We start from the raw sequence: 505292 nt of genomic DNA, 5'->3' as shown, positions 1-505292 counted from the left end.
CGTCCTTTTGTTCCGGGGACTGGGCCCCGGGTTTCCTCAGTGAGACGCCGTGGGCCTTCGGCGCCTAGTTTTGTTTTGCAGCAAAGAAACGGTTTTGGGTTTGGAAGATGTCTTTGGGGCGAGTACCACACCTGTGCCTAGGTTACTTGGCATTCTCGTCCGGATTGGGGGGTGGGGAGGGGGCGGAGGGTGGAGGCCCACCTGGCAGGATTTCGGTAGAAAATAGAAAAGGTTCCAGCTGCTCCATACCTGGGTTGGAGGCCCGAGGCGCCGGGTTCGGTCTTGTTTTTGGTCTGGTTTGTTTGTTCCACGATATCCTTTAGACTCTGGCGCATAATGGCCTAAAAATGGATCCTTAGGTTACAGTACAAGTTTACAACTAGATTTATTTTGTAAATGGGAAGAAAAATGGGGTGAAATACCTTATGTACAGGCTTTTATGTTATTGTATCAGAATAAACCATGTGCAGAGAAGATGAAGGCCCGACAGGAAGGGAAGGCAAAGAAACCTGTTTTGCTTGATTCAGGAGGAGGGGGACTTGCTGTGGGTTTAGTGGGACACCCCGACTGCTTTTCCCCCGCCCCCATATGATGGTGCCGCTGCTCCTTCGTTGCTGGTGCCTGAGCCCCAGTCTCTGGCTTGGGGTGGAGGGCGCCCTCGCAGTCTCTGAGGATGGAGAAATAGGCATGGTCTCCCCGCTCATACCTTCCAGGGCACTGGATTTGGCCAGGGAGCTACCCATTCTCAGGCAGGGCGGTATCCATTCAGGTAAGTCCCCGATGGGGTGTGGACACTGAGACTGGGCGGCTGAGGGGGTGGATCTGGGTCCATCCCCCGTTGGCAACTTCGGATTTATTTCCTTGGAAGAACAGTATGCCCCCTTCCGGAGATGACCCAAAGATAATGGAAAATATTTTTTCATCGGTATTATTATTTTTTTTTTTTGCGGTACGCGGGCCTCTCACTGCTGTGGCCTCTCCCGTTGCGGAGCACAGGCTCCGGACGCGCAGGCTCAGCGGCCATGGCTCACGGGCCCGGCCGCTCCACGGCATGTGGGGTCTTCCCGGACCGGGGCATGAACTCGCGTCCCCCGCATCGGCAGGCGGACTGTCGACCACTGCGCCACCAGGGAAGCCCTCATCGCCACCCACAGCCCAACGTGGGCAGGTGTTCAACACTGAATACATACCCTCCTCACTTCCGGAGAATGTTCAGTGGTGCTGAGGAGGCAGACCGGCTTCGTCCAGAAAGCCCTGGCCGCCCCCTGTGGGCTGCTGCAAGCGGAGCTGGACCAACAGTGGATCCTAACTGGACTGTGAATGCTGGAGATGGGCGGAAACTTAAGCATCATGGAGACTGCGTTCCTGCAGGCTCACGCAGAAGGGCGCCGAGACAGTGACGCCTCGGTGAAGTACAGGAGGTAAGACAGAAACTGAGTGAGGATCCTTCAGAATTTCTAGAAAGGGTCTTTAAAGCTTATAGGCAATATACAGATAGAGACCCTGAGGCTGCAAAGAATCTAAGGATGGTTAACGTGACTTACCGGTCCGAGTGCTCCCAGCATACAGAAGAACCTGCAAAGGTGGGAGGGCCTTTAGGGATGTCTTTGTCTCAACTTGTTGAAATTGCCTTTGAAGTTTCTAACGGCAGGGAGCAGGCTCAGGAGAAAAGGGAACACTGGAGAATGAAACAGCGGACCGCTCGGCTGGCGGCTGCCTTAGCAGAGGGAAGAGCTGGACCAGATGGAGGACCCCCGCGAGGGACCCGGCCAGAGGTAGCAGGGCATCTGCTAGTGGGATCCCGCCAATGTGCATATTGCAAGCAGCAGGGACATCCTAAGTAAGACTCTTGAAGGAGGTAAACAGGTGGCACATTAGATGCCAGAGTGACCTGAGAAAGACAGTGACCAGGAAAGACAGGGCCCAGAGGCTCCTTTATATCCCGACTGTCTCAGTAGCTCCCATATGGAGCCCTGGGTGATTACGGCAGGGGGCCACTTACTCGGTTTAAAATACAAGACTTACTAAGTTTTCTTCTGAGTCTTATGTTAGCAACTGGGGTGTCCGGAGAAACCTTGCAAAAGGCTTTTTTCTAGCTGCTAGGCTCTCAGGTGGAGGAGGGCCCATCTGAAGCATAGCTTTCTGGACAAGCCTGAATGCCCCAGTCCCCTTCCGGGATGAGATTTACTAACCAAAGTAAATGCCAAGGTTACCTTTGCACCTGGAGGAGTGGACACCAAAGTTCCCCCAGAGCAGGCTTGTACATCGCAGGCTCTATTGCTCCGACGTCAAAGAGAACAGCCGGCAGCCATTCTGGAAGAGGTACTGCAGAAGGTGAGTCCAGAGGTATGGGCAGATGGGAGGCTGGGAAAAGCAAAGACAGCTACACCCGTCCAGCTGAGGCTGTGCCCTGGGGCAAAAATTCCAAACCTTATGGGGTACCCAGTAAAGGAGCAGGGAAAGCATGGAATTCATCCCCTCCTAACAGCCTTCCTCGAATGTGATTTAATGCGTCCCTGCGAGTCACCTTATACTCCAGTTTTACCAGTCTAGAACCAGGTAGAGATGAATATTGGTTTGTGCATTACTTAAAAGCAATTAATCGAATTGTGGAAGATACTCATCCAGTAGTCCCTAATCCATACACTCTCATCCCTACTGCTCACGGGAGATTTTTGTTGGTTTACTGAACTGGATTTGAAGGAGGTTTGGGGGTTTGTTTGTTTGTTTTGCATACCCTTGAGATTTGAACCGCAAGAATGGTTTGCTTTTAATGGGAAGATCTAGATACATGGGGAAAACAACAGTATTGCTGGACAGGAAGTCCTCGGGGCCTTAAAAATTCCCCCATGGGGCTTCTCTGGTGGCGCAGTGGTTGAGAGTCCGCCTGCCAATGCAGGGGACGCGGGTTCGTGCCCCGGTCCGGGAAGATCCCACATGCTGTGGAGCGGCTGGGCCCGTGAGTAATGGCCGATGAGCCCTCGCGTCCGGAGTCTGTGCTCCGCAACGGGAGAGGCCACAACAGTGAGAGGCCCGCGTACAGCAAAAAAAAAAAAAAAAAAAAAAAAAAATTCTCCCATGATGTTTGTAGAAATCCTGGCGAAATATTATGAGGCCCTTCAACTAAACGAGGGAGCCCTGTTCCAGTATGTGGATGGTATCGTTCTGATTGCCAATAAAACAAAGGACACCTGAGGCCAGAATACAGTTTTGATTTTGAACTTTATGACTGAATGAAGCTATAAGGTGTCCAAGAAAAAGGCATCGTTCTCTGCCCTCTGTTAAATACTTGGGTTTTGAACTCTCATAAGGACAGAGACTTGCTCCCTGACAGAAGGGAAGCTCTAGCCGGGGTTGCAGTTTTCACTCTCAGGAGGCAATTGTGGGGATTCCGGGGAATAGCTGGGTTCTGCTGCATTTCGATACCCAACTTTGGATTCGTGGCAAAACCATGTTCGGAAGCTCTTAGAGGAGGAGGAGATGACCCTCTAGACTGATATCTTGGAAGAGTAAACATCCGGAAGACCAGCTTCATTCTCCCTAGACTGGACCTCGTGTGGAACGTGATGGGAAATGGAAACCACACTGCAGAGGAGAACTGTCGACCGAGATCGTCCAAGCCCTGGCTGGCTCCAGACCCCGTACACCGACTTCTCCCGGTGGGCAAGTGAACCGCTAACAGATCTTGAGCGGCTTTTCAGAAAGAAGCCACAAGAAAGAAAGAAAGGCTTGCAAGGACAATTCGATGATTAGGACTTCTCATACTTGGACAAAAGCAGGTACTCTCTCTAGCTGTTGGGTATTTCATCCAAAATCTTTTTCCGTATTTGATCATACTGACCCCTTGATCCTGCCTGTCATTAATTTTTTTTTTAATTATTTGTTTTGGCCGCACCACGAGGCATGTGGGATCTTAGTTTCCCAACCAGGGATTGAAACTGAGCCCCCTGCATGGGAAGCATGAAGTCTTAACCACTGGAGCACCAGGGAAGTACCCGTCATTAATTTTTTGACTGTCCCTAACTTCACTGTAACATATCAGATTAGGCTAATCAACAGAATTTCCTGTCGTGTTTTTCCTTGTCTAAGGTGAAATTTGGTCCTTGGGACCTCAGATTTTAAAAAAAAGACTGTAGTCTACCCCTGTCGAGGTTATATTAGGTGAGGATAGAAAACATACTTATTTTTCCCCAGCCTGTGTTCCTTCCATATTTAAGTGTTTCAGCCACACTGATAATGATTGGGACTCTCCAATATGTAAAAAGGTAAGACACTGATCCCTGGCTTTGACCGTGACCTAGATAAAATCCCTAAAAGAAGCCTGAATTTTAACAGTGTGTGCCCCCTCAGGGCACGTATTTGTCCGCCGTTTCAGTGATCAATCTTGGGCCTATGACAGCTGGCACGTAGGTGATATGTTTCTTGGGATCAACTTGAAACTGGGAACAAGAGAATGTTTTCAAGTGAGCGCTAAACAGTAGCATTCCTGAAGCTTTTGTTAGCCCTGTGCTTTTGTTGTTTTTAATCGGAGTATAGTTGATTCACTGAATACACTGCTGTGTTAGCCCTATGCCTCTTATCCGCAGGAATTACAGTCCTCGCCCCCTCTTCCCTCGAGATTGAGGAATGATCTACACATGGGGGCGTGGGGGGTAAAACTGGGTAATTATCAGTCAGACCCATTTCATCTGCTTTCATTAATCAAGGTAATTCATTTTGAGACTTGCATGTCCTCCAAGCAGCAGGTAGCCTAGTGTTTGTCTCAGTTGTTTTCTAGGAGCTTGGAGTCAGCTGTGTCTAGTTTGAGCTGATCTTGTTAAGATTGGATAGGACCACTGACCCTCCAACTGGGCCTGCCCACGTGTCCACTTGGTGACCTTTTGACAGATCATGCTAAGCACGTCCGTTTTTGCATGTGCAGAGGCCTGTAGCTTAGTTACGCCTGTGCAGAACGACAGTCACCGCAACTTTTTCCAGTTACCCATCCTCACTGCCCCCACGCCTCAGACTGCCTTGCTTCTTTATTCCGTAAACACCTGGCGTCCCTTGCCTTCCAGGAGGTGAATCTGAGACTTGTGTCTCCTTGCTTGGCTGCCTTGTGAATAAACCCTCTCTTTGCTGCAAACCCTGACACCTCAGCGTTTTGGCTTGCTGCACGTTGGGCAAAATGATCCTGGTTTGGTAACAGTCACAGGGGCATTACTTAGGTTCTCCCGCAATCATTTTTTTTCCTTTTTTTTTTTAAGGGGTGAGTGTCTCTCCCTTCTCACTGACATTTAATTTTTCTCTTTTCCTAAACAAACAATACCCTGAAGAAATGAAACTGAGCAGGACCCTGGGGGGGGTGGTCTTCCTGGGGACAGCTCTAGTAGTTTTCTGGCATTTTAAGGATTCTCTATTTATAGTATCATGTCATCTGCAAACAATAACAGTTATACTTCTTCTTTTCCAATTTGTATTTCTTTTACTTCTCTGATTGCCATGGCTAGGACTTCCAAAACTATGTTGAATAATAGTGGTGAGAGTGGGCATCCTTGTCTCGTTCCTGATCTTAGAGGAAATGCTTTCTGTTTTTCACCATTGAGAATGATGTTGGCTGTGGGTTTGTCATATGTGGCCTTTATTATGTTGAGGTAGGTTCCCTCTAGGCCCACTTTCTGGAGGGTTTTTATCATAAATGGGTGTTGAATTTTGTCAAAAGCTTTTTCTGCATCTATTGAGATGATCATATGGTTTTTTTTTTTTTTTTTTTTTTTTCAGTACGCGGGCCTCTCCCGTTGCGGAGCACAGGCTCTGGACGCGCAGGCTCAGCGGCCATGGCTCACGGGCCCAGCTGCTCCGTGGCATGTGGGATCCTCCCGGACCGGGTCATGAACCCGTGTCCCCTGCATCGGCAGGCGGACTCTCAACCACTGCGCCACCAGGGAAGCCCCAGATCATATGGTTTTTATTCTTCCATTTGTTTATATGGTGTATCACATTGATTGATTAGCATATATTGAAGAATCCTTGCATCCCTGGGATAAATCCCACTTGATCATGGTGTGTGATCCTTTTAATGTGTTGTTGGATTCTGTTTGCTAGTATTTTGTTGAGGATTTTTGCATCTATATTTATCCGTGATATTGGTCTGTGATTTTCTTTTTCTGTAGTATCTCTGTTGGGTTTTGGTACCAGGGTGATGGTGGCCTCGTAGAATGAGTTTGGGAGTGTTCCTTCCTCTGCAATTCTTTGGAAGAGTTTGAGAAGGATGGGCGTTAGCTCGTCTCTAAATGTTTGATAGAATTCACCTGTGAAGCCATCTGGTCCTGGACTTTTGTTTGTTGGAAGATTTTTAATCACAGTTTCAATTTCATTACCTGTGATTGGTCTGTTCATATTTTCTATTTCTTCCTGGTTCACTTTTGGAAGGTTATACCTTTCTAAGAATTTGTCCATTTCTTCTAGGTTGTCCATTTTATTGGCACAGAGTTGCTTGTAGTAGTCTCTTAGGATGCTTTGTATTTCTGTGGTGTCTGTTGTAACTTCTCCGTTTTCTTTTCTAATTATATTGATTTGAGTCCTCTCCCTCTTTTTCTTGATGAGTCTGGCTAATGGTTAATCAATTTTGTTTATCTTCTCAAAGAACCAGCTTTTAGTTTTATTGATCTTTGTTATTGTTCTCTTTGTTTCTATTTCATTTATTTCTGCTCTGATCTTTATGATTTCTTTCCGTCTGCTAACTTTGGGTTGTGTTTGTTCTTTTTTCTCTAGTTCCTTTAGGTGTAAGGTTAGTTTGTTTACTTGAGATTTTTCTTGTTTCTTGAGGTAGGCTTGTATAGCTATAAACTTCCCTCTTAGAACTGCTTTTGCTGCATCCCATAGGTTTTGGATCGTCGTGTTTTCATTGTCATTTGTCTCTAGGTGTTTTTTGATTTCCTCTTTGATTTCTTCAGTGATCTCTTGGTTATTTAGTAACGTACTGTTTAGCTTCCATGTGTTTGTGTTTTTGTTTTTTTCCCTGTAATTCATTTCTAATCTCAGAGCGTTGTGGTCAGAAAAGATGCTTGATATGATTTCAATTTTCTTAAATTTACTGAGGCTTGATTTGTGACCCAAGATGTGATCTATCCTGGAGAATGTTCCATGTGCACTTGAGAAGAAAGTGTAATCTGCTGTTTTTGGATGGAATGTCCTGTAAATGTCAATTAAATCTATCTGGTCTGTTGTGTCATTTAAAGCTTCTGTTTCCTTATTTATTTTCATTTTGAATGATCTGTCCATTGCTGTAAGTGAGGTGTTAAAGTCCCCTACTATTATTGTGTTACTGTCGATTTCCTGTTTTATAGCTGTTAGCAGTTGCCTTATGTATGGAGGTGCTCCTATGTTGGCTGCGTAAATATTTACAATTGTTATATTTTCTTCTTGGATTGATCCCTTGATCATTATGTAATGTCCTTCCTTGTCTCTTGTAACATTCTTTATTTTAAAGTCTATTTTATCTGATATGAGTATTGCTACTCCAGCTTTCTTTTGATTTCCATTTGCATGGAATATCTTTTTCCATCCCCTCACTTTCAGTCTGTATGTGTCCCTAGGTCTGAAGTGGGTCTCTTGTAGACAGCATATATATGGGTCTTGTTTTTGTATCCATTCATGAAGCCTGTGTCTTTTGGTTGGAGCATTTAATCCATTCACGTTTAAGGTCATTATCTATATGTATGGTCCTATGACCATTTTCTTAATTGTTTTGGGTTTGTTTTTGTAGATCCTTTTCTTTTCTTGTGTTTCCCACTTAGAGAAGGTCCTTTAGCATTTGTTGTAGAGCTGGTTTGGTGGTGCTGAATTCTCTTTGCCTTTGCTTGTCTGTAAAGCTTTTGATTTCTCCATCAAATCTGAATGAGATCCTTGCCGGGTAGAGTAATCTTGGTTGTAGGTTCTTCCCTTTCATCACTTTAAGTATATCACGCCACTCCCTTCTGGCTTGTAGAGTTTCTGCTGAGAAATCAGCTGTTACCCTTATGGGAGTTCCCTTGTATGTTATTTGTCATTTTTTCCTTGCTGCTTTCAATAATTTTTCTTTTTCTTTAATTTTTGCCAGTTTGATTTACTATGTGTCTCAGTGTGTTTCTCCTTGGGTTTATCCTGTATGGGACTCGCTGTGCTTCCTGGACTTGGGTGGCTATTTCCTTTCCCATGCTAGGGAAGTTTTCAACTGTAATCTCTTTATATATTTTCTCTGGTCCTTTCTCTCTCTCTCTTCGCCTTCGGGGACCCCCATAATGCGAATGTTGGTTGCGTTTAATGTTGTCCCAGAGGTCTCTTAGGCTGTTTTCATTTCATTCTTTTGTCTTTATTCTGTTCCATGGCAGTGAATTCCACCATTCTGTCTTCCAGGTCACTTGTCTGTTCTTCTGCCTCAGTTACTCTGCTATTGATTCCTTCTAGTGTATTTTTCATTTCAGTTATTTTATTGTTCATCTCTGTTTGTTCTTTAATTCTTCTAGGTGTTTGTTCTTTAATTCTTCTAGGTCTTTGTTAAACATTTCTTGCATCTCCTCGATGTTTGCCTCCATTCTTTTTCCGAGGTCCTGAATCATCTTCACTATCATTATTCTGAATCCTTTTTCTGGAAGGCTGCCTATCTCCACTTCATTTAGTTGTTTTTCTGGGGTTTTATCTTGTTCCTTCATCTGGTACATAGCCCCTCTGCCTTTTCATCTTGTCTGTCTTTCTGTGAATGTGGTTTTTGTTCCACAGGCTGCAGGATTGTAGTTCTTGCTTCTGCTGTCTGCCCTCTGGTGGATGAGGCTATCTAAGAGGCTTGTGTAAGGTTCCTGATGGGAGGAACTGGTGGTGGGTAGAGCTGGGTGTTGCTCTGGTGGGCAGAGCTCAGTAAAACTTTAATCTGCTTGTCTGCTGATGGGTGGGGCTGGGTTCCCTCCCTGTTGGTTGTTTGGCCTGAGGTGACCCAACACTGGAGCCTACCTGGGCTCTTTGGTAGGGCTAACGGCAGCCTCTGGGAGGGCTCACGCCATGGAGTACTTCCCAGAACTTCCGCTGCCAGTGTCCTTGTCCTCACGGTGAGCCACAGCCACCCCCAGCCTCTGCAGGAGACCCTCCAACACTAGCAGGTAGGTCTGGTTCAGTCTCCTATGGGGTCACTGCTCCTTCCCCTGGGTCCCAGTGCGCACACTACTTTGTGTGTGCCCTCCGAGAGTGGAGTCTCTGTTTCCCCCAGTCCTGTTGAAGTCCTGCAGTCAAATCCCACTAGCCTTCAAAGTCTGACTCTCTAGGAATTCCTCCTCCTGTTGCCAGACCCCCAGGTTGGGAAGCCTGACGTGGGGCTCAGAACCTTCACTCCAGTGGGTGGACTTCTGTGGTATAAGTGTTATCCAGTTTGTGAGTCACCAACCCAGCAGTTATGGGATTTGATTTTACTGTGATTTCGCCCCTCCTACCGTCTCATTGTGGCTTCTCCTTTGTCTTTGGATGTGGGTATCTTTTCTGGTGAGTTCCAGTGTCTTCCTGTTGATGACTGTCCAGCAGTTAGTTGTGATTCTGGTGTTCTCGCAAGAGGGAGTGAGAGCACGTCCTTCTACTCCGCCATCTTGGTTCCTCCTCTCCATTATGGTTTGTCATAGGATATTGAATATAGTTCCTTGTGCTACACAGTAGGACCTTGGTGTTTATCCATCCTGTATATAATACATCCGCTAACCCCAACCTCCCACTCCATTCCTCCCCCAACACCCCACCTAGCCCAACCACCAATCTGTTTTCTATGTCCGTGATTCTGTTTCATAGATAGGTTCCTTTGTGTCATAGTTTAGATTCCAGATATAAGTGGTATCATATTGTATTTGGCTTTCTGACTTACTTCACTTAGTATGATAATCTCTAGGTCCATCCATGTTGCTGCAAATGGCATTATTTCATTCTTTTTCATGGCTGAATAGTATTCCATCGTCGTGTGTGTGTGTGTGTGTGTGTGTGTGTGTGTGTGTGTATATATATAACATCTTTATGCATTCATCTGTTGATGGACATTTAGGTTGTTTCATTGTCTTGGCTATTGTGAATAGTGCTGCTATGAACATAGGGGTGAATATATCTTTTAAAATTATAGTTTTGTGTGGATATATTTCCAGGATTAGGATTGCTGGATCATATGGTAATTCCTTTTTTTTTTTTTGGCTGTACCACATGGCATTTGGGATCTTAGTTCCCCGACCAGGGATTGAACCTGTGCCCCCTGCAGTGGAAGTGCAGAGTCTGAACCACTGGACTGCCAGGGAAGTCCCTCATATATATGGTAATTTTATTATTAGTTTTCTGAGGAACCTCCATACTGTTTTCCAAAGTGGCTGCACCAACTTACCTTCCCACCAACAGTGTAGGAGTGTTCGCTTTTCCAAAGAGCAAATTTAATGAGATTGAGAAAATGCAGAAACAAAGGAAACCAGTCAAGCAAGACAAAATAATAGTTTAGCCATAGAACAAAGTCGAGAACCTTGAGTTCCTCCTCCAGGGATACAGACAATATCCTGAGCCATACCCTTGAGTTCTTTTGCAGAAACTAAACCCCCACCAGGTGGAGGAAGTTAACTGCATGCTGACCACCAGCACAGAGACCCCAGACCAGTTGGAACCAGAAGGTTGATAACTGAGATTCTCGAAGCATCATGCTGTTATCTCATCATCAACCTGAGAATTGTACAGGAGCTGATTACCCACCTGTGACCCTTTCCCTCACACCGTTTTTTTTTTTTTGTGGTACGTGGGCCTCTCACCACTGTGGCATCTCCCGTTGTGGAGCACAGGCTCCGGACACGCAGGCTCAGCAGCTATGGCTCACGGGCCCAGCCGCTCCGCGGTACGTGGGATCCTCCCGGACCAGGGCACGAACCCGCGTCCTCCACATTGGCAGGCAGGCTCCCAACAACTGTGCCACCAGGAAAGCCCCATCACACTTTTTTTTGCAGTACGTGGGCCTCTCATGTGACCACACCAGGATATTCTTCCCTACTGGGTTGCCTTGAATGGAACTTTTCCTTTGGAGGGTGGGGTGGGAGAAAGCATAGGACTTGGTGGTCTGGTTTTGAGCAAAATGCTTTTTTAAAAAACTATATTTATTTTGGCTGCACCAGGTCTTTGTTGTGGCACGTGGGATCTTTTAGTTGTGGCACACGGACTCTTAGTTGCAGCATGCTTGTGGGACCCAGTTCCCTGACCAGGGATCGAACCCAGGGCCCCAGCACTGGGAGCACTGGAACCCAGGGCCCCAGCACTGGGAGCACTGAGTCTTACCCACTGGGCCACCAGAGGAGTCCCCAAAATGCTGCTTTAATTGGAGTGTTCTCTTCTGAGTTGAGGAGTGCTTCAGCCATCCCACACTGCCCTTGCGGTGACTGGGAAACTCCCTGTTAAACCAAGGCTCGTTGGTACCCCTATCTGGAACAACAGGTAGGAAATCTTCCATTCTTGTGCTAGGGAACTGTGATCCTGAGAGGCCTCTCAGCACTGGGTTGCCTGGTTCTGATCTGTTTCTGGTAATACCAGCTGTATGAAAAAAAGGGAAATCGGAGCTTTATCGCATCTTGTAGTCCTCTGGGGTGTATTTTACAAAATTGGGAAATCTTCAGCTATGTTTCTATGAAAAGAAAGATGACTTTTTTTTTTTTTTTTTTTTTAGAAAGATGACTTTGTTCTAATACCACATGGCCAGAATGTTTAAACTGGAGAAAAATGGCTTTGCATTGTGGTGGACTCTCTTGTTGGGAGCATGGGCTCTAGGCGCGTGGGCTTCAGTAGTTGTGGCACACGGGCTCAGCAGCTGTGGCTCGCGGGCTCCAGAACGCAGGCTCAGTAGTTGTGGCGCACAGGCTTAGTTGTTCTGCGGTATGTGGGATCTTCCCAGACCAGGGCTCGAACCCGTATCTCCTGCGTTGGCAGGCGGATTCTTAATCACTGCGCCACCAGGGAAGCTCTAAAAAAATTTTTTTTTTTTTTTTTGCATATGCAGTTAGAGACGTCTGGCTTGATTAAAAAAAAATTCTTTTTTGGGGGGGGATGGTGTTGGGATAAATTGGGAGATTGGGATTGACATATATACACTAATATATATACAATAGATAACTAATAACCTGCTGTATAAAGAAAGTAAAATTTTTTAAAAAATTCTTTTCAAAATTCTGGCCCTGAGAGAGCAAAAGTACTCCTAGGTAAAAGGTTAAGTTATAACTTATTTCCTTGAAATGCAAACACAGCTCACATTGTCTGAGACTATGGTCTCAGTTTACCTGGTAGAACCTGAAACTGAGAGGAAATGGGAAAAGAAGCATTTTAAAACTCAAGTAAACTTATTCCAACTGTTATAAATTAATGTTTTAGATGTCTAATTTATGATTGTTTAAAAATGAAACTATGGGATCTCTAGTTCTGTCTTTAAAAATTAATTTGTAAATGAGCTCTAATTGATTGGCTCAAAGGGAATTAAATGCTTATATAAATTCTCAGGAATACAACAAATTAACCCAAATGAATTTCAAGTTCATGTGATCTGGGGGAGTGGTCAGTATTAAACTAAGTTTAATACCAGATATTAAGTTTGGTTTAATACAGACCTGTCTTTAGAGTCATCAGTATTAAGTATGATACTTTTATTGTACTTAGGTTTACTGAAAATCAATAAATTCTCATTATCCCTGTTGCAAATTTTGTCAGCAAGAAAGGATTAACTTGGTATGATATTGTCGTAAGTAATAGAGACAAATGGGATGAAAGCTTTTAGGTGAACTCTTTAGGAACAGTTGTTTTTCCAGATTTTTGGTAACTTGAGTTTTGCTAAATGAAGGTAAAATGATGAAAATTGAATGTCTAAGTCATTTTTAAATAAGATGAAATAGTGGAACACTTGCTAAACAAGTCTGTTTACAGCAAGTCTGTTTACCTAATTTAGTTTTTCTCTAACAAGAGGACAAAAGATATGTCTAATAAACCCAAACATGTCGTGTACCACATTTTCTATGAGAAAATGTTTTTAGGTTAGAGAAGATGTTCCTAAGGTTGCTAATCAGAAAATGCTGGTATGATAAACATTTCAGTTGCTTGCCTCTTGGTTTTTGCTAGAGATTAAAGTTTTTAAGGGTTAAAAATTGTGATAATTAAAAACTACTAAAAATAAGGGAAACATTTCAGTATGTAAAGGAAGTAGGATATATGTTGTTGGCAAGAAGGTATGAAAAATGGAGATATTTTTGTTAAAGAATAGATTTGTCCTAGAGCTGGTTGTTTCTGGATGGGAAAAGAATAAGGGACAAACTCCTATGGATATAGGAAGTTGTGGAAGAGGAAACTTGAGAAAAGAGTTTTGTTCGTGGTCAGAACTGGGTAAGATTAGACTGAATTCAATCTAAGTAAATTAATTTTGTTATTAAAAGTAAGCTGATAGAGCTTCCCTGTTGGCGTGGTGGTTAACAATCTGCCTGCCAATGCAGGGGACACGGGTTCGAGCCCTGTTCCAGGAAGATCCCACATGCCGTGGAGCAAGTAAGCCTGTGTGCCACAACTACTAAGCCTGTGCTCTAGAGCCTGTGCGCCACAACTACCGAAGCCCATGTGCCTAGAGCCTGGGCTCTGCAACGAGAAGCCACTGCAATGAGAAGCCCATGCACTGCATCGAAGAGTAGCCCCCCATCGCCGCAACTAGAGAAAGCCTGCACGCAGCAACGAAGACCCAATGCAGCCAAAAATAAATTTATTTTAAAAAGTATTTTATTTATTTAAGCTGATACAAGACTGGAGTTTGTTTTTGTTTTCTCCCGTTGTGGAGCACAGGCTCCAGATGTGCAGGCTCAGTGGCCATGGCTCACGGGCCTAGGCATCCTGTGGCATGTGGGGTCTTCCGGGACCAGGGCACAAACCCGTGTCCCCTGCATTGGCAGGTGGTCTCTGAACCAGTGTGCCAACAGGGAAGCCCTGGAGTTTGGTTTTTTGTTATGAGACAGTTTTCTTGGAATATTGAGCTACTTTAAGTAATACTTTTATGATTTTTTAATATTTTGACCTCACCACGTGGCTTACGGGATCTCAGTTCCCTGACCCGGGATTGAGCCTGGACCACAGCACAGTGACAGTGCTGAATCCTAACCACTAGAACACCATGGCACTCCCAAGAAGACTCTTACGTGATCTGTTGTAACCTTCTGTATCTGCCTTTGAAATCTTCACTGTCACTTTAGTTAAGTGAATACTTTCACAATACTTACGATTCTACTTGACCAAGTGTTTTAAAACTTTATTTAAAAAAACTTTATTGAAATATAGTTGATTTACAGTGCTGTTAGTTTCAGGTGTACGGCAAAGTGATTCAGTTATATATGTGTGTGTATATATACAAATACATGTATGAATACGTGTATTTTTTAGATTCGTTTCCATTATAGTTATTACAAGGTATTTTTACGGTACGCGGGCCTCTCACTGTTGTGGCCTCTCTCGTTGCAGAGCACAGGCTCCAGACGCGCAGGCTCAGCGGCCATGGCTCATGGGCTCAGCTGCTCCGCGGCACGTGGGACCCTCCCAGACCGGGGTACGAACCCGCGTCCCCTGCATCGGCAGGCGGACTCCCAACCACTGCGCCACCAGGGAAGCCCTACAAGGTATTTTTAAAAAATTAAATATTTTTGGCTGCATTGGTTCTTCTTTGTGGTGAGCGGGGGCTACTCTTCATTGTGGTGCACAGGCTTCTCATTGCAGTGGCTTCTCTTGTTGTGGAGCATTGGCTCTAGGTGCATGGATTTCAGTAGTTGTGGCTCGTGGGCTCTAGAGTGCAGGCTCAGTAGTTGTGGCGCATGGTCTTAGTTGCTCTGTGGCATGTGGGATCGTCCCGGACCAGGGCTTGAATCCCCGTCCCCTGCATTGGCAGGTGGATTCTTAATGACTGCACCACCAGAGAAGCCCCATTACAAGATATATGAGTATAGTTCCCTGTACTATATAGTAGGTCCTTGTTGGTTATCTATTTTATATTATAGATAGTAGTATATATATTTTAATCCCAAATTCCTAATGTATCCCCCCACTCCATTTCCCCTTTGGCAACCATAAGTTTGTTTTCTGTTTGTGAGTCTGTCTGTAAAATAAGTTCATTTGTAGGATTTTTTTTAGATTCCACATATAAGCAGTATCATATATTTGTCTTTCTCTGATTTCATTTAGTATAATCTCTAGGTCCATTCATGTTGCTGCAAATGGCATTGTCTCATTCTTTTTTATGGCTAATAGTCCACTGTGTATATATATATATATATAGCATATCGTCTTTATCCATTCGTTTGTCCATGGACACTTAGGTTATTTCCATGTCTTGGCTATTGTGAATAGCGCTCCTATGAACATTAGAGTGTGTGTATCTTTTTGAATTAATTTCTCCAGGTCACCAGATCATACAGTAACTCTATTTAGTCTCTTTTAAGGAATCTCCATACTGTTCTCCATAGTGGCTGCACGCATTTACATTCCTACCAACAGTGTAAGGGGGTTCCTTTTTCTCCACACCCCCTCCAGCATTTATTATTTGTAGACTTTTAAAAATTAATTATGGCTCTGCAGGCTCTTCATTGCGGTGCACTGGCTTCTCTAGTTGTGGCACACAGGCTTTAGAGGGCATGGGCTCTAGAGCGTGTGGGCTCAGTAGTTGCAGCACAAGGGCTTAGTTGTGGTATGTGGGATTTTAGTGACCAGGGATGGAATCTGGGCCCCCTGCATTGGGCACATGGAGTCTTAACCCTGGACCACCAGGGAAATCCCTGTAGACTTCTTTTTTTTTTTTTTTTTTTTGTTGGGGTTAGGAGTTTATTAATTTATTTAATTTATTTTTGCTGTGTTGGGTCTTCGTTTCTGTGCGAGGGCTTTCTCCAGTTGTGGCAAGCGGGGGCCACTCTTCATCACGGTGCGCAGGCCTCTCACCATCGCGGCCTCTCCCGTTGCGGAGCACAGGCTCCAGACGCGCAGGCTCAGCAATTGTGGCTCACGGGCCTACTTGCTCTGCGGCATGTGGGATCTTCCCAGACCAGGGCTCGAACCCGTGTCCCCTGCATCGGCAGGCAGACTCTCAACCACTGCGCCACCAGGGAAGCCCCCCCCTGTAGACTTCTTAATGATAGCCAATCTGACTGGTGTGAGGTGATACCTCATTATAGTTTTGATTTGCATTTCTCTAATAATTAGTGATATTGAACATCTTTTTATGTACCTGTCGGCCACCTGTATGTCTTCTTTGGCCACCTGTATGTCTTCTTTGGAGAAATGTCTATTTAAATCTTCTGCCCGTTTTTTGATTGGGTTTTTTTGGATATTGGGCTGTATGTATATTTTGGAAATTAAGCCCTTGACAGTCTCATCATTTGCAAATATTTTTTCCCATTCTGTAGGTTGTCTTTTCGTAAAACTTTATTTTTTAAATATTTCCCTTATTTTTTGGCTGCATTGGGTCTTAGTTGTGGCACACGGGATCACTGTTGAGGAATATGGGAGATCTTTTTCGTTATGGCCCATGGTCTGCTTGGGTTTCTCTCTAGTTGTGGCACGTGGGCTCCAGAGTGTGTGGGCTCTGTAGTATGTGGCACGCGGGTTCTCTCATTGAGGCGCGCGAGCTCAATAGTTGCAGCATGTGGGATCTTAGTTACCCAACCAGGGATGGAACCTGCATCCCTTGCATTGGAAGGCAGATTCTTTACCACTGGACCACCAGGGGAGTCCCAGTAAAACTTTATTTTTGACAAACTTCCTCAAATCAAATTCTAAATTGAAGTTCTTTTGCCCTCTAATTTGGGACCTTTCAAAGGCCCCTGAGGCATCTCAGAGAGAAAAATATTACACTAATTCAGATTATTTCGTATGTTAAATTACATGAGAAGCACCATCAAATGAGTGGTGATAAAACCTTCTTAGGTGGGCTTCCCCGGTGGCACAGTGGTTGAGAGTCCGCCTGCCGATGCGGGGGACTTGGGTTCGTGCCCGGGTCCGGGAAGATCCCACATGCCGCCGAGTGGCTGGGCCCGTGAGCCATGGCCGCTGAGCCTGTGCTCCGCAACGGGAGAGGCCACAACAGTGAGAGGCCCGCATAACGCAAAAAAACTAAACAAAACAAAAAACCTTCTTAGGTAATACTGTATGGGTAAACATCCATCAAGTGTTCTAAAAATTATATGAAGTTCCTAAAATTTGGAGATGTCCTGGTATTGTTATCAGTCTTAATTCTAGTTATCTTTAAAATATTATTTGTCACAGCAACTTGGTTAAGCTTCTTTGTCAATTGCATTGCAATCAGATCCTTAACTGTGCCTTTTCAAGTCTTGTCATTCACAGATATTTCACTCATGCTTTTGCAAAATCTTAAGATTCATAGAAAGGATTTTGGCAAGTGTAAGATTGATAGCTTCCAGATCATACTGCTGACCTAGTTAAATTCTGATGGAAACCCTGATTGTTTCATAAAACTGTTAACAAGATTTAGATCAAGGTTAGTTACATAGTACTGAGTGAACTAATGAATATGGTTGTTTTTGTCTGAAACACTGCTGGCGTTTAGTCTGTGTTTTCTAGACATAAGGAAACCTTTCCCTTTATAACAACTTGGTAAGTTTTACCTTTGTAAGTGGAATTGCTTTGTAAGTGGAATTGAAACATTTATCTCTTCTCTTGACCTGATCCCTCCAGGAGTTGGAAACTCAGAGTCCCAACAGCTTTATCAGCTGAATAAGGAAGGTCACCTCCTGGCAGGAGCAGGAATATTGAGATATTTTAGGAACCTTGAGAAGGGAGGAATTCTCTCATATCTACAGATACTGCAGGCAAAATCCGATGGCAAGTTGTTATGATTTTCCTGGCCTCAAGGTTTTTAAAAAGTTCTAGCACAGCTAATTGAAAGGAGCCTATACGACCAGTTACACTTAGGTAAATCAGGCTGTTTACTGAAACTAGACTTAATTTGGCCCAATTTGGTAGAAATGAGGATAAATTAGAGATTATGTTTTGATAATATACCTTTTGGATACTGAGGTTTTGTATATACTGAGGGTTTTTGTATTATCTACATCCAAGATGACCTTGTTGCTATAAAGTATTTTAATTAAGTTACTAAAGGAATAATTCTAAGCTTGTTTCTGAAACTGATCATGGAAATCTATTTTTGGATGAAGATCAGATGCCCCATGATCCACAACCAGGAGATTATACATACTGGAAAAGACATCACTTTTTTTTTTTTTTTTTTTTTTTTTTTTTTTTTTTTGCGGTACGCGGGCCTCTCACTCTTGTGGCCTCTCCCGCTGCGGAGCACAGGCTCCGGACACGCAGGCCCAGCGGCCATCGCTCACGGGCCCAGCCGCTCCACGGCATGTGGGATCTTCCCAGACCAGGGCACGAACCCATGTCCCCTGCATCAGCAGGCGGACTCTCAACCACTGCGCCACCAGGGAAGCCCAAGACATCACTTTTAAGACTCTCTCCAACCTAAATGAAAGACCCCTTCTCAGGTATTAAGTAGCTCATGCACAGTGAAACTGAAGGAAACTGACTCTTGAATTAATACTTTACACTCAAGGGCTTCTGTACTGGAAGACAGCTGACCCAAGAATCTGGACCAGGTCTGTTAAGATCCATCCTAATTCAATGGAACTGTTCACCAAATGTGTCTCCCTATCAAAATGGAAAGTTTTTGTTTTATTTCTAATATACTTCTGACTCCAATGTTCAGGATAGAAAGGAAATTCTCCAGTGAAGCTGAATAACTACTCACGATGTGTATCACTGCTTGCTACTGAAAGATCTGCAAACAAAAAAGGGAAAGTGATGGAGGAAACTTTCACGTATTGAGGTATGGAGAAGTCATTCCGGCTTATAAGGTAAGGCTGTTCTAGTTTATCAAACATACATTGTACATCTGCTTTAACCATTAAAGAATGCATTTAAAAAATCAAAATGAAGTAACTGGTTCAGGCATCCCAAATGGATCTGGGTGCCTATTATGGACGTGGTTTCAGACACATTCCTACATTACTGAGAACTTGAACGTTCTGAACTGTATCAGACTCAAGGACACTATCAGCTGCTATGAAACCTTTCTCTTTAGGAATGGTAACAAGCAAGACAGCTCAAGCTATAGCCTCCCAGCAGAAGGCACCAGATTCTTTAGGCAGAATAGTACTAGATACGAAAATTGCTTTAAATTATATTTTGACAACAAAAAAGACGTGTAGTGGCCAATAACTCCTGTTATGTATATGTTAATACCCTTACAGAGTTAATTGGTAATCCTACTTACAGAATTTACATGAAAAGGACCTGCTCTGAAACCTATTTTCCTGGCTGCCATCTGTAACAGGAAGACTGCTGAGGTATACACCACACGGGTGCATTTTGATCATTATGATACGTCTACTAATTTTCAAATGTTTGTTTGTCCAGGTGCGGTGACAAAGCAGTCAGAGAGAGAGGTAATGTTTTATCATACAAAACAACTTGAGAATTCTTTAAAAATGAGAAGTCAGGGACTCGGGACGTCCCTCGTGGTCCAGTGGCTAAGACTCCGTGCTCCCAAGGCAGGGAACTAGATCACACATGCTGTGACTAAGACCCGGTGCAGACAAATAAACATATTCAAAAAGTCAGGGACTCTCTCCTCTAATCCTGAAAAATGTTGTTGCCTCTCTTCCCCTCAGGCTGGAGGTGTATCAAAGAAAAAGGCTGACTAAAACCAAGCAGGACCCTGTGGGCCTTCCTAGAGAAAGACCCCCATACACACAATGTCCCCTGTTTTAGCCTCCCAGGCCTTCCCTGGGTTCCAAAGAGCAAATTTAATTAGAAGAAAATGCAGAAACAAAGGAAAGCAGTCAACTAAGGCAAAATAATAATTTAGCCATAAAACAAAGTCAAGGACCTTTAGTGCCTCAAGGGCTAGAACTAGTATCCTGAGCCGGCCCCTGAGTTGTTTTGCAGAGATCAAGACCCCCACCAGGTGAGAGAAGTTACCTGCATGCTGACTACCAGCATGGAGACCCCAGACTGGTGGGAGCCAAAAGGCTGAGATTCCCAAAATGTCACCCAATTATTCACCATTAACCAATCAGAATTGTATGAGCTGACTGCTCATCCTGTGACCTCTCCCTCAGTCTTCAAAAGCCCTTCTCTGAAAGCTGCTGGGGAGTTTGGGTCTTTTGAGCACGAGCTGCCCATTCTCCTTGCTTGGCACCTGCAATAAACTGGGTTGTGATAACAGAAAGTACAATGTTAGTTGCTGAGTGTTGGGTGACCTGATCCAAGTTTCTGGTTGGTAACAGAAATACTAAGTCACTCAACCTAAGGTACCAATAACCCTCTAAATATCATCAGAAACCACTGGAGGACATTTTCTTCCTGAACATCATCTTCTGACATCTAGTAAAGGTAAAGACAACTACCCAGTCTGGCACCCTCCCATTTGTCTAGTCATTTGCCCACCTGTCCAGCACATATGTGCTTTGGTATCTCATTGAGCTCTTGGCCAGGGGCACTGGGCAGATGCAGGGAGTGCCTCCAGTGTGAGAGACTCACTGAAGTGTGTGTCATAACTCTTACTTTGAATCTGGGGAGAGATAAAGAAACCAAGAGTTCAAAGATAGATAGATAGGAGGGCTTCCCTGGTGGTGCAGTGGTTGGGAGTCCGCCTACTGATGCAGGGGACATGTGTTTGTGCCCCGGTCCGGGAGGATGCCACAGAGCAGCTGGGCCCGTGAGCCATGGCTGCTGGGCCTGCGCGTCTGGAGCCTGTGCTCTGCAACGGGAGAGGCCACAACAGTGAGAGGCCTGCGTACTGCAAAAAAAAAAAACATAGATTGGAGGACACAAAACTAACCAGCCAGTCCCTGATGAAAGAGAAACACGGCTTTCAAGATGTACAGTTAGGGTGTGTGCTAATTTATTATGGCTGACTTGCCATTTCAGCTTCCTGGGAAAGAAAAATTCCTGTGACTTGAACTGCGGAAAGACAGAAGTTATCACAGATGTCACATGGCTCAGGGTGGAGCCAGAGAAATTGAGAAAAGTAAGATGTTTCTTAGTTTCCCTTCACTCAAAACCACTATTTCCCACTATTTCCCTACTTCTATGAAACTCCATAAAAGGCACAAAATAGAGCTAGAAGCTTGGAAATATCCAAAAAGTGAGCTAAGGCTCTAAAATTAGAGACCATCCCTGTTCCTCCTGTTGGCCTGAAAAGACACCCTCAGTCACCTCCCATTTTCTGTTTAGATCCCCTCTTAACTCCGGATGAAAATGCAGCTTTTGGCCAATGCATCTGCTTCCCCTGCAGTGCAGCTAGGATCCCCCAGGCCATCTCCTCTGCTCCAGCCCAGGCTGGATTCTCTACCTGCTTATTTTCTACTCACCAGTTGTTTTTCCAAAGCTCCTCTCACACGTTAAGGTCCTCTCTTCTGGCTCAGCCTCAGTTAAGTCCCACATCTCCCTCTGCACATGTGTGCTGGGAGGGAGCACGTGTTCTGGGGTGCAGTCTGCACTCTCCGTTGAAGGAAATGGAGGTCACGTGCCCTGCAGTGAGCTGGCTCCACGGCCAAGGCCATTTCCTTCAACGAGTCTGGGAACAGGCCCCATCCCTCTCATGTCGTTTCACAGCCTTCTCTACAGTTTCTGTAATTAACATTCACAGGTCAGAATAAAACCTGGAGTTTTTCTGTTCTTTACTAAATGAACATTCACTTCACAGAAACCAGCCCCAAACTCATCAGTGTCCAATTATGTGAGAGCAGGCACCAGGTCATACATTTCCCCCCTTGCAGCGAGAACATTAACGAACCCTGCCTGGCAGTGCCCTCGAGTTTCCAGGAGACAGTCCTCTCTCCCACAGGCCCAGTCCTGCCAACACGGGGGCTGTGAGCCCTTAGGGTGGACTTCTACTTGCTTCTATCCAGTGAGGCGTTGGGAGGGAAACTGAGCTGAAACAGAGATTGCTCCCTTCCCCTTGAGGCCTGTGGAGGATTTTCTGGGGTCCCGGTCACAGAGCGGGCCAGGCTCCAGACAGCTGCCGTGGCCAACCTCGTCATCGCCCCATGATGAAACTGGGCTCGTCCTCCTCCTCTGTTCCAGATGCCGCCTCAGAGCCACTGGATGACTGCTCCTGGGACTGACTGGATCCTGTAATCATACGACATTTGGATTAGAGAGGTACAAATCTTTGAGTATCCCCTGATTAGCAAATCAAGGGGTACTCCAAGGAAGGACTGCTGAGGAAAACCCAGGAACTAGCTGTTCCTGGACTGTACAAGGAGGAGCCAGAGAGGTCTTCATGTCCATCAGGCCCCATTGCCACTCCCGGGTATAAAGGGCCAGTCATAGAACTGACCTACCACTGCTGGAGGGTGGGCCTCATCCTTATGAAAAGGTCCAGCACACATGAGATCCTGATGCCCCGTAAATCAGGCCTCACTGCTTTTTATATGATCCCCACTAAAGTCTGTCACCTTGGCAGGGCGACGTCCACAGCAGCCCTTTAACATTTAGTGCTAGGCTGACAAACTCCTGATGTCTCCAGCTCTCACCCCAGTCTGCAAAAGGAGTCTCAAAAGCCTTGTAGCAGAGGGCTCTGCCTACAACAGATATGTCAGCTCCCCGGCTCTTCCCACAGACACAGAAAGCCTCTCTGACACTCCCCGTGCAGCTCTGAGTCCCAGTGCCTTCCCTGGCGGTCTGCCAGTCTACCCTCAGTGCAGGTGAGCTGGCTAAGAGCTGAGCACAAAGACTACTTGTTCCCAACTCCTCCTCCCCTCTTCTCGGGAGCAGGGCAGCAGGCGAGAGCTGGGACGAGCCAGAGCCCACACCAGTCCTCCAGCTCCCCGTCCACGCCAGGAGGCCACTTGCAGGCACCGTGGGCCTCCTCCTGCAGACATGCAGAAACTCACTCCAGCACCCCAGGGCCCACAGGCACCCAGAGCTTTGCTACTGCTGTTGTCACAGGGCCGAAGAGCTTCAAGGCCTGGGGGTGCCCAGGGCACAGCAGTCACCTGCGTACCCTAGAATGGGGCACTAAAGAGCACTCATGGCAAGGGGTTGACATCATCTCTATGATTTAATTATTTAGGGCTTTCCTCCATCTTAACCTCATGCCAAAAAGAACGAGAAATTTTGAAAGTACAAATGAGGAGCACGTTTTAGTAGCTAAGATTTGTTGAACACCTATTATGTGCACGTTTTAGTAGCTAAGATTTGTTGAACACCTATTATGTGCCAGGTACTGTGCTTATTGTCTTTGCATATACGTACCGTCTTAACTCTAAACAACAGTCTATGAGATAAGTAACACTCCTCTATATCCATTTTACAGATGAGGAATAAAGCTCAGAGAGGTTAAGTAATTTGTTAACCAAGGTCTCATAATCAGTAAAACCAGGACCGAGGATTCAAACCTGGACTGACTTTCAAGCCTCTGGTACCTTGCCCACAGAAATGCATAAGGAAACGGAGGCAAAAGAAAAATGGCATGACAGCCATAGAAAAGAATGAAATAATGCCATCTACAGCAACATGGATGGACCTAGAGATTATCATACTAAGTGAAGTCAGACAGACAAATACTATATGATATTACTTATATGTGGAATTTAAAAAATATGATACAAATGAACTTATTTACAAAACAGACTTCAAAAACAAACTTACGGTTACCAAAAGGGAAGGGGGGAGGGATAAATTAGGAGCCTGGGATTAACGTATACACACTACTATATATAAAACAGATAACCAACAAGAACCTACTATATAGCACAGGGAACCTTACTCAATCCTCTGTAATAACCAATATGGGAAAAGAATCTGAAAAAGAATAGATACATGTATAACTGAATCACTTTGCTGTACACCTGAAAGTAACACACCGTTGTAAATCAACTATACTCCAATATAAAATAAAAAAAAATGAGGTGAAAACAGGGATGAGGTGAGCCTACTGAGTGGATAAGGAAAATGTGGTCTATTCATACACTGCAATGATTCAGCCTTTAAAAGGAAAAAAATTCTGACACAGGCTACAACGTGGATGAACCCTGAGAACATTATGCTGAGTGAGACAGGCCAGTCACAGAATGACAAATACTATATGAGCTCTCTTATAGGAGGTACTTAGAGTACCCAAATTCAGAGACAAAGGAGAAGGGGTGGTTGCTGGTGCTGGGAGGAGCAGGAGATGGGGAGTTGTTGTTTAAAAGATATAGTTTTTGTTTTACAAGATGGAAGGCGTTACGGGAATAGATGACGATGATAACGGTGATGACGATGACGGCGTTATGGGAATAGATGACGATGATAACGGTGATGACGATGACGGCGTTATGGGAATAGATGACGATGATAATGGTGATGATGACGGCGTTACGGGAATAGATGACGATGACGGTGATGACGATGACGGCGTTACGGGAATAGATGACGATGATAACGGTGATGACGATGACGGCGCTACGGGAATAGATGACGATGATGGCGCTACGGGAATAGATGACGATAACGGTGATGACGATGACGGCGTTACGGGAATAGATGACGATGACGGTGATGACGATGACGTTACGGGAATAGATGACGATGACAGTGATGACGATGACGGCGCTACAGGAATAGATGACGATGATAACGGTGATGACGATGACGATGATGGCGCTACGGGAATAGATGATGATGACGGTGATGACGATGACGGCGCTACAGGAATAGATGACGATGATAACGGTGATGACGATGACGGCGCTACGGGAATAGATGACGATGACGGTGATGACGATGACGGCGTTACGGGAATAGATGACTGACGATGACGGTGATGACGATGACGTTACGGGAATAGATGACGATGACGGTGATGACGATGACGTTACGGGAATAGATGACGATGACGGTGATGACGATGACGTTACGGGAACAGATGACGATGACGGCGTTACGGGAATAGATGACTGACGATGACGGTGATGACGATGACGTTATGGGAATAGATGAGGATGACGGTGATGACGGCGTTACGGGAATAGATGACGATGATGACGGTGATGACGATGACGTTACGGGAATAGATGACGATGACGGTGATGACGTTACGGGAATAGATGACGATGACGTTACGGGAACAGATGACGATGACGTTACGGGAACAGATGACGATGACGTTACGGGAATAGATGACGACGACGGTGATGACGACGACGTTACGGGAACAGATGACGACGACGGTGATGACGATGACGTTACGGGAATAGATGACGACGACGTTACGGGAATAGATGACGATGACGGTGATGACGATGACGTTACGGGAACAGATGACGACGACGGCTGCACAATTTGTATTTAGTGCCACTGAACTGCGCCTTAAATGGTTAAGACGGTGAATTCCGTGTCATGTGTATTTTACCAAAATTTAAATAAAAGGAGGGGAAGAAAGAAAAGAGAAAGAAAGGAAGAGAGGGAGGGAAGGGAGGGAGGAAATGCTATGCAGAGACTGAGTGAAAAACTATAGATGGATCAAAAACATAGGGCAGAACTCCCTAAGTGCTCTCATGTCATGGCACTCATGGAAAAGGACAGTATTTCTATGGCATGTGGGGCAACGGTCCAAGGCCATGGGCACTCAGTCTCCACCCTGAAGGCAAGGGGAGCAGGGTCTCTGCCATGTTGTAGTCCATTCCCCATATACCAGAGGGGGAGCTCTGCTCTAGAACCTGGGCTCCAAGGCTGAAACTGCTGAGTACTTGTTTTGTTCCACAACTTAGTCATACTTGGTCAGCCTGAAGCCTCTCTAAGAACCACCCGCCATATCCATAGAAATCTGAACACAGCAGGACAAGAGCATAGGCTTTGATCTTTCATTCTGATCTTAAAGAGACAGTAAAACAGGAGACATCTTTGAGCTCACCGAGTAGACATCAAGAGCAAGGCTCCCCCTCCTAAGTGGAAGAAATTTGTGGAGAAGTTATCACTAAAATTAAGTGGTGGCAGACACGTCCAAGGAATACTGTGGGGCTCTGATCCCTTTATGAATCTTGTGATAGACGAATGTGTGGAGATGGCAACTAGTGGGCAACAGAATACTGGAGTGGTGGTAATACGAGGAAACAGTATCATCGTGGAACCAGTATGAACAATGGCTGTGTTCACCAGAGAAATCAACTGCTTCCACATGGCCCCTCCACATTGTACTATGATAAAAACTGGCTTGTGTACATTTTATCATTAAATAAACTTTTGTAATAGCGGAAAAAAAAAAACCCAGTAAAATACTCATTAACCTGGATGTTTATGGAATGGGGTGTTCCCGATGCCTGAAGTGCTGATTGACAGAGGACGACTCAAAGCACTCCTTGTGACTGAAAAGCTCCTGAAAATGTAATACCTCAATTAACAGTAAACACAATTGTTTCCCGTGTGTCGGAGACAGGGTGTTGGGGCCTGGAAGTATCTCTCTCAAAGAGGAGAAACCTAGGAATCTGCTTCACATTCAAGTCATTTGGTAATTCAACAAAATCATTTCATTCTCCAGTGAAAAGAAATAGGACTCAGAGAAAAGCTGATTCTAGGTTAGGGACAGGAAATACACAAGACAAGTCTGGACTATCTTGTAGTACCAGAAACTAAGGAAGTGCTGTTAAAAACAAAACAAAACCCCTCAAAACTCCACCAATAATGGGAGTATGTAAAAGGGACACGGGCCAGAAAGAGCTCCCAATGGCCAAAGCTGCAAGAGTTTGGGCAAGAAAATGAAGTAGTACTGGATTAAACCTAAAATATAAAATAAATAGCCCAGAGTCCATACTGATACAAAGAAATGAGGGAGAAGATAAATCCATGCAAAACAATAGCTTATGTAGCTACTCCGCCCTCATGGAGGGGCTGTATAACCTGCCACTCCTTAAGTATGGGCTACGCATAGTGAATTCTTTCTAGAGTACAGCGTGGTGAGGGGAAGAAAAGAGTCACTTTACACAGAGAACCCTGAAGAGCACTGCCTGAGCAGGTGGTCAAGGGCAACATCAACTGTGACAAGCCATCCTGACAAGCACCCAGCTCTGACATAAGAATGGTACTTTATCTCTGTGGTCTTCCTCCCAAAAATAAATAACTCATGAGAAAAACGTCAGACAAATCCCAACTGAGGGACATTCTACAGAACATCTGACCCTCAAAACTCTCAAGGTCATCAAAACAAAGTCTGAGAAACTGTCAGAGCTAACAGGAGCCTAAGGCTACATGATGACTAAATGTAATGTGATATCCTACATGGGATTCTGCGGCAAGAAAAAGGCATTAATTAAAAATTAAGGAAATATAAATAAAGTATGGACTTTAGCTGCTCCATGTATCAACATTGGTTCATTAGTTGTGACAAATGAACCACATTAACTTAAAATGTTAACAACAGAGGAAACTGGGTATATGGGAATTCTTTGTACTATACTATCTTCGTAATATTTCTGTAAATCTAAAATCATTCTATAACACAGTTTATTTAAAAAAAAAAAGACACTGCCTACCCTCATGGAACTGAATAGATAAGCACGTTATATGATTCAGCAGATTCTGTAACCAAATATGTGCAAAACCCTGTGGAGCAAGGTGGAGGCTGGGTGGGGAGGGAGGTTAGAAAAGGCTTTGCAAAGAGAGGAGGGTGCAAGATGAGAAGTTTTCCAAGCAGATGGGGAGTCGGGTAGCATGAAAATGAAAAGAGCTCAGAGGCCTGAGCAGGAGGAGAGGTGGGAGAACAGAGGTGTTAAGCTTGGGGAGAGTAGAGGACACGTGGAAGGGAGTGGCCAGAACAAAATGGTGGAGAGACCAGAAAGGGCAGGAATGCAGGAGCTACTGGCTAGGTTTCAAGAAGGATCACCTCGCAGGTAAGCACAAGGCCCGTGGAGACACATTATCTGGGATCAAATCCCGGCCTGTCACTCACTCCCGCTAGCTCTACGGGTGCCATTACCACTTGGTCCCTAAGGTCAACTGTAAAATGGGGATAATGTCACTGCCTATCTCACAGGGCCGCTGTGAGGATTATGTTAGTTAATACGTGCAAAGCACCTCAGAACTGGGGCTACACAATACATGTTCAATAAATGCTAAGTATTGTTATTGTACAAGCAGAAGAACGAATGACAATCCAACCTCTGTTTTAAAAAGAGCTTTGGAGGCTGTTCAAGGTGGGCGGCGTCAGAGGTGGGGTGGGAAGAGAGTGGAGGCTGCTACCATAGTCCTGACACATCTGGAGATATAGATATATACTGACTGACTGGCTGTGCCGGGTCTTAGTTGCAACATGCGGACTTCTTAGCTGTGGCATGCATGTGGGATCTAGTTCCCCGACCAGGGATCGAACCTGGGTCCCCGCATTGGGAGCACGGAGTCTTACCCACTGGACCACCAGGGAAGTCCCCTGGATCTATATTTTTGTAAGGTTTTTTACTAAATCCTCAATGCGACCTTGACTTCCTCTGAAATCATTCTTACCCATGTGGAGGAATACGGCAAGGATATGGTAAAAGTGTACACCATTGCACACTACTGATGGCAGTAAAAACTGGTACTACTCCTTTGGCAAGAATCTGCCACTACTCCTTTGGAAAGAAACTGGCAATACATTTCAAGGGCCATGAACTCTTTTTATACTCTGTGATCTAATTATTCCCACTGCTGGACATTTATCTCAAAGGAAATGACCCAGAAAGGGGGAAGGGAGACAGGTGCATAAATTCACTAAAATATCTTCTAAAGAGAAAAACTGGAATCAATCTAATGTCTAACAAAAGGGAAAATGTTAGGTGTATCATGGCATGTCAATTGCTGGATATTATCAGTCACTGAAAAAATTATGAAGGACCAGAAATGCTTATAATGTTAAATAAAAACAAGCAAAGGGGAAACTGTTCATACACAATTGTCATTACATACAAATCACATGTGCATATGGAGAGATTAAAAGAAAATGGACAGAAAGAAAGGTGATCTATGAGGATGATAATATTTGAGCTTTTTCCATTACTCTTATGCTATTGTTTACATAAAATTGTAAAATCTAAGAATCTGAGATTTTATTTAGACTATAGGAATACTAGGTAAAATGCCACTGAGTGTAATTGAAACTGATGTTAACTTTAAAAAAAAAAAAAACCAGATGAATGGGGACTTCCCTGGTGGTCCAGTGGTAAAGAAGCTGCCCTCCAATGCAGGGGATGTGGGTTCGATCCCTGGTCAGGAAACTAGGTTCCTATATGCCGTGGGGCAGTTAAGCCTGCACATCGCAACTATTGAGTTCACGTGTCTCAACTAGAGAGCCTGCGTGCCACAAACTACAGAGCCCATATGCTCTCGTGCCCACGTGCCACAACTGCAGAGTCCGTGCATCCTGGAGCCTGTGCACAACTACAGAAGAGAAGACCTACACGCCACAACTAGAGAAGCCTTCGCGCCACAATGAAGAGCCCACACCACAGTGAAAGATCCCGCATGCTGCAAATGAGACTTAACTCAGACAAAAAAATAAAAAACAAACAAAGCAAAAACAAATAAACAAACAGATGAATGAATACACTAGGGAAAATAAATCCTTTTGTACTATGGAATTGCAAGGACATGGGAAAATATTTGTGATACAGTGTTATATGAAAAAGGACAACTGTAAATATGATAATTATATAAATAGGTTTATATAATAAATATTAAAATTGAAATAAAAACATGAAAATGTTAAAGTGATTAATTTTAGTAATAGTTGTGGATAATTTTTATTTTTGACTTTATTTTCTGCATATTCTAAAAATTTCTAAAATGATCATATATTACCTTTATTCTCAAAAGACACAAAGGCTATGGATAGTTTTCCAACATAATATGTATAAGAGTTTTGGCACTGAAACAAATAGTTCAATCCAAAACATAAATTGAGGGGCTTCCCTGGTGGCACAGTGGTTAAGAATCCGCCTGCCAGTGCAGGGGACACGGGTTCGAGCCCTGGTCTGGGAAGATCCCATATGCCGCGGAGCAGCGGGGCACGTGCACCACAACTACTGAGCCTGTGCTCTAGAGCCCGCGAGCCACAGATACTGAGCCTGCATGCCACAACTACTGAAGCCCGCGTGCCTAGAGCCCGTGCTCCACAAGAGAAGCCACCACAAAAAGAAGCCTGTGCACCGCAATGAACAGTAGCCCCCACTCGCCGCAACTAGAGAAATCCTGAGTGCAGCAACAAAGACCCAGTGCAGCCATAAATAAATAAATAAATAAATAAATTTAAAAAACCCCACATAAATTGAGTGCCTTTCAAACACCAGATACCAGCTGAGATATGAATTTTATTAGCTAGGGACAATTTTGCCCCCCTCCCCCACGAGGGAACACTTGGCAATGTCTGGAGACATTTTTGATTGTCAATAACTGAGGGGAGGGTGGGTGCTGCTGGCATCTAGTGGGTAGAAGCCATGATGCCCTTAAACATCCTACAATGAACAGGACATAGTCCCTTACAACAAAGAATTATCTGGCCCAAAGTGTCAACAGTGCTGAGGCTGAGAAACTGCTTCCCCCCACCCACAGTTCTGAAATAATTGCAACAGGTTTAGTGAACATTCATCATCTCATATACATACAGCATTAAAGAAACAGAAAAAAAATTCTTGCTTTTGATGAGAAGCCTCTTAACTTTCATTCATGATGTACAGCAGTATTAATTATCTTTATCATGTTGTACATTACATCTCCGGTACTTATTTATCTTGTAACCAGAAGTTTGTACCTTTTGACTACCTTCATCTAATTCCCCTTCCTCCATTCACCCACCTCTGTAGCCACAAATCTGATCTCTTTTCCTATGAGTGTTTGTTTGCTTGTTTTTGAAGTATAATCGACCTACAACACTATATTAGTTCCTGGTACACAACACAGTGATTCAATATTTCTATACATTTCAAAACGATCACCACGATAAATCTAGTTGTCATATGACACCATACAAAGATATTACACAGTTACTGACAATATTCCCCACACTTACACATTTCATAGCTGTGACTCATTTTTTATTTATTTTTTTATTTTTTGCGGTACGCGGGCCTCTCACTGTTGTGGCGTCTCCCGTTGCGGAGCACAGGCTCCGGACGCGCAAGCTCAGCGGCCATGGCTCACGGGCCCAGCCGCTCCGCGGTATGTGGGATCTTCCCGGACCGGGGCGCGAACCCACGTCCCCTGCATCGGCAGGCGGACTCTCAACCACTGCGCCACCAGGGAAGCCCTGACTCATTTATTTTGTAACTGAAAGTCTGTACCTCAATCTCCCTCACCTATTTCTCTCCTCCCCGCCACTGTCAAGAAACTGCCCTTGACGTACTTAGTAACAAATCACCTTAAGGTCACCCTGGGTTTCTCTGGAGGTGAGCCTGTGTCAGGATAAGTAACACTGGTATCAGAATACATCATTTTAGGAGTTCGAGGTGTCACAATAATCCAAACTGGCTTAACACCATCCTGTGGTATCATTCAGACAAGTCCCACACTGCAGGGCGTCCTCACTGAACTGCTGGACCAGCACGGACAATAAGTGGGGCTATTTCCTCTCCAGCAACAGAACGGAACTCCTAGCCAGCTGCCCCTTACCACCTTATAGGAGAAGAGCCAAAAAGCTCGAGTAATTTATCTCCAAGTCCCTCAAGAACCCAGAAGTGCACAGAAGCCACCTTGTAGCACAACTGATTATCACCACATTAAATTTCTGTTCACTTCAACCACCTAGAAAACCTACTTTCCCTTTCACCAAATGAAAAATAAGGAAGGAAACTGACAGGGTGAGGTAAAAGGCACACAAAGCATCCTTATGAAGTTATTCCTACAGCACTCTCTATCCAGCTCATTTGGTGCGAAGCATATACAACCATGTATTATTACTAATCATTTTTTTAATAGGTACAGGTGCTAACTTCACAAGTAGAAGAGCAGGGCTCATGAATCATAACAATGATTTTCAAATCTGTTTGACTGCAGCCCACAGCCCACATAGAAACTGAAAGAAAATTTCACAAAACAGTTATTCAGGGTGTGATGCATTCTGATATTTTCTAGTCTATTTTATTTTTGTTTGAAAAAACCATGAAAAAACCAACATCTGTAACCTCTAAGCTGATCTCATGACCCAGTGAATAAAGGATCACATCCCTCAGTTTGAAAAAACGCTGTGCCACTATGATGCAACATGGGCACAAACACCTATCTTTCTGATAGAACTGAAGCTCAGGATGGGGGAGACCCAGTGAGAGGGCACAAGGCCGTTTTAAACAGGTTAGAGGTTCTGGATGAAATCTACCATCTCATATACTCTTCATAGCTTTGGGCAAATTAAAGAAAAGTGACCGAAAACTGCACGATCACATGCATCTAATGTGTAAAAGGGGCTAGAAAAGGGGGATTTAAGAAACCTCAGCTCTGGGGACTTCCCTGGTGGCGCAGTGGTTAAGACTCTGTGCTCCCAGTTGCAGGGGGCCTGGGTTTGATCCCTGGTCAGGGAACTAGATCCCACATGCAGGCCGCAACTAAGGAGCCTGCCTGCCGCAACCAAAAGACCCAGCGCAACCAAAAGACCCAGCTCAACCAAATAAATAAATAAATATTAAAAGAAAAAAAAAAGAAACCTCAGCTCTGGGATGTTGCCTCCTGTCTCCTTCAATTCTAGAACTGATTACTAAAAAGTTATTAAGTGATTCCAAAGACCCACTACAGGTTCATTTAAGTACAAACTCAGAGCAAACTAACCTGTTTCTTGTTCTGAAAGGGTTCTTAGATTTACTGGTGAGGGAACCGCCCCTCTTGCTGCTCAAATATGCTATATCTTCATTACAGCAAGGCGTTTGGAAAAGTTATCAAGCTGTGGAATTTTAGATCTAGAAAGAGTTTATCATTTTACAGACTAAAATTTAAAAAAAAACATCTGCTCAAACAGGAGGTGCTAAGGTCAGGGTGAGCCAGAGTGAGAGCTGAGCCCAGAATCTATGCCTACTGTACTTACTCCCTGACCTAAAACTATCTTAGTTTAGAATGACACCTCTGTGAAAGAGGAAAGAAGAGTGAGTCTAGCTGATTCTTAGCTGGAGAGTAACTCCACCCAGAGTTTTAGTGAACAGGTCCATGTTGGCCTAGATGGAGCTCGCTAGTGGATGCTGGAAGGCTCTGGCCCTGGCCCTGTCTGGCTCAGCATTTTTACCAATGACAAAAGGAGGTATGTTTATCAAACCTGCCCCTGACATGGTAACATGCTTAATTCGAGAATCAGAATTCAAAAGGATTTTGGAAACCTGAATCAACGGAGCCAATAACACCAAGCTGAAATGCACAAGAGCTAAATATCAAGTCCTGTAATTGGATTCAAAAAACCAAATAGAGGGTGGGTTCCAGGTAAGACAGAGCAAGCACGTTTGACCCCGTTTCTCCACTGAACACAGCTACAGAACCTGGACAGAATGCACGGACTCTGAAAAGCACACAGACTGGGGAAAAAGACCAGAATACAAAGTACCACTGGAACAATATTGTGTCTCCTGCTTTTTTCTTTCCTCCAGTATCCCCCAGCCTGGACTCAAGGCGATCCCATACGCAGAAGTGGAAAATGGGCACAGACACAGTTCCAAGAGAAACCTTCTACTTCTGATTCAAGGAGTAAGAAAGCGGACTCCTAATGCTCAGAGGAAGGGAAATTCTTGTGTTTCTTCTTTTCTCTCCATTCTCTCACACCGTAGCTCCAGGCAATCCTGCCAGTGTCAGGATGGCCACAGCGACTGCGGTGCAACAGGGGCTTGCATGTGCAAAAGCTTTGAAGGAGGGGAACCTTCCTCTCTGATCAGAGGAGCTGTGGTCCTAAGATGGCTGGGCAAACTCTGTTGCTTTTCTTCTCTGTCCTCCCACCACTCAGCCCTGGATGCAGGGGCAGCTGTACAAAGTATGTGGCAGAGTAGGTAACTAAAGCCCCAACTTTCTTTTCTTTCTTAAATATTTATTTATTTATTTGGCTGCGCCAGGTCTTAGTTGTGGCATGTGGGATCTAGTTTCCTGACCAGGGATCAAACCCGGGCCCCCTGCATTGGGAGCTTGGAGTCTTAGCCACTGGACCACCAGGGAAGTCCCCATACAGGATCTTTTTTTTAAGTTGCGGCATGTGGGATCCAGTTTCCTGACGAGGGATTGAACCCAGGCCCCCTGCATTGGGAGCTTGGAGTCTTAACCACTGGACCGCCAGGAAAGTCCCAAGCCCCAGCTTTCTGGCTGGAGGTCTGAAAAGGGGAGCCCCAAGAAACCAGAACCTACAGGGGAGATCATGGAGAGAGGATTAGAAGAGACATCATAAAGTTGTTTGTAAACTCCTGGGCCCGCCCTGACAGCACATGCATGGATCTGGCCCTAATCGTCATGCCAAATACTTTGAGAACCGAACTCAAAGAACTAAACCCTGACTGGCCACTGGGTGGCACACACAGGACACAGCTGAGAGCACAGCAAAAGCGTTAAAAGCCAAACTGACACAGGAACCACAATCTACAGAAGGCTGGTCAGAACCTGTGCTCCGAACACAACCAGGCTGACTGTCTGCTAAAACAAATATCAGCAAGACCAGAGCCTCACGATATAATATTCAAAATGTCCCGGATCCACAGACAGTTACTCGGCATGCGACGAATCAGGGAAATCGCAGCTTGCGTGGGGAGAGACAATCAACAAATGCCAGTGTCAAGATGCCCCAGATCTGGAAGTACCAAATACTTGAAAGTAGCTATTTAAATATTTTTCCAGGAAGTAAGAGTGAAGACTCTTGAAACAAATGGAAAGATAGAAGACTGCAGCAAAGAAATAGAAGGTATAAAGAAGAATCGAATGGAAATTGAAAAACTTTTCTGAAAAACATAATTCACTGGATAGAATCGATAAGCAGAATGGAGATGACACAGGGAAGACACAGCTCAAAGTCAGATCAATAGGACTTATCCAATATGAACAACAGAGACAAAAAAAGATTGAAATAAATAAATAAATCCCCGGGGCTTCCCTGGTGGCGCAGTGGTTGAGAATCTGCCTGCCAATGCAGGGGACACGGGTTCGAGCCCTGGTCTGGGAAGATCCCACATGCCGCGGAGCAACTAGGCCCGTGAGCCACAACTGCTGAGCCTGCGCGTCTGGAGCCTGTGCTCCGCAACAAGAGAGGCCGTGATAGTGAGAGGCCCGTGCACCGTGATGAAGAGCGGCCTCCGCCTGCCACAACTAGAGAAAGCCTGCGCACAGCAACGAAGACCCAATACAGCAAAAATAAATAAATAAAATAAATTTGTTTAAAAAAAAAATTTTGCCCTATTTCCTACTCCCTCTCCGCAGATCCAAGGTAGCCTCCCAATCAATAGCCTCCTACTCCCAGTAGCTGTGAAAACCAGCAGCCTAGCAGCCACTGGAGGAAGTAAACTGCCCTGGGAGTTCCTCAGAAGTCCCACACCCAGAGCACTGTCCCTATTTGACCTGTCTGGCAGCTCTCTGGAAACTTCCACTGGCAAGGCTTGTCTTGTCTTTATTCAACCTGACTCAGTGAGAACAGACTTTTCCTCAAGGTATTTGTCAAAAACAATCAGTGGCAACTGTTTAACATCACAGCTGCCTGAGGCAGTGATAACGGTGGAAGCAGACAAGAAACTGACCAACAGTTTAAGAGGAAAAGCTGGTAATCTAGAAGGCCACAGGCATGTGAAGAGCTGTGCACATGTCTAAGACAGACAAGTGATGGCCCTAATCTCACCTCTGGCTAACCTTGAGGCTCTGTGCAAGAAGGAAGTGAAGGCTAAGGCAAAACTGTAAACCGCCTGCCAGAATGGTGAAGGCATGCTCCACCACACACAGAAAGCCCCCTGGCAAAGATCAGGAGACTTACTGGTTCAAAGCATTTCAGGAAATCTCTGATCTTCGGCTGGCCACTAAGCTAACCAAGCAAAGACTTCAGCTGCCACACACAACAAAGAATATAAGCTGTACAGAGTTAGTTCAGGAAAGTCACCAAACACATAAACAGCAACAAAGACAACAAGCAGCAAAAACAACAAACCCTGGGCAGGGAGGGTCAAATTACCAACAGCCAAGGAGCCCTTTCTATTTCCCAATATAATGGGGTCCAAGCCACAGTACCTCCTTCAACAGAACATGAGACTGGTGGGGTGCCCAATCCTCCTGCCCTTGGACCAAGTACTTCCACATTCCTGTGCGGGGGCGGGGGGGGGGGGAAGGGCAGGGAATGTGATGAGGTGGCTTATTTGACGGATGATGTCCTAGCAATCACATTTTGGTACTGTAAAATAATTTCTTCTCGGAAATGGTAGGGAACAGGCTAAAACCATACCATATATAGTGTGTCACACAGTACATTTACAACTCATAAGCAAACTGGTCCTGGAAGGGGCCAATCATATTTCCGTATGTCAGTGCAGGTCTGATTTTATCTTAAGACCAAAAATCACAATTAGGAACCATGTCTGGTCAATCAGGGAACAGCCACCAATTCAGAGATGTGGTGACCAGTTGTCATTGTTCCAGGGGTTCCCAAAGGAGTGGCTGGCACCACTGGCCTTGTGATGGGTTCGGAAGTGGGCAGGACTGGCAGCACTGTGGGATGCTGACACATTACTCACCCCCTATTCCTCCTTCTAACAAATCTCAATTCTGTCTAGGGTGACAATGTACCCAGCATCCAGTGATGGATCACGATACGTTAAAGATAGTCATGACAATTCTGTCTTCTTTTCATCTAGCCTGATGACAGCAAGGGATGGCAAAGTGACCCAGTACTGACCAATGAGATACAAGGTAATACGTGATGGGGGATATTTTGCTCTTCAGTTTAAAAAAAAAAAACCACAACAGACAAGTACCACTTCTTTCCCCTCTTCTTCCTGCTTTAAACGTAAGTATGATGCCAGGAGCTGCAGCAGCCATCTCATGCCCACAGGATAAAGGCCAAAAGAACCGCAGGGGTACTGGGCCTGACACTGCTGAGCTACTCAACCACACTGGGCTGCCACCTACCACCAGATTTCTTGTTATGTGAGAAAAATAATTCCTCTTTGCTTAACTACTGCTAGTTTTCTATTTCTTGTAGCCAAAAGCATTCTTAACTGATTTGCCAAGTGACTCAATAAGAGCCAAAGAGACACAAAAACTCTTTTGCTAGGGACACCCCCTCAGTCTTTCCTACTAGGCAAGAATGAGCCAGGGTGTGGCCCGGAGCAGCTACTGGTACCTCACCACCACAAGGAGGAAACGAGCCTCCCTGAGGACAGGGAGCCAGGGGACAGAAGGAGACAGTGAATGCCAACATCAGAGCTCCTTTACCTGCCAGGCCCAAGAGGAGGTCTGTCCTGGACTAAACGTGAGGCAGTATCTTTCTTTTTTGCTTAAACCAGCTTGGCTTCCTGACACTTGCAATTAAATGAGTCAAAACTAATAGAAACAAGCCTTCATTTCTTCAGAGGCCAGCCAACCTACTCCAAACTCTAAATCTCATTCTTGACAGGTCAACCACTATGATCAGCACTAAGAAAGGTCACGAAAGAAAACTGGGTACCACTCACCTTCTTTCTGTTTCTTCTGTTCAAGTTTCATCTTCTTTGCCAATAATTTCTTCTCTTTTAACTTCTGGCTGCAAATGCAAAATAATTAATTCCTTAACTACCTACTTTATATTTTAGAAAATAAACATCTACTTACAGAACATTTAGCAACTTAGTAATTACACGAATACTACGATAAAATGAAAGAAATACTTCCTCATGACTCTGCTACTCCAACACCATCAACATTATCAACCTGTTTCCTTCACGAATCAAGATCAGATTCTATGGAGTCCTGAGGTGATTAGCGCAATCCAGAAATACTGGAGATACTTTCTCATTCAGAGATATTTAGGGACTGTTTTTTTTTTCTTTCTTTTTTGCGGTATGCGGGCCTCTCACTGTTGCGGCCTCTCCCGTTGCGGAGCACAGGCTCCAGATGCGCAGGTTCAGCGGCCATGGCTCACGGGCTTAGTTGCTCTGCGGCATGTGGGATCTTCCCAGACCGGGGCACGAACCCGTGTCCCCTGCATCGGCAGGTGGACTCTCAACCACTGTGCCACCAGGAAAGCCCTAGGGACTGTTTTTAGAATCCTGCTCAGCTCTCTAAAAGTTGAAGGAGCATTTATTAAAACAACACACACACAAGCACGGGTGCAGTCTGTATACTCATGTAGTCACTTAGGGAGGTTACCGACCCTCCTTTAAGGGAGAAGCTAATCGGGAAGTTTGCTCATAGCAACTTATTAAACCTGATGTTAAAATACCGACATGGGGCTTCCCTGGTAGCTCAAGTGGTTGGGAGTCCGCCTGCCGATGCAGGCGGCACGGGTTCGTGCCCCGGTCCAGGAGGATCCCGCATGCCGCGGAGTGGCTGGGCCCGTGAGCCATGGCCACTGAGCCTGCGCGTCCGGAGCCTGTGCTCCGCAACGAGAGAGGCCACGACAGTGAGAGGCCCGCGTACCGCAAAAAAAAAAAAAAAAATACGGACATGAAGGAGACACAGAAATCCATGTGCTCACCACCAAAGTGCTGACCAGCAAGCTTTGGAGAATCCGTAGCAAGCTGGGGGCAGGGGCAGTGAGTGAGTTGGTCTCTCCCCAGCTACTGGAAGCCATTCCTCTACGGGGGCGCTCCACTGTGGGATTTTTTTTTACCTGCGCTACACAGCACATGGGCTCTTAGCTCCCCGACCAGGGATCAAACCCGCGCCCCCTGCATTGGAAGCATGGAGTCTTAACCACTGGACCGCCAGGGAAGTCCCCACTGTGGATCTTTACACCCAAGACCTATACAGGCCATACGGGTAAACTTGACTACAAGAAGGACTCGTTCACCAACTATTTACTTTTGCATTTCCCGCCCTAAGTCTCAGTAGTTATGGGATGCCACAAAGCCCTCACCGCTTTTTCCGACGCTTTGCAGTCTGCTCCTCCGCAGCCATTTTATTCTTTTCCAGTCTTTTCTGAAATTCTGCATCCAATTTTTGCTGCAAAAAACCACATCAGTTAGACAAACTCTGGCCTGCCTGGGTATGAAAACTCTAGAAGTCTCACCACTGGGGGTGCTACAGGTACATCCAGGTCTCCAGGGCCACTTAAAGGAGTTGCCTCACAGGTGAGGCATCTCTGATGGTGATATGGATATGGATCTCTGATGGTGAAATAACTCAGTTCATTAAGATACCGTTCGTGCACAAGTAAATGTAAGAGAGAGAAAGTATGGGAGGAAGAACGCTGAGGATTCCCTGAAGGCAGAGGCAGCACTACTGGCTCTGTTTCGCCAGGGCCTTGGAAAACGTGATACTGTGACTTGTAATATATATACATATTTGGTCTTCATCTACTGTTTTTGGCACATTAAAACTCTTACAAATTTCCTATATGAGAGCCACAGGGGGATCTTTTATTATAATATTTAGTTTTGTTCCCGGTTCCTGAAATAACTCCAGAAATAAAGATGAAATGGGTATCTTTTGTTATTCATAACCAGCCCCTTTCAAGCACAGGAGTTTATGAGTGACTTTGGGAAAGCACCTAAGGAACGGGGCTGGTTGCCAAGGGAACTTCCTGCTCCACCTCCTTGACCTCCAGGGAGGGGAGAGGGGCTGAGGGTTGAACTAATCACCAACAGTCAGCGATTTAATCATGTCCACATAACGAAGCCTTCAAAAACCCCAAAAGTCTGCGTTTGGATAGCTCCTGGGTTGGTGAACACTGGAGATGCTGGGAGAAGGAACGGAAACTCTGCATCCCTTCTTCCATGCAGCTGTTCTGAGTTATATCCTTTTATACGACACCGGAAAACTAGTAAGCTGTTTTCCTGACTTCTGTGAGCCCCTCTAAGCCAATTACTTGAAACTGAGGAGGGGATCATGGGAAACCGCTGATTTATAGCCAGTGGGTCAGAAGCACAGGTGACAACGGGGACTTGTGGCTGGCCTCTGAAGTTGGGGGTGGGGCTCAGTCTTGCAGGACTGAGTCTTAACCTTCGAGATATGGCGCTATCTCCACGTAGACAGGGTCACAATTGAGTTGAATTGTAGGATACTCACCTGGTGTCACAGAACGGCTTGGCTTGGGGAAAATCCCCACACATCCTGTGCCCAGAAGTGTCAGAAATGCAGTAGAGTACTGACAGTAAGGAGACACACAGGAGTGTTGCTTCTTCAGAGACAGTGATGGGGGCTCACTGGGTGGAGTGGCCAGAGGGCTGCGGCCATGGAATTTTCAAGTCCTAACTCGCTACGGTTATCAAATGACCGATTCTAAGGCGGAATAACATGCATTGCCATCACCTGCTACTAAACACACCTACACGTGTACATACGTATATGTGAGTACGCACTTACATACAAATAAATATATATATCCATCCCTTGTGTTATTTCTTCCTAGCAGCTCCCTGTTTCTAAGCCTCAGCTTCCTCATCTATAAAATGGGGGAAACAATAATTTCTCTTTCCCTGAGCCTTTAGGAAGACTAATGAACTGCAATAACCTACAGGAAAGATCTTGTAAACTAAAGACATCTACTGATGAAAAACAAGTGCCGTCCCTATTTCTTCTAGTTACAGCCATAAAGGCTGATGGAGCAAAAAAGGAGCCAGCAGAGGAGAAAGAGGTGGCTTCAACACCTCCGCTAGTCTGCACTGCCAGGCTCTGTGGATCTGCTCAGACGGATGCAGAAACTCTCTCTGAGAGCAGAATTATGAAATTAAAAAGAAGGGTCTCCTTCCAAGAAAGGAATCAGCTTTAATTAGAGTTCAGCTAGAAAGCAATGACTTCAAACTAAAAGCCCCTGATCTGTTTAGAAGCTGAGCTGGAAATGTCTGAAGCGCGACCAAGACGGAGCCCCCTGCTGGCTGCTGACCCCGGCAAGGGCTCAAGCAGGAGTCAGATGTGCTCTGTCAGTGGTGACAACCTATCAGTCGCTGTGGAAGGTAAGGATTCTCTTGCATTTCTTTTTTTCTTCTAACCTCAGAGCCTCTCTTTCACCACGTGAAATAAAACCTTTGCATTTATGTGGTTTCAAGGTTTGTGAAACATTTTTCTGTATTTTCTCTGGGTCGTTAATCAATACGTAAAAGCTTCAGACTAACTGATGGCATTTGAGACAACTGTCTGCTCTATTTCCTCCCCTCTAAAGTAGTTTAAGAATAAAAAAGTGCTTCTGTTAGTTTCTACATACAGAGTTCTGTTTATTCCTAACAGCGCAAATCCTTCAGTGATCTGGTATAGCTGTGTGACAAGTCACCTGAAACTCCTCACTGGAATTGAGAAGTAGCTGGAGAAGAACCACCGACACCTGGGGGCCGAGTAAGGGCTGCAGGACAAGCAAATACCAGGTGAAAACCACCATGGCAATGATCCCTTCTGTTCAAAAATCATACAGGTATTTTTCAAACTCAATTTTGGCCATTCAAATAAATTTTTAAGGGACCACTCACCACCACTGCAAACAAAACACTTAAAATATCTTTGAAAAAACGTGGTGAGACATATGTAAAATCTCTATATATGATCACTGATACAAAAAGATTAGACAAATAAAGAAGACAAAGTTTTAGAGGGGATGACTAAACCCTAAGACATCCATTCTCATTCAAGTTAAGTTATAGATTCAATTTAAATCTAGTAAAAAAATCAATCAAAACTTTTGGAGTGGATAAAATAACTCCAAAACTCAATTCCAGAAAGAAGACAAGTGAAATGTCCAAAAGAATATTTCTTAAGAGCAATAGGAGAGAGGTTTCTGGCCTTTCCCATCAAGCAATGGAGAGCTTAACAGTTCTTACAGTACAATTTCAAAATCAATTCTCAATTCTTTAAAAAATTTTTTAAAATTTTAATTTTTATCTTTATTTATTTATTTTTGCCACACCGCATGGCTTGCAAGATCTCAGTTCCCTGACCAGGGACTGAACCCAGGCCAAGCAGTGAAAGCACCGATTCCTAACCACTAGACCAGAAGGAAGCTGCCAGCAATTCTCCATTCTTAATCAATAATTATTTGACACCTGTCATGAAGAAATGCCAGTCTCAAAGCTAGAAAACTCAAAGAGGCAAAAACACCGGAAAACACACCACTGCTAGCACCAAACACACAGCTAACTGGAATTACAGGCATTCAGCCAAAAACAGAAACTATAAAGAAATAATAACTCAAGTGGTGTGAGATCCTGCTTCTATTCCATGGCAAATGGCCTGGAGGAGAAGGGGGACTCTGCTGGGCTCTCCACCACCTGGAAGACTCCCTCCCCTCATTCATTTCCTAGTGTGAGCATCCTGCCATGCTGGATCTGACCTAGAAGTACCCTGGACTCTACCTGACATCTGTTTCTCCTGCTGACTTTACAAGGCAGCCCTCACACAAGCCACAACCAGGTGTATCTACTCTTCCACAAGTGTTTTCTTCTAAGGTTTAAGTGCACACTGCCTAAACCCAAGGGTTCAGCCAGCGTCCTGGCTCACTAACCTTCTCAGCCATGGCATCCATGTAGTCCTGTCGCTGGTACTCTCTCCGGCGCAGATGCCTGTATACATGGAACTCTCCACTGCCAGCCCCAGCGCTTGAACCTAAAGCCAGGACAGTCCAGAGCTTTTGATGATATCCAATTACCAACACAGTCTACTCTTAATCACAGGGGACCAAAGAAAGGTACTAGAAGTGATGGAAGGGACCAAGCCTGCCCTATTCCCCATTGTACCCCAGAAGCTACCACACTGGCTGGTATATTGTAAATATCTGTTGTCTGAATGTTGAATGTGAAGTCACCAAAAATTCCACTCTAGCGCAGTATTAGGAAGACAAGCAGACTATCGTTCAGAGACCAGAAACCTAAAAGACAGCCTGTGACCTTTCCCTCCCCCACCAGATGATTTCACATTTGACATGCTTTTCTACTTAGTTGAAAAGATGTCCATGATATATGAAGTGAAAAAAAGTAGGTTATCAAATAGTATGTGTAGAACAACCATATTTTTGTAAACATTTTTTCTTAAGCATGAGTGGTTTTGACTATTAAGAGGTTTGGAGGACTACATCAAAATGTTACAAATAGAACGACAGATAACAGGTGGTTCTAATTTTTTTACACCTGTTATTTATTCTCTTTATAGTTAGTTAACTTACAACCCAACAAAATAAAAACTGTTTCCATTTTGAAAAAACAAGGTATTAAAAACAATGCAGAAGAAAGTTCTCTAATGCCAAACCACAAGCAATACCCCTTCACTGTAAGAGCAAAATACTGGATAAGTGAACTTCTTTTTCTTCCTATCAGGGGTGTAATTAACAAATGCTAACTGCAGAGTTTTTAATACCTACACTTTAAAAACTGTATTTAAACACACACCCACATCCAAAAGACATTACCCATTACATCGCGGACAAATTCTGGGGGAGGTCGAGGTGCCCATTCACTCATTTTTTCTGGAATTGGAACTGCTTTGTCCTGCAACATTTAAACACGAAAGCATTTGTACGTATAAACCGGCTGACAAAGTGACATCTTTTTCAACCAAAAAACTTTAACTGAAGTAGTGAAGTAAGGCTGCTTTGTTTCCTGGACCCAAAGCTGAGTTTGTTTTCTTCCCTCTGCCTTTACTTCATCCTGTATACTCTGGGTCCTATCAGAGCCCACAGCCTTGCCAGGGCTACTCAACTTTTCAGGGCAGAACTCAGAAACGCGACTCATCGTTTATGGCTGGAAACCTCCAACCCCAGGTGTCTTGGCCAATGCCTCTCTAACAATTAGTGCTGTTTAGAAGAAGAAAAACCCTTGTGCTAACCCACGGATTATATCTTTCCAGTCTAAGGCTTCTGTTCACAAAGTTAAAGGGTTTTAGAGCACGAGAAGCCGCTTCGCAGCGCCCTCATCCAGGCTTGGCTCTAACATGAGAGCAGAAAATAGCTCACTATCTCCGGGGCCGCCTACTCCTTCCTAAGGTCTGACCCTGGGGTTCGGGTACTGAGTTCCAGAGTTCGGAAGCGCGGAAAGAGGGCCCGCTAGCGCCCACAGACTCCAGAAAGGAAGGGGGTAGGACTCGGAAGGGCCGTCAGCGCGCGCCTCGTCTCACCGGGTTCTTCATTAGCCGTTCCAGCTTGAGCTTCTGCTCCTCCGCCGCATTCTTGGGGATGACGAGCGCCTGCGGCTCTTTCTTGGGCCTCGGCGGTCGCACGGAGGAGGCTGCCGGGCTCGCCATGAGAGCTCCGCAGCTGTCCTGGCGAGTGGCTGCGCGCGTGCGTATGACGACAGAGCCGCGCGCCAGCGACGCAAGCGCAGTCTCCTAGCTGGGCGGGGCTGGAGCGGAGTTGCCAGCCGGAAGCAGGATGCTGTATATTCATGAGCTTGAAGCCCCGGTGGGTTATTTTGATTAAAGCTGCTTGATTTCTTTTCATGTTTCTGAGCAAATCAGCGCAGCGAATGCCCACGTCCCTGGGGGAGAGGTTGGCCCTGCGTGCCGGAGGGTCCGGCCCCAGGCGACCTCTCCGACCCCAGGCGACCTCTCCAGCTCTCGACCCCGACCTCTTAGCATCCCGCACCCCCGCCCCCGGGCCTTTGTCCTGGTGGTTCCTTGGATCTGGTCCACTCCCCTTGCCATTTCTGACAACGTGTTTAAGACGGCACAGACGTCACTGCGAGCTCCCTTAGGACTGGGGCCGAATCTCTTTTGTCCACCTCGAATTACTATGCACCTGGCTCCCAGCAAATATACCTCGGTCGAGTGAATGGGCCTTTCTTATGAGAAAGAGAACAGTTGCTCCTCGCATCTGGGAACTAGCCTGGCACTCACAGCTAGGCCTTGGTATTCTCCTGTTGGACACAAAACAATTTCCCAGAACACCACGGTAGTGCAAGGCCATTCCGAGACCATGATGGAGCAAGGCATAAACAAGACTGCTCTGTAATCATGTTCAAAGCCAGATGAAAACAAGAATATTGTTGGAACCAGAAAAAGACCAACCGTTTCCCCATTCTAAGTAACTGCTGCTTCCTTACAGCATTAGCCTTTCACTTTAAAGATTTAAGACTTCCAGTCGTAGAATTGTCCCCTCTTCCTGACATCTATTCCAGAGTAAAAGCCCACTTACTTGAACCCTCCCCCAAATCACCTAACGCGGGCCCAAATTCTATAAAAAGCCTTCCCCCCCCGCCCCGATTTATTTATTTACTTATTTATTTTTGGCTGTGTTGGGTATTCGTTGATGCACATGGGCTTTCTCTAGTTGTGGCGAGCGGGCGCTACTCTTTGTTGCGGTGCGCAGGCTTCTTATTGCAGTGGCTTCTCGTTGCGGAGCATGGGCTCTAGGCACGTGGGCTCAGTAGTTGCGGCTCTCGGGCCCTAGAGTGTAGGGTCAGTAGTTGTGGCACACGGGCTTAGGTGCTCCGTGGCATGTGGGATCTTCCTGCACCAGGGCTCGAACCCGTGTCCTCTGCATTGGCAAGTCCCTATAATAAGCCTTTTAAAACACTTTTTGTTTTTTGGCCATGCAGTGGGACTTGCAGGATCTTCGTTCCCTGACCAGGGATCGAACCTGGACCCTAGGCAGTGAAAGCTCTGAGACCCAACCACTGGACTGCCAGGGAATCCCCTAAACACCCTCTTACTGAGGTACATGCTGTTTTCCTTCTCAAAAGAGGCAACAAACCCAATTCGTTCAACTACAGGTGTGTTCCTGGTGGTTTTCATAATTGCTTTTCTTGTTTATCATTTGTCAGCCCCTAGAGAGTGGGAGTTCTGTCCTGTTCATTGCTGCATTTCCAGTTATCTGGGGCAAGGCCTGGCCCACAGCAAGACACTCATGTTGCTGGATGAACATGGGATCTTGGGAGCCAGGCACCTCAGATACTACTGCTGCTGTTGCCTGCTCAGCCCGCCCAGCCTAGGACATCTCTCCCACTGAGTCCCCCGAGGATGGACAGGTGGACAAGTGGTGGTTGCTTGGAGGGTGCTCTATTAATGCCCTAAGGCCATTCCTGGCCACTTGATAGTGGATGGTTTTCCAGGGGCCAAGGTTGCTGAATTAGGGGAAGTCCTTGAGTGACCCACGTCTGTCACTGGAACCCAGGGAGGGCTTGGTCTGGGTTGGATCATGCACACATGACCCTACATCACAAACCCCAGGCACCTCACTTTTCCCCAAACACACCACGAGACAAAAACTAGGAGTGCCTTTTCCTCCCTGGAGAACTCCCATACACCCTCCTTTGCCTGGCTTAAATGCTACTTCCTCCATGAAGCCTTCTCTGATTGCCCCCACCCAGCCTCCTCCTCCAGGCAGTCAGTTGCTCCCGTCTTGGTGCTCCCCCTGCTCTGAGTCCCAGTGGCTGGCATGTGGTAGTTACAGGGTGTCTTCACCATCTGCCTACCCACATGTCTGGGAGAGGGTTGTGCCAGAATCCCAGCGTCTAATTCTGGCTTAAAGTGGTGCTTCCAGAATGTTTGCAGAACAGAGGATTGAGGGAGGGAGGAAGGAAGAGCCTGAAAAAATAAAGAATGAGTGAATGTGCAAATGAGATAACCTAGTGATGGATGCATGAGTGAATGAGGAAGTCAGTGCCTATGAGAAAGAATGAATGAACACTCAACAAAGAAATGGATACTCCATGAATGAAAGAGCACACAATACAGTGGATGAGCAGACAGTTACAGAGCTAGCAGGGCAACCATCTCGATGATACCCCCAGCTCAGGGTCTGGCCCAGAGCTGGTACTTGGCAGACAGCTGCTGGATGGAAGTTAAATGAATGAATGAAATGAATGTGTGCACCAAGATGGGGGAGAGTTAAGGCATGTAGCTGTGAAGGAGCTGATAATAGCAACCTCAATGTCTAAGCCTAGGATAAGAGTGTTGACATGTTTGTCGTCCTGTTAAGGAACCGAGAGCCCCAGAGGGGTGAGTGACTGGCTCAGGGTCACCCAGACTCCAACCCAGCAGGCTGGGGCTGTGAGGGCCTGAGTGATCACATGACTCACGGATAGATGGACCAAAGCCCTCAAGCAGACCATGGTGGGGCCATCCAGGTGGCACCCTCCTAGGGCTGAAGCCAGATTTGAGGTCCTGCTCCCTGGGAGGAAAGGGTGCCTACCCACCCCCACTCCTCACTAACTGTCCCACAAGAGTGGACTCAGACTCTGAGTGACATCCTGTCCGCCACCAGAGGGCAGCAAAGCTCCACCCAGGCCCACGTGCCAGCAGCTGGCGCCCCTGAGGCACCAGAACTGGGCACTTAGGGAATGACGTCTACTGACCTGAAAGACACCAATGCTGTGGAGTCTGGCAGATCTGATGGCAAAGTTTGGCTCCACCTGCTCTGAAGCGTGGGCTGGGCAAGCAACCTAACCTCTCAAAGTTTGTTTCCTTATGTGCAGGCTGGGGACAAGCAAACCTACCCTTGACACTGGCCAGCGGATAAGATGATGTGCCAGATGTGCAGTGCCCAGCACAGCGCCTGACACTCAGTAACAGGGTGATCACCTGTTCCAGTTTGGTTCCAAGACTGGGAGATTTCCCAGGATGCTGGACTTCCAGTGCTAAAATGGGGAGAGTCTCGGGCAAAGCAGCACAGTCGGTCACCCAGGGGCGGGAACTCCCACCTCAATCCTTTGAGTTGCGATTGATACTTAAAGAACTAAAACAGCAAAAATGTTCACAACTATTCCGTAGTTTCAGCTTCTCACTGAATTAGTGAGTCAACGGTCTTTCCACAATGGTCTCTGTCAGTGACTAGAGAACAGTTCCACCAATGGAGATAAAAACAAAGAATACACCCACTTCAGAAAAGAGTTTGTCAGTTTCCTATAAAGATAAGTACCACACAACCCAGCAATCTCATTCCTAGAGAAATAAAGATGTACGTCCACCAAGACCTGTATGTGAATACATACAGCAGCTTGATTCATAACTGCCCCAAAATTGGAGACAACCCAAGTGTCCATCAAACTGTGACGTATCCATTCAGTGACACACACCTCAGCAATAAAAAGGAAGGAACCGTTGGTACTTGCAGCAGCATGGATGGATTTCAAAAGCATTATGCTTAAGGACTTCCCTGGCAGTCCAGTGGTTAAAGACTTCGCCTTCCAGGGCAGGGGGTGCGGGTTCGATCCCTCGTTCAGGAGCTGAGATCCCACGTGCTTTGCGGCCAAAAAAACCAAAACATAAAACAGAAGCAATATTGTAACAAATTCAATAGAGACTTTAAAAATGGCCCACATTAAAAAAAAAAATCTTAAAAAAAAAAAAAGCATTATGCTCAGTGAATAAAGCCTGATCCAAAAGGCTACAACCTGAATGATTCCGTTACTTGATATTCTGGAAAGGCCAAAATGATAGAACACAGATCAGCAGTCACCACAGGCCAAGGATACGGGAAGGGGATAGACTGTAAAGGGCCCGAAGGAACTTTCTGGGGTGATGAACATGTTGTGTATCTGGATTGTGGTGGTAGGTACACAAACACACACATCTGTCCAACTCATTGAACTCTATACTTAAAAAGGGTGAATTTAATTGTATGAAAATGATACCTCAATAAACTAGATTTAGTTTATGTGCAATGATGACACTTGAAAGGCACGGGGGCAATGGAAAGTGTAAGTATTGTGCCGCTGGCTGCTTTTTGTTAACTGCTTTACAAGACTTGAAAGGGGAACACGCATGTTCAGGTTAACCAACCATCAACTCAAGGCATGAAGGTCAGAAGGCATCCAGATTGGCAATCCGCACAGAGGCGGCGCTCATCACCGGGTAGACGAGATGGCTTGTTTAGTGGAGGTCATCCAGCCCTGTCCTAAGCCACTCCAGTGATTGTGCAATTAGTCCATGAACAGAGTAGCCATATGAAGGGTATGCACGGGCACAACAGATGGGCTCCCTCTCACCACAGCTGATATATTGCCGCTGCTGCTGAAGGCCTGAGTTGAATGATCCTTCCTGTAGCATTATCCTTCAAGGAGCCCAGTCAGCCTCCTGATGGCAAGTCTGTTACACTGACCACCTTTCGCCCTAGAGGCATTTGTCTTACTGTAATTTATTCTGTGCCATAAGGGTTTGCCTCCCCTACCTGCAGGACCTCTGCCAGCACCATCGTTCAAGGGCTTGCAGAATGCATTGGATTTGCCAGCAAGGGATCCGGCACAATACCTCTTTAGACCAGGGGATCATTTTATGGTAAAGGAGATGCAACATGGTGACGGGATTGTACACACAACAATACCCGAAAGCAGCTGACCTAATAGAACATAGAGTGGACTGCTACATTCTTAGATGAGGTGTGAGAGGTTGGAGGGATATCCACCAGGACATGAAGTGTGCATGGAACCTACAGCTGATACATGGCCCGGCATGCCCTATAGTTAGAATTCATGGATTAGGGAACCAAAAGGTGGAAGAAGTAAGTGGTTCCTTTCACTACCACCCCTGAAATCTGCTTGCGAACCTGTACTTCTCATTTTTTCAAACTTAGTCTCGGCTGGATGAGAAATTCCGATTCCTACTAAATATTTGGTGGTGAGAACACTGTAGGGTACATAGAAGTAGAAACAGAATGTTGGGACTTCCCTGGTGGCACAGTGGTTGCGAATTGCCTGCCAATGCAGGGGATACGGGTTCGAGCCCTGGTCCAGGAAGATCCCACGTGCCACAGAGCAACTAAGCCTGTGCGACACAGCTACTGAGCCTGTGCTCTACAGCCCACAAGCCACAACTACTGAGCCTGTGTGCCACAACTACTGAAGCCCACATACCTAGAGCCTGTGCTCCGCAACAAAGAGAAGCCACCACAATGAGAAGCCTGTGCACTGCAATGAAGAGTAGCCCCTGCTCGCTGCAACTAGGGAAAGCCCACGTGCAGCAACGAAGACCCAATGCAGCCAAAAAGAAAGAAATAAATAAACTAATTAAAAAAAAAGAAATAGAATGTTGTACACATGAAACTTATATAATGCTATAAACCAATGTTACCTCAATACAAAAGTAAATCTAAAAGAAAAAAGAAAAGAAATTCTGATTCCTGGGGGTCATGGAACACTGGGGGACACAGTAAGGGTTCCAGTGGATTTGAAGCTCTGATTACCACCTGTTCATTTGGGGCTTCTTGGGCCGGGGAAATAGCAGCAAAGGAAGGGGTGGGAATAAATGACCTTAATTATGAGGAGCTAGGCGGCTCCTGCATGATGGGGCTGTGGAGGAGTATGTCTAGAACTTGAGGGATTTATTAGGGACCATTTCTTTCTTTTTTTTGCACCCATGTTTCTTGAAGCTGCAGCAGAGTGGGAAGGGGCCACGACAGGGACCTGATAATTCTCCCTGCTGAATTTCCTTGTGGGGATACCTCTGTCTCACTGGTGGGCCCAGATCGTCCTGGAACCGGAATGTGACTCACTCCTCTTCAGCTCCTTGGCAGCCCCAGAATGATGAGTAGGGCCTGCACCCTTGTCCTTAAGTGCCTCCCACCCAGCTTCAAGGAGCAGAGGCCACCAGCCATCAGCCATAAGGCTGAATCTGCTTCTCCCTCTTTCCCCTCCAATGGCTGAAATGTCACCCCCCCCACCTTTCAGCTGTCTCACTGCTATAAAGACCAGAAGATCTGGAGTATAGAAACTTTGTTTTAAATCTTGGATCTGCTATTTACTGATTATTTGACCCTGAGTGAGTCATCAATCTTTATAAGCCTTAATTCCTCATCTCTAAAGTGGGAATAATTACACTCATTTCATGGCATAGTTGTAAGGGCCAATGAAGATGAAATTTGTGAACAGGACACAAGCTGGAATTCAGCTGATGGAGCCTGGAATATAATGTTACCCTTGACAAGGAAAAGCCTGCCACCTGGGTCCAGCATCCTATTTCCAAGGACCTTCCAGAACTGGCTCCATCAGTGATTTCATCTTTTCCCAGTGTTCTCACTCTCTCCTTCAGCATATAAACATGCTCCATCTCCCCAGACTCTACGTCCTTCTCTACATACTCTCCTTCCCTCTACCATCAAACCGCTTTTCAAAAATTTTAATTATGAAGATAAAATATAGCCCTAAGAAGAGCAAATACAAAGTAATTCCCATGCACCCATCACCTAACTTCAACAATTATCAACATTTTCCATTCTGCCCTTTCTCCCTTCCTGCTGGTAAAGCAAATTCCAGAGATCATATTATTTCATCTGTAAATGATTCTGGATGCATCCGTAACAAATAAAAACCTTAAAAAATCCAGTATATTACTATCACACCTAAAAATATTAACAATAATTCCTTAGTATCAACTAATAGCCAATTTAAAAAACTTCCCAATTGTCTCAAAAAGTTTTCTTTTACAGTCGGATTATCATCTTTAGTTCCCTTGTCTTATCTTACCCATATCATTTCCCCTCCTTCTTTCTTTTTCATGACAATTATTTGTTGAAGAAACAGAATATTTTTTCCTATAGAATTTCTCACTTTGGGATTTGGACAAATGCTTTTTTTGGCATCCTTTCATATGTCCTTCTATCCCCTATTATTTATTTATTTGCGGTACGCGGGCCTCTCACTGCTGTGGCCTCTCCTGTTGCAGAGCACAGGCTCCGGACGCGCAGGCTCAGTGGCCATGGCTTATGGGCCCAGACGCTCCGCGGCATGTGGGATCCTCCTGGACCAGGCACGAACCCATGTCCCCTGCATCGGCAGGTAGACTCTCAACCACTGCGCCACCAGGGAAGCCCCTATTATTATTTATTTTGGGGGTAAACTCATAATTAGATCTAGAGACTTGATTAAATTCAGGTTCAATTTTTGTTTGTTTGTGTGCTTCATAAGAGGTGCTGTGTTCTTTCCATCATCTGACCTCAGGATCCCCGTTGTGACTGTTTGTCCTGCTTTTAGTCATGTTAGGATTGATTGGGGGTTAGACATTGGCAGTCTAATCTATCCATTAGAAAGCTCCAAAAATCTTACCTAATGGTTTTTGCAGCCTTTAATGGTTGTTCCTGGATCCATTATTTCATTGCGTGCTACAAAATGTTGAACTTCTAATTTCAGTATTCCTTATGCATTTTTAAGCTGGTATTTTTCTCTAAAGAACTTTCCTCATTGCCCATTATCCTGTATAGAAGATGCTATTTTTTTCTTTTTTTTGGCTGCATTGGGTCTTCATTGCTGCGCGCGGGCTTTCTCTAGTTGCTGTGAGCAGGGGCTACTCTTCCTTGCGGTGTGTGGTCTTCTCATTGCAGTGGTTTCTCTTGTTGCGGAGCATGGGCTCTAGGTGTGCGGGCTTCAGTAGTTGTGGCACGTGGGCTCAGTAGTTGTGGCTCTAGGGCTCTAGAGTGCAGGCTCAGTAGTTGTGGCACATAGGCTTAGTTGCTCCGCGGCATGTAGGATCTTCCTGGACTAGGGCTCAACCTGTGTCCCCAGCATTGGCAGGCGGATTCTTAACCATTGCGCCACCAGGGAAGTCCCTAGAAGATGCTATTGATGCCACAACCCACGTCTCTTTGGCTTCCCTTTGAGTTTACTATATACACGGACAGCTGCCCACCTCAAGTGCCCATGTCTTTTTCTTCTCTGGATAGAGCATCACAGTTGCTAAGAATCTCACCTGAGGTGGATCACTTATGTTGTAGCCTTAGATCTTGAAGGATATGAAGGAAATGGCAATTATATGAGTTGTGGAGTTGCCTGGTTTTTCTTTACTGCCCTATAATATTTGAAAAAAGAGAATAACAGACTCAGGGCAGCCAATGAAACCCAGCACCAAAAGGCTGCCTACATAGCAACACCTAGAGAGACTCTCATCTCCAGTATCTGGAGGAAAGTCTATGCTGAAAATCAGACCCTGCAGGAGAGGACAGAAAGAAGGCAACAAAGTAATATTTGAAGAGATAATGGGACTTCCCTGGTGGCGCAGTGGTTAAGAATCCACTTGCCAATGCAGGGGACACAGGTTTGAGCCCTGGTCCCAGAAGATTCCACATTGCATGGAGCAGCTAAGCCCATGAGCCACAACTACTGAGCCTGTGCTCTAGAGCCTGTGAGCCACAACTACTGAGCCCATGTGCTGCAACTACTGAAGCCTGCTCACCTAGAGCCCGTGCTCCACAACAAGAGAAGCCACTGCAATGAGAAGCCTGCGCACTGCAATGAAGAGTAGCCCCCACTGGCTGCAATTAGAGAAAGCCCACATGCAGCAACAAAGACCCAACACAGCCAAAGATAAAAATAAATAAATAAATTAAAAAAAAGAGATAATGGCTGAGAAATTTCTAAAATTAATGAAAGACATGAATCCACATATTCAAGAAGCTCAGTAAACCCTAAGCAGGATAAATACCAAAAAACCATACTTAGGCATCCCAGAGTCAAACTTCTGAAAGCCAAAGACATAAAGAGAAAATTCTAAAATAGCCAGAGGGACTTCCCTAGTGGTCCACTGGCTAAGACTCTGTGCTCCCAATGCAGGGGGCCCAGATTCGATCCCTGGTCAAGGAACTAGATCCCACATGCTGCAACTAAGACCCAGAGCAGCCTAATAAATAAATACTTAAAAATAAATAAATAAAATAAAATAGCCAGAGAAAAAAAGACACATTAAATTCAGGTGAACAATGACAACAATGGCTTACTCCTTAAGAGTCATTATAGAAATCAGAAGGAATGGAATGACATCTTTAAAGTGCTGAAAGGAGAAAACCCTGCTAACCTAGCCATCTATGCCCAGTGAAAACATTCTTCAAAAACTAAGGCAAAATTTTTTAGACAAACAAAAGCTGAGAGTCTTTGTTTCTAGCAGACCCACACTATGAGACCCCCAGCTAGCTTGGATCTTCAGGAAGGAAAGAAGAAACCTGGAATGGGTAAGTAAATGGAAAAAATTTTCAAGATATGGAAAATAGCATGACAGTTCCTCAAAAAATTAAACACAGAATTCCCATATGATCCAGCAATTCAACTTCTGGGTATATACTTAAAAGAACTGAAAGCAGGGACTTGGACAGATAACTTGAACCCCAATATTCATAGCAGGTATTATTCACAATAGCCAAAAGTTGGAAAGCATCTAAATGTCCAGCGACAGATGAATGGACAAACAAAGGTGGTATAAAAGCAGAAACTAACACACCATTGTAAAGCAATTATACCCCAATAAAGATGTTAAAAAAAAAAGAAGGTGGTATATACATACAGTGGAATATTATTCAGCCTTATAAAGGAAGGAAAGTCTGACACATACTACAACATGGATAAACCTCAAAGCCACTATGTAAATGAAATAAGGCAGACACAGAAGACAAATATTGCATGTTCCTCTTATCTGAGGTACTTAGAGTAGTCAAATTCCTAGAGACAGAAAGTAGAATGGTGGCTGCTAGGAGCTGGGGGGGTGGGGAATGGGGAGTTAGTGTTTAATGGGTACAGAGTTTTAGTTTGGGAAGATAGAAAGTTTTGGAAATTGACGGTCGTGTTGATTAAACAACAATGTCAATGTACTTAATGCCACTAAACTGTACACTTTAAAATGGTTAAAATACCTTATGTTTTGTATATTTTCCCACAGTAAAAAAAAGTAAAAAGACTGCCAGCTGTTTAGGGCAACAATGATTAGTGTATACTGAGGTTTCTAACACATGTAGAGGTAAACTATATGACAACACAGAAAGCTGGGGAAAGGAAGTGTAAATGGAATTGTACTATCAAGTTCTTACATCTTTCCTGAAGTTGCAAAATACGATTTTAAGGTAGATTGTAATAAGGTAAAAGGCATATTATAATCTCCAGATTAACCATTTGAAAAAATTATAAGAAGGTATAACTAAAATGCCATAGAAGAGATAAAATAGAAGAAGAAAAATAACGCTTGATTCATCCAAAAGATTAAATAAAGGAAAGGAAGAACAAAAAACCAGATGGAACAAATGGAAAACAAGTAGTAAGATGATAGACATTAAATTTAGTGCTGTAAATAATGCAGTCTCCAAAAGACAGAGATTGCCCGACTGGATTAAAAAAAATCAACAACAAACCAATTGTATGCTTTTTACAAGTGACATGCTTCAAGTATAAGGACACAGAGAGATTGAAAATATAAAGATACAAAAAGATATACTCGGGCTTCCCTGGTGGCGCAGTGGTTGAGAGTCCGCCTGCCGATGCAGGGGACACGGGTTTGTGCCCCGGTCCGGGAGGATCCCACGTGCCGTGGAGCGGCTGGGCCCGTGGGCCATGGCCGCTGAGCCTGCGCGTCCGGAGCCTGTGCTCCGCAACGGGAGAGGCCACAACAGTGAGAGGCCCGCATACCACAAAAAAAAAAAAAAAAAGAAAAAAAGAAAAAAGATATACTCTACGAAAAGCAACTATAAGAAAGCTGGGGTGATTCTATTAATAACAAAGTAGACTGTAAGACAGAATACTATCAGAGATAAAGAGGGACATTTCTTAATGATAAAAGGGTCAATTCAACAGAATGACATAACAAACCTAAATGTGTATAGTCTAATAACAGAGCGTCAAAGTACGGGGAGAAAAAAAACTGGCAGAACTAAAAGGAGAAACAGGCAAACCCACAATCATATTTGGACATTTTAACGCTGCTCCCTTGGCAATTAGTTCAAAAAAAAGTAGACAAAAACATCAATGAGTATACAGAAGATTTGAACCGTACTCTCAATTAACTTGACCTAATTGACATTTATAGAACATTTCACCCACGAACAGCAGAATGCACATTCTTTTCAAGTGTACATGGAACAGCCACCAAGATAGACCAGGTATTTGGGTCATAAAACAAGTCTCACTATATTTCAAAAGAGTGAAATCATACCAAGCATATCTTCTGACCACAATGGAATTAAAGTAGAAATCAATAACAGAAGGATAACTGGAAAAATCCCTAAATGTTTGGAAATTAAGTAAAGCACCTTCTGGTAGGCTACTAAGTCTCTGGAAGAAATTGAGTCTGTCTGTGGGAATCATGGTCAATGCAACCAGAGTGGCTGTCATGAGCTGGATACTATTAGACCCACTACGTCATAAAGTTAGGTGGGCACAGTACAATCGTTGTATGATGGAAATGGTACCTTTGGGATCTGATTCAAGCAGGTCCGAAGGACACAAGTAAACAAAATGAATAGGCAGCTCACTTCTCTTCTGGTGCACTAAGCACCTCTGAGTGTTCACCTATGTAGGAAGGGGTGGGTAATACCAAGACCAGCTGATGGAGGATGAAAAGTCTGGGCCTAGTTCAAAGTAGGTTGTCTTGATACGCTGGTGTGAGCCAAAAATGGACTGCTGCTACACTACCTGCCCCACTCAGGGGCATCCCAAGTGGAGAATGGAATAGAGATTCTCCCAGTGGGCAGAACTTTGAGCACTACAGCTGCCATCAACTCTGTGTTCAGGGAGAAGAGGTCAGAGGCCAGGCTATACACAGACTCTTGGGTAGTGATGGATAGCTTGGCTGGGAAAAAGATTTGTAGACGATGTAGGGGAGTGGATACAAAAATGTATGGTTTCGGGCTTCCCTCGTGGCGCAGTGGTTAAGAATCCGCCTGCCAATGCAGGAGACACGGGTTTGAGCCCTGGTCCAGAAAGATCCCACATGCCGCAGAAAGCCCGTGTACCACAACTACTGAGCCTGCGCTCTAGAGCCCGTGAGCCACAACTACTGAGCCCATGTGCCACCACTACTGAAGCCCACGCGCCCTAGAGCCCGTGCTCCGCAACAAGAGAAGCCACCGCAATGAGAAGCCTGTGCACTGCAACGAAGAGTAGCCCCCGCTCGCTGCAACTAGAGAAGGCCTGCACGCAGCAACGAAGACCCAACGCAGCCAAAAAAAAAAAGAAAAAAGTATGGTTTCTTGGGACTTCCCTGGTGGTCCAGTGGCTAAGACTCCATGCTCCCAATGCAGGGGGCCCGGGTTTGATCCCCAGTCAGGGAACTAGATCCCACATGCTGCAACTAAGAGTTCGCATGCCGCAACTAAAGGATCTCGCAGGCCGCAACAAAGATCGAAGATCCCAAGGGCTGCAACTAAGACCCGGTGCGGCCAAATAAATAAATAAATCTTTTTTAAAAGTATGGTTTCTTATGTCTCATGCCAATGCCCATCAGAATACATCTAGCACAGACAGCGCACCTAACAAGCAGAACAGGATGACTTGTCTGGTCGACATCAGCCAGCTTCTGTCCTTGGCCACCCCAGTGCTTGCACAGCAGAATAGCCGTGGTAGCAGAGCTGTAGGCTATGCACGGACCCGATGGTGCAGGTTCCCTCTCACCAAGGCTGATCTAGATTCTGCAGCTACCGAGTGTTAAAACTATCAGTAGCAGAAACCAACACTGAGCCTTTGATATGGTACCTTATCTTGAGGAGACCAGGCCACTATTTTTAAAAAATTTTTTTTTGGCTGCGTTGGGTCTTTGTTGCTGCGCGCAGGCTCTCTCTAGTTGCGGCGAGCGGGGGCTACTCTTCGTTGCGGTGCGCGGGCTTCTCACTGCGGTGGCTTCTCTTGTTGTGGAGCACGGGCTCTAGGCCTGCAGGCTTCAGTAGTTATGGCTCGCGGGCTCTAGAGTGCAGGCTCGGTAGTTGTGGCGCACGGGCTTAGTTGCTCCGCAGCATGTGGGATCTTCCTGGACCAGGGCTCGAACCCGTGTCCCCTGCACTGGCAGGGGGATTCTTAACCCCTGCGCCACCAGGGAAGCCCCCAGGCCACTATTTGATGGCACCTGAGTTTGTCTACCTTAGAAGAGGTAGAAATTCATCTTTACTAGGACTGAAAATTATTCAGGATATTGGCTTGCCTTCCCTACCTACAGTACCTCTCCCAGCTTATAGGGTACCTCATTTAGGGAATTCACATAATATTGCCTTGGAAAAGGGGGAACATTTTATTTTACTTTATCTTCTTTTTTGTCTTCTTTGGATTCACTGAATTTTTTTCAAGTTTAATGGAGATGTAATTGACATACATCACTGTTTAAGTTTAAGGTGTACAGCATAATGGTTTGAACTTACATATATTGTGAAATAATTACAGCAAAATTTAATTAGCATCCATCACCCCTTATGGATACAATAAAAAAAAAGTCCTCTTGTTCCTCTAAGTCCAGGACACAGCCCAATTCAGTGTGAGTTATGACTCAACCTCAAACTCACTAAGGGGTATGGAGCAAGGCTGGCAGATTTGGCTGGTAAAGAAACAAACCTTTTCAGATTCAGACAGTTTATCATTTCCATCAGGAGCAAAAGCAAGGTCAGCCAAGGTGGCAGCTCCCTGGGACCCTTCTTCAACAGCATGACACCAAAACAAGAGAGGACAATGCAACATGAGGGGTGGGGCACCCCGATACTGAGGAGTCTGTTCTGTGTAGTTTGATAGCTGGCGGCTGGCTGTACCCTAAGACGGGGAACCTCATACCTCATTAGAACCCAGGAGGTCATGAGAAAATGTCTTCCTGGAAGATGGGGAGGCAGCTTCCTAAGTTCTCATGTTCTGGGAGGGCCACAGGGCGTCCTGCCAAGCTTCAGGTCAGCTGTGGTTAAGTCTTGCCTACATGGCCCATGTAGAGACGCGCATGGTCGCCAGGGCAACAGGGAGGAACCTTTTCCTTTTCAGAGTTAAGACTTCTCTTCCTTCCCCAGCTAAGGCTGGTGGCAGGAGAAAGCCTTCAGTCCAGGAAGGTGACTGTGGGTGGATTCTGCCCCCTCTCCCTGCTTACATCCTCACTGACTAGTTACTGTTTTGATCCTGGTAGGGGCAAAAAGAGAGGAGGTAAGGGGATGAGATGGTTCCCCCCTGGCTGGATGCTTCCGCATTTCCTTAGCCTGGCCAAGGCCTAGAGCAGACTCCGCTTGCGGGCACCTTCTTGTATCCTTCAGAGGACTAAATATTGGGTCTTTCTGCGGCACTTCCTGTGATGTGATCTAAATGCTTTCCCGGAGAAACTCCAGACGTGCAGACTCCTCTATCCTGAAGCCGCAGGCTCCTTTAGCTTTTTCACACATGAGATGGAGAACAGGTCAGGTTTTCTCAACCTCAAGGGAGCAAGTGGAAAGCACCTCTCTCCTTGGGAGGAACTCAGCACAGCTGTAGCTCCCATCCTCCTTTTTCCTTCTCTCAACTCTTCCATGTGCTTGAAATAGGGGAGTGGATTCGGAAGACCCAGGGTCAGCCCATGACCATTTCCTTTGTCAATTCTGCATTTGATGATTTGCCTCTGGAGTTTCACATCTATTGAAATGTTGAGCCTCAGTGGACATTTTTAACATCACGTTACTGACCTCCAAAAATATTTGTCTCTTTTGAGTATCACGGACTCATGGTCTGTCCCAAACTCAGCTTACTCCCATTGACCATAATTTTATTTTTGCTTTTGGCCAGTGGATATCCCTTGAAGCTGGCTCTTTGTTCTTTGTAGTGATGGATCCCCAGTTAGCCTTGAAAGCCTTCTTGCTTTCTGACAGCACGACAAATTTAGGCCCAGTTCGAGGTTTTCTGCCTCAAACACGGAATCAGCTACTCTTTCCAAGGAGCCTTGGTCTTGTATGTTCAAACATGGTATTAGAGACCAAAACTTGGGCCTTAGGAATGCAGACTTTATGGTGTCACAGGAGTACTGGGGGCGATGCAGGATGACAGAACAGAAAAATTATCTTTTATTTAAAAACAAAAATGATCAATTTATGTAAATATTTTAAACTTAATTACAACTTTACTAAGCCCTTTCTTATACTGATGTCAAAGTCTTTTAATTTTCTCCTCTTTTCTGAGATAGAATATTTTCTCCTCTGACATATAACATCTTTTTACCAAATTTTATGTACTTTGCTTTAATATATTATACCAAATCATGTGTTTAAATAATAATGCTATCTAAGACTTCAAAAGGTTTTACTTTTCTAAAACAAAATTGGATCTTATCCAAGAGAATTATAAAAGAATACCCGTCATCTCTTAGCTGTTTTGCTATTTCATTTTTTAACAGCTTTATTGAGGTAAAATTGATACACAATAAACTGCATGTTTATAGTGTATAATTTGATAAGTTGTGACATATGTATACACTGTGAAACCATTAGCACATTCCAGATAATGAACATGGGCATTACCCGCAATAGTTTGTTTATACCCTTCTGTAATCTCTCCTTTTTGTTCCCCTCCCTGCCCACCCCCCATCTCCAGGCAACCACTGGTCTGCTTTCTGTCATTATAGATGGCCTTTTCTAGAATTTTATAGAAATGAAGCCATACAGTATGTACTCTCCTTTTGTCTGGCTACTTTTTTTTTAATTAATTAATTTTATTTTTGGCTGCGTTGGGTCTTCGTTGCTGTACACGGGCTTTCTTTAGTTGCAGAGAGCGGGGGTTACGCTTCCTTTCGGTGTGCAGGCTTCTCACTGTGGTGGCTTCTCTTGTTGCCGAGCACGGGCTCTAGGTGCGTGGGCTTCAGTAGTTGTGGTGTGCGGGCTCAGTAGTTGTGGCTCGTGGGCTCTAGAGTGAAGGCTCAGTAGTTGTGGTGCATGGGTTAGTTGCTCCGTGGCATGTGGGATCTTCCCAGACCAGGGCTTGAAGCCGTGTCTCCTGCTTTGGCAGGCGGATTCTTAACCACTGCGCCACCAGGGAAGTCCCTGGCTACTTCCATTTAGAATAATTATTATGAGATTCATCCAAGTTGTCATGTATATTAATTGTTCATTCCCTTTCATTGATGAATAGCATTCCACTGTATAGTCACAGCATAATTTATTCATTTACTCAACTATTGATATACCTTTGAGCTGTTTCCAGTTTTTGGTCATGACAAATAAAGCTGCTATGGACATTCGTGTGCAAGTCTTTCTATGGACAAACGCTTTCATTTGTTTTGGTTGACTACTTTGGAGTGGAATGGCTGGGTCGTATGGTACTTATATTTTTAACTTTTTAAGAAGCTACTGAACTGTTTTCCAACGCATTTTAAACATTTTACATTCCCACCAGCAGATGGTGAGAATTCCAGTTGTTCCAGTCCTCACCAACACTTAGTATGTCAGACTTTTTAATTTTAGACATTGCAATAGGTGCTTCAATTTGCATTTCGCTAATGACTAATGATGTTGAGCATCCTTTCATGTGCTGATCTGCCATCCATACATCTTGGATGAAGTGTCATTAAATGTTTGGTAGAATTCAGGAGTAAAACCATCTGGGTCTGGAGTCTTCTCTGTGGGGAGGTTTTAAACCACATTTTCAAACTCTTTAATAGACATGAGGACTACTGGTCTCTGTTATCTAATTTTTCTCGAATGAGCTTTGGTAGTTTGCATCTTTCAAGGAATTTGTCCATTTCATTTAAGCTGTCGAATTTATTGGCATAAAGCTGTTCATAATATTCCTTTATTATCCTTTAGTTATCTGTAGAGCCTATAATAATGTCACCTCTCTCATTCCTGATGATGTTAATCTACTGTCTCTTTGCTTGCATTATTTCCAGTGAGAAAACTGTTGTCATCCTAATACGTAGTGTGTCTTTTTTCTCTGACTGCTTTTAAGATTTTCTCTTTATCACTGACTTAAGCAATTTGAGTATGATATGTCTTGATATAATTTTCTTCATGTTTCTCACACTTAGGATTTGTTGAGTTTCTGGGATCTGTAGGTTTCCAGTTTGCATCACTTTTTGAAAAATTTTAGCCATTATTTCTTCATTTTGGGGGGTCCTCTTATCTCTTTCCTCTTCCCTCCTTTGGGGACTCCAATTACATGCACCAATATATTTAGCTGCTTGAAGTTGTCCCGCATTTCACTGATGCTCTGGTCATTTTAAAACAGCTTATCTTACTTAATTTTATTTATTTTTATTGTGAATACATATTTCTCATAAAAGTTGCCACTTTAAGCCATTTAAAAAATTGTATATGATACCATTCTTTATAGATTGGAAAAAGTAACCCTTTTTGTGAGTACATGATGAAAATTAATAAACTGTTCTCCTTATTAGGGCAAAATGAAAGCAATACATTGTTGCTACTGTGAGGTTAAAACATTTCAACTCTTTAAACAGTGGAGCAGCATCCCCTTCTAGATATAAGATCAATGTCTGATTATCGCTTTCTCTTTTTTTGATGTTAGCAGTTGTTGAAGCTTAATGCCTAGGTTCATTTATTTACTGGGAGTTGCAAAATAATATTCAAGTTATATCCCTTTTTCTTATTTATTAGCTGGAATAGATTTATAAAGAGATGCTTCCTCTCACCCACTAAAAAATACGGAACACTTCACAAATTTGCATGTCATCCTTGCGCAGGGGCCACGCTACTCTTCTCTATATCGTTAAAATTTTAGTATATGTGCTGCCGAAGCGAGCACCATTTTAGCCTTTTTTAAATGTACAATTCAGTGGCATTAATTACATTCACAATGTTGTGTAACCATCACCATAGCTATTTTCAGAACTTTTTCAACACCCCACACAGAAATTCTGTACCCATTAAGCAATAACTCTCTGCTTCCCTTTCCCCCAGACCCTGGTAACCTCTAATCTACTTTCTGTCTCTACGCATTGGATGGTGTTCTTTAAAGCTCCTGAGCACCAAGTATTAGTCTCAATTAGTTTCCAAAACATTTGTCCAACTTAAAAAGCTCCAAGTTGAAAATTATAATACATAAACTACATGGGCATAAAACCTTTAATTTGGGGACTTCCCTGGTGGTTCAGTGGGTAAGACTCCGTGCTCCCAAGGCAGGGGGACTGGGGTTCGATCGCTGGTCGGAGAACTAGATCCCACATGCATGCCGCAACTAAGAAGTCTGCATGTCACAACTAAAAGATCCCGCATGCCGCAACTAAAGAAAAAAAAAAAGATCCCACATGCCATAACAAAGATCCTGCGTGCCACAACTAAGACCCGGCACAACCAAAATAAATAAATACATTTAAAAATAAAACCTTTACTTTTTTCCCCCTTTAATTAGCTTTCTCCATTCAGTCCCAAACAGGGAGAACAAGGTCAGTGCGAGATCACACACAAGCCTCCTCTCCCTTCTAAGACCGGCTCCTTGTCCAATTTGTTTTGTAAGATCAGGATTCTTGATGATGTTAAAGTAGGAACCAGGAGGTTAATTTATGCTACAAGCCAACTGTTAGATCAGGGACCAGCTGAGGGCTTTTTTGATTCCTCATCACACCGTTTTTTTCTCTGCTATTTCTGAACATTCTATTTCCAATACAGGCAATATATCTTCATTCTTTAGAGCAGGGCTGTTAACCTGTGGTCCTGGGATGGTCTGTGGATAAACCATTCAGTAAGTCCGTTTACTTCAAGGGGAATAAAATGACATCTTTATTTTAATTAACCTCTAGCTAAAAACTACGTTTCCTTCATTTAAGGAGAAACCACAGCAGTAGTAACAGCACCTGTCACTTTAGAAGCACTCATAGAAATCCGTGATATTTTCATCGTACATCTTGGTTGTTGCAGAAACTTTGAAGCATCATTTACACTAATCCTACTTTGAAATTACCTTAATCCATAGAGATGCTACTAGAACTTGCTATTTAAAGTGTTAATAAACAAACACATATATTATCACATCACAAGTTAAAAAATATGTATTTTGATTATGTTTAGTATTTTGACTGAATTTCAGGATAATTGGTTTTCTCTGCAAGCCTACTTCATGAGTTTTAAAAAATGCTTCAAAACTGTGCGGGGGTCTCTATGCTTCACCAGACTGCCAAGGGGTCTGAGGCACAAAAGAGGTTAAGAACCCCTGGCCTTTTGAGGGGGTCACTGTTGAAAACTTCCTACTTGTAGGATGGCAGTTTGGGCCAGATGCATCTTTTTTTTTTTGGCCGTATGCGGGCCACTCACTGTTGCGGCCTCTCCCATTGCGGAGCACAGGCTCCGGACGCGCAGGCTCAGAGGCCATGGCTCACGGGCCCAGCCCCTCCGCGGACCGGGGCACGAACCCGTGTCTCCTGCGTCGGCAGGCGGACTCTCAACCACTGCGCCACCAGGGAAGCCCCAGATGCGTCTTCTTAAAGGATTTTGGGGGAATGATTGAGATTCACTACTCAACATTTACATTAGTGTGCTACTTTGCTGTCTCTTAACACGAGGCATATAAGAACACTTCTTGGTGCCAGGAATTTTACTTCTTCTACCCCAAAAGGGCTCACACTTGGCTGAGTTAGAAGCGCCCGCCAGAAAAAAATGATTTGAATCATCACTGGTACACCAGTTCCATTTCTGAAGGAAACTGACACCTTCAGGGCCATAAAATACCCAGCTTTCCATTTTGATGGGGCAGGCGCAAGTGTGGACCCTCGTCCTCCCCCAGCATACATACCTCAATTCTATGGCAGTGACCTCCTTGGAGCAAGGTCAGCCTTATGTCTGGAGGCAGGACACAGCATTTGCCACTTCTTGGTCTGGCTGGTGGGTGGCTGCAGAAGGGAAAACCCACCCCATGTGGTCAGGCCTGGGCGCCCTCCCAGGGAGACCCTGCACCCTTGGTTTACCCTGGAACCCTGTTTCCAGGTCACCCTTGGTCAAGTGCAAGGGTCCAGATCTAGCCTCAGTGTGGATCTGCCTCTGGGTCGAGGGCCCCGCTCCCAGAAGAGTGCATTGATGGTAGTGGCTTGCCTCTCCACGGCTCTGAGTGCTTTATCTTGGAGATTTTGGGGTAGCCGAAAGCATCCTTCTGTGGCTTATGTAGGGGGACATCTAACCCCACCTCTTACCGGAAGGAGAGCTGGGAGATGGACAGAAAAGGTTTCGATGGTGTAGTCCCGGGCTGGAGAGAGACCGACAGTCCTTTGGAGCTTCTTGGTGAAGACAGCAGACGTCTCTTCCTTCTCTTTAGGCATGGGGTTGGAGCTCGTGTTCTCCACAGCCCCCTTCAGGTGGAGCAATCCAAGTGGGTCCAGTAAGGGCTGTACTGTCCTCCAAAGCCTCAAGCCGGAGATTCCCTTGCACCTCCCCCATCCTCCCCCTTCCCCGCCTCCATCAGTCCGTGGATGATCTGCCCTCCGTCACTGGTCTCCTCCTCACTCTCTTCTATCCTGGTCCAGCTCATCACCCCTCACCCCTCACTGCAGACTCCCTGGCCTCATTTTTGCCCCTTCCAATCCATCCTCTCCTCATCCTTGGGTCCCAGGGTGATCTGTCTCAAACAGAAAACTGACCATCTCAGCCCCCATTTCAAACTGGCTCTGGTCCCCAAAAACCCTCCATTTCTGGCCTGGCACTCAAGGCCCTCTCAACCCAGCTGGTCTCATCTCCCACTCCCTGCCCCTATGCGGCCTCTGAAGCCTGCCATGTCCTCCCAGTCACCAGGGCACGTCCTCTGTGTGGTCCCAGCGCACGGCTCATCTCTCTGGCCACCCACCCACCTACCCCACGGGCCTGGCCACGCACCAAGCAGGCATCTGAAATGCTTGCTGAGGAGCAGAATCTTGAGAATGTCGCCACCATCTGTGCAATTGCTATGGCTTCCCCAGAGTCCCACCAAGTCTGGGCTTTCTGGAAGCACCACTTTGAGTGACAGGCCTGAGGGTCTCACCCTGGGGGCCACGCTGTGGAGACAGTGCCTCTTTTCCCTTGACCCCTTGCGGCCGGGCCTCCGTGCCACAGCCCTTGGAGAGCCCTCGGAGACGGCCATCATCTCTTCCACCATTCTCCCCTGAATCCACTTTACCCTGGAAACACCTTAGGGACAGTGCCTGACTGCCATCCTCGGAGTGGGTACAGCCCCTTTCCCACTTTCTCACGCTCTGGGTCCCTGGTTCAGCCTTCAGTGCCTTTTGCTTTTACTCCTGGGCCGATTCCTGCCTTGAGCTCTCAGCAGGTAAAGTGGCCTCCAAGGTGGCTGATGTCAGGAGGGAGAAGCAGGAGGGCTGAAGAATGGCAGACCCCGTGTTCGAGTCTCAACTCCACCCCTGAGGCCACTGAACCCTTCCACTGAGGGAGCAAGGATGAAGCCTCACGCTTGGGGGTGATGTCTGGGGCTCGGCCGTCTTGCCACTGGGGAGACTCCCGCTGCCGGAGAGGCAGAAGGCAGCCAAGCAGAGCTCTCACCAGCCCGCTGTCCTCTGCCCAGCCCGAGCCTCACCCCCACAACCCCCGAGGGGGATGGGGGCTTGCACTTGGCCTGGCATAGACCCCAAACCACCACAGCACACGGGCAACAGCACGGAGCAGCTCCAGCCGCAAGGATGGAGATACCAGAAGCTGAGGTACGGGCTGTTCTGAGCACCAGCCTTGTACTCCCTCACCGTGAAGGCAACAGGAGTACTGCTCGGTCACTTCCTGGTCATTTGGTGAGTCGGGACTGGGTAACTCAAGCAGAAAGGCTCTGGGAGCCCCCCAGGGGCGCTGGCGCTCCTCATACAGGGAAGGGCTTGCAGGTGCTGCAGTAGCGGTCCCAGGAGGATTAACTGTCTGGGGCTCTGAAATGCACATCATGGATGCAAGCCCTACAAGGGCGCTCCTGGGCAGAGGGACCGCGGGTCCATGGCCCCAGGCGGCGAGACAGAGTTTGGACTTGGGGAGGGAGGGCGCTTTGGTGCAGCAGGCACAAGATCCTTCTCAGATCGCCTGAGGGCTGGGGTGCCGGGACCTCGAGCAGGCTGTCTCCAGGCAGGAGCCACAGCTGGACCTCCACCTGCAGGGAGGCAAGGGGTTGGGGTGGAGGGTGGGAGGACCCTCTAGGCCACTTGCAAGTTTGAATCTAGGTCAAAGGTGAGAAGCCCAGCCTTTTCCACTGCCCAATCCCCAAGTGGGCTCATGTGGGAAAATCCTGTCCACACTGCCAGGACCTCAGTGACGAGCCCAAGGACACAGTTATTCTCTCCTCACCAGAGTCCAGCTCCTCACGCTGGCATTCAAGGCCCCCATACCTGGCCTCGCTCCCATCCTTAACTGTGTCCCAGGATGAGCCCTCCTTTCTCAGCTTTCTTCTACCCTCCCCCACCCCTCATTCTTGCCCCCAAAGCCTCTGCTCAGTTATCCCTCCCCCCCTCCCTCTCTCACAGCTCCGCCAAAGCCCCCTCCCCAATCCCTGTGGGCCTCTTGGGCCCAGCGCTTTAGCTCTGCACCTCCTTCAGGACTGCCGGTTGTCTCCCGGTTTCACTCGTCCAACGGGGTGCCGGGTCCCCTAAGACAGACCTGGGTGGGGGCTGGGCAGGCGCCAGGCCACGGTGGGCTCTACAGGGGGCTCGTGTGTGGCTCTCCCTCCTCCCTGGCAGGCCCAGGAGGAGCCGTGCCTGAGGCCAAGTCAGGAGAAAGGACGACGGAGAGCCAGGTGCAGTCCCTAAAACAGGCTCTTTAATAACATTATGTCTTCACTGAAGAGCTTCGCTTTTCCCACCCAGCGCCGGGCGGGGGCCGGCAGGGTCCGTGGGACGCACGGCCACGTGGGCCATCGCCCCGCGGCCGGGCGGGTCCGGGTGGCCACAGGGCCTTGGTGCCGCCCGCGCCGGCCTAGTAGAAGGAGTACTGGTTCTCGACGGCGCGCGTGCGGCCCCGGGCGCCCTCTCCCGGCCCGGTCTCTGGGGGCTCGTCGGCGCCCCCGCCCGCCGCCTCCAGCCGGCGCTCGGCGCTGTTGCTGCGGCTGCGCGCGCTCAGCGGGCCCTCGACCGGGCGCGAGGCGCCGGGCACAGACGCTGCCGAGGACGACGAGGCGGATGAGGACGAGGCGCCGCCGGCCTCCGAGGGCGAGGCGGGCGGGCAGGCGGCCGCGGCGAGGCTGGAGAAGTAGTGCTGGCCGGCCGGCTCGCTCCAGCAGGTCGGGGGCGCGGGCGCAGCGCTGGGCGAGGGCCCCGGCTCTGCAACGGGAGACCGCGGGCCGTCAGCGCCAAGCCTGGGCCCTGGCCACCCCCCGACCCCCAGTCCCGGCGTGCAGACAGGGGCCAGAGCCCCGGAGGAACGGGGTGGCCTGGCATCACACAGGGAGCCGGGAACCCGAATTCAGCGCGCCGGGTTCCAGCCCACCTCCCCGATAACTAAAGTCATGGGTATAGGCGGCACCCGCGTGCCAGGCACCCTCACTCACCCCTCCAAGGCTTCCTTCCTTCAACAGCTCAGCACTGAGCCCCACCTGTGCAGGGATCTAAGGGACTCCACCCCCTTCCACCTGCCGGGAATTACTCAGGACACGGATCCCTCAGGGCTGCCGCTCTCCCGCCAATCCTGATGCCCGGGTTGCTTACAACTTGCCCAAGACCGGGAGCTCATCCCACGGGTCTAGCAGGGTGGCAGCCTGAGGGTGATGCCCTCCCCCACTGCCCACCTGTCTGTTTGCACGGGCCAGGTAGGGGCATCTTACCAGGTGGGGGGCCCTGGGCCCGCACATAGCTGCGAAGGGTGATGTCTGCAGAGCCCCCGGACTCCAGCGGGATGGGGTGGGTGTGGAAGTGGCGGAGCATGTCGAGCACAGACTGGAACCACAGGTGCTGCACGTGGCACTGCCCGTGGCCGTTCAAGGACAGGCGCAGGTGCTGTGGGCATAGATGGGTGTGGTCAGTGTGGGGTGCGGGGGTCTTGGACTGGCCCCACGCTTGGCAAGTGCCTTGGAAGGTCACAGGGAGGACCAGGTCTCACAGAGGCCACAGGGGTGGTGTCAGAGTGGGGGCGCCTCACACATGAGCCCATCTTAGGGGGGCGGGGGTCATGCCTGTGGTGGGGATGGGGAATGAGGGCCACAGAGCCAGGCTGGGACTGGAGGGAGCATGCATCTGTCCCTATGCTGGGAACACCCACATCAGGCCCCTCGCACACCCCCTCCGTCCCTAGTCTCCAAAAGCCCTAGAAGGTAGAGATTACAGCCTCCATATTAGAGATGGGGAAACCCAGGCACAGGGAGGGGGAGACTCGCCAGCAGCCGCAGAGCACAGAGCTAGGAAGAGAACTCGTGTTTGGGTGACCCTCCCAGCCCAGCAGCTAGAGGTCTGCCCACTGTCCCCGTACAGGCAAAGCCCAGCAGGCTGCAAACAACCCCCAGGGAGGCTGGGGACGAATGGCTGCAGACACTGCTCAACTGTGCTGCAGCGGGAGAGAGAGCAGCATGGAGGAACAGCGCCCACGTGGGCCAGGCGCCTCAGGGAGAGAGGAGCCACAGGCCTGCGGTCTCTAGTGGTGAGCCACAGGTCTCTGGCTTCGGCCCTTGTTTGCTCCATGTGTATCTCGCAAGGGGAAGAGTGGCCGTCTCTGGGGTGTGTGTGGCAACAGGGGTGATGATAGGAGGGTACATGGGATGGGGGAGCTGGCCTCCTAGTACAGGAGAGAGAAACCCTGGGGAGGAGGGGAGTGTTCCCACGAGTGAGTTCTGCCATTCGGCAGGGCCAGAAGTTGCCAGAACAGTGTGGGCAAAGCCGGGGAGACGTTCCTTTGGGCTCAGCCCAAAAGGAACAACATAGTGGAGTCACATGACAGCTGCAAGTTGGGGTGGGGCCTTTGGGGACAGAGACCCAGGGCAGAGCTGGGCCCCAGGGAGCGTGTGCCTCTCAGTCTTTGGAAAAACATTCCAGACATTTCTTATCTGAAGGTGAAAAGTGAGGCCTCGGAAGGCAGAGGTCTTCCTTCCCCGGAGGTGTATGAGTGGGAAGCTGCTCTATCCCGCCACTAACGTCTCCAGCTCTGCACAGGACTCTGGACAGACACCGTGCTCTGAGAGGCACCAGCTGTGGTGAGTACAAAGTTCAGGGCTGGGCTTTGCCCTGGAAAGAGTGGAGCCTCCGGCTCTGTCTCCCCTCCAAACATCCTGACCCCACCCCCCGACCCCACCCGCCTGCCCCATGCCCCACGGTGGGCTGGGCACCATCCGAGCCTCAGGCTTGGGCATGCATCAGATCTGGGCCCTCCGAGGAGGCTGCCTTGGGGCCGTGCTGGCTGAGAAGTGAACTCCGGGTCAGCCTGCCGGGGACAGCGTAAAGCGCCTGGTTGTCAGAGGAGCTGGTGAGGGCAGCTGCTTTCCAAGGAGGAGTCCCCAGGGAAGCGCTGCCCATGGGGCCAGGGGAGGGCCTGAGCCGGGCCAGCCGGGGGCTGGGACACTGGCTGCCAGTGCAGGCCTGGAGCAGGAGTCCTAGGGTGCCCCCTCCTCCAGCAAGGACTGAGGGAACTGTGTCCTGGGCGGAGCCAGGGCTGGGTCTGTTTCCTTAGCGGAAACTCAGGATGGGGGGAGGGGAGTTTGAGGTTCCTGCCCACTCTGTCACACTGAAACCCCCCACGGTCACTGGACTTTCTGTCATGTTTTCCTTTGTGCCTTATGTCATTATTAGCACGCATGCCCCTCCTTGAGAGCCCGCCTTCTGGGTTCACAGCCGTGCCTTTGCCCTGACCCGTCTGGACCACTCTTCCACTTGTCTTCACCTCAAGGATTCTCTGTCCATTGCACGTCTCAGGTCAAGGTCCTCTCCTACTCTGGCTGGTGGGGTCAAAAGCCTCTTCTGGCGCCCCCTGCTCTGTGGCCCTCCTGCCGGGCCCAGCTCCTCCTCTTCTGCCGGGTTCTCTAGGGCCCGCCGTGTGTGGTTCCCTTCCACAACCCCTGGCCTGGTCTGAGCACAGGCCTGGCCCGCAGCGGGGGACCACGAGGGGCTGGTGAGCTGTGCCGAGCAGGGGACAAGAGGGGCTCTTGGGTGCTTGGAGCATTGGTGGACCCCAGCCCTGTACTGAGGTGGCTCTCAGTGGAGACCCTCAGGAGCCCTGGTGCTACGTGATCCCCAACGCACAGGGTCAAAGTCAAACCCTCAGAAGGGCCCCGCCTCCTGGGGGCTCGGCCACCAGCAGGTGATTTCCCCACCGGATAATGGCGAAGCCATGTCTGGGGCAGACTGCAGCCCCACGGAGAGGTGCAGGAGGGATGCGAGTGATTCGGAGCATGGCCGGGGGTAGGCCCGGCCTGTGGGAAGCCATGCCACCCCTACACCCATGGAGCCTCCTCCTGGGCGCAGGTGCAGCCTCAGGACCAGCCCCACCTCAGCCCGCCTCCCCCTGGGCTGGATACTTCCCCCCTGTGCCCCCCGCCTTCCCTGACTTACCTTGGCCTTGCCCTGGAAGTTGAAGGTCAGCACGTACTCCCCAGGCCGAGTCTCACTCTGGCGGATCACGAAGAGGCCGTGGCTCCGGGGCCCGCCTGCCAGAACCAGCTGAGCTGCCTTGACCCGTGACAGTGTCCCGTGGAACCAGGGGTAGTCAGAGAGCTCCAGCTCGGGCTCAGCCTCGGGCTCCGGCTCTGCTCCGTCCTCCACTGCAGAGGGATGACAGTGTGAGAGGCGTGGGGGAGAGAGGGGGCACGTAAACGAGAAAAGGGGTGCATCACCTTGTTGCATGTAAGATGCTGCTCAATAATTCAGAACGAGGCAGGGAGCTGACCCGCCCACTAAACATATGAGGTAAACTGAGGCACGGAGAGGAGAAAATGATAGAATAAGAGAATGTAGATTTAAACTACAGACTGGTTTAGCCAATAGCTTCATGATAAGAATGTATCAAATGATGGGATGGGTGCCTTTTGTCTCAAGGAAAGACCATTAATAGCAATTGGTGGCACTTCCCTGGTGGCGCAGTGGTTAAGAATCCGCCTGCCAATGCAGGAGACACAGGTTCGAGCCCCGGTCCGGGAAGACCCCGTGTGCCGCGGAGCAACTAAGCCCGTGCGCCACAACTACTGAGGCTGCACTCTAGAGCCCGCGAACCACAACTACTGAGCCCACGTGCCACAACTACGGAAGCCCGCCTGTCTAGAGCCCATGCTCGGCAGCAAGAGAAGCCACCGCAACGAAGAGTAGCCCCCGCTCGCCGCGACTAGAGAAAGCCCGCGCGCAGCAACAAGGACCCAACGCAGCCAAAAATAAATAAATAATTAAAAAAAAAAAAAACAATTGGCAAATGGTTTCTGTTCTCATGTAACACACATTAAATGTTCTTGCACCTCCTGAACCAGTAACAGAACTCCTCAATACCCCAGCTGTATCTGCTGGTATGTATAACATCAGAATATGCTTATTTCATAGTCATCGTCCAGTTTTCTCTGGTTTGGTGGGATCACTTAGTTTCCTGGGGTCACTCTCTAAGTCGGCAACAAACCTGGGAACAAATCAAGTGTCTGTGTCCCCGAGCCCTCGTTACAACCCTTTGCACCCCTTTCTGTGAGCATTTTCTACTGAAACCAGGGCCCGTGGGAGGGGTCACATTCCTGGACTAGCCTGCAAAAGCCAGAACAACCGAGTAGCTGTGCAAAGGACCCAGTGGGATGAAATGTCTGAGGCTCAGGAAGGGCTTGGGAGAGGCCTGGGGGTGCCTGTGGCCTCGGGCGGGGGTGCAGGGAGGGGCAGCAGGAAGAGTGCAGCCCCACTGCACCTGTGTTATTGCTGTCACTGCCGCTGCCACCTGGGGACTCCAGGGTCTCCAGGAAGGTCTCCAGCGGGACATGGACCAGGGACTCCCCGACGGCATCTCGAGCTCGGCTGTGTGGGGCTGTCACCACGGCTGCCGTTGTCTCTAGGGGCCGGGGCAGGTCCGCTGCTGGAGAAATGGCAGGTGAGAAGCACGTCTGTCTGTCTGACCATCTTTGAGCGACCGTCCCCTCCGACCCTGCCTCCACTCCTCCAGCCAGCTCTGTCCCCACCTACCATCCGTCAGGAGCTCACAGCTGCAAGAGGCCACACGGCTGGCCAGACAGCTTCCCCGGGCACAGGGGAGATCGGCATCTTCCTCGCTGTCCCTGCGAAGGCAAGAAAGCGCAACCATGTCCTGCCATGGGACTCGGACCGCAGGCTCATGGAGCCAGGCGGTGGCAGACAGTCCCAAGGCCGGCATCAGCCCTGTCCCTCTGCCACATCCTCAGCTTGCTCTGTGGCCACCATGTGAGTGACCGGGCCATATGGAGATGTCTCCTGGTGCGTGCAGCTCTCCTGGAGGTCACATGACCCCTGCCCCCTAACCCATGACAGGCTGCCCTCCTCCTAGGATCCCACGGAGGCCCTCATACAGGGGCAGGGCATGGTGGTAGGCGGGGCCGGGGCCAGCTCCCTTCCCTGCCCTGGGCCTTTGTCTCCCCATCTGTGCCACAAAGTGAGCTTCACCTTCACGAGGGCTGGGGAACGAGTGCGTGGAGCCGATGGCGGGGAGGGCGGCAGGGGAGGGATAACGACCACTTTGGGGAGGGGGGTGGCGGGGTGGGGGGGCCCTGGGAGGCACTCAGGACTTTAATTGTGCTTCCTTAAATGAACCTGGTAATTCGGAGGCAGCAGCCCCTCCCCCGGGGCTTCGCTCACCCCAGTAGCCAGAGCTGCTGCCAAGCGCTCAGCCTGCTGGCCCGCCTGCCCCCCCTCCTCCCGGCCTCGGGCCTCTCCCGCGTGGTGCCGCCAGCCTCCCTGCTGTTCCTCCCGCACACGGCTGACCACAGCTGCCCTTATTACCAGCCGTGGCTCCCCACTGCCCCGACCTACCAGCTTCCGGCGCTCTCACGGAAGTCTCCTCTTCATGGGCTCTAATTCCAGTCACCCGAGGGCCCCGACATTCCCCGCGAGTCCCGGGTCCTCGCACACCTCCACAGCCTTCGCTGGGCTGTTCTCTCTGCCCTCCTCCTTGCCGCCCCCGGCACCCTCTGCCAGGCTCAGGCCCACCCTTTGTTTAAGCCGCAGAGAAGGGGGCACCTCTACCACTACAGCTTCTCGGAGCCCCAGGACTGGATTAGGGGCCTCCCGGCTGGTCCCCCACCCCTGGCACTTTGGGCTCACCCCATCACTACCCCTCTCCTAGTGGTTTCAGCCTCCCCTGGCGTGAGAACAAGACTTGATTTAACTTCCCTCCAAGTCCCCAGACCCTAAACCTACAGAGCCTGCTGGGAATGGGGGTGTGGGTGATCTGGCCAGCACCCACCTGGATTGGACTGCAATGAGAAAAGCCCATGTGTCGAGCTCAGCTCCTGCCCTCCCCGTGAAGGCTGGACCAAGGGCACAGCGAGCTAGGCCCCCCCACCCCATCTTCCCATCCTAGGAGCACTCGGGCACTCACCCAGGGTCCACACAGCCCTGGATGCTCAGCTCCTGCCCTCCCCGTGAAGGCTGGACCAAGGGCACAGCGAGCTAGGCCCCCCCACCCCATCTTCCCATCCTAGGAGCACTCGGGCACTCACCCAGGGTCCACACAGCCCTGGATGCTCAGCTCCTGCCCTCCCCGTGAAGGCTGGACCAAGGGCACAGCGAGCTAGGCCCCCCCACCCCATCTTCCCATCCTAGGAGCACTCGGGCACTCACCCAGGGTCCACACAGCCCTGGATGCTCAGCTCCTGCCCTCCCCGTGAAGGCTGGACCAAGGGCACAGCGAGCTAGGCCCCCCCACCCCATCTTCCCATCCTAGGAGCACTCGGGCACTCACCCAGGGTCCACACAGCCCTGGATGCTCAGCTCCTGCCCTCCCCGTGAAGGCTGGACCAAGGGCACAGCGAGCTAGGCCCCCCCACCCCATCTTCCCATCCTAGGAGCACTCGGGCACTCACCCAGGGTCCACACAGCCCTGGATGCTCAGCTCCTGCCCTCCCCGTGAAGGCTGGACCAAGGGCACAGCGAGCTAGGCCCCCCCACCCCATCTTCCCATCCTAGGAGCACTCGGGCACTCACCCAGGGTCCACACAGCCCTGGATGCTCAGCTCCTGCCCTCCCCGTGAAGGCTGGACCAAGGGCACAGCGAGCTAGGCCCCCCCACCCCATCTTCCCATCCTAGGAGCACTCGGGCACTCACCCAGGGTCCACACAGCCCTGGATGCTCAGCTCCTGCCCTCCCCGTGAAGGCTGGACCAAGGGCACAGCGAGCTAGGCCCCCCCACCCCATCTTCCCATCCTAGGAGCACTCGGGCACTCACCCAGGGTCCACACAGCCCTGGATGCTCAGCTCCTGCCCTCCCCGTGAAGGCTGGACCAAGGGCACAGCGAGCTAGGCCCCCCCACCCCATCTTCCCATCCTAGGAGCACTCGGGCACTCACCCAGGGTCCACACAGCCCTGGATGTCAGCTACCCACGAGTGCTTCTGCAGGGAGTCGATGGTCTCCAGGATGTACTCTGCTCCGTTCTCCACCTGGGGAGGGGGTGGCGAGAGTCCAGATCACGGTCAGCAGCCTCAGCGGGGGCTCCCGAGCCCAGGACAAACGGCTCATCCCAGCCCTCCGCCTTGGGGGCTCACTGGTGAGGGCAGCAGGAAAGACAGTGGGGTCCCGGGGCGGAGCCCACACGCTCGGCAGCCCCTTCCTCCTGGGCCCACCGCTGGGGATCGTGGAGATGATGTCCAGCCCTGCTGAGCCCAGGTCCTCAGGCCCTGGAGATGGCCATGCTGGCTGGGTAAGGGATGGGGAGGTGGGGTGGAAGGGCATCACAACCCTCAAGTCTGTGAGGGGCCGGCTGGCCCAGCACTGAGTTGAGGGCCCACACGCCTTTGCGCCTGGAACTCCGCCTCTGTGGCCACACCCCTGGGATAAGAAGCCTCCAGAAGGGAAACAAGGAGGAGAAAGCCGGGCCGAGTGTGATCCTGCATATACATTGTCTGAAGAACTCTTCCCAACAGCCCCGTGAGGGAGGTGATGCTTTCCCCATTGCACAGATGAGAAGACTGAGGTTCAGAGAGCTCAGGTAACTCTCTCAAAGTCACACTAGCGCTCGGCGGAGGTGCTGGGGCCCGAACCTAGGTCTCTAAGGCCAAGGCCTGGGCTCTGATCTTCTTGTCGCGTGTCTCAGTAGAAAGCAGTTGGACTCCCAGCATCTCAGAGCTGGGACGGTCCTCGGAACTTCCTTCATCCCCTCTCTGAATGGATGGGGAACCTGAGGCCCACGGCGGGCCCGGCAGGTGAGCCCGTTGGCCTCAGGGCTTCTGAGCGTAATCAGAGACACAGAGGCCACCCAGCTGTCGGGGGCGAGGCTCTGACCTGTCTCATCCAGCAGATGAGAGCGCCAGGCAGGGAGGGGCCGTGTCCTCAGCCCCCGCCTGGGGTGACTCAGGGTATGGGGTTGGCAGATGTTTGCTAAATGAATAAGACAGTTCATGACTAAACAACCAGGGACAGTAGAAACATAAACCCAACCGGGAGCCTGGAGAGGAAGTGCGGGCGCCCTCCATGCAGCTTCGGGTGGGTAGAACCGGGCCTCCTTGGGGACTTGGCCTCACAAACACGCTCTAATCCTCCAAGGAGGCACAGGGCCACAGCCCTGGCAGCCCGGAGCCGTGTCCTCAGCAACCCAAGCAGGCCACCCTGGCGATGTGGAGCCTGGGAAAAAGAGGAGCTGCCCCCAGACTCACTGGGGTGCCTCCCTGCCCACCCTCAGGGCCTTTGTGCCCTCTGTGGGACCAGGCAGGTTCCCACACTCCAGTGCTGGTGACAGGAGCATTTGCATAACTGCTGCAGGCTGGCTACCAGTTCCTGTCTGTGGGGTGGGTGGCTTGCTGACTCCAGTGGGGGAAGGGAGGGGAGGAAGTGAAACTCAGGACCTTCACCCAGGCGCGGGAGGAAATGGGAACGGGGCCGCACACGGTGGACTTGGACGACACCTGGGGCATTTGGCTTTGGAGCCCAGGCCAGGATTCACATCCTAGCCATGTGCTTGACATCTGCGTAGGATCCTGGGACCCCCAACCAGGGCTCCCTCCCCCTGCCCTGCTGCTGGTCCTTTACCCTCACCTCCCCCGACACTGCCCTCAGGCTCTGCCACCCATGAGGGATCTGTGGGGCCCGGGGTGGGGCTCACCTTGAGCACGAACGTGTTGTCCTTCTCCGGCATCTCCAGGGGCATGGTGGTGCGGACCTCAATGATGGCCGACAGAGGGATGCTGACTTTGGGCCTGGAGGCCTGGGAGGCCAGAGAAAAGGACAGTGAGACAGTGGCCCCAGGGCCTCCTGAAGCCCTCTCCCCCCTCCCCACTCCCAGAGGTCAGGGCAGCCCTCAGCTTAGGATGTCAGGCAGCCTTGGCACAGAGGTGTCCCAATCCCCATTTCACAGATGGGTAAGTTGAGGGAGTTCCTGGGAAACAGAGGGACCTCCGCATACAGTCACACAGCGAGTCAGGGACAGAGCTGGGACTGACATGAGTCTCCCACCTCTGAGCCCTGAGGGGGTGAACTCTGCCCCAGCTGCCCTTCCGCCCAGCGCACCTACCGGATCTGTGGTTTTCACATTTTTCACCTTGACCCATAGTAAGAAATACATTTGACGTTGTGACCCAGTACACACACACAGGTAAAAATATCTCTGAAACACATGTTTCACCAGACAATATTTACCCTGACTGTGTGATGGAGTGTGAGATTTTCTATTCTATTCTAGTTCATTTAAAAAAAAAATGCTCATCTCCCCCTTCAGACTAGATTTTCCACAGCACAGGCCTGGAGCCTCAACTCAGAACAGGACTCCTGGAGCCGGGCAGGCTGTGTCTCTAGGTGGAGGCAAAGGGACCAGTGTGGGATTTAACCAAGGTGAGCCGGCAGGACTCCTGGGGACGGCCACTCCGTACCTGGACCCCCCACTCTGCCCCAAAGCTCCTGGCTCTGGCCTGAAGGCCCCCGGGGCTGCCTTGAGACTGAGATTCCTGGCAGGGCTTGGGCTTTGGGACAGGGGCTTTCTTAGGAGGAAAGGGAAGGGCCACACGTTGGGTGGGCAGGCGGATGGGAATTCCTGGCAGCACTGGCTGCCATCCAGCAGAGCAGGGCTGTGCTTGGGGCGGTGACTGCGAGGCTCAGCTGACCGTGGCAGGCCATCAAGCCAGCCAGCGGGGCAGGGGCCGCGGTCCTGGAGTGGGTGGAGCGGACAGGTCTGCAGTGAAGGCTGGTCTGGGAACTATCGCTGGGCTCCCGCTGGCCACAGGCGGTGATTCCTCTGCCTTGCACTTGAGGCCCGCCTGTCTTGGCCTAGCTGCCTCTCAGCCGGCTCCAGCTCACTGTTACCACTTCCCTGGACGGAGCCATCAGGGTGTTTCACGACCCCAGACCATGGCTCACTCAGCCTGAGTCTCCAGAAATGCCTGTCCTGGGGCCCTGCCACCTGGTGAACACTTATGAAGCTTCTCCTCCTTGTGGCCCCCAGAGCACCCTGTGCTCACCCCACTGAGGTTTGTTTTACCATCCAGTCCAGCAAATATCACTTGGCTGGTGGTTCCCTAATGGCAGGGGGCCAGCATCATTGCTCCCTGGGTCCCAGGGCTGGCCGGCCTAGGGCTATGAGGGCACCTGGGGTCCAGGAGACTTTTCCTGCAGGGTGAGTGAGAGGGCAGGATGCTGGAAGCCTGACACACGGGGCTGTATGAAAGAGCAGGCTGAGGGTCCCCGAAACAGCCCCTAAGCCTGCAGACCCCAAGCCCCAGTCTGCTCCAAGGGTGCAGCTAGGCCTTCAGGGGCAAGAGGAGGAAGAAATCTGGACTGCGGGTGGGTGAACAAGACTCAAAGGCAGGAGGAGTGTCAGCAGGGGCTCCCCGTGGGGCTCATACACCCTGGAACCAAACATATTTGGGAAACCGGACCTGAGCCCTCACCAGGCATGCTTCCCACATGGCTCACTCCTGAATTCACAAACATTTGCATGAGAAAAGGAGGGTCTGAGGCCAGATCTTGGATAGGAACCCACCTGCCTTTCACAGAGGTTGGGAAAGTGACCCCTCAGGAAGCCTGCCCTCTGCCAGCGGTGAATGGTGGGCTGCAGAGGGCACCGGCTGCTGTGTCCCCTCCCTCGAGGGCAGCAGACGTGCTATCTACAGCTGAGCAGCTGTGGTTACCACTCAGGGCCCAGAGGCATTGAAGCCCTGCCCTGTGGGTGACCCTGGGCAAGCCCCACCCCACTTCCCACCCCTCACTGGGCCTCGCTCTCCCTGTCTGACAAACGGTGGAGTTGGGCTTAGTGGCCTATGACTCTCTCAGGGACCTAAAGGTGGGGGCCTGGGCAGGCAAAAAGTCCTTGGTGAGTCTGGGCATCCTGGGACTTGGGGAGAAAGCTCTTCAGAGAGTCAGTGTGTCCCTGGGAGATCACCTCTCATGCGGCTCATGGGCACCCCGCCTTGGGGAGCCCACACCCTGCACCTCCAGGGGAGAAAGGCAAGGGGGAGCATCCAGCGTCCCGACAGACAGGGAGATGGAGAAGGAGGCAAGACGCAGGGTGGCTAAAGACAGCGGGGAAAGAATGGGCCCAGAGGTGGGTGAGGGCCCTGGGCGGACAACCCTCCACCCTTCCAAACCTCCCAGTGCACCAGGAGCTCCCAGCTCCACGCTCCTTTCATTCCCGAGACCACCAGGGTGATGGGTATAATTAGCTCAGCTCTGCCTCCCGCGAGCTGCGTGACTTTGGGCAGCCCACACCCCCTCCCTTCGTTCCCTTCTCTTCTTCTGTGACCTGGGGACCATGCTGCCCGCCTTGCCGGGGCAACTGGGAGGATGAGGGCTCTCAGAAAGCGGGCTCTATTGTTAGAGTTATTCCCTCTTCCCAAACAAGGCAGATTTGCTCCCCTGGAGGAGACCCAAAGCTGCCCTCAGGGCTCTGACGTTGAGCCCCCAAGAGACGGGAGGGCACAGTGCACTCAGGTGAGCGGCCATGCTGCTGACAGCCAGCAGAAGCTTAGCTTTTGAAATCTGGGCCGGAAAGGGGCCACCTGGGCAGGGGCTGGGCTGGAGCGTGGCAGCTAAGCTGGGGGACAAGCAGATTTCCCCTGAGCCAGATGCAGACCTCCGGCAGGCCCTCTGTGAGTGTGCCAATGTCATTGCCTCCTTTCCTCTCTGGGGAGGCTCCAGCCACCCAGGGGCCCCAGGTGAGGAAGAGGAGTCCAGGCAGCCAGGCTCTCCAATACCTCCAAGAACAGTACCCAGAACCCCTTCTGTAGCCAGAGGGCCCTTCTGACACCTCACAGGCAGAAAAAGAGGGCCTGAGGGGTGACTCGTCCCAGAGGCAGAGGGGGGCCCCTGGCATCCCACGCTCCTGACCCTGAATACTCCATCCTGCCGATCAGCTCAGGCAGTGCGGTCCCCGAAGCCAGCCCCTCCACGGTCCCCCCAGGTGGGGGTGGGCACTCACCTTGGGCGGCACGAAGAACTCTAGGCGGAAGCGCTCGCCTGCCACGGCCCTGCGCAGGAGCAGGCGACACTTCTGCCACTGGGCGGCGCCCCCGGGGCCCGCGGCCGCGTCGTCGGCCACCATGAAGCGCAGCGCGCCCTCGCGCTGGATGTCCACCAGCTCCACCTTGGCCGCTAGCGTCCGCGACAGCCGCAGGCGCCGCGTCCACTTGTCGCGCGGCTCGGCTGGGGGCTCGGCGGCCCGCGGGGCGGCGTCGGGCTCGGGCGAGGAGCGCCGGTGCCACATGTCGCGCACGCCGTCCACCACGCACAGGCTCATATTGCGCAACGAGAAGCCCTTGCGGACGCGGGCCTTGGCCGCCGCGTGCGCCGACACGTCCTCGGAGCTCCGCGAGTAGCCGTAGGGCGCGGCTTTGAGCGCCGGGGGCCCCGAGGGCTCGGGCTCCATGGCGTCTGGGGGCTCGGCCGCTCCCCGGGGCGCCGGCCCGGCCACCAGCACGCGGCGCACCTCCTCGCTGAACACGTCCAGGAAGTTGGCGGCGAAGTGGCGGGAGAAGGAGGCCCCGGCGTCGGGCGTGTCGTAGGCCGGGTTGTCCCGCAGGAAACGGCAGAACTTGTGCGCGAAATCCACGGCGGCCGCCTGCGCGTGCAGTTCACAGAACTGCCGCCAGTCCGGGACCGGAACCGGGACCGGGACCGGGGCGGCGGCGGCGGCGGCGGCGGCGGCGGCGGCGGAGCCGGGGGCGGCACCATTCATGGCTCCCGTCCCATCGCAGCCCCCGGAGGCTGCAGGTGAGAGGAGCGAGTGAGTGAATTCCTGACCCATGTCCAGAGGGCCCACCTGCCCCACTCCCCCAGGGCTGTGTGCAAGCTTCAATGTGTGAGGACAACCAGGCAGGGGGGACACGTGTCTGCAAGAGGGGCACTCTCCTTCAAGCGGCAGTCTCAGGGAACCCCAAGGTCATTCCTGGGCTTGGCGAGGGAGGCTGGGATGACAGACGCCTTCAAGTGGGGTCCCCAATGACCCTCCAAGTGACCTCGCTTCCCTGAGTACCCTCTCCGGAGGGTCCCCAAAGTTTGGTGGACAGGAAGCAGTCATGTGCAATCCTCTTGGCTCTACCTTTGAAATATACCAAGAACCCCACCCCTCCTTTGCTCTCCGCCATCCGTGCTGCTGGCCTGGGACCCACGCAACCCTTTCTCCTGTCTGCAGTATTTTAGCAGCCTCTTCATTGGTCCCCCGGAACCTGACCTCACTCCCTATAGCCTGTTCTCCACCCAGGAACCCAGTCATTTCTGAAACATAAGACAGATCAGGCCCTCCGCTGCTCAGAATCCTGCAATGGTTTCCCACCCCACTCAGAGTAGAAGCCAAAGTCCTACCCACGGCCCCCAAGGCCTCACGTGACCTGCCTCCATTTGACTGAGCTTACCTCCCGCCACTCTTCTTGCCCACTCTGCTCTGGTCACACCTGAGTCCCATCCCAGGGCCTTTGCACTTGCGATTTTCTCTTGTACTTGCCTGGAATGTCCTCTCCCCACAACCCCTCACGTTTTTCAGGTTTCTGTTCAAATACCATCTTGTCCGATAGCTCTCCTTGCCCACCGCTCTATTTAGAATAAGAAATTCTCCACCCAGCGCTGGTGTCTCCGTGCCCTCTGCCTGCTTACTTTTCTCCACAGTGCTTATCCCCATCTGACAGTCTGTTTATCCACTTGCTTGGTCTCGTTCCACCGCCACCCCCCACCAGCACCACATCCTCCCCGGAGAATACCAGCTCCACAAGGCAGCGGTTTTGACAGCCTCGTATGTGGCTGTGTCCCCAGTGCTGGGTACATGGCAGGCACTCAGTGAACGCCGAATGAATGAATGAACAAATGAATGTGCTCAGCACGCCAGGCATGCCACAGCTGTCCCTGCCCAAGCCGTCACATGGGGCCTGAGAACACACAGCTTGTTAGTGACAGAACAGGGATTCTCACGCTGACTCTGAGACTCTGGGGGTCACCTCCCAGTGTGGATCCAGTATGACCAGTTTTTCATACTGGCATTGAAGGTGCCGCTTCTTCAGACTTCTTTCCCTCACCGTGGACTGGCTGCCTGCTCTACTTGTGTTCCCACCTCCTGGAATCCTGTTCTCTCCAGAGCTCCCATCCAAACCGGACCTTCCTGAAGAGGCCCTGACCGGGGAATCCCACCTTTGTCCTCCTGTCCCCAGGTGCCCCCACGCTTCCTCACTCCGGATCGCCAAACTGCGTGGTGTGTGTCTAGTCATCTGGGGGCCTTGCCCCCTCATCCCCCATCACTCCTGGGGGCACAGGCCCAGCCATTCTGTTTATGCATCTCGTCCCCAACAGGCCAGGGTAAAAATTACTGGTGGAGAAGAAGCGGGGTGCTGCGGTCCTGCCCTGCCTTAGGGAGCCCCTGTCTGAGGGGGCCGGCCAGTGTTAGGGGAACTGAGACAGGGGGTCATGCCCTCGCCTGCTTTGCAGGATCCCCACAATTCCCAGCATGGCCCTTCCCTCACAGCTCCTGGGAGCACCATCTCCTCTCTCCTCTGGGATCCAAACTCTGTAACTAATCACCAGGTAAAAATAGCTGCCCCACTTCTGTGAGATCATCTGTGGGGCCTCTGGGCCATAGGGTACCGTGGGAATTCCCTCTCACCTTGGGGCAACCTGGGCCATCTATCTGCAGTCAATAACCACAGGACAGCCCCAGGGAGGAAACAGGCCACTTGATGAGGCCACTTAGCACTGAGGACAGTTTTCCTTCCAAACCAGAAGGTCTCCTCAGAGGCTCTCACCCCAGCACTGGGGGGAGAGTAGCAGGGAGTTCAGAGGGCTTCCTGGAGGAGGTGGGGCTTGCACTGGGCTTCATGCTGGCAAAGAGGATGAAGGGTGACTTCACTGCAGCCATGAGCAGTAACTCGGAGGCAGACTTTTCAGGACATGGGAGAGGGGCTGGGGGAGAACAGGGGCTGAGGCACCCATGAATATGGCTCATTCTGGGCCTTTCTCCTGCCCTGCACTTCCTTCTCATCTAGCTAACTCCTACTCATCCTTCAAGAATGAATCCAGGGGCCACTTCCTCCAGGAAGCCTTCCCTGACCTCCCCTGCCTCCCCAGCCCAGGAGACAGGTGTTTCCTCTGAGCTCCCACAGTCCCTGCCTGTGCATCCCTCTAACGAGGCGCCCACCGCAGGGTGCCCCAGGTATCTGTTTCCATGTCTGTCTCCCACCTGGCACAGGCACTCCTTGGGGGCAGAAGGCAGGCCTGAGTCATATGCCCGGAATGGGGGTGGAGGCAGGAATGCACCTGCCACCGTCACCAAGGCCTTGGCCTGACCTGTGGAGAGCGGGCGTTTCTGAGGGTGGGGCGGGGACGAGGCCCTGCAGCTGAGTTTGTGAAGCCCCGTCCCTGGGCTCCAAGCCCATCCATTTACCCAGCAGGGCAGTGCTCCCCACAGGGGCCATCTCTCTCCCTCCTGAGACCACCAGGAGGGTCAGACTAGGTGACAGGGCAGCCTGGGAAGGGCTAGCACTGGAGCCAGCAGCAACGTGTGGATGCCCCACTTGCCATAATTTTGCCCTCCATGGGGCAGGTGGGGGCAGGGAGGAAGTCGGTCCCAGTGCCACATCCTCAAGCATCAATCCCCGCCCCTCCCACTCTTCCTGCTGGTTGAGAATATTCTTGGCAAGAAGGGGTAGAGTGGAGGGACAGGACCCAGGGGAGAGGCTTTCACTGGGTGAGGGGGCAGGGGGAGGGTCCCATCTAGGCCTCACTGGAGGCATGGGTGGAACTCGGAGAGGAATCTGCCAAGGGTAGGGGGCACATGTCCTAGGCAGGCACTGGCCTGGGATGCACAGAGGTTGGGGCTGCCTTGACCTCCCCCCTCCCCTGCCCTGACCTCTTGCTGACTGGCCAGGAGCCTATGGGCCTGATGCCCAGCACAGCAGCCCTCACTGTCCCCTGGGTCCAGCTGGGGCTACACAGAAGTGGCAGGGGCTGTACAGACAGGGGTAGAAGTCACAAGCAGCCGGGCCAGCCCGGGAGCCCCAGCCCTAGTTACAGACCCAGGCCCAGGCATGGCTCTCTGAGAAGGGGAGGCCGCAAGCCAAGAGGAAGACGGCTCAGCCCCAGCAGGGCACGGGTGTGCTGTCCCCAACTGCCCGTGGGCCAGAACTGGGGAGGAGACCGAGTGCAGGGACTCTGCTGACCTGGGCTCCAGGCCTGACCCCACTGCTCTCTGGGTGAAGGATGCTGACCTCAACTCCAGCCTCTGGGCCTCAGTTTCCTCACTTTAAAAATGAGGATGAGGGAATTCCCTGGTGGTCCAGTGGTTAGGAGTCCGCGCTTCCACTGCAGGGAGCACAGGTTCGATCCCTGGTCAGGGAACTAAGCTCCCGCAAGCTGCGTGGCATGGTGAAGAAAAAACAAAAAATGAGGATGAGGGGCCGCCCCTCCCTGGAAGGACAGTACAGGAAGTGGTCTCTGCTGTGTTATAATCCATGCGTACCTGTGGGTAGGACTAGGGCTCTCCAAACCTTTGGGTGGAGCCAGGAGGTCTTCAGGGACCAGTCAGTGTTACACCCAATCAATCATTCTGCAGGTGACCACAGACCCAGATGTGGGAAAAGCAGAGCCTCAGGGGGAGGGGAACCCAGAGGTACCAGAAGCAGGGTGGATGAACTCACCGGGCTCCTACTGTCTGGCCTGTCCGGGAAGGCTTATGGATTGACTCCAGCTGGCCCTGGGCTCTCCCTCCTCCAGTGGCTCCTTGGGAATTTCCGCCTGAGTCTCTGCCTGTGTTACTCTCCAGCCGGCTGGAACTTTCTTCCTCACTCCGCTGACTAGTCAAATTCTGCCCCACCTTTAGGCTATGTAAAACACTCTCCTCTTCCAGGAAGCCTTCCCCCTACACTGGCCCTTCCATCCTGAGCTCCCAAGGCCCCTGTGGTCCTTGGCCCTCTTGCTTCCATGGGCCGGGTCCCAGCTCCCCCTCCTCTGGCCCCAGGGAGCCAGGAGAAACCTGCCGAGTCAGTGCGGGACAGCAATGGACTGGCCAGTGGGAGATGTGGGCTCTGTCTCGGGCCAGGCCCTATGTCTCCCGAGGCCTCGGCTCCCCATGGGGGGCTGGAGCAGTGGCCTCCAGCGGCCCCTGTCATGGCCCTTGGACACTGAAGACTGGGGCCCTACAGTCCCTCCAGGAGTGGGACCAGAGGCAGGCAGGAGGTTGCCTCTCACCTTCACGGGCTTCTTCTATGAGGACTCCGGTGGAGACAAAGGGAGCCCCACCCCCATTCCGCCTGGCCTGGGGATCAGGTGGTGGCCCCCCAGTGGCCCTGGGTGGGCAGACTACCCTCCCCAATCCATCACCCTGGGGTTCTTCCAGGCTCAGCTGGGCTGTCTGGCTTCTCCTCCTGGAGCAATGTTTTTTGTTCCCATCTTGCCAGGGCCAGAGGGTGATGGGATGGGGCTTCAGGGAGGCAGGGCAGGGGGTGGGATGGGGAGGGAAAGCATAATCCAGTCCCTGCCTGTTGCCTTTCCAAGCCATGGACTCTCCTAACCCCTCTGCCAAGAACCAGACGGGAGAATCCCCCAACCCCCACCCGGTTAGGCTGGCCTTCCGGTGGTAAAAATAGCACTGACAATTGGAAAAGAGGAAAGAAAGCCAGCCATCAGCCCCCAGTGGCACGCAGTTCCGGACCCCATGGCCAGGTCATTCCTTAAAATATTAATGAGGCGGCCTAGCCACCCTGCTAATGGGCCGGTGACCAATCGATCCAGCGCACAGTGGGCAGCGGCCTGGAGGGGCGGGGAGGCACCGGCGCGGTCCAGGCCCACACCTGCGGGGGAGGGGGGAGTGTTCCAGGGAGCCCCAGCTGGAGCTGGCCTCCCCGCCACAGGAGACAACCAGCCCGCAGGGAGGGAAGGAGGCCCTGCAGAGCACACCAGCCGCCCAGCAAGCTGAAAGGCTGTCCTCCGGGTGGGGGGCAAGGCCTGAGCGGCACCCGCCTCTGTGCTGTGTTCCGGGGTGGGCTGGACAGTGCTACCCGCCCTACCGCGAACCACTCCCGATGGGGAAACCGAGGCCTCTCCTTGGGGCCTCCCCAACACAAGGAGAGGAGAGAAGGCCTCCCCCGGCTGCCCCCTGCCCTCTGGGAAGCTGGCCCCTACCACGCTCACCGATGTCCTGTCCTCCAGGCTTCTCAGGACCACCGGCCTGGCCCGGCCCAGCCCAGCCGACCGCGCACTTTACCACCAAGCCTCCTCCCAGCTGCCCTCCCGGCCTCTGTGGGACCGTATCCCCCGGTCGCCCCTCTGCACCCCGCCCCCTGCAGCACACAGACAACCTTCAGGCCCGCGACGGAGGCAGAGTACCCAGGGCTCATTCTGTTTCACTGTTGGTGCTTGGACGTTGGTTCTTAAATCTACTCCCTCCCCCCTCCCCCCCCAGAAAGTGTCCTCACAGGGCAGGCCCTGAACCAAGGCCTCCTGCAAGAAGGACGTGCGGCTGGAATTCCCTGACCTTCCCCACCCAGAATATCTGTGCTCGACCCATGACCCTGGCTGGAGGCGGCAGTGGGCGTGGTTTCTGGAACTGGCCGGGTCTTCGCTGCAGAGTGGGTCTGGGGAGGAGCTGATTAGCGACAGGGACAGGTGTGGATTAAGAACCCTTGGGACTCTGCCCCTGCCTGTGGGGGTCGGGGTGGGGGGAGGGAGGGGCGGCGCGGGACTCAGCTGGCTCTGGCTTTTCTGAGTATCAGTTTCCGCAGCTGTAAAGTGGGACCATCCTGCCCGCCCACGCAGACCCGCCTGCTTCGTGGTCCAAGGAGCGTCGCCGGGAGGTGGCTGCTAAAAGCTGGCGGAGCAGCTCTGTGCCCTCACGCCTTCCACGCAACTGCTAGCCTTTGCCGCCGTGGGAGCGGGGAAGCCCTTCTGCTGAGCCCCCGAGCTTGACAAGCCCCTCTGGCTCTGGGCCCTGCAGACCCCTGGTCCAAGGGGGCCCCACAGCTGCATCCGACAGCTGCTTCCATCACGGGGGCCCCGTGGCCGGGGCGTCTCCCCTCCTCCACATCTGACCATCTGACACATGGGACAGTGGAGTGGTTAAAAGCCCGAGATCTGGAGCCAGACCGGCTGGCTTTGAATCCCAGCTCCTCTGCTTCCTAGCCGTGAGACTCAGCCTCCTGGGGCCTCAGTTTCCTCATCTGTTAAAACAGAGGGTAAAAGAGCAATGACCTCAAAGGGCTGCCATGAGGATTAAATAAGTGATTTGTTTAACAAGCAAAGCTCCTCTGCTTCTACTTCCTAAATGTCTTGTATTCATTCCCTCTTTTCCTCCCACTCCTCTGGGCAGAGGACTCCTCCCAAACCTCCTTGTTTCTCACGATCCCCCCGAACCCCTGACAAATCCAGGCTCCACAGTGTGGCCAAGGTCATCTTTCTAGGACTCACATCCAATTGGGCTATGCCCCTGTTTAAAACCCTTCTCCTCTCACATCTTCCCTGCCAGGAAGTGAGGATTCTCCTGTCATACCGATGAGGAAATGAGGTTCTGGTGAAGGAGGTGACTAGCCCATCATTCACTGGATTTGTACTGAACTCCCACCATGTGTCAGGAGCCATGCTGGTGGGTCCAGGGCCACAGACTGGTGAGGGGGGAGTGTGAGGCCAAGTTCACGTCTGTCCCTTTCTGTAGCACGTGCTACTCCCAGCAGGGCTTTGTCACTGGGGAGCCCTCACTCTGAGGGCACAGTAGGGGGACCCAGGCCCTGCCTGGGGAAAGGAGATGGCCATTCTCAGAGGAGAGGGCTCTCTGACAGGCTGGAGGGCAGGGGAATCCAGGGCTGGGCCCTGCAGGAAGTCGACATCAGATGAGCAGGGAGCGGGGGCCCCAGGACAATAAGCTATGCTGGGGCCTGGGGGCTCAGGAGGGAAGCCTATCCTCCTTCAGGAGCACCTGGTGCTGGACAGCTCCTGGACAGGCTCTGTAGGTGGAGAGCAGGCTGGGATGGCTCTAGCCGCACTGGCCCTGCCATCCTGGCATTGCAGAGCAGACGCACCAACCCCTCTCCATCCTTGGCCTGAGCCTCGCAGTCCCTTCCTCTCTCCCGGTGTAATGGATCTCACCTAGGCCCTGATTCATAACCCTCCCAGACCTCTCTGGGCCATGGCCCAGCCCCGCAAATCTGCCGGACATCCCCGTCAACCCCTTAGCCCACCAGTCTGCCTTCCGGCTTTTTTCACGATACACGTACCAGCGACTCCTAACTGACACCTCCAGTGCCTCCCCTCGGTTCTGAGTATCCCAGAACTCGGTTCTGTAGTAAAGCATCCCCAGGCCTTTTCCCAAACAACTGAACTCCCAGCCTGGCTGAGCTCAGCCACCTCAAACGCCCCACATCCAAGTTTTAATACATCCTCTTCCTCCAACCCCTGCTTGTCCACTGCTCGGGGTCTCAACGTGCAGCCCGGCACTGCCCCACCTGCTTCTCTGCCCCAGTAGCTGGCAGGCCCCTGAGCCCAAGGGGCCCCGGGAACGCCCCCCCCTTTGTCCTGTCCCGGCCTCCACTCTGCCCACCCTGCCCCTGGTCCCTCTACAACACCACATGGCTTGTGGCCTGTCTTCTCTACCAAACCGTGAGTCCCCAGCTGGGTGTTATACCCGCCCCCAGCTGGGCCCTAGACACAGAGGGTCGGAAGTATCTGGAGAATGGAGCCCAAACCCTGCTTCACCCAGAGGAGCCAAAAGATGCCGTACTCCCACATACTGCTCTGCCCAAACAGGCATGGGCCGTGACCTCCTCTAGACGTTGAAGAGTCACCCCTGCTCTCCCCGGGACAGAGCACAGCCATAAAAACAGACGCACCCGGGCTTCCCTGGTGGCGCAGTCGTTGAGAGTCCGCCTGCCGATGCAGGGCACGCGGGTTCGTGCCCCGGTCCGGGAAGATCCCACCTGCCGCGAAGCGGCTGGGCCCGTGGGCCATGGCCGCTGAGCCTGCGCGTCCGGAGCCTGTGCTCCGCAACGGGAGAGGCCACAGCAGTGAGAGCCCCGCGTACCGCAAAACAAAACAAAACAAAAAAACCCAAAAAACAGACCCACCCAGGTGAGTGGGGAAGAGAAACCTCCCCAGTTTCCAAAGCTGCCGCCGCCCCTCCAGCCCCACGTGGACAGTGAAAGAGCAGGAAGCGAGGCAGGCTCTAAGACTGGACCCGAATGGCATGGGGACAGCTGCCAGGAGGCCCAATATACCTAAACTCCCAATTCCCTACAACCCAGAATAGACAGGCAGTGCAGGAGGTAGAAGCCAGTTTCTTGTCAGACAGAAGCGGTTTGGAAGCCTGGCTTGTTGGTTGAGTGACTTTGGGCAAGTCATTTCACTTCCTTGAATCTGTTTCCTTCTCTGCAAAATGGGGATAATAATAGAACCAAACCCCCAGGGTTGTTGTGAAGTTTACATGAGAAACGCCACAGAGGCCCTCAGCCTGGCACGAGTCAGCTCGAAACCAAATGCTCAGCCCTGGGGGTCCAGGCTCCACCTGAGTGGGGGTCCCACCTCCTAGGGAAGCTCACCCTTGGGTGTGTGAGGGGGTTCTCCTTGGGAGACCCACAAAGTAGGGAGGAGGGGTCTAGAGATTTTAGACAGAGTTTTCACAGTAAGGGTAAGAAAAAAAGCATATGCATTTACTCTTGACTCCTCAGAACCATTCAATTATCCCGCATCAGGATCTCCTGCCCATCATCATTCACGCCCTCTAGAGGGGGAGAGGAGGCAGTCTGTGGGAAACTGTCTCTGAGAACCCCATAAACGCCCTGAACCTTGCCACTGCCCCCACGGCCAGACCTCCAAAGTTCTTAGAGCTGAAGGGTTCTAGGTCACTCCCAGCCGATGGCCTCCTGGATGGGGCAGGGAGGCCAGGATGGAAGAGATTTGTTCAAAGTGGGGGGCAGGGTTGGGGGGTGGTTCAGCTCACACCCCCAACAGAGGCAGCCAAAGTCTCTTAGGGTAAGCATCCCCTGGCTCCTCCGTTCTCTTAGGGGTGCCCATTCACCCCATGCTCAGCGACCTGTGTTGGAGGGGGCAACTCTTGCCGGTCACCCAGCTAGGAGGTAGGCAGCACCATCCCCATTTTACAGGGTATTTAATGGAGGCTCAAAGGGCAAAGGTAGGGTTCAATCCAGGTTTGACTCCCAGCCCTGAGGCTCTCCCCTGCACCAGCTGGCCTATCCTTGTCCACGGTCACTCCTGGGGCTGTCCAGTCTGCCCCGCGCGGCTCCTGAGGGGTCCCAGTCATTGCAGACTCCTCCCCCTGAAGACCTCACTTCGTGGGCTGCTGGGGTCCCTGCCTCTGCCCGGTCCTGGCCCGCTGGTTTGGCGCGGTGCCGGGCCCCGCGCTGCCCGCAGGTTTATCAATGGCCGAGGCCGAAAGGACTGAATGGAGGGCATGAACCCGCCCCTTCTTAAAGGCGCCGGCCTCTCCGGCACCCTCAGCGATCCTCCCCCCTATCGAGGGCTGCAGGAGAGTTCCCAGGGTGGGCGGGTCGAGAATGGAGACCGTGAGAAAGAAGGCCTGGGCCAAATGGAGGGCGTGCCGGCCCAGCGACGGTGGTCTGGGTAGGGTCCCTCCCGTGGCCGGCACCCTCCTTCCAGGTTGGCCCTCCCCCAGCCCCCGCAGCCTAGGGAAGAGACCCCAGCGCTCCAGCCCCCCCAGCCCCCAGCCAGAGACCCCTCCTCCAGGGGGCCCGCTGCGCTCGCCCCACCAAGGGGCCTGGGCCCTGGGAAGGGGCCTGGGCGCAGCTGCTCCGGAGGCGGCTCGGCCCCTCCCGCCACTCCCGCCCGGCCCGGGATGGGGGTCGGAGAGCCGATCCCCGCCGGGGGGCGCGTCTCCTCCGTCGCGCTCCCTCCCACCCGCGCACACAAAGACAACACGCGCGGACCGGGGAGCGTGCGGCCGCGCTCCCCAGAGCAGCAGTGCGCACACACACGCGCGCCCTCAGGGACGGATGGAGTCCGGGGTGATGGACGGGGGGACGAGGGAACTGAGGACAAGCAGGCCATACCTACAGGCGCGCAGCTGTGGCCGGGAGGGCCGGGGCGCCGGAGGAGCGCTGCCCGGACCGCGGCCGGCCTCCCGGGGCCCGGCGGCTCATGGCCAGCGAGGGGTTCGGGGTCCCTCCGGGAGGGAGCTGGCGTTGGCGGCGGCTCCTCCCTCCGTCGTCCACAACCTCGAAGGCTCGTGCGCTCCTCACTGGCCCAGCGCGGCCCCGGTTCGGCTCTCTAGGCGGCCGAGCCCCGCGCGCTCCGAGCCCAGCCCCGCGCAGCGCGCGCCCCGCCCGCTCCCCCTCCTACCCTCTGCCCGTGCGGCGCGCGCCTTCCCGGCCCCGCCCCCGCCTCGGGCTCGGCCCCCTCGCCCCTCGCAGGTCCCGCCCCCGCCGCGCCCCCCGCCCTCAGCACGAGCCTGTTCGGCGCCCGCCGCTGCTGCTCGCGGCCTCCGGGTGGCGGCGGTGGCGGCGGCTGGACTGCCGAGCCTTGGGGCCCAGAGGGGTTAGGAGCTGGCTTGCAGCCGCTGCATTTGGGGCGAGAGTCCGCGGCCGCCGGGTCTCGCGGAGCAGGCTCCAAGCCAGGCTCCGGAATCCCCGCCGTGCAGAGGCGTCCCCCGGAGCCGGGGGTGGTGGCCCCGGGAGCGTGGCGGGTGGAGGCCGGGTGGGTGGCCTGAGTAGTAGGGTAGTGGGGTGTATGGGGCGTGGGCGCCCGGCGGGGGCCCCGGACCCTCCGGCGTGGGGACAGTGGGCGTCTCGAGAAAACCCAGATGTCCCAACGGGAGAAGTCAACGTCTGGTTCTCATAAATCCCAAGGGCGAGCACCACGCCCCCTCCCCCCAGCGCTCCGGTGCAGGAAATAGCCCCGGGGCTACAGGGCAGGGAAGACCCGAGCACAGGTCCCACCTCCCCACCTTCACAGTGATGGGGACACTGACGCCACCCGGGTAGGTCTTCAGAGGTCACACAGGGCTGATGGGGGGGAGGGGAACACAGCCCTGTCTTCCTCACTCCTGCTTGGTTCTGCAACCCCAAAACCCGGGGCATGGGTTAGGGCAGATCCCAGTCTGGCTGAAAGAACAAAGACTGCCGCTGGCCTTTGCGAAAGCTTGAGGACTAACCCCTGGGGAGCTGGGGGCCTCCAGGAGGCTTCCCAGAAGAGATGGAGGGGCTCCAGCAGGCCTGGAAGGCGCCCGAGAGGAGCAGAAGGGCATCAGTGTGAGCAGAAGTGTGGAAGGGCTGCTCAGAGATGAGACCTATTGCTTGCTCCTTGGGGGGTGCCGGACTCCTCCCCTCCTCTCCATTCTTGCCCCTGCCCCAGACCCTCAGTTCCCACAGGCAGTTAGATCTGCGGCTCCCTGCCTTTGCTAAACCCTCTGCAGCCCCACCTCTGGCCGTTCTGTGATCTACCATGGTCTTCCTGCTAGCTGGGAGTGCCTCCACATGTTGCCCTCCCCCACCCATAGTGACCTCTGACCTTTGTGACCTCTGACCTGTAGAGAGCTCTTTAACTTTTCCCAAAGCCATTTCGCATCTCTAATTTCCCAGGAAGCAGGACAGGCAAAGAAGGTTTTTTTCCCAGTCTTGTGGATGGAAAGGGTGGGGCCTAGAGAGGAGCGGTGGGCTGGTGAAGGTGGAGACTGCCCCGGAGTCCTCACCTCCGGCCTGCCAGCCCTGGGCTGCCCTCCACAGGGGCTCTAAAGCAAGGCAGGCCTGGTCTGAGGCCCTGGTACCCGGCCCCTACCCTTCCACACAGACCGGCTGCTCTCTCGCCAGGACCTGGCTAGCAAACACTTAGTGAAAGCTTAGGTGCGGACCAAACACCGTTTGGAGCTGCACAGAAGGCCTGGACATCTGGCTGGGAACCTGACCTATGAAGGGGGCTGGGAGGCGTGTGGGAGTGTAGGGGTGGGTGCGTGACCGCCTGCAGAGTGGGAGAGAGGGAGGCTCCACACTGCGCGGTCTGGCTGTGGACCCCACCCTCCTGGGAGATGGGAGAGCCTGGTCCCCCAGAGGACTAACCTGGTTCCGAGTAGTGGGCTGAGCTCCACTGGTGGGCTGTCATTGGCCAGGGAGGGTCGTGGGGTGTGGAGCCCCGGGCAGGACAAGAGCGCTGATCGCCAGGGAGGAGGAAGTGAGGGGTACTCTGACCTACAAGGAGGAACTGGTGGGAGAAGTGGAAGTGGCTGGGGTGGGGAAAGGGCCGGGGGGGAGTGATTAGCCAAGAGTAGCTCTGTCATGGGGACAGGAGTGAGGGTCAGGGAGGAGAGGTCTATCTGGTGTCCCCAAGGGCAGGAGGCTCTGTGGCCTTAGAGGACGTTCTGATGGGATAGATGATGAGGGACGCTGGGGTGGGACCCCAAAGGGGACCCCTGGAGTCACAAACTCTAGAGCATTCAGGGCTAAAACTCAGACAGGGATAGCGTGGGGGACTCTGGCCTGGTGGACTGCAGGGTGGGAGCTGGGTGTGGAGCCAGTCTCATGGGCCACCTGGCCAGTGGGATAACGCCAACCACCACAGACCAAGAGGAAGCCCTGTGTCTGGGTGGGAGGGGACCCACACCAGTGGGGCTGGGCTGGAGGCCAGGTGGCCTAGAACCTGTGACTCAGGGGTGTCCCCATGCAAGCCTGGCACAGGGGGCTTGGTGGGCATGGGCTCTGCAGTGCGTGGCAGGCAGGGCCCGAGGGAAAGGGAGAGTACACGGCTCCAGGGTACACAGAAAGGGAAGCAGGTGTTCCCTAGGAGTTGATATCACACATCCAACCATAGCCTGACAGGCAGTTCTTAAAAAAGGAATGGATTTCGCTTTTTGATTGGGTTGTCTGCTCAAGAGAACTCAGACAAGGAATTCCCTGGTGGTCCCGCGGTTGCAGCTCCGCGCTTCCACTGCAGGGGGCATGGGTTTGATCCCTGGTTGGGGAACTAGGATCCCACATGCCGCGCAGTGTGGCCAAAAAAAAAGAGAACTCAGACACTGTGAGTTTGGGTTTCCGCAAAGCTCTGGACCCACTCAGGGAATTCTTGGGGATGAGAAAAGGGGGAGAGGCCTCCCACGTGTGGGGGACCGTGCCCCATGTCAGCAGAGCAGCCGTGAGGTCTAGCCATAGCTCCTGGGGGTGTCGCTGCGGGAACCCGCCCACCAGCCTCCTGTACCCTCAGAGTCACAGAGGGCAGGACACCGGTGTGGCTGCAACAATGGGTTTATTCAAAATTTGCAAAGCTGAACACGCAAGTGCAAATCTAAATTAGGAAGATCTGCCAGTGGCCCCAGGGTGGCCAGGCTAGGATGGCCCACAGCCAGTTCTGCTTGGCCAAGAAGCACTTGGGCCCCTCAGGCCAGTCCTTGGGTCTGAAGAGCCTGGGGCATGGGTGCTCTTCCTCACCTAAAAGCCAGAAGAATACCTTGCTAAAGAAGAAAGCAAAAATCATAGTGGGTCTAAGGGGCTGGGAGCGGGTAAGAGAAACTATCCTGCCCCCTGGGGCTCCCTCTCTTCTTGGGGTGGGGTGGGGCTGTGATAAAGGGAGGTGGCGGGGCTGGACTCAAAGCCTGCCGGCCTGCAAGGAAGGGCTTCCATGCCTTGGTGGGATGGTGATGGATCCTAGGGGAGCCCAAGGGGATCCCGGGGCCTGGCACAGAGAGGCCCAGGGGATCCCAACTGGATCAACCACAGCCAGAATCAGTGGGAAAGCAGTATCATGGCTGGGAGGTCTCTGCCACCAGGGCTAGTGGTCAGGCTGCGGGTGAGACCCAGGCTGGGTCACCAGCCTGAGATGGGCCTGAAGGGGTCCCTTTGGCTCAATCTGGCTTGGCCTTGGGAGCCTTCTGGATTTAGGGAGCCGGATGTGGCTGAGACCATCTTCTAAGGGAGTCCAAGGAGACCTGGGGACCTCTGGCACTGGTGGCTGGAGGGCAAGGGCAGTCTACGTTGGGGATTCTCCAGGGAAGCCTAAGTCATTAGAAGCAGCTGAACAAGCAGGGGTGGGGAGTGCAGCCATCACTGTCGTGTCGGGGAAGCCCCGGGACATCACTGCCACAGGTCACCGGCTGCCGCCCCGTTGTCATTCTCGTGAAACTTGTGCAGGTGATCGGCGAACCTGTGGGTCACAGAAACCTTTTGCTGAGGCCGAGTGTGAAAAAGAGAGAAATGTAGGGGGCGGTGGGGGCCATGGAGATCTCCAAGGGGCGTGCACCTTGTGCTGGTGTGGGGGCCGGGGACAGGGGGCTTGGCAGGGGCCGTGGGGTGGACCAGATGGGGGCAGTGATAGAAGGCTGGGGCAAGGCAGGGAACATAAGAACGCGGTGGTGCTGGGGGCCGAGGGTGGGTCCTCACTTCTTGGCACAGAAGGTGGCACAGTCCCGCTCCACGCTCTCGCTCCATGCCAGCTTGTAGAGCACCTGCTCAAGGAGAGACATGGTGAGCTGCCTGGGCTGCTCACGGCCACTCCTGCAGTCCACCTACGGCCCCTGGGCTTGGCTTCCTGACACGTGAAGCTTCTCGTGGCCCAGGCTCCAGGATGGGTGGGCCTTAGAGATGCTCTCGGGCCCACCGGTTTCACAGATGGTCAGACAGGCCTGGGGATGCAGCTGCCATCCCTAATGTTGCTGGGTGTACCACTGGCAGGGCCAGGACCTCCTGGGCCCTGGGGTCAGAGTTGAAGCCCAGGCTAGCCATGTAGGGGCCATCTTGACTACCCTCGCTGGGGGTGGGGACCCCTGAGGCTGGAGCCTTCCATAGGCATGCCCTACCCCCACCTCTGCCCACACGTGGTGGACGCGCAGGCATCGCTAGGCCCCTGTATGTGCTGTGTTCGCTAACTGGAATGCCCCTCTGTACCCGAGGAGATTCAGCTGAAGATGTCCCTTCTCTGGGCAGCCCACCTGGCTGTCCCTCAGTAGAGTCAACTAGACCTGTTTTCCCACCTGTCAGCCTCCCACAGCGGCCCTTCCCTCTACCAAGCCCCTCCGGGACTGGGCCCTGGGTGGAGTCAGCCGGGCTGCTGCCCCAGCCAAAGAGCCTGATGGGTGGGCTTGTGGTCCCCAGGGTGGGATGAGGCCCCTGATGGGGAGAGAAGTAGCCAAGAGCAGACGCTGTGCCTGGGGGTAGATGGGGGGAGCGTGGTGAATGCATCCCTGGCCACGCCTGGACACTCACCAGGAAGACCAAGCAGTGCAGGAAGAGTGTGTAGAAGAAGCCGATGGTGCGGGCCATCTTGTTGGAGAGAACCAGCCTCCCCTGGGGAACAAGCGAGGCGTGAGTAGGGCTGGGGCAGGCCTCACCCACCCCTGCAGGGCTCACCCATCCCAGGGCAGCAAGGGGAGGGAAGGGCAGGCAGCTGGCCTTTCACTCCAGTGTTTAGGCTGGGAACTTGGGCCACAGGAATTCTAGGGAAGGGCGTCCCCTGCGGCACAGTTCCAGAACCTACCATGAGTTATGCTGCTTTCCCTGTTTCGGGTCGCATAGCTACTCCTTTTTTTTTTTTTTTCTTTTTGCGGTAGGTGGCCCTCTCACTATTGTGGCCTCTCCCGCTGCGGAGCGCAGGCTCCGGACGCGCAGGCCCAGCGACCATGGCTCACAGGCCCAGCCGCTCCGCGGCACGTGGGATCTTCCCGGACCAGGCACGAACCTGTGTCCCCTGCATCGGCAGGCGGACTCTCAACCACCGTGCCACCAGGGAAGCTCTCGCATAGCTACTCTTGATGGAGACTGTGAGGGGCAGCGGGGCCCCTGGGGCTTTCCAGACTGGGCTGGAGGGCAGGTGACAAGGTGCCCAGAGTCAGAGGCCCAGGCCTGACACGGCAGGGGCACGGGGGCGGGGGGGGGGGGACTCACCATGCTGAGTGTGGCCTTGTCCCAGGGGCTTAGGCTCAGGTATTTCCGCTGCCGCTCCTGAAGGAGGAGGAGGGATGAGGAGAGGACCCCAAAGGCTCCCCAATGCTCCAGCTCACTGCAGAGAGGGACCCTGCCCTGCTGTCCCTGCAGAATCCCGGGGGCCTGCCAGGGGCTACCTGGTGCCCAGCCCCACTCAGGGTGACATCCTAGGCTCCCCCAACCTCTGTGTGAGCAGGGCCAGTGATGGGAGCTGCTGCCCCCTCTGCAGTGGCCGATTCTGCCTACAGCAGGAAGGTCTTCAGGGCAGGGGGAGGGGGAGTTACAAGCTCCCCGCCCCCCCACCGCTTAAGTCACCTGACACTGGGAGCTCTTTGCTTGTCTGCCTACCCCCAGAGTGTGCACCCAGGGCTAACCCGGTCGCTGTCACACACCCTCCCATAGCCCTCAGCACGTGTTCCTGGCGCTCTGGCCCCACCCGCGGTGGACCCTGGGCCTTCACGGTACCATCGCGAGCCTGGGGGCTGCCCTGATGGTCTGGTGTGTCAGGGTGCAGTGTGGGGGGCTGCAGGGTGAGACCGGGGCTGGCGGGGGGTGGTTCTGGAGGGAGGCTGGGGTCAGGTGAGCTGGTGGCGGCCGGGTCCACGCACCCGCTTGCTGAAGGACGAGAAGGGGTCCAGGCGCTCCTCGTATTGGGTTGAGTACCGCAGCTCTGTGTCGTCACTGCCGCCGCCCTGCGAACAAAGGAGGAGACACCCCTGTCACAGTCAAGGGACCCAACAGGAAGGCCAGGGCTGAGGAGTGCAGGCCGGCAGCATCATAGGGAACCCCAGTTTCCTCCTTAGCACGGTGGGGGCGGGGAGAAGGCCCCGGGTGACAGTGTGACATGGATGGTGCCACGTGTCCAGGGGCACTGCCCAGGGTCAGAGGTCTCCGCCTGGGGTCAGGGCCACGGTGCCTCAGGGCAGGTAGGGGAACTAAGGCCCAGAGAGGGGCTGGAATGTATAAGGTGGACAGGGCGGGGTGCCGTACAGGGAGGTGGGTTTGGATGGGGCTTCGCTGGGAGTGTGCAGGGTGGCTGTGGAGCCCAGGCCAGCACCTGGGAGACGAGGGAGCCCCAGACCCCCAGCGGGCCACCCACGGTGTAGTTTGCACGGAGTCTGGGCGCCCTCTGGTGGCCTGAGAACGGCTCCAACCGGTGGTTTGGGGGCTGGTGGCTGAGAGTCTTGTCCCAGGGAGGCCCCCAGCCAGCGTGTCACGGCTCCCCATCCTTCTACTGCCCATTCTGCCTCCCCACAGTCTCAGAGGGGTTTTCTTGCACAAGGTGGTCCCCTGTGAGGCCCGGGGGCTGAGAGAAGCCAGGGAGGGCCCTCCGGCTCAGAACAGAGTGGGTAGCTTTCTGTTGCATTCTCTTGATAGGTTTTTGGAATGTTGGACCAAATTCTGTTCTTTTGTTTTTTAATATAAGTTTAAAAGATAAGAATTCCCCCGGCCCAGGGACTTCCCTGGTGGCGCAGTGGTTAAGAATCCGCCTGCCAATGCAGGGGACACGGGTTCGAGCCCTGGTCCGGGCAGATCCCACATGCCACAGAGCAACTAAACCCGTGTGCCACAACTACTGAGCCCGCGCTCTAGATCCCGTGAGCCACAACTACTGAGCCTACGCTCTAGAGCCCATAAGTCACAACTACTGAAGCCCGCACGCCTAGAGCCCGTGCTCCGCAACAAGAGAAGCCACTGCAATGAGAAGCCCGCGCACCGCAACGAAGAGTAGCCCCTCCTCGCCGCAACTAGAGAAAGCCCGCGCGCAGCAACGAAGACCCAATGCAGCCAAAAATAAATAAATTAATTTATTTAAAAAAAAAAAAAGAATTCCCCAGGCCTGTCCTGTATGTTCAACATCCCTGGGGTTAAATTCCCACATCCTGGGGTCAACTAGTGGGTCACCCCCATTTCACAGAGGAGTCACCGTGACTCCTGTGGGCCTGAGTCCTGTGAACCCCTGCCTCTTGCTGGACCTCACCACCTCCTGGCTGGTTCTGAGGAACGAACCTCCATAAGGTCTCCACTGTGGGAGGCTCTCCCCAGCCTAGGGAGGACAGCTGGCAGGCACGGGGGGTGGGGGTGTCGGATGCCCTCTGAGGGCCCCAGGCCCAGTGCTGCCTAGCAGGTCACTGCCCCGAACCCTCCCGCCTGGATATGCCCGGACCACCTCTCTCCCTTGCCTGGTACACCTGGGGCTGAACTTGTGGAGGGCACTTACCCGGCCAGGGTAGCTCTGCAGGAACTTGATCTTCTCGAAGAGCTTGATGTTGTCGGCGCGCAGGCTGTCCAACTCGCTCTGCAGGGCTTGGATGGTGTGCTGCGCCAGGCGGCTCTCCTGGGGGCAGGCGGGTGGGCGGGTGGGCAGGGCCAGCAGTGGAAGGCGTGTGGGGAGAGGCCTCTGTGCTGGCACAGGTCCTGCTCTGTCTACCTGGAACCCCTGCTTGGCCTGGGGCCATGTCCTTGACCTGCCAGCCTCTGCTCAGAGCTCCCTGCTTCGGGGAGACCCCGCACCAGGCAGAAGTCGCAGTTCTTGGATCACTTTCTTCACGTTGTTTGTTTACGGTATTATCAGCTTAAAAATTATTATCGAGATATAATTCATATAACATAAACATCACCATTTTAATGTGTACAGCTCAGTTGTTTTTCTTTTTTTTTGGTATATTCACAGTGTTATGTAACCATCCCCACTATTTAATTCCCGAATATCTCTATCACCCCAATAAGAAACCCCACACCCGTCATCAATCACTCCCCATCCCCTCCTGCCCCAGCCCCCGGCAGCCACTAATCTACTTCCTGCCTCTATGGATTTGCCACTTCTGGACATTTAGTATAAACGGAACCATACAATACGTGATTTTAATGTTTGCCAATCTAGGGGCCAAGTGAAATGTGAACTCATTTTCCAACTTATTAAAATGCTTAAATAGGTGTTTTCTTCACACTGCGAAAAATTCAAAAGGACAAGAGAAGTCCGTGGTAGTGTGGCAGTTCCTCAAAAAATTAAAAATAAAATTACCATATGATCCAGCAATTCCACTCTGGGCATACGCCCCAAAGAACTGAAAGCAGGGACTTTGAGATAATTTGCCTGCCCATGTTCATAGCAGCATTATTCACAATAGTGAAAAAGGTGGAAGCAGCCCAAGTGTCCATGGAAAGATGAAAGGATAAACAAAATGTGGTCCATCAATACAATGGAATATTATTCAGCCTGAAAAAGGAAGGAAGTTCTGACACACGCTCTGACATGGATGACCCTGGAGGACATTACGCTGGGTGAAATAAGCTAGTCACAAAAAGACAAATGTTCTATGATTCCACCTATATGAGATGCCTAGAATAGTCAAATTCATAGAGTCAGGGTAGAATGGTGGTTACAGGCGGACGGGTGGACGGCAATGGGGAGTGAGTGTTGAATCGGTACAGAGTTCCAGTTTGGAATGATGAAGAAGTTCTGGGAATGGATGGTGGTAATTGTTGCCTAACAATGTGAATGTACTTAATGCCACTGAGCTGTGCACTTAAAAAGGGTTAAGGTGGGGGCTTCCCTGGTGGCGCAGTGGTTGAGAGTCCGCCTGCCGATGCGGGGGACGTGGGTTTGTGCCCCGGTCTGGGAAGATCCCACATGCCGCGGAGCGGCTGGGCCCGTGAGCCATGGCCGCTGAGCCTGCGTGTCCGGAGCCAGTGCTCTGCAACGGGAGAGGCCACAGCAGTGAGAGGCCCGCGTACCGCAAAAAAAAAAAATAAAGGTTAAGGTGGTAATTTTTTTTTTTTTTTTTTTTGCGGTACGCGGGCCTCTCACTGCTGTGGCCTCTCCCGTTGCGGAGCACAGGCTCCGGACGCGCAGGCTCAGCGGCCATGGCTCACGGGCCCAGCCGCTCCGCGGCATGTGGGATCCTCCCAGACCGGCGCACGATCCCGCGTCCCCCGCATCGGCAGGCGGACTCTTAACCACTGCGCCACCAGGGAAGCCCTAAGATGGTAAATTTTAAGTGATGTGTCCTTTACCATGACTTAATACAAGTACATGGTAAAAAGTCTAGATTTTTAAAGCAAAAGGTAGACTATTATAAATACTCTTTCCTCCCTATTTGATCTAATTTGAAGACCTTCTTTGAAGGGCCGTCTAGCCTTCCACAGTGACTGTCCCCTGTCCCCCAGGTGCGTGTGGGTATTCCCTGTCCACCGTCCATGCAGGCAGCGGTGAGGGGAGCAGTCCTGACGGTCCTTCATTGAGGCCTCTTGCTCCAGAGCCCACATCACAGAGGGTCCCACTGGATCTGGTCCACCCTTGTCACCGGACCAGCACTGGGCCTGGCCCGCCGTGGGCGTTCAGTGAATGTCTCCCTCCCCAGAACCGCAGCCTGGAAACCCCGTGGGGGAAGCTGTGGGTGTGGAGAGCAAGGGTCTAGACATTCCGCCAACCGCTCAAGCCGTGACTCTTTGAGAAGACAGAAACCTTCTTGACTCGCCTTTCCACTGGGAGAGTGATCGGGGGACCTGGGCTGGCTCTGTGGGATGCAGGGGGTGTGGGCGGGTCTGCAGAGTCCCTAAGGAGGCACTGTGTGTGAAAGACTCACGTGCAGTCGGACGGTCACCCTTGCAGACTAGACTGCCCGTTTCCCTATGGGGCTCCTCCAGGAGGGCCACCAGCTGGGTGCTTGGCAGCCAGCAAGCTCTCTCAGACCCCACAGAGCTCCCGGCATCTGTACGCCGTTCCTCTTCATAGGGTTCAAAGACTCTCTTCCCTGGGACCTGCCCCTGCTAACTCCCACCTGACTGAGATGTTTCTTCCTGGACGATGGTGACCACCCCCAACTTGTCTTCCTGGGCCAGGCTTCTGTCCTGAACTGGCTGCCTGAGTGACCTTCTTACCATCCATCCTGGCAGTGTTGGTCCCCTGCTTAAACCCTTCGGTGGCGCCCCAGCCTGGCACTAGGGACCTTGCCTGGTGACTCTCTGTTTTGTCCCTGCACTCCCTTCCGGCTCCTTGGCCCCATGTTTCCACTCACTCCTTTACCTTGAATGTCTGAATCTTCTTTCAAAGCCCAGCGTGGCATCAGCTCCTCTAGGAAGCCCTCCCTGATTGCACAGAACAAATCTAATCCCACTGAGGTTTATGGTCTGTGACACATCTTTCTCCCCCAAGCTTGTGTGTCCTCTACGGTGTCCTTAGGTCCAAGGAGTGTAGGGGAGAGAAGGATGTGACTCACAGACTCCAGCTCCTGGTTCCGGGTCCGGAAGCGCTCCCTCTGGCTGGAGATGATGGAGAGCAGCGAGTCCACCTGGCCCTCGGGGAGGGTGCTGCTGGCTGGTGCTGAGGGTCCTAGGAGGGAGGGGACAGTGGCTTGGAGTAGCGGGAGGCACAGCTCAGCAGTGGGCCCTCAGGTCACCAGCCCCGAGGGAGCTCAGGCCAAGTGCCATGGGGTGGAAGCCACTAGATGCTGAGAGGTCGGGGAAGGGGGGGAGGGGCCAGGGGAGCAGCAAGGGGTGGGGCATGAGAATAGGGGCCTCGGGAGGGGGCTGTCCCTGAGGTGGGCCCCTCCTGCCTGCACTGTCCGAGGGCCAGGCGCCAGTGACCCTCCCTTTGTTCTATACTTGGATCTGAGACCCTTGTATCTGTCAGACTGGGCCCCCACTTCCTGGGGAAAGCAAAGGGACACGGAGGGGACTGGGTACCCCCTACCACTGCCACCGTGTCCTGGCCCAGCAGCCCCGGGTTCTGGCCTCGACACCCAAGGAGGCACCTCCCCTCCAGCCCTCTGGCTGCATCTCAGGGCTGAGGCCTCCCCAGGAAGCCAATGCCCACCAGCCTTCTATGGCCTCTGGCAGGGCCGAGGGCGTCAGGGTTTTTGGGTTTTTTTTAGGGTTCTACTGCATTGCTGGCGTCGAGGCCTGACCTTTGAGGGAGGAGAGCGCTCTTTAGGGCCCAGGGCCCAGGCCGTACCACCTCTTTTCCCTTCCCGCCCTGCCCATCACTGCCTAGGCCCCTCCTCACCATAGAACAGGGCGGTGGCCTCCTTGATGGGCTCAGGGATCTTCTCCAGGCCAAGCTCGGCTGCGCCCTGCAGGTGAGAGGAAGAGGTCAGAGGCGCCTCCACACTGGGCATTGAGCACAGCCTCCCAGGGGGCCAAGCAAATAGGGGTCAAGGAGCAGGAGGGGTGGTCTGGAGGCAGGGGTTGGGCAGAGCGGTGGCAGGACCTAAGAGGATGCCTCATGTGGGCCACTGAAGATAAGGCTGGGCCCCAGGTTCACCCCAAGGCCAGAGCTCAGCGGTGGGGTTCACACCGGGTCTTTCGGCCCTGACGGGCGTCAGAGGCCAGGCGAACCGGGCCCTGCCAGCCAGCCTGCTGTGTGGTCCTGGGCCAGCCCAGCTTCTCTCCCTGAGCCCCATTTCTTCATCTGTAAAATGAGGTGGGTGATTTGATGACCTCTAGGGGTCCTTAGGGCTCCAGCCTTCCCTGATCTCGGGGCCTCAGGTCCTCTAGCTGTGAGATGGGTGGATAATCCCGGCCTTGCTTCTGCCCAGAGCTCCCAGGGCAGAGGTCCAAGCCAGTGCCCGGACGCAGGGGGCTTTGTGCCCTGTGCCCTGTGGCTGGGCATCCCGAATTGGGCCTTTGTGGTGAAGTGAGCAGACAAAACCCAGAGGCTGTATGTAGGTGACAGTCCCTGTGGGGCGTGGGGCGGGGCAGGTGGACACCAGCTGCCTGAGGAACGGGCTGGCTTACTTGGAGAGCCCGTATTCCGTGAGGCTGAGAGAGCCCTGGGCAGGTGGTGAGGGGGCAGGGTGGGGGTTGGGCTCACCTCGGCGTCCGGCCGCTGGATGGACTGGATGGTGCTGAGGTCCTGCTCCAAGCGGGCGATCAGGTCCCTCTGCTCGGCTGCTGTGGCCATGACCTCAGTGACGTGGACCTGCAGCTCTGCACAGCGCCCTGTGCCAAAGGAAGACGTGGCCGTCAGAGGCAGCCTGGTGGGACCCGCAGTGCTCTCCCGGCTCTGTGCCTCCCAGCCCACAGCCTGTGCCCCTGCCCGAGGGACCAGCATTAGCCCAGCCGGCAGGGGTGGGGCACTCCTGGCATGAGCTGCTCATGGAGTTCTCTGAGTAGGGGAAGGGGCCCATGTCAAAGATTTAGGAGCAATGGGCAGCCCCCTCCCCGGCTCCGCTGTGACCAGCCCCTCTCCCTCTCCAGGCCTCACTGCTTCTGTCAAGCAGGGCAAGGAAGCTGAACCCAATGAGCCCCAACTTTCTTCCAGGGCTGATGCCCTGGGATAGTGACCAGAGAGAGGCCGCGAGGGGGTAGGAGTGGGGAGAAAGGTAAGGGAGGTGCAGAGGGGCGCAGGCCGGCCTCCCTCAGACCGAGCAGGGGCCGGGGGAGTGAGGGCTCCCACTGACACCAGACTTGCACAGCCCCTTCAGCGCAGCGTTAGGGATGGAGCAGCTCCCCCAGGACTCCCCTGGCCCACAGCCCCCTCCCTCTCTCCCAGCCCGGTGCCAGGTGTCTTTACAACAAAGCGAATCCAAAATAATTCTGTGTGGGGACTTTCCTGCCTTTCTGGAGGGTGGGAGATGTCGCCGAGTCTCCCAGCACAGTCCCCGTGGGCGCCTTCAGCTGCTGTCGGCAGGGCGGACGGCAGTGGCCTGGCAGCTGGGCAGACCCGAGTTTGAGGTCTGGCCCTACTTCTGGTTGGCTGTGTGACGCTGGGCAGCGACTTGCCCTTTCTGGGCCTCGTTTATAAAATGGCGACAGTAAAGCCTGCTCAGAGCCGCGGAGAGGGTAGCAGAGGCCTGAGGCCTGGAGTGCTGTGCTCTGGGGTAGACTGGGTGGCCACCAGGGGGCACTGTTGCCTCAGAAATGCCCCAAGGCCTCAGGCTGTGGGCAGTGCCAGGAGACTGGCCCCCGGCCCTCCTGGGCAGACTCACCCCTCACGGTGTGGCCTGCTCACTGGACAGCCTCACCCCCACCTGCTCCATCTCCTGGGTGCCTGCTGCACACCCAGCCCTTTACACACCTCACGACAGTCCCGTCAGTCAGATCAGATGATTTCCATTTTACAGATGGAGGAACCGAGGCTTCCCGGCCTGGGACCGTCCAGACCCCAGGGTGTGCACCGCCGACTATGTCTAAGCCCTCCCCACATCAGGGTCTCCATTGCTTCAGGCTCTGAGTGGATTTCTTCCATCAGACACCATTGAGCTCCTTCTGTACCTGGCGGGTAGGTGGTGTCGGCCGAAGTGAGGGGTCCAGTGGGGCTGGGGAAAGAGGCTGGAGCCGAGGGCAGGGCTGGGGTATGGAGGAGGAGAGTGGCTGGCAGGGCCGGGGCCTGCAGGCCCTGGGTGGCCTCCAGGAGCTTTTAGCAGAGCCCAGAGGGGAGAGGCCCAGAGAGGCCCCCCAAGTGTCATCACCCGCCAGCCTGGGCGGTGGGGCCTTGGTGACCATCACACACGCACAGGAGGAAGGTGGATGGGCATCATGGTTAATTTTTAAAAATTAAAAAAAAATTATTATTTTTTTTCCACCGTGCCACACAGCATGTGGGATCTTGGTTCCCTGACTGGGGATCGAACCCACGCCCCCTGCAGTGGAAGCCTGGAGTCCTAACCACTGGACCGCCGGGGATGTCTGAGGGCATCATTATTAGAGGTGAAGGACCTGGACTGAGGGAGGCGACAGGTTCAGTTCTGGGCACCGGGCGTCCATAGGGACAGCCACAAACAGGACCACGTCCAAAAATGGCTCTGGGTGGACAGACCACCACCCCCCGCCCGGGGATGAGTGGCAGGTGTGGAGCCCAGAGAGGGCTCAGGTGGGCAGCCTCCCACCTTGAGGGATGAGGGCCCCGGGGACACAAGGGACGGGGTGGAGGTCGGGGAGCCCGTGGAGAGGTGGCCTGCTGGTCAGTCCCGGGAGGTGTGCACGCAGCGTGGTTCCGAGGGGACCCAAGCACGGCACAAACGTTGGCTAAAATGTCAGTGAGACCATTCCTCGGCAGGCCCCTGGGTAAGGAGCGGCTTGAAGCTCCAGGAGCCGTCCGTGGGCGGAGGGGAGATGAGGGGACGTCCAGGCCGGGTTCCCTGCATGTCTGTGCCTGTGTCTGGTGCTGGGGGTGGGTGGGTATCCAGGTCCCTGCCCGTGCACACGTGACACCCTGTGCACGTGTGGGGGCCCTGCCAGCAAGCCCTCTGTGCTAGGCTGCCCCAGCCAGTGGGTGCCAGGCCACTCGGTTAGGCTGGTCTAGAGGGCCGGCCTCAGCCACTGCTGCAGACGCTCTCAGGCAGCGGGTGAGCCGCTGAGGAGACCTCCGGGGGTGCACGGCTGGGTGATGGCGGTGGCTGCTCCCCAAGAGGCGGCTCTGGGTGAACCTGAGGGCTGGCTGGTGTGCCCTCACGGCGCGTGCGGGGGTAGCTGCCCGTGGGGCACCGGGAAGAAGCCGGGCAAAGGCGGGGCAGCGGAGGTGATGGGGCAAGGCTGCGGGAAGGCCCTGGGTGGGCCCCGCCACCCCTCACTTCCTTCCGTCTCCTCTGCTGGGGGCGGGAACGCGCAGACCGAGATTTGGGATCACGTCTCTGGGTGGCCACTTGGTGTCAAGGGAGGGTCCTGAGCTGGAGTCTGGCCGACCTGGGCTTGAATTCTGGCCCTGGGGCAAGGCAGTAGAAGGCCCTGGAAAGAGTCGTGACCCCCATTGTTGCGGAGAACCCAGGAGGGTAGGCCCGTGCTTGGAAGTGGCCGCCCAGATGGGGAAGGGGCGAGCCGCTGGGTGGTTGGGCTATGGCAAGTCTGAGGCGCTAGTGGAACGGCTAAGGGGACGTGTATGGCGGAGAGCGGGACCCACAGATGCAGGCTGCGGAGACCTCCGGGTCCTGGGGTGACTGAGCGCCCAGCAGCGGACGTAGATGCCCAGAGCGTGCTGGGTGAGAACGGCCAGAACTTCTGGCGATGCTGACCTTTTCAGGAGTGTCCCGGAAAAGACCCGGAGAAGAGGTAGCAGGAAGCAGCGGGGAGATCAGGAGGAAGCGTGTTAAGACACCAAGTTGAATAGGGACCGTCAGTGAGTAAGGAGGGGTCACCGGGGTCTCAAGAAAGGCTGGAGTGTTCGGGCAGGGTCGTGGCGGAGCGGGGGAGCAGCAGGGGTGCAGAGGTGGGGACAAGCCCGCTCTGGACGGACGCCAGATGGGGGGGCGGCATGCTCAAGAGATGCTGCAGGATGGAGTGTCTGCAACCCGGGGAAAAGCCTGTGCAGAGAGACAGGCTGCGTCTTGGAGGGGGAGGGGCAACAGAGGGATGAGCGCGGGGCTTGGGGCTGGGGTGGTGGAGAGAGACCCCTCGCCTCTGAAAGGTGGCCCACGTCAGGTGGGTCTGAAGCTTTATGGGACCTCGTCCTTCTGGGAGAATCAGGGAAGGGCTTTCTAGGGGGTGCATTTCAATTTCACAGAGGGGAGAAAGAAAGCAAAGCGACGTCAAGGTCAAGACTTAAGAAGACAGGACTACGACTGTGGGTCAAGCCCTGATTTCTGAGTGCAGGGCGATCAAATGCACAAACGTACACCAATCGCGATCGGGTGGTGTCATACCCAGGGCTTTCCCGAGCACGGGGGACCCCTTTATTAAATCAGCCACCTGCGAGCCAGGCGGGAGACGCGCACTGTCTCTCTGCCTGGAGGGATCTGAGGGGAGGTGAGCCGCTAGCACACCCGCCCCCTCCCCACCTCTGCGCCCGGGTATCCCCACGGGCGGCCAGAGATGCCTCCCTGTGCCTGCAGATGCCAGCGCCTCGCTCTGTGCGTCCTCAGCAAGTCTCCTCCGTGTCCTGCGGCCCTTGCTTCTTCCCACAAGCACACGAGCACATTATCCTCCCATGTGAAATGCACACCCTCCCATTCTCTTGACCCCACTGACCCCTCCAGCCAAACTCCCTGAAGAAGGTGCCTCGTCTCGAGTGTCCACTTCCGTAAACCCTCCCCGTCAGACTTGGACGCCCACTCCACCGACTGTCCTCGCCAAGGTCCCTGATGACCTCACACCTCACTCCGTCCTCATTTCTCAGCCCTCATCTTACTGACCCATCAGCACCTGTTTCCAGGGCACTGTCCCGGGCCTCCTGCCCTGCTGGCCGCTCCTTCTCGGGTTCCTGTGCTGGCCCTTCTCCCCTCTAAGCTCTGAACGCTGCTGCACCCAGTGCGCCGCCCCTGCACGCTTTTCTCTCTCCTATCATTCACTCTGGCCACCTTGGGTGCCATTTATAAGCCGATGACCCTCCAATGCATGTGCATCCCCAGTCTACTCCTTTTCCTGGGCTTATCCTCCACTTGGCTGTCTAAGTGACGTCTCAGACTTAACGGGTCCGAACTGAAGCCTGATTCCACCCCCCCCCCCCCACACCGCCCCACAGTCTGCTTCGCCCCAGTCCCATGGCCCCAAGAGGCGGCATCCTCTGGGCTGAGAGGAGCAGAAGCAAGGCCATTCTTCAATGGCTCAGACCAAACCCCTGGGGCCATCCCTGCCCTTCTCCAACACTCCTTACATCTCATCTGCACATGTCCTGCTTTTGGCTTTCTCTTCCAGATAGATCCAGAATCCAATCAGTTTCACCACTGCCACCACCTGGTTCAGGTCGCAACCTCCCATCTGGATTGCGGCAACAGCCCCCGCACTGGCCTCCCTTCCTCCACCCTCACCCCTTCAATCTAGTCACGAAGCAACAGCCAGAGAGCCTTTTAAACAGTAAGATCAGACCACCCTCTGTTCAAATCCTACAGGACCCCGCATCCCTCGGGGTAACAACAGCCAGGGCCCTACCAGGCCCCACCTGCCGCGCCTCCCCCTTGCCTCTCCGACCTCGTCGCTTCCCGCCCCTCCCCTTGGTCACTGTGCTCCAGCTGTACTGGTTTCCAGGCACGTTTGTACCACAGGACCTTTGCACTTGCTGTTCCCTCTGCCTGAAATGTTCTTCCCTTGGGCATCTGTATGGTTCATTCCCTCACCTCTGTCCACATGTTACCTTCTTAGTGAGGTCTACCCTGACCGCCTGTTTAAAACTTTAACCCCTCCACTTGCTCTTCCTGTCCCCTCGCCTTGTTTTTCTCCCATAACACTTAGCACCGTCTAAGTGGCCATGTGATTCACTTATTCATTTATTATGTCTATCATCTTCCTCCCCGCACTAGAAGGTCAGCTCCTTGTTTTTCTCCTGCTACAACCCCAGCGCCCAGAGCAGTGGTCCACGTTGAACCCTCAGTGTGCGATTCGCTGGTGGATTCCGCCCAGCGGGGAAGCACCATTTCTTCTAGGTGGGAGGTTGCACAGGGATCCCCAGGGCTGCAGGGTCTCCCAGGTTGGGGCAGAGGTGGCCGGGCACAGGCGGCAGGAGCCTGGCAGGGCCAGCTGGCCTCTGCTGGGCCCACCACCTGATAACTGCTCAGGCCTCACCCGGATCCCTCCAGGCTGTGCCCTGGCACTGGGCCTGCAGATCTGCCAGCGCAGAGCCCCAGGGCGACCCTGCACCCCAATCAGTGAGTGCATACTTGCTGGGGGGCTACAGGGGGTGGAGGGCACGTCCTCCCTGGCTGGGGCCCCCTCACTCCAAGTATGGCTGCAGACTCTCTCGGCCGCACCTGAATCTTTCCTGACATCAGAGAACAAGCATCACCTAGGGAAGCATCCCTCCAGACCTGGCTTTGTTCTTACGAACAGCGTGGTCATCCGCCTCCCACCTCGCACGCCCTACCCCAGCACCGCGGCTTCCTGCCCCACTGACCCGACAGGTGTCGCCCTTCTTCTGTGCACGTGCTGCCCCTCGATTCGGGTGTCCTGCCTGCCTGTCCATCACAAATGCCACCTCCCGCGTCAAGGCCACTCTGGTGAAATCTGCTAGCCTTTTCCCAAGTGCCCACCAACGTCACAACAGTTCTCCACAGCCCTCTGGGTTCTCACCCTGGCTCCCCGTACGTGGGCCTGCAAATTGCGTGCCCCCCAAATCCAGCATCTAGGGCCATGGAGGAGATAGCAACACACCCCAAGGCAGCCACTTGAAAGCCCTTTGAAACACCAGCAGACCGGATTGCCGTGGACGACTCACGCACTTTAACAATTACATCATCGTGTCGCCTTACCCTGTATAAACCTGCAGTTCCCCAGTGCATCAAAGAAGGCACATCATTTTGCTCAGATCCACTTAACCAGAGAGAAAGGAGAAAGGCCGTGCACAGGGAGGCTGAACGCTCTGCCTCCGTGGGGACAGCACCCGACGGCAGTCAGAGCGTGAAATCTTGCTTGTTTTTCTGCCTCTGGAGCTGCCCGTTTACAAAAACAAGAGTCAGCCCCGCAAAACCATGTGCAAGTGCAGTTCTGCTTAATTAAATCTCACGGCAAAAGCGCTTGCGGAGATCTTCTGGGTAAAAGGAGTTCGTGCTAAGTGCTTTTTTTTTTTTTTACATTATATCTTTTAATTTAGTTAAAGGGTCTTTAAAAAGTGGGGGTGTACCTAAACTAGAAACAGAAAAGGTTCCCAGTGAGGTTTAAGTTTCTCAGCGCCAAACTGGAAGAGCCTTACTGGTTTATGCCAACTTCTCCCATGGAGGGTGGGTGGGCAGACATTCGGGGACAGCTCTACGCTTCCACACCCGAGTGACGGGTTGAGACAGGGGCTGCTGGGAGCCCCTAGCGCGGGTGGGAGACTCTCCCTGCTCTGGGGTCTCCTATGGAGGGGAAATTGAGTCTCGTTTAGCTTGCGGTTCCGTATCACGTGTGGGAGCTTCACATGCTGAAACCTACACATCAAGGCGCAACGGACTAACATACCCCCGCCACCCCCCGCACCAGTCATACATTGGTAAGGATGGCAATGCTTTTCCAATCCCGTAAATCTCGAGACGAGAAGCCTCCTCGGTCACAAGCACGTGGACCACATAGCAGCCAACTCTGCAGGGCTCTCCCACCTCCAGCCCCGAGCGCTGGCTGGAGAGGCCCTTTCTCGGGAGCCGATCATGCCGGAAGCCCACAAGACACGGTTCCCGCCTTCGTCTTCCCACCCATTCGCCTGTATTCACAGGTGCCCTGAGTTTGTCCAGAGACCCCACAGAGCAGGCTGAGGCCAGGCCGCCGGCGCCACACCCTACACGGTCGCCCGCCATTCCTGGTCCTGTGAGACTCGCGATGGTGCCCCCATTTCACAGACAAGGAGGCGGCTGCCAGGAGGGCCAGCACTTCAAAGGTACCCGAACGGTAAGGGCGACACAACAGCAAGCAGCGATGCAGGCCGTGACGGGGCACGTTACCGTGTGCCCAGACGGAGACCTGAGGACAGCAGGGCCTGCCGGCCCCCAGATCCCCACGCATCCATCCCCCGGCCCAGGTTCCGGCCGACACCTGCCCCGACGCCACACGCCCCACGAAGCACAGGAAGGCGATTCTCGAGGTGCCCTCTGGACCCAAAATCAAAGTGTTTGCTGCTCCTCCTCGGGCCAGAGCCCTTTAAATAAAAACGACCCACACGTTCTTGTGTTTGTATAAAAGATATTTACTTCAATGATCACACCTACGGTGCTAGTGAATAATAACGATACAGGGTGTGAGTTTCATACAGCGATATTGCTTCTCCATATCGTATAGGGACCGTTGTACAGTGCCGGGAACGAACATCGTATGGCTAACCAACGACAGAGGGGACAACGCCCAGGGGCCGACGGGGGCCTCCCCCCACCCCCACGCCGGGCGGATCAACTTTTGACTTACCGTGTCGAAAACAAATAGAAATAAAATGTTACTAGAGATGGCTCACAGCAACACAACAGAGACCTTTCTCAAAGCTATTTGTACAAAAATGATGGGGTTTTTTTTTTGTTTTTTTTTTGGTCAATTGGGTCATTGTGAGGATTAAAAAAAAAGTCTGTGATTGTGAGTATGAACAAATGAGCTCTAAAAACGTCTAAGACTTAGTGCATTACAGAAAATATAAAATACTGCTAAAATGTAAGACACCACGAGACACGGGGTGCGGGGGGGGGAAGCTGAGCTTATTACGAGTCATCTGGGAGAGGCCCGCCGTGCGGCCGGCCGTCCTGTGCTGTTAGTAGTCTGGGCAGGAGCGTGGCCACCCGCTCTCATGGCAAGTAGTTCACTGCACAATCGCAAAGAGCTAGGTCTTACTCAGTGGAAAGGGACGTGGGGGACACCGCTCTTCCTTTTGCTTTTTCCCACTTTTATTTTATAACAAGCTATCCGCGAATGCTTTTGGAAGTTTGAACGAATCCTCATGCCTCCAAACGGCACAGCATTTTCTGAGGGGGTCTCAGAGAGTGGGACATGAGATGCCCGTTTTTCCAAGGAGGCAGAAAACGGTTTGAGAGTGAGTGAGAGAGAGAGAGAGAGAGAGAGAGAGAAATGCATAGACTACTTGGAGGGAAATGAAAACCCTTTGGCGGGGGAGGGATGGGGGCCGTTATTTCATCAGAGGGCTTTCTTTCAAAGAGACAAGGACAGAAGCAGGACCCCAAATGACGTCAGAGGAGGGAAAGTCACGGCACGGAGAGTGAGTCGGCGGTCGGTGGGCCCTTTGGGAGCCCCACCTTGGCCTCCACCATCAGTCCCACTGCACCCCAACACCCGATGAGCAAGCAACTGGGTGTCTTGCTGGCTGTGCCTCTAGCCACAGAAAGCTGTGCCCCTGGTCCAAACTTCCTCCACACTTGACCACGTGAAAGGGGATAAGGGACTCCACCCCACCCCCCCACCCCCCGGCCCCGGGGTGGGTCCTTAAGCCGCAGCCGGGCTAAGAAACACGGTTGCTCCTCAAGAAGGTTCTGACCAACTTTGCAGGCAAGGAAAACAACAACAACAGAAACAAAAGCCAACCGAAACCTGTCAGCCCACGTGAGCCTTGCCGGAAACCTCTCTCACCCGAAGTCAGGCTCGACCAGGCCGCCGCACCCACTCTGCCGGGGGCTCCTGAAACGTCATGAACCCAGAAGTCTGACCAGAGGCTCTAGGAGGCTTTGGGGAACTGAGCTTTGCTTTTTCTAAGTCTCCTCTATAGCTCCTCACGCGAGCGTCCTTCAACCCGGCGTTTCCTTACATCGGTACATTTTGTTTTTTTGTTCATCAACTCTCTCATTTTGAAAAGTTAGACGTGTGGAGACCACCAGTGTTTGGGTGGCTGCCCTGGAGACAGACGTCTGATTCTGCTGGAGAAGCCCCCGCTGGCCCCCCCCTCCCCCTCCCCCCCCTCCGCATCTCCAGACCCTTGGGTTATTTGGGGCAGGGGAGGGCAGGGGGCAGAAGACGGTACCCACTTGTGCGATAGCAAAAAGCATTTATGACAACAACAACGACACAAAATAACAATATACTCCTGATAAGTACTTAAAGGACTAACCTAATAATAAATAGAAGAGGCTAGAAATAATTTTTTTTTTCCCTCAAGGAAACATCCTTTTATAATTATCCTCACGCACGCTGGCGGGTCAGTAGCAATCCATCTCAACAAGAAAAGGTTAAGTGCTGGAAGGGACAGCTGTGGTCTCACACCGGGGAAGGTTCTCAGCCGCTGAGCCACAGAGCCCCTCCGCCCGCCCTGCCCCCCAGCCAGTTCTGGTGGGTGCCCGTGGGCCCTACACGCCTAGCTTGGCGGTCAGCAAGAGGCAAGCTGAGATGGGGGTGGGGGGGATGCTGGGGAGGCCTGTTTTCCCTTCCGTTCACGAACACACGGAACCACAGTGGACAAACTCGTCCTACTCCTCCACAACCTGAATCGTCCTGGTCTAAAGCTCACTTTGAGTTCATTTGGTGCAATACGTTACCTCTTAAAAATGAAGAAAAATGATTTCTACTGCACAGAGCTTTTACACAGTCATCTATTTAAGTGCTTTCTGTTTAAAGCAAAGTAGGCAAAAAAAAAAAAAAAAAAGAGAGAGAGAGAGAGAGAGAGAGAAGAGAACAAAAAAAGGAAAATGAAAAGGAGAAAAAAGGGAACCAGAAAACAAAAGCAGCCCCGTGCCACTTCAGTGCATCTCGCTGACTGGTGTCTGGTTTCACCAACGGAAGTCCCAATGCTTCCGTACACACTGTGCTTCTGATTATTCTCCATAGGAATGTAGCCATGACATTGGGATATAAGGCACCTTTCCTTTCTGATCACAGAAAGCTTGATACATAGCATATAGCATATTTTGTGGTAGAGATGAAAGCCTAAACACTACAGAAATTACAGTAACACAGACTCTACACTATTGGATAAGCTAAAATGATCCATGAAAAGCAACTCAGAGCTATTTTAAGTGTTGAATGGCGGGGATGGGAAGTGCACATTTATGCCTAGCCTAATGTCTTTCTCTCACTAGCCTTTTTTTTTTTTAAGGTCCTTCACCTACAATGCCCAACTTTTAAAATTAGCATTTTGGAGGAGACTAGGCGCTTTGGAAATGTCTTGTTAAAGCTAAATGTCACTTCATCCAAAAATGAAAATGGGGAGGATGCCACTGACAGCGTGGACACAGTCTCTTTGGAGGGAAGGTGGTGATGGAAGGGGTGGTAGCAGGGCCTGGGCTGGTGGGGGCAGTTCCTGCGATGGGACAGACGGTGGCGGTGGTGGTGGTGGTGAATTGCATGTCCTTCTTCCCAGGGATGAGGCTCCCAGGCTGCTAGGGCAGGGCAGACCCCAGGGCAGGGCTCATTTTATGCTCAGCTCGGCACTGCCCACGCCCCTTCCTTTGCCACCTCGATCAGCCCCGAGTGCTCTGGCCTCGGTTTTCTGCACATCTCTAAGGGTCTCAAAGCCTTGATCTTTTTGGAACTTTAACTGGCAACTCGCTTTCCCTTCGTTTCCCGGTAGTTTTCATCTACCAAAAGGCAGCGACGGATGGGAATGGGAATGAACATTGCCAAACTGGACCATCCTCTTAGCAAGCAGGTGTGCTGGCCGGACCGACATTCAGTGCACCGGGGAAACAGACGTACAGCATGTTGGGGTCCCAGGCCACCACCTTGACACTTAGGGCAGGAGCTCACAAAGGCTACCCTAACGCCATCAAGGCCCAAACGAGACCGCAGCAGCAGCAGCAGCGGGGGGATTTCTAAACGTAAGCTCCTCCTGGTGAGCGCTTCCAAGTTCTTTCCATCAGAACACTCTGGCCACCACACCTAACCAGCAGCCCTGGGAGCTGGTTTTCTTCAGCACGGGGCGGAAACTGGCCTATTCTCTGGGGAAGAAAGGGTCACGTGACTGAAGACTGGGCATGAGGGCTGGAGAAGGCCGTATTCTCTCCTGTCCTTCAGAAGATTCCCACGGAGGTGCTGAAACGATAATCTCCCAGTGCCAGAGACAACAGAGCTCCCCGAGGCCAAGTGGGAATCCTGGGGAAGTGACCTCACGTGGCCATGGAGGGGCAGCCCAGGGCAAGGGAAATGGCCGTGACGGATCTTAACAGCTGACCGGGAATGGACAGAGTGCAGAGGCGGCCAAAGGCAAGGCCCTCTGAGGCCCGAGACGGCCCCTGCCTGCAAAGGAAACAGCTGTGAGACCTTCAGGAACAGGTGGAAGCCACAAGGAGCGTCCCGGTGCCTCACAGAGAACAGCTGTCTGTCCGTGTTGTGCTCACAAGAGGGAAGCCGCCTGGACTCATGGACGCCACGCCTCTAGGTTTTCTCGTCCCGGATCCCACTTGCTACACGTTTCTGAGGGGTGAGGGGTGAGATCGAGTGGGAGCATGGTTAGTGAGGTAGAAGGGGACAAATGAGTGTGACAACAAAGGACATCCAGGGAGGGAGCCACACCTCCAGGCTGAAGGGGCGTGGCCACCAGCCCACCACGCTGGCCAGGACCTCGCCCTGCTCTACCCACTCCCTCCACGCAGCTGGCTTACTGGCCTCAGAGAGGAGCAGCTTGGGACGGCTAAGGACAGACTCTTGTTTTCACAGGCTCGTCGGGAGGTGCCTGCCACAGTGCATTTAAGGCAAAGGCTACTGTCCCCAAGTTCAAGACCCAGTAAATCACCGTCGCTCTTTCACTCTGTGCTCACCCCTGAAGGACGGGCCTTTATGCTCCCCCTGGCTCCTCTGCTGTTTTCAGGGAGGTTTGTTTTCCTACAATCAGAGGAATGAAAAACATTGCATAGAAAGTCAATAGAGTTCATTGATCACCCCTGCATGTAAGGACACGAATTCAGGGAGAACAAAGAAACCCAGGCCAACTTTAGCCGGAAAGGCACCTGCCTGCGGACAGAGCTGTCCGGTGACTCTCATCCCGACCTCTTAGGGCACGACTGCTGGGTGATCTGAGGGTAGTTAGCTGATGCCAGAGCTTGCGTACAACCTGCCCTCTGCTTGGTCTGCTCAGGGCTGTGGGCTGACGTGGCCCCAGGCATGGAGGCGCTCGGGTGTTTCCTTCCTCCTGGAGCTGGCGGCTGGGCCTGGGGCTGGCTGGGGAGGGTCTCTCACAGCCAGAGGGAGCACAGACGCACACTTAACCCAAAGCTCTGTCGTACTGTGGGTCGGGACCACCAACCAGCATATCTGACTTTTAAACCGGGGGGTGGGGGGGAACAAAGATGCCCACAGGAGGGAGGTGAGCAGGGAGGCATTTGTGCTTTGGAAGTTCAGGGAAACTGTCCCAGGGAGGCCATGAACTCATCTTTTCGCCTCGGTCACTTTCCCAGACGTAGTGGCCATGGCTTGAGAGTAGTCGTACAAGATCCTGGCATTTCCTGGAGACTTCTCCCCAGCCTGCTGACTGCAAGCCACCTTGTGTTGTGATGTTCTTTGGGAAGGTAGGCTCTGAGGAAAACCGAGTTAGAGCTAGATGGCTGTGGTAATCCTTCCTAAAGAAGGGCGGTCTGGTAGACAGAGATCACAGACAACCACAGGGCGGGGACAGAACCCACACCCCTTCCACCTCAGACACCACAGGAGAACGTGGGCAGGAGCCAAGGGTCGAGAGGCTGAACGTGAACACTGATTGTATGCGGAGCCTCCACTTAGCCAGCTAAGTAATGGCAAAAACCTTAACTTACGAACACTGCCTTCAATTAACAAAAAGAAGCCATTTAAAATGGTATAATGGAGCTTGTAATTAAGTGTTAGTGTTTTATACGAAACCGTTTTCCCCAGGGGAGAGGTACAAATCAGCTTTTTAAACTGATGGAGCGGAAAGAGGAAGAGGTCGGCTGCCTGTGGGAGCTACCGTTTGGAACGCCAGCCAGCTGAAGGTAAAGCCCGCGGAGAGGATGCTGTTCAAGGCACTTGAATATTGCTTCTCAAGATGAAAGATCAACCCTTGGACTCAGAATGAGGGGCGCAAAGAGGAGGAGGACACCCGCCCCCGCCAGGTTTCTGTTATTTAGTGGCAGCTCTTAAAAGTATTATAGTGACAGCTTAACACAAGAGATCATAGTGTTGGGATCGCAATCAAAAAAAATAAGAACAAAATAAATAGAGGAAAAAATACAAACATGGAACTGCAAGCAAAATTTAACCAACTGATTGTATCGAGCACCCAGATGTAAGCCTGGCAAAGAGGATAGAATGGAAATCAACAATAACCTAGTTTAAAAACAAAAAAACGACAACAAAAATGACTAAATTGCCCGAAAGAGCCAAAGCGGCTGTTCTAGACGGTACTATTTGGCCACTAGGATGGACAGATTTATACTTTTTCAATTTCCTCAGATTTCACACCTTAGTAAATAACAGTCATGCCTTTAAAACGAAAATACTACCCTAGTATTCCCTGTTAACGCCCTGCTTTTCGTTCTAATGAAAATCAGGTATTTGGAGATTGAGCACACGTGATGACCAAATCCCTCCTCGAGGTTTTCGCGGAGAGGGCACCACAGTGCTGTCAGGGGCTCTGCTGCTTGCTGTCCTGAGGGTCACGAATGCAAACTCGCTCTTCTCACCGCACCTGGATTCAGCCAGACGTGAATCCGTTTTCCCCTTAAGCTCCTCCATGTTGAATTCTCTGCTCACCGAACCAGATTTCAAGTTCAGAGATGATATGCAACCATCAAAAGACAAACGGCCTGCCTCCCAGCCTCCTAGAGCCTTCTGCAAACTTCTTATTCATGAAAAGGCATTGTCTTTAGTGTAGTGACTCTTAAACTTGTGAAAACTTGAACTAAGTGCTGCAGTTGCAGGTTAAAAGACTGTAAATGAAATACATAATTTCTAAAACATCATGCAAGAAATGTGGTTTCACATCTTACAGTCGAAGTCCTACAAGTTAATTAATACAAGCACACTGAGGTGTAATAGCGGGAGCATACCTTTAAAATTAGAACTCCCTCCCACCCCCCCCAAATCAAAAAAAGGTAATATTAATTAAACTTAAGAAATAATGAATGCACCATTAAAATGTCATCCAAAGATGTTGACCTAAGACAAAGGTTTCAATGATACACAATACGGTCAAAAAGGTTTCAATCAGTAATATACAGTATGACAACTACATCTTGTAAATTATACCCAATACTGCCGGCAGTCTATCCCTCTAAAGAATATTTGCCCCTCTCATCCCTTCCTAACAATCAGATAATAAAATACAGCACCTATAAATAAGCAAAAAAAAATATATATATATACCGAAATCATCTATTGTTAGTTTAAAGATATGGCAATAAAGGAGTCTAAATTAGCAAACTTGTAGAAGCCATAACTGATAAAACAGCTTATTGAAAAAAGGTGGCAGTAATGCACTCTATGTGTGCACAGGTACTTAAGAAAACACACAGACGTATAAAATCGCACACACGCACACACGCACACGCTCATCCACCTCTGTTCTCACGCATATACACATAGACGACAGGAGGAATCAGAGACAAGTTAGACTTCTGATTTGTACTTAGACTGCCCTAAACTGTGCATAAAAGAACGTTCCAAGAGGCAAAATGAATGGAGGGCCAACGGTCTGGTCTGGAAGTGAAGAGCATCAGCGTTTTGGTGTGAGTTTGGGCCATCTCTACGGGGGTGGGAGCCGAGCCCAGACTGCCACGTTCTCTCTTCTGCAGGGAAGGAAGGAGGCTTCCCACGACGTCAACAGTCATCAGTGCTTGTGGTGGGAAGAAAGGGAAGAAGGGAGGGAGGGAGGGAGGGGGAGAGAGAGAGAGAGAGAGAGAGAGAGAGAGAGAGAGAGAGAAAGGGAGGGAGGGAGAGGGAGAGAGGGAGAGAGAGAGAGAGAGAGAGAGAGAGAGAGAGAGCGCGGGTGCGCATGCGCCAGCCCTGCCCAGGCCCAGGGAGCGGCGTCCCCTGGTGGGGCTCAGTCCATCAGGTGCCCGGGAGAGTGGTGTGAGGTGCGGTGCCTTCTGTGTCGTGGAAAGACTGCTGCCTACGAGGGGCCCTGTGTGGCCCCAGATCTGCCTGCGGCGACCTTCGCGGCCTACTCTTTCCTCCTTTCTTTCAACGCTCGTATGTGTGCAAGACGCACTAACACAGACGTAAGACACCATAAATTAAACAAAATGAACGGGTACATGCTACAGTTCTAACTTGTCTCCTACACCTCCGAGATATGAGGTCTGGTCAGCGTGCTCTGCGGTTAGAGGTTAAAAAGCAGATTATAAAATACCTAGATTCGGATCTTTTCTTTTTGTCCTGATTTGGCCTAGAATGGAGTGTATTAAACAAACCCTGGTCAGCAAAAGCCCAGAGTCAGTTAAAGCTATGGATCAATGTGCACTACATGTCAGGATTCTATTCACGTACAAGAAAACACTACGTCAGCTACCACAAAATCAGATAGTTTCCTGATGTGACTTTTCTTTTTGTTAAAAAATATGTGAAGTAAATGTGTTTTACTTTAATTCAAAGTTTCAAAGGAGAAGATTCTTTGCTTGAAAATATTTAGGAATCCAAACTAGTGTGTTTAGAGTCGGTTTGACTGTGCAATCTCTTAGTGGCAACTGAACAGCTACAAAAACTTTCTTTTTAAATTTTTCTGAAAAATCCCCCCCCCCCGTTTTTTTTCCTGGTTTAAGAAGATAATAGTGTATTATCGCTCTGAAGCCATTAGATGGCAGATAAAAAGCCCCCTTTTAATATGTGGGTTTGATTTTTTTTTTTTTTTTTAAAGCCCACACGAAAGAGGAGGGCGCAAGGCAAAGCTGTAAGAGTTATTCCAGAACCTGTGGAAATCACTTAGGGCAATTAAAAAAACACTTCAGGGTACAAAAAAGCTCGACTACACATTTCCGTTTTCTTCCTTGAAAACACGACATAGATTGGGCTTAATGCTCCTTTGTTTTCTATATGCACCTTGGCCTATGGCGATTTTGCCCTGTGGCCCGCAGGGCGGTAAGTGCGCAACAAGGTCCAGGCCGCGGAGTTGGCGCCCCCCCTCCTGCCCGGCCCGGTTCGGCCCGGCTTGGCCAGACTTGGCTCGACTAGGCCCAGCTCGGCCCGACTCTACCCTGCCCGGTCAGGCGCGGCCCGGCTCGGCCAGACTCGGCCCGGCTCGGCGGGACGGGCGGGCGGCGCCCTCTCAGAACTCCCATTCGATGGGCTCCTCCCGGCTGGCGGCCTTCTCCAGGCGGTGGATTATGCTGTTCAAGTTCGCGGCCTTCTTCTTCCTCAAGGGGTTGTCTCGCGAGTCCCTGGCGCCCGCCGCCTCCGGGAGGCCGAAGAGGCTCTGCAGCGAGCTGGGCCTGCGGGCGGCCGCGGGCGCGCTGGTGCTTGGCAAAGCGGAACTCCTGTCGGCGCCGTCCCGGGCCCTGCACGGGCCCTCCCCCGGCGGGGCGGCTGAGGTAGCGGCGTCCTCCCCGGCCGCGGGCGCGGCGGCGGCGGGGTTTGGCACGGGCCCCGGGCCTTCCGCGGGGCCCTCGGGCGGCGGCGGCGGCGCCTGGGGCCGGCTCTCGTCGGTGGCGGCGTCCGGGGCCGGGGTCCCCGAGGGCGGCGGCTCCGCCTTCTCCGCCGGCCGCGGCGCCTCCTCCCGCTCCTCCGGGGCCGCGGCTGCGGCCGCCTCGGCCGGCCCTCCTCCCTGAGACTTGGCGGCGGCCGCGGGGCCGCCCGACTCTTCGGCATCCGCGGCGCCCGGGCCCTCGGCGGCCTCCACGCCGTCGCAGCTGTCGCCCTCCGAGCTGGGCGCTGCCCGGCCGCTCCGGGCCGACGGCGAGTCGCTGGCCCCGGCCTGGCCCTGGCTCCCGGCCTGAATCTCCTCAATAAACAGTTCTCTGCGGATCCGAGACCTATGAGACACAAGCAGGGGGGCGCCATGAGGGGGCCGCCGCGCACGGGCGCTCTGCGCCCCTTCCCTTGCGGCCTGAGCCTCCTGCCATCTCCGCCCCGAGCCTCCTGCCATCTCCGCCCCGACGCCCTCTCTCCATCCACCGCACCGCATCTCACACTCCCACCCGCCGAACAGCCATTGAGGCCCCTGTGGGCCCCAGAGCAGAGCAGGGCCCGCTCCTGGGCGGCCCCTCCTTAAAGCCGCCCCACCCTTCCCAGCCAGGAGCCAGCAAAGACCCCGCAGTTTCCTAGACTCGGTGCCTCTGCGTAACCTGGCCCTTGGCTGGCATGCCAGTCCCCTCTTCACAAGGATGGAGCGCCAGCGTTACTTATTTAATGGCCCGGTTCCTCCACCTCCATGCCAATCGACCTCCAACCAGGCTGTGAATGGCGAGGTCCCATTCTTAGCACACCCCAGGCCTAGCATGGTGCTTGGTGTACAGTGATCAAGGCCGACTGAATTCATACGTGGAAGGAGAGCATGAATGACCACTGCTTCCTCATCTGGACTTCGTGACGGAACCAATTACTAGACGGTGCCCAAAGTGAAAATCTTCAGTGTCCCACTCTGAGCCACGGGCCAGGCAGGGCCTCTGGTCAAGGCTGAGGCGGGATTCTGACAAATTATGTATTTCAACTAACTCCCTCCTCTAAAAGAAAACCAGGAAAGGTTCACTTCTGATCAAGCAGGAAGGAGACCAAGTAACGTGCTCCAACGCACCAAGCATGTTTTAATCAAGCTGAGTTCAGCCTACGGTGGAAAGTGTGTTTCACTGTTTTGTGGGGTCTGGAGGACAAAGCTACAGAAGGGCCCTGGCCTTCCCTGTTTTTTTTTTTTTTTTTTTTTTTTGCGGTACGCGGGCCTCTCACCGTGTAGCCTCTCCGGCTGCGGAGCACAGGCTCCGGACGCGCAGGCTCAGAGGCCACGGCTCACGGGCCCAGCCGCTCCAGGGCACGCGGGATCCTCCCGGACCGGGGCACGAACCCGCGTCCCCTGCATCGGCAGGCGGACTCTCAACCGCTGCGCCACCAGGGAAGCCCTGGCCTTCCCTGTTTTGGAGCCCTTTGTGATGTGATGAAAGGGCTGTCGTTAAGTCTGTTTTGTCTTGTGTTGGAATTTCTCTTCCCGTCACGCTCACAGTACCGGGCTCAATCAGAAGTCTCCCTAGGTGTTTCTTCCAAAGATCTGAAAGAGCCTCTGATCATGAGCCAGCTGTCAGTGGAAAAGCATCTTCAGGGAAGTGAGCACCAAGCCCAGTGTCCTGCAGAAACTGGGCCTGCAGAAAGCCCTGGGGTTAGGCACACACGGAGATATTTTATACGGTGCATATAACTCAGTAAAGGTAACATTTTTTGGGAACCCACGAGATGCCAGCTCCTGTGCTGGACGTAGGGAGGCTGGGGCCAGGGAGAATCCGGCTGTAGTTGAGTCCAGTATATCAGAACTCTGGTCATGGTTATCTGCTACATAGTTTTTTGCTCCACGCATAGGGTGAGCTCTGACCCTTGTCCTTAAGATGATTCCTGAGCCAGAGCCACCCGGGTGAGATCCTGAAGCCCCCCAGAAGTTCCCAGGGATAACGGAAGACTTTTCTCCTTCCCTTGGGCGACCTTGGGAACCCGTGAAATGGCAGCTCCCATAAACAGGTTCCTGGGCACTTTGCTGGGAGGGCGAACCTGCTCTTTACTGGCTTTTAAGCCCTTTGGCAGCCAGAAATGCCCGTTGGCATGAACACCCAATCCCATTTCACCCTGGTTACGGAGGTGGGAGGCTAGACGGGCAGCTGAGGGTTTGGTCCCATCCAGGCCACAGGCCCACCCTGGACTAACTCTGAGTCTCAGGGGCAGCCTGGCCCGGCTTGGAGAACAGGCTTTTCGGAACCAGGCAAAACCCGGGTTTGAAATCTGGCTTGTCACTCACTAGCTGGGCAACTTGGGCAAGTTCCTTAACCTTTATGAGCTTCAGTTTCCTTAGCAGAAATATATGGAGAAGAGTGTCTTCCTTGCAGAGATGTTACAATTAAATATTGATGTATACTACAGGACACAAAGGAGACCAAAAAAAAAAAAAAAAAAAAAGTAGAAGAAAAAAAAAAAAGGAACTCTTCTTCTGTTCTTACCATCTAGCTGCCTTTTCAACGACAAAGTCCCCGTTGTAAGCACTGAGGCTGAGACAGAAGGGCTGAGGGAGGAAAGGGACAACTTCATGCCCAGGGCCTGGGATCCAGGCTGCCACCCTCACTGGCTCGGCTAACGTGTGTAATAGCCTTTCTCTGTAAAACGGGGCTGGCAGCAAGCACTGAATTCGACTGCTGATCAGAGGCGGTGATGAGATAACATCTACAAAGCTCTTGGCTCGGTGCCTGGTACATGTTACGTGCTCAGCAGATACGAGACGTCATCCTTCTCAGCCTAGATTTGTCTCCGTGTCCCTGAGGAGGATTATCTTCTGGTCTAGAAAGATCAGGTCCCAGAAACAAATCTGCTTTTCAGACACAAGGCATGCAAGGCTGACAGGACGCCATGGCTTTTAGGACTTGGAAGAGTTTCTTCTAATGGACCTGTTCTTCTGCAGGAGACCAGGTGTCCTGTGCTGTGTTGCTCTGAAATTCCTGGGTAAATGGTCACCCTGGAGTGCTTCTAATTTCCTTAGGGTGAAAGGATAAGAGGAAGTAAAGTTTTATTTTATTTTTTTGATGGGGGCAAAAATCGACCCCGAACATTACGAAGGGTTCCAGTGGCGCAGTAAAAAATAAGTCAACTTCTGTTTAACTCCTGTGGAAAGAACCTAAGAAACTGCCCTCTCGCTTAGGAGTTAAAACGCGTTCAGCGCACGTGTGCTGAGCGCTACTGTGTGCTCGTCCTTGTGTGAAGCTCTGAGGGAGGTACCAGGTAAGCTGGTCTGGTCTAAGCATTTAAGCGGAAAAGCTAAAGCCACGGAGACAGTGCTCGCTCAGCTGGAATCTCTGCTCTGCACTCTTCCTTTGGGTGACCTTAGGCAAGGGACTGCAATTCTTTGGGCTTTATGCCAGTTCTGAATGACCTGGTGTTGCTTCTCATCCAGCCTATTTTGTGGCTTATAAAATTCTTCTCTAGTTGAGTTCTTCTTTCAAGACTCTGCCGTATCATACCTCTTCCAGGATATTCCATCCGGATCTCTGCAGGTGAGACTCACCTCTGCCCTCGGTTATGCCACTTGACTTACCAGCCTGCTTTGTCGTGGAGTATGTTTGACAGAAAGCATTCATTGCCCATCCATCTGCTCTAGGTCCGGACCTGAGCTCATGGCTAGCTTTTGAGGTTCTACTGCTATTCTTCCCATCTCCCCCTTCTCTCTTTATAGTTGAATTTGCTTAAATGCTCAAGTGGGGCATCTCCACAATGACCGGCTGGCATTACTGTGGTGGCCAGGAGGCCAGCTGGGAAACGTGGAGAGCGCGTGCCCTGGCCAGGAGGAGGCAGTGACTGCCACTCAACTGAGGCCTGTAGGGGGATCTGGAAAAAAAAAAAAAGGTGGCCCCAGCAGGGCCAGGGGAAATGGCTTTGGAGATGTTTTGTGCGACTGGTAGCACCTTTACCCAGATACTCGGCAATCTACAGCTCCCGGCACCCCTGTCCAGGGTTATGACTCTTGCATTAAAATGGACATAACTCGCAGAAGACTCAGAAGTACACATTCAAACGCACCTTTGTGTCTAGAAAGTGAAAGGACACCTGGCAAGGAGAGGCTCGGGTGAACTTCTGCCCACGTTTCCATTCACTAGCTGTCACTGCACTTTAGTTTACTTCTTTGGAGGTTTCCTTCCGTGCAGAGGGAGCTCTCCGTTATTATAACTGCTGACCTTACTCTGCCTCTGTTTTCATCTGATTGGTAAATTTAGGATGAATAAGCTAGCCGTGCTCAGCTCATGTACTTTGTCTTCTTGGGAGCCAGCCTACACATGGGGAGGCCTGCCGGGGCCAGTGGCGCCATGATGGATAAACTGGCCTGGTTTTCAGGGTCAGGGAGCAAGGCTGTTTGGCTCTCACGCTAAGCTACATCTGCTAACGTAGCCTTCATCAGCAATAAAGGTATTGTTTTGGCTCCCATCTAACAGTTAAAAATTTTCCAATTTGTTCAGAACCTGGGAACAATTGTGCCCTGTCAGAAGCTCCAGCAGAGCCTATCCGATGAGGCAGGCCCCAGTTTGAGACACAACTCCTCCCTCTAGCCCCTGACTGTCTGTGATCTTATGTTGCCTGCCACTTACTTCCGGTGAGGAACCGTGAGGGCTCCACCTGCACTGGTTATACACGTGTACTTGTCACCTTGGTATAACCAGGAGCACCTACCCCAGTTCTGCTGAGCCCTAGAGAAAATGATGTTTTGATGGGAACTAGCGATCGAGATGGCCGCATACAAGGCATTAAACAGGCAGGAATTTCCAACAGGCCACTGAGAATTCTTGGTTTCTAGCAGTAGGGAGTCTTGGTTTTAGCGGTGATCAACAATTCATTACCTGTCAGTGGATCTCCATTATCTAATCCAAACATTTTACCCCAGTCCTTTGTTCTAGAGGAGAGCACCGGGCCCTTCCCTCCTCGGGTAAGTTATTTAACCCCTCTGCGCTTTATGTTTTCATCTATAAAACGTGGAGAAAACTGTATCTCTTACACAGTTGTGAGGATCAAGTGATACAGTGCTGGGTACAACACACAGCTCAGTGTCTGTAGACCTAGTAGATGCTCAATAAATCTTCATTAACTCATGACTTTCCCAGAAGAAAGGGACTTACACTATCTAATTGATTTAATTACAAAACTAACCAAACTAATTTGGAAAACAATACTGTAAAAGACCCTGAGCAAGCGTTAAAAAAATCACCAAATACACGGTCACTACTGTGGAACCATGAATGACTACACTCTCCCTTTTTAAATGACAGCCCTGAGAGATTTTTTTTCTGGTCTCTAACCATATGACCCTACGTCTTTGGGGTTTAAAACGCCAATACGAATAAGAAGGCAACTAACTGACCAAACACCAAGTTATCAGTCCCCAGCACGTCGTCCCTGTGCATGGTGATCGGCCAGTGTCTGCAGTACCCGTCGGCCTCTTCCCGAGGGCTGAACGCGCGTTCTCTAAGCTGTAGCTGACTTACTGGGCGAGAGCAGGGCCGTACCTGTAATTGTGGAACCAGTTGATGACAGTGCTGGTTTTCAAGTTGAGCTGGGTGGCGAGTTCTTCGATGGTTTTTGGTGACGGGTATGGCTTTTGCTGATATGCTCGTTTCAGAGCTTCCTTCTCTTCGGGAGCCAGCACCACTCGGGGTTTCTTCAGCTGGTGCTGGGGCTGGGGGCTGGCGCCTTGGCTGTAGTCGATGCCAGCGGAGGGGGGCTCGCAGGGCTGGCTGTCGCTGACCGAGCTGTGCCGCCGCTTCATGTAGGCTGAGGGAGGGAGAGGAGGCAGACTGAGGGGCACGCCCAGCGGGGAGACCCGCCCCGGCCCCGGCCCGCCGCTACGCGGTACGCCCTCCGCCCTCTGCCCTCCACTCCCAGACATTGCCGTGTGGACTGTGGCAGCTCCCTGCTCTTCTGAGAGCATCTCAAAACACCTGGGCTAGAACCATTCTGAAACCCAACACACACTCATCGAGGACCTGCTCTGTCGTGACGTGAGGTCCCCGTCTGTCCCTGCATGACCCACGGTTTAGTGGGGACACAGAGAAGTATACAGATAGGTGACCCCGGTAAGGTGTGATAAGGGAGGCAAGCGTGGGGCGCCACGGAGGTGGGCGCTGAGGGAGAGTACTCAGCTCAGCCTGGGGATGGGGCCGGGGGGGCTTCCTGGGAGACATGGTGATTATAAACTGAATCCTGAAGGACAAAGGGATTAACTAGAAAAACTAGGCAGCGAAGTAAAGAGGGTAGGAGGCTGCTCCAGGAAGCGGGAATAGTGTGTGCAAAGACACACACAGAGGCACGAAACAGCACGGTCAAAGCGTGTTGTGTGTGTGTGTGCGCGCACATGGGGTGTGGGGTGTGGTGGAGTTGTCGGACCTAAAGGTGGAGAGATGGGCGGCCAGGGTAGGCCACAAGTTTGGACATTACCTAGAAAGCAGTGGGAAGGGACGAAAAGATTTTAATCAGGGGAATGATGTGATCAGCTCTCTGTTTCTGAAAGGCTGCCTTGGAGACAGCTCAGAGGGTGGAGTGGGAAAGACTGGAAGGAAGAAGCCCAGTCGGGAGGAAAGAAGAATAAAGATTTGCACCAAGGCAGTGGTGATGGGGCCGGAGAAAAGCAGACGGATGGTGGAGCTGTGAGGGGTGGTGGCTGACTCGGCGAGGGACCAGAGTGAGCGGCGCTGAGGACGGCCCCCTGGTCTCAGGTGTGGGAGGTGAGGTGGGTGCTGGTGTCACTGGGCTGGGTATCACAGAAGGAGCAGATTAAAGGGAGAAGATGATGGTTAGTCTTGGAAATGTGGAGTTTGAGGGGTCTCTGGGTCACCCACGTCGAGATGTTCTGTAGGCAGTTGCAAAGACAGGTGTTAGGCTCAGAAGAATGGTCCGGGCTAGAGAGGGGAACTTGGAACCCCTAGAACAGAACTTGTAGTTAAGTCAGCGACCTTGATGAAAAAGGGCAAGGCCGAGAATGGAATCCTGGAAAAGCCCCCCATGCAGAGGGTACCCCAGGAAGCAGGAGCCGTGAAGGATACAGAGACGGGAGGCAAACCAGGAGACAGCGGTGTGAGGAAGGGATGAGTGAGCGGCGAGGGTCCCTGTGTCAGTGCTGCAGAAAGGAAGGTCCAACAAGCACCCAGGATGTCCTGGGTGCTGAGACATTAGGAGGTAACTGGAAGCCTCGGTGAGCAGATACAGCGGAGCTGTGGGAGCAGAAGCCAGACTGCAGTGGACTTAATAGTGAACAGGAGGTGAGAAAGTGGAGGTGGTGGGCAGGAGTTACTATTCTAAGAAGCCTATCTGTAAAAGAGAAGTGAGAGACAGGATGGCTTCTAGAAGGGAAGTCCCAGGTCGACGGTGGCCCTTTAACGACGAGAGAGAGCTGATGTTTCCAAAGCTGATGGGGGAGAAGACAGAGGGAGCTGGGGCTACAGGTGAGGGAGGAGACGGCCACCGGAGGTGCATGAGGTGGGTCCTGAATACAGGAGTAGGAGGGGGGGACATACAGACACATTTATAGGGACTGAGGTGGGGAGAGTCGACGGCCTTGGTTTTCTTTATGAAGTAGGAAGGCAGGAGGAGAGGTGATCTGAAGAGATGGAAATGGAGTCTTGAGACAGGTCGGTGAGAAATGGTGGTGGGGATGGAGGGGGTGATGGCGGGGGTGGGGAGAAGCACAGAGGACCCTACTGAAACCGGAGATACAAATCTGAGGCGGCACCGACCCGTGTAGGTCCCAGACGCCAAGGCGGTTGGATGAAGAAGACGGGTAGGGCGCTAACTCAAGGCTGGGATTTGCAGGGGGATGAGGAATGAAAAGGTGTGTGATAGAGTATCATGGCCAGAGAGTACCAAAGTGGGGATCAGGGCGGGGGGGCGGGGGCGGGCTGTGTTCTGGGGAAGGAGAGAAGGGCAGCAGAGGGCAAGCTGCTGGGGGAAAGCCTGGGAGGGGATATCCAGGCTCTGGAGGCCATCTGGGGTCAGGTGGGATGAACGGAGAAACGTGGAAAGGTGGACGGACAGTGGAATGTGGTCAGTGACGGGGCACCTGAACTCAGGCTTCGAGAGGTAGAGTAGTTGTGGGCGAGGATGCAGTTTGGGGAATCAGGGGTTGAGGAGGTCAAAGAACTTGAGGCCTGGGTGCTGCACAGGTCAGATGGGTCTTAAAATTCCCCTGGATGAGGCGGGACATGGGCGTGGAGGAAGGCGCTGATCCAGGGGCCACAGTCTTGAGAAAACGTAGACAGCGAGCAGGAGGTCGGCGGATGGAGGTGAGAAGGGCCTTCGAGAAAACCTGCTGGACCGAGCTTGGAGGAGGCTCCTAACCCAGGAGTGGAGGAGCGGCCAGAGCAGGGCTCAGGGGTCAGGAAATGAGTGGCCTGGAGGGCAGAGCAGCTGGCGCGAGGGGAGGACGTGTGCTGTTCACGTGTCTTTTTACTGCGGAATAAGGGTTAGGAGTGGTGGGCAGCGGGCTGAGACGAGGCTCAGGGACTCAGGGGCGACTGTCACCGGGGGATGTGCTGAGTGGGCTGCGAGGGGAATGGGGGGCGATTCCCGGGAGATATTTGCTCTACCAGTGCTACGTGTGCTTCGTCTGCTCCCTTCTGTTGTTACGTGTCATTAATTACCAGCTACGCTTCAACTTAAAAACCATTTGGACTTCTTGAGCAAACCAAGAATCCATAGAGGTCATTCTAGTGAGCTAATTGGGAACACGGTCTGAAAATTCCTTAAAACTCCCTACAACTGATGAAAGTTGAGAAACAGTGTTATTTAACTGCAACGGCACGGAGTAATCAGAGCAGTATGTGTCAGCAGCAGCAGACATCGGTCATCTAGTTCTCGCCGTTACCCTACGGGAGACAGACCGGTATCATTCCCACTCACAGGCGGAAACACTGAAGCCTAAGAGGCTCAGTGATTCACCTGAGGTCACACAGCTAGTGAGTGACAGAACTGAGGTCGACCTAAGTCTGCTCTGGGAAGCACTGCCTGCCCCGTGCAGCCAGATGGTGGCCAGCCCCGCTCCCCGCCTCCGCCCTGCCCCGCCACGGCACGGGAGCGGGGCCCGGGGCTGTGTCCATGGGAGCCGAGGGAAGTCAGGGAGACACACTTCAGCAGCACTGACATGTGGGTCTCAAATGTCACAGAAGACTATCAGGGTCCACCTGGAGCCTCCGGGGAGGCGAGCCCAGCCCCCGAGCTAGCTGAGGCTGCGTGTGTGTGTGTGTGTGTGTGTGTGTGTGTGTGTGTGTGTGTGTGTGTCTCCACGTGCTTGGAACTGTGTGAACACGTAGGCTCAGGGCTATCTCGTGAAGGGAACAGAAAGCAGAGGGCGGACTAGGGTAGAGAAAGAGATTTACAAGAACGAAAGAAAGGAGAACAATAAAAGATTTGCGCTAAAGGGAGAAGCAGCAAAAGCTTTACGGAAGAGGAGGAAGCGCAGCGTACGTGGGAATCCTACAGTCTGCATTGCCTGCTGCAGAATTTTTAACCTAGGCTAGACTGGGGGGCAAAGCTTATTTTCATCTATTTTAAAGGGATACAAATTATTTTAATAACTCTCATTTAGTGAGCGCTTATATGTGCTGGTGGTTATACTAGGTACATTCTAATCCTTACAAACGGAAAAAGCATTACGTCCATTTTACAGATGCAACAACTTAGGCTAGGGAGTTACTTAACATGCCATTTTATGATTAGAACTCAGACAGAATTGAGAAGATGATCTTCTCCCCCTAAAATGAATGTGGTGAAGAGTCAAGAGGCTACAAAGAAATGAGCCTGGTCCGTCCAGCCAGCCCCCTCGCGTTGGGCGGGTGACCGATCGTCTATGGAAATCACAGGAAGTGCTGTGCCCTGGGTCACCCGCTGTTGCGTCGGAGGGGTCAGATGCCTCGGCCTCCCGCTGGGGCTGGTTATGAGCATCCCTATCAGTGAGAGTTGACAGGGGGCCTGCAGCTGCTCAGGGACTTTGGGATGTGAGGAGGGGCCTGGGCCCCAGTGAGACAGTAACTCTTCTGTGACACAAGATGGCGCCCAGAGCCTGTGCAGGAGGGAGTGGAGGCCTAGGAAGCCCCCAGAGATCTATTTGTGGAGGCTGAGGTCCTTTCCTACTGGCCCAGGAGAAGCACACCAGGGAGTGGTCCGGCCGGGGCCCGTGCACAGGTGGCCTTCGGGAGGGACGCCTTCTGACAGAGTGTACGCAGCTTTAGAGCTGCTTGGGGTGGGCTCTTGTTGAAAGTCTGTGATGGACGTACTGGGTTCACGATACCATTCTCTCTGCTTTTATGTCTGAAATTTCCCATGATAAAAAGTCAAAAAGTTTTGCGGGTGTGTGTGTGTGTGTGTGTGACGTGGCACCCCTCTGGAGCCTGCAGCACTGCCGGCAGCTGCCTGGAGCTGCCCACGGCTGCGGCCTGTGTCAGAGCCTTGGTCTGCAGCCTGAGGGCGGGCAGGGCAGGAGCCCCCCTGAGGGCCCCGGCTGGCGTGGCAGCCGCTGCCTGGGCACGTGGTCCCGGCGTGGCAGGCGCTCGGCCCAGGGCAGCAGAACACATGCCTATCCGAGAGCACTGGCTGTGAAGCCTAACAGCCCACGTTTGGATTCCTGCTTAGGCCAGCCTGAAGTCAGGTAAGTCTCGTGATGCCAGAGCCTCGTTTTCCCTGGATAATAGCATGTCTACCGGATGGCGTTATGTGGGCTGAGTGAAGTCTCAGCACGGTGTCTGCAGATAGGAGGCACTCTGAAACTAGAAGTCTCTAGAGCAGAGACTCTCCCTCCCCCTCAGAGCCCAGCCCGCTCCCCGGTTGGGTGAGGACAGTGGTGCCCGGCTGGAGGTGAGCAGCACACGCCCCTGGTGAGCTCAGAGGGTACGAGCCTGGGCTCCACCCGCCCCCGGCTCAGGCGCGCTGGCCGTGGGGCCGGGCGCAGTCACGCGGGTGGTTGTGATGCCCGCTCTTTGGTGAGGTCCCCTGCGGAAGCTGAGGAAGGGGGGCGGTCACAGCTTCCTACGGCCAGACCGGCAGCTGGTGCCCACTCTTCCACATCTAAGGGATTCAGCAGCCACCAGGTGAGCTCGCAGCGTTAAAGGTGACCCAGGACTGTCCCCTCCAAGGGGAGGACTCGCTGACGAGGGGCGGCACGTGCAGTGCAAACCAGGACACGGAGCAGGTGTCACCTCCTGCCACCAAGGAAATCCCTCAGGTTTCCCCTGTGCCGTAACCTGCTGCGGAAGGCTGCTCAGCATTTGGGAGGGCTCGGGATGTGTCTGGAGGGGAGAGCTGCTCTTAGCTCTCTAGGGGGTCGTATCCTCTACAGCCCCAGAGACTATAACGTAACAGCAAGAGAGAGGTCTGTCCCGGCAGGAATCTGCTCTGCTGTTCTCCGGGCTGGGTGGCCTCCAAGGAGGTGGCTAACTTCTCTGAACCAGAGACTTCTTATTTACAAATGCATTTTTTTAACCACCTCTTTGTGGAAGCCCTGCCATGTGGTACTCGTGCGATGAACTGTTTCAATACCCCACGCATCCGACAAAACAAAAGACAACAAAGGAGCCACCACCAAGTGGCCTTATTCCCCTGAAGAAGAAGAAGGTACACCGGTCGCCGGGGTGACTGAGCAATGATCACAGCGCCCCCCAGGGCTAAATGCCTTTGGGCTCAGGCTGCTGGGCAGAAAAGGCCACAAATCGTCCCAGTCCTCTTCGGTACTCATCGGTGGATGACCGTCAAAAGATCCTTCACCCTGCCTTACAGTCCCCTGGGCATGGATCAGTGTGCCTCCTCAGCTCGGTGTGAAGGCTTTAAAAGCAACAGCGAGTTTATAAATGAGAGAGCGATTGGCTGGGGCAGGCGGCAGGGAGTTACCTTTCTTTTCCATCCGTTTCATGTCCATCAGCTTCTCCACGTTGTTGGGGTCGTTCAGCCACAGCTGCATCCGGACAAAGGGCTCCCGCCCCTTCAGACTGAGCTTGTGCCAGGGCTTTGGGCGAGCCAGGAGGTCGGAGACGGAGCCTTGGGTGAGCCCTAGGATGGTCTCCCCAAACAAGCGCTGACCTAGAGAGAGAACACAACCGAGAGTGATGTCACTGCCGAGACCCAGGGATCTGGCGGAAGAAGCACGTGTCAGGTTAAAATCAGAAATGGGGGTTCAAGACCCACAGTCTGATCAGCTGGGTCCTGGCTTAGAGTGAGCGCTTTGTAGAAGCACTTCCTCAACCAGACTGGTACCAGACTCCACTGGGGATGGAGTCAGTATTACTCTTGCGTTCTAGCTACACACAAGGTTTCTCTCAAAAAAGCCTCTGGGCTTCGGATGAACCGAGGCCTGGAGGACACCTGCGGCTTTTATCAGAGGTGGTTAATCCCAAATCCGAGCTCAGGAAGTTGAGCAGCTCATGGGGAGACCTTCCTTTTACAGCCTCAAACCACAGGGCCGTCTGCACTGGCTCCCTTCACGATTAGTGAGGTTACCAGGTCCTGCTGAGAAAACAGGCCACTTGACCCAAGGTCACAGCAGGAAAGAGAAGAAGAAAGAGCTCCTCAGCTTTATTTTCCTGAAAAGCAGGCCATTTCCAGCTCTAAAGTCTGTCCCCGCAGTTCAAGCGGCCCACTCCCCTGGCTGATCAGAGGCTATCGCGCTCTGGAGAGCACAGTGGCGTTAGGTCTACAATGTTCGTCGGAGGCTTAGAAAGAAAATTTCTCTTCTCTGAGAGCCATTCAGCTGCCAGTGAAGAGGGGCCACCACTTTTTTTTTTTTTTTTTTTTGCGGTACGCGGGCCTCTCACTGTCGTGGCCTCTCCCGTTGCGGAGCACAGGCTCCGGACGCGCAGGCTCAGCGGCCATGGCTCACGGGCCCAGCCGCTCCGCGGCATGTGGGATCTTCACGGACCAGGTCACGAACCCGTGTCCCCCGCATCGGCAGGTGGACTCTCAACCACTGCGCCACCAGGGAAGCCCCCACCACTTTTAAAGGTACGCACGAGAACCAGGCACAACCTGAAGGCCTGGACGGGAGGACTTGAATGAACGGGACTGCTAGTGGAAGTGGAGACCGGGATCAGAGGCCAGTGTCTGGTACCGTAAAGCCTATGGATCACGACACCGGCTCTGCCTCTTAGTGCAGGGGGACCGTGGACGACCGGCTTGTTCCCCCTGCGGCTCACGTCCTCCATCTGTGAGAGGGAAACACCCCCAGCTGCGCTCACAGCAGTTACAAGAGCACTGCCTCATAAGAAGCGGGACTCTAAGCAAAAGTTTACTGTATGGAAAGCTTGGGATTTGAGAAATTGAGTTTTTCTGATATCAGTCATTTAAGCTGAGATATACATTTACTGATTTTGGTGAAACTGTGGTTTCTCTGCTTTTTAAACTCTCAGTTTAACCTATAAACACATCCTAGGTCCTTACCATTTTTTCGTTGTGGTAGTTTCCAACAAATTTTACCTAATTCTAATCTGGCAAGTGAATCTCATTTCATTCCAAGGAGCTTGTTATGTTCAGGAAAGCGATATATATGAACAGCTAGTTACTATTTGCTTGACCCACCCAGTTGCATGGGGCGGGGGGCGGAAATCAAGAGGTTATTCTTAGAAAATTATCTGTATTACTTTTAGAGGTTTCACAGCAGTGGCTCTCGATCATTTTTGAGTCCCAGACATATTTGAGAGCCTGAAGAAAGCTACTGGCCCTCACCCTTTAAAATGTGCCCACACACATCCTGCTATGATTTTAAGAGACTAACCCATGAACACCCCAAGATCCCAGGTCAAAGGTTAAGAGGATGACTGAGTCTTGACCAGGCTGCCTAATTCATCTGTAACTTGGCCCCCTTTGTGTCTATTACTCCTCTCACACACCCTGGGAGTGGAGGCAGCTTCTTTCCCGGAGAAGCCAAGACCAGCTGAAGCAACCATGAAGAGGCCTCTCATCTCTAAATCCAGGGTGATGCTGCGATGGAGCCTCTTCTGCTCAAAGAGGAGGAAGTCATCTCCCCGGTGTGAAAAGTTTCACCCCTCAGATCACAGATTTGCCTTCACAGCACATCTGAACCCTGCCTGCCGGGCTCTCCCGTGGCGCCACCCAGATGCTACTGGGCCCAGCCGATTCTGCCCTGCTCTGCACAATCCCCACCCCCTCCCCCAGGATTCAGAGCTCCACTGGGCATGCCCCCATCGGTGGCTGGAGTGTATGGCCTGAGTCGGCTCCGGCCGGCATGCTTGTCTTCCAAGAGGTCCTGGTTGGGGCGCAGGGGTGGGGCGGGGCTGGGCTGGGACTGACCTTAGACCTCCAACACCCTCATGAACCCTTATTGCTCACAACTGTAGGACGTTTCAGGTTCTTACAGGCAGCCTGTGAATGTTTAAACCCTCTGGCTGGCTCAGCCTGAGGCCCCCCTTCCACTCGCTCCTCCTGAGAACTCCCGGCAGGGGACGACCTGCCGCCTCCTGACCCAGCAGCTGGGGAGGGAACCTACCCAGGTTGTTGTCGGTCAGCACCTCCTTGACCCGCTTGGTTATGCCGTAGGTGTCCAGCTCTGGAGACATGGCCACCAGCTCTTGAATACTGAGAGCCGAGTGTCCGGAGAGAGGCAGTGGGGTGGTGGGCTGGGAGTCTGAAGCGGGCGGGTCGCTGGGTTCTGCCGGCTTGCCATCCTTACTTGTTTCAATGGGGGGACAGGGCTGCTGGACCAGTTCAGTCAAACTCTTCACTGATTCGCTAGAGCTCATCGGTGATTCGGGTGCAGGGCTGCAGCTGGCAGAGGTCTTTGGAGTGCTTTCTGTAATCAAAGCACACAGAAAACTGAGGCTGAAAACAGCTGTCTTCCGCCATGTGCATCTACGTTCCTTATCTAGGAATTCCTAATTAAATGTCTGTTTAAGAAGGAGACAGTATGGCAGTCTATGGATTTAAATGAATTGTTTCATAGTTTTTTGGCTGAGAATTAACCTTTCATTTTCTGTATTAAAAAATAAAAAACAGCAACAGAAGAAGAACTAGGGGTTTAAAGAGTAGGTCTGAAGGCTCAATAAAGGGCATTCTGTTAAAAAATACGTCCTATCAGTCACGTGCTCTCACTGTCATGATTTCTTCCGATGGAACCCCTTAATTCTATAATTCAGAAGTACCTTGGCTAGATTATAATTTGCATACTTATTTTGTCCATAATTTCCAGCACAGAACGAACAGACATAGTATTTTAAATGATAGCTGCCTACGATGCATGGCCACCCCAGCCATGAAGACCCTTGAAGATGAGACGTAAGTCCTCGGCCGCCTAGTGCTGAGCTGGGACCCCAGGTCGGTTCTCACTGTGATCCCGGAGGGCTCCATGGCGCCCTACCTGGAGGGAACCGATGGAAGAGGAGTGCCCACCCTGCTCTCTGCCAGAGCCCAGGATGTGCTTCTGAAAGCCTAGCTCTCTGTCTATGCCATGCTGTCACCAACACTGGAAGAGACGGGGCCAGCGTGGGCAGTCAGGTCTCTACGCTCTCCTTTCGTAAGAAGGAGCTGTCTTGTTGCAGGTGCCCGGCAGGGGGTGCCACCGTGCTCTGCTGCTGAGTGGTCCCTTCGGGCCTCTCTGTCAGCATTACCCGTAACACCTGACATCCGTTCTAGTTTTGGGATGCCCGGAATAAGGGCTTTTGCCATTTCCTAATTTCCAAATATAGAGAAAATGCAAAGTGACCTAGCACTGCGGTCCTACCTGCCTTTGGCCCAGAGTCTGGGTTCAGTCTCTGCCCCCACTCCCCGCTCCCACCAGGCACGGCACACGGGGAGATCCTACAGCACCCTGTGTGAGGGGCCAGGCCAGGCGCTGTCACAGGGCTCTACAGCCCCAGAGAGATGACAGCTCATGAGGCCGGGCCACGCAGTAAGTGTGAGCACACATGGGCGACCACCCCCACCCCCAATACCCGCGACCTGACTAAAGAAAATGTAAAACTATGGAGCAACTGAATTTTAACCGATCGTATAACTGGAGTGTCCTTCGATGGACATATGATATCCAGGAGGATGGAACATGTATTCCAGATACAAGGGATATTTTGTATAAATACCTAGAAAGAGAAAATCCCCAATAAAACAACTGCAATTCAACCGATAAACCCATCTGTCGTCCTAAACCAGGACAGAGTTCCACCATCACATAACGCTGTGTCCTCAACCTGGAAAATCAGGTTAAAAATAAAAAAACCCCAAAAAACACTGGTTTGTGAAGCTGTGAAAGAGACAGACGTGGACAGCAGAAATGGTCCATATAAATCCTTAAGGCAAGCTGAATCCTACAAATCGGATTTCTCCTCTCGGCTCGCCTCCAGGTCATCGTACAACTGGATATAAAACCCAGCAAACGTTATTTTTGAATCTGAAGCAGCAATGGAATTGCACTGTGAACTTGCCCTGAGTCACCCAGGCGAGGGACCCGTTTGGCAGATCATTCATCTTGCTCACTGCGTACTGTCAAGGATGGCGTGAATTCCCCACATGATAAACAGATTTCTTCTCAGGTTTGTGTCCTTTAACCCACAGCAAGGTCAGAATCCTGGCTGCCTGGAGAACAGACCGGCCGGCACTGCTGCCCGAGCACCACCCCTGTTTTGTTCTGGGCACCGGCGCAGGCGGGTGCCCTGAATAGCTCGAGTGGAGGCATGTTTCTTTCTTCCAGGCATCCTCAGCGAGACACTCGCACGCATTTTTGCCAGGAAAACCCTCTGAGAGAATCCACCAGGGGTGCTCGCCACACGTTACTCGTGTCCCTCTGTGCTCCCAGCCATGACTGCAGACAAAGGTAACCCCGCCCCCCCCGCCGAGATCAACACCCCACTGGGCCTGGGAAGTACTGGGTGGCTGGTATCTGCACCTCCACCCTGAGTCTGTGTCTAAAGTGTACTGGCTGAGTGACAATTGTTCACCAACAGACACAGGTGCACACAGGTGCCACCGTGGTCTCAGGTCACCGAGAGCAGAACTGGGCCCACGTTTTTGGAGCGGCCTCGCTGGACACACCACGAATCCACAGGCTCAGAACATCATATTGGAAAGTAATTCAATTCTCTAGAAAGCTACTTCCAGTAAGCACCACAAAACCAGACCCATCAACCAGCTCCCATCGACCCCTGGTGAGGGGACCGGGCCCCTCGATGCCAGGAGGACAGGTGCCTGTATGATTCACCATCTTGACAGAGCAAGAAACACGGTCAACAGAGAAGAAGAAATATTTTCTTTTCCAAAAATTAGCAAATGGAGCCCTCTGATTAAAACAAGACTTTTTGAAACAACAAGGCTTTGTGCTCTTCTGTGTAACTAAAAATAATTTAAACAAGAAAAAAAGGAGGAGCCCTGGGCTTGGCACTAAGGCACTGAGCCTGGGGATGGGGGCTGCCTCTACCAGCTGGCAGTGCTAACTTGAATAGGATTCCTAACTTCCTGCAACAGCCCGGTTTCCTCATCTGAAAAATGCAGACAGGGTTGTAATGAGGAACAAACCTGCCACATGGTCAGCGCTAAGGAAACCTGATTTCGATGTTAAAAAAAAAAAAGAGTAGTTACTAAATTGAACATATTTGTCTATATAAAGGCCCCCTGGTGGCACAGTGGTTAAGAATCTGCCTGCCAATGCAGGGGACACGGGTTCAAGCCCTGGTTCCGGAAGACCCCACGTGCCGCGGAGCAACTAAGCCTGTGCGCCAAAACTACTGAGCCTGCGCTCTACAGCCCGCGTACCACAACTACTGAAGCCCACGTGCCTAGAGCCCGTGCTCTGCGACAAAGAGAAGCCACGGCAATGAGAAGCCCACGCACCACAACGAAGAGTAGCCCCCACTCGCCACAAGTAGAGAAAGCCCGCGCGCAGCAACGAAGACCCAACGCGGCCAAAAAAAAAAAAAAAAAAAAGTCTCCCCTGCACGTAGTGTAAATCTCATGATTTATTGCTGTTTCTTCCATGGTTCCTGGCGCACGACTGAGATGCTGGTGATAGACTCAACAGCTACATCTTGTGTGATACCATTTAGATGACATTCTGGAAAAGGTAAAACTACAGGGACAGAAAACAGATCAGTGTTGCCAGGGATGAAGGGAAGGAGCTGCCTACAAAGGGGCACGAGGGAATTTTGGGAGGCTGGTGGAATTATTCTGTATCTTGATTACTGAGACGCACAGAACGCTTCTATGCGGGCAGAGTGAATTTTACCGTATGTGAATGATACGTCGTTATCAACTTACTTAGGACAAAAGTACCAGCAGGAAGAATGAGTGAAGATGCTTACTCCATACTCCTTTCACCCACTCCCTAAGTGTGGAGTCAGGCCAGTGGGAATACGGCAGTGAACGCAGCACACAGCAGGGGGGCGGGGACGCTGCTGTGGCCTGGGGATCAGAGACCTCCTGGGAGGGTGACATTTCAGGGAGACTTCAGGCATGAACAGGAATTAGCCAGCTAAGTTGGGAGGAGTAGCAGTGACAAGGAGGGGAGATAGATTGTTCCAGACACCTGGTGGGTTTCAGTCATCAATAAAATTGAGTGTAGCAAGAATATGAGGCAAAGAGAGGTGGTCCCCAGGGGCTGGGTTGTGCAGGGCCTTTGAATTGGTTAAGGTGTCTGTTTTAATTTTGGGGCAGTCGGGAGCCAGGGCACGTTCATACGATATACCACGTGCTATAAACAGCGGCAAGAGGGTCAGGACTACAGCCACGTGGACCAGCATGAAAGCGTAATGGTGAGCCCACAAAGCAAGGCGCAGAACGAAACAGATGACAACACTGGTGCACAGGCCGAAAGCCTGCACGCGCTATGTGCTGTGTGTGGCAGTTAGACCCATAGTGCGGGTATAGAATCACGTCCAGGAAAGAAAAAGTGCACATTCAGGACGGACGGTAGCTGACTTCTAGGAGGAATGAGACTAGGGAGAGGCTGATGTTTTATTTCTTAAAAATACAGGATTGGGCTTCCCTGGTAGCGCAGTGGTTGAGAGTCCGCCTGCCGATGCAGGGGACGCGGGTTCATGCCCTGGTCCGGGAAGATCCCACATGCCGCAGAGGGGCTGGGCCCGTGAGCCGTGGCCGCTGAGCCTGTGCGTCCGGAGCCTGTGCTCCGCAACGGGAGAGGCCACGACAGTGAGAGGCCCGCGTACCGCAAAAAAAAAAAAAAAAAACAGGATTGAATAATGACCAATTCAGTTTAGCCCTTTAGTTAGGGCTAAAGTTGGGTGATCAGCATTCGCTGGGTTATTCTGTAATTTCATGTGTGAAATATTATAGGTCTAACGTCAAAGAGTAAGAAAGTAAACAAGTTCACTGTTGCTTCAGTACAGAGAATGGACTTGCAGACAGCACGGCTGGGGCCAGGAGGTCGTCGGGGACAGCGGACGGTGGCTGAGGAGGGCAGGCAGTGGGGTGGGGAGAAGTATGTAGGTTCAGGAGGGATTTAGGAGATCGCGTCAACACGACTGGGGGCTGGGTGGATGTAGGGAGAGGGCTGAGCAAGAGGGGGTGTGTCCCACGTTGCGGCCTGGGCTATGGGGTGTGTGGGGTGCCGTTCTGAGAGGGGATGCCCTGCAGCAGGAGCATCCTGGGGTGAGGGGAAGACAATGTTCAGAAACCTTACTCTGGGGGCTTCCCTGGTGGCGCAGTGGTTAAGAATCCGCCTGCCAATGCAGGGGACACGGGTTCGATCCCTGGTCCAGGAAGATCCCACGTGCGAGAAGCAACTAAGCCCGTGCGCCACAACTACTGAGCCCGTGCACCTAGAGCCCATGCTCCGCAACAAGAGAAGCCACCGCAGTGAATGAGAGGCCCGCGCACCGCAATGAAGGGTAACACCCGCTCGCCACAACTAGAGAAAGCCCACACTCAGCAATGAAGACCCAACACAGACAATAATAAATAAATAAGAGAAATAAATAAAAGAAACCCTATCCTATGACCTGTTGTAACAGCAGCTAGCGCTCAAGCAAAGGTTTCTTGCGCACTCACTGTGCGCCAGGCACTGCTGAGGCACGTATCCACGTGCCCGGACCTCAAAAATGCGACGGTGAGGCCCTCGAAGCCAACCCACCTCTAGGATGAGGGAAGGGAACTGAAACACCTTTACAACCTCGCCTGAATGCAGCCGTGGGCTAAGGGCATTTACACACTGGTTCATTCGATCCTCATGATGGTCCTGTGGTGGAAATATAAACCCTGCGCTCCAGGCAAGGAAACCGAGGCTCTGACGGGCATTGTGACTTGGCCCAGGCCACTTGGGTGGAGCGAGGATCTGACCAGCTCAGGAGTGGAAAGCCCCCACCGGCCAGTCACTGCGGTATCACAACAGCCCGCCTCTGCCTTCATTCATTCATTCACTTGCCCAAGCAAACTTTTTCAGAGCGCCTGCTCTGTGTCGCACACCCTGCTCAGCAGTGGGGATAAGACAAAACTTTTTGTTTTGCTTTATTTTATCTTTGGCTGTGCCTTGTGGTTTGTGGGATCTTAGTTCCCCGACCAGGAACTGAACCAGGGGCCGCGTCCTAACCACTGGACCACCAGGGAAATCCCCAAGGATAAGAGAAATCAGAGACCTTGCTCTCAAAGAGTCTGCAGCCTGCGGGACTGGGGCAACTGAAAATGCACGATTCGCTTTAAGAGCCCAGCTACACAGACCATCTATCCAATTCTGATGGCAATAGTAAGGTGTTACAGTTAAAAAGTGATCTGTGTGGATGAATTCTGGGGGGGAAGGCTTCGAATCTTGCAGAAGAGTAGCCCGGTTAGTAAGACACAGATAGTGACTCAAGGCCCTCTGAAATACACAGAGCTTTCAGGAACTATAAAAGGATTATGAAAAATATTATATTCCAAAAACAGCAGGCAAACAACAGCTGCCTTAGGTCTTCATAGAAGCCAACTGAAAATCCACGCCCGCCGTAATTTCCAACTGAAAATCCACGCCCGCCATGATTTTCAGAGACAGATCTCTCTGCAGATTACCCAATCCTCTGTTTAAATCTCCATACCCAGCCCTCTGTCTGCAGTAATAATAACCCAAACTCCATTTAGTGTTCATTTGAGCAGTCAGGATAAAGTCATTTCTTATTATCTCCCCACTGTGTAAAAAACAGCTTGAAGGTAGGAAGTCAGTAAGCATTTTCACCAAAAAGTAATTATTGTAAGTGACATTTTTACTGCTGGCATGCCATAAGGCGCACCGCGCGTTCAGAAGGACAAGTTGCTGAAACAAAATGACAGGGTACTCTGTGACATTCTGACAAGAACCCAAACATTATTTAACTGGCGGCTGGTCTGATGCACCGCTTTTCATTATGTCCATAGTTCAGGCTTTGAGCCCGCGCCAAGCCAGGAAATTCCAAGCGACTCTACAGACTGTCAAGTATGGAAGATGGGAGAGAGAAGGAGAAGTCTGGGGGAGCAGTGGGGTCACGGCCTGGCGCATGGAAACATGACCGAGGGAGGGAGGAAGAGGGGTCCCGGGGAGGCAGAGGGCGGAGACGGAGCCCGAGGGGAGACGGGAGCCTCGGCGCTGTGAGCGGCACGGCCGTGCAAGAACCTACAGAAGGTTCTGGAGTGCCCGGTGCTGGCGTCCTCGGTCCAGCGGGAGCCCTGGTGGCCTGGAAGGACCCTGCCCAGCTTGAGGGGCCTCGGCAGTGAGGACGGCTTCAGAGGCCACCGCAGGATGACCGCCAGCCCGGGACGCTTCCCAGCCGAGTTCAGATGTGGAGATCATGGAGGGGACACAGAACCCGAGCCGAAACACAGGGACGTGCTCACGGCTCACGCGGTTCCTGTCTGAAGAGACCCCCCCCCCCACCCCCCCCACCTGAGGGTTCATGGCCGCCGGGCCTCTTTAGAAACAACGAGCTTCTCTGCGTCGAAAGTGAACGGCTGCCTAATTTGCCCGCCTGGGTTTTAGTGCCACACGGTGACGTCAGACCCTCTCTAACATCCCCGAGCACCAAACCTTTCCTGGGGGGCCGGGGGGGGCCCCCTGCCTCCGAGTCCCCGAGCAGATGCTCGTCGCCCATCGGGACCCCCATCCTACTTCTCCAGCCACATATCTCCATTAGGCACGGCCAACATAAAAACGTGGAGTTTTTGATTGGCATTGACATATACACACTGCTATATATAAAGTAGGTAACTAGTAAGGACTAGTGCTGTAGAGCACAGAGAACTCTACTCAATACTCTGTAACCGCCTATACGGGAAAAGAATCTAAAACAGAGTGGCTATATGTATACGTATAACTGCTTCAGTGTGCTGTACACCTGAAACTATCACAACGCTGTAATTCAACTACACTCCAATAAAAATCCAAAAAACCCCATAAAACACGGAGCATTTTTGCTTCTGCGCATGTGTGGTCTTTGGACTCATCGGCAGAGGCTTGAAAGAAAATACGTGGAGACGTTCACAGACGCCTCGGAGACACGCAGGACCTTTCACACCCCTCCCGCCATGCCACTGCATGCTTGCTATGGAGAAAGGAACAGAAGTAACCTAACAACACACTAAGGCACGTCGGAGCGCGTGATGTGGCCCCACTATAGGACAGCCTGCTTTCTAAGGGCCTGCGCCTGACGCCGGTGCGGGGGTAACGGGGGGCCTCGGGCCCCATCCCCAAGGGCCTGGGCGGGTCTCCCCCTAGCCTGGGGAAAGCCCGATCCCAAAGAGGTGGCATCACACACTGGGACCCACCCCTCCCGCGGCCAGGCCCTGCCTGCCCTCCTTGCTGGCCCCGGGCTGGCAATACTCTTTGGCCCTCAGTCAGCCTGGGCATCGCCTTAAGTTGCTGAAAATCCCAGCAAACCTACCAGATCACTCACTCTTTGTTTCAATAGTAAAAAGGAGACAGTAGGTGCTGGTGTATGTGTGTGAACATTTAAAAAGTCTGCCTAAGGAACTCTTACAGTGACTTAAAAGCCACAACAGTTTACTCAGCAACAACGAAAACCCGTTTAATAAAAGCAAGGTTTGCATTTAACTTGTGGCAGCTTACATCCCCGAGCTTGACTTCCAAGCCACTTGAAGAGAGGGCCTGTGCCCTTCATTCACTAAGGGAAACTTCTAAGTGCCAGGCGGGGTGCTAGGAGGTGGGGCGCAGTGGTGACCCAGGCGGACATCACTAAGCAGCTGGCTGTCCCAAAGACCTAGGAGGGGGACGTCCAGGGGGTGATGGCAGCTCACAGCACTGTGACACTGAAGCTGAGGCTGGGGAGGAGGGAACAAGAAAGAGACAGAGGTGGCGGCGGGGGGGGCGCGGCGGGCAGGGTCACACACTGAGAAGGCGGGACTTTAACCCCAGGGAAGGGGCTGAAGGAGGGGAGGGCCCCAGCCCGATATGCGATCTGGAGGGATGGTTCTGGAGGTTTAGGAAACAGAAAGTGTGTGAGCGTGTGAGTGTGTGTGTGTGTGTGAGAGAGAGAGAGAGGGGGCAGGTGTAAGAGGGAGAGGGGGATCGAGGTGAGCTGCCTGGGCCCTGGCTCAGGTGACCACGGGGATGGCGGTGCTTTCACAGTTCTGGGGAGAAAAGGCTGAGCTCCATTTTGGTTGCGTTTCACCGGAGGGGACGACGAACCCGTGAGGGGAAGTTGGTGCTCGAGGTGGCAGGGGGTGAGGCTGTGATTCTCGAGTCTACAGGGCCCCTTCCATCAGGCACTGCCTAGTGCCACCTGCGCTTCCCTCACTCTTGGGATGCTTTCTCACCCTCCTCTTTTCTCCCTGAACCGAACCAGGAAAGCACATGGCGGGGAAGGATCTTAGCACCTGGGGAAGCTGCCCAGGTGACGTGGTCCTGAGGCCAGGAGCGCTCACCCGAGGGGTGGGCGCTGCCGGGCATTCGGGATTGTAAATTTGCTGCCCCTCAGGCTTCCATGATTTTTCTTGTGTATCTTTTACAGGCTCTCAAGGAAATACGCATGTCCAAAGCAGAGTTTGGGAATGTTAAAAATTAAAAACCTTCCTTAAGTTACAATTCAACTTTGGTAGTGAACTCCCAGGCTGGCGAGGCTGCGGGACCACCCTGGTGACACCGCTGGGCCGGCCTCTGGAGCACAGCGCTCCCCCTGTTCCTAGCTTTTCTACAGATCCATACTGCTTTAGAAATAACGCTTTCAAATTACCTTCAATAACCTTATTGCCGAACCAGCTGTGTGTATGAACACTTATCAATGCGTCCCTGTGCATTAAGAGAAAATGTATGTCATACAAACAGTCTAAATATATATTACTGAGATGAGTAAAAACAAACTCTCTAGTTAAATTGCTCTGCTGTAATCAAAGACTAAGCACTGTGTGTGCGTGCGCGCGCACCCGTGTGCGTGTTTTCTTCCTCCAGGGTTCCTTTCTGGCTTTGGGCAGGCCGGCCCATCCTTCACCGGCAGCGATTCTCTCTGGCAGGCAGCTCATACTGCCATTCTGACGGTGGCGTTCATTTCCCCAGATTTCTAAGGCTTGGAGGAGCTAAGAGGCGGTTTTCAATAGTGTTTTACTTCTGAGCCTTTGAGGCCTGCAGCTCAGCAACTTTCCTTCCCTCCAGGCACCTGGTGGACAGCAGGCTTGCAAGTGCCCATCTGCGCAGAGGCTCCAGCATTGGCCCCAAGAGCAGCCCGTCCCCTCTCGATAACCCTGCCAGGCAGCCCGGCACGCAGGTGATGTCGTGTTCCTTAGAGAATCCTTCGCTGATTGAATAGCTGGTGTGGTGGCTGCTGCTTTCCGGCTTCCCAACGACACGCAGGTTGAGTGCACTGATCTGGCCCTACACGGGCCCCAGGCCGTGCCGAGCAGAACCAAGTGACATTTTCGCTGTATGTGATGGTATTAGAAAAACCTATTAAGGGGACTTCCCCAGTGGCGCAGTGGTTATGAATCCACCTGCCAATGCAGGGGACACGGGTTTGAGCCCTGGTCCGGGAAGACCCCACATGCCGCGGAGCAACTAAGCCCGTGCGCCGTGACTACCGAGCCTGCGCTTTAGAGCCCGCGAGCCACAACCACTGAGCCCGCGAGCCACAACTACTGAAGCCCGCGCACCTAGAGCCCGTGCTCTGCACCAAGAGAAGCCACCACAACGAGAAACCTGTGCACCGCGATGAAGAGTAGCCCCCGCTCGCCGCAACTAGAGAAAGCCCGCGCACAGCAACGAAGACCCAACGCAGCCAAAACAAAATAAATAAAATAAATTTATAAAAAAAAAAAAAGAAAGAAAAGCTGTTAAGGTACATTATTTTACACATCCTCCTAATCTCTCCATACTGCTTTACTTAATTTGTGATGAAATTGTTGAGAAAGGGTACTTAATGTACGACAGTCAGTGAAAGTAATTTATCATCTTCCCGCTCCAGTGCTCACGTTATCAGTGAACTCATTTTCTGCATTCATCATGCAATCAGCCTATTATTTGCATATTAATCAGGCAGTGGACCATGAAAGAACTGCATCCCAGCCAAATGCTGCGCTATCTCAGGAGAAACACTCAGTAATTATCATACGTCAGTGTTATGATGTGGTAATTGATTATAACATCTTTCTGCTGCCCCTGGGGAGCCCCTCTGCTCACCCAGCTCCAGGCACTCTGGACAGATTGCTCTTTTCCTCCCCAAATCAAAGTCACCACTGCTGTTCTCTCCAAGTGCTATTTCTGTGGGGTATTGATCCTCCTCTTCCAATCTCATGAGGTATTTAAACTACGTGGAACACACTGACTGTAACTCAGAGACGAGAGGGTCTAGCCGGGAGGAAGGCGCATCCCTCTGGACTCAGCCTCTTGGCTTCAGAGGTGCCGCTCCAGCTTCCGAGAAAGTTTCCTTGTCGAGAGAAATACGGCAACTTCAGTCCCTCCTCATCGCAAAGTTGGTACAAAGGCAGTTTGGCTGCTTTATTTAGGTGCCAAATGACAGACTAATTTTGGCCCTCTTGTAAAGGACAAACCCAACATCTGCCAATTCAGACTCGGGCTATATTTAGGAATCCAGTTCCAAAGGGAAGAACAAAACACAAAATCAGGATGAAGCCGGTGACGGAAGCCGCCTGGCTTGCTTCGTTCTCTCTGGGACCCCCTTTCTCACTCCTGAGCATGACCCTGGCCCAGGGATCAGTCAGCAGGGGGCTGGGCCCCAGGTCCTGGGCTGGCTGAGGGCCACTAGCAGGGAGAGGGCATGAAGCTGAAGGGCGGGGCTGTCCTTGCACGGGAAAGAACCCTGGGCCCCTGCGCATACCTTCCTTGGATCTAGCCTGGAAGGGGTTTCAAAGCAGCGTGGACCCCGCATCACGGGCCAGATGGGTCATACACTTTCTGTTGCAAAACTTCATAAACCGGGCTCTGACTATGCCACTGTTTTGTTGCTGGGTTCCCTTCCCTTCTGCCCAGCTCCCAGCCTGAACGCAAGGGCATGCCTCTTGGGGTAACTGAGGCATCTGACTTCCTGTTAAGTGTTCATCTTGGATCTGATTTTATTTTATTATTATTTAATAAATTTATTTATAAATCATTTCCACTTTGATCCACTTAGGGATCAAAGGTATTAGTGCTGCGCATGGCACATAAAAGGTGCAAGTATATGAGTTTCTTCATTGTACTCTTACCGCCTTTTAAAAATTACCTGAGGATTTTTAAGCATTTAAGCTTCTTCATCCTTCCCCGGAAGCAAACCATTGAAAACTGAAGTCCTCATTTGCACCTGTGAGCTACTTTTGCCTCTTGGACTAAATGCCCAGTGTACTGCAAATTCCCTTCTCCGAAGGAAGTCTACGGGGAAGAGAAAGGACACGTGTCCAGAGGCCCGTGACAAAGGCCTGCCGGGGCCTTCTCCTAACGGGCAGTTAGGGTGCGCCAGCACCGAGGGTCCAGGCCACGCAACCAAGAGCAGCTGAGCGGGATGGCGCTGCCGCTCACCTGTGCCCACAGTCACCCCTGTATCCAGACGAGATGGCCTGGCTCTGCACTAGTTTGCCCCATAAGGCCTGAGCGATGACCTGTAGTCTTACTCTTTTTTTTTTTTTTTATGGTACGCGGGCCTCTCACTGTTGTGGCCTCTCCCGTTGCGGAGCACAGGCTCCGGACGCGCAGGCTCAGCGGCCATGGCTCACCGGCCCAGCCGCTCCGCGGCATGTGGGATCTTCCCGGACCGGGGCACGGACCCGTGTCCCCTGCATCGGCAGGCGGACTCTCAACCACTGCGCCACCAGGGAAGCCCTGTAGTCTTACTCTTGAAGCTCAAGATTTTGGGTGAACTTCACGGAATGGCAGGTGGACAGACAATGTTCAAAGATGGACGGCATTTCAGGGAAGCCAGGAACCTGGAGAGCTGCATGCAGGTCACCTGCAGCTGACCCTTTGCGCCGGCTGCCACCCAGCCAGGCTCTCCCTTGACAGTCTCCGCCCAAGGAGTGAGTGCTGGACCCGCTTTCTGCTTTAAAGACAGGAGCCTGACCTTTCATGTGTGCACGTACGTTGTTCTATAGCTATCTGCGTGCGCACGAAATGACATAATGGCAGTGGTCTCAAGGGCAGCAGTAGGAAAGCAAACACTCAACTGGCACTTCCTCTGTGCGAGCCACTGCCCTGGAGGCTTTTATACATGAACTCATTTAAAACTCCTGAAGGTCTAGGAGATAGGTACTTTATTTTTCCTATTTTAAAGAAGAAACTGAGACACAGAGAGGTCGAGTCACTTGCCCAAGGCCACACAGGTGCTCAGTGGCTGAGATGAGACGAGCCCTCTGCAGTTGGCTCTGAGCCACCGTCCTGCTGCTGCTCACACGTGCTCGAGGCTGCTCGCCGCAGGATCGTTTCTTAGGTTCTGCCGTTAAAAATCAATCTAGGGGGCTTCCCTGGTGGTGCAGTGGTTGAGAGTCCGCCTGCCGATGCAGGGGACACGGGTTCGGGCCCCGGTCCGGGAGGATCCCACATGCCGCGGAGCGGCTGGGCCCGTGAGCCATGGCCGCTGAAGCTTTGCGTCCGGAGCCTGTGCTCCGCAACGGGAGAGGCCGCAACAGTGAGAGGCCCGCGTACCGCAAAAAAAAAAAAAAAAAAAAAAAAAAAAAAAAAAAAAATCAGTCTAAGTATCTCTCACTAGTGATTGGCTAAATAAAGTATGGCATGTCCAGATACAGGAATTCCCTACAGCAGTGAAAAGAGGAGGAAATTCTTTATGTCCCAGCCTAGGGCAGTCTCTACAGACTATCGCCAGGTAAGAAAAGCAAAGCACACCTTGAGCACTGCGTGCTCCCTTCTGTGTGCAACGAACATCTAGATGCAGAGACTCTCTGAAGGAAACGAACAGGAGGGCCTTGGGGGAGAGCACCAGGGGGCCTGGGGATGAGGGAGGAGGGCGACTTATTTTTGAAAAAGGGTGTAAGCTCTTTTAAATCCTGCATTTTGTAGCCATGATGCATTTTACTTATTCAAAGAAAAAAAAAAAAACCCCAAACCCACAAACCGTAATTAAAAATAAAAGTTTCTTACTCTGGGTTACTCTGATTCTCTCGCCTTTTTTTGGAGAGACCCAGTGACAAATCAAGGAACAGAGACCCCTGGGGGCTGATTTGTGCAGAAGCAGCCTTTCCCAGGGATCGTGGTGACAGCATTTGCTGCTTTGAGACGAAAACATCGAGTGGGCTGGCTGGCTCAGTGGCTGCTGCTCCAGGGATGCCTGCGCGGGGCCTGCGGGTGCAGTGTGCTCTAGGGGAGGGCAGGCTGTGCCGGCTCGGCTCCACCACCACCCTCACCGCCCCCCACCCCACCCCACGGCGTCCCAGGAGTGAAAGGGCCTCTCCGTGCTCCCTCTGCCTTCCTGGTTAATGCAGCAGCAAGGCAGTTTCAGGGTCGTGCTCAGGCGCCACAAGGAATCCCACAAATGCCCGGAACCGCTAGGAGAGCTGAAAAGGCAGCGCAGGCACGGAGGTAACGCAGGGAGGCGCAGCTTCCGGGGAGCTCATGAGAAGCCGTCCTACCTCCCCCTACGGCCTTGCCCCCCCGCCCTGCCCTCCGAGGCCGCTCTTGGGGGCGCTGAGCCCCAGCCTGCCTCTCCATGCTCTGGAAGCCCACCTCCTCTCAATAAAGAGCCGCCCACGGGGCAGCAGGCTGGGCATCCTGGGGCCCAGTGCCGCAATGGCGGCAGGTGACGGAGGTCACCTCAAAGGAGCAAGGAGCCCCCCTTCTGTCCTGATCTCCATACTTTGTTTCTTATCATAACGGGCCTTAAGGCGGCAACAGGAACCCTATTCTACATAAAGAAAAGACAAAATTCCTCCGTAATCCACTTTCCTCCTGTTAGTTTAAAAGAAAAACAGAAGGCCTCTAAAGTCGGGGCTTCTACTATTTTCGCTTTTTTTCAAAGGTTCCGCACATGCCCTGTCCTCAGCCATCGATGAACGTTTGCACCCGCAGAGCTCTCCACCTGCAATGTTTTCCGCCCTGACCCCTTCGCCCTTCACGGCCCAGCCACCTCCTGGGGCACCCTCAGCACCACGGGCCTCCCCACCGGCCTGCGCCCACATGTACCAGATGACAGACAAACGTTAAGGTAGGTTGTGTCTGATTCCAGAAACCTGACCTTTCTGATCTTAGGACAGACAATTCCTTTATCGTGGCACTCTTGGTAACACTGAAATGGCGTCATGCAGGGCACAACCAAGAAAGAGAGAAATGAACGCGCACTCAGTTCTTCTGGCTGCCAAGTTCATGGCCGCTGAGTGGGGGGGGCAGAGGCTGAGCCCCAGGACTAATGATGAGCACAGCGGTCACCTGCTCAGGAGGGGTCACTTCCTAGCTCACATGTGGCTTTCCAGAATTCTCTTTTGTTTTCGATCTGTTGCCTACGGCCATGTATAAATCAGTTATGTATATACAAATCTTTTCAGGTATTCAAAATAAACGACGGTTAGAAGAGTTCTTTTCAGAGAGCACCAACAGTTACTTTCACTGACGTATTTCCATGAAGGAGAAGAAAAAAAAAGAAAGGAAAAAAAAAATCAACTCAGTTCTAGCCTAGGGCATGGAACAAAGCATTCTGGCCTCCTTAGATGGTGCCACGGAATTCTCTGGGGGTTCGACCAGCCCTTCCTCTTCTTATTAATGTGCCATGCAAATGCCCCACCCTGACTTAGTCACCAAGACCGAGGAACTGATTGCTTATTCAAGGAAGCTGAGTTTAAAGCACTAAAACCGTGGACGTGTTCTCCTGGTCATTTCATGGGTACCAAGCAAGAGCCGCACATTAAAAAGGAAGGTCGGCCTGCCCCTAACCGGGAGCTGTGGCCCTGGGACTCTCCGGCTGCGTAAGGCCACATGCAGCATACAGCCCCGCGGTGCTCATGTCAGGGAGGGGACACACGTGGGACCACCCACGTTAGAGAGGGACGCAGCTGCTATCTTCTCAAGAGGGAACTGGTGGTCGGCTGAGTGAGAACAGTGACGAGGAGCCGTGGAATTCTCCACAGCCGGAGAAGATGCCGGAACCCGCAGTTCCTGCCTGACACGCTGGGAAACAGCTGGGTATTTTATAATTAATCCGAGGAGACTGGGCCATCCTTTCGTCGGTATGGCTTGCAATAATCCATCTGGGCGTGGAAGCTTGTGAGCTACAGTAACGAAGTTACAAAGCTGAGCGCATGGGCGACTCCTGTCAATTCTCCATAAGGTGATGAGTGACTGAGTCGCATTTAGAGAAATCTGTTCCTTCTCCTTTCTTTCTCCCCGTTTTGGAGTTGTCTCTTGTCTCCTTCTTTCCCTTGGGGCAAAAAGATTAATCACACCAAGGAACCATGAATATGAAATGAGCTTTAAGGAACGAAAAGGAAAAAAAACAATCCAACTGTAGATCACATCTAACTAGGTACCTACGTACTACCTACACGGATACACACACGTATACCTTCATTAACATCTCAAGGCTTTCTTCTTTAAAAAAAAAAACACCCTCCTAACTGATAAGCAATGACCACAGGCCACACTCAGAGAAAACAAGCCTTACTTGGTCCCTCCTTTCTCCTTCTCTGAGCGCTTCCTCTGCTTCTCCTGAGCACTGCTACTGCTACGCAGGGTGCATGATAGCTGGGATGGGAGACAAACAAACGGGAGACTCGGAGAACCAATCCCAAAGGACCACCTGCACCTCTGTCTTGCCATATTAGATTAACGACAACCCAAGACACTGGGGACTTTGAAAGAAGCCAACAGAAACATGTGTATAGAGGGACTTCCCTGGTGGTGCAGTGGTTAAGAATCTGCCTGCCAATGCAGGGGACACGGGTTTGAGCCCTGGTCCGGGAAGATCGCACATGCTGCGGAGCAAGTAAGCCCGCGAGCCTAGAGCCCGCGCCCCTCAACAAGAGAAGCCACCGCAATGAGAAGCCCGCGCTCCGCAACAAGAGAAGCCACCGCAATGAGAAGCCCTCGCACCGCAACAAAGAGCTCGCCGCAAGTAGAGAAAGCCCGCGCGCAGCAACGAAGAGCCAACGCAGCCAAAAAGAAATAAATTTATATTAAAAGAAATGTGAAACTAGACTACGAGGAAATATAGGAACAGGTAACTGATCTGAAGTTCTGTCCTTTAAAAACCGTTTTTGTTTTTTTTTAAGTTACTCATATGACTGGTATGGAACCCTCCGTTCTCCTCATCAAGGCCTCAACAGCGCAGGTCACTCACTGAAAGTGGCATCAATTCTCCTCAGTGTCCAAGGCCATCACCCCACGTCTCGAATCATCAAAGGAATGTTCAGAAATGGTTACAACCACCCGGAGGAAAAAGTGATGAGGCACTGGGAACTCCAGTTTCTCTCTCCTTTATCATGAACCTGATCGGCAAGTTTGACACAGAAATCATTAAGGAAAATGGAGATGCTGAGGGCAACAGGGCTGGGCAGAAAGGCAGACAGGAATTCTTAGCGAGGAAAACGGAGTCCCGTGTCAGCAGTTTGCTGTTTAGTTGAGTGAGGCCCTCCACCCCCGGGGCACCTCATCGCCATGGAAACTAAGCACAGAGCCCTGCATTAGACCCACACGATCTCTGCTCAGACCGCGGCTGTGGACAGAAGGTGGGTCTTCCAAAGTCCTTCCACACCTGGGAGGCTGAACCGATGGCCGGGCCAGTTCGGCAGCCTGGATTCTCAGACACTGAGTGTTTCTCACCAATATTCAGGAACAGACCAACCCAGGGTCAGAATTACCTTCCTGCGGCCATCTGCTGCCACCATGCTGAGCTGCCTTGGGCAGAGGCCTCATGGAGCCACCGCCAAGGACAGAGCATCTTTCTGGGTCTGGGGGCCTCTTGGAAGGATTCCGTGGTAGCCACGGAGAGAGCAGGGAATCAGAATCCTGGAGAAATCCTAGGCCAGAGGCGTTGCTCCCCTGCCTTTTGGGGGGCAATGCTGAATGCTTCCTCCGAGACACTGTTTTTTTTTTTGGGGGGGGCCACACTGCGCGGCATGCGGGATCCTAGCTCCCCGCCTGCGTCCACTGCGTTGGAAGCGCGGAGTCTTAACCACTGAACCGCAGGGAAGTCCAGACACTGATTTTTTAGGCTGTCAAAGAGCCCGGCGTCTCCAATAGTCATTCATCCCACTGATTTACCAACACTCATCATTATAAGAGAATTCTGTGTTTCAAATCTGAATTCCACATACCGAAAGGCACGGCTACTTTAATTTTTAGAAACACTCCTGAAAGGATAACGCTGATAGTAAAGAAATTTCAAACAAGGAAAACTGCCACCCACAGTCTTGCCGCTATGTGATCATCTGTCTTTTCATTCTGACAAGCACTTTCTAGTCTCTCCTGATCCAGAGAAACATTTTCGCTTAGCTACCATCGTGACTTAAAATAAAAAAATTTCTATTTTCCTAGAATGTAAGAAGTAAGTTTTCCACCTTTCTCCACAATCACCATAATTATTATTTCTACGGATGGCTTCCCAACTGCTGACTCACAACAGGCGCGTCGAGTGAGAGAGAGGTCGGCCATCCACCTTCCCTCTTGCGGAGATGACGCAGAGAGGCCTGCCCGGGCCTCTTCACAGAAAGCAGGGGAAAGTTCTACAGCACTCACTTGTACCCAGGGGCTCACTGCCTCCTGCCTCCCTCCCTCCTTCAATCTGCAGGCTCCCCAAGAGTTTAAATCTCCTTATTTTATGAAGTAATTTGATCTCTTACAAATATCACTTACAGCCCTCTGAGGAGCCGTGTGAGTTGTTCCCAGGTTGGAAACGCGGCGGTCATAGGAATGTTGCAGCACAGCAGGGAGCGCTGGCTACACAACAGAAAGTAAAGAGCCATTCTTTAAGGATTTGTTCCTACACGGGGAAGGCTTTGGCATCCATCACAGCCGACCTGGGACTGCAGGTGATTTCTTATTTTATTTAGAAACAAGGGGTTTTGATCTAAAAACCGTTAGTCACATTCTGCCAAGTCGGGTCCTGACTCTGAAGGGGCAGCAGATACTCGGAGAGTTTAACAGGGGGCCAGCTCTCCATTAGAGCAAGAGGCAAGGAGAATCTGCCACGCAAACGTCCGCAAAACTCTAGCACAAACAACCGCGTCCATTATTTTCTCTAATGTGTTTTGAGTGGGCGCCAGTGCTGGGTAAGTTCTCCAGTACCTGCTAATGAAATTGGCCAACGCAGAAAGGCAGGGAGAAGGAAGTACACCTGATCCTTCTCAGAGGGCCAACCACTCCATTTAGAGGTCCAGCCAAGAAAACCAAGAGCTTGGGCTAGATACAGCCTTCCACCCCTCAAGGTGGAACACCCAAAACACAAGAGAACGTCAGCCGGGAGCTTAGCTGCCCCCAGCGCTGGCTGCATCTGTGTGCGGGTTTGGAGTTTCGAAGCGGTGGAGGCCGCTGCCGCCCAGCTGTTCCCCTCACGACACGTGTTTTCCCTCGTCAAACTTCCAGCAGGCTGGCGGGCTCCACGCTCCTCACTTAGCTTTGTTTGTGTTTTCAATGCATCAATGGGATATGGAGACTAATCAACATGTTTAGAAAAATAAAGAAAGAAAAAAAGAGGAACAGCTCACGATACTGGCTGTTCCTGGGAGCTGGGTGGGAAAAGCCTGGCACAGGCAGGCACACAGGAAGGACAAGGAGGGGGTCCAGGAATCAGCGGTGTGGGCCAGCCCGGGCTGCCGTGTCCAGGAGTCCACGTGGCGGAGATGTGACCTCAAAGACCAGGCCTCGGGGCTCTCAGATGCCGCCCGGAAGCAGCCCCAGCTCCTGGGCCCGGGCTCTAGGCCCTCCACCACCTGATCCCAGGCTGGACCCCAACCTCAGTCCCACTCTCCTGAGTGTCACGCCCTGAACTGCAATGCCCGTTCCTTGTCCCCTGTCCCCTGCTATGAGACTGGAAGCCCCCTGAGCACAGAATCCGTCTCTGACTTGGACCCCAGTCCCCAGCCCCCAGCCCCGAACACAGGGCCTCACACCTAGGAGCCGACGGACTGATGAAAGCGCACGGTGAGGCACGAGAAAACGCTGGAGGGACCTGCACTCGGCCGCCGACTCTCTCCTTCTCCATTAGAAACTACGACCTCGACGAATCCAGTCTGACTGGAGGGTACCATGTTTTCAGCTCACCGGATCCAGAACGAGGGATCCTTCAAGTCTCCCCAGTACAGACCAGAGGAAAACACAAAAGGCAGGGAAATGTTTCATTCAAAACACCGGACATGGCTAGTTACCTGAGCTCACGCAGCCCTGCTGCAGGGGGTCCTGGAGTGACGTCATGGAGTGCAGGACTGAACGAGAGAAATGGGTACAGTTAAACGAGGAAACAAACTTGGGGGGCGGTTACAGCTTCCTAATACCCGGAGCACAGCAATAAGGGCCCCAAAGGCCCAAGGGAGGGCACCCACTCCTTACGGGGAGGGCCAGAACGGGGCGGGGGTTGGGCGTCCATGCCAGCAGGCAAAGCACTGCCGGTAGAAAGCTGGGCCACTGGCTGGCGAGCAAGCGGAAGCCGTCACCATGAGACCCTTCGTTCTGCTCCTCTGGCTGATTTCCTTTCCTGCTTCCCTGATTTAGCTACTTGACTCTTACCTATATTTATGTATAAACAGCATTTTCCTAATTGGTAACGCGTTTTCTGCTGCTCATAAAATTAGCTAGGCACAATCTTCTCTCTCCCCAAAACGGAGTCAGTCCCATGGCAACAGGTGGTGGAGGAAGGGGGGGTGGTTCTCGGGCAGCAGCTGATGGCGTGGCTGGTGGTCTCCCCGCACAGGCTCCCCCCCCCCCCCCCCCCACCGCCTGCAGCAGCCCAGGGCGGGGCTGCCCTTACCTGGCCCTTGCTGCTGTCCTTGGACAGGCAGGACGCCCTGGCCCAGCTCGCCGTTCAGCCAGAGCTGCATCCGGATGAAGGGTTCGCGGCCTTTTTGTGTCAGCTTGCTCCATGGCTTCGGCCGGGACAGCATGTCGCTGACGCTGCCCTGGGACAGGCCCAGCACCTGGAATGGCGACCAAAGACACACAGCATCAGCACCCCGGGTCTGGTGTGAGGCCGCAGAATGTGTCAGTGATTCGCGCGTGGCCATGCGGAGGCATGGTCGGGATGGGTGGCACATGGGGAGCGCTCCTGGGGCCGAGCACGGAACCGACCCCTGGGGGCGGGTGGCAACAGCCTGGGGTGGGGGATAAGCTTTTCAAGGTCACCAGTGGGCTGATGCCCTGACACGGGGAGCCACGGTCACAGTCCCAGCTTTCAGCTCCCAGGGAGAGGAGGGTGGGTAAACGGAGGGGAGGGGCTCCCTCCAGGGTCTCGATCCTGCCAAGCCTGCAGGCTTGTCGTCCTGACAGCCCGAGGAGGAAGCACTGAAACTCTGTTGCTCTTTGCCTGGTGGCGCCAGCAAAGGCCGAGGTGCTGGGGGCCAAGGACCCCTTTAGAGCAGGAGCGACGGATGCTGGCGGGACGCGGGCGCCCGTCGCCTTTGCTGGCGCCGGGCCAGCCTGGCATTTAGAAAGGTCTGCTCTCTCTGATCACATCCTGCTCGACGGTAGGGGCCCAGAGGTGAGCTGGTGGCAACCAAGGAGCCAGCCTGGGAGTGAAGCTCACTGCAGACGATCGACACGTTGCACGTACATACCCGACTTTGTTACGCTCACATATGGCCATGCATATGTATGGGCACAAACACCCCCCACAGGACACAGATGCAGCCCGGAGATATTTAGGGGCCGCATCCGATCACTCTTTGAAAAGTTCTCAAGTTCCAGAAAAAACTGCACTCACGGGCCAAACAAGTTCACTGCTATTAAGTCTCTGCTAGATTTAAGGCATGAGCACAAATGTCTATTTAAATGTTCTCAAATGATATTTTTACAACGCTGAACTAGAAATTTCAAGGGACTTTCAATTCTCATCCTCATTTCTATTCACCCCGTCACCTTTTGCAAAGTTGGGACAAAGAGCTCACAACCGTGTTTCGAGGATTCATAGCACAGCACATGGCGAACACTGAACTCAAGGCAGGACCTGGGAAGGCGGGTAGCAAGTTGCGGGGCAGGCCACTGCTGACCCAGCCACGTGGCCCTTGGGGAGGCTGTCTTTTGCTTCTTTTGCTGCGTTGGGTCTTCGTTGCTGCACGAGGGCTTTCTCTAGTTGCGGCGAGCGGGGGCTGCTCTTCGTGGCGGTGCGCTGGCTTCTCATTGCAGCGGCTTCTCTTGTTGTGGAGCGCGGGCTCTAGGCGCGGAGGCTTCAGCAGTTGTGTCTCGCGGGCTCTAGAGCGCAGGTTCAGCTGTTGTGGCGCACGGGCTTAGCTGCCCCGCGGCATGTGGGATCTTCCCGGACCAGGGCTCGAACCCGTGTCCCCTGCACTGGCAGGCGGACTCTCAACCACTGCGCCACCAGGGAAGCCCCGGGGAGGCTGTCTTTTAGGAGCGCTTCTCATTACGGTCAGCAATTCATTGCTTAATCTAAGACTATCCCGGCGTATGATGTTTATCTCATATTTTGCAGGCCTGGTAAATTCCCATTATTCCAGAATCTCAGTGACCAGGAAGTGCCGAGAACAGAAAGGGTCTGGTAGCCCATCCACAAACCATGGCCTTTCATGAGCCAGGGAAGGCCGATGTGGAAACAAGGGTCCTCGAGGCCAGCCTGGCTCTGTACAGCTCTGCCCGTGCCACCTCTAGCTGCGCATCCCTGGGCAGGTTGCCTCACCCCTCTGGTGCCCCAAGCACGTTCCGAATTATGAGAGAGGTACAACTACGCTTTACGTTGCTGTTTCTATCGAGTGCCTTCTGGTTCTCTGCACGCTGGTCGTCTCTCTCTGTGATCAGATCAGATCCTTTTGGCCGAGACAGCCTGCAGAGGCGCCTCTGGGCTCCACTTGGCTGGGGGGACAGAACTCGATTCAGTCACCTGCTAGCTTGGGGCACATAGTTAACTTCCCTGAGCCTCGGTTTCCTCATCTGTCAAATGGCGACTCTGCCACCCCCTCACAGTGTGAGACAAGAGGTCTAAAGGGACCGCGGAGGGTGAGAGGGCCTCACCCAGAACCTGGCCCCCAACGGGGATGCCGCAAATGGAGCGTTCACCGGCCAGCCTCCCCGGAAGTTTGGGAGTGGGCGGGCCATGATGCTCCTTGGTTAACTAAGTGGGTGATGGCCACACCCTCCAGACAGATACGCAGTCCTAAGCAGTGAAGGGAGATGGGAAGACCCAGGCTCCCACATCGAGTCCCTTACCTTCTCCCCGAAGATCCTCTGACAGATGCCGTTCTTGGCCAGCTTCTCCTTCACCTGCCGGGTGAGCTCGATGGTGTCCACCTCCTGGTACATGTAGATCTCGTACTGCTCAGGGGTCAGCGGAGGGACCGAGGGCTTGGTGGGCTTCGACAGGGGCACGATGGGGGAGGAGGGCAGAGGGCTGTTCTGGGGTGTCTCGCTGCGGCTGGCTCCGGTGAGGCTCAGCTCTGAGCTCTGGGAGTACGGCGACTCGGCGCTGGGCCAGTCCTTCCAGTACTCTGACGAGGAGGGGCCCTGGAGCTGGCCGCGCTCGGCCCGCGCCTGCCCGCCACTGCCGCCGCCGCCTTTTTCTTTCCCGCCACTGGTTTCTTCAGCCTTGGGGTCTTCGGGGGGAGCGCTGCTCTTCCTCTCGGGCTGGACGGCGCTCCACCAGTGGTCTTTCCACACGCCGCTGCGGCCCAGCTCGCTCTTCACGTGTCTGAGGACCCCCTGTGCGGAGTCGGCCGCCCCCGGGAGGTCTGGCCCGGGCACGTCCTGGGACTCCTTCTTCAGGACCGGGGGGTTGGGCAGAGCGGGGGCGCTGGAGTCGGGAGCCGAGGGGGGCTTCTTCAGGGAGACGGCTAATGGAGAGTAACCGGACACCGACGACATGGGCGAGGGGGGCATTAGCTTGGGGGTCAGGATGGCGATGTCCGTCTGGGACAGCGGCGCTGGCTTTAAGGCGGGGTCGAGGGCGGCCTGCTGGGCCTCCATCTCACGGCGGGCCTGCTGCAGGATGGAGCGGATGGCGTCGTCGGAGTTCCCGCTGCTGGACGCCGAGGAAGGCTGGGCCGGCTCTGCTGCGGAGCAAACACAGAGGTGAGACGGTGGCGGCACCGCCCCGTGCTTTTTCACTCCACTTCATCCCGACCCGACCTGCCACCGCATGCAGGTTACTGGGAAGAACCTCACGGCTCTGTTTTTCCAACGTTTCCCCCGTCGTGAAACGTTCACGCACCCTGTCCGAGCAGTGATAGAGGGGCCAACGCGTCTGCTGTGCGACCACATGGCCTCCGCGACACACCAGCCGAAGGGGTAAGCTATGATCACGAGTGTGATGGGGGGCGGGGCGGGGGGCGTTACGTGTGCAAACGCTCTGTGACTCTCTTTCCGGGATCACTTTAAACTTAACGTGCTCATGTGCTATATCCCAAAATTCCAGTGGTTTTGTTAGCTCAGATCCCCTTCTGGGTGGGTGACTACGGTGTGGCCACCAAGGGGGAGGGGGAGGGGGAGGGGGAGGGCCAGTGTGTGTGTGGGGCAGTGGGCAGGCCCTAGCTCAGGAACCCAGGGCAGTGACCAGGTAGTGGCAGGTGCCAAGTGGTCACAGCTGCCTGCAGCCAGGCCTGGTGGGGCCTCGCGGCCACGTCTGTGGTGGAAGGACTCCACAGAGCAGGGGCTTCGTGGGCACAGGGCAGGGGTGTGTCTGTGTTGAACCCCGGGTAGAGCACTCAGGTTTCCTCTCCAGCAGAAGGTCTGAGCTGAATCTACAGCCTGGTGCGCCTCTCAAGCAAAGTTCAGCCGCAGAAAAGCTGAAATGTGGGTGTTCTCTTACACAAGGCAGCTCTCAGGGAGCTATGAGGGCCAATTCCTGAAGCCGACTGACTGCAGAGGTGGGGCCATCCACCCTTTAACACTTCCTGCTCCTCTCTGGCAACGTCTGTTCCATAAAGCAGCTGTGGTCAAGTATATACCCAAGTAGCAAAAGCCTGTGTTGCGTTTAAAGAAGGGAATCTGGGGGCTTCCCTGGTGGCGCAGTGGTTGAGAGTCCGCCTGCCGATGCAGGGGACGCGGGTTCGTGCCCCGGTCCGGGAAGATCCCACGTGCCGCGGAGCGGCTGGGCCCGTGAGCCATGGCCGCTGAGGCTGCGCGTCCGGAGCCTGTGCTCCGCCGCAACGGGAGAGGCCACAACAGTGAGAGGCCCGCGTACCGCAAAAAAAAAAAAAAAAAAGGGGAATCTGATACAAAGTACTTGCTCATTTAAGTCACGGAGATTCTAGGCCAGGGGTACATTCCTGAGTCAATGCTAGGGAATGACCTAGAATGGTAACCGTTAGCAAAATAGACATCACACAGACCTGCTCCCCTCTGTGCTTGCCTCAAGGCTTGAAAACATTCACTCTATTTTTTTTTTTTAACAAAGTTAATTACTGCCGACCAGCACGCTCATGACAATTCTTTCAACTAAGTGTGGAAGACAGCGGTCGAAGACTTGGACTCCGTACCGGTTTTCTGTACTTGCAGCTCCCTTTTGGCTTGTTCCAGGATGGACTTGATTGCGTCATCGGACCCGGTCTCTGAGGCTCGGATCCGGGTGGTGATGTTACCTGCAGGGAGAAGCCACACCAATGACATCAAACCCACACCTGGAACAAAACTTAGGGCTGCACAAAGACGTCATTCTGCTAAATAGCTGCTGAGTCGAGGCCGGTGATGACACGGAGGCAGGCGCGGCCTCCCGTTTACCTGTACCTGCTGTGCGGGCAACTCCACAGCAGGTACCGCGGCCCCGGGGCAGGAAGGGCTTCCTACTGACTCCACCTGGCGTCAGACAGTATTCGGCCAGTGGGACAAGCTCTCACATTATCCAAGCTGGACGTCACCCGTGGGGTGGGGCCAGGGAGAGCGAGTCATTTAATCCGGTATAAGAAAAAAGATGAAGGATTAAAAGGCAACGCTTTTTCTGTGAGTCATTTAAAAACAACTCCAACAGCTGCTTTGGCTTGGGACTACGTTCAAGGCTTTGTACGTGTCCTTGAGGCCAGTATCCCAGAGCGGAAAAATGGGCAGAGAGGGCAAGGGGTGGAGGCTGATTCTCTCGCTATCGTTTGCTCGTTTGCTCGTACAAGGTGAAGAGGCTGAAGGCTTAAGTTAAAACTTTCGGGTCTCTTATCACATACTATCTTTTTAAAATTTATGAACAAGGAGAGAAGCCTGCGGACATGCCTAAAGGACAGGAATTCCGTCTTTCGGTCACATGGTGATGCTCTGCCAAGCAGCCACGTGCACAGGTGCACTGAAGCTACTACGGCCCGGGGGCTGGCCCCGGTTCTTCCCGGAAGCCGTCCACGTGTTTGAATTGGTCACTACCTCACTAAGTGTGAACCGCCACATTAAACCATTTAAAAACAAGCAGACCGCCGGGACAAAACCCCATCGAAGCTGCGACTCCGAGGAGTGCCACGGGGGCTGGCGAGCAGGTTCCATTTGGGATCTGTCCCCTCTGTCATGCCCTCGACACATTTCAGAGTTCAGGGAAGGTACAAGGAAGCAGCAGTATCTCATCTGACTCAGTCACCTGATTCTTCTCAGAGCAACAAATGTTCCTCTTTCACCTGCTTCTGAGAAAATGGGGAAAGGCGTAATTTGAATCTAAAGGGGGGTGGGTGTGGGATTCGCATTTTGGGGCTCATCTTAGTGGTGCCGCCCCCTCCTGCGCTCGGTAGAGCGCGGGCAGCTCAGGGGGAAGGGGCCGTGCGTACTTGAACCCGTGCTTTGTTTTATACTTACTAGCTCTGTTTTTCCATCAGGTTCCAGGCCAGAATCACACTGTACAGTTTTAACCCGAATACACAGCTAAGGACATGCTGCTTCCTAGGTTACTAACTGCAAAGAAAAACACCTGCCTGCGACATACCTTCAGACCCATTTCTTCGTTTCGGTACTTCCTGAAATAGTCTGTTCAGGCTCTGGCCTGGATTCTCTGTTGAAAAACAAGTGTGGTAAGAACAAAACAATCAGGGGGATGGTGGTGTTGACGTTATGGGCTGCGTGATATGAAATCTGAGCCGCCTGTCACTACAGAGAGGGCGCAGGGCTGCCTGTGCCACTTGGGAGTCACTAGAAACTTTGGAGAGGCCCTTCCCTGGCTGACCGGCTCACAGAGGCCACGGCTCTGCCACCAAAGGGGATCAGATGGACCTAGGTGGCGGCCTGCGGCACCAGCGCCACGGGGGTCAAACGGAGGGAGCAGGGCCGCCAAGCGGATCGCCCACCAGCCCCGGAACAAAGCTCGCATAAATCATCCAGAGACAGTCAATTTCGGTTAACAACGCCGTGAAAGCCTCGGTGCCCTTTGTGCGAATGGACGCTGTTTGAAGCGTCTCCCTTCTCCGAGTCTAAATCTCAATGCGTCTGAGAAGAGTCCCTTTCTCTATCACTGCTGACTTAGCAGAAGGATCCCCTGTCGTTAAAGAGGGAAGGAGTTCTTGCAGTTAGGGACTGGACGGACTTTTTATCTTTTTATGGGCGGGGGGTAGGAAGCGTGTTTTAATACAACTTTCATGTATTTTACTCAAGGCAGGCATGTTTCGCCGGTAATGCTAAACAGATCGCTAGCGGGACGTAAACACGGGGAGTGTGACCGTGGGCCTCGCTCCCACTGGTGCGGAGGGAGGAGGGGGGCGCACGTGGTCGGCCTGTCCTCCGCGTGGACCCAGCGTTGCGTGAGGACCGCCCCCGGCCAATGCCGCTGCTCTAGGGCCGGGTGGTACCCACGGGCCCCCTCCCCATGTGAGGCCAGCACCTAAGGCCGGAAGGATCGCTGGACACGAAACGCATCAGAACGTCGAGCGTGAGGTAATTCCCTCCGACTCAGTACGTGGTGTTGAAACAGCGAGTCTACTACGCGTGAGGTGCTGAAGGATTTTCAGAGGCCGGACCACCCCCCAGGTCTAACAGCCTTAGCTCCTGCCCCTCGGCCCTGAGCTCCGGCAGTGGCAGGACTGAGAGCTGTACCTGATGTGATGCACAACAGATGTCTCATCTCACAGACACACAGACACACACACACACACCTCTCCATGACGGGCTCACACATGGGCACCAACCCGTGAGTCTCTCACCTCTTTGTCTGCCTTGGATGCTGCGAAGAGCCAGGATGTTCTGCTCGTCCGAGAGGAACTGCTTCATCTTGTGAAACGGCTCCTTGCCACGCACCGTCAGCTTATTCCACGGCTTGGGCCGGGCCAGAATCTCGCTCACGGACCCTTGGGACAGTCCCAGGACGTAGTGTCCGAAAATGCGCTGCCCGATGTTGTGCTTGATGAGCTGCTCTTTCACCTGCCGGGCGATTTCTGCAGTGTCCATCTCCTCGCCCTCGGAGACGCTCCCAGCACTTTCTGACTGGCTGGGAGACGGGGCCATGCCATTTACATCTGGGCTTTGTTGTAATGGACTTTGGGAAGATATGGAGTTTGTGCTGTATGGACCTGTTGAAAAAATCATGCTTGTGCTTCCTGCTTCCTGCATGGCCTTGGAGTAGAAGGACTGCATTAGCTGTCGTTGGAGGAGAGAGTTTAGTGCAAATTTTCCCGTAGAAGCCAGGGGCAGGCTGGGGCTTGCCAGGGATGAGCTGAAAAAGTCTTGCGTTAACCCCGCTGGTGAGAACTGGTGTGTACCATTAGTATTGGAAGCCTGCTCCCCCGTGTTGCGGGGCAACTGAGAAGGAGGGGAGGCCGGCAAAGGTCCAGGACGCCGACTCTCAGGCTGGTCTTTCCCTTTTCTCCTGGCTGACCCTACAAGGAAGGGCAAACATAATGCATTATGGGGGATTCAAAAGGGAAAAAAAACCAAGACCAGGATGCAAAGTTTGCCCCGCAAAAGGGAAAAAAAAAAGTGCAGTTTTTTGTTTTTTTTTTTAAACAAGGGCCAATGAGGTGTGTTGGTTTGTTTTTCAATTGAATTTTTAAGTTAGCCAAACGAGGCCCCCCGGAAACAAGCAACATGCATTTCATGTTTGCACCTTTCTTGTACGTTGCAGCCTGGAGAGTTCCCCTTGACATAGACTCAAACTCCTAACGTGACAAGGAGCCGGTACCACACACAGTAAAGAGTCGGCAGGTCGCGGGCCTCTCATCAGGCCTCTAGCATTTGAGCTATAACCAGAAGGGCCCCACCTGAGGAGCAGCAAACACTGACATTTTGGGACCAACGGATTCTCACACCACTTGCTCTGAGGCGAACGCACCGCACCGAGTCCACTCGATCGAAGGCACGCACATTTTAAGAATGAAATACCATCGGAGCCCGAGACACTCTTAAACGCTTTACCAGCTGCCAAACCCGAAGCAGTCAGTGACGCCACCACTTCGGGACGAGCAAAGAAAGGCTAAGGATGGGGGAGGCGTTCCCAAGGAAAACCTGACAAAGGAAGAAAAGCTCCACTGAGCCGGGAAGGGCAGGGCCTGGCCCTGGAAGCAGCCCCGGAAACACCACGGGAGAGGCCGCACAACCGAGAAGAGACCAGAAAAGCCACCGTCCGCGAGCGAGCGCCCTCGTGGGCTCTCCCGCAGCACGGCCCTGCCTGCGCTCCGCAGACGCCCTGCGGCCTCGCGCCTCGCCTGGACCGTCTCGTCTCGGAGCGGGTGGGGGCGGGTGGGGGGGTGAGGAGGAGACGGACACTCGTTAGTCAAGGTTCTCATCGCCCGGTGACGCCCGCCATGCATCGGCCCAGACTCACGGTTCGTCTTCTTCTTCCTCGACCCCGGGAGGGGCCAAGCGGACGCGAGACCCTGTCAACCTACCACTCAGGTCGCTGTTGGAGATGCGCAGCGCGGCGTTCTCGGACTGCAGCGAGCGGTTCTTCTCCAGCAGCAGTACCTCCAGCGGCCTGGATGAGTCCTAGACGGGGCAGAGCCGGGCTCACCGCGGGGCCGCCGGAACCCCAGGATCCCCGCTCTGACCTGACCACCCCCCGCCCTCCCCCCGAGGACGCTCCACGCACGTGGAGAACACTCGAGTTCCTTTCTGAGGTAACTCATTCCGGCTGAAGTAATTTCTCTCTTTCTAGGCTCACACAGCTTCCAGACAGCTCATTTCTCCCTCTTCTGTACCCAAATCCGAGCATCTAGACCTACGCTTTGTTAGGCAAAGGGAGCCACAGACCTGTCAGAAAGGCCTGCAAAGGTGATCTCTTTTGGGTGCCAGCCACCAAGAGTCAGAGGCTGCCTTTTGGGCATCGGGAGCGGGCTTCCACGTGATGACTTAAAATTTTAATGGGCCACTGGGTTACCGTGCGCCATTGTCATCTTGCCCGTTTCTTGTCCACGTGAGGCAGTAGATAATAAAAATTCCTAAGTCAGTCAGTCCACTTGGGGCTGCTCTTTTAACACAACCTATAATCGTTTGTACCCACGTTCTCAGGACCTGCCCAAGTTAAATTGCAATTCCACGTGAACGCGGTTACCAGTTTCAAAGACACTAACTTTTCTCTTCTTGCCCCTTTTAAGTTAATTTGCTCTAAGTTGGCGGAATACCCTTGAGGAGAAACACCGCGACGGTGAAGCAGTGACGCGGATGCTCACGCACACGGAAAGCAAAGGGAGACCATGTACCTGCGTCCCAGCTCCCTCGGCCGGAGCAAACTCCATGGACTTCAGGATGCTGCGGAGAGCAAGACAGAGCCGTTAGCCCTGCTCGGACCTTTGGGGGCAGCCGCGCTAACGAGCGGCCACGTCACCGCTTCCTGCTCTCCAGGAACCGAGGAGCTGACAACTTTAACAACTTCCCTGGCAGCTTTATCATCTGATAGCGTCTCTGGAATAACTATTCGACTAGCAGTTGGCCAGCGAAAGTTTCTTGCCCAGCATGTAAATCATTCCATATGGAATCACACCAGGTCTGTTCAGAGTATAATTTTAAAGTTAAGTTGAACGCAGACGTAACACTGCCGCAAGTGGAATGTATTTGTAAAGCTGAGAAGGGCTGAAAAAGCTGTAATGAGGAAGCCGGGGAGAGGAACCGATGCCCCTGGCCGCTGCCCCTCAGGTACACTTGGCAGCTGCCGCCCGGGGATGGGCCAGGAGCGAGGTCCCACCGCTGGATGGCTCAAAGGCGGCAGCGGACTGTCTGCAGCCCAGGCTGGGGAAGGAGCCACTGCCAAGGTGTGGGCGCGAGGGCTTACGTCTCCTTTGTTCTCCTTACCATGGAAACTGCTCCGGTCTCGGCCTGTGTCAACAAGTCCGAGAGCTGAGTGAGCGCGGGTGCCCAGGACTGCTGTTCACAGCGTTCCGCACACGTGGACACTCCTTTCTTCCTGTGGGTCCCTGTGGCCCCAAGGAGCCCAGGCGCTCCCCTCACGCTCAAGGCGGGAAGGTGAGAAAGTGGGCAGCTTCCATCCCGGGCACCGGGCCTCCTGCACTCTCCCAGCTGGGACTCTAGCCTCGGCCCTTCTATAAGATCAATGGCAGTGCCATCCGGAGAGCACAGCGTACCCAGGGCCCAGGGGGCTCTCTGTGCCACGGCCCCCGGGAGGCTCAGTGAGGAGCCGACCGCTCTTAGCTCCCCCGTGGTTGTATCTTTGTGGTGGCCCCTGTCGTGTAAACTAACAAAACGGGAACGAGGAGCTCATAATTCTGTTTTATGATGAGCTGCTACCGAGAATCCTAAAAGCCTCGGGCCGCACTGCATCAGCCAGGAGAGAAGAGGCGAGCAGTCTGGACAAGCCTGTCTTTTCTTTGTGGCTGTCACACTGTTTGCAGCTATATTCTTGTCTGAGGGCCTCTTTAGGATCATGTAAGAAAAGACTAAGTGCGTCTGAATTTATACTGAAAACATCAGTGTCTCTTCATTTATTTATTTTTATTTATTTTTTTGCGGTAAGCTGGCCTCTCATTGCTGCGGCCCCTCCCGCTGTGGAGCACAGGCTCCGGACGCGCAGGCTCAGCGGCCATGGCTCACGGGCCCAGCCGCCCCGCGGCACGTGGGATCTTCCCGGACCAGGGCACGAGCCCGTGTCCCCTGCATCGGCAGGCGGACTCTCAACCACTGCACCACCAGGGAAGCCCTCTCTTCATTTATTCACCAAGTTTACCGACAGCCTACTACGTGCCTGGCGCTGTGCAGACTCAGAACCGCTTCTCATCCTCAGGGACCCTACGGTGATTCTGGGTGGAAGACAAAATCCAAACAGCACCAGCGGGAGAAAACCCGGGCAGGAGACGGGTGTGTCTCATGAGATGTCAGTGTCTGTGAAGGGCCTTGAAGGAGCAAAAGGCTTTACAGACTCCTGGGGTGGGGCACGGTGGGGACCTCAGGGGAAGAGATGGGACGGAACGGGCGCTGGTGCGCATCCAGAGGGCGTGTGGATCACCAGGAACTGGGAAGCCAGAGACACCTTCTAGCAGAAGAGCCACCTGAATGGGGCTGTGCTGGGGCCGTGTTGGGCAGATGTAGCAGAAGCGCTGGCAGGAATATGGGAGGCTGTCCTGGGAGAGGGTGAGGGCCGGCGAGTGGCCGGGCAGGCGGACCTGGGAGGGAGCAGCCTGGGGCCAAGAAGCCTTGGTTCTCGGGGAGAGAGGTGAGCTCAGAGGAGTGGGTGTGGGCCTGGCCTCAGCCTGGGAAGGGCGGGGGCTCGGGAGAAGGCCTTCAAGTCAGTTTTTTTGCTTCAACGCTAGGGAGGGCACACATTGTTTTTGTTTTCGTTTTTTTTTTGCGGTATGCGGGCCTCTCACTGTTGTGGCCTCTCCCGTTGCGGAGCAACAGGCTCCGGATGCGCAGGCCCAGCGGCCATGGCTCACGGGCCCAGCCGCTCCACGGCGTGTGGGATCTTCCCGGACCGGGGCACGAACCCGTGTCCCCTGCAGCGGCAGGCAGACTCTCAGCCACTGCGCCACCAGGGAAGCCCTTTTTTTTTTTTTTCTTTTGAGGCGGGAAGAGGGAAAGGGATGGGGAGGCGGGTAGAGAAGTAAAAAATATACCCCCCGGAAATGCGGTGGGGGAGAGGACAGAGCTCAAAGAAGCTGGACCTGCAGAGAGTTGAGGGGGTGTCCAAGGAGGCGTGCAGAGGCCCGCTGTGTCACGGGGGTGAGGATGCTCAGGGAGAGAAGTGAGTGGAGCCCCCGGGAGTCACCCCGCCAGGGAGGAGGCTGCTGACGCAGGGGGCGAGAAGGTCGAAGAGGCCTTCACGTGGGCTTTTTTAGCAAACCCGAGGAAATGGAATTAAGAATCTGAAGAACAGCATGGGGAGTGGGTGTAGGCTTATTTTAAAAGGAGAAATTAAAAATGTCAGCAAGAGCGAAACGAGCTGATGGGAAGAGTAGGAAGGAAGGGACCAGCGTGGCGGGGTCAGCCTGGAGAGACAGGAGGGAGAAGCCGAGACCAGAGGAGTCGTTTCGAGGCAGAGGCTCCGGGAGCCACGGGCGTCTGTCCCCTCCGTCAGGCAGAGCACTGGGGGGTCTGCTGAGGGGTCGGGGTGCAGCTGGGGGCAGAAGGGTATGCCGAGGGCGTGGCAAGGCCCCCGGGAAGCAGAGGCGGCCAGCAGCAGGGGAGAGGCCCGGAGCCTGCAGGGACCCAGGCCCAGGGACCCCTCTGCAGTGTTTGCCAACCTGGCTGGGGAGGAGGGGGCAGCTCGGGTGAGACTCTTCAAGGCGAGGGAGGGCAAGGGGCGGCCGGGTGCACTGCCGGGGCACTGCCCGTGAGCTCTAGGCAGGCCAAGGGCAGCTCAGGGGAAGGAGTTTGAGGCGGGAGGGTCAGGCTGGGCGCCGGGGCCCGAGGAGGGAGCTTCTAAGCGTGGGAAAGTGAGCATCAGCTCCAAAGGGTGACAAGCTTTCAGCTGCTGCCTCTCGGGTGGAGGCCGGGGGATCAAGGTCCCATAGTTTAAGCCAGGGAGGCGTGAGGCCTCAACTGGAAAATGTTTCCTTGCTCTGTTCTCCTTCTGTGTGGGGGACTTACAGCTAAAAAGTAAGCTCGTATTTTATATTTCCTACAAAGGCAGTATCTCCCGATTCCGTGCAGATTGGTAACTTTTATGCACAGAGTTCCATAAAAAGTCCAAAGAATTCAGGCACAGGCCCGAGTGCAAACACCCGCCACGGTGAGTAGCCCCGGATGTGGCCCAGTGGTGGAGCCACAGCCAGGGGCCCCGCAGCTGCCCCCTCGCTGACATGGTGTTTCCTTAGCACATGTCCCCAACGAGCCCTGGCTCGTGAATGGCCGAGCTGCATCTCCAAACTTACTTTAGCTCTTTCTTCACCTCTTCATAGTCAGCCTGTCCTTTGAGTTTTTCTTCCAGTTGCTGAAAACAGAGAGGGATTTTATTAGTGGTCGTGTCTGAAAAAGGCTGCTGGGCTTTGCCATGGACTGAATGTGGTGTCCCCACAAATTCAAATGCTGAGATCCTAACCCCCAACATGGTGATGGCACCAGGAGGTGGCGCTATTGGGAGGTGTCGAGGTCATGACTGGAATTAGTGACTTAAAAGACACCCCCGAGAGGCCCCTCTCGGGGCCATGTGAGGACACAGCGGGAAGACGGCAGTCTGTGAACCAAGAAGGGAGCCCTCAACAGACACAGAAAATGCTGGAGCCTCATCTTGGACTTCCAGCTTCAGAACTGTGAGAAACAGAAGTGTCTGCTGTTTACATCACCTGGTCTCTGGTATCCCATCATGGCAGCCCCAACGGGCTAAGACTGTTCACTGACTACGTCCCCTGCAAAGCATCCAGCAGCCCCGAGGGAGCCCAGGCATGCACAGTGAAAGGTGACAACTGTGGAGTCGTCCCTTGTCCTTTGCTTGTTGCCTGATGTTGAGTGGGCACAGGCGTGCGCGCACACCACACACACACACACACACACACACACACACGGCAACCATAAGGTTGTAACATAAACCCCAATGAAAGTAGAAGGAAAAAGCTTTACAGAAGTGGAAAACCGAACAACGAAAAGGCCATTTTCTATGAAATCCCACAAAATGGCCAACAGGATGAAGAGACGCTCTCCTGGTGTTTTAAAAGCAGCGTGTGGCTTTTCACAAACTACGTGAGGCCAGCTGACATGTACGGTTAGTTGTCAACACCTCTGGTGGGACCCTGCTGATAAGAGACACGGCCCTTTTGTCACTGAGGTCAGCATCAGATAGGCACCAGGGAAAATGCGTTTGTATTTCTGGAGGGGTCCCCCCAGACGCGGGGGATTTTAGCAGCGGAGGCCGGTCCGCTGGGGGGGGTCACTGCTTTCTCCGACAGAAGGTCCTGCAGGGAGGGCCCTGGCAGGGCACCCTGGCCAGCAGGGCCACGGCTGGGCATGGCTGACTCCCTGGCCCTAGAATGCCCTTCAGAGGGAAGGTCAGGGGCCCTTTGGCAAGCTTCCCAGATGCGGTGATGCTCTGCCGTGCTCCATTCACCTCTGTGAGCTTACTTGGTACCCACGTGGCTGTCTGCGCCCGGAGCCCCGCGGGGCCTTCTTGCTAGGAAGAGCCTTTGCTGTAGAGTGGTCAGCAGAGGGTGCTTCCTTCTCTGAAGGTGACTTTGGCCTAGTTTGTTTTTGCCCTTCCCCCCTCAACCAAAGGAGTTCTTTGGGGGAAGGAAGACAGCTTGACATAAAACGCAAAGACTCAGCCAGCAGGGGGTCCCGACCCTTTAGCATCTTTCCAAGCCTGGGGCGAACAAATTCCAGTTCTTGAATCAACAGGCCCTTCCCATCCCCAGAGCTTCTAGTTACCTTTTTAGGCTCTACCTGACCAGCCACGTCTATGATCACAGTTTAAAGCCGGCTGAGAACATTCTAGAATGTGGGGAGAAGATTCCCACCTGGCCCACTAGCCTTGATGCTCACCTGAATCCCACGTGGCCCCATTTAGCCCGTCTTTTCCTTTTGCCTTTGCTGGCGGTTCCTTGTGTGTGTATTTTCCATGGTGTAGAATTGCTCTGCCCTAGTTCCTTTCTAAGACCTCTTGCCTGTATTACAATGGTTTCTCCTCATAATCAAACAGGGTAGCATGCACTCATTTTCCGACAAAAGATGCTGAGAAGGTGCTCATGAAGACACGATTCTTTCATTCTCCTCCCTGTGGTCGGAGAGTGGGAAGCCTTTCCTAACACAAGATTGCCCAGCGCTGCCGGGATGCAAAGCACCTTCGGAGGGTGGGACTCACTGACGCTGCACGCGGAGCACGCATAAAAAGTGGTCACGTTCAGAGAACAGGAGACGGGCAGGAAGAACGGCAGACATGAAGCTTCTGGACCTGGCACGGCCCAGAACCTGGAGTCAGCTCTGTCACTCACGAGCTGGGCCCTTTGGGCACGTCAATCAGCGGCTCATCTGTGAGACGGGAAGACCGGTGACCTCCAAGTACTGAGCGAAGGGGCACGAGACAAGGAGCCGGTGCAGATGCTGGCACCGAGGGGCCTTCGATGCGGGACCACTGTCGCTGCCAGGTCCTGCTGCGGGTTTCCTGAGAGCACGGCTGCAGGCCTTCGATCAGCCCAGATCAGAAGGTTTTCGGGCTGGAATCTGTCTGGTTAAATATGAGTTTTCACTGAGAACCAAACAGCTTCCACTAAAATTTCTGCCACCTGCCTGGGGGGCAGCATAGTCAGGAAGAAACCAAGATGGCGGCTGCAAACCTCTGTGGAGCAGACACCTGGACGGGGGCCTGGTGGGGGGACGCCTCACAAAGCCCGTCCCCCACCGAGCTCCCAGTGGAGCGCCGTCTCAGGACCCTGCGTGTGGCGGCAGGCTGGGGGTGGGCCGGGGCAGGAGGCAGGTGGCGTGGGCCCACACAGGCAAGAGCCCAAGTGCCCTCAGCTCTGTTCTTTGGCCAGAAACTCCTTGCTGGGCGCCCGTAACGTCTGGTTTCAGGGGGTCCCGCCCAGAAAGGGCAGCAGGTGCTCCTAGGATTTTGCCGAGGCTCGTCAAGCAGCGGGCCAGATCCCAGGCCCGGCTCCGCACCTCACATGTCATCTTATCCAGTTATCGCGACACGTCTGCAGAGCATCTGTCTGTCCGTCCAGAGAAACAAAGAAAAAAAAAAAAACCCCACAGGGCGTCTGCACCAAAGGCCGTGGCAGAGCCCGAGGCTGCCCAGAGCAAGTGCAGGAAGCAGTGAGGCACCGGCGGGCTGGGGCCTGACAGCCCCGGGCCAAGTCCTGGCTCCACCACTTAGCTGCAGAGGGACCTTGGAAAAGACACTGAACTTCTCTAAGCCTCGGTTTCTTCATCTATAAAATGGGGATAATGGTACACACGGGACAGTGCTTTCCTGAGGACTACATGAAACTGTCGTCCCTTGGTACCCACGGCGGATTTGGCTCCAGAAGCCCTGTGGTACCAAATCTGCAGATGCTCTAGTCCCTTACACAGAATGGCGTAGGGCACTTGGCCCTCCGAATCCGTGGATGTGGAACGTGCAGAGACAAGAGCCCCAGCTGCAATACTGAGTGCTTAGCCTGTGGTAACGCACTCAGTAACGATGGTGACTGTTATTACTGTAGTTATGACTACTTTATCCCTGGTGGCTGGTACTGAATACGACTAAAGGGTTCTGAAGACACTCTGTGGTCCTCAATACAGGTGCTCCATTTACGAAGTTCTCCACAGCCCAGTCTGCCACCTCCGAGCGTCCCTGCGGCTCTTTGGCAGATCCACGGAGGAGGACGGAGGCCCAGAGCGGCTCTGGCTGTCTGATGCCGATGGCAGGAAAGGCAGCCCCACATCCTGCGCCCTGAATGCAGAAGCCGGCAGGCGGGTCGCCTTCCTGAAAAGGGGCTCTTGTAAAGGAACCCACTCTGACCTTGTATAGAGAAGGGAGGAAAGGTCTAGGGCGGAGCTGGGCTTCGAGCTCAGTCCCACTTGGCTGTGGCCCTGGGTGACGGGCTTAGGCTGTCGGGCCCCACGCTCCTCATGTGGGAAGGGGGGAAGAGTAAGAAGGAGGGTTTCCAGGGGACAGTGGTGAGGAAATGTCGGATGCACAAGTGCAGGCTGCGAGCACCCCTCAAACACGGTGGTTTTATGAGACATTAATCACACACGTTTAATACCATAGAGCACGTATGTGGTTCCAGAACTTAGGAGGAGCTCATCAAATGTTTCTTGAATTGCTAGAAGCATTATCTATCTGAAGTTCTTAAAATCCTGGCTAAGACTCAAATAACGAGGTAATTGAATTTAAAGCGCAAAGCATTTTGGTGTACAGCAAATTAGGTACTGAATGTGTAAAAGATATCTGTGTTAGTCAGGTTATCACATGGGGCCTAGGGCTACCGACTCAAGGGACCTCCGGCACAGAGACTAATGCAAAGACCCTCGAAAGACCTCGTCCTCCGGGTCGCACAGCAAGGGGTCAAGGTAGCAACACGCCTTTGTCGCACAACGGACGGGGCCGGAGAGGCGACTGTTGCGGTTTACAGGCAGCTCTGTCTTCTTCCTCTGGGATAATCGGAGCCAGGCTTTCGGCAGTGCTGTCTGAAGACCCACAGCTCAGGTTAGGGGCGTCGGTGTGTGACCCCTCAACCCTGACGTGGACCCCGGGGCTGAGGGGCCACCAGTCAGAACCCAGCGGGGTGTGACTGGGCTCCCTGGTCCAGGCAGGGGTCTGAGGTTGACTCTGCCTCTCTGGGGTCTGGAACTAGGCAGCGTGCCCCTCCTTTTCACCTGAACGGGGACCCCCTCAGGTCTCCACTGTTCCTTGGTGAGAGGTGGCAGTTACGTAAATTTAGGATCTGCTGAGGCTAGCCTGGGGGAGAAGCCCAGGGACGCCCAAGGTGGGTGCTGTGTGTGCACTACAGGGAGGCTGAGAACGCAAGACAAAAAGGGGAGACCCCCCCCCGCCCCCAGGCCAGGGGGTGGGGAGAGTGACCATGACGTTGGAGGCCTTGCTGCCAGCTGGAGAAGTGCGGCTCTGGAGACAAAAGGGGGACCCCTGTGTGGCAACCCCATCACAAGCCACCTCCAACCTCCATGAACTGTGACCCAGGCACAGGGCGGACGGGAGCAACTCCTTCTCACGGAATGGTGCCACCATCGTCCAGGAGGGTCCTGGCTCAATATTTCAGCTACTTGGACATTGTATGGTTGGCTAAGTGGGCCACAAGCTGGGGATCATCTGCAGGTGAGTATCTAGATTTACTCACCCAGTGAGCAGGGGCTCGTGTGTCTAAGAGGATTCACCGTAGATCCCCACAATTAGCTCCCTGAAGCATTTCCAGTAATGCCCACCGGTTTGCAGTGATTTACTTACGACCTCAATGCAGATAACTGGTCTTGAGGCCTCTAGCACGATGCCCCAGAGGGAAGAGGCCCTCGGTTTCTTCCCTCTGGGGCGTCTCCGCTGCTGCCTCCCTTCCCGGGGCCCCCTTCACCCCCCTCCTCCCCGTGGAAGGCTCACTGCTTCCTTCAATCTGTGCTCACGGTGCCTTCAAGATGCAGCCAGGACGAGGCTCAGGGAGGCTCGGCTCCCGGGCTCTCTGACACCGGGATGTGTGACGTTAAAACTCACTCGTGCCGTCCAGGGAGGGCAGGGGCCACGGAGGGACACACACAGGCCTCCCCGCTACAGCCACGGGCTGGCTGGCACCTCCTCCCCGAGACAGCGATTATCATCACGCCCACCCGCGGCAAGCGACCAACGGAACGTGGATGTCGGAGCTTCACACACTGAGACGATGATGAGATGCTCGTTAAAACGCGGTCAAGGGCAGCCCCGGTGCAGAGGAAACACACGGCCGGTGAGGGAACTTATGTAACCAAAGAGGCAGCGTCCAGAATTAAAGGCACTGAACGAGTGCAGAGGAGTGGCTGTCGGTCTTTGGTCCTGTCCCCACCCCGTGAGGGACACACTGTGCCCCACAGTGGCTCAAAAGGACCCATCGGAACCTCGGGAGGTGGCGTGAGGGGTGCGGAGGGTTGGGGAGGCTTGTGCAGTTTGGAAAAAGGCCCCCAGGTGAATGGAGCACACCTGCCCACCCGCCCACCCGCCCAGTGAGAAGTACTGATCTTTAAAGCAACTGCAGAAAATATCATTTCTCCCTAGGGGAGATGGGCCCCAGTCAGTCTTTCTCACAAACGCCCATCTTAAACCTGAGCTATTGGTAGCATTGCCTCCTGTGCCCTAGCGAGTAGCATGCAGGTGACTGCCGCGTTACACTGCCTCCGTACTGAAGTGTTCCAACAGAAGACCCCAGAATAGTGTTATCAAAAACAGCAGGCTTGCAATGGCAGTCGGCTTATTTCACTAATTATGAATGCGGAATTATCCTTGACAAGCGGCACAGTACTGCAGTACTTGTCAGATCAGGCAGGAGGAAACAGCTCCCACTTCTGAGTTGGTTTCGATGTCTCTTTGAAGGTTACTGTGTGCGGCTAGTGATGGTGACCTTGGCTTGAAAAAGCAGAGTGCGGGGAGAGAGACTGGTAAACATCCAACTGGCAATTTATCCTCATAATTCTCAATCGGTTACGGAGGTGAAGGGAAGAAAGCATGAGTTGCAAAGAGAGGGAGTGTTTCAAGGTGCTCGGAAAAGCAAACCACTTAGTCCCCAAACGTGTTCCATTACAGAGTGCACCCCCAGGGGGTCCTGGTGGAGGAGACCCCCAGTCAGCTCAAGACTCCATAATCTCAAGACTTGTCCGTGGGACTTCCCTGGTGGTCCAGCGGTTGAGACGCCACTCTTCCACTGTGAGCGGGCGCGGGTTCGATCCCTGGCCGGGATCCTGCATGCCACACGGCATGGCCAAAAAAAAAGACTTGTCCGTTACGCCTCCTGCCCTTGTGAGACCAGTGCCCCTCATCCCTTCAGTGACCGTCATCAAGCACATTCGCATTTCTCTCCGAGGTCATGGTCAGCGTCCATGGTGAAACCACCCACCACGCCAGGATGCTGAGAGACAGCTGGAGGCTGGAGCATCTTCAGACGTAGATCCCAACCCGAGCCCACAAAGCTGGACAGCACTGTCCAAGATGGAAAAGACGGGGTGTCGGGGGGTTGGGGATGGTGGAAGCGGGAGGAGGAGGAAATGGGAAGCTCAGGGGCAGCTCCCGGCTGCTTCCAGCGGCCACCCCAGCTGGGCCCCAGACCCCCGCCACAAAAGCATCAGGTGGTCGATTTGACAGGTCTCATTCATAAAATATTTTTCTAGTAATTGTTTCGCTGCTTAGTTTAGATTTGAGACTATAAATTATACACGTTAGGAGAAAAAAAAAGCCCAGGGTAGTATCTCATTCAATTAACCTTATTCCCTTGGGCGAGGGAGGCTGACGGGCCCATTTGGGGAAGGCTGATACCTTCTGCGTGTGGGTTCGATATCAGGGAGAGCTTCACTCCTGGCGACAAGGGGTTAAGATAATTAAAATCAGAAAAGTCTTGTTACTGGAGGACATGTTTTGATTATTAGATCAGATGAAGATAAGGGAGTAATAATTTTGGAAGAAGTATTGCCGAATTGTCTCATTAACCGCACAGTATTAAAGAATTCCCCCAAGATACAGATAAAGAACATTAATTTGTGAAACTGCGTTTCATTTTTGGTGAAGGCAAACATTAAAACCTTAACTGATTTAGAAGAAACTGCTCTATAATAAAAAACGTAAGGTCTACAGCCTCCCTCTCATGTAGTCAAACGCATCACGTACTTGAGTCGAAGCCTTTAACTGTTACAAAGGAGGGGAAGGCCAATTATCCAATAGCAGGGCCACTGCTGGGGCCAGAAACGGCTATAACACGAGGAAATGACACTGAATCTGGAAATAAAAAGTGAGTACTGGCACTCAGTGGGCAGGCCGATGAGAGCCTCAGCGTGACTGGGCCTCAACCATCTCCCCATCCCGGCAGGACCGTCTCCTCTGCGGGGCCCGGGCACCCGGCAGTTTCTCAGATAGTGGATGAAATCCACCCAAAGGGGCAGAGAAAGGATCTAGTGAGGATGAGCTGTGGGTGCCCCGGCGCCAGCGAGGTCAGGCCAGGGGGCTGCCGGGAGGACAAGACTTGCTGGAGACTGAGTTCTGCCTCAGAAACATGGTCATGCGTGGAGGAAAAAAAAAAAAATCTCAATTAAAAAAAAAAATCAAAATGGGCCTAACCACATTCTGGAACTACTTTACATAAGAACAAGTTTTCCTGACATTTTTACAACCAACTCTGATCCACTTTCTTCAGAGCACAGAGACTATAATTGGCAGTCGGTCACTTATCCATTCACACCCGCCTCGAATGGGCGCTGAGCGGGGGCGGGGGGGGTGCCCGGTGGAGCGGGGACGGCAGAGCGGATGCCGCGCCCTCGCCGCTCCTGTCTCTTCCCTGTCAAATAAGATACCACCGAGGAGTCCCTGCTGGCTCTGATGTGTGAATCTGGGGTGCCACGACTATCTCCACATTATGCTAACTTCAACAGATTGGGAATACCTTAAATAAAGTGTAATTAAAAAAATAGAACGTAAAAGGTTCTGGGTTGTGAATGTGGGACACCAATTTACGAGGAGCCCCAAGAGGATCTAGCTCTCGGCTAGACTGCTAAAGACGCCGGAGGGAGACCAGCGGCTGATGGTGGGAGCTCCCCGTGCTAAAGCAGCACCACGCTCCGGGCCCCGGCGCCCGGCACAGGCCTGAGCGTCAAAACCATCCCTGCGGGTGGGGAGCGGGGCCCACGGGGCTCGGTGCAGATGTGCCCTCCACGAACCCCTGGCTTTCACGTTGTTTGGGCACAGGGCGGGCTGGGGTCTCGGTGTGCTGGGTCCTCCTGCCGGCACCTTCTCCAGGAGCCAGGGAAGGCCGGCAGAGCTGCACTAACGTGTCTGCGGATGGCCTGCGCCCCGACGGCACTCCGGCCCATGCGGCGTGCTGTGGGCAGGTGGGCACCAAGGATCGGGGTTTCTGCAACGGGCTGCGTGCGAGGACAGCTGACCAGGAGGGACGTGCCACCTGGGCAGGGGCTGATGGGAGGGGTCAAGGCCCATCCCACCTCGCTGCCTTGGGCTTCAGGGCTCTGCTTCCGGCTGCCTCACAGAGGTCAAGGCTGCCATGCCTGCTGTCAGGACAAGGTGTTCTCCAGACAAGAGCCCTGACGGAGCTTCTGAGTGACGTGTCCAGGGGAACCTCACGCCTCCTTATACTGGTCTCACTGGAGGGAAAGACTTGGCTGATGGCTGGAGCTCACCTGAGATAAAACCCCAACAGTCACTTCTGCTTTCAAAAGAGAAGGAATTTTAACCATGACCTTTGCAGACAACAAAAACGAGATACATGTGTGCAACGGCTACGGCGGGGGCAAATGAGTTAGTTGGCTTTGAGCAAGACCCCCCCCCCCACCGTGGTCACTATACTGGGGGCCGAAGTGCCCCGCTGAAGAGCTCGGGGTGTCGGCGGGGAGCCGGACCCCCCGTGCCGAGCCCGGGCTCCTTCCGGGGCCACATGGGAGGGAGGTGGGGTGTGCGCGTACGGCCCTCCCCCGGCCCCTGGGGCCCCCGGCGCCCTTACTTTGAGGGTGCTGTTCTTGGCACTCAGCTGCTGCTCGAGCTGGGAGATCTGGCTGGCCGAGTTCTCGCGCAGCTTCGTGAGGCTGGCCTGGAGTCTCTGCACGTCCTCCACCAGCTGCGCGATCTCCCGCTCTTTGGCGGCCAACTCAACTTCCAGGCTGGAGCGGGTGAGGACCTCTATGGCCTGCTCCTGCGGAGGAGAAAGGAGATGACAAAACCGCGCCAGCCTCGGACGGGCGCTTGGGGTTACCGGTGCTGGCAACCGAGGCGAGAAGCAGGCAGTGGGAAGGATGTGGTTGGTGGTGTGGATGATACAGCATCACGTCCTGCCTCTGCTTGGACCGCACCTGCCCGTCGCCCTCCCCCCGACCTTCTCGTCTGCACGGGGAGCTGCCACCTGGATTCATCTGTTCGACAAGCATTTACCGAGTACCCACCATGTAGCAGGCACACAGCAGGGGACACAAGGACAGAAGTCCCTGTCCTCACAGGGCTTCTGGTCCAGTGGGATGGGGCAGGGATGAGACGCTTTAAATATGCTTATCAGAGAGTGTGCCAGGTGATGATAAATGCCACGGAAAAACTGAAGCAGGGAAGGGGCAGCTGGGGCTTTTAATAATGTGGTCGGGAAAAACCGCATTGAGATGGTGACGTTTGAGCAGAGACCTGATGGAGGTGGTGGAAAGGGCCTTGCTGATGGCTGGGGACACCAGAGGGGAAGGCTCTGAGGACAGCTCCTGGAATGTTCCAAAGCATTCGGATTTTTTGCCACAAGATGAGATGCAATGTCCTTTTGATTCATTACTCTGTTATCTAGAAGCTGAGATACTGTTTGACAAACTGATTCTCAGAGTTAGCATTTTACAAAAAAGAGTTAAAAGACATGGAAGGTGCATATTTGGAGTTCCTTTGCGCAGGAATTCTTTTGATAATTGCTGTTTTAAAAAACTTACTCCCCACCCCTCAGATGTGCTCATTTTGGAAAAATGCAAAACAGGGAAAAGGTATTTTTTTTTTAAAGTCAAATTCATATTTCCACTTCCCAAGGATGAAAGCAGTACTTTTCTCAAGTTTTAGAAGTAATCATAGCTCCTGAATGGTTCTGGAAGCTTGTCTGGAAGTGTTCTGGAAGTGCCGGGCGGAGCACTTCTGGGCATGACTGAGGGGGACAGGAAGGGCAGGACTGCAAGGTCCCTGTGACGGCAGCGACCTGGGGACGCGGCTCACACTGCAGCGTAGAACGCCACCATCCTGGCTGTTATCCCCTTGCCCCCAGAAGTGCACCGCTGCACACCTTGATCTGGCCCATACTGGGGCGGAAACAGTGGCAGCTACAGCCCCAGTTGGCAGGGGCGGCCCCGCCATTCCATGCATGAGGTGCCTGTCACAGGGTTTTCACCATCTGGGGACAGCCAGTCACCATGGAAATAATTTTTCATATCTCCCTCCCAAGAAATTAAGGCCTTTACCATGTAAGAATGTTAAGTTTTGTGGGCGAAGAAGTGAGCCCCTTCTGTCTCTGGTTTGTATAATGTTATAAAGTAAGTCCTTCACTTCCCCTAACTTCTGGCAGATCTGCCCGTGGCCCTGGGGCCCCAGTGAGCATCTTCCCGCCAACTTATTAAAGAGGCACATGCTGTCCAGACCAGTTCTGTTCAGCGTGGGCTCCACGGACTGGTGCCAACTCACACACCGTGGCTGGTACACAGTGAGACAAGCACAGAAATTGAGAGTAAGTGTTTAGAAACTTTTATAGCAATCTGACTTTGCTGTGACATTTTTATTGTCTTTTGTAAAACTATCAGTCTGCAACAGATTGGAAATTCAAAACAAAACAAAACAAAACAAATAAAACCATCCTTCACCACAGAGAATTTAGGAAGCGCCGCCCTAGACAACTCTGGCCAGAACCCAGGTCAGGAGCCAAGGGACCGCAGGCAAGTCCTGCCAGCAGTGAGGACAGGGGAGGAGCGCGTGGCGGGGGGGGGGGTCCTGAGGAGGGACGGGGGGGTGTAGGCGGGCTGGTGGATCTTGCTCCGTCTCAGGGCGGGGACCCCACAGGCTGGCACAGGGGTGGGAGAGGCAGGGAGCAGGACACGAGCAAGGGGTGATCAATACTGAGAGGCCGGCTCGAAGAGGACTGAGCATGTTGCCACCTGAAAGGGACTGCTCGGGAGGGTGGCAGGAGGGGCCTGGACTTAGCAGGGGAACACGATGAAAGTGATACCCAGGGAGGTTGGCCTCACGGTGCATTTAGGCTGTGGCATGATATCTAATTTAACTTATTTATCAATCGTCCAACCTGAGGGATGGGGCAGCCATAGCAACTGTTTACAGCGCTCTTAGGGAAAGAACCTGTAAAACAAGCCCAAAGGTGATCTGGGGTTTTCAATGGGCGAGTGCAAATCACAGCAGGGATGAGGGTTCAGAGAACCTGTGTAAAAACAGGAGCTCTCAGTGTGGCCCTAGATCCAGGATGGGTACCGGGGGACGGGCAGTCCCAGGGTACAGTTGGCTGCTCAACTCTTGGGGCCCAGCCTGGTCTGGCCACAAGCTGACCTTGTGACCTCAGGCACATCAATTAACTCACGAACCCGGGCCACAGATTCCTCATTCATAACAGAGCAGACACCATTTGTGTCTCACATAAACTAAGTGGAGGTGAGACAACATACCCCAAAGCAGCAAGACCTTGGAGTTAAGACAGAAAACACCATCCTACTCCGAGCGCAAACGCGCTCGCTCCCACCCGCAACACGAGGGCTCCTGTTGTCCCACCGCGAAGACGCAGCAGAAAATGGAGGAAGAAACAGACAAGGGCCCGGGAGTTGACCAGGGGCTGCGGGTGGAGGGAGAGGCCCGCACCTGGGTGATGGAGCTGGGCCTGTCGGTCCGTGGGCACCAGCTAAAAGGAGATGGTAGGACAGGGCGCACAAGGTGCTGGGTAAGGTGGGGGGGGGGGGTGAGGTGGGGCGTGGAAAACTGCAGGGGGGTCGGCGTCTGGCAGTTCAGGTGCCCTTGAGATCATTACTGAGAAGGGAAGCAAAGGTGGATTCCGGGACTCAGGACCACTGGCTCCCCTTGTGTCTGTCCAGGCCTCGACTCAGCCGCACCCAAACCCCTTGGGAGCTGGGCCCTGCCCTGGCAGCTGTGGTTCAGGGGGCTGGGGTAGGGCCCAAGGACTCCCTCGTCATTCTGATGGGGTCCAGGGTCAGGACCCTGGCTCGGACAAGCCTTGGAAGGAAGGAAGAGAAACTGACTTCCCTCAGTCTGACAACAGGTCCTGGTGGGCACCAGAATGGGGTCCCGAGAGTCTGTCCCAGGGGGACCTGCCCAGGCTCCAGGCTTCAGAGGTAAGGGCCTGCGTTCCTCACGGTGCCTGTGTTCCTCATGTTTCCCAAGGGGAGAATGAACCCAGAGACCGCAGTCGCTGAGGGAGTACCCCATTAAACTCTGTCCCTCGGAACCGTCCGCCCCCTTCTGCCAAACCGCTTGTGTGAACTATCACAGGTCACGTAAATCCTCCTGCAGAGACCAGAACACCGAGGCCGGAAGAAGCCAGATAATGATCTCTGTTACCCTGCAGCCATTTTCACACGAGACGTGAATGAGACGCAGGACACGAGGGAAACCTGATGTGCGGTGACGGTGGGCCGGGACCCCAGCCTACGAGGCAAACACTCGGAGTCTAGGCTAATCTCCCCGGGGAGGGTTGAGGGAACGAGAGGCTCAGTTTTCCTTCCTTCTCATCACCCCGCTGTTCCTGCCGACACTAAGTGGCCGACGTATGCCGACTATGTCCAGTATATTCACCTGACGGACAGACAGGCATTTAGGTTTAAGGCGGCCTGGTGTGGTGCACCAGAGCCCCAAGCTAACATTTGCCTGTAAATACTTGACAAAGGGCCTGCGTGCCTCCTGTCTCCTTGAATGCGCACGAAGCAGGGGTGGCTCGATGGAGGGGTAAAGAGTGGACTTGGGAGCAGGACAAACTTGGGATCACATTCCAGCTCGGTCATTTCCTAGCTGTGTGACCTCGGGCAGATTACTTAACTCCTCCGAGCCTGTTTGCTTACCTACAAAATGAAGGTAATAAAACCGTCCTCTAACGACTGTGGCATCACGACGCAGCAATGACATAACTGCACAGAGTCCCACCCGGCCCCTAACGCGGAGCAGGGGCTGGCTGAGTGGCGGCTCGCCTTCCAGAATTGGTGATTCCCATGGCCCAATGGCCCGGTTTTGGCTTTTGCTGGATCTACAGACTCCACCGTTTCTCTACCCAGTTCTGCCAGCCAAGCCCAACAGACATCGTGCCGCTGGCCTGGTTTCCTACGCTTGCTCGTTTGCTCCCCAACGGGCTGCGGCTGGGGCTGGGGCTGGGGCTGGGGCTGGAGCTGCCGGGCTACACGGGCAACGTGTCCCTGAGGGGAGCCCTGGCAGGGCCGGCTCGTGGGAGGCTGAAGCGGTGCCATGTAAACACTGCACTTAGCCGATGCTGAAGTGTTTAAGCACCCCGAGGATCCACAACTTGCTCTACCTGCGAAAACATTCATTTCCTTCTGAAATGTTTTGGTTGCTACAGTCCAGGATGGTGCCAGAAATCCTTTCAATCAAAACATTTAGCCCAGGAGCCCCGGGTAGACACAGGATGCACGGCTTTCTCTAGAGGACCCTGAGCGACCACAGAGGCCAGGAGAAGCCGCACCGATTCCATCCTCGAGGGCTTCCTCCCGCCTCGGCTCCGGTGCTGGGTCCAGTCCAGGTAAACTTGGACAAGGGGACCGTGACACAGCCAAGGGGACATTTCAGGCAAAATTAATACCAGAGTCCATGAAGTACAAAGGTTGTGATGGTTCCTTAAATGGAAAACTTTTCTCTGTAGCCTGAAACACTTAAGTCATGTTTTAGTTAAGGTGAACTTAAAGACAGAAAACAAAAATCCAGTCTTAAAAGGGGTCCTCACACTAAAACTTTGCTTTGGACCCATTCCTGGGGAATAATTTAAAAGCTCCGGTCTGGGGCGGCAGAGGCCCCTGCCGAGTCCTGGCTTGGCCGCTGGGGCCAAGCGTTCTGGGGCAAGGGGTTTACATCCAGGGAGCTTCCGTTTCCTCATCTATATAAAGAAATAACAATGCCCTGCTTCATGGGTCGGGTGGGGGTAGTGGTAGTCAAACTGATGTGTGACCTTATTACAGCAGCACATCTCCCACTGGACTGTCCTCTCTCCAGGAAGGGCCTGGCTCGTCCCTCCTGGCTCTCCCAGGATCCACTGCGGGTCCCGGCACACAGCAAGGGCTCTCCAACCCTTTATTAAATAAAAGGACAGATACAAGTGCAATTCACCCATCACAGGCCATCAGAGCTGCAGGGACCTCAGGATCACTTACTTCCTCCTTATTCTGCCTCGTAAGTGCCACCACCTGAGTTAATCACTGTACGTGAACTAGTGACGGAGTTGGCTCTGAAATCGGGGCTCCTGGACCAGAGTTTTGATGCCAACCACAGCCAGACTAACTGCTAAGGTTGGCCGAGGACGGATTATGTGGCAGGACGTGCTCTAAAGGCTTCGCTCAGAGTAATTTCCAGAACCCTTGTAAAAACCCATTTTATGGATGATGCAACTGAGACTCAGGGAGGTTAAGCCACTTGCCCCAAGTCACACAGCTGATAAGCTGCAGAGCTGGGTTCGGAACCCAGGGGTTTGGCTCCAGTGGCCACGGTCTTAATTACGCCGCCGCTCTGTACTGCCGCACAGCATTGAAGGAAAGAGTCTGGAGTCCGATAGTTCAAAGCCGCCTTGATCGAGCTGGGAAAGTTCCAGCTAAGAGCAATTTTCATTAGTCTTAGAAAAATCAGAGGCAAAGGTCTGAGATGTGTGCCTGGCTCCTCTTGAATGCCCGCACGTCAGGCGAGATCCTGACTATCACGCGGACTCAGAGCGGGTTGTGTTATTACCTCCCCCGCTCCTCCCACGTCATGAACTGTTTTCCACTCCCGAAGGACACATCCAGAAGACCAAACCTCCAATTTTCCTGTGCAGTCCTGCAAGCCTCCAGCCTCGGATCGCCACCCATCTGCCAGCGGTCCACCCACCAGTCTAACTGGGAAGATGCTCTCTTGGTGATGGGCTCTCCACCGGGTGGGCGTCACGCTGACCACCGGGCACCGAGGCACCACCAGTAAAGCTCTTCCCTCTGACACTACTGGGTTCCATCCCCAGACTGTTACACGCACTCCCCACCGGGACAGCAGGACTGTTTCAAACGTTACCCCCGAAAAGGGACGCTCTAAAGCCAAAGAAGAAAGCGGCTGTTAACACACAGAGGTACAGATGCGAGGCGACGGGGTCCCCGCGGGGCTGGGCTACCCACCACGTCCGGCGCCTTCTGGATCTGGGAGGCCAGCTGGAGAGAGTGGTTGGCCGACAAGAGCTGCTCCCTCAAGGTCTCCGCCTCTCTCTGAGCCACCTCTGCCCTCTGAAGGAAGTGAAAAGGGTGGAAAGAGAAAGTACATTCAGTTTAACAACTGACAATTATTACAAGAAACATTCATCAATTCATGCCTGACTGACTATAATTGATTTTCCTAAACACTCAACCTAATAAATGCTAGAAGAAAACAGAGAATGTGATGGATTTTTATTTTAAACAGTACAAGGAAGAAATAATTGAGCGATTATGACAGTAATTTAACGCTAGGAGCAAGGAATCCCCCGCTGATACTAGCGCTCCGGCCCACTGAATTTCCCAGACTGAATAAATACAAGTGGAAATGGAGTCTTTTGATTCAATTTCTTTCTATTCTCATAGCCCAAGAAGATTTTATTGCAGGATTACTCCTGGGAGTAATTCTCACGGGTAAACAGTGAATTAAAGACACTCTGGCCATTCTCCTCCTAAAAACACGCACAATGTCGTGGCTGTTTTCCTCCAGCGAGTATTTCCATAAACGGACGGGGTGTAAATACCACTTCTTTTGTGAGGACCAGGCTTATTTCAACGTATTTAACCCTTCACCCGACCAAGTTTTCTAATGCTGAGGCTGGCATTTCCAGCTAGCCAGGCCAACGAGGGGCTGCTCAGGGGGTGAGGCCGAACAGAGCCGCCACAGGGAGGAGGCTGCAAGAGGAACGAGGGGACGCTTCTGTCATTTGCTGTCATTCCCGGACAAGGACACCAGCGCTCCGGAGAGCAAACCAGTATTTCCCACTGGTCAGCGAGAACAGTCACTCCAGTGCCCACCTCCCAAGAGGACACCGTGGTGCAGTGGGCAGGAGCCGGGCATTTGGGACCAGAGGGATGAGAGCAGGTCACCTAACTCAGCTCACCAAGCCTCCACCTTCCCATCTGTAAAATGGGAACACCGTCTCCCTCCCAGGGACCTCGCGAGGATTAACACCCAGAAGCACCCTCATTCATAAGTGCTTTGTTAATGGGCTCGTCCTGATTTTACAATGACTGAGACGAAATGCAAGGATGGGTGGGAAGCTGTAGCTAACTGACACTGGGCACGTGGACTGAGGAGTGATCGCTGCTTCTTTCTACCAGACGTACATTCTGCTCATAGAAAAGATGAACGAGAAAAGCCTGGCTGACTAAGGCTATTTCGTGTGTTTTCTTATTTTGTGGTGTGACAGTGCGTGCCTACTAATTGCTAAGAAAGAACTGCAAAGAGAAGCAAGAAGCTAGCCTGCCCGGTACTCGCCAATCCACCTAGTTGTACGAGGACTGGGTTTGGCAGCCTTAAGTGGTTCTACGACGGCGGCGCGGCCCTATCTGCTCTGCATCCAGACATATTAGGGTATTTCTAACAGTAGCTACTCCTGCCCAGGGTGGTGCTGGTGGCCGCCCGCCCCGCCGCTCCAGGAGCTCCTGGAATTGCACTCAGTCTAATTCCCATGGCGCCTGGGCGGGCCTGTCTGTGCTCGAGCAACCACTTCCCACCCTCCGCTGCAAACCGTCTAGAGGCGCCCGTGTCAGGAAAGGCGGTGATGTGACCGGTATGGCCAAGGTGCCAGGGGTGACTTCTGGTTCACGATAACTGCAGGAAGCTCTCCCCTTCAGTGAAAAAGATTTCCCCTAGTTTGTTTCCAGATGAGCCACTCCACGTTTTTCTGATAATCGAGTCATATTACTGAAAAGTTTACTCTCGTCTTTCTCGTCAGTTATACTCTTGGGCATAAAACCTCCATGGCTCTGCCAGGAAGAAGGTGTATTTTGACATATTTCTAGCCTTTCTGACTAAGGAAAACAGTGCTTAGCCTAGTGGAGAAGCAGTTCTGGTGGCAGCCAACGAGGCAGCATCCCCCTGCCCCCGCCCGCTAACACTGGCTGTGAAATGTTCCAGAAGCACCAGAGCTGGGGCAGCCCGGGCAGGGGCTTCGCGGCCAGGATCTCATGTGGGCATTTCGCTGTTGGGAGCAGAGTGCTGTCCCATCAAAGGCTGGGGGCTCACAGAATAAGGGATCTTAGCTGTGGATGATTTCACCCTCGGTTTTCATAATTTCCCCAGAGCTTCTGCACTTTGTTCGGTTTCCAAGTTCACGTACAGTCATGAACCTGGGGCCTGTCCTCGGTGGTCACAGCCTCTTACCACGTTTACGCTGACTTGGCTGCTTCACTGTAACTCTTAAAAAAAAATCAATTAACTAATTAGTTAATTAGGTTGTGGCGGGCCTTAGTCGCGGCAGGCAGGCTCCTCAGTTGCGGCGCGCAAACTCTTAGTCGCGGCAGGTGGGATCTAGTTCCCTGGCCAGGGATCGAACCCCGGCCCCCTGCATTGGGAGCGCGGAGTCTTAACCACTGTGCCACCAGGGAAGTCCCACCCTGTAACTTTTTGATTGTTTAGGATTTTTATTATTTATTCAGGATTTATAGCCTGAGTACATCAAAAACAAAACAAAACGAGTTGAGGTGTTTGTGCCGCTAAACGTGTGCAAAGCAGAACAGCTGAAAGTCAAAGTGGGCCTAAGAGCTGCTGAAGGAGGGAGCGGGCACTGGACGCCGGGAGCTGCTGCGGTGAGTCTCTGGAGCTGTAAATGCAGCCCAGCCGCTGGCGGCTGAGGCGGAAGGAAAAGGGTGCTGTGCTGGGTTGGCTCCGCAGTCTCCCTTGTTGCCAGGGTTTCCTATCTTCCCCATGACCACAGTCCGGCCAGATGAAGTTGTGTTTCTAGAACTGGAATCAACGTGGGGAGGGGGCAAGCTCTGGTGCTGGTTTCTGATCTGGACACCCAGACACGGGGCCGTAGCTGCCACGGGACATCCAGCTCCCCGTTTCCACTGACGGGACTCCTCCTCCCCTGTCCCTGCAGAGGCAGAGCCTGGGGACCGCGGCCAGGGCCCCGGTGGGCAGCTGGCGGCATCGTGGGTGTGACTCAGTGGCCACCCCACGGTGAGAACAGAGCCTGGCCAAGCCTGAGCTGCCCTCCTGAGAGATTTGCTGGCTGTTTCGTACTTTCTGTCCTTTGCTGAGAAGTGAGGGTAAATGCTGGAAGCGTAAGGGAAAGGAGAGCGCACGTGAATGAATGAGGGCGCTGCTTTGCATTTTGGTGGTAAGTCCAAAGATAGAAAGGGCGGCCCTACAGGACAACTGGGGACCAGCGAGATAACACAAGCCCGGTGCCCAGCAGTGCCACCAAGCGGTGACAGGCGTCCAGTGAAGAATTATTATTATTATTTTGGACCCTGGTGTGTGCTGCCTCTGGTGGCCACGATTCTTCCCTTATCTTAAAATGAGGAAAACCTTTTTTTTTAGTTAATTTATTTTTGGCTGCATTGGGTCTTTGTTGCTGTGCGCGGGCTTTCTCTAGTTGCGGCGATCGGGGGCTACTCTTCGTTGTGGTGCACGGGCTTCTCATTGCAGTGGCTTCTCTTGTTGCGGAGCACAGGCTTTACGTGCGTGGGCTTCAGTAGTTGCGGCACACGGGCTTAGCTGCTCCGTGGCATGTGCGATCTTCCCGGACCAGGGCTCGAACCCGTGTCTCCTGCATTGGCAGGCGGATTCTTAACCACTGTGCCACCAGGGAAGTCCCGAGGAAAAATTTTAAAATTTAAAATCTTAAAATTTTTAGGGGAAAATTACTAAAGACTGTAGCTGGTCTTCAGGTTAAACTCCAGCTTCCTTCAGCTGTCACCAGGAAGTCATAAAATGTGGAGAAGCACGGCCGGTGGGGCAGACAGAGGAGGCAAAGGCAGAGGCTCAGGCGGCTGCAGCCTGCAGGGGACGGCTGGTGAGGCCGGTCACAGCCCTGGGCCCAGGGCCCAGGGAAAGGGGGCTGTGCTCAGGGGTTCCCTTGCGGGGGGTGTTTCCTTCTCCCCCAGCACCAAGGCTGGGATGTGAGGGAATCCTCACCACCTTCCCTGTCGGGCAGGCTTTCCCCAGTTTACCCATTTAAGGTGTGGCTTTGAGTCCCCTGGTTTTATATGGTGGTGGTGGAGGCAGGTGGCGGGGGGGGGGGGGGGTGTCTCTGATCCAGCCTTCTGCCCAACCTGGCCCTAGGCTTTGTCTCTTGTCCCTTTTATATGTGTGGCCATGAAAGCCCACCTCTGGGGACACCAGAGGTGAGCAAGTCCCTTTAGTGACACAGCAGCCATGTGAGCTGGCCAAGGGCAGTGAGTGCCCCCAGGGAGACAGGCCGCGGCTGGGCACACAGGTCTGCTGGCAGGCTGTCCCTCCTGCAGTAACTTCCCAAGGCTGCTGGAGCAAACTACCACAGATTCAGTGGGTTCAAACAAGACCAGCTTATTACGTCATAGTTCTGAGGTCCGGCGTCCGCTGTGGGTCTCACTGGGGTAAGATCAAGGCGCTGCAGGGCTGGTCCCTTCCTGAGGCTCCGGGGCAGGATCTGTTTTCAGCTCCTAGAGGCTGCCCGCATTCCTCGGCTTGTGACCCCTTCCTCAACCTTCAGAGCCCGCAGTGGCCACAGTCAAATCCTTCTCACACCCCACGGCTCTGACTCTTCCGTCTCCCTCTCTGCACCTACGGACCCTGGTGATTATGGAGGGCCCACCTGCACAACCCCAGGGACCCTCCCGTCTCAAGGCCAGCAGATTAACAGCCTCAACTGTGCTCTGCAGGGAAGTGGACCTATTCACAGGTTGTGGAGATTGGGCTGTGGACATCTCTGGGGGCCGTTCTTCTGGCCACCGCAGTCCTCAAGGACAAATAACACATTTGGACCATTTCCAGGAGAAGGCAAGCTCTCCTCGGGGATGACTCCACAACCTGCTCCTCTCAAGGCCCCGGACTCTGGAGGGAGAGAAAAGGGGAGCATGACTACGGAGACCAGCAAGCGACCTTCCCAGGGAACAGATGCCATCGCTGTGGAAAGTGCACAGCTAACTTCCGGTCACCCTTCCAGATCAACACCCACACTCCCCTGCGGAGGACAGCTAGGGCCCAGAGGTGGACCCGCTTCAGTGATGCTGCAGGAGAGAGGTCAGAAAGGTCCACCGAGAGAGTTACCGCCACACATCCCAAGCTGGCCCCGTGCTGGTGGCTGGAGTCCCATTTGGACCCCCTGCCTGTGTTTCTGGGGGACTCGATGGATACTGATTTGGATTTCTTTTCTTGGGTCGGCCAGGCTGAAAGCTGGACCTATCCCAGCGTCACACCACCTGCATAAACGCAGATTGTTACAGCCCACAGACTGCTGAGTCACGATTTCAGAAAAGCCATAAGAGCAAATTTCCCTACCCGCTCCTCCCCCAAAAGCTCCGAACCTTTACTGTCACCAATTAAGACAGTATTGATACAAGCACCTCCAAGTCGGACAAAGAGGTGTTAAGTGAGACCCAGCCCTAACTGCCCGTCACCAGTCGGACTCTCTTCCACTTCTCCTCACTAGAAACACAAGTACTTCAGCGATAAGATAGAGCTTCAGGTCTCAGTAGAACATTTTGACTAAAAACCAGTGCAAAAATAATGTTATATGCCAATGAAGTAGTAAATTGCTCCTCCCGGGGCTCTCCCCTGATGGGCAAGGCATGGAACCAGACGTCTGGCTGCGCCCGGCCCCGGTACCCCTCCTCCGGCCCGGCCCGCCTCCGCCTCGTCGCCACGGGCCCCGCATCATCCCTGCCCTGACACATCACAACAGCTGCTTACTGCTCTCCCGGCTTCCAGTCTTTTCACTCCCCTCCGTTCTCTGGATGCTTAGCCAGAGCGATCCTTCTAGAACTCATATCTGTGTCTCACTCCCGCCCGTGATTCTCCACTCTTCTCAGGATGAGGCCCTCCCCACACCTGGCTAGACCCCCTCCTCTGGGCCCACCTCTCTGCAGGGGCTTTACGGAACAGTCTGGAGCCCCCAGAGCTCAAGGAGCCCTTCCGTACAGGCCCTTCCTTGCCTGCCTGGGCGCTGCCCTCCTCCTTGTCCCCCCGGGGAGTTTTTCTCCTCATTGAGTCACCCCTGTTGAGCCGCTGAGCCACCGAGTCAGCCCCTTTCTGTTTGCTCTGTGTCTGACCCTCCACCTCATACTCTCAGCGAGGGCTGGCCCACATCTGCCCGCACAGCTCTGGTGACGGGGAGCTCACTCCCTTCGGAGGCAGCTCCGGGCACCTCTGCATCGGGAGGGAGTTCCCTCCCATCAGCCTCTGCACTTGGTCGTGAAAAAGCCCGACCCCTTCCCTGGCCAGCTGCAAGGCCAGAATCCACAACCGCTGCCCTAGGCCTTCCCCTTTCTAATCTCTTAACATCCCAAGTTCCTGACGTGTCAAGTCTTTCTGTCTTCTTTCCCTGCTCCCCAAAGAACAGGGATGTCCCCAGACCTCCCTGTTTCTTTCGTGTGAGGGCCCCTTCCCCGTCCTGGCCATGGAGTGGAGCCTGGATGCACTGCATGTGCCTGGTTTCCTTCTAGTGTGTGTGGTTTTCCAGGACAAACGATAAGTCCCCGGGCATGAACTAACTGCTACAGCCGGCTGCAGAATCACCATCCCCTCCACTCCAGAGACTGTTTCTACTCATGTAGCCTGAGTGGCTGGTGAGACTCTCCTATACCTCTCCCCACCCCCACTGTGCTGGTATCTTCCTGGGCAGGACTTCAGAATTCTCCCTGCGAACCCAGGCTCCCTTAGCAACTACAGAGCACGAATTTAAGCACGCACTTACAGGTGTTCTACCTCTAACCCGCAAAACAATCTCGTGAAGGAAGTACGGGCAGATCTCGTTTCACCGCGCATCACTTTATCGTGCTTTTTACTAACTGAAGGTTTGTGGCAACCCTGTGTTGAGCAAGTCCACTGGCGCTATTTTTCCAACAGCATTATTTTAAAGTTAAGGTATGTGCATTGCCTGTTTAGACATAATGCTATCGCACACTTAAAGAGACTACAGTGTAGCATAAACTTAACTTTTATATGCACGGGGAAGCCAAAAAATCTGTGTGACTCTCATCCTGATACCCGCTCTGTTGTGGTGGTCTGGAACCTGAAATCTCTCCGAGGTCTGCCTGTACTAGTTACCACTCCCTCCCTCCCTTTCTCTCGTACATAAACAATTTTTTTAAATTAAAAAAAAAAAATGGAATTGTAAAATACAGTCACATAAAATATACCATCTTAACCATTTTTAAGTATACATTTTAGTGTTAAGTATGTTCGCATTGTCGGGCAACCATCTCTAGAAATTTTCATCTTGCAAAACTGAAACTCTGTCCCCATTAAACACTGTAATTCCCCATTCCCCGTTCCCCCAGCCGCTGACACCCACCTACCCTTCTTTTTTAAAAAAATTAATTAATTTTTGGCTGCGTTGGGTCTTTGTTGCTGTGCGCGGGCTTTCTCCAGCTGTGGCGAATGGGGGCCACCCACCACAGCTGTGGTGTGCGGGCCTCTCCCTGCAGTGGCCTCTCCCTGGGCTCCAGGCACGCAGGCTTCAGTAGTTGCGGTGTGTGGGCTCAGCAGTTGTGGCGCACGGGCTTAGTTGCTCCGCGGCATGTGGGATCCGCCCGGACCAGGGCTTGAACCCGCGTCCCCTGCATTGGCAGGCGGCCTCCCAACAACTGCGCCACCAGGGAAGGGAAGTCCCCCCCCCCCCCACTACTCTCTGTCTCTATGAATTCGACGACCCTAGAGATTTCATGTAGGTGGAATCACAGTCTGTTTTTTTGTGACTGGCTTAATTTTCCTTAGCATAATGTCTGCAAAGTTCATCTCTTTGTTTTCCCTTTTTTTAAAAGAAATGTAAGCAGTGGAGAGACTTGTCCAAGGCCATCTATGGCCAGGAAGTACTGAGTGCGGACCTGAACCAACCGTCACCGTGGAGGCGGCACCTTTCTTCAGGGTCCTGTCTGGTGTCTCCGAGGACCCGGATCCACCCAGTGGCCTTCAGCACTTTGAGAAGCACATCAACTGTGCCAAACGTCCTAGTACCTGGGGCCTGACTGGATGGAGCCTGACCACTTGATATGCACAGAGTCAGCTCATCTGTCTAACAAGCCAGAGCTTACCCCAAAGCGCCGCCAAAAGGGGAAGCAGGCCTGCGATGGGCCTGGAGGGAGGGAGAGAGTGGGGGAGTGGAAACTGAGAAATGCAAGTGATAATCCCGTGACAGGGAAGGTTCACCAATAAGGTTTCTGCAAAGTTGAGCAGTGCTACTTGAGTAAGAACAAAGGGGCCAAACTAAATTAGTTTAGCAAATTAAGGTAAATAAATGCTTGGGCACCTCTGTGAGGTGAAGCGGAAGTAGTGCTTTAGGGCAAGGAGCTGAATGGGTGTATTTGGGACATAAAGAAAGGCCAAGTGAGCCCCCAGGCTCTATCCTTGTTTCCGAGTGTGGTGAATGGCACAGGCGCCAGGCCTGGCTCTGCAACTGACCGGCCACTGGCCTCAGTTTCCTCATCTGTAAGATGGGAGTCACAACTACACTGACCTTGGTGGAAAACAGTGAGGTTTAAGTGACTTGGTTCGTGTGAAGTTCGGTACAATCGGTACAAAATAAGTTACTCGACAACGGTCAGCTCTTCTCACCGTGACCAGCACGGCTACTACACAAAGATGCTACCTCGGGTGATGCAGTCCACGCATCTCTACTGAGCAACCCCTATGGACCAAGCCCAGGATCCTCAGGGGTGAGTCTGAGTGTGCAACGACGGACACACAAAATCTTCCTTGAAGAAGAAAGGAATCCACACGCTCCATGACCATTCTCATGCATACACTGACTTTCATATTTTAATCGGATTTCAGGATATTTTCATGGGCCAAAGAATGGACAGGGCCGCTCTTCGCTGAGTGTCTGCCAAGGTCCGGGTTAGCAATGCCAGTCAGGGGGACAGGCACCCTGTGGGACCCTCACAAGGTGGAGAGCTGAGACCATGGATCCGAGAAAGATTTTCATCCCGTGGGGCCACTCGAGGCAAACCGCTAAGCTTCCAAGTGCCTGGAGCGACCCAGCTGTAACACTGAGTGGGGAGAGGCCACCACTGCCCCTGGCCTTCTGCGGCTGAGACACATAACCCAGCTCTGGCTGCTTCTCCCTGCAAATAAATAAACTAAAACGAGAGACCCCTCCCTTTTCAAAGCAGTAGCGCCATATGCTGAAGCGAAATGTTCTCTCGCTCCGCAGTCCTCGGGGAAGGGCGGGGCTCTGCAGGGCGGCCAAATTTCCCAGGCAGCTGACTGTTGAGAGCCACTGGACACCGTGTGCCTACTTCATGCTGGACACAGTGCTGGGGGTACTTTGCGCAAAGCATCGTGACAACTAAGTATCAACCAGGAGGGGCTGTCAGCTGGCAGCCCTCTCCAGAGCAAGCGGCTTCATCCCGTCAGGAGGTGGAGAGACAGACTTTGCTACGGGGTAACGCACTGGTATAAACTCTAAGGCATAACGGCTGTCACGGGAACAGAGCGGAGATTTAAGAGACGGATTAAGGAAAAGAAAAAGCATCACCACGGGATGCCGGGGATGCTGGGACCACGTCAGAGACTTTCCCAAGGAAATCACGCCTGGGACTTTTCACGTATTTCTCATGACATCAGAAAAAGCGTCAACGTCGACAGCTGTATGTGAAAGGTACAAGACTAACTGGCCTCCTAGCTTAGAGAAGCCTCTTGTGAGAGAACAGAAAGGGCTACGCTCTTGTGATTGCACGCCTGAAGCCATCAAACGTCCTACCTGGTTTGCTCTTTCAAGGTCCGTCATGATCATTTCAATTTCGTCGGCCCTGGGGAGGTGAGAGGGAGACAGCACATTAGTCAGCGGCGAGGGAGGCTCGGGGGCCACCGCGGTTCCAACTCGGCAGCGTGACCCACAGGCACGCAGGTCGGTGTCGGGGGAGAGGGGCCACGCAGAAGGGGACTCTGCCACCCATTGGGAGGAGGTGGGCTTGCATCGGCGGGAGAGCCCGCCTGCCCTTGAGGGGCGCCAGTCTCTTTGGGGAGACGGTGCCTCCTGCCAAGAGAGCAAAAAGAATTCTGAACAGAATGCTCTGGAAAAACAGAGGCGGCAGAGATGAATTCTCCTTGGGGGAGGGAATCAGGAAGGTTTCAGAGGAGGTGATGTGTGAACTGGGTTTTGAAGGATGCGTAGAAGTTTGCTAGGACCAAGAGAACCACAAGCAGGTGGGGGAGGCGGGAGGAGGCTGGGGACGCAGGCTGGGGGGCTCTGCAGTCTGTCTGTGCGATAAAACCACCTGGGTCTCCGTCATCCTCCCTCAGCCTGCTCACACACAGGGGGTTTCCAAGTGTTGTTTGTTCTTTCTCTTTTTTTCTGCTCTGAAAGTACTTTCTTGAGTAATCTGAAGGCACATACATGCTTCCAACACACAACAGCACGAGAGAGAGCGGAATGCTCAGAGTTCTACCGAGAAGGTCAGTTCCAAAAGTCTGTGGCAGGTTTGAACAGAACGCCCAGGGAAGTCACTGCCCCAGACGAGTCTCGATGACGGCCCCTGTGACGAGGAGGCCACGGCCGAGACTGCTGCCCGAGGAAGGTTCAGCCCACCCATGGAAGAGGGGGTGTGAATGTTACAGCTGCAGACCAGCAGTGGGCGTGTGCGCCCCCTCATTCCCCACCCCACGGGGACCTGAGCTGGCTCTGCCGCCTGCGGGACTGAGCTCCACCCCTCCCCGCCGGCCTCTCTGCCTGCTGAATCCCAATGGCTGCCCTTCTGGGCCGAGGCTCCTGCTCCCCTCCCACCCCCGCGGCCCTGTGCTCAGGCAGCTCCCACCACGTGGCGGGCCCTACATAGCCTGGACGTGTGCCGTCTGCCCCGTCACCCTCCACTCCTGGGAACCTCATCCCCTACTTCCACCCCCACCCCCCAGCCCTCCTCCAACCCTGCCAGGGGCTCCATCTCAGGAGGTAGCACAGCTCTCCCTCCCTGCCAGGGTGCGTCTCTTTCACCCTCACCCCTGCCGGCACAGGGCCTGGCATCAAGCTGGAGGCCAGGGTCCTGAATGTGGCCTGTCCTGCGACCAACGGGCCAGTGGGCCAGTCTACTCCCTGGGACAGGTTGGGGCACTCGGACGGGCCAACTCCAGGGTTCTTCTGCCCCCCAAACCTACTTCTCTGGTCTTGGCCATCCACCCTTAATATAGAGAGTGGGACAAACTACCCAGGCCCTGGCCGGTCCGGTTTTGCCATTTGCTGCATCGTGTGTTCTCTCCTCTGGCCCCGAGGCTTTTCCAGCCTTCACGGCGCCCTGGGATTCAAGGCCATCGCATCAACTCCCAGCAGCCCACACGGGGTAACAGATGCCTTGTGATCAGGTTCACCGATCGTCGTATCTGTTTGAAATAGTATCCTGCTCGCAGACTCGTCCGGGAAAAGTCCGAAACAACTCATCCAATGGCCTAGTTAAACGAAGCTCTTTTTAGGACAACTTCGTGAAGCAGTGTCTCTAAGACAAACACCCAAACTGGGCCCCCGCAGAGAAATGCTTGGGGGCCGGGGGCGGCTTCAATGACAAAACGTCTTAATGCACCATGGCAAACAGAAACCTCCAAGATCTCAGAGAGAAACTGCCTTGACTCCAGAGGGTAAAACCATCACTGAAAGTGTTTGGTCCTCAAGTGACAGAAAAGTGGACCTGACGGCGGCCGGGACAGAAAGCTTTCTTGACAACCTGCTGATGGAGTGCAAATCTCATTGCGTGTGAGAGGCAATCAAGTTAACAAACTTCTCTTTTAAGGCAAGTCACAACTTTTAAGTGAAGTTTTGAACTTTAATCAAACAGTTATGCACTATGTATCTACAAAGTCCAGATCTACACGGCCACCCGCCCAGCCCGCCGGCTGCTGGCGTCATCCGAGCACTCTGTCCCTCGGTCCGTGAATGTTTTCCGACACCTACAAGCTCCCTGGCCCCGGCAGGGGCCGTGGGAAAGGCGCAGGCAGACGTGGCTCCTGCACAGCCCACCGGTGCCGCGTTTACAGAGGGGACAGAAGCCCCCCCTCTTGGCCGCTGAACACCTGAAACGAGACCTCCAGGTACCCCATCTTCCTTCTCTCTGGCGCACGTCAGGGAGCTGGTGGCCAGGGGAACGGCCTGGGCTGGGGGAGCGGAGATCCCAAGCATGGGGTCTCAGGGAGGGTTTTCCGAATCTCTCCTGTTGGGTCCTTCATGAGCCCTTTCGTCTTTAATTCTGGCTAATTTATCTTCATCATTCAGATGTTTCTTCTGCTTGGTTTGGGTCTCCTACTATCTGGCTACTGTTGGCCCGTCTACTTCCGTCCTCCACGTCGTCCAACTTTTCCTTACATTTGCTATGTCCTGATCCTTTCCTGCTCCTTCTGGGCGGTTCTTCAACTTGACCCCCCTGTAGCTGTGCTCAACCTGTGATCTAGCTCTTCTCTCTGCTTCCTTAGTTTAGTTATTCTGTTCTTGATACCTGTCATTCCCACTCCGTTCGTTATTACAATTATTCCTTGGTTTTGCTTTATGTTTCCTCGAGTGATGCTTATTTTGTACGTGGGGCCCATCTGTCTGTCTTCAGATCACATACACTGATGGGTTTGGGGGTCTGTCTTCCAGAGAGGGGTGTTCTCCTCTGGGGCCTTGCTGTTTTCCCCGGGGGGTACCAGCTACTCTTCTTGGCAGTGTATATGGGGGGAGGAGGGAGGACAGAGAGGCAGCCCCACTGTGTGTCTCTCAGGATGAATTGAAGGCACACAGCAGTGTTCAATGTCTTCTGCTGAGTGAAGAACGAGAGGCAGGGGATGGCCCCAGGCCCCCGGAGTAAACACTGACAGCTCCCCTCCACCAGAAAAATCCTATGGCCAGAGCTTCACCTTCAGTTCTCAGCATTAGGAGCAGGGGATCCCCCCGGTACAACTCCCCAACCTCTGCTCTGGAGATAAGGGGTAGAGATGTGGCTGCCTGGGGGCCCACCCTCCCGTTTTTATCCACTCCTCACTCCTTGCCTGGCCACTGCCATTGGCCATGGGGCCAGGACAAGGTCAGACACAGGCCTGGGCTAAAAAAGAGAGGGATTCCCAGGGGTCTGGCTTCACCTAGAGGCTAGATTGGCAAAGCTGGGACCTGCCGGGTCTGCGAAGTGGCATCCAGATCTGGCCAGGTTTAGGGGGCCTGGGTGGGCTTGAGCGCCTCCTCAGGTGAATGGTTTTGGATGGTCATTACGATGCTTAATATCCAGAAAACAATGTATCATCTCCAAAAGATGTCACGTCACTTATTAAAAATTAGTCACATTTAAACAGGAAGGTGTCTTCTTGGCAGTCTGAGGCAATCCCTGGAAATGAGTTTCAAGTTTTTCCATCTTCTCATCAGTTTAACTTTGGTTACTAAGCAACTGCTAAGCTGACCAAAATACTGAATGTGATAACGAGTGCGGCCCTTACCTTTCATCACGAGAGCAAGTCTCGTATTTCCAGAGCTTTCAGCCGATGATGCCCACACTGAGCCCTGCTGTTACAGAGTCGGGCAGTTCAAAACCAGGTACCCTGGCGACGGCGGGGCCCAGAGGGGCTGCAGCTCCCCTTCACGGATGGGACCAGAAGCCCCGGAAGGAGGCAGTGGAAGGAAGCAGGGATGCAGTGGGTGAGGAAAAGTTCAGATGATCCTTTTAGAAGTCTGTAGGTTCGTGATTCACTCTCCCAAGGGGCACGCTTTTTAAAAGGTGAGAGAAAAATACAACTGGCTGGGTACTGAAATGTGATCAGGGCTTCTGGAGACGGGCCGACCCGCCGGTGCTGGCTGCATTTTAGAACCCGTCTGCCACCGGGCCTGTACGACCCACGTCTCGCCAAACTGCTGCTCGCACCCGCCCCTCAGCAGCACGACTCCTACCAGACGGCTGCCCCCAGTAAGTAACATGAAAGCGCGCAGAGGTTAATACGGCCGACTCTAAACGTTATCTGAAAAGTACAGCGATGAGTTAAACGGCGCGTGCTTTCACAGCAGGATCGTCAACAAGACTCCGAGGGGTTTTTCATTCTTTTCATTTCGCAGGCTCAACTACCACGTCAGGATCCGGAGCCTGACATTAGTCTAAATCATTTATTTTCCAAAGTCCGTAATAAGCACAGGTATTGTTTGCTCAGCAGAACTATTTATTATAAAGACTTAGTTCTCTCACCCCTTTATGAGCTGACAGAACAGTTTTCACTGATCTATTAACCTGTGCCGCAGTACGCAGTACGCTCTGCTCTGGCTTCAAACCGCGGATCATTTTGGCCTGGGCTGGAATATGCAGTTCATTCGGTCGGTTCCCCACAGATCATTCCAGGGTATTCTCTGGGCTGGCATGTGATTTTTATGAGGAACTTTTTTAAAAGGACACGGCCAAGGCCAGCGGCCGGGAAATCGTATCCGCGATGGAAACCCTGTATTTCCTTTCACACTAGCCTCCCGAGTGCTGAGGGATGGCACCAGGGCAAGGGTGGGGCATATTTCAACCCCAAACAATCTTACGACATCGGGAGCTGTTAAAACAAAGTACGTCTACAAGGCAGTTGAAAAAGCGTCCAGGGCGACCTTCAAAGGTCAGTGTACCTTCTTGGACCCAGGTCAAGAGCCAGTAGTCTCAGTACTAGATTGTAAAGTTCTTAGGTATCAAAAGAAGAAATATGTGGAATTCCCTGGTGGTCCAGTGGTTAGGACTCCACGCTTCCACTGCAGGGGGCACCGGGTTCGATCCCGGGTCAGGGAACTAAGATCCCGCAAGCTGCGAGGCACGGCCAAAAAAGGAAGAATATCTAAAGATTAATTCTCCCTGCTTTAAAAACAAACAAACAATTTCAGTATGTTTGGTAAAGCAAATGCTCCCCCCCCCCCCCCCACCGGATGCTGCGTCTGACGCCTGGGCCGTCAGGAAGGCGGGTCACTTTCCAGGTGGGACTCTGAGCCCCAGAAGCAGGGCTCACTGGACGGCGTGCAGAAAGAGCAGGTGGGAAAACGAAGAGAAGGAGGCAGAGGACCAGGGGTGAGGAAGGTCTCTTGGCTATGGGACTGGAATCCCCTTGATGGGGGGCGGGGTCCGAGCTCCCAGGTGCCAGGTTGGCAGTGCACTGGGCAATGGCATTCGCCCTATCGGGAGCACACGGGACAGAGGATGCACATCCCAGGAGCTCAAAGACACGAGACCCTGTAACTGCCTGCTCAGGGTGGGCGCAGGGAGGTGAAGGCGCCCAAGGAACTTTGGTCCAGTGACAGCCCAGACGAAGGGACAGCGGGCTTTGCAAACAGGAGGAGAGAGCCTCTTGGAGAAGTGGACATCTGGTCTGCATCCTGGAGGACGAGTTTGCTGGGTAGAGAACACCAGACCACAACGCTGTGGGGGCCCTTCAATCTTGTGTTTCCATGGCGTCGAGCCCCCCGCCCCCTCCCCGCCCATCATGACAGGGCAGCCTCTTTCTGCCCCTTCTATGCCTCCTATTTCTTTCTCTCGTGATGGCAGAAGCCATGCAGAGCCCTGTCACACAGCGAGGGTGACAGCGGAAACCCTGCCCGTTGTCCGACGTCACGGGCAATGCCTCCAATGGTTCACCGTCAAGCATCTTGCTCATTTTGGACTTTAGATACGTATGTTTGTATTTTGTTAATGTGACAGCCAACTGTTCCTATGTTATTGAGGCTTTTTAACAGAAGGCGGACGTTGATTTGATTAAGTACCTTTTAAGCATTTATGGAGCTAATTAGCTGGTTTTCCTCCTCTGACTCGCTGAAAAGGCAAATTATACTGACAGTCACCTGCTTCCGTTTGGTCGTGGGTATTATGCATTTAACGTGCTCCTGAGTTCTATCTGCTAGTATTTTGTTGAGCACTTTTTCCCCATAAGTATTGATAGATGAGACCGGCCTCTCGTTTCTTTGGTCTCCTCTCTGTCAGCTAGTCACACGAAAAACTTGGAAGGCATTTCCTTCTTTCCATAGACAGAGTGACGCTGTCACAGACTGGATGCCGTTACTCTATAAAACCTGAACCCACATCCCACCTGTATGGTCTCAACACGTCGCCTGGCAGGCGAGGCGAGCCCCACGGAGTCTGCACCCAGGCCTGGCTCCCCTCGGCCGCCTCCCGCCGTCGTCCCCAGGCCCGCGGTGCCTGGGCCCCCACCTCCCCTCCCGGTCTGCGGCCTCCTCTGCCTGCACTTGACTGTCCTGCTCTCTCCTGGGGCAGGGCTCACAGCCAGTCTGCCCTCGATGGCGCGGTGGGCTCCGTGAGCTGTTCCTTGGCCCCCTCCCTGCTGGTTAGACCCAAAGTGTCTTCTGGGCCAGGATCCCTGCAGGGAGTAGAACCCACTAGAGAACTACCTCCCATCAACACCTCACTCCTCTTCCAGCTTCGTTTCCCACTTTTCCAACCCTCCAGTCTTTCAGACAAAGAGGCCTAAGTGCAGAATTGCTTCTTCAGAGCTGCTGAGCTGGGGTTGAGCCTTCACCCTCTGTTAGTGACACACATTCTGTGCATATCTCCTCTGGTGGCTCAATCAGCACACACCCTTATGCGTTCTTCAGTCTTATTCTGTTCCTTGAAGCCACCACACTTGCCTGCACGTCTATCCCCTCTGCTGAGATCCCCATGGCGGGCTGCTGTCTACATCCGGTCCTCAGCTCCAGGGGCCGTCGTCCTCTGAGGGTCTCCCGGCAGCCCTGCCCCGCGTGGTCCGCTCATTTATTTATTTATATATTTTTTGCGGTACGCGGGCCTCTCACTGCTGTGGCCTCTCCCGTTGCGGAGCACAGGCTCCGGACGCGCAGGCTCAGCGGCCATGGCTCACGGGCCCAGCCGCTCCGCGGCACGTGGGATCTTCCCGGACCGGGGCACGAACCCGTGTCCCCTGCATCGGCAGGCGGACTCTCAACCACTGCGCCACCAGGGAAGCCCTGCTCATTTATTTTTACTGCCCTTATTCCTGCCTCTGAGTATCTTGTTCAGGTATTGATGACGTGTTTATTCACGGCTATGATCCCAGAGAACACAGCAGGCGCTCCCTAAATCCTGGCTGATGAACGATGCAGACCTGCGACGCCTTTGCTTCCTCAAGTCCACCCGGCATGTGACAGGCAACAACTCACTGGCTGGTATTTTATAAATTTATTTTATTTATTTTTGGCTGCGTTGGATCTTTGTTGCTGCGCATGGGTTTTCTCTAGTTGCGGCGAGCGGGGGCTACTCTTTGTTGTGGTGCGGGAGCCTCTCATTGCGGTGGCTTCTCTTGTTGTGGAGCACGGGCCCTAGGCATGCGGGCTTTAGTAGTTGTGGCTCGCGGGCTCTAGAGCACAGGCTCAATAGTTGAGGCTCTAGAGTGCAGGATCAGTAGTTGTGACGCAGGGGCTTAGTTGCTCCGCGGTATGTGGAATCTTCCCGGACCAGGCCTCGAACCTGTGTCCCCTGCATTGGCAGGCAGATTCTTAACCACTGCGTCACCAGGGAAGTCCCTGGCTGGTATCTTAAAGAGCAGAAAGTATAGGGCTCTTTTGCCAAATTGTAAATATGACTTTCAAGAAAAGAGTCTGTAAGCTGTTTTGGCAGAAGAAAAATAATTCGCTTTTCTTACCACTTTTTGTAGCCCTTGAAAAAGAGGCAACACTCTCCCTGGAAGAAAAAGTATATATAGACCCAGGTCCATGGGACTGTGAGCTCCTGGAGGGCAGGGCCATCGGCCTAGCTCCCCGATCCTCCCCGTGCCCACGGAGCTGGGTGCAAATCGGACTCAACACAGGTTGGCCGGGGAGGCAGGAGGAGAAAGCATCATTTGTGGAAGGGTTTTCTTGACAACCTCCAGCTGTATGATTCGTCCTCTCATTTTCCACCCACGTGAAGCCACCTCTGCTTGGGGGTGAAGCTAACCTGGCATCCTTCCAAGCCCCTGATCCAATGTGTCACCCAAGAGCCGACCTTCCCTCTCTGATCAAATTGAGGTCTAGGCAGAGACGGTTGTAGAGCTTGACTGCTACGTCAAACCCTCTGAAAACAGTGGTTTCTACTCTTCTTGGAAGTGAAACTGTATCGAGAGACAGTTAAATGGCCGGAAGGTCACCTCTGCCTGCTCAGAAATTAACCACAATTTATTCCTTTTTATGACCATCATATTTAAATGTAAATGATACAAGTAACAGTTAAAATCAATGTTTGTTAAGCCTCATCAACCCCGAATGGGAAGAAAATTTCCCTTCTCGCCCCACTATTTAACTGACTTGTTTACATGAAATAATTTAAATAAAATCCTACTTTGGTTTAATCTGAGTCTCTAGCTGACCAACGAAGTGGTCTGCTACTGCCCACATGGGGCAAATTTCCCACCTGTGCCAAACCAACAGGGCAGCTCCAGCAGGCTGGCCACTCCCTGAAGTACGACCCTGGTGTGATCAGAAACAGCCCGTGACCATCACTCAGGCTTCAGTCCTCTCCGGGCAGGGACCCAGGACAGCTGTGGCCGGAGAGTTAGTTTACAAGCTGCTGCTTCCGAGATCATGCAAGCCTCTTGGGATAAGCGTCTGGATTCCTCTTCGATGCTTTTCGCCATTTCTCTAACATTCTCTAAAACCGTTGCTCTAAAAGCAATGGGGAGCAGGCTGGATGTGAAAATCCTTCTCTTCCCTTAAATCAAGTGCCATGAGGTCCTAAGTAGGATGGAGTGACTGGAGGTAAAATCAGGGAAACCAAGGGCTAGAGCCACCAGAGTGTGGCTGGCACCGCAAACGGGCCGGACTCTCCCCCACTGCCTTCTGGTCCTTTGACCTTGGGCAGATCGGAGCGCGCGACAGCTATCTGTACGGGAGGAATAATGTGGCCTTTCTCAAAGAAACTGGCACGAGGCTAAAATAAGAGTACTGATGGAGAGTAAAAAAAAGAGCAAACTTCGTAAACCCACACACATATTCATTATTATTGTCGTGCACGAAAATCAGGATCTTTCTCTTCTGGTCAGAGCTAATTTTCAACACCCAAGACCATTAGGTGATAATCAAAACCACCTAGGAAGTCGCTTCTGCCCCCAATCTCCAGCCTCAATCTGATCAGACCTCTAGGTTCAACCACAAACTCGCAGGAATGAGAAGACAGAGGAATAAGCTAAACTACATCTGGGGATGCCAAGGGCAAGATCTAGACTGTGGGAAACTCTCCAGGACAAGTGAGCTGGTTTCTTTTACAAACAGATTGAAAGGAAAAGAAAAAGAGACGGAGGGAGATCTGTAAGATGAATGAGACTTAAAGATATACCAACCAATCGCAATGTGTGGGTCTTATTTGGATCCTGACTCCAAACAATGAAAAAAGTCCCATTTATGATGCTTAGGGGTAATGTGAAATTTCTGTATTGATGACATTAAGAAATCATTTTTTTAATGTGATAATAGTATGGTGGCTATATTAAAGAGTCCTTAACGTGAGGCTCTACACGCTAAACCATTTAGAGGTGAAAGGAAAGGATTCTTGAAGAAGCCTCAAGATAAAATGGGGGTAGGGGTGGGGACAGGCAGGCCAGGAATGGGATGACTGGGATCGCCCAGTAGGCACCTAGGGGCTCCGTCCTCTACTGTCTGTTGGAAATTTAACATAATGAAAAGTAAACAAACAAACAAAAGTATAAGGTGATAAAAAAGCATAGACCATCACAGTTTTGTGTCTCTCCATCAGCGCTTGTCAACTGTAAAGTCGGTATGTATGACGCGGACCACCGTTTGCACAGAAATGAGGTGACAGGCAGGCCTGTGCCTGGGAGGAGGCTGCAGAGGGCCCCCTTGGAAAGAACAGCGATTAGGAGTACTTTGCTAATCTTAGTCAAGTCAGCTAACCTCTCAGAATCTCAGTGTATTCATTAAAGGGGAGGAAAAACAACAGGCACGAAAAGCCCATCTCTGCAAAGAGAACGTGATTGAAAAATCATCCACGGATACTCTTCTTTGATACAGAAAATGTGGATCCTGGAGGGGACAGCCGAGTCCACCCTTCATCCCACTGCGAAAGGGGCTCTCAGGAGGAGCTGCTTCCATGAGGGCTCTGGAGGGAACCGAGGCTGCCACCCTGAGCGCCCGGACCCCAGGAGCTGGCTGATGGTTTTGGGAGTCTTGGGCACAGGACGTGGCCAGCAGGGCTGTGGACCCAGGTTGCTGCTTCTTTCCTCCAGATTTTGACGAAATGTTTCGGAAGGGCTGCTGGTGCGCCACCTACACGTACTTTTCAAGCTCTCCTTCACATATTTAGTGTAAAGTTTGTCAGCATGTCTTTCTGGCAGCTGGAGAACTGCCTGCCCCATTTGAGCTTCTGCTCTTTCAAAACTGCCTTTCAGATTCCGTTTCCCTTTCCCTGTCGACTTAACCTGTAAGCGCCCTGCCTCTGGCCGACAGGTGCCTCTGATCCTGGGCATCGAACCTGCTGCTCTTAACGCCTCCCGTGGGACAGGGGACGTGCCACCACCACAGGTGGACACTGCTCGGATTTCATAGGTGGGGAAACTGAGGCCGGGGCCGAGTGGTGACCAAGGAGCTCAAGGTTGCAGCGAGTAGTGGTCTAGGTTAAGAACGCTGCTTTTACGCCCGAATGTGAGGGATTCTAATTACCCCCTTTCTCCCCTAAGTACTACTTGATAGGGACTGTTAAGGTTGGGTGGCAGAGAAGCTAAAACTAAGAATAAGAAAAGCTCTCCAACTGCATTCTAGTTATTACACTCTGGTCCCTTCCCCTCCAAGCCTAAGGCCGAGATGACTTCCTGGGCCTTCCTGGGCCCATCTAGAGGCTCGGGCTGTTCTCTGATCACACCTGCACCCCGGGGCCTTCTGACTACACATCTCCTGCTGGCCCTTCAAAGCTGCTTCCAGAGCCTCCCCTCCACCTGGTCTTTCCCCGGTCAATTCAGTGCTCAGCTCACCTGTGGCTTCGGAGGCCCTCGCAGCATCTGTCCACAGCCCCTGCCCCTTAACCGCCCTGCACTTAAGGCAGCTGGTGGTTTGTCTCCTTCCCCCCGCAGGGCTGGGAAGTGAAACTGGAGAACCAGGCGGCCAAAGGCAGCAGCGCATCCCGAGGAAAGACGGCATCCTTCCTCTTCCTCTCATTGGCACCGAAAGTCTGCATTTCGGCAGCATAAGTGCCTTTTTTAGGGCAACTTGAGAATGAATAATTCAGCGGTTCCTCTTCTACTTGTGAAGTGTTAGACAAACAATTCAGACGGGGCCAGACTTGCTGGCCCCACAAAGACCGTCCCTTCCCTTTGGTCTGACATCATCGGATTTGGCCATGAATCTCTAAGAACACCCTCCATCCTGTCTAATCACTAAAATACCACAAAGGAAGTTCACAATACTTAGACATAGGGAAAAAAATAGCAAGGTTAACTGCAACATAAAGTTTTCCCTCGTTGCCAAGCAAACAGTACATCAGGGCGTCACAGGAACACTGAACTCTGAAAATCCTATGCGGGGAATGTCTTAGTCACATCAGGTTATTGAGTCGTTGAGCTTCTAATTCAAATCCAAGCCTTAAAGAAATATCTTCCCTGTGGAACTCTAAGCCCGAACTCCCAGGTTTTGCTCTGACAGCCTCATTGATTCTGTGTCTTGTATTAAAGGTACCTGGAATACTTTTTGGACGTAGGTGTGATGAAAATTTCAAGTTAAACAAACAAACAACCTTCCTGGTTTTATTAGAGAACTCATTTTGGAAGGATTCTTACTGGACCAGTCAAACCCTCTTCCATACATTCATGGTTGGTTGGAAACTTCAGTGGATAGAACCCCGAGGACCCTCGGTCGGGAAGACACAGTCCGCAAATAACTGTCTTACAGCTCAGCTAGCTGTGCTCGTGACCACTGAGGTACAATGCCGCTGGGATTCTGGGCAGGAAATCGGATCCAGTCACTTTCCAAATGACGAGGTAGGCCGCTCCCTGGCTTTAATCCTTATGGAAGGACCCAGGTGGTATATTTCTGAGTTTAGGAAAAGTCAAACAATGCGATGATAAGAACGAATCTCTGTTTGTGCTTTGGGGTCTGCCTGGCAAGCCTCAAGTTTGTGCAAAGTATTTACTGTATGCCAGGGGATAAATGATGCTTATCAGAATAGTTGACAATCCTGCTAAGCAGTAGCTGCTCTGTGAAGGCAACAGAAGATTCTTGGAAAATCCAAATAACTTTAAGGAATTCACCAGCAGGAATGTGTAGGTTCAGAGTATTCTATAAAGGATTGTGTCTCACTGCAGAGGGAGGTGGTGAGGTTAATGTAGTGAAATGTAACTCGCTGCTGTGCTTGACATATAATGCAATAAGGGTACAGTACGGTAAGAGACTTTAAAATAAATGTATGGATTTTAGAAGGTTTCAGAAGGGCTCAATCGTTCTGCATCTGACACTCAATTTCAGTAAAAAGAGGGGACCTGGAGCAGGGCTGGACTGGAAGGTTCCGGACATTCAGAGAGTCAGTTAAGCTCTGTGGTCCATCTTCCTTAAATAGATCAGAAAGTTTATGACAGAGATGCTGTGAATTAGAAAAAAAAAAAAAGAGGATTAAGAATAAAGAAAAATGTTAAGAGAAGAGTGATACTGGTAAATGTAACTAGGCCAAACTCACCTATAAAAATAAAATACGTATTTGAAGAAAATCCTAAACCTAACAAAATGTTGGAGAAACACACTTCAAGTAAAGAGGAAATGATTAACTAGATTTTTCCAAAAGGCTACGGTAAGGTTTTAAAGCCACACTAACCAAGGTTATATGTAGCAAAAAAACATTACAGAGAAAGAAGTCATACTAAGAGGCACAGTAGACAATAAAACACCACAAGCTGGAACTTGTCTTAAGTCACAAGGCGAGAAAATCTATAAAATACATAATATAAAAATGGAAAGAAATGCAATATATAGAAGTATCATCCTACTGGAAAACGAACTACACCATAGGATGTAGGTAAGGGGTTCCAGTCACATGGAACCCGAAACCCAGGTCACATCTGAATTTAAACGGGGATCACAAGAGTGCTGGGTCTCACATAGGACAGACACTTAAACCAAGAGCCTCCACTGCTCTCCACAGACAAATAAAAGAGATGCCCAGGAATGAAAGATGAAGATCAGATATCCTGGCTGTCACAAAAGCACAAAAATTCACGACTTGTAGGTACTATGGTCACATGCTCACCAAATCCAAGGGATTCACTTGAGCAAATGGGCACAGATGACCCAAGAATTCAGCAGAGTCCCACGTTTTTTGGTAAAGACAAAACACTAAGTTCCTATGTACCAGTAATAAATATCTAGAAAATGAAATGAAAGACTATCTCATCTACAACAGGGATACAAATATTAAACATGTGGGAATTAAGACAACATGGTATAAATTCCATCTATATAAAATCAAATTACAAAATGCTAGTGGCAAAGAAAGCTAACGATGACATTTACTATTTGCGGCTGCGTTAAAGATAAATAAATGTAAGTTCAGCTCCCAAGGTGATTTATAAAACTTGGTAAAATGACAAGATGCATATAGAAGAATTAGGCGACCCCAATAACAGTAAACTAATTGTAGGTATTAAGCTAGAAAACAAAGAAACATTATTAAAACAGTTCGGTACTTAACGAGAATGAAAAGTCAGATCAATGGAATGAAATTTCAGACAGAAATCCAGAGACACATGTAATTACTTACATCTGATTTGTCCAAAGTTAAATACTGAAGGAAGGAATCATCAACATTATTGGGCAAACTGAGAATTAGTATGAAGAATAATAGACAGACACATACCTTAACCTCACATACTATAAAAAATTCCAGGTTAAAGATACAATAAATCATAAAAAAAGCATAAGAAAATGGATTGGGAAGGAAAGACCATTTATTATTTTTTTTTTTTTTAATTTTTTTTTTTTGCGGTACGCGGGCCTCTCACTGCTGTGGCCTCTCCCGTTGCGGAGCATAGGCCCCGGACGCGCAGGCTCAGCGGCCATGGCTCACGGGCCCAGCCGCTCCGCGGCATGTGGGATCTTCCCGGACCAGGGCACGGACCCGTGTCCCCTGCATCGGCAGGCGGACTCTCAACCACTGCGCCACCAGGGAAGCCCCGATTTTCTATTATTGAAACCATATTAATAATGATTAACAACAAGGTCGATGGGACTTATCTCGTATATTTATACTACTGAACAATGAAATCACTGAAACTCAAAAGAAAATCAATTGCTAGGTAAAAGTAATGATAAATGCGAGTGAGTAGTTAAAATACAGAATACATGTAGAATTACTACCCTGTTCCCACTGTACCCACGTTCATGGGTGATAAGGAAACACATGGAGAGTAAATACGCAGATGGGAGAATGTTGAGTCTTGTGCTAACGAGTATCAAGTTAAGCACCGACGAGCATCCACGTGGCACAGCAGAGGGACGGTGGGAATCACTGCAGCCCACTGCAGTCCATCTCCTGGACTTGGCGCAGAAGGTCTGAGACAAGCAGTGTAAGCGCCCCAGGCCAGGCCGAGCTCTGGGTACACCTTGGAAATTGGGGCTGTGGGAGGGGAGAGAGCCTGTAGCACCTGCTGCAGCTGTTCCAAATGGGTTCTTCCCCCTGCAAAGGACACGCTAAGGAGCCTTGAAACAGCACCCCTTTTGCCCCAATGATCTCTCTTCTTGAAAAATATATAAATATAGTTTTTGGCTGTGCCACACAGCATGCAGGATCTTAGCTCCCTGACTGGGGACTGAACCCGCGTCTCCTGCAGTGGTAAGCGTGGAGTCTTAAGCACTGGACCGCCAGGGAAGTCCCCTGAAAAGTATCTTAAAAAATTATTTTTCTAAACAAAAAATTCATTATGAAAAACCGAAAAAACCAAAATGCTGGCAAATCAAGAATGGTTACGTGAAGTCCAATTCATCAAGAGAGGAAAACAAAATCCTGCCGTCAAAGCGACAGATCAGCAGATCAGCAGGTGTGCTATGGTTACGTGAAGCCTAATTCATCGAGAGAGGAGAACAAAATCCTGCTGTCAAAGCGACAAATCAGCAGATCAGCCGGGGTGCTAAAAACTGTAGGAAAGGGACTTCTCTGGTGGTGCAGTGGTTAAGAATCTGCCTGCCGATGCAGGGAACACGAGTTTGAGCCCCCGTCTGGGAAGATCCCACATGCCCCGGAGCAGCTAAGCCCGTGCGCCACAACTACTGGGCCCACGTGCCACAACTACTGAAGCCCACGTGCCTAGATCCCGTGCTCCACAATGAGAGAAGCCACCGCAATGAGAAGCCTGCACACCGCAACGAGGAGTAGCCCCCGCTCGCCGCAACTAGAGAAAGCCCGCGCGCAGCAACGAAGACCCAACGCAGCCAAAAATTGAAAAACAAATAAATAAACAAACAAAAAACTGTAGGAAATAATATCAGGCTGAAAGGACAAAGGGGAGTGAGCAGAGTGGGACGTAGCCGCAGTGGCAAAGTGGGCACAGCCACGTGACACACGCGTGCAGAGCCATGCGCATCCGAGATGTGTACAAACGTGTGTGTTTCTGCTCACAGAACTGGTTAGGTAGTGACAGAGCACATCTCAGATTTTCTTTTCTGCTACAAGGATGGCTAATTATTTAACTGCAAACGACAGAGACAGGTCCAGTGGACGTGCACTTGGCATTCGTGGTCACTGCCAGCTTTCCAACAGGAGCCAGCCTGGAGGGTATCAGATATTAATAATGATAGTGGCAGCTAATATGGCCTGAACCCTGGCGAGGGGACCACAGAGCACTTTATTCACTCCTAGGAACTCATGGGGTGGCAGATGCCATTACAGGACGGAAACCCAGGCCAGGAGAGGTTAAGAGACCTGCCCGAGGGGCCGCTGTCGGAAGGGAGGTGGAAGCAGGTGCACCCCCAGATGTGGTTCCTGCACATTGTACCTCCTCTCTTGGGGTCTGGAGGCACGTTTAACTAAAAGTCCAGCACAAATTGCTTTAAAGATACGCGCGTTCACAAAGATGGTTCAAAAGTGCTTTCTTGTTTAATCCTGGTGATTCTGAGCTACAGAGAGGAGGGGCTCCTTATGGCTCCAGGGCTGGAGGGACTAAATAGGTTCTAATTTACTTATTTACTTATTTTTGGCCACGGGATCTTAGTTCACCAACCAGGGATGGAACCCGTGCCCCCTGCAGTGGAAGCGAGGAGTCCTAACCACTGGACCACCAGGGAAGTCCAATAGGTTCTAATTTAATCTGATATTCAAAATTCAGAAAAGGTTACAGTGAAAGAGCGTCTCTCTCCCTGTCCCCCAGATCTCCTTCTAGACATTCAAATTTTTTTTGTGTGTGTGTGAATGCACAAGCAGATGTAGCATACTAGACACACAGTTCTGAACCTGGCTTTTTTCACTGCATCACATATGTAAAAGATCTTTCCATAGCACTATATAAGAGCTTCTGCATTCATTTTTTAAAGAGTAATAAAAGACAGACTAACCTAGCAATTAAAACTCAGATGGATTCTAGAAGACCAGAGCAGAGGGCTTTAGTGGTCTTTACCCAGCCCTGCCCCAGCGAGCCCTTCACATCACTCTGGAGCTTCTCAGACCCTGGGGCTCCCGCAGGCCACCGAGTGAACTCTGCCAGCCTTGAACCAGCAACCTGGCTGCCTCCTGAGAATTATGAATCAGAAAACCCCATATCTGGTATTTTCACACTTGGCCCTGGGACTCCTCAAAGGTGTGTTGGAGACCACACAGCAGAGCCTCACAGAGCTGCCTGGGATGGGCAGGCGGTGGGGACAGGCGTGGTGGCCGCGCCGGCTGTAGCCGTCACCCACACCATGAGCGTGTACCTTCCATCTGTACCCTCACCTTTGCTGGCTCTTGAGACATGTTCTGGGTGGGAGGGAGGGAGACGCAAGAGGGAGGAGATATGGGAACATATGTATATGTATAACTGATTCACTTTGTTATAAAGCAGAAACTAACACACCATTGTACAGCAATCATACCCCAATAAAGATGTTAAAAAAAAAAAAAAAGCCACGTTCTAACAAATAATGTTCCAAGAACCTCGCTCTTTAGATTCTTGGGTAAGGGGTGGGACGCAGCGGCTGTGTGAGAGCCCTAAAGGCAATGACCGGAGACGATGTGGGGAAGGTGTCCGCACATCCCGGCACATCAACTCAAGGATGATTGAGATGCTTGCTGTGTGCCAGGCACAGCCCCAGACCCTTGGATCCCAGAGATGAGCCCCCGAGGAGCTCCCATTCTGATGCGTCAGACGGGAAGATCAGACGCTGGGACTGACACACCTGATGGCCCGTAGAGGTAAGCACCTGAGCACTGGGACAGAGAGAAGGGGTCCCAGGGGGGCCATCAGAGCGCTGTCCTTTTGTCCGTATTTGGACAACTCTTTCCTTAAACCAAAAATCAACGATCAAACAAGAGCAACTGGATCGGAGTTTCCCACAGTGTGGTCAGCAGACCCCACGTGCGTGGAGGGCCGAAGAGTCCTGGGTTCCCTCCCAGACCTACTGAGTCAGACACCCTGGGGTGCGGCCCAGGGATCAGCATTCTAGACCAATGCTCTGAGGAATCCACTCAAGTCCAGGAGTCACTGATCTGTGTGACGCGGGGCGATTTACCGAATTCCAGTGCTTCCAAAGTAGGGGCTGGAGCTGCAGTGTCACAGGTCACAGATGTGCGGAACTTCCCCGGCGATACCCCGCCCTTCTAGAAGACGTCTGGAACTACCATCTATTTTCTCGTCTGACCGGACTGGGGGAGTTCTGTTTCAGCACGAGCCTTCTCATGTCGGGGCCGGGCCCAAGGTTCCCGCTCATTTAAAATAATCTGAGTAGATGCCCATAATAAAGACAAATAGCAGAGCAAGCACACGTGGGTTCCATTTAAACACCGTACAGAGCAGAGCCCCTGCTACAGGCTGTGACATTTAATTCTCAACCAAGTGACTCTCCCTGACCACCCATCTCAGCCAGCCGCTCCCGTTCCCTTCATGCCACACCCCCTTCCTTTTACTTGCTTTAGTTTTCTTGGCAGGACTGGACACTAACTCAACTTTTATTATTATGTGGCAGCCTGCTTTTTGCTCAGAGACTGCTTCCAGGAGAGCAGGCCCTTTGTTTTCATTCATCCAGGGAACATCTTTCAAGCGCCCGGCAGGCCCTATGCTAGGCACTGGGGACACAGTGGTGAACACGGTAACACGATTCACGGAACTTGGAGCCTGGTGAGCAGAGAGAGCTCAGCACACTGGGAAACACAGGGTGTGTCATAAGGAGAAAAATAAAGTGGGAAAGAGGACAGAGCCCGCCAGGAGGAGGCCATCAGGGATCCGAGAGCAGTGACGGGACCAGCTTACAATGTGGGAGGACCACTCTGGCCGCTCCTTTGCCAGGTGTTATGGGAAAGCTCAGGAGTTGGTCTTCGTCCGGGTGAAGCTGAGATGATGCCTAAGGGCAGCTGCTGAGCCTGGAGGTGAAGGGGGGAGGTTTGGGCTGGAAACGTGAACACAGGAGTCAGAGCCAGGGAGATGGAATTTAGTTACGGCGGTGAGTGAGCCTCCCAGGGAGAGGGTTAAGCAAGTGCAAAGACTGAGCCCTGACGCACTGCGGCCCCACCAGTGCCCGAACAGTGCCCTGTGCCAAGGAGGCCCTCAGGAGAGACTTACTGAATCGATGACATAGGTGGCACTGCCTCCATTTTTATGAAAGGAGAAATGTTCCTTAGCTTGGACTGAAAATACACTTAACGCCTCCTGTTCATTACCACTGCCGGCCGCAGGCTCTCTGATGCTTGCCCTTTGCCCGTGGCTGACTTAAAGTCACAGCCCATGTCATGCTAATGGCGTATGCCCTCCAGTGACCTAAATACCCACGTTGCCTCACACGGCTGTCGAGGTGTGTGAGGTGCAGACCCCGGGGGGCCAGCGGGCATCCTCGGTCCCTCAAGGAAGCATTCACCCCGCACAGCCAGCAGGGACCACTGCTTCCGTGCATGTGCGGATCTGACCCAGGCCCATCTCAGCCCCAACCATTTCATACCCGGAAAAAGTAGGTTTTATGAAAACCACATGAACAAACTATTACTAGGAGCCTGTGTAATGTAGGAAGCACTGTGCAAAGTGCCAGGGCAAACAATTAGGAAGGTCCAGTTGCCACCCTCAAGATGCTGCCAATCTGACGTGGGTGCTTAACCTTTCTGGTGCCGTGGTCCCTCTGGTGAAGAGAATGGACCTCCTTCCTGGAATAATGTTTTAAATACATCAGTTTACTAGGGAAAGTAAATATTTGGAAGTGCATTTACTACAATACTAGAAAACCCCCAAGTCTGTGATCTAGTAACAGATGTTTTTTTTTTTTGCGGTACGTGGGCCTCTCACTGTCGTGGCCTCTCTCGTTGCGGAGCACAGGCTCCAGACGTGCAGGCTCAGCGGCCATGGCTCATAGGCCCAGCCGCTCCGCAGCATGTGGGATCTTCCCGGACCGGGGCACGAACCTGTGTCCCCTGCATCGGCAGGCGGACTCTCGACTGCTGTGCCACCAGGGAAGCCCACAGATGTTCTTTTTAAAAAAAAAAAAATTATTTATTTATTTATTTGGTTGCACCAGGTCTTAGTTGTGACAGGCAGGCTCCTTTTGCAGCTCCAGGGCTCCTTAGTTGTGGCACGTGGGCTCCTTAGTTGTGGCATGCGAACTCTTAGTTGCGGCACGCATGTGGGATCTGGTTCCCTGACCAGGGATCGAACCCAGGCCCCCTGCATTGGGAGCGTGGAGTCTTACAGACACTGGACCACCAGGGAAGTCCCCGTAACAAACGTTCTTCTTTACTGATGCACCATATAACGAATCTCGTGGCAGGTCTAAGAACTACTGACATTTTGAAGCAGCGGTGGAGATAACCAGTCTTTGAGGTATCTGCAAGGACTGTGATGTGATGTGAAAATACTAGGATTTCCGCTTGCAGCAAAGTCACAGGTCTGTTCTTGTTCTGGTCTGTTGACTTGATTCGCAATGGAAAGAAATGCTACAATGCAGTCAGATTTAGTGAAAATCGAGACCCCTGAATTCTCCCCATGGAACGGGAGAGACCAGAGCCCCCCTCTCACAGGCACACAGAGGCTGTTAAGTGTGGGCGCAGGAACGGGGCGTGGAGGGAGAGGGATGTAGGAACAGGGGGTGGAGGGGCAGGGATGTGCTTGTGAAGAAAGGCTGGTAGCTATATATTGGGATGTGGGAGCATGGTGAGCTGGGGAAAGGCCCACGATTCTACAGAGGGGGTCAGAATCGGTAGGAAATGAGGTTACGAAGCCAGAGCTGTGTCATGAAGCATCTCGGGCGCTATGGCATCATTTTTTCAGTGGTGGCAAGAAAGAACCGTGGAGATTTTAAGGACTCATTTCAACAGAATCAAATTTATATTTTGGAAAGATACTTTTAGCAGATACTTGGAGGATGACTTAGTCCAGGGAGAAATTGGCAGCAGGGAGATCCGATGTTAAGATATTGAAGGAGCGAAGCCAAGAGATGAAAAAATCCCAGTTATTGCAGTGACAGTGGAGACAAAGACTTGAGGAATGAGAAGGTCTCAAGGAAGTGTAATTAATATGGATTAGACAGCAGGGACAAGGAGGACCTTCCGCCTCTGGAATAAAGGAAGACCACGTATGCTCGAGGGAGGGAAAAAAAATGGAAGGGAAGCTGCCTGCAGGTTAGAGGGAAGTCAGAAGGGATCATGAGTTTGCTTGAGTTTGAGATGCCTATGTCTAGCAAGGAGTTGGATTTGAAAATACAAAGCTTTCTTTGCTGTACAGTAGAAACTAACACAACATTTTAAAGCAACTATACTCTAAGAAAAACTAAAAAAAAAAAAAAGAAAATGGAGAGCTTTCTCTTTGAGTATTAAATTTTTTCTTATTGCTTTGTGAGGGCTCTTTATATATACAGGCATACCTCGGAGATACTGAGGGCTTGGTTTCAGACCACCGCCATAAAGTAAATACTGCAATAAAGTGAATCACACGAAGTTTTAGGCTTCCCAGTGCAAATAAAAATTATGTTTACACTAGACTGTGCTCTGTTACATGCACAACAACATTATGTCTAAAACACGTACATATTTTCATTAAAAAAATACTTGAACGCTAAAAAAATGCTAACCATCATCTGACCCTTCAGCGAGTCGTAATATTTTTGCAATGGTAACATCAAAGATCGCTGGCCACAGATCACCGTAAGAAATAAAATAACAATGAAAAAGTCTGAAATTTTGAGGTCTGAATTACCAACGTGTGACAAAGAGACACAAAGTAAAGCAAATACTTTTGGAAAATGGCACCAATAGATTTGCTCAATGCAGGGTTGCCACAAACCTTCAATTTGTGAAAATGCATTATCTCTGAAGCACAATAAAGCAAAGTGCAATAAGACGAGGTGTGCCTGCACACACACACGTGCACACACGCACACACACTCTCTGTCATACACAAGGCAAATATTTTTGCCAGTTTATCTACCAGTCGGTCATCAATCACCAGCAGGCTGTGAGTTTCCTGTGTGAGCTCTACCTTTGCCATGGTGCTTAGAAAGGGTTTCCCCACCCCCACATTATAAAAATATCCATCGACAATTTCTCCTCATGTTTTTATGGCTTTGTTTTTCATATGTAAATATTGAAAACACCTAGGCTTGACTTTGCACGGGGCTCTGCCCTGACTCTCGTCTTCTGGATGTTAGCGAGCTATTCTGGCACCACCGCTGATCGAAGGCTTCATCCTTCCCTAACGCATTTAAACTCAAGCCATTTTTATAGACAACTTTTTCTAAAAATTTTCCCCCTTAATTTGGAAACTTTCAAAAATACAGAAAGCTACCAGAAGAAAGGGCCAATCAACCATATGCCTACACACAGAATTAACCACTTACATAACTGGTCCTTTTTCCATTATCGACGACAAATTCTAAATTTCTAATTACATTGGGGCTTTCCATGGAAAACGGAAGTATCTAATAATCTTTATGTTCTGTAAATCCTACAAACTGGCTTTTTTTCCAGGGTTGGAAAGATCACAGAAATGCATCAAAGTGAAAACAGTCCAACTTAAAAAAGATAAATGAAAAGCTAAAAATATACGCTATCCCATGAAATTTCAAGATTATGCTCTGTTTCTATGCCTAGGCTATGTTGATAACATTCCAAACACTACATCGTTTTAATTTTTTTCTCGCAACTCCTTTAGGTTTACCTTGAGGGACATCAGAGGGTACACGTGTGGTCACTTGGGGGTTAATGCCCCCAGTCTTTGCTCCGTTCAGCAGAGCATGAAATCTCAAAGCTCAGGAGAGCAATGCGGCCGGGCTGCCAGAGTGATGCCATAAAGCTCTGCATTAAAAATTCATACTGCAGGCTCGCCTCAGAGCTCGGCTCTAGCTGAAAGGAGAGCTGGTGGGGAAATATGAGACACCCCACTGTCTTTCTGGCAATTGGAGACATTCCTCAACAAACAGCGCCTCAGGAAGAGAATGAAAGGGCAAACAAGCCGTGAAGGAAATCAGTGAGTTCAATTATCTAGCTCCCTTGCGCTTTCCTATAGGAAACTTCTCATTCTGAAGGCTGGTTCCCAAAAGTTTTTTTTTTTTTTTTTTAATACGATATCCCAGGACAAAAGCCCTAGACATCCTTGCCTGTGCCCAGATGTTGGGCACCCCTCTTAATTTGTTTTACACCAGCCCAGGGACCCCCAAATTCTCCAGGACGCGTGGAGTCAGGTCTCGGCTACGTAAGAGTTGCCCCGATGTGTGGCTGGAGGGGACCACGCTGTTCTCGCTTTAGAAAGTGGGTCCCACACACACATGGCACGTCGATTTCTGAAGGTGGTTATTTCGTGGTTAAGGCACTCACGGTCCTGCAATCATTTGAACTCAGAACGTTTTACGCCCAGTGTTAGCAGCACCCGGATGGTAACTGGTTAAGATTTTAAAATTCAGAGTCTCAGGATGATGATGTGACACGAAACAGTGCACTTCAGTCCACAGCTGCAGCATGCAAATACAGACAGAGGTCTTGTGATGCAGACAGACTGATCCTCCCAGGTCAAACATGGAAAATGACGGGGTTCTTTAGGGTCGGAAGAGACCTGATGGTGGGGGAAGTGAATGAGCGTTTTTCCAGTGGGCCAGGCAGGGGTCCTTGCAGCCGACAGCAGTGCCGCAGCCCTGTTTCCCGAGGGCATGCATTCAGATGCCGCGCCCAGCTGCTCGGGAGGAAACTAAGGCCAGAGTAAGGCAAGGGAGCGCCCTGCACGAGGTTTCTGCACTCACAGCACCAGGAATCAAACCCTGTAGTGACCCTGAGACCTGGGCTCTTCCCCTGAGGCTCACACCACCCCCACATGCTGGACAGCCCCTTCCCCGAAGGCCCCTCCGCGGGTGGCTGTGCAGGCCCTGCTGGGAGAGGATCGGAGATCCCAGCTTCTGGCAAGAACCTGGGTGATAAAGTTCAAGAGGCCGAGAAACGGTCAGGCTCTTCAAACCTGCCTGTGGGTTAGTCCAATCTTCCCGTTTTGCTAATGAGGACACTGCCGCTGCCCAGGCAGGGAGCTGTGCTGGCCACACGCGGAGACAGAGCTGGGATCCGACCCAGGGTCTCCCGACTCTAGGCCCAGCACCTTCCACCGTCCACCAACCAGGGGAGGCTGGGACATCTGTTAGCATCACCGAACAGCAGTCTGCGAACGGGGCCCTCAGTGAATTCTGGCGCCCCAAACTCCCTCGTCCGATGATACCACAGGGAAGCCACCGGAAGATGCCATGGCCACTGGCAGAATATAAAGGCACAAAAAGACAGGGCAAGTGTGAAGCTTCCTAGTTTAAACCTGTGCGGCAATGACGGCAGTGTGACAAAGCAGGCTCCCAAACGAGAGGGAACTCAAGGGGTAACCGTCTCGTGGTACACCTACTGATGGAATATTGTGTAGCTCGCATCCCATTTCTGAAGAATAGGTAATGACAAGAAAGACGTATTTACACGGCAAGTAAAAAAAGGAAAAAAACAAACTAGAAGTGAAAACCGAGTATCAGTCTGATGCCATTGGTAAAAAGTTAAAAAAAAAAAAGAGAGCACCATATAGAAAAAAGACTGGAAGGAAATACGCCAAAATGTTAAGTTATCTGTGTGTTGTGGGATAATAAGTGATGATCTATTTTTAAAAATCTTCTAGAATTTTCTAAATTTCATATAATAAACACGTGTGGCTTTCGTAATTAAAAATAATACATGTCACATAAAAGGAATTAGTCTTCACTGATGTGGGGCGATTCCAAGCGAAAGATAGTTTCTCACTTCCGCCAGCTTTCCTGCCTCCCTTCAAAGGGCGCTTGACTGGTCAGGGTGCGTCAAATCCCCTTCTTCCCGACACTTTGGAAGCAAAATGTGCAGTGTCACAGTGACCAGTGAGGCCACGGCCCCCACTGCAGCCAGGGACTCCCGGGGGTGGGGGTCAGAAATGCACGGCTTTGGGAGGAATCTCACCGAGGGCAGAAGGCAGCGTGAACATTCCAGCCCGGCCTCCATTACAATTCTGTCTTCATGAAGCACTTCAAAGGTTCAGGTGGCTCCTGCCTTCTTCCTAGATTCCAACAGCTTCCTTAGTTGGCCCTTCCAGAGAGCAAAGAGACTTGCTGGTCGGGCTCTCGGCACTGGTCCCTCGGTCTCCACAGCGGAGGCACCCGCAGAGTGATTCATTCAACAAAAGCCCCATGTGTCGATGATGCCAGTGGGCCCGTGGTGTGCAGGGACCGAGGTGACGGCCCTCCTCTGAGGCAGGTCAGGCGACGTTGCCAACTCTGGCCAGTCTGCAGGGACACGCCCATCCTGTTCCTCGAGCCCCACAAGCAGGAAAGCGCCCGTGACGATGCCCATTTTGCAGCTCATTTGCTGTGCTTTGATCTTCTACAAATTGACGTTTTCTCCAACAGTCCCTTACCCGTTTCCTTTAGCCTCAAACTGTGAGTTCTCCAAGACTCCTTCACAGTGGATCAGAAGAACTTCAAGGATCATTAAAAACCCAAAATTTGGGGTCTTCCCTGGTGGTGCAGTGGTTGAGACTCCGCCTGCTGATGCAGGGGACACGGGTTCGTGCCCCGGTCCGGGAAGATCCCACGTGCCGTGGAGCGGCTGGGCCCGTGAGCCATGGCCACTGAGCCTGCGTGTCTGGAGCCTGTGCTCCGCAACGGGAGAGGCCACAACAGTGAGAGGCCCGCGTACCGCAAAAAAAACCCCAAAAAACAAACCCCCCCCCAAATTTGTATAAAAGCACGCCAAACCCAGGTGACAGCCTGTGAATACTTTTCTCTACACTATCCCCTCCAAGGACGCTGGATGAATGTGATTGCTATCTCCATATTCATAAACACGTTTACACACACACGCATATAAGACAGCTGTATGTACACGTGTGTGGCACATGTTTTTGTGTGCAGAGCGTGTGAGCCATGTCTGTGTGCATATCACACCTGTTAACTCTCCCTGCCCTCTTTACTCTGTAGTTCTAGCACCTGACACAATGCCTGCATTTTTAACACAGAGTTTTAATATTAGCCGAAGGGGGACTTCCCTGGTGGCGCAGTGGTTAAGAATCCGCCTGCCAGTGCAGGGGACACGGGTTCGAGTCCTGGTCCGGGAAGATCCCATATGCTGCGGAGCAGCTAAGCCCGTGCGCCACAACTACTGAGCATGCGCTCTAGAGCCCGCGAGCCACAACTACTGAAGCCCACGCACCTACAGCCCGTGCTCCACAAGAGAAGCCACTGCAGTGAGAAGCCCGTGCACCGCAACAAAGAGTAGCCCCCGCTTGCCCCAACTAAAGAAAGCCCGTGCGCAGCAACGAAGACCCAATGCAGCCAAAAATAAATATATATATATGTGTGTGTGTGTGTGTGTGTGTGTGTATATATATATATATATATATATATATATATATATAAAGATTAGCTGAAGGGAGGAAAGGTAAAGATTGCCAATTCTCACTGATGCCTTATAATTTCTAGACCACGGAGTCCATGGAACAGGTGAAGAATCCTTGGCACTCAGAGGTCTTTCTACTGGATTTGAAAATATGAAGCCACGCCCTTCTTTCTACGCAGTTCCCAGACTGGGGAAAACTCCAGATCAGGGCTGTACTGCTTGGAAAAGGCAAAACAGATTCAGTCAGTGCAAAAGCCAAGGAAAGCCCTTTAGGGCTCATGCAGGCACTGAATTTTAGGTGTGAAGAAAAATGCCTTGACAGAGAGGGAAAACCCAGGAATTCTACAAAATGCACACACCCTTTTGCAGATAAGGTATGGGGAAAAAAAGGCATCATTTGTTCCCAGCAAGTTTGATTTCTCTCTCAGGTTTAAGGGACAGGGGTTTCTTTATTCAAGTCCATCCCCTCGAAACCATCAAAGTAGCTGCTTCTCTATTTTTAGGGAAATTAATCTAACCAGGATAATTACAGCAACCCATACTGGAAATTGATGACTCATCAAAAAGCCAGGAAACAGAAAATGTTACATTCTTAAAGGTACAGCAGGGAGACTCCATTTCCGGACACTGAGGTTGGTCTTTGCAAATTCAGCCGGGGGAAGCACAGTCTGTCTAACGTGCGTATTCCGCTTACTGAGCTCTACCTGGCCCAGTTTCCTGAGTCTTGCATGTGCAACTGTAATAAAAATAAATAAAAGAGAAATCGGCCTGCGAGGTACATACCGCGGGGCTCGTGGGGAGGGAGAGAAGACGCCAAGCCCTTCAAGAAGGCCGGTCACCCAGTGAGCCGGCACTCCCTAACTCAGCCCTTTGAAGATAGCACAGGAAGAGACTTTCTAGGCCACGGTGGGAGTGCAGAGAGCACTGGATTCTGAGTCCAAAGGACTGGATGTGAGGCCTGCCTCTGTGTTCCCAGCACTGTTTCCTTGTCTGTGCAATGAACACCACAAACACTTCCTCCACGACTGCTGGAAAGAATAGACAAGGTATCATGCAAAAAGGTGCCATGACACAGTGCGGTGACCCGGATGCATGCACCGTCTTGGTCCCCGTCGAATCTTCAACTGTGGGCATCCTCACATTTTCAAATCTCGTTTGAGGTCCTCCACACCCATTTCTGGGACACAGGCATCCCCTACCTCCAAAACACGGGGTGCAGGGTACAGGTTCCCTTAAACAATTTCAATAAAGCCCTAAGCCAAGCTCGCCTGGGAGTTTTCTGCCTTCTCAGAGCATAATGCATTTTGTGATTATACACTGGTTTATATACATGCTAGAGAGTAAATACTCTAAAATGCACCCAAGTGAAGTTCCTCATAAACGTCGCTTTTGTAACGTACTACGTAAGTATGCGTGCATACGATGTGGTTCTTTTTAAAAAGCATACAGGCAAGGAATACAACATGAGTAACCTGAAGAAACATGAATTTTACCGGCAGGAAAGGTTTGGGAGGTGCAAATTCTTCTAAGACTAACATTAGCTATAAAAAATGCAGCATTTCAGTGCAATTCAATATTTTCTTTCATCAGAGGCTCAGAGCCTCCGCCCACAAGTCAAGAGGAATGTAATAAGCTGACTGTGTGTGTTACAACTGAAGCTCCTTCTGCAACCAGGACTCCGGGGGACAGAGCAAAGAGGTGGTCGTGGACTTGAGCGAAAATGGGACTTCCTGCACTTTCCCCCAGAATGCTGGTATCTCGGCTGGGAGGGCAACATTGCTCCCACCGTGGGCAGCGGCCACCTAAGCGCAACCACAAGCGAACAGCTGCGGGAGACAGGCGTGGAGTCGGGGGGCAGGGGGAGCTTCCAGGCCTCTCTCCTGGGGCCCAAAAAACTGTCTGCCCTCCTTCTCCAAGGCCATCCCGGGGAACCACTGAAATCTTAAAATCCAACCTGCTCGACGTTGCTAGAATCTCCAAGTTAATGTCAAGTGGGGTGCTAAATCTCTATTTGCTAAGAGAAGGCAGAAGATCTGTACACAGCCTGACCAGCTGAGGAGGACGTACGTTTTTAACTTAAAAAAAAAAAAAAAAAAAAAGCTGAGAAATAATTCATTTATTTAACCCAGAAATGGCTATAATCTGAAACCCTGCAATCCTCTTCCACAGCAACTGTTTTGGCAAGCCCCCCAATGTTCCAACAAATAGTAAACTGTGCTTGCCATTTGTCTAAGGGACCTTGCATTAATAAACATGAAGAAGAGCACTTTACCTCCCACTCTCAATGACAGGACAAAACAAAGACCAGCTGTATTCATCAATGAGGCCTTGTTCTGCACATAAAGGCTAATTACATTTCGCTTCAAGCCTACACATGGAAAACTTTCCTGCTGCTGTACCCGCCACAGCCAGCCGGGCCGGTCCAGCTGACGCAGGCTGAGGGCTGCACCCAGTCAACGGGGGCTCCCGACGGCCTCGCTGCCTTTGACCTGCAGGCTTCGGTCCCAAGTGGGGGCGGGGATGGTCACCCCAGTGACATCTCCCAGGGACGGACAGGCGACGTGGGCTCTTCCAACCTCCTGTGGAGACGATGCCGTTCAGGCCCGTCTAATTTCAGAAAAGCACGCACCCGAGCCCAGGGCAAGCTTGTCGGGAACAGCTTCTACTCGTTGACAATAGAATAGCTTACAGCCATTAGTGACAGTGACCACAGCTGTCACCGTGCTGGGCGCTGCACACACACCTCCTCATTACTCTCCACAGCCACCCGGCGTCCTGACTACTATTATGCCCATTGTACAGGCGAGAAAAGAGAGTCACGGAGGTCAATTAGCTTATCCAGGGACACACAGAGGGTGAGCAGCGGACCCCGGCAATCCACTCAAAGCCCACCTTCCACAGTGCCTCCCCCATCCCCTTCCTGCATTTTCTGTCAACACATTTTTTTAAAAGCCCTCCTTTCGAAGGGAGAAGATAACACTGCTTTGAAATGTTTTAAGACCATTTGTGAGATTTGCCCCTGGGGGGCTTATATTCGTAGGTATTAATGAAAAGCTGTCTAGTCTAAGACAGTATACGTCAGTCGGGCCGGAAGCAGATGGTAAAGTGACAGACCTTTCCCAGAAAGTGAAAGGGGGGAGGAATGCGGAGGGGGCAGCTCCGTGTGGGATGTCCAAGATCGAAGCGATTGTCTCCGAAGTTAAAAGAAAGTAGCGATTATTATCTCAGGCCATTCTCTACATTTTTTGTGGCTTACTTATTCTGGGAACCATTTACAGTAAGGGTTTGGCCCTAGGCTGCCCTGTGGTAGCCGTCCATCTATTTGGGAAATGCCGATCCCCATCCGAGCCTCAGTCCAGCCCCTGCGCCCACCATGCCCACCTGCCCTGGCAGATCCACCCGCCGGAACTTGGGGCTGGTCCTCCAGGAGATCGGCCTCACCGCCTGGTGTTTTCACAGATGGCTCTCCTCCTTTGCCTCTAGCAACGCCTCACCACGGCTCTTCCTTCGGCCTCAAACCCCTGGTCATCCCTTTCAGGAAGGCTTCCTCCAGTCCTTTCCTTTGGCTCCAGCGGGGTGGGGTCGTGTGCACTGGAGACCCGCCATCCCCGGCGCCAGCTCCCTCTCCCCCTGCCCCTCCCCTGGCCGGGGAGGGGAGGAGGGTAAGGTCAGGGGTTGCTGGCGCTGCCGGGATCCCCATCGCCTCCCAGAGGTCACAGCTCCTCTCCAGGTGGCCCCTCCAAATGGAGGTGGGGTGAGGCCCGGCCAGGGCTCGCTCAGGGTGCCCGGACCCCGCTGGTCTCCCTCGTCCCCGCTGTGTCCACGTTAAACTCTCTTCTGACCGACCTAGCTAGAGTGGGCTGTCTTCTGTGGACACCCTGACGGCACAGGTGCTGCGCTAACTAACGTCCCCTCCATCACAGCAGGGGTCACGCTGGCTCGCAACAGCTTTTCTCCCCCCCCACCCTGCCACCGAGCCTCCCCGAGGAGGCCTCCAGGAATGCTAGCGCCGCTGAGTGGTTCTGAGGTGTGCCCATGAGGCTCGCTCTCTCTCTGCGCCCACGTGCACGCCACACCTCTGCCTCCCCGCCTGTCTGTGGGGACAAGGACCTCCTGCTATGATCACAGGAGGGGACACACCCCGAGAGCACCCGTGGCCCCGTCAGCAGTTGGCAACAAGAGCCACAGCCCAGAGGCAAAGCATTTTACGTGACAGAAAAACTGACCCCCATGCTTTTTTATTCCATTCTCCGTTTACTCCAGTTCAGTGAAAATGAGCAAGTAACGTGTGGGTTTTCACTCATCTGGATTTGGAGGAAAAAGAAGCTTTCTGGACTCAAGACACACTGATGTGACGGGAAGCAGTCTAGAGACATTTCTCCCCGAGCCCCGTCCACCACTACCGCTTCTCGTCAAAGGCCGGCGGGCTCAGAGTTCAAGGAGAGGTCTTGGGGCAGGAGGCCCGGCCTCTGGTGCTCCCCTGGGTAGCCCTGCTGACGCAGGTGACCCGAGATTTAATGATCTTACCTGTCAGATGACAGAGCCGGCGGCTTAGGAACAGCCCAGGGTCCCTGCGTCTATAGATGGTAACTTAGGACAAGACTGAAGACTGAAAATCAGCCCGACATCTCAAGGCACCTCTGACCCCTCGCAGGAAGCAGGATGACCTGGGAGCAGGTGACTGAGCTCTTTGCTGGCTGAGGGACGGGAATCATCCCCAAGCATCACCCTGGCCCCGAGCACAGTGAGGCAGGGAGAGGGTGGGCACAGGGACAAGATGTCCCCTCCTCCCTCCCTCTGTCTCCCAGGCACTCCTGGCCGCCACGTGCCCTCCCTAGAGAAGACCTACAGCCGTGAGCTGGGGAAGGTTAAGTCCTTCCTAGACGGCTGTTCTCGGTGCCGTTGCTGCCTCAACCCCCAAGGCAAACCAGTTACGTGGACACAAATTTTCTGTGTGGCTTTTTAGAAGGCCAAGAAGGAAGTAAGAAGTTGTGACTCTCAGCCAGGGCCCAGTACTTAGCCATCATGTGACAGGCGGCATTCCTGGCTGTCAACTCCCAATAGTCTCTGCAAATGCTTGGTGTCACCAGGCAGTAGGTACACCTCACCCCCCCACCCACCCCGTGCACGCAGGGAACACGGCGGGAGACACTGGCTTCTGGAAGTTGAGCTTTGGTGACAGTCTCTGAGCAGCGGCTTTTGAAATGGTTTTTGCCTGAGATCCACAGGAAGAACTACATTTTATGCTGTGGCTCAATAACTCTGTACTTTCAGATTTACACACGAGTTAAAAGTGTCACAAAACAATGCCTAACTTTACCGTGTGCCACGAGCCATGACATTTTCTATTCTATTCCATTATTTTGTTTTATATTCTATTTATTACCCAACTAGCCAGTCGCCACTCGCTAAAGTGACTTCGCGATTGTGACCCAGTTTGAAAACCATGGGCTTAGACGGGCTTAGAGGTTGGGTTCACAAAAGTTTTTTTTAAGTGTATAATAAAGCCAACTTTGGTCGACTGTAGATATGCAAGATGTATCTATGCCTTTTAGAAAGAGGTGTGGTTTAACAAAAAAAAATTAACAGAAACTAATGAAATAATCCAATTTACCACCCCCAAAGTCATCATGAATTTTGTCAGCAAGTAAGATGAGGTGGATAAGAGTGAATGAATCAGGGAACTAGCACAGCAACTTCAGATCAAAGTCTTTTAGAAAAGAAATGCTATAAACTTCAGGCTAGAGCTATGTATCAGACTAAAACATTATAATTAAAAAAAATCGAATTTACTGAGAAAAACAACCTACATAGTAGAATAAAGTCCAGGCGGAAATAGTAGAAAAACAAGGATGACACGCGGGCAGAAGAGGGAACCCGCACACGGACACCGAGGAACCCCAGGGTGACAGCAGCTGGCGTGGTGCCTCGGAGGGTACGTCTTGGGAGGTGATGAACTCTCAGGCTGTGGGCTCAGAGGGGAGGGCGGAGACGCGCGCCTGCCGGCCCACTGACAGTGATGCCCGGGCTCGGAAGCGTTAATACCAGAACCGCCAGTTTTCAAAGCGCGATGTTAACGGTCACGGGACCTTAGAACCGGCTCTTTCTGTACTACCTGAAGTCTCATTTCAGCACGCCGAGACGGGACAGTGATCTGGCGGGGTCCCCCGGGATTAGACATGCCAACAAGTCAGCTGGAGTCGCCAAGACGGACCAGGATGTTTTAGTCTTTGCGCAGAAGATCTCTGCTCGTGATCAAAACTGGTTCTGACCACCAGACCCGGGTAGCTGGGCTCTCAAGATCTCGAGCTGCTAAACAACCCAGAGCAAAGGTCAAGGGCCGCCCTACTGCCCCTCAACGTGCCCTGAGAGCAGCTGGCCCAGCAGCGACCTCAAAGGCCAAGGGCAAAGGTGATGGGACTGAGGGATGCCGAGTACCAGGGCCCCACCACATGGAGCAGGTGCCGGGGAGGAGGGCGACGCTGCTCAGAGCCACCTCCCCACTCGCCAGCGCCCACTGAGGCCCGGTGTGAGCACAGCAGGAGGTGCTTCTCACTGGAGACACAGCTGTCAGGGCTGGGGTGGGGTGGGCGTTGGGGACGCATGGGTTTCTGGGGGAGGTGGGACAGGAAAAAGTTGCTCGGACTCTAGCCTGGTGTTGTCAGGGGATGATCTGTTGCTCCTTCATCTTTCTTGATTTAAGTCAACGTTATTTCGTGCTTCCTGGTGTTCCGCATGGAGGGTAGGCTAGCCACAGCGTACCCGCAGTGCATCACTGATTTCCTCCCCACAAGACCCTTGTGTGATACACCTGCCCAAAGATACACGCCCCCTCTGGGTGTGTCTGCACTCGGACGCCCAGCACCATAAGGTGGGATTTGAACAAATACACCTGTGTGGGAGTGAAGGCACAGGTAAAAGGTGATGCTACTGGCACAGACCAAGCTCCACAAAATGTCCCAAGTATCACATCTTCTCTACACTGACTCTTTTTCAAACTTTCTTAGACAAAGGCACAGTGGTGGCCAGGCTTCACAATAATTAAGGAAAAAAGTTTCAGTTGGAAGGCTTGTTCTGAGAGCACCAGATAGAGCTTACTGTCACGTCTTGGGTTTTAAACTGATGCAAGCAAGTCATGGGAACGACACCCTGCTCCTTACAGCAGCTCAGAGGCCGAACATCTTCGAAATCCCGTACCGCTTTGCAAAGTCAATAAACAGGAGGGTGAAGCAGGGAAATCTTTCATGGATTAGCCAAATCGGGTGACACCTGACCAAATGCATGCCAACGGAGGGAGCCGGGCAGAGACTTACTTGGCGGTAATTTCTTCATCATATTTGGTTTTCAGGTCAAATAATTCTGCTCGAGTTTTTTCCAGCGCTGAAAGGCAGAGGACATAAAACCATAACATACTAATTATTCACATTAAGTCAGAAAGAAAAAGTATACATGTAATACATTCTCATTTCAAAGGAGGCAAAGATTACAAAAGTATACACAGCATGGAACAGAAAAATCCCCTTCCACTGCCACCTCACCTCATCCCATGCGCCTCTTCTGAGATAACCACTGTTACTAGTTTATTGTGTAAGTTTCTTGCTTTTAAATAAACTTCACTATTTAAAAAATATTTCCACACCTAACTGCATATATATTTAAGTGTATGTGTGTGTGTATATATATATTTCACACCCCTCCCCCTTCATAAATAGGATGATACAAAAATCTTCTGAGATTTGCCCTTTGCCCTTAGCAGACATATGGAAATCTCTCCATGCTGGGACACTGGCAATGACAGTAACAACTTAGCTGTTGTACAGGGCTTGCCACATGCCCGGGGAGTCAGGACACCTAGAAAGGAAGGTGCTGGGTAAAGAGCATGGATGTTTCACCTTCAGATAAATCTCACTCAGCTGGCCTCCCAAGAGTCGATTTACATTCACGTCAATACTAAGAGTGTGACTATTTTCCTATACTTTCACCAACATTGTAAATTATCAATTAAAAAAAAATTCGGCAGTCTGACAGGCAAAACAATCTCTTACTGATTTCATTAGCATTTCCCTGCCTGTTCAAAATTAACACTTTTTCTTATGTGTATTGGCCGCGTGTATGTCTTCCGCAAACTGCCTGTTTTCATCCTCAGCCCATTGCTCTCCTGGACGGTTTATCTATTTTTTTTGATTTGTAGGTGAGCTTTATATTCTTTGGATATTATTTGACTGTGAATTTGTTATGATTAGTTTCTCCCACTCTGTCACTTGTGTTTTTTTAAAACTTGGACTCTGATGTCTTCTGATTTTTTCCCCACATTTAAATTAAATATATAGTGCCATTTCTCTTTCAGAACAAAAAGAAGAAAGGCAGGAAGAAGTTCAAAGAAGCGATAAAAACTTAAGCACAACCTTTTTTGGCATCTAAAGTTTTAAAGGTCTGCTATTACTGTTCTCCTTAACTTCACAGGGTAGAAATAAGGGTTTTTTTTGCCCTCATTATTGTTCCAAATGAGATGTCAGCCCTTGACAGTTTGGTGATTTAGACTTGTTTGTTGGAAAAAGAGCAGGAAGAAAGGATGGCTTGTGGCAGTGATGCAAATGGGATTCAGAGCCTCCCACCTCAACGACTCAGTGTGGGTGACTCATGCAGTCGAGGTGGGGAGCTGTGGAGGAGGGGGTCTGAGGCACGCTGGGGCGAAGGCTCCCTCCCTCCTCCAGGCTCACCACGGCGGCGGCGGTGACAGGTGTCAGAGGGGACCTGGAGGGACTGGGAGGTGGCGCAAACCTGCCCTAGGTCAGCCCGGCCTGTAGCAGCTTGACCGGCAGGCAGAATAGCACACCTGTTTGCAGAGTCTGGACTTTATGTTCGGCTTCTTCCAGCTTTGAGGTGGTGGACATCTGGGTCTCCTGCAGTTTTCTGAAAAGGAAGAGGAAGAAGCCAGATTGGTCATCTTGTTTAGCAACTCACACATCTTGTGTGTTCTGGAGCCACGCCGATGAGCCATCTTCGCATGGCTGGTGAGAGGCTCACGGCCGGTTACAACTTGTAATGCCAGGAGCCCTGATGCCTTGCTCTTTAACACCCAGACTTTGTACCCGCACATCACACGAGGGGAGGTGTATTTCCTGTGGGACTTGACGTGAGGCAACTGATCTAGAAGGTTATCCTAAATGTAGCTTGTTCTTGAAATGCCAGATATTTTAAAAAAAAAAAAAAAAAAAAAAAAAGGAAGAAAAATCATCACCATGCACTCATTGTTTCCTGAAGTTAGCCCAAGAAGAATGATACATTTACATTTTGCTGACACGATGAAGGAATTTGTTGGAATAAAGGATGTACTGAAGAGATTCGACAGCTGTTCCGTTTCTGTTGGAATGGAATGCAAATGCAACTCTAATACCTAATGGGGACATGCGGAATGTCTGCAGCCACATTCCACGTATTTATATTTCCCATGATCTCCAAATGAATTCCCTGGTCAATAAATAGCATTCCTTCCTCCTCGTCGGCAGAAAAATCTCTAAAAATAAGTTTATTATTTTTACATCATATGAATATAACACATGCTCTCATAAAGAAGAAACCTGGGAATACGGAAAAGTAGAAATGGCACAGTTAAAAAAGGCACCCAAATTTATGGAAATCTATGGAAAAGCACTGCTTGCGCTTGCACATATTTCAATTATAAAACTAATAAATGCTCTGCATTAAAAAAAAAAAACCACCACCACAAATACTATAAGAGCACGGAAGGTAAAATGTCCTTTCCCTTGGGCTCCACCGGCACTCCTCAAAGTTCTTTTGTAGCTCTCTAGAATTTTTCTTTACTTTTTTTTTTAATACAATAAAGGGCTTCCTCGTTTTTTTTTCTTTTTTTAAAATAAATTTATTTATTTATTTTATTTTTGGTTGCGTTGGGTCTTTGTTGGGGCGTGCGGGCTTTTTCTAGTTGTGGAGAGCTCTTTGTTGCGGTGTGCGGGCTTCTCACTGCAGTGGCTTCTTTTGTTGCGGAGCACAGGCTCCAGGTGCGTGGGCTTCAGTAGCTGTGGCTCGTGGGCTCAGTGGCTGTGGCTCGCGGGCTCTAGAGCGCAGGCTCAGTAGTTGTGGCGCACGGGCTTAGTTGCTCCGCGGCATGTGGGATCTTCCTGGATCAGGGCTCGAACCCATGTTCCCTGCATTGGCAGGTGGATTCTTAACCACTGCGCCACCAGGGAAGTCCTAGAATTTTTCTATACGTATAGAAATACAATGTAATATGTAACATACTGTAGCATAATATAAACTCAGATGTGATGTATTATAGTGTAATAAACACTCCCCGCCCCTTTCTTTTAGTACTAAAGGGATCAGGGCACACATGGTATCCTGCAGCTAGCTTTTTCACTTATCTCCGTACTGTGGAAATGTTCTACCCCAGCATATATAGTTCGTCCTCATTCTTATTAAACAACTGACTTAACCAAGCCTCTATGGACATTTAGATGGTTTATCACCCCTTTCTACTAAACAGTTCCACAATGATCATCACAGGTACTGGTGCATAATTCTGACAATGAATCTGTTGGATAAAATTCTAGCAGAGGAACTACAGTGGTGAAAGGGTATGTGCAACTGTTTTTGTTGTTTTGATAGATATTGAGAAACTTTCCAACAAAAAGCCTCACCAGTTTAAACTCTTGCCAACAGCATTCGAGAGTGTTCTGCTGTGCCAACACTGGATAAGATTAAACTTAGTTTCACTCTGGAGTAAAGCTGAGAATTTCTCTTTGTATGAACTGTCTGCTCAACTCCTTTACCCATTTTTTGCAGCGCTGGGTTTTTTTCTTATTAATTTGTAAGAGTTCTTTGTTTATAAAGAAAATTAGCCCTTTTTCTTATGTGGTGCAAGTATTTCTTCCCAGATTTTTGATGGTTTAAAAATGTTGTCCACTGTTACTTGTTTTCAAAAGTCTGTGTGAAATTTTAGGCAGCTGTATTTATATAACTTTTCTTTTATGTTTAGAAAGATCTCTCGATTCCAAAATTATTAAAAACAAAGTAAACGCGCACGTTTTCTTCCAATATGTACATGCTTTAATTATTAATACTTAAATCCAAATCTGTTTCAATTTTTTGGTGTAAAGAATGAGATAAAGATCTAGCTTCATCCCCCACCCCCAGTGGTCAGTTATTTGCATCTTTTAATATAATCAATCCTTTTACCTAGTTTGAAAAATCAACTTAATAATATTAAATTCCTATAGAAATTTATTTCCCTACTTTTGTAACGCATGAGTTTGCTCTCTGCAGATGTAGTCACGCTGTCTATAATTCAGTATCACGCGTTTTTCACTTCGCGTTATGCTGGACACATTTCTGGTATAATTGCAAATTCAACAAAACTATTATTTTATAATGGCTGTATAACGTTCCCGTTAGGGGTGGACACTTCTATGCACCCATTTCCTGTTGGCAAGGCATTTCAATGGCTTGCATTCCCCCCTCCCCTCCGTTATCAGTGATGTGGTGAGAAATCTCTTTGGGCACAGAGTGCTTTCCTAGGAGACATAGTTAGTGCCAGTTCCACATCTGCTGGGTCAAGAACCCACATCTGCTGGGTCACAGAACCCCGACTCTGTGGGGCTCACTTTCTTCCCAGGGGCTGTACCCAGCCCCGCTCTCCCAGCAGCGTAGATGCGACATCCCCTGTAGATCTGGGCTTGGCCCCGAGGGACTGGCTTTGGTCCTGCAGTGAGGGCTTTGGGAGGCCAAGTCTGAGCGCAAAGGGAGGCCAGGGCCATAGCGGTGGGTCAGGCTCTGCCCCCACCTCGCTGGGAGAGTGTGGGCAGGTTCCTCATCTGTAAAATGAGATGGTCTGCTCCGCAGGTCTATCCTGGGCACTTGCTGAGACAACATCTCGAGAGGGCCTGGCAGTGAGTGTAGCGGGCATTCTTCTTCTTTTCTAAATGAAGCCAGTTTAACGGTGGCCCAGAGAGGCCTTGGTGATGCCCGAGATCTCCACGGAGCCTGCCTCATGGAAGTCCGAGCAGCTGCATTCCAAGTCCACGGGAAACACCCACAAAACCCCACCGCGGGGCCTGCCTCTTAACTTGTAACCAGACTTTTAGCGCCTCTCATTAATGGACTCACGTTTCTTCATGACAGGCTTAGATTTTTAAACCTTAGCTTCACCAGAGTTCTGAGAGACCTGACTTAATGCAGTTTGAATTGGTAAGTTCGACACGCCTATGGTTTTTATAAGAAATCTAACTTTCATTAAGTCATCACACTAGTGAAAAAGCAACTCATTATTTGTGGCAAAGTTTTGGGGGAAGCAGGCCCGTGGAAACCTAACACTCACAGCCCTTGGATGGTGCATTAAGATATTTTACTGATACTAACTCCTTGGTGTATGAAGCACTGTGAGGTAATGAAACGAGGCAAGAGACAAAAAAAATTAAAAAAAAAAAAGATATTGTGTGTGTGTGTGTGTGTGTGTGTGTGTGTGTGTGTGTGTGTGAGAGAGAGAGAGAGAGAGAGAGAGAGAGAGAGAGAGAGAGAGAGAGAGAGAGATGTTAAATATCAAAATTCACTTAAGAAGGTATCAGGAGCTCAGCATTGCCCTGGGTTCCCAGAGAAGACACACAGCAGGGGACGGTCCCACCCCTCTCATCTTACCTCGGGTACCACCCCTATGTGCCAACCACACACATTTTGTGCTCAAGCCCCGGCACCATGTGGCCCCGACAGACACACCCTTTGACATGCCTGACACCACCCACCAAAGGGAAAGACTGGTACATTTCACTCAAGGTCATCTCACAATCTCACAAATTACAGAACAAGGGACACCTTTGTTTTTCAAACAAAATTGTGCCTTAGAGCCCCTAGGATTTTGGTTTCCAGCCTGGGCTTATTTCACAGATCCATCTAAAAAAAACTGTCTTGTGATGTGAAGTGTACAAGTAAAACGTTACGTCAGCACGTCACTGCGTGCAGATCCCAACACGTGCTCACCTCTCCTTTTCTGCAAAATCATTTTGTAACTTTTGTTCCTTTTCGAGAGCTATGGTCTCGGCTTGGTTCTTCAGAGTCTGTTCATATTCTCGGATTTTCTCTTTAAGTGCTTTTATCGTTACCTCTGCAGAAGGGGGAAAAAACATACTCCAGTAAGAGAAGCATGGTTCCGTGTGGCTATATATACTAGGCTTTCATAACCTAGGAGGATTGGTGTGTTTTAAACTTTAGCTCTTCAACCCTGACACAAAATCAATGGTTACGAGTCCCTTCGGAGACCTTTTACTCCCTAAATGTTAAATTGAACTTTAAACATTTAGGTTGAGGAGGATCAATGGATTTTGCTGGGAAGAAGAGCTATGTCTCTCTAATACAACGTAAGAAAAAGAGGGGGGAAAATCAACGGTAAAATACAGTATCATCTTATTGATGAGTCTTCAATTAGTCCTCTACTGAGGGAAGGTTAATAACGCTTTAGTGTGGGTTTAAGTACTTTCTTGCAAAGAAAACGGTTCATAATTGTGCGTACATTTTGGAAGAAGCCTATTGACCTCCCTGGCCACGGGCTGCAGCTTTGCTGTTTCACAAGTGATGAGACACACGGTGCGCTAAGTGGATGGGGTACCTGTCTCCTCGTCTGGAAGGGACCAGCCCCAGAGCTTGGGTGCTGAGAGCACCCTCCACCGAGGCCAGAGTCTGGCAGACCCAGGCTGCGTGTGCAGAACCGATGATGGGGCCCAGGGGAGCCGCAGCTGAGGGAGGGTGAGTGCCAGAGGCGTGGGAAGCAGTGCTGTGTGATGAAGCCCTGCAGTGCCCGGTGCTCAGGACGCAGGGTCCCTTGGGGGTCAGGGCCGCCCCTGGAAAGCCCAGGTTCCCCCACCACCAAGTGCGTGTTTACAGCAGTTGCTTCAATGACCCAAAATAGGAACACGAGAGCAGATGCAACGAACAGGGCAGGGTCCTAACTCAGACTCGTAAGTGGATCTAGGGTGGGACCACTCCACCTGCTCCTGCCCCATTCACCCCCACCCCCCTGGGCGGGCCAGCCAGCCCCAGGCAGAGCACTGAGGCCCCGGCTCCAAGGCTGGTGGAGCTCTTGGGGGACTGCACCTGCCTGGGCGTGGGTCCATCTCATGGGAGGCAAGGCTGAGTTTCTTGGTCGTCCCAGCACCTGACACAGTGGGTGCTCGGAAAGTGGCTGAGGCATGAGGCTGGGCTGAGCAGGGTGAGGCCTCGACGGGGCTGTGACAACGGGGCTCCCGGCCCACGTGGCAATGTCGCCTGCCAGGTCTCTGCCCCTGTAAGTGCTTGGACTGGCGGCCCTTGTTCCTTCGGGCTGTAGCGCACGTCAGCTTCTGCTCCCTGAGCTGTACCGACACGCCGGGCCAAGCGGGAGCCAGGCAGCCGGGCACGTGGACCCACGTGGCTTGGTGCATAAAAGCTAGAGGCTCTTTCGTTAAGATAAGAAACTGGCCTTTTTCATCCAATGGAACCAGAGGGTTCTCCTCAGAGGAGGAGAGAGGGAATTAAGACCAATGACCTTGGCAGGGCATTTGAGAGACGAACAGGGGGCTTCCCGCCTCTCGGGCTGGGTGTTTGGGGCCTGGAAGAAACGCTCTGTGAGCACAATGGTTAACATGGAGTGACGGGGCCCAGGCTGGGAGGGAGCGGAACACGTCCAAAGCGGACACGACAGGTCACCTCTGGAAACATCTGCACATTCTTTTGGTCGATGGTCAGTGCGGCTGTAAACACGCAGCATTTCTGCCTTGAGCAATGGGTTGGAAACATCTGGGCAGCCCCTGGGCCCTGGTGCTCAACCCAATGGGTTTCTCAGTGTGACCCATCTATGCTCCTTCCAGGGCAGTCTGGGGCACTAGCTTGGGGCTCCCACTCTGTCTGGTGGGGATCTGCCTTCAACGACAGATGCGCTGCCTGCGGGTGACACCTGTCAGAGAGCCAGCTCATGATCAGAGTAGGGTCACATCCAGCCCAGGTGGGCTGCTCAGTGAGCCAGGGGCAGATTTGTCCTGGAGCCTCGGTCCCTCCTCTGGCACCTGGGCCCGGGTCCAGGACCTTGCCCTGGGCGTGTCCCAGCTGGGTCCCCTCCGTGTGAGCAGGGGAGAAGGGAGAGCGGCGTGGAGGAGAGGACGCCAAAGAGCTCTGCTCCCACGGGCTGTGCCTGGGCCCCGTTCACTCACCTTTCCATGGAGTGGCGGAGAATTACAGCGTGTGATAAAGAAACTCCTGTCCTGCTCTAACATTTGATCCATCCACACTACAGCTGTGATGACTAAAACAAGTGATGTGCACCTCAACCTCTTCCAAATTCAAATCATTTTTATACTGGGGAGAAAAGAGAGGAAAGCAGCATTTTCCTGGCAGCGGGGAAAATCGGTAAAGATACCAATAAATAAAGAGAAGGACGGGGGGCGATTTCTGGAAAAAGCCACAGCGCTGAGTTAAGAGCAGCTGATATTAGCTGAGTGTTGGGAACAGCGCATCTCATTTGATCCTACAACAGCCCTTCAGGGTTAGTACGAGAATTCTGTACGAGAATTCCACCCAAGAAAACGAGGCTTCAACAATGTGAGACCACTTGCTCCAGGTTACACAGCGAAGTGGTGGCAACCAAGGGACCCCGGCCCAGTCTGCTGGCCTTTGGAGCCTTTGTTCTTGAGTCTTGGACTCTGCATTTCTTTCTCTCTCTCTCCCTTTTTTTTTTTTGCCACGCCACGTGGCTTGTGGGATCTTAGTTCCCCAACCAGGGATTGAACCCGTGCCCCCTTACAGTGAAAGCGCCAAGTCCAGTCCTAACCACTGGACCGCCAGGGAAGTCCCTTAGCCTCTGCATTTCATTTAGAAATGTCCATCAGGTGAGGCATTTGGGGAGCAATGACCCTGCACTGGGCAACTGGCCCTGGGGCGCTGACAAAACAGAGCGGGGAGGGCGACCGCGCCCTACAACAAAACCAAATCAAACTGAAGGAGACCCAAACGGTGGATCTGTCAAAATAAGATGCCAGAGGTCACTGGAAGGAAATGTGCAGAACCAGAATTCACGGGTTCTCTTTCCCCTGGGTGCTGGGTGATTCTGACCAGAGCCAAGTCCTGCAGGGGGAAGGGAGCATTCCTCTCACTGAACCCCAAGCTCCTAAGTCCTCACCTCGCTCCCCAGCAGGACCAAACTGTCCCTTGTGTCCCACAGGCTCATAGCTCCCTGTGGGCCAGAACGAGGTGGCATCCCCGAGGAAGGGGCCCTTGGGCCTGCTGTCCTCACTGCCCAGGCCTGGACCTTCCTGCCTCTTCCCGGGTCCTTTCCGTGCACGACCCCTCCTTGCCAGCCGGTGTCCGAAGGTCTCAAAACCCAAGGATGCTTTTTTTTTTCTTTTCTTTTTTTTTTTTTGCGGTACGTGGGCCTCTCACTGCTGTGGCCTCTCCCGTTGCGGAGCACAGGCTCCAGACGCGCAGGCTCAGCGGCCCTGGCTCATGGGCCCAGCTGCTCCATGGCATGTGGGATCTTCCCGGACCGGGGCATGAACCCGTGCCCCCTGCATCGGCAGGCAGACTCTCAACAACTGCGCCACCAGGGAAGCCCCAAGGATGCTTTTAACAATCGTCATCAGGGACTTCCCTGGTGGCACAGTAGTTAAGAATCCACCTGCCAACGCAGGCGACACGGGTTCGATCCCTGGTCTTGGAAGATCCCACATACCTCGGGGCAACTAAGCCTGGGCGCCACAACTACTGAAGCCCATGTGCCATAGAGCCCGTGCACAACAACGAAGACCCAGCACAGCAAAAAAAAAAAAAAAAAAAAAAAAAAATCGTCATCAGGTAATTCTTTCTCCAGCCCTCAGAAGTCGCCCAAGCCATTTGCTCTCTTTTCTGTCACCTTCCTCACCCACACCCCCAACAAAACCAAACAGGCCCACTTCTACTTGGACTTGGCTGAGAAACCTACAGCGGCTGTCAGATGGGGCAGTGATTTTCCTCAAGACGAGGAAGCCACGAGGTTCCCGATTGGGACACGTCTGGATTTTAGGTGTGGGAGAGATTTCTTTGTTCTTCCCTGACAGGAAAAGCCAGGCGACCTTTGCCCTCTTTCCTTGTTGCCAAAAAGCTGTTTTGTGTTCCTTCGTTAACTTCGTCATGAATAGGTGACAGTGACCAGGACACCACGGGGCTTACGCGTGGGGATGTGGAGGCTGCGTCTAAAGCCTTAATGTATCGGCCTCAATCATTAAATGACTTCCTGGATGTGACCCTCTGATCATAAGCGGGCTCTCTGACAGGTGTCACCCGCAGGCAACGCATCCATTTTGAAAAGGCAGATCCTATCACATGATGATTCAGGAAGAACTTTAAAAGAATCCTGATCCGTCCGGAGGGAGGGCAATGAAATCATACGCAGTCGTTTCGCAGAGGTCAAGTTTTCCTTCTCAGTTGCTAAGCATTATTATCTCTTTAATGACTCTGATTCTTGCCCCACCCGGACTTTATGATGAAGGTGACAGTCAGAGCTAGTTCCAACAGCATGGGGAAGGCAATTAAAAAAGAAAGAAAGAAAAGAAAAAAAAAAAAGAGAAGAAAAGAAAAAGAAAGAAAAAGGAAGGAATGAATACATTTTCCACCAACCTTGATTTTTCACTTCAGCAAATTCCTTGTTGTATTCTTCGAGAGTTTCCCTAAGTTTCTGGTTCTCTGTTTCAATGTCGTGTAGGCGCTGCACTTTGAGCTGGAGCTGCTGCCCGAGGTCCAGAGCCGGAACAGGATCTGCACGAGAGGGAAACACACGTCACCCCCCTCTGGACACATTCGAGCCACCTCCCTGGCCTCGAGGAGGCTTGGAGTAGGTCACCCAGCTCCCAGGGAGTCAGCTCCCCAAGGCCCCCCGCGGCTGGATGGACTGGGCGCTTCTCTGCGGCTGCTAAGGGATGTGCACGCAGACCGACCCAGTACATGAAAACGGGGTGGGAAAGGCCACGGGCTCCCTGGGATTTGCCCACTTCCCTGGCCTAATGTGACACTTCAAGGATTTTCCATTCCCTGATCTGACAGGAAGAAAGATACACGCGGCGGCAAGGGGAGGAGCCCGGGAAAATCACCTATCACCTAGCGCCCATGTGGAGGAAGCAGCGAGTGGGAAGGTGCCGAAGGCCTCAAGTTTCCAATAATTCTTATGAAGTTGGAAATAACACCTGATACCCGGAGAGCGTCTGGCCATCACAGAACACTTTTAAGGACATTTTCTCATTTGAGCCCCAGGACACTCCTGGGAGAGAGATGTGACACACAGATCATGTTCCTTTCACAGAAGAGGGAACTAAAGCTCATTGAGGCGGGGTGATGGGCCCAGGTTACCAGCTGGTTAGCTGGGCAGAGAGATCTCAAACCCAAGTCTGTGAGATCCAGGGACTGTCCTTCCAAAGAGGAAGGTCCCCTGAGGGGGCGGGCTCCCCTTTCTGTCACGGTCCTCCTTTACTGATGAAGGATGCTCAGGAAAGAGTCAGGGCTTACCAGCTAGTGATCTAAAGATGGGAGAACCCCGGGTTTCTGCTCTCGGTGGTTCTGTCTTTCCTCAGAGGCACAGCTGGTGACCCAGCTGCTGTGACCCGTCCTGCGCCAGCAGGCTAGCCAGCCAGGAGACCACCACACTCCTGGTTATAGTACAAACAGCAGGAGAAGGGCATCTGGGCCAGTTATGAGAGGTCCTGCAGCCAATTCAATGTGCTCTCCACCATCAGATTCACTTACAGAAAAACTGGATTTGTGAGGGGAACCACTGGCCGAAACCGCCCGCCCTGGCCGGGCACAGCAGTAGCCACTCGCACGAGTTCTCTTACAACGGGAGGTCCTGGTAAGGAATGCGGAAGTAACAAGCTACCACCAACCGGAAGAGTTCGGGCAAGGTCAAAAGGAGAGAGGAGACGCCCGTCCTTAAGTCCTACGAGCCTCCGAGAATCCTTGCTGGAATCCATCTTGGCTGAGCGACGGATGTGCCACCAGGAAGGACCCTGAGTCAGAGTGACTGGCCAGAGACAACCCGGAAACTCACCCCATCACCATAAAACCCGAGACTGGGAGCCATGTGGCAGAGCACTTCTCCGGGGTTCCCTGACCTTGCTGCTCTCCGCCCGGGCACCCCTTCCCAATAAAGTCTCTTGCTTTGTCAGCACCTGTGTCTCCTCGGACAATTCATTTCCGAGTGTTAGACAAGAGCCCACTCTCGGGCCATGGAAGGGGTCCCCTTTCCTGCAACAGATTTGGACCTAAAATCGGACCCTGCAGATGTGGAATCCGGGGTACAGGCGCGGACTTTGCCTTTACCATTCATTCAGCACAAAATGGAGAGACATTCAATATTCTTCTGGCATCACCTGGGTCTTTATTTTTATTTCTGCTGCACCTGTAATCCACCTGCCGGGCCCCAGTGGGGCACTTCCTCTGGGACTCTGGGGCCCCGTCAGAGTAGAAGCATACCCGAGTCTGCTGGGCTTAGAAAAGATTACGGAAGATATTTCTGGTATGGACGCCAGCATCACTTGTGAGACGGCTGCAAAGATTTAGTCTCCGGTTGAGGAATGCTAAACACAGAGCCCAGTGGATCAACAAGGGTATATATCCAAGCGCTCACTGAATTTTCAAATACCAGAGCAGTTAATTTTTCAGACCACCCTTGGTTCCTGGAAACGAGGGCTCCGTCTACCACGCCTCCTCAGTCGGCGGGGCCACCAGGAGCCAGGAGCCAGGAGCGCTTTGAGGAGCCAGCGTCTTGGTGGGGTTTACAAAAGGCAGGCCCCGCGGCTCGTCCAGCACAGCATTTAGCACCGCCCATCACGCGAAACCCCGGCAGCCGGGCACTGATTCTGTGCGTATATACAGTTTATGACTACCTCATCGCCTTCTCATTTGTGGCCTCTCATTATTATTTTTATCAGCATTGAAATATTTATATTAAATTAGATTTCAAAAGCTATTTCGGGGAGATGGTTCCCTGTAAGTAGGAGCGGTAATAGCGCTACAGAATGAACATCCTCAGAACATTCCAGGTGCAGCTTTTTAAAAAAAATTTCAGTATCTTCCCCTGGACACCTTCCCACCCCCACTCCTCTTCCCACTCCCCACATGGCCTTATGCTGGGCAAATGACGTGAAGGAGATAAAAGAGAGTATTGCCTGTGGCCCCGTCCATGCAGAATGACAGCTTTAACTTGAAACAGGGGTCAGGGAAGAACTGAGGAGAAGGAGAGCCACTGTGCTTCTATAGAATTCTATGAATGTTCATTGCTGTAGGTTTCCCAGCACAACTGCCAGTACAAATTATATTTTAAAGAGCTAAGCTAGTATGCTGCCCTCCATCCCCCAAATTTCTCCTGACAACTTTTCCAGTCCATTCCTTTTAAGAGGCCAGGACCCACTGTGTCTGCTTCGAATAAAAAATAGTTTCCCTCGTTAGATTCAGCAAGGAATTCAGTAACATGTAAAAATAATACGCACATTATCAAGTGAATGGTAACTAGGACCTTTAGACAAATTTTCAAAGCATTATATTGTAAATGAAAATTCTGGCAATCTTGTAATTATTCATTACGGCATATATATTTAATTGAACATGATTAAAGGTTAATGCCTAAGTAGCAGAACTGGTCATAGAATAAAGAATGAACTGAATGTTCAAAAATCTCTATGTATTAAACTTCAAACTTTACTACAGTACAGTTGAATGACTCAACGCCTACAGCATTTGAATATCGTTTTGGATTATGTAAAAGGCATTGCTAAAGTACCTCTCAGGCTTAATATTTATTACTTGTATTAAAGGAACAGTTAATTACCACATGACAATATAATGACTCTAGCATGTTTGGGCTAGAGACCAAAACAGTGAATTTCGGCATGCCAAAACCCCAGCCTGCATGTTAATCTAGGGGAAATCATAGCTTTTTGTCTCATTAATGATTTCCAATGCCATTGAATCCCCACACAAGTATTGTTAGGTCTTATTCTGAACGTCACAAGCCTCTGATCTCAGCAGCTCAATTAGGGAATTGTCTGGGGGAGGCAAGAGCACACACCCGTACGGGGAACAGCATCACACGGAAACCTGCAGCCCATCTTCCCTGCCGCCTCCAATTCAACATGCCTTACTGCCAGTGCCATGCACCCGATGTGACAAACTTGCCAAGTGTTCTACAGTCACTTCATAGTTCATTCCTAAAACACTCTTTGAGGCATTCTACAGCTCACTGTGCAACACAGGACTCAAAGAACATAATTATAACAAACAACAAGTCACCTGCATTTATTCAGCACTTTCCCCTAAGTACATGGAACGTTATCTCGTTGATTCCAGCCATCACAGCCAGAGGCTGGGGGTGGGAGTGGGGGGAGGGGGCTCTGCCGTGAGTCAGGCGCTGGCATCTCACCCAGGGACAGGGGGAGGAGAGAAGTCGGCCAGGCAAACAGGTATGCAAAAGTCTAATTAAGATTTCTGCCTTCTGAGCTGGCAGCCGACGAAATTATACTGTCTCTTCGAGTACCAATGTAACAAGTAGGTCCTAAGCATCTGTCTGCCCTGCGCAAGGCACTGATTCACTGGGACGGACATTCAGCAGAGTCAGCTGGGCCCAACTTCACAGAGATAAACCATGTTCACAAATAACTAAGATAAAGCAAGAAGGGCCACATGGAAGACCATTCCCACATAGAGAAACTGGGAAAAGGAGATTTTTTTTTTTTTTTCTAAAAAGAAGAGTCAGTGTTTAGACCCGTAGAGACTGTGGGGCAGTCGATCCCTGTGGAAGAAACAGCATGCAGGGGAGCAAGAAGCAGGGAAGGGTCAGGCACAGCCACAAAAATACTTCAGTCCAACTGCCGCTGCCCACGTACACAGTCTATGACGTCAGGACCGTTCTAGGTGCTGGGGGGACACGGTGGCGAACAAGAGAAAATCCTTGTTCTCAGACACTTGACATTCCACTGAAGTGAGGGAGACAGACGAACAGTAAAACCAAACAAATCAGAATGCTCCCAGTACTGCCAAGCATGAAGAAGAGGGGAGACAGGGTGTGGAGAATGGGGAATGGGTCCTGGAGACAGAAGGACAGGGAGGGCCTCTGAGGAGGTGACCCTGGGATTGAGATCTGGATGTCGAAGAGGACAGAACATAAAGACTCTTGGCAGAGGGAATGGCAGCGCAAAGGTCCACAGCTGGGTGCCAGGATGGGCATATACAAGGCATAGAGAGAAGCCAGTGAAGTATGATGAAGGGAAGGGAAAGCGGCCAAGGACAAGTGGTCAGAGTGGGAGGCCTGTGCTCAAGGATTTAAAGAAAAATATGAACACAGTTAAGGAGAGAAAGAGATGATATAAAGAAGAATCGAACTGAATTCTAGAGCTGAAAATACAATGTCGGAGGTGTCGTGTTGCACAGTAGGTAGCAGGTCAGTCTCATGAAAATACAGTGTCTACAGTGAGCTAAGGGATCGAGTTTGGATTCAATTCTACTCCTGATGGGAAAAGCCACCAGAGAATAGGACTCTTGCAAAATAAGCCACTGTGGCATGAGAAGAAAACTGCAGTACTCTGAACCACAAAAATGTTTGTTGGTTTTCTAGTTGCAAAGTATTTAAGAGTTTTAAGCTTAAAGATGAGTTATACAATTTTTCTTTTAAAAAGCTAAGTGTTCTAAATTAGCTGCCCTGTTCTGTGATGACAGATGGCTATCAGTAATATGCTGCCTGGCAGACATTTAAAAAATATAAACACATAATCTATGTCTTTGAAGTAAATGTGATGTTTTAATACTTAGTGGGAAAAAAAAACTACTTGAATGAAACTCATCTACAGTGACAGCACTCTAAAAGTGGATATTTGGAAATGTTCCCATCATCATATAAACTTATGGGCAAAGATAACATTGTGTACAAAAATGTCTCAATGCCTCATATCAGGCAAGAGGGAGTAGAGGGTAATTGTTTATAGAGTGTGGGCCAGACTATATGCGATTGAATCCCAGCTCTGCCACTTACTGGTTGTGCAACCTTTGACAAGCTACTTAATATCTCTGTATCTTACTTTCTTCATCTATAAATTGGGCATAATAATTGTGCCAATATCATTAGGTTGTTGTAAGGATTAACTATGATAATATGTGATATACCACCAGGCACGGAGTTAACACTCGATAGATGTTACCTATTATCAACCGACTCAAACCTGATGAAATATTTGCCAAAAGGAGTTTTAAAACCATTTGTTAATATATAAAAAATACAGTATCTTCTGACTAGTTAGCAAGAAAAATTGATATACCATGATAAATAAAAATTTACTAGCTGAATTTCAATGAATACTTTCTTATAACTGGTATACAGGTTTCAAAAATATGAATCATATTTTTGTAAAGTTAGCTAATAATGCACTGCTTTGGTTTGGATCTATGTATCTTTGTGAGTTATCTTTTCCAGCCATTTATGACAGCCATTAAAATCAAGAACAACATTAACAAAACTTGGGAGATTTCTACTCCTGGCCATGACAGATTAACTGGCACTGGAGCTGCCCTCTGGCCATAAACAACTAGAATACTAGGCAATCTAAACGAAACAAAGAACCATTTACAGATGTTGTACAACCAGCAGAGCAGGAATGGTGATCCCCGAAAGAGGGAAACAAGTAAGGTGAGCTCTATGATCACCCTGACTTTCTGCCAGAAAACACTTTCTGGACTGCAGCACAGGGAAGGGGGAACCCAAGCAGAGGATGATGGTCTTCTTGGATTGAGAAGATAGAGATCAAAAGATCAGGAGATTTAGTTACCTGGAATTTATAGGGCAGAGCCCTGGAAAGGAGGGAGATATGCAGAGAAAGAACTAGAGAAATCTGCAGAGGAGTCATATAAAATCTGTTGCTAAAAGATAAGGTACATACATACACACAGGGTGAAAACTCCACAAGGCTGCGCAAAGAACTACAAGGAAGGTCTAAGTAAACAACTCCTAGAGTTCGCAGTGTTGGGAGGCTTTCAAATTGCAACCAGCCAGAGAAGAGAGGCTTGTTGAACAGGCAGGACATTCAGTAGAAGACATTAGAGGGCCACACCAGAGTGGAGGGCTAAGCTAATCCTAAAGTAAAGGCTAGTCTGGACCTGTCCCCAAAAGCTTAAAAACATGTCTCAGAATAATTGAGTTGATCTGCAAGTAATTTAACTGCCTGCCCCAAATACTTCAACGTTCTTAAGAAAGACAACAAAATCCAGTTAACTACAATGTCCAACATCCAATCAAAAATTACTAGACATGCAAAGAATCAGGAGAATAAGGGAAAAAAGCATCAGTTAATAAACACAGAACCAGAAATTACAAGACATAATGGGAGTAGCTGACAAAGACTAAAACAATTATAAGCATGCTCAAGCATTTAAAGAAAAACATGAACACAATAAGGAGAGAAACAGAAGCTATAAAGACCCACATGGAATTGTAGAGCTTAAAATACAGTATCTGAAATGAAAAAACTTCCCTAGGTTGGCTTAAAAGCACATTAGACACTGCAAAATCAAGAAGATCAGAGAACTAACTCAAAGACATAGTCACAGAAACTGCCTAAATAGCAGCACAGAGAAGAGACTGAAAAAAAAAAAGTTACTTAAACCTCAGCAGCCTGTAAAACACTATCAAGCAATCTAACATACATGTCCCAGAAAGGGGCAAGGGATGCATTTGAAAGAAGTGGCAAAATTTCCAAATTTGGTGAAAGCTATAAACCCCCAAATCCAAGAAACTCAACAAAATCCAAGCAGAATAAATGCAAAGAACACCAATAAACACAATCAAATTGCTGAAAAGAGGGATAAAAAGAAAATCTTAAAAGCCAGAAAAAAGGGACTTCACTGGTGGTGCAATGGTTAAGAATCCGTCTGCCAATGCAGGGGACACAGGTTTGAGCCCTGGTCCAGGAAGATCCCACACGTCGCGGAGCAACTAAGCCCGTGTGCCACAACTACCGAGCCTGCGCTCTAGAGGCTGCGAACCACAACTACTGAGCCCGTGCGCCACAACTACTGAAGCCCGCGTGCCCTAGAGCCCACACGCCTCAACTACTGAGCCTGCGTGCTTCTAGGGACCGTGCACCACAACTACTCAGCCCACATGCTCTAGGGCCCGTGCCACAACTACTGAGCCCGCATGCTGCAACTACTGAAGCCTGCACTCCTAGAGCCCATCCATGCTCTGCAACAAGAGAAGCCACCACAATGAGAAGCCCACACACCGCAACAAAGACTAGCCTCTGCTCGCCACAACTAGAGAAAGCCTGCACGCAGCAGTGAAGACCCAATGCAGCCAAAAAAAAAAAAAAAAAGCCAGAGAAAAGAAGACTCTTAGGGGAAGAAAGATAAGGGTGATGAAGATCTCCTGTCAGAAATGATGTCAGTCAGTCCAGAGCGAGAAAAACTGAAACAAAAACTGCCAATATATAGTTTTATACCCAACAAAAAATATCTTTCAAAAATGAGGGTGAGGGCTTCCCTGGTGGTGCAGTGGTTAAGAATCCGCCTGCCAATGCAGGGGACATGGGTTTGAGCCCTGGTCCTGAAAGATCCCACATGCTGTGGAGCAACTAAGCCCGTGCGTCACAACTACTGAGCCTGCGCTCTAGAGCCCATGAGCCACAACTACTGAAAGCCACGTGCCTAGGGCCCATGCTCCGCAACAAGAGAAGCCACTGCAATGAGAAGCCCACACACCGCAACGAAGAGTAGCCCCCGCTCACCACAACTAGAGAAAGCCCACTTGCAGCAACGAAGACCCAACGCAGCCAAAAACTAAATAAATAAATAAAATTTTAAAAAATTAATTAAAAAAAATGAAGGTGAGATAGATATTTTGTTTGTGTGTTTCAAATGAAAAAGAGCTGGCAGAATTCATTGCCAGTGAACCTACACTATAAGATATGTTAAAGGAAATGCTACATACCAAAAGAAACTGATTGCAGACAGAAACCTGCATCTACACAAAGGAATAAACAACACTGGAAATGGTAAATATATGGGTAAAAATAAAGTACTACTTTTCTCATTTTTAATTTCTTTAAAAGATAATTGACCATTTAAAAGCAAAAATAGTACAATGTATTGTAGGGTTATAACATACGGAGAAGTAAAATAAATAACAATACACATTACATTGTATGTGAAGTAGTATAATATTATTTGAAAGTATAGTGTGATAAATTAAAGACACTTAATGTAAACCTTAAAGTAACCACTAAGAAAATAAAACGAAGAGCTATAGCTAATAAGACAATTGAGGAGATAAAATAAGATCACAAAAAATAATCAAAATAAAGCAAGAAAGACACAACAAAAAAATAGGAAAGACAAGAAGAAAGCGAATAGTAAGATGGTAGACTTATGCCTCTCTTTATCCATAATTACATGAAACATAAAATAGCTAACATTCCACTTAAAAGGCAGATTGTCAGACTGGATTAAAAAAAAACATGACAGAGCTGTTTACAAGAAATACAACTTAAATAAAACAAAAAGATAGGTTAATAGTAAAAGGATAGAAAATGATATAACATGAAAACACTAATCAAAAGAAAGCTGGAGTGCCTATATCAAAATGAAACAAAGCAAACTTTAGTACAAGGAATATTAACAAAAATAAAATCACTGTATAAACCTGAAAGTATCAAATCATTGAGAAGATATAACCATCCTAAAAGTAAATGTACTACAAAACAAAGCTTCAAAACCATGAATTAAAAACTAATATAAGTGAAACAAGAAAAAGAAAAATCCACAATAATAAAGATTTCAAAACGCTGTGCTTGCTAATTAATAGTACAACTAAATATAAAATCAGTAATGGATACAAAAGACTTGAACAACACTGTTGACCAACTTGACCTAACTGACATTTATAGAACACTCCACTCAGCAAACTACAGAAAAACACATTCCCTTCAAGTGCACATGGGACACTCACCAAGACAGAAATATACTGGACCATAAAACAAGTCTCAATAGACTTAAAAGAACAGAAATCATACCAAGCACATTCCCTGGCCACAGTGAAATAAATCAGTGACCTAAGCCTCCACTTTAAGAAACTCCAGAAAGCTCTAGCCAGACTGATGAAGAAAAGAAAAAAAGGAAGAAAGAAAGAAAGAAAAAAAGAATTCACAAATTCCAAGATCAAGAATGAAAACAGGGACATGACTACCCATCCTACAGATATTTAATTAATTAATTTATTTTTTGTCTGTGTTGGGTCTTCGTTTCTGTGCTAGGGCATTCTCTAGTTGCGGCAAGCGGGGGCCACTCTTCATCGAGGTGCGTGGGCCTCTCACTGTTGCAGCCTCTCTTGTTGCGGAGCACAGGCTCCAGACACGCAGGCTCAGTAGTTGTGGCTCACGGGCCTAGTTGTTCCATGGCATGTGGGATCTTCCCAGACCAGAGGTCTAACCCGTGTCCCCTGCATCGGCAGGCAGATTCTCAACCACTGCGCCACCAGGGAAGCCCAGATATTTAAAAGGTAATGAAATATCATCAACAACATTATGCTAATAAATTTACATGAAGTGGATCATTCCTTGAAAAATTACCAAAACTGACTCAAGAAGAAATAAAACATCTTAATAGACCTCTATCTGTTAAAGAAGTAAAATTTAAAATCCTTGCTATAAGTCAAAAAGATACACGTACCCCTATGTTCATAGCAGCACTATTCACAATAGCCAAGACACGGTAACAACCTAAATGTCCATCAACAGAGGAATAGATAAAGAAGATGTGGTACATATAGACAATGGAATACTACTTAGCCATACAAAAGAATGAAATAATGCCATTTGCAGCAACATGAATGGACCTAGAGATTATCACACTAAATGAAGTCAGAAAGAGAGAGACAAATACCATATGATATCACTTATGTGTGGAATCTAAAACATAACACAAATGAAGTTATTACAAAACAGAAAGAGACTCAGAGACATAGAGAACAGAGTTGTGGTTCACAATGGGGAGAGGGGGTGTGGAAGCGATGGAAGAACAAACAAACCAACACCCTGCAACAAAGAAAATCCCAGGCCTGGATGGCTGCACTGGTGAACTAGAGATGTTTTAGGAAGAAGTAATGGCAATCTTACATAAACTCTTTCAGCACTTGACTCATTTGATAAGACCAGCACTACTACCTTGATACCAAAACTCATAAAAACATTAAAAGGAAAAAAAAAAACAGGCAAAAAACTACAGTGCTATATTCCTAATGAACTTCAGAAATCCTTAGTAAAATATCAGGAAATTAAATCCAGCAAATTCTAAAAATACATCATAACCAAGTAAGCCTTATCCTAGGAAGGCAAAGTTGGTTTAACACTAGAAAAGTATACTAGTTCACCATATTAAGAGAATAAAAGAGAAAAATCATATGATTAGCTCAATTGAGGCAGAAAAAAATCTGACAAAATTCAATACCCATTTGTGACAAAAACTCTCAGCAAACTAGGACTAAAAGGGACTTTTCTCAAACTTTTAAGGGTATCTACAAAAACCCACTACAGCTAACATCTTATTCAATGTTGAAAGAGCGAATGATTTCCCTAAGGTTGGGACCAACACAAGGATGTTTGCTTTTTCTACTTCTATTCAACATTGTACTGGAGGTCCTGGCCAGTGTGGGAAAAAAAGAAAAAGAAAAGGAAAAAGAAATACATGATATTACAGATTGGAAATCAATATGGACATAAAAAACTTGAGTAACACTATCAACCAAGTTGACCTGAAATTCACAGAACATTCCATCCAACAATTGTAAAGTGCATAATCTCTTCAAGGGCACAAGGGATATTCAAGATAGAATGGTCTAGGGAATCTCCAAATAAACTTCCAGAACTAAGAAGTAAGTTTTAAAAGGTCACAAATATAATATTACTATATAAAAATTCATCACATTTCTATATAAAAGCATCAAAGAATTGGAAAAAATTACCCAAAAAAATACCACTTACTACAGCATCCAAAAACATGACCTATTTAGGGATTAAAATGAATACTATGGGCCAGGCCTGTATATTGAAAACCACAAAATACTGCTGAGGGAAATTAAAGACATAAAGAAGTATATAATGCTTGGACTGGAAGACTCAATAGTGTTGTCAATTTTCCTCAAATTGATCTATAGATAAAGTGGAATCCAGATCAAAATCCTGGCAGGCTTGTTCGTAAAAACTGACGAGATGAGTCTAAGATTTACATAGAAACTCAATTAGCCAAAATGATTTTGAAAAAGAAGACCAAAGAAAAAGGACTTGTATTACCTGATTTCAAGACTGATTATAAAGCTACAAGAATCAAGACAGTACGATATTAACATAAGGATACACATACAGATCAGTGAAATAAATAGAGGGTCCAGAAAAAAAGACTCAAACATATACCATCCATTAATTTTCAAGGAAACTCAACCCTTATCTCATATCATACATAAAAATTAACCCAAAATGTATCCTAGGCCTAAAGGTAAAAGCTAAAAGACTGTAACTTCACACACACACACACACACACACACACACACACACACCCCACACACAAAGGAGAAAAGAATTTATGACTTTGGACTAGGCAATGATTTCTTAGAACATAAAAAGCAAGAACCAATAGAAGAAAAAATTAATAAACTGGACTTTATTAAAATGAAAACTTCTGCTCTTCAAAAGACAAGAAAATGGGAGAAAATATTTGCAGTGCATATATTTGACAAAGGACTTGTATCTAGACTATAGCAAAGCTACAGTTCAATAGTAAGCCAAACAACCCATAAAAAAAACGGGCAGAAGATTTAAACAGACACCTTATGAGTGAAGATCTATGAAGGTCCAAAAGCACATGAATAAAAATTTACCATCATTAGTCATCAAGAAAAATGCACATTAAAGTCACAGTGAAATACGTTCTACACTCACTAGAATGTCTAATATCTAAAACACTGACAATACCAAATGGTGGAGAGGACACAGAGCAACTGGAACTCCCGCACATATTTGGGGTGGGGTGGGGGTAAAATGACACAACTGCTTGGAAAAACCGTTTGCGGTTTCTTATCAAGCTAAACATGCACCCACCCCATGCCTCAGGAAATCGAGTCCTAAGTATTTACCTAAAAGAAATGAAAACAAATGTCCATATACAAATGTCTATGAATGCTTATAGCAGGTTTATTCACGATAGCCACAAACTGGAAACAATCCAAACGTCCATGAACAGGTGGATGGGTAGGCAAATCGTTATACATCTACACAGTGGAATACCACTCCCCAGTGAACGTGGGTGAATAATCCCCAACACGCCATGCTGAGTGAAGGATGCCAGACGCATCAGAGAACCTCCCCAAGGACCCCATTTATGTGAAACTCCAGAAACAACGAACCTAAGCTAGATCAACAGAAAGCAGATAAGCGGTTGCCGGCGTCTGGGATCATAAGGGAACTTTCGAGAGGTTATGAATGTTCTATATCTTGATTGTGTGGTTGGCCACTGTATCAAATGGTACACAAAACAGGTGTGTTTTATTGTATATACATTATGCCTCAATGAGGTGGATTTAAAAAATTTTTTTCTAGTGAGAGCAAAATGTTTTCTGCACTGCTAATAAAATGTAAATTTTAAGTCCTTTTTTACTCTTCATCACGTCCTTTTAATTCTGTTTTTAGTATATGATTTGCAATGTATTACACACTACTATAGTTACACATGTACATCATTTAAATAAATAAGTAGTATATATGGGGGGGTACAAATTTGAAATTTTTTACAGTTGGGGGACACGAACAAAAGTAGCTCAAAGACCACTCAGACCCGTGGGCTGTGTGCAAAGGATAGGCAGAGGAAGTGGAATCAAGTGGTGAGAGGTAACGGAGGCTTGCACTAGGGGCGGCTGACAGGGTGAGTGGTCAAATTCGGGGTGCCTTCTGGAGAGAGGTCAGCAGGCCTTACTGACAGATCAGCTCTGAAGTGTAAGGGAGGGAAAGGAATGCAAGCTGACTCCTGCCTTTGTGGCCGAAGCAACTGCGTGAATGGTGATGCCATTTACCTTCTGGGGTAGGGGGTAGGGGAGGCTGGGGGGGATCAGCTGCTCTCCTGTGCTCATGTGGAGTTTGAGAGTCTAACAGACATCAGGAGAAGCAAGAAGAACTACAATCCTGCAGCCTGTGGAACAAAAACCACATGCACAGAAAGACAGACAACATGAAAAGGCAGAGGGCTATGTACCAGATGAAGGAACAAGATAAAACCCCAGAAAAACAACTAAATGAAGTGGAGATAGACAACGTTCCAGAAAAAGAACTCAGAATAATGATAGTGAAGATGATCCAGGACCTCGGAAAAAGAATGGAGGCAAAGATCGAGAAGATGCAAGAAATGGTTAACAAAGACCTAGAAGAATTAAAGAACAAACAAACAGACATGAACAATACAATAACTGGAACGAAAAATACACTAGAAGGAATCAATAGCAGAATAATTGAGGCAGAAGAACGGATAAGTGACCTGGAAGACAGAATGGTGGAATTCACTGCTGCGGAACAGAATAAAGAAAAAAGAATGAAAAGAAATGAAGACAGACTAAGAGACCTCTGGGACAACATTAAGCGCAACAACATTCGCATTATAGGGGGTCCCCGAAGGCGAAGAGAGAGAGAAAGGACCCGAGAAAATATCTGAAGAGATTATAGTCGAAAACTTCCCTAACATGGGAAAGGAAATAGCCGCCCAAGTCCAGGAAGTGCAGAGAGTCCCATACAGGATAAACCCAAGGAGAAACAGGCAGAGACACATAGTAATCAAATTGGCAAAAATTAAAGACAAAGAAAAATAACTGAAAGCAGCAAGGGAAAAACAACAAATAACATACAAGGGAACTCCCATAAGGGTAACAGCTGATTTCTCAGCAGAAACTCTACAAGCCAGAAGGGAGTGGCATGATATACTTAAAGTGATGAAAGGGAAGAACCTACAACCAAGGCTACTCTACCCGGCAAGGATCTCATTCAGATTCGATGGAGAAATCAAAAGCTTTACAGACAAGCAAAAGCTAAGAGAATTCAGCACCACTAAACCAGCTCTACAACAAATGCTAAAGGGACTTCTCTAAGTGGGAAAGCAAGAGAAGAAAAGGACCTACAAAAACAAAGCCAAAACAATTAAGAAAATGGTCATAGGAACATACACATCGATAATTACCTTAAACGTGAATGGATTAAATGCTCCAACCAAAAGACACAGGCTTGCTGAATGGATACAAAAACAAGACCCACATATATCTGTCTACAAGAGACCCACTTCAGACCTAGGGACACATACAGACTGAAAGTGAGGGGAGGGAAAAAGATATTCCATGCAAATGGAAATCAAAAGAAAGCTGGAGTAGCAATACTCATATCAGATAAAATAGACTTTAAAATAATGTTACAAGAGACAAGGAAGGACACTACATAATGATCAAGGGATCAATCCAAGAAGAAGAGATAACAATTATAAATATATATGCACCCAACATAGGAGCACCTCCATATATAAGGCAACTGCTAACAGCTCTAAAAGAGGAAATCGACAGTAACACAATAATAGTGGGGGACTTTTAACACCTCACTTACACCAATGGACAGATCATCACAAATGAAAATAAATAAGGAAACAGAAGCTTTAAATGACACAATAGACCAGATAGATTTAATTGACATTTATTGGACATTCCATCCAAAAACAGCACATTACATTTTCTTCTCAAATGTGCATGGAACATTCTCCAGGATAGATCACATCTTGGGTCACACATCAAGCCTCGGTAAATTTAAGAAAATTGCAATCATATCAAGCATCTTTTCTGACCACAACGCTATGAGATTAGAAATGAACTACAGGGGGAAGAAAGGTAAAAAACACAAACACATGGAGGCTAAACAATATGTTACTAAATAACCAAGAGATCACTGAAGAAATCAAAGAGGAAATCAAAAAATACCTAGAGACAAATGACAATGAAAACATGACGATCCAAAACCTATGGGATGCAGCAAAAGCAGTTCTAAGAGGGAAGTTTATAGCTATACAAGCCTATCCCAAGAAACAAGAAAAATCTCAAATAAACAATCTAACCTTACACCTAAAGGAACTAGAGAAAGAAGAACAAACACAACCCAAAGTTAGCAGAAGGAAAGAAATCATAAAGATCGGAGCAGAAATAAGTGAAATAGAAACAAAGAGAACAATAGCAAAGATCAATAAAACTAAAAGTTGGTTCTTTGAGAAGACAAACAAAATTGATAAACCATTAGCCAGACTCATCAAGAAAAAGAGGGAGAGGACTCAAATCAATAAAATTAGAAATGAAAAAGGAGAAGTTACAACAGACACTGCAGAAAATACAAAGCATCCTAAGAGACTACTACAAGCAACTCTATCTATGCCAATAAAATGGACAACCTGGAAGAAATGGACAAATTCTTAGAAAGGTATAACCTTCCAAGACTGAACCAGGAAGAAATAGAAAATAGGAACAGACCAATCACAGGTAATGAAATTGAAACTGTGATTAAAAATCTTCCAACAAGATGTGGCACATATACACAATGGAATATTACTCAGCCTTAAAAAGAAATGAAAATGAGTTATTTGTAATGAGATGGATAGACCTAGAGTCTGTCATACAGAGTGAAGTAAGTCAGAAAGAAAAAGACAAATACCGTATGCTAACACATATATATGGAATTTAAGGGAAAAAAATGTCATGAAGAACCTAGGGATAAGACAGGAATAGAGGCGCAGACCTACTGGAGAACGGACTTGAGGATATGGGGAGGGGGAAGGGTGAGTTTTGACAGGGCGAGAGAGAGTCATGGACATATACACACTAACAAACGTAGTAAGGTAGATAGCTAGGGGGAAGCAGCCGCAAGGCACAGCGATATTAGCTCGGGGCTTTGGGACAGCCTGGAGGGGTGGGATGGGGAAAGTGGGAGGGAGGGAGATGCAAGAGGGAAGACACATGGGAGCATATGTATATGTATAGCTGATTCACTTTGTTATAAAGCAGAAACTAACACACCATTGTAAAGCAATTATACCCCAATAAAGATGTTAAAAAAAAAAAAATCTTCCAACAAACAAAAGCCCAGGACCAGATGGCTTCACAGGTGAATTCTATCAAACATTTAGAGAAGAGCTAACACCCATCCTTCTCAAACTCTTCCAAAAAATTGCAGAGGAAGGAACACTCCCAAACTCATTCTATGAGGCCACCATCACCCTGATACCAAAACCAGACAAGGATACTACAAAACAAGAAAATTACAGACCAATATCACGGATGAATATAGATGCAAAAATCCTCAACAAAATACTAGCAAACAGAATCCAACAACACATTAAAAGAATCACACACCATGATGAAGTGGGATTATCCCGGGGATGCAAGGATTCTTCAATATATGTAAACCAATCAATGTGATACACCATATTAACAAATGGAGGGTTAAAAAGAAAAAACATATGATCATCTCAATAGATGCAGAAAAAGCTTTTGCAAAATTCAACACCCATTTATGATAAAAACTCTCCAGAGAGTGGGCACAGAGGGAACCTACCTCAACATAATAAAGGCCATATAGGACAAACCCACAGCAAACATCATTCTCCATGGTGAAAAACTGAAAGCATTTCCTCTAAGATCAGGAACGAGACAAGGATGCCCACTCTCACCACTATTATTCAACATAGTTTTGGAAGTCCTAGCCAGGGCAATCAGAGAAGAAGAAGAAATAAAAGGAATACAAATTGGAAAAGAAGAAGTAAAACCGTCACTGTTTGCAGGTGACAGGATACTATACGTAGAGAATCCTAAAGATGCCACCAGAAAACTACTAGAGCTAATCAATGAATTTGGAAAAGTTGCAGGATACAAAATTAATGCACAGAAATCTCTTGCATTCCTATACACTAATGATGAAAAATCTGAAAGAGAAATTAAGGAAACACTCCCATTTACCATTGCAATAAAAAGAATAAAATACCTAGGAATAAACCTACCTAGGGAGACAAAAGACCTGTATGCAGAAAACTATAAGACACCGATGAAAGAAATTCAAGATGATACCAACAGATGGAGAGATATACCATGTTCTTGGATTGGAAGAATCAATATTGTGAAAATGACTATACTACCCAAAGCAATCTACAGATTCAATGCAATCCCTATCAAATTACCAATGGCATTTTTTACGGAACTAGAACAAAAAAATCTTAAAATTTGTATGGAGACACAAAAGACCCCGAATAGCCAAAGAGTCTTGAGGGAAAAAAACGGAGCTGGAGGAATCAGCCTCCCTGACTTCAGACTATACTACAAAGCTACAGCAATCAAGACAATATGGTACGGCCACAAAAACAGAAACACAGATCAAGGGGACAAGATAGGAAGCCCAGAGATAGACCCACGCACCTATGGTCAACTAATCTATGACAAAGGAGGCAAGGATATACAATGGAGAAAAGACAGTTTCTTCAATAAGTGGTGCTGGGAAAACTGGACAGCTACATGTAAAAGAAGGAAATTAGAATACTCCCTAACACCACACACAAAAACAAACTCAAAATGGATTAGAGACCTAAATGTAAGACCGGATACTATAAAACTCTTAGAGGAAAACATAGGAAGAACACTCTTTTGACATAAATCACAGCACGATCTTTTTTGATCCACCTCCTAGAGTAATGGAAATGAAAACAAAAATAAACACATGGGACCTAATGAAACTTCAAAGCTTTTGCACAGCAAAGGAGACCGTAAACAAGTCGAAAAGACAACCCTCAGAGCGGGAGAAAATATTTGCAAACGAATCAACGGACAAAGGATTAATCTCCAAAATAAATAAACAGCTCATGCAGCTCAATATCATAAAAACAAACAACCCATTCGAAAAATGGGCAGAAGACCTAAACAGACATTTCTCCAAAGAAGACATACAGATGGCCAAGAAGCACATGAAAAGCCGCTCAACATCACTAATTATTAGAGAAATGCAAATCAAAACTACAATGAGGTATCACCTCACACCAGTTAGAAGGGGCATGATGAGAAAATCTACAAACAAAAACAAATATCGTATATTAACGCATATATGTGGAACCTAGAAAGGCACAGATGAACGGTTCTGCAGGGCAGAAACTGAGACACAGATGTAGACAACAAACGTATGGACACCAAGGGGGGGAAGCGGCGGGGTGGTGGGGGTGGTGGTGTGATGAATTGGGCGATTGGGATTGACATGTATACACTGATGTGTATAGAATTGATGACTAATAAGAAACTGGTGTATAAAAAAATAAATAAAATTCAAAAAAAAAAAAGAGAGACATCAGAGTCACCCAGGGGGAGTCTAGGATACCCCACACTCAGAGACCTACAGAGGAAGAGAGGGTCTGAGGAGGAGCATAACCAGGGGGGAGGTGGGTTCTGCAGGCCCAGTGGACTCTCAGAGGAGACAGCTGGCCAGCGGAGAGAGACATCATCCTCCGAGCACATGTATTTTCTCAGTGAAATACGAGGTGTGCAGAGATCAGGGAGGAAAGAAGGTGTGAAATACTGAGGGGGGTGGTGGCAATAAGGGTGGGGCCAGTCTGGGCTGTTCTGACTTTATGTAAACCAATGCAGTGTGGTCCTGCAGGGACTTTGGGACACTGGTGAGAATGCCCTGGATCACCGTCACGCCAACAGTCCCGGGGCAGGACATCCCGGGAGGAGGAAGAGGCGCTGCTGCACCGCACGGAAGGCAGCGGGGCTGAGGAGTGGGGCTCCGATTCCATCGGGCCGTGGGGTGCCTGGGCGTGTGTGTGCAGGGCGGAAGGCGGTGGTGGCTGCTTCTGTCATGAGGACCGCAAGGACTGACCTCCCTGGACCCCTGCCCACGTGTGCACAGAGCCCCTGCCACCGGCCAGAGTTTGGACGGCACCGTGAGCGCCATCCCCGCAATGACATCAGAGCGTGGCAGACGCTCCCCTCCGCCAGGGCACTCTAGGCTAATGTAATCATACGATTACATAATTAACCCAGCTGTCTCATTAAGAAAATCAACTGGAATTCAGGGCATAATTAGTCCTACAGCAATTAGCATGCTGATGAGCAACTGACGAGAAGCTGTCTAGATAGCGCGTGTGCCAGGACCACCACAGTCACAGCAGAGGGGGGAAGACGCCACCCCCACACCCCACACCCCCCGCCGGGCCACACCGAAAGCCAAGTCACCGAGTCACCTCCAGTGAGTTCTCCAGATGGGTCGGGGGACCGGGACAGGAGGCCGGGGGAGAGCGCTGAAGGTGGGGCAGCAGGCAACTCAGACACCCATCTTGTCAGGTTGGCCTTCCTTTAACACGTGTGGAGCTGCTTCCTCAGCCTGCGAACGATCAGCTCCTTGGGCCCCAGGTTTTTTTTCAAGCTGATCAAGGAGGGTGGAGAGGCTGCCGGCTCATCTGGGTTGCAGTTACCCCAGCACGGGTCAGAGTGTGACTGTCCCTTGTCCCCTTCTCCCCCGAGGCTGCTCTGGACCAGCTCTGGTCCTGCAGCCCAGCAGAGGGGACGGGGGTGGGGGTGGGGGGCACCTGCAGCCCACAGCTTCATCCCATGGCCACGGCCCTGGTCCCTCTCTTGTCCGTTTTGGTGCTGGTGGTTGATTCTCACGGGTGAATGAAGATGTCTCAGGAAGGTCAACTGAAAACGTGCAAAGGGGGGCTCCAAGGTAAGAATTCTCTCTGGAGGGGCCTGGTCACCGGCAGCTGCCAACACCGGGCGACTAGAAGACACGGACTGGAGCAGCCTCACAGGAGCAGGCTGGGGCGGCCACATGGCACAGCCTTCAAAAACGCCACCAGGATGCATGTCCGTGAAAAGCTTGGTATGAGAAGCAAGGGCTATTTCTAACTAATCACAAGATTTTGTGCCTTTTTGTCAGGAGTGCTTACTACACAGCCTTGATCGGGGGACAGACGGGGAAGAAAGAAAAGGAATGGAGAGAACAGTGTTTTCTGGTTTTAACTGAGAGCGTGTCCTCACTTAAAACAGCTTGACAGGCACAAAGGACCGGCTCACTATTTCAGTCTTAGGCAGAAACGTTAAAAAGCAGCTCTCGGGACTTCCCTGGTGGTCCAGTGGTTAAGACTCCGTGCTTCCAGTGCAGGGGGCGCAGGTTCGATCCCTGGTCGGGGAACTGACACCCCACATGCCACGCGGTGCGGCCAAAAGAAAGAGCAGCTCTCAGAACTGATGATGTCCCTCTTCACTTCTGGATCCTCAGATGCAGGGCTGATGGCGATATTCTCCAGCAGAGAAGGTTTTCCTAAATCCCGACTGAAACTTCCGACCGCCCCTCAGCAGCACCCGGGAGCGGGGGCATCTTGGCGTGGGTGCTGAAAACGGAGCAGCCTACAAAACGGGCTCCCTTCTGCTGGTTCTCTTTCAAGGCTTCTGAAAACTAACACCTTCTACTTCTGATCGCAGGCCAGTTATCCGAGGGAAATGAAGTGAGCGGAGCCAGTCAGGGAACGCTGAGCACCAGCGGAGTTTCACGAGTCCATGAATATTTTATATCACTGGTCATGTGCTCCCTTAGATTTAAATCTTAAAATCAATCCTTCTGGGCACTGCCTTTGTGTTTGAAGGGTTTGTGTCTGTAGGACCTAAACTACACCTTAGCGAGGAGTGAAAGATGACTCTCTGTTGGGGGTGGGGGTGCCCAGAGAGAGGCCAGGAGGTGACGAGAACAAGCAGGGCCTCTTCCAACGGACTCGGCAGCCAGAGAACAGAAGTTCTGCAGCACCAACGCCCAGCTCACCAACCTTGTCTCCTTTCTAGGAACTTCCTCCAAAAATACCTTTGCCAAGATGCTTCTGGGACTGAAGAGGCACAGTTGTGTTTTATACCAATTATTAAGTGTGGACAAATACCCCACCGACTACGGCTTACGGTCCTATCTGGAATCCATCACTAAAGGCTCTTCAGAAACTGAGACTGCAAGTTGAATATTTTACAAATTTCTGCTTCCCCGCACCCCCCGATTGTAGAGATAAAGACATGCTCATTGTAAAACATCGGAAAAGTATCAAGAAGGAAGAGCAGGTCACCCACGCGAGGTGAATTCCTGGCGGATTACGCATACCGTGGTAATTCTGCTCAGAACACAGTGAAATTCCAGTTATGCAAGGGCCTTTAAGAGGAGGTCATTCCAGAATTTTCCCAGCTATCTGAGAGGGTCACACTATAAGACCCGAGACACCTATTTCTCCTTCCATTACAGTAAGGGAAGAAGGCTGCCTATTCCACCTGTTTAATTATGGGATATTCTCTCAAAGGTGCTGTACAGTCTCCCACCCACCCCCAAGCAGAAGCCACGTGAGGGAGGGCAGGGGCCACGCCTCAGCCGCATTTGCATCTTGGGTGCACGGTGCCGGGCCTGGCACCGGAAGTGCTGGCCGAGGGAATGTGTGAGTATGATTTCTGAACAGCACACCTTGAACTGTCTCTTGCACAGCCGGGGGTCACTGTGGCTAACAGCCACTGACCTCTGCTCTCACCCACAGATACAGATTCCAATGCAGAAGGACGCTGGTCTCCCGGTTAGGGAGTCCGTCACAGAGGGCTCCCCGTCCCAGGGGGCCTCGCCCAGGTGTCCTCAACCAAGTCACGCTGTTAGCAGATGCCTATGATGCTTTTCCTCATGTGAGTAGCCATTAGCAAATTAATTCATATAAATCTCTATCAGAGGTTATTAAAATTTTAAAAATGTAAATATTTGCAAGTGTAAGGTATCGCTATGTTGATCATATAAATTACGATATAAAATCTGTGATAAGAATCACAGATGAAGCCATCTGGGTTAATGATGTAAAACTTTATGAATCGAACTGTAGAACTACTTTCCTACTGCCATGATGTCGACAATAAAGGCAAAGAGCACTTTCAACTAGAACAACGAGGGATGATAATCGAATTAGGGACAGGAGGCTAATTTGGCAAACTTTTTATTGGCCTTCCTTTTAATTTTGTAAACCAGATGCAACCATGTAAACAATACTGCTACCAAAGATGGAGGAAGTACTGTTGCGTTTACTGGGTCCTGGGTTAGAGTCATCCAAGTCGTCTTCCTCAAGCGTCTGTTCCTCTCCAACTTCACCCCCACCAGCTGAAACCAGGCGACCTCATCTCTCCCGCCCCGCATCACCTTGGACCCCTTTCCGATCTGTTTCCAAACTGCAGTCAGGATGACTTTTTAAAAAAAAATTAATTAACTTATCATTTATTTTTGGTTGCACTGGGTCTTTCTAGAGAAAGGCGCGCAGGGCCTTCTCTAGTTGCGGCGAGCGGGGGCTGCTGTTCGTTGAGGTGTGCGGGCTTATTGCAGTGGCTTCGCTTGTTGCAGAGCACGGGCTCTAGGTGCGTGGGCTTCAGTAGTTGTGGCACACGGGCTCAGTAGTTGTGGCTCACAGGCTCTAGAGCGCAGCCTCAGTAGTTGTGGCGCACGGGCTCAGTAGTTGTGGCGCACAGGCTTAGTTGCTTCGCAGCATGTGGAATCTTCCTGGACCAGGGCTCGAACCCCTGTCCCCTGCACTGGCAGGCGGATTCTTAACCACTGTGTCACCAGGGAAGTCCCTGGCTGGTATTTTAAAGAGCAGAAAGTATAGGGCTGTTTTTTGCCAAATTGTGCTGTGCGGCCTGCGGGAATCTTAGTTCCCCGACCAGGGATGGAACCCGTGCCCCCCGCATTGGAAGCACAAAGTCTTAACCACTGGACCGCCAGGGAAGTCCCTGTGTGAAGACTTTTGGACGCCCACATTCCCACCAGACTCTTGAGCCCACGAGAACAGGAAGCTCTCAGTGGATCTGCTCCCGGCTCCATCCCCAGCACTCAGCAGGTTTCCTGAGACACAGCGGGGTGGGGGGGACACAACAGTGTCTCCAGTGCTGGCCGGTAGGCCCGCAGAGCCGAGGGTCACGGCAGCGGGGAAGGAGCGGCAGGATATTTCTGATAAAAAGCATCTTAAAATACCCTCAAAACTGACGAGGGAATGAGGAGCATCTGCTGACAAGTGAGAAAGAGGTAAACGTGGGGTCTTAACTATGGCAACTGTTCAGAGGATGCATCAGGACAACTAGGTCTTTCAATGGCTACTCAGTGTCTTTGATCTGAAGGAGATTTTGGAAGGAGAAATAACACTACTTGGGATTTTTAGACGTGGAAGATGAGAAGAGGAAGGAGCCGGGTGACCCCACTGCTTCTTTTGCCTTGAACAATGGAGTCGCACCACCGGGGGAAGGAAAGGGCTGGGGTGGAGGGGGGCCCCCTGCTCCATGCTCAGGGCTGGGTGTGTAAAGCCTGGGATGCCAGCCGGACAGCTACTCAACCCAACACAGATTCTGGACGTCAGTACTGACCACCAAAACCCAAGGCCTCTGAAGCGCACATGCTGGTCTGATGAACCCCGAATGCTAGGCGTCATATAAATGTCCCTGCAGGCAGGCAAATCTTTACAGAGTGACAGCAAGGCGAAGGGAGAGTTCAGAGAGCTAGTAAACTGCTCCACCTCCAGGAAAGATACACTTGGTTCTCTCGTAACTTAGGTGGTTAGGTGCGCCAGAGGGCTCTTCCCCAACGGCAAGTTGTCAATCTCAGGATAGGGTTCAATGCGAATAATTAACAGTACGATACCGATAAATCTCAGGAAGATCCTGAAGAAATAATTGGATCCATTAGTTTAGTCATTCATTCGACAAATACTTTTCGAGTTTCTGCTACGTGACAGGCGCCGGGGTAGAGACCAGGCACATAACCAGGGACGAGACCACTCTGCACCAGTGTCCGCCCAGCAGGAAGGAAAAGGGCTGAGGAGCAAGTACGGTGAGTCCCCTACCTACGAGCTTTCGAGTTGCGAACGTTCAAAGATGCGAACGTGCCCCCGTGTGCCAGCTGTTGCACTATACTTGTGTACTTTTCAAGGTGCTGTAAGATTAAAAATGGTTGCTTTTACTTTTTGTGTTTGTTTTTTATGTATTATTTGTGGGAACAGTATTATAAACCAATTACAGTACAGTACTATATAGCCGATCGTGCTAGTTGGGTACCTAGGCCAACTTCGCTGGACTTGTGAACAAACTGGACTTATGAATGTGCTCTCAGAACAGAACTCGTTCGTATGTAGGGGACTTACTGTAGTTATAACAGAGGTAAACAGACACAGGGTGTGGGGAGCGGGGTGTGTGTGTGTGCGAAGGGCACACCTAGGCCAGACCTGGGAGGTCAAGAAGCAGCGTCTCAACAAGTCAATCTGGAGGAGCTGGAAGAGATCAGCTCAGAATGGGCTGGGCCTGCCCACGGCGAGGAGAAGGACCCATTCCCGCCGGCGGGAAGCCTGGCATCGCCACACTGTGGACACGGGAGAGGTGGCCTGAACCGCAGAGTGGAGGGCGGAGGTTGGGATGGAGAGAAGTGGATGGAATCGAGGACCTTCTGGGGGTAGGACGGCCAGGGCTTGTTGACCCAGTGCTCTGGCGTGAGCAGCTGGGTGGCAGGTGGTGTCGCTCGCCAAGAGAAGGAGACTGTTTCCTCTGGACACACTGGGCTGTTTCAGGTGCCCCTCAGTCAGCCCAGCGGGGATGTCCAGGAGGATATACAGGCTGACACTCAGGGGCGAGAACCGAACCGAAACAAAGCTCCAAGAGCCACCAGCGTGACCCCTGGTGCATTCCGCTGCCAAGGACCCTGGGTGGCTCTGGGTCAACAGCCTCATGTCACGTGTCAACAGCTGTGCTGTGCCAGGCCCTACCCCAGGTGCTACAGGCACAGAGCAATCAAGCAAAGCTGTCCTCAGACAGCTTTCATTCTGGTAGGACCAGCAGATAAGGAACAAGAAAACACACAGGTAAATAAAATGTCCGAAACTGTGGCAGGGGTGGTGGTGATGTGCTAGGGCTGACTGGTCACCTCCTCCCAGGCTCCTGGAGCTGGGCCACATGGCCAAAATACCCTTCCCATTATTTCCAAGAGCTTCCTCTATTTTCCTGAGATAGCATAAGTTGCTATTTCTTGAAACCAGAACTTGACACACCCCACCTACATTTCTGGATTCAGCTGGATTGAAGCCTGGAGCACACAGACAGTTAAGGCCCCCCGAGTCTCCCCAGCTGTGTGGCTGACCGTCAGTAAACGCACTGCTATTGACCAGGCCCTTCCTGTAAGCCTCAGCCACAAGATTACTTCATCTGAGCGATCAGCGGACTCCAAAACACAGGTTGAGGGCTCCAAGCTCCATTCCTGCTTTTCAAGTAGCTGTTAGATGTGTCAGACCACAGTGTTTGTAAGAGAAATACCCGGGAGGCGGGTAAAAGTGATCTACGTGGTGTGCAAATGTACTCTGATTAACTCGTCATTACAGACAACGTCAAACATTATTCGCCCCCACCACCTGAAATGAAAACTGCCAGCCAAAAATGATAATTACAAAGAATATCACCAATATAAGGAAAACGCTGATGGGATAACATTAAGTGAAAAAAGCAGACTATAACGATATAGTCATGTTATGATCAGAGTTCCATAAAAATTATGTATGTATATGAATAAGGACTGCTCAGGCAAAGACGAGTGTTGATGAGAAAAGTGGTCTCGTTTTTGTCTGCAAGAAGTCAAGATGGAAAATAACTGCAGAAGAAGAAACCCAACGAGTCGTTCAAGTGGCTTCCCAGTGGAGAAACCTCACTAAGGGAAAACCCAGAGACAAATCAGACTTTTAAAAATAAGAGTGTAGGTTATTTAGAAAACAGTAGCTGCAGGCTCTCTGGGTCTCGGGCAAAGGCAAAATAAACCAGGCGCCTTTCAACTAAGTCAGCAACACAAAACTAGCACTTGCACAAGAAAATGCAAGTGGGTCCACCAAACTGCCAATGCCTGAGAAAGAGAGCCCTGAATGGTCCATTCATTGTGAAGGAGGCGCCACATGAGCCTCAGCCAGAGTATTCAGGAAACCCCTAGGTGGATACAAAGTCCTGCAGAAAATCAAAGGGCTAGAATTTGGAACTAAGAGCAGGGTAAGCTCATAAGACAGCAAAAGGTTAGAACAAAGACAAACCCTCTCCATCACTGGGCTGTTCCTCTACCTTATTCCGTCTTACAGATGAGAAAACTGAGGTTCAGAGAGGGAAAAGGGATGTGACCAAGACCTCACAACAAGGCCCTGGCGGGAGAATCTGGATCTCCCTACCCCCTTGTCCGAAGTGCCTAAGGTACTTTCTGCTGTCCGTAGCTTCGTGTGGCCTCTGTTAACCCCGGCTCCCAGAGGGGACAGCAAAGCCCTCAGTGGACCTGAATTAGAATACAATACAGAAACAAAGGAGACTTGTTTCTGCTTTGCTTTGTTAAAGCAGTTCTAGTAATATCAGTGACGCACAGAGGATTCCTAATGAGGGCAAATGCGCAGCTCTGATGGGTGGGGAGGGGAGGGTGGTGGTAACTGGGTTTCCTTGGTCAGCAGAGGATGACATTCAAGTGGCTAATTTTCAGATCTGAGTCTTTTCAGGACTGAGTTGGGACCCATGTGATCGTGTCCATCACCTCCCCACGGATTAGGTGAGTGGACCACCGAGAACAGAGGATCGATGAGACCAGTGGGTGCTCTAAATTCCACCTCACTTTTCTAGAATAAGGAATGGGGAGCCATTATCTCTCTGAATGCGTAGCAAGCATTATTAAAATTTTAACTCTTTAGTTCCTTCAAAAGAAAAAACAACCCACATATACCGTAGTTAGATGGGCTACCGCTTGCCCTTGGATATTAAGTGAAAGACTTGGCCAGAGGCCACTGATTCCCTGGATGACCTGGGAGGGGAGCCAGGCATTCCAGGTGCCCTATCAGGGCCGTTCCTGAACGTGGGATTGGGAAGCCCAGAATCGTGACTATCCAGGCCGTCTGCATAGCGCACACACGGGTTCTCCTTCTTCTCTGTGAAACGTGCAGCATTTTAAACCAAAGCTAAAGGTAGCCCCGCAGGTCTGAGTTGCTGCAGTTCCAAAGGCATCCACTGGAGGCAACTCTATTACTTCAGCAAATACGCATCTGATTTCCATACTCATCCCAAGTCTGGGTTTTGGAGAATTCATATTCCCAGAACTCCCCAGTTTCCTGGGGAAGTTGCCTTAGGGAGGCTGAGAAGAATCAGCCAGAAGCCCACTGACTCACCAGACACAATGCCCACAGGTGGGCTACAAGCGCTGGGCTCACCTGGAACATCAATCAATCTCTTGTAGACATTCAAGAAGGCTGCCTCAGCTTCTTTGCTTCTTTTACTCAGTGCATCAATCTGAAAAGGAATGGGAGAAAGAAAAGAAAAACAAAGAGCTCAAAATTTGTCAAGAGGTAATTTCAAAATCATCACACATCAAATGGAAGTCTGACTGCTCCATGTAAATACCGGACGGCTGGGCCTTCAACCTCTTAAACGTCTGCAAACACGCGAGAGGGAGGCAACCCACGTGGGCCCGCCCGTGAGGGGGAGGGAGGCAGGAGCGGTCCCATGGCTTGACAGAGTGGAGACTCTCCACGGAGAATGTGGTCTCTTTCCTTCTTCCACCAGTGTAGACTACGAGCTGACCACATGCCAGACGCTGTGCCGGAGGCGGGATACAGAGGGACAGCCCTCAGCCCCAGGGGCTCGGCGTCTAGTAGGGGAACAGGTTATGTGAATGACTGGTGGAATCCCAGCTGGGAAAGTGCTCGGCAAGCAGAGCCGTGGGGACACCGAGAAGGGGACGTCAAGCAAGAAAGCAGGTGACATTTGAGCAGAGTCCTCAAGAGCAGCTCACCTGGTAAAGAGGTGACACGAAAGGGGAGGAACACATTCAAACACCAAAGTTCTGAAACTGGGGGTCCTTAGGTCCTCTTTAAGAATTTTATGAAAGCCGGGGCTTCCCTCGTGGCGCAGTGGTTAAGAATCCGCCTGCCAATGCAGGGGACACGGGTTCGAGCCCTGGTTCGGGAAGATCCCACATGCCGCGGAGGAACTAAGCCCGTGTGCCGCAACTACTGAGCCCACGTGGCACAACTACTGAAGCCCGCGTGCCTAGAGCCCGTGCTCCACAACAAGAGAAGCCACCGCAAGGAGAAGCCCTCGCACCGCAGCAAACATTGGTCCCCACAAACCGCAACTAGAGAAAGCCCGCGTGCAGCAACGGAGACCCAAAGCAGCCAAAAATTAAAGTAAAATAAATTAAAAAAAAAAAAGAATTTTATGAAAGCTGAGGACCCTCTCCTAGAAACACACACACACAGGGTTACACACTCTACTTTAGGACACTCACGTGTCCACATGTGTTCTGTTCATAGAATCCAGATTAAGAACTGTGGATCGGGCTGTAACCCCAGGGAATGTGGGGCTGCTCGGGGGAGGGGGGGTGGACATGGATACATGGGTGTGAGACTGGACAGGTGAGGGGGTCGGTGCAGGTGGGGGAGGATGACCTTCACCGTCTGGGCCTGAGTCAGAGTGGAAGGAGGACAGGAGGGGCCAGGAAGGAGGTGACCATTCCTAGGTTGTTGCCGCTGCCCTGGTGAGAATGTGCAGGGCAGTGGCGCTGGGGACTGAGGGAAGGAGGCCAGGCAGAGAGACTAGGTCCAGCTGAGCTGATGTGAGACATGGAGGGTCCAGGTGAGTTAAGGACGGTGCCCAGGTTTCTACCTTCGGCAACGGCGAGTTCCTGTGACGGTGGCCAGGATCAGTGTGTCTCATAAACAAACCCAGCTGAGCTGGTTTCCCTCCAGTGAAAAGTCTCTTCGTCAAAGAAAGGTGACGCGTCCCAAGCAAGCTGGACACACATCCAAAGAGGCTTCTGTGGTTGGATGGACTCAGTACGTATTTTGCTCCCATAACATGCGTGCTGAGACAATGGATCACTTTTTACCCTGAAGCGTGCAAGATGCTACATGCACGGAGTTCACATTGGCTCAGGAAAAGGACACTAAATTATATATTCCTCTGTCCCCTCACAGAATTATACTCTGTCTCCAACGTTATTAAAGAGGCAAAAGGAAGTGGCGTAATTACAGGGCCTCTCACCTGAGCCAACCAACAATTTGTTAAGGGCTGAGACAGGTCACCTGATTAAGGATGGGAAGACCCTGTGGAGGGGGACACAAAGGCTGTGGGAAGGGGAGCAGGGCAGGTCTCAGGAAACCCAATACAGAGCAAAAAAGGGCAACGCATGCATTTCCAACTTCTACCAAGTTGTGCTGGAAAATTCCTACTTGAAGTCAGTCGCCGAGAACTCTGCCACGTTCCCCCCACCCCCCGATAAAATAAGCTTATGATTTAGGCATGTTTTCTGAATAATCCACGAGGACTACTTAAAAACGATAAGATGGCTCTCTATTTTTAAAATGTTTTTTTCTTTTCCCCTCTGATTCTTAGCAGTTCATTGTACAATTAGAAATATATCAAAAAATAAAGAGAAAATGAATACCATAATCCTGCCATTCACCAGTGGAAGTCATGCTTCTGTCTGTAGTTCCCTTTAATTCTGAATGAAATGTAGGCGTGTAGGCAAACTATAGAGACAGGAGATTAGTGGTTGTCTAGAGTTGGGGACTGGGAGGATGACGGCTAAGGGGTGTGGGTTTCTTTCTGGGGTGATGAAAAGCTCTACAATTGATCGGGACTGTAGTAAAAGTCAATGAACTGCTGAGTTCAAATGGGTGAATTACATGGTATGTGAGTTACATCTCAATAAAGCTGTCACAAATGTCTGCGTGTATATTTGAAATCAAACCATATGGAAAATTTTGTACTGTGCTTTCATGAACATATAAAGTCTTTCCAAATGTCTATTACAAAATTTGGAAAATGTCTTAATAGCATTATTTCAGCTGTACCTAACCACCACCTACATAGATGTTGCGAGTAAAACTGGATATTTGGAGTTGCCTTTCCAGACGTCCGGAGCTTTCCCTGCGCTCCGGGCCTTTCTGCCACCTCCTAAGAGAGGTGCCACGGGCAGCAGTCTGCCCAGGAAGCAGGACAGAGGCCCTGGTGGCTCTCTGCGCCTCTCAACACCCAGAGGGTTCTCTGCTCGGCTCCGGATCTGCCTAGGGAGGGCCCCCACTTCCTAGGGGTTCTGAGCCCACAAAGGCGGCCGCCTCTAGAGTGGGCAGAGGAGGGGATCTGGAAGGATCCTGAACACTGTCTTCTCTCTCCCTTATGGGTTGTCGAGGGGGGACGTGGGATCGGCAATCTACACAACACACTTGAGACCATTACAGATTGCACTGTGCCCCTGCCCTGAAAGTCCTAACCCTCAGTACTTGTGAATGTGGCTTTATTTGGAAATGGGGTCTTGGCAGATGACCAAGTTAAGATGAGGTCCTTAAGGGGAGCCCTAATCCAACAGGACCTGTCCTTCTATAAAGGGGAAATTTGGACACAGAGACAGTCACGCACACAGGAGAACCCCATGTGAACGTGAAGGCGGGGATTGGGGTGATGCACCTACAAACCAAGGAACGCCAGAGATGGCCAGCAAACCTTCAGAAGCCGGGGGAGGGGCCTGGAGGGGCCTCTAAGCCCCTCACACTCCTCAGAAGGAACCAGCCCTGCCGACGCCTTGACCCTGGCCTTCTGGTTTCCAGACTGTGAGAAGTAAACATCTGCCCTTTGAGCTGTTCAGTGTGCGGTACTTGGTTACGGCAGCTCTAGCAAATTAGCACGGAAACCATGAATCTGCGTCGTCTTCCCGTCCCCTTTCCACAGATGCAAGAACATTCAACCCAGTCCTGAGAGAACAAGGCCAGGTTGCTGAGATTAACTCATTAGGCAACTGGACTGAGGTTTCTTAAGAGAGCTGACGAGAACTCCACGCGTGGGTGAGCTGCTCCTTGGTGAAGTCTCCCGAGCCTCCTTCTAAGGTTTCCAAACCCGGAAGAATTTGTTGATTCTGAGGCTCTCTGCTCGCTCACTCTTTGACTCCCCCCACGGCCTCTGCCCTTGCCCAAGAACAGGCCTCGGGCTCTGAGTTTTGGTCTGTCCTCTCCCCTTCCCAGCCCCACCTTTGCTGGGGTGGGCCTTCCCTAGAAGGCCGAGCCATGTTTCCAGAGCCAGTGCAGGTCTCACTGGCCCCAGGATGCGTGTGCCGGGTTCCCCTGGGGCCAGGCTGGCCGGCCTTGCACGGTCCGGGGCTGGGCAGGTGAAGCACTGAGTGCCTGGCGCAGGGAAGTAGAGCCCTGTCTGTCCTCCTTATCCTTCAGTGAGGGAGGAGAGAGACGGGGTCATCTTCATCCTCACGCCCTCTGCGCCCGCCTTGGAGCCAGAACTCGGCACGGCACCCCCTCACACGGGGGGAGAGGTTTGTGAATGAGAAGAGGTTTGGGGTGAGGTCTCAGGCACAGATGGTTGAAAGTCGGATCCTAGGTTAGAACATTCTGGCTGCTTAATGTGCAAAGATAACCCGAGGGAGAGATCCTTTCTACCATCCCCAGACCCGCAAGGCCACTGTGAGGGGCGGCAAAGGACAGAGGGGCTGCTGGCGGCGGAGCTGGGACAGATCTGGAGAAGCTCTGACGGCGCTCAGGCCCTGGGTAAAACCTGTTCTGCTCCGGGGATCGGGAATCGACCTCACCTCCTGCCACACCTCACACTTCAGCCACGCCCGGCTACTCCCTGTTCCCTGAATACACGAGAGCGATTTCCCCGCAGCCTGGAAGGCGCCTCCTTGGAATGTTCTCTGATCCTCCAGGCTCAGTTGATCCATCTCTGGGCTGCCGGCCACTCCCGTCACCATATGGGATTGCCCGGAAGGTCCAGGACTGCAGACAAGGCTCCGTTGGGAGATCTTAGATTCCTTGAGAGCCCACCCTAGGCTTTCCTCCCGACGACCAGTACGACCAGTACGTAGTAGGTGTTTAATACATCTTTGTTGTGTGAATGAAAATTTACCTAAATTGGTCAACTGTTTTACCTGCAGAAGTGATCGAATGGTTAAGGGATGCAGTTTTAAGTCTTTATGAAAATGCTCAACACGTAGAGTTCTTTGATTTTCGGCGTGTGTTTCACGTGCTCCTATGATGATGGCGGCTTGGCTGAAGCCAGCGCACGGGAGGCCTCCTTCCCCACCGCGCATGCCTGGCGAGCCCTGGCCAGCCTCCTGCGGGGAGCTCCGTGTCCCCACTCTACAGAGAGGCCCAGTGCTTCTGTCGTGAGTTTCCTGGATCCAACAGTAACCCTTTCAACAGCATCACTTTTATAATGCGGAGTTTGGTTCTTCTGTAATAAGGATGAAAATTCAAGAGAAAGGTCTACCGAAAGGTTATCTTATTCCAAATCTCAATCAATATTTGCTTCCAACAGGATGAAAAGTCAGAGACCAGGGTTAGAGGCCAAGTTCATGGAAATCGACTGCAAGACCCCCGAGATTTAGAAGGGGTGAGGGAGCACCCGACCACCTGGGAGCCAGCAGAACTGTGCTGTGGGGCTTGGGGCGTTGTGTGCAGTACGAGTCACCGCCCTCCTCACTGTCCACCCTCCCTGTGGGGGCATCGCACGTCTCTGCCCACTGCCACGTGACCCGTGGGGGGCTTCCCGGCCCACGGGTGGCAGACTTGACCACGGGGAATGTAAGTGGTGGTGCCACACACTTTGAGCGTAGATTTGAGTGTGTGTGTGTGGTTCAGCTCCGGTGCGCTCTCCTTCTCTGCCGTGAGAACAGCGTGACCTTAGAGGAGCCGCTTCTTCCCCTGGGATCTCTGAGTAAAGACAACACATGGTTCCAGAGCCATCCCGCCAACCCACAGCCCACATGTAGCATGAATGAGAAATCGTCTCTTGTTGCCATTAGCCGCTGAGATCTAGGGTTGCTTGTTACTGCAGAGCGATCCAGCAAAGCGGCCTATTCCAAGTCCTAACAGGTGATCACGTCTCTAAGATGACAGCACAAAGTAAAAATAAGGAATAAACGACCAATATCGTGAGGGCCAAAGGATTTCTCTTTGTCTGCTGTGAAGCTTGACTGTTTATCTTTGCCAGGGGCAGGGCAGGGGTGAAGATGGTATGTGATCAAGGGAGAAAGAGCACAGGATTTAAAATCAGGACAATGGATTTAAGACATGGCTCTATCATGCAGTTTGGAATAAATACTGGGCCAGCTACATACCCTATGCCTCTATGAATTTCATTTTCTATGTGTCTAGGAAAAGGTACTGATGAGAATACCTGCCCTGTAGGAACCCTAAGAGAATCGAATGAGACAGAAGATGTGACAACAGTGCAGAGCTAGTCACAAGCTGGTTTGCAGTGTTGGTGATAATTACTGACCCATGCTGTATATAGGAGGAGAAACAGCATACAAATATCAACTAAATTAAGCATCAAAATTTCAGGGGGTTAAAGGAGAATTCACAAAGCATTAGTTTTGGTATGAAAGAAATCACCACTTTTAAAAGAATTAGCCTGTTAACACCGCCTCTTACACAGCATTTCCAGAGGGTTGCTGCAACGTTTCAGGGGCTTACCTATGTCTTAAAGGACATTCCCTGCAGAAACTCCCCCACCCACCTATAATTCAGAACATGAATGGGTTTGAGGCTCTGGGGTTTGTTACTTGAATTTTCAGTAGGAGTCTCCAGTTCTCTGCAGAGGAAGGAAATGTGGGGAGATCAAAGACAAGGCTGAATTTTTTTTTTTTTCTTTGCGGTACGCAGGCCTCTCACTGTTGTGGCCTCTCCCGCTGCGGAGCACAGGCTCCGGACGCGCAGGCTCAGCGGCCATGGCTCACGGGCCCAGCCGCTCCGCGGCATGTGGGATCTTCCCGGACCGGGGCACGAACCTGAGTCCCCTGCATCGGCAGGCGGACTCTCAACCACTGCGCCACCAGGGAAGCCCTACAAGCCTGAATTTTAACTGGAAGATGCTTTGTTTAGAACTGAGAAAAGGATCAAATAGTGTAATACTGACAGACGTGTAGATCTTCCTCTTCCAGCCTCGACCACTGATCGGTCAAGAAGTCCTGCTCACCTGGCCTCAGAAATCAATTTCAGAATTAAAGTCTCTTTCCCTCCTTTGATGGAGGGAAAGCCTTAACTGAAGTCCCCACTCCGTGACTTCCAGTTTGGACACTGCAGACCAGTACTCAGAGGATCTCCCCGACGGCGGCCTCTCCTTGCCATGGAGCGTGAGGCGTCCTCCGCGGCGGCCTCGGGTCATCGTCCCAGAGCCCAGAAGGAACACGCAGCCACCCTGCCCTAACGGCTTCTCCTGGCTCCCCGACTACAATCCGCACTCCTTGGGCTAAGCTTCCAGAACCCTTCCCAACACGGCCCTTGTTTACGTTGCCAACTTCACCTCCCACCAAATCCCACCACTGCCCATGCTTCTCCACACCAGGCCTCGCCCGCCCGCCAATGCCCTGCTCCTTAACCCTCCAGTCTTCATACACTAGGTCCTCCACCTGGAACGGTCTTCACCCCAGGCACGGGGGACCCAGTTCTCCCTTCATGGGTTGGCCTACGTGACACCTCCTCTGGGGGGTCCTCCCGACTTCCCCAGACACTGCTGGTCGCCTGGCTCTTGTGCCACCCGAGCTTGTCGTGAATCCCCCTCTGCCCACTTCCCGCACCGAGCGACGATGCCTCCCATCTGGAAGCTTCCTTTCCACCACCCTGTGGTCTGTCCCAGGCCAGGCCAGCGTCACCTTCGTCTCTTGACTCCTTGCACCCAGGTCCTGACTAACACAGGAGACCGCCTGGGGGCGTGTCTGTGAATGAACGAGGGTAGATTCCAGGCTGCCCAGGCCAGGGGATTCCTCGAAACTCACTGGTGACCCCTGCAGCATCGATGACTGTGGAAGCTCAGGGTGGAGAAGGTAGTTTCCTACCATCGAGAGCTTCAAGAAGGCTGTTACTATCCACCGCACTTTAGTCCAAGAAGAGGGGAGTCATGAGAGTCCAGCTCTGATCTGGTTTAGGGGAGCCAACTGCCCTTGTCAGAACTAGAGGACCCTAGGCAGGCGGCGTCAGTGGAGGGGAGGGCAGGTAGGGGCTTTGCGGGTGGAGAGGAATCAGCCAGGGGATGTCGTCTCTAAAACGGAGAAAATTAGACCTCCTCATGGGCTTTCTGTAAGTGTTAAAGAAACGCGTGCAGAGTGCCTGCAAGTGGGCCCAGCTCTTGGGAGGGACGGAGCCCTGCGGCGGCGGCTGTTAACGCAGAGGCTCTGCTTGCGGGCCGGTGACTCTAGCATCTCCCCGGGGGTGGCCTGAGTCTGGGGGTCACGCCTGTTGCTCACCCAGCTCGTGGTGAAAGGGACGCTATTCACCGGGTGCCCTGAGCGGAGCGCTGTGGACGCCGGGCACAGCCCAGCTGGTCCACACACCCACCCCCCACCGCCCCGGCCACACACAGAGAGCCCTGTCATACCAGCTGTGCAGCATGGGCGGACAACGGCGTGGGCTCGGTGCAAGGGCCCGGGGGTCACCAACAGGGTACCAAACAGAATGACGGGTCTTGATGTCTGCCCAGTGCAGCGTACTTTGAAACGGAAATGGCTCATTCTTTCAGGGCGTCGTCTGGCCTTGCCATGCAGGTGGCAGGCAGGGCAGAGGCACCTGGGCCAGGACCTGGATACGGCGCCGGAAGGGCAAGGCCGAGCCCCAGCTCCAGCGCTAACAGAGGTACGCTACCTCAACCCCTTGGTCACCAAGTCAACCTCTTGGTGCCTCCGTTTGTCTGCAAGATGGGGAGAACCCTTGTGCTGTGCAATGGTGATGGGGCCGCTGTGCTGGCAGCGCCACTTCTCAGATGCAGAAACCGACCAGGTCCCCAAGCAACCCCTCCTCCCCATATGATGACACCCCAGCACAGCGCTGAGGCTGGGGGCTACACAGCCGGGGGAAAGAATGCGTGCTTTGAAGGAACGCAGACTTGGGTTTGAATCCAGCCCTGGTGCTGGTTACTGGAGGATCTGGAGGCGGGTTACTTAGACTATTTATGCCTCTGTCTCTTCATCTGTTTAGTGAATTGCTGAGTTGTGAAATAAAATGTGAGTGTCTGGTATGGTCGGGAGCTTGCAGCAGGTGAGTAAACATCTTTGCCTTCCTGAATAAATCCAAATCAGCACTCTTCCCACTACACCACAGCCCGTCCCCCGCTCAAACCGAGCAGGAAGCCCAAATGCTTAAGGTCTTGGAGGACAGAGACACTTAAACAACATTTAAGATGCCACGGTAGCAATGGCACACTCAGGAACAATCCGTAAGCCTACACCCTGGGAACTTACGAGCTCATGATTTAGAAATAAACACAGACCATTAACGGAATTTTCAAATCGATGTGCAATGCTGGACGATGGGCCAGTGAGGAGCAGCGAGAGCTGCAGGGAAAAGAGAAGACAGTTTTGTCTCTACGTCTGGCTGCAGAATTCCTTCCAGAGCAAGACATGATGTGAAGAGCCACGTGGAATTCCAGAAGGCATGAGGCTGACCAAGGTCCTGTCCAAAGCAGAAGCGGACGCAGCCACAGCTTCCGAGTTCTAATTTTAACTGAACCCGGCCACCTAAGAGAGGAACATATTTTCTGAAAGAAGATCGCAGTAGCCGAGAGCCCAGTAATTCTTCTCTAAGTGCACATCTACTTAATGCTTGGCAAGTACCGGTCGTGCTACTGCCGTGAGAGCTCTATGGGGAGACGAGAGAGGATGCCAGAGGGGAGGGGACCCTCTTCCGGCCCCCTGGCCACCTCTGGAGTGATGTGTAGAGAAGAGAGATTGGAAACGGGAGAGGGAGCCCGGCTGCCACCACCAGCTTTGGTTCGCAAGGTCACGTTCCCTCATGACTTCCAACCCGCACACAGAGTGCAGGGAGGAAGAATCACGCTGGAGATACTCCCCATCGCAGAGAACTGAACAGGACTTGTTGCAAATCCCTACACTGCTCAGAGCAGGGGGCACAAAGCCCAGAGGACAGTTTTGGTTGTAAAGGCAGTGCAGTGTAGACCTGGGTAATGACACAAAATCACGTCTTATATAAACTGACGACATATTCCTTAACTATGCCCCCGACCCCAAAGCTCCTAAGAGAATAAGCCTGGAGAATTCCAGAAGAGAGTGCCACGAAGAGTGAGTGGGGACGCGGGACCACAGAGAAGACCTGTGGCAGAGGCGACAGCAAGGGAGTAGTAAAGACAATAAAACAGCTGCAAGCATGTCATTCTTCCTTCACAGTTTACCACGTCCTTTCACGTACGTCTGACATCCTGGCTGTCGACATATACCTGAAGGGCTGTTGTGGGGAAGAAGGATTAGCCGGCTCCTCTCCACCTGGAGCACAAACCAGAATCAACAGGTAGAAGTTACAGGAAGGCAGATCACAGCTTAACACAGCAGGAAAACCTCTGCAAACAGCACAGCGCTTCAGAGGAGGACTGTGGCCCACTAGTCTGTGCATCCCTTCACTCTGTCGACACAATCGTTCAAGGAGTGGCTAAACCGTGCCAGGAGGTGTGCCAGCCTAGCCCCCGGGGCCACAGCCTCCACTTCTGCCCCCAGAGGACACAGGGTGGAGGGTGCCACCCCCCCCCACCCCCCATAGGCAAATCGCAGCAGGGCTGTGGAGAGGCTTCCCAGAGGACGAGTGCCTACCCGAGATTTTAAAAACACTATTTTGTGAACAGATGATATGTATATAGTAAAAAAAAAAAAGTTTAGGTATAAAAACATATATAGTGTTCAGCAAGGCTGCACAAGACAAAATCAATATACGAAAGCCAACTGTCTTTCTATCTACACTAGCCAAAGACAAGCTGGGAGTGAGATTAAGAAGCGTTCGTGGATTGGAAGGCTTAATATCGTTAAGATGGCAAAAGCCCCAAATCGGTCCACAGGTACAATGCAATGCCTATCAAAACCCCAGCTGGCTTCACTGAAGAAGAAGACAAGCCAATCCTAAGGTTCATATGGAAAAGCCAAAACAATCTTGAAAAAGAGAAACAAAGTTGGAAGACTTACACCAATCTCAAAACATACTACAAAGCTACATTAACCAAGACTGTGTGGCACTGGCTTAAGGACAGACGCACAGAACAATGGAATAGAGTAGAGAGTCAAGAAGTAAACCCTGACGTTATGGCCAACTGATTTTTGACAAGGGAGAAAGAACAGTGGGGAAAGAAGAGCCTTTGAACAGACGAACAAAAGAACAAAGTTGGACCCCAATCTCACACTGTAGACAAAAATGAACTCAAGATGAATCAAAGACCAAAATGTAAAAGCTAAAACTACAAAACTCTAAAAGGGAAACACAGGTGTAAATCTTCATGACCTTAGCTATGACACCAAAAGCACAAACGACAAGTGAAAAATGGATAAATTGGGTTTTACCAAATTTAAAACTATTGTGCTTCAAAGGACACTATCAAGAAAATGAAAAGACAACCCACAGAATGGGAGAAACTTTTTGCAAATCATATACCCGATAAGGGATTAGTATCCAAATACAAAAAGACTTCTTACAACTCAACAATAAAAAGACAAGCTGAATTTAAAAATGGACAAAGGTTCTGAATACATATTTCTCCAAAGATACACAAATGTCCAATAAGCACATGAAAAGATAGTCAATATCACTAGTCATTAGGGACACGTAAATTAAAACCACCGTGAGATACCACTGCACACCCACTAGGATGGCTATAATAAAAAAGACAGTTAATAAGCATTAGAGAGGATGTAGAGAAACTGGCACCCTCACACACTGCTGATGGAAATGTAAAATGACCCACACTGGAAAACAGTCTGGCAGTTCCTCAAAACGTTAAACCTATTCCATTCCTAGGTACATACCCCCCCCAGAATGAAAATGTGTACCTATGAAAAAGCTCGTATATGAATGTTCTTAGCAGCATTATTCAAAAGAGCCAAAGGGCAGAAAAAGCCCAACTGGCCGTCAACTGGTAATGGATAAATAAAATGTGTTATAGCCACACAATGGAATATTACTCAGCCATAAAAAGGAATAAAAGTACTGAAACATGCTACAGCATGGATGAATCTTGACAACATGCTAAGTGAAAGAATCCAGTCACAAAAGACCACATGTTGAATGATCTCATTTCCGTGCAATGTCGAGAACGGTAATCAGTGGTTGCCAGGGGCTGGGGGTGGAGTGAATGGGGAATGACAGCTAATGGGCATGGGCTTTCTTTTTGAGGTGATGAAAATGTTCTGGAATTGGATTGTGGTGACGGCTGCACAATTGTGTGAATATAATAAAACCCATTTAACTGCAAAAAAGAAGAGAGACAAAAACAAAAGTATAAATATACAGTGAAAAGTAGGTCTCCTTCACATCCACGTCCACCTGTCACTCAGCTGCCTGGTCGGGAGGCAAAGACTCACTTGAGTATCTTTCCAGAAATATTTTATGCGTTTACAAGCATCTTTATACACACATTGTCTCCCTTAAAACACACACACACACACGCACACAGTAGGATATTATAGATACTGTTCTGCATCTCGTGTTTTTGCACACTTTAGGTCAGCTTCCTTCGTGGTGGGAGGGGCAGGGCTTTGGGGCAAGGGGAGCCTGTGCAAACACAGAGTGGCCTGTTTGAAGTGCAGGATCTGCTGTGCCTGGTGCCTAGCTGGGGGTTGGGGTGGAGTGGGAGGGCCTGGGGGCTAAGCAGGGGGTGGGGGTGGGGGTGGGAACTTTATCCAGAAAGGTACCGGAGTCCCAGAGGCTGTCAACTGGGAAGTGATGAGCTTGCTCTGGACTGGAAGGCCACGCCCCAGGAGGCAAGGAGAACTTGGCAGGTGGCAGCACACCCCAGGAAAGAGGGTAACCTCACCAGGGACGGGGCAGGCGTGCGGTGAGAGGCCCCGAGAGCTGGGGCTGATTCCCGGGGGAATTTAAGAGGGCGAAGGAACTGGAAGATTCTGTGATCAATAGCTAGAATTTCCACTTTTCCAGCCCTGCTTTATGCCATGATCTTTAAATACATACACATATACACACCGTCTCTGCTCTGCAGGGTGGATTTTCCGTTCTAAGGATGAGACACGGAGAAGCTAAAATGACTCATTCAAGGTCACCCTGGTAAAAGGTGATGTCAGAACTCACATCCAGATCTGTCTAATTTCAAAATCTGGGACGTGTCTGTTTGGTTTTCTCTGCTACTCCAAGCTGTCTCCCTGGAGAGGAGGTGCCAGAGGGGCGGGTGGTCACACAGGAGAGAAGCCAGGGGGAGCAGGAAGGAGCAGTGCGTGTGTCCAGTACCCCGAGTAGGCTGCCACACCCCTAGAGGTGTCAGCCCACAGTGCAGCCCCGGATGGGGACGCCAGGAGGTGCTCCCAGCTGGGCCTCTGAGCCCTGCGTGTCCCGCGGGGCACGACTGCTCCCAGAGCAGTGATGCTCGTCTGCTGCTTCTCAAGAGAACACTCACTCAGAGGTCTGCCCTGGGACAATGCCTGGCCCTGCGTCCCACACTTGCCCTCCCAAGTCCCCAGACAGCCCCGGTCTCAGGCCTGAGGATGAATGGGGCTTGAGGGCCCCAGGGTAGTAGGGGGCAGGGTGGGATCTGAACCAGTAGCTGCAGGGGCTCCCTGAGGATCACAGGCACGAGGGAGCCACAGATCCCAGGATGGGACCAGGAGGCGGCAAGAGGCGAGGAGAGCCGAGAGCCTGGAGCTGGGGGCGCAGACCTCCCCCCAGGAACCCACTCCACTCCTCGCACTACTGCCCTCCCACCCACTCACTCTGGGTGGCGATAATGTCCCCTGAACAGGGTGGGGTGGGGGGAAGGCTTCGTGAGATCATGGAGATGGTGATTTGTAGAAGCAAAATGCTACGCAAATAATTACTGGCAAAGAGAGCGGGGGCACAGTCTGAAGATTTGGGAGAAGTGGAACGTGGAATGACCCACGTTCAAGCAACAGAACTTCCCTGGGCTATTATCGGTGTCCCCGTGCTCCCCCGCCCCAAGTCACGCACATAGGTTCACAGTCCTTCTTTCGACCATCTGGTCCTTGGTGTCATTTAAGGAATTACTGCATTAAATTGATGGAGCATTAGTAAAACCTAATTAACATCCAGATTGAGTTTTTCCAAGGGGAGGGAGATCTGCAGAAAATAAAATACCCTAATAATTTAAATTCCACGGTATTCAAATAAATATTATATGACCAAATGTTACAAGCTGGATAATTTTAGTCCAGGAAAAAAACTATTAGAGTCAGTCTACTCTCAACAGACAAATACTACTTCTAATCCTCACTCGAATCTATTGCCCCCAATTCTTCACATTTATTATATGAGGAAACAGGCACTGAGAGAGATCAGCTGACTTGGTGAAGGTCAAGGTCACTGGCAAGTCAGGCCTCAAACCTAGGCCTTCTAACTCTAGGTCCAGTGCTTTTAACCTTCATATCACAACTGCCTCCTGGTGTCACATGATTTCCTGAATGGGGCTGGGAATGTAAACACACAGAATTGAGCCATTTTTTAATCAATAGAGGTTGCTTTTGATTTATACACCAGGGGTGTTAACTCTCCATCTATCCATCCATTCAACCAGCCATTCATCCATCCTCATCCATCCACCAATCCACCTCCCTGCCCATCCATCTACTTGTCCAGTCATCCATCCATCCATCCATCCATCCATCCATCCATCCATCTATGCATCCAACCAGCCATTCACCCCGATCCATCCACCTACCCCTACCCAACCATCTACATGCCCATCCATTCATCCATCCATCCATCTACCCACACACCCATCTACATGCCTGCCCATCCCTCCATCCAGCCATTCATCCATCCATCCCCATCCATCCATTGTTTCCGGAGGGCCTACTATGTGCCAAGCACTGTGCCATGTGGGGATACAGATCCTGCTCAACTGTTAAGCTCCATGAAAGCCGCATCTGAGTTAATTACCTAAAACCACATACTAGGGTCTAGTTCGGGTCTAGTCTGGCACACAGTAGATGTTCAGTAAACACTCACTGAATGAAAGAATGAATGAGTAGACCCTGTCCTCCAGAAGCTCATGGTCTGGGAGAATGACATAATTCAGCATGAACAGTGTCACAGCTTGGCCACAAACAGAGCAGTGGAGCGGTCCAGGAGCGTGTGGTGGCCCTTGCCGAAGTGACCCCCACCCAGCTGGCTACAAGATCACTTTGGTGGCTCCATCAGTGTGGGTTCTCTGATACAGACCCTCTTTCCCGAGCTGTCAGGGAATGTAAGTACAATTGGGCAAGTCCTGGGGCTCCTCTGGGGACTGGCACCAGTTCTTCTGTCACGTGGGACCTCGAATTAATTACCTGTGACCCTCTGATCTCTAGAGCCTCAGGTTCTGAGTCAGCGTTGCCAGCGTATCTGCTTACTAATTTATTCTAGAGCTCTTTGAGCTCCCTTTTCTGCATTTCAACTCAGTTCATTTCAACAAACATTTCCCAGGCAACTACTGGGCACCAGGCCCTGGGAGAGCAGCCCGGAGCCCTCCATGGCCTTGTTCCGGAGCAGGGTCTGCTGTTGGACCCTCAGGGAGCACCGCGTCCAAGGGCACTTGACGCGGGTCCTCCGGCAGAGAAGCCAAGGAAGGCCGGGGAGGGCCTGCCGCGCGCGGCTGTGCGCTGTAAACATCCACGAACTCTGCCGACGGTTACCGAGAGGATGTTAAAAATAATTATCTGCTGAAAATATTAGATTTGCTCTGGATTGTTCATTACATACAATGGCTTAATAGGACTTTTATTGAAGAGCTGCAGAGCTCTGGGCCGAAATCAATTTGCCGTACCCTCGGAATCTTCATGTATGCTGTTGGCTTCCCCGGCGCGGAGCAATTTGTAATAGCTTTGGCGGGCTGTTGTTTTCAAAGCTCCGGCTCCATCACAAGCATTTATTTCTGACCACAAAATTACATTTATTCAACAGAAAGCAGCTCCAGGTCTTTAAGAGGTTAACTTCTGGAGTGCTTGGCTGCGGTCCAGCCACGGCCCAGGCGCGGCGGGCGCGGTGGCGCAGGCGGAGGCGGCGGCGGAGGCAGCACCGGGCGGGCGGCCGTGATGAATGGGCTGCCGAGCGCACCCCCTCCACGTGCGCCCGGCTCGCTCACCGGCTTCCATAGATCACGGGCTTAGCCTCAACGTATCTGACTGAAATTGAATTTGGCTTCTCTCTCAACCGTTCATTTCCTATGTTATGCAAGGTTATATCCTTTTCTGCATGAGCAGAACCAAACCAGCTGCAGCTTTGCAGGAGAAAATGTGTTTTCAATTAGGAAGCTGGCCTGAATATTGAACCACAGTCCTACTGCTCCCCTAATTGAGCCATCATGGAGAGGGCCTACAGGAAGACGCTGCAGCCACCAGGCCGCTGGGTTTCGGAGGAAGAGAATTAAAACACACGGTCGTCGTCACTGCCACGACCGTCACCACTGCCACCACAGTCACCCTGACTACCAGGCGCGTAAAAAGGCCCAAGAGTCTGAAGATGGTCGTGTTGGCTGAGAAGGAAGTTCCCCTGGAAATGGGTCAGGACGGCAGCCTCCCCTGACCTCCAGCCAGAGCCTGCCGTGTCCTCAGGGTGCCTGGCCCGCCCTGTGCTCACCTGTCAAATGAACTTATTTACAAAACAGGAACAGACTCACCGACTCGGAGAACAAACTTACAGTTACCAGGGGGGAAGGACAGATTGGGAGTTTGGGATCGACATGTACACACTGCTATATTTAAAATAGATAACCAACAAGGACCTACTGTAGAGCACGGAGAACTCTGCTCAATATTCTGTAGTAGCTTAAATGGGAAAAGAATTTGAAAAAGAATAGATACATGTATATGTATAACTGAATCACTTTGCTGTACATCTGAAACTAAGACAACATTGTTTTGTTTTGTGAATAAATTTTATCTATTTTATTTTTGGCTGCATTGGGTCTTCGTTGGTACGCGCAGGTTTTCTCTAGTTGTGGTGAGCAGGGGCTACTCTTCGTTGTGGTGCATGGGCTTCTCATTCTGGTGGCTTCTCTTGTCACGGAGCACGGGCTCTAGGTGTGCAGGCTTCAGTAGTTGTGGCGCACGGGCTTAGCTGCTCCGTGGCATGTGGGATCTTCCCAGACCAGGGCTCGGACCCATGTCCCCTGCATTGGCAGGTGGATTCCTAGCCACTGCACCACCAGGGAAGTCCTAAGACAACACTGCTAATCAACTATACTCCAATATAAAATAAAAAATTTTTTAAAAAGGGGAGGGACACTGGGCTCAAAGTGGCAGATGCCTTTGAGGCCCCAGGGAGGGGAGGCCACCTTATTTTTCTTGTGGGTCACTAGGAACCTGGTGCAAAGCCTCAAACACAGGACTCGGTGAGTCTTTGCTAACGAGGAGAAGGTAAGAGGGAGGAAACTTCAGCTGAGAATACCTCCCTCAACCAGCTCGGTCAGGCAAAGAGGGAGATACACAGTCAGGGAGAAGATGCAGGCCCTTGAAAGGAAAAAGTTAGCAGCAGGCTGAGATGGTCTGCAAAAGGAACGAAGGAGGCAGACTTGTAGCTCGGTCTTAAAGGATGGAAATGATTTTTATAGGTGAGGAAGAGCAAAAGGTTATAATAACGGAGGCCGTGACTTTAGGAAAAGGGCAGAGGCAGGAAACCACAAGGCATGTTCGGTGACGGTAAATAGACCAGCCTGGCCGGAGCAGAAGCCAAGGACATGACGCCTGGAAATACATTTTAAAGCGAAATCACAGAGCTCCTGACACACAGATCAAGGGTGCTTGAGCGGGCGCTCAGAACCAGAACTTGACCTAGAGGAACTGCCCTTGGGGGGAGCCTAGCCCGTGGGTCCTACAATCAGCCACGCGTGAGAACCAGTGGGGACTTTGTAAAAGGATAGATTCTTAGGTCCCCTCCCCAGTCTGCTGAATCAGAACCTTGGAGGGAGGAGCCCAGGGAGCTGTATTTCTGGAAACGTGTGGGTGATTCTCAGGCAGCCGGTTGGGCTATCCGGGGACCAGCTTTGGGACCCACCTGTCTGGCCCAATTTTCTCGACTACCAGCCTGCCCACAACGCTTAACGTGGTACTTGCTGAGTACAGGTATGATGGGACATAAGTACGCGTGTGTGTGCGTGTGTAACACACACAGTCCCTATCATCTAGATTTCAGAAGCGTAAGGCTTAGCATAGCGCTCGTTAAACTGTGTTCCGGTAACTAGAAAATAAAGACAATGTCTCCAGGCTCAAAAATCACAAGACAGATACAAACGAAGCCCCACCAGAGATGAGGAGGGAAGGGTTTGTTTCTGGCGAGGGTATCCTGAGATGACTCGGAGGCTCCAAAGTTTGGGATGGGCCTTGAAGACTGGGTAGGAGCTGAAAATCCCTGACAGGGGGTCCTTTGTCTGAACACTCCCAGTAACGGGAAACTCGCTACCTTGAATGACCGTTCCTTCAAGGAACAGATGTAATTGCTGGAAAATGTCCCCTCTTCTGTTCCGCTGATAGTCAACCCACGTACCCGGCCACTGAGTCACACGGGACTTCAGAGCCACGGGGCCCCCTGCCGACTCCCTCGCTCACCCACTCGCTTTACAGATGCGCGGAGTCAGACAGAAAGAGGCCCAGGAGCCGCCCGAGTTCACAGCAGACGAGCCGCAGCGCCTGGGCCGGCGCGCAGCACCTCTAACGCCCTGCGAACTGTCCTTGGGAGTAAAGCACTCGGACTTCCTGGCTTTATTTAGCCATGGCCTTTAGATCTGAACGCATAAATGTGTGACAGGACAACAGACCCAGGCCACAGGGCACCCTGGAAACTCAGTCACTTTTTACTAATTCATGGACTATTTACCCAACTCAATCCATTTCGTCTATTTTTTTTATTAAATCTATCAGACGGACCTGCAAGTGTGCACGGTCCTTTGCTTTACACCGCACTCAGACGTCTTTGGACGAGAGCCTTTCAAGGCAGTTTCCCATCTCGTGGCCCGTGAGACCCCTGCCCACCCACCGCCTGCTGGCTGCTCTGGCCTGGCTTCCTCGCTCCCTCGGCCCAGCCCCCCCACCCCCGCACACGGGCCTCCTTTCCGGTCCCCACTCATCCCTAGCACTGTCCCTCCTCGGGGCCTTGGCACCTCCCCGCTCTGCCCAACACTCCCAGCTCCGTGCTTGGCTGGCCCTTCTCATCATGCAGGTCTTCCCCCAACGTCACCTCCCATGAGCACCGTCTCTGCAGGAGTCTGCGCTTCTCCATTCCTATCACTTCCCCCACAGCACTGTCACCATCTGACATCACTCTTGGGTCCCTTCACTAGGACACAGGCGCCTGTCAACTGTATCCACGGCTGCGTCCTCAGCTCCTACTTGGCCCAGAGCTGCACACAGTCGGCTCTCGGGGGTTTTACTGAATGAAGAAATGAACAGAGAGAGTAAAACCCAGCATCAGAGCCCATGTGGGGTCTCACACGGCCAGACTGAGGCTCTGAGTACCATTGGTGCTATGTATACGGTGGACCTTCAGTATAAAGGAAAGTTCCAAATGATGGCTCGGTCCCTCCCATGGGCCATGTCAGCAGGTGACACTGCGCCATCAGTTAACACGCACCCCACTCCTCCAAGGGGCACAGGTTGGGTTGCACCGAAGGATCTGCACACAGTTATGGATATTTATGTCTACGGGGACCAGGCATGCAGCACCAGATCTGATACAGGAGCGGCTGGTTGGAAGGGGAGGGAGCCTGAAGTTGTGTTTGCCAAGCGCTTTACACTAAATGAACATCAACCGTCCTTATCAAAGACCAGGGAGTTGACTGAGAGGATGGAGGGGCAGAGGGCGCCACCTCCCCACTCCCCAAGCACCGTCACTGGAGAACACGGTCTGGGAGGCCAGACAGCCCAGGCCCGCCGTTATCAGCCACGTGACGATGGGTGCCTTACTTACCTGCTCTGCACTTAGTCTCCTCATCTGTGAAGTGAGGGTGCTGCTTCTACCCACCCATCCAACGGGCACCTACTGCATGCTCAACGGGGCCAGGTCTAGGTATAGAGAGGAGGCCAACACAGATGGAAAATCGAGAGAGTGGCGGACGTGAAAACTCACACGCACAGAGGAAGGCACTCTGAACGGAACAACTTGCTACAAGAGAAATAAAGGGGCCTCAGTTTGGACTGACCATCAGAGGACACCTCTGTGAGGGGTGACACCTGAGGCGAGCCCTACAGGATGAGTAGGAGAGGGCCAGTTGGGGGGTTGGGGGAACAGCTCGGGCTGGGAGGCAGGCAGCGGCCAGGCCAGGGCGCCCCGAAGGCCCAGGGCACTGGGGAGGCCCTGGAAGCAAGGAAGGACCCAATCCTTGCTGATGCACAGAGGAGAGGAGGGGGTAGGGTGGGTAAGAGGGGGAACAGAGACCAGTTAGGGAACCTCTGGTCTCGGTGACACACGACGCGGCACTGGACAAGCATGTGGGAGACGGCGACGGTGCGCTCTGGAGATGGGATGGAGGAGGTGGGGGCATGGGAGAGAGGAGGCCTGGATTTCCACCTGAGGCGGCCAGGCCCCCTGGGGCGTTATGCCCAAGAAGGTGAAGGTCGGAGGAGGAGGGAATTTCAGCAGGCACGGAAGCCAGAGAAGGGGAGGTGGGTTGTGGGTTAAGAAGTCTTTCCTGCGGAAAACGGCAAGGTCGTGTCACACAGGCATTCTCGAAGGAGCTGGGACTCCAAAGAGAAGACCAAGTTAGAGAGAGAAACCTGAGTTTTCCGCAGGCAGATCCTGAGAGATGATACAGCAAAGAAGGCTGTGCTTCAGAGGTCTGAAGGGAAAAGGAGGAACAGCCCAAGGAGACTAAAAATCAATAGGCAGAGAAGTGAACAGAAAACTCAGCGGGCACAGCATCACAGGATATCAAAAGAAGAGGTTATCACGAGAGGGTCAGGTGGGCTGAATGTCACTGGAGTAAGAGAGCTGAGGACTTAAAGGGTCAAGGAAGAGCAGTGTGGACGCCAGACAGTGGTGGGTATACGCACAGGATGGACGGACGGCTCTCTGGAGAAGCTTGGCCGAGCGCCTGGGGGAGAAAGGAGTCTGTCTCCCTCCCTACCTCCACCTGTAGGAATGCTGCCGAGAACACTCCAGGAACTAGCAGAGACTGAAGACACAGGAGGGGGGTCCCTGCAGGACTGTGGTTCCTGAGAAAGCAGGAGCTGGGCTCCAAGCCCCAGGGTGGTGGGGGAACCAGTGTCTGAGGAAGGGGCACGTCCCCCCACAGTGGGAGCCAACAGGAGAGATGGATACAGCTTTGGAGATCCGCTGGCAGGAAGGTCAAAGCAACGGCTCCTTTCCGGGATGGCGAAGACCGGGCAGCACATGCCTGAGAAGCACTGAGCACAGCGCTTGCTAACTGTCCCACAAATGCCATTTTGAACAGCTTCACAAACGTGCTTTATCACAGAAGAAAAATGCAAAGAGATGGGAGAAAATAATACTCAGCTTCTGACATGCAAAAATAGAATTATGTAGCTACTGCCTTGTAAGCACGATTCTCTCTTTTGGAAAGAAGTAGTTCATACTTACAAAAGAGTACGTAAATTACAAATCACAAAATGGACACCTGTGAGTGACAACATTCCCATCACCTCTGAAACCACCTTTGTGCCTGTATGCGGCAACCTCTGTTCTGGATTTCCTGTTTAACCTGTTCGTTACGGTTCTATTATGTAACAATACAAATGTATCTTAAACAGTGTCAGCTCAGTATTGCACCATTTTGCATTTCATTCACTTTCTCCTGCTGTGTTGTATTCCACCGTATGACTACATCATTCTTTACTTATTCTTCCGACTGCTGATGGAAGGCGGGTTGTTTCCACTTGTTTATCATTTGCAAACATCCCTGACCTTGTTTCCTGGGGTCCATGTTTAAGTTCATTTAGGGTGTATGTCTGGGAGTGGAAATGCTCTGTCAAAGTATACGTACTTCTTCAGCTGGAGAATCTGATGCCAGATAGGTTTCCGAAAAGGTTGCACCCGTTTATGCACTTATCTTGACTTTTGAATTTTGGCCAGCCTGGTAGATATGCATATGGTGCATTTAGATTATTTTAATTTGCGTTTCCTTGATTATATGGTTGAGCATCTCTTCATATGTGTACTGACCATTCTGATTTTCTCTTCTGAGAACGCTGTTCATGGTTTTGCCCATTTTCCTATTGGGATGTATGTTTTTTTTCTTATTAATAGGTAAAAGTTAAAAAAAAAAAATTCCTGAATACTAATCCTTTGTCGGCTATGTGTATGGCAACTACCCCATGTATGATGGGTTCACAGTATGGTCCAAGGGGGCAACATTCACATCAGGGGCATTTGATCTTTATTATGAAAAAACGTTCAGATAGGTTTGAATCTTTATTATGATAAGTTTCCAACAGATAAGGAAAATGTCTTGAGGGAGGTGGCGCCCTTTCCTAGTTCATAAAGGTGAAACTGAGCTAGCAGCACTGGGCTGGCCTTTCGCTTCATTTAGGCTGTCTTTCCATGAGAAAAAGAAAGCTATTACTTTAAAATTTTAATGTAGTTGAATGCAACAATGTCTTCCTTTATGGTTTCCTGTTTAAGAAATCCTACCCAACCCAAAGTCATCATATTCTATATTTTCTTCTGAAAGGTTGAAAGTTTTACCTTAAGTCTTTACCTGTAATTTGTGTTTGCATATGGTGTGAGGTAGGGATCTAATTTCATTTAATTCCATAACGATAACCAATGGTCAGGAGACCATTTATTGAAAAGTCCACGCTTTCCTCACTGATCTGCAATGCCATGTTTGCAATATATCTGGCTTCTGTATATGCACAGGTCAGTTCCTGATTTCTTTACTACGTCCCACTGGTGTATTTATCTGTCCCTGTGCCAATTACTGTAGCTTTGATAATCTGGTTGGGCAAATTCTCTGTCTTATTTACTATTACCTTTGTCATTACTGACCATTTGCTCTTGCATATAAATTCTGGAATCAGCTTTTCAAGTTTCATGAAAAATACTGTTAGAATTTTGATTGAAACTACAATGACTCACTCTATCATCAATTTGGGGAAAATTGATGTCTTTAATAATACAGTAGTGGGAATTTCTCTCCTTGAACACCTTGAGTTTCTCCATTTAACTCTTCTTTAATATTGTTCAATAAGAATGTTATACTTTTCTCCAGAATGAGTTCCTGTGTGTTGTCATATTTACTTCTAGGTATCCTTTATTTTTTTGTTGCTATCTGCAGTGGTATCCTTTTTCAGTTTGCTACTGACGTAGAGATATGCAATTACTTTTTTATATTGATTTTGTATCTAGTAACCTTGTTAAATAATCGAGGCTCACTTGAAAAATGACAGTTTTATTTCTTCTGCTCTAATACTTGTACTTTATTTCTTTTTCTAGTCTTCCATGAAGACTAGTCTTCCAAGACTTCCAGTACAATGTTAAATAAAAGTGGCAACAGTAGGCATTTTTGTCTTGTTCCTGATTTCATAGGGAATGTTTTTTTTTTTGTTTTTTTAATTTATTTATCTATTTATGGCTGTGCTGGGTCCTCGTTTCTGTGCGAGGGCTCCCTCCAGTTGCGGCAAGCGGGGGCCACTCTTCATCGTGGTGCGCGGGCCTCTCACTGTCGCCTCTCTTGTTGCGGAGCACAGGCTCCAGACGTGCAGGCCCAGCAATTGTGGCCCACGGGGCTAGCTGCTCCGCGGCATGTGGGATCCTCCCAGACCAGGGCTCGAACCCGTGTCCCCTGCACCGGCAGGCAGACTCTCAACCACTGCGCCACGAGGGAAGCCCGGGAATGTTTTTAACATCACTGAATATGACGACTGATGTAGGTTTTTGATAAATGCCTTTTCCCAGGTTAACAAATTTCCCCTCTATTCCTGGTTTGCTGGTAGTTTTTTTTAAAATCGTGAATGAATGTTGAAATTTACCAAATTCTTTTCCTGTAACTTTTGAGATTTTTCCTTTTTAATCTGAGAATGATTATTACTAACTTGCATTAACTAATTCTTTCTGTTAAACCACACAACATTCTTGGGATACATGGAGCTTGATGGAGTCAATTTATTGATACCTTTTTAAAGACTTTTGCATATCTATTCATAAACAAGACAGATTTTAATTTTCTTTTCTTATACTGTTCTTGTCTGGTTTTGGTATGAAGGTTACATTAGCTTCATAAAATGAGTTAGGAAGTGTTCTCTTTTTCTGTTTTCTGAAAGAAAAGAAATTTCCCCAATTTGCAAAAGAAGAGAACTATCTGTTTCATGAATGACTGATTGGACTCTCCCATAAAACCGTCTAGACCTTGTGGAAATATTTCTGCAATAGTTATAAGGCTATTCAGGTTTTCTACTTCTTTAATCAGCTTTGGTACATCACAGCATACCAGAAATTTGTCCATTTTGCCTAGGTGTTAACATTTATTGGCATAAAATTGTTTATAATATTCCCTTACTATCTTTTTAATCTCTACTGCAGCTGCAAAGTTATCATGTTTTCCTTCCTAACCTTTTTTCCCCTTGATTTAGGAAGGTGGTTTGTCTACTGTAGTAGTTGTTTCCAAGAACCAGCTTTTGGGCTATTTCTTTCTTGGGTCTTCCTTTTCTTTTTCATTCAGTTTAATTTATATACTACTACTGCACTTTTTATTTACTTCCTCCTCTTTTCTTTGAACTTATTCTATCACACTTTTATAACTTTTTAAGCTGGATGCTAAGCCTCACGGATTTTTAGTCTTTTATTTCCCCTCTAATATAAGCAACCAAGTTATTTCTTAAGAGGATTTTCCTCCCTGAGGACACTTGGGTTAAATATGCAGCTCCCCTACAGCCAAGAGAAGTAGGGCCTAAGCCAACTCCTCACCCCCTCAACCTCTGTACGAGGACCCTTCTCAGGGAGAGGAGCTAGGAGCGGGGGAGGCAATTTGGAAGACTTAGCGTTTTCCTAGACTGTCACTTCACTGAAGGGACTGCCTGATTACTGGACTAAAATAAACCTTAAATTGGACTGACCCTCCCCACCTCTGCCTCGCCAATCAGCTGGCTGGGTGTAGGAGTTAAACTTGATGACTTTGCAATAACCATTATGATTAACCATTATGACTGTATGATCCCAAACCTTTCAATCAAGGACAACAAATCGTTATTTACTAGTTTCTTCTAAAGGTATTTCCCGAGCATACCTTCCAGGGTCCCTCTCACCTTATGAACAGCAACAGATCCTGAAGAAAGGAGAGAGGCAAAGTGTTTTTAAAACTGCCCCCGGGGGAACCTGGCTGTTCCATCATTTATCAATAACCACTTTGAGAGCCCAAATATTTTTTGCTTCTCACTTGCTGCGTCGGGTGCTGGGAACACAAGGGCCAACAGAACAACATACAGTGGCTGCCTTCACACATTTTACAGACAAAAGGAGAACCGAGAAAAAGTGACAGGTGGCTCTCGGGTATGATGACAAATGTATCACAAATAGCTCGGAGCACATGATGGGGGGGGGGGGTACCTGGCCCATCCTTTGGGGCTCAGGGAAGACCTTCCTTGAGGAAGTGAGCCGGTTAAAGAGGAAGGAAGAGGAATGTTTCAGGAAGCAGGTCAGCCGCGCAAAGGCCTGGGGGCCAGTGAGGACGCCCAGTGCACAAGGACCTGGCAGAGACTCAGGATGGCCATGTATGCTGGCACAGGAGGAAGGAGTGAGCGGACCCTAGAGAGGTGAGCAGTTAGTGAACCACGTGGGCCCCACAAACCACAGGCAGGAGGGCGTCTGGATTTACACCGAGGACCATGAGAAAACAGCTAAGGGCGTAAACGGCACCCTGGCCCGGCTAGCGTTTCCCGTGACGTTATGACACACAACAAAGAAGTCTTCACGCAGGAACTCTAAAGGCCTCTGCCTGTGAATTTCTCGCTGTCCGAAAACTTTCTTTTTATTTTGTTTTGTTTTTTTCTTTTGGGGATCTCAAGTAAGGAAAAAATCTGCACAAATTCTGAGGCGAAGATTACCTTTTCACTAACACGGTACTTTCTACTCGGGGAACTCAAGCACATTGGGATGAACTCAAAGAATATATCTGATAAATAAAACTGCAGCAGCACACACTCGAGTGATGGGTATGAGAATGAGCCTCTGGTTACTAGAGAAGGTGGCTTTTTAGAAAAACAATGGGTCCCGCCCCACCTAAGCATCAGGACACGCTGCCCCTGGTCATCCCTGCACTCGTGGTCCCTACGTGCAGTTACCCGCTGCTATGCAAGCTCAGTCTTCAGAAACGAGCAGGATTTAGCCCCCTCTGCTCAAATCAGCTTATTGGAAAGCACACATTATTTAACATAAATATAGCAATTAGCAGCAGCTTGGTAGATATTAACGGTGCTATAAAAATATTTACTTTTCAAATAGCCTTAAAAAAAAAATCAGGCAAATAGGAAGCCTAGATGTCTCACAGGCATTTTAAATTTAATATATATTGCCAGAAGTAAACCCATCGCCCCAACAGAATGTGGGATGATCTACACAACTGGCTTAGATTCTTTAAAAAAAAAAAATCAGTAACAATAACAAAGGTGAGGGGGTGGAGAGAGTGTCTATATTAAAAGAGAAATATATATATATCCCTCAAATGCAATGTAGAGCAGTTATAAAAGACATTTTAGGGGTAACAGGAAATTTGATTTTGGATAGAATATCAGATATTATGAAATTTGTGTTATCTTCCCAGGTGTGCTACTCGGGGTTACTGTGGAAATGCCCTTAATTTTAGGAGACGCCCATGCCGCTGAGGGTGTGGGGTGGCCGGCTGGCTGCAACTCACTTCCAAATGTTGAGCAAAGGGGTGGGAGGAGGGGAGCAAACGTGGCACAACACTGACAGGTGAGGAGTCCGGGTAAAGGGCGCTCGGCCCTTCGTTACACAAGTCTTTCTACTTTTAGGTAGGTTGGAAAATTTTCAGAAAGAATGAAAAACAAGCAACCAACAGAAAGAGCACCCTGAGCTATTTCAACCAGAGAAACACGAAGCTGATGGGTCTCACAAAAGCGGCTGAACAGGTAGTAGAAGAGCTTAGATCACACGTGGGCAGGTGTAAGGTGACGGCTTTACTCAGAAAATGAGGGTTTGGACATGTAATTCTGAGGAAAGGGCAATTCAAGTCCTTCCGAGACCTGGGCTACTGATGTCCTTCTGTGCCTTAGGGAGCCAGGCACGGGGGACGACTTCCTGCGGCAGGAAATTATAAACGGAGAGAGGAGCCCCACCTGCACTGCTCTCAAATCTGCAGCCATCACCAGCCTCACTGCGGCTGCTGCCCTCACATGCAACCCTCGCCGTCTGGGGATCGCCTCTCAGCCCTCCACCGTCTCCTTGGATCCGGCACCTTCTGCTGTCACCCGCGCGCTTAAGAGTTGGCCAAATGGCAGCCCCTCACTTCCCCGCATCCAGCCCCTCCTCCCGGGCTCTCTGTGAGTTGGGAAGCTGCAGGAACACGGAATGTCTAAGGCCCCACCGGCGTGGGTTCCTTAGAGGGCTTGAAAACAGCCTTGCTCCCCCTCGCTGCTGTTACTAGGTCATCGTTCCTACAGGAGAAGCGGAGAGCGAATAATCCCCCGACACTAGCATCATTTCTGGTTTTCTGAAGTTCACCGATTGTCTACACAAACGGCAGAGAAGGAGCAGGCGTGTCACCCACCCAGACTGCCCGCATAACCTGTGACGAACAGCATTCAGGGCACACAGGTCTCAGATGACTGGCCGCCTGCCTGCCACCTTGCCTGGCCCTTCTCTGGAAGGATCCACGAGAAAACGTTCCTTATACTGAGCCCAAACCTACTCCCCGTGGCTTCTGCCTGTGAAGTTCCTCTTTCCCCCACAGCTGTGCGGGAAGGCACCAGACTGACGGAGCACATCCTTTCTGCGTGGGAGACTTCGTGGCTGCAGCCCCTATCCAGCTCAGGGGACCAGTGAGCTCGGGGAGGTCTGTGGGCTCCGAGGCTGGGGTCTGAGCAAGCCCAATCCACCGTGGGAAGTGCGATACGCCGGCCACTGCTCCCCGGATTCCTCTGCTGCTTCTGACATCCCGAATCCCGCCTCCCCTCCCACGTGGGCTTTAATCGAGGAATCGGTGGAAACCTCACTTTGAGGAGCCCGTCACCTGCACGTGGATGGGTCGGTGCAGCTGGGGAGGCTCCCTCTGAGCAAGCACCTTCCGCCAGTGGCACTTACTTTATGAGAACAGAAAGCAAGCGTGATGAACAGGAAGGCGGCTCAGGATGCAAGAGAAACATAAACGCTTACCTCCCCCTGGAAGCTCTTCAGCAGCGGCGCTACCTGCTTGCGCAAATCCTGGGGTGAGAAGGTGGGTCAGGAAGCAGCCATGGGAGAAGAAAAGAGAAGGAAACATTCGTTAAGGTCTCCTAAAAACAGCTTTGAATGCGGTGCTGGTTACCATTACATCAAGCAATCCCGGTGCCTCTCCTGTCCCGTTCCCTCCCTCATACACGTAAATAATGCCAACTGTGCCCCGTTGTTTAAATGAACTCACTTAAGAACACCACTAAGCTTTATTTTCCCTGAGTCCTGGTTACATACACCTCATCTTGAATGTGCTGTGGACTAAAGTTTTTGCTGGTGTTAGTCTAAGACAATTTGCTTAGAATACCATCAAATATTATAAGGTAGGTTTGATCTGCTTGTATCTGAAGTGGATTTCGGTCACCATCCTGCATTTTAGCTGCTACTTTTGGGCACGATTCATGGGAGATACATGGATTTTGAATCCATGTCTGATACAGTCACTGGAAATTTTATCCTAAGCCACCAGTACCCGTTTCAGAACCTGCGAACATTTTATCTTATTTAAAATGAAGTAATTGACTAACACACAACATAGTGATTATAGTCAACAATACTGTATTATAAACTTCAAAGCTGCTAAGAGATTAGACCTTAACTGTTCTCAGCATAAAAGGAACACTAACGATGTGACGTGATAAAGGTGTGAGCTAATGCTACTATGGCCATTATTCTGTAATACGTAAATCGTTGTACAAACCACCATGTTGTACACCTCAAACTTGCACAATCTTACATGTCAACTCTATCTCAACTTTTAAAAAGTAGGAAAAAAAATGAAGTAACGGAGAAAATACTTCAAACGCTTTGAAAGGACTCGTATAAGGCAACATCTCCCTTACTGAGAGCTGGGGCATGTAAGGTATTTACTGAGCCCGATCTACTGAACCGGGTCTGGCACAAGGCCTAAGCATCTACGTTTTTTTGAAGCTCCGAGGCTGATGCAGACACCCAAGTAAAACCGACTAGTATTGGTAAAGGTGTACCAATCCAACCATCACATGGGGCGAAAGTAAAACATTGTTTCAGAAGAAGAACCCCCGTGCTGTGGGAGAACAAAAGAGGAAGGATAAATTCAGGTTAAAGAGATGAAGAGCAGTGTCGCAGAGGAGGCAGCATCTGAGCTGGGAAGACAGGTAGGATTTTTGTAGGGGCCAAGGAGAGGGCTCGGGGACACGAATCCTTGGCCTCTCTGCCTCTGGAACGCTGCAGCTCTATACGTAGCTCCGGCCCTGGGCCTACTCAGGCCCTGAGCTGAGCTGTGCGTACACACGGGCTCGCTGGCGTCTGCTCTTTTGGTAACTGCCTTTTGTGTTCCTCTGGCCAAGCACCCAAACGAAAGGGGCCTCCAGCCCACGCTCTGGATCCTGCTTGAGACCACAGCGCATAGCTCTGCAGCGTTAGGAAGAACGACGGCTCCACTGTTCTTCGTGGTTTCCCTCTGGACAGGGGCCCTTCTGAGAATCTGAGGACAGCTACTGACCTTCGCCTCTGGGAGAAAACTCTGCAAATTACTTCACTGAGGGCTTCCTAGCGCCTACCTACAGACCCAGGTGAGGCTCCCTTGTTCCAGCCCATGCGGTTGTATACAGTTGTCACCAGCTCTTTATGTTCAAATGTAACTTGATTAAAATATTCAGCTTCTCAGTTGCAGGAGCCACATTTCAAGTACTCAGTAGACACGTGAGGCTGGTGGCCACGGCACTGGACCGCAAAGACACAGGACGTCTCCACCGCTGCAGAGTGACCTAACAGACAGGGCTGTACCATAAGCTCTTTGCCAAACATAATTAACCCACATTGATTTGTATTGTAACCTGTGAAAGTATTTGCTCAAGAGGAATTATAGTTTCCCCTTTGATTATACATTTTCCTATAGGTTGCGTCCTTAAAGGTGACTTCCTTGGAGAAGTCCTTTTGTTCCTCCATTGGGTCATTTTCTCTATTTTTACACCAAACTCCATGGCAAAAAAATAATCAAACTCTTTGCCAGCCTCTTCTTAAATAAATATGGCTATGTGCGGTGAGCACGGTAACGGCCCCCAAAGATGTCCATGTTCTCATCCCCAGACCCTGTGACTCTGTTAGGTTACGTGGTAAAAGGAACTTGGCAGATGTGATTAGGTTAGGGACCCTGAGTTGGGGAGATGACCCTGGAGTATCCAGGTGGGCCTGATGTAATCACAACGGTCCTGATGAGAGGGAGGAGGGGGGTGAGAGTCAGAGGGGATGTGAGATGGAAGCGGAGGTCAGAACAACGGGGGGCACAAGCCAAGGTTTGCGGGCGGCCTGAGAAGCTGGAGCCTCCCCTGGAGCCTCTACAGGAACGCAGCTCTGCCCGGTAAAACCCATCCTGGACTCTGACCTCTGGCGCTGTCAGATGACAAGCTTCTATTGTTCTCGGCCACCCAAGTCTGGTAGCTTGTTACAGCGGCAATAGGAAACGAATACACTATCTCATTTAGCCCACTGTGCTTTTCGGCAACATAAAGGATAAGATAGAACACCGAAAGGGAGAGTGAGGGGCAAGAGGCTGCCAAGGGTGAAGAGTGACGGAGGAAAGATTACGGGCTGGCCCCAGGCAGGGTCAGTAAAGCCTACTTTCCATCACGAGGAATAAGCCTGGCTTCTTTGGGAGAAACTCAGCCACTGCAGGTAACTACTCGGGAGGTCTACGCACAGGGAGCTCACTGTGTCCCCGGGAGGGGGTCACGTGGCCTGTGTGTGGGGCGGGGGGGACATGAAGGTGGAAACAGCCCTCAGGACTCTGAGGGGGGTGGACCAGTCTCCTTGCCTCCCTCAGGAGGGGACAGGCAGGCAGCATGACTGCACTGAGGTACTTTGGTCACAAACTGCAAACACAAGACGATGGATGGAGTTTGCTGTTTGATTTCCCAAAAGGCTGACTGTGAGGAAGGCAACTCGTGAATGAGGTGTCAGGTATCCCCGGGGTCCACACTGACCACAGGTGGGGGGTACAGAGCGTTAACGGTGCGCGCCCTCGCTCGCACGGGGCTGTGGCGAATCTTCCCCTCAAAAGGCCACAGACTCATATTAATCGAATTTAAAAATAAGACATGGACAGGTCAAGGATGAGAACCTCTACGCACTGCTTGCCTCCCAACTGCTGGTGGGAAGCCATGGGCTTCGGGTGGTCTTTGACTTACCAGGGAGGCCTCAGATGGTCTGGGAGCCCTGGGCGTGGGCTGAGGGCCTGTCTTGCTCCACCTGACAGCTGGTGGCACCTGATGGCCCTCGGGCTCTTGGAAGGGGGACCCCTAAGGCCTCCGACACACCTGAAGTGGCTACTGCAGAACCGGAAGCAGCCAGGCTCCGATGTCAGGCATGGGATACGCTTCCCGCCCCCTCTCGCCCCGCCCGAGTCTGTGAAGGGGGCTGTGATCAGAGTGAGGAACGTGCCCTCCTCCTTCCAGACTGGGGCTCGCGTGAGGGCAGGAGATGGGTCTTGGTCACGCCCCCCCTCAAACTCCAGCATCCAACGCGGGGCCGGGGGATACTTTGCTGAGGAAACCTAGGCCCGAGGGGCCTGAAATCCAGAAGGGTGGGGACTGCGGAAGCTGGCTGTAGTCACGCCAGGGCCCTTGTCCCGGAGAGGCCCCCCACACAGTCTGCTCCCCACAGCGCACAGCAGGGAGGGCTGCAGGGCGGCCCTGGGCTTGGTGCACAAGGCACCCTCTGAGGCCATGGGCCGGTCAGCAGAAAGACCTCTGTTGCCTCTGCCTAGAACGGGCTGGTCACACCGAGGGGGAAGTCCCAGGGCATGGAATGGGTGCGTGAGCAAATAAATTAAAGAGCAAACAATCTCTCAAAGTGTGTTAAGAACCGGGCAAGTGAGAGACTGCCCCGCCTGGATGTGAGCCCTCAAGGCTGGGGTCCATCTCCCAGGCCAGCGCTGCCAGCACAGAGTGCGAGCCACCTGCGTGACTGACAACGTTCCACAGCTCCGTCCGAAATGCAGAAAGAAACAGAGGAAATCAATTTTAGTTTCACTTCACCCAATATACCCAAAATATTGTCACCTCCTATGTAACCAGTATAAAAATTATTAACGAGATAGTGTACGTTCTTTGTTGGCGTTAAGTCTTTGAAACCGGGGGCGCATCCCCCCACCTCTCCGTTTGCACTGGCTGCATGTCAAGTGGCCCCTTGTAGCCGCACATGGCCGGTGGCCGCCACGTCGGGCAGCTCGGGGCCAAGCCGTGTGCTCACGGATCAGGGGTCTCCTGGGGGAGACGGTTAAGGCCGGCGAGCCCCCACCCCCCGACGGCCAGAGGCAGCGAGCGGTGAAAGAGCCGGAATCCGGAGAAGGAGAGTCGGGGGAACACAAGGGCAAAGAGGCAGTTTCAGGAGGGAAAAGGTACTGGTGTCAAATGTCGCCACAGACACCTGGCCTGGGAACACCGTCGGGTCGAACATCCAGACAGCGCTGGAAACCAACGTGTGAGGGGCTGGGGAAGAGGCTGCAGTGAGTGTGAGGTGGAGGAAGAAGCGAGACAGGGTTGGGGAGCCCCAAGGGGAAGGGGGTCACGGGCGGAAGTTAATGACAGCTCCCATTTGGAGAGTGTCTGAGTGAGGGGCTTCAGATATAGGACGTTCATTTGCTTTTCACTATAACTCTGCCAACCAAAGGGACTGGTACCCACACATCACAGACAGGGATGCCTGAGGCTCTGAAAGGGAAGGAGATTTGTCCAAGGTCGCACAGCGGGAAGAGTCAGGCTGTGAACCCAGAGCTCTCCCCAAGGCCCACGCCACACGGACATTTTGTAAAGGAATCCATCAGCTTGGATACCAGCACTGTGGGGGGTACACACGGACCACTCAAAAGGCTTGTAATGGGCCCAAACTCGGAGGAGAAACGGCGAAGCTGGATGGGGTCATGGAATGTGAGAGCTGGTAGGGGGCCAAGGCATTTGAGACCCTGCGAAGACAAGAGGAGGGAGAGCCGGAGTGGAGGTGCAGCCTTGGGGGCAAGCACCCGGGAGCCCTGGCGCTCAGCCCACAGAAGAGTGCCTCTTACTCGGCTCGCTCCGGGTCCACCCCAAGCCCCGCCAGACTGCACAGGGCCAGCCTCATGAGAGCACCAGCTTTGAGAAGTTCAGCAGATGGCAAAAGTATTTCTAGACCACTCCAGGATGGTGGAAGAGCCACGCCTCTCATAATGGTAGTAAATAAAGTAAACTGGTCTCCAATGCCCCGGTCTTAACCAGCCCAGTATAAAAAATCGTGTCTTTGGGCATAATCGCGTCTCACGGCAGACCTGCTAAAATAACCTCTTAAGATGTTAAAGCTGGATGTGTGTGTTTGTACTCAAGCACACACATCTATCTGAAGACAGCTGGAGAGAAAAAAGGCCCTAAATATTCACACCCATACACACACCAAGTGATGTACTTGGAGTCACCAGCTAAAAAAAAAATCATTCATTCCCATTTTATTTTGGGCACTCTGAGAAATTCCTTATCTTATGCTGCTACCTCCAAATATTACCTGGTTTAGTACCAAACTAAGAACCCAGAACCAAGGATGCTGACTTCTGACCCGTGGACCGCTCCGTCATTGGTTAGTGAGGACATGACAGGCTGCACCGTCCTTTTTTATTAATTAACTAATTAATTAATTAATGGCTGCACTGGGTCTTTGTTGCTGCGCGCGGGCTTTCTCTAGTTGCGGCAAGCGGGGGCTACTCTTCGTGGCGGTGCGCGGGCTTCTCATTGTGGTGGCTTCTCTTGTTGCAGAGCACAGGCTCTAGGCGTGCAGGCTTTGGTAGTTGTGGCTCACGGGCTCAGGAGTTGTGGGGCATGGGCTTAGTTGCTCCGCAGCATGTGGGATCTTCCCGGACCAGGGCTCGAACCCATGGTCCCCTGCATTGGCAGGTGGATTCTTAACCACTGTGCCTCCAGAGACGTCCCTGCATTGTCCTTTTAGAACAGGGTGCTCTTTTGCTCTCTGAACAGCACCAAAAGCTACGGCTGTTACCACTCCCAGTCATTGCAGGGGACCACGTTCCCTCCTGTGCAACAGCAAACTGGAGAAAACGGGGTCCACGCCAATCAAAACCTCACTGGCGGGACTTCCCTGGTGGCGCAGTGGTTAAGAATCCGCCTGCCATTGCAGGGGACATGGGTTCGAGCCCTGGTCTGGGAAGATCCCACACGCCGCAGAGCAACTAAGCCCCTGAGCCACAACTACGCAGCCTGTGCTCTAGAGCCCGCGAGCCACAACTACTGAAGCCCGCGTGCCTAGAGCCCATGCTTCCACAGTAAGAGAAGCCATCGCAATGGAAGCCCGCGTACCACAACAAAGAGAAGCCCCCAGTTGCCGCAACTAGAGAAAGCCCGTGCACAGCAACAAAGACCCAACGCAGCCAAAAATAAATAAATTTAAACAAACAAAAAACCCACTGGCGTGAATGAGAATTAGGAAATTAACACAAGGCCAAGAAACTTAAATATAGGATTACCGCACTTAATTCAGCAACAGGTTTTTCAGTGCTGTTTCAAATTTTCTTCAATTCTGTATCATTTACTGAGCAGAAAGCAGCAAACATCTTAACACGTAGACAGCGATGCCCTTGAGATTATTAATATCGGATGTCTGTTGGCAAAACCAGAGTACTGCACTGCTCCCTTCTCTCCCTGGAGCACATGGCAAATAAGCGATGTTTATCGAGAGGTGCTTCTAGTGAAAAGCATTTTCATTAGTCTCCAAACCACTGATTCACAACTCATTTTTTAGGTCAGAAAACTGAACAGTAAAATGCTATTGAGGAATTTTCTGTCTAATGACTACTGCTGGAGAAACCATTCTGATTTAAAAGCAAAACAGAAATGAAATTATGAAATCACCACGCAGTATTCAGTCACACCTGTGAGGTGCCAGCGAGTAACACAAGACACACAGTCTCTGAACCCAGATGGTCTGAATCTTTGACTCTCTGCCCATTTTGAGCACTTGGGTGGTCTCTGGAAGGCTCTGTTCCCTCTTCGGGACCTGGCACTCCCAATACCCATGACACTTCTCCCATCCACACTGACACGTGATGCCAGGGCCGGCATCACAGAATCTCATACCGTGGATTCAAATCTGGTGGCCACCCGGGCCCACCTCTGAGTCTTGGAAAGAACGGTGCCCAGGACATGGCTGTTTAGGTTTGGAAGGACAAGCAGATGAAGGGGAATAGCCAGGCCTCACGTGTAAACAAAAAGAGGCTATGAATTACAAATGCATCTTCCAGGAACTCCCTGGCGGTCCCCAGTGGTTAGGACTTGGCACTCTCACTGCCGGGGCCCAGGTTCAATTCCTGGTGGGGGACAAGCCACATGGCTCGCGGGGTTGGGGGGGGGATGCGTCTTCCAAGCCATAAAATGATCTCTATTTCCAGAAGATTCTAAAGTCCAGATTTCCCGACATGTTCTACTTAGTTTTACAATGCCCTTTTCCCTTTCCCTTCTGCTTCTCCGTAACTCAGGTGTGTTTCTCTGGAACGACTCTGCCTACATTAAAGACTCCGACCGTCTGACTGCATCTCGGTGGCACCTTGTCCTCTGTGGCAGACCAGGAGTGGGGCCCTGTTTTCTTCGGTGACAACAGGGTCTCCCCGAGAGCACTGGGGGCAGCGTGGAGGGTACCTGTTAAAGGCTCTCCTTTGTGGCTCCCGCAGGGCTGCCAGCATCCATCCCTGCCCCGGTGCGGGTACAGCCGTCGTTAGGGACCCAGCCCTGCGGCATCCGCAGAAGTGGCTTCATTCCTCCGCTCTGGCTTCTGTTTCAGAACCACCTTGGCCCAGGGTAACTCTTAGCCTCCCCCCTCTCCTGGTCTTAGCTCACATTTCCTTCACTGTGTTCAGGTGGGCAAGGAGTTTAACCGTTGACAGGGGCCAGGCAAAAACATAAGCCTGTCCAGCATTTAAAACCCTAGGAAATGCTTATGCATGAGGAGGTCCCATGCTACAAACCCGCCCAGAGCTGAAAATATCTCCAAATGAATTCACTAATCCCTCCTCGTTACTCAGGCCTCAAAACAAGGACATTCTGACTGGAAAATGTTTTAGGTGTTTATTCAAAGAAAATCATTCCATAACATAGCCTATTTCACTGAGTTTGATGCCGTCGAGTGTAAGAGGTACTGTTATTTCACGCCACCCCAAGGGGAAAAAATGCTGCTGATTCAACTGTGATGTCATTGATTTTCATCCTCGCTCTAATGTTGAAGACGGTGAAATGTGTCAAAGTGTATGTATTATAATTGATAAAATATGGCCACACAATGAACTACAGTTAAAACAGATCCCAAGTTGTTTTCGTTTCTAAATGACGTGGCCTGTACTTTAGGTAGCGCAGCCGCGTTTTTTAAAAAGGGCTCGTCTTTTAGAGACGCCTACTAAAATATTTATGGATGAAATATGGTCTCCGTTTCAGAATAATTTAATGGGGAGGGGTAATGGGTGAGAATAAGGACGACACAAGTGTGTGCTGATCGGCGGATGATTATTATAGATGGAGGATGGGACATGCGGTTCATTGCATTCTTCACCTTGGCCTGTGTATGTCTGAAATACAAAAGGTTTCCAGAACACTATATTTCACTCTGAGACCCGCGAAGCCTTCCGCTGACCGATCACATAGGACAGGCCCGGAGAGAATTACGAGACTGGGGTGAGGGACTGCTGCTCTTAAATTACAGCCAAGCAACTAGTTAACTGTCTCCTTCATCAGGTTAACCTGGAAATCTAGGGTCGTCTGGTCCAATCTCCTGCCCGAGGTAGGGGACCCGTGGTGTCCTGGCCACACGGCTCACCCTCCCAAGGCCACTCTGTCCCTCCTGGGACAGTCCTGGTGCGAGACTGTGCCTCACTGTGGAATCGGGAGTTTTCAGATACCGGCTCCAGGCACCACCTACCAAAGGCTGACGCTCAGAGGGAAGCTCTCCTGAGCACAAACGATGTTATTGCTAGTAGCAATTTGTTGGTAAATAAATCACTTCAAAAAAAAGAAAAGAAAAGAAAAAAGATCAGATTCGAAGTGACTGCACTGTCACTGACTTGCTTACTAACGCATTTTCTTAGGGAGATCAGAGAAGCGGTTCCCCACACCCCCGGGTTGAGCAGGGGACCGAGAATGGCTGAGCCTTCCTCTTCTGGGCCTGGTGACGGAGCCCTGCAGGTATCTGAGGGCCCAGCTCACGTCTTTCCAACACCTTCCTCTGCGCCCCGAATCTTCTCTCTGGACCAAGTGCCACTCTCCCCGCTCCTGTGTGACAAATCTCGGCACAGCCCTCGCTGGGGTCCTCGCTCCAGGGTCTCATGCTCCCCATTCTGGACACATTGTACGAGCAGCACCTAAAAAGCCCTCAGTCGTGTTGGAACAAAGTTCTAGAGAAGAAGAAAGCAATGGGGTGCTCAAAATGGCCACGGACAATACCCACTGCATCTCCCAGAGACCTTGGCTACCCCAGAATAAAGGTTCTAGGCGCTAGATATAGAGATTATACAGATGCCAGATAGGAGCATCTGAATGGGATAATTTCTTTTTAAATCAAGAAATTTCCATAGAGAGTGTTTTCATAAAGAGAAGTGCAAAAATGTTTAATTTCAGAAACGGCGTCCATCATTTATAAATACGTTAAAACACAGTAAATACAACAGTGGATGTAAGTACTGCAGTTTAACAGCTGCAGCTCTGCTAAAAAGTAAGAATAGCAAATTGGTGACTTTGTTTTCAACCAAGATATTTAATCAAACTGAAACCAGAAAACGACCCCCTTTCTACAACTTAGAGCCCAAACGCTGAAAGACATATTGTTCAAAAGCATCTAGCTACTGATTCTTCCTTCTGATGTCCTTGGGATTCTAAAATATCCTGCTGATGGCCGAATCAGCCTTGTGAATAAAGAAAAACCTACCAGTGTGTCATGTCTAGGGCCAGTCTTATTGACTGTAGTATACCAATCTGCTTTCTTATTGATAAGCCATCTCTTCCAAAAATAACCTCTCTGCATATCTGTCAAGAGTATTTTTGTAAGGTCCTAGTGGCATCAATGAGAGAATCATAATTATCCAGAAAAGAAAGATAGTTCTTGGTACTTATGTCACTGAAGATGGCTGGAATTCTCCCTTTATCGTGTCTACAAGAGCACAGACCGGGTATGAAGTTTTTCAGGAAAGACAATATATATTGTATAATGCACACATCGTAGAACTCAACTTAAAATGCAGTTCAGTGAAAAGTGAAGTTTCTCTTTGTTCCAGGATCCTGAAACCTTCGCTTCCCACCCTCATCATCTGGAGATGAGTCATGCAGCTATCAATGGAGCACCCTACTTCTGGTTACTTTTAGAGATGAACACATACTCCTTCCAGTCTTTGTGATAGAAAAGAGTAATTTTAAATGGCATTTAAGCTGAAGTGTTAAATAAAAAATATCTTTCTATACAACAGCAGACAGTATGTCCTGGCAATTTCTCAAAGACTGTAGTTCACAGATTTGAGAAAATTCCATTAGCTTTAATTATTTATCAGCAGTCAATTTAGATTATGGTTCTTGACCTATTTTTACAGTGTATGGGCCACCCGGCAATGAAATAAATGAATAGTCCTTTTTCTACAATGGTTGATTTTTCTGAGATAATAGAAATCGAGTTGAAAGAAGGAATGAAACCCCAAACATGTAATTACCACAATATATAACCTGCCACGCCGCCTTTGCAGCTGGATATGCACATCTTTGTGAGTTTTTTGGTTATTAAATAAGATTACCTTGAAAGGGATAAACTCACTCATGCTATAATTTCTTCCCATTTAAATTTCTTTGCTCCATTTAAAACATGTTCTGTATCTCGGCAGAAAGGCTCTAATACTGATGGATGTGTCTTCAGCCCTGTGCCTAATAAAACTGCGTAATGGGAAGGCCTGGCTCTGTGGAGCTGAGCGGAGGGGAGCTCGTGCAGGGCTTGGACGGAGGGTTCCTGGGGCTGAGTGGCAAGGACCCGATAAGGGCATCCGCGGGCAGAGGATGGACACCCAAGGAGCCAGGCAGCGCAGAGGACCGCTGAGCTCCTGGGTGACAGCCAGTGGCGGTCTTCTTTAGTGAGACTCGTTTGACGATGAAAAGTGGCAGGTTTATCAGATGGGTGATGCCCAAACCTGGCCCTAAGGTGATGAAGGCTGAGGGTGGTGCCTGGGACACAGGTTCCAGACGCACAGAGGCTCTGGTTTGAAGGTAGCACGTGACGGCAGCTCAGTGGTACGGGAGAGCCCGAACGCCCCTAACGGTGGGGTCTGGGACCACTGGATGCCTCAGACCCTTCCAGGGGTCCATGAGGTCAGAACTATTTTTGCTGTTTTCCTTTTCCACTCTCATTCTCATAGACATGCCCAGTGGAGTTTTCCAGACACTGTGTCACGTGTGATGATGTCATCACCCTGAAGTGCTGGCACGTGTGCTTGTGATTTCTTGTGCTTTAAACACATCTCTAACATGGTCACCACTGATAGATATCCACACGGACACAAACGCTCTCTGGAACCCTCAATATTAAGAGATCAAAATGTCTGAGAAATAGCAGCTTTAAGGTTTTAGTTTCGGAGCGGAGAACTGGTGGCTGTCCAGAGGTCAGGCCTGTGGGTCCACTGATGACTTGCGGGCCTCCCTTGAAGCAGCTGGGCCAGCCAGCCACCTCTGGGCCCTGGAACCCTCCCCTGCGTCTCGTGGCACCTGGCTCTCCTGGCCTGAGATGGCATCACGCCTGCCTGTGGCGCAGAGACTTCCTGCAGGACTCTTTTTGGCCAGGAGTTCAGTGGTGGGGCCGGGAAGGAGGCCACCTCAGGTTCCTCTAATTCTCTAAAATTATGTCTGATTTGCCTTTAGGTCTGATTTCAAAATATTCTTCCAGGTCCCTTTCTGAAAAAAATGCTCGTGTCTAAACCTTGAGTTTTATTTCAGAACTATGAAAATACTGCTGTGATTAGTTTATGTATCTACACATCAATAGGTTTTGAGTTTGTCAAAGAGAAGAAGCACGTATTATACACGTAATCTATTATAAAACCATTTGAGCATTCACTCCGTGCAGTGAATGAGCTCACTGCAGTCCCTGCCCTCCTGGGGCTTACCTCCTAGTGCGAATGATGAACCAAGTCTAGACAGATGCCCAGTAGACTGCTGAGGGGCCTACACACCCCGACTCCAGTCCTGGGACCATTGATGGTGCCAGGCCCAGAGGAGATACTCGTGAATACTTGTGGATCGAATGAGTGAACAAAAGATGCTCTTCCCAGAATCACAGCCAAGCTGACCCTTCACGGGACCTGCTGCAAAGGGGATCCACGTGCTAGACGGGACGTGCCTGAAGTGCCTTTTTACCCTGGGACCGTCCGGAAGGAACCAGGAAGCGTGACTCTCACTTCCCCGCGCACCCGCACCGTGTCGTTTACTCTGGACCTTCGGCCCTGCTGACATTTAGACAAACGAGCTATTTTGGATTAGAACGCAGATTAAGCCTTCGGTTTAGTGCTTCTACTTCTAGGAATTTATCCATCAGGAAGATCAGAGATGTAGGCAGAGATCTATGTATAAGAATGCTTAGCATGTGTTTGGAAGAGAGAAAAACCAGAAATAATGTAGATGCCAACAGTAGGGGGTTACTTATTAAATAAACGTTCGTAAAGCGATACAGCGGCACATTAGGTAGTCAGTACAATTATTTTTCAAAGGACGGCTGATACCACAGACTAAGGCACACGACTGCCACCTGTTCAACAAATATTTGTCAAGTAGATGTTATAGGCCCCCAGGCACCGCTACAGGTGCTCCTTCAGTCATGAGCGAAACCAATCGGTCCCTGCACCTCGTGGGGCGCCTGTTTAGCACAGGAGTGCACTCCACGCGGTCAGCCCTGTAAAGAGGAGGGTCGTGGCGCTGGGGGTACGTTTATGAAGCCGACCTGGCTGGGGCAGCAGGCACTTCCTGCAGGACGGAGGAAGGGGCGCCTGAGCCCAGATCTGGAGGATGATCAGGGGTTAAATGGGGAGAAAGAGGGGAAAAGAAGCCATAAACTGCAAGATGGGTTTACAGTATGACCCCCACGTTGTAAAAATGGATAAACGCACATCTGTACGTGTTTGGAAAAGGACGGCGAGAACTACGAGAGGGTTAAACAGTAGATGAATGGGATTATGGCTTATTTTCCACTTCTTCGGCTTAAAATAAATTATATCCTTTTAACCTCAAAAGCATTCTTTTAAAAATTAAGGATGAGGGTTGAGTGATAGTTCAAAAAAGTAAGATGACTTTAAGGTTTACAGAGCAACGGGGTTACCCCCCGCTGTGGCTCCCCAGCGGCAGAATCCCCAGACACGGTGCTGTCCACAGGGCCAAGCAAACAGCCAGGCATTATTTCAGCCTGTGCTCAGCCCACAAAGAAAATAAATACGGTACCTGCTAATGCATAGCTCAACTAGACATAGTTCTCCAAAGGAGAATTATTTTATAAGTACAATAAATATTAGCAGGAAACCGACTGGTCCACCACATGCTTTACATTTTTTTCATTATATAAGATACTATGGTTGCGGGAAAACCATGCTACAAACGATATGCACAGCATAATCTCTATTGTTTTAACGTATGTAATATTTATGAACCAAAAAAGATGAGAAAGATCTAAAGCATCAGCGCTAACATCTATGTCTTGGATTACAGGTGATTGATTACTATCTTCTTTAAATGCGAATCTCTGTAATGAACATTCATACTTTTTGTAAATCAGAAGATAAAGTCTCAGATCTCAGACAATAATGGGGACACTTAAAACATCATCGCACCAATAAAGATGTTAAAAATATATATATATATGTTACCAAACTTACTCAAAAAGGAATAAAAGTCAGAACCATGAAAAACAAAACAAAACAAAACATCATCTCAAACCAGCACCAAAGGGGCAGAGATAGACCCCACACACAGATCCTGGACCCAGCAGGCAAATCATAAAACAAGGACAGATTTCACCAGGGAGACAGAGAAAGAAAAGGTTTAAAGTCAGATCTCATACAGAATGGATAAACAATAAGGTCCTACTGTAAAGCACAAGGGATTATATTCAATATTCTGTGATAAACCATAATGGAAAAGGATTTTAAAAAAAGAATGTGTATACACACACACACACACACACACACACACACACACACACACCCCTGAATCACTTTGCTGTACAACAGAAATTAACACAACATTGTAAATCAACTATATTTCAATTAAAAAAAAAATCAGATCTCAGTTGCGGCGTGCGGGACCTTCGTTTCCGCCTGAGGGATCTTTAGTAGCGGCATGTGGGATCTAGTTCCCTGACCAGCGGTCGAACCTGGGCCCCCTGCATTGGGAACACAGAGTCTTAGCCACTGGAACCCCAGGAGAGTCCCTCTTTCCCGGATCTGATCTCAGTTTTCTTTGTTTTCCCACCCGAAGGCCTTACTTCAAGTTTATTCATCACCTGTGTGCAACTAGCTTACCTAAAATTAAGCAGCATGGAAAAGACATACCTTTGTCTTGGCTTAATAACCAGTACATATTGTTTACTAATATTTACTCGCTTCATAGAGCTGCTCAGAGGAGTAATTAATAATGCACGATGGGAAAATCTCCTAGCAGATGCAGAGCACACTGTAAATGCTTTTTCAGACACCCACTCAAACGTACACATGGAAACAAAGGCAGGATCCTTCAGCCACAGGGTCCTGAGCTTTCGCAGCAGAACGAGGGTCCTAGCGACCCACAGGCAACCAGAAAGCCCCACAGACAAGGGATCCAAACAGGGATAGTATAATTTTTTCATGTATTTTCTTTTTTGGAAAATACTACTGCACATGGAATGCAGGCCGTAATTTCTTAATTTCTAAATGGAATTATTTATATCCTACGGCTGAAAACCAAGCCTAAGAAACATGTGACTCAGTGGCAACTAGGGAATCAGACTTTGTTTAAAGATGCCCAGAGGCTTCCCAAGGGATTACCCCAACCTAGCAATTGAGGAGAAACAAAAGTTTCCAGAGCAAAGAGACTCCCTGGGGGCTTCCCGGCCTGGGTACACTTCGGCATCCCGGATGGCCGGCTAGCACGCTCCGGGGAGGGGACCCGACTTCACTCCAGCAAAGGAAGTCCATTCGAGGGCACCAAGGAAGCACCTCCTTAGTTTCACCCAGGCTTCTCTAGCAGGCCCTCAGAGACCCCAGAGGTCAGGGATGAGGGCTATGACGCCCGGCAAGAGCAGGGAGGAAAGGTGAGTTACCCATCCCGCTGATCGAGCTGTGGCCTCGAGGCCCGAAGACGATTCCATCCAGTGACTCTCCCGTCTGGTTAGTCTGCCCAGCTCAAGGACCTTGTTTAAAACGACATCTTCTTGGTACTGATTTGTTCCGAAGCACGTGTGTCATTTCAAAATTAGCACATTTCACAGGAAATCCTGGGGGGATGCGGCTGCCGTGTCGTGGGGATACCCAGTGTCCCTCACGCTTGCTCTCTGGGATGCTGTAATGTAGCTTCTACAGGTGCGGGGAGCAGCAACCCACTGAGAAGTGCAGCGAGGTCGGGCTCGTGCAGGTCTGCTGCTCGGAGCAGTGCTGCAGGCCTGGATGGCAGGAACCAGGCACAGCTCGGAAGCCGCTGGGCTTGAAGGAGGTACACGCCTAGGTGCTCATCTGTAACCCTGTCCCTGGAAATGGAGCCCTGAATTACACCTACCTACCTACACACCTCAGCAAGAAGGGTGTGTCCGTGAGCAGTCCAGCCGAAAAAGCTCAGACCCCTCTGTTTCTGGCATGAGAGGAAGAGTTGCTGCTGCGGGAACCTACAGAGAACCTACAGAAAGTTGCTAACGCTTAGAGGGTGATTCTGCTTTGGTAAACAAATGGCTTTCCAATACCTTTGGAATTCCTCTTTCTCAGGCCTGTTACCAAATACTTTTACACAGTCGTGGAATCTTCTTCTGAATTCGCAGCATGGCCTCGTTGTAGTGAGACCATTCAGGAGAGAGATACAGTTTAACAAATTCTATGTCTCTTGGCTGAAGCCTTTAGTCCTGCAGATGAATCACTGAGAAGTCCATAAATGCCAAGAGCATCTGCTTGGACTTCTTTTATTACCATATATGGCAAATATACATCTATTTATCTCCCAGCATCTCCAATTGAGCTTTGGTGTTTTTCCTACCTTATTATTGTTCTTAAAACTTTCTCTTGATCTACAGCTTGGCCACACAAGACAGTACTGCCGCTGGCAGTCCTGACGTAACCCGGGGCTGGGGTGGTTGTGCTTTTTTCTGGTTTTTTCTGGTACGAGGACAGAATGTCTCACAGCGGCGAATACTTGAGGTAGGTCAAAGTACCTGGCAGTTTATAGTCTTGCTACATCTTAGCTGAACAATACGAGGCTGTAAGAATTTAACCTGAACCGGTTTTCTCCCCCAAGGAATCGTGCTTCTTATCACACGTTCAGGAATCAGTTGAGAAACAGTGGTTGGCGCTTTTTTTTTTTTTTTTTAACATATTCGTTAAAGAGATAAATATCAAAAATATTTTCAGGCTTCTAAAAGCTGGCTGTGGGGAAATTCCACGACGGGCTAAGAGTTTAAGAATTCTCTGGTGGAACGCTTCCTGCATGCATTCGTTCATTCATTCACTCACCCAATAAGCGTGTACTGAGAATCAAGCTTATAGAGATGTGAAGATGAGCGGCCCCAGGCCTACCCACCCCCGAGGACAGAGTGGGAGCAGGACACATGGGCGGTGGGGGACGACAGAGTGCATCAGGTTTCAGAGAGAGATAGCTTTGCAAGTGCCAAGTCTTTTTTTTTTTTTTTTTTGCGGTACGCAGGCCTCTCACTGTTGTGGCCTCTCCCGTTGCGGAGCACAGGCTCAGCGGCCATGGCTCACGGGCCCAGCCGCTCCGCGGCATGTGGGATCTTCCCGGACCGGGGCACGAACCCGTGTCCCCTGCATCGGCAGGCAGACTCTCAACCACTGCGCCACCAGGGAAGCCCAAGTCTTTTTTTTTTTTTTTTAAATTAATTTTATTTATTTATTTTTGGCTGCGCTGGGTCTTCGTTGCTGCGCGCGGGCTTTCTCTAGTTGCAGTGAGCAGGGGCTGCTCTTCGTTGCGGTGCACGGGCTTCTTGTTGCGGTGCACGGGCTCTAGGCATGCAGGCTTCAGCAGTTGTGGCACGTGGGCTCAGTAGTTGTGGCTCGTGGGCTCCAGAGCACAGGCTCCGTAGTTGTGGCTCAAGGGCTCTAGAACGCAGGCTCAGTAGTTGTGGCACGCGGGCTCAGTAGTTGTGGCTCGAGGGCTCTAGAGCACAGGCTCAGTCGTTGCGGCGTGCGGGCTTAGTTGCTCTGTGGCATGTGGGATCTTCTCGGACCAGGACTCAAACCCGAGTCCCCTGCCTTGGCAGGTGGATTCTTAACCACTGCACCACCAGGGAAGCTCCAAAGCGCAAAGTCTTCAGACATAACCTTTAAAAGATGCTGAAGGCCCACAAAAGAGAAGTGAAGAAAACTGGCTGTAGAGCACGGTGTTCAAACATTTAGGTGCCCAACCTGAGGCTGGAAAGATTCGCCTGCAGATGTGCACGGGAGCCTAAGACATGTGACTCCATTTCATCAGGGGGCTCCTTGAGATGCTACATAAACAAAAGGTGTCTGATGGGAATGTTCATATACCTGGAGGACCACTGGAAGGTCCATTTATAAAAACAAATCATACAAAACCAACAAGATGGTAACCTAAGCTTAAAACTTAATGTGGTGAAATTATTTTGAAAGACCCCTTAGAGGAGTCTTTTCTGGAGTCGTCCAAAATTACCTATAACAAAGTATGTATTTCAAATTCAAGTGTCTGGGCAAAATCATAAAAACTCTCCCCTCGAGTGAGGGGGCGTAACTCAGTCTCCTGCCCTGATCGCGTACCAGCTCCACACGACAGTTCCCTCCCAGACGGGGTTAACAGAAGAGGTCGCCTCTGACTCCCAAATACCAGCGCCATCCTCAGGAAGCGTCAGGTCAGACCTTTCGAGAAAGGCATTTCTTTCTGGTGGTCCTAGAGGAATGAATGGTTTCTGCAGGACAGGGGATCATGGGATCACACATGCCCTCGTCCGAATGTCCTCCCACGTCACGCCTGGGCTCGCAGCGCTCTGATGCACCTGCTCTGATGGACATCTTAGGATTCTTTCTTTGTAACACGAGGCTCTTACCCAGCTCCCCCGACGTGGTAGCAATGCCATGAGAATAGGTGGCACTGTGGATCTACTATAAGATGATATATTCAGAGAGGGCTTCTAGACAAAACATCCTTCTGAAGAGTTATAGAAATAAATTTCAATAAATTGAAATGTAATACATGCCTTGGGCCAAGCAATGTAAACTGACAGTGTCCGAACGGTACCTTCTGGAAGAGTCCTCAGGTTAGCAAGTCACTGGGGTCCACACACACGATCCCCCCTCCCCCCCCCCAGAGCTCCATCAGTGCTTAACCGGGGCCTCTTTCGGACACTCTTTTCATGTAGCGATGCACACACACACAGACACACAGGGACACGCGCCAACAAACCAACTACCCCATCACTACCTGTCTCCTTCCTCTTCCCTCCAGACTACACACTCCCCTGGGTGTGGCCTTGTAAACAACAGACGCCCAACACCCTACTGCCTGAACGCAGATCTGATTCCCGAAATGCTGTGCACGGTTCAGTCACTCCGTGAAATCTCCCTTTCTTATGTAAGTACATCTGCAAAGTCATCCTCACAGAAAAATTCAACTTGACCTGGGCTGGAATCTCAGCTCTGCCCTTGAATAGCTGAGTGAGTTAGGCTGCTTACTAAACTTCCACCTCTCTGCACCTCAGTCTTCCCTCCTGTTAGGTAGGAAGGATGTCGCGAGCCTTATGAGAACACTGTCTGGCACACAGTAGGCAGCCTGCAAACATTTCTGAATGAATGAACACAGTAGGTCCCGAATGTGGCTGTTACCATGACGATGGCAACAAAGATCGTGACCTTGTCCCCGTCCACAGACGCCAACGCTCAGAGCCCCTGAACCTCTACATGGTCTGCAAAGTGTACCTTGTTCCAGGTGGGCACTCAGGTAGTCTCGCCTGATTGACAACAAGGCTGTCATTTCTTCCCCAGCACTTAGTCGAGGGACTGGCATTTACGGGGCGTTCCCTCCAGGCTGCTGACGTCGGGGTGGCCGGCGCGCTCTCTCAAACCCCCGGGCTCTCAAGTTCTACCCTAGCCGCTCCCTCAGGCCGCCAAGTGCGGCTCACGGCATCTTCCGCAGGGCTTGGCAGACAGGGCTTTCCCAGACAGAGATTTCCAAAGGTGATGCCTGCCTGCTAACCTGTGGCCAGGGAAGGCCAGTTTCCTCCAGTGTTACCCCAAACTCGGTGCCTTGCCCTCTTCCCCCAGAGGAAATGGAATGACTTCCCATGCCCGTCCCGAGGGCACCCGGCATTTCTATGTCAGGGAAGCCGGCGCTGACCATGGCTGGGAGGCCATTCACCATGTTTTTTTTCTTTTTTTAAGAGGCCCACCATTCTGAAAGTTTGGATCAGAGGGATCTTTCGTTTTCAAGCTCCCCATGTGTGCTGGAGACACTCTCTTTATATGTTGTAACATGTACCGAAGAGAGATTAAGCTAAGTGAGGCACGCCATTCACGAAGGCGCACTGAAATCGCGCCTGCTAATCTTTTAAATGGCAAGAACGTTATGCAAGGCAAAAGGAATCTTAGTCATCCTAAAGCCTTTACCCAACGCACACACTAGAGATACAGAGGTTGGGAAAGGCTGGGCGAGCCGTGCTCCCCACCCCGGTGTGGGGAAGCATAACGGCCCCGTGGTAAGAGAGAAGGGGCAGAGGGCAGAGGCCAAGGCCTAGCCTGGGTCCTAGCTCGCCTGAATCATTTCACTTATGGAAAGAGCCTCGGCTCCCTGGTCTGGACTGAGTGGCCCTGCTGCCCCCGCACCGCCTTTCTGTCGCAGGTCCTTTAGAGTGATGGGGACACCTGGCCACATTCCCCGAGGCGTGCTCGGGGCACCGCTCCTGTGGCCAGCCTGGTGGCAGGCACTGTACGGTACCATCTCCTGTCTGCGTCGGGACAGCCCTGCAGGTGCCTGCAATTATGCTCACCGTGTAAAGAGGAAAGCTGGGGCTTGGAGAGGCTGTGTTTCACCCGAGGCCATTTGGCTATAATGCAGACTCGGGACCCGGCTGGCGCCAAAGCCGCTGCGCCGTGCTGTCTCCAAAGCTATATTTCACCCAAAGCTGCCACCCGCAGCAGGCCCCGCCTGGCTGCTACGACTCGGGACATCCCTGGACCTGCTGGAGCACGCAGCCCAGGGGTTCCCGAGCTGCGTCCGCTGCCGGCTCTCTGGAACCCTGACCTCTGCCCTGGGGAACAGGAAGTCTGCTCCTCTGGAAGGTCAGTAGCAGAGGTGCAGAGCGTGGCCCCGAGGTGGCTCCCTGGGGGCCACTGCCACGAGGAGGATGACAACAAAATGGAAAAGAGATACACTTCCCGGTGGAAAAGCTGGAAAAGCGAAGGTTCCCCTGCGGCCTCGTCTCCCTGCTGCTCGGTGCCTCGTGCCCCCAGCGCACAGCGGTCCCTTGCTGTGGTCGAGGCAGTGATGCTGAATCCGATGCATCGAATGGCTTTATGCCATCTCTGCCACACGCGTCTTGCTCCAGATTAAATCAGTTTCTGACCGTGGAGGGCCAAACTCATTCACTGAGAACGTTACTTTGCCTGAAAGAAAAAAATCCCTTCTACCTGGATTCTAACAAGCGCCGGTGTTCCAGGGCTCCCCTTAAAGGCAAGAGTGTGGTGTGTCTAGCAATCAAGAGATTCTAGTAAGGTTTCCCTGTTTCAACAGTAATGAGACGACTGTCCTGGTGGTTAAAAAACAGGTTACCAATTGGAGCTTCTAAAGCTGGTCTAAACCAACGGAGGTGGCCCCCTGTGTGCCAATCAACCCCCGCCAGTCTTTTTTCTTCTCCATTCCCAGGTTAAAAGGAGAGATGCCGAAATGAAACTTATGTGGCTTTCTTTCTGAAAGGCGGCAGCTCCTCCCGGGAACGTTACTGCTTCCCTAGATCTGAGACTTTGACTCCGGGGCCTTATCTTCCGGAGCTAGTCTTCCATCATCTCTCCACTCTTCATGAAAAAGATTGCTCTGGTAACACCCATCCACACGTCCACCCCCATTTCCGCCCGTCCTCACTCCCTTTCTCTCCGGGGCCTCTGGAGATGATCTTTCTTCTGGGAAAGGGCCTAACAGGAGCAGGTTCCAGAAGCAGCATGATCTTTCCAGAAGGCAAAATGATCCATGTGCTTCCCACAGCCTGTGCTGCTATCTCCTCAAGAGCCCCCAGGCTCGGTCAGGAGGTGGCCCGGCGTCCACAGTGGAGGGAGCGGAGACGGACCCTGAATGGGTGGGGCAGGAAAATTGCACACAAGGAAAGAGGCCAGCAGTCCAGACCTGGGACTTAAATGAGCCCCGGCTGGATGCAAAGGTGGCTCCACCCAGGGGTCGAAAGCTGCCAAATCCAGCTGACTGCCCTGCCAGTATTTTTATGGCCCTTGAGCTAGGAATGGTTTGTTTTTGTTTTTTTTTTTGCGGTACGCGGGCCTCTCACTGTTGTGGCCTCTCCCGTTGCGGAGCACAGGCTCCGGACGCGCAGGCTCAACGGCCATGGCTCACGGGCCCAACCGCTCCGCGGCATGTGGGATCTTCCCACACCGGGGCACGAACCCGTGTCCCCTGCATCGGCAGGCGGACTCTCAACCACTGCGCCACCAGGGAAGCCCTAGGAATGGTTTTTTACACTTTTAAATGGTTGCGTTTAAAATGAACAGATAAGTACGTACATAATATCCTGATTTTGCCTCTTGGATGGCCAGGCCTAAAATATTTAGTAACCGGCCCTTTAAGAGAAAGTCTGGGGCCTCCATCCATTCTGTCATTCTCTTCCTTTCCTCTGGCCTCACCATGCCCCCCATCACAGGTGGGTGCACCTGTGACAAGGATGAGCGCTGCTTCACATCCGGGAACTCAGGCCACGTGGACAGAGCCAGGAGACCAGAGCCCATGCCAGCCTCATCACTCTCTCCCTGTGGAACCCGGGTAGGCCTTGCGCCCGGCCCCAGCCTCAGTCCCACCCCCGACCCAATGACTCCAGCTAAAAGGGCGCTGTGAACATCATATGAGCTGTGGGATATGAATGCATTTTTTTTAAAAAGCTCAGAAGACTCTGGGGATAAAAGCCTATTGTCATCTGAGGTTATACATGAGCTGGTTTATTAGCCAAATTTCTTTTCCTTTCTCGTAAACGTGGAAGCCTGACGTCCTCTCCCAGTCCACACAAATACAGAGCGCGCGGGGGCCTCGCTCAGCTGACCCGAGCTGTCTATCCTGCGGCTCCCTGATCCAATTTCACCAGCAGGTCAGGCTGACCTCCCCGCTCCACCCTGGCTGAGCCCACCTCCCCGGGGACAGCCTGCTGGCCCGCACCCTGCCGTTTGGAAAATCTTTCTGACTCTGCATCCAGACGTGTGCGAAGGGAGACACAGGACTGAGCCGTATTTTTTAGGAAACGCAGACTATCTAGACGTCGTATCCATAAAGCACTGGATAGCAACTCAGGGAGCAACTCAGGGAGAAGGGTGATTTTTACATCCGAGATCATTCTGAAATCGGGGGTCGCGATTTAGGTTTAATTTAAGTGACACCGTGGTGACCTTACTACCTCATGAATCGCGGTCACTTAATGGAATGGCCTATGATGGACAAGCATGCCACCCTGAGAGTGAGAAATCTGCGGCTTAAAAAGCCTCGGGCGGCCTGGCAGAGAGTGGGGCTGGCACGGAGCCCAAGCCCCTGACCCCGGGGACGCCCAGCCCTGACCATGAGCTCCCCCTCCCTCCCATCCCAGGCCCCTTTTGATACGGAGGATGGACTCTACTATTCGCAAATACAAGGCAGGCGGTCAGCCCCTCCAGGTCCCTTTCTGGGCAGCTGAGAAGTAACCTCCTTTATTAGGACAGCTCCCCCCAGACCCAGTCACGGAGTGTGACGGGAGGTGGGACAGAGACACACACACACACACCCCTGGGATCTGGAGAGTCGCTCATAGGTGGCAGCATGGAAGACCTCCCCATCCAGGAGGGAAGAACTGCAGCCCGAGGTGGGTGAGGGCCGGGGGGGCCGGGCAGGCTGTTAACAACTCAGATGCTGCGGGTGGGAGAGGCTGGGTGGCCCACAGCTGTGCTCAGATCCACAGTGCACCCCCCTTTCCCTGGAGGCCCGCAAAGACGCTGTGATTCTTAGACAACGGGGAGCCCCATCCCAAACAACCAAGTAGACCTTGCGTCAGCCTCAAACGAGGAAGGAGCTGAGCTCACGGAGGACTGTGACCCAACCTCCAGGCGTCCTTGGGCTGGGACAGCGGGGGAGGCCACCACCTGGAATTCTACCCGATCTGCTAAGAGCCAGATGACACCCCACGGGGGCAAGATCTGCAAGGAAACGTGAGCGGGGGTGAGCCACGGAGCAACAGAACCAACCCAAACCCCAGGGCTGTGGGAGCCGGAGGGAAGCCAGCAACCCGAACTCTACCCACGCCCCCGCCCCGAGCTCAAGGCCGCGTGCAGAGGTCAACACCACACGCCGTCTTACCTCATTTTATACGATGGTTCTCAAACCACCTTTTTTAGTCAAATTTTTGTAAAGTAATCCCACTTTTCCTTTGACACAACGAAAGAATGAACAGTGATGTCTCAAACTGGAGGAGATTCAGTAAAAGCAGTTAAGCCCCTTCTGAGCAGGGGCAAGGTAGCCGGCGACAACTCTCTCCAAAAGGAAGGGGTGGATTTTACTCAGCACACACTCACTGTCTGCTGTGTGCCCTGCGTGCGCACGGCCAGGAAGGTAGCCTGCCTCTACAGCTGGAGCTCCACAAGGAGGATAAATGTGCAAATCACAGCAACATAGTGTGAAAAAGGCAAAACAAGAGCAGGTCTAACACAGTTAGGGGGAGGGCGGGCCTTACCACACAGCCGGGCTGCCCTAGAGCTCCACCAGCTGGGTAACCTCCTGTACGAAAGGCTGCCCAACCGCCCCCCACGGAGGACTGAGGGCTGGTCCTGGGCCCCCAACACCCAAGGCACCCTGTTTCCAGGCCCGAGGCCCCCCTGAGAGGCCCCTGCGGGCTGGGCCACGCCTTGCTGATGTTTCTACTCTCAGCGCAGGGCCTGGCAAATAGGACGCATTTAATACAGATGTTTATTAAAGACCGTAACGGTGGAGAAAGGGGATTTCCACTCCCCGTGCTTCCTCCTCCCACCATCACAGCTTAATAAACAAGGGCTTTTCAGTTAAAAGACAAGGAACCCAAAACTTAAACATCATTTTGTTCAAGAGGGAGAGGTCAGCTGGAGCTATAGGGAGTATCTGAGATAAATGCTCACGGAGGCCCTTCCAGCCTGAGGCTGGCAGGTGGGTGGGCTCTGTCATTTTTTTTGGGGGGGGGGTGCTCTGTCATTTTTAAAAGACCTCGAGCTATCCTGTGAATTTTGCAACTGAAGGTTGCAGGACATTGGCCGAAAGTAAATCATGTTTAAAAACACCTTTCCCGGGCTTCCCTGGTGGCACAGTGGTTGAGAGTCCGCCTGCCGATGTAGGGGACACGGGTTCGTACCCTGGTCCGGGAAGATCCCACATGCCGCGGAGCGGCTGGGCCCGTGGGCCATGGCCGCTGAGCCTGCGCGTCCGGAGCCTGTGCTCCGCAACGGGAGAGGCCACAACAGTGAGAGGCCCGCGTTCTGCAAAAAAAAAAAAAACACCTTTCCCTGAACACTGGCAAACCCTCACCCAGCCCGTCAGTGTTCCGGGGAACTGCACGGACCCAATCCAATAAACAGTCTGCTAAAGTGCAAACGAACGTTTGCAGGAGGAAGCCAGGTGCACACAGAGCAACGGTGCACGCGCTGCCGTGACCTCGAGGGGCCCACAACCCGGTGGTTTCTGGAGGATTCTAATGCAGGATGGGGGTGACTGATTCTACCAGGAATTTTTCTAAGTTCACTGTATATGGAATAGATGTTGCTCTCCAGAGAAGAAAGTGTTGAAAACTCTTTAGAACCAAAAATGTTACCTTCCACACAAGGCGGATGAGACAGAAGCCGGTGGAACCAACATGCTTAGGGAAAACATTTGGAAGCGGTTTCATTGATGAGTTGCCTGCGAGAGAGGCTGCAGACAGAGACCGATTTCTATTTTAGTGCTAACGTCGGGAAGCGAGCTGGAGACACATGTGTCTCGAATCAGGGCAGCTGCTTTTCCAAACAGCTCAAAATAGAGACGCTTGAAAACACGCTGCACGCACGTGACGCTGACAAGACCAACGGGCCCCGGTTTGGGCCAAAGGGTTTCATTTCCTTACCAAACCTAAAAACTTCAAAACCTAGATGGTTTTAAACCAGATCCGACTCCATACGTTCATCAGTAATCCCACAGCCCGACGGCTCACGGGGCAGCGCAGACCCCACGGGATGGTTAACCTTGGAAGCGTTCGGGCCGCAGTGGCCCACCGCAATGAACACATGACACTGTCAGGAGGTCCTCTCGGGCGATCTGTCGCAGGCCTCAGGGGAGCAGAAACCACACTCAAACGCTCTAACGGTGGGGTTCGCCCTGGGAAGGGTGGCAATCCCGCCATCTGGATGCGGCTGACGTAAATCAGAGGAGAGCCGGCCCCCGAGTTGGTGTCTTTGCTGGAGAATTGAGATTTCAAAGTAATCTTCTAACACACTTGTCATCAGTAAAGTTCAAAGGGGTGTGTGGAGGCGCAGCCAATGGGGGTGGGCGGGGGGGGGGCCCAGGGGCGGGGAGGAGTCACCTCTCAGGCGAACACAGCCAGGGGGCACCCTAGGAACTGGCCCTTCCCTCCCCGGCAATCAGCTCTCCCCACCTCCAGCTGGCATGGGACAGCAGATGCTCCAAGGTGCAGGATTTGGTGGCGCAGCGGAGCCATCAGCCATCGCGTCCTTCCTGCCTGTCTGCAGGGCCTGGAGGAAGCTGGCCGGGGGCGTGCCAGGCTCTCAGGAGGGAAGCACCACAGGAGGCCATGCAGAGGTGTGGCCCAAGGGCCGAGAGGAAACACACTTCAAAGCCCTGCCATAAACCTGGGAGGGTCAGGGGCCTTTATCTGTCTTCCCTCGACATAACAGCTTCCCTGGACTTCAGAAAAGGAGGAAGAAAGAGCTGGACACAGGCATTCAGACCAGGAAGCAGCTCCCTGCCCACCGGGGCTACGGAGCCCCGTGAAGCTCCTGGGCTTGCTTGGGGACCAGATGCCGAGGCCGCCTCGTGGCTCCAAAAGGACAATTTTTTTCACCAGGGATGGGTTCACCTTCAGGAAGACCGAAGTGGGGAAAGCCAACCCCTCCCTTTCTCTCCTTCCTGAAACCCCACAGACCTCCTTCTCCCACGACAGGGACAGGGATGGACAGGGCTGGCGGCAGATGAAACGACGATGCCTTTCAGGTAGTCCTGGGTGACCCTCGGCCAGGGGTACGTCCTAGGCTGGGACACCACCCCCCAGCCCCCCCGGGGCAGGAGCGGCTGCCTCGTCTCTACAGGCCAGGCTCGGCTCTGCAGTGGGCACCGTGGGTGCCCAGGAAACGGGATGAAGCGGAGGGGAACACACAGCCCCAAGCCTGAGCCCGGCGATTTAAGACAACGGTGACTGGGCAGCATGTGCTCCCGTGGCCTGGAATCCCTGAGCTGGGGGCGGAGGCCTGGCCGGTGAGAACTGCTGCGTGGGTGCCAGCAGCGCCAGCAGAGCTGGGTGTGGGAGGGCGAGGGGGAGGGGTGGGACTTAAGACCAGGCATTCTGACCCGGAGTGAGCCTCCCTGACATCCTCGTCCTGGGAAGGGAGAAGCCTGGCCCCCAAGCTGGGCTCTGAGCTACGCTCATCAGCCTCCTCCACTCATGGGCTGGTGCTTCCAGCAGCTTCCTCATCACAAGTCTGTTCTCTCGCCTGTAAGAGGGGGAGGAAATAAGACAAGTGCCCAGATAGGGACAACCCAGGGCAGGGCTGAAGCACACTCAGTGCTGAGGAGAGGTCCCAGGAAGAGCGGCCCCATCTAGATGAGTGAGTCGGGGAAGTTTCTACAGGAGGCTGCTTTGGGCAGGCACACGAAGGGGGTGCACGGTGTTTCTGGGTGGACGGCGGAGGGCAAGGTCAGGACAGGGCCACAGTAAAGGAGAAAGAGAAGACAGCAAGGAGGCTGTGTCGACAAGAGGGAGGGACGGAGGGAGTCATAATGAAAGCTGTGCATTTGGGGATCGTCATTTCATTTTCTCTCTTGCTGTGTTCGCTGTGGTACTGCCACCTCCAGACCAGCTCGGGGCCCCCAGGCTTGGTCACACCCGGTGAGGCAGAGACAAACCAGAAAGAATGACTCATCACAAAATGCCTGAGCAGCTGGGCCCGGCTGCCGAGAGGCGGGGGCCACTGTCCACTCAAAAGGCCTGCAGGAGGATTCCGGGGGTCAGCTGGGACCCGATTCGGGATCCGATTCAGAGCAGCCTTCCTCCCGGCCCCCTGCCCGCAGTCACCGTCCAGCCACCCTCACGTGCACGATCTCCCTGGGAACTTTCCTCCACGAGAAGGTCAGACATCTCCACCAAAATGTAAACGAGGCAGATGGCCCCGCAGCTCTTGGATAAATACGAATGAGCACTGCCAAGCTTACTGCAAACTACCCACCAATCTGCTAAGTCCCCGTAAACACAACTCGCTCTGTGTTCACCAGGATGTCGGCCTGCCTGTGGGACCAGGGCCAGACCCATGTGCTTTTCAACATCAACCAGAGTTCTGTACATGTAAACTGAGCCTCTTACAAGTACCATCTAAGACATTTTATAATAGTCTGTGGGGTTCTTTCTTGCACTTTTGAATCCTGTGACCAAAATTACTTCCCAAGTAAACCATGATCTGACATTCTGACAGCATTGATCTTAAATGACCCTTACCTCAGAGATATTTAAGGTCATTTAATCAAAAGGCATAAGGCCACAATTTAACACAAGCAGGTTCAGCTGGTTGTCTTATAAGAAGAAGGGACCCAAGGGCTTCGCTGGTGGCACAGTGGTTGAGAGTCCGCCTGCCGACGCAGGGGACACGGGTTCGTGCCCCGGTCCGGGAGGATCCCACATGCCGCGGAGCGGCTGGGCCCGTGAGCCATGGCCGCTGAGCCTGCGCGTCCGGAGCCTGTGCTCCGCAACGAGAGAGGCCACGACAGTGAGAGGCCCGCGTACCGCAAAAAAAAAAAAAAAAAAAAAAAAAAAAGAAGGGACCCAGACTCATTCATTTTTAAAAGAACGACAGAAAGACCAGGAAGAGCCTGACGCAGTGGGCAACACGTTCATCACTGTGCAGGGGGTCTGCCTTCTAGAGTCTACAGGGCGGGAATAAGCAAGTCGGGGTGGCTCTAAGGGGTCTTGAGGCGGGGGTCCCACGAAATCCAAGCAAAACGGCAGGAGCTGGTGGAGGCAGTGTGCCTGGAGACCCCAAACCGCAACAGCTCCCAACAACGGCCCTCAGCCAGGTGCTAAAAGCACCACGTTTCTCTTCTGCACAAACCAGACAGCACCCTGAGGTCTTGAATGCCCTCCAGAAACCAAACCAAGGTCTTCTGCAACAGCCCTGGAAGGCAGGTAACAAGTGTCCTCAAGGCAACGACAGAGAAAGCCGAAGCCTTCGGCGCACGTCCAAGGGCAAGTCTCTGGGCAGAAAAAGCTGATTCAAGGTGTGCAGGCGGCCAGGCTGTCCCAGGGAGATTACTGCCAAGGTCAGACTAGCAGATCTAGGAGTTCTACATAAAATAATAATAAAAAATAAAACGTTGGTGACTCCTAAGGTACGATGGAGAGAAAATGAAACGAACCGCCCTGAGCGCCAGTGACCCTGGCCACGAGGCCCTTAGGAGCTAGAATCGGCAAGTCCTGGTACCACGCTGATAAGGGAGGAGCTGTCCCGAGGCCACTCCCAGGCTTCAGGCGGGCACAGCTCTGTGGGCCACGGGGCTGCCAGCAGGGCGGCGGAAAGCTCGAGCAAGCAGAGAGGACTCCACCAGCCGCGGCCACGCTGGCTGTGATGCACACGAGGCAGCTGGGTAGGTGGACCCAGAGCTGGGCGGGTTAGGAGCTGAGAGGACAGAGATAACTAGAGCTCTGCGAAGGGCCCGGCCTCCTGCAGGGAAGGAAGGTGCCAAGGGCTGCGTGGTGCTCCCAGGAGCATCAGGGAGACGGAGACTGGGGACCCCAGGAAGCCGGGGAGGGTGTGATGAGGTGGGGGAGAAGCCAGGCAAGGGCGGTCCCAGAGGGAGGAGCGCATCTTCCAGGTGAAGGGGCCGGAGACGAGGCCTGAGAGTGTCCTCTGGGCTTGGAGACAGGGTTTGAGGACAGTGGCCGAGGCCGGAGGGAAGGGGTTGGGGAAAGAGTGGGCGGCGAGGAGGGGATGACAGCCAGGAGGACCAACCCCACCCAAACTGCTCAGAGAGGTTCAGAAGCCTGTGCAGGCCACACAGCAAGGAAGTGTGCAGCTGCTCCTACTCCGCCCTGGGTGTGCGGAGGGATGGAGGGATGGATGGATGGATGAATGAATGAATGAATGAGTGAACAAACCAGCGGCCCAGTCTCGCTGAGTGGCAATTTGCTTCTTTCCTGCGTCAGCAGTTCTCGGACAAACTGTGAAATGGAAAAGTATGTGCTCCCTGGGGAGGCCTCTCTCCCCTCATCAGAGCAGCTGCAGCTCTCAGCCCCCACCTCCCATTTCCGAGCTGGGCCCCTGTCTTCCGAGTTCCCTGAAACCTGCCCTGGACCGGCCAGGTGTATTCTCCACATCTGACGGCCTTCGTGTGACCTACCACCACGCACAGAAGCTGGCGAACGTCAGAAAGGGTGAGGACTTGAGGCCAAGCCCTTCTGTCGTACAGGGAAAAGCTGAGGCCCGGGGAGACGGATCCTGAACTGGATGTGGCTGGCATGGAGCCCGGGCCTCCTCGGGGTGCTCAGAGGACCCCCAGACCCGAAGACTGGAGGGATGACATACCTGTGCATTTTTTATCATTCTCTATTGAAACTGGAACTTTTCTCTTCTAACAGTATGTAGCTGCCGTAAACAAAAAACCCCTCGACGCAAGAAAAGACCGAAGACTGAAGCCTGGGCAGCCCACGCCCCAGCCCGGTGCTCCTCCTGCAGAGCAAGCACCGAGGTCAGACTTCTGCTCTTTTGTATCTGAGTTTCCTTCTCTGAAGACAGAAGACCTAAATCGCTGTCACCCTGTGGTCCACACGGCCCCCCAGGAGACACCTATTTACTTCATTTACCAACATGGACGGACCCCTTGCTGGGCACTGGGCACACAGGACGCTGCCCTGCCCTCGGGGACCCAGCAGCCACGGGCGGCATCTGAGATGAGGTGACAGCCTAGACCCAGCTCACGAGCTGGTCGCCTCCCTTCTGTGGGCTCAAGTTTCCCAAATCAAAAAACAAAGAGGCTGGAGCCTAAGTTAGCGATTTTCAAACTGTTTTGTGTCTTCGGTTGTAGAAGACCGTTTTCAAGCAAAACTTTACAGGGCTGCACAAAACTGCAGAACAGGTGAGAACAGAGCGGCTCTGCTGGGAGACAGGTAGGGGTGGGCTTTAGGCCGGCCCCCTCCCCACTCGCCCTTGAGGGTCAAGGAACTTAGCGTGAAATCCCCAGGCCCTTTTCCGCCCTGAGCGCCAGTGACCCTGGCCACGAGGCCCACGTGCCTGGCATCTCTCGGGTACAACATTTAGCTGGCATTTCGATATTCTGCTTGCGGTGCTGGTGGGGAGCCCAGTGTTTCAGCCTTTTTCTTTGTAATGACGTGAGACTAGAGGTGCTGGGTCTCAGGAGACCCCCCACCGCCCCGCCCCGGGAAAGTGCTTCCCCTCTGACCCCAGGGTGGGGATGGAGATGGCCTGCCGCACCACCTGTGTCTCCGTGCACTAGTTCATATCCGGCGGGGGGTGTAAAAAACGTTGAATGGGCTCAGTCGCGAGGAAAAACTACATACTGAAGGGAAAAGGGAATTTTGGAATCCTCCTGTGGCCTTTATCCTGAGGCTGCAACTGGCCCCCCGCCCCCGCGAGTCCCGGGTGCAAAGGCTAAGAGCTGGGGATGATGGCAGAGGAGAGGCAGCCAAGAGGTTCCCCCCCAGCGCCCTGACCGCACGCGGGGAAATCCCCGTTCCTGTGACTCCCGTGCAGCAGCTCTTGTACTTACCTGGTCTTGTTTCGAGTTCATTTCCTCCATTTACCGCCCCCTCCCCCGAGTCTTATTTGCATGCGGGTGCTATTCTAACACAAAACCGTGTTTGCATTTATCTACAGCAGACGCACCCAGAAACACGCACGAAAAGGGAAGAACAAGGGGCCAAAGAGGCTGCCTCTCCAACCAACTATCGGGCCCTGGGCCTGACGAAGCCTCAGGGTTCCTCATCTGTCAAAGGGGGACATGAGGATCCGTGCTCGGACAAGTTACGGGGCAGATGAGCGCGGACATATGCAGACTGGAGCTTACATAACTGCCACGTGTACTGCTCTTCCTGGCAGGGCCGAGGCTGTAGGAACCCATGGTGTGGAGAGACACGTTCCGCCTCCCAGCCTCCCTCATCACGTCCCGTCTCCACTGTGGTGAGGCTGTCATTTCACTGAGAGTTGATCCCCAGAGCATAAGACCCCACACGCAAATGACAGCCACAGAAAGTGCGTGCAAACAGACGTTACATTCCAGTGTCTACCCCGGTCTACTCATGTAGCTGCCCTCCTGCTCTCCACGCCCCTGGAACCAGCGTAGCAGGGATGACAGAGGACCGGGGCAGGAGCTGAGAATGTGGAGGAAACTGTGCTGGGGGTCAGGACATGGCACCTGCCCTCTGGGTGCGCCCCAGGGAATCACCGCGCCAGCCTCAGCCTCCATCAAACCACAGTGCTGCGGCCATCACCTCCAAAGTGCCTGTAACTCTTAAACACCAGGGCCTTCAGCTGAAATCAACACTGAGCATGGCCAGTGGTGGAAAGCTCGGGTTTGGGTTTGCGCTCTGCCCCTTAGCAGTTCTGTGACCTTCTGTAGAAGCCTGGAAACTTTCCTAGGGCTTCTGAGCCTGGCGGGTTATCGTGTCTTGATTCCCACCTGAAATCAAGAGACGATGACCCAGCCCACCGGGATGCTGCGAGGTTTCATGAAATAATGGCTGTAGAGGGCTGAGCACCGCACCTGAGCGTAACGCTAGCCATGCTGGCTATTAACGTCACCGTTACCGTGCTCAGTGCACGCAAAGTCCTAGGCAAGGGGCCACTCGGGACAACGCTGGGATCAAACACCATTTGGGGTCTCTGGTTCCACGTCTGGGGGAAGAGCGGGGGCCCACAACTGCAGGGAGGCAGGACGGAGCGAGGAAGGAGCTACAGGAGGAGAGAGGGTCTGGGAAGGCTCACAGAGGGGCCTTGGAGGATGAATGAGCAGTATTCTGACGGGCAGGAACAGAAGGAGGAGGAAAGCCCAAAGGCCTCGGCAATACGGGAGCCCTTGCTTCCAGAGGGGATCCCAGCGTCCTGAGCTCTCGGCAGAGGCTGTGTCTGTCTGGTACCGGCGTGCGGGATGCATCTCAAAGAGGCTCGGAGTGCAGGCAGAGTGTGGAGGTCTCATTCCAAAGGCCCTGGTAAGCGGGAGGATCCTGGGGACAGTGGTGATGGAGAGGGTTGGCCAGGCCACATCCAGAGACCGGGAGGCTGTTTGCAAGCTGCAGGGTAGACTGAGCAGCGCTGTGGACTTGGGAATGGAAAGGAAACAGCAGCCGAGAGCCCTGGGACTTTGGGGAGATGTGGGGCGGGAGGGGTGGGGGAGAGAGGCGCTGACTCATCTGAGAGGAGCGCCCGGGGCTTGGACACCACAAATAGAGCTTCGAGCTTTCACAGCCAGGAGAGCTGACCCTTTTTTCGCGGCTCACCGAGAACTTCAGGGTTCAGCCTCCCACCCCAGCCCCCTAACGGGATGATGCGAGCTGTGAGGAATGAGCTGGGGACACTTAGCAGACACCCGGGTGACTCACGCGGAGCAGCTTCTGCCACTAAGACCTTCCCCGTTCCTGACCTTGGCTTTTCCCTGTCAACAGTTAAGACTTCTTTCCAAGGCAAAGTACACTGTATGTTTGTTTTTAATCTGCGTAAGGAATGACACCGGGCCAGAGCGATTCTGTTAACTTGCCCTTTCCTGTCTGACAAGTGCTCCCAAGTCCCCTCCAATCACCAGGACAACGCAGTGACCCAGAGACGCTGTCCCTGCCCTTGCTTCTTGCAGGGGAGCCCGAGGGTCTCCACCGTCATATGGAGCGACCAGGATAACGGCCCCTAATGCTCGACCCATAAAACAAAATTCTCTTTAATTCAAAAAAAAAATGCAGATCTACAACGGACTTCAAAACAAGCAGTGGTCCTGGATGCATCATTTCGTCCATGAAAATCTATTAGGAACTATCACCGGTAAACTACTGTGCTCTCAAAGTATCTGAGCTGTAACTGATCGGCAGGCCCTACGCACCCCCTCCCCACGAAGAATCTCATGGTTGGGATAAAAGCAGCACCGCTCAGGCCACGAGGGCTCACGCACCCACATCCGCAGGCGCCTCCACTCCCCGCGTGCGGTGCCTGCTGGGCGCTGGGTGCTGTCGCAGGAGGAGAGGGAGTTGACCTGAAGGTAAATAGGATCACAGCCCCCTGTGTTCCACAGGCTCCTGGGTGGCAGCGTCTCAGCTGAGCTGTTGGCGAAGCAAAGTGGGGTGCAGGGGCGGAGGGCGGGTGGACCGGGGCGCAGGAAGTGCCCAGAGAAATGGACTTGGGATTCCACGGAGGCCAGCAAGGCTGGAGACACGCTGGGGCCAAGTCACCATGGCTCCCAGGGAAGGAGTCGGACTTGGCCTCAGGCTGCAGGGAGATGCCGAAAGATCTGGAGCAGGGCCCTGAGGGGATGAGCTTAGTGCTGGAGAAAGAACATTCTAGCTCACTAAACGGGGAAGAGATCTAGAAAGATACCTGCTCTGGAGCAGTATGGTCCAGCGTCTGGCCTCCTGGTCTCCATATGCCAACCCAGTACTACTTCTTATCTCCAAACCACCACCGGTTGACAAGAACTTGTAGCGTAACGACCACTCAACCAGTTCTGTGCTAGAGCCTGAACCCAAGCTGCAGGCAATGGTGCCCACGGGGCCGGCCTCCAGAGCTCATCCCTGGGATCCTCCACGGAGGCAGATAAGCAGAGACCGCGCCTGATCCAGGCTCCGTCACTCAACGGCACAGTGACGGGGCCTCGGGAAGGGCCCCGCCTCTCACCCTCCTTGGGACGACGGAGTAAAAGGATAAAGTGCGGCACATAATAGGTGTTTGGGAAACACTGCTGGTTCTCTCTTAAATGAGTCACGAGATGCAGTTTTTTTTATCCAATCAATCGAGAGCTCAAACACTTGTATATTTTCTTTCCTTGTGGAAGGAGCTTCGTATTCTAAGTAATAAATAAATGCCTTGAAAACAAGCTCTTGGATCACAACCTAAACAAGGAAATACACGAGATTCAACATTTTTCTTGGAGAACATAGAACCACCGCTCTCAACTGATGAAATTTTACAAAAAGCTTACGATCAGACCCTAAGTACATCATTACCAATTCCAATTACCAAGCGTTATTATCGCTTGTGCAAAATTACACATAAAACCAGCCACCATTTCCTAACTGTAAGGGTTCCCGAATTGTCTAGCTGGGGCTCTGGTTCACACGTCAACAGTTTAACAAGCTCCAGGCTTCTGTCGGAGATGCACTGGCCTCAGTGGCCATCGGGCCAGAGACAGCCGTGGTCCTCCTCCCGGGTGGGCGCCTCTGAGGCCAACACCACAGAGACACTTGGCAGTGTTACTGCGTCAGGTGCCTAGCTCCACGGAAGCCACGTTCCTTTAAAAGGTTCTGGAAAGTAAATTTCTGCAGCCCTAACGCGCAGCCCGTTTAAAGAACCCCTGTGGGAACCTGCCCTAAAGAACAAAAAAGCTTTTGTAACACTAAGAATCACCCCACGTCGATCTGCTTTGTAATCTCTGCTGCTTGCGCTCAGCGGCACCACCATTGCTGGGCACTGTGCTTTGTGCCCTGCGCTGTGCTAAGTGCTGTTGTACGGGATCGTTTCATTCAATCCCCGTAACGGGGGTGTGTGTGTGTCGGGGAGTGTGGGTGGGCGGTTTCTGCTGTCATTCACACTCTACAGATGAGGAAACTGAGATCAGGGATCTCAGGGTCTCTCCCAAGGTCACCCAGCCGGTCAAGGGCAGTCAGGCCAGGGCCTCGAGCCACCTGGCTCCAGAACCCCAGCTCTTGATCTCTCTCCTGCAGGGCGCACACAACTTGTCTCCACTGCATCTCTCTGCCTGTTCTAGAGGGACCGTGAGGTCCGCAGTGCGCGTGGTCTCGGGCTGTCACGCTCAGCAAGGCTGCGGGTGCTGCCTCGGAGCCGCCACCGTGACCTTGGATGAGCTGCTTCCAAAGGCAGCTGGCTCCCAACGCCCCGCCTGAACTGCAGGTACCGGCCGAGTCTGGGGCACAGCACTTCCCTGTGATCTGATTCTGAACCACAGCCGAAACCCTGGGGGGCCTGGCTGGGTCTCCCCCGGAGCAGGAAGCCCCTTCCCAGAGACGCTGTGTCTCCCCCCAACTCCCCCGCACCGGCTGCCAGTGGCAGGGCAGCTCGGAACCAAAGGTGAAAGTGTCTGAAAGCCAAGACTGCAGACTGTATACACATAGCAATTTGTTTCTGTGAAAAACCATCTGTTTCTCGGTATTACAATCCTCAGAGGGCAAATTATAGCTAGCGTTCAACATAAAACATCAATTTAAACCATCAACTATTCATAATTTCAATTCTTTATTGGAAACCAAGGACATAAATGTCAGAGAATAAAGCAATATTTCTTTTATTAACTGTTCCATTCATCTGGCTATTAAATAAAACCAGGGCCCCAATAAATGACATGAGTCCTTGCCTGACAGCCACACCAAATAGCTCTATAATTCTCAGCCATTTTGAAACGACGAAAACGGCATTATTTGAAAAGTTGCAAACTTTAATATGTAATAAAATTAATGTGCTCTTAATACCTTGCGAAACTGCAGTGCCCGTGTATTCAAATATACTGCTTCTTGTACATTTTATTTTTAATAGTGCTCATTCTGTACTGAGAACGCACTGGGTTTATGACCAGGTGTGGCGGATGCCAACCACCTCTGGCATTTTTCACTGACATCTACTTTTCTCAGACTGCAGCCGCCTCCCCCTGCTGGGTCTGGGCTGTGCAGGGCACCGAGTTGGAAGTACAGCTCAGGGAGTGCGTGGTCTGTGGGACACTCACAAAACAGTTAAGTAAAAGCCTGATTGGGCGTCCCTGGTGGCGCAGTGGTTGGGAGTCCGCCTGCCGATGCAGGGGACACGGGTTCGTGCCCCGGTCCGGGAGGATCCCACATGCCACGGAGCAGCTGGGTCCATGAGCCATGGCCGCTGAGCCTGCGCGTCCGGAGCCTGTGCTCCGCAACGGGAGAGGCCACAGCAGTGAGAGGCCCGCGTACCGCAAAAAAAAAAAAAAAAAAAAAAGCCTGATTGAGTACAGGGTAGGTTCTGGTTACAGGCCTTTTTTTTTTTTTTTAAGAGAATAATCTGAGCACTCGAAAATGAAAGCCACAGAAGATGGAAGAGGATATTTACTGATGGATTGATTTCTTTTTTGGCCACACTGTACTGCATGTGGGATCTTAGTTCCCCAACCAGGGATCGAACCCATGCCCCCTGCAGTGAAAGCTCGGAGTCTTAACCACTGGACCTCCAGGGAAGCCCCAAAGAGGCTATTTCTTGAGTGTCCTTTGTGGACTAGGACCTACTCTGAGATTTTCATATGTGTTGTCTTGCAACCATCCTGCAGGGTGGGTACACTTTACAGATTAGGAAACAGGTTTAGAAGGGTGGCTCACGCACTTATCTTATCCCTGGGAGGTACACCTACATGTTAACCAACGAGGAAATAAAGAGAAATAAGACACAGGGTCCATACCCAGCACCTTACAGTCTCCTGGCTGTGATCCACACAGAAGTTAACTGTTGAGTGCGGTCAGCAGCAGCAGGGGCAGGAGGACAAGGGCTCAAGCCCACACCCCTTGGAGGGAGGAGCACCAGGTGATGCGGGGGAGGCGGGGCGGGTAGGGGGAGCTCCCGGGGGAGAGACTGCACGCGGGCTGAGTCTTCTGCAAATCCTTGCTTTTCCCTTTCTTTTCAAGATTTAATTTCTACAAGAGATGTTGCCACCCTAAGAATAATTATTTTAAGGAAAACACAAACGACAGCATTAATGAAAAATTTTGTATTTGAAACACCCACAACGCATCCCGCGTGAACATATTCACGACTCTAGGTTTTCGTGGCTGTGCGATACTCCTTCCTGTTCAGGTCCATAACTACTGGTTGAATGAATGACTTGGGTAAACGACAGGGGCTTCGCTTGGACACAGCACACCGCCACCCACAGCATCCTCTGTGGCTGCCCTGTCACCGCCCAGGGAGGGGATTAACCATCCTTGTTTTGCAGATGAGGAAACTCAAGAGGCCCTGTGACCTTTCCTTCCTTCTCCTGACACCAGTCCCTCCTGCACTGTCTACTACGGAGCATGTTCGGGGATTTTGGTGGTGGTGGTAGTGGTGGTGGTGGTGGTGGTGGAGGAGGGCAAGGCCCACAGCTCCGGGCTCCCGCACCCACGAGTGCGCAGAGCAGGCCAAGGGGGGGTGTGACCACCGCCCGGCACCAGCTCTGGGCCTCCCCCTCCAGCCCACAAGACCTCGGCGAGGAAGAGGCCCTCAGAGCCAACCAGGGCTCCCAACTACAGGAGGGAAAGCTCGAAGGGTAAACGACTTTTTATCGGTGTGTTATTGGCCATAGCCGAGTCATAGCTTTTAGCCTGAAATGCAGGTAAAGAGAAGATCCAGCAGTCAACAAGGCAAGAAGATACCTGCAAATATATACTAGCAAGACCTCCCAGGGCTTGGTTTTCTTCCTTGCATTTGCTACTTTCTTACTTCAGGTCATCTTGGTGAATACAGAAAACAACAGTTGACTTTCCCTCCTGCTTATGTGACTAAGAGAAACCTCCCTGGATTCACTAGAGTCAAGACTTGAAACTTCAGAGTGCCCGACTTTGCCTTCACAATTTAAACACCATTCGGAACCCTTTAGACAAAGAAACACGTATCTGTCAAAGAGAATAACTGAGAGCCCCTCGTGGGAATGGCTTACCAGCCACTTATCAACGGGTGGTTCCAGGAAGCCCAGGCCAGACCACCTTCTGTGCTCTGACCTGAGAGTCATCATTCATGAAACGGAGGTTTCAGTGCCAGCCACTCTGGTGGCTGCAGAAATGCGACCAGTTTTGGTATTCATGGAACTTACATCCTAACGGGGAGAGACAGGTGACAAAAAGATAGATAATGGATCAGGAGATGGTAAGGGCAGTGAAGAAAAGACAGCAAAGTAAAGAGAATGGGGGTGTGTATGGGGGGGTGGGGGGAGTAGGAGATAGTGCTGGGTCAGGATTCACGAAAGGGAGGGGAGGAGTGTCCATGCCACACACCTACCCCTGCTCAGCTCTGTGGCAAGGGAGGGGCATCTGTAGCGCTCCGGGGACAAGCCTGATGGGCACACGTTAATTTTCTGTTTATTTTCAAAATTCCGAAAGACACAGCATGTAACTTGGTGGCTTTGAAACAACACCAACAAAATCAGCAGGACTTCCCTGGCAGTCCAGTGTTTTTAGACTCTGCGCTGCCAAGGCAGGGTGTGTGGGTTCGATCCCTGGTCGGGGAACGAAGACCCCACATGCCGCGACGCGCGGCCAAAAAAAAATTAAAAAGAAAAAAATTAACAACAACAACTCTGGAGTCAAGAACCTAGGAGACCGATGCATAGGCTGGATTCAGACAGAGGAGAGGAAGGGCATGTGGGCTCCTCTTGGGGAGAGAGAGAGCCCTGCATGGTGCAGGGAGCCACGGCTTCTGGGACCACAAGGACCAGGGCGTTGCCATCTGGCTGGGGAAGCAAACAGTAAAGGGCTGAGTAAGAGCAGGAGGGGGCTGCCAACATCACAGCAGCTGTCCCTTGGGTGAGAGGAGAGGAAAAGCCGAAGTCTCAGGGCCCCTGGGAAGCAACCCGCCGCTTCCTTTGCTGCTCCAGCACCAGATAGGGAACGGTCGGATATGTTCACATGAAAGTTCTTAGGCTGTAAGATCTTGTTCTCAAGAGGCAGCAACACCGCCCTGGGCGGTCCTCTTTTTATCACAATATTAATCACGACTCCGCGGCCCAGTTACCCCACTGGTCTCTGCTTCGTTAGCATGGCGCTGTCTGGAAGACCCTTGTTCACCAGCTCACTAAAGAGACCCTGCTCAACGTGCTCCGGCACCTGCCCCTGGGCCTGGCATCCACAGGTGCTCAAATCACAGTTCCTGATTGAACAAATGCATGAAGACGAAAGAAACCCGAACCCAGTGAGGGGGCGCTGCCTCGCCCAAACTCACAGGCTTATTAAGGCCCACCAGGTCTCTTTTACTTCCAGCTGTTTCTGAGTTACTGTTACGTGCGTAAGACTGTAGAAGTGATCCTTTTAACCCAGTATTTGATTTACCATAGTACACTGATAATTAATTACATGGTTTCTCTAACTGCAATTCAAGATCTAATAACATCAATTTTCTGTGCTTGGGCTTTTCATTAACTTGGGCTTTTGCCAAAGACTCAAACTTTCGAGCCTTACCAAATTTTAACTTGGTTCCACTTCTGTGTGTGATGACCCGCTCCGGGGTGACAGCCCCAAAGGCCTCTCCTTCGAAGCCTATCTTCTGCCAGGGAGCCCGTGTACCAGCCTGCTTCATGGGGAGCCCAGAACCCACTTCCAGCCTGGAACCCATTCCCCAGCCTTGCAGGCTGGGGCATGTTAGTGTCTCTCTAGTCGCCTGCTGGAACATTTTCTGAGCAGTAAAAATGTTCCTCTGAGAGCTTACATCCCTACGTACAGCTTGCCCAGGAGTTAAGTTCCTCGCAGATTAAACGGACCCTCCCGGCTTTGTGGGAAAGGGTGGGTAGCCCCCCTGTAACTTGTGATCCCTGGTCATTATCCCCCCCACAAGAATATCCAGCCAGTCAGTCAATGGATATTTAGTGAGCACCTACTATTATGTCCCAGGTTCTGTGCCAGGGGCTGGAGGTACAGCGTGAAATGACCACGGAGGGTTCCTGCTCTTGTGGGACTAGCGTTCAAGCTGGGGTAGACGGGAGAGACAGCTTGTGGCCAGCACAGGACAACGACCTTAGATTGGGGTGTCAGTGGTGGGATTCCCGGGAGTACCGGGGAGAAGGAACCGCAGGGCGCAGACAGGCAAGGTCAGGTGATGCCAACGGGGCTGGAGCGGCTGTGATGGTGCAGGCGCTCCACAGCCCAGGGAAGGGAGGGCAGGAAGGCATCAGAGGGTCCAAGCCGGGCGGCTGTACGAGCTGAACTCCATTATTAATGGGAAGTGAAAAGGAGAAAAGGAAAAGGATATTCAAATTCTAGTTTCAGTGCCGACTAAATGGAACAAAGCCTAATTTCAATAATTCTCGGTAACGTGAGTTCTAGTTACTTTTGTTTCCCCTGAACCGTGATACAACCAGACGGCTGTACAAAAGAGGCCCATGAAATTTTTACGCCTGCAGTATAATGAGACACAGTAGACCAAGCGATGTAAATTTAGAGTTTTTCGATATGTGTGATTACGCCACCATCCTGAATGCCAAAATGCTGTCATGTTCACCGCCGTCATCAGATCTTTAATGGCTGCTCGAAAAAGGGAAAGAGGAGGGAAGACCGATGGTAGAAACCTTTCAGTTACAGCTTTCTGGAAAGCCCTCGGGCAACCACTTCTACGAGCTTCGGCTTTTAGGGAATATTCATTAAAATGAACTTAACGACCAGCTCCTGCTGCCGGCCTGGATTTCTAAGTAAAAACTGCTATGCATGTTTTTGGGTTCACAATCCCCATCTCTCAAAAACAAAATTTTATTCTTTTATTTAGGCTATTTAAAAGAATACTGCATGGGGAGAATCACCTATCCACTTGGGGGGGGGAAAAGTCGTTAGATCCTACACCTCAAACCACATACACAAAACTGCTGTCAGATGAAAAAAAAAAATCAAATGAAAAACCAGAATTCCTTAATTACTATAAGAGGATGTAGAAAAACATGTTTATATTTACAAGACAGATGACAGGCTTGGGGAAAATATCTGCAATATGTAAGATATGAGAAGATATTAATACCACACTCTCTAAACACCTAAGTGGACCAAGAAGATGGGGCAAACAGCCCACTAAAAAAATTAGCAAAGGACGTTGAGACAGTTTACACAAGAGATACTACTGGCCTCACTGTTGATTGAGGAAGTATGAACTTAAAGGAATATACATACATTTTTTACCAGTGGAAGATGCAGTAACTGACTTAGCCAGTGCTAGTGAGGTCACGAGGAAAAGGACAGTCCCACTGTCCTGTCTGTCACCTGGTGAAGAGTGAGTGACAACTGAGGACACCGTTTTGGATGCCAAATCGGCAGAACCAGAAAAGGAAAACACATACATACCCTTTGGCCCAGCAATGTCACACCCAAGAATCTGTCCTGCAGGAATACTTGCACAAATGTTCGAGGACTCATGTACAAAGACATCTGCTGCAGTGTCCACGCACCCCGCAGACACTGACACACCACCTACTTCGCATACACTTCTCTACGCCTGAGACACATCACTGAACAAGACATAGGGGAAAAAAATGTTCTCATGGGGAGGAAACAATAATCAAAACAAATAATTACATACTATGTAACTGACAGTGGTGACCTCTGAAACTGGGGGGTGGGGGTGGGGGAAGGGGGGACGACTTTAAATTTTGTTATGTCTTGCACGTCTGGAATGGTTTAACTTTTATAAGCATGTTAATTTTGTAATCAAACATGTTTAAAATAAAAGAGCCCTTGCCACGCAAAGGCCAATGAGCTAGTCAACTCCAGGGAGGGCTCTGTGTCCCTGGGACAGGCGACAGCAGCTGACACCTTCACCCTCCATCGTCACTAATGTGGGAAAGGCAAACGCTACCCGCAAACCTCCTGTCCACACTGAAAACACTCTGCTGAGAGTCTTCCCTCTGGCCCTCTAAATTCGTGTATTACACATGTAACGCACAAATACATTCTTACTATGAAATTTAAGAAAATAAAGACTAAGGTATAAAAAAGTCAAAGCCCCTCCTTGCCTTTCTGGGCTGTCACCCTGGCCAGCCGCTCTTCTCTATGACACAAAGGGCACTTTTTAGAGTGAACGATCCTCTCCCAAGCTGAAAAGGCCAACCTGTAATATATCTACATCTATATTTAGATTATAGAATTAGATCCCAATTTAGCTGACTTTCATCTCAGAGCGGTGTGATGTTTCCCAGGACTGCCTGAATTAGATTTCCTACTAGTTAGAATTTCCTGTAAGCTGGGATTAAAAGCTCTCATTTCCTAGTTCCTAGTTGCCATCTTAATCATTACACAACACTTCAAAATTTCATAAGAAGTTTTGGAAATATCAGTATGCTATCTCACTTCCCAACAATCTATAAAAGACAGGGAGAGAATGAAAGTCAGGAGCAGGGTTTAGTTGAAATGCATTGTGTTGGGATTTGAGGAGACCTGGTTCTGCGGCCGTGGCTTTGGTCAGGTCACCCGTCCCTTCCTGGGTCTGATTCCTCATCTTTCAAATGAGGATTTGGGGCAATGTGGAGAGTATGCACAGAGCCTGTTCCATAAAAGCTAATTAGTAAATGTTGTTTTCCTTTCCCTCTTTCTTTAAAACTTTTTCCGATCCTGGGGCCCCAAAGAGGGGCTTCTGCGGGTGCTGGTAACGCTCTTGATCCGGCTGAGATCATGGACGAGCTCGGTTTGGGGAGGGTGACTGGGGTGTGTACCTAATGAAGCATGCATCTTTCTGTAGGTATATCAACCCTAATTGAAATGGCCAAAGCAAAAAAGGACTTAGTCCCTTCAGTCCCCAACTCTCCCATCAGCGGGCTGCATCCTGGCGTTGGCTTGATGGGGAGGGGCTGAGAGAGACTCTGGTGGAAAACGCGTGCCTCCTAGGGGCTGTGACCTGAGTGCGAGCCGAGTCCCGCTGAGGTCACAGAGCCACCGGGAGGGGGTCGTGTCATCTAGAGGCCTTGTGTGTCCAGTGGGGAAGGACACACAAGGCCCCTGGTGAGTTCAGACTCACCTCCCAGGGGAGTTCAGACTACAGGGAAAATCCAAAGGTGCCCAGCCTCTGCCTGAGGAAGCCAGCCCGGCTTTCCACTCTGCCTGGACCAGGACAAAAGGAAGCCACCTGATTCTTCCCTCCTGAAATGTACCAGAATGTGGGAGCAGTGATTTCAGCTGCCTGAGAAGCAATCCTCTAAAACCCAGGTATCATTTTTAGAGTCAAACAAAGGAAGGCAGAAGCTGGCTAGACTTGTCGGTAATCAGAGCTTCTCACCTTAAGGTCACTGGTTGGAAGCCTGCTGGGGTCAGAGGTGACGGGAAGGTGTGGCTCCTTGCAGGCATCAGACATCTGAGTGTGGAAAAGGGGCAGCATCTGTTGGTCACCACGCAACGGGGCTCCTGGGCCCCTCTACAGACAGTGCCTGGGAGGGGTCCTGGGTCACGGGGGGCCGCCTCATCTGGGACACGCCCCTTCTCCCTCCCATCATGTCAGCACGCGACCTGCCTGCTGCCCACCGCACACCGGTCTAAATGAGACATGGGCCCTGCACTGGGCCAGGGTTCCTCCCAGGAGTTTTGGAAATGGAACTAAGGGTTGTGAGGAGGGAGGAAGCTCTCTCTCTCGTTCAGTGGCTGAACCCAAACCCCTACAAAGAATGTGCTGAGAGTAAGTTCCACCACGAATGAGGCAGAACAGGCCACTGGTGAGCTAACGTCAGGGGAGAGTCAGAGAGAGCAGATGTGCCCCCGGGTCGGAGCCTCCCTGGGCCCCCTTGCACTCTGGGCCCCTCCCAGTCTGTCAGTAGTGTGGGCTCCGGAAGACCACCCAAGCCCCACTCAGAACCAAGCCGATTCAAGCGAGGTAGGTTGGGGGTTCTTTTCTACTTCTGATGATCAGTATTTTTACACACCACATTTGCCCTGTATCTGAAATCAAAGCATCACCCACACCTCATAAATCCAGACAGAAGTGTCTCTACCTCTAGAAATGTGTCCACTCCAAATAATGGGCCTGCAATTTTCTTTCCTTCATCTTTCAGATAAATGCAACGCTACCTCTATTAATCCAGAAGATACATGCCAATGGCACTTGGTTGCCAGAAATATGTAAGCAATAAAACCGAGCAAAGGGCTTCCCTGGTGGCGCAGTGGTTGAGAGTCCGCCTGCCGATGCAGGGGACACGGGTTCGTGCCCTGCTCCGGGAAGATCCCACATGCCGCGGAGCGGCTGGGCCCGTGAGCCATGGCCGCTGAGCCTGCGCGTCCGGAGCCTGTGCTCCGCAATGGGAGAGGCCACAACAGTGAGAGGCCCGCGTACCACAAAAAAAAAAAAAACCGAGCAAAAAATACTCTTTATGAGGATCCTGGGAAGACAGTTTACCAACACTAGAGGCTCTGTGCTTTTCCTAAAGGAACGCTTTGTTTTTCTGTGAGTCATGTGACTCATCTGGTTGCCCTCTTTACACTGGGTGCTAGGAAGCTCACAATCAAGTCTGTGTCTCATCACTATGAAGCATACAGTGTCTGGGGAACATAACTTTGGATGGTCACCCCACTTTTTTTCCTCCCTTTATTTCTTTTCCTTCCCCCCTTTCTTTCTTTTCCTTCCCACTAGCTCCCAGCCTCACTGCCTTGCTTGTTACACCTTTGCAAGCCACCTGAAATCTTTTTGGAAGTAGGCAGAACACAACCAGCCAACAGGGCAGGGATGGCACAGTGGCAAGAACATGGTTTTAGGGTCAGACGAACCTGGACGCAGTATTAGCTCCACCACTTACTGGCCGCACCACCCTGGGCAGGCCAGGAACCTCTCTGAGCCTCACAGTCTCCTCAGATGCAAAATGGGGAAAGTGTATTTTCAGGGATGTTGTGACGATTTAATTAGCTGGTGCGCGTGAATATGCTCAGCCTGGTGCCTGGCACAAAGTAGGTGCTTAAGAAAAGTCACTTCCCCTTCTTTGCCCTGTACTGTTCCCTTGTCCCCTCTCCTCTTAACAAGGCAAAACTGGCAGAGATCCCACCCAAAGTCCCTGGACAGCCCTGGGCACCTCGGCACTCCCAGGAAAGGCCTGGGGGACCGTGGCCCACTCCTGGAGGTTAGGGTCTGCAATCCTGGGTGTGTGGCCCACTGTCCATTCCCCTGTACCCCATCTGGCCTGTCTACATGAAGCCTGTATCAGAGATGGTGTTTCCCTCAATGACCACAGTGGGAGAGCCGCCTCCCCCGTGCGCCCCGCGGCCAGCTAGGTATGGCAAGGAGCTCTGTCTCTGAAACATCTGTAATGGAAGCACTGAAAGTCAAGGCTAGCTACTCCGAATGGTCTGTCCTACCCCAGGCCGGCCCGGCCCCCCATTCACCAGGATTCTGGGCCATTTTCTGTGACTGTCAGTCAACATTTGTTAGGAAAGCTAAAACTAATTTAAATTTTAACAAGCACGGCAATTAGAAAGGCCAATCTGCTACAGAGAGCATCATATAACACATTTGCAACCCAAATACAAATATTTCAGATTACGCCCTAAGTAGGAGTATCCATTTTAATTTCTGACATGGAAACTGAAGGCTCAATCCCGTGTCTGTTCATCTTGGTTTTCAAGAATATAACTTGGACCACAGCAAACTCCCTGCAAGACAGGGCTGAACTCAAGAAAGGGAAAGGGAGGAGGTCTTGGTCTACCCTGTGGAATCCTGACACCGGGGGAGGGGAAAGTCAACGTCAGAGAAAGTGACTTTATTGGCGCAGGTCAAACGCCTCATTTTTCAGGGTAAATGCTAATATCAATGGATACATTTAAGGAGGCTCCAGGAGCCCACACTGCACACATTTTTCAACTAAAGATAGAAACTATGCTTAAAAAGCTAATTTGGTATTTTTAGAAGTTTGGGTTTCTTTGATCCCGCCAAAAGAGGCTTAAAAATTCAGCTTCAGACTATTTTAGTCTCTGCTTCACAACTTTGAAATAACTGGTACATCTTAAGTTCCTTTCAACCACTGAAAAGCAAATGATTCTACGAACCTGCATGCTGGAAAAGCTGAAAATTTAGGACTTAAAAAAAAGTAAGTGAAATTTACAAAAGTATGATTTGGTCACTTTGGTTTGTAACAGAATTGGGCCTTCCCAATCTAGTCTCAAGCTTTCTTTAAGGCTGGGGGAAATCTGGGGGTCTATTCATTTAAGTTGGCTTCAGTAGCCTGACTTTCTTAGGGTGATGAGAGCCGTCAGCTGCTGGGTCCTCCCCATAACACCCCAGGCTCCAGCTCCAGGAGTTGTCAGGCCCACGAGGGGGCCTGGCCAGCCCTCTCTCCCCATGAGGGAGGGGGCGGGGAAAGGACACACAGGGAGGCCCAAGGCCACACAGCTGACGGGCTGCAGAGCCCGACCAGCCTCCGGGTTCCTCCTCCACAGCCTTGCCTCCCATCCGGCAGCAGGGACATCCCGGAAAGGCCTGAAGGATTCTCAAGACTCTTCCGGTGCCCTCGCCACCCACATATCCAGGGTTCTGAGCCACTTTAAAAGCAAAGGCCAAGCCTGGACAGGGTTGACCAGGAGAACCACTTGGGCCATCATCTTGGTCCCTTAATTCTCATATTTTGAACCTGCATTCGATAAGGGAATCTCCTACCGTTTTATTTTCAAGGGAAGATAGAGGGGGAGAAATGGATAAAACCCTAAGGCATTACAATTATTCCAAGTAACAGCGAATCTTCACACTGCATCACCCCAAGGATTCTGTGGGTGTCCCAGGCCTGCGACCTCATTTTACAGATGAGGAAACAGGTCCAGAGAGAGGAAATGACTTGTCTAGGATAAATTCTGATTATTTGTTTCTGGGGACCCTTGACATATCTTTTCAGAAAGTGTGGTACCCATACTGTCCCTTCACGTGGCTCGGATCATTTCAAGGATGTGGCTTAATTAAACAATTCATCTAACAGAACGTGTGTTTGTGGTTCTACCACTGACAGATACACGCCCCGGCCAAGCAAGCGGAGTTTATTTCTTTAAAGCACTTGCAGGCCATTGTTTGCAAAAGAATCTGTGTCCAATGAACATTACACAAACAAGAAGCTTTTCAAAGCTCCTAAAACCTGCAGTGTCGAATCTTTCCCACTGGAGACGGAATCCAAATTGTCAGCCTATCTCAGGTCTAGTGCGGTGTCTTAGAAGCTGTTAAGGCTTTATTAGCGTTCGAAAAAGACACTTAGCTAAGTTGCAAATGTGTTAAATGGGAAAAGATTCCAAACAGGCCCTTTCAAAGGCAGCTGCGACCCAAGTCCTGGGACTGGGTGCAGGCACTGGGACAGATGTGTCAAGTCCCTCTCTCATGGTGGGGACGGCCTGGCATGAGGCCAGCTCAGGGTAGATGCTCAGGAAAAGCTCCACGTCACGGCCTTCTGTAAAGGTCCCTCTACTCATCCATCCAGCCCGCCCTTAGGCATTATCCCAGCAGATCTCAGCCAGAATCATGCTGATGGCGTGCTGTTACCTGTTCAGAGGGAAGCCCTGTAGGATCACGGATTAAAACAGGTAGAGAGCAGCGGTGGGTAATGAGCCCTGGGAGACACAGGGGGCAGCCACCAAGGCCACCCGTGCCCTCCCTTCTCAACTGTGTCTCAGAGGGGACTTTGGAATATCGAAGCCGGGGCACATGGCAGCACCGAGGGGCCCCAAGCGCGACTGGGGAGTCGGCCAGCCAGGCCCTGCCAGTTACCAGCTGTGTGACAAAAGGCAAGCCCCTCGCTGCTCATCGCCACCTGCCCCAGAGTGGCCTTTCCGGGGCACAGATCGGATCAGGTCACCACCGCGCGTGAGAGAGAAACCGGGTCCTGACCACCTCGCACAGTCTCCGGTCACCGTGAATGCTCGGGACATTGGGGCACAAAAAGGCTCGTCTGAGGAAAGACACTCACAGACACAGGACAGTCACCTCAAAAACCGTGAGGACAGCTGTTGGGGGAAAAGCATCTATAAACCCAGGCACGGCAGCCCCCCCCTCGCATTACTTCTCCCTCTCACTCCAGCTCCTGCCAAGGACACAGACTGCCTGCTGGCAAGTGCCGTCTGAGGGGAGCCCTGGTACCCACTGGGGGAGGGCACAGCCGTCCCACCAACATCCTTCCCTCCCTCGACAGCCCTCCACGGGGACACCCCCCACGCACCGGCCTTCTCTCTCTCCTCCTCCCTCTCTTGCTCCATAAGCAATAAAGAGCTTTTCGATCACATCACACACATTACCCCATGTCTTCCCCGTGCCCGAGAGTCCAGCGATACAGGACGGCTCACCACTCCCTGCAGACTATACTTCCCTTCCTCTAGAATGTTCCCCACTTTAAATGCTAGTAGCCAGTGAAAAACACAGGGTCAAGGGTCAAGACAGCCCCAAACTACGGAAGGTAAGCTTTTACCCTCTGGGAATAAAACCGTGGAAAAAATAAGAGTGAGATGAGCCACCCATTAAAGGGACTCACGCTAGACCAGGATCTAAAAATGGGTGGCTGAGAAGTCTCCGTCAGTCCAGCTGCGGCGAACTGGGCGTGGCCTCTGGGGCCCGATGGGAAGTGAGGTGACCACGCCGGGCTCCGGGAGCAGGTGGCAGCAGGTGGGAGGCGCAGTGGGGCTCTGGTACTGGCGTGGGCACTGGTGGGAGACGCTCTTGCTGCTAGTGGTCTAGCCCAGGCCCCCAGCCACAAAGGTCCTCGGGCCCCCACGAAGCCTGCTGACCTGGATGGATTTCCATCAGGGACCCGCCTGAAAGGTGGGAGAGCCAGCCTGGAGGAGGTGAGGGAAGGAACCCGCTGACAATGGCACTGGGTCACTGGGCTGCCAGCGAGGCTCCTGTCTGAGTCTGGATGCCTGAATCTACCCTCCAGGGACCTGCTGGCTCGAGATCAACTGGGGGTGGGGTGGGGGGATGGACACGCTTCCTGGTCAATATCTCCAGATAACACCCCCTGACGCCCTCTAACTGGAGCAACGCCCACTGGGGCAGCTCACCCTGGCGGGTGGAACTCAAATATTATCTTCTCAGACCCCTTAGTTGAAATTAACCTCTCATTTGGGGGTTTCAAAACCATTCTGCCCCTCACTGCCTTTTATCGGCTTACACTGGTACTATACCATATCGTATCTTTAAAAACCACATGTCTGTTCTCAGGTCTGCCCCCTGCCTGGCACTGGGAGGTGCCAAGAGCGGGGACCGAATTGGGACCCGGAGTGCTGGTGTCCAGCGCAGACAACCACCAGTGTCCACGAGAGAGACGCACCCAGAGATGCTTCCTGGGCTCCGGGATTCTCCCTAAATCTCAGCAGCAAGTGGTGCATCTTCTCTGCACATCGTCACCTCCTCTGATCACTGGGAGTTGCGTGGATGTCAAGCCTCTGCCACATCAGTAACCGATGCTTACGTGCCCTTACTCCGGGCCACACTCTGCTCTAAACGCTCATCTGCACGGACTCATTAAAAGTGCGCGACATGGGCTTCCCTGGTGGCGCAGTGGTTGGGAGTCCGCCTGCCGATGCAGGGGACGCGGGTTCGTGCCCCGGTCCAGGAGGATCCCACGTGCCGCGGAGCAGCCGGGCCCGTGAGCCATGGCCGCTGAGCCTGCGCGTCCGGAGCCTGTGCTCCGCAACGGGAGAGGCCACAACAGTGAGAGGCCTGCGTACCGCAAAAAAAAAAAAAAAAAAAAAAAAAGCGCGTGACAATGTCTTGGTCACCCCCGTTTTTTCAGTTCAGGACACGGAGGCATGGCGTCCTCAAGTCACTGTGCAGTGAAAGTGCTGGAGCCGGGTGCAAACCAGGGAGCTGGCCCCTCATTCCACACCGGACGGCACCAAGCGCCCTCTTCAATGCTCAGAATGTCCCAATAAAACCAGGTGCCGCAAATTCTTCCTCTCTCAACTCTCACAGTGAAGGTCATGGCCAGGGCACCATTCACGGCCTGACGAGGACGCTTTTGAAAAGGATGATCCCGATTTTGTAAGCACATTAAAAACTGGAAGAACTACCTTGTATCTTCACTGCATAAAGACGGCAGAGGCCTTCTCTTCCCAGGGATTTGAGACTGCTAAGACCTCAAAACTCGAAGACAGCCCCCAACATGTTTAAATATCTAATTTTTATTATGTCCCAACAGACCTGTTTTAGATAGGTCACATTTGTGATGCATTAAAGCTGTATTCTTTGTGGATTCCACTTATAATTGATAGCTCATCAGGGCCCTCCATGGAATCACTGTGGACACAACACTGATGCCCATTCCCATGAACCTGAACATGAGCTGATTACCTCAGGCGGCTGTGGGGGGCTGGCGGACGTCGCAGCTCTTGTGGGATCCACAAAGCTGAGGCAGGAAGGCAACCCTAGCTACACGCTGCTGCGTGAGGAGGACACGATTCCTCACACACAGACCTGCCGTCCCCCAGGACGTGCAGAGGCAAAGCGTGGGAACGACTCTCCTCCTCGGCTGGAAATAGGTTCATCGTCGTGCTCTCTGGGGTGGGCCTGACATAGAACAAAAGGTGTGACAGTGGGCTACCCTGGTGGCACAGTGGTTGAGAGTCCACCTGCCGATGCAGGGGACACGGGTTCGTGCCCCGGTCCGGGAAGATCCCACATGCCGCGGAGCGGCTGGGCCCGTGAGCCATGGCGGCTGAGCCTGCGCGTCCGGAGCCCGTGCTCCACAACGGGAGAGGCCGCAGCAGTGAGAGGCCCACGTACCGCAAACAAACAAACAAACAAAAAAAAGGTGTGAGGGCCCTGACAAAGGGCAAAGGTGGGGAGGGCCCTGACGAAATCCACCGTCACCGTGAAACCTTACACACGCCCACACTCACACCCACACACCGTGAAACCACAACATGACAGCACCATTAAAGTTCACATACACAAAAACACACACACGCACACTCAAATACCATGAAACCACACACACCCCACCACCGTTAAACTCTACATACACCCACACGTACACCTAATTACCATCAAACCACACACACACACCCCATCACCATTAAACCACACACACACACCCCATCACCATTAAACCCTACACACACACACACACCTAAATACATGAAACCACAGACACACACGCACCCCATAATCACTAAACCCTACACACACACACCATCACCATTAAACCCTACACACACCCACACATACACCTAAATACCATGAAACCACACACGCACGCACCCCATAACCATCAAACCACACGCACCCCATCATCACTAAACCCTACACACGCACGCACACACACACACACACACCATTAAACCCTACACACCCACATGTACACCTAAATACCATTAAAGCACACACACACCCCACATCACCATCAAACTTATACACACACCCAAATACCACTAACCCCCCCCCACACACACACACACACGTGTTGGGAAGGGAAAGGACCCCTCTCCTCCTGTTTCACAAGCCCTTCTATTTCTTTAGTAGGCTGTAGGAAAGAGATCGCTCTTCTGCTGTGGTCCAAATAAAACTGTCCTCCATGGGAGGCCTGCAACCAAACAGGTGGGCTGGTAGACGGCTGTGGCCCTTCCAACTCTGACACAACGACAGTCCACTGCCTGGGGACGGTGTGAAGGCACTGAGGTCGGCTTGCTGGATCCGGAGCCTGTGCAAAGTCGTCACAACCACCTGTGCCAGCACTTAAACAGCGTGTCCCGTGGAGCTGAGGCTTCTACGTGCAGGTGGGTGTTTTTGTGATCAAACGAGTATGATGGCAAAAGAGAAGGCGAAACTTTGGAGAAAACAAAGCCAGCGTTCTCTGCTTTGACTTCTCAGAAGCCGGGTGCGTTTTGAGCCATTCTATGCCCTGAGCCAATACCAGCCATGACAATGACAGCAATAATAATAGCCAACAGGCACCAGGCACCTACCAGGTGCCAGCTACTATGCTGAGTACTTTATTTGTATCAACCCATCTAATTCTCATAACAACCCAAAGAGGGAAATTATTCACAGCCGAGATGGCTGAGACACAGAGGGGGTTAAGGGCTTGCCCAGGGTCACACAGTAACTGGCAGGACCAGAATCCCCACTTTGCAGCCTTTAACCACAACTATGCGCTGCTTCCTGGGCATCTGGGGAGCCTGTGTTAAATCCACGGACAAAGCCCCATCGTGGACCGGGCCCTGGTCCTCGGCGCCCAGTGCTTCCTAAAGTCACCTGGTCACTAAGCCTTTCTCCCAGGAACGCCTTTTGCAACTCGGCCTCTTTGGAACACGCTTTGGGAAACGATCATTCGAGCCAGTCTGCTGTTGAAGAGTGCAGGCCTTGGTCACCAAGACTGGATCCAAATTCCTGCTCTACCATTTTGTGATTTATCTTTGAGCTTTGGGTTCTCTGAAGGTGATATAGGGACAAAATAAGCCAACCTATATCGCAGGGCTGCAGAGAAGGTAAAGGGAAATTACATGAGTGGAGGGCCGGTTAAGATACTGGCCTGTGCTGACGGGCAATAAGCAACTGGTAGCCTTACCATGGTTACTGTTCCATTTCAGACAGGGAAACTGACAAGTCAGTGGACCAAATCAGGACTGGACCCGGTCTGCCACTCCAGCCCTGACCCTCAGCTTTTCCTTTCTTCCACATAATGTCCACCTGCCTCTGCTCTCCACCCCATAAGCAGCAGCAATGACCTCTGAAGAGTGAGAAGAGGCGAGAGGAATGCCAGGCCCTGGACCCAGGGGTGAAGTACCAGGCCCCAAAATGGGGGGCAGGATCTGCATCCGCCTTGTTGGCCATTCCCACCGCACACTGCCCCCGCCCCAGCACCCAGTATGAAGAGATGAAGAAATGAGTGCAGGGATGAGCAATTAACCAACGTGATTTCCCCCCCACCCGATCAGCAGCCAGTACCACCTGAAAGGAGAGGACTGGCTGTCCAAGTACAGTGAGGCCAGCACACTTCCTGGCACTAAAATTGGTGGCAGGGGTAACGGCTACAGGGAGAATTTTCCTGCGGGGTGAGACAAGGGGGTGGTTTTGGAGAAAGTGACAGGTGACAGCACAGCAGGCACTGGGGAAAACCGCAGGATGTAGAGGGCAACAGTCAAGGTAGGAGCAAGAGCCTTAGAGGGGGGTGAAGAGGGAGACCCCAAAGGCAGAAAAGAGGCACATGTTACAGCCACACCTAAACAGGAAGTGCCTCAGGCCAAATATGAAATCTGAAATTGATGACTAATCCTTGTAATGAAAGGGAGGGGTCAAGAATTATGAAAGAGCTGGAGAAACCCACTTCTCCTAGCAAAGAATACTCAGCACACTTCTCCCATCCTCTTATGCGTGCCAGGGGGACACATAAACGTATCCACTTCCACATGCCTGCAAACCGGATTCCATGGCTCACAAGGGCAAAACAGAAGATACGTAACAATTCGTTATCTCTGGTCTCTACAGGCTGCCGAATACATTCTACACTAAACAGACACTCTAGACATCTTACGCTACATAGAAACGCGAGATTAATACACAATAGCTTTAGCTGAAGTCAGGATCAAATTTCATTACCAAAAAATGTAGGCAGGAGGTCCCAAGAGGGCAGAGCAATTCGAGACTCTGCTCGGGGATATTTCGCTTTGGTCGCTACCGTTTCTGTGCAGAGTCCCGTTTTCTCTGCCAGATGAAAACAGTGTTGAAGGGAAGACGAACCAGGAAAATATTAAAAAGATGAAATCAATACGTTTGTCCTTTTAGTTCTTCAAGCATCTAATTCTCACCTGTACCGGGTGGGGAAGCGGGGGTGGTGAGGGGCTGTTGTTTTGTTCATGAATTTATCTTTTCGATTACAGAAGCAATGTAAGGGCATGGCAATGTATGCTTAAAGCACAGAAAAGTATAACAAAGACGAAAAATTACTCCAAGTCCCACGCCCTGAGGTACCCAATTACTATTTTGGCATAGATCCTTCAAGTATTTTTTTCTGTGCGTTTCTTTTATAATTGTAATAATATACCCTATATACTCCCTAAGCTGCTTGCTTTGTTGAAGCCTGCCCAGACACTTCACTCTCTCTGCAAACATAATTTTTAATGCTTGTATAACACTTCCGAGAATGGCTACTCCTGGCTGCTTTCTGAAATATACTGCTTTAGTTCTGATATTAATCAGTATGGTGAGCAAGCCACTGAACAGACAGACAATAATACGCATCCTACAAGTCTCCAAGTGGGGCTAGTGTGCAACGCTTCCCAAATGGTCTGGGCAGATTACATTTTAATGTAAGAATGTTAATAACAATAATAACTAATATTTCTAGCTAGCTTAGAGTTTCTAAAGCACTTTCACCTGCATTTAGCTCATTCGAGCCTCACAGCAACCCTGTACAGGAGCTCTTTTTCTGTCTACTTCACGGACAGAGAAAACCAAAGATTAGGGGTTAAACGATGTTCCCATGCTCACACTGCCAGAAGTGACACGGGACACAGAGGTGGGACCTGTCACCACTCTCCCGATCTCTCTCTCTCTCTCTCTCTCCAGGTCTCTATGTATATGTCTCTATCTACTATCCCACTGGTATTTCAAACTCTCTAAATTCCAAGCTCATTCTACATCTATGCCTCCAAATAATCCCTTTTGGATTCTCATTAATGGTGCCACCTACAACAGCCCCAGCCAGGAAGCTCCCTCCTCCCTCACCCCTACGTCCAACCACCCCCAAAGCCTAGGCCCCACTACACAGAAAGGCCTTCGCTGAGCTCATCTTCCGTCACAGGGCACGGTGACGGGCAAGTAAGGGGCCTTTAATGTACATCAGGAGGGAGGGATGGATCTTCATACACTACACACTCTGTCACCACGACACACTGCCTTACAATGGAAGTAAAGTTGTAGTAAATGCACAGGGAGAAAAAAAATCTTCTGTCGCACTGAATTCTCTTTACGTGACCAGGCGCTTTAAAAATAACAAATTAAAAAAAAAAAGTATTAAGGGCTCATTACGAATTTTATCTGAAGCCACGAGTTCCATAGCTTTCCTTGATAAGAATAAGAATCTCGCAATTAATCATCCAATTAATTTCCAACTCTCCTTTACAAAATGAATCTCATTAGTGAAAACTGGAGTGGGGCAAGACAAACACAGTGAACCTCACTCTAAGCTGAAAAGATAGTGAGCGATGCGATTGACAAGCACATTAGGGTAAACACAGTCAGTGACCACGGTCCAGAGCGGAACTGGCGTCTAGCCGAGGCCGGCTTCAACAACCGGGCAGCCATAAAGTGCTCTCTCAAGTTCATTTCAAGGGGCCAAGCTATTACACAGCCACTGTGCCAATTTAAGGCGTCTCGATGGCATTCGAGTCTTATTAAAACAGCAAACCTATTCTTTTAAAAAGAAAAATGGTATTCAAAAAGCACTACTAAATTAATCTAGTTATTGCCCTATAAAGAGTCAAGGATGTAACTATGTGTTAAAGGGGTGGGCTTCCCTGATGGCGCAGTGGTTGAGAGTCCGCCTGCCGATTCAGGGGACGCAGGTTCGTGTCCCGGCCCGGGAGGATCCCACATGCCGCGGAGTGGCTGGGCCCGTGAGCCATGGCTGCTGAGCCTGCGCGTCTGGAGCCTGTGCTCCGCAACGGGAGAGGCCACGACAGTGAGAGGCCCGCGTACCGCAAAAAAAAAAAAATAATAATAAATAAAGGAGCCACAGGTTGTACCATGTTCAAACAGAGAATCCCTCCACAACGAAATCCTCCACAGAGAGTCTCCCCATTAATTAGGCAATGAAAACAGCAGCCTCCCCGAATCAAGCAGGAACAAACAGGAAAGAAAAGAATATACTTCTTGTGAGGGGGAAAAAAAAATACGTGCACACAAAGAAATGAAAGGCAATGCGCTCCACCCTCAGTATCACCAGTTTCAACAGAAATAATTAGAGATCTTACTTGGGCTTCCATGGTTTCTGCTCCCTGCTCTAAGGGACGCCGTGGGGGGGGGGGGCGGGGGGGGGAGGGCAGGGCACCCGGCCTCCTCTGCGCCCGTCCCGGGGCAGGAGCGCCCTCTGCTCTGGAAAAGCCAGGTGCTCGGGGGAACACGAAGCTTCTCCTTCGATGGGGTGGGGTGACAAGGAATAGCAAACAGCACTGGGGGGTGGGTTAAAGAAAGCGGGGGGGGGGGGGTGGCAGAAAAAGGGGGCGACTCAGAAATGGTGACGCCAGGCGAATGGCCCTGTCACAACCACACTCCCTCTCCTGTTACACACACACACACACGTACACACACACACGTACACACACACTCAGGAGCAGTGAACATTCTGAAAGAGGGTCTGGTTTTCCTTAAAATAAAGGTATCATCTCCTTCTGATATAAAAAGAACGCTCTCTAGCATAGATGCCCCAGCGAAAGCCTCAGTGTCACCACAGGCTCCCTTTTGGTCGCCCCTCCCACCGAGTCAAGTTTGTCTCCTCAATGCTCTGGACTCTCGCTGCGGCCTCGGCCGGCCCTGAGCTGGCTGGCAGGGGCGACCTTCACCCCTCTCAGTTCCTCCTGGGTTCCCATGACACCCCGTTTCCACCCTCCCGGAGACGCCCGCATTGGCAGGCACGCCCTCCCTGACTCCAGCGCTGCGTTTCTTGGCCCCGTGTGCCCCCTCCCACCGCCAGGTCCCAGGCTCCCGGGAGCGGGACTGTTTTTACCCACTTTCACGTCGGTCGCACTTCACATGGAGTCCGGCACACGGCTGGGGCTTCAACCACAACGACAAGAGTAGGAGCGATAACCACAGATGGTCTGGACACGTGTTCCCGCCAGGGGCTGGAGGAGTACCTTGTCTCATTTCATCACCCCAACAACTCTAAGAGGTGGACACCCCCATTTTACAGATGGGGACACTGAGACTTAGAGGCTGGTATTCTCGCCCAGGGACCACAGTGAGTAAATGGCAGGCTGAGATTCCAGTCTTAACCTCTGCTTCCCACTTAAGGATGCCTGGTGAATGGATCACCACATACCAGAGCCTTCCAAAAAGATTCTTTTCTCTTTTGCAAAAAGTTGAACATTTTTTAGTTATTGCGTTCAAATTAAAGAGTAATAACATTCTCACTACAGAAAATCTGGAGAATATAGAAAGGCATGACAAAGAATTTTTTTTAAAAAAAATCAGTCTCACACCGTCTAGAAATAATCCCTGCTAAGACTCTGAATTGTCTTCTTCCAGTCTTCCTTCTACGTACCTATGTACACGAGGCCTTCTGTATACATAATAGGTATTTTTATATACTATGCTGAATGTGTATGTATTCATGTCGTTTATTATTTTTGTTTATTTCTCTTTCATAAAACTAGGGTGATAGAGGATCTTAGTTTATACCATGATCATTTTCCATGTTATTAAATATTCTTGGAGAAGAATATCAGTTACATAATCATTTCATTGAACGAATTTAACATAAATTAACGATTCCCGTCTATTGGACATTAGGCTGCTCCCATGTTTTGTACTATAAACAACTCTATAGTGAGCATTCTTGCTCCCAAAGCTTTGAGCACGTTTCTAATTTTTTTCCCTGAGGGGGGAAAAGAAAACCGGATTGTTGAGTCAATGGAGTATGTTTAAGGTCACTGTTTCCAGAAAGGTCTGAACTAACATTCCTATTAGACCATTTCACAAAGTTTTCTGGGGGAAAAGCTGGATTCCACAATCCATTTGATTTCTTAAAGCTGATCTACTTTACCATCAAGTCATGAACTATCTATTCTTTGATGAGTCAGGTTACAATTTTGTGTATCTGGTGTTGTAAGCTGATAAGTTAGCTGGTGATAAATATAACCGGTATCTGCAAAAGGCCATTCCCAACCCAGAAATGGAAATGACCTAAGCCTGGCACGGTCGAGGGTGCGGCGTAACGGGGGCCCTGCGATGCTCCTGTCGGACGTGGCTGTGTGCGCAGCATCCCTCCTGTGAGGTGTCGGGAGACGCCCTCGCTTTCCTTTCTGACTTTTAGAAACAAGGCTTGCTTGGCAAGTCCCGGCTGCTTTAGGGTGGAGGGTAGGTCGTGACTCTCAGCTCTGCCACACGTTGGCCCCCCGTGGGCAGCTTCAAATCCCAGGTCCCAGCCTGGGCCCCCAACCTCTGCTGCTCCCTCACGTGACTGCCCTTAGCGGGTCCGGCTCCTCAGCCCCTTCCCAGGCCAACCCAGCTCTGAGCCCTGGGGCCGGGGTGCCTGGTGATGGGGCCAGCAGTTGGCTGCAGCCTGGGACTCCTAAGCTGGAGTCCTGGGCCAAGCCGGCTGTTGGGGACGGCGGAGGGAGGCCCAGCTCTGCCGATCACCAGCTCAGGGGCCTGGGTGAGTCTCTCGGTTTCCTCACCTGTGAAATAGTCAGGAAACTATGCCCGCCTTACAGGGAGTTGTCAAGACTAAGTAAGAGAAGGAATGTAAAGGGCTCAGCACGGGTTTACTGCCTTCATTACTGACAAGCGAGAGGCTCCTCCTCCTTTACCCCTTCCGGGTGGCAGCAGAGCCGGGAGCAGGGGACCCAGCAGGGAGAAGGGACAAAGTGGGTCCCACGTTGTCTTCTCCCTTCCAGGATTCTGCACTTAAACAGCTCCCCGGTTAAAACACTCACGTGTGATCCAGTTTTTACTTGGTGAGACTCCTGGCATCAGCACCAGGGAAGCCAGAGCGCCGTGGAGCCGGGTCCTGCCCAGCAGAGAGCACGGCACACAGGCCCAGGTGTGCATCCTGGCTTCACCTGCGGATGCTGTGCAACCAGAAGCAAGTCCCTGTCCGTCTAAGCCTCAGCCTCCTCTCCCTACGGGGAGAGCACGGCACCTGCCTTGCAAGTCCGTTTTGCACGTGAAATTAAATAAGACAGCAAGGTACCTGCCTAGACGCCAGGCATTATGCCTGGCAGATAAGAAGGATGGCAGTAATAAAATAATTACAACTAACATTTGTTGAGCCCTTACTTAGAGTCACATTCTGAAAAGATGCTCATTTCACCGGTTAAGTTTTCCAGAACCAAGAGCCTAACGCATTTAGGACGTGCTGATCGTGAAGAGAATAAAAGGTCAACGAGAGATGCCAAGCTTTAATTCCAATACTACAGTGATAAGTGAACTAATGCCTTTTTTTTTTTTTTTTTTTTTTTGTATTTTCCAGGAGAAGACTCTTAAAAGTCAAGGCCATGCGTCCACTTCAATCGTCAGTGTCATGAGACAAAACAGGCATCATCGGGTTCAACTGTGTTCTGGCGCTGGCCTGAGCCGGGGCCTCGAGTCCAGCTGATCCAGGCTTTATCTATATTTGGTACATGATGTCAACCCAGAACATCTTATTCCTTCACGTTTAATAAACCAGCTTAAGACATCATTACTCACCACCCCGGTGGATTCATTTTGAAACTCTGAAGGCAGAGAGGGTACACCTCACATTTCTTACTAAAAGAGAAGTAGCTTAACCATCCACTGCTAAAACGTGAACTGCCACAAATATCTTTTTAAGGGGGGGGGGGCGGTTGTGCAATTCCCACACTAGCTCACTTTATGATTTTTACAGACAAGAAGGTTGAAAACAGATACACAAGAAAAGTTTTTTTTTCTTCTAATAAGCACCTTTCTACAAGAAGCTACCAATTATGAAAACCAGAAATGCATTTAAACGCTTCTTATTGCACCAAGCAGAATGTCAGCCGCTTTTATTTATTGCTTTTATGAAAGGGAGGGAGGGAGAGCAGAGTAAAATTTCCTTTTTCTTCTGTAACGAGGTGAGTCACAATTTCCAAACATCAATCAATCAGTGAGTCAGAGGCGGGGAGAGGAGGAAATGACCCAGAGGCTCCCACCGTGAGCCTCTCCAGAACCCGGCCGAGCCAGGAACTCCCGGTGGGGACTCGACTTCCCTGTCCTCGCACCTGGGGACCAGGCGCCTCCATCAGACTCCAAGAGCCACGCCCCAAGGCTAGGGTTCCTTTGCTCATTGAGCAAGCTCAACAAATATTTCAGGGTGCCCACTGTGTGCTGGGAATACAGAGAAGAATAAAATGGCGCCATCTGAGGAGTCCCCATCCAAGCCATTAACTGCATCATGACACACACGAGAAGCACGGGCAGGTACAGAAGCGCAGAGGAGGAAAACCCTGCAGGTGGGGCAGTGGTGGGGCTGGGACCAAACATGCTTCCGAGACAGGGAACACCTGGCTTGAGTCACGAATGATTAGAAGTTTGGGACGAGGCCGGCGGCAGCAAGAGAAGGGAGCTGCTCCAAACGGAAAGGCTCCTGCGCAGACGCATGGGTTGGGGAAAGGATGCCACGTTCCAGAACCTACAGGTAGTTCACCTGGAGCACAGAATGTGCTAGCGAGGGAGGGACATTGGACAGAGACCAGCTCTCGAAGGGCCTTCCATCCCTGCTAATGTTGGCTTTGTTCCTGGGGTGTTCCTGAAGTGTGTTCTGTGCTTCTGCATCAGGGGTGTCTCACACCTTAGCTGGCAGGTAGGGCTGGTTAAGATGCAGACTGTGGGGCCACCCCCAGAGCTCCCAATTCATCAGGTCTGGAGCGGGCACAGGTGATGTGATGCTGCGGGTCTGGGACCACACTGAGGACCACTGTTGTGTAAGGGCAGGGCTCAGCATACCCAATCTAGCCCACGGCCTGTTTTACTTTTCTACATGAAATATTGCTGGACCATGGCCATCAATTCACGTATTATCTATGGCGACTTCCCAGCAGAGTTGAGTAGTTGCAGAGAGACCGGATTGCCCACAAAGCCTATGGTATTTTACCACCTGGCCCTTCACAGGGCAAGTCTGCCAACCAACCCCTGCTGTTGGTTGTTCTAGGTGATTAGGAAAAAACCATGATAATTTCGCGCCGGTTCATTTTGGATGATACCGGATTAATCAACGCTCGGCACGCTTCTTTTCTGCAGGACTTTTCAGAGCCTTTAATAACTTACTTTTCTGGGTGTACCCAGCAACACAACATTAGTCTGTGAGATGCCACTACAGGATTTTAACGGAGGTTCATCGATAGACTTGTCTCTTAGGAAAACCGCCCAAGGGCAGACAGACTGGAAAGGAATGAAAGTGGAAGTCAGGAGACCAGTTAGATGGTTGCTACGGTAACTACACAGGACGTGACAAGAATATGCACTAGGGCAGGGGTCAGCAAACTTCTTCTGGAAAGGGCCGGAGAGTAAATATTTCTGGCTTTGCAGGCCATGATGTCTCTGTTGCAACCAGTCAACTCTGCCCTGGCAGCACAAAAGCAGGCAGACACAACAGGCAAACAAGCGCGTGTGGCCGCGTTCCAATAAAACTTTATTTACAGAGTCTCAGTCTGGGATGATGGATGGTGGCGATGGTTGCACAACCACCTGAATGTTCTTAACACCCCCGGACTGTACGCTCAAAATGGTTAAAATGGTAAATTTTACGTTAGGTATCTTTTATCACAATTAACAAAAACAAAAAACTTTATGGACACAGAAATTTCAATTTCTTTTTTTAATTAATTGATTGATGGATTATTTATTTATTTTTGGCTGCATTGGGTCTTCGTTGCTGCGCACGGGCTTTCTCTAGTTGCGGCGAGCGGGGGCCACTCTTTGTTGCAGTGTGCGGGCTTATCATTGCAGTGGCTTCTCTTGTTGCAGAGCACGGGCTCTAGGCGCATGGGCTTCAGTAGTCGTGGCACTCGGGCTCAGCAGTTGTGGCTCGCAGGCTCTAGAGCACAGGCTCAGTAGCTGTGGTGCACAGGCTTAGTTGCTCCACGGCACATGGGATCTTCCCGGACCAGGGCTCTAACCCATGTCCCCTGCATTGGCAGGCGGATTCTTAAGCACTGCACCACCAGGGTAGTCCCGAGAAATGTAAATTTCTTAGTTTCCATATATCATAACATACTCTTGTTTTCTTTTAACCATTAAAAAACGTAGACACCATTCTTGGCTCGTGGGGCACGCAAACGCAGGCGGTGGGCTGGACGTGGTTTGCCGGCCCCGGTACGGGGCAGTGGGCACAGAGGAGGCAGCAGATGTGAGAGCCGGTCAGGAACTCCCATCAGGAACTGGTGACTGACTAGCTGAGGGGGAGGGAGGAATCCGGGGCCCCCGTCTCTGGGCTGCTGCGCCCCATCCTCCCCATTAGGGTCTGGGAATTGTGAAAGCAGGCAGGTGGGGTCCAGATGCCCAGCCAGCACGTGAAAGGAAAGGTCTGGGGGCTCAAGAGAGAAGCCGGGTCCTGATGGACACGCACGGGGGACACCAGCACGCCCGGACAGGCCCGCACCTCGGCTGCCAGCCCCTGAGGGTCATCGGTCTCCTCCAAGGGTCCCTGTCTGCACCTGGGGACGCCTGCCTTCTCCTTTCAGAAGCCCCTCCCCTCAGTGACTGTGCCCTGCGGTCCCCGGCCTAGCAGAAAAAGAAAATAGTCTGTCTTATCCCAAATAAACCATTACCACGCAACCCAGTCAGGGGTTGGGGGTTGAATAATGATCAATGCCTCTCAAACCATCTGTAGGGAAGGACGCGCCACAGATTTCTAAATTTCCAATCTGCTGTGCACTGGTATTTTTATAAAATACAATAAACACACCACATGGATGTCACTGCAATATCGAGAGGCTGCGACGTTTCTCAACGCCTGCTCTGAACCCCTGTGCTTATCTAGTTGCAGGCCAATAACGGCTGTTCCCTGGTCCTCGGGCCGCACTCTGACACACTTTGAGTGGCACACTGGCCTAGATCATGCCTCCTGAAGTTTCTCTGCTGAAAAGAGCAAAATGTACAACCCAACCAGGCCAGCCGGCCCAATCCCCCGGGGACAAGCCTCTCTGGAACGCTGGGGACCTCGCTGTGTGCCAGCAGGAAAACCAACTGCCACCGCCACCTCACAGACTGGAGGCCGGAGGAGAAGCTGTGGCCACCCGTCTGGGGCACAGACCAGACCCTCGGCGGCTGCGCTGGCCGGCAAAGCCACCAGAGCGCCCGCCCCAGGGGGCCTCAGGGAGACAGAAAGCTGGGGCCACTCCCTGCTCTCATTAGGAGATCGCACAACGCACGCGCACGGGCGTGCCGAAAATCTACAGAACGGGCAACCTTCGCAGGCTGCTCCTTATCTTAAACCCTCACCTTTATTACACAGTCCCAGGGCATTTCGGTCTCCTACGAGACGCTGATCCCTGCAGTGAATCTAGGGCACAGAGGGAATCCACTGCTCACTCCATCGGGGCGGACATGAGTGTTGCATTTAAGAGACGTAATTGCAAATCATCTCAGAAACTGCTCGGCAACTAATTGTCGTTATAATACCAAGTTTACATTGCCAAAATAATGGACAAATATCGCCATGTAATAGAACAGCACAAAAATGGTAATTTTACTATGGAAAGTTGGAAGTTGCCATTTCAAATTAGCAGAAGCTGTGAAGTGGGCATTACTGACAATGTGAATATAGTAATTGGGGCTGATTTCTTGGCGCCTGGCCGAATCCGGCTGCCTGGTCCTGTGAGTTAATTATAGCTCTGCTAACGGAGCGGGAACACTTAGCAAAGAGACGCAGAGATAAAACTCTGCTCAGGTCTCTCTACAGATGAGGCAAAATGTGAATGTTTTGGCTAGCGATCTGGTGCAACAGACGTTATTCCCAATTAATATCTTGAGCAGCGGCCCTAAGAAAATACAGACATTTTCCTGCTAGGGGTCAAAAATCTGCAGAGGCCAAACTTTGTGAGGGTGTCCTCGCTCACCCCAAACCCGTCTTCACACTTTCCATGCTGTTGATGGAATGGCTGAGTCGGTCATCTTAGCCTACGTCCAAAAATATTTAATTTACGGCTTGAAAAGCTGCCTTTAAAACAAATTCCAGAAATCAAAATACGGGAGTCTTCCCAAATTAGCTCTATCCGCAGACTGAGTTATTTCACTGTAGACTTAAAAAAATAATAATACATCGTTCTTTCAATGTCAGAGATTTTATGGTGTCCTTTCAAATTCAGGACTGGATTCTTTCCTTCCCTCTGCCCAAGGCACTGCCTATCGGGTCCATCAGCACATCCCACACCGATCAGCTCCTTTCTTCAGGAAACGGGTGGACTCAGGCACAGCACTAACTAATGGATTTGCAGGGAAAATGTTCAAGCCCGGGGTCATTCCTGGGAGAGTGAGATCATTTGGAGTGAAGTTAGTCACGTTTAGGTCTGTCACCAAAGCATCTGAAATAAAGGCTGGTCACCGAGTGCTTGGTCTTCAGACCTGCTTCCATCCTCCTCACCCACCGGCACCGTCCCCCCCCAACCCGCCCCGCTGCAAACAGGGCCTATGAGCTGACGCTTTCGCGCTTGCCTTCGCTCTGCGCCTTCTGCTTACCGCCGAGCCCGCAGGGAGACTGGTCCAGGAGCGCTGCCTCTTCGGGCTGACTTGACACGCGCCCCAGCCGTCCCTGGCCGCAGCCTAGGGTTAGGGGAACCGGTCTGGACTCCAGCTGAAGGCCCGGGGCAAGCTCTCTCTGTACAGCTAAGACTCCAAGGCCCGCCTCGTATGACCACAGGGGATGCATGCGACGGCCCAGCACCGCCCTTGGCTTTGGGGCTCAGCAAACGAGACCCTTCCTTTCTCCTGCCCCTTTGCATTACCGTCTGGCCCACTCCCCACCCGCCTCAAAACTCCAAATCTAACATTCGCTCTGCAGCGTTGGCCACCACCGCAAACCCTCCTGAAACCCTCCTCCTTCCTAAGCAGCCCCGACTCGGTCCTCAAGAGCTTCTGCCCGACTCGCCGGCCACTTCACCACTGCTCTCGGGTCTGTGTCTCATGCTAGAAAAGGCCAGCCCCTCCCCGGTCCCCAACCACTGGCTTCATCTGGGGCCTCCCTTGCCATCCCCTTCCAAACCCACAACTCTACTTTGCCTCCCTCCAAGTCCCAGCCCTCTGGCCCAGTGGGGAAAGATCTAGAACTCACTCTTTGTGAAAGCAAATGTGTCAGCTTGACTCCCAGGCCACTCCTTTCACCTCTGGTGTTCCCAGCCTCAGGAGACACAGCCAACACTGTCACCCAGACCCAAGGGAAGGAAGCAAAGAAGACACACGCCCCAGACGTGACCTCCGGTGTCAGAACGGTGCCCCTGTGCGCAGCGGGTCAGGACCACAGACACGCCGACCTACCTGAGCCTGGCCCAGGCCAGCCCCTGCAGCCCCTCCTTCAGGCCCGCAGCCCAGGGGTTCAGAATCATGTGGATTCTACCCATTTTTTCCACTGTCCAGTTCCTCCCCTCGGTACCCGCAGCCCCAGCCAGAATCAGGCTCTCAGGATGCTCCCAGGAGACCCCACTCCCAGGCAGAAGAACATCAGCCCCTGGTACCCCAGCCCCGAGCACAGCGCCTGGCACAGAGAGGGCACTCATTAGAGACACGGTTCCCATGAGTTCTCGTGCAATTTTAAATAGCAATAAATTAACTCTTGGAGATAATTTACAAAATGCAACAAACAGAGAGGGAATTTACTCACAATTTAAAGCGAATTATTAATGACTGTTTTGATGTATTCTATTTTCCTGGCATGAACTCTAAATTCCATTGACTAGCTTCAGCCGTGTTATGCTTTGTATCTCAATGATAGTGGATGTGTCGAAAGCAAACAGATCCTGGAGCTAAACCCTCAGAACTGGGGCCCGGCTCGGGTTGGAGCGGGCTGTGGTCCAAGTCCTTGGGTGGCTCCGCCCCGCGTGCTCGGGAGGGCCCATGCCGACCCCCTTCCTGGCACGCACCCAGCACCTGCCCCAGGGCTCGGTAGTTTCCGGGCGGGCGGCTGTGAGCGGAATGGGAAGTTCCAAAGCTGGCTCGGGGTGGGGACGGCACCCAGGAGTGACAGCACTTTGCAAAAGCGCGCTGCTTTTTGCAGCCACGCGGCATTCGGCTTTAACTCTGGGTAATGGAAGGAGCGGGGCTGACCTTGACCCACATGCTCTTCGCCAGGCCAGCCTGCAGTGCCTCGCTCCAGAAAAGAGGCCCCCCCATCTTGCAGCTGGCAGGCACGAGCGTGGGGGGCTCTGGCTCTCCCAGGAGCAACCCGGCCACAGCTGCCTGCTCTCTGGGGAGACCGGGGTGTCCGCTGGAGGCCGCTGGGACCCTGGAAGAGTCAGAGCACCAACCAACAGGCACAGGGTTTTATTAAAAACAGAAGCAGAATCACCAACAGACGGACACACCGAGGCAGACGACGATGAGGCGGGGATGTGCACACAGCACGCTCGCTCAGTGGGAAGATTCTGGCCCAGCTGCAGGGCTCGATTTAATAACTCACTGAAGTCCACCCATGAGCAGCTCCCCCATTTCCCTCACCTGTGGAGGAAGAGGGGCGGACCAGGTCACTGGGCTCAAGTGGGGGTTCAGTGGGCACCACTGGAAAGCAGAGGTGAGGCTGGGCAGAACAGAGAGTTCCTAACAGTGACGGGTCACTCTCCTTGGCTGCCGTGGGTCCGTCTGCCCGGAGCACCCATCTCCCTGGGGCCCTAGGCCAGTGAGCTGGACTGTGACACCAAGTGTTTTCCAGCCTCGTTCCCCAGCTCCCAGCGGGGGGGTTTAGGTAACTGCTACCACTAAGACGGCTGGGGGGCATCACTTACGGCTAATGCCATCCTATCACTGATCAACACCCTCCTCGGGAAAAGCAGGAGTTTCCCACCATTCTGGGGCCGCGGGAGCTGCAGACCAGCAGGCTCCGAGGGCCCCTCCCGCTCTAACACGGAGGCCCCTCTCACTCAGCCAGCCCCGCTGCCTACCGCCCCCTTTCTGGAAAGAGCCACCGGGAGGGGCTGGCGCCATCCCTCCCTGCGGGGACAGGGCCCCCTCCCATGCCTCTGGCAGTCAATTACTTGCTCTCGGGGCCTGGGTCACTCACACCTGGGAATGGCCGAGCCCAGTAACCGAAGGAAAAAGCAAGCATTCTTTCCTGAGTCAGGGCACTAATGGAGGTTTTGGCAAGAACCCGCGGGTGGCTCACGCTGTCATGTTGTGTGATTAGACACGGTTTACTTAAAATAACAAGCAACCTGAACTTCCACCCAGAGGAGACTGGCTAAATGCACGTGGGGGGAGCCAAGCACTGGCGCACTACACAGCCGTGAAAAGTGCAGGCCGGCCAGGCCAGGGCAGACCCACCGGACAGACGTCCCCAACACACGAGCTCGCAGAAGAGCACGTAAGCGGCAGGACCCCGGGGTCCCTGGCACACAGTCGGCGCCTTTTAATATCACTGAGCAGAACTGAGCCTGGATGTGCATGTAAGCACAGAGACGTCTGAAACGCTGTTTGCAAAATGCTAACAGTGGCTAGCTCGGGATGGCAGAATTTAGGGTGACTCCGTTTCTTCATTAATTGAATGTTTTACAACTGGCCCCTAATGATGAGGAAAAAACGAAACTCCCTCCCCCCGCTGCCCTCCCCCCCCCGCCCCCGCATTCTGAAAAGGCAAAGGTGTGCTCTATAGGTGGTGCTCTATACAGATTTTCACGCACCACTGCAGGACAGCACAAAGATACAATCAACAAAAAGGTGCAATCAGGTGTCTGTGTAAAAGGCAAGAGCATTAGCCATATTTTCACAAGTTACTTATTCATTTCTTTTAATGGTATTTATTGAATGCCTATGTGGCAGGCACTGCGCTGTGTTTAAGGCAGTGACCAAAATTACATTCTGAACCTCCAAAGGCCAACAGGTGCCCACAAACCTATCACTGCCTGTTTTTAAAAAACGAAAATTCAAACTGTTAGAGGACATTGCTCCCACCGACATCTGGCCCCGCTACTCCTTTCACCCCCAATCTCTCTGAGCCTGGCTCTCAATTAGCATCCTGCCTATGACGCGTAATACTGAAAAGAGCCCACCAGAGAGAAAGCACCAAAACTGGGCCAGAAGATGCCCCAAGAATGGCTGAGCTCAGCCACATGCGTGCCGGGAAGCATCACTTAACTTGCCCAGAGTTAGATGAATTGTTCATTTTCCTGCAGCTCAGTATATAAGTAAGCATTTACCAGGTTGGGAAGGAAAGCAAATGTTCCCCAGACACCTGCGCACAGGGTGCTAAGCGACATTGAGCAGGGAAGCGACCTTGATTATTAAATCACAGCCACTGTAAGGAGGACAGATTCCCATCCAGGTTGAACTGAGTTGCAGAGACGTTAAGTGATAGACCAGCAGCTGGTGGAGGCAACATTTGGACCCAGGACTGTGTTGCTCCAAAGCCACACACACACACACACACACACACACACACACACACACACACACACAAAATACACAATGTCCACCGCACGCTGGCTCTCAGAGGGCCAGGGGTGCATCGCCAGCCGCCAGCTGCTAACCAGAAGAGGAGAACGACAGCAGGGGAGGGAAAGAGCAGGGTCCTGGGGTGGCCGGTGGACGGGGGCAAAGATGCTGCTCACTTTCTGCCCTAAGACAGGTGGTTGGCAGAGCGATCGGGCAACACTCGCCTTTTCAGCCAGCCAGCTGTTTGGTTTGGAGCAGACACGGCATGAAGTGTAAATTGTTTGATATAATACCGGATACAAAAGTTGGGACCGAAAGACACACCTGCAGAAACTGGGCCTTTGGGAATGAGAACTCAGAAAACTTTGTTCCATTTCACTTATTCTGTGAAAGCAAATCTATGACCCAGCGTGTCTGCATTACAGACAAGACGGTTTCCCTGCTGGGAAATTTTCCTATCCCGGCTGCAACGCTCCACCCTGTTAGCTCTGGGAGTAGCCCTTTTCTCCCTTAGTCATACTTTTTTGGAAGCCCTCCAGCCCTCAAGCTAAACCTGCAATACCCTAAAAAGGTAGGTGAGTGGTGCTTCTAGGATTGAAGCATCTTTCTCCACCTACTGGAACAGAGGTTGGGTACGTTTAATGCAAAAACAGACCTGGGAAACAATGTGTGCTGGCACGTCTGATAAAAGTGCACTTAACACCACCGACCGAAAGGCATGAAAAACAGGATTAGGGGAGGGGCAGGAAGGGGGAGGAAGCGGGGAACCTCTCCCGGGTCTGTGACTTTACAAGTTGCTCCTAGCATTTTCTAGTCTTTTAAGGTTTGCAATCAACTCTGGAATTTAGCAATGCAAAAATGCCCCTTAGAACCCGTGTGTCCAAAGGCTTAAGCGGGGTAATTAAAAACTCAGGATTCTTCAAAGAATGTTATCTGTTGACGAGTGAATATAATAAAGGCTTCATGACTGAGCCGTGATCCCAGCATGAGACGAAGCAGACCCGGCTCAGGAATGCCAAAACATTAAAACTGCCGGACAGGAGAGAAGGCAAATCTGCTCTCACGATCGGGTTATCACACCACAACCGCTGAACGGCAATCTCAGCGAGAAAGAAAAGCCAGTAGCTTGATGAAATTAACTTCAAGAACTAGATTCCACTGTGAGTTCGCTTGCAGCACAAAATAAACGTACTGGATAGTTCTTTTTCCGTCTTGGAGATTCTCCAGGAATGATGGGAGGGCCATATAGTCTACAGAGGGAGCCCACCTCTAAGCAGGGCTCCCAAAGGAGGTCTCCCCAGAGCAGTGACAAAGTCTACCCCGTGCGAGTCCTGGGGAAAGCGCAGGCTGGGGCTAGCGATGCACTAACTTTCCCTTCACGCCGCCGAGCTCCTGCAGCAAAAAGCAAGGTGGAAAGAGCCTCTGGCGGGGCTCCTGGGTCCCCTCCTCCAAGGGAGCAAGCCGGCGAGCCGTCAGGCGCTGAGGCTCCACCAGACCTCAGGGGGACAGGAACGAGCTGCCCCCGCTGGCTGCTTCCATGGAAACGAGGTCAGATTGGCAACAAGCCCCAGCTTTAAAAGAGCCACCTGCCTCAAGGAAGCCCAGCACGCTGCCCTTTTCCTTCAGACTTTTCGAATTCACAGCGTGGAGATGAGCTGTGTGGGGCAGTGGACTGCGGGTCGGGGAAGCGGGGAAGCAGACCCTTCCGCCATGTCCCGGCCCCTCTGCTGACCTGGCGTGTGACTCTGGGCAAGTTGGTGTCCCTCTCTGGCCTCAGTTTTCTCCAGAAGAACAGGACAAGGTGGGCTAGTGATTGCTAAGCCCCTCTCCCTCCGCCACCCCGTCCGCAGCTGTGACGACAGCATTCTTGGTGGGGGGGCGCGGGCTGGATCACTCTGCACATCTGCATTACGGCATGTAATCAATCAACCGACCCCAGATCCAACCAAGGCTGGAGGAGGATCTGAGGTATTGTTCTTACCTTCCCAGAGCATACAAGTAGGAGAAAGCACATCACAGAGGGATGAAATAACAACATAAGGAGATACTAGAAGAGCATCTACAATTCAGAGCACAAAGGGGGCGAGATGCCTGGTTTACTGAAGTGCTACACCTGTCCCTCAGCGCAGGTGCGGCCTCCTCCGTCAACAGGGGGCTGGCATCCTCTGTGTGAGCTTGTTTCCAGCAACTCTCAAATCCTTTTCCCCTTTGGGGCACAGGACCAGAAAACGGTCAGCTTTGCCAACTTAGTACTAACCCCGCCTCCTTCGAGGAAGACCCCTCGCACTCAGAAGGAGGGCGGGTTTGCAAGCAGAAACGGCAGAGCGCTGACGTGACCATTCTTGGCAGGGATCAAAGTGCACTTGCCCAGCCTCCCTATCAAACCAATCAGGGTATCAGGCAGCACTGGGTGTGAGGCCGTGTGCAGCTTTGAACACCCCGGGGGGGCCCGGATGTTGGGGATCCTGAGATAAAGTGCAGGACAAACCGCACCCCACCGTGGTACATCCATACAAAGAAACTCTACCCAGCACTAAAGAGGGAGGAGCTACAGGTACTTTCAACCACGGCTGGGTTTCAAACGCATTACAGTGAAGGAAAGAAGCCAGACTCAGGGGCTGACTATCAAGAGGCACAGAAGAATGTGGGGGACGAGGGTGCCGTCCTACGCAATAATTGTGGCGGTGGTTCGTAAAGGTACACATCTGCCAAAATTCACAGAAGCGGACCCCTAAAAAGGGGTGAATGAGTATAAACCTGACTTAAAAAGCCCTCTCCCCAAGCGGAGGACTGACTTCCCACTAACCTCTCCACGCCAGTACTACAAAAGGAATTAGAGCGCAGCCAGAAAGATGGAAACCATTCTCACTGACCGGTATCTTTAAAGCCTCGTGAGTGGCTAGACCAGGATACTCACTATGATAATTATTATTCGTCCTTCTCCCAGCTTCTGTGGGAGGTGGGGATGGGTAGGTGGTCAAAGTGTGGGTAGAAGAGAGAAAGAATTTTCTCAAGACGGTCTCCCATGATTTATAAAAATCTATGGTGCCCGGGGCTTCCCTGGTGGCGCAGTGGTTGAGAGTCCGCCTGCCGATGCAGGGGACACGGGTTCGTGCCCCGGTCCGGGAAGATCCCACATGCCGCGGAGCGGCTGGGCCCGTGAGCCATGGCCGCTGAGCCTGCGCGTCCGGAGCCTGTGCTCCGCAACGGGAGAGCCCACAACAGTGAGAGGCCCGTGTACCGCAAAAAAAAAACAACAAAAAAAACTATGGTGCCCGTTAAACTCAAATCCGCTAGAAAGTGTCGTGAGGATAAAATAAATAAGCAGAAAGCCACTAACATCATTAATGGAAAAGACAGGAGACTTGCTCGGCCTGAGCGCTTGCTTAGCGGCGTAGGGTCCCGTACTCCAGGGGTGGAGAGCAGAGCGCACAGAGTGGGGGGGCTCTGGGGCCGGGCTGGCCGGCTCCGACGTCCTGATTCTGCCACGTCCTGGCCGGGCGACCCCAGGCAACTTCAACCTCGGGCTCCTCCTCTGCAGGACGGGGGTGAGACAGCTGGCCTCCGGGGCCTGTTGTGAGGAATGCGTGGAAGACACGTGCAGAGCATGTGAGCACAGTGTCTGGTGGGCCGTGAGCTCTGAGCACTAGCGCCCACGATCAGTATTAAAACCGTACTTTCTGCTTGTGAAACTGCTTTAAGTCACCCAAAGAATACACACACGCACGTGCACCCACAAGCACGCTCGTACTTGGAGGTGTTGTCAAGGGAGCACTACAGAGACCATCACCACCGAGTCCTCTTCTGGGCGGGGCCTTGCAGACCTGGTTTCTACCCTTCACCATACTCCAAAGCAGAGTCATCTCTACAGGATGCCCGCCCACTCTCCCGCTGAGGCCGGGGGACTTCCCTCCGGGGCACCGCCTACCAGGGGCTCGGACACGTGAACAACCCTGGCCTAAGCCAAAGCTTGGTGATCTCTGGTCAAAAACAATCCTACAGACGCCCGGCACCGCCCCTGCACAGAGCGGAACGTCGGCCGGCCACAGACCTCAGCTTCCTCATGTGTGTGATAAGGAAACTGGAGCAGACAACCCGGAGAACACTTCCAGGTCTGCCCGTTCGTGACGATGCTCATTTCCAGAGGCCTTCCGGAACCCTGAGATCATTCCCAGCCTCCCCCAGGAGTGACAGCACTAGCATCGTCCACAGGCTGCTTTTCCACGCTCACGACTGAGGCTGACCCTGTCCGCACGCCCTGACCACCCAAGGTCTCAGGTGGTCACTGGACACACGCTCCCCGAGCATCACTGTGGGGAGATGGAGAAATGCCAACCACAGCCTTGGCTTTCTACATCCTACATCCTCATGGAGGAAGAAATCATCCAAGTTGTGGGCAGATCAAGGGAGGCTGGGTGCCCCAACAGGCTCCTGAGTAAGAATTCGAGGCGCTGATACTAAGTGCAGGTCCCCAGGCCCTTACTGGGAGATTATGTCTCGCTCCGTGTAGGGTGAGGCCCAGGGATGGTAGTTTTATTTAACAAGCACACACCCAGGAGACTTTTATAATTAGCTAACTTAGGAAAATACTGACATAGGGTGGCTCCTGCGTGGCTAGAAGTGAAGCTGATTTCTTAACCTTTAAAATCTGGAGACACGAGAACCTTGGCTTTGCGACCTGTAAGTAACTGGTCTGGCGTGATTTCAAAAGCATCCAGACTGAAGCAAGTCAATGAAGAGACAGGAAGCCCGAATGCAACCAGCAGGGTTGGCCACCTGTCCTTCACCATCCTCAGCAGGACACCCACGGTCTCCTTCTGCACACCTGGTGGCCAGGTGCCATCACACATCCGAGACCTCTCACCGCCCCATCCTCCTGGCTGCGCTTTGCCAAATCCCTACCCCACCGTCTTCACGACCACAGTAAGCCTGTCCACTCTCCCCTAGCACACAGCCCCCTGCTCACCCTTCAAGGACAACTTCTCCTACTTCTCTGGGAGAGCGGATGCCGCTCCCTGGAACGTAGAGTCCCTCTCCTCCCACCTCTGTGACCTTGACCTTGCTCTGGAATTATACCCCACCACACATGGATTCTCCTTTTCCCCCACCCTACCTCCACCTAGAACAAGCTCCGGCCCCCTCGGGGTGGGGAAAACCACCCCCTTAAAACTTGTCCTTCCCTAGTTACCCGCCCCGCGCCTCGTTCCTGCCCTTCTCAGCCAAGCATTTTCAAAATCCACCGTCTCTCCTCCCCCGATCCCACGATGAGCATCCCCGGAACTCAGTCCTATCTACTCCCTGGTGGCCTGTCTCCTCCCTTTGAAGGCGGCACTGCGAGGGCAGGGGCCTGGCACTCCGTTCACTGCTGCAACCTCAGCGCCCGGCCCGGAGAAGGTGCACGACAGGTATTTGTTGAATGGATATGACATCGCCTGCTTGTGGAGAGAGCAGCCGTTTCCCACTGAGCCCCCCAGAGCAGGGGCCTGGCGGTTCCGGTCCCACCTCTGCTCCCGGGGCATCCATGCTCCACACCACAGCGTGGGCACCAACTCTGAGACGTGCAGGCCAGGCCGGGTCACTCCTGGGCACGCACCCTGTGGTCCACTGGCAGGGCCTTAGGCAGAGCAAGGTCCTTGTTCCTCAGCCTCGCTCTGGAACCTCTCCAGCAGTGGCCAGAGCCCCACCATGTGCCACCCCCTCCCACCCCCATGGACTGATCACTCCTGGTGACCGCCCCACGCTGGCCCCAGCCCGGGTCAGGACTCCTGCATCTCCCCCGGAGCCCCTTCTCTTTGCTCCAAGTGTCCTCTGGGCACTGCCCTCACCATTTGGTCACTTATTACTCTCTACCCAAACAGTCTAACTCCACACCGATCTCTGGCCGGGCCAGGGGTGCCCGCAGGGAGCTCCGGATACCCCAGTGCCTTTCAGGGGCCCAGCCCGCAGCCGACTCTCGATCTCAACTGTCCCCACCCCCGCCCCCAGCTGTCACTCGGATCCCCTCCCTTCCCTAAGCGAACAGGCCGCCACCTCGTCCTCGCCCAGGGTGATGCTGTTTTCACCTCTCCCCCTAGAGGACACAGCAAACCCAACTGTACTTTGGCCAGGAGTGACTTGAAACAAACCCGAAAGTTTACTTTGGAAAGGAGTTAATAATAAAAGTTGGAAGGCGTCTTCGGGACGATAAACACCTCCTTTTTCCTTTCTCCCGACTTCTGGCTCAGCACCCTTGCCTGGTGGAAACGCTTTCTGGGACACGACCACAGGGTTCAGGACGACGGGGCCACCAACTCCAGGGAGGATGGGGCGGGGGAGGAAAACCTCACAAAAAGCCAGAAAGTGTGTTTCTTGTCTCCTGAAAGCTGCGATACCATTTCTGTAATCTACGTTCATTGTTCTTGTAAGGAAAGGCTCTGGTCTGAGAGCTGGGTTTTTAGAAGTCGGACAGATTCTCGAAACCCTGCACCTTGCCAGGAGGAGCGAATAAGAGCCCAAAGTTTCCAGAAATAAATGCAGAAATGGAAGAGGCACCTCTGGAACCCGAAAGAAATTATTCCGTAAGTGTAGAAGGTTGTCAGAGCAATACCACCAGAATAAACGTCTCTGATAAGGAGCTAAAACTGTAATGAAAATAAGGCACTTTAAAAATGTCACATTAGCTATGTTTAACATAAACAAAAACAAAAGAAAGCTGTCATTTCTTTTAGTGCCTAACTTAAGTAGGAGGAAGACAGAGAGACTTTCAAACTTCTACAGCACGAGTGGACTTTTAGAAGAGAGTTTGAACAGGTTAAACTCTGAATTTTTAAACATATCCTTTGAACAATAACCTGTATTCTGTTTCACAAAGAGACTGAGGGGGCTACAGACTTCCTGGTAAATATATTAAGGCTCCCCGGCAGGAGAAACAATTCCTCTTCTGAGTGGCCACAGAGATTTCAATGCGCTGAAATACATATTTTATACTGAAAACGTTTTATTAACCAGTTGATGGGAGTTGGGGAAAGAGAAGGGAAGAATGATCGAATAAAACAAACTTTTTCCAAAAACCGTAAGTGGCCCTTCCGGCTTTCTAACTACCATAAAGATCACGTAAAAAAAAAAAAAAAAAATTATTATTATTTTTTTTCTTACAATACAAAACAGAAATAACTTGTTTTCATCGTTTCAGAGTAAGGCCCTAAAAGTTTCCCTAACCTAGGGCTAGAAGACATAATGATTATTTTTAAATGTCTGCTTAAAAATCAGAAAGTCTCAACGGTAAGCCACAAGTATGAGAACTAACCCTGAACGTTGCTATTTCTGTTCAAGCACCAAACAGTGTAAATGAATGAATACATTCATCTTCACTTTATAGCTAAGATAGTCAATGGCATTTAAGAAACGTAAAAATTAGGGAAACAAATTTTTATTTTCTGTGCAACATGAAACCTATGGAAAATTGTCTAGAAATTAGTATGATCTTAACATCACTTTCTTCTGTCGATTTTAACTTTAAGAAGAAAGAGGGCTTCCCTGGTGGCGCAGTGGTTGAGAATCCGCCTGCCAATGCAGGGGACACGGGTTCGAGCCCTGGTCTGGGAAGATCCCACATGCCACGGAGCAACTGGGCCCGTGAGCCACAACTACTGAGCCTGCGCATCTGGAGCCTGTGCTCCGCAACAAGAGAGGCCGCGACAGTGAGAGGCCCGCGCACCGCGATGAAGAATGGCCCCCACTCACCGCAACTACAGAAAGCCCTTGCACAGAAACAAAGACCCAACACAGCCAAAAAATAAAAATAAATTTTAAAATAAAAATGAAAAAAAATAGTGCGGTTCCATAACATTTAAAAAAAAAGAAAGAAAGAAAAACAATAAGGTCTGTTAAGAAATCCACGACTATCGATAACGCGGCTTAAGAAAAAGGTAAATAACCAGCTCCAGGTTCTTTTTTTTTTTTAATCCAATTCTTTCCCCGCCCCCCCCAAGTGTCCACTTACATATAAATACTAACAAAGGCTCTGTAGTTTTTGTTTTGTTTTTTTTAAGATCCTCAGAATCCCTGGAATAATGCCTGCCAACTAAAACACCTACTATGAATTTAGTAATGGGTTATGCAAACATAAATTACAAGGCCAGACATTTTAAAAGGAAAAAAAAAGGGTGATTTATTGATGTACTGGAGACACAGCAGGATAGAAGCACTATTTCAATTTTCCATATATTCCTCAACATTGCAGATGTGTTAATGCAAAAAGAATTTTAAAATAAAAATTACTCTCAACTCTTTTGGTTCTAACATGAGTTCATTTACTTAAGAAGGGTTACCATGGAACTCCTTTCCCACACTTATAATCCAGAAAATTAACACAGTCCAACATTTTATCTAGTTTCAACTACAAATGGATCTGAAAGGAAAAGACAAAGAGAGAAAGAAAGATAAACATTTCCCTTATACCAGCAAAAAGAATTAAACCCCAAGTTCTACTCTTCACTTTATTAGCCCAACCTGCCCTGGTCGTATTTTTCACTTTAATTTCTTCATCCCTATTCACAGGTCATTTTTTCCTTTTCTGGTCTCCTGTCACTGTTGGAACCAGCATTTTCTTTTTTCCTTTACTGTGTTAAAGTAATCATCTGAATATACATGGAATACTTTTCATGGGTTGTTTATATGTAAACAAAATAAATAAAAATATTCTCATCATCAACTTTTAATGAAAGGAAACAGAAGCTTTCACCCTTCCCCGAACAGGTCATGGGAACTGCATTGGACTAATGAAAACCCCTGAACACACATCAACAGAAAAGCCATCTTCATTTTTCTTCAGTTTCCATGTGGTTGACAGCATCACAAACGGTCATTTTCCAAAGCACATGTGACTGTCGCTGAACAAGCCTGTCTCAAAAGTAAGCTCGAAAACACTCTACGAATACAGAACGCACATTTTAAAATGCAAAGGCACAAAAGGGCATCTCTGTGTCCTGGCGCTGTGCATTCCTCCCCAGAGAAGGCTACTTTGTGTACGTACACACACACACGCATACGATATGGGGTCCTGGCACTTTGATTATGTGAACACACCTGACCCCAGGGAAATAGGCTGAGACCAGCCCCATATTTCAGACAAACCAAACAGCCAATAGACAGTAATGGCTTTAAGCTACTGATGACCTGGGCCAAAAATGAAGAACCACTTAATCTTCTGAAGGAAACTGTCAATGTGAGGAGGCCCACAGCTGACCTTTGGCCTGATCTTAATCACAGCCACCTATGATAACAGAGTGGGGTTTATTTTTATGCCTGGCTCCAGACTACATGATCAATCCTTCAATGTTGACTGTTTTGTATCCACACAACGAACCAGAGTGAGTTAAGCGTGTGTCATTTTCATGGATCCCTGGAGTCAGGCATGGAATGAAATCCACCTAAGAATAAGGTCTAGAGTAATTCCACCCAGACTCTAAACACCTTATGAAGTCTCCCCGGATTCATCTACAAATTCAACACTTTTCCAATAAAAATCCCGAGAGAATTTTTCAAATGGCACCGAATAAATGATTCTCAAAGTCATACGGAAGCACAGTCTAGATGGTTTTGAAGAACCATGAGGATGGGCCTTCCTCTACTAGATATCAAGACTTAGTAATAGTATGGAAATAATTATGGCAATAATATAGTAATAATCATCCAGACAGTGTCGGGTTGGACAGACTGGGGGCCTAGGGGCGGGCGTGGTGCCTGGCAGAGGTGCAGAAGTTAACCCTCGGGAAAGGGGAACTCCACGGTAAATGGTTCTGCGTCAAGGGGCCCTCAATGGACAAAGATAAAATTATAGCCTCACCCAGTCGCCATCCACACAATACTTCACAGGCCTGATGTAAAAAGCAAAACCAAAAAACTGTTGAAGGAAAACACCAGAGACTGTTTTTATGACATCAGCATAGGGAGAATTTCTGAAGTAAGATTAAAAAACCCACACTTTACATCAAAAATTGGAAAAATAAAAGCCACCTGCATTAAAATTAAAATCTTCCATGTGACCAAGGACAACATAAACACAGTGAAAAGACAGGCCACGGCCTAGCAGGAGAGAGCAGCCGTGTACACACGCAACAAAGGATCCAGATTCTGGGTATTAAAATTTCCTACAAGTCGGTAAGAAAACAGCCAACAACCCGATAGGAAAATGGGCAAAAGATACAAGCAGTTACGACACAAAAGAGGAAACTGTATAGGCCAGTCATTGTACAAAAGGATGTCCTCCCACGTTAGAAATAAGGAAATATAGCAAAACCCAATGAGGATGTGGCCGGAACAGGTACTGGGAGACGGGGGGGGGCATGACAGCATGTAGCCACTGAGGGCAGCTAACTGGCAACACCCACCTGGCCAAGCTGTGACCGGGGACCACACTTCTGGGGGGTTCACCTCGGTAAATTCCTGAACCCACTCCCCAGGACGGGTATAATAATAAAGAAAGAGTGTCAACAACAACCAAAAATCCACGTGCCATCTCAGGAGGGCAACGGATACATCATCCGTGGTCCATGCACACAGTGGAATGAATTTTTAAAAGACCAGGTGGCAGAGGATATATACAGATATCACAAGATACCATTTGCCTACCATGTGTGTAAATAGTAAAATAGATATATATATAAAACAATATCTATTGTTTATGAGTGCATAAACATTGCTATGAATGCAAAAAGCATACAGCGATGAAACACCAGTTTCAGGATGGATTTTTATCTAAGGAAGAAAGGAGGGGAAGGCAGGGAGGTGGAATTTTAGCTGCAAATATAACAGTTTATTTCTGTTTGAAAAAGAGGCATCAGAAGCAAATGGACGAAACGTTAACATCTTTCCAGTCGTCATGAAGGGCACAGAAACCTGTGTTTTGTTTTCATACTTTTCGGTAGGCTAGAAATACTTCATATGAAAAATAATAATAATAAACCCGGTCACACGGCTTTGCATATAAAAGAACTATGTCATGCAGGTAAGATCCTGTGTGAGGCCTGTGAGTGGGACCCAGGGGAGGCAAAGGCAGCCGTACCTTCTGGGTCTTTCTACCCAAGGGCCACTCCCTCGCACAAGAAGTTCTTGGAAGATGTGTGTGCCGGGGTCTGTTTGACTCAAAACGTTTGCAGGTTAAAATTTACCCAGTACCTTACAAATGCAAGAGCTTCTTGTGACACAACGTTGAAGGCGGAGTAGGAGGTGTTAGGAGCTGAGGTTGCCCCGCCTCCCCAAGGCTGGGGGGCGGGGGGGTCCCCCAGGAAGACAACTGTCACTAACTGTCCAATCTCAGGATACCTGACGGCAGACGCTCTTGGCAACGGTGCGGAGACAGTGAACGGATGAACAAATACGGGGTGAAATTGGGGCCCCAACTGGACTTCGGAACTACAACAGTGACCTTTTAAATGTGAAGTAGGGAACCGCCAAGGGGGGGCCCTGCAGCTGAAGTGGCCCAGGATGCAAGTTACCCATGTGAGAAGTAATCCAGCCTCCGTGCCCTCCCCGGACTGTGCTGGGGAGTCTGGCTGCCAGGGAGGCAGTTGCCGGGGGCTGCGGGGGGCTGCGGGGGGCAGGGAAGGCGGCTCCGGGGACCCATCCCACCCCAGGGGCCTCAGACCTGCCGCCAGCGGGCCTGCATTCCCAACCTCCAGGCAGCTTCTCCGCTTCTGAGCTGTGACGCCCTAGTGGACCTCCGCCCTCCTCTAAGGGGCTCAGTTTTCCTCTCGTTGAAATGGAGAGAAATATCGTACCTATTTCACAGGGATCCTGTGTGTTAAATCAGCCAATACAGTTAAAGTCTTTAGAACAGTGTTTGGTACACAGTAAGCGCTCAGTAAGTGTCAGCTGTTGTTATGAGCTCTTCCCGCTGCGTCCCTGCAGTGACCAGAGCCCTCAAAACAGAGCTGCCCGGGTACACCCCAACCCACATACAATGGGATCGCCATAACGTTTTGCTGTGCGCAGAATGAATTCTGAATAGAAAAACCCCAAGTGGTAAAGTAGGTGAGGCCTGTTGAGAAGAAAGGGCGGCCCAGAAGTCTTGGGCCCACGGAGGGTGGACAGGAGTGAGCCGGACGGGGAGGGAGTGGGCCCAGCTCCGCGCCTTCGGATCTCGGCCACGCTGCACGGCCATCAAACAACAGAGGGGACCTGGCCTGCTCAGCCTTCAAATCCAGTCAGTGGCAGAACCAGAATCAGGATCCAAGTGTCCTGGTTCCCGATACAACTGTCCTTTTAACTGTATCAACAATACCATAATGTCTTCCTGCTAAAATACTGGACCACAAAGAAAATTATTACACTCTGCACGGTGTGTAGGCGCGTAATGCAAGTTTTCTGCAACTTACATTTTCAAGTTAAAACCAAGACCCGACAATAGTTAATAATCAGTGTTCAGGACTTCCCTGGCGATCCAGTGGTTGAGACTCCACGCTGCCACTGCCGTGGCCCCAGGTTCAATCCCTGGTCGGGGAACTGGGATCCCGCATGCCGTACAACGTGGCAAAAAAACAAAAAACAAAAACCAGTGTTCAATGATTAGCCCCAACTATTCCCGCCCGTAGCCCCCTTGGGCAAAGAAAGAAAAACTTAAGACAACAGATCTCAGGGTCAGCAGGACCTGTCATCTGTCTCGTCCTTGACTGACAAAAATCTCAAAACAGAAGGGGAGATTTTCCTGTGCTTTGGGTTATGAAAATTCCCGTAAGGTAACCAGTGTTTTCAAGTAAACGTCAGATTTTAGCCTAACCGCTCTTCCCTGGGTATAATCCCGCAAAACGCACACCCGGCACGTACAACACCCTTTAAGTGGGTGTGTCACTTCAGAGCGATACTCAAAATATATATATATATATTTTTTTTGGTTGTTTTTTTAACCAGCAGAAGAGAAACCGCTTACAATTAACTGACTAAAAATCGACTTTTGGAAGCTAAAAGGGGGCAGTCTGACACAATGGTTACAGCCTCGTTCTTGGGAGTCTGTCTGCCTGGGAGGCAGCTGGCTTGCACTCTGTAAAGTGGCACTAAGGACACCCACCTCCTTGGGTGACCGTGATGCACTTACATAATGCTTGGCTCTTGGTAAGTACTCGATAAATATGAATAAATAACACTTCACCACAATTTCAACCAAATGTTACGGCTTTCCCATTTAACCATCATACCTGACAAATTGCACACAACAAGGATGTTTACTGAGAGGAGCTGTGAGCTCCGGTCTATACCCGGGTTATTACTACATCCTATGTAGAATGACATTCTCTACCCAAAATGTACTTCGGTTGAGGTTACTGACCAGAAAGACAAGCTACGGGCTGCTCCCAAAGAACAGCTTCCAAAGAGAGAGTTTAGGCAAATATTTCCACTCCACGAACAGCAGCACCAATGCAAAGGGAGAGAAAATGACCATCTAGACACATATGGAAGGAGTGTATTTTAATTTAACTGAATCTATTCAAGTCTGCCCTAGAAACTAGGTCTATAGCTTATAGACCTATACATCTACTTAACGCTTTAAGAGTATCTTTGTGTGGGGGACTTCCCTGGCGGTCCAGTGGTTAGGACCCCGTGTTTTCCACTGCAGGGGGCACAGGTTTGAGCCCTGGTCGGAACTAAGATCCCACGTGCCGAGCGGCGAGGCCCCCCTGCCCCCCCCAAAAAAGTTTTGTTTTGTTTTTTTAAATTTTAGTGCTCATTTATAGCTTTCAAATTCACTCGTGAACACAATTTCCCCTTTTAAAAGATTCGATTCCTATAACATACACTCAACAGACCATTTATTGAGCTCCCGCCATTTGCCAAGGTTACTCTGGTCCGTCTACAGCGTTCTGTCTGACTCATAATTACCCTGCAAGAGTTGTCATCACTCCCATTTTCTGGATAAGAAAATGGAGGCTTGGAGGTTATACAACTCAGAGTGGTCTCGACTAAACTTCCACGCCACATGCATCTAATTACAGCCTTTTCCTTCTGACAGTTATTAAACTCTCAGAGAATCTGTCTGTTATACTTAAAATGGCCCTTTGAAAACTGCTAGATGCATAGAGGAAGTGGCACACGGGCTCAGGAAGGAAAGGGAACGGCAGCCCTGCGACATTTCAGTGAGTGAGTCGGGACAGGCCGCTCCCGGGAAGCAAGCGGGTCCTAAGGGCTCTGCAGATGCCACGCGCAGCCCCCAGGTCAGGGCTCCTGGAGCAGTTCTGCCTGCTTCCTGTATAACCAACACAGAACAAGAGATTAACTCTTCATTGATTACCTTCGAATTCACTTTTCTGGGCCAAAGGCAGTCAAACAAAACAAGGCCTCCCTCCAACGCAAATGTTTACCGACCGAACTTTCTGACATCCGAATGGAAAAGCTCCCGGTCTTAGGAAGCAGAGGGACCGAATCTGGTGGCTCAAAGTCACTAAGTGATAAGAGCAAACACAGGCCATCAGGCTTTTAGCTGAAAGAAATTACAGGGACCCCGCAGCTAAGCAATCTGCCGGAATTCAGCAAGGGTAGCAGCAGGGAGCTGTGCAAAAGGTCATTTTCCATTTTTTGATTCAAGAAACTGTCCTAACTTCCTGAAGATCCTTCCACCCGTCCATACTCACTGCCGTACTGTCCTGTTTTCATTCTCATCACCACCTGAAATTATCCTGTGTGTCACTTGTTTACGTGGTCACTGTCTGCCTACTCCCACATGAGCCAGAACCTTCTCTCGGTGTCTTGCTGTATCTCAGAACCTCAGACGGCCCCTGGCCCAGGAAAGGGCTCAGAAGGAAGGAAGGAAGGAAGGGAGGGAGGGAGGGAGGGAGGAAAGAATGCAGGAAGAAAAGTGTTTATTGAGCACCTACTATATGTTCCTTACAACTGAATTCATTTCACCTGCCCAGCAGCTGGGATATTGTCAGTTCCATTTATACACATGGGGTCTGCGTCCCAGAATGCCTGGTGATCTTGGTCAAGGTAACTTAGCCCAAAGATCCTGGTCACCACTTACTGGCTTGTCCACTCCACTCCAGCCCAGGACTGGCCATTTACTTCCCAGGAATCTCACATGTTCCTCAACATGGTCTCTTGAAGTAAGCAGAATATACTTTTGCAGATGGAGGAACTGAGGTTAAGTTTCTGTCCCAATGCCACTGAGCCATGGAGCTAGACTCACTCCCTGCGTCCAAGCCTGAGCTAAGTCCTCTTCTGCTCTAGAGGCCTCCTTGGTGCCTTGGGAGCGTACTGCAGGGTCTCTCTGGAACGAGGGGGAATAACGTGGCCACCAGCCATTACCGACCGGGGGCTGAATGACATTTGTGTTGCATTCATTACTCTCTCTATCTACCACCCTCAAGGCAGGTTTTCTCTCCTAGGGACCCAGAAGAAACCAGAAAATAACCTCTTGGGTTGATAAACTGGCTTAAAGAGTTTAATTGGTAACAGTTAAAAGTTCACTTTTAATTTTTAAACTTTTTCTAGTTAAAGTCTTCTTATAACTTAACAGTGAGTGATTCTGGAATGATTAAACACCCAAGTTGATTATTTGGGCTTTATAATCTGGCCAAATATTGGAGCAGCCTTTTCCAAACCGAGCTGGCCACTGCCCAAATGAAATCCACAAGACCCTTTCATGTAGGGAATCTCTTCAGAGGATAAGAGAGAACAGGTGTGGGCTTCCCTGGTGACACAGTGGTTGAGAGTCCGCCTGCCGATGCAGGGGACACGGGTTCGTGCCCCGGTCCGGGAAGATCCCACATGCCGCGGAGCCGCTGGGCCCGTGAGCCATGGCTGCTGGGCCTGCGCGTCCGGAGCCTGTGCTCCCCAACGGGAGAGGCCACAACAGTGAGAGGCAAGCGTACCGCAAAAGGAAAAAAAAAAAAAGAGAGAGAGAGAGAGAGAGAACAAGTGAACAGACCACCTGTGCAGGGATCTCCCACACCCCACAAAGAAAGGCATTATAAAAAAAAAAACCTTAATTGAGATATAATTCACATACCATAAAGTTTATCTTGTTAAAGTGTACAGTTGAGGGCTTCCTTGGTGGTGCAGTGGTTGAAGAGTCTGCCTGCCGATGCAGGGGACACGGGTTCGTGCCCCGGTCAAGGAAGGTCCCACATGCCGCAGAGTGGCTAGGCCCGTGAGCCATGGCCGCTGAGCCTGCGCGTCCGGAGCCTGTGCTCCGCAACGGGAGAGGCCACAACAGTGAGAGGCCCGCGTATCGCAAGAAAAGAAAAGAATCTGCCTGCCAATGCAGGGGACACGGGTTCGAGCCCTGGTCCGGGAAGATCCGACATGCCATGCAGCAACTAAGCCCGTGCACTGCGACTACTGAGCCTGCGCCCTAGAGCCCGCGAGCCACAACTACTGAAGCCCGTGTGCCTAGAGCCCATGCTCCGTAACAAGAAAAGTTACTGCAATGAGAAGCCCACGCACTGCAACAAAGAGTAGCCCCCGCTCGCCACAACTAGAGAAAGCCCGTGCGCAGCAATGAAGGCCCAACACAGCCAAAATAAAAATAAAAACAAAGAAAGTGTACAGTTCAGTGGTGTCTGGCACATACACAAAGTTGTGCAAGCATCACTACTGTCTAATTCCAGAACGTTTCCATCATCCCCCCAAAAAACCCCATAAGCATTAGCAGTCACTCCCCATCCCCCTGGCCACTCCTAATCTACTTCTATGGATTTGCCTATTATGGACATTTCATATAAATGCAGTCATGTGGCATTTTGTGTCTAGCTTCCTTTACTGAGCAAAATGACTCAAAGTTCATCTATATTATAACATGTTATTCCTTTTTATAGCTGAATAATATTCCATTGTATGGCTATATCACATTTTGTTTGTTGATTCATCTCTTGATGGACGCTTGGGTTGTTTCTACTTTTTGACTATTTCGAATAGCACTGCTATAGACATTCACATACAAGTCTTTGCGTGGACATGTCTTCAATTCTTTTGGATATATACCTAGGAGTGGAAGTGCTGGGTCATAGGGTAATTCTGTGTTTAACATTTTGAGGAACTGCCAAAGAAAGGCAGTTCTTGAAATTTTTAAAAAATTCTGTACAGAAAATAAAATTAAAATGTTAAGTAAAATTGTACCTGCCTGTTTGAGAAATGAATCTTGTAGAGCAGTAGGGTTAACAGTTTTTGAAACTGGAGTATAGTTGCTTTACAATGTCGTGTCAGTTTCTGCTGTACAACGAAGCGCATCAGCTATACCTATACATATATCCCCTCCCTCTTGGACCTCCCTCCCATCCCGCCCCACATCCCACCCCTCTAGGTCATCACAGAGTACTGAGCTGAGCTCCCTGTGCTATACAGCAGGTTCCCACTAACTATCTACTTTACATATGGTAGTGCGTTTATGTCAGTCCTAATCTCCCAGTTCATCCCACCCTCTCCTTCCCTCTCTGTGTCTACATGTCCGTTCTCTACGTCTGTGTCTCTATTCCTGCCCTGCAAATACGTCCATCTGAACCATTTTTCTAGATTCCACACATATGCGTTCATATATATTTTAAAGATTCTATTTTGTAAAGAAAAGAGTCCTAAACGAATGCTATAAGTATGATCACCCGGCGTCCATGGTGCTCAAGGTGCACAGCTAAGTACGCATGATGGATGGAGCCGCAGCTCCGGCCTACAGGCCTTTCCCCTTCCGAAGTAATTGTACCAGAGCTGCAGACTCAGCAGAGGGGCTGCGTCTAGATTCCTGGGTCCCCGATGTGAGTGGTCTGCGGGGCACTGGGGGTGTCCGTGTTCCTGGATGGTGTCCGCCTTCATCCCCCGGTCTTCAAGCTTACAGGCCTCCTCCCCACCACTACCCTTCCTGAAAGGCCAGTGTCCCTAGGGGCACGTCTGGTCTGCCCTTCTCTTTAAAAGTCACAATTTGTTAGGACTTCCCTGGTGGTCCGACAGTTAAGACTCCGCACTCCCAACGCAGGGGGCCTGGGTTTGATCCCTGGTCTGGGAACTAAGATCCTACGTACTGCAATTAAGCCCGCGCACCGCAACGAAGACCCAGCACAGCCTAAATAAATACATAAAACTTAAAAAACAAGAAACCATGACTGTATTCCAATAAAACTTAAAAAAAAAAAGTCCTAGTTATGGTTTAAAAAAAAAGTCACAATTTGTTGACAGTATAGAAGAACAGAAAGAAGACAATGAATGTCACCTGTACCCCTCCCCTACTCCCTACAGAAATGATATACGGTTAGCATTTTGGTGATTAACCCTCCAGGCTTTGGGCTCTGTATGATTATGTGTATTTAATAAAGTGGGATTAAACTAGTAAAAAAAAAGGTCGCAATTTGTCAAATCAGTGCAGTGGGTCGTCAATGAACGTATTCCCGTGTCCAGTGAGGCACCAGGAAAACTAAGCTCGCATTTCTAGTCTCCCATGTGCCTGAAGCCACACAGGCCTCCATAGTCTGTCAATTTCTTGAAAACAAGAGAAGAGCGAAGAATTCAGTCACTGCTCAACACGCAAGCACGTCCAGTTGTAGCGAAGAACGTCTGAACATGGTTTGATAGTTTAAAAAGCTTGGGGAGTCATTCGTGAGCTCGTTTAATCCTCATGCCAATTCCACGATGCAGCTGTAAAGACCATCCTCACCTTGGCCACCTGACCGGCCTGGGACCCCTGCAGGGCCATGTGGGGCAAAGACACCCACCCCCACCCCAGGTTTCTCACCAATCCCCCAGCCACGCCGTCTGGAGGCAGCCTGTGCAGGACGTGTCCATCTGAGTTGCAACTTTATTTTTAAGTGACGCTCTTTTTCCAGGCTGAGTCACTCCCTGCAGTGTCTATATAAAGGCTGTAGAGGCAGTGACTAAATGCATTTGGGCCCGGGCCACAACTATATTACTGCCCCCTCCTTCCCTCCCCCAGCCTGCTGACTCCTTTCTCACAGGCAGCGCAAAAGGAGCCACAAGGTTTGCAGCGTCTTTCCGTCCTTCTGTCCCCCTCACCTCCGCAGAAGGGGAGCAGCTGGCTCACGCGTGCTGGAGACGGGCTGGGGGCACGTGACTTTTTATCTCACTCAGAAGGAGTCCATCCTGATCAATAAGAAAGTGACTGGGGACTTAAAGAAGGCGCCCTCGCTCTGCCCCCACCTGCCAGAGTTGGGAAGAAATCTACAAATCTAGTTCATTTCAGCCGTGGTGCTAGATTGCTTTCCGAGTTGTATGTCAAGACGACTCCTGACTATTCTATAACGGTTTCCTAAGAATGTAAAAATCAGAAAAACACTCCAGCCAGAGACAGAGAGGGCAAATTAAGATTCTGGCGCTCAGGAAATGAACACCCGTGAACAGGCGCTTATGTCAGCAGGAAAGAGAACGTTCCCTTCACGGAGCCAGGCCTGCTGACCCGGGAGGCGCCAGGCCCAGGGCCACCTTCCCCATCGGGGATCGAGGGTGGTCAGGGAGCCGAGCCCCGGTCAGGGTGGGCACTGAGCTCTGTCTGTCACGACGGGAGCGAGAGCTGGTGACGGGAGAAAGAGGCCACGTGCGTTTGCGCAGGAGAAATGTGGGAAACAGACCCAGGATGTGAGCCTGGTGGACCAGGTGTCACGAGGATTAACACTCCAGAGAGCAAGAAATGCTGAGGCAAAAATACATCAGGGGAAAAAAATGACCAAGGAGAGCTCCCGAATTGCAGCTGCGTTTTAAACCTCACGGAAGAGATGTGACCCCTTTCCTAAGAAGCATAGATTAATCCAGCAAAGTCTGACAGTCAGGTGCCTAAGACACATTCTGGGTTAGGAGCTGGACACTCTGCCAGCACAAAAATGAGGCCCAAAGATGGTTCTATGATAAAACTGCAGCATCTCCAGTCGGAGGTTTTCCTTTCCTCCTCCCCATAAAGGATGGTTCTTCTGTTGTTGAAAAGAAAGGCAACAAAACAAAAACCATCCCTTGTGCTCCATCTGGAAGCAAGTCTAATCTAACACTGAAGACCCTTCTTCTGAGAGTTGAGCATCACATTCAAATAGCTGGAGCCGCCGAGCTGGGACGGCACCCCCTGCAAACCTCCCGTGACCTGACTCTGTGGGCCTGCACCACTCCAGATGCTCAGCCCATCGAGGAGGCAGCTAAAAGCACCAACTCAGGAGCCAGGCCGGCTGGTTTCAAGTCCCAGCCTGGCGAGTAGCAGCTGTTAGATGGTGGTCAAGACAAACGTTGGTCCCAGGAGCAAATTTCAAAGTTAATCAAACAGAAAACCAAGAAACAAAGCAACTCCTAGGTAGAATCATGAAACCCTAGCGTTGCTGTCCCTATCTCCGTCCCCACCCGCCATGGGAAGTAACTCAGTTTCCAGGAGTAAGGAGCCGCGTGTGCCCTAGGAGGGTTCTGGGCAGGGCCCTCCGCATCCCTGGTCCTCTAATCTGCCATTAGGTTTATCAACACTGAGGCAACAAAGGTAATCCCGCCCACACCCTGGCTCTCTGATCAAAGCAACAAGAAAAGCGAAAGGCACAGGGTTTTGGCCTGCACTGAATCCACAGTTCTGGCTTCAAGAGCTTCAAGAAAGCTGCCGCCAGCCTAGCCATGCTCTTCACCAGCCTCGGGCAGGAAGAATGTACCACCCAGCACGGAGGCACCTGCCCCTGCCGCCAGCCTGCAGGGCCCCTCGTCCGCGGGGGTGGCCCAGTTCCTCTACCCACCTCCCGGTCCCCAAAATCCAGCCCGGGGGCCGAAGTGCAGTGGCCTCTGCCCAGAGGTCAAGGCCTCAGCATTCATCTGTCACGCAGCCCCTTTCCCCCATCTTTCATCCCCCCACCCCCCAGTCTGGGCAGAACTAGGAGGGAGGTGAAGGGGGAGACACACACAGAGCTCCCAGGGTGGTGCGCCGAGACCACTGAGACCACCAAAGCGTGCCTTGCAGCTGTGCATTAAGCCAGGGGCTCCTGGATGAGTTTCAGGGGGTCCAGGAGAAACTAAACTATGTGCAAACGTGTGCATTTCTCAGGGGGCAGGTCCTTCCCCCATGCTTCAAAGGTTGAGAACCAAGGCTCAAAAAGCAGCCCTGCTCACCTACAGTAAGAATCACTGTGACACACGTGGCTTGGAATTTATCAGCACTGATCTAAGAGTGCTTCTGGGGGAAAGTCTGCATTCAGAAGATTCCAGAGACACTGTCCTATACTTAACATGCCTTATCAGGATGGCGTACTTGCTTGGTAAGAATATAAGGAAATTTTTAAGAACGGGGATAGGATTTTATCCCCAGGGCCAAACCATCCGGCACGTGGAAGGTGCTCAAAAATACCTGTAAAATGATTAACTGTTATTACACACCAACTTTTGGAACACTTTGGGTGAAAACAACCTATATTTGTTGTGGTTTGTTTTTTTTTTTTAAGTTCCTTGAACTGGCTTTGAGGAGCAGAAGACAACTGTATCTCATGTGTTTTGTAGTATGTTTTCCAAGTTAATGCTCGTGAACAAACACGTACTAGACTCTCAGTGCTGGGCCTGTGTGGAGCTCTCCCCCCACCCCACCCCCACATACTACTTACTACACACACATTACATACTACACACACTACATACCACACACACACACACACACAAACACTACACACACATAGCAACCCTGTGAGCTGGGCCCTGCCAATTACACTTTTTACAGATGATGAAACTGAGACTTTGGGAGGTTAAGTCATTTGCCCAACGACACCAGCCAGTAAGTCACCTGCAGCAATAAATACAAAAAGTGAAACAACCTAGAAATACCGCCCCCCAGTCTTTTACGTTCAATTATCAATCATAAACTCAATAGGGAATGGATGTTTAGTCACAAAATTCAAATTTAGAACGTTTTCCTTCGAAAGGGACTCTTTTCTGAGTCAAAGAAAGGCATGAAACTTCATATGCAGAGTAACTGCATCTCCTTCAGATTAACTCCAATTTTGAGTTGAAAAGGACAGAAGCAAGACTATCAATTGACTAGGAATGTATTCATCAATGACACAAAACTGAAACTGAAAGAACTGCATTCTAAACAAAAAGTCTTCAAGGCTCCGGCCTCCGCGGTGCCTCTTGTGCTCCTCCTGGCTGGTGGGGTGGGCACTGACCCGCCCATGTCCACACACACACACACTCCCACCCCTGGACCCGGGCTTTCCCAGCTGCCCTTGGGCAGCACCAGTCCAGGGAAACACAAACTCCCTGTCGGCAGACGGCTTCACTCACCTCTGACTGCCCCCTGAAGCCTGAACCTGCCTAACAGACTTAGTAGACACTCAACAGACTCCTTTCCCAGAACAAAGAGGGACATCAGGGTTTTCATCCAGAATCAACGCACTTGGTGTGACGCCAGCAAGACCAATGGCACTGGCTCTGCCCTGCCAGCCCGGTCCTCACTCGGTTGACTGTGTGAGGCGTGAGGACGCTAGTCTGTGTCCACACCCAGAGATGCACCCCCGTCAACAAGCCAACTTTTTTTTTTTTTTTTACCCCTGAGAACAAAGTTCTAAGCAACCTTCATCTTCACACGTCCAATTTCCAGAAGTGTTCCCTCGACAGTAAGTGTTAATCTGTCCTCAGTTGTTTAATAATCAGAAGTGACTGATGTCACAGACGGGTCAGGCTCCTCTGGACTGAAGCTCCAAACAAGGTGATGACCCGATACCTAACCTGGGTCCCAGGCCCCACACTCGTCAGAGCCCCCCAGACACCCCCATACCATAGGACCCCTAAGTACCGCCATCATGCACCCCGGAGGACCTCGCTGAAGCTACCCACCCCCACCTCCACTGCAGCCTTAAGAGGTTTCCAAATCTACAGAAGACCAGATCTGGATGGCTGGCAGCATAGGTGAACCTGTCTTCTCTACAGGGTCTTGCCTCAAGTTCCCATGGGAACCCCATACCAAATTCAAGGATGGGTCCGGGACTGGGAAACGCAGGGGAGCCATCAGGGCAACAGCCGGTGAGCGGCTTCCCCCTTCCACGCGTCTTGGAAATGTGTGCCGCAGCGAGGCCTCCTGACTGTGACAAGAGGAGCCCGAGACGGCACCAGCCCCGACCAGCTGGCAGAGCCAGGGACAAACAGGATGGCAACGTCCATCCCTTCCAGGCGGGGTTCTGCGTCCCCTTCTCTGTGGAAGACGGTGTCTAAAAACGTGCTCTGGCAAAACCTGCAGAGATATTTCCCAACCCACATCCTATAGCCCCGCCCCCCCCAAAAAAATCAAGAACACCATATCCTACACCCCCCCGCAAAAAAAAGAAAAATCAAGAACAAACAAACAAACAAAACGCGCCCCGGAAAGCAATGCCCCAAATGGCTCTTCCTCACCAGGCTGCTGCTCCCCAAGCCTCTTCCACTTACTGGGATTAGGAGATAAAATGCAAAGTTTGAGGCTAGGTTTCATCAAGTAACTGGCTTGGGATTCAACATAGGCCATGGATGGGGGCCGGCGGCCAGTTCCTGCCCGACGAGCCCTGTTTAGATGTCAGTGGAGGGACGGGGCCCGGTCGCTGAGCCCGAGGGAGCTGGAGGGGACACGCCCTTCCTCGGCACCACCTTTAGCTGACAGGACCTTGGGACCCAAGAGGAACACCCAGGAATCCAGTTCTCTTCACTGCACTTCCTCACAGGACGAATTATATCTACCTACTGTTGTCTGACGCCTCAGAAGCATGACCTTGCCCTTCTTTTTTAGATTTTTCTACGGCCACCCCTGGACATATGGTCACCAAGGGAAGGACAGTGAGAACAGAGGACAGCGGTGACAGCTAGCTGCTAGATCAGTGCTGAAGGTGGCTCGAGAGACACACCTGACCCGGGCTGGTCTAGTGAAACAAAGTCAAAGACAAGAGTGCAAGAAACCCCGCAGCGAGACCCTCTGGGAAGGTCTGCTCTGAGCAGCCCAAGAGGAGGAAGGTGGCCTGTCGCTCGACTGCCTTCTCTGATCCCGCCTTTGCTCATGACATGACGAGGTGGAATGTGGAGACCAGCAGTCCACCCCCCAACCCCCAGCGGCATGGAGGACAGCAACCCCCAAGCCTGAATCACTCTGACCTGCGTGTCTGGTCCTGATACAACAAGGAAGATCCACGTTTCAGGGCAGGGTCGGGTGGAGAGGGTAAGCAGTGAATCTAAAATTTAAAACTCAGGTGGGTCTGCCCCTAGAGCCTTATTTCTTTCCACTGGACTACCACGATTTTTTCTCCTAGAATACTTATTCTGAAAATAGAGGCTTAATTACTTGTTTCCCCCAACGATTCACAATAACACTCCCTTAAGCAGCAAGATCTTCTGGAGCACTTCAAATGGGTCCACTTTTAAGCAAATTCAATTCACACATCATTTTCCGGGACTATTATAAAAGTTCGAAGCATCCCTCCCAGAAAGCAGCTTTTCTTCCAGGACCTGTTCCTTTGTTCTCCATGGAAGAATCTGGAGGCCTGGCAGCCAGGGCTGAAGCTCTGAACACCCGCCACGCACTCACACCTGAGCGGAGGGTGCAGGAGGCTGGGTGCAAGCCCTTGGCACAAGCACCACTGTGGGTCCAACTGGCAGAAGCTCACAGAAAGCAATCTTCACGTCTGCTCAACTGTCTGTAAAACTCTCCTGTCTTCTTATTTCTTCTGAAGCCTTTGATAAGGACTCAGGGAACAAGGGACCAAGAAAATAGGGCAGGAAAAGGCTGCCCCAGCCACTCTAAACACTGTCCTCTGAACACATACTTCCGAAAAAGAAAAATTAGGAGCTCACGAAGTGCACATTTCCAGTGCCCTTTAAAGCATATTTCAGGAAACACAGAGGCAAGTAAAAGGCCAGACCAGACTAAATGTCTGTTTCGCAAGAAGCGTCGGCATACTGCATCCTTGGATGCGTGCAGCCTGCAGGTGCCCCTCTGAGGCCCTGCCACCCGGCTCTGTCCCTGTACTCACGCTCCCTAAGGACCCGGGGTGAGGTCCTGCCCACAGACATGAGCACACGGGCACGGAGGGGCTGGGGTCCCGCCCCTGGCTCCCCAGCTGGCTCAGCACCTGCATCTGGAATTCACTCGGGCTTTCATCTGGTCCCCAGACCACACAGGGGCTCGCTGTTGGGGCCAAGGGCAGCCGAAAGGAAGGAGCAGACGGCCCGTCTGCTAGCTAGGAATGAAGTGCTCACGACACAGCCTCCGAACGCGCGCTGGGACGGTAAGACGCCCCCTCTCCTGAGAGCCGGGGAGGGAGACGCCGCCGCTCACCTCTGGGGTGTTCTTCTTGAACTCTCGGCTCTGCTCGATGAGCCGCTTTCTCGACTGCTCGCTTTCATCCTGCCGGTTCGCCAATACTGTTGCGGTGGCATCGAGTTCCCTCTGCGGAGAGAAACAAGAAGGGAAGGCGAGATTGTAATTGCACTTTGTACGGGAGGAGAGCACATTTGCACCTGACCAGGGCACCGGGTGGCGGGGCGGTGGGGGAGCCCGTGGCTCCAGGGATCACCACCTCGTGGCCCAGGAGGGGCTGGGGGCCAGCGGAAAGGGACCGGGGCACCACCAGGAGGCTCCCATCCGCCCCCGTGCACTGACTGGCTTGAAAAAACCAAACCCACTCGGCTTGACATGCTGTGTATCGACAGGCACATCACAGGTGACTGCTCCTATGACAGGACACGCAGATGCATTTTTCTTGGCTAACACCAGAGTCAGGCCAGTGCCCAAGCGCCAGCCCTCCCCGGAGTCACTCGCTCCTGCTCTTCACGAGCGTCTTTCCTGTCACGTCTCTGGGCCCCAGTCCTGCTGCTTGACTCCAGGCTGCTCCCCGGGGCATCCCGTCTGACTCTCTGGGCCTGGCATCTTCTGTAGTCACATTTGATTTGCTTTTGTTCAACAGATACTTATTGTGGGCTTACTAGAGGCCAGACATCATGTTCAGGACCTGTTAGTTGTTTTCAAAAGGGACCTTAAGAGGCAAGTCCCAAGAATAAGGATCTCCAGCGCCGTGTCAACTTGGGAAGCGAGGCACCTGGAAACAGTGTTATCCCCCAACCCTTCGACTTGCCCCTGAGCCTCTGAGAACCAACAGGAGTGGGTGGGCCCCTGTCGCACACAACAAACCGGCACGCAGAGCGTCAGAGAACCTGGGTCCTAGCGTTGGAAGCTCTGGGAGGAGAAGCCAAGAGGCTCCGTTTGAAACAAGCCTGCGGCAGATGGGCCCAGGAAGGTGGTGTCCTGGGCGGACAGCAGGAGTGCAAGGACACGTTCCCGAAGCCACCGAGAGTCGCATTTTCGTGCTGGGTGGCTTTGGCCACTGAAGACACACACGGGCACTTTCTGCTTAGGATGCGGGCGGCGGCTCCAAGTGGCTTCTCAGTGGTACACCCCGTCGCCCCGAGGCCCGGCAGAGCTAAGGGAGGCGAGGAAACTCCAAGCTGAAGATCCATGCACAGACATCCAGGAAGCCAAGAGGCCTTCTACGCCCACCCTCCACCCACCCTGCTTCCTTTCTGGCGGAAGTAACCAAAGGCGTCTGCGAACCCTGCTGCTGAGAACTTCGTTCGTTCCGCTACAGGGTGGGCCGCTGCCAGACGGGGCGGCGGAGTGCCGGAACACACATCTAGGGTGCTGTCAACTTGGAAATGGCAGAGAGTTTTTAAAGGGGTGGGGGGTTGGGGGGAGGAACAAGGGGGTGGGGGAGATGCCACCACACCGCACTCTCTCCCTCCTTCCGCGCTTCTGGCATTGCGGCAATTCTTGGGCAAGCAAGTCCAAAAGAATAACGTGGGCTCGGATTCAAGAACAGATGTCAAAGCTACTGCAGAAAAGAGGGAAACACTGCACATTTTGATAGACCACATTTGAAACACATCCCAGTCAAGTGAAGGCAGGGGGGGAAAAAAAGAGCAACTGAAACCAATGTGGCAGCGTGGGGATGGAGACAGAGGAGAGAGCAATCGCAGAGAAGCAGAAGGCTTCTCAAAAATATAAACAATCTGGTGAGGAGGAGGACTTAGACATCTATATTTAAGCAGCAGCAGCAGAAGTTATAACAGGAGATTTCAAGAAAGGGGGTAAAAAGCCAATATTGAAATACGACAAAAAAAGTAAAGTTGATGTTTGGTTCCAATCACACACAGATGCAGAAAACTTAGAGAAAAACAAAGAGCTTTCAGTGAAGACCCTACTTCCTGGGGCGGGGTGGGGCGGCGGGGGAGGGGTCACTTAATCAGAGGGTGTCTGGTGACTTCTGCCGACAGGTGCTGGATGCTGGAGGCACACGGCTGACTGCGGGGTCCCAGACCTAGTGGGAAGAACTCGGGGACCATGGGGGCAGCACTGCAGGAGATGTCGAAGGGCACACGGTCTGTGGGCCTCCCTGGGCCCCTCGGTCCCCCCACCTCTCACTCTGAGGTCTGTCCCAGCCCGGCATCAAGGGGCTCCGTGGGCAGATCCATCAGAAAGCCTGACTGCGGAGGGCTGAACCTGGCACAGGTCGCTTGACGGAAGGGAAACTGACCCACCCCTATCGCGGGGTAGCAGGGCCAGGGCGCCCGAGGTGACCTGCTACTGGCAGGCAGGGACCCAGGTGGCGGGGGGCCGCGGGGGGCATGCCGCACCCCCCTCTCCATGTGTGCAGACATACGCAGGCCCGAGTGAGAAACCAACAGGGCTCCCCGAAGTGCACCGGGTGCCGCCACCCACCGAGCATGAGCCTCTGCCACGCTGGGTCCGGCTGCTCGGGTTCAAGGCTCACAGTCTCGGTCCTGGAGGACATCAAGGCTTTCTAAGGCTCTGGGACAACACAAAGGCAGGAGATGGCTATTAAACATAGCCAAATACTGTTTTATTATCTACCCAGCCAGTCTATCCTCCAAATGTCACATATAATGATCCATTAACAAGGGAATTGAATGTTTCAGGGGAGTGGCAGTGGGGGTCTAAAATACAGAACCCTCAGCCCCTGAGTCACTGGTCACAGGTAACAAGGAGCACAGAGAGGCCCCACATCCGAAAGGCATTAAAAATTCACAAAGGGGATGTCCCTGGTAGTGCAGTGGTTAAGAATCCGCCTGCCACGGGTTCGAGCCCTGGTCCGGGAAGATCCCACATGCCGCGGAGCAACTAAGCCCGTGCGCCACAACTACTGAGCCTGCGCTCTAGAGCCCTCGAGCAACAACTACTGAGCCCACGCACCTGGAGCCCGTGCTCTGCAACAAGAGAAGCCACCGCACCGCAACGAAGAGTAGCCCCCGCTCACCACAACTAGAGAAAGCCCGCTTGCAGCAACGAAGACCCAACGCGGCCTAAATAAACAAATAAATAAATGAAATGTATTTAAAAACAAAGAACAAAAAAAAACCAACCAAACAAAAAAAAAGCGTAGAACCAACCTCAATGTCCAGCAATAGCACATAGTGTATCGGCATATCCACTCAAGAATTATTTTGCAAAAATTCAATCCTACATACACACAATATGAGATGGAATGATATTCAAGATATATTTAAGCAAAAAAAAAAGCAAAGTGCAAAACAATGCTACATTGTTTAAAAGAGTATCTATACACATGTTTGCATATGCTTTGCTTGTCTCTAGAAAGATGGAGAAACTTGAAACTGTGCTTGGCTGAGGAGGCCCAGGGGAGGAGGGGACTTGCTCTCCATGTATCTTCTGGCTATTCTGCTATGTATATGAATTACCCGATTGGAAAAGTCACAATATATATTAATTTTATACATATTTTAAAACTGCTAATGTGAACAAAACGCACACGCATATAGTTACACAAACATATTTTACATGCTGCATCCCCCGATATGCGTGTGCGTGGTCTCCGTGTCCACCTGCCCAGGGACAGAGGCCTGAGATAGATGACCCCTGACTCACTCTGGTGATTCAAAAAGTGAGGCAAGTGCGTCCTTTGTCAAAACAACAGCTGTTTCTTGCACAACGTCCTGCACGCTGGCCAGTCTCAGGGCTTACAGACGAGTAGGAGGTGGCCGGTCCCCGAAAACACCACTCAAGTCAAGCCCCAACCTTCCCAGGGAAGGGCAGAGGAGGGCGTCCTCTCTGAACTGTTCACAACTGTCCACCTGCCGGAAACACCTGGCGACCAGGTCCCAGGTGATGGACACTGGTGGCAAACCCATGGGCTCTGAACAGGGGGCATTTCCAACTTGGCCGAAAGAGCTAGAAATGGTAATGACAAAGCATCTTGCAAGGACGGCACCTGGCTGCAGAAACTCTGGGGTTTTCTTTCAAAGTCGTCATGGGATGACTGATGTCGGGGTGACAAGGTTCAGGGAAAGACCTCTGGCTTTGGACACCTCACCCCATGAAACTGGGGAGCTGCTCCCAAGAGCTGTGGACGCTGCAATCCTGTTTTCCTCACTGGCTTTGATTTCTGCGATGCTTTTTCTCCATTTCTGACAGATCCTCAAAGGGCAGAGCTCCCAACACTGGAAGTTTCTCTCTGCCTGAACTCCAGCCTCTCAGCCAAGTATTAAAGGCTTACTAAACACACACACACATAAAAAGCGACCATGTAGCTGCCTATTTAAAAGAAACTTTGGGGGAAGTGTCTGCCAAAGAAAACAACACATCTCTTAATAAGGTCAACGATCAGTTTGGAACCCCTCGCCTTTAAAGTGAACGGTTAGCTGTTGGTTTTAAACGGGTGTGTGTGGGGGTGTGTGTGTGTGTGTGTGTGTGTCTGCAATGCTGCCACAATCTCTGTGAGATGCTCTGGGCAGATGCACACAGGCCCTCTTTGCCCCCGGGGCCCCCGGGCTGGTGAGGAAAACACACCAGCCAACTGCATCAGAGATGCGAGTAAAGTATTGTCTTTTCACTGTCGCTAACTTTGACTCAAAGAGTTGGTTCATCTGAGGCTTCTTCAGGGCTTATCTGTCAACAAATTAACAGCAAATCCTATGTAAGAATTTAAAGTGGCTTTATTAGGGAAAATGCAGAGAGAACACCTGTGCAGAAAGGGGAAGGCCAGCCATGGTTTCTGCATGAAGAAGACCTTGGAACATTTTCTTTTTCGTTTCCTGCAATGGAATCGCTGGACAAATGGAAGCTACTCTGACTAGAAAGGGGTGAAAGGCCCAACCAAGCCCACCCACCTGCCTCCTTCCATCACCCCCTCCCTGGCCTCCTACACGGAACATCTGGAGACCCTTCAGACAGTGGCCTTAGAGAACCCTGGTTTGGATTCCAGGCCCCACCCCTTTTATAACCTGTGTGGTTTTGGGAGATAACTAAGGCAATGCATGTCCACCTTGAGGCATGGTGAGCACTCCATCGAGGGGAGTTTTTCTGTACCATGAGAGCCACACGCTTGACCTCAGGCTAGAATGCATTCTGCCACCAGTATCCCCAACTCAGCCAGGGGCTCCAGGGATGCACAGGTGAATTGGAAGTTGACCCTGACCGCCAGGTACCCACAGTCCAGCCGAGGAAACTAGGCAGGCATGGAAGAGCGACAAGACAGAGGGGACCAGGCCGGTGGAACGAAAACAGGCAGAGGTTAGATAAGGCAGGACACACTGCCAGCAAGAAAGGGCTCCAGGTTTTCGTGAAAGACGCCCATCTCGGCTGGGGCCTGTGTACGGGTCGGCCTGAGTCCGCCGGTCACCCTCCACCTCTTCCTCCTCGTCTGGGATCACCGAATCCCCAGTACAACTTCTGGTTGTGACTGGTGCTGTCAGAGACCATGAAAGGGGGCTTAGATGGAGCAGGACCCAGGTCAGGTCCCCCCGGTAAGGCTGGCTTGGGCACAGAAGTGGTGAAAGGGCTGCTGAGAGGGGGCTGGGGCTAGAATGGACACACTGTGTTCAGTTAGAAGTCACAGACACTGACCAGGACATCCACTGTGAGCGTGCGTGCACGCGCGCACACACACACACACACACACACACACACACTGCTCATACACGAGATCGCTCTGGAAGGCTCCCCAGGTTCAAGATCCTGGTGCCATTCCTCATACTGGGGAGGAAAATGAATGGGTGGGGGGCCCAGGGTGGGGGGTGGTTGGGAGGTCCTTTCACTGTCTACCCTTTTGTATCTTGTGGAGTTTGTACACGTAAATGTAATGACCACTCCTAAAAAGTAAACATTTATCTTTTAAAATCTCATTTTTTCCCCTATAATGAGACGTGGGCTTTGAAGGACTGATAAGAGCCTATGAATGCCTCACTCCCAGCAGAGCCCTCACGTGGTCCTGCAGGAAGTGCGTTTTGTCCTGCTCCCGGGTGTGTGGACGGATGATGGTCTCTGTTTCAAGGAGAACCTTGCAGAATTCCCTAGGGAAACGTTAATGTTCTCACTTACTTAATAAGTTTAGGCAGGGAACCAAGTCTGACCCCATATCTCCCAAGTGTTCCTTCAGACACTTAATTCTTACCCATCACTTTCCCACTCACAGTCTTTGATTCACCACCGAGCGATACAAGGATCTGAATTCCGGCTACAGGGTTCTGTCACGTGATGTCAGGCTGCGGGCCAGCAGTCAGCATCCCCACCCAGGAAGCCATAGTCCTACAGAATCAGATGGACCTGGACGCGGCCCAGGAGAATCTCAACAGAAGGCAGGCGGTGCAGGAAAAGGGGAACAAATGGAGAAAAGCAGAGCAACCGAAGGCGGGATGGCAGGAGGTACCGGCGTGTGTACAGGGGGGCTGCAACGAGGGTCCCTCGATGCCAGACCAAGGCGCCCTTGCCCCCTCATGGGTGTGAATCGCCACACAGCTATAAGGTCACCAGGACACACACACACACCTTGCAGGAAAGGGGACCTGTCGTCCCTGCTCAAAAGCCTTCAGGGGCTTCCCAGGGGGTCTGGGTGAGACCACCAGGGCCCACCAGGCCCCTCACTCACCTCAGGCCCTCAGCACAGGCTCTTCCCTCTGCTTGGAAGACTTTCCCTTCCCTCTCCCATGGAACCTGTCGGATCTCTGCTCAAACTCCGCTTCCCCTGCCCCTCATGCCCCTCCCACCCCAGAAGGTGTGCACCCGACTCCCTAAACTGTGCCTGTCTGCGATTCCGTACTGGCCTGGGTGCTTGTTTAACTCTGGGCGCCCCACAGGCTGTAAGCTCTGGGAAGAAGTGTTTTTGCCCACTTCACCTGGTGCTGGCTGGGGCACATGGTGGTCGGCCCTCCGGACCTGTGGGCACTGCATCCAGGGATCCAATCCACCAGGGGTTGAAAATATTCGAGGAAAAAAATTTCCAGAAAGTTCCCAAAAGCAAAACTGGAATTCACCACAATCCCGCAACCATTTACACAGCATTTACATTGTGTAAGGTAGTATAAATAATCTAGAGAGGGTTTAAAGTATACGGGAGGGCGTACTTAGATTATATGCAAATACTATGCAATATTATTTAAGGGACTTGAGCAAATCCCCATGGATACCGAGGGACTACTGTAGTCAGAATTTGCCAAAAGAAAGAGTAAGCTAAAACAAACAAACAAACAAACAAGGAAAAATTAAAAGAATCACAAAATAAACTAAATGCTCCAACAGAAGTTCAGAGTAAGTGCAAAAGGGTTCAAAGGAAGAGAGGTGACTTCTGCTTGGCGAAAAAAAATCAGAAACAGCTTCATGAAAATAACAGCACCTTTGAGAGAATTCTGGGGTGGGCAAGGATGCACACCGGACAGAGGGACCAACAGAGGGGGAGGGCACAAATTTAAGAACTGCAGACAGCAAGGCTTCCGGAAAGTCGGAAAGAGAGAGGCTGCCAGAAAAAGGCCGGCCCAAGCACTGACCCTTGAATGAAAGAGAACAGTCTAGAACAGTTCAAGAGGCTGTGGAGGAAGGGGACAAGTTGACAGGGGCACCTTCTTGAAGGCAAGAACGGACGAGGAGGGAGGGCAGGGGCGCCTGGAGGAGACCCACACCCTCCCCTCCGGCTCAGCTTCAAAGGACCGTGGGTGGTTCCTTGGATGGTACCATTTTTCTAAGAATTAGGATCGTCTGGCTACGAGGGGCTCATCTCTGCTGAAGGCGCCGGGGAAAGGTCTCCCTGCAGCCGAGGAAGCCACTGTCATCACAGCTCCACCGTGAGAACAGGAAACAGGAAAAACAGGGACAGGAAAAGTCCGTGCCAACAGTGCTTTGGGTAAAATAGGGAGCAGCAAAGCAGACGTGGAGGGCTCGCTGTTGAGGCTCCTCCCGGGCCCTGCAGGGCCCGTGTCTGCTTCCCCAAGAGGGAGATCCCAGGAGGAGGCCCTCAGGCAGGGAAAGCACAGCTCCTGGGGGCACCCAGCACAGAGCCCAGCACGCAGCTGGTATTTAATCAAAAACACCGTTTCAACCCTTGCGGAAACCTGCATGGTTCAGTTAGCTATCTTCTCCCGTCTTGGAGTTTAGAGTCGAATGAACAGAAGGCAACCTCTTGGCGGGGTCTCACAGAGCACAGTGGGGTTCCCTGTGCCCAGGGAAAGCAGAGAGAACGGCCAGGGACTAGGAACTGGGTGGGAGGGTGGGGAAGCCGGCAGGGCGGCGCAGAGGCCAGTCTGCATACAGACTCCCACCACCTTTTAGCTCTGGACCAAGCCAGCCCTCTAACCTGAAAGGGGAACGCTGATACACACGGAGCTGCTGTGAGGATTTAATAAGATGAAATGCCTGGTACGAGTGAGAATGTTAGAGCCCACCTCAAATAAAGATCGTTTTCTCATGTTCCTTTAACTCTGAAGAAAAGGTTATCATGTGTCAAGTATGTATCATACATCTAGTATGTACTCAATATTTCTTGATTCTGGGAGATGACTTGATATTAATTCCCAATCTAAGAAATTCAAGTGAAACAATTCACTCCAACATACACTTACTGCCTGAGGTCTTTCCATCTAAAGGTGGGCTGGCACAGAGGTGGGGGGCAGATTTCTTACATTTTTAAATAGAACTCTGATTTTGGATCCAGTGAATGCCTTACCTATTCAGAAACCAAAATTGAACAAAAATAAATAAATCATCCTAACAAAAGCCGCGAGCCTTTCTGTGAATTCCTCGGCACAGAGAAATTTCAAGAGAGAACAAGATTTTGTGTCTTATTGTTTTTCACCCCGTCGGAAACCCACTACGCAGAGACAAAAATGCCAGATGTATCTAACCAGCATTGCACTACATGTAATACTTGCCGGACTCTCATTTAAAGAGTGAGATGTGAGAGACGGCATCTCGGTGATGCCTAATGAAACACAGGCGATCAGAGGCCTGGGTCGCTGTGGCCCGGGACCGGTGCAGGGAGAGGGAAGGACGCCTTTTAAACCTAACTAACAGGATTCTGTTAGTAATCGAAACGAGTGAAACTGCTGCGGTCTGCCCGGTTCTGAGCTACAACAGTGTCTGTTTCGTAAGTTGCATTCTTTACTGTTCTTTGGCCACATGGCAAAGCAAAACGAAATTCTGCCTTGGCAGCCTCAGCCTTTCAGGCACACACAGCTCCAAATGGCAGGAGTGCTCTCTCCCTCTCTGATCTTAAACTTCTCCGAGGAGCCCAAAAGCCTTTCATGCCCCACCCCAAGGTGCCACTAGGGTTGGTCCTTGCTGTCTGGTTGTCTCCTTTTCCTGGGCTATCACCTTCTCCCCTGGCCGTCTTGTTCCTGGGTGAGTCTCTTTTCTTCTGCTTGTCCCCCAGGTCACAGCCTCTGCCATCCCCTCCTGAGGTGGCCGCTGTCACTCCCCGTCCCGTGGGCCTCAGCCCACTTGGGGAAGAGGCAGCCACAGGAGCTTGGCTAATCCCATGTCACAGATGAGGAGACCAAGGCCGGGCGCGGACGCGACGTACTTGCTAGCAAATGCCCAGGGAAGAGGCCCTTGACTCCGTGTCTTTTTCTCAATCTTCTTATGCTTACTATACATTATGAGACAAATTCCAAAACGAAGTGGAATCTTGTTAAAATGTGAAATGTCCATGAAGGCTGATCTGGTTGGGGGGTGGGGGAGATCTTTGGCTAAAGTGTTCATTTCCCTGCCGAGCTCAGTGCAACTGGCCCACTGGTCTGGCTGCAGGACAGGAGGTGGACGTCAGAGAGAACAGATCCGCCTAAACTCCCGGATTCACAATGGAGAGAGAGAGACTCGAGAGATCTCCAGTGGGCTGAGCGGCCAACCAATGAATTTGGAACCAGGGGCCAATTAGTGGAGTGAAGCGGACGAATGGGAAAGGCACTCTCCAAAACAGTGGCCACTAGCCACGTGTGAATCAAAATTAAATTACAAACTCCCCAGTCGCAGTAGCCGCCCGTTGAGGGCTACTGGCAACTGTATTCGATGGCACAGACACAGACCATTCCATCAACGTGGGAAGTTCTGCTGGACAGCGACAGTCTAGAAGGACTGCCCAGGCTCTGAGGGTAATATCATTAACTGCTACACAGCAGAGACTGCTGCCCCACTTCACAAACTGAGTAAACTGACGATCCGATGACCGGGCTTTGCCCAAATCACACCACGAAGTGGTTGGAAATGAGATCTGAATCCAGCTCTGGGTAACTAACTCCATGGAAGCCGAAGCTCCTTGAGGTAAACCCCAGCAATGCCTCTTTCCCAAGCTCCGGCTTAACGCGCTTGACTTTCTCTAGGAAACAGGAGGCAAGGCCATGGGCTAAAAATGAGGCAGGAGCAGGAAAAACGTGTTTTAATCTCAAAAATAATTATGCCACTGCCAAAAGGAGTGATTCCAATCTCATCTACGCTGGTAAATGTTTTCCTCCTAAAGTATTTGTTTCAGAAATAAGCCTTTAATTTGAATACTTTAAGAGCCAAAATTTCTGCCTGTTGAAAATATTTATTTCTATTGTTTGGCAGGAATCAATTTGTTAGGGCACCAGCCACTCTGGCAAAGGTTCCCTTCCACTTCTCTGGGAAAACACTTGGCGGCAAAGCCATCCACCACCCTGCAGCTCACTCGCTCTCTGCCGGGGCTGCCCCAGCCCCAAAGATCTGCCGGCGCAGACGCAGGCTGGGAATCAAACCCAGTGTGTGTGCGAGAAAAGACGCGCTTTGGGGGGGGGGGGGGGGGGGGGGGGGGTTACTAGGAATACACAGCTGGGCTCGGTGGCCAATCAGCTGAAAGTGACTTCCAGGAGCAGAGGACATTTTCTTTAATTATTCCGAAGGTGGTAGAAGACCTGGGACCCGATATCAGGTGATTTTTCACATAGCCCTGTCTCTCCCACCATTAGCGCAGTCTAGGAAGCAAGCAGCAGAGTTTCAGGAAGAGCCAGCTGCATCCTGCCTACAAGAATCTGGACAGGTCATCAAGATGCCCTGAGCCTTGGTTTCCTCATCTGTAAAATATGCCACCTACCCTGGCTCGAAGGGTTGTTGGAAAACTGCATGACATAAAGAATAAGAAAAACTCTCGCAAGTTAAAGAACTTCCACAGAAATGGTAGTTCTTCTTATCTCCTGCGAGGATAAAGTATCCTACAATTTCCTCACTTAGCTCCCTTTTTTATACACTACGGGGGTGGAGGGGGGCTTAAGAGACAGAGCATGAAAGTTAAGAGCTATCACAGTTACAGGTGAAGTGCTAATAACTTCATTTTGGAACTGTCAGGCTTGGTTTTTTTTAAATCACAGCTGTGGCCTTGCACTAGCACTCCACCTGTAGCTGTGTTCCCTTCTCACATTTTAATTGGCAAATAAGAACTCCAGAAAGCTCTCAAAATGTTTCTGCCTGGAATTTGTAAGCAGAAGTTGAAAGCCGCCAAGTGGCTCCTGGGGGAAACCAAACCCCTAACAGACATCTACCAACGATGCTGAGCAGGTTCATCTGAATAGCTCATTTCAGGCCAAGAGATGCCACCTCTGAGCCAGCTTTGATTTTATTTTTGCAGCTGATTTTCAAGCGAGCAAGGTTTACAACATCCTGCCACTGGCTGGATGGCAATGGAGAACTGCTGCCCACCAGGTAGCCTGGCACAGTGACACTAGTGTGGCAAAGTGAATGTCGCATGTGATTCCTTCACTCTCTCCTGGCACCAGGGCTGCTGGCCGCTATCAGGGAACCGGGGTGCTGGGCAGCAACAGGTGACATCACATGAGGGCTCCCAGTGCCGAGAGCAGGGGTGTGATCTTAAAGGGGCCGTTTCAATCCTCAAAGAGTTTCACCTCTGGCTATGCTAGAGGGACACCCGGGAAGAAAAAAAGGGCTGCTCCGGGAGCTGCCCTGGAAGTGCTGCTGCCAGTCTGCCCACTCCACCCTGTCCGGGAAGCTTTCTAAGAAAAAGCTGGAGGGGCACTTTATTTATTTTAATATTTATTTATGTGGTTGCGTCAGTCTTAGTTGCGGCTTGCCAGCTCCTTAGTTGCTGCACATGGGCTCCTTAGTTGTGGCATGCATGTGGGATCTAGTTCCCTGACCAGGGATCGAACCTGGGCCCCCTGCACTGGGAGCGCAGAGTCCTATCCACTGCGCCACCAGGGAAGTCCCTGGAGGGGCACTTTAACTCAGACTTTATGGAGCCAGCTACAGAGCTATTGTTAACTCTCTAAGCTCACGTGAAAGGATGAGGACACACAAGTGACCAGCACAATTACGGCAAACTACTACTGACTCTGGAATGGGTTCAGATACTCGCATCCAGAGCCCTCAGCCAGTGCAAACTCTTGCCCGGTGTGGACAGGTGACTCCACGGCCTCCTGAGTGCCCCACGAGGGCTGGGGGTGGGGGAGGGGGAGGGGGGAGGTTGTGTGTGTGCACATAGAAGGGGGGGCTATTTCTTGAGGCAGAAAATCAATGCCAGTTACAAAGCGTTCCCAACCTCTCTGTGACCCCTCCAAGTTCAGGGTCTCATCGCCTGTTTTCCCCTAACTCTGGGTGTTATTTCTTAACTACACAGACACCCAGAAGATTTCTGAGCTCAGTAAAATGACGCCACTTGTTTTGGCCCAGGAATGACATTTCCCTACACCCTCTGTTCTTGGTTCTCTGTGTGATTTCTTGAGGAGCAGCGGGGAGGAGGGTGGTCCCGATCTGCTTTGGGGTCAAAAGGCAGCTCCCAGTAGAGTGTGATTTATAAAAGGACACCTCTCACCCCGTGGCCTCCTCGGCAGTATCAGTCAGAGGCGGGGACCCCAGGGCGCTGCCCGTGCAGCATCCGAAGCAATGCTGGCCAAGTGGCCTTCGTCACACTCTCTGGCCCTTCCTCTGACCACATCATCCCATCACAGGCAGGAAGCCACAGGCAGTACTGCACAAGCAGCAGCCACTGTCTTCTATGCCGGCAAACATTTGATCCTGCCAGGCTAACGTAAACATAAAGGAAATACTGCCATAGATCCGAAATGATCATCAAGCTCGTCAATCATCAAAGACAAAAGCAATCAATCGTGTCCCGCATACTCTACTTCCTAATCCTGGAAAGCACACCCATGTATTTATCCTAGCAAGATTTTCAGCAAGAACTGAGACAAAAGAGGATTTTCTGCTTTACTCCTAGCTATAAAACTCCATCCCTAAGTGTCCGCTTAACGGGTCTCACTGGATTTCTAGACACCTGTATTATGCTAAAGAAACTGCACATAATCGCCACTAGCAAAGGCTTGCTATGCACGGCTGCAGCAGGAACCCCTGAACTGGGGAGGTCCAATGAGTCATGGACTAACCATGAAGACTCCGCTTGCATCCCAAAGACTCTCAGAAGAAAGGATGTGACTGGTTTCAGAGACGGTGGGATCAAGCGTGCACACCTGTGTGAAACGAGGGCCAAAGGAAACCAAAGGCTTCCCTCCCCTAGAACAGCCATTCGGCCCAAGTGCCCCAGGACGCTGCTCCCCTCCCACCCGGCCCCTTAGTCAACTCATCCGTCCAGCAGGGGCATTCCCGAGCTCCTCCTGGAAGGACAAGACAGGGCACAAAAGGGCAACAAACCACACCAGTGCTCAGAGCTTACAACCAAGGAAGACATCCAGACACTGTGAGGCGGGACATGCCAGGAGTGGTTCTGAGACAGCTGGGAGTTGATAGAGAGAAGATCGGGGAAGACCTGGGACTTCCCTGGCGGTCCAGTGGTTAACACTCCACGCTTCCAACTGCAGGGGGCACGGGTTCAATCCCTGCTCGCGGAACTAAGATCCCACACGCCCTGCAGCGCGGCCAAAAAATTTTTAAAAGACAAACAAAAACAAATACGAAAACAAAAGATCGTGGAAGACTTCATAGGAAAGGTAGCAGGGGACGGCCCCAAAGGATGGGTGTGATTTCACTGAGGGGGGGAGGTGGGAGGATTCCAGAAGGCAAAGAATGGGCAGAGAGACATGATAAAAACCGCTGCAGCTACAGTTTATCAACTCATGTTCTACGCCCCTTGTCATTTTTCATGACCAGGGTGATCCTACAACAGCCATCACTCCTGTTCCACCAATGAGCGAGGATACCGAGGTTCAGAGGTGAAGGGGACCTGACCGAGATCACACATTTACGGAGGGGGACGTAAAAGGCCACGTTTTCTGCACCTAACGCTGCTCCCTCCGCTACAGAAGGACGCTCTTGGAAGCGCACCAGGCTTGGGGCTGACGTGGGGACGGTGGGCTCTGGGGGCACAAAGGGGGACACCCTGGGGTTCCTGCCTCTTCTAAAGCTCTGTGATGACGTCCTAACGGTGGAACTGGTGACGCGGTTCTTCAAATCCCCCAGCCTCCCTTTTCTGTCGTCCGCCCCCCTCCCCTACCCCGGGGATGGGGGCAGTTCCCTCAGCTTACTGGTGAAAGAAACAAGACAGTGGGGTCTCGAGACCAGAGCTACTTGTTATTTCCTGGGTCACTAAGGAAGGCAGGAAGTGGATCTAGGGACAGCGCGGGGGCGCCTCATCGGAGCCCTGAACGTGCATCTGACTCCGTGTTGAACCCACGTGTGGCCGACTCCAGGCTATTGAGGATCACTGCCGTGCTTTAGAAAGATCACGCTGGCGGCGACGGGGAGAATGGATTTGAGCGAGGAGAGGCTGAGAGCTGGTCACGCGGTTCAGAAAAGAAGCCACGGGGCGAGGGATTTTGCCGCCCCGTAAAATCTGCTGTGAGATCAAGAAAAAGGAAAGGAACCAGAAACGTCTCTAGAAGAATCCTGAATTGGCTTCAGTCAATAAAGTAATACAGGAAGCCGCCGCAAGAAGGGAAAATAGGATATACTAAAATGGAATTACAAGCCTGGCACTGAAAGGCGGTGGGGACTTTCTCCACCCCGGCTGCTGCCAGCTTCTGCCCCCCGTCCCCCCTGATTTACATGCTCATGGGGGTCCCAGAGCCAATCGGCAGCGGACCTGTCAAATCTGACTGCTGGAATAAAAATGGAAAGGCCGAGTGGCAGCCGTAACATGGAATTTCCTTGTTTTTATTAGTTTAAGGCTCTTAAAGAGTAACTTTTACATTGGGGAAAACTTTTCAAATATGTACTACTTGCAACGTAGATCCAGTTACCTCTCACATGTTTTCAATCATTCTGCTTGCCAATTCTACTAGTTATCAAAAGACATTTGTGGTTTAAAGCAGGGGAACGGGCTTCCCCCCTCCCGGCACATCTGCCCTTCCCGCGGTGACCTCACCCTGCTGGATCCCGAGCCCGGCCGGCTGCCAGAGGCCTGATGGGGCAGACAGGGGCGCGCTACTGGGTCCCGCAGCTGGAGGATGGTGCGACGGATTACTCGGCAGCTCTGGCACTACAGGGACACCTGGGTGTGGACTTTTTTTTTTTTTTTAGACAAAAACTATTGATAAAATCCAGCTTTTCTGCATTACCGTTCCTACTTAAATGAATCCGGGAACGCAAGTTTCTCTTGAACCGCACACACACCCAAAAAAAACATGGTTCCTCGGTTTTCGATTCTTACAGCTAAACCTATTGAGATCTGGGGATGGAAAGGGGCCGGTCGTGCTGCGTTCTGGGTGTTACTCAACACTGAAGGCGGGCATGAAAAGAGCCAAGTGTTTACGATGCCCCCACGTGCGATGCTTAAACCAGCAAAACTAAGGAAGCCTAGCTCGTTCTTCGCTGTTAGAAGTCTCCTCGTTAACTGAGAGCAGAATCCCCCGACTCCAAATAAAGAGCCTCTTGTTCTCTCCTTGCTGTGTTAACCCAACACACCCAGGAGTGGCTGAGCCTTCAAGGTGTCAAACCACAGATGTCTAATATCCAACGATGTGAAGCTCCGTGCTGTTACTCAGAGGGCAGAGATGGGCGGCGGAAGTCTGACACCCCACTGAAAACAAAATGAAACACACACCGTGTCCTGAATGGTTTACTTGACGTACATTCAGAGGAAGACCTAGGAAGATGAGAGGAAATCGGGTGGGTGTGCTGGCTGGAAGGAGGCTGCCCTCCCGGTACCAAGTGCTCCACACGTGGCAGCACGTGCATGACCTGCTATGTACCAGGGTCAGAGTCCCCCTTGGAGCCAGGTGGCATCTTATTCTTCACGTGGACCGAAAGCAGGCCTTAGGCATAAAGGACTGACAGCTCGTGAGAGGCCGCTGCCGGTGGGTCATGGCTAGTGGTCTGTGCATTTCTGGTGTGAATATGTACTTTCCCCCCCGTAAAAACAAAGAGGCAAACAGACCCTCTGAGATGAGAAAGAACCACACATTCGGTTTGTTACGGACGGGCTCCAAACTTCCGGCACAAACATTTATTTTTTAATCAAGCCAATTTTTTTTTTCCATTTGAAACCTGTTAATTCCATGACTGAGAATTCATCAAGTTTCAGACTGGAATTAATTTTAACAAGGCTTTGTATCAGAAATATTAGTCGATGGAGCTGTGGAAGTGGCCTCACTTCACACACCGTCACTGGAAAGTCTGTGCGTTCGAGTTCCCTTCAGATGGTGGGGTTCACGGCGATGGAGTGGGGGGGCCGCTGTGAAGCTGAGGTGTGTGAGCTCCCCGACTTGCTCCTGGGGGCTCGCGGAGCTGGGGGAAGCCACGCTGGCAGCCTGGTCGCTGGCCCTTCGCACACAAAGCTGACTGTGGTTACTGCCCTGGGCGGGGAGGGGACTGTCACCGCACACACCCTCTTACTTTTCACCTACTCTGGGTGAGGACCATCCCCCCCTCCCCCGACCCCCACCCCCACCCCCGTGCTTGGTGGTTCTTTGTCCTATAGCCGCTTCCCCACCAACGCCCTTTCTGAGACTTCACTGCTGTCACAAACATCTCTGCCCCGCCCTGGAAAGCAGCTGCGCTGCTTCAGGCAAGCTGGAAATCGGGGGGCTGTCGATGGGGTCCGCTCTCCGGGGGCGTGGATCCTGCTTCATCCTGTTGGTGATACAGGAACTGTGGCCCCTGAATCCTCAGGAATCCGTCCTCTTACTCACTGCCACCACTACAATAATTAGGCAACAGTTGTCACCTCTTCACTGATTCTTCCTGAAAGATCACTGCGACATCTTTTGGAGGCAGGCTTGGCCGGGCACATCACTGCAGGGAGCCACGCGAGTTCCATCCTGAGGGCTTCAGAATTTCCGTCGCTCTCCCTGTCCGCCTTCCCTAGATTCTTTAAGAATTTGGGTTCCCCTTGCCCTTGCCCTGCTATGGGGCAGCGGCTCAGCAAATCTCACTGACAGGCCTGCACCCGTGGACAAACATTCTGACCCAAGTCTCCACACCCCGTCCCTTCTCCCTGCGACTCCGGGCCTCAGAGAGCAGCCAGCACCCCAGGGCAGGCTCCGTGTTCCTATGGCCGTGCCCTTGCGAGTCCCACCGTAGCTATACTGGGGTGGCCTCGCTGATGAGTTCCACCTTTTCCTGCAAATCTCCAGGAAAAGCATTTCCCACGTCATTTCTAAAATTTCTAAAATGCCCAGCCTCTAAGGAGCCTGGAAAGCCGCCCAGGGCTCAGTCTGGGGCGTAAGGCTCAGCGAGGCCACCGTCCCTGCACTTAGGCAGCAGCCACTGCCCACGCACAGAGAGCATCGGGGGTGGGGACGAGAGGCCAGCGGAGCACATGCCAGGCCTACAGAGACTATGCTTCGGCTCACAATCAAAGCAGCTCCTCGTCTCCAGGGCTGTCTGTTCAAAAGACGTCCTTCGGGAGCCCCCCCCAGATGCTCACACGGTTCCCCCTTCGCAGCAGCTGCACCTCCCACCATATGATTTACTCTCTCGGAGTTTTATGCAAGGCCGGTGCTAAAGCACGCCATGACCTGGGAATCCGAGGGGCTGCAAAGGTCCAAAAACCGCTCTGCACTTGATACTGCATTGCCAGAGCACTTCCGCTCTTTAAAAGCTGGGCCATGATTCACGTACCTCTGCAGGCTGGCATGACATTCTGGTCACACCTTGCCCAAGTTTCTGAGGAATGGGGATACTTCCGGACTTGTTAGCGGATTTAAATTTTTTAAAGAAATCAACACCGTCCCCACAGAAGACATCTTCCTACCTGGCAACCTGACCGCAGTGATGACACACCGAACCCGTGCAACCTCGTAAGCGTGCCACGCGGAGACATGGGCCCAACGTTGGTGGAGCCAACTCCAGAGCAGAGAATTTGCCACTCATTTACATCCCCAAAGCGGTTCGGATTCTAACTTGAATATATATTTCACACAGTACCCAAACTTTTAAATATCCACAAGAAGATTTCATTTTTATAGGCAATAAACATTAAATCTAAAGGACTGGGACATAAAACGTGTTTTAATACCATATAAATCACCTTTCCCTAGAACAGACTACATCTCTGAAGGCTTTAAGGACTGCGATATAAATTTTTATGGCAAATTATCTACATAGAAATTATCTGCACGAGATGCACTTTCCCTTTCCTTCCATTTACATACTGCTGACAATCTTTTCCATCACAACAGCCAATCCACTTTGGGGGATCCAACGGAGGGGAGAAATACTGGAGCTCTGGTGGGTGGAGGTCTCCCTTCCTTCCTTCTGCCCCTCATCTTGGTTTGATGCAACTAGGTCTGACCATCTTTCTACAGAAGAGTCTTTGGCTGACCCGCAGCCCAAGTGGGGTATCGCTGGTCAAACGATGAGAGGAACATTCTGGGGCTGGGCCCCCAGACGTGCTTTCCTCCAAGCTTTTCTCGAGCCAGAAGCCAGCCAGCCTGGTTCCACAGCCCCGGAACTGGTGTTTTTAGAACTTTCCGTGGACGAGGCAAGTCTGTCACATGCACATGGTTTTGTTTTCTGGATTAAAACTGTAAAAGGAATCCCAATAAAAGGAGAGACTAGGATTCTTCTACCCAAGAGCAAAACTGGATAATGTGACCAACAAACATTTTATTATATTAGTGAGTTATAAAGTTTACAACCTGACCCCCAAATACAAGGAGACTGAGTGTCTGTTCCTTGGAGAGTTATTTTCTAGTAACAGAACGAGGGAAAGTAGCAAATGTGCCTGCTTTCTGGCCTGCTATTAATCGGAGCCAGCTGTCTGAACAAGGAAAAAGAGAAAGGGTTTCTGGAAGTATTCTCCCTCTTGGTTTTATTCATATAATAAATAGTAAAGTTAATTTTTTGAGCTTTTCATCTAGGATAGTTTGAGGCTCTTCAATGGTCTAAAAATTTAAATACAGCTCTCCCTTATTTCCTTGCAGGGCCTAATTAAACAAAAATAGATCTAGCAACACAAAATCCTGCACCAAAAATAAAAAGAAGCGTTCTGGCAAAGGGGCACCAATTTTAACTGCCTCTAGCTTGGATATATGAGCGCTAACAACAGACTGATGGGAAGGGAAAAGGACGCTTCAACGACATTTGTCAATTAAAGTCACATTCTCATGAAAGAAAAATCCACGTAGATTTTTAGGCTGCATGTATATAACAGGGTAATGACCAGCCCAGTTCCTCTGGCTCATTACAAAATTTTCTTGCTGAAGTGGCAATTTCTGCCCTGGACGTCTAAATAAGGGTGATCAGAAGCCCACAGTAAGTTTTGAAAAACGGGACAACTAGAAGATACTCTGGGATATGGTGACAGAAACATGCTGTTTCGCAAACGAAGGAAGTAACATTTTCTCTCCAGGTTAAAAGACACTTGAAGCCAGCTAACAGCAGCTTGCGTAATCCTATTTAAAATGTGCTAAAGCATCACACCACTTCACCAAATGGGAGAAAGCGGAGCATCCCTAGCCCTAAAATTAAAAGAATCTGACCAACGATCTGCTTCTAGATTCAGCTTTCTTAAGAAGTCCAACCGCCCTCGGCTTGCCGGCGGCCAGCTCAGAGCAAGGAGAGGGACAGAAAGAACGGGGACAAACTCTCCACTGAAACCCAAAAAAGATGCTCTGGGCTCCGACTCATTCAATGAGCCCTGAGTGAGTCCCCCACCTGTGACAAGTCAATTTGTAGGAAGAAAAAGCTAAAACGTGCACTGCCCTACCCAGCTGGGACTTCCAGTCTACAGTGCGCCAAACAAAAGGTACAGCCCAGATCATTCACAGTGACTACCACAAGAAAGCCTTCGAAATAATTCAACATTTATTGACACTCTGCAGTGGAGGAGACAGGGAAAAAATGAGCAGACGCTCTCCGTACAGAAATCCAACACCCACACCAACTAGTTGAAAAACCAAAACGCCACCACTTCTTCGAATTTAGGGGGGAACTAAATATAAAGGACTATTGCCCCAAGATTACCATGGAACCCAACAACCCCAAATATGGAATTCGAATGCCACCGGTTCCATGAACCCTGTTCTATCCTACCACTGGTCGGAACCACTTCCCCCGCGCCTGCACTTTGCAGCGTGTGTCACATTCCACGTGCTTTCCGGTCATTAGTGGGTCTTCTTGACGCCACTGACACAGCTGCTAGAAGATGGGAGCTGTCCTGCTCATCTCTGGATTCCCCACAGCACCTAGTGCAGGTCAGATGTACACCCCGGTCACGAAGTGAGTCTGAACGTCCGCTCTGCACTCAAAGGAGATCCGGTCCGAGACTCTGGGGCACATTCCAGACAGTCTTCCTGGACTGCAGTTCTAAATGAAATGATTGAAGAAAGTGTTTTTGGTGTTTACATCTAACAGTTAAATGTCTCTGAGAAGAGAATTACAGGATCTATAGTAATTCTAAAACATGCCTCCTTAAGAAAGTATTCAATATGCAACACAAAACCATATTAAAAAAGAGGAAAAAAGCAAAAAAAAAAAATCCTGCTAAATAATCTAACACGAAATAAGAAGTAAGACATCCTACTTAAGTGACAAAAGAAGAGTCGAAAATAAGAAGCAAACAACAGCTTAAACAATGTCAAGCCACACTTCCGAATAAAAAAGATCTCATGTTCACGTGTAAAATGAGAAGGGGTAGATGGTAAAAACCACAGCTATGGAAAGGTTCAAGGTTAACCTGTCCAATTCATTAAGTAAATAACGATTAAATTACAATTTAATCAGATAATTACAATTCAGAAAGGAGGAAGACAGATTTGTGTTCTAAGCAATGAGCAAAAACGCACAAATAGAATTGAGCTGCTACTTTTCCAACCAACCTTTAGATAAATGTTTCATAAAAGAGATCCACCATTTTGCTCCATGCTGACCCACAAAAGCAGGAGCTTAAAAACGTTAAGGGGTGCGTTTCACTCTGACCCCAAGAATCAATCTAGCGTAGGGCTCTGCCAGGCACTTTGCACCCTCCAGCCCTGACTCCTGTCCAGGACAGACAGCGGGGTCCAGGGTCGGGTTGGTTGCCCAGCCAGCTCTGACCCAAGGCAGGGGAAGACAGGGGGAGGGGGAAGATGGAGAAGAGGCAGAGCAGAGGAGCCCTCCTGCAGGTCTCCTCTGACTCCTAAGCTCTCATGTCCCCATTTTGGTCACCAGCTGGGATTTCGGTTCCCCTGGAACCGCCGCCCTGCTCTGTCCAACCAGGGCCCTCTTACCTCACGTGCCAGGGTGGGGTTCCTGCTCTGAGCAGACAGACTCTGGACCTCTGAACACTCACCTGTCTCCTATCCCACATTAGGCCTCCCTGATACTAAAACCCGGTCCATCCGTGACCCCACGTTTTTCCTAGCACTCTCCTTCTTCCAGTCCGTTCCTACCACTGGCTTCTCCTCTCCCCAGATCCTTGGGGACACCCCACCATGTGCCAGTAGGAATGGTTCTATTGTCAGGGCAGCTGTGTCTCTGCTGCAAAGACCCTGGAACCCTGTCTAAGCGAAGCAGGGGTGGGAAAGCTTGGATTTCCAGAAAACAGAGCATCTCCAATCGTCTGGATTAACGGAGAGTTTCAGTGCCCTGCATGCAACCAGTAAAAATATTGTATTTGCGATTGCAGGGTTCCTTCTTCTAAGAAATTATTTCCTGAACACTTCACAAGCACCGGATGCTTTAGAAGAAAATTCTGGTTTACTCCTCTCAAGTCTATTTTATGAATCCTTTAGAGCTTAAAGTGAAGAACCAAAGTAAGGGGAAAAAAAAAACAACCCCCCCCAAAAAAAAACCCCAACCGCTAATGTGCACGTGGAGACAGGCTGTGTGGTACAGGGGAGAAGGCATCAGACAGGGGAAAGGGGGTGGCTCTTCCACAAACCACCCTGGGGGAAAGATTCTTGCTCTCTGAGCATCAATCTTCTAATCTGCAAAATAAGAGTGATAGCAACTTGGTAGGGTTTTGTGAGGACTGATTAAACTCAGCAGTCTTTAATGACCATCTCCTGTGTGCCAGATCCTGGGGCAAAAGGAAAAAATGGGCCTCATTCATTCATTCAAACATGCGTGCGGGCATGCAGTTTGGGGACTGAAATGATCACAGTGAACTAGATAGTCAAGCTGACAGTACAGACAGGGAGAAGGACAATAAACCAACGTGTTCAATACATTTATTTATAAGTAGATACGAGCATACAGATGTCTGTGAGTCTAGAGACAAATCTGAATTTCATTCATTATCCAGTGGAATTGAAAGAGAGCAAGCACAGTGGCAGGCACAAGGCAAACACTGAAAAGTGTTTACTGAACTTATCGACCTAACCCTCAATGAGCTTTGTCCTCTAAGTCCCTAAATTCAACTTCACACGTCGGTGTCTTGGCACTGGATGTGTTCTCCTGGGGTGAGCATGCATAGGGCCCCATAATCGCTGGGGGGCACACACATCTGAAGACACCTGAGAATTGTAAGCTTCAAGGCAAAATAAAGCTCATTTTCAGCACCAGATACACTGGTAGGATTTGGCTTTTCAATCCCCAGATACTAAGAGCAAGGAATGCCACAGAGGAGGACACTTGTTTTACTGGCTTGTACACATGGCAGTTGTGGATTCTGTCCTGCCCACTGGCTCCTCCTGGAGGCCCTCATCCAGGTCAGGAGACATCTCGGCCTTGGGTTCACAAGGGTGGTCCTGACACTGATCCTGGTGTCCTGGATGGCTCCTACCCGCTTCGTGCACACACGATTCAGAAGGAGAGGGGACGAGGAGTGGTTAAAAAGAGAGGTGAGATTGTGTCCGCGTCCTGAAGAGGGGAGGAAGGGCAGCAGCATGTCTGCTGCCCGGCCAGGGGTGCCTCCTAGAAACTTCCAGCAGCAGAGCCCCTTGAAAGCTTCAGCAGCTGCACTCAGCAGCCCGGAGGCGACCCCCAAATAGTGTCCCTCACCGACCCCATTTGCAAGAACACACGTTCCTGGGCAAACTGCTTTCCCTGACCTGCAGTTGGGATGGGGTGGGGGAAGCCTGTGGCCGAGTCCCGAGGGCTCCTTTGTCACCGCAGAGCAGCATTAGACCTGGGAGGGCCAGAAAACGCGCCTGAGCTGTCTCCACATCACAACAGGAGAAAGTGACCCAGGGCCAGTGGGAGGAAAGAGGGGCAGGAGGGGCCGGGCGGGCCTCCTCCAAAAGCCAGGCCCACGTGACCTCCGAGCACTGCAGCATCTCAAGGATGGTAAGTCCCTGCAGGGTCCCCAAGGCTGGGACTGGCGTTCAGGAAGGTAACACACGGCAGGCTCATGACAGCGTGGGCACTTGGGTCATCTGGGAGCCGGGAGAGGCTCAGAAACTCTTCAACTGCATCTCCCAGCATGTCCTCCTGAGGGGCGAGGGGACCCCAGGGCCAGCTGAGCACTGGTCCCCAGCCTCGCTTTCCTCCGCTGTGGACGAAGCTTATGAGGACCGACAGAGCTAGAACGTGTGAGGCACTCGGAACAGCCCAAACACAGAGGAAACGTTCTCCAAGTGTGAGCTGTGGTGATGACTCCTTGAAGCCCAAAGCCTCATCAGAAAACGCCAGGCGACATACCCTTGGAAAACATGGGTATTTCTTAAATGAGTCACGAAATACGAAGAGGAAATCTCAACAGCACTGAGCTGGGCCTTTAAGGACAAGGGGCCTCTGGGCAGATTCCTCCTCTCTCCCCTCCTCCCCTCTGGGCCGCAGGAGGAACCTGCTCTTTGGAGCAGCATCACTGCGAGGGCCTCCTAGACTCCCCCAACACTGCAGCGGGGACCATGGGAGGATGTGGGCACCCGTCCCGGCCCCCTCTCCTGGCTGGAGATCCTCCTGGCGAGATGGGGCGCACCCAGCCCCGCGCAGCGCACCCCTGGACCTGAAGCCATCATCACTCCTCGGTGTGGAAGGTTTCTCCCAGCCTCCGGCCAAAGGAAACAGACCTCAGAACACTGGCCATATGAAAGGCCCGTGTGTAAAAATAATTCGGTTCAACAAATATTTCCGCTACATGCAAATCACAGAAATAGGCACAGCGGCAGAGGGCACGCAGAGAGAGGGGAGGAGGCCCGGGCTTCAGAGAGCCTGGAACCCAGTGAGGACGTGAGGGGAGCGTTCTGGCTGCTACGGCACCACCAGAACAAGGCAGAAGAGGAGCCCCGGATTCCACAAGGCAAGGGGGGAAACGGCTCTGAATCGCTGAAGGTCTCATTTGAACAGATGCCCTGTTCATCCCACATTTGTGGTGTCACTATATAAATATCCATTTAAGTGCCAAATCAAGTTTTAAGCGCTTCTGTGCTCAAGCCGATATTCTATAACGCACAGGACTTGGCAAAAAGGGAGGGGAAAAAGGACATCAAACAGAATTAACTGTAATCCACGAAGCTGACAATCGCATGTCGTTTTGTCTCAAAACCCCACCCATTAGCTGTTCTCTCTGGGAGAAGTCTGTTTTCCCAGGTGCTCTGCACAGCCAACGCGCAGGGTGAGCTGGGACACCGGAGCTGGGAGTTTAACGCACACCCACCCTGCAGGGGGGCTTAAACAATGACCTGCCCGAAACACAGGAGGCCCCCACGGGGGTACGCTGCCTTCCCACCCCATCTACAAACCAGGCCTGCAGCAATTATGGATCCAGACATGGGAGTTCTGGAATCAGAAATTCCTGGGACGCCGCCGCCGGGACGACGCTACAGATAAGACGGGAGATCTCGAGGTCCACAGCTAGGTGCTCCAATCCCCCGTATTTCCCAACAGCACCTGGCTCGCTCTGCAACAGGAGCTAATAAAAGCACAACAGAAAGAAAGAGCCTTCTGAACTAAAGCCAACTTTGCCTGCGTGTACGTATTATAAAAATCGCACGCAAGCCAACAATTTCTATACTGTGCTAGTTTCACCCCAATATAATTTTCAATAGCTCTATTGTAAACAGAAACTACTGGCAGGATTCTGATTAAGAGGATGGCAACGTTCCGCATTCAGACCATGTGACAGACTCTCCCCATAATATAAATAACTTGATTTAAAAAAAAAACAAAACAGGGTGAAGAGCACCACTCCCACGTATGAAAAAATCGGTGAAATATGAAGATTAAATGAACAGCCGTCCCTTTCACAGCCTAGAACTTATAAACTGAGCCAGCCAGGCTGAGGTTTGGAATAAGTTGCTGATATAGATTCTCTAGTCGTGGTTTCCACTGACTCAGGGCCATGCATAAGTTAAACGACAAAGGTGGCACACCACCACGCAGAGGTGCTGTTACTTGCATTACGCAGAATCAACGGGGACTTTGAGGTCTGCAAAGCCTTTATCCCTGACTTTCAAATCCCGGGACAACCTGAGAGCTGGGGAGGCAGGGGCCAGCCTGTCCACTGCCACCAGGGGGTCCAGGCCTCCAGTGACTCTGGAGGCCACCAGGTCGTCAGGAAAGCCAGATTCCGACCAAGGAGCCCCGCTCAGAGAAGGGACCCCCACAGATCCTTCTTCTGGGTCCTCCTGAACCCGTGCATGAAGGGCTGCGTGGTGTCGTGGGTAGCACACTGCTCAAGGCCCTGAGTCTCAAAGTCAAAAGGTAACAAGAGAAAGAGAGAGGCCACCAAACACAGGTTCTGAATGGAGAGCAAAAGGCGCACCCTGGCTTTATTTCCACGCACTGCTTCCTTTATGATTTCTTTTTCCCCTACAACTAAGTCACACTGAAGGTATTTGATAATCATCACAGATTTTCACTTTATTTTATTTTCAGGAAAATAGGTCTCTGGTAAGAGCCATCTTCGCTAACTAGGCTAACCCTGAAGCTCGGCGTGGGGCGGCTCCAGGCGCTCCTGTGGACCAGGCATCGCCCTCCAGCAGGGAACACCCGAGGACCAGTCACTGCCACTTCACCAAGTCAGCGGACTGAATGGCTTTCTGTGTTCTGCTCATCTATTTGCCAGCCTTATCGGCCTCTCTCCGCAGGAAGTAAGTTCCTGTCTCAGCAACTGACTGTGCTCCTAACGTGTGCAACTCGCGGTGCTGGGCAACGTGAACCCCCATCTAATTCCCCAACCCTGGAGGGTGACAACAGTGGACACACACCGCCTTGCTCTAATTCCCCAACCCTGGAGGGTGACAACAGTGGACACACACCGCCTTGCTCTAATTCCCCAACCCTGGAGGGTGACAACAGTGGACACACACACACCGCCTCGCTCTAATTCCCCAACCCTGGAGGGTGACAACAGTGGACACACACCGCCTCGCTCTAATTCCCCAACCCTGGAGGGTGACAACAGTGGACACACACACACCGCCTCGCTCTAATTCCCCAACTCTGGAGGGTGACAACAGTGGACACACACCGCCTTGCTCTAATTCCCCAACCCTGGAGGGTGACAACAGTGGACACACACCGCCTCGCTCTAATTCCCCAACCCTGGAGGGTGACAACAGTGGACACACACACACCGCCTCGCTCTAATTCCCCAACCCTGGAGGGTGACAACAGTGGACACACACACACCGCCTCGCTCTAATTCCCCAACCCTGGAGGGTGACAACAGTGGACACACACCGCCTTGCTCTAATTCCCCAACCCTGGAGGGTGACAACAGTGGACACACACCGCCTTGCTCTAATTCCCCAACCCTGGAGGGTGACAACAGTGGACACACACACACCGCCTCGCTCTAATTCCCCAACCCTGGAGGGTGACAACAGTGGACACACACACACCGCCTCGCCCCATACGTGTCCGGCATTGTGCTCGGGCAGCGTTACGCCGAGCGGCCCCTCGTTCAGACCTCACCGCGGCCCCGCGAGGTCCCTTCTCAGACGAGGACCCGGGCTCAGAGATGTCGAAGGCCCGGCCCTAGGCCCCACAGCCAGAGCTCAGCCCTGCCAGCCTTCGAGGCCAACCTCTCCATTCCGCACTGGCCTGCCTCTCGGAAGGGCAGGGACAGGGCAGTCACGGCAGATGCTGGCCTGATCTGGGCCCGGTGTGCCATGCTGCAGTGTTTTCCTGCAGAGGTTCGCCCAACCGGGTGAGGGCAGGTGATGGACCCATCTCCCTCCCCGTTACAGGGAGCCTCCCCCCAGCACAGGACCTGGCGCCAGGGGACCAAGGCCTGCGGGTGTGAGAGGACGCGCGGTAGGTGGCCAGGGACAGCCAGGGCGCTGTTACCGCTGTGGCCCCTTCTCCCCAGCGCACTGCCCTGGTGTAGAGGCGCTCGGCCTGTTGGAAGGAACTGAGCTTCACTAGATTCAGACTGTCACTAGGCTCTGGTATGACGGGATGACTCAGCCATCCTATAGAAGTGTAGGGATGAGCCAGTATCATTATTCTCCCCTCCTTCCTCAAAATTCACCCCCTGCAGGGAGGTTTCTGGATGCCCAAGCGACAAGGCCCCGGTTCCCCTTTCTTGGCCGGCAGAGGACCCCATCACAAGATGCGGTGGCCCAACAGGTTCTGTCAAATCGCTGAAAAAGCACGCGGAATTCTTGACAAGTTGGCGGCGTCAGAAAATCAATTCCCAGATGCCATGTAATGCAGTGACAAGCCCACCGGGGCATTCGGATTGAATAGGAACGGATTTCTTTCCTTAAAAAGGACCAAGATAAGCGCAAGAAGCGCATTTCCGTTTTGTCTGCAGACCCGGGCTCTCGAGCCGGCAAGCAGGAGTGATGAGAAGACTGTGCCACGAACAACTCGGGCCTGCCAGCGATGGAAACTAATGGGAAGGTGAAGAGCTTCTTTTGATACTGGAAAGGCTCCAGTAAAAACTGGTCTGTACACGGAACACAGTGTCAGACTAAGAGAGAATCAGCTTGTCTGACTTGCGGTTTTCTCGACAACATTCATCTTCTCTTGGCCTGATACGGAGCAATTAGTGCTTGTCAGCTGAATCATGTGTTATTAGCATCGTTCAGGCATTTTTTAATTACGGTGAGCTAGACAGACAGTAATGAGATCTCCAGCAACTTTAACTTCCCACTTCCTTTTCAGATAAATCTGAAGCTGCTTTTTTTTTCCCCCCCTCGTGATGTGTCAAAAGAATTATTTATTCCTGCAGGTAGATACGTGTAACCCGGCCCCAGCTTCCCCCACCTCCACATAAAACATCAACTGCTGGGGGCCTCCCCCCAAATCAATCAGACAAAGACACCTTTCTTAAACATCCGCTCCCTCTGGTTGGACACGGGACGGGCATTTTTTTGCTCGAGAAAATGCTTGTAACAGAGGATTCCGTTCCAGAGGCTTCTTTGGATCCGTGGGGCTCTCCATCCTGGGCCCTTGCTGGCCGGCTTCTTCCTTCTGTTCCTCAAGGATCACAGCCTGTGCTTGATCTCACGTGAGCCCCGCCGTCCTCCATCCAAAACCCGCTCTTCTCTCCGTTAGCTCTTCCATCCACGTGACACCAAAAGCCCAGGAAGCATAAAAATGATTTAATTTGCTTTTGTGGTCTGTATTTCATTCTGTTTGCTTTTAAATCCACAATTCTCAGAAAGGTTACAGTGCAGTATCTGGTTCGACTTGAATCTGGCTTCATAATTTTTGTCGTTTTAAATGCTCCCCTTCCATCGATAATTCATTGAGGAAATAATTGTCTTTCCTGGGACATTTCAAATTTTGATGGTCCCCGTCCTTGCTCTTTACACAGCCAGGAGCCAACGTGAGTTCGGAGCTATTCCCGGGGCGCCATCTGCTTCTTTACAAGGCCAGTGAGAGGGGTCTGGGGGATGTGCGATAAGGAGGAAAGGCCCCCCAAAGCCCACGCCTGCACACCCTCCTCCCGACACTCTGTACACAGTCATCCGTAACAAGGCCACTCCTAACGAATACGGGCTTCTGAACATTTCACAACAGGATTCCATCAACAATCTCCATGCCAGACTAGGGCCTTCTGAAGGCAAGCTCTCCAAACCCTCGGACCCATTCCTCGGAGTATTTCTAGGAAAGCCATTTTAAAAGATCCTTTTCCTAAGCTGGTTCACGATGTTCCTTTCAATGGAGCACATTATATAATGCATTCTGTATATGCTTTGAGTCTTGTGAGCCTTTAGCTGTTGTTTTTCAAGCAAGCCTCTTCCTATAGGTGCTCCGACCGTTCCCGACCAGGTGTGCACTGCATCCACAAGCACATCCCTTTCTCCCCCACCGCCAGCAAAGCCACCTTTCCCTTCTGTCCCAGTTGATTCCTGTTTGTCCCCACCCATCACTAGTGTCCACAGGTGGGGCATGATCCTACAGTCCCGCCAGCTCGAGCCCACGTGTGCTAGGTGACCATGGAACACCCACCAGGATGCCGTCCATGGAGCCGCTGTGCTGCCTTCTGGGCTGGAGCAGACCCTACGGGCAGATCAATGCTACATCTGCAACTCCACCAGGGGCCCCGCAGGCAGCCCACCAAGCACCTGGCGAGACCACGTCATCTCCTGGCAGGGCTAGGCTACGGGAGAAGAGAACCACGCTGGGTCTCAGAAGAAAGCAGACCAGCCCTCGGGTGGGCCAGACGAGCCAACTGTGGGGTCCACTGCCTGAGGAGACTGCTAGCTGGCTGGGCCTCCAGAGTGGGTGGCAGCAAGCCCAAGAAAAACGCTGAACACCACTGAAGCCATGCGAGACCACCAGCCTCATCCAACACCACCAGCCTCACCCAGGAAGGGGCTAAATGTCCCCGAGAACGAAACTTTGAAATGCCAATGGTTAGAATGTGTTTATCTAGAAGAACAGAGCAGAAAGTTACATTATGCTAAATGGCTCCAACCTAGAAATAAAATAGGGAGAAGGGAGGGAGGGATTCACCCTAATTTCAAAGTGTTTTTCAGAGGAGACCACTCTTGGACAGGGTAGATGATTTACAAATATTTGTATGTTAAAGCCATCAGAAAGGGACACGGGGAGGGGCAGGGAGAGAGTCAAGGTCACCCTAAGCTACCAGGTGGTGCCCTGCGTTCCGACGGACGCCCCTGAACTCCTCCTGGACTCAGCTCCACTGCACCAGTCAGCCCCGGGGACACTGTCTCCCAGGGGAGTTTGGAAAGGCCCTGAAATCCAACGATCCCAGATACTCAAGCATGTAGGTTTGTATCATTTACAAAGAACAGATAGGGCAAGTACCCCCTTATCACAATGCAAACAGGCTTCTGACCCTAACAGTATTTTGAAGAAAAGAGTTTCTTCTACTTAAAAGCTTGTAAGTCATCATTTCATCTTTCTTCTCTTCATTCATAAAATTTTTTAAAACCACATGGTGTTAAAAAGTATCAGTTTGCTTTTGTGGTTTGGACTCTGCACTGTTTTGATCAAAACTGCGTGAAGGTGGGCTTGTCTGCGCCACCCAAATCCTGGCTGGAGTTTGACTGCTGACTCTTGCTACCAGTGGGGCTACGTCCAACAGGGACACGGCCACCACCTGCCTTCACTGGGCCCTGCCTGCATTTTGTCACAGTCTCAGCTGTGATCATTTCGGCTCCTCAAGCTCTGCGCTGTCAGACCGTTTACCTCAAACCCCAGTTTGCTACGCTACAGTCCATGGCTGGCTCCTTGTGAGGTCAGGCTCTAAAAGAACTCATTGCTTTCCTGGTGGCACATGGAGAGCCACTGCCTGCCCGTAAAAGGAAGTGGCATTGTTTCAGTGGGGAGGGGAGGAGGGCTCTCACAGTAACCGATGCACGGCTAGAGGGATCATAAAAAGAACTAGAGCCCAGTGTGGACTCTGTGGCGGGGCAGCAGAGAGCGGAGCTGCGCTGGGGGGAGTCTAAAGGGACACATGAGGGGAAGGTGGCAGCACCGATCACATCACAGATGCTTGTGTGCAGGGACCCTGCAACTCTCCTTGCAGGTACACGTGCACCAGTGTCAGACGGTGTACGCACAGGGCCCTTCAAGGCAGCGTTGCTGTCAGAGCACAGACTAGAAGCAACACAAATATCTATCCATGGGAAACCTGGTATGGCCATCCGTATCAGGGAATATCACGGAGCTCTGAGAGACAGAGAGAGAGAAATAGAATTTTCAGCTTTCATGTACTGATTTGGAAAGCCTAAGGAACGCTGATAATTTTTAAAAAGTAAAAAGCAAGATGCAGAAGAGTATGTACAGCACGCCAGACTAAGGGTATATAAGGGGAAAACAACATGTATTCGTATTTGTTTCTGTGTATAAAGAAACTCAGGAAGATACACAAAGAAATCAGCGATGTTGCGGGGAGGAGTGGGCAGTGCAGGGCAGGTAGGAGACTTCTCTTTGTCTTTTCTTTTTTCCCCCCCCCACGGGGGGAACCATGAGATGTTACTCAGAAAAAAAGTATTACAGGGAATTTAGTGCAACTGCTGCTATAAATTGGTCCAACTTTTCTGGGAAGTTTGGGTAACATGTACCCAAAGTCTTAAAAATATACACACACTGTTCACTCAGCACTTCTACTCTTAGAAATTTAACCTAAGGAAATAATCAAACATTAAAAGTACTATAATTAAAAAAGCAGGGCTTCCCTGGTGGCGCAGTGGTTGAGAGTCCGCCTGCCGATGCAGGGGACACAGGTTCGTGCCCCGGTCCGGGAGGATCCCACATGCCGCGTAGCGGCTGGGCCCGTGAGCCATGGCCGCTGAGCCTGCGCGTCCGGAGCCTGTGCTCCGCAACGGGAGAGGCCGCAACAGTGAGAGGCCTGCGTACCGCAAAAAAAAAAAAAAAAAAAAAAAAAGCAAAACCATGCATAGATGCACAAAGATGTTCATCCCAGTGTAGTCTAAGGTAGTACAAATTGAAAAAGAGAAGAACAATTTAATGAAACATGGGAAATCAGTGGAATACCACGTAACGTGTAAGTTCAACAAGGAGCATGTTAATTTTTCTAAACTAACATTGAAAGATATTCTTAGGAGCACAGTGAACTCTAGGCTGGGGAGAGACTGTTACCAAACAGTATCCAAAGTGTTTATTGCACTCACCTAGTTTTGTAAACCCACAGCCAGGGAAACGTCTGGAAGAACGTATACCAAAATGTTAACAGGAATAAGATTAGTGGTGAATTTTATCTCCTTCGTCATATGTTTCCATAGTTTCTTCATTTTTACTAGCATTTCTTACTTTTTCAAATCACAAAGTCACTTCCACTTTGCAAAACAAACAAACAAACAAAAACCAAGGCCAAGTTCAGTAGCTGATTTTCCTCTATCAGTGCTGTAACGTTAGAAGGCCTACACAACCAAGGATGAAAGGCCAGGAAGACATGAGCACTGGCTCAGGAAGGGAGGGAGATGCACCTGAGCCCCCCGGGGAGGGTCTCCCCCATCACAGGTCCTGATCAGCCTCCAGACCAGGTGCAGTAAACAGGAACTAGACCCGACACAGCAAACACAAGACCGCGGGCTCCAACGGGGAGCTGGACGAGCAGAAGGGTTGTCATCCCCGCTTCACTTTCCTTCTGTGTCTGGCACAAAACGTTCTCTGGCTTATCGCAGGGCAGTGTGACAAAAATATATTCAACAGCAATTAAACACCACATCTAAGAGCCAAGTGTTTTCGGTTAATGAAGAGCCCTGCTTATAACAAGAGCAATACTTGTCCAATTCTAAGTGGCTGAAATCGAAGCCTTCATCCTCATTTCTCATGAATGATTAGCAATATTTGAAAAAAAAAAAAAAAACATCAGCTGGCCAAAGCCATGGCCGCAGGTTTATCGTACCCGAAAGACGGTGAGCTCTGGAATCCAAGAGGTCTGGGTCTGGACCCCAGCTCTGCCACTGAATAACACGCGGCCCCGGGCAAGTTCATCATCCTGACCGCCTCTTCCTCACCTGTAAATCAGCCTGGCTCGAAGGACGGGTCAGGACACGGAGACACAGCAGCGACAACCACAGGCCCCCCGTCAGCCTTGTTTCCTTTTCTTGACCCTCCCCCCAACTTCTAACCAGAATCGTTCAAGATTGATCTGGCCCCGGCAAATGGTTTAAGCGACAGAATAAAGTCTATCAGCAGATGCCACGCGAGTCACATCTGTTCTTGACGCTCGGGGGTGGCAGCCCTGCCCGGGGTCGAGAAGTGGGAGGTGGGATGCCCTAAACTCTCTCTGCTCCACGATCCCAAGTTACTTTCAAGTGAAGCTGTGTTCAGTGGTCTTAACCACGTGACAGCCAGCACAATGGAGTCGCCGACTTTGCTTCAAGTATGCTGAAGCTTCGTTTTCTCAGAGGACAGATCCTGATGGATCCCCACCGCTCCCCCTACCCCCGCCCCGGCCCGGGGCTAGACGCAAGGCCTGGTGACCAGGCGGGAACCTAGGGTCTGGCGGGGCAGAGCCAAGCCTGCCGCTGACCAGCGTGGGGACTCGGGCCAGGGACTTGGACGTCCCGAGGAGAAGCCGGGATGACCCCACCGACGGCCTCACAGGACCGTCCTCAGGATCAAATGTGATCGTGACCCTGAGAATCCCCAGCAGGGCCGGGCTCAGAGGCGACACATCCTGAGTGCTTCCTTCCTCCCCCGTGAGCTGCGTTGACCATGACCCTGGCCAGAGCTCGGAGAAGAGGGTGGAGGCTCCTGGGGAGCTCAGGCTCGTCATGTTTCAGCCCCTTTTTGAGTAAAAAAAGGGAGATAATACTACCTGCCTTCTATTCACCTTTTCAAGGATGTTGTCAGGATTAATTGCATGGGGCACATTAAGCCCCTGTTTCCTCAGAGCAAGACAGCAAGTGAGTAAAGGATACTATTCCATCAACGGCCGGCTTTAATATCATCCCCCACAACAACTGGCACGACAGGAATGTACCATCTCACTCCCGTCCTGACTGCAAGGATGTTAAGTCAATTAAGCCAGAAATCTCATTCTGAGAAGCATCTCTTGTTCCAGTGACAATATGAAACCATCCCAGACTCACGGCCTGGATAATATTAGGTATAATGTATAGTTTACTTTTGCCAAGGATCCCGAGTATCCTAAGGGCTGTACGTAAGGAGATGCTGGCATCATGGGTCTCTTCCCTTCAGTTCTCCTGTCCTTGTTTTTCTAGAAAATTCATTGTGATGACACAGAGAGGCAAGGACCTATTTTTCTATCAAAAGGCATAATCCAAAGGAGAAAATACACCTTAAAATTGTCTTCTTAAAATGTACAGAGACCTAAAAAGTTTCACCAACCTTCCGATATTCAAAACAAGGGACCATAAAAGTTCTTCAACAAATAAAAGTAAAGCCACCATAATTTTAGAATTCTCTAAGAGAACAGGAAAAAGAGAGATATAAAAGGGTCCCACGTAAGACGCCGCAAACTTGAGAACTTTAGGCTATAAATACAATAGATTACTAAAGCCTGTTCACATACGTTCAGACAGCTAGTATACATTGCTTTTTTAAATAATAATATATTTCAACCGTACAGAAAAGCATAAATTCCTACGTACCTATACCCAGCGTCATCAAATTTCAACATTCTGCCGTGTTTGCTGCTTTTAAAGGGATAAGATGTTATAGTTGGCACTCCCCCCATACCCTCTTCAGTCCCATTTTCTCCCTTCCTTCCCCCTCACATAATCACATCTCCAGAACCTGGCATTCATCTTTCTCCCCAAAAATCTTTCTGCGTTCACTAGCTCTTCATGGGGGCATGAACAACACGAGGTATGGCTCCACATATGTAACTCCATAGGAACAGGACCACGCTGTGTGCGCCCTCCGGCTGGCCCCTTCCACTCTCCGCTGTGCCTGTGAGGTCCCCCAGCACGTGAAGCCTGCCTTCTACAACCCCCCTGGGCAACACCACTCTCCCCCAACGACCTCTACGTTCTCCCCAGGTGCTTACTCCTGTCCTTGTACACGTCTCCCGGTACACACGCCCGAGAACACCTCTAAGAGTACATTTCACCTCGGAGGGAGACTGCTCCCCCGTACCTGCGCACCTTCAAAATCCCTCTCCGAAGTGGGTGTTCTGGCTCACACGCCCACCGAAAGGACACAGAGATCACATTGCGAACCCTCCGCAGCTTCAGGCTTAAAATCCTGCCACTCTGATGGGTGTGTTTTCTGTTTTGTTTTGTTTAAGGCTTTTAGTTTTAAAAAGCTTTCATGTAACTGAATCCATCCCCTATTAGTCCTCATGATGGGACCAAATTAAATGGAGCTGAGGCCTATGCTCTGCTGATCAAACTGCAGGAGGATTAACTTCACAATCTCCCCCACCTTGGGTGCTATGATCACAGACTAAAATCAACCTTGTCTTTCCGAGCAGAAAACGTCAGAGACAACATCGGCGTCCACCCACTCTGAGTCACTTCCACACACCCTGGGGACCCGCTCGGCCCCTCCGAGGCAGACAGGTGAGTCCAGCGACGTAAATATTTGTTAAAACTGACATGAGAGCCAGGATGGGAGGTGAGTTTGGGGGAGAATGGATACATGTATGTGTACAGCCGAGTCCCTTTGCCGTGCACCTGAAACTAACCTTGTTAATTGGCTATACTCCAATATAAAATAAAAAGTTAAAAAAAACTGGTATGAGCACGGCACTAGGCAAGGGCTTCTAAATGATTATTTACAGACCTCATAAGCATCTGTCCTAAAATTACTAGTTACCAACTTAAAAAAGAAAAACTCTCTACCACCCTCACAGCTTTATGTGAACACCTTTAAGAGGGGAAGAATGGAAACTCCACCACAAAGAGAAACACCCTGTTGAGCCAGCTCTGCCACTTAAGGTTAAGGAATTTACCGTCCGGCGGTCTCAACGAGACAGCTACGATGTTTCCCCTTTAAGCTCGTATTTTCGAGATTTCTTCAAGGTATCGTCGGACAAGCTTCCCTCGATCCTCTCGTCCCTTAATTTCTAGACAAGAGTTTTACGAAGGGCAGTGAAGGAGCTCTGACTTCCTCTCTGCTCCCTGGGACACCCCACTGTGGGCCGGGGGGGGGCGAATGGACAACACGGTCCGGCTGTAAAACAAGACATGGGGACCAAGCAGCTGCTCGGGCCGGCCGATGTGACCTCGTCCAGGCTCCAGGCGGTGGTGGCTCGTGGCTCCTGGCTCTGGGAGGTGGGGGGCGTGAGGCTGGTGGGTGCACGTGGCGGGTGGACACTGCAGCCCATGAAGCAGCGTCCCGGAAGAGAAGTGGGAAATGAGGCTCTGGGGGGAGCAGGACGAGAGCGGGTGTCGGCAACAGTGTTTGGGTTCGGCAGAGGCGGCCGGGGGGAGGCGCTGGAAAGCCAAGCCCTTCCTCTACCCTCTCTGCGGCCCACTCGCTCGTCTGCCTTCTCCATGGTGAGGACACAGGCTTCCTGTACCCACGTCACCACCGTCTCCCAGGAGCCTCCTGACCTCGGCTGACCCTGCACCCTCCCGCCTCCACTGCACCCCTAACTGCAGGCTCCCCGCACCAGCACTCAGCTCTTGGCCCCTCTTCCCTTTAATCCTATCCCTTGGGAAACTCATTCACTGCCACGGAGTCAACAAACGCTCAGGTGGAGGGAGGACCTGCGGCCAGTTCTGACTCCGCTCAACCTCGTGTGTTTGATCCACGGATTTATTAAGCACCTACTGTGTCCCAGGCACTGGGAATCGGGCAGAGACAGGACAGACCCACCCTTGTCTCTCAAGCAGTTCTCTTTACTCAGGACGTCTGAAAGGCAGCATGTCCTCCCCACATACCTCCCATCTGGGTCTCTGACTGAAACCCTTCGTGCCCAAGTGCACTTCTGGGTTCACCCAGGCGTCCTCCCTCCCTGCCTCCTAACAAGTTACCACGACCTGGGTGGGGTTCCTCTGACTCCTCCTCGCCCCTGCCACCATCACAGGCCCTCTGCCTATTCATCTGCGAAGCCGGGTGGGCTCCCTGACGCGTCCCTGCAGCCGAACCACCTCCCGGCGGGTCAGGCCTAAAGCACTGTTCCCGGCACTCAAGGCCCTTTACTCTCCAGCTCCCACTAACGCTTCGCCCCCTCCCCATCGCGCTTTCAGATCAGCCCAGCATCCTCGCTTGCACAGGGACCTTTCTCCCGTCGATGCCTCAAGCACTTGTTATCTGTCTGCTCTGAGATCTTTGCTGCTCATGGTGTTTCCTGCACAGTTAGCTCAGACCAAGTTCTCCACGGTGAGCTCATCCCGTAAACAGCTGGCGCCCCGGGCAGTGAGGGGCTCCCTGAGGGCAGCCCAGCCTGCGGTTGTTGAGGGTCACAGTGCTGTGTGTCCGGTCGGCAGTCCACACGCCAGGAGTGCAGGCAGCTCGCACGTCCCCAGTGCAAGACAGACTGAGGGGGGGAGTGCCTCCCAACACCCCGACACTGCCTGCAACTGGGAGAGCCTCAGGGACCAGAGGGGGGCAAGTTCAAGACCCTCTGCCGGTCAGAGGAGGTGCCGGGCCACAACAAGGCCAGGGCTCGGCGGCCCGCGGGAAGACCTCAGAAGCCAGCTCTGCAGAGGGGGATGGAAATGGATGAGACCGGTCCCAATCGACCGAAGGGAGGGTGGGCCACCCAGGGACCAAGTCGGACTTCTGACACCTGGACATCGAGGTGACAGTTAAAGCTACAAGTGAGTGATTCTACAAAGAAGCTGGCTTAAAACGAGAGCAAATTATCTGAAGTCTGAACTTCTGGGGACACCCAGAGATGAAGGTCCAGAGGAAAAGAACCCAGCAGGTGAAGTGTTGGTCAGCTGACACACTCACTGGTTCCTGTGAGGTGCCCCCCAGCCCAGGTGTCAGGGGAGGACGCACAGAGAATTTCGCCAGTGTCCTACATGCCCGTCCTCAACAGCCTCCCTCCCCCTCTCTCCCCTGCAGTAGAGCCTCAGGTCTGTGACAGCCATGCACTCGACACTCTGGGCGTGACCTCATCCTGGTGGCTGCCGGCACCCCAGGACAAGGAGGGCTTCTGTGAGGCTCTGGCTGTGAGACTCACCACTTGGAGGCCAGACTTAATAAATAATCTGCCGTTAAAACTGAACATCCGAAGAGCCCCCTGAATGACTTGGATGCTGCCATCTGAGCTGGCTCCATCACACACATCTGTGCAAGGAACCACCATCATTTCACCCACTGCTGTGTGACTCTTCTCCACTTTGGAAAATTCAGCATACACCAGAAAACAGAAAGTAAAATGCTTGTAGTGATACACGGCATATTAATTATCCCCATGGACAATCAAATCACACTGAAACTTCAAATCAACTTTTAGGAAACTTTTTGAACTTTCTTACATGGCACTTTTCCCAAAGGCCCCAGTGGTGCCTTCTTTATAAGCTTTGAAATCAATCAGATGCTTCGAGGACAAAGGAGAATCACCTTTAACTCAACGTTTCAAGGTTTGTGTTGTTCAGAGTGTCTCAGGGTTGAAATTCTCATGACTACATTTGTTACCAACAATTTAACGAGTCGCTCATGGTGTCAGCCGTGAACGATCAGCAAACTAGGTCTGCTCATTTATCTCCTCTAGTTTAATTTGAGTCCTTAAAATAAATGTTCATGTCTGCAATAGAGGGTCTGATATGATTCTTTTGTCTGGAGACTGTAAAATAAGCATGCCAACTACTGCTGCCTTTGGTAGATTTCAAGGTCACGTGCTTTGCCAAGGTCCCTTAAAAACAAGTGCTGCTTTCCCTTGAAACCACCAAAACGTCAGTCCCGTGAGGGCAGGCGCTGTCATTTTCTCAGTGCTAATCCCAGATACCTAGCATTGTGCCTGGTCCTTTCTAACCAAACAATAAAGATCAGCGTAACTACTGCATGAGTGAATTTTCCATCACGGCCATCATACATGTAGGTGTAGGTATCTACCTCCCACTTTCATAAATATCTGTGTTCAGAGACTACACAGAAACATGTAAATGGATGTGCTGCCCCCAGAGGGACATGCTACCTGGCTGCTCGCAGTTGGACTGTCAGACCACCCTTCCACCCGGTCCTGCCCACGTGCATCGGGCACCGGGCACTGTCTGTCCCCCACCGCGATAAGCAGGGTAAGATTTAACCAACATCAGACTCGAACACCGCGTAAGTAAGGTTTAACTAACATGAGACTTTAACACCGGCTCTACCGAGGGGTCCTACTGTCATCTGAAAGTAATAACCTAATTTATATGGGGCTACTAAAAAACGTCTAACAGCAAGACAAGGAAACACAGTGCCTCCGCAGAGTGGAATTCTTAAAGGGACAGAGGCAGTTTTCAGCTGAAAGAAAGATTTAACTTAGCTAATCTGCATGAACATCGGTGCCTCTGCGGCATCCAGAAGTATGTTCTCCGAAGGTCATGTGCATAAGCATCCACTGTGAAGAACAGAAACAGTTGCTCTGAGTTTCTCGACAAATGAGAGTAACTGCTCCGTAACGAGAGCAGCTGCTGGTGGGCACGTGCAGCCAAACAAACAGGGCTTCGTGCACCTGGCCCTCCCCCTCCCCACCGAAGGGCCACAGCCGGGCCTAGAAGTGGGGAGGAAGGACAGGAGGCCAGGGCCAGCGGGAGATTTGGACGTCGGACCCAGCCTCGTCTTCCCTCTCCCACGGCTGAGGCCACGGACAAAGACCCAGCCCCGGTGGGTCTCGGTTTCTTTGTGGTTAACTGAGAGGATTGGTCTAATTTGGGTAATTCTACAAAACATTTCAAACAACTGGTATGTATTGTGAATACTGTTGGGGAAATAGTATTTCCCCCATTTATTTTATAAAGAAATAATTAAGGTGGCTCACCAAATATATGCCCCACCTTGAAGTGCCCCCAGATGAAATATAAAGTTTAAATATGTTATTAAAAATAAGTGCCATCATTACGGAAATGCAAATCCAAACTACCATGAAATACTACCTCACACCCATTAGGATGGCTTCTATCAAAAAACCAGAAAATAGGGCTTCCCTTGTGGCACAGTGGTTAAGAATCCGCCTGCCAATGCAAGGGACACGGGTTCGAGCCCTGGTCCGGGAAGATCCCACATGCTGCGGAGCAACTAAGCCCATGCGCCACAACTACTGAGCCTGCGCTCCAGAGCCCACGAGCCACAACTACTGAATCCTGTGCGCCTAGAGCCCGTTCTCTGCAACAAGAGAAGCCACTGCAATGAGAAGCCCGCACACCGCAACGAAGAGTAGCCCCTGCTCACCGCAACTGGAGAAAGCCCATGCACAGCAACAAAGACCCAACGCAGCCAAAAATAAATAAATTAAATAAATAAATTTTTTAAAAAGGAAAGAAACCTGGTACCCTGTTGATGGGAACATAAAATGGTGCAGCCACTGCGGAAAAGAGCATGGCGGTTCGTCAAGTTGTTAAAAATAGAATACCATACGATTCAGCAAATCCACTCCCAGGTGTGGATATATTCAAAAGAAGTGAAAGCAAGGTCTCAAAGAGTTATTTGTCCACCCTTGTTCAGAGCAGCATTATTCACAATAGCTACAACGTGGAAGCAACCCAAGTGTCCACCCATGCATGAAAGGATAAACAAAATGTGGCCCATCCATACAATGGAACATTATGCAGCCCTAAAAAGGAAGGACATTCTGGCACCTGCTACAACACGGATGAGCCTTGAGGACAACATGCTGAGTGAAATAAGTGAGTCACGAAAAGACAAATACTGCAAGATTCCACTTCTATGAGGTCCCTACGGTAGTCAAACTCACAGATACACAAAGCAGAATGGTGGGTGCCAGGGGCCGGGGGGGATGGGGACTCAGTGTGTAATGGGTAGTTTCTGCTTCGCAAGGTGAGAAGAGTGCTGTGAACGGAAGCTGCGGATGGTTACGCAATATGAATGTACTTAATGCCACTGAACCGCACACCTAAGAACAGTTAAGATGGTACATTTTACACGTGTTGTCATTTAAAACGTTAGAAAGGAAAAAGCCCTGTATTCCACATACACAGCGTACCCCCGACCTCCTGAAACACATACCATCACCTAGGAAGGAACCTAGCCAAAAAAATGAAAAACAAACAAAAAATGCAAATCTGATCTTCAGATTCAGAAATAGATTACGGGGGGCGGGGGGCGGGGTTGGGAACTGGCTGATTAAGAGACTCAAAAGACTAAAAGATGTACGAACCAATCACAACATGGGGATCTTACTTGGATTCTGATTCAAACAGATTTTTTTTAAATGACATGTATGAGAAAACAGAAATTTGAGTACGGACTGGATAGCTGATATTACCGATTTTTTGCCATCTGCGGGGTAGATATGATAACGGTACTGTGGGGTAAAGTCCTTATCTTTTAAAGATACACACTGAAATATTTATGGATGAAGGAAGAATATGGGGCCCGGGATTCGTTTCAAAATTAAGTTGGGTAGAGAAGGAGAAAGTCCAGCTAAAACATAGTTGGCCATAAGTGAAAAATTACTGAAGCTGGGTAATGGGTACAAAGGGCTTCATTCTGCTCCTCTGTTTGGGTATGTATTCGAATTTGGAGCCACATTTTCCAGGTACACTGAACACTAAAGGCTCTTATCCTTTCTGGGCATTAAACTTCAGATGTGACATTTTCGAGCACATAAACTGTAAACTGTAAGAAAACCAACACAACACTTGCCCCCATACCAACTCTGGTAATGAAATGATTTAAGGGCACGCTTGGGTTGCAAATTATACCCGGATTTTGAATATGTTCCTCGACGCATACAGAGTCGGTATAATTACTCAAAAAGAGGAAAACCCCACCCTTTTACAGGCAACTTAAAGGGAAAGGGGGCAGGTCCGGAGCCCACCAGCTGAAAGCCTTCCCTGAACACCTTCTGAGCCTGGGTTGGGGGATGGGGGCGGGGAGCGGGCTGGCCTGTCAGGGTCACATTTCACAGACAGCTGTTCTCTGTCAAGCTGAAGGGCAACAGCAGGCTGGAAGGGCAGGCGAGTAATCCATGCACGGCCTAGTGTAATCTGTAAAGCGAACTAAACAGAATACAAATGGCATCTACTACATGGTACGATTCACCATGTAAACCTTCCAGAGTGTAAGCTCCTTGAGGGCAGGAATCGCCTCGACCTCTCCCTACCACCCCAGAACCGAGAAGAGAGTCTGGCATGTAGATGCTCAAGACGTGTTTCTTGAGTTGCTGACTGCATGAGTGGATAGCAGAAATCCATGTATCCATGCAGAAATATCCAAATGAATCACATCGTTAACGGTGATCCTAACCCTGGTAGTGGGATTACGGGTGTCAGACACATGACTACCCACCACCGCCCAACAGCCTGGATGTACAGAAATCCCACTCATGCTTCAAGGCCCAGCAGCACCGTTACCACCAAATCGGGACCTGCTGCCCACCCCGCCCCAGCCCTGCACCCAAGCCCTACACCTGGTGAAGCCTCCCCCCGTAGCAGTTAAGGCACTGGGCACCCGTCCTCTCCCCGCAGACGGGGCTCCCGGAGGTCCAGCCAGCACCAAACGAGCTTTGTAGCCCCAGCATCTGCGGCAGTGCCAGGCAGTCTGTTCGATTCAAATAACTAAAACGTTTCAGTTCCAAAAGACTGGGGTGAAAATGGGTTGCAAATGTGACACCTGTTCCTGACCCTTAACCGCTAACCACTAAATATGGAAAACAGCCTCCACTTTGAGAAGCAACTATTACGCAGAGTTTCGGATGATCAGCACCGGCAACAAAGGAGAATCCGTGGCCCGTGAAACACTGCCAGGATAAAAGAGATGACCGGGAGCACCCGTCCAACTACCAGATGGAAGCAGCTGGAGTCAGACATTCAAACCCCCACAGCTGGCAGGAAGGAGGCAGAACCCGACACAGTAAAGCGCCTGCCCATCCCCTCCTTCCCCGGGGCTGAGGGACTGATTCTGAAGCAAGGCAGCACCTCACATGTTCAGAGACTCAAGATTTTCAGAGACGAGTCAACTATACACAGTAAGAAATAAACTAAAAAATATATACATACGTGTGAAATATTTTTTTAAAAAAGGAAGATTTAGGGGCTTCCCTGGTGGCGCAGTGGTTGAGAGTCCACCTGACGATGCAGGGGACACGGGTTCGTGCCCCGGTCCGGGAAGATCCCACATGCCGCGGAGCGGCTGGGCCCGTGAGCCGTGGCCGCTGAGCCTGTGCGTCCGGAGCCTGTGCTCCGCAGCGGGAGAGGCCACAACAGCGAGAGGCCCGCGTACCGCAAAAAAAACATAAAGAAATAAAAAAGGAAGATTTTCAGAGACAGACAGAAGAACTAGTGCATCTGGTTTTCTGGATGAAGCAACTAAGTCTCGAGGAAGAGCAGTAACCAGCCCCAGGCCCCGGAGCAGGTGAGGGCAGAGTCCTGGGCCAGGCCACCTCTCCCCCGAGACGCCCACGGACTGTCTCACTTCTGTGCCACTCGGGTGAAACGCCTTTTTCACAGCGTTATCTTTTAGGTGTGGTCATGGTATTACGGGGTTTTCAAAAAAAGACAGACGCATCATCTTGCAGAGATACATACTGAAATGTTTCTGGATAAAATAATACGATAGCCTTTTCAAAATTCTAGAAACAGGTGAGGGTAGGGATGAAATCAGACAGGCCGTAAGCCGTTAACTGGTAAAGCCGGTGATGGTACATGGGGGTTCACTAGAGCTGCCTCTGCTCTGGTGTATATTTGAAACGTTTCACCAGGAAAAATTGTCTTAAGTACTCTCCAAAATACCAGGCAGCAGCAATGCCAGCTTCTTCAAGGAGAGTTTTGTTACCATCTAGGTCTTCTCCAAAAAAAGAAAGAGGAGGAAGGAAAGGGAGGGGGTGGGGGAAGAAGAAGAAGGAAGAAAAAAAAAAACCTTTCTATGACTGTCTTTAAGACACTGGCCCCTGGGAATTCCCTGGCGGTCCAGTGGTTAGGACTCCGCGCTTCCACTGCAGGGGGCACGGGTTTGATCCCTGGTCAGGGAACTAAGATCCCACAAGCCAAAAGAAAAATAAAAAAGACACTTGCCCCATAAAGCTTATGGCAAGAAAAAAAAAGAGGGCAGCTTATTGAACAAGTTATCAAGTCAGCAGAGAAAACAAGCCGTGTCAGTATTAGATCATTAAATCAGCGTTCTGGCAAAAAACAGTATTTCCAAACATTCTGATGACAGCTGGATCAAACCCGCCAATACTTGACAGTAATAAATATAGTTATTTGGGAAGAAAAATAGGGAGTGACCTTACAGTTCCACTGAAATATGCCAAATAAGGAAAGCTTGAAGCTGTAGGAAATGGAAAAGAACGGCTAATATTTGGCAAGCTTCCTTTATGATCAACAAATTAAAATGTTAAGGAAGCAATCTGTAGAGAAAAGATATTTTTAAAAGGAGCTGAATCCTGCAGGTCCGGCCCCGGATACGGGCAATTGGTAATTCTAAATCATTTTTAAAAGTTAATGTTTTCAGCCCCCAGAAACTGCATTTAAGACAGCGCTGAGTTAATCATAAGCCCGCCTCCCTCGCAGCTCAGGTGGAGGGAGGGAAGCCTTAACTTAGTTTCCCTGCAGCTCTGCCCTTAACCCCAGGTCAGCAGCCACTGCAAACTCAGCCTCCGCCCAGTCACTTGAATGATAAGGGGATAAACAAAAACACAGCCTCAAAGACTTTAGCTTCCCATTTCCAAAGACAGGCTGGATGCCGATCCATTTTCAATCGCTAGCCATCTGACCTACTTTGAATCTATAAAGCCTAACGTTACTGGATTTCTTCAACAAAGAAAAGGTACAAGTGTTTTCACAATCCATGGATAAATAAGAGGACATTCTTGCGATTAAAAGCCGTTGCAGTTCTAAGGGCCAATGTGTACCTTCATTAAGGCACCACAGTTCACACAGGGGGGAGGGGGCAGCTTTTATAAATAGTGGCTCACGTGACAAGAAGTCACTGCAGAAGAAAAGGTCGGGGGGCGGGGTGAGGGGCCAAGAGGGGGTACTAGTTTATAAGGGGCAGGAAGGGGACATCTGAGACCTGAAGGAAGTAAAACCCATCGAGGCAAACCAAAGCCGGCCCTGCAGTGGAACCCCCGTCACCACCCCCAAAACAGAAACCAAAACGCTGTGGGCGAGACTTCTGTCCATTTGCCTGCTTACAAGCTGCCGCAGCTTTGCCACAGCCTTCGGGAATCTAGATACTGTATTTTTTTTTTTTTCATCAGTTCCCTGGTAATGAGCCCTCCTCCTCCTCGGTAACAACTGAAATACAGTGTCGGGTTTTAAAATCCTCTTGGTTCCAGCATTAGCCCTGTACTGAGCGGAGCCGATCTCGGCACTCAGTTAAGGATTTCCCTGGGGTCCAGTGGTTAAGACGCCGAGCTTCCAATGCAGGGGACGTGGGATCGAGAAAAAAAACTTAAAAAGCCTTCAGTTAAAACGTCACACCCAGGGTCGTCGATGCAAACACTGATCCACACCAGACTCCACTCCTGAAACAGCCCCAGGTGACCCTCTAGACGGCACCGCGGGAACGGCTGGCTGTATGGGGGCCACTCAGCTCCCGTGAGAACTGCCAGTGTCCGGCGCCCACCTGCCCACAGGGGACAGGCCTGACGGGAGGGACCACATGGGAGCAAAGTCAGCGGCAGCGCTGTCCACACGATCCGTGGCAAGTCGGCCAACCTGGAGGCCCAAGAATCTTCCAGGGTCAGATCTATCAGCTGACCAACGCCAAGGCCTTGGCTCGTCCCCAGCCAGAATGGAGACAAGAGGCCCCACTCACCTGTCGGTGAAGTTTATGAAACAGCCTGCCTCAGGCAGGGGAGAGTCACCTCCACCACTTTCACAGTCAGGCTGGGGCTGCCTGGCCTCACTGAGACAGAGGTCAGTTCAGCATGTCTTGAAAGGCCTGAGTAGGCTGGCTTCATATTTAGTGATTTGATTTTATTTTGTTTCTCTATTCATTCATTCATTTACTTTTTGGCTGCACCGTGCGGCTTGCGGGATCTTAGTTCCCAGATGAGGGACTGAACCCGCTCCCTCAGCAGTGAAAGCACCAAGTCCTAACCACTGGACCGCCAGGGAATTCCCATCGTATTTAGTGTCGCTAGTCTGTTTTCACACGGACAACTAAACATGCAGACTCTGCAAAGTTGGCTACGGGACGCAGAGCATCCAAGCCCCCGTGCTCAGGTGGAGCAGGCAGGGAAACTGAGAGCACGGGACATGGACGCACAGTCCATCCAGTGCAAACACACGTCCACGGAGCAGCGAGGGCCTGGGGCCTCCTCGCTCCCTGGCCCCAGCATCCTTACTGATGAAGCTGATCTCCGAAAATCACCAGGAAGAACAGCTAAGGGAAAAAACCCTGACCCCCCCATCCCCCCAAAAAAAACCAAAAGAAATAAGAAAAAAACAATCCTAGAAACTTCCTTGCGATTCTGCGAAGCCGCAGGAGGGCTAAGTCGTTCTGACCTAAGTCCAGGTAAGGGGGTAACAGGCTGGTCGGGGGAGGAGTGGGGCCAGCCCAGCCCTGTCCGTCCCTTCCCATCTCATGTGTGGGAAGACAGGCCCTCAGAGCTCCAAGGTACCCAGCACATTAATCCTCCTCTGGTTAAATCCCATCCTCTCACTTCACCTGATTCCATCCTCACTCTGCTTTATTTAATTCAAAACAGCTGATTTCAGAGGGGCTCATCCTCATCTTTCACTCTAGTCCACATCATTCCAGAAGCTGACTATTAAGAGCAGTGAAAGGCCTTTCTGTGTTGAAAACATCTTTTATGTGTTGAAAGTGGATGAAAGCCATGCATTTTGACTCCTGGAAAAAAAAAAGCATTTCTTTTTATTTCAACAGATATTTCAAAACTATGACATTTATTGAATGCTATGCCTATTCTATGCGAGGCACCGTGGGAGGTGCTGAGTCCCCAGTGAAGCACAGCTCGCGCTGATAAGCTGACCCGGCATAAAACAAGGACCCAGAGGACCGTAATCCTAGGTGCGGTGAGGGCAGAAATATAGGGCAGGCCAGGAGCGCCCCTGGGGGTCAGAGGAGGACAGATTCCATCTGCTGGAGGGGATCGGAAGGGCTTCATTCAAACAGAAACAGGAACTTGATCCGGGCAGCAGGACTTCAGAGGCCGAGGGGAGAAGGATGCGGAGGGAGGGAGGGAGGGGGCAGCACGAGCAGAGGCCTGACCGGGGAGGGTGGGTTCTGACACCCGGGGCCGGGTCGTCTGCACACGTGGGAGCCCGAGGAGGCGGGGGTCACAGAGGACGAGGCCGGAGGAAGGACTGCAGCATTCACCCAGCTGCAAGAAAGCAGTTTCGGTTTAATGATGAAGAGGGATCCAGAGAGAAGAGGGGTAAGAAGGAGGCTTCTCCTCAAAGCGCGACAGGCTGCCCCAACGTCCCCAAAATTGGAGAAACAGTTGAACTTTGTGTGACTGGGGCTGCTTTTGAAGTCACTAACCGCAAGGAGGAAGCATTCCCTCAGGCCTGCAGGAAACAGATTGCGTGGCTGCGTCTGTCCGGCTGAGAGAGGCCCAGCCCTCGGAAGGGTTTCCATCCAGAGGGAATGGAGTATGCTGGCACCATCTTTCTGTGGCGTCCCCGTTACTTTCCAGACCCACCAGACTCCTGGCTGGGCCGGCCTGCAGAGCCTTCAGTTAGGGAATGGGGAACACTGGCTCCGATAAACCATCAAGGATAGGGCAGAGAAAGGATGAAGATGCGATGCCAGTGAAAGAAACAAACTGCAACTGAGGAATAACATTCTGGTCATTATGTATCATTGACAACTTAAAACTTCCGGTTAGCACAAAGTACCAGACTGAATGTTGTGACTTAAATGGCAAAATTCCTGCAAACCCACTGGTGACTCTCCCATTGTGCCACCTGTAAATTCAGGTAAAACCCTACACCTCTCCCCAAGCCTTGTTTTCTTGGTCAACTGAGGAGAAATGACCAGACTCTACAGAGAGAGCCATGCCCCTCACGGTGGCCCCTGGCAGGCAAGGCCACCAAGACAGATGAATGGGGCTCACTATCACCACAGAGGAAGGAGGGGTTTCCGAGGAGATGGAGCTCCTGGGGCTGGGAAGGCAGAAAGGCCTTCACAGGGAGGCAGGGCCTGAGCTGGGGGCTCCAAGGGATGGGGTCCACCCCCAGCAAAAGGGGGGAAGAGTGAGCTCTGAGGCAGGAAGTGGAGCATCAATGTGCTGGGGAAGATTACAGGCGAGAGGCAAGACGACGAAATAACAGGGAGGGAGGGACGTGACCCGTGCAGCTGGGCATTACAATCCAAGCCAAGTCCGTTTTGAGTTCTTCTGAGTGTGTGTGAATAACCACTACTGAGAATGAGGTGTCACCTACATGCAAGACGGGGGTGCACTGCTTAGTCCGGTAAGGATGTTCCGGTTAATAATAGCTCCCATTTCCAGAGCAGCTACCGGCAGACACTTCACATATATTCCCTTTTTGTTTTCATAACAACCCAGTTAGGAAGGTGGAGGATTTGAACCCAGGCCTTGGGTTCCAAAGCCCACACGGCTTCTTTCTTCCCATCACTATCAAGGCTCTTAACGCTAGTGAGCCCACGGTTCGAGGCATTTCCCAAAGTCCCTCTGAAGATGATCCCCAGCGTGTGTTAATCACGATGTCACTCAGGGCAGCCTGGCTGGAAGGAGCTCCCAGAAGAGTTCTGTGATGTGTCTCCTAGAAAACCGGTGTCGTCACAGACATAACAGCTTTACCCCATACATTAAGTGAGGCATCTTGAAAACGTGTGACTTCCAGCTTAAAAATGGCAGCTTGACACCCAAGCTCTCTGCTCCCTCCGGAACAGTAAGGTCTAGTCTCACAGGAGAGAAGTCCACCGAACCCTAGAAGCTTTCCAGCTGCTGAACCCGCCACAGCTGACTTCACAGACCAGAGGAAGCTCACAGCTCAGCCTCAAGAGACAGGCCGTCAGACTTCCAGGCTCAACGACCCCACCAGGCAGGGAACCCAGGACATTCAAGGGAGCAACTGTCAAGCCCAAGAGAAAAGAGCACAGACACGGACACTTGGGGGACTCCCCCCAGCAAAGCACCGGGTCTGATCACTTACAGCGAAGGCCACCAGTCGACTGCCCCCCAAAACCACCCCCTCAAGACACACGTACACGAGCTTCCATCATAAGCATGCTAGTGCCTTGCTCTTATATAGAGACAGATGATGAAATGTCACCAGACATTTCAGGAAATTTCTAACTGGGACCAAAACAAGAGAAAAAAGGAGCAGAGACGAACCAACAGGAGACTTCCTGGACTTCCTTGGCAGACCAGTGGTTAGGACTCCGTGCTTCCACTGCAGAGGGCAAGGGTTCGATCCCTGGCCGGGGGAACTTAGATCCCGCAAGCTATGAGGCATGGCCCAAAAAATAAAAAATTAAAAAAAAAAATTTTTTTTTAATAATTAAGAAAAAAATACTGAGCCTTAGAGAACTTGGAGGAAAAAATGAAAATTAAGTGTTTTGAAAGAAAGAAAATATACAAAAACAATGATTACCTTTCGATAATTTTTTATTTTAAGATTAAATACATTCAAGATGTACAACTTCCTTTTTTGGAACCTTGAACGATTCTAAACTGTGATAACCATAGGGGCCACGTGAAAAAGCATTAATTCTGCCTTATAACTGTTTCCACTCCCAAACCTCTCTCATCCGTGACCTATTTGCAAATGGCTGAACCTGGGAGCTCTGCCCCTACCTGGGTTGGAAATGTCAGGTTGAGGAGGCTGCCCAGGGCTGCCAGGCCTGAAACCGCAGCCCAGGAGGCCTGCACATGTGAGCCAACCTTGGCCTCCACTTCCTGGAGTTCTGGGCCTGCCAGACACCTCAGGGCACCCGTGCAGCAGGAAACCATGGAGGCTTGAGCGTTGCATTCTTTTCTCCTTGTCACCCAAGATTTCTTACCAGATTTTTCTGACTTTGCTTCTGAAACCCTTGCTGATCGCACATTCTGTACAACTACCTGACCACCTTCTCCAAATTTCAGTTCTATCATCTATCTAAAAGTCAGATCAAAGTGTGCTTTACATGAACTTCCTACATTCAAAATTCAGCCAGTGGCGCCGCTCCATTCAAAACTACTTGAGAGAGGACAGAGCACTCCCATTAGCCACTCTGCCCACAGCTCCCCTGCAGACAAGGACAGGGCTGACCACCCAAGAGCCCAAGTCTCCTGCCAAGGAAGAAAAACCTACTTGGAAACAGTCTTCAAGATCTTTGCCAAGAAAACAAAACTCCAAGCCCGACAGGTAAGTCACAAGGCACAGTACCTTTTCCTGCTCATGGCTGGAAGAAGAGCCAGAAAAAAAAGAAAAGAAGAAGAAGTTGTACATCTTGAATGTATTTAATCTTAAATACACCAGAGAGAGCAAACCCAAGCTCTCTACACGGGCAGAGAGATGCCCTGCAAGTATTCTATTGGTCTACACACTCTCCGTCTTCTATTTGCTGTGCATTTCAGAAGGTACCAGAAATGGTTCTCATCCTTAGGGGTAAGCCCATCCGGGGAGCACAGAGCCTCAGTCTGCACAGAAGTGGTAAAATCGGGATGAATTTGGCCCCCATGTAGGCCAAGCAGGCTGAGAAAACAGGAGGAGGAAAAATATTCAAATAATCACTCGTCCCAGTCAGTGCTGAGAATCAAGCAGCTTCTTTGGAAGGATCCTTTCACCGTCTGGATCTGAGAGCATTTCCACTCAGCAATTCCTCCTCTCTGTCGGAAGTCTGCCACCAAATGCCAGAAGCCAAAGGTGACAAGCACTGCGTGACTCACATTTTCCATTCGCCTGAACGCCCAATGTGCGAGCTACTCACACCCAGAGGCACGCTTTTGCCTTAATGCGTTATTCAAACTGAGGTGGGTTTAACGTGGAAGCAGGTATTTTTCACCGTATAAGGGGAAAACGATCTCTGGGGAAAAGCATAAAAGAAATAAAAGTAGTAAACAACACACTGACACGTAGCCGGTGACCCAGACGGCGGTACTGACACTGTGACATAGGACACTGCCATCTGGGTCACCGGCATTACGCTTTTACTAGAAGGCGGTGGTGTCTCTTGGTGAGCTGCCAACACTACATCCTTTCCTTGACTTCGGCATTTTGAGGCTAAAAGACACTTAGGATAGTGTATTGGGTTCTGTCCTAAACTGAGTTTCAGCAAGTCCCCTAGAGAGTAAGCAGCTTTATTATCACCTCTGTATCATTGTACAGAGGAAGCAGGTTAAGTGCCCAAGGTCACACAGCCAGTAAATGGAGATGCCAAGTCAGATGGGCCGGTGGGTCTGGGCCACCCAAAGGCAGGCCACCTAGGAACCCCACGTTCTCACGCTGAGAGCTGCCACCACCAGGGGACAGTGTGCCAGGGACCCAGCACAATGAGCGGTGGAGACGCTCCCCAAAGTTCATTCTCCAAACAAGCGTTTGTCTCCGGTCTTGGCCCTGACACGTGCTACGTCACTGGTGACAATACTACCTTCCCCATGCGATGGCTGTGGTAGGTATACTCATCACAACGTCAGCTAGTCCCTTCCTAGTGGCTCAGACAAATCATACTGACGGTCAATCCTGAAATCTGCAGTGAATCCCTGTGTGCCTCAACAACCTCCACAGGGGAGGAGCTGCCTCTCCAGCAAACAGCCCCAGCCTGCAATCTTGTCTTCTGGTCTCCTACTCCCAAGCGGACCTCTGGTACTGCCACTGGGACTTCCCTTGTCTTCTTCCAATTTGTTGTTTTAATATGTTAGGACCTTGAATATCAGATAATCGATGCCATCAGAACTGTGAGTCAAAAAGGAGAAAGGTTTACAGAGTAATGAGAGTAAAGATGATGCAAAACCTCGGAAACAGAATGGAGCAAATACAAGAGACATTTAAGAAGGATCTAGAAGAACTAAAGAGCAAACAAACAGTGATGAACAACACAATTACTGAAATTAAAAATACTCTGGGGGCTTCCCTGGTGGCGCGGTGGTTGGGAGTCCACCTGCCGATGCAGGGGACGTGGGTTTGGGCCCCGGTCTGGGAGGATCCCATGGCCATGGGCCATGGCCGCTGGGCCTGCGCGTCCGGAGCCTGTGCTCCGCGGCGGGAGAGGCCGCAGCGGTGAGAGACGCATGTACGGCAAAAAAAAAAAAAAATTTACAAAAAATACTCTAGAAGGAATCAATAACAGGATAACTGAGGCAGAAGAAGAGATGAGTGAGCTGGAAGTTAAAATGGTGGAAATAACCGCCAGGGAGCAGAATAAAGGAAAAAGAATGAAAAGAATTGAGGACAGTCTGAGAGCCTCTGGGACAACACTAATCGCACCAACCTTCGAATTCCAGGGGTCCCAGAAGAAGGAGAGAAAAAGAAGGGTCTGAGAAAATATTTGAAGAGATGATAGTCAAAAACTCCCCTAACATGGGAAAGGAAATAGTCAATCAAGTCCAGGAAGCACAGAGAGTCCCATACAGGATAAACCCAAACAGAAACACGCTGAGACATATATTAATCAAACTATTAAAAATTAAATACAAAGAAAAAGTATTAAAAGCAGCAAGGGAAAAGCAACAGATAACATACAAGGGAATCCCCATAAGGTTAACAGCTGATTTTTCACCAGAAACTCTGCAAGCCAGAAGGGAGTGGCAGGACATATTTAAAGTGTTGAAAGGGAAAAACCTACAACCAAGATTCCTCTACCCAGCAAGGATCTCATTCAGATTCAATTGAGAAATTAAAATCTTTACAGATCAGCGAAAGTTAAGAGAATTCAACACCACCAAACCAGCTTTACAACAAATGCTAAAAGAACTCTGCTAGGCAGGAAACACAAGAGAAGGAAAAGACCTACAAAAACAAACCCAAAACAATTAAGAAAATGGTAATAGGAACATATGTATCGATAACTACCTTAAGTGTAAATGGATCAAATGTTCCAACCAAAAGACATAGCCTGGCTGAATGGATACAAAAACAAGACCTGTACATATGCTGTCTACAAGAGACCCACTTCAGACCTACGGACACATACAGACTGAAAGTGAGGGGATGGAAAAAGATATTCTATGCAAATGGAAATCAAAAGAAAGCTGGAGTAGCAATTCTCATATCAGACAAAACAGACTTTAAAATAAAGACTATTACAAGAGACAAAGAAGGACACTACATAACGATCAATGGATCAATCCAAGAAGAAGATATAACAATTGTAAATACTTATGCACCCAACATAGGAGCACCTCAATACATAAGGCAAATGCAAACAGCTATAAAAGGGGAAATCGACAGTAACACAATAATAGTGGGGGACGTTAACATCCCACTTTCACCAAAGGACAGATCATCCAAAATGAAAATACATAAGGAAAACAAGCTTTAAATGACACATTGAACAAGAAGGACTTGACTGATATTTATAGGACATTCCATCCAAAAACAACAGAATACACTTTCTTCTCAAGTGCTCACAGAACATTCTCCAGGATAGACCATATCTTGGGTCACAAATCAAGCCTCAGTAAATTTAAGAAAACTGAAATCGTATCAAGTATCTTTTCCAACCACAATGCTATGAGACTAGATATCAATTACAGGAAAAAAATCTGTAAAAAATACAAACACATGGAGGCTAAACAATACACTACTAAATAACCAAGAGATCACTGAAGAGATCAATGAGGAAATCCGACAATATCTAGAAACAAATCACAATGAAAACACGACGACCCAAAGCCTATGGGATGCAGCAAAAGCAGTTCTAAGAGGGAAGTTTATAGCCATACAATCCTACCACAGGAAACAAGAAAAATCTCAAATAAACACCCTAACCTCACACCTAAAGCAATTAGGGAAGGAAGAACCGAAAAACCCAAAGTTAGCAGAAGGAAAGAAATCATAAAGATCAGATGAGAAATAAATGAAAAAGAAATGAAGCACACAATAGCAAAGATCAATAAAACTAAGTTGGTTCTTTGAGAAGACAAACAAAATGGATAAACCATTAGCCAGACTCATCAAGAAAAAAAGGGAGAAGACTCAAATCAATAGAATTAGAAATGAAAAAGGAGAAGTAACAACTGACACTGCAGAAATACAAAGGATCATGAGAGATTACTACAAGCAACTCTATGCCAATAAAAAGGACAACCTGGAAGAAATGGACAAATTCTTAGAAAAGCACAACATTCCGAGACTGAACCAGGAAGAAAAAGAAAATATAAACAGACCAGTCACAAGCACTGAAATTGAAACTGTGATTAAAAATCTTCCAACAAACAAAAGCCCAGGACCAGATGGCTTCACAGGCGAATTCCATCAAATATTTAGAGAAGACCTAACACCTATCCTTCTCAAACTCTTCCAAAATATAGCAGAGGGAGGAACACTCTCCAACTCACTCTATGAGGCCACCATCACCCTGATACCGAAACCAGACAAAGACGTCACATAAAAAAGAAAATTACAGGCCAGTATCTCTGATGAACACAGATGCAAAAATCCTCAACAAAATACTACCAAACAAAATCCAACAGCACATTAAAAGGATCATACACCATGATCAAGTGGGGTTTATCCCAGGAATGCAAGGATTCTTCAATATTCGCAAATCAGGCAATGTGATACACCATATTAACAAACTGAAGGATAAAAACCATATGATAATCTCAATAGATGCAGAAAAAGCTTTTGACAAAATTCAATACCCACTTATGATAAAAACTCTCCAGAAAGTAGGCACAGAGGGAACCTACCTCAACATAATAAAGGCCATATATGACAAACCCACAGCCAACATCATTCTCAATGGTGAAAAACTGAAACCATTTCCTCTAAGATCAGGAACAAGACAAGGTTGCCCACTCTCACCATTATTATTCAACATAGTTTTGGAAGTTTTAGCCACAGCAAACAGAGAAGAAAAAGAAATAAAAGGAATCCAAATCGGAAAAGAAGAAGTAAAACTGTCACTGCAGATGACATGATACTATACATAGAGAATCCTAAAGATGCCACCAGAAAACTACTAGAGCTAATCAATAAATTTGGTAAAGTAGCTGGATACAAAATTAATGCACAGAAATCTCTTGCATTCCTGTATACTCTGAAAGAGAAATTAAGGAAACACCCCCATTTACCATTGCAACAAAAAGAATAAAATACCTAGGAATAAACCTACCTAAGGAGACAAAAGACCTGTATTCAGAAAACTATAAGACACTGATGAAAGAAATTAAAGATGATAAAACAGATGGAGAGATATACTATGTTCTTGGATTGGAAGAATCAACACTGTGAAAATGACTATACTACCCAAAGCAATCTATAGATTTAAAGAAATCCCTATCAAACTACCAATGGCATTTTTCACAGAACTAGAACAAAAAAATTGCACAATTTGTATGGAAACACAAAAGACCCCAAATAGCCAAAACAATCTTAACAAAGAAAAATGGAGCTGGAGGAATCGGGCTCCCAGACTTCGGACTATACTGTAAAGCTACAGTAATTGAGACAGTATGGTACTGGCACTAAAACAGAAATACACATCAATGGAACAGGATAGAAAGCCCAGAGATAAACCCATGCACATATGGTCACCTTATCTTTGATAAAGGAGGCAAGAATATACAAGGGAGAAAAGACAGCCTCTTCAATAAGCGGTGCTGGGAAAACTGGACAGCTACATGTAAAAGAATGAAATTAGAACACTCCCTAACACCATACACAAAAATAAACTCAAAATGGATTAAAGACCGAAATGTAAGGCCAGACAGCATAAAACTCTTAGACGAAAACATAGGCAGAACACTCTATGACATCAATCACAGCAAGATCCTTTTTGACCCACCTCCTAGAGAAATGGAAATAAAAATAAACAAATGGTACCTAATGAAACCTAAAAGCTTTTGCACAGCAAAGGAAACCATAAACAAGACGAAAAGACAACCCTCAGAATGGGAGAAAACATTTGCAAATTTAGCAACGGACAAAGGATTAATCTCCAAAATATACAAGCAGCCCATACAGCTCAGTATCCAAAAAACAAACAACCCAATCCAAAAATGGAAAGAAGACCTAAACAGGTATTTCTCCAAAGATATACAGATTGCCAACAAACACATGAAAAGATGCTCAACATCACTAATCATTAGAGAAATGCAAATCAAAACTACAATGAGGTATCACCTCACATAGGTCAGAATGGCCATCACCAAAAAAATCTACGAACAATAAATGCTGGAGAGGGTGTGGAAAAAAGGGAACCCTCCTGCAATGTTGGTGGGAATGAATGTAAATTGATACAGCCACTACAGAGAACAGTATGGAGCTTCCTTAAAGAACTAAGAATAGAACTACCATATGACCCAGCAATCCCACTACTGGGCATATACCCGGAGAAAACCATAATTCAAAAAGAGTCATGTACCAAAATGTTCACTGCAGCACTATTGACAATAGGCAGGACATGGAAGCAACCTAAGTGTCCATCAACAGATGAATGGATAAAGAAGATGTGGTACATATACACAATGGAATATTAGCCATAAAAAGAAATGAAACTGAGTAATCTGTAGTGAGGTGGATGGGCCTAGAGTCTGTCATACAGAGTGAAGTAAGTCAGAAAGAGAAAAACAAATACTATATGCTAACACATATATATGGAATCTAAAAAAAAAAAAGGTCATGAAGAACCGAGGGGCAAGATGGGAATAAAGACAACAGACCTACTAGAGAATGGACTTGAGGACATGGGGAGGGGGAAGGGTAAGCTGGGACGAAGTAAGAGAGTGGCATGGACATGTATACACTACCAAATGTAAAACCGATAGCTAGTGGGAAGCAGCCGCATAGCACAGAGAGATCAGCTCGGTGCTTTGTGACCACCTGGGGGGGTGGGATAGGGAGGGTGGGAGGGAGACACAAGAGGGAGGGGATACGGGGATATACGCATCTGTATAGCTGATTCACTTCCTTATACAGCAGAAACTAACACAACACTGTCAAACAATTATACTCCAATAAAGATGTTAAAAAAGAAAGAAAAAAAAAGGAGGTTGATTTAAAACAGGCTTGGGAGAGGGCCTGAGGGCCTCCCTTGCATAACCGCATAGACGGTGTGCACCTTTCCTAGCTGCTCAGAGCACTGGCTGAGCAGTTCTGAGCAGTTCTCTGTTCTGGAACGCTCCACTGGGATGATAAGGGAGGAGTCACTCTATTAAAATAGGAATTAAATGAAACCAACCATCCCTTTAAAAAGACCTAGACCAGTGCTTCTCAAACTTTAATGTGCATATGAATCACCTCGGATTTCATAAAAACGTGGATTCTGACTCAGTCCGTCTGGGGTGGGGCCTGAGGCTCTGCATTCCTCACAAGTTCCCCGCTGCTGCTGCTGCTGCTGCTGGTTCATGGACCACTGGAGAACCAGGGTCTAGATGAAACAGCGCTTTCCAAGAGAAATAGAATACATGCCACATAAGTCATCGTCAATGTCTGGCAGCCCCAGCTAGCCTCTTCTATTCCTGACGTGGAAAACCCGGTCTCTGTGAACTAGTGCCAGATCGAATCTCGGAGACAAAGTTCTGGGTGAAGTAGAAAAGAATAGCTTTATTGCTCTGCCAGGCAAAGGGGCACACAGAAGGCTCGTGCCCCTCAAAACTGTGTGTCCCGGGCTTCCCTGGTGGCACAGTGGTTGAGAGTCCGCCTGCCGATGCAGGGGACGCGGGTTCGTGCCCCGGTCCAGGAAGGTCCCACATACCGCGGAGCAGCCGGGCCCGTGAGCCATGGCCGCTGAGCCTGCGCGTCCGGAGCCTGTGCTCCGCAACGGGAGAGGCCACAACAGTGAGAGGCCCGCGTACCGCAAAGAAAAAAAAACCCGTGTCCCTAAACCCTAAACCGGGAGGATTTGGTGAGTTTTATAGTAATGGTTCAAGGGCAGGTTGCTGAAAAAGATTACGGTATGTGCAGGGCCTGCAGCTCATTTAATCTGGTCCCAGGTGGTCTCCTGATGAGTTGCTCGAGATTATCAAACTGTGACCTTCTCTGGAACGAAGAATGCTAACATCTTCCATTTGTTGGGGGTTTTAGTTCTGTAAAGAGCTCAAAGATATTGTTATGTGTATCTCCTGAGGGGGACCCAGGACCTGCCCCAAGGCTGCACTATTGTTTCTTGGCTGCTCCTCCCTAGTCTCTGCATCCCCTCCCTTCCCCGATTAGCAACTGTTTGAAAGGCTTCCTGCCCAGGAGCCCCACAGGTTCTTGTTAGGTTTCATTCCCCACCCCTCACCTCTATCCTGTACCAAGGGTCAGTGTCAAGTCAGTCTCGGCCAGGAGGTGATCAGACTTGTAGCTGTACACAGACAGTACCTCAAACGTAAACAAAGAGTATAATGAAACCCTAAGCACCCATCTCCCAGCTTCAACACTGATCAACCATAGCCAGTCTATATCACAGCCCACTCCTGTCTTGAGAAGCTTTGAAAAAAAATACCAGTGCCCACCCCAGACTAGCAGGATCAGCATCTCTGCGGGTGACCCCTCCCCCAGGGGATCCCGAAACACAGTGAAGGTTGCGCAATAACATCAGAGGGAGGCAGCCCCAGGAGAACAGGTGTGGCTGGAGCAAGGCACCAAGAGCTCGCCCCAGGGGCCGACTGCACCCAGCCTAAGCCCTCCACCCTGGGCACACCCCTTTCCACCAAACTCCTCCCCACCCAGGGCAAGGAATCAGCTGATACCCTGGGGCCTAGGCAACAACAGGTCACAGGGAAAAACAGCCAGCACTAGAAGAGACGGACCAACTAGTCCAACAGCCTGAGGAGTGAGGGCAGAGTTCAAGAACAAGAACATGAAATGAGCATAGGGTCAAAACCAGAAGAGAGAGAAGGGAGGCTGGTGAAACAGGAAACAGGACAGAGGTACTGACAAACTTTAGAAACTGATAGGAAATAATAAACACATGGATGGGTCTTAATCATTTCAGGAATAATCCAGATTCTGAATTTCAGAAGAATAAAACAGACTGCACAATTTTAAAATCCAGCAGAGGAAGATACCCCCATAAATGTATAACTAAATCATTCTGCTGTATACCTGAAACTAACAAAACATTGTAAATCAACTATACTCCAATATAAAATTTTTTTTAAAAGAAGAACCCCCTCCCAAAAAAGGAATGGTAAAAAGAAAACATAAAATTGCATTAGCCCTAATATAATCACAATTTTCATAAATGTACATGAGTTAAATTCACTAATCAGACTCTCATCCTGGGTTTAAAAAACAAGATCCTGCATCATATATCTATAATAGACATATTTAAAGCAAAAGGACATGGAAAGATTGGAAACAATGAAAGAGAAGGAGCTTTATCGGGCAAACAGAAACTAAAAACAAAGGAAAAAACAAACAAAAAGAATAATTTTAACAACAAAACAAATAGAATTTAAGGTGAAAAATATCATAAAGGATGAAGAGTCTACATATACACCAGAAAAGGGAACAATTAATCAGGAAGATATAAAGATAATAATCATATGTGCACCTAACAATATAGCCTTAACATAATATAACATGACAGCTGTCAAAACTGTAAGAAAAAAACTAAGATACAGAAGAATTAAGTAACATGAAAAAGCTCAAAATAATATAGGGAAAAATGTATCCCCAAACAAAAAACACATTATTTTTGAGCACATGTGGAACATTCACAAAAACACACTCTGTGTATATGCACCAAAAGTTCTCTTACATGTTCCAAGGGAGTCAGTGTCATGTTAACGATATTCTCTGACCATATGCAATAAAAACAGACATCAACAGCATAAGAAAAGTTATTAAAGAAAAATGTCAAAACTCTAAAAGATGTGCGCTATTAAATAACCTTTCGGTTAAAAAGGAAATTATAATGGAAATTACAAAATAAATACAAAATTACAAAGTGAAAAATGAAAGCACTACAGGTCAAAATTTGTTGACCACCACTAAAGTAATACTTAGAAGAAATGTTACAGCTTTGAATATATTTATCAGAAAATGAGAAAGAAGTCAAATTAAAAGGCTGAGCCTTCAAAAAAAGAAGTTAGGAAAAGAGCGTGACCTCAAAGAGACAACAGTGAAATAAAGGTGAGAAGTCAGCCACGTAAACAAAAAATAGAGACAAAGAGGTTAAAAAGAGCAAAAGCTGGGTTTTCTCTAAAGATTAGTAAGACGAACAAAACTCTACATGAGCCTGAAAATAGACAAGTTTAAGACAAATTCAGAAATACAGATGCAGAAAGAAAAATGAAGTAGCAAGAGCCAAAAAACAGATTTACAAAAATAATGGAAATACTATGAACAATCACACGAGAATAAAACTTAAAGCCTAGAAATGGATACACGTCCAGAAAATTATAAAATGCCAAAATCAGTCCATGGACAGAAAACTCAGACGGACTAATAACAAGGAAAATAAAATGATAAATGTCTCCCAGCACACGCTCAGGCTCAGGTCCCACAGTTTTACAGGTGAGCCCTATCAAATTTCAGATACAGATAATCTTCATCTTATACAAATGGTTCCAAAACCATTTTAACCCATTTTATGAGACCAGCATAACCTCAATTCCAACCAGATAAGACTAAGAAAATTGTAGGCCAATCTTATTTAATAACACAGATGTGACAACTATACATCTAATCCAACAATATTTTAAAATACAAGACAAAGAAGGGCTGATCAAACAACGCAATGGATGCTTCAACATCAGAGCATCAATCACTGTAATTTACCACGTTCGTGGACTGAGGGATAAAAATCACCCAGACATGAATAGATTTAAAGGAAAAGGTCAACACCTATTTATGATGAAAGCTCTCAGAAAAGTGGAGACAATGGAGTCCTGTAGTTCCTTAACCCGATTAAAGCTGCTATCAAAAATCTCCATTACACACATTCTCAGACTAGGAAAGAAGAGGCAAAGCCCCATCACCACTCTGCAACAGAGTCCTTGGGGTTCCAGCTGAAAATACACGTCACTCTGGTATAAAGAGTCGAAGGAATGGGACAAACAAAAGTGTCATTCTTTTGCATATGATATCCTCCCCAGAGAAATGCAACAGATTCAAGTGAACTAGGTAAAACCAGTGAGAGATTCAGCAAGCTGGCCAGTTTCAAAATCAGTGAACAAAAACAGATGTTTTCCTCCACACCACAATAACTAATCAGAAAAAAATTTAGGAATAAAAAAGTCACTGTTCGCAATACTACAGAAACTGTACAGAACTAAGAATTAACCTAATGACAAAGGCTCAAAACCTTTCGGAGAAAGACCTAAGCAGATGGAGAAATATTCTTGGACACGGGACAACTTGAAAGTTCTCAATTCTCTCCCAGATTAATCTGTATATCTGATCCAAATCCAATATAACTCCAGCAGAACTTAAGGGGAACTTGATAGAAATGGGCACAAAAGAATAACAGACCTTGAGGAGCCAAGATATTTTGAAAGAGAAAAGCAAAGATCAAATTCACCTGATCAGAAAGTAAAACATGTATAAAGCCACGAAATTAAAACAGTGTGGCACCAGTGCAAGAAGAAACACATAGGGTTTTGGAACAAAAGAACAACCCAGAAACATACCCAACGTGTATATGGGGACTTGGCATACAGTGGAGGTAACTTCCCAAATCACCGGGTAGGAGACTGGACCACTTGGCAGGCGGTGCTGGAAAAACTGACTATCTCACATTCTACACAAAAAAAAGTCTCCAACCTAAAAATCTAAACGAATCTCTACGGCCGTCCAAGTATGAGTATCTTTGCGATCTTGAGTGGGGAAAGATTTTCTCAAACAAGACTGAAATGAAAAATTGATAGATTTGACTTCATCAAAATTAGGTTTTTCTGTTTATTGAAGGACATTACAGACAAATCAACAAAACGAGTGAAAGACGGGGAGAATATACTTACAAACATGAAAACCAACACAGGGTTAGCATGCAAACATACAAGAAACTCTTGCAAATCAACAAAAGGACAGTAAACCATTTTAAAAAAGAAAAAAGGGATAAAATATATGACGAGGCAATTTACAAAAACGTAAATCTGAAAACCTAAACAAGTATAAAACGAGGTTTATGAAAGTAGAAAACTTACCGGTGATCAGAGAAAAATCACAACACTGAAGTGCCACTTTAAAACCATCAGGATGGCAAAAGTCTCTAGGAAGCGCTAATGAGGCTGTGGGAGAGAAGCGTGGTGCAGCGCTCTGGGGAGCCATCTGGTAGTGCTCAGGGAAATTAAGAACACTTTTCACCCTGGGACTCAGCAATCCTACTCCTGGGCATCTGTTAGGAGACATGTGTAATGATGCCCGAGGCCACCAAAGGGGGCCATCCCCAGGGAAGTGGACATGTGAGCTAGAGTGGTGCTAGGGACTGAATGGTGTGTCCCCCAAATTCATATGTTGAAGCCCTAGTCCTCGATGTGATGGTGTTTGGAGGTGGGGCCTTTGGGAGGTTCAGATGAGGTCATGAGGGCAGAATCCCCATGATGGGGTTAGTGTCCTTATGAAAAGACTCACTCTCTCTCAAGACCCTTCATCAGGTTGAGGACAGAGCAAGATGGCTGTCTGCAAGCTAGGGAGAGGGCTGTCCCCAGGAACTGAATCTGCAGGCACCTTGACCTTGGGCTTCCCAGCCTCCAGAACTGTGAGCAATAAATGTCTGCTATTTAACCCACCCCCACTCCTGTGCGTGGTATTTTGTTATAGCAGCCTGAGCTGACTAAGACAAGTGGATTCTTAAGGTGGAATCCGATGTCGCTCTCACGAACGATGAAATTTATGGGGGGTAACATGGACAGATCTCAAAAACAGTGAGAAGTGAAAGGGAAGGAGAGAAAGATTTATAGCACGATGCCACGCTTATGAATTATAACTACTTATACATACAAAACAGGCCACATACTTTACAAGAATACATCCATATAGAGGCATATTAAACACGTTAGAAAGAGGAGAGGAGGAGACTAGAAATGGGGATAGAGCAGAAAGGAGAAAAAATTTAGTAAGATGAATCATAATGTGCTGTGAACTGAGAAGTGATTACTGCAACTCGTGTGGGGGGAGACACGTGTGTGTACACATGCACACACAAGACACATACACACACACACACACACACATGCCCTGAAGGCAGGCAGAAAATAGGGGTTTGATCTTTCCTGCCCATAGTATAGAAATGAGAGCGTTGGGGCTTCCCTGGTGGCGCAGTGGTTGAGAGTCCGCCTGCCGATGCAGGGGACACGGGTTCGTACCCCGGTCTGGGAAGATCCCACATGCCACGGAGCGGCTGGGCCCATGAGCCATGGCCGCTGAGCCTGCGCGTCGGAGCCTGTGCTCCGCAACGGGAGAGGCCACGGCAGTGAGAGGCCCGCGTACCACAAAAGAAAAAAAAAAAAAAAGAAATGAGAGCGTTAAAGTTCTTACAACTTGACTTAAGGATTTCAATCTTTGACATAAAACAACTGGCAAGGTGTCCCTAAACTTTCAGAATTATAGTGAACTGGGTTGATAGCAGCCCCTCATTTCTATTCCAAGGAGGTAAGATGATATACCTGTCTGGGTTGACAGACCCACAGAGATACACATACATCTTCTACTTGAAGAAGATTTGGTATTTTGCTATAACTTATGGAACCTGTCAATTTCATTCACAATTTACACCAGCTTCTAACTGTACTTAACTTATATGAACCATTCTAAATGCTCAGTGCTTTATCGGCTGGATCTGAAGTACTGAAGGACATCTGGCTTGGCAAATGGGAATCTGCTTGCTATCAGAAAAGAGAGCTTCAAGCGCTCACTTTCTTCTCACACACCCTCAGGTCTGCCTTCAGCCAGGACCAGCGCATCTCAGAAAACATGACTTGCATGTCCACACCCAGACAAAGCAGTCAGGAGAAGCTTCCTGTGGTCTGGACTTCAGCTACAATGCTCGTTTGGCATCACAGAGAGCTGGGGGAGGGCGGCTGCAGGAGCCAGGGCCCAGGTTCCCGCCACCTCCCTGCTCCACGTCCTCCGTGGTTGCCGTCATCCTGGGCTTCTCCCTTTGGTGCTAAGATGATGGCAGCAGGCCTGGGCAGCCTCTTCTCCCGCAGGCGTGTTCACAGGCAGAAAATGGCAGTCTGTCCTGGCTCATCGCCTTAAGCAAATCTGCCTGACAGTCCCGATCTCTCTGGCCAAAATGAAGTGAAATACCCAGCACACTTGGCCACGGGAGAGGCCCCTTGCTGGTGAGTAAGGAGGGAAGGCGGGGAGGGGAGAGATGAGGGGAGGGGGGCGGCCAACAGTGTGTGCTCTCATTCAAACTGCTCCCAGCCTCTCCACAATCCATCTGCACGTAACAGTGGTCCCGGGGTGGGGGTGGGGGCGATCCCCATCAGTAAGGCACCCGAGAAAGAGTCAAGAGGGAGACCAGAGCAGAACAGAACAGAGTTAAGATGGAACAACAGTCTGGGCCTTAAAATAAGCACCCCCAGAGAAAACAGGAGTTACAGGGAAGAAGCCACAAAGTAACAGACTCAAAACATTAAACAGAGTCACCACCTACCACCCAGCAATTCCACTCTTAAGTATATACCTAAGAAAACTGAAAACCTATGGTCACATAAACACTCACACAGAGTTGTTCACAGCAGCCTTCTTCATACTAGCCCCAAAGTGGAAACAATCCAAATGCCCATCAATTTATGAAAGCATAAACAAGAAGTTGTATATCCACACCATGGGATATTATTGAGCCATGAAAAGGAACGAAGTGGTGCCTACCTGCTACAACATGGATGAACCGGCAGAACATCACAGTGAGTGAAAAGCCAGACGCGAAAGGCCACATACATACTGTATGATTCCGTTTATACGTGAAACACCCAGAATAGACAAACCCACAGAGACAGGAAGTAGATTAAAGGTTACACAGAGCTTGGGGGGCATGGGGCAGGCGGGGAGTGACTGCTGACAGGCATGGGGTTCTCGATGGGGTGTCGGAAACGTTCTGGAATTAGACTGTGGTGACGGTTGCACCACATTGTGAATATACCAAAAAATAATGAATCGTATACTTTAAAAAGGTTAAAATGGTGAGTTTTATATAAATTTTATCTTAAAAAGTAACAGAACAGAGGTATCAGGCATCATGCCCAGGGAGCTGCCCTGTGCACCAGGACAGCAAGCAGCATGTTCAACGGGGAAAAGTTTTCCAAGCACGTGCTGCGCCATCACGCTCCCTCTCCGAAGTGTAAAACTAACTCTCCCTTAAAGAACAGAAATCCGTAAGACACTTAGGGGCCCTCATGGCCTAACTCAAAACTCCGCCTCAGCATGCGCTTCTGACACAGCCCCTTGGCCAGCACGGTCCCAACAGGAAATGCTGGAAAACTCACAGATGAGCATCAGGAAAACCTCCCTAGTCTCAGATATAAGAATCTGCTTTTAAAAAAATGCCCTGAGCCTCTCAAATTAACAGGCCACCGGACACTGGATGCCACCCACGGGCACCATTGCTGAAAGTCCGTTCCAAGAAGCTTCCCTGGAGGACAGCAGGATGGCAGGAGCGTCTGGAGACTGAGGCTGTGCGGGTAGGGGCGAGAGGCCCACCATGGCGCCCTCGAGTGAACATGCACCCCCCCAGCCCAGTTCTGGGAAGGGCTGCCATTCCCCATCAGCGGGAGATGGGAGTGCCCAGCTTCAGGGGCAACGGTCGATCGGGGTACAGATTTCTCAGCAAGACCCCCTCCTCCTAACACAAAATAAAACCACCACCACATGTAAAGAGGAAGCCCACAAACACAAAGCTCCATCGTGAGGTCTGAGGCAGTTTACTGGTCCCAGAGCCTTGCACATTGGCCACCTGGGAATAGTTCCCACAGTGACATTTTTAAACCTGGCTTCCACCCCACCCCCTTCTTTCACCCCAAGGTGGTTCTTGCACCTTTTCCTTTCTCCCTACACCATCCTGCCCGTTCTTCAGGCCGTGTTCACACTGACTTAAGTGCGACCTCCCTCCAATATCCCAGAGTAAGTAGAGGAATCCCGCAGTAGTGCCCTGCTCCCCCTGTGCGGCCTCCCCCAGACTTGCTTTCCTAGCTCTCTGACCTGAAAACAAGTTTGAGCCTTTGCGTCCTAAAACAGGCCTCCCCGCCCACCACCCTCATCCCTGCACCTCCCCCATGCTACACACCTCACAGGTCCTGGAGCTGCCCCTGGTGGGGTGGGACAGAGGCACCGGGCAGCCCCAAAGGCAGCCGCAACCCTGGTGACAGAGAGTGGCCATCCTAATAGCTGACAGACAGGAACCGGCCAGCAGGACGTACCTGACTTGCCACCAGGTATCACGTTATAATTAGTCATTGTAATTGAAGCCGAACGTAATTAATTACAAATTGAAGTGTTCAAGTTTAATTCCATTAAAATTACACCATGAAACTAGGGAATTAGAAAGGATTACCGACAAAAAGCAAATAGGGATGAATAAAGGAAACGAAGGGCTGACTCCACGCATGTCTGGGTCACACCCAATGCTCAAGTAGGGCGGACGGCACCCCACCTGCTTTTAATCAACCTCTGGGGTCCAGCCCAGCGGCTGTGTGCATGGGCCACCTCTGGAAGGGCCAGCACCAGGCACCAGATGACACAGGCCTGCTGGCCGCTCAGCATCTCCCGGAACCTGAAGACCACTCCTTCCTCCAGGCACTGCTCCCAGCCCCTCCCCCAGCCCCAGTCTCCTCAGCTGACGCCTCTCCCCCAGAAGGCCTGTCCAAATGCCACTCACTGGACCCATCTCTGCCACGGCCACCACGACCCCAGCAGCCTCCCTGGACACGCCAGGACCCGGGCACCGCCTCCTCCCTCGGCCACCAGCACTCAACCTGGCATCTTTTCTCCTGGCCCAGTCCCTCTCCACCCCTTACTGGACTAGGACGTCCTACCCTCCCGGCTCCATCCCTCCCCACCCCTCCCCCTCACACTCTGATCAGCCTGTCCTAAGGAGCTTCTGGAAGAATCCTCCTAAACACAAATCTGAGTGCTGAATTGGCCCTCTCGCATTTAAAAGCAGCATCTCTCAGGGCCCTCAGAACACAGAACTGACTCAGCAGGGCTTTGCACAGAGGCTGTCTGGGCCCAGGCCCTGGGCACGCACTTGCACTCGGTAACGTACTTATTCCTTCTGTGTTTACTTTCCATCTCCCCTGCTAGATCCTAAGTTCCCTGAGGGCAGGGACGTCCTGCTGCTCTGGTCACTGGAAGGCTGTGCTGGAGCAGCGCCTGGCTCACAGGGGAGGTCAGTGAAGCACAATGTCCCAGGCCCATCTTTCCAGGCCCCTGTCCTGCCCTCTGCACACATCAGACACGCCCAGCCCCGAATCTGACGCCTGCGGATGCCCTGTGTCCTGCAGTTCTGACCAGTGGGGCCGCGGGCTCAGTCCTCTTGGTACCCCAGGGGCTCGAACAGGATCCAGTGTGGACACTGGGCACCACGGAGACCCGCTCAATAAATGAATGGATGAGAGGCCCCAACAGTCTACGAAAAAGAATGAGTCATTCAAAAAACAAACAAAACTGCAAACCCCCTCACTCAAACATGCTGCGTTATTTCTGAGACCAGCGCACCTTTGCGCATATTTTCTTACTAAATGTACAACTTCACCACAAAACAAGCCGCATCGTCTCCAAAAAACCAGGCCTGCAGGAAAATCACGTGAATTCAGAGGAGCCTGAACGCTCAGCTTTCCCATGAGGACTCCTTGAGGAAAGTAAGGCGTGTCAGCCGATCCGGCTTCTCATCAAGGGATGGATGTCCACCTGAAGACCCCTTACGGAGCCGGCCTCTTGCTGAACACACCCCGGCACCACCTTCACCTGCACCTGGGAACAAAACCCTGCGTGGTTGATGCTTTTCTGGTGATATGAGTGGATTTGAATCCAGTATCACTACGGTGGCTAAAGCAACTAGATTCCCAGGGGCTGAGGGGGGCAGTTTCGTCTTGGCCAAATATTAGCATCTCACAGCGAATTGCTCCCCAGCACCAGCATCAGGCCAGGTGTGTCAGAGAACAGTCTTGGTTAGAGACCCATGCTCCACAGCCCAGTGCTCAGGGCAGTTCCGCTGGACAGTGCCTGGCCTCCCCTGAGCCAGCTCCCTCCCTCCCGCCCAGGCCCCACCACCAGCCTCTCTCCTGCCTTCCATTTCCCCAAAACTCTTCCCACAAATTTGCTCTGTGCACAGATGGGGCGTTGAGGGCAGCGGGTGACACAAGGAGGGTTATGTTCAGCCCAACGCTGGAACTGTACCCCTACTATCAAGATAAAGTTTGCTAACGGGAGTACTCACTGCCTGGGGAAGGACTCTCTCTCAGATAATTCTCTTTGGAGCTCTATTGCTGGGAGCTGACTCTGAAGTCTCAGGGCAGGGGAGGCTCTAGAAAATGTCTCGGATCCAGCGAGGCCTTGGCCAGAAGGTGTCTGTCCACTGGTCACCCAAGTACCTTCATGTGCACCTCAGAAACTCTACTCAATCCCCAGCTGCTCACATTAAGTGACTCACCCACCCCCAAGCTCATCCGGGGCAGCTTGTGGACAGGGGACCCCTTCTGCTCCCCCTGTCGCCTCATCACGACGACCCCGCTTCAAGGGAGAGCTCCTCTCAGGGACAGCAGGGGTGGCAGGGAAAGTGTGGACGGGACAGAGGCAGCCCCAGGCATCCACCTTCTCCTCGCAGCTTCTCACCTTCCAGCCCGGATCGTAGCTCCTCCACTGGACTGTGGTGTGGACGACAGGAAAGAAATCAACAGCCTAAACTAGATCCTGCCCAGAGTCAATACTCAGGAAATGAGAGCTGATACCATATATATATATATATATATATATGGCATAAAAAAAAATTTTTTTTAAGCATCTGTCTTGTCACTAGTGGACATAAAACCAGCTACAATAAGAGGAATCCAATGCTTTCCTTCTCTTCTCTGCCTTTTCCTGAAGCAACACTGCAATCCCAGCTCCGGAAATGGGGAAGTTAAGACACAAGGTGGGAGCGGGGGGACCAGATTAATTCTTCAGCCCTCCCCACCGCAAATGATGCCAAACTCTCAAGCACCAACCAAAACGCAAACAAATCCTCCACAGGCTTCAACCCATCTTGGAGACTTCAACATCAAAACCTCTCCACTGCACTTCACCCCTCCTTTTTCCCAGGGCTCAGCCCCTGAATTCCCACCACTCCCCCCAAAACCCACAAAGCCCAACAAAGGAGCGTGTCTTCTTCCACTGCCTCCTCCCCGTCCCTCTGGACACCAGGCCGTGCCCCCCTCATCAGCCACCCAGGCTGGACCCCAGGGACAGTGGCTCATCTCAGCGCCCCCCTTGGTGAGGTCCTGGCAGCCCTCACTTCCCCAAATCCATGCACATGCTGACGCAGCCAGACACTGACGTCACCCCTACAAAAATACCCTAGGTACTTTCTTTGTAAATGAAGAAGCAGAGAAAGCATGCAGGCTATGAAGGCCACTGCTGTGAAACGAGCTGCTTGGGAGCCTTTGCCCAGGCCCACGGGACAGCTTCTGGGGGCCGAGCACACCTGAGACGTTTCTCCAGCGCTGACCCCCAAGCCTTCGTGTTTCTTGCTACTCGCTTTCTCTTGCATTGGTGGAGTCCTGACCGTTGCAGTACCAACTTTCCCCATTCATATGGGGAAGTTTCCTCCCATTCAGGTTGTGAGCAGAGTCAGAGAATAAATCTCTGTCAAAGAATTGTTCTGCCCGATTCTATTTTTAAAAACGTGAATTTTTTGTGTTATGTGCCACAAATACAATTATGTGTATTTTAACCAACGTATATGTCACTTTGCAAAGAAGGAGTTTAATAAACGGGAATAAAAAAAGAAATACATGTTCTATCAGTGTGTATCTATCAGTAGCTTTCAAAACACAGCCATTTTAATATACCCTGCCTACCTTTCACAATCCTAAGAAGAATTCCGTTTGCTTTCTTAAACTAACTAGCTGAGTGAGTCCCAAATCAGAAATACACAGGACTGCTCCCTAAAAGACGCCCTCAGTTCTCGTGCAGCAGGACTCGCTGGGTGCCAAGAATTGTGGTGGGTGCCACAGCAGAGGGCAGAGTGAATAGCAGGTGCGTGCCTGGGAAGCTCAGTGGGTGCTATGTGGGGGCCATCAGAAACAGCAAAGGAGACAGCCAGAGCTCAGCGACCACCGGCCACCCCCCAACTGCTCTGCTGGCACACCCTCTCCCACGCTTCCCCAGGTGCACAGAACTCACTGGCCTCTGGGCGCTTTCCCTGCCCACCCCACCCGGCTCTGGACGCCCATCCTCTGCAGCCCTCCACCGATCCACACGCATGCTCCGTGACGGCTGCCTCCCAGCCACGCGGCACACCTCTGCCCATAGCAGGCTGCCCGCTCTTCCAGCGGGGATCCATGGCTCTCTCACCCTGCATCACAGTGCCTGGCACACAGGGGCTCCCTTGGCGTTGGTGAAAATGAAGAAGTGCATAAACTAGGCTGCAGGCTCAGATGTGCAGAGGGAGGAGTTTCCCCAGTGAAGCGGGGATCTGGGATCCTCCTAAGTGGGGGGGGGAGGGGGGGAAGGGTTAGGCGGGGTGGAGACAGCCGTCAGGAACTCTGCCTCCTAAGGAATGTGGCCGCCATTCTGTGCCAACGTGAGCCACTGTGGGTCTTTAAGGAGAGGAATGACATGATGAAATCAATGATTTGGGAAGATTCATCTGGCAGCCACATACATAATGGATCGCGACCTGTTTCAGACAGTTTTCAAACAAGTAAAGGCTACACTCAGCTCTTGAAGTTAGGAAGCTTTGGCTCTCACACACAAGCAGCCTTCAAAACTAACTGCGCGCGCACACGCACACACAAGATTTATTAAAGTATCAGTGTGTCTTAAAATGACAGCATAATTACATACCAACACAGAGCAACGTAAAACAATCACCACAAACCACTTCTTACTCCTCCTGACGATGACATTCAACCATAGCTGGCAATATCCTTCCTCTTCCAATGCCATATCAATGCTGACAAATTGGGGTGCCAGGGTTGAGGAACCATGGGGGTAAGAGCATGTGTCCCTCCCCCTCCCCCAACCCCCAGGGATGGTCGGCTCCAGGTGACGACTTCCTGCCTGCGTCACGCTGCTCTCCAAGGTAAGTGCTCGCCAGGCCCTGGCCACCTCACTGGTCCTCTGCGCTTGCCCCTGAGGTCCCTGGCAGACCACGTCACCTGGACAGGGCGCTTTGGCAGCAGCCTGGGCTTCCCGTCTGGCTCCTGGGTCCCACACATGCCTGTGGAGCAGAAGCATGACTCTGAACCTGACCTGTCTCCGACTTGGCTGAACGGTGTGACAGCACACTGTGTTATGTAAACGAGTCGAGGCACAAGTGAAATGAAGCAATTCCAGTAAACTGAGGTTTCTACACTGGTTTACATGGCTCCTCTGTCTTCTCACAGCTTTCTGTTTCAAAAACGTACAACTTACAACACCTCTTCCTGTGTGAACGGTAAGGGAAGGTGGAATTTTATTTGCAGGTCTACGTATTTTAGCTGTAACTTCTGCATGGTGATGACCCAAAATTTTTTCCCCTTTAAAAGGTTTGTGTCCTATGGGCAGCTGGGCACAGAACAATGTGAAACAAAGAATTCACTGTACACAGAACTGCATGGGTTCAAGTTCTAGGGCAACTATCATGGTGAAAAACAGAAAATAAAGGATGCGTTTCACCATTATCTGCCACACCTTTCAGAATGAAGCAAAAACGGTGACAGGAGCAACAGAATGTTCTTATTTTCAGGGTAAGGAGGAAAAAAATCTTTTCCAAACCTAATCAAAAAATTGAACGTACAATCCCCTCCAGCCAGAATTTTATTTTTAATTTTCATTTACATAGTATCTTTCTTCCAAGAATCTCAAAATAATGGAGCTCCACAAATACTTTTAAAAAAACAACAACAACAACAGTTGTCACACGAAGGAGGGGACAGGCTTGGCAGGGCGGGAGCTCAGAGAGGGACAAGAAGTGGCAAGCAGGGTGGCAGCAGGCACTCGGCTGGCAGCACCCAGGCTGAGCGCGGCTCCGAAGCGGCCCTTCCTTTGCCAGCAGCTCACCGGCCTTGCTTCTATTTGCATCTTCCAGCTCTTCAAGACAAGGATTTACCCTTGGTGTCACTTACTAGCTTTACATCAAATTATTTTGATCTAAACAGCAATTTCTCCTCTAAAAATCCAAGGGAAGGTGGCAATAAACCAAAGACCCCTGCAGGTCCAAAATAACAACTGAACCAAGATGCCTAAAATGAGTTCATATTCTTTTGGGCCTTAAAAATATAAAACTATGTTAGAAAATAAAATGTTAACAATTTATTAGGGGAAGAGACCTGGTGATTAAGAAAGACCATCTTGCTTTTTGGGGGAAATTGGAAAATTGGAAAGAAGCTTTTGAGCTGGTTGGGTTTTTTGTTTTTTACAGCTGGGTGGACAGGATCTGAACGCCTTACATTTGGCAAAAAGCTGTCAACACCCAAATAAAATTTTAATGACAGTAAGAATGGCATTCTATTTCTCACAATTTCACAATGTTCACTTAAGAAAGAGCTAATTTGTCAATCTGTTTTTCCCTTAACCAAACTCAAGACACCGCACAACCATGCCTAACTTTTTAAAGAAACGTTAACTGCCTTAACCTATTTGATAAACACAGTCAAAAAGAAAGATGTCTAAGAAAACGGCCGCGTGCTGGTATACCCAGGGTAACGCTAAGAGAGCACAAGCTTCAGAGAGAGCTCTGGTAATTTCTCCCGACATTCACTTCACAAATCACAGTCAAAAGCATCCAGGATTTCAACTGTCAGCTGAGTGAGTCGGCCACAAGCAAGACTGGGTAGGCCCTGCTGTGGCCTCTTGTGTCTTATAAAAGGTGTGGACCACATAGTTGGTGTTCACAAGTGCCTCAAAGCAGGAAGCAGAATCTAGTCAGTTTCGTGTGCACCTCCTACCTATTCTTCCAGTGGCTCTGCAGTGTTGGATAAATTCTTGGAAGGACTGAACACTCCCAACCCCGCTCCTTTCCGCTCACCTGTCCCACGGTGTTCCTGAGGATGGGGTGGGGGGAAACCTCTGCGTAGGGATCCCACCAATCATACATTTGAAGAACTTCCCAGGCTGCCCCAGGCCCAGGGCTCTAATAAACACAAAAATTCTGCTGCCTGCCCAAGGCCTCCTGCATAAGGAAAGGCCTTCAGATTCAAATGAAGAAACTGACAACATTTATTTTGCATACTAACATCATCATATCAGAATTTAATTACAGCAAGAATTAGAATTATTTTTATTAGAGAGTTGTTTACTTTTCAAAGGAAAGGTTCTTGATGGGGTTTGCAACAAATCAGACGTCTTTCCGAAGAGCTGTTTGCCTTCAAACTATGTCACATTATATGAACAGGGTAGCGCACAGACTTTTTAAGTCACAGGTACATTATCCCAGGTGCTTAGCCCGGGTGCTTCAAAGCAGCTTCAAGCCATGGTACAAATGAAGGCTATGCCACAGGTACCCCGTCAATCCCAGGTAAGTCCCTGCAGGAACACCTCCTGCCCAGCCAAAGACCGTTCTCCTCTACCAGCGTTCTCAGAGAGCTGAAAAGCAGGACTGATTACAGCTCAGCAAATCCAAGACTGTGAGAACCGACAGCTCGACACAAATCAGCACCTAAACACCAACCGAAACTTGGTTCTTAAACATAAAGCAAAACCAAGGCTATTAGCTGGCTTTGAAAAGTAGAATAGGAAAAATGACTGAGATAATTGCTATTTAAGGTTACATCTCTAAATGTACTTAGGGAAAGTAATTTCTTTCTGAATTTGAAATGTTTATCAGGGTATAAGAAAAGGTACCCAAATGCTCATGTCAACAAATGCTTATTAAATCAGAAATCACAAATTTCTTTGCTCTATTAGTTATATAATACAGATATTAAATCGCTCGTCTAATTATGCCATTAAAGTTCCCCTTTCATTCCGTGATCCACACATGCACAGTTCTCTTGGGTGTCCAAGCACACACAGGTATCCCGTCCCTAAAACGCCCAGCACAGCTGAACATCCAGGTAAACAGCAGTGGGGCACACGGAGAGGTCAAAGAGCCCCATTTTAAACAGCTTCAACAAAATGAATGGCCATAAGTAAGGAGTGTCTCTGTGCTCTGCTATAATAAGATTCAAACACAGGATTCCAAGAATTCCACCTGTTTCCAATTAGATACCAGAACTGCTTGAGTGTTTAAACCACATTCACTTGCTACTTATACAAAACAATTCTTCCGGGTTTTCTGAACATTTTAAGTATGTTAAAATAAGATTAAGGCTCTGGTTTAGACAATCAGAGGCAGGGGAATTTCAGCTGAAACCAAAACTATCTCTCTGCAGCCATAATGCAGAGCTTCAGACAAAACAACAGGATGAAATACACGAATTTCTATCTTTGACAATTACTTGTAAAAATCAGAACTTTCATAGGGAAAGCTACTATATATATATAATGTATGTATAATACATTAAATAGGTTTTTAAATAATCTCTAAAAATATATGATCCTGTATATTTCATGTTTATAGTAACTTTTAGTCAGCATTTATGTTACAGTCCATCAGATATACCTGTCTTTTAAATATGTGACACTTACATGAAGCCAAACGTGTGACCTGAAAAAGACGGAAGCACAGGCGGGAATCTGGCTTAGCTCTACAGGATTTTTCACACGATGAATTTCTCTTTTTAAAAATGTACAACTTTTCCTCTAACAAATCTGTCCTTCCTTCCTTTCACTGAGGATGTTCCTTGTGCTTTTATAAAGGAGCTGAAAGGCACATGGATTTTCTACTTGGCCCTGTTTTCTCTCCTAAGACGCAGAATGTGAGCACAGCCTCAGGAGCAGTTTAGGCTGCTGACTGCTCCAGGCAGACTCGGAGTGGAGGGTCTCCAAGCACAGCCTGGTGCTTCTGCACAGGGACACCCGCCCCCCTCCACACCGCCCCCCCGGCCCCGCATGAACCCGAGTGGGTTCGTCTGAATTGTACACAACGGGGCAGAGAACTTCTTCAACGGCCACTAAAGGTCTTGGGCTCCATCAGCTCACCAGACAGTATTTTTCATTTTAAGGTTAGCTCAGTGGATTAGGAGTCATTCCTGAGGGGACTAGCAATCTGTCCGTTTCACGTCACTAACTACTGGCAGGAGATGGGTGAAACTGGGGAAGCAGAAGAGGGCCTCTATGGACCCAACTGCCCAGGAGGTGCTGCATAACTCAGCCCCTTCACTGACTTACACCGTTAAAAAAAAAAAAAAAGGCAAAACAAAACCCCAAAAAAAACCCTACACGTAGTTTTGTGTAGAAGAAAAAGAAAAAAGGAAAAAAAACTTTAATCAACTGATAATGACCCCCTTCCCACACTCAATGTCAAAGACAATGATATTAAGAGAACCAAGAAAACAAAAACAGCAGTTGTGTGGAACCCCTCCATTTGTTTACTCATTATTTTATAAAGGGTCCTAGATGAGATACATATTTTAATCAAAATAATATACTTCCTAGAGGGAAGAGTTCTGGAGGGCTGGTAACATACACACTTCCTTAACAGGAGAAAACAAAATAAAAGCAACCAGAAAATGGACTTGCAGCAAAAATGAAATTGTTTTCTTATTTTGAAAAAGAGGAAAACACTTAAAGGTTACTTTTGCAGAGGTTCCTTAAAGGGAAAGGCTAGTCACCACGTAGGAATAACGAACGCCCTAGCCAGGCACTGGCAAAAAGCTACCCTAACATACAGAGTTACATGAGCTCATTTTAGAAAGTGTCCTCTTTCCAAACGTGTATTTAAAAGGCAAATTTATACAATAGTGGTTTTCTTATTAAAAAAAAAAAATCCTGGTTTTTACAAGTCTGGGATAGGATAAAAACTTGTCCAACTAGTCTTAACAAGGCCAGATCACTGAAATTCCCATACCAACAAGACTTTGGGACTAAAAAGGAAACAAAATAGAGCTCAGTCTTCAGAAACTCTCTTCCTGGGCACTCACTGCACAGCCCAAGGCAGCTTCAAGTCAGACCGAGCAGAGGGCCCGGAGCTCAGCCCCGGCTCCCCGCACTGTGGCCAGGGGCACAATTGCCTCAACTCACCTGGACCCTCCGAGACCCAGCCTCTTTACCACAACCCTCGCTGGGCTCTGAAGGCAACCCGATCTTGGTGTAAGGGGCTCTGGAAAGATGAGAAGAGTCTGAAACTAATGAATTCTCTCTTCTCAAACTGCAGTCCCACTGGCTCACTTACTGTCTGAGAATAGAGGTGACGCTAAACTAGATATCAATTCAAAAGGCCTCTTCAGGGCCCAGAGAAAGAACTAGTTTAGCCTTCTCCTGGAACCTGGGCGTTCCACAGGCAACTGAAGGTTTTCAAACAGGCGATGAAGCGGCAATAGGAAATCATCGAAGGCCAAATCCTTATCTATCACCAAAAGCCAATGGCTGCTCAGTAAAAAAAACGATGCTCAGACAAAGAATTTTTAAGGTTCAAGATGAACATCTGAAAGTGCATTCACATGAACTGACAGGGAAACTTTTCAGTAAAGTTACACAGTTAACCATGCTACCCTGAAGAACTAATCACCAAGGTGGGGGGGAACAGGGTCAAAGAGTTCATATAATAACTCCCCAGAAACCAAATCCACCTCCCAGGCAGTTTTGCCAGGATGCTTAAAGAAGAAACCGCAATGGTGTTAAGCTAGAATGTCACATTTAGGAAGACAAGAAAAAAAAAAATTAAGGTTTGTCTCCTAAAACTCCACAACGGGTTTTACAGTAAGCTCAAGAATTAAATTATGGTAAAAGGGAGCTATTTTTACTAAAACAGGGTAGACCAATTTATCAAAAATGCCATTCAGCTGTGTTCATTACATTCAGGAATCTAATTTACACAATAGACACTTTGGAGTAATCTATTTTAGTCAATAAACACGAACTCCTTTAAGTTTTAATCTTATCGGAAATACATATTTCACATAGTCTTCTTGCTAGTTAAGTGAGAAATCTGAAGAAATTTCATAACGACTATGAGTCTGCTTTACCGCTCTTACGTAGGCAAGAGCAGAAAACAAGCACACACAATTAAAGTTGTCATACTCCGTTTATATAATTTTAATCCACTCCGCTTCACTTCATACAAGCCCGCATCTGGAGTTCATTTGCTTTCCTCCTAAAAGTACTGTAGGTCACTATCACCAGTCCTCCGGGTTAGCAAAGTTAGGCCAAGTTTACCTTCAAGCACACCTTTGAGTTGGGAGCAACAGCCGTCCCCCGCGGGACGCCGAGGGCCCACACCCCCGCCCCGGAGCGCCAGGCCGCCCAGGGTCTCTAAGACGCAGACACCCCTCCCCAACCCCACCGCCAGCGCTCGCGGAGTTTCTGGCCCACACGCCGCTCACCTTCAACTTGGCTCCGGCTACGCACAACATCCACCTGGCAGAGTCCCGGGGCCGTCCCGGAGCCGCGAGCGCGGAGCTGGCAGGTCCCGGGCGGACCCCGAGGGCGCGCCGCTCCCCTGGGTGGGGGTTGGCAGGCAGGAACGCGCCCCCTGGGCACGCCTGCGGCTCGGGCGCCGGATGTGGAGCCCCAGCACGATGCCCCCTCGGCGCCCGGGGCTCGGCGCGTGGACCACGGCCCGGTACACCACAGTCCAGCGAGGCCCCGGGGGCTTTGGTTTCGACAACCCGATCGGAGTAGGCATTTCGAAGCGGACCCGCCGCGCGGTCCATTGCCCCCGCGGGCCCTGCTGGGAGGACAGGGCCTCGGAGGAGAGGATCAGAGAGAAGCGGGGGGGGGGGGGGGGGGGAGGGTATTTACTGGGGTCCGCGGGAGCCCCTGGGCGCGGGGAGAGGACCGCCCGGACAGGCGCCGGGGAGCAAGCGCCCCCGGCCCGGACAGACCGCGCAACCGGGCACAGAGCCGGGCCTGCGTTCGGAGAAAGTTGCAGCCCTCCTCCGGCGCCCGTACCCGCGCCCCCGGGACACCCGACACCCGGGCTCCGCGTGCGCGGCGCCCGCCGCCCCCAGCAAGTTTCCCCAAGCGCCCCTACCGGGGTCCCCGGCCGCGGAGGGGCCGGCTCCGCGCCGCTCCTGCAGGCACACAAAAGAGCGGGGCGGCTGCGGGGTCTGCGGGTGGCCCCCGGGCACCCGCCCGGACGTAAACAAACCCCGGGGTCCGCGCTGGGCGCCCCACGCCTGGCGGGAGAGCGGCGGCGCAGTCCCTGCCCGCTGACAGCCAGGGGCCGCGGCCAGGGGCCGCGGCCGGGGACCGGGCCGGCCGGGTAGCGCGGACGCCCGCCCGGCCACCCGCCCGCCTGGCCGGAGCCCGGCCGCGCCGCCGCCGCCGCCGGTGGCCGCTCTGACCCTCCCCCGAGCCGGCGGCACCACAGCGCCACCAGCCCCAGCTCCGCCGCGCCGGCTGCAGTGGCGGCGGCTGCTCCTCCTGGAGAGGCAGGCGCTTCACCCCCACAGCAACTCCCCACAAACTTTCCCCGGGAATACGGCGGGCAGGGGGCGCGGGGCGCGCGGCAGGGCGCCGCCGCCGGGCCGCAGCCCCCTCCCGGCGCAGCGCCCGCCGCCGCCGCCCGCCGCCCGCTCCCCGCTCGCGCGCGCACCCCGCGGACCGCCGGGGCCGCCCCCTCCCCGGTCCCGCGGCGGCGGCGGCGGCGGTGGCGGCGGCGGCGCAGGGCCGGGGGGGCGCCCGGGGTGGGGGCCGACACCGGGGGCAGCGGTGGCGGCGGCGGCTCCCGGCGCCATCTTGGGCTGATCGATGAATTGAACAAAGAGGATCAATTTCTGATCAAGCGAGTTATCAATGGGGGCCGGGGAGCGAGAGGGACTTATCCCCGACTCGGCCCCGCTTTCCCCGGCACCCCCCTCCTCCCCTCCGCCGCGGCCCCCCGGCGGCCGGGCAGCCCGGGGCCCCGGGGGAGGCCGCGACCGCCCGCAGCCCCCACCCCCGGGCGAGAGGCCGAGCGAGGAGAAGCCTGACCTGCAGCTGCTGTAAATCAAAGCGCTTCCAATATTGAAACATCGATCCCACATTGGCCGCCATCTTGAGACATATTGAGACGGAGTGAGAGGCTGATAGAGAGGGGGCTGGAGTTCAGGAGCCGCCAGGAGGCAGCAGGCGGGCGGCGCCAAAACCCGGCCTGGAGCCGGCCGCCGCCGCCGCCACGGAGGACGCGGACTCCTCCTCACGGCGCCGCCGCAGCCATGGCGAGCCCGAGCCGGAGCCGGAGTCGGAGCCCGAGGGCGCGGCGGCGGCCGCCGGGCCTCGCGTGCGCGGCCCCTGCCCCCTCCCCCCCGCGCCCGCCGCCAGGCCCGCGACCCCCGCCCCTCCCGAGCCCCCGGCCCCTGCGGGCGGCGGCCGCCTCCCCGGCCCCGAGGGGGCGCTGGAGGGCGACGGGAGGGGCGCCCCGGGCCCCCGCAGGAGGACCCGGGCCCGGCTCACCTGGGGCGGTTTTCGGGCGCCGGGGGTCGCGGTCTCGGGCGGCGACGCAGCGCAGCCCCTTCTGGGCCCTCTGTTGGGAGCGGGCGGCCGTTTGGGAAGGGCACCGGCCCCGCGCCGCTTTCACTCGCCCTCCGGCAGGGCGCCGAGCGCGCGGAGCCGCCGCGACCACCTGCCCGAGCCCCGACCCCGCGTGGACCCGGCCCACGGCTGCGGCGCTGGTGCGAGGCGCTCTGGCGGTCGGCTGCCGCACACCCTCTCCCTGCGACCCAGCCGGATTCAGAGACCGAGCCAGACACGAACGGCGTTTCATGTTGGGGGCACTGGAACCGGGGGAAAGCAGCCCTGACCCCCGTGTCTCTGCACACGTTAATGTCCCGCACAGTGGCCGCGCGGTCCCCGCGCCGCACCGCGCCCCTGGTGGCCGGGGGTCCCGATGGCCCCTGTCCGCTGGAGCTGCGCAAGCTTAGGCCACGACAGGAAAAGTCTTGGAGCCCAGTTCTGTATCCCCCCGCACCGCTTAAGCGGAACAGCCTTAGAAACTTCCTGTAGTTCAGACACATCGGTTTGGGTGCAAAAACTTGGAAAGTGTGGGTACGCTCATAACAAAAAGCATGGTCCCTAGTTTATAGGAATGCTAAAATATAAACCCCAAAGTCAATTCTCTTTTGATTTCTTTCTTCGAAGAAACCTGGCAAGAAGTACGCGTTTTATGGTCGTCATCTTTAATTGATTATAACACACGTGTGAGTTTGAGTTTCCAGTAGGAATACTGTACTTTTACTCTCCCGCCCTTCTTTTAACGTGTAATTAGTTAAAACAAATAGCCACATTCCTCAATCTCGAAAATTATATGTAAAAATCTGTAAGGAACACAAAACATGTAAGTGGGATATAATTGCATTCCAACTGAGTTCGAGGGTTTAGCGTTGATCGTTGGAGTGAACTCAACATTTTTGAATGAAGGGACTGGAAGTGGAAGTCCCCGAGATTTGGAGAACACACTTGCCCCCAGGTCGGCCACTGGCGACCAGGAGCCTCAGTTTCGACAACGCGCGACTCCCGAGGTCTTTAGGGGGGTTCCCTGGGCGTCCCGGCGGCAGCTTTGAGCAGCAGCAAGGGCAGGAAGCAGGTGGGTGGGAGCGGGCGGGAGCCGGGAGCCTTGGCCCCAGATGCAGTGACGCCGCGCCAGGAAGGGCACTCCCGACCTCGGGACGCCTAGGGCCGGCTCGGCGTGGGGCGCCCGAGCCCGCGCGCGCAGTCGGCTAGCGACCGCGCTGCAGCTCCGACCGCGCCGCCCGGTAGAGGGCAGCGGCGCCCCGACACTCGCGTCCTCTGGTCCCTGCGCACGTGCCCACCCGCGCGCCCCGCGCTTGGCCACGCCCTGTCCCAAAGCCAGGCCCCTAGCGGGAAACAGCAGTGCCACCTCTAGCGATTCCCGTCCCGACGAAATGCCACATGTAAAGATTCCTCCCGCTCCCATACTTGAGGGTACGTCTGCCTTCCCCTCCTATTTGTGCAGTGGCAGGCAGGTGAGACCTCGGAATTGCCCGAAAGGTACCTAGACAAATAAAATGTGCAAGGGCTTAAAAAAAAAAAAAAAATCCCTCCCGTGGGGAAGGCTCAAGGAAGGATCAGGGAAATGGTTTGGATTTGGTGCAGATGTTCTCAATCTAATTATCGTGTCGATCCCCAGGGTTTGAACCAAAAAAAAAGTGAAATATATATGACCTGTGTAATACTCCAGAAATACATCTGGTTGGAATTCAGGATTCTGAATCCACGGCAATATTTCAGAAATAAATTTGGATGAGTATTAAATACCCTTGTTACGTTTCAGGTTATACTTACGTTATTTACATGCTAACTGGACTTAGTCGAAAAAGCACTACATTGAATGGCCCAAATGTTTAGCTCTATTTAAATAAAGTTTAGATTTCTTCTACCAAAGTTTTGAGTTATACAAGGCTAATTGCTCTCTACAGGGGGAAAAAGGTTTAGAATAACTTTACCAGCACCACAAAATGTTACCATTTTAAAGGAAAAGCACTTCAGATAAATCACTGATCAAAAATTCCCTTAGCTGCCTGAAAGAATCAGCAGAGACCTAAAAAAACTTGTTAAAGTACATTATCTTTTTCTTGAGTATAAATATAGAATAAGAACAAGTTATATCTATTTCAAAAGGCTATTTTCTTTCTTTCTTTCTTTCTCTTTCTTTCTTTTTATATTGACTTTCAGCCTCCCCTTGGTAGATCAGGAGGACCTGCTGACATCCAAATACAGTGGATCTATACAAGCTGTGTACTGTATAAAATATTCAGAAAATGGAAAGGTTTTAGGACCTAGATCTCTATTAGCATCTACAAAGACAATGGAATAATGGCTGTAAGAACCCAGAGCGAAGTGTGAGACAGAGGCAGGTTAGTAAGATAACTGGCCCAGGAAATGAGAAGTGTCTTGACTTGAAAACAATATTACTTAGAATGAAGCACAAGAAAAACAACCCGGAGACACTGATGTTCTGGCTCTCCCTTTAGGGAAAGAAAGCTTACAGTTCTCAAGTATATGACTAATTCACCATCCCAATCTTTCAAAAATCAAGCCCCAAGTAATCAGATGGGAAGACTGACCAAAATGATGTTTGTTCCTGAACCCTTTAAATAATTACAGTTTCGCGCCAGATCAGACAAATAAATATGCGTCCAGAATGCCTAAATTTCTTTTCTGACCCTTTTTATTTTGCCTATAATGGGGATGTGATAATACCAATGAATGTAACTTACAGAATGTAAAGCACTTTCAGAAGTTCACACTTTCCTACCCTCCTGGTGTTGGTGGACCCTCCTTTCTCCCAACAGCTACATAGAGTTGATTAAATCAATTAAGGTGAAAATTGGCAAATTCTCTAAAATGCCATATGGGTTGATTATTACTAAATTGGTCCTCCTTTGATAGCCCCAAGAAAGGAAAATATATTACCCTGTTTCCTAAAGATTCTAATTTAGTAATCGTTCTGATATAGTTAACCTAATTCCTTGAAGGAATTAACCATCAAGAATTTCTTCCAAACTGAAAAATGTCTTACAATTAGGGCATTATAAAAAAAGCCATCCTCTTTATCCCTCACAAAAGAGTCTCTATGTTCTAAGATCTTATTTATAATGAACTCATAAAATTAAGTTTCACTTAGAAACTTTATCTCCAGAAAAAGTTGGAGAATAGAGTTTTTAAGCCAACGCCAAGAATAATGAAAAAATTCAGAAATCTTCTGTCCTATGTGATATGCTTAAAAAGAAAACTCAAAAGAGATTCAGCTCTAAAACCTTAATTCACTTTCTGAATATTTTTGCATCCAAATTAGAACTGGTTTTGAATTGTTTCCAACAAGAAATACGTCAGATAACCAGAGACAATATATAATGCTAAATGTTTCCTTCATAACTTATTCACAGATAAACATAAAGACATGGCTACTTTTTGATGCACGGTAAAAAAATTATTCATACTCCTAATGAGTCGTATGAGAGTCTCAGTTTTACAAATATAGAAGCTGAAAATTTATATCTAGGTATTCATTCAAGCTGACTGAATTTGAAAATGTTTTAAATTTAGGAATATCTAAGGCCAGACAGAAGTATTGAGACACCTTAAATTTGAAAAGGCCTTTTCCTTAAATCAAAAGATGATGAACAACAGAGGGAAATTACAGTGTATTCCTTTTGTCTTTGGCGATGGACTTCCAGAACAATTTGGCATGGACTATTGGAATAAATGAAAGGAAGATTCCAGATTCTTTTTTTTTCTGAAGCTCGAGAAAACCAAACAACTTTTGTTTTGTTTTTTAAATAATAATTTATGCTAATTATTTCTGAGTACACGATTCCCTGTACTATGTAAATACCCACCAAATAAAAGTACACATTTTGCTACATGTAATTACATGCAGAATACATAATTCATCTCTATATGCCAAATGTATGTGTAGTTATATAATTGTACCAAGAACCTGCCAAACTTGTAAGAACAAACTATAATGATTTCTAAACAATAGACTCTCCTATTCACCAACCCCCTCAGCCTCTCTCTGGTGACAGCATCGCTCAGTTCCAAGACCCTTTTTGGAATCTTCAAAGACTTAATTTCTGGCCCACCATTTAAGTCTGCTTTCCACTTCTGGACAGCATATGTCAGTGCCACTAGCTCTAGGTGTCTTTCCACACCTCTAACGATTACGTTCTGTTCTCTGCGTGTCTTAAACAAAAAAGCTTGCAGTTGGATCTTTCAGACAGAGCTCTGTCTTACGCTTGGAAAATACATCTAGCTTAATGGACTCAAGGGCTCACTACCTTGGGACTTCCAAACCCCTAAGAGGGACCCAGGGCTTCTCATCACCCCACAAGCGCCCATACCCCATCTCACTGGCCACACAGCCCCCTGCCCCAGTCTCTTTGTTACCAAACTTATATTCTAATATAAACTTTCTTGAAATTTAGAGTTTATTAGAATATCACATCTCATTTTCCCCTTTTTACTTCTTCCTCCTCATGAGAGGCCCACATACGTGTCATATTACACATTTCCTGTATGCTATTGAAATAAATGCCATCCTATATGACTCTCACTGATGACATTGCTGAAATCACTAGGAATTAAGAGTGTACATCATCATAGCGTGAAAGGCTTGAAGTATGTAAAGGACTATGTAAATATTATTATTATCTTGTTTAATGCAAGTTCAAGTTCTGTGCTAAGACCATATATTAGTTCCTTTTCTTTCCTCCTGGGAGATATGACCCCTATGCATTCTATTTATATTGACCTTTCATTATTAATATTATTCTTATGATATCAGTTTGCCATCCAATATTTTAAACACACAGCTATGTCCCTGGTGCCAGGACATATAGGGCAGGGACACCAGAGTTTTGTTTTTTTTTTAATTGTATTCATGACATGAAGCAAAATATTGTTCTGTTTCTCCCCAAGATCCTTGATGACACATCTCTGCAGTTGTACAGTTGGAGTTGAATGAAGACTTGTTTTCATGAAATGTAATTAGATTTTCTTTTGTCATAAGCACTGCCAGACTGTATATTATATTTTTCCTGGGTAAGTGTGGTTTGTAAGATTTTGAAAGCTTGTTCCAATGGAAAAGAGGGAAGCTGATCTATCTAGCGGGGAGTACAAAACTTTTTTCATTCCCTCAAGCTTCATTCACAGTAAATATTTGATCTAGTGTCAGCTTTGAGAATCTGTATTAGGATATCTTTAGAGGTTTAAGTAGCTAGCAGAATCTCCTAGGATGTCAAAATTTTGTTTGTGTGTGAGATAGAAGGGAGAAGCCAGGAAAGTGGGCCTCTAATCTAGCAATAATTTTTTCTTATTAAAATGCTCTCTCACTCACACATACACACACACAATCTGGAAAGCATATATGTTAAAGCAAAGAATAAAATGCAAATACTTTCATCCCAGAAGTATTTCTGGTAACAAAACAAACAAACCAAAAACAACGAAATGGAACAACATAAAAGTCCAACAGTACCGAAATGATTAAATAAATGATGAAAGTGTGTAGCCATTAAAAATTATGTTTAGTAAAATACATAGTGACATGGAGAAATGTTTAGTACTTAAGAGGAAAACAGGATGTATGGTGAGCTCAGTCACAAAGAATAACGTGTTCCACAGACACGTAGGATACCAAAAGAAGAGTAGGTGTCTCTGGACAATGAATTTATGGGTAAGTGTTATCTTCTTTAATATTTCTGTATTTTATATAATTTCTACATGAGCATATGCTACTTTTATAATGCAGGAAAAGAGCAAATATTATTTAAAGTAAGGCTGGTGAAAAGCTTGGTGTGTCGTGTCTTTCAACAGTAATTTAACTCTAACCTAGAAGGGATAGCATGATCTAATGATTACGTAGACAATTGAAAACAAAGAGAAAAATCATGTCCTAATTTTGCCACTGAGCCACTGTCTGATTTTGCCTCGGGTTTCCTGCCTGTGAAATGGGAATCATTAATATTTCCTTGTAAAATACTTTTGAGTTCTCTAAGGAAAGATCCTATAAAGGTGCGAAGTGTTATTCTATTAATGCTAATTGAAGTCCACAATTTTGGATGATGAGCAAGTGGTAATGCCAAGCGACCTGCGGTTCCTGCAAATGACCCATTCCCACTGAGCTCCCATTCCCAATTCACCAAGTCAAAAAAGACCCTAGCCCTATCTGTCCAGGCAGCATCTAAACGGCAGAGCTAAGGTGAAGCGGTTTTATTGACGCATATAACCACAGGGTCGGACGTGGGCTGAAATTCTGGTGAAAAGCGCTTTGACCTTGAGCACGATGTCTAACCTTGCGAAGTCTGTTTCCACAGCAGGGAAGACAAAAGGTGTTTGAGAGAAACTGAAGTCAGATAGGAGGCCAGATGCCAAAAAGACAAAGGTGTTTGAGAGAAATTGAAGTCAGATATGAGGCCACATGCCAAACTGGCTGTGCAGGATTCTGTGTTCTTTAAAAAGGTTTGGGGGTTGGGGAGCAGATAAGGATGTAACCAGGAATGCTGGGATGTCTGCTGTCCAATCACCAATCACTATCTCTTGAGCAAAGCACTCTGTCAGACACTATAAAGAAACACAGAAACAGTGGGAAAGGTCTCTGCCCTTAGAAGCTTACAGTTTTGGGGGAAATAGAGCAATAACGTGTGGGTGGGGTGAGGAACAATGATTCACCTTAAGCAGAAGACAAACAATATCCAGGAAAGGAACTGATAAAAGGCTGATACATGCCATAGCATTAGCTTGGATGTGAGCAATGAACTGAGATTCATTCTCAGTTTAGATGAGCGAAAGATTTCGGAAATGATGGGGTGCTGGACAGGGCAGGATGTAAGAGGTGGAAAGAAGGATGGAAGGTATTTGGGGTCAGGAAAAGCAAGCACAATGCAGCACAGACTAAACTCATACAAAGAAGGGAAACGGTGCGTGGGCTCTTCAGCTGGGAGCCCAGGAGGTGGAGAGCAGGCTGGGATCTTAAAGGCTGGCCAAATGGGAAGATGCTGGTGGCATCTTGGAAGAGGCAAGTGGGAGTCCTCCACTGTGGATGACGAGCTGCGGTGATGCCAAGTGACATGCAGTTGCTGCGAATGACCCATTCCTGCTGAGCTCCCATTTCCAACTCACCACGTCAAAAAAGACCCTTGTCCTATCAGTCGAGCCAGCATCTCAACAGCAGAGCTAAGGAGAAGCAGTTTGCATTGAAGCACATAACCACAGGGTCAGACATGCACTGAAATTCTGGTGAAAAGCGCTTTGACTTTGAGCATGATGTCTGACCTTGCGTAGCCTCAGTTTCCACAGCAGAAGCGCATGCTTCATTATGTGCAGGAGACTTACAACGAGAAAATCCACAGAAAATGCTTCGAGCTCTACCTGCATACACTAAGCGCCCAATAAAAGTCAGCTGTTATTATTTAATCTCATTCAACTGCATTATATCCACCTACCCTAACTTTCTTTCTCTGCACTCCCGCTTATATCTTAATACCATTTTACAGAAAAGCAAACTGAGGTTCAGAGCACCAAAAAGTTGTTTGACGGAGAGGTTGAATTTCTCAATCAGGCTGCCAAGCACCTGTTCAATTTTCTGATCACCTCTTAATGTCATGATCTCATCTGCACCCTCCCAAATGCCTTTCTGAAGCAATTGATGTGTTTATTTATTTATTCCTCCAGCAAATATTTATTGAGGGCCTACTGTGTGCCGGGTCTGGAGCCTGAGGGAGTTCCCTACTCCTTCTCCGTTGGACAGCTGAGCACCGCGAGAAGAAATCTCAGAGTGAGAGGGGAACTCTCCTTATGGCCTTCCCATCCTGTGCCATGGCATTGCTGGTTATTAAACCCCTTTCACTTTCTTGACTTACATTCTTCATGCCACAGAGCACTGTAATCCCTCAGCCTTCTTTGTTTTGGCGATGTAAGCCCTCATTACCAGAATAAAATCTTTCATAGGTCTGACCTTGGGGAGGGCTCTCCTAATATTCTGCGTCCAGGCCTGTTTACCTGGGATGTTTCATTTCAGAAATCAGGGCTGAGACCACAACCACCAACAGAGAAGCCAAGTTTCCTGCTTTCCCAAATGCAACGTGAAATAAAGTCAATTCAAATCTGCAGTTGCTCCTGAAGTCTGTATCAGGCTGGTATGGTGTGTGTGTGTGTGTGCGTGTGTGTGTGTGTGTGTGTTTGTGTACACGGGCATGTGCACTAGGGGACCAGGTGGGATGGCAAGGTGGTGGGGGTGGGTTGTACATAAAACCACATGAAGTGCAGTAGCTCCTGCCCTGGTGAGAGTCTAAAATCTGGCTGAAAAGACTTTAGAAACATGTAACTGGTTCCATCTTATAGGTTATTTGATGGGATAAGAAAATAATATCTGATGGAGGTAAAGGCCCTGAAAACCCCAAACACGCAGGTGTGTTGCCATAGCTCATAGATACACGGCTCCTGAGACACCTAGATCCGAGGCACCCAGCCCCGTTCTGCCTTAGCCATGCACCTCCCTTGGACATCTTTCCCCTCTGGGGACTTCTCGGGTCTGACCTCCCCCAAATAAAACATATTTATGGAAACTCTTGGAAGGGGGCTGGGGATAGAGCCAATACAGGACATCCTATTATCTGCTGATGTCCTGAGGGTGGAAAGGCCAGATTGAAAGGCACATGCCTGGAAGAGTTATCTTTACTTGTAAAACCACCTGATAACAATTATTATCCATCCAGCATCTGCCCTCTGTCCTGCGCTTTACACACCTTTATCTCTGATCCTCGAAGCAGGTTTGCAAGGCAGGAAGCCTTATTCCCCTTTTACATATAAGAAGACTGAGGCTCGGAGAGATGAAGAGACTTCTCCAATGTGACTTGTTCACTGGTGAGTCAAATCTGGGCTTTCTGCACCGCCATAGGCTTACCTGCAGCTGCTCCGTCACACCTGAGCCCCAACCTGGTCAGAGCTTACCTGGGTCGTCGGACAGGTCGCCTCTCTTTCACGCCTTCAGGAAGTCCAGAGTATTACCTGCCCAGGAGGGATCCCTCCATCTTACCTTGCAGCAGCCTGCTGGCGAGTAATCCTTCTCGGCGGAGCTGTCGTCTCCAGACATTTCTCTGCCGCAGTGGAGGCTCCAGACACCCTGGTCCAGGGCATCTATAATAAAGGTTGATCACCTGACCTTGGTCTTGAATGAGACATCGATTGCAAATGAGAGACAATGGCAGAGTCAAAAGTCCCTCTTAAGTCCAGGAAGACAGGATGTTTGGCAATCTAAGTGGCTGGCGACGGGTGTGTTTCCCTAGTCATCGCTGGGAATCTCTTTGCTAACTGCCCGGGGTTCTGACTTCTTCACCTTAGGGGAGTCTGGTCTAATGGACTGTCGGGGGAAGTATCTGATTAACAATCCCTTTCTGGCTACGAGTCTGGCTGGGGGGGTGGGTCGTGGATACACTATCAGAGTTGAAGGCATGCAGTTTAGTAAAGTGATTGCAAGTAATCCCAAGTTCGTTATCTTCCCCTCTCTCGTTCCAAAATTTAATGCTGACTTGTGAGTGGGAGGTGGGATTCGTTTACACAAGCTCCGTTCATCCGATAGCATTTTATTACCAACCGAGTCGGACCAGGCGGCGGGTTTGGTTTTGTTTTCTGTTGCAACCGCTCTGCGTTTTACTGTTGAGCCGGTCGCCTCCTATCCCCACATTTGGATGCTATGTTTTCCTTCAAAAACGGGCTCCCGTAGGAAAATAAAGAATGATCCCTGGCCCCCTGCTTCTGTCCTCTGTAGCCTGATCTATTTAAGATGTTCCCTTCAAACAAATCGTGCCCCAGTTTCTCCGAGGGCCGCCTCTTCCCCTCCTGCCCTCCGCCGTGGGCATTTGACACCAGCTCAGGAATCTTGTAGCTTCTCGCCTTTCCATTCCCAGCAGAATTTGGTATTCAGCACTTCAAAGAGGAGACTTGTTTGCACCTCTTGTTTCAAACAATAGACCAAATTTCCTGTCGCTGCTTCTCTTAAAAACTGCCTCCCTCGAGCTCCCTGGAACAATTGCTTCGACCACTATTCAGAGAAGCAGAAGAGCGAAATCCTCACCCACCCTCCTTCTCAGAGGAGACGGGGCCAAGGGTCAGAGAAGGTCACGGGCGTGGATTTCAGACGGGACAGACCTGTGTGCAAACCTTAGGCTCTGTAGCTTTGTAGCTGGGCCGCTTCGAGCTGCTTACCTAACCTCTCTGAGCCTCTCTGACCTCACCTGGAATATCTGAATCATAACTGACCCATCCCATAGGGCTGGGGTGAAGTTGAGAGGAAGTGATGTAGCAAACTTCCGCCTAACGATGGAGGTTAAGAGCACATTCCCTGATACCGGGCCGCCTGAATTCAAATCCTAGTTCCTAAACAGGAAAATCTCTGTTTCCTTGGACTTACACTGCTTAAACTCCCTGCCTGTACCTCCTTATCTGTGAAAGAGAATAATTATGGCACCTACCTTGTAAGATTAAAGAGTTAATGCACCGGAAGCATTAGAGGTGGGCATGGACATCCCTCAGTGAAGTTTTATGCTTCCTCCACCTTATTCCTCACTCCAGAAGGGATTTTTGGCCTCACTATCCCTCAATAACCGTTTTTTACTTTTCTGTCTCTAACTCTTTCCATAGCTATCACAGTGTTTGCTCACCAGCGCAGCTCCACGTCACAGAATGTTCACAGCCCATCGGAGTATAACACTTGTCCCTACTTTCTTGTTCCAGGAGTATGGTTTCTGCTTAATTTCAGGATGATCAAATTGCCTGAGGAATGGGTCCACAACACTGCAGTTTTAGGGTGGGGAAAGTATTCTGTATGATGCTGCAATGGTGGATACATACCCTTATGCATTTCTCAAAACCCAAAGAATATATAACAAAGAGTGAACCCTAGGGTGGGGGAGGGAGTCCTAATCCCTAATTAGGAGTTTGGGATTAAAATATACACACTACTATATATAAAATAGATAACCAACAAAGACCTACTGTATAGCACAGGGAGCTGTACTCAATATCTTTTAATAGCCTATAAGGGAAGAGAAAGTAAAAAAATAATATATTGTATATATATATATACACACACATAACTGAATCACTTTGCTGTACACCTAAAACTAACACACACTGTAAATCAACTATATTTCAATAAAAATTTTTAAATAAATAAATAAATAAATAATGAATTTTTAAAAAAAGAGTGAACCCTAATGTAAACTGTGGACTTTAGTTAATAATAGCACACCAATACGGGTCATTAATTGTAACGAATGTACCGTACTAACACGAGATGTTGATGGGGATCCTAATATGGAAATTCTCTGCGTTATCTGCTCAATATTTCTGCACATCTAAACCGTTCTAGGGAGTTCCCTGGCAGTCCAGAGGTTAGGACTCGGCGCTTTCACTGCTGTGGGCCCGGGTTCAATCCCTGGTCAGGGAACTGAGATCCCGCAAGCCGTGTCACACGGCCAAAAAATTAAAAAATAAAATAAAACTGTTCTAAAAAATAAAGTATATATATATATATTTTTGTTTTGTTTTGTTTTGTTTTGTTTTTTGGCGGTACGCTGGCCTCTCACTGCTGTGGCCTCTCCCGTTGTGGCGCACAGGCTCTGGACGCGCAGGCCCAGCAGCCACGGCCCATGGGCCCAGCCGCTCCGCGGCATGTGGGATCTTCCCGGACCCGGGCACGAACCCGCGCCCCCTGAATCGGCAGGCGGACTCCCAACCACTGTGCCACCAGGGAAACCCATAAAGTATATTTTTTAAAAAAGGAAAAGCAGGTGCTCTTATGTGCCCCTGGTCCTCCTAAATACTCACAAATAATGACCCGCAGCTGGAAGTGACAGCACCGCTTCTTGGAGGACCTGAAATTAACAGTTGTTATTTTGTCCTCAAGTCATACAGTAAGGGCCCACGGTGAGTCAGCTTTGTCCCTGGAGGTAGTGAATGAGACCCCTGGCCAGGGGTCTGTGGATCAAGGTTCCTTCAATGTCTTGTAAGTTCTGGAAGAGTAAATAGTACTGGGAGTGGAAGCCCCTGTCTCCTTGTCCCCCAGTTCACAAAGCAGGAGGGACCATATGTCATTTCCCACCATCCCCTCCCCCACCCCCACGCCCCTGTGGCCACACGCACACATACAACCTTTCAAATTCTGGGCTCTGCTGTAACCATGGGTAATGGTCTTGCCTTTCTCAGACTCTGGGCCTCTACTCTTGAGCCACTGGCCTCATCACCCTGACTTGCCAGCACGGTGCTGAGGTTGAGCGAAGCCCTGAAGCTTCTCCCTGAGTCCAAAGGCTCTGAAGCCCAAACTCAATGAAAGAAGCAATGGATTCTGTGGAATAAACACAGCCTTCCCACCCAACATAGATCCCATGGAGGAACTGAGGTCTGATTGTTTAGTGCCCCGAGGCCGAGATTACAATAACCATCAAGTAGAAAGCAACCACAAAAGGACAGGAGAAACTTCAAAAACATATTTTAAACATAGACAGAAACTTCCCCCAGCACATCCTGTCTGGTTGCCAGGTCCCCAAACTCTTACCCTGTGAGACTGAATTTCCATGGCGTGTCACTGGTTAATAAAACCATCAATTTAGAGACACTCAGACAGCGTCTCATGGAAGGGGGTCGGCCCCACTGCTGTTATCAGGTGTTAAGGTTGCTACTGATCCAACAAAAGCCAGATCAATGGAATATGGCAATGGAATTTGATGTGAACAACGATGCTGAGAATTATAGTAGGTAATTATTACAAGTTGCCCTAGCAGTGTGTTTTCATGGAGAAAGCAGAAGATGGTGAGGCGGGACATGTGGGGTCAGATCAGGCTGCTTACTGGCTGTGACATCCTCAAGCCTCTCTTTTCCCGTCTATAAAATGGGGGCAATAATACTTGCCTCAGGGACTTGTTGCAAAGAGTAATAACGGATGTCCACTCCCTGGGAAAGTATCTAGCACGTGTACCAGCACAAGCTAGCTGTAGACCATTGTGAATGATGTTTCTTTAAAACTGGCCTGAGCCCAAGAAGATATAGTAGGTGAAAAATAAACTTAAAGTGACGCATCCATGACAACTGCCCTATTTTGCTTTGTGCTTCCAAGATTCCCATGTAAATAATTTACAGTGTTAAAAATGAGTTCTCAGCAGGTCTTTGAGGGACCGAAGAGAATTCTTTCTAAAATGAGGGATAGTCTTCATAATGAGGGACTGCTGAATGGAGGGGAAATTTAGAATTTAGACGAGCATCTTTTACATAGTTATTAATCTGGTTGGATAGGATTTTTAATAATTAAATGGTATTACTGCAATCTAAGTGATATTTTATTAAACTTAAATGAAATGTACATTTAGGAACTTAATTTGAAACATTGCCTACTTTGTTATTCTCTTTTTCATAATTGCATATACTTGGAAATTATCTTTGCCTTTCTGCATTGCATTCTCTCCCTCGGTGCTGAGCCTTGTGCTTTATTTATAGCAGTGATGTTTCTTGTGTTTTACAGGAAATTGACATGAAAGCTCTCAACGACAAACTCCAAAGCTAGCTTCAAAAGTTTCTGACTAATTGCTAATGAACTATCCATAATAGAGGAGGAAGAAAGCCGAAATCGCAATGAAACGCCACTTCATTTCACAAATGTCTCGTGTTTGACAGCTCTGGAAATTTTCTTTGTCATTCTGGAAATCAATACAAAATATAGCTAAATACCAGACTTAGCTGCTCAGCCCGAGACAGAAAAAAAGACTGAAAGCCCCTCTATCACCAACTGTCGATTGCTGGGGATCATATTGCCACACGCAGTCTTTTTTTTTTTTTTTCCTCCTTCCAGACGTTACTCAGCCTCCATGAACTCTCGTGAAGGGCCAGATGCACACACATTATGGCTGTGAATTCACGGCACAAAGGGATGGAGACAGCTGGCGGTTATCGGTTTAGTTGATCAATACAGACAGGCCAGGGAGGAACCACCACAGTCGCCTACCCCGCCCTCCCATTTCTCCCATCTTGAGACTAAATCACGCACCCGAGCCCGGATTAACCGACTAGCCTAACTTTCCTTTTCCTTCTGTGCTAAGACTCTTCCTTTATCAACAAATCCGCCATCGCAGCAACATTCTCCCGTGGAATGCTATCGCCCTGGACACCTTCGCCTCTTTCCCCGAGGAGCCCCCTCCCAGTGCTTACAAAGCTTACAGTTATTCTCGTGAACTTCCCCCACCCCTGCAGCCACTGTCTGTCCTTGAATCCCATACCTGAAGCCCCGGGGAGGACACTCTTGTAGTTTCCCTTCCACTCTGGTTTCCCATTGGGTTGGGCTAATGGAGGTGCCTGCTTTGTAGGAGGTTGGAGGGTGGAGACTGGAGGAAGGAGTGGCTGGGACTTTGCTTCCCCACTCCCACTCTGCCTCTGGAATTTGAGCATCCTCCCACAACTCTGGCTTCCATCAGGCCCCCATGGCCACGTCCCCTTGCCCAGGCCTCGGGGTAGTAACCGCTTCCTGCTTTTACTGTTACTGCTGATGGCGGGGGAAGCAGGGGAGGGCCTCAACACCCTTAGTTGGCTCCCTTAATTTTGCCCACACCTCATACCTAGTTCCTTCTTCACTTCCCTTGAATCATCTACGTTTGATTCTGTTTCCCCGCTAGGCCCCTGACTGATACGGTAGGAATTTCAAAATAATTTTAATTTAGATTTAAGTGAATGAAAGTGAATAAAGAAAACAAATTCGACTCAGCAATGTGGAATTCAATTAGGATTGGGTTCATTTTTACCCCCTGTTCTCAGTATGCATAATACCAACCTTTTAAAGCATCCCTGATTTGCTTATCTTTTCTGTTAACCTCAGGTGAGGCAGGGACAAGGTCTGTCTTCCTTCCTCTCCCTGTTTTGTCCCCAGGGCCTGGCTCTGTCAATAATGATGTGTGAATGAGAGAAGGCGTCAGTGGCCATCTTATTCAACAACACTTTCTCTTGCTGGGGCTGAGAAATGCAATGGTCCTTTGCAGTTCTATCTGAAGGCATTTAGGATTAAGAGAGGAGATACTCAGAAAATGTACTCACAGGGTGGGATGGTCTGATTCCTGTTTCTGGTAGCACACAAAGTGGAAAGGACAGCTAAGAATTATAGACTCTTAGAAATGCCGGGACTTTCCTGGTGGTCCAGTGGTTAAGAATCCGCCTTCCAATGCAGGGGACGCGGGTTTTTTCCGGGAACTAGGATCCCACATGCTGTGGGGCAACTAAGCCCACGCGCCACAACTACAGAGCTCGTGTATTGCAACAAAGTGCCCACTCACTGCAACGAAAGATCCCATGTGCCGCAACTAAGACCTGACACGTGTGACACATGGGCTTAGTTGCTCCACGGCATGTGGGATCTTCCGGACCAGGGCTCGAACCCATGTGCCCTGCACTGGCAGGTGGATTCTTAACCAATGCGCCACCAGGGAAGTCCTGGGAAGTCTTATAGGAGACGTCCCGCTCTCCAGGAAGACTTGCGGTCTCTGAGCCTGGGTGGCAATTGGAATAGATTCTACTACAAGTAAGGCTTCCTCATCTATAACGTGATGATAATTCCATAGACCCTCAGCACAGGTGAACTTAACTTTTGTGGGTTCCAGGATTTGGGAGCAACTCTGAAGGTCTGTGATCTGGGCTAATTTGCAGTTTTACTGGAGGCCAGCAGGCAAGTGCACGGGAGCTGGTCACACTGCCAAAGACTTATCTAGCGTATGGCCTGGCATCCTTGCTGGGCTCCACCCATCACTGTGCACCCATTTTGAGGAGTATATTCCGTGACTTTGTGATTTGGAGGAAGGCCTACTTAAAACATAAGTAATACATGGAAGATACCTGGTATGGTGTCTGGTGCATAGTAGAAGTTCAAGTTCTTGGGGCTAAGACTTATGGCTGTGGTTCCACCTTGATATCATCAGTGTGCTCACGGTGCACTGGGGCTGTCTCAGATCCTCTGGCCAAACTCTTAAAGGAGGCCAGGTGGAGGCAGCGCCCCCGAGGGGCATGGTAAGTGCGGACTTCTCCTCCAGGCCCGGCTGGGCTGCATCAGGTCTTATGGAGAGCTGAAAAAAAGGGGATTAGAAGATGATGTGGCAATCGGGTCTGCACAGGCTTGTTCTTGCTTTCGGCTTCTAGGTCACGGACAAGGGGGACGTGAGGGAAGTGGACATCAAGTAACTGGATGCTGGGAATTCCCTTGTGGTCCAGTGGTTAGGACTCCGCGCTTTCGCTGCCAAGGGCCCCGGTTCTATGCCTGGTCAGGGAACTAAGATCCTGCAAGCCGCACCACGCGGCCAAGAACAAAAAATAGTAGCTGGATGCTGGCTTTGCATTTACAAAGAGTGGAAGATGGAGACCGATGGCCCAGGCCCCTCTGCTTTTCACATCCCTTCATTCCCTCAAATCTGGCTTCTGTATTCTCAAGTACACAGGACATAGGGACCGATTCACCCACTTGGCACTCCATGGGGCCACGCAGGTGAGCATCGTGAAATGCCCTCATCTGGTCTCTCTCCTGCTAATCTTTCAGGCTCTCCTCCTATTGTCCTCGCCCCCATCTCAGCCTCCATGCTGCCTCTCCCCGTTCTGCAGTCAACGTTCCAGCCACACTAGACTCTTCACTACTTCTCATACATTCATACCAGTGTAGCCTGGCCGGTCCTCTGATGGTCAGTATGCACTCTGATTGGTCAGTGCCCATCTATTCTGCTTGAGTTTTTAAAGTTTTCTAACATGAGGGCACCAGATTTGTTACTGACTTCTTTTTTTCTTTCTTTCTTTCTTTTCTTTTCTTTTTCTTTTTCTTCCTTTTCTTTCCCTGCAGCTTGCGGGATCTTAGTTCCCCAACCAGGGACTGAACCCGCACCCTCGGCAATTTCTGGGGCAGGCAGGTGGTCTTGACTCCTGAGGTCAAGGCCATCCTTTGGCCCCCAGTGCACGTCACAGATTCCATCCCAGAATCTAACGTTACCCGCAATCCCTTTGACCACGTTTTGGTAATTTTTTAGTTTCTCCCACCAGACTAAGCTATCTGAGGAGATGACCTAGTCTTATTTCTCTTTGCATTCCCATCCACCTACAGGCCTGGCACATAGTAGCGGTTTAAAGAATGTTTGATGAGGGAAGGAAGGAACGAGCCTGGTTCGCTCCTCAGTTAAGAGTCAAAGGTCACGGGTCATGAGGTCTATGTCTGTCTTGCCATACCCTTCATTTCCAGGGTTTCTCTTTCTCCATATTTAAGAGCGGGAGAGTGATACCAGCCACAACCCACTGTGGTCACTGGTGACCAGCCTGGTTCTCCACAGTTCCTTGAGCCTGTGAAAGGAGCCAGCTGAGGCTTGGAGCCAGCATTAGGCCATCAGCAAGCACTGAACCTGATAAAATCCTGACAGTCCCAGAAGCCAAGCTGGACTGGGACGTGAGATCACCAGATGCCTAAGATACTTGAATCAACTTGTTCACAGCTCGCCCTAGTCGCGTTTCCCATAATTCACGATTCACATGAGATTTTTAATAACAAAAACACTCAGATGAAATGTATATGAGATGTTTTTCACTCCTCATACAAGCGTTATCAACCATTTCAATCGCAGAAAAAGCTCTGCCCACTTCCATAATTATTTAAGGATTTTTTTCTTTAGCTTGTTTTTCTACTTAATTTTATTTGGCAGTGGGAACTCTGGGTATTGGAAGGTGGCTTCTCAGATGACTCAGGCAACCTGATGACCCAGTTTGGTTTCATGTGTGGGACACAGCATTGTATATTATTCTTTTTTAAAGCTGTTGCAATACTGTAAATTCAGTACGGAAAAACCCTCCTTTTTCGCTGAAAGAATATTCAGAGGAAGAGTCCATTCTTTAAATTTCACATGAATGTTTTTCAGTGGTTTATATACATAACCAAGAAGGGACATATTATAACTTTGCTGAGAATCCCATCTCTCTGAATAAGGAGTGACTTCTTATTTCTCCAATAAGTAGCAAGTCAGCTCATGACTGTCATTATTACTGCCATTTGTAAATGCTCCACTGATTTTTATTTCTCTACTGTCAGAGGTGTTGCTGCTTCAAGGGTGAGCCTTGTACCCAAACGCCTTCAAACAGTAGAAGGCGAGAAAAGAAGATTTAAAAACAAGGAGGGGGCTTCCCTGGTGGCGCAGCGGTTAAGAATCCGCCTGCCAATGCAGGGGACACGGGTTCGAGCCCTCGTCCGGGAAGATCCCACATGCCGCGGAGCAACTAAGCCCGTGCGCCACAACTACTGAGCCCACCTGCCACAGCTACTGAAGCCCGTGTGCCTAGAGCCCGTGCTCCGCAACAAGAGAAGCCACCGCAATGAGAAGCCCGCGCACCGCAACAAAGAGCAGCCCCTGCTTGCCACAACTAGAGAAAGCCCGCGCACAGCAGCGAAGACCCAACATAGCCAAAAATAAATAGATAAAATAAATTAAAAAAAATAAAATAAAAATAAAAACAAGGAGGAATGAATTCTATGTTATGTGAATTTTATCTCAGTTAAAAAAAAAACAAAACAAAGAAGACATGGAAGAGATGTCAAGAATTGGGTTCCAGAAACGTTCTATAATGCAGCTGTTTTTAAAGAATATCCTATAACAGTCCTTTCAAACCAAGTTTGCCTTCTCTCTCTTTTTTTTTTTTTTTTTTTTGCGGTACGCGGGCCTCTCACTGTTGTGGCCTCTCCCGTTGCGGAGCACAGGCTCTGGACGCACAGGCTCAGCGGCCATGGCTCACGGGCCCAGCTGCTCCGCGGCATGTGGGATCTTCCCGGACCGGGGCATGAACCTGCATCCCCTGCATCGGCAGGCGGACTCGCAACCACTGCACCACCAGGGAAGCCTGCCTTCTCTCATTTTATTTGTGCTGTGAGGCCAAGGGGACAGGTCCAATTATTGGAGCTGAAGCTCCTCTTTACCAGGTGAAGGGTGGATCGGCCAGCCCTTTGGAAGAACCACATAGTGAATAATGGGAGCACTGCCTAGGTCCTCCCTTCAGGACTGACAGTCTCTGTCCCACCTGCTGCTGGGAGAGCTCAGCTGAATTCTTTCCCAAGGACGCCCCTTTCCCAAAGACATCCACCTTGTTCAAGGTCACACCCCTCCCCAGGGGCAGCCCTCATCCTATGCCTGGTTACCGTAGAGGGTATAGAGGCCCAGCCCCCTTGCCTCAAAGTGAGACAATTCCCACGAGGGCTTCCCTGGTGGCGCAGTGGTTGAGAGTCCGCCTGCCGATGCAGGGGACACGGGATCGTGCCCCGGTCTAGGAAGATCCCACATGCCGCAGAGCGGCTGAGCCCGTGAGCCATGGCTGCTGAGCCTGCGCGTCCGGAGCCTGTGCTCCGCAACGGGAGAGGCCACAACAGTGAGAGGCCCGCGTACCGCAAAAAAAAAAAAAAAAAAAAAAGTGAGACAATTCCGATGGGTCACCCCAGTTTCAGTGGACCCCATGGGATTGGCTGAGGCCTTTTTTGTGACTGCATTGCAGCTCAATCCTTCCCCCTGCTCAAACCTGCTTCCCTTAAAAATCTGGATCCACTCGCAGTAGACTTCCTGGGCCCAAATTTCTGCCTCAGATTCCGCTTCCTGGGGAACATGACCTAATACAAGCAGGAAGGTAGGAAGGGATGAGACTGAAAATTGGCTGCTGGGGGGACCAGGGCTGCATTTCAAGGGTAAAGCTCTAAGAACATGACTGATGACTCTTAGACCAAGAACTACCCTTGTGCTTCCTCTTCTTTTCTTTTTTAGCAGCTTTTGGGGACGCAATTCACATGCCATACAATCCACCCATTTAGATCGTACCATTCAATGGTTTGTTTGCAATTCACCAAGTTGTATAACCATCACCTCAATCATATTTGGAACATTTTCATCACCCCAGAAAGAAACCCCGTACCAATTAACAGTCACCCCCCCTATTCCTCCCCAACTCCAGCCCCCTCCCCAGCTCCTGGCAACCACTAACCTGCGTTCTGTCTCCATAGATTTCCCTGTTCTGGAAATTTCATATAAATGGTATAAAACAATATGTGGGCCTTTGTGTCTGGCTTCTTTCACTTGACATGATGTTTTCAAGGTTCATTCACCTTGTAGCCTGTGTCAGTGCTTCATTCTTTTTTATGGCTGAATAATATTCCATTGCATGGTTACATCACCTTTTGTTTATCCATTCATTAGGTGACAGACATTTGGATTGTTTCCAGTATTTGGCTATTGTGAATAATGCTGCTATTAACATTCGTGTACAAGTTTCCATGGGACGATTTGATTTCTTCTTTCTTGGGTACATACCTAGGAACGGAATTGCTGGGTCAAAGGTTAACTCTATGTTTAACCTTTGGAGGAACTTCAGACTATTTTCCAAAGCACGAGGGGCTTCTTGAACAGGCTTTTCCTGTGGGGGTCTTTCTGGGACGTGCATTCTTCACCCCCTCCCCATCCTCACCTCTGATCCACTTCCGTGATCTTTAGCTTTATCATCCTCGAGGCCTATCTGAAATCTCGCCTCCTCTAGGAAGCCTTCATTGATTAACCCAGTCCACAGGGGTCTTCCTCTGTTTCTCTGTGTACTGGTGGCTTTGTCTTCATGGTACAACGTGAGGCGAAGCCCTGTGCTTTGTCCACCTCTGTGCTCCCTTCCACCAGTCCTGCTACCTGGCCAGAGGAGGGAAACCTTTGGAAAATACGTGCTGGATCCAAAGTGACGGAGTTCAGGGTCGACGCGGAGTGAACAGGAGTGCGCTGGGCTTGGACAGGGAGGGAGCCTCAGGCAACAAAAACAGCATTGCAGAAACAAGGTCGTGTTCACTATGTCCCTCAGCCCGACCAGCCAGTTACCTGTGGGCACAATGACCTTCTTCTCACTTGCTCTCTTTTGTTCACCTTGACTGTGGAAAGGACCTTTGTATCTGAAACCGACTGACCACACCAGCCCCAGCCTCTGTGGATGCCTTTTGGGGCCGAGCTTTCCAAAGCAGCCCAACTCCAAGAGTCCCAAATGTCCACAGTGAGGAGGGTCAGAAGCAACTGGTGTCCCTCTTATTAATCACAAAACAGAAAACCACTGGTCTAAGAGGATGCAGGTGGGAGGCACTAGAAAGAATACCCCCTGGAGGGAGGCCCTTGAACTCCCCTTAGGTGCCTTCCCTTGCCCAAGCCGACCAGGACCCCTGGGGAATTAACTCAGTGGTCATCTGATCACAGTATCACAGAAGTGCAGGAACTTGGGGCTGGAAGGGACGTCAAAGATCAGCTGGTCCTAAGTGTGGTCCTGGGACCAGCAGCCTCAGCCTCAGAGCTGCGTAGAAATACAGAGTCTCAGCCCCACCTTGGACCTGCTAAGTCAAATGTGCCTTTTAACAGGGTGACTCATGTACACACTGAAGGGTAATAGTAGTGTTTCCCTAGAGCAGTCTGATCAACTGGCCATCTTTCCAGAGAGGCATGGCCCATCTCTTAGGGCACCATCAGAAAACTCCACCTTCCAAAGAGCTGAATCTGGGTTCACTACAGCTTCCACCATGGGTTCTAGCACCATACCTTGGATCCGTTCACAACAGGTTTGATATCTCTCCACATGACACCCATCAAACAGAGAGGGACCCTCGTGCCATTTTTGAGCTGAGCTGGTAAGATTGTTACTAGAGTACAGCGTGCTCTTCAGAAACATAGTGTAAATACTATTTCTGAAGCTCCCAGGAGTAGAGAAAACGGGGTAGAAGACAGCTCCCAAGCAGTATGTATCTATTTGGACCTAATCAGGATGGAATGCTGGCTGACAAGTTTCACCTCGTGCAGGTATTTATAAGAAGACCGTTAACGTACTTGGCCTCCCCATCCAAAGGCTGCTGGAAGGTAGTTCACAAATCCCTAATTATCATGCAAGTGTTCTGTGAAAGAGAGCGACATCACATACCCATTTTACAGCAGTAAAAAGAAACACATAGAGACTGACACCCCGCTCAGAAGCGATGGAGGTGGAATTGGTACCTGGGAACCTGGCCTGCAAGCCTCTCGCTCTGGACGGGAGGATCGGGGAACGATAGCTTTTGTCATCAATTAACCAGGAAGGATTCTGAAACTGAGCAGTTGCCTGGAGAATGCAGTTTAGATAAACCCCAAGATGCACACAAGATGGAAATAGAGACGGAGCTGGAGCATACACCACACTTTGCCCACAAGAGATGCAACACATTTTCATAGTTGAAATTTACATAGTTCTTTATTCATGAAAATTATGAACAGCTGCTATTTCGCTGCATTCCCAAGAAGAGTTGAAAAGGCAGCAAAGAAGAGAACAGACACATTAGGCAAACTCCATCTGCCCCTCGTGTCTAACACTTTCTTCCCTGCAGATAGCAGACAATGGGGTTACCAGATGTCATTGCCTGCTTGGGAAGGACCCAGAAATTTCGTGTGACCATGAGCCAGCCAGCGCAGACAATGCCTCTTTTTTTTTTTTTAAATGAAAAATGTACCAACTCCTGTCCACTCCTCAGTGACTGTTCTAAGACACAGGCTCTTCCCTGAGGAATGCGGGTGGTGGTGGATTCTCAGGGGAACTTCAGAAATGTCATTCCAGTCTGGACCAATGTCTACTCACCCTGGCGTCCTCCTGACTTTTGAAGAGGGTTTGACAGAGTGCAAGGCTCCTGCATGCCCATCACACTTGACCTTCTAGGAACTCTGGGAGGTCAGTTATCACCTCTTATTACAGAGCGGGACTCCGAGGCCAGAGACCAGAAGTAACAGCATGAGGTCATCCAGCCAGTGGCATCAGGTTCTCCATGTGACATTTTCCCCATCACTCTATGTCCATGGAGTGGGCCCATGTGGGCTAAATGTTCTGAGTGGGTCTCCGGCTGTCTTAGCCACTGTGAAGCACTCCTTTTCCAGCGCCTTTATCCCAGGTCCTGCCTCTTGGCAAATACCCGTTGGACACCTGCAAGCCTGCTTCCAATGGGGTCACTCAAAGTTCTCCTGGGAAATCAGGAAGGGCCTCTTCCTCCCATCACAGGGGATATCGAATGCCAGAGACATAGCAATGTCGACCCCCACTTCACAGTTGTCTTTCTGTTTCCATGCATTTGTCTCTGGACCTTTATTCCAGAGGCCACAGCCTGGCTTCCATGGCTACTCGGGACAGAAGACTCTGGAATTTCATCCAGCAGGAAGAAGCTGGGACAGATCCGGTCGAAAAGGTCCCTGGACAACACTGGGACCCTCAGGGGCCCTCTCTGTTTGCAAGCATGGAAAAGGCCTGTAGCCATTTTGCACACTGATTAACAGGAGGATGTGTTTTTCTTGCTTCTTCTCCACACCTTGAGGCTGAAATTAAAGCAGGGAGGAGCCCATTCTGAAAGATGTCGCAAGGGAGGTCAATGACCCCACTTTCTTTGCCAGTGCAAGCACTGGGCTGCCATCTCTGGACATCAAAATACCAGGAGGGTGACAAGAGGGTATCATCTTATCTCCTTACAACTTGTTTGTGCCTCAGGCTTGCTTGTTTCTCTCTCTCTCTCTCTCTCTCTCTCTCTCTTTTTTAGAGGAACAGAAAAGAAAAGAGGAGTGAGCTGGGAAGCCCCATGTCTCTTCTGCCTGGGCAGAAACCTCATAGGGCTGGGGTAAGCCCCAAATCCAGGATGCTGGCTTAAGGCGAGGGTTGATGACCTTTGACATTACCTTTGGGGCTTTGATCTTTACCAAAGCAAGGAAGGAAAGCTAGATATTATTTTGTCTCAATGTCAGGTTCGGATGGTTAAAGGCAGTTAGGTTAACTAGGGGAGGCCACTTTCTAGTAAGGAGTTAGCAAGCACCCAGCTAGTACCCATGGTGCAAGGAAGGGGGTGGGATCCACTCTCTGGAGATAAACTTTCAATATATGCATCAAGATTTCCCGACTGGGGGTCATCTGGGGGAAGAAGGGCCCGCAGATCAAGGACTGGGCACGATGTTCGCAGTTCTGAAGGCTGCCCCTGCTGCCCATCAGCCATGTGGCCTTGGGCTGGTCACCTCAGTTCTCATCTCTGCTTCTTAGTTTCCTCGTTTGTAAGAAAGAGAAGACACTCAGGACGCCTTCCCCACGGGTGGTTGCACATCTCAACCATGACAATGTGTATGAAAGCACTCTGCAACCTGCATCTCTGGAAGCAGCTAGGAGCTTTCTACGGGTAGGAGGGCAGTGGGTTAATGTTCTCATTTCCCTGTAAGGCTGAGCCTCCGTACTCTTCGAAAGGTACTGGGGGGATCTTGCCAGCAATCCTCAGTCTATCCCATCAGTTGACAAACAGGACACCGGCACAGAGCACGTCACCAGGGTTGACCCAGAAAGCTGCCATTGGGAATAATCCATGGAGGTTCCCAGTTCCAGATGGGAACTGCCTGTCTTAGGCTGTGATCTTGTCGCCTGAGAGAGAGACAGACTTGCTCAGCTCTGGACAAGAAAACCCAAGGGCCCATTGGCGTCCACGTCAGAGGGTCCCCTCTTAGCGGCTAGCATGATTGTGAGATGGTGATGATGATCTAACTTGCTCCCAGGAACACAGCTTTTCATTCCCCCCTCCCAGCCCCCAATTAGAAGAGACCCCAATCAGATGGCAAAGGGCCAGCCCCAGGCCCAACCTGCAAGGCGTTGCCGTGTTGAGGTTCCAGTAACTCCACGCTTGACGGTCACAGAATTAGAAGAATGAATCAGTTGCAAAGCCCTCACCACGCGTGCTCTCGGCAGCACCCTTTGGGATGCTCTCTCACTTAGAAGGAAGTTGAAAGCCCATCTGTCCTCTTTTCAAAGTCACATAGTAACAAAATAAATCAAAGCACATAGGAAAATGGTCTCCTCTAAACCATAACCCACCCTGGGCTAGTAGCTATTTACAAGGCTGGCTTATTCTTCCAAAGCAGTTCATGGGACCAGCACATTCCTGGACCATGGCATCCCTGCCCATGTGCTGACCTGAGGAATCAGGTCAGAGCTCCATCTGCCAGCCCGGGGGTACTCCCAGTTGCCAGGTTGAGGCTGAAGCTGGTGTTGAGTTAAGATCAAGGACCCACCGGCCACCCAGATGTTCAGTGTTATAAAGCCCTTGACATTCTCACCTGGATCTGCCATACCTGGAAATGGAGGCTGGCGTGAGGATTTGGGCTCTGGTGAGCAGGACCTCTTGTACCCTAGAGCCCCAAACACTCCTTTGAAAGAGAAGAGGAATGCACCTGACTGGCCTTTGAGATGGGATAACCAGGGAGGCTGCAGTGACCTAGGAGAGCCTAGGAGGGGCCTAGGGGACCCTTAGCTGTTGGTTCAAGGTAGGAGTTGACACAAGCCCTGCTCCAGGACCCCATCAGATTTGGCTGTGGGGAATTGGAAGACTCAACTCTCTCCTGCCAGGAGCCGAGGTGGGAAAAAAGAACCAGGAAGCATCTCTCTCCTGTTCTCAACCCTGACCACCTCTCCCCTGAGACCCATCTGCTCTTTGAGATAGGAGGAGAGAAAAATGAGGGAAGAGGAAGAGGGAGAGGGGAGCGGGAGAGAGGGGAGCCTGCCCTGGAAGGTCTGGGGTGAATGAACTGTGCCGCATGTGCGCCCTGGCGGGCTGACCCCTGCCTCTCCGCCAAAGCCCCCAGCCCTCACCAGGGACCCATCCTTGAGCTTCCCTGCAGCCCTGCCAGCAGCCCAATCTTTGCGACAGCCTTTTTCTAGTTCTGCTCTTTTCTGAAGCTTCCATTCAAACACTTTTAGCACAGATGCCTCATGCATCAGTCCGATGCTAAAACGATGCAGTAAGTGAAATTTTTGCCATATGTTAATACACATGTTTTAGTTTCCATAAATGCTCAGCGTGGTTTTTATGATACTCAGGATGGTGGTGTTTATACTGGTTTGAGGGGCTTTGAATTCAAATGTGCAAATGATTCTTTACAAGATGTGGTTCAAGGACGAGCCTCAGCCGGGGTCGCCTGCTCTCCAGACAGAGGAGGCCCTTGGCTGCCTACAGCTTGCCACTTGTGACTCTGGGCAAAGCTCTGGTGCCCCCTCCCCGCCACTTCTCACTCCTGGTGGATGGGCTTGGGGACTGGTTCCAGAAGCCGGGCAGGACCTGGCTGTTCTCAGATCAGGTTAGAGAACCACCCCGACTTCACACACCAGCTGTGACCAGACCTTCTGGTTGGACCTCGAGGAGGGGGTATCGCAGAGAAGGGGTCCCTGAGCTGGAGCCTGAAGGGGACCCAGGCCTGGGCGGGCAGGAGGAGGAAGAGAGAAGGACCCGTGGAATGTACAGGGAGCTGAGGGGACGCCGAGGGTTCTGGTGGGTCGAGTGGAGGTTTGCACGAGGAAGAACAGGCGGTGAGGCGGGATGGGATGGGACTGGTCCCATCCAGGTAGGAGGCAGCCTCCCCTCCCCCCACTGCCCTGCTAGCCCCGTGTGTCCTGCAGGAATTCCCTCCATGCCTGAACATACCAGACTGTCTCATCCATCCCTTTATGCCTTTATGGGCGGGGGTGGTGGGGAGTCTCTCTGTTCAAAATCTCCTCTGCCCACCTGGAAAATCCCTACCCATCTCTCGAACCCCTGCTTCTGCCTTCTCGACCCGTCCCACCCCATGTCCCCCTGTTCTGCCCCAGAGTCCTGTCCAGGTATCACATTTATCACAGGGTAAGGACTCCTTGGGCCATGAGCTCCCTAAGGACCGGCCTGTGCCCTTTTCATGGCTACTTCCCAGAGCCTGGCTCGGAGCTGCAAAGGAGGCCCACGGAAGGAAAGGAGGTAGGAAGGAAGGAGTGGACCGCAGCCTCCTGCACCCAGTGGGGAGCTGAGGGTGCAACCTAGAGGAGCACTGCTTGTCATGTTCCCACCTCCAGCTTGCCACCTCCCTGGGCTCAGCACCTCCCAGCTCCCTCTCATCAGCCGAGAGGCCAGAGGGTCCATGGCCCACCTCAGCCAGGTCCAGCCCAGGGGTCCAGGGCCCCCTGTGGGGATATGGGTATTGCCAGACCACTGCCAGGACCTGGGTATTGCCCCCGTGGAGTGAGGGCATCTCAGAGGGCACCCATGCTCAGCTAGTCCTGGGAGGCAGAGATGTCCTTGAGTGTGTTTTCCAAGGCCCGAGGGAGCCGCAGGGCTTTTGTTCCACCGAGTTGCAGTGTCCCAGGGTCTCTTCCTTCTGTCCCTTCCCCCTAGAGCTCCCCCTGCCAGGGCCCTTCTGCTCTCAGTCTCCCCCGGAGAGTTTGCCCTCACATGTCCGGATTTGTCCATGCCAACGTCTCAGGCTGTCTGCACTCTGTGGAGAGAGCTGATCCATTCTTGGGGAGCCCGGGGGTGCGTGCATGAAGATGGGAGGGGGCATCTCTGTTTGTTTGAACCAAGCGTCTCTGATATTTGGAAGAAGGTAACCTCTCCTCTTGGCAACCAGGCTTTTTCCCCAAGGGACCGAGGGGCGGGGGGCGGGGGGGGGGGGTACTTGGAGGTCTTGGAGGTCTTGGAGCCTCAGTCTCCTTCAGGGGGACTCATATAGATGTTGCCTGTAATTACAGGTTGATAATGATATAATTTATAGTATGTATATCATCATTTGTGAGTGACTGGACAAGCTGGCAGGCGAGGAGGGTGAAACCACGTTGTAAGCTCGTAAAAAGGTAATTATATTTCCTTCTGATCTCCCTTTCACCTACCTGGTCAAGTCGGGGTATTGTGAAATAGTGACGATGGTGATCGTGGAATTGTCGGAGATTCAATAACACGGGGGAGCTTGACATCGGAGGCCAGCGGCCCTTTCTTCATTCTTTTTTTTTTTTTTTTGCGGTACGTGGGCCTCTCACTGTTGTGGCCTCTCCCGTTGCGGAGCACAGGCTCCGGACGCGCAGGCTCAGCGGCCATGGCTCACGGGCCCAGCCGCTCCGCGGCACGTGGGATCTTCCCGGACCGGGGCACGAACCCATGTCCCCTGCATCAGCAGGCGGACTCTCAACCACTGCACCACCAGGGAAGCCTCCCTTTCTTTGTTTTTTTTTTTTTTTTTGGTCTCAAGTTGGGGCCAGGGGCATTGTGGGAAGGGACCCCACCAGGACTCCAATTTAACACAAAGAGGGCACCCCCGAAAGAGAAAGCTTGGCCAGATGACCCAGGGTCAGACTGGCCTATAGGGTCTAGCCTCTGGATGAATTCAGAATAGCCCCCGATCTCCTAAGACCCCCCCAGAACTGCTGCTCTCAGGAGGAGACACTGTGTCTCCCTGCCCCTGGTGAATTCTGGGCTGGAAACGCTTGTCATGTCTTCCAAGCCTGATGAAATCTCCAGGAGTTTAGATCTGGATGGAGTTTGGTTGGAGTTTGGAACAATGGTTGGAGGAGATTGGGTTTTATCTACACCCCATCTCCCGTTCTCGGTAATAAGCGAAGCTGCAGAAAGCCCTTGGCCTGAGATATAATAGTGTAATGTAATTACAGTAACGATACTTTGTAGTTCTATAGCACCTTTCATCTGTGGAACTCCAGGTCCTTTATAAACATTAATTAATTCTTATAACTCGGCGATGAGGTAGGTAAGTATCATCATCCCCATTTTACAGATGAGGAAAACCAAGACACAAAGGGGGTGAGTGATGAGCTCAAGGTCACCCGGAGAGCCCACTGGTTCAGCTGACCCTGTGGAGTCTGTTCTCCCGTGCTGGGTCCCCCACCTTGGAGGGAGGTTGGAGGAGCATCCCTGGGGCGCCCCCTCCACAGGCCTTGCAGGGATTTTTGTGTATTGCCTCTCTCCAGAGGTCAGGAGGATCATTCCCTGGTGTCCCCACACCCTGGCCTTGTGGACCAGGGAGGTCTCTGAAGCCATTTGGATCCCTAGGGGCCCTCAGCAGCCTGACCCCTGGAGGAGATGCTCTGGAATAACTCCCCCTTACATCGGACAGGTGGAACCCTGCCCCGACTTCTTCTCCTTACTGCCTATTCTGAAATACCTCCTTATCACCACCAACCTAGGCCAGGAAGCACATCGAACCAAGTTTACATTTAATTTTTGAACAACTATTAGATGCCAAGGTCTGAGTTGCCCCCTGGGAAGGCCCATGAAAGAGAAAGACATCTGGGCTGATTTTTTTTTTTTTTGGCTGAGCTGTGTGGCTTGTGGGATCTTGGTTCCCTGACCAGGGATTGAACCCAGGCTCTCATCAGTGAAAGTGCAGAGTCCTAACCACTGGACTGCCAGGGAATTCCTTGGGCTGAAAATTTAAAAAAAAAAAAAAATCATGTCTGGTCCAGGCTCTGTTCCTTGATAGCTGTGTGACCCTGGACAAGTCACTTTCCCTATCTGGGCCCTGATTTTCTCACCATGGATGATGGGAGATGTAGATCATTCGTTATCTTCCCAGGGGGATGTTTTATAATTCCTCATTTCCCGCTTGGATGGCAGGGCAAACTCCTAATGTGGTCTCCCTTCCCCCCGCACACACCCCAACAGCCCATCCCATAAACTTTCTGAATCAAGGGCCATCGTGTCACCTTGCTAACAAACCTTCAGTCACATCTCTTGACCTGCAAGGAGTCCAAACCCCCGAACCTGTCATTCAAGGCTTTGCACAATCTGTCCCAACTTGCCTGTTCACGAACACTTGGCTTGGCCAGATCTACTTTTCCTCCAAGTAGGCCGTGGTCATTCCCGACTTCACAGCTTTGGCCAAACTAATCTCTCTGCTTATTTTATATGTACTTTTGAGACCAAAAACCTGCTCATCACTGTGTTAGATGCTGGATTAAAATCCTGTCATTCTTCAAAGCTCAGCTCCTAAATTCCACGCTCTAGGAGATGGCCGCCCAGAGAGCAAATGTGAATATAGGCTACATTACTAGAGGCCTAGTATCTATAAAAAGGGAGGTGACAGTCCTGTTCTCTAGAATATGTGTTTTTAGAGAAGGAACAGGGTGATGCGGGAGCTCTGTCATGTGTGGAACAGTTAGGGGACCCACAATCATTTCACTGGGAGGAAACTCAGTGGGACAGGAGAGCCTCCCTCCCTTGAAGAAAGATTGTTCTTTCAGGCCATAAAGCTTCCAGGAAGAAGGGTTTCAGTTCAACATAAAGAAGAACATTCTTTCCCTTTCCCACCAGAGCTGTCAGGAAATGTGATGGACTAATGAGTTGTCTGTCACTGCTTACTTGCCGAGGCTGAGAACAGGCTTGTCATGGAGGTAGGGCCGGACCTATTCTTTGCAGCATCAGGACCCAGGGAGAGAGGCTGCTCAGGATGGTGGCTGGGACCCTGCTTGGGTTGCCTGGTTACTCACCCAGCCCCTCTGCTCCTGACCGTTGAGTCATCTACAGAACCGGAGGAGCAGTACCCAGCGTGGTGTGACCTCATAGCCTCTTACCTCCTGTTTCCCTGAGTCCCACATGTTCCTGGTGGGTGTTCTAAAAGTAGGGACCAAAGAGGGTTGCCTGACCTGTCAGACAACATTCCAGGAGAGCAGACTCCATGAGCGGAGCCCTGTCTGTGTTCTCAGGCCCTCGCCCAGACCCCAGAACTGACATCCACTGGGACAGATAGACGACAGAACTCAGGGAACTTAGGTTTGAGTCTCCGCTCTGCTTCTTTAATAGCTGTGTGGCCTCAGGGAAGTTACTTAACCTTTCTGAACCTTGATTCTGTGTGTAATCGTGTCTGCCTTCTCGGGTGATTGTGAGGATTAAAGGGGCAATGAGGCTGAATTACAAGCTCTCTGGCACTTTGCCTGGGACGTGGGAGAGAACATTCTCAGATGAGGAAAGAAGGACCCAGGGGATGGAGGTACTGCCGGTGGTTAGGGCGACATGAGGAAGGGAAAGATCAGCCAGCCAAGGTCAAGAGGAAGATGAGGTTCCTCTCTCCGTGGGAACAGTGACGTGTGACAGGCTGAATCTGCAAACCACAGAGGAGATAGAGGGTGGAAATAAGGATGCGTTCACCAAAATCCAGACACACTGATGAGGGAATTCCTCACTACCCTCAAAACCTGACAGCCGGGTTGAATTCGTTCAGTCATTTAACAAATGTTTAGTGAGTGCTTCTTCCATGTCAAGTACTGTTGGGCCCTGGAGAACACAGCAATTAACAAAACGAAACAAAGTCCCTACCATTCTGGCTTTTCTATTCAGGTCAGGGCAGACAGAAAGTCTACAAAATAAAACAATTAATATAAATATAATATTAGGGGATGTTCAGAGCTGTGAACACCGTTGAGGGGAGCTGTTTTACAAAGGGGGCTCACAGAGGACCTTTCCGACGAGCTCATTTGTGAGCAGAGACCAGCGTGTCCTGAGAAAATAAGCCCAGGCTGCCACCTAAGGGCTGGGGCGCCCCATGTAGGCCCACCACCCCGTCCGTCCCTTTTGCTTTTCTTGTGGGCTTAAGTGTTCACAGCTGTGGGCGTTTCATGGGTGCTATTCCAGGCCCCTTAAATCAGCACTTCTCAAACTTTGACATGTGTAGGGATCACCTGGGGATCTCATTGATGTGAGCGCTCTGGGCAATAGGTCTGGGGTGGAACCTGAGATCTAGCAGTTTCTAACAAGCCCCTGGTATTAAAGAAAAATTATTCAGTGACTCTTGTTAAAGGTAGTTCAGGAAGATTTTATTCAAGGGAGGACTGTTGTGCTAGGTAGAGGGACCACCGCAGTGGGCTCTTGCAGGAGGAGAGAGAGATTGGGCTCAAGTCTGAATACCCCAAGGAAAAGTGGGAATTTGTAGCCAGGGAGCAGGGTGGCGGGGCGAGTGTATGGAAAACTACTAAAGGGGAACATCAGGGGTCAGGGGGCTCTGGTTAAACCACCCTCACGGGATACTTGCAGAAGGCAGGCCAGGGGGATAAGCCATCACCGGGGGGATGATGGAAGGGGATGAGGAATTTGGTCAAATATCGAGGGTGATCAGATACAGAGAATGTGGGATTCTGGTTAAACTGACTTAGCAGGAGTCTTGCTAAAATTCAACCACGTAGAAACGAACACAGAAGTCCAAAATCAGGGCCGAGTTGAAAAAGTTCCGGGGAGCCCGAGCAGACTTTGGTCAAGCACACAGTCTTTGTTACCAGGTGACACTGATGCTGCGGGTTCAAGGTGGTGCTTTTAGTGGAAGACCACAAACACCTGCAACTCAGCATATTCGAAATGGAGCTCAGAATCTTCCCTTCCACACCCCTCCGGCCCTTAGGCGATATTCCCCACGGCACTCATAAGCAAGCACAGACGTTTTCTTCCGCTCCAGGGCTTTTTAAAAAAAGTCAACTTCATGGGCTTCCCTGGTGGCGCAGTGGTTGAGAGTCTGCCTGCCGATGTAGGGGATGTGGGTTCGTGCCCCGGTCCGGGAATATCCCACATGCTGCGGAGAGGCTGGGCCCGTGAGCCATGGCCGTTGAGCCTGCGCGTCTGGAGCCTGCGCTCCGCAACGCGAGAGGCCACAGCAGTGAGAGGCCCGCGTACTGCAAAAAAAAAAAAAAAAAATCAACTTTATTGAGATAAAATTTATATCCAATAAAATATACCCATCTTTAAGTGTATTTTGACAATTGTATACACTCTTGTAACCATCACTCCATCAAGTTCTAGAATTTTCCCTCATCGAGTTCTAGAACTTTACGTGATCCCAAGAAGTTCCCTTTTGATGTTGGTGGCCCCCACCCAATCTCCTCAAGGTTGTTGCCCCTGCATTTCTCTCCCACCTGGTCCACCTCATCTCCGTTACTGCTAAGTCTTTGCCTGTTGCCTGTTAACCTGCGGCGCCCTTGAAGGCAGGGATTGAGTTTTGATTTCTCATCATATCATTCAAGACCAAGAAGCACTTGTTGAAGGGAGGAAGCTTGTTTTTCCAAGCTCCAGCTTTTGTGTTGATTACTCATTGTTCGACAGAGAGATGATTGTCTATTTTCAGCGTGAACATCCAGTTGTTTCCATAGATACCTGATCATAATGACTAATTAAACAAAAAAGGTTTAAAAAAAGATTTTCTATTTATTTGATTATCTCTCTAATATTAAAAAAAAGTCCAACATTTTCTCGAGTTGTTCACATTTTTCTTCTTTTTGGAAACATTAGTGAGTCTTTTACAACTTGAAGAGAGATGGCAGAAGTAGAAATCAGGTTTCTCCTTTATGTGCTCTTGAGAGTTTATTCTCAAAGACGATACCGGCTAAAAATCTACTATCACCGTTTCTGAAATTTTACTCATTCATTCAACCAGCCGGCCCTGTGGGCATCAGGGAAGGGTGAGTAGGACTCAGTCTAGTCAAGGAGGTGGATAAGTAAGTGGACTCAGGGCTCCATATGACGTATGTTGGCATGGAGGTGGACAGAGCACAGAAGGGAGTATACAGCCCAAAGCAGTCACAGAGGGCTTCGCAGCTGGACTTTGCATATTTCTTTTGAGGAAACTCTGTTTCTTTTCTGTTCTTTATTTTAAAGATTCTTTTTTTTTGACATGGACCACTTTTTTTTTTTTTTTTTTTTAAAACATGTATTTATTTATTTATTTTGGGCTGTGTTGGGTCTTCGTTGCTGCGCGCAGGCTTCTTCTAGTTGTGCTGAGCGGGGGCTGCTCTTCGCTGAGGTGTGCGGGCTTCTCATTGCGGTGGCTTCTCGTGTTGCCGAGCACGGGCTCTAGGCGCGAGGGCCTCAGTAGTTGTGGCACGTGGGCTTCAGTAGTTGTGGCTCGTTAGGTCTAGAGCGCAGGCTCAGTAGCTGTGGCGCACGGGCTTAGTTGCTCCGCGGCATGTGGGATCTTCCCTCACCAGGGCTTGAACCCCTGTCCCCTGCATTGGCAGGCGGATTCTCAACCACTGCACCACTAGAGAAGTCCCGACATGGACCACTTTTAAAGTCTTTATTGAATTTGTTACAATATTGCTTCTGTTTTGGCCTTTTGGCAGCAAGGCATGTGGGATCTTTTTTGCAGTACGCGGCCTCTGTCTGTTGTGGCCTCTCCCGTTGCGGAGCACAGGCTCCGGACGCGCAGGCTCAGCGGCCATGGCTCACAGGCCCAGCCGCTCCGCGGCATGTGGGATCTTCCCGGACCGGGGCACGAACCCGTGTCCCCTGCATCGGCAGGCGGACTCTCAACCACTGCACCACCAGGGAAGCAAGCCCAAGGCATGTGGGATCTTAGCTCTCCCACCAGGGATCAAACCTGAACTCCCCCGCATCGGAAGGCGAAGTCTCAGCAACTGGACCACCAGGGAGGTCCCTGCGTTTTGTTTTGAAGGATGAATTGGAGTTCACAAAGTAACAGGAGTGGAAGGGCATGCGGGTGGAAGGAGAAGGGTGAGCAAAGACACAATCACAATAGCAAATATTTGTTGGATGCTTACTTTGCGCCAGGCATGCTTCCAGAGGCTTTATACGTGTTGAATCTTTTAGTCCTAACACAATCCCATGACACAGGAATCTTTACCATCCTCATTTTACAGATGTGGTAATTGAGGCACATTCGCCAACAAAATGCACCTGTAGAGGAGAATCATTCACAAGGAGTATCTGTTTGAGGGGGAGAAAATCTCTGTAAAAATTCTGAAAACACAGGAGACGTGAAATGCACCTGAAATCGTTGCAGCTGGGAGGGAGAGAATATTGATTTTCTGGTGAAACCGTCACTAACGGATTATTATCTGTTCACTCACAACAGCTTGAGGAAACTAGAACATACCTGCAATTCAGAGTTAAACGTATTTTATTCTTTGGAAAACAGTGTTTATTGTTAAGAAGTCATGACGAATCTATTTCATCTGTGAATAAAGGCAATTTGGAGGGAGTTGCCAAAAGAGATAAAGTGAGGTAGTCTAACTTATAAATCAGGTGATGCCTACAGAAGTTAGCAAATTCAAAATGAAATCAGCAGAAAAAGAAAACCTGCAACGTTAGAAGACACAGCAGGTGAAATCATTAGTTCCTGATCCAATAACCTGTGGCAAGGCCACCGGCTGGGTAGTGAAAGAATCACCGTAGTTTATGCAAGAAAAATCTCCAGCACTTTCCCAATTATAGAGATGCATGGATTTTGGTAGTATTGAGAAGACGACGGAGATCTACTTAGATGTGGTCATACAGAGTGATCTGCAGTGAATCAAAGTGGGGTTCAAAACAAAGTAGGGGTCAGATCCACCACTGAAGGCTTGACATCGTGGGGAAAATTTGGCCACCCTGCAGCATGGCGTGAGAAGGAATCACACCTATTGGTTGGATGGTGCAATGCTGAGGACTTTATAGAAACAGGAAAAAACTTCGACGTGCTTTCACAGCGTTCAACTCTTTGATCTACGCTATACATTCATCTGTGAAAAGATTGGCCATTACCCAAAACACATGTAACAGGAGTGGCAAAGCAACACGAAGGTAGTTTGCTGAAGTTACACCGGGTCATCCATCACCAGGCTTTGTCTGCTGTGATTGAGCGGCTTCCAAAGATTATTGAAACTTTGGAAGCATCATTAAATGACTATCAGACACACAGGTGGCCCATGAGTCGAGAATTCCTATACACGTGCTAAATGTTATAGGAGGGTTTTAGTTGTTTTCCTGATGAGCTTTAAAGTGAAACCATAGACATATTTTCATTGCCTTCAAAAGTAAAAGCAATCTTTTAGTGTTTGTCATCTAGAGAAATGATGACTATTTCAAAACCATTTGGTAGAGAGTAAAGGAAACTTGCCAAAGACGAATCGCAGGGGTTCAAAGTAAAAACAAAACAAAAGGAAAAAACCCTTTACTTCAGAGAAGAAAAATTCTGGCGTGCGGCAGTGTGTGTGTGGCAGGGGGAAATCTTGGAAATTCAGATGGTGAATATTTCTCTGTTTTGTCAGAACAGTATCCGACAATAGTCAACTCATAAAGGTTTGGTTACTGTATTACTAAATCCAAAGGCGTACTTTTCAGCCAGTGATTACAGCAAAACCAATTATGTTTTTAAATAACTGTTTAAATGCAATGAACAGGTATGTGAAACAATGGCCAGACATATGGGATACATTTGCAGACCCCACGTAAGAAAGATCCTAGAACCTGAGTCTCACCATAGCTCAGCCTCTGTCACGATGGCTTGTCCCAACTGGGGGTCAACACCATCACCCACTAAGCGCCTACATCTTAGCCCTGCACTTGACTCCGGCTTGGCCAAGCCATGCGGCAGGTGAGGAGATCCGGTTTTGTTTGTTTGTTTTTGTAAATAAAGTTTTATTGGAACAAAGTCACACTCGTTTGTTTACATATTGTCTATGGCCATTTTTGTGCTACAACCAGAGTTGAGTAGTCACAATCAAAACCCTGAAACTTGCACAGTCTGAAATGTTTACTATCTGGGCCTTCATAGGAGACGAGATTCATTTTTGACCCTGTGTTAGACCTGGCGGCTGATACTAAGAGCATCTGGGCAGGTGCTGGCATCAAAACTGCGGAAACAAGGAGCTTGGTGGTGCCTCAGAGAACCGTGTGGCCCCGTCTAAGAGGTGGGTGGGCTTTGCGAGTTCTGTCTCACCTCTGAGAAGCTGGCCCTGGGATGGGCCCAATTTCCATAATTTACCCTGGAAACCTTAACTCACAGGTCCCCACACTGGCTGCCCCAGTTCAGTTGAATGAGGTGTGGTTGAGGGAATCGCCTCATAATAGGAATCACCGTGTTATTTTGTGAAACCGTTCACAGCTTCTTTAAAAAAAAAAAAAAAAGAACCGGAGACACCTCATCCACCTTCTGCTCAGGTCCACTGCTGGAGAGGGAGTTATCACTGCATGCCAGTAAGCTGTCATCATTCAAACATTCGATCAAATTCTACTGAATGAATGAATGAATGGATGGGTGAC

General features: G+C 50.8%; 3 protein-coding genes and 1 non-coding gene across 9 annotated transcripts; all 4 read right to left on the bottom strand.

The window, feature by feature from the left end:
- Nucleotides 1-22078: 22078 nt before the first annotated feature.
- On the bottom strand, nt 22079-44364 carry PRKRIP1 (PRKR interacting protein 1). The gene is made up of 6 exons (XM_065893066.1): nt 44206-44364; nt 43502-43580; nt 42602-42702; nt 39029-39114; nt 37647-37714; nt 22079-22173 (listed from the first exon to the last, which is right to left on the bottom strand). Exons 1-6 carry the CDS (start codon nt 44329-44331, stop codon nt 22079-22081), a joined length of 555 nt encoding a protein of 184 aa, XP_065749138.1. The 5' UTR covers nt 44332-44364.
- A 17979-nt stretch (nt 44365-62343) lies between these two features.
- LOC136135792 (U6 spliceosomal RNA) lies at nt 62344-62450 on the bottom strand. Its single transcript, XR_010656633.1, has one exon. It is a non-coding gene; the product is annotated as a U6 spliceosomal RNA (small nuclear RNA).
- Nucleotides 62451-67567: 5117 nt separating this feature from the next.
- SH2B2 (SH2B adaptor protein 2) lies at nt 67568-93822 on the bottom strand. Its single transcript, XM_065892371.1, has 10 exons — nt 93731-93822; nt 93192-93355; nt 80123-80907; nt 76820-76921; nt 75070-75161; nt 72715-72806; nt 72438-72607; nt 71122-71325; nt 68412-68583; nt 67568-67911 (listed from the first exon to the last, which is right to left on the bottom strand). Exons 1-10 carry the CDS (start codon nt 93820-93822, stop codon nt 67568-67570), a joined length of 2217 nt encoding a protein of 738 aa, XP_065748443.1.
- Nucleotides 93823-94352: 530 nt separating this feature from the next.
- Nucleotides 94353-468066, bottom strand: CUX1 (cut like homeobox 1). 6 transcript variants are annotated; one of them, XM_065892583.1, is made up of 24 exons: nt 467912-467974; nt 388533-388643; nt 294532-294579; nt 266470-266548; nt 238774-238911; nt 234136-234259; nt 229979-230055; nt 228456-228522; nt 194934-194982; nt 185191-185295; nt 178818-179006; nt 169584-169642; nt 165963-166011; nt 165153-165249; nt 163473-164144; nt 162266-162331; nt 160854-160955; nt 158590-159428; nt 156185-156350; nt 155586-155642; nt 135391-135693; nt 132783-132971; nt 126419-126683; nt 120514-121216 (listed from the first exon to the last, which is right to left on the bottom strand). In XM_065892583.1, exons 1-24 carry the CDS (start codon nt 467972-467974, stop codon nt 120514-120516), a joined length of 4617 nt encoding a protein of 1538 aa, XP_065748655.1. The 6 variants fall into 6 exon arrangements, with proteins under 6 accessions (XP_065748656.1, XP_065748657.1, XP_065748660.1 ...); XM_065892584.1 differs by lacking the exons at nt 120514-121216; nt 126419-126683; nt 132783-132971; ... (5 more) ...; nt 162266-162331; nt 163473-164144 and adding exons at nt 94353-95265; nt 95502-95566; nt 96324-96404; ... (4 more) ...; nt 103048-103114; nt 103855-103982 and having other exon boundaries at nt 467912-468066; XM_065892585.1 differs by lacking the exons at nt 120514-121216; nt 126419-126683; nt 132783-132971; ... (5 more) ...; nt 162266-162331; nt 163473-164144 and adding exons at nt 95196-95265; nt 95502-95566; nt 96324-96404; ... (4 more) ...; nt 103048-103114; nt 103855-103982 and having other exon boundaries at nt 178818-179000.
- Between the last annotated feature and the right edge of the window lie 37226 nt (nt 468067-505292).

The sequence above is a fragment of the Phocoena phocoena genome, chromosome 15 (assembly GCF_963924675.1).
Source record: "Phocoena phocoena chromosome 15, mPhoPho1.1, whole genome shotgun sequence".
NCBI classification, from domain to species: Eukaryota; Metazoa; Chordata; class Mammalia; order Artiodactyla; family Phocoenidae; genus Phocoena; species Phocoena phocoena.
The sequence above is the reverse complement of the archived record's forward strand: the minus strand, read 5'-3'. Positions and strand labels throughout refer to the sequence as shown.

Coding starts and splice junctions, on each gene's coding strand:
- PRKRIP1 (XM_065893066.1), bottom strand. CDS start 44,331: ATGGCGAGCCCGGCAGCCTCCTCCGTGCGACCGCCGAGGCCCAAGAAA. Junction 43,581..44,205: donor AACGGCTAATGAAGAACCCG/GTGAGACGAGGC, acceptor TAAATGTTGCAG/GACAAAGCAGTTCCAATTCC. Junction 37,715..39,028: donor GCAAAGCGTCGGAAAAAGCG/GTGAGGGCTTTG, acceptor TTGCATTTGCAG/CCAGAAGTTAAAAGAGAAGA.
- SH2B2 (XM_065892371.1), bottom strand. CDS start 93,822: ATGCCCACCAAGCCCCCTGTGCCAGGCTTGCATGGGGACACCCCTGAG. Junction 75,162..76,819: donor ACAACACGTTCGTGCTCAAG/GTGAGCCCCACC, acceptor CCCCCTCCCCAG/GTGGAGAACGGAGCAGAGTA. Junction 72,807..75,069: donor CAGGGCTGTGTGGACCCTGG/GTGAGTGCCCGA, acceptor TTGCCTTCGCAG/GGACAGCGAGGAAGATGCCG.
- CUX1 (XM_065892583.1), bottom strand. CDS start 467,974: ATGGCGGCCAATGTGGGATCGATGTTTCAATATTGGAAGCGCTTTGAT. Junction 166,012..169,583: donor GAGGTGAAGAAAGAGCTAAA/GTAAGTTTGGAG, acceptor TGCTCTCCGCAG/CATCCTGAAGTCCATGGAGT. Junction 165,250..165,962: donor CCGAGGGAGCTGGGACGCAG/GTACATGGTCTC, acceptor TGCCCCGTCTAG/GACTCATCCAGGCCGCTGGA.